Source organism: Tamandua tetradactyla, chromosome 19 (genome assembly GCF_023851605.1).
Source record: "Tamandua tetradactyla isolate mTamTet1 chromosome 19, mTamTet1.pri, whole genome shotgun sequence".
Lineage (NCBI taxonomy): Eukaryota > Metazoa > Chordata > Mammalia > Pilosa > Myrmecophagidae > Tamandua > Tamandua tetradactyla.
In genome coordinates this window covers 16,008,293-16,585,008 of record NC_135345.1, presented here as the reverse complement: position 1 = coordinate 16,585,008, position 576,716 = coordinate 16,008,293, and the positions used below count along the sequence as shown (strand labels likewise).

General features: G+C 39.5%; 1 protein-coding gene, 2 long non-coding RNA genes and 1 other non-coding gene across 20 annotated transcripts; 3 read left to right on the top strand and 1 right to left on the bottom strand.

Annotated features, from left to right (window-relative positions):
• Positions 1-9,125: 9,125 nt before the first annotated feature.
• Positions 9,126-75,706, top strand: LOC143663491 (uncharacterized). Of its 5 annotated transcripts, XR_013165960.1 has the most exons (6): positions 9,126-9,260; positions 17,679-17,923; positions 60,953-61,063; positions 63,548-63,697; positions 71,198-71,274; positions 75,494-75,706. It is a non-coding gene; the product is annotated as an uncharacterized LOC143663491 (long non-coding RNA). The 5 variants fall into 5 exon arrangements; XR_013165962.1 differs by lacking the exons at positions 9,126-9,260; positions 17,679-17,923 and adding an exon at positions 48,897-49,177; XR_013165959.1 differs by lacking the exons at positions 9,126-9,260; positions 17,679-17,923 and adding an exon at positions 56,416-56,452.
• On the bottom strand, positions 25,040-56,354 carry LOC143663492 (uncharacterized). Its single transcript, XR_013165963.1, has 3 exons — positions 56,299-56,354; positions 55,980-56,157; positions 25,040-25,111 (listed from the first exon to the last, which is right to left on the bottom strand). It is a non-coding gene; the product is annotated as an uncharacterized LOC143663492 (long non-coding RNA).
• LOC143663804 (U6 spliceosomal RNA) lies at positions 66,866-66,972 on the top strand. Its single transcript, XR_013166185.1, has one exon. It is a non-coding gene; the product is annotated as a U6 spliceosomal RNA (small nuclear RNA).
• A 39,329-nt stretch (positions 75,707-115,035) lies between the features above and the next one.
• On the top strand, positions 115,036-502,831 carry LDB2 (LIM domain binding 2). Of its 13 annotated transcripts, none has more exons than XM_077136466.1 (9): positions 115,036-115,127; positions 118,785-118,860; positions 257,091-257,193; positions 422,349-422,521; positions 429,488-429,610; positions 432,253-432,336; positions 491,606-491,729; positions 495,543-495,694; positions 501,499-502,831. In XM_077136466.1, the coding sequence occupies exons 1-9, from the start codon at positions 115,111-115,113 to the stop codon at positions 501,727-501,729; spliced, it is 1,083 nt and encodes a 360-aa protein (XP_076992581.1). In that variant the 5' UTR covers positions 115,036-115,110; the 3' UTR covers positions 501,730-502,831. The 13 variants fall into 13 exon arrangements, with proteins under 13 accessions (XP_076992581.1, XP_076992580.1, XP_076992587.1 ...); XM_077136472.1 differs by lacking the exon at positions 115,036-115,127 and adding an exon at positions 498,322-498,464 and having other exon boundaries at positions 118,487-118,860; positions 495,546-495,694; positions 501,499-501,610; XM_077136473.1 differs by lacking the exon at positions 115,036-115,127 and adding an exon at positions 498,322-498,464 and having other exon boundaries at positions 118,487-118,860; positions 495,543-495,688; positions 501,499-501,610.
• Positions 502,832-576,716: the final 73,885 nt, after the last annotated feature.

Sequence of the window (576,716 nt, the reverse complement as noted above, 5' to 3'; positions counted from 1 at the left end):
GAGTTAGAAACTTACTTTTTTCCCAGTGATATTAGACTCAAACCCCCACTTTGCCTCATTTCCTTTGCATCTTAAAGGAGCCTAGCTCTTACAATTCAACTGATTGCACCCTGTAAAGAACTTAAGCTTGTTATGAAGTACCCACACATTTTTAAAAACTCTTTCCTGCTATTAGGGTCCGACAATTTTATGAGACCTCGGACAACACAGGATGAGCCCTTGGGCTTCAGTTATGGGCCATATGCCGCAAGCCAGACTGCATCAGTGCAAAAGAATTTTAATTCCTTCACATTAAACTTTTGTTGTAGCTTGTAAGGCTGTGCCTGGGTTGGGAATTTAAACGTCTAAGAAGAAGTAAACAGGTTGCAATTTCATTGCTTCTAAACATGCAACTGCCTCGGGGGCTTCTGATTTATTTATTTTTTTAATGGAGTGCAAGACCATAAAACAGTCCTGCTGGCAGCCTGGCAGGCTGTGCACATTTTTAGAGGTGCACCAAACTGCAGCAAAGAGCAGGTATTGGGAAGCTGACTGAGCCCTCATAATTAAAACCATGTCCTGCAAATGTTCCTAATTCCAGGGGTCACATCTGATTTCATCTAAAACATTCTTTTTGGTCCCCTCTTAACCCAGTCTTGACTTTTGAGCATTCATATCATTATTAGAATTGGAGGGGGAGTGGGAGGGGTGGCAAACAGAGGAATGTAAGTTATACATTGAGTGTTCAAAATTGGGTTTTGTTTGTAATTTGATTTCAATTGGGTATTTGCAGTACAGTATTGGTGAGAGGCTAATGTTGGCTTGTTTCTTTTTATCATTAATGTCATTTTTCTGGGAACTTAGAAAAAGATATGAATAAAATTGAGATATTTGATATCTCCTTATCATTCAAATCTTGTCTCCAACTTCTATCTTTTTCTAATAAAAAACATACTTCTGGAATTATTCACTTTAGTCAACACATATCTCCAAATATCAGATTGTTTTTGTGTGTATGTGTGTGTGCTTTTAACTTGTAGGTATCTTCTGTTTAAATTGAACTGGGTTCACACCAATGGACTTTACCTAAATATTTGGCTGTGCAGAACATAGCTTTCACTTTAGATTAACTTTTTGTCAGCACCTGAAAGGATTGTGAAGTAAATGAAATCTTTTTCCGTTCAAAATGGGAGAGCCTTATTCCAAAATGGCCTCCCAGGCTGTGTGCTGCCCTTTGGAGATCTGGAAGGGATCATGTTCAAGTATCTAATTTGATTAGAAAGGAAAGGTAATGAAAGCCTGCTACAGTGGAATACGTTAGTCATTTATTTTCTTGGTAACACTCAGTGTTATGTTTTCCATGTTTTCTTTCTGCAGCCACATTTTCGTTGAATATATTTGCATCATCTTTTCCACTTCACATTTTTCTCAACAACTTGAGGAGGAGAGGACCCATTTTAGTCAGTCAACAAATATTTATTGAGTACCTATTGTCTGCAAGGTGTGTGCTGATATACCAAAGAAGACTTGGTGTCTTCTGTAAAGTCAGGTCCAGCAAATACATTACTGTTGAACTGGCTCTCCACAGGGGAAGATAAAGAAACCCTAATTGCAGTGTTTGCCAATTTGCATGGAGTAAACATTCCCACCACAGCCAATTTCAAATTAGGAGCAAAATATGACTGAACATGGAGTTGGAAAGAGATGTAACCAATCATGTACACCAGTGCCAGCCAACTCCAGCACATCATACAACAGGTGCTACTTTCTCCCCAGAGCCATCTCTGAACCTCACCTACTCTCTACTCAATTTCCCACATATGCTGCAGTGTGTCTGGCTCATCTAGGGCAATTCATGTCTTTTTGTGGAATAAATGAATATTATTAAGCACGGGATGAACACCTTGAGTCTTGAGCATTAACTGAAGGCTATGCAAACACATCCTTATCTGTAAACTCGCTGGATCTCCTTCTATACAAAGACTAGCTGTTCCTTTCTCCTTGCAGTTCACATAATTTAGAAGAACAGTAGCTCCATAATCATTTCTCTTCCTGGAGTACTCCCAAGCAACACCTATCCTGCCATTGGTGGAAGTGTGGCTTTAAGGCTTGCCTTGTGATTTCTTAACTCAAAACATTAAACCAAGCTCTTAAAAGAAGCTACAAGAAAAGTAATGACCCTCAGAAATGAAGGCACTGTAACAACAAAGAAGAAATTTAATTAACCACCATAAAAACATTGTGTAGGCTTCCTTTTTGCCATTTTAAAACAAAAAAATGGTGAGACTAGAAATTGTGGGTATCATTGTCTTAGTCCCTTTAGCAATGATACTGGACAGTTGGTAGTGTTATTCTCTTGTTTTATTTTTGCAAAGACGCTTATCTGACTTAAGGAAAAAAAAGGTCATAGTAATTTTTTTTAAATGCCTGCTCTTTTAGTTTGCCTGAGCTGCTATCACAAATAACACAAACTTTTTTTGGCTTATGTTTGGTTGATGGTTTTGAAGCTAAAAATAAAAGTCCATAATCAAGATGTCAGCAAGGCAGTGTTTTCGTCTGAAAATCTGTAGCCTTCTGGGGCTGGCTACTGGCAAACTTTGGGGCTCCTTGGCTTACCTCTACCTTCTATCACAGGGCAACACCCTCTCCTTTTTCTCTCTTCTGTGATTTCCAGGTCCTATTTATAAGGGCATGACTAGTTGGGTTAACACTCACTCACATTCAGTTGGGCCCCAACTTAACTAAAAATAATGTCTTCAAGAGGTCCCATTTGCAGTGGGCTCACAGCCACAGCAATGGGTTGACATTTAGCACATGTGCTTTTTTGAGTGCATAATTTGACTCACCACAGCCCCCTAGGCAGAAAAGGGAGAATTGCCAAGACAATGAAATAATGCAGAATTCCAGGAATGTGGGCTGCAGTAACTAACTAGTTGGCCTTATCTACAGCCAGTGTTTTAGTGCCTTTGTGTCTTAGTTTCCTTTTCTGTAGAATGGAACCTTTGGAACCATAGTGGAGGGGCAAGAATGCGTTTGAGTAGTGGTGACTCTAGGAATAGCAACTTTATTGGGAAGGGAGAAAGATGACCAAGGGTCTTGACTTTGAATTGGATCCTATGTGATTTAAAATGGTTTTAGGAGGTGCTAATGGAGATGGATGGAAATAAGCCTAGCCCCCATGACCATTCTGATTGGCCCTTTCCCCTTTCACAGGCCCACGTAGACTGCCCTGTTATGACTTCTTTTGGTTACCCTTTGATATCTGTTTGTGATTGGCAGTGTTGCCTGTGTTTAGGAACACAAGACTATTGTCAATTGCAACCTTGAGTAAGTTATTTAGCCTACCTGAAGTGGGGACAGTATTGCCCTGACCTCAAAGATTGTAAGAACTATTAAATGAGATAATGAATGTGAAATGCTTAACACAGAGTCAGGCTCATGTGGTTTTTCATTAAGAAACAGTGAGGAAAACTATAGATAAAATTTCAAGCAGACCAGCAGTGATCTTATTTAAAAATACTTTATAAGAATGGGTACGAAGGAAAGCATGGTGGTATGAGCAAGCACAGGAGAGTGGGAAGCATCTGTGATGGATGCTTTGCCTTGCTTCCTGTGCTGATTTAAATTTGTTGTGAACTCCAGAAAAGCCAAGTTCTTTAATTCTCATTCAATATTGCTGGGTAGGATAATTTTGATTGTTTCCATGGAGATATGAAACACCCAATTGTGGGTGGTAACTTTTGATTGATGGTTTCCATGGAGATATGTCTCCACCATTCAAGATAGGGTTGCATACTGGAGACCTTTAAGAGAGAACCATTTGGAAAAAGCTTCAGAACCAACAGAGCCCAAACAGCCAGAGACCTTTGGAGATGCCTAAGGAACACCCTCCTTGAGTCCTTATGAAATGAAAAGTCAGGAGAGAAAGCTAGCATAGGTGCCTTTCCAGCTGAGAGAGAAACCTTGAACATCATTGGCCTTTTTGAGCCAATGTTTAGCCAATGTATCTGTCCCTGGATGCCTTAGTTTGGGCATTTTTGTAGCCTTGCCTTAATTTGGACATTTGCATGGACTTAAAACTGTAAACTTGCAACTTAATAAATTCTCCTTTTTAAAAGCCATTCCATTTCTGGTATATTGCATTCTAGCAGCTTTAGCAAACTAAAACACTCCCAAATCCCTTTCAGGCCTGAAGGATTTATTTCTCTCCAGCTATCCGCCTTCAACTGCAAAAAGTTACCTCAGCCAAAGCCACTTCTTCTCCTGGGGCACCCATGCACTTTACAACTGGTTGATGGTGGGTGAGGTACAAAGGCCCCACATCTTCACCCATTCCAGACAGCTCTGAAAGGCCATCCCAGCTTCAGAGCTTCTGCAAGGTTGGCTGAGGCCTGATTGAACTGTATGTACTTCAGCCCAATTTTCTTCTCTGCCCAGTTCTGCATTTTGCTTTGCTCCAAGTAAGTTGGCCCCAAGAGTTTTCCCTCATAAACTTCCTGCTGACTAATTACCTTCTCAGAGACTATTTTTCAGGAAACCCAACCTGTGATAACATTTAAGGCAGAGGGAGAAATGGAAAACAGGTAGAGGATGAAAGGTGAGAGAAGTTTTCCCGTGATGACTAAGTGGAACTTGGTGTGAGGAAGAATGCTGTTAGGGCAGAGACATTGTCCCTCTCTGTCTGTACTAAAGTTGTTGACTCTGGGGAAGTGAATATAAAAAGAAATGGTGCCTACTTTTCAACTGGCCTCTCTCCAGAAGCCACAGAGATAAAATGCAAAATTTCTTCACTGCATAAAGAAAGGGAAACTCAAAAACATTTCTCCTTCTTTGATAGACTCTAGATTCTTTGCAGGGGCTGCTTAACTTCACGAGGGCTGGCTTAGTTTGTCAGGCTGCTATGACAAATACCACAATTGAGTTGGTTTAAACAACAAGAATTTCTTGGCTCATGGTTTTTGAGGCTGGAAGTTTATGCTTTCTCCCCAAATCTGTAGCATTCTGGTGCTGGCTTCCTGCAATCTTTTGGGTTGCAAAGAATCTTGCATCTCTGCTTCTCAACACATGGCAATCTCAATCTCTCTCTCTCTCTCTCTCTCTCTTTCTCTCTCTCTCTCTCTCTCTCTCTCTTTCTCTTTCTCTCTCTCATGTCTGCCCTTCCAGTTTCTTTTGACTTCTGACTTCTCCCTCTGACGTTCTTTGACTTCTGGCTTCCAGTTTCTTCTCTTTATAATGCCTCCAGTAATATGGATTAAACATACCCTAATTCATTTGACCACACCTTAACTAAATAATATCTTCAAAAGAGCTCCTATTTACAATGGGTTCACATTCATCAGGATGTGAATTATGATTAAGACATGTATTCGGTTGGGGGACATGAGTCAACCTACCACACAAGGTCAACCAAACCTCAGGATATATGTCAACAGATAGTCCTCAACAGCCTTTGTATCTGAAATCTGGAGCCAACTGCCCTTTCATAAACAACTCTCAAGTGAGAGGGGTACATTCTGTGACTCCCCCCAGTAAAGAGATCATGCAGCTAAAGGGGACCTCTTTCCCTTTCTTCTTTGCTTTTTCCTTTTTCCTGTGCAAATAACTAGATAGATCCCAAGCACTCCTTTGTGGAGATATTTCTGCATGTGCAGACTGAATATTCTATTTTTAAAGTAGAATTATTAAAGTAATATATGCAATTGATTTAAAAAGTTAAAATAAAAAGATTGTTCCAAACCAACTTAGTCCCAAGAACAAAGAACATGCCTGGGATGGAGTTACCCATGAGTTTAATTAGGGACTTATGAAAAGAAGATTATTCCCAATGGCAGCCGGTCAGGGAATGAAATCAGTTCCATGCAAAAGAGAGAAGAAGGCCACGGGGCGGTTATAAGGGTTTAGGTCCACAGGTTGTGGCTATGGAGTTTTAGCAGGGTCTAAAGAGATTCAATCATAAGAGGGGAGTTTTAATGACATTCTTTCTCGCTCAAGGGGGTCTGATGACCTTTAATGCTTGTCCTGGTCATGGAGGCAGCTGAGTGCAGTGACTTGCTCTCATAATGGAGGAGGGAGTCAGGCCCACAAAGGTAATGAAAAGTCTTCTTAGTGTCCTAAAGATCCCAAACCCATTCCTAAAAATAATCACAAGTGAGTTTTATGTCTCCCTCCAGAAATTTCCCATGCATATCAAACACATTTGTATATATGCATTTCTTTGTTTTGTTTTGTTTTTAAAATGGAGAAATATATTATATACCTTCTTTTGTACCTTGCCTTCTTCTCACTTAATTTATAAAATATAATCCATTGTAAGTAACTAAATACCATACTCAAATCGTCCTTGGTGATAAAGGGGATTTGTTGACTTATCTAACTAGAAGTTCAGAAAGAGCGTGATTTGGGGTTGATTTGAATTAGTGGCTTAAAAGTATGTAATCAGAGGTCTGGTTTCTCTCTTATTCTGGTCTACCTCCCACGGTGTCCTTGCTAAAGATGGCTTCCCATGGTGGCTACAGTATGACTTGTTAACATCCCCAGGACTATATATATAGGGTTGTGAGAAGAAGCAGAGTCACCAGCATAATCAAAGCTGCAGGTTTATTGAAGGAGAAAACTGCTCCAGTAGGGAGATCTCAAAAATGGGAGAACCAGAGTGACAGTCTCAATAGCCATGTGATCACAGTTGTTTATAAAGGCATTTAAGAAACTTCTGAGTGTTGGGTTGCAATGACTAGCTGACATTAAAGTTACTTATAACATGTGGGTGGGGGTCTTACGAATAGGGGGCAGATATGCATTGATTAATATGGTATGCTTATTCATTCTGATAAGCTATTGCTTCTGATTTCAGTCTGTCACCAAATGTTGCTTAAATGCAATTTAAGCATTTGGATGCTGTCCAATTTCTTAGAGAGCCCTTGGTGCCAATTGTTTTTGTCTTCTGAAAAATCCTTTCTTGGAAAGGGGTAGCTCCCAGCAATGCCCAGTGCAGGCAGCCATTTTGTTTTACTTAACAGTGTCTATATTTGGGCAAAGAGAGATGGTTATTTCTTGAAGTTCCCTCAGAAGGACATCTCTGGGTGTCCAAGCCAACTGTTTTTCACATCTCAATGATCTGAACTGGGTCAGAGCCAATTGCCTTAGTAAGGCAAAGGATCACATGAATTAGGTTAGGCCAGAGCCAAGGACCCACCCAAAAGCCAAAGTGAAGTTATCATTTCCCAGGTATATGGGCTGTATGTGCTAGGTGTAGATATCCAAGCAAAAATTAGAATAGTTACCAACATTGCTAAATGCTATACTATGCACATTATGCATATTTTGCACAAGTTTCCATAGTCCAACAGCTAGATCTGTTTTCTTTTATAAAAACAACCGTCAGCACACATAGAGTTCAAATGTGTGGATGCAATGTAATTTCTTTGAGCAATTTCCTACTAATGAACATGTAGGTTATTTCTAGCTCTTTCTTGATGCAAAGCAACGCTTCAGTGAATGCTATACGTGCGTATTTGTACACATATGGATTGTGGGCTAACTTCCCAGGAGATAGGTTCAAGAATATAATCAGCCTGCATTTAGTTGTATAGAATTAAATCCACTCCAGGGGTAGACACCAGTTTGAACCTCCAAGAATGACTCTCAAAATTACACTTTTGAACTAGTCGACCAAGGGAGCTGCTGCCTAATTGGTAATTTGTTACTTCAGATTTCAGCTTCTAGAACAATGCCACTACTGTCATGATCAGAAAGTACCAAGATTAGGATCAGGAAGGATCAGAAGCCACTGCTGCTGCAGGATCCAGAATTGCCCTGCACCAGTAAATTGGAAATTCTATGCCCTGACTTTTGATCTCCATAAAACTGGTGATCACAGATACAGCAGGAGCATGGTGTTTACCTCGTTTTTTTGTCTTCTGATTCCCAGACAACACTTCTGATGGATGAAATCTAATTTAATTTGAAATCCTATCTGCAAGGAATTCTGGGAAATGCCTCGCTTTCGAGTTTCTGCTGTCAAGAAGGCAAACTGGAGGGAAGATGAAATGCATGCCAATCTCTCACATATAAGGGAGTGTGCATTTTTAATTGTACCAAATCCTGCCAAAATGTTCAAAAAAGAAATTCTCTTTTTGCTGTCTCTGTATAAGTAAGATCACTATGGCCAAATTGGCCACTACCCCAACTTCACTGTAACTATGTATAGCAGTCCTTTAGATTGCTAGGTAGATTACAAGGGATGGGCTGTTTTTCAAGAGCAGCAAAGATGTAAGGAGAATAAGGGAAACCTTGCTGATGTGACTAGAAAGCAAAGACATCTTTTCCAAAGACTTGAACGGATGGTGGAAGATGAGTTCCTGACCAGTTTTACCATTGCTGAGCATCCCTATGGGCGAGGTTCTGTGCACCTTAATCCTCACCTCTCCCCTGCAAGGTTGGTGTTATCCCGGAGTGATAAATACGCAGGTGGTGCACACTGGTACAGCCCTAAGGGGCTGGCTTCTCTTATAATTGCTGGTGCCTATAATGTGCCAATTGTCAAATATTTTGATTATCACTCTGGGTCATCCCTGTTTTATAGATAAGAAAACTGAGGTTTGAAACATGAGGTCATTTTTCCAAGGTCAGATTGATGGAAGGCAGCCAGGATTTGAGTTCAATGGTACATGGCTCCAAAAACTCTTTATCTACCACACCAACTGCCTTTCTGCTGAATCAAATATCGGCACTAGAAAGTTTATCTGGTGTGTGGCAGTTTAATTCAGGTCCTGCTTTTAAAACATATTAAGGCACATTTCTTTGTATTGATGACATATTTTCTGGAAACAAAATTCGGGTACGATTTTGTTTCCAGAAAATATGTCATCAATACAAAGAAATGACATATGATACAATTTTATGACATATGATCTGGCAGAGCAGAAGAGCTGAACTGGGAATGGACATTAAAATGCAGAATCAGTGAGACCTTTCATGATCTAATGTCAACCCATCTCTCCATAGCCTCTTTTCTGCCCCTCCACCCACTGGCCCTTATGCCAAGCTCTTTATAGCACTGCAGACGTCTACCTTGCATAAATTTATGCATGAAATGCTCTTTTTTTTCGAAAGGATGTCATCCTTTGAAGCCAGCTTAAGATATTCCTCTTCAGGGCAGACTTTCTTGACATCATTGGAAAGAGTTATTTACTTCCTATAACCTAGTAATTATATCTCTGCAATAGCTCTGATATAAAGGTATAATCTTCTGCTACCATCACCACCCAACCTACCATTAAACTGTGAGTTCTTAAAAGTTATACCTCAATCGTTTTATGCATCCATGGGGCCTGGCATATAATATGTAAATTTAGATGGCGCATGTGTATGTGTGTATATAGTTGGTTGTTCATTTTTCCAAATAGAAAGCTAAAATGATTAGGCTCTCTGTTTTGTCTATTTCTCCCACTCCAATCAAAACTTTGTATTGTGAAAACGGAAATATAGTGAACTATTCTAGAATTTTAAATAATTTCTTTCTGTGGAGGAGAGAAAGCAGTAAAGTGGAGTGATACAGAGAACAAGCTTTGGATTCAGAAACTCTTGGACTTGAATCCTATCGCTACCCATTCTACTTTCAAGACCTTGAATGATAATCTCTTTAAACCCTAATTTCTTCATTGGTAAAATGGGAATGATGAGAGCCCTTAGCTCACAGGATTAGTGTGAGGCTAAATGATATAATACACATGACGTGCCAAGCACAGTGTCTGAACAGAATAAGCCTTCCGTGCCAGCTAGGAGTGGTAGCAGAAGTAGTAAAAGAGAAATAGAAGTATTATGATTTGAACATAGCATTTTAACACTTCTCTCCCAGATAAAGAAAACATTAGGATTGCTTTCAGCTTTTCAATTATGTTAAAATACCAGAATTCAAGAATTTTCCTTAATGGGCAAAACGTATTATTCATATGTTCAGAGTAATTATTAGAAATAATCTTTGCAAGAGGCATAAACCACCATCCATCTGTAGGAGGGAGAGCAAATTCCCGAGAAATGGACGAGGATGTTTTCCTTAATCACTGCTTAGCTTGTTGCTAGATTGAATCACTCTTGGATCTTTGGATAAGCTACAGATACAGTTCTTAAGCAACAGGACCACAAATGGAACCACAGCTGGTCAGGGAGCAAGGAAGGGAAATTTGCAAAGTAGGGATCCACAAGTTTCATGGAAATGGTTGGGATGAGAGAGGGGGCTGGAATCCAGGGCTGCAGCCCCACTAATAGCTGTCTCATTTTGGGAAAGCCACTTTTTATTTTCCTCCTTCCAGACCCATATTCTTCGTTTATGGCATTGGTATAAAAATTCCTGTGTCTTGCAGCTCATAGGGTTTTACAGAGCACCACTCAAATGCAGACCATACTCTGATATTAGTGACATATCCTGGGTAACAACCCCTCCCTTAATTCCTCCCTGTCTCTGTCCTGCATCTTGTCTTGAGTGTTGCCACGTTGGCGATAGAACCAGAAAGAGAGACCGCAGATTCCTGTCCAGGGAAATATAAATTGGAAAATTTGTATCTTGTGTTTTTTTCCCCAAATCTTCTGTGCCTTTGTTTTGAAGTTTATGAAAAAGAGTTTCTAAAATATGAACATTCCAGAAACCTCAAGTCAAAAAATGAACATATCAGTGTGGATATGACTTGTACTGAAAAGTATAGTGTTAGTAAACCTCTCGTTTTCTTCATTCTAATTCTTCTCCCTCTCTTTTTTCTTCCTTTCTTTTATACTTTAACGTGAGCCTGTGTGTGTTTGTGAACCACTGCAAATCCTTCATGGAACGAGGCAAGTTAGACTTAAATAAGTATCTCCTATTCCTCACCAGAAATTTATTCAATGGGCACAGTAACACTCTTTTACAGACATAGAGAATCAAATAATTTAAATAAGCTGGTGGCCTCGCAAAGCCAGAAGGTGGCAGAGTCAGGATCCAAACACAAACCTGCACAACCTCAATCACAGGCTGGAACAGGAATGTGAGGGAGGAGCAGCCTTTGCTGCACCTCCGGGAAGGAATGCTCCCAAGACTATGCTGGACACAAAGATAAACTGAGTTCTCAAACGTTCATTCATGAGCCTGGCCTGTGCCACTTGACTCTTTTAGTTAGGAAAAGAGCAGATAGGGCTGGATACAGTGATCTGGTTCTGGTAACTTTCCAACCAGTAAAGAAATGAGTGAGTCAAGAGGACTCGAGGCTACTTGATGAGGGACGCAGGAAGTGGACAACCCTTCCACTGCCTCTCACCTGAGCCCTTTGGCTATGAATCTCAGACTTGAACTTCAAAGGTTTTGTTGATCTCACACAGCTGGGCCACACAGTTAGTTAAGGCCACCTGGGTGAGGAAGTACTGATTTATACGTTAATTGATGAGAAGTGTCGAAAAAACCTTTGTCTGTGGTTTTTATTCCTCGAATCCTCTCCCACATTTGCTAAATCCTTCTTTTAAAAAAAATCCAGGAAATGATGACTAATTTCCAGTGCTACCACCACTGTCCCCCACCCCTGGTGAAAGTGTGAGCCTATTGTGTTCACAGTAAACAAATCCGACTGCAGCTTCTTTGAGGTTTGGGCAGTTGTGAATACCAAAGGTCTTCTCTGGAATCTTAGAATTTTGCATTTCAAGGCCAACCATTGAAATGCAAGTTATTGTTTTTGGAGGGCCACTCTCAAAAGCCTTCAAACTTCCTTCTAATCATTTCCCTTCTCTTTCAAGCCTCATACTCAAAATGCTTACTTTTCCTTGAAGGAGAGGCTCTTCTCCATCCTGGAGTTAAGGTTGGGAATTAGGCGCCTGGGTGTCAGGGCTTTCTAACATGATTTGTTTACCTCTGTTGGGGCGGTATTTATGGAGGGTTCAGTTCACAGAGCTGTCAGGGCTGTCAGTGACTCTTCAGAAAAGTCTTCCCTAGTCAAGCTTCCACTCACCAAGAAGACAGACATTACATTTCCTATTTTCCCAAATGTGAGAAAATGTCATTAAATCAGCCAAATGAGAAGAAAAACAAGAACTAAGGGTTGCCACAATTGGCCACGACCACAAAGCACACTATTAGGTATAACATTTTTAAAAGGAAACATATTCATATAATATTTGAAAGTATCATTGATGCCTAATCTGAAAAGAAAGGGCAACTGCACCTCCAACTTCTGTTTTCAAGCCCATGAAAACAAAGTATTCTTGGCGGAATAAATTATTTCTCCCAAACCTAGGCATAGGCCCTTTTAAGCTTGTTGCCTCCAAACAACCTAAAGCAGAGTCTTAATAGGGTATCAGAGGGAGGTCTTAAAAAGCCATGCAAAATGTTTGGAGTGCAATTATCATTTTACTAGGGACAGGCTCCATAGATTTCATCAGCTGTATAAGGGAACTGTGGTCCTAAATATTTTACATAAAGTGACCTAATGAAGCATTGGAAAGAACTTTTGCTAGAATGAACTTGGCCTTATTGATTAGAACTGAGGAAAGGGGAGGACCGAAGTAGAGCCTCCTTTAATGTTCTGCCATCAGTTTGATTGGTCAGTCAACAAACATCCTGGCTCTGTGTAAGGCAACTGATTTGATTGTGTCTCTTTTAGGAAGCACAGTCATAAATGCAACTGTTAACCACAAATTACCCAGCTCCTTTCAAGCCTCTGGCTGCAGGATTGAGGCCATGAGACTCCAAATTCCCTGAGGAGATTGCCAAGATTGTGTGCCAGGTGATGAAGTGTCCATTAGTTGATTTGGAGAAAGTGCTTTGGAGAACTGAAGAACCCATGCGCTAAGAAGCATCATCAACTTTGTTAAACTTTCTTTGTCTATGCATGATGTGATACCCAAAATACACATCTTGCCCCCAAAATCTTCATTATCTTAAGGGGTCAATCTGAATAAGGGACTTTTCCTGTTTTCTTGAAGAGGGAGAAAGTACTTCACTGAGCTTCCTCAGTGAAGTAGTTGAGAACAGTACTTCCCCCAATTGAGCACAATGGCAGTTTTATTTGGGGGATGGTTATAACCAGTTAAATCTAGAATGTCTGGTGATAAGTTAAATCAGTGGATCCATAGGCTGAAACCCCAGTGCTTTGGGGAAGCTGGCTACCCACAGCATTATCTCCATGAGGCCCTAGAAGCCTCTAAAAGGAATAAAATTCTCAAAATTTACAATCTAGTAGGGGCAATAAGATAAAAAAGCACAGGGATAACTACAATATAAATCAGAAAATGTTCTGAGCTAGACAGCTAGACTAGAAACTCAACGAATAGGAAATGGGACCATCACAATTTCAGGGATTTCATCAGGAGAAGTTTCCAGAAGAGAGTGGCTTTGGAAAGAGTAAAAGATAAATTATAACCAGCAGTCATTGAGTGCTCCCTATAAACTCACTGAGCTAAATCATTTACATGCATCATCTCATTTAATGGACCTTGACTGATACGTAGGGTTGTGCCAGGTGGTTATGGCAGGGGATGGCCTTGCTCAAGGGGAAGAGCAAGGACAAAGTCAGAGGCTTCTGCTCAAACTCATCCCTGCTAAAGCTTGTGCTTGCCTTTCATCACTCTTTTCTTGATTCCTTTCATTATCTGAATGTGAATTTTTTGATTGTGGGTTAGTGGCTACTTATTATACTAATGTGCTGAGAGCATTACATCATTATCTCAATGTTTCCCAAAATTTCCTGGTCCTAAGAATCATCTTGGGTACAATGTTTGCTGTAGAGTAACCACATGAAGGGGGGGATGAACCACCCATCCCTTCAGAAGGGTAGCTGGAGACTTGTCTAGTTGAGGCACCTGCATAGCAAGCACATTGTTAAATTTATTTGCCTGGATGGGATCCTGGACCAAAAAGAGAACATTAGTGGGGCTGTTGGAGAGATTTAAATAAGATTTATGAATTATTTAATAGTACTATTAAATAGTACTAATGACTATTAGTCAGCGTTAATGTCCTGATTTTGGTAATTGTATTGTGGTTATGTAAGGTGTTAGTAGGTGGAAAATCTAGGTGAACAAAGCAACTCACTGTACAATTTTTGAAACTTTTTTTATGTGCCTGAAATTATTTCAAAGTGGAGAGTTAAAAATAAGAATTAATCAAAATAAAGAAAATTCATGTGGCTTTGGAGTGCCTAGGGACGAAGTAGGAGAAGGAAATTAAGACGAAGCCCCTCTCCCTTTCCTTGATTATGTCACTGCTGGAACATTTGTTGAAAAACAAATTCTCAGACCCCAGAATCTTTAAGAAAAGGGCCCGATGAGCCTCCACATGATGCTCAAATCTAACTCCCTGACAAGTGAAAAACCATTGATCCCATTGTCAGGAAGCAGTGACTGAGTCTCAGGAACTTACGTTGTCCCAGTCACGTATCTGTGAAGTGGCAAGGCTGAAATTCACTGTGTTTCTCCCTGTTCTGAGCTCCCTGGCAAAGGTTTCCTTAGGCTCCATTCTAACCTTATGTGATGTTTGTGTACTTATCTTTCCTTGAATCTCCTGGCAGGCACATTATCATTTAACTTCTCTCTATCCTACCCTTCCCATCTTCACAACATGAAACACACTGCTTAGCACAGTTAGAGGTGGCTCTGTTTATCCTGATTGGGGGGCTTCAGTTTAGTGGACATAGAGTGGTTTTTATCCCATTGGTCATCCTGAGTATGTGTCTTGGATTTATAGCCTTTCTATTTCAAGTAATGTTTCCATTGATTGTAATTTAATTTGAGACACTTAATGCAGACACAAAGGTGGAATTAAATCATCGATTTTCAAATATTAATTAAAAGTTTAGGAATGTAACTTGGTAAAGTAATTTAAAGGCAGGAGCAGGCTTCTCTTTAAAATTATTTCCAATCGCAGAGCCATTTCTGGGCTTTACCTCTTCCCGTGGTATAGAGCCTGAGCACTGATCCCGCTGTCAGTGAGAGACTGGGAAGGCAGTGTGCTTAACGCTTTGTTTAAACACCCAAAACTGAAACAACCAAGCAGGATGCTAAAACTCTGGGCCCTTGTACTCTCGGGTGTTTATGCTTTGCCTCTCCCACTCTCAGTAACAGGAGTAGGAGAGGAAAGAGAAGTTGCACGAGATGCAATAGAAGGGAGCAAGAAGACAAAGAATCCATTTTGCCACTTAAAATTGTATGTTAAAATTAACTACCATTTATTTTTCTACCAGCCAGTTCTGTGCTATCTTTTTTTCATAATATCCCAGAATATATTCGCAGGCATTGTTTTTGTTATACATCTCCAGAATATTAAAATGATAAAAGCATGGGATTTAGAGGTAGGCAGACTGGTTTAAATCTAAGCTTCATCACTTACTAGTGATGGGATTGGGGCAAGTCACATAATACCTCCTGTCTCAGTTTCCCCATGGGTGAATAATGTCCACACCCTCACCCCAGTGTTGTGATCATATTTAATTAAGGTGATAGATGCAAACTCTCCTGGCAGCATGGATGTGAATCCAATGAGAGTCACCCACAACTAAAAGACACAATCTACAGCAAATCTCCCTTCCATGTCCCATAGTCCTTCTCCTCCCTTTCAGCACCCATTATGATCCCCTTGTTCCCTCGCTCCGTTTTTCTCAGTGGCCAAGGACATACTCCCATATCTTTTGCCCCATGATGTCAAAACTTACTAGCCCTGCGCTCCTTCCCTTAGGCTGTTCTCTATTCACCCCTAGCTCTGAATGAGTCCTCCCGTGTTCATGGTTAACAATAACAATGGGTCTTCCCTTTGTAGTTAGAATGTGACTGCCCAAAGTCATGCAATACTGTAGCAATAAAGCAGGGGTTGGACCCCAACACCTCTCATTTCTAAAGCCAGACTGTTGTGTTGTGTTTCTTTTTTTTTGCCTTATATTTTATCAGGACTACAGTGCCTGAACCCCTTGACCTTATTTATAACTTTGCATATGCTTTGAGTTTGAGTTTCAGCTTAGAAACTTTGGGGATTGCTGATCTCTTACATTTTGGGGGCCACCATTTGTTATTTTGTTCTATTTTGTTTTTCCTTAAACCAAATGCTTTGAAAGGAATGGCATGCAAGCAATAGCCTGGACCTCATACCTTTACATTTAATTTGCTTTTAGCTGTGCTTTGAGGAATTGGATAAAATGCCAATTCTTGCACTCCAATGCAACATATTGTGATAGATGCTTCTTCTGAGATCCCATATGCTTCATATTGCCATAGAAAAAGCACTGGCATTGCAAGATTTTTTTTACTGTAAATTTCCCCAGAGATTGAATTGAATTTTTGTTGGTTGCTTTTACAGCAGCATTGTCTCATCGAGAGAGAGAGAGAGAGAGAGAGAGAGAGAGAGAGAGAGAGAGAGAGGGAGGCAGAAGCAGAGACAGAGACAGAGACAGAGATTAGCAAATGGAAGGGGTTTTAATGCACACTTGCTTTAAAAGAACAACATGGAGGACATGGCCCCAGAGTTCTGAAGTGTTCCTGGTCCTGATTCTATGAACTAATATATTAAGGGACTAGTTCTTTTGTAATAATGGAAAAAGCAGTGAATTTAGGAGAAAAAAAAGCCACAATTCCTGAGTAGGTCACACACCAGTTCTGATTCTGAAGTAAGCATATCCATTAGGTGTTCCTTAAATGATGTAGTGACTTAAACACATATTTTCTTATTTCTCACATTTTGGTCTGGGCTGATCCTGCTAGTGTTGGATGCCCAAGGTAGCCTCATTCATGTGTCTCGTATGACACATGAATGGTTAACTGGGTGACAGGGGTGACTTGGCCACATGCCTCTAGGATCCAGTAGGCTAGCCCCAAATTGCCCATGGTGGTCACAGGAGGACTTTCAAAGCCTCTGCTTTTGATATCTGCTAATGCCCTACTAGGCCAATGCAAATAAGCTTGGATTCAAAGAGTAGAGAAATAGACTGTCCTCTTGATGACAGGTGTTGCAGAGTCACATTGCAAAGGATGAGATATGCAGGATTGGAAAAATGTGTAGCCATTTCCACAGTCTGCTACAGGAAGTAAATTACTCTCTCTGAACCTGAATTCCTCAAATTTAAAATGGGGTTTACCATTATACCTAACAGTTCAAATTTACCATGCCAAATACAGACTCTCGACCCAGTGTCTCACCCAATCTGCTTCTTCCCCACTTTCCCATCTCCTATTAGTGAGAGCAGGAACCTGGCAGTCATCCTTCATTCCTCCTATTCCTTATTCCTTGGACCCTTCACATCTAATGCAACAGCAAGAAAGATATGCGGATCCTAACTCTATAAAGGATCTTGAGCCTCTCCAATTCTCTTCCTGCTACTGTCCTTGCCCCATCTGAAAGAATAATCTTTAAAAAAATGTAAACCAGATCATCCCATTCTGGGTCTAATTGTGATGTTTTGATTTATTTATAGTTCAGCATTCCATATGGATTTGACTGCAGACCTCAGTAGTACCTGGCATTTGTTCATTCTTTCATTCATTTATTCACCTACCAAACACTATCGACAATTGCCAGTTCCGTGACAGAGAAATAGATGAAATGTGCTTCCTGCTCTCAAAAATCTCATGGTTTAGTAGAGGCAGAAAACAAGTTGTGGTAGATTGAATTATGGACTCCAAATTAGGCATCAAATTAATCTTAATCTGTATTACTGTGGGTACAAACCAACTTTAAATGGGACCTTTTTGTGATGTTATAGGTAGTTAAGATGTGGCCTAACTGAATGAATGCGGATTTTAATCTGGTTATAATGGAAACTTTATAAAGAGGACCAGGATGTCACAGAAGCAAGAAAGACGACATTGTCATGTGGCAGAAAGCAGTTATAAAATCTAAGGAACTCCAAGGATTACTAACAAGCCTTCATTAGAACACCACAATCATTGAGGAGGAAGAAAGCCTTGCTGACATCTTGATTTTTGGACCTCTTCTAGCCTCAAAACTGTAAGTCAATAAATTCTCATTGTTTAAGCAAATTCATATATGCTAGCAACTCAGGCAGACTAAGATACAAGTAAAACAAGAGAAGCTACTGTGTAAAACCAAGGTGGATGGGAGAACCAATCAGAGCTTGCTGGGGTTGGGGCAGAAATAAAGGAAGTCTTCCTCAAGGAGGAAAGTGTGTGGCAGAGCCTGTATTATCTTTAAGCATAAATATCTTTAAGGTGTCCTATTCTATTGGTACAAATTGCAATGAGTATCTTCTTTGGCTAGACGAATTGCAAACAGCTGTCCTTCTTGGAAGTAACCCAGCCATCTGCCAACGTCTGTGTCTCCATGTCTCGGGTACTAGAGTGAGAGCTGAGTGTCACCCCCTCTCGCCCTCATGGCCATAACTATCTGGTGATACAGGGATTTCTCAAAGACGAAGATGCATTTTACAAGGCACAGAGAATTTTGTTTGTTGGTTGGTTGGTGAGAATAGTGGAAATTATACTCTATGTATGACTTAGATGGAAAGTTGAGGATCATTTGGAGCCCATATGAATTAGTCCAAATGTGGAATATCAGACAAACCTCCCTTCCCCCAACAGTCTGCCTGAAAATTTAAGCATAACATGTTTCACCTGATTAGCACATTGGGAGCTATTAGGGCAAAGAACAGCAATCAGCTGCTTTCCAAATAGCTGGAAACCAGGAAAGAGTTTTGCTATTCTTGAGTGAATATATAAAATCAACTCGTAACCTATCTGAGCAGAAATGCAATGCCTTAAAAGAAAAGGATTATCTCGTAGTCTTGAACAGATTTACCATGGAAGGTTCAGGCCTTTATCTGAAATCCTTGGGGCCAGGTGAATTTCAGAATTCAGGATGTTTAAGTTTTGTTTATTTAGTTTTTTAGGGAAACTGTAGGTTTATAGAACGATCATGCATAAAACATAGAGTTCCCGTGTACCACCCTATTATTAACCCCTTGCATTAGTGCGGTTCATTTGTTAAGAATTCATGACAGAACATTTTTTTAATTGCAATACTAACTATAGTCTATCATTTACAACAGGTTTCACTGTGTTGTATAATCCTTTTTTATATAAATTATTCTAGTAACATATGTACAACCTAAAATTTACCCTTTTAACCACATCTGAGTATATAATTCAGAGCTTAATTAGATTCACAATGTTGTACTACCATCATCACCATCCATTACCTAAACTTTTCCATCAACCCAAATAGAACTCTGTACAATTTAAGCATTAACACACTATTCCCTACCCCCAGCCTAGCCCTTGGTAACCTATATTCTAGTTTCTGACTCTGTGAATTTGCTTACCTTAATTATTTCCTATCAGTGAGATCATGCAATATTTATGTCTGGCTTATTTCACTCAACATGTTATTTTCAAGGCAAGACAATGTTTAGGTTTTAGATAGGTGTCTTAGTTTGCCAGGGCTGCTGTGAAAAATACCACACAGTTTGGTTTAAACAATAGGAATTTATTGACTCACAATTTGGATGCTAGAAGTTTAATGTTAAGGTATTGGCAACATCATGTTTCCTCCAAAGTCTATAGTGTGGCTCAGTCTCTTCTTCCATTGCATGGCGACATGTCTCTATAGAGCTCCACCTCTGGTTTCTACTCACTCTGCTTTTATGACCTCAGGCATATTGAATTAAGGCCCACCATCACTAAATTTGGCCTCATACAAATAGGATCTTTGAAGGGACTTAATGATGTCATACCCCCAGGTCTGGGGGTTAGGACTTGAACATGTCTTTGTGGGAGACATAATTCAATCTATCACAACAAGTAATATGGTACCTAAACTGGATGTTAACAACACTTCCTGTAGGATCTGGGGTAACACCTATCATCAAACACACTGATATTTCTACAGGCAAATGTAAAAGTACCTACTGGGATGAATAAAGAGTACAATTGACCAGTGTCTGTTCAGATGAATTTGTCAGTCAATGGGTTTTTGAAACAAATATATGAAAAAATTTTGATTGTCAAAAACATCTGGATTTTGGATTTGCAGATCCTACAATTCAAGCCCATGTTATCATGTTGAAACACTATACCTGTTGGAATGAAGATTAGCTTCACAGAAGTTAAAAAAAAAAAAAAAGAGTTCCTATCTTCATCTTCATCTTCCTGATGCTAAGGCTGGGCAGGATGGTGACCTTAGCTGGTGACTTAGCATGATGGCCATTTAAGAGTGAATAAACCATGGTCCCAGTCCAGCAGCCCACAGCCCATCAGGGAAGACTGACAAAGAAATTGGCAATTATAATTCAGGCTGAGCATTACCATGGTGCTAAGAATTGACAATCAACAGATGGCAGACACTTAAATCGGTCCAAAAAGAGTCAGAGAAAGCTTTCCAGAAAAATGACATTGATATTTAAAAGATAAGTAGCAGTAAAAAAGGGGGCAGGTGAGAAGACAGAGCAGTGTCATGAACTGGACATGCAAAAGATGGCCCACTGTGTATAGAGTGACCCCTCATTTTATTTCTTTTTTTGTAAGAATAAAATTAACTTTACTTATTTTTAATCTAGTAATTGGTACCCAGGCCTTCAATTAATCCCTGTGTGAGACAGGCAGTGTTCTCTACTCTCACTAACACATGGAGAGTTATCTTGATGGCAGATGTATGTTTCCAGAGTCTGGAGAATTTGACAAAACCCTCATTTATTTGTTTGGTTTTAGCATACTGTGATACAATGAGGGTTTCCTGTACTCAGTTGTATTATGACTGTTTTAAGTAGTTTTGAATAAACTAACCCTTACGAAATGGACAAGCCACTTGGAAAGATCCCTGTAAAGAAAGCAGCGATGTATTCAATACCATTAAAACAAACCAAAACTCAAGGCAGAGCAATTTTTCTTCCTTTTTAAAATAATTCCAATCTAATCAGCTCTGATAAGAGTTGGGGAGGGCCTGGGGCATTGTGATTGTTAAGATAATTTGAAAAATAAACTTTCATCAATTATTGTTGATAATTCTGAACAGATTATACTTAAACTATTAGCTAACCAATAGTATGAAACATCGTATAGAAGAAAATATTATAGAATATTGTTGACTGAAATTTTATCTTATTTTTACATTATTTTGATTGTCGTATCATTCACATATGATAAATCACACAGATCTTAATTTCAATTAGGTTTAATGATTGTACACAACCATGTAATAACTATCCAGAACTAATATATTTTTTTCAACTCAGAATATTTCCTTACTCTCTTCAAGTCAATCTCACCACCTTTTCTGACTTCTACCACCACAGATTAACTTTGTCGTTTTTTGTACTTTATATAAATATAATCACATAGTATATCCTTTTTGTACATGTGCATGAGTCTTTTCATGCAACATAATATCTGTAAAAATTAATCTGTTATTTATATTCGTTTTTCTTTCTTATTTCTGAATAGTTTTTCACTGGATAAATATACCAGAAATGTAAAATTCATTATTCTATTGATGAATATTTGGGTTGTTTCTAGTTTGGGGACATTTGGGTTTCATTATAGTTGCTGTATATCCTTGCCAACATTTGATGTTGTGGTGGTATTTAATTTTAGTCATTCTAGTGTAATGGTATTTCACTATAATTTTGATTTCAATTGATCTCCTCACTAATATCAGTTGAGCATTTTTTCATGGGCTTATTGGTCATTCCTATATTGTTTTTTTTTTGGTGAAATATTTGTTCAAGTCTTTTGCCTGTTTTTTACTATTATTTCATCTTCATTATTGAGTTTATATATTCTGAATTAGACTCCTTTTTCATATTTAAGTTTGGCAAGTACTTTTCCCCTTTCTGTATCTTGACTTTTCTTAATGATAACTTCTGATGAATAGAAGATTTTAAAATAATTTCTCTCTTCTTTGTTCTTTGTCAGTCTTGTGGGAGTTCTGGTGATTTTATTGATATTTTCAGAGAACCATTTCTTTGTTCGATTAATTTTCTCTATCATTTCTCTTAATACCATTGCTTTTTGCTCTTATCTTTATTATCCTCTTTCTTCTAAATCCTTTTGGGTTTATTTTGTTCTTCCTTTTCTAGGTTTCTGAAATAAAACTTAGATTATTGATTTGAGACTTTTTAGTGCTACAAATTTTCCTCTCAGGACCACTTTCCCTGTGTCTCCCAAATTTTGAAGTGTTATATTTTCACTTTCATTCGGTTCTTTATATTTTTCATTTCCATTGAGGCTTTCTTTTTTAACCCATGGATTATTTAGAAGGTATGTTTTCTAGTTTCCAAGTGCTTGAAGATTTTCCTGTTTTCTTTCTATTGTTGATTTCTCATTTGACTAACTTTTAGTCAGAGAAAAATGATCTGTGTTGTTTCACTTCATTTAAACTTGCTGAGTTTTGTTTTATGGCCTATCTTATTATATATTTTGTGGGCACTTAAAAGAAGGAATGTTCTGTTGGGCAGGGTGTTCTATAAATGTTGATTAGATCCCATTGTTTGATAGTGCTATTGAGTTAATCTATATCCTTGCTGATTTTTTGTCTAAATGTTCTATCAGTGGTTGAGAGATGGGGTTGAAGTCTTCAACTGTAATTGTGGATTTATGTATCTTTACTTTCATTTCTGTTATGCTTTACATATTTTGCAGCTCTTTTGTTTGACTCATATACATTTAAGATTACTTTGTCTTCTTGGTATATTGACCCTTTTATCATTACATAATGTTCCTTTCTGTCTCTGGTCATTTCTTTACTCTGAAGTCTCATTTATGTGATACTAATATAGTCAGTCCTGCTTGGCTATGACTAATGTTTGCACGGCAGACATTTTTCATTCTTTTACTTTACACTTGCCTGTATGGTTTTATTTGAAGTAAATTTCTTATGAATAGCATGTAGTTGAGTCATGGTTTTAATCCACTCATGTAATATCTGTCTCTCAATTGGCATATTTGGAGCTATGGCCTTTAATGTAATTATTGATATATTAGGGTTTAAGTCTGCCATTGAAATTTTTGTTTTCTGTTTCTTTTCTCCTACTCTCTTATGTTTCTCTGTTTCCTTTTCCCTGCCTTCTTGTGGGTTATCTGAACAATTTTTAGAATTTTATTTTGATGTATCTATAATATTTTGAGTGTATCTCTTCATACACCTTTTTTAATGGTTGCTCTAGGTACTATATTATATATATACCTGGCTTATAACAGTCTACTGGTGTCATCATATTATCAGTTTGAATGAAGAATAGGAACCTTAGTTTTCTGTAAATTCCTTTACCCTCCCAACTTATAATAAAATTGTCTTAAATATTTCTTCAATATACTTAGAACCATTCGTACTCTTGTAAGCAGTGGAACTCCAGAGGCCACTGGCCAACACAAGCCCAGGATAAGACAGGCCAAGAAAAGAAAAGAAGGACCATATGTATTGTGTTTGCCCTGGGCTAACATTCCTAATAGGAGGGCTAAATTCTGAAAGAGAGCACCAGCCAACGCAATGCCAATTTTTAGAGAAGATGAAAGGTGTTTTTTGTTTATTTGTTTGTTTTGCTTAGGTTTGCTTATTTTTGTTAGTTCCTAATGCTCAAGAATATTGTTGTTATTTTACTAGTTGGATACAAATCCAAGAAACAGACATATCAGGGAATAAATCCCAGAATTAACATTTCAAAATATTAAAATATGTAATGTGCAACAAAAGATTACAAGATAAACAAAGAAGCAGGAAATGGTGGCCCATCCAAAGGAAGAAGATAAAAATCCAGAAAGTATCAATGAAGAAGACAAGTCTGAGGACATACTGGACAAAGATTTGAAAACATGATCTTCAATATACTAAAGGAGATGAAGGAAAATACAGAGAAAGAACTGAAGGATATGAAAACAATAATGAATTAACAATATGAGAATTTCAGTAAGAGACAGGGATTTTAAAAAAGAACCAAACAGAACTACTAGAGTTGAAACACCAAGTAACTGAAATGAGAAGCATACAGGAGGATTTCATCAGCAGATTGGAACTGGCAGTAGAAAAAAATCAGTGAATTTGAAGACAAGACAATCAAAATGAGGCAGGTTAAGGAGATGGAAAAAATAAGAGTTATAAAAAGTGAAAATAGCCTAGGAGACCTGTGGGACAACATCAAACATACCAATACACATAGTATGGGAATCCTAAAAGGAGAAGAAAGAGAAAAAGGGGCAGAAGAAGCATTCAAACAGATAATGACACAAAACTTCCTAAATTTAGCAAAAGATATGAATATGCACATCCAAGAAGCCCAGAGAATACCAAAAAGGACAAAGTGGAAGAGAAATAAAACTTGTCAAAACTGATTCAATAATCAAATACAAAGGACAAGGAAGGATTCTGAAAGTTGTAAGAGAAAAGAAATGCGTTATGTACAAGGGAGTCTCAATTAGGTAAAGTGATATCCTATCATGAGAAACTGTGGAGGAAATAAAGCAGTGGGTTGAAATACTTATAATGATGAGAGGAAATAATTGCTAACCAAGAATTTTATATCTGGTGAGGTTTTTTTTTTTTCAAATGAGGAAGAGATTAAGACATTCCCAATTAAACAAAAGCTAAAGGAGTTCATCAATTATAGACACATACCACAAGCAATGCTAAAGGGAGTTCTTCAGACTGAAAGGAAAGGACACTAGACAGTGGATCAAAGCAGCATAAAGAAGTAAACACCCTAGGTAAAGGAAACCATATTGGTAATTATAAATGCCTGTAGTATTATATTGTAATTTTTGATATATAACTCCACTTCTTACTTCCTGCAGGTGCTAAAATATAAATGGATAAAAAGAAATAGTAACTCTATAGTCTTGGACATATAATATTCAAAGATATAATTTGTAACAATTAGAAAAAATGCTGAGGGGAAGCAAGGAAATAAAGTTAGCAATCAGTAACAGAGGGAAAACTGGAAAATTCACAGATGTGAAAATTAAACAGCATATTATTAAACAATCAATGGGTTAAAGAGAAAATAATGAAGGAAATTAGGAAATATCTTGACATGATGAAAATGAAAATACAACATACCTAAACTTATGGGATACAGCAAAGGCAGTGCTCAAAGAGAAATACAAAGTTTTAAAGGCTTACCTTAAAAAGGGTACTTCACATCAGAGCCATAACTAAAAACTGGAGGAACAACAAACAGAAGAGCAAACAAACCTAAAAGCAAGTAGAAAAAGGAAATAACAAAAATTAGAGAGAAGATGAATAATACAGAGAATAAAAAATCAAAAAGAACATGATACTATATACAAAAATCTCACAACAAATTCCTAGAGTTAAAAAAATGAATTCAGCAACATGTCAGACTATATGTCTGTTTTTGTTTGTTAATGTTGCCAGAATCTAAAATACCAGAAATGGAATGGCTTTTAAAAAAAGAATGTATTAAGTTACAAGTTTACAGTTCTAAGCCCATAAAAATGTTCAAACTAAGGCATCCAAGGATAAATACCTTGAAGACTCAAGAAAGGCTGATGAGTCAGAACACCTCTGTAGCTGGCATCTGCTGGTACTTTGTCTTCTGGTTTCAAGCAGCTTCCCCAGGGGCATTTTCTTTCTGCATCTCCAAATATCTGGGTCTTGTTTTGGCTGAACTTTCTCCAAAATATTTCTCCTTTTAAAGGATTCCGGTGAACTAATCAAGGTCCACCTTTAGTAGAATCATATCTCTATCTAATCAAAAGGTCACACCCGCAACTGGGTGTGTCACATCTCCATGGAAACACTCCAATTAAAGTTTACCAACTAAACAATAGGTCTGGCCCTACAAACTGAATTAGGATTCAAATATGGCTTTTCTGGGGGTACATAATAGTTTCAAACCAGCACAATGGCAAATATGCCAAATCAGTAGTATTTTTGTACACTAAAATGAATATAAATATAAATATAAATATAAATATAAATATTTCATTTATATTAGCAAGTAAAAGAATCAAATATCTAGGAATAAGCCTAACCAAAGATGTACAAGATTTTACACAGAAACTGCAAAATGTTGTTAGAAGAAATCAAAGAAAACCAAAATAAGTGGAGGGACATTCCATGTTCATGAAGTGAAAGACTATTTTTTAACATGTCAATTCCACCTAAAGCTCTTACAAATTGATTGCAATCTGTATCAAAATTCCAGCAACCTTCTTTGCAGAAAAGAAAAAGCCAATCATCAAATTTATTTAGAAGGGTGAGAGAACCTGAATAGTCAAAGTCACCTTGACAAAGAAGAACAAAGCTAGAAGATTCACATTTACTGATCTTGGAACTTATTACAAAGTCATAGTAATCAAAACAACATGGTACAGGGCACAAGTACAGACCTATAGACCAATGGAATTGAATTGAGAGTTCAGAAATCAAACCTCACAATTATGGCTAACTGATTTTTGACAAGAGGTCAAGACTGCTCAATTGGAAATGAATAGCCTCTTAAACAAATTGTGCTGGAAAAACTAAATCTCCATTTGCAAAAGAAGGAAGGTGGACCCCCTCCCTGACACAATGTAAAAAATCAACTCAAAATGGATCAGAGACCTAAATATAAGTATCAGAATTATAGAGTTTCTAGAAGAAAACAGAGGGAAGCATTTTCAGGACGTTGTGTTAGGCAATTGTTTCTTAGACTTTACATGAAAAGCGCAAGCAAGAAAATGGAAAAAAAGAGATAAAGGGAATCTTATCAAAATTAAAACCTTTTCAGCCTGAAAGGCCTTCCTCATGAAAGTAAAATGATGGCTTACACAATCAGAGGAAATGTGTGCAAACCACATATCTGATAAGGGCTTAATATCCAGAATATGTAAAGAAATATTAAAGATCAACAGTAAAAAGCAAATAACTCAATTTAAAAATTGGCAAAAGAATTGAATTAATATTTCTCCAAAGAGGGTATACAAATGGATTAAAAGCTCATGAAAAGATGCTCAACATCATTAGCTATAAGAGAAATGCAAATAAAAACCACAATGAGATACTAAACTCTAGAATGGCTCCTATTAAAAAAAATACAGAAAATTGAAAGTGTTGGAGAGGATGTGGAGGAATAGGGACACTTTATTCATTGCTGGTGGGAACGTAAAATGTCCAGCAACTGTGGAAGACAGTTTGGCAGTTCCTCAGAAAGTTATACATGACATATCAATCCCATTTCTAGGATTTAATCCAAATAATTGAAGGCAAACACTTAAACAGATATTTGCACACTGATATTCACAGTGGCACTATTCACAATTGACAAAGGATGGAAACAACCCAAGTGTCCACTAACTGATGAATGGATAAACAAAATGTGGTATGTACACACAATGGAATATTATTCAGTTATAAATAGGAATGAAGTTCTGATAAACATGACAACATGGATGAACCTTGAAGACATAATATCGAGTGAAATAAGCCAGACACAAAAAATCAAATATTGTATGATTTCTCTGATATAAAGCAATTAGACTGGCTTCTGGGAAGATGATGGAATAGGATAGGATGAGTTCATGCATGCTTTGTGGAATAATGAAAAAAGTGACAGAAAAATAACTGGGACTATAGTTCTAGGTTGTGAGTAACCAGAGAGGGTCTTCTACAGTTTATAGGGAGGTCCTAGATGAAGAAGTGGAGGGACTGGGACAGAGATATTGAGGTGAGTGTGCTCAGTCATGATCCCATCAGGGACAAGTGGTAGCATGTAGGAAAATGCAGGACCCAAAGGAGTGGATGGCCCCTACATTCCAGCCTACCACTGCAGCTAGCTTGGGAGATCTTTCCTCTCAGCTCTGCAACTGGGAGCTCCTGTGGGGAATGCAGAAGCCAGCAGATTTGCTTTCCCTATGCACAGAGTCCATTTAACCATTTGCTTTCTCTGGACCCCTGAGACAGGCTGCTGTGGACACCAGGGTTTGTGGCAGAGATCTCTCCATCTGGGAGGAGGGGGAGAAATAGAGTGGAGGTGGCCTGATAAGTAGCCAGTAAAAGAGACTCATTAGGTCCTGATACTGTTCCCCTTTCCTCACTGAGGCCCAGAGACCTCAGGTGTGCATGGACAGAGAGCCAGGGAGAGACATATGCTGAGCCATGAACCATGAACTTAGACATGAGCTATGTGTGAGCCACAATCCATGAGCTGCATGCCTAGCCATGAGCTATGAGCTACACACTGAGTCAGAACCTGTGCTGAGCTGTGAGTCTCCAGGTATTTCTGGGTTGACTGTGGGCACAGGTAGCTGAATTACCCAGTCCCATAGTCCAAGGTAATTCCAAGAAGGAGCCTACAGGCCACAAGATCCATCAGGCTCACAGTGGAATCTCTGCCAAAGTTCACACTGCCCACATCCCAGCTCTGGGGTTGGTGGCTCGCAGCATGCACTGAGACCAGCAGCCATGGCTGGAGTTGCACTGGGTCTCCATCCAGCCCAGCTGGCTGCTACAGTAAGGGAAAGGTGAGACTGAAGGGAACAGGTGGCCCAAGAACACTGCCTGCTGTGAAGAAACAAATGTGCTGTCTGGCAAATTGCTTATCTGCTTAGCTTTTAACAGTTCCTCAAGGAGAGTTGCATACCATGCATGGGATCCAGGCCTTAGTTTTGGTGGGGAATTACTGACAAACTAAGTGTGAAAAGAGACATTAAATACAAACTCAAGCCAATACAAAACCTTAGATGAGTGAAGGAAATCAACTTTCAAAATAGCCTTATCAAGATAGTCAAATGCCTTGAAGACAACAGAAAATCACAAAGCACATGAAAATACAGGCAGATAAAGCCCAGTCAAATCACCAAATAAAAACACCAGAGGAGACACAGATTTTGGAACAACTAATCAAAGATGTTTATACAATCCTCTTAAGTAAATTCATTTCTAAGTAATGACAGAAAAGATATCAAGAAAACACTAAAAAGAACTTAAAGAAGAATTTGAAAGAATAAATAGAAAAACAACAGATCTGACAGAGATGAAAGATACTGTAAATCAAATTTAAAAGATACTAGGGCAGGCAACCATGGCTTGGTGGTGGCAGAGTTCTCACCTGTCATGCTGGAGACCTGGGTTTGGTTCCTGGTGCCTGACCATGGGGGAAAAAAAAGATACTAGAGACACCCAACAGCAGATTTGAAGAGGTAGAAGAAGGAATACATGAACTAGATGACAGGGCAATTGAATTTGAGCACAAAATAGATCAAATGGCAAGAAAGATGGAAATATTGGAACTGGATCTCAGGGAAACAAAGGAAGCATGCAAATACAAGAATCATTAGTGTCCCGCAAGGAGAAGAGAAGAGTAAAGGGCTATAAAGATTAGTTGAAGAGAAATGGATGAAACCTTCCCAACTCTTATAAAAGAAATTGTGCTGGTTTGAAACTATTATGTACCCAGAAAAGCCATTTTCTTTGCCTAATCCAGTCTTGTGGACCTATTGTTGGGTGGAATTTTTCTGATTAAATTGTTTCCGTGGAGATGTAACCCCACCCAGTTATGGGTGGGATCTCTTGATTAGATGATTTCAATGGAGATGTGTTTCCACCCATTCAATGTAGGTCTTTTCTATTTTTCCAAGAAAGAAAGAGCTTGTTATTAGGAGCATAGTAGGAAAGCAGCTGACCTAGCTGGTCCAAACTCTGTCTCCTTGAACTGCATAATTCTGCTAGCTTTTTTTTTTTTTTTTTAGCTTTTTTATTGTATAGTATAACATACATACAAAGCAAAGAAATAAAAAATAAAAACAATGGTTTTCAAAGCACTCTTCAACAAGGAGTTACAGGACAGATCCCAGAGTTTGTCATGGGCTACTATATGATCCATTTACTAGAGTCCGTTAAGAGGGAATCATTTTGGGAAAAGTTCGGAGCTGACACAAACAGAGACATTTGGAGATGCAGAAAGAAAATGTCCTCAGGGAAGTTGCTTGAGATCAGAAGCCAAAGGACCAGCAGACACCAATTACATGCCTTCTGAATTGACAGAGGGGTTCCAGTCACCATCAGACTTTCTTGCTGTGACCTATAGTTAACAGGAAGACATCAACAAGACCACAGCAATACCAGGGGGAGGGTATTGGAATACCCCCCAATAATTGGGGGAGGGAAGGACAAGAGTTAAGGGGAGGTTTAGATTTGCTATTTGGTGAGGTTGTGTTTGTCTGTTATTTTTGTCTTTGGAGCAATGAAAATTGTTCAAAATTGAGAGTGTTGGATGATTGTGTAACTAATTGAGGATACTTTTTATTTTGGACATTATCCATGATGCCTAATAGATGGAGGTGGCTGGAGGGTACATTGACTGAGAAGCAGAAGGGTGAGCTGTGGTGTATACATATAATGGAATGTTGCATGGCTACAGAAAAAAAAAAAAGCCATGAGGCATGCAGCAAAGTGAATGAAACATGGGGACATTATGTTCTGGGGAAAAAAAGCCAGAAATAAAACAACGAATATTGTATGGTCACTTTTAGAAAATACTTAAAAGAAAATTGGAGCCTAGATTGTAAAGTTATATAGCAGTCACATTTAGTCTGGAGCTGTAAGTGTTATTTCTAAATTCTAAGATGCTGTGCTATATGTATATAAACTGGTATTTCCCTGGAACTTTGGATATCTGTGTGACATGTAAGACTCAGAGTTGGAGTTCTGCAGCTCTGAAAGTCAGCATTACTACATATGACAACTATTAAAGAAAATGAAAAAGTGATCAGGCTTCAATCAGAGATGAGAATGAAGCCAATCTGTTTGGGACTAAAGTAAATCAGAATACAGGACAACGGATGATATTGTTTGTATTTTAGAGCTTCACCTACAATATGAGACGAAAGGAAGAGAGGTCATTTTGTCCAAAACCTAAATTTTCTGTAGCACATAATCTAACTCAATCTGCCTTGATAGCTCAATTAAATAACCCAAATACATGGAGCCCAGAATGGGAATGAGGGCTTATAATTCTCTTGAGCTTAATACACAGATACATCCCAGAGTGCGTTGGGCAGATAACTAAATGATAATGGTGGGGTCCTTTAAGGGACTGGAGAAAAAAATGTGGAACTATTAAACTTTCCCACCTGGGAAACCCATGATACTTTCTCAAACATTAGGGACTCCCAAGTTAATAGATCTAGCCCTTAATCTTGTGGCTTGCTTTTATGAAACATATTTCTGCAGCACAGAGGCTAAGCCTACCTTATAATTGCACCTAAGAATTACTTCTAGAAAACTTTTGTTGCTCAGATCTGACCTCTCTAAGTCCAACTTGCAAGGAAAATTGTTACCCCACCCCAACCCCATGGGACATGACACCCGATGGTGAAAGACTCCTTGGCACAATGGGACATGACTCCCAAGGATGAGCCTGAGCTTGACACCCTGGGATTGACATCACCTTCCTGAGAAAAAGGGAGAAAAGAAGTATTACAAAATATGGTATCAGTGGCTAAGAAGTTCAAATGGAGCCAAGAGGCTATTTTGGAAGCTACTCTTATGCAAGCTTTCGCTAAATATTGCTAATTGCCAGTCTGCCAAACCCCAACCAACATCATTCCTGTTAACCTTTAAAAACACCTAGAGCTCTATGTGAGATTTTACAAAAATTTCATGCACTAAGTTTACTTTCCAGAAACCTCTAACCTCCATGTGGTACCTAGGTCAGATAAGTCCTGAAATCCAGAGGAGCCAATCTCTCCAAGAACATCTACCAGCTCCATCCCCCTATACTACATTGTTGACAGCCCTTAATAACATGAAAAAATCAGAATGGGCATAGCCCAAATATCCCTAAAGATTGGAAGAAATATCTAGGGAGAAGGAGAAATTATAACAGAGAAGTTAGGATTTCACAAATGAGTATGACTGCTGAATCATTATATTGATATTTCTTTTAGTCTCCAGTGTCTTGGAGCAGCTAGAAGGAAAACCTGAACTTGTGGAACTATAACCCATATCAAATGTTGAAATTTGTTCTATAAATACTTACTAAAATGTACTTTGAAGTTTATTGCTTTTTTTGTATATATGTTATATTTCACAATAAAAGACATCAAAAATTTGGTCGAGCAGGGTATCTGGGGAGGCCGGAGTATGTTGGAGTTCTTTATATGGATCTTTACCATACTTTGTATTATATTGCAAAACTTTGTGTTATTTTAACAACTGTTCAGTAAGTTTGAAATTATTGTAAAATAAAAAGTTATGATTATCTTATGTTATTACAATTAATTTTTTTAAAAACTCAAAAATGAGCCAAAACAATTTCAATAATTAAACATATCAAAATCTAGAATACTAGAGTTCATGAGGAGGTTTGGAATAGGGAGTTAAGGCTTAAAAGATACAGTGTCTCAATGTGGGATTTAGAAATTTTTGATAATGGAAGATAGTGATGGTAGCATAATAATTTGAACATAATTAACAGCACTGAATTATACATTTGAATATGGTTAAAGGGGAACATTAGGTTGTATATTTGTTGATAGAATAATTAAATCTATCACTATACAACACAGTGAACACTAAATTAAACCATGGGCTATAGTTAATAGTTCAATGGTAAAATGTACTTTTACCATTTTTAAAAAATATGCCATACCAATGCAAGGTATTAATAATAGTGTGATGTATAAAAGCCCTGTGTTTTACACATGATTTGTCTGTAAGTCTCTAACTTCTCCAATAAAAAACATGGTTAAAAGAGATAGAAGGAAATTATATACTGATAAATGTGTCAATTTGATGAGAAGGTATAACAATTATAAATATATATGCATGTAAATGCAGAGAGTTCCAGAATATATAATGCAGATATTGAGAGATTTGAAAGGAGAAGTAGATGATTCTACATTAAAGCAAGAGACTTCAATACACCACTTTCAATATGGATGGAATATTTAGACAGAAGATTAACAAGTAAATAAAAGACATGAATGATACCCTAAACCAACTAGGCTTAACAGTCATATACAGAACACATCACCCAATAGTTACAGAATACATATTATTTTCCAGCACACCTGAGTCATTCTCCATATGTTAGCTTACAATTCAAATCTCAATAAATTCCAAAATATTGAAATCATACAATGTATTTACTTTGACCACAATGGAATGAAGCTAGAAATCAGTAACAGAGGGAGAACTAGAAAATGCATATAAATGTGGAAATTAAAGAATACCCAATTGAACAACCAATGGGACAAAGAAGAAATCATAAGGGAAATAAGGAACTATATTGAGGTAAATGAAATTAAAAACAGGACATGCTGAAACTTATGGGATGCAGCAGTGCTGAAAAGGAAGAAAGATCTCAAATGAGAGTCTTAACTTCACAAGTAGAGGAACTGGAAAAGGAGAGCAAACTAAACCCAAGTGAACAGAAGAAAGGAAATAACAAAGATTAGAGTGAAGATAAATGAAATAGAGAATCAAGTAAACAAAAAGTTGTTTCTTTGAAATGATCAATTAAATGGAAAAACTTTCAGCTAGATTAAGAAATAACTAAAAGCAGAAATGAAATGGAGGACATTATTACTGATCCCACAAAATTAAAAAAAAGATTATAAAAGGATATTACAAGGATTGTACACCAATAAATTTGATTATGTGGTAAAAACGTACACACAATTTACAGAAAAATATAAATCTCAAGCAGACCAATAACAAATAATGATATTGAATCTGTAATATCAAACTTCTAAAAAAGAAAAGCCAGGACCAGATGATGTGCTGGTTTGACACTGTTATGTATCCCCAGAAAAGTTATGTTCTTTTAATCCAATCTTGTGGGTGCAGACTTATTGTTGGGTGGGACCTTTTTGATTAGGTTGTTTCCATGGAGATATGACTCCAGTCATTCAAGGTGGGTCTTATTCTTTCCTGGAGCCATTATGAGAGAGAATTCAGAGTCAATACAGTGAGCAGAGAGATGACAGAGGTTTAGAGACAGAAAATGCCCAGGGAGATGCTAATCTAAGAGATGAAATCCAGAGTTTTCCTTGGAGAAACTAAAAGAGGATCCACAAATGCTTAGAGAAGGAAAATACCCCAGGGGAGGCCAGAAGAACCCTTGGAAGCTGAGAGGGCAATTTTGAAACCAATCTAGGAAAGAAGGACCAGCAGACATTGCTGTGTGCCTTCCCATATGATAGAGAAACTCCGGACACAATTGGCACAATGGTATCCTCTTGTTGCTGCCTTAATTTAGGCCTTTTCATGGCCATAGAACTGTAAATTTGTAACCTAATAAACACCCTTTGTTAAAGACAATCCATTTCTGGCATATTGTATTCTGGTAACATTAGCAAACTGAAACAGAGGGCTTTACTGGCATATTTTAGTAAATATTACAAGAATGAGCAAACAATTCTGCTAAAAATCTTCCGAATAATGAAGAAAAGAGAACGTTTTCCAATTCATTCCATGAGTCCAACATAACTATAATACCAAAACAAGATAAAGACACCACAGGGAAAGAAATTTATAGACCAATATCCTTCATGAATATAGATGTAAAAATCCTCCACAAAATATTAGCAACCAAATTCAACAGCTCATTAAAACAATTACAGAACTAGATCAAGTGGGATTTATCCCAGGCATGCAGTATTAAACATAAGAAGATCAACTGATGTCATATAGCACATTAATAGAACGAAGGGGAAAAAATAAATGATTTTTTCAATTTTGAGATGTAGAAAGGGTATTTGACAATATCCATCTCTCCCTCTTTTATAAAACAGCTAGGAAACCAAAAATAGAAAGAAACTTCCTCATCATAATAAAGGATATATATGCAAAACCTAAACCTAATACTATACTTTAGTCCAACAAATATTATACGGAAAGATATCCCCCTAAGGTCAAGAACAAGGAAAGTATGTCCATGTCACCACTGTTATTCAACATTGCACTGTAAGTTCTAGCCAGAGTTATTAGGCAAGAAAAAAGAAATAAAAGTCATCAAAATTGGAAAGGAATCTCAACTTTTCCCATTTGTAGGTGATAAGATTCTATTTATAGAAAATCCTGAAAATTTCCAAATGAAGCTTCTAGAGTTAATAAATTTAGTAGTGGCAAGGTGCAAAAACAACATGCAAATATCAGTGGCATTTCTATATACTAGGTTATTAATGAATAATATGAGGAGCAAATCAAGAAAAAATCTCCATTTACTATAGCAACTAAAAGAATCAAATATCTAGGTTTAAATGTAACTAATGGTATAAAGGACTTGCACACAGAAAATTATAAAACTTTGCTGAACAAAATCAAAGAAGACTGAATAAATGGAAGGCCATTCTATGTTTATGGATTTGAAGAGTAAATATTGTTAAGATGTCAATTCCATTTGAAGCATTACAAATTTAATGCAACCCCATCACATCTTCAGCAGCTTTCTTTGCAGAAGAAAAAAGTCAATCATCAAATTTATGTGGAAGAGTAAATGATCCCAAATAGCCAAAACTACCTTGAAAAAGAATAGCAAAGTTGGGGAACTCTTAGTTTCCTATTTTAAAACTTACGAAACTACAATAATCCAAACACTATGATACCTACACAATGACAGATATATCGATCAATGAAATTTAATTGAAAGTTTAGAAATAAATCCTCACATCTATGGCCAATTGATTTTGTATTTTCCATATAAGAACTTTATCATGTTCAGGATGTTTCCATCTATTCCTAGCTTGTGAGTGTTTCATTCAAGAAAGGGTGCTGGATTTTGCCAAATGCCTTTTCAGCATCGATTGAGATAATCTTGTTATATTTTTCCTTTGTTCTGTTATATACATGTGGTATATGACATCGATTGATATTGGTCTATAATTTTATATCTTGTGATATCTTTATCTGGCTTTGGTATTAGGGTGATGCTGGCCTTAAGAGAGTGACTTAGAAGTTGCTTCCTTTTCTTCATTTTTTGGAAGATTTTAAGAGGATCAGGGTTAATTGTTTTTTAAATGTTTGGTAAAACTTAGCAGTGATGTCATCTGGTCCTGGCTGGGCTTTTCTTCATTGGACTCTGAATGCCTCCTCTGCTCACTTTGAAATAGAATCCCCATCCCCACTGCTAGGTGCTGTATTATATGTCTTGAATCTGTAAATCCTTTGTCTCAGACTGTTTCTGTTTGATTATTTTATACTGCTTCACTGTCAGTAAACTGCTTCTACCTGCAGGGCATGTTTAGCTATGGTAAACTAGAGATGAGTATCCTGGTTCAGTCCCTCAGGTTGTCACCTGATAGAAAGATGCTGACATGTGGGCACCCCAGTGTGCACATAGAGGTTACTCTGCCCCCTCATGAACAGGATCAGGGAGCAATCAAACCACAGGTTGGCTTTACAACTTGCTTGAAGAGGGGTGTAGGTGGAGCCAGCAAGATGCTATGAGCTCCTACTGGCATTGATAAGCTGTATTGTCTTGATTTGGTACGTGCCCAGTTACTGCAACTTTCTATCTGTTTCCAAGAGCTCTGAGTAAGATGACTCTGCTAGTTTTTGCTACTTGTTCAAGGATTCTGGGGGTGGGGGAGGGGGGATAGAGCCTTGGAGCATACTACACCTCCATCTTGGTTGACCAGAAGTGAAATTATCTTTTCATTTATTTCTTATTTCCTATTCTCTCTCCTGGGACTTCAATCACATGTGTGCTAGATTGTTTACTATTATTCTTTACAACTTCAGCGTGCTATTCAAGCATTTTCCCTCTCATCTCCTCGTATTTCATTTTGAATACTTTCTACTGATATGTAGTTAAGCTCTATTTTTGCCCCTTTGCTGTGCCTACTGTTACATCCAGCTAATGAAGCTTCATTGCTGATGCCACATTTTTCATTTTTAACTTAACTATTGGAATGTCCTCTCTTTCTATCTCTGCACATTCTAATCACTGCCAGTGCTAAGGTTCCAGCTCCAATAACACCTTTACATCCTATTCAATCATGTGTGTATTAAGCATTTTTTAAAATTTCTTAATTTTGTTGAATTTGAAGTCTATGATGTATAGTTCACAAATTTGGAAAGTAGAGAAATAAAATCACTCTTGTAGGGGTGAAGTACTAAATTAACAGGTAAAAAAAATCAAGCAGAGATGTGCAAATTCCCCTTAAGGAGAGAGAATGACTTCTAAGTTATAAGACACATCTATCCTTTCGTTGAATGCATAGACAAAAGAGAAGTTTCACCATGAAGCATGGAAGGAATCGAAGAGAAAAATGGCAATCTTCTTTTCATAAGAGTCCAAGTTCCACATTTGCTTGGTGGGAATGTGAGTCTTATTTTAAGATGTCCACACTGGACTAATCCAGTTAAAAACACTCTGTTATTCTGTCAAACTCATCTTTTTCTGATCCATGCTCACCCAGAAACTTCTAATTAAGGTTTGGCTTCCTAAGCAGGTTGGTCTACAACATAGAAAGCTTTGGCTTTGCCAAAGATAAAGGCTCTGTGGACCAAAGGACAACTTAATCTTTCAGGGTTATTTAGAACTTCAGTATATGTGACTGTTGGGGAAAATTTTCCTACAGTTCTAATACCTCAGACATCACCACGTGATGATTCCTTCTGCTCCCACACAGAAAATGGGATAAGCAGACTGTGACTTTGCTACAAAAAAAATTGTTCTCCTTTCCAGAAGGTAGGATTTGTGGGTCCATGAAAAAAGAAGAGAAAAAGAAAATAATAGAGAAAAATATTACTTCAGCAAAACCTTTTGCCCAAACCCTCTTTGTTTACAGATTTTACTGGCTTGTTTTCTAAACTTCTATTATAAAATATGAAAAATGTGCCCCTAGTGTTCTGTACAAGAAAAGAGAGTTATGACTGAACATCAACATAGGTATATGATTGAACATCACCATCAGTTTCTTTCCTAATAGAGGACAATCAACATATGATTGAACATCACCATCAGTTTCTTTCCTAATAGAGGACAATATAAAGGGTCAGAAGCATGGAGAAGGATTGCCTACCTAGCCTGTAGAGACTTAGATATTCTTTTCCTCATGTATCCACAGATCATTGAATGATTATCTGTCAACTCAGAATGCAGAAACATTTACACAATTAAAGATTCCCTCTTGAGCTGAGGGCTGGAAACTGAGCCCTGTTAATTTGGCTTGGCATTGTTTTGGTCAGGGAATAAGCAATGTGTCCAGATAAAGCAAAACCTTTTTTTGACCCTTTGTTTTGTCCCTTGTTTCTCCTAAATTTCCATCTCTTGAAGATTAAAAGAACATCAAAATAAGAGAGAGAAAATTTGTATAATTTTGGAAAACTCAGAGTCTGGTTTTATACCTCAATCAGTGAACTTGGTTAGGAGAAGTCTGCTCTTAATATATAGAACTATTCTTCCTTCACTAGCAAAATAAAAGAGCCAACATAAATTGATCAGGATGATGCATTCCTATGAGGGTCCTCAGAAGGGAGTCAAATTCTTAGGCATCACCTTGTATCATTTCACTTTTATGGTAGATTATTTACATAGCCAAACAAAAGAAATGCATGTTCTTAATCCTAACCTCATTTCCTGTGGGTGTGAATCCATTGCAAATAGGACCTTTGAAGATGTTATTTTTAGTTAGGGTGTGAACCCCCACTGAATAAGGGTGAGTCTTAATTCACATTACAGGAGGACTTATAAGTTAGAAGAAACCAGCAGCCAGAAATCAAGGAAGACCATAGGGAGAAGCTGGAAATGAGCAGAAATTGAAAGAGCAGAAAGGAGAAGCCATCACCATGTGGCAGAAGGGAAAGAAACAAGAAAGGAAAGCCGAGGATTACCAGCACTAACACCAGGATATTAAAGACTCTGGGAGAAAGCAAGCCTTGCCAGTATCTGGATTTTGGATTTCTAGCCTCAAAACTGAGAGCCAATAAATTTCTGTCATTAAAGCCAAGCCATTACACAGTATTTGTCATAGCAGCCTGGCGAACTAAGACACCTTTTGTGCGGGCTTGAAATGGTTATGTACCCCAGAAAAGCCATGTTCTTCTAATCCAATTTTGTGGATGCAGACTCATCATGGGTGAGATTTTTGATTAGATAATTTCCATGGAGTTGTGGTCCTGCAGTCCACCCACTTTTATTGGGGTCCTTAAAAGAGCCAACACAGAGAGCAGAGAGATGAAACTGGATACAGACATTTGGAGATACATGGAGACAGAATCTGAGAGAAGAAGCCCCTGGAACCTGGAGCTGAAAGCAATGAAATCTTGGAGCAAAGACCTAGTATACATTGTCATGTGCCTTCCCATGAGACAGAGAAAACCCAAATGTGATTGACCTTTCGTGAGTGAAGATATCCTGGTATATTGCATCCTGGAAGCATTAGCAAACTGAAACATATTTCTAATACGGTAATATTAAAACTATTCTCAGTAATGAATGTACTAATCATGGTACATTCATGGTAATGAATGTTCTCAAGGGTAAACAAGTGCATAATAAAAGTCTTGTAAACCTGAAGGGAGACTTAGCAATGGAAATGAACTTATAAACAACTACTTTCCCCACTGGCAAGAATGATATCAAAGCCAAATAGCTATATATTCTGGGAGCACTGAGTAAGGAGTGATTCCCTTTGGCTGGGAAGCAGGGAAGACTTCATGAATGGTGTGGCATTTGATCTTGTCCATCCCCAGTCTATGATCATTGGTGGGCAAACATCTGAGAGCTTATACCAGGCATATACTGTGTCCATTTAATTTTCATTAGCTCACAACTTCTGTTGCTTTACTGTATCTTCCCTGAATTCCTATCACACTTATGATTCACTATCACAAAATGATCACTTTATAGCCATATGTTTTGTTTGGGTTTGCTTATTCTCCTTACATTCCTTAAGCCTACATATTTTGTCTTTGTATTCTCGTGGTTGGTATAAACCTAGCAGACATAAGGTATTCTGATAATCTTGTGTCTGCATTTAAGTTTATTGCAAAGTTCACTAGTTGTATTTATATGCATTTTTAAATGTAATACTCAATATTTAATGCACAGTTCTTCATACAGTTGGCATACAATAATTATTGCAGACAATGGCACTGATGGACTGAGTGAAAAACAATTCACCTCTCTTGAGATTCTGAGCCTGTGACTATCTGTGCTATGGTAATTACACAGATAATTAAGGCCCTAAGAAGCCTGCCATTTTCATTTGTGCTGAACTACTTGGAGTGTAGGGCTACAGTGATCAAAGTCTCCAGCTTATTATTTAATTCTCTGCCTCCCCAGCCTTTACAGACAAAGCCAGAGCCCTGAGCCTTCTTTGAGAGTCCAAAAGAGACAAAGTTAAAATAATGGACAAGCATCAGCTTTAACAAGGAAAGAGAAAGAGAATAAAGATGTCATTTTTATCTTTAGAAAAATGATCACCCCACTTACTGCATTTTGGTAAATGGTGGGTAGATACCTATTAAGATAATGATCAAAAGCTGAATGAAATTGCTGAACAAGGTTAAGAGTGGACTGTGGGAGGCAGGTATTTGGTAAGATGAGGGATGCTGCCCACTTCCACCTTCCCCTCACTTTCCCCGTTTATCTTTTAGCTTGAGATCTTTTCTCATTGTCCTTGTTAGGGAAACCCTGTCTCCTAGGCATTTGGAAAAAAATTGAAAGTTGAGTGAGAAGCAATGATATGGATGTGTGTCTTGTGTGCCTAAATGAAAGGCTCACTTCAGGTCCACACAGATGTGAGGAACATAAAGGAAAGATAAACTGGTGGTCAGAATTTCTAGAATCCAGACCTGCATCTGGATTCAAAGGCTGGTAAAGATTGGCCACGTTGGAGAAGGCCTCCTCTTCTCCTCTCCAGGTGTTGTGAACTCTTAGCCCACACAACCAATATGAAGAAGGTGCTGATCTGTGATTTCCCCATTCTTAGTCATCAACTAGGGCTTTTATTAAATACTTTTATAACATACTTACATACGTATAGTTTAAGTGCATGTGTGTATATACCCGATTTGTTGTTCTAAATTTAAAATTACAATGGTCTTTGTCAAGATTGCATTTAGGAGTGTCAAACAATTGCTATGTTATGTGGTTATATCCTTAATGCAGCATGTCTTAATGTTAATTCTTCTATACCTTTAAATAGGAATCACTGGGGAAAAAATCAAATGTAGCCCATATATTACCATTAAATGTTGTTGAACATTGCTTTTTTTTTTCAAATTTTTGAAGAATGCACAATAAACCATATGCATTTATACTATAAAATTTGATGAGTTTTAACAGTTGCATACACCATGAAACCAACATGATAATAATTTCCATCAGCAGCAAAAGATTCCTCAAGCCCATTTCCTGAAGCAGGTTCATCACTACCTCCACCCTGGCCTGAAGCAACCACTGAGCTGCTTTTAGTCACTATGCATTTGTTTTCATTAATATAAATGGAATCATACATGTGACTGACTTTTTTTCACTCAGCATAATGATTTTGAGATTCATCCACGTTCTTTTTGTTGCTGAGTAGTATTTCATTGCCTGGATTACACCATCATTGGCGTATCCATTCACCTGTTGATGGACATATTTTTCCAGCTTTTGTATGTTGTGAATCAAACTTCTATGAATATTCATATCCAAATCATTGCAAGAACATGTGTTTTCATAATACTTAGAAGTGGAATGGCTGGGCTATCTCTTTTTGAAAGATGAGAAAATTAAGGCTCAAAAAGATTGTGTAACTATCCCAAGGTTGCAATTAAATGGCAGAGCTAGAGTTTTTACTCAACTTGATTTTGTTCCAAACTTAGGCTCTTTTCTGGAATTGAAGATAGTATGATGTTATTGGTTGAAAATACAGACTCTTCAGAAGCCAAGAGATAATATAAAACCATGTAAATGTCTTAGTCTATTTCTAAAAACACTTCTTGATTATTGTGTGCTTGCCTCTGGGCCTTGTGGTATTGCTACAGAAGTGACTAAGATATTTTCTTTACCTGGGGTGGGGACGAGAAGTTATTCACCAGTGGGGTCAGCAGACAAAGTAAATGTTCTATGTGCTAGGGATGAGCAAAGTTCATGTTCAGGGTGAAGAAACATATGGAGGAAATCCCAAACTGTTTGGCGTTGCTCAAAGAATGTGAGGCAGGAAGTGGAGACAATGGAAGCTGGAGATAGATGGGGACTGAATTAGGAGTCACAAATTCAAACTTTTGATTATAGAAGCCCCACCAGTGTGACTCAGAAAGCTGCCTGCCATGCATGCTGACCTAGAAAATTAGAAGTGGGGCTGCTGAGAAGTAGCAGTGTCAAGGATGGAAATCACAAGCCAAAGCGCCCTTTCTCCCCTTAATAGTTTGTATTTTAAAATAGTTTCCATGGGAGATTGTTGCTCTTATGAAGAAATGATTACTAAAGACGAGGTGGCCACATCTTCAGAGGAGACCTTTAGGAGAAGGTCTTCAGTAGGATCCTGCAAATCACAACACTGAGATGCTTAGACTCAGCCCAGTTTCTTCAAATGGAGCAGGAAAGAGATTGAAAAACACTCGAGAACATGTCTACAGCAGAAAAAGAAAAATACACTTGGCCTACACAATGTGATAAATCCTGCTGTAACCTCAGCTAGGAGTTCCCAGAAGTGGAGAGTGATTCAAATAGACTCTTCAAGATTAAGAAGTTTACCCTTCTTCTGAGAGGAAAATTTGAAGCCAAAACTTATGTAACAATGCAGATAAGTACATAGAAAAACAATAGCAATTATAAAAATGCCATGTGACTGGGTGGACAAAAGCATTCTTTTACCAGCTGGCACTTGAATTTCTCTTAAGAGAAAATAAGCTTTCTTTAGGAAAATCCTTTGATAAACCTCATGGGGGGTGAAACCCTGAGGGCAGAGATTAGCAGGAGAAAACAAAAGACAGGGCTAAATTACTCTGCATTCAAAATGGAAGAAGAATTTGGGAGGTGGAAAATAGAGAAGGAAAATTGATGTTGTGGGAGGCAGGTTGGAGGCTAAATTGAAGTACATTTTTAGCTAACAGTAGTCATAGTCATAGCTAACATTTCCTGAGGACCTACTATATGCCACGTGAGGTTCCAGACTTCATGTAGGCTGTTTCCTGTAATTTACCTAGGAGTTAGAGATGATTATCCCTATTATGTGTATATGTGGGAACTCAGCAAAGAGGGTTAGGCGGATTGCCCAAGGGCACAAAGTAAGTGGGAGGAATAAAATTTGAAAAAGAAATGTCAATGATGCATTTTCTGGGTCATTCCTTCCAACTCTTATCTCTCCAAGAATTCAGTAAGTGTATTCTTCCTCCAGAAATGATGGAAGAAAGACCCACTAGCATTAGAAGAGCGTTTATAAATCTTAGATCAGTACCACCTGCCGCTTTTGCCAGATAAGAAATCGAAACCTGGAGTGGCATTGTGCTGGTTCAAACCATTTGGAGTCAGAACTAGGACAACCACCGCGTTTCCGTAATCCTGGTCTCCAGGGCTTTTGCTTGGTAAGGCTATGGGTATAGGTACATTTTATATTTTCTTATTTTCCAACGTTCCCCTAAGACCAAACTCTTCAGCTTGGCATATAATGACTTTCATAATGAGTCCTAGGATTGCCTTTCATACTCTGCTAATACCTACTCTACCCTCACTTGATGCCACGTGGCTTGAAGCAGTATGGGCAGTTCAGCTGGGCTGGAATCTTTGTTGTGAGGGAACAAGAAGAAAACCAAGCAAGTACCAAGCACTGAAGATACTTCTGTTCTAATAGAAATTGTGAGAAGGAAGCAGACAAGTGTGTGTGTATATATATATATATTATTATATATATATTGTATATTATAAAATATATTATGTATTATATATAATATAATATATAATAATATATGTAATAAATGTATATATATAATACAGCAGATGTGAAAGAGGTAAGAAGAAAAGTAGATCAACAATATGGGGTTGAAGAACATAGAGGGACCCATGTTAGAAAACTTGGGCAGAGGAGGCATTGAGTAGAGACATGAAGAAAATGTGGGAGCCATCTAGATAGAGGTGTCTCAAGTTAAAATTTCCTGGAGTAGAAATGGGCTTGGTATGCATGCATCTTGTTTGCTTTGTCTGCTGCTGTATAAACCCAGCTTGTAGAACAGTGTCTTGGGACATAGAAAAAGTTCAATAAATAGTTGGTTAATAAATATTGAGGTTCATAAGGATATCAACAATTTTTATGAGAGCAATTCCAGAGAGAATATAAAGAAGCAAAATTTTGTTGCAAAGGACCTGAGAGTAAACAGTTCAGGTTTTCAAGGCCATGTGGTCTCAGTTGCAACTACTCCACTCTGTCCAGTTGGTGACAAAGCATCCATAGACAATACATCAATGAATGAGCATGGCCATGTTCTAACAAAACTTTATTTATGTAAGCAGGTGGTGGCTGGATTAGGCTCATGCACTGTAGTCTCCAAACCTCTGATATAGAAGTCGACAGATTCAAGAAATGTTAGGATTGTAAGTGTCAAGACTATTAATTGTTAGATGTAGGTGTCATAGATGATTCCTAGATTTCTCCCTAGTGATAATATAAAATTGATTTCATTGTCCCAAGATAAGGACTACTGGAAGAAAATCAGATTTATAGGAAGAATAATAGCTCCAGACAGAGATAATAGTAGTCAGGTTCAAGTGTCAACTTAGCCAGATGATGGTATCCAGTTGCTCTGCTGCTGTGAACGTAAATCATCAGCATGTGAAATTCATCTGTGACTGATTACATCTGCGGTTGGCCAAGGGAAATGCCTTCAGCAATGAGTGATGTTTTAATTTGATCAGCTGGAGGCTTAAAAAGAAAAGTTACAAGAGAGAGAAGCAGCTCAGCGCAGCTCAGTACAGCTCAGCACAGCTTAGCTCAGCACTCAGAGACAACAAAGACTGAGACATTTGGAGATGCAGAGAGGAAACGCCCCAGGAAAAGCTATTTGAAACCAGAAGCCTGGAGATAAGTCTAGCAGATGTCACCATATGCCTTCCCATGTGACAGAGGAACCCAGGTGAAAGATAGCTGCCTTTCCTCTGAATAACTATAAATTTTAACTAAATAAATCCACTTAATAAAAGCCAATCAATTTCTGGTGTATTGCATTCTGACAGCTTTAGCAAACTAAAATGGAGATGTTCCATGGTTCAAGGTCTGGGGGGAAAGGACTGTATGAAGACATAGATTTGGAGATTGTTCACAATAGGAATGAAGTTCAAATTCTGGAGAGTAGAAACATTTACCAGGAGAGCTTGTAGAGAGTTAGAAGAGAGGGAAGATGAGAAAGAAACATAAGAATCATCAACATTAAGTCCTCGAGGAACTGCTGAGGAAACAAGCTCCAGGAAACAGGAAAGAAATTCACTGAGGGTAGAATAACCCTTTCTCCACTGTGACAGAATCAATTTCAACAGGTGAGTGTAGTGGTAAGTAAGCTGAGAGATAAGGTGGGTACTGGATGGATATTTACCAGAAGGCCTCACTTTCCTTGTAAAGTTGGAGGCCAACTCTCCTTACAGTGTGAAATGTCTCAAGGTGGGGATAGTGAATCTGGACATATGTGTGGTGGGGAATAGGTGAGCAGGTTGACTACTAGTGAACTTGTTAGAGGTAGAATCCTAGATTCTGTGGCATAGAGTTCTTTCTTCCTTCATGTTGCCCATATCTGATGACTGTACTTTGTTGTTACCTCTCTTAGCAAAGGTAGTTGCTTCCTCCTAGATCTTGTGTTATCCAGTTTTATGCTTCTTACTCTTTCTTTTTTGTTGTTGTTATTCAGAAGAGCCTCTCTTAGGTTTTACTATTTGCCCTGTTTTATTGTTCATATTGTACCTCTTCTTCTATTCTGCAATATAGAGGCAATTGCAGAGAAAAGGCTAGAAAGGTCAAAGTGCTCCAAACACTACCACTACATCATACTTGTACAAACTTACTCTCTACAGAGCACTGAGAGAGCATGGGCTGTGCTTAATAGCTTGGACTCTGGAGCCCATCACTCTGGGTTCAAATCACGGTTCTGCCTATATCCTGCTGTGTGAGCTTGGATCAGCCATTCAACCTCTCTGTGACTCAGTTTCCTTTGCAAAAAGGGGATAATTTTGATACCTAACTCATAAGGCTATTGTAAAGATTAGAGGAGTGCCAGGCAATGCATTAGAAGAGTTAGCCATCATGATGGTGAATTTCACATGTCAGCTTGACCAGATGATGTTGCCCAATTGTTTGGCCAAACAAGCACTGGCCTGATTGTTACAGTGAGGATATTTTGTGGATTTAAATAATTAGTAAGTTGATTGCATCTATGATTGGTTATATCTACAATCACCGAAGGAGATTGTCTTCAACAATGAGAGAAGTCTCATCCAATCAGTCGTAGACTTTAAAAGGAAAAGTGATGATTTCAGCAGTAAGAAGAAAGAATTTCCATCTCCAATTCTGCCAGCCAGCTTGCCTTGGGGAATGCATCAAAAACTTTCATTAGAATTCCCAGTTTGCAACCTGCTCTGTAGAATTTGAATCTGCCCATCCCCACAGTCACATAAGCCAATTCTTATAATAATTCTCACAATGTGCATATATAAATAACATATATTTATACATTTCTATCAGTTTTTTATTTTAGAGAACGTTGAATTGTACAGATATTTTTTGTTTGTTTCCCACCCCACCCCAGGCAGGGTCCAGAAGCTATAAGATTATCCCCTGAGTTGAGATGAGTCTTACAGAAGAGAAGGCACTTATCCAAATGCAGAACTAGGAAGCACTAGAAATAGAGCAAGGACCCACATAATTCTGAGAACTTTTCAACTTAGTTTACTCTAAACCTGTGACTTTAACATTGATTCAAGCTTGTTCATTTTTGATGTAAAGGAAGATTCAAAACCAGACATTGTATGGAACCAAAAATTCAAGCAGAGGTTTTTTTGGGGGGAGGGATAGGTTTCTTCTTTCCTAAAGATTTGCTTTTCTACTAGGTACTCATGGGGATAAAGACCAGTGTAATGAAGTAAAAAGATTTGGAGTTAGACAGATTTTTCATGGCAGGTGTCATGTAGGAAATTACCTTGATGCAATGGTGGCTGAGAATACAAATCTAAGCAACATATCCAGATCATTGGGAAAGCTCAGGGACCAAATTAAGATACTCCACTCAGTTTGTTTAATCAAGGAAAAAAAGAAAGTCAGTGAGAAGCAAAGGAAAAGAGATGGATGGTTTATTCACTTAGAATAGGGTGCAAGTGGGGTAAATAAATTTTCACCTGTTTTCCTTCCCCATTCTTTGCCCCATCTCCTGCACTCACCTTTCCCATACACACCGTGATTTAGAGGACTAGAATTGAGGTTGAACAAGGGACATGATAGATGGAAGGTACCTAAAACCAGCAACACTTCCTCTATTGGAGGAATGCAAGGTAGAGGGCTGGTGGGAGTAAAAGCAAATATGCTTGGACAAGAGCTACAGCTTGTCCATGATCTACTGCACAACGCAAGATTTTGTCTTTATTTCTTGGAAAGAAGACACTAAGGACCAGAATTAACCATAATAGACATTAACACTAGGGGAGGGGTTGATTTAGGGATGATATGAACTATTAGTCTACTGCTGGATGACAGTACTTTGTGACTAGGTTTGTCTATCCTTTTCCATTTGTAGGAAACAGTCTTGTTTGTTCTATCTATTTATGTTTAATATACATATACTCTACTTATTTTATGTATATCTAACAGGTCTCATAAGCTACAATATTTTATATTTGGTTTCACATAATTTTTTAAAACAGAATTGAATAGTTTTTTTTAATTAAGGAAGCACACATTATACTGGGCAATTAAATTTTCTGAATCACAGAATTACTAAGAGGAATCAATGAAATAAACATGAAAGTGTTCAATGAAGGAAAATTTTTATGCAAACACTGATTATTAGACATGTACCACTGGACATGGTGTGAGATATTGAACAAGTCACTAAAACTTCCTATGAATCTCAGTTTCACTCTTTGTAAAATGGGGGTGATCATACCTTTCTGGAACTGTAGTTGTTACAGTTTGCTAAAGCTGCCAGAATGCAAGATACCAGAAATCAATTGGCTTTTATAAAGGGAATTTATTAAGTTACAAGTTACAATTCTAAGGTTGTGCTAATGTCCAAATTAAGGCACCAACCAGAGAATAACTTCTCAGAGGAAAGGCAGTAGCATCTGGAATACCTCTGTCAGTTGGGAGAGAACATGCCCTTTTGAGAGGCAAATTCTGGTATGCTTGTGGGTCTCATTGAAAGTGAAGGGGATTGCTTAGAGCTCTCAGGTCCTCTTCAGAAATCTCCATGGGGTGGGTAAGGAAAAACACCATCTACATTACCCATATTGATGCACTAGGCAAGGGTCCATATCATGATGAACATATTGGAAATGATCTCACTGATAAAGGATGCACTCAGCTGCTTTTTGCACCCAAGAAGTCGGAGATCCTCCTGGGAGAGAGGCAGAGGATAATCCCTACCTAGCGGTTGAAGGCAATGAACTTATTCTCAGTAACATCCATAAAATAGCTAAATTCCCCATGACTGTTTCTGCCACTAAGTGGATTCACCACTGAAATGGATATGGAAATTCTGACACCATGAAATTAGGGACCCAGGATCATAGAGTACCTCTTTCATTAAAAAAGGCACAATCTGCCATTTGAGAGAGATGTCAACTACAAGCCAGAGCCCAAAAAGAGCAGTTAGGAGTTAATCCTAGAGAGACCACTCTGGGTTGCCCATGGCAAGTGGACTCAATTGGCCCTCTACCCCCATCCTACGGTAGATCCTAAACCTTGGTGGCAATAGACACATTCAGGCTATGTCTTCCCTTTCCAGTTCACCTTGTAGATGCAGTACATACATGGGACACTGGAAAAGTGGCTCTGCCATCCCTTCAGGCTTTCAGATGACATCTTCTTTGGCCAAGGACCCCGTTTTATGGCACAATCCACTCAATGTAGGGCCCAGACTCATCAAATCAGATGGACCTTCCATGTCACCCACCACCCACAGGTAGTTGACATTGTGGAGAATTTCAATGGCTGCCTGAAAAAGAAGTTACAACATCTCCACCCTGAAATTCTCCTACTAGATAGAGTGTCTGCCTTACTGGGGCCCTCTGGAAGCTGAACTCAGTAGTTGCCTGAAAGGGAAACATGCCCTTATCCTGCTTCCTAAACAGGGAGAAAAATGAGGATGGGAAGGAACCAAGGCTTTGCTGAACCTATCAAGGTAAGGATTGACCCCAGAATGGGGAACAAGGATACATCACTTGGAGGTCTCATTTTTAGCCTGTTTTTTTACTATAATACACCTCTCCACATGGGTCCCAGGGAGGTTTGGGGCCACCAGGCAGAGGGATTGGGTGACAGAAATGGGTATAGAAGTGCTTAACACACACTATTATTATTTTTTTTTTTTATTAATTAAAAAAAGAATTAACAAAACAATTAGAAATCATTCCAATCTACATGTACAATCAGTAATTCTTAATAACATCACATAGTTGCATATTCATCATTTCTTAGTACATTTGCATCGATTTAGAAAAAGAAATAAAAAGACAACAGAATAAGAATTAAAACAATAATAGAAAGAAAAAAACAAAAAAAACAAAAACAAAAAACCTATACCTCACATGCAGCTTCATTCAGTGTTTTAACATAATTGCATTACAATTGGGTAGTATTGTGCTGTCCATTTCTGAGTTTTTATATCCAGTCCCGTTGTACAGTCTGTATCCCTTCATCTCCAATTATCCCTTCTCTTTTTTTTTTTTTTAATTAACGGAAAAAAAGAAATTAACCCAACATTTAGAGATCATACCATTCTACACATGCAATCATTAATTCTTAACATCATCACATAGATGCATGATCATCATTTCTTAGTACATTTGCATTGGTTTAGAAGAACTAGCAACATAACCGAAAAAGATATAGAATGTTAATATAGAGAAAAAAATAAAAGTAATAATAGTAAAATCAAAACAAAACAACACAAAACAAAACAAAAACCTATAGCTCAGATGCAGCTTCATTCAGTGTTTTAACATGATTACTTTACAATTAGGTATTATTGTGCTGTCCATTTTTGAGTTTTTGTATCTAGTCCTGTTGCACAGTCTGCATCCCTTCAGCTTCAATTACCCATTGTCTTACCCTGTTTCTAACTCCTGCTGAACTCTGTTACCAATGACATATTTCAAGTTTATTCTCGAATGTCCGTTCACATCAGTGGGACCATACAGTATTTGTCCTTTAGTTTTTGGCTGGATTCACTCAGCATAATATTCTCTAGGTCCATCCATGTTATTACATGGTTCATAAGTTTATCTTGTCTTAAAGCTGCATAATATTCCATCGTATGTATATACCACAGTTTGTTTAGCCACTCTTCTGTTGATGGAGATTTTGGCTGTTTCCATCTCTTTGCAATTGTAAATAATGCTGCTATAAACATTGGTGTGCAAATGTCCGTTTGTGTCTTTGCCCTTAAGTCCTTTGAGTAGATACCTAGCAATGCTATTGCTGGGTCGTATGGCAGTTCTATATTCAGCTTTTTGAGGAACCGCCAAACTGCCTTCCACAGTGGTTGCACCCTTTGACATTCCCACCAACAGTGGATAAGTGTGCCTCTTTCTCCGCATCCTCTCCAGCACTTGTCATTTTCTGTTTTGTTGATAATGGCCATTCTGGTGGGTGTGAGATGATATCTCATTGTGGTTTTGATTTGCATTTCTCTAATGGCCAGGGACATTGAGCATCTCTTCATGTGCCTCTTGGCCATCCGTATTTCCTCTTCTGATAGGTGTCTGTTCAAGTCTTTTTCCCATTTTGTAATTGGGTTGGCTGTCTTTTTGTTGTTGAGTTGAACAATCTCTTTATAAATTCTGGATACTAGACCTTTATCTGATATATCATTTCCAAATATTGTCTCCCATTGTGAAGGCTGTCTTTCTACTTTCTTGATGAAGTTCTTTGATGCACAAAAGTGTTTAATTTTGAGGAGTTCCCATTTATTTATTTCCTTCTTCAGTGCTCTTGCTTTAGGTTTAAGGTCCATAAAACCGCCTCCAGTTGTAAGATCCATAAGATATCTCCCAACATTTTCCTCTAACTGTTTTATGGTCTTAGACCTAATGTTTAGATCTTTGATCCATTTTGAGTTAACTTTTGTATAGGGTGTGAGAGATGGGTCTTCTTTCATTCTTTTGCATATGGATATCCAGTTCTCTAGGCACCATTTATTGAAGAGACTGCTCTGTCCCAGGTGAGTTGGCTTGACTGCCTTATCAAAGATCAAATGTCCATAGATGAGAGGGTCTATATCTGAGCACTCTATTCGATTCCATTGGTCGATATATCTATCTTTATGCCAATACCATGCTGTTTTGACCACTGTGGCTTCATAATATGCCTTAAAGTCAGGCAGCGCGAGACCTCCAGCTTCGTTTTTTTTCCTCAAGATGTTTTTAGCAATTCGGGGCACCCTGCCCTTCCAGATAAATTTGCTTATTGGTTTTTCTATTTCTGAAAAATAAGTTGTTGGGATTTTGATTGGTATTGCATTGAATCTGTAAATCAATTTAGGTAGGATTGACATCTTAACTATATTTAGTCTTCCAATCCATGAACACGGTATGCCCTTCCATCTATTTAGGTCTTCTGTGATTTCTTTTAGCACTTTTTTGTAGTTTTCTTTATATAGGTTTTTTGTCTCTTTAGTTAAATTTATTCCTAGGTATTTTATTCTTTTAGTTGCAATTGTGAATGGGATTCGTTTCTTGATTTCCCCCTCAGCTTGTTCCTTACTAGTGTATAGAAATGCTACAGATTTTTGAATGTTGATCTTGTAACCTGCTACTTTGCTGTACTCATTTATTAGCTCTAGTAGTTTTGTTGTGGATTTTTCCGGGTTTTCGACGTATAGTATCATATCGTCTGCAAACAGTGATAGTTTTACTTCTTCCTTTCCAATTTTGATGCCTTGTATTTCTTTTTCTTGTCTAATTGCTCTGGCTAGAACCTCCAACACAATGTTGAATAATAGTGGTGATAGTGGACATCCTTGTCTTGTTCCTGATCTTAGGGGGAAAGTTTTCAATTTTTCCCCATTGAGGATGATATTAGCTGTGGGTTTTTCATATATTCCCTCTATCATTTTAAGGAAGTTCCCTTGTATTCCTATCTTTTGAAGTGTTTTCAACAGGAAAGGATGTTGAATCTTGTCGAATGCCTTCTCTGCATCAATTGAGATGATCATGTGATTTTTCTGCTTTGATTTGTTGATATGGTGTATTACATTAATTGATTTTCTTATGTTGAACCATCCTTGCATACCTGGGATGAATCCTACTTGGTCATGATGTATAATTCTTTTAATGTGCTGTTGGATACGATTTGCTAGAATTTTATTGAGGATTTTTGCATCTGTATTCATTAGAGAGATTGGTCTATAGTTTTCTTTTTTTGTAATATCTTTGCCTGGTTTTGGTATGGGGGTGATGTTGGCTTCATAGAATGAATTAGGTAGTTTTCCCTCCACTTCGATTTTTTTGAAGAGTTTGAAGAGAATTGGTACTAATTCTTTCTGGAACGTTTGGTAGAATTCACATGTGAAGCCATCTGGTCCTGGACTTTTCTTTTTAGGAAGCTTTTGAATGACTAATTCAATTTCTTTACTTGTGATTGGTTTGTTGAGGTCATCTATGTCTTCTTGAGTCAAAGTTGGTTGTTCATGTCTTTCCAGGAACCCGTCCATTTCCTCTAAATTGTTGTATTTATTAGCGTAAAGTTGTTCATAGTATCCTGTTATTACCTCCTTTATTTCTGTGAGGTCAGTAGTTATGTCTCCTCTTCCATTTCTGATCTTATTTATTTGCATCCTCTCTCTTCTTCTTTTTGTCAATCTTGCTAAGGGCCCATCAATCTTATTGATTTTCTCATAGAACCAACTTCTGGCCTTATTGATATTCTCTATTGTTTTCATGTTTTCAATTTCATTTATTTGTGCTCTAATCTTTGTTATTTCTTTCCTTTTGCTTGCTTTGGGGTTAGCTTGCTGTTCTTTCTCCAGTTCTTCCAAATGGATAGTTAATTCCTGAATTTTTGCCTTTTCTTCTTTTCTGATATAGGCATTTAGAGCAATAAATTTCCCTCTTAGCACTGCCTTTGCTGCGTCCCATAAGTTTTGATATGTTGTGTTTTCATTTTCATTCGCCTCGAGGTATTTGCTAATTTCCCTTGCAATTTCTTCTTTGACCCAGTCGTTGTTTAGGAGTGTGTTGTTGAGCCTCCACGTATTTGTGAATTTTCTGGCACTCTGCCTATTATTGATTTCCAACATCATTCCTTTATGGTCCGAGAAAGTGTTGTGTAAGATTTCAATCTTTTTAAATTTGTTAAGACTTGCTTTGTGACCCAGCATATGGTCTATCTTTGAGAATGATCCATGAGCACTTGAGAAAAAGGTGTATCCTGCTGTTGTGGGATGTAATGTCCTATAAATGTCTATTAAGTCTAGTTCATTTATAGTAATATTCAGATTCTCTATTTCTTTGTTGATCCTCTGTCTAGATGTTCTGTCCCTTGATGAGAGTGGTGAGTTGAAGTCTCCAACTATTATGGTATATGAGTCTATTTCCCTTTTCAATGTTTGCAGTATATTCCTCACGTATTTTGGGGCATTCTGATTCGGTGCGTAAATATTTATGATTGTTATGTCTTCTTGTTTAATTGTTCCTTTTATTAGTATATAGTGTCCTTCTTTGTCTCTTTTAACTGTTTTACATTTGAAGTCTAATTTGTTGGATATTAGTATAGCCACTCCTGCTCTTTTCTGGTTGTTATTTGCATGAAATATCTTTTCCCAACCTTTCACTTTCAACCTATGTTTCTCTTTGGGTCTAAGATGTGTTTCCTGTAGACAGCATATAGAAGGATCCTGTTTTTTAATCCATTCTGCCAATCTATGTCTTGTGATTGGGGAATTCAGTCCATTGACATTTAGTGTTATTACTGTTTGGATAATATTTTCCTCTACCATTTTGCCTTTTGTATTATATATATCATATCTGATTTTCCTTCTTTCTACACTCTTTTCCATATCTCTCTCTTCTGTCTTTTTGTATCTGACTCTAGTGCTCCCTTTAGTATTTCTTGCAGAGCTGGTCTCTTGGTCACAAATTCTTTCAGTGACTTTTTGTCTGAGAATGTTTTAATTTCTCCCTCATTTTTGAAGGATAATTTTGCTGGATATAGGAGTCTTGGTTGGCAGTTTTTCTCTTTTAGTATTTTAAATATATCATCCCACTGTCTTCTAGCTTCCATGGTTTCTGCTGAGAAATCTACACAAAATCTTATTGGGTTTCCCTTGTATGTAATGGATTGTTTTTCTCTTGCTGCTTTCAAGATCTTCTCTTTCTCTTTGACCTCTGACATTCTAACTAGTAAGTGTCTTGGAGAACGCCTATTTGGGTCTAATCTCTTTGGGGTGCGCTGCACTTCTTGGATCTGTAATTTTAGGTCTTTCATAAGAGTTGGGAAATTTTCAGTGATAATTTCTTCCATTAGTTTTTCTCCTCCTTTTCCCTTCTCTTCTCCTTCTGGGACACCCACAACACGTATATTTGTGCGGTTCATATTGTCCTTGAGTTCCCTGATACCCTGTTCAAATTTTTCCATTCTTTTCCCTATAGTTTCTGTTTCTTTTTGGAATTCAGATGTTCCATCCTCCAAATCACTAATTCTATCTTCTGTCTCTTTAAATCTATCATTGTAGCTATCCATTATTTTTTCTATGTTTGCTACTTTATCCTTCACTTCCATAAGTTCTGCGATTTGTTTTTTCAGTTTTTCTATTTCTTCTTTATGTTCAGCCCATGTCCTCTTCATGTCCTCCCTCAATTTATCGATTTCATTTTTGAAGAGGTTTTCCATTTCTGTTCGTATATTCAGCATTTGTTGTCTCAGCTCTTGTGTCTCATTTGAGCTATTGGTTTGTTCCTTTGACTGAGCCATATTCTCAATCTTTTGAGCGTGGACAGTTATCTTCTGCTGCTGGCGTCTGGGCATTTATTCAGATTTCTCTTGGTGTTGGACCCAGCAAGGTTGTAATATTTTTCTGTGAAATCTCTGGGTTCTGTTTTTCTTATCCTGCCCAGTAGGTGGCGCTCGTGGCACACGTTTGTCTGCGGGTCACACCAGTAAAAGGTGCTGTGGGACCTTAAACTTTGGAAAACTCTCACCGTCCTGGGGGTTCGCTAGCCGAAACGGCTTGAGCCAGCCCGGGGTCCGAACGCAGGGGGGGTTGCTGGTCGCCGCAGCCAGGGAAAGAGCCCGTCCGAATTTCCTAGTCGGCCCTGGGCAACAAGCGTGGCGGGAGGGCGCCAGCGGCAGCGGCCCACCCGAGAGAGTGCACGTTCCCCGGGAGTCATGGGTTTGGAAGGGGCCTCCCCCACCCGTCACCGTTCTCCGCGGCCTGGGGGTTTCCGATCCAATTCTCTCAGTTGGTCCGGGGGCTGCGCGTGGCGTGGGCGCCAGCCGTCTTTGTTTCAGGGGACCGCCTCTCCAATTCTCCCAGCCGGCCCGGGAAGGGGGAAGGGAGTAACTCCGGCCGCTTGCCACCCCGCCCGGTAAGGCCCGCGCGCCTCGGCGATCTCACCCGAGCTGCTTCTCTCAGCCAGCCAGCCGTTCCAGGATGGGGTACGCTGTCTTTTTTATCTCTGTTGTGGCTTTGGGCGCTTTCTGTATCGTTTCTACTCCCCTAGTAGGTGTCCTGGAGAAGAAACTAAGATCCGCGCGTCTTACTAAGCTGCCATCTTCCAGGAAGTCTAACACACACTATTATTTTTAATAGTCATTTCTCCCTCTCCTTTTTTGCACTGCTTTACCTCTAGCACTTAAGAATAGTGCCCAGCAAATAGCAGATGTTCAAAATTTATTTGTTGAATAAATGAGTAATGTTTGCATTGCAACTGAGCTATTCAATACATACAACACACAAACACACATACACACACATACATCTTTACCTGTAATGAAACCATGGAGTCCCGGAAGGCTGCTAGGTTATAAACTGGTACATTGTAAACTCTCAATACATGTGTGTGAGTTTGTTGATGAACTCATTTCAATTGGTGAGAGTGAATGATTTGCTTCTTTTTAAAATTCAGGAAAGTCTTCTTTGATTTTGACTCCATGATTTAACTGCTGGTAATGAAAAAGGAAGAGGAGAGAATGGAAACTAACATTTACTAACCACATCCTTTGTGTCAGTCATAGGACCAGGAGATTTTCAAGAACTATCTAATTTAATCTTCACTACTGCACTGGTTTGAAACTGTTATTTACCCTGGAAAAGCTGTGTTCTTCTAATGCCATCTTGTAAGGGAAGACCTATTGTTGGGTGGACCTTTTGATTAGGATGTTTCTATGGAGATGTGACCCACCCAAATGTGGGTGAGGCCTTTTAATTAGATGGAGATGTGACCCCTACCTATTCAAGGTGAGTCTTAGTCTACTTACTGGAGTCCTTCAAGAGAGTAACATTTTAGAAAACCCACAGACATTTGGAAATGCAAAGTAGGATGTTTGGAGATGCAGACAAAAACACCCCTGGGAGATGCTAAGCTAAGAAATGAAATCCAAAATTCCAGGAGAAGCTAAGAAAGGACCAACAGATGCTGAGAGATAGAAAGCCACTGGAATCAGAAGCTGAAAGCAACAAACCAGGAACAAGGACCAGCAGAGTATAGAGCCCAGTTAACAATATAAGCAATCTCTGGGTGGTTTGCTCCTCACTCTGATCCACCAGCATGATGTCACCAACATAATGAAATACTTGGAGTCCCTTAGGCAGTGGTAGCTTGCTCAAATCCTGTCCTACCCACTGGTAAGGGAGTTTAAATATCTCTGTGACAGCACAGTGAAGGTATACTGTAGGTCTTGCTACTGGAAAGTGAATTGATGCTGTTCTTCCTGGAGTGAGTCTGCAAAATAAAAGGCATTTTCAGGTCAACAATTGCATATCAAACACTGGTAGATGTCATAATGGCTTCTGTGAGAGTCACAATGTCTGGAACCAGGGGTCCCAGAAGGGACACTTCTGCATTTAAATGCTGATAGTCTATAGTCAGCTGCCATACCTCATTTACTCTTTTCGGTGGCCACTCTGGGTTATTATATGTAGAAATGAAAGAACAAAGGACACAACAGATACAAGGTCTTTTATGAGTTTAGTAATGTCTTTTTTCCCATGAGGAAGCAGTGTTGCTGCTGCTGGAGAATGCAACCAGGAGGTGGGAGCACTGGGGGGGTGCCTGGTCTGTCACTAGCCCAAACATGATGGCTAAAATTTGTGGGATGGGGGATTGCTTCCCAAAAGTTGCTGCTGGGAGGTGCAGCAGTGAAGGATACAAACTCCTACAATGCATCTGCCAGGGAAAAACATGACCACAGGGGTGGCCAGAGGCCATGGAGACTGACCTACAGGGTGGCAATAACTTCTCATTCCCACACCCCTGTGGAATGCCTAAAACTTCCCAATGCTATTCACCACCCCTTCCCTCTGTGTCTGTTAGAACAATAATGACCATGGAGGCTGTATCTAAAAGCATTATAAAGGTTTGTCAAGTGCTCTCAAATTGCACACACATTGGAGCATAAGGCCTTCAGTCCGATGAGGCCATTGGCCTAGCCCAAGGCCATTTTTAATTTATTCAAGTCTGGGTAGGGAGGTGATTCCAGGGATTGGTGTGGACTCCTCAGTCAGGGCCGTAGGGAAGGGCAGAACATCTGCAGACCCCAGTTCTACTGCCAAAATCTGGGGGTTATGGGGAGAGGGTCAGGCAGAGGCAAATTGTCCCTGTTGAGCAGTGGTCCTCTTTCTAGTATATATTTTTCTCAAAGTTCTCCAATAGAGATCTTGTCTAGGGTGTCTTCTGGAACCCCTTGTTCTAGTAAACCACAAGAACATAGCTCAGTGAGTAGGTGACAGGAGATGAAGGGGCTGCAAGGACCCAACCAATGGGTCCTAGAGGCTGCTAAGTTAGGAGCATGTACCATCACCCACCCATTGGCTCATCTCTTGTCCAGTCACCATGGCGGCCACTCCAATTGAGAAGGGTTTGATAACTCTGCTCAATCACGTTGCCAAGGGAAAGACCTGGGGTAAGAAGAAAAATCAACTTGTTGTCCCACTCAGGGGACCCTTTCTATTAAAATTATAAAGTCCCATGGTAACATAGGAATCTGGCAAGGGGCTAAATCCCTTAGGCAGTGGTGGTATATCCACAAGCTAATCCCCAGCTGTTGCTGTGTGACCATGGCTTCCTCCTCATTACTCCGAAGCTTGATTAAAATATGGGGGAAGTTATCTAGAGTGGGATATACTTGTCTGACCCCTTTTAAGTCAAACAAAGGTTGGGGCCATGCCATGCCTAGCCAAGGTTGTTGCTCCCTCCCTGCTCCTTCTTCCTCCTCTCTTAGCTCCAATGGATTGAGAGGCTTTTGGAGGACAGAGTTGGACATGAGGCCACAGAGACTTTTCCACTCAACCTGGTTGACTGGGGCTCTTATCGCTCCCTCATTTTAAAATCAGGACAGACATAAAAGGAGGTCTTCTGTGTATATCTATCTTTCATATTCCATGTCTCTTTCTCTGTAAAAGCACGCACTTTCATTTTCACATCTGGTTCATCATCTTCAGCTCTAATAGTCTTCTTAATAATGACCAGCATAATAATAAACAAGATCAGTCTGGGTAGCCTGAGTGTTCCTGGTTCCAGAATGAGAACAGATATAAGAAGCCATGAGCCAAGGGAGTGTACAGCAGGTAGTGGAAACCACAACCTCCTTGGCTTGGGCATGGAATCAGCTTGTCAACAACCTAGTGTTCATGAAGGGATCTTCACATCCTCATTTACCCTGCTTCTCCCCCAGAGAGTGGAGGCAGCACACCTTGGGTCCCCAAGCCATGAGTCAGTGTCTCTACCCAGGCTGGTAGGGTGCGGGCAAGCTCTCAGTTTAGCTCCTGTACAAAAGGACACAAAAGTGATAGAAGGAATGGCCCCTAGTTAACTCATTCCATATTGCCTCATGACCCTGCTCACTGTGACAAAACCTGTGGAGTGAGTTGCTACAAATGTGCATTGTGGGAACATAGGCTCATGGGTACAACAGAAACTTTGAGCTAATGACTTCTTAATACTTGTACCACAAGTCCAGAAGGGCAGGAGAAGAAGTTCCATCATAGCTGGTCTCCTGGGGTGGGTTGAAAACTGCTCCAAGTTGGGGTTGATGGAGGGCAGCTCTGCATACTCTACTTAATGCTGAAGAAGAGAGACACGTCTATTCTGTTTGGTGTGTGTGTGTGTTTTGTTTATTCATTATTTTTTTCATCCATTTTGAGGGGAAGGGGTCCCACCACTAAGAATTCCTGTGCTGTTAAGCATCTGGTGCTACTTATTCCTGATTTCTGAGTTTAAGGTCTTGGTCAGGCCTTTTCATTAGCCTTACTATCTCCCCCAGGTTGTGGAATGGAAACAGCACAATAGAAAAGAAGTCAGGGGTAGGCAAGGGCTGGGAGATGGCTTCTTGACATATGTCCATGAGTTCCCTTTGGAGATACCAGTTGTGTTGGATTAGGGCCCATCCTACTGTAGTATGATCTCATTTTATATTCACCAGTTCCTTTGCAATTACCCTATTTCCAAAGAAGATCATATTCATGGAACCAGGGATAGGACTTAAGCATGTCTTTGGGGTGGAGCAAGATTTTACCTATCACAGGTTTTCATGCCAGGTAGTTGAATTATCGGGAGCCATTTCAGAAGCTGCCTGCCATAGTGCAGGACAGAATTCTCAGTATCCCAAGCAACCAGCTTTTGGAAAATCCTGCTCTTCCTAGTCATATGATAAATAAGCTCTGCCCTGCAACTTTCTAATTGTTCCTTCCACACCCTTTAGGGTCCTTTCCTGTCTGCTTTGTGGTTAATCTCTATCATTGCATTGCCTACATAATGTTATAATTATTTTATAAATGTCTGACTCCCCTCTACACTGTGAGTTCTCCAAGAGTAGAAATATTATCTTATTCGTGGAGTTCTCCCAGAGCCTATCGCAGTGCCTGATAGGTAGAAGATGCTCAATAAATGTTTGATGAATAAATGGATAGAACAGTCAGGGGCCTGTGGGATCAGAGTATGGGTGAGATAGAATTTTAATAAGCAGTGGAAAATTCAAGAATAGGAGACATCTAAAGGCTGTGCATCTGACATCTCTGCCTTCAGCTGCAGGGTTTCTGAAAGGCAAAGATGGATTTAAAAAAATCTAGGCTAGTTAAAATAAAATCTGGGAGAGTGAAAATTTTATTTTCATTTTTAATTGTGAGGCTTGTGAGGTATGGTGGAAAGATAGTTCTGCTTACTCACAAATGTAAGCCAGAAACTATGATTTGGGGGAAGGGATTGAGTAGATAAGATTGGGATAATGGGAAGGGGGGATAATAAATCTATAATTTATTGAGTTCTTATGTACATGCCTGGCACCCTGCTAAACTCTTTACATACATGATCTCACTTTATCCTCACATCAACAGAACAAGTCCTGTTGCTTCATTTTATAAATGCTCAGGGTGTTTGAATAATCCACCCCAGCACACACAGCTTTCATGCTTCAGAGCCAGGATCCCTCTGGATTTTCCTGAGCCTGGTGCTTGAGCCCCTGCCCTCTCCTTTTGGATATCTTTCCCCTTTGATGCCTCAGTGCTCTTCTCTTGGCCTTATTACTCCACAGTCTTCTCTTAGCCCTCTTATTATTCCTTCACCCCCATCTGGTTCTCGCACAACTTCACCTTGCACTGTTCACTGATATGCTGCATTTTAAATGAAGTTCTGGGTTTCACAAAATCATGGGGAAATATTAACAAATGCAGAGATATAGCACGGGAATAAAGAGGTCATTTTAGTTTGTGTGTGCATTTTGGTTTCCGTTTCTATCTTTTCAGAGCTTGGTATTCAGTATAGAAGACAGAACCAAGACACTAAGCCAAGATTCAAGAAATAAGATTGCCAGATTTTGCCCTGTGGAAGAGTCAATCAGGAACCTTTTTCTGAAGGTACAGTCCTCTTGGCTGATTTCAATTATTTGAAGTGGATCTTTACTTACTGCGAAAAGAAACTTGCCCTAATCTGCAGAATGCGTGAGTCAGTGGCCAATTCTGACTGGAGCTGTGCGCCTCAGCTTAAAAATTCTTTTAGTGGTTTTGTGACCTGTTAGGAAAAAACCCCAAGAATTTGGTCGCTCTATTTACTTGAAGGTTTTGGCTACAAGGGTATCGTCAACCTGTCTCTCCTTCCTCAGCCTCTCTTATATTGACACCACCTTGCAAGCATCTCTCTTGTCCTATGTTATTTGTGTTGCAAGGTGAAAAAAATAAATATTTGATAGAAGAGACTCATTTACCCAAGTTATGGTGCCTAAAGCGATTTCTCTTCTTGATGGGCTTTCTGGCATCCTCGTGGATGTAATCACATGGAATGTTTACGAAGGTTAGAGCACCCATCTATAAAAATATACCTGGCTCTGTCATCCAATATGGGTATCCTATCCAGGGAAAATATTACCAACAAGAGTAAGACATATATAAAATAAGAGTATGCAAGGGCAGTTCTAATTTGATCCAAGGCTATTTTCTGGGTGATTCATTCATTTGGCAATTATTCTTTACTTGGTCTTAAAAAGTTGCTTTGTCCACAGAAGTTCACCCCCCCCCCCGTCCCCTCTCACAAGTTTGTACTCCTCCCTCTTTCCACAAATCCAATATAACACATGTTGTGGGGGAGAACTTTAAAAAGAAAGAAATCCAGAGAGGTTGCTACACGTAGGGTGACTGAGCTATGTTCCCTTGTAAGGTTTGAATAGCCCGGAATCTTAAATGAGGTACAGGTCACTAAGCTCACAGCCAGACTCTGCAGGACCAGATGTGCTTTGGAATTCAGAATTATTTAAATTTTAGAAAGGTAACCCAGTGTATATCATGGATAGATTATATGATATCCACAACAGAGGCTGTGGGGAAACACCCTGTCACTCAACTATACAATTTCTGTAGCAAAATATAGTAATAATCACATTAATAATCAAGACTGTAGGTAAAGGTTAGGTTTTGCAGCCAAATGAGAAATTTTGAATAAAGCTTTCTGGTTTTCAAGTTTTCAGAGCATTTTAGATTTCAGAATTCTGGAGAAAGGATTGTGGAACTGCAGTGTATCATTAAAAGAAGATATAGGATTTATAATCTCATTTTCAGGCCATCAGTTCCCCTGAAGATTATATTATAGGACTTCCATCTTCTTTGGAGAAAAATCCTGGATTAAAATACATCCAAGCCTCTCTCTTTCACCACACTCTTCCATGATGCACTGTGGAAATCTGTGCAATCTAGATTCAGTCTCAGAGATGTCCCCACCCACTCCCATCCCCTGTTTCCTTCCTCAATTTAAGGCGGTGTGGTTTGCAGATGGGGGGATGGGGAAGAGAGTGCTTTTTTGTGTGTTTGTTTTAAAATTTATTTTTTTTATTCTTTCTATACGAAAGTTATACAAATTCGTGGGAAAGAAAATCAGATATAATAACAGCAACCACCAAAAGGGTTTTAAGCCTCCTACCACCCAAACATAATGTCAACAGTTTGGTATGTATCTTTTTTTAGCCAAATGAATTCATACTACATTTAATTTCATAATGCAGAACTTTTAGAAAAATAACATTTTACAAAGTGGCATGTATTTTTAGCAGGCAGGCATAAATTAAGAACAAAAACATCTGCAATCCCACCATTAAAAATTTGCAGTTGAGAATGGGGCATAATTTTTATCCTACATTTTGTTCAGGACTTAATTTCTTGTGCTAAAGGATAAAGCCCAAATCACAGAGAACCACATGGCAGAGTCTCAGCAGGAAGCTGCCTTCACCAAAGGGTGGCAAGGTCTTTGGCGTCATCTTTAAAACTTGACACACAAGTTAGAGAAGGAGACAAAGAATATATTAAAACATTGGAGTGGGAAGGAAATGTAGAAACGTTTACAACCCTCTCATTTAACAGTCAAGAAAACTGGGGCTGGTGGGGAGCTCGCTCCAAGCCAGCAAGATTTAACGTTAGCATCCCAATACCTGGGGTTAAATCTCAGCTCCTCCATAGGACAAGCCATTTAGCTTTTATTAGTCTGAGTTTCATAATCTAAAATGGGGTTAATACTAGCAACTATATCATAGAGCATCATAAGGCTGAAGCGAGGTAACAGAGCTAGAGAGCTAAACATTGTGCATAGCTGCTAGTATCAGCCAGTGCGTTTAGCTCTGCCTGTTCCTGGCAGAACTGGAAGTGAGAGACAGTACTATTGACTCCCAGTCCAGGGCTCTTCCCCCAGCATCATTCTGAGGTTTAGGGGCAGTAGCAGGTGAGCTTTCTGGTTGATGAGATAGTGGAGACAGTGTGAAGATTGGGTACAAATGATTGTACCCCATTTCCCTCTCCCTTTAAATACGCATTGTAATAGATGAGCAGTTGTAATGATGTTCCTCCTTTTCTCATCTGCAGTTTGAACTGTAAACAGACAGGCATGTTCCTTGGTGACAGTCACAACAGAAGAATGGGAAGGAGAGGGACCTGGGATGTGAGTGATGGAATTAAGACAATTCCAGAATTCTGGAAGGGAGTCATCAAGGAGGGCATGAGAACATCCAGAAGGTAGGGATATGCATGCCCTGAGAAAACATCTTTTCTACCTAGGCATGGTTAAAGTCTTTATGACTGTAAGATAAAATATAAAATGTGCAATCACTAGACTGGGCAGTAATGTATAGACGTCCTCAGTATTGCAGGAACACTGGAGTTTAATATCAACTTGCTACTTGAAAGATGTAGGAAACAATAAAAGCTGGCTTAAACCTGATTACTAAAGAAATAAAGATATGGAACATAAACACAGATATGCATTACTGGAGGAAATACTATCTGCCCTTGTGTGGCTTGAAACACACACACACACACACTTACACCAGTATCGTTTCCTAAATTTCTTGGTGACCTGATGGATTAGAGAATCAGTAGTGGGCTTATGATATGATTTGCTAATGATAATGACCCTTTTATTTGCTGAAAATCCTTTAGTTTTAAGATCCATCATCTCGTTTCTATTATTTTTCAAAGCTTGGCTGCCACAGAGGAGAAACGATATTTGTAGCAACCATGCCTTATCTTCAAATCATGTTTACTGTTAAATTTCAGGAAGCCTTGCATGCCCTATTAATGTGGAAGATTTGAAACACCCAAGTCTCTTGGAAAAATTTATATATAACTTAAATTTACTTAAGAGAAATCTCTAATAGGGGCCAATAATTTGTGGCCTGATACTAATTTTTACACAACATTGATACGGACATTAGTCTGTTCCCCAGGGAAATTCCAGGGGAAAGGTGTCATGTCCCTCTAAATCACAAGTGGAATTACTTCATGGGCTGGAATGGTATTTTTTCGTGTGTGTTAAAAAAATAATCACATTTCTCTTCATTCTATTAGGTGTACAGAGGAGCCTACCAGGTGATCTTGTGGGGAAGGGGAACAAAGAAAAGAATTTGGGGTTTGTATATAGCTTGGGGTCAGTAAAAAGAGGAAAAGACTCTCTTCTGTTTCATAAAGATTTGGGGAGAGGGAACAGGGGAGAGAAGGGAGAGACAGCTTGTTCTGATCTATTTAAAGAAATGCCAATCACATTTGAACGAGCAAAGCTATCACATAACCCTTGTAGGAATTAATCCATTATGGCCTTCAGAAAGTCCCGTCTTGGGTATGTTTTCATGATACATTTGGAGTGCTTGAGGTTGATAGTACAAATGGAGAATTTAAGAGAAAACCCCAAAATGGAAAAGAAAATGCAGCCTTGACAGCCTTTTGAATTCCATGAATCAAATCTGAAATAGATATAGGAAAATATTTCCTTTCCTGTTTGCAGAATGAGCACACATGCAAACCCACTTCCTTCACTGACTGGGAGGGGAAGAAAGCCCATTAACACCACATTTAAGGTCCTTTTAAAAGGGTACTTGGAACCTGTACTTGTGCTGCACGTGTCACTCTGCCATTGTTTTAAATGCCCCAATGTGCGTTTATGGGCTGGGTTCATGTCAGCTTTTCTGAGACGTGCACACACATCTAATCCAGCAGTACAAAGCTGCCCAAGCCCTACCCCCAGGAGGCTCCGAGCTCCTGGCAGAATCTCAGCTTCTCTGAATAAGATGGAAATTTATTAAGAGGAAATTATTCTGGTGTCTTCAGAAATACAACATCCCTGATAAAAATCTTGCCCCTGACAGCAGACTAACAAGATACATTTGTTAGCAGCTTCTGTTCCTGGGAATTGGTGGTGAATGCTCTGCCCTTTTATTGCATTGTTTGAGGGACAGACAGGATTCAAGGTTTTCATTTCATAACATGTGAGTTGGATATTACATGACATGCACTCTGCTGGATACAGACAGAGGGATGGAGGTGGTGCGTGTTCATTTCATCACCATTTGCTGAGTACCTACTGAGTACCAGACTGTATTAGTCATGGGTGCTGCAAAGGAGTAACATGAGTGTCAGGGTGACTTAGTGGCCAGATTGGGGGTTAATATACATACAACTGGTATAATTGACCCATCAACCCTGGGCAACTTACTGCATCTATCTATTGACCCCAATATCCATTTCTATAAAATGAAGAATGGAATAACTTTCTGTGGTAGGTTGAATTATGTACCCTCACAAAGACAGTTTCTTATTCTTAATCCGCATCTGAGAAGTGAGTAGCTATATAGTACTTCATGGGAACACAGGCTCAGGAACAACAGAAATTGTCAGCAAGTGATCACTTTACTACTCACACAGCACCAAGAGTCCAAAAGAGCAGGGGAAGAGATCCCACCTTGGCTGATCTCCTGGGGAGGCCAACTGCTTAGGTCAGGGCCAGTGGATGGAAGCTCTACATAACCCATTTTGCTTCAAAGATGAGGACCAATTGTGCCTGCTCCCACCCAGGGAAGTCCACTGTTCAGCAGCTTCACATACTTCTCTTTGTACCAGAAATGATGGACATTTGCACTGTCTGAGTGATGAGGCATTTTACCCTCCAAGGGAGGGTGGATCTGCCAGTGAGCAACCATTGTCCTCTGGCAGCAGCTGGGACTGCCTGTGATTTTTTGCAAAATAGAAATGTACCAAACACATGCACACAAACAAACAAGAGTGGAAACATTAAAAAACATCTCCTTGCAAACAGGCAAGAGTGGGAACTTGTAAGCAAGAGGGGAAAAGGAGTCAGGTTGGTGAGGGCTGGAAGATGACCGCTGAGTTTGTCTTTGACTTCCCCAGCAGTGTCCCTGTGGGTTTCAGCCCATGATAAATAGGACCTCTTGAAAACACTGCTTTTAGTTAAGGTGTGACAAACTGAACCAGGCTGGGCCTTAATCCAGCCTTCTGGAGCATTTATAGAGAGGAACTGGAAGTGAGAGAAGCTGGAAAAGAGAGGACATCAACATGTGATGACAGGAAGTAGAGACAGAAGCCAAGGAACTCCAAGGATTGCCAGTGGCCGGGACTAGAAAACTATAGACTCCTGGAGAAAGCAGTACTTATTTATACTTGATTTTGGGTTCCTTCTAGCCTGAAAACTGTAAGCTGACAAGTTTCCATTGTTTAAGCCAACTCATTATGTGGTATTTGTCATAGCACCTTGGAACACCAAGACAGTATCAGAGTTTTTTTGTGTGTGCAGAATATGAGAAATTGAAAGCATTTTCTAGTGCTTGACACATAGTAGATGCACAATAAATAATTTCTATTTAAAGATTTTATTGTTAAGATATAACTCTTCCTGTGCTCGCTTTGGCAGCACATATACTAAAATTAGAACAATACGAAGAAGATTAGCATGGCCCCTGCAAAAGGATGACACTTAAATTCGTAAAGCGTTCCATATTTTAAAAAAAAGTACACATATACATATATATATATATATATCTTCCTTCAGAGAGTTCGTAACTTGACAGACAGAAAAACAGATAATTTCAGACACTGGCAATTAGTCTACTGAGTCTTCGAATGGCCCACACATATATCCCCAATTTACATAGCACCTTTTGTACTTTACTCTCAAGAAAGCCTCTTAGAAAGCTTAGCTCTCATTTCATTGTCACAGGCTTAGTTTTCTGATTTCCTATTTAGTTCTACATTAGGAGCAGCAATTAAGAAAGGATAGAGTTTGCTAAAAGCAGGCATAGAGGCAACAGCATGGAGGGATAGCTGGCATCTAGAAAGCAAAGAGGGAGACAGAACAATTGTAACAACCTGGCCAAAGAATTCAGACACCACAACAGTTTTGGGGAAATTTGAAATAGATGTTAAAAATTCTATACCATATCTCAATACATTTAGGACATTCAAATACATAGGTCCTATTTTATAGAGTTACATTTATGAATGAATTACAAAAAGAATTGCAAGCTCAAATTTGTTCAGGCTGGTGTCTTTAAGAAGACTGGAAGTACATAATTCATTTAAGAAATACTTACAAATGATGAAATGTTGACGTTTTGGGCCTTTAAAAATTTTCAACGTTTGAACAATTTACTATATGCATTTTCCATCCACTACTCTGGGTAAATAACATCTCAGTATATTTGAGACTGAATTAGATCGCTGCTTTAAGCAGACTTTACTACATTATGTATCTGTAAGGGAGGGGAAGGATTTGCATTATTTTCTATTAAATTATAGTTAACAGAAGACTCTGAATATTTTGCATAAAAATGTAAACATGTTTATTGAATATTTTTAAGATTGTGCATTAGCTTCCCATTGCTGCTGGAACAAATCACCACATATTTAGTGGCTTAAAACAACACACATTCATTGCCTTACATTCCTGGAGATCTGAAGTGTGAAATCATTTTCACTGGGCTAAAGTCGAAGTGTTGGCAGGGCTGGAACCTTCTGGAGACTCTGGGCCAAAAATCCACTTTTTTGCCTTTTTCAGCTTCCAATGGCTGCCTGTATTCCTTGGCTCAAGGCCTTGTCCTGAATCTCCAAAGTCGGCAGCATGGCATCTTCAAATCTCATTTTCTCTCTCCCACTGCATCACTTTATCCTCTTGTGCAGGCAAGACTCCCTCTGCCTCCTTCTTATAAGGACCCTTAAAATCTTGGATAATCTCTCCATAGCAAGATCCTTAGTTTACCCTGCAACGTCCTTTTTGACATATAGGGAAGTGTTGACAGATTCCAGTGGTTGGGACCCAGCTCTCTTTGGGGGCCTCATTCAGCTTAGCACAGAGCAGAAGTAACTGTAGGTAGGGGGGGCATTTCTTTCCCAACTAAACGTCCTTCCCTGTATTAGCCCTATCTCTGCCCCCTAACACTGTCTACCACAGTAGAGAAGGAACTTTATCTGGGCGTGAGTGTGAAAGGAGAAAGAGGTTTTCTGGTTTTAGCTCCTCCCATGCAGTGATGTTAGCCTCCACAACTGTATCAAGGTTGGAGAGTGAGGGAGGCTGGTACCCATGGACCTGCGAAGTTCTCCTGCGTGAACTTCACTGATAACACTAGTGCATGTGGGGTCCTGTTTATATTGTCATTTCATCATATTTCAAAATTGATATGAAGTCATGTAGGGAGGAGGGGGGATTTTCAGGAGAACCCCAATAGTAATATGTTTATTATTAAAATTAACTCTCATTTCATAAAACAGACCTCATAATCTCTCCCGAGATAACTGCTGTGAATATTTTGATGTACATAATTGAAATGCATATAAATTTAAATAAGTATATCCACAGCATCTATAACCTACTTTTTTTCACTTAATAATGTATCCTGGATATTTCTTCATCCAAGAAAAAAAAAATATATATATCAGTTTCATTCTTTTTCATAGGAACATTCGATTGTAGGAATGTACCTTTATATACCCAACCACCTAGCTTATTAAGTTAGGCCTAAATTTTGACTTCTATAAAAAAAAATGGTATGAATCTATAACCTACTTTTTTTCATTTAATAATGTATCCTGGATATTTCTTCATGCAAGAAAAAAAATATATATATATGTCAGTTTCATTCTTTTTCGTAGGAACATTCGATTGTGGGAATGTACCTTTATTTATCCAACCACCTAGCTTATTAAGTTAGGCCCAAATTTTGACTACTATAAAAAAAATGGTATGACAAGCTTCATTTCCCAAGGTGATCTGCTAAGTTGTTTACCTTCTCTAAGAAACAATTTTTCAACTGTAAGATGGGATGATAGCAATATCTATCTCAAAGTGTTGTTTTAGGAACCAAAGAAGATAATGAATATAAAATTTATTTACATTCATTACAGTTACAGTGTCTGGTAGATCGTTCAGTACATATTAGCTTTTATTTCACTATTATTTTCACTATTACTAGTAAGCATCTTTAACATATATCTTATAGATTCCTTTGGATAATTTCTTGGAAGTAGAATTACTGTACTGATTAAAGAGTATGTACATTTAAAATTTTGATGCAAATAGCCTAATCTCTCTCCAATATGTAAATACGTGTTTCCAGGCACCTTCAATTATACTGGGTAATATTTAATCTTTGAATATGTGATTAGATAAAATATATATTTCATATTTTTAATTTTCATTTAATTTTCCCTAGCTCTTTCTATGACAGTAAGTTTTTTTATTTCTTCATTTAGGATTTGCATATTTAAAAAAATAAACCTTTTCTTTATTGATTTGTAAAGATTAGATACTAAAAACTTCTTATTCTTTGTATTTTCTCTTTTTCTTTAATCTTCAAACCTTGTTTATATTATATTTCCAATACCACTAAAGCTTAAAACTTTATAATGGCATATCCACAGAAATTCTATGGCAATAATTATATTCAGAAGAAAATTTTTAACTACCCATAAATAATCAAGCAAATGTTCAGTTACTGCAACTCTGAAAGTGAGTAAATACATTCTTTTCTCAGTTCATAAAAGATGGGCATGTTCGTGGATAGATATTTATTAATTTTTTGTTATTCTCCATTTACGCACTAACTTACTGGCTAATGAGAGCTAGGAGACAACAAAACACGTGAAAATAGCAAACATTCATTAAAGAGAAAGTTCTGGACTTATACTCAGTTTGATGTTTGCTCATATATATATATGGTTGTTACAGTGTTATAATTTTGGATACTTACCTTAGAGTTTTATTTTTCATGGTGAAGATGAAATAATTATTTAGAGTAACTTAATGGCTCAATAAATGCAATAATATTTTATTGTGTCCCACAAGGAACACCTGGACATTTAAGATCTCTGCCATCTGAGCAATCTTGAAACCCCTGAAAGTTCCATGAGTAGATCACCAATATGTTAAGCTGCTAAAACACACAAACTCCTCCACCTGGTTCTGGGGTTTGTTATAACCAAACTAATCTACCCCCTCAGTCCCTTTTCCCATATTCTTCCCAAATATCTCAGATTCTCCAGCCATACCAGGTTACTCATAAATTCCTTGCGATACCTCGTACTTCAATGATTCCTAATTTCATTTCTGCTTCTTTTGCTTCTCAGAATATCTTTTAATCTCAAAGTTTCCTGTATATGGAAATGCAATCCATTCTCCAAGACGTACTCGCCTTGCTTTTCAAGACCCAGCATGGCGTGCTCAGAGTAACTGGAAGAGCCAAGATGCCTAGTAGTCTTCATTTTAAAGACAATGCAATGACGGATTAGGAGGATATATGGTCACAACCATATGATTTTGTGGTTGCAGAGATCATCTGAAGCCAATGCCAAAGCAAACTCATGGCCCTTGCAGGAGTTTGTAAGATCATTCACTCATGCTGTTGTCTGTCCCAGCCTCAAATTGTCCATCTGCACTGGAAAAAACATTTTAGAGTTCGCCTGGGTGTGCTGAGGAAAGGACTATTCCAGCTGCTTTAGGTGACCCTCAAATCATTTCTTTCCACAGTGAACTTCACACTCCCTTTGGAGCTTGGCTGCCCTGCTTATAAGAGCCAGCCCATCTCAACTGTGGCAGGTCCAACTGGGTAGCTGAAGAGCAGATATAGACATGAGCTGCTCTTGTCCCTTCATGGGTAATTTTAAAGTAATGTCATACATTGCTAAATCAGAAAGCTATTTACAGAGTGTGTCTGAATTACACCTCTCTGCTCTTAGAGGCAGTGACAGAAGGCAGTTGTTGCTGGTCTTTCAAATCAAGCACCACAATCCAGAAGACCTGCCTCATTCCCAAGGTATGAGTGACCTCTTTCTCCTAACCTCTGTGAGGTCCTGCTTGTCCCAGAGACCAGGCCTACTGAGGCTCATAGCTCAGTGCCCCTGTAAGTCATTGGAGGGTAGTATGAAGAAGTGTGTATTATCTGTTCTTCTACCTGAAGATTCCACAGTATAGTGCAATCAGATTACCTGTGTTTACCTGGGTTTCTCCATAGGCTTTTCCACCTGCAAGCTGGGTGACTTGGGCCAAGATAATTGAACCTTCTCTGCCTCAGCTCATTCATTCATAAAGAATAACACTTACTTCAAGGGGAGGTTTTGAGAATTAAATGAGATCATTGCAAATCACTCAAAATATTGCCAATCCTATAAAATAGAATGTTAAATCATTTAGTTGCTCTATCTGTAAAATGAGGATAATATTATGTACCCATAAGATTTGAAAAAAATCAGTGAGATCCTATATGTATATAAGAACCTAAAGAGTCTGGTACACTATAGTGTAACTATCATAATTAGGTAAAATTATTTGAAGACTGTACAGATACACATCTATCTGTTTAAATATTCATTTCTTAATTTATTCAATTGGCATTTGTTGAGCACCTATTGTGTACTAGGCTCATGTTAGTAATGTATAGTTTATCACTTGTATTAGATGGAGCACTGGCTTTCCTAATCTTTCCTATCACAATCAGTCTCTTCTCTTTGGTTCTCTCATTGTACTTTAGCTGTTTTTATGTTATTTTATTCTCTTCTGCCATGTGTCAGAGTTATTTGCATTTTTTTCACTCTGAGTAGACTGTAATCTTCTTAAGAGCAGGTGAGTATCTTATTCATCTAAGTAACTCCACAAAGGCTAGGACCTTGAATTTTTGCTCATGCACAGTGTTCACTACATGATTTGATATGTTGAATTAAAGATCAGGCATCAAGTTTAATCCTTAGTTGTGGAATTTGTCCTAAGTTACGTCTCTCTTCTGTAACTGTTTCCTCATCTATGAAGTAAATGGTTCAGACTTGAGGGGAGTTGGGCAAGTGGTTTTATTTGTTCTGCCAAAGGTGATGGAGGTATAGTGCTGTACTGGTTTGAGACTGTTATGTGCCCCAGAAAAGCCATGTTCTTCTAATCCATTCTTGTGGGTGTGGACCCTTTCTGGGTGAGATCTTTTGATTAGGTTGTTTTCATCGAGACATGACCCACTAATTCAAGGTGGGTCTTAATCCTTTACTGGAACCCTTCATGAGAGAGGACAGAGAGAGAGAAAGACCCAGAAAACTTGGAGAGAAATACCCCGGAGATGCTAGGGGAGGATGCACAGATGCTCACAGAGAAAGCCATTTGAATTAGAAACTGAAAGCTGTGCAACCCGGGAGCGAAGGACCAGCAGACGCCAGCCGTGTGACTTCCCATGTGACAGAGGAACCCAGATGCCATCGCCTTTTCCACAGAGTCATCTCTGGATGCCTTAATTTGGACATTTTCATGGACTTACAACTGTAAGGTTGTAACCTAATAAAACCCCATTGGGAAAGCCAATTAATTTCTGGCAGCTTTAGCAAACCAAAACATGTGGCTTCTTGGAGTGGGGAATGCAATGGAGATTTGTACTGGAGTATAGAGGAAGGAGACATCATTGCTTACCAATGTCTGCATGCAGAAAGGAGAAGTAAGGAATGTGTTTGTGTTATGGTTTTCTACCACTAGCCTAGCAGAGCAATTCTAAGATTCTTTAAAGCCAGACAATTCTACACTGGCATGTGATCTGTTGTTTATTGATCACTTATTCCTTCCCTGTTACTTGATACCTACCAAGCATACAGCATTATTTAAATTCTGAAGTAGCTTTTTCTTCTTGCATCCTATTCTAAAACTCAAAAGTGATTTATAGCCTGTGGAAGTCTGCCCATTTTAAGTCAGTGACATCAGATGGTCCTCACAAAATAATAATTATATTGACTTGAGCTAACACCAAGCAATGAACTCATGAAAAGTTAATTGTAAGGCCTTTGCGTTTTTGACAATTTTGAAAATGTCTTTATTTTTTAGTACATACAACTCTAGCATTTTTAATCAATGAAATAAGAATATACTTTCATTGTAGATCTTTAAAAATGTATACAATCCAAAAGAAGAATATAGAAAACAGGACCCATCATCCTGTGACTCAGAAATAACTGCTATTAGATGTTCATGCTGCCATTTCAGACATTTTTCCTATTGTACATGTCACATAAAAGATAAATATACATGTATTTTAAACAAAAACAGTCTTAGCATACATTTATTCTGTAGGTTTTTTTCCTTAACAATATACAGTGAACGCTCTTCTAGCGTTCTGTCAATAAATAGCTATCTATTAAATTCTTTTAACCTTGCAGCATGATATTCCATGGTATCAGGTTGGGGATTTGAGAGGACCCTCGAAATAGCAGCCATCTTTCTCCCCTGGGTTCTGAACCACCGGTGAAATGACTATCACCTTCAGACTGACAAAGCTGATATTGGACTCAGCACTAACAGCTCAACACTGGTGGTCTCTCTAATACTGAACCCCAGAATTAGACAGTCTCATGTACCCAGGCCACAGCACAGGCAGGTCCCACCTCTGTGTACAAGGACTTCTGAGAAGGAGGGGTTTTCTCAGTAGGCCACAGACTTCACACACCTACCAACTAGAAAATTCACCCCTATCCTTTCCTACGGGAGAGCAAGAAAATGAGTAGAGAGAAGACAGAGATGATGCCAGTGGAGCCACCCCCACATCAAAGGAAACATCATGAATGGGGAAGAAACTCCCCTCATGGAATGGGTATTCTATGATTAATATCATCAGCCCTAGGGGACATTTGGCTTGCTTCTAGTCATTTGGTTATGTGACAAATTATTTCATTTGGACATGGCAATCAACTCCTATAGGTACAGAAAGAGAGGCTCAGTGAGGTTGTATGAGTTGTCTGGCATCACATGGTCAGTGTTGGATCTGGATTTGAATTCAGGCCGTCCTCACACCAAAACCCAATATCATACCTCCAGAGCAACTCAGGATCACCCAGACCAATGCTTCAGGCAGCTCTGGGGAGAGACTGATGGCAGAGGTGAGGCCGGCTGGGTGTTAACTATAGACATACAACAGCTGAAAAACTACCGAAGGAGCTGAAAAAAAATTCATGTGATGGTCTGTCAGAGACCAGGTATGTGAACGTGGCAGGTGAATGTTCCTAGCAGGAGGGAGGGAGGCACAATTCTATAAACACTGATTCTGTCCTTGAAGCATCTCTTTAAAGGACTGCCCTGCTTCCATTCAACCGACGGTGACCACGCCTTATCTTCACTTCCGGAAGAAGGCAAGAGAAATTACAGTCATGCGTCTTCAGAACCCAAGCTTCCCAAGGCTTTTTATTGGAGACTTTGTCATAAACTGTAAAGTGCAGAAAGCAGCACCCAGGTGTCAGTGATGGAGCTCAGAAGCAGGGGTTTGACCCAGATGGCAGGGGTTGGCAACCCTCCTCGTAGACTGCTAGCCTGATCTGAAGACGGATGTTTCACTGACAGCAGGCACTTCTGGTGTGTCAAATACCATGCTAACAGATCACTCTCGTTTTCTAGTTTCTGGCCTAATGGTCTGCAGTGTGAAAGTAATCTTTCCCTTGTTCTTCATATCTCAAAGCCTCGCTATTCACTCTGAGATCATCACAATCCTGTTTTTTGTCGAATGTATGATATGTTTTATTTAGCTGGGAACTGCTAAGATGCTGTAGATAATTCTTTGCCCAAGTGTCACTTGGCTGGATTGTTTGTAGCAAGCATTAATTCAATGCTGATGGTTTGATTCCGGGAGAAAAGCAATACTGCCCAATAGAAAATGGAAGCAGATGGCGATGGAAAGGCTGGGGCAGAGCTCTAGGCTCAAAAGCGACAACAGGGAGAACACAAAGGAGAAATGGAGCAGGGCCACAGTAGTGGAAACAGCATTGATTCATTCATCTATTCCTCCTTCTAGCACTTAGGTATTAGTGCTTAATGGATATGAGGCTCTGTATTAAGAACTGCTTTAAGTAATGGGTTTGGATGATACAAAAATGAACACAATGTATCCTCTATTCTCAAGGGGCTTAAAATAAGGCATGTATACAGCTATAATATTAAACAATTTGTGATCCAAGTATGGTGGAATAGCTTGTTGAGATGTTAATTGGTGTCTGGTTTGCACTCTATTTTCCCCTTCTTTCCAGAGGTTGCTGACCTGGACCCTCTAGGCTCCTTTGCCTAAGGGGGGATTTCTGTGGAGCAGAGAGCAGTAATGTGCAGGCCATGTATTGGCCAACCCTGCCTTAGATGACATTTTCCATATGGGTTGAATTAAATCTTGTTAGGCTTATTGACTAAAAAGACCTGCAAACGTGCATACAATCGTCTTAACATTTATTGAGCACCATCTCAATAAAATGCTCAAAATTGGACATTTTATCTCTGTGAACTCATTACTGTTGTGGTAATATTTGTTTTTACTGTTATCCCATTTAAGCAATGAGGAAATTGAGGCCCAAAGAGTTTAAGAAACTTTTCCCAATTCTCACTGCTAGTTAGGGATAGAGATAGCAGTTAAATTCATGCTTATCTCCAGTGCAGACACCTCCTATGAATAAATGTTTTGGATGTTCGGACTGCAAGAAGTTCCTTACATTTTATTAAATATCAATCAAGCTATTGCACTAAGCATGTAGACTGTGTAACCTAAGTAGGATTTGAGGAACTCATTGAAGGCTCAGAAATGAGCAAATGGAAGGCAGGCTGGTAGAGTGAAAAGAAGGCAATTGATAGGTCATGAATTTCATTTCACTCTCCTCTTTACTGTGCAGACCACTGTGTGATTTGAGATCAGTTATTTCCCACTCTGTGTCTCACTTCACTTATTTACAAAAGGAGGAAACTGATCTGAAAAACTCTCAAATCTCTGCCAAGTGAAAAATACACTGAAAAGAGAGTTCAAAATAATTTTATATGGAGAAAGAACTGCAATTCTTGACTATAGAATTCAGAAGGATGAGGGAGCAGAAGACCTCACTTTTAGAGAGGACAAATTCTTTTAAGGTCAAATTCTGTCTTATATGTCTTGCAAACAGGACCCAACACGTATTAAGTTCCCAATATATGTTGACTTAGGTAAGCACCTATTCTGTGCCAGGCTTGATGACAGATGCTGGACATAGAGAAAAATCAAAATAAAGCTTTGATCTTGGAGCTCACATTCTAATAGAGGGGACAATAAAAAAATACAAAATTATAGTTCATTGTAATTATTACAATCACGGATGCATACTCAAGGTAAAAAAGTGATACCAAGAGGTCTGGACTCTTTCCATCTGGGAAAAGGAAGCCACAGGAAAAGTGTCTGGCTGTTGAGTTGTAAAAGCTGAAAGAGCATTTGCCAGTAGGGGAGGGCAAAGACTTATTAATGTGAAAAAGCATTTCACATTAGTGTACTTTTTTCTTTTATTATTTACTTCTAAGCAGTTTAGTGATATAAAAACAGAATGGGAGGGCCGCGGTGGCTCAGCGGGCAAGAGTGCTTGCCTGCTATGCCGGAGGACCCCGGTTCGATTCCCGGCCCCAGCCCATGTAAAAAACAAACAAACAAACAAAATATAATAAAACAAGAAAATGTTTAAAGATGTTTCCCTTTCTTCCTTCCTTCCTTCCTTCCATCCTTCCTTCCTTCTCTGTCTTTCCTTCCCTTCCTCCCTCTCTCTTTAAAAAAAAAAAAAAAAAAAAAAAAAAAAACAGAATGGGAAAGCAGAGAACAAGACAGAGAAAAAACTGGAGGCACCTTGTATGTGTAAACTAGTCATTCCCTGGAACTTCAGGTATTTGTGTGATACCTGAGACTCACAGCTCAAGTTCTGCAGCTATGAAAGTCAGCATTACCCCATACAACAACTGTTAAAAACAATGAAAAAGTGATCAGACTTCAATCAGATATATGAATGAAGCTGATCTGGTTAGGACTAAGTTAAATCAGACTAAAGGGTAAAGGGTGATACTGACTGTGTTTAAAAACTTCAACTTGTGTGAGATCAAAGGAAGAGATGTTTATTTGGTGCAAAATTTATATTTTTTGTAGCACACTAATTTAACTTGTATGGTCAGTTTATTCAAGAACCATAATACGTGGAACCTTGAATAGGGAGTGACATCTTTTTAGTTCGTACAGCTTAGTGTGATGCCCCAACACCTCCCAGAGCAATCTGGGCATAAGATTAAAAAGTATTAGGAAAGTCCCCAAGAGGGACTGGCAAAAAATGTGGAAATATTAAACTTCCCCACCTGGAGAATTCTTGATATTCTTGCAAGCACTGGGAACAATCAATTCAATAAGCTGAACCCTCAATCTTGGGGCTTTCCCCTGTGAAACTTATTCCTGCAAAGGAGAAGCTAAGCTTACTTATAATTATATCTAAAAGTCACCCCCAGAGAACCTCTTTTTTGCTCAGACATGACCTATTTCTCTAAGCCAACGCGGCAGGTGAACTCACTGCCCTCCCCACTGCATGGGCCATGACTCATAGTGTATAAAATTCCGTGGCAATTTGAGACATGACTCCTGGGGATGAGCCTGGCTCTGGCATCCTGGGATGGAGAAAGCCTCTTAACCAGAACAGGGAAGTGACATGAAACAAAGTTTCAGTGGCTGAGAGATTACAAGTAAAGTCAAGAGGTCATTGTGGAGGTTATTCTTATACATTGTAAAGATATTCCTTTTTAGTTTTTAGTGTATTAGAATGGCTAGAAGGAAATTCCTAAAACTGTTGAGCCTTGAGAATCCAGTAGGCTTGATTCTTAAAGCTGATTGTATATCTATATTAAGCTTTCGTGAGGACCATGTGATTGTGAAAACCTTTTGGCTGACAGTTCCTTTATTCTGTGTATAGACAGATGAGTAAGAAAATGAAGACAAAAAATAAATGAACAATAGGGAGGGATAAGGGGCTTGGGATGTTCTGGGTGTTTTTTTTTTTTTAATTCTGGAGTAGTGAAAATGTTCAAAAATTGATTGCAGTGATGAATGTGCAACTATATGATGATAGTGTGAATCACTGATTGTACACTTTGGATGATTATATGATATGTGACTATACATACCTCAACAAAAGTCCATGAAAAAAAAGAAAAGACTGGAGCCAGAAAATAATGGAATATCCAGACATTCTATAGAATCTGAATTTCACCTGTCAGGGGTGGGATTTAGTTAGTGAAGGATTTAATAAAAAGAGAGAGACAAATAGGTCGGCTTTAGGAGAATCGAGTGGATGGCAGGTGGGAGGCAGGCTTACATGGAAAGGAAAAGGCAGAGAGAGGTGGGACCGGTTACGAGCATTATGAAGTTTTCCTGGGTCTGAGAAGTTGAAGGCAGGAACGAAGATAGTGGCAGTGAGGATAGAGAAAACAGAACCGATGCTCACATTAAAGAGGAACAATCCCTGGGACTTTGGGGCCAATTGGGTCTGGGGTTGAGATGGGTCAAGGGCAAGGAGGAGCTTTATTTGTGCAAAGGGTCATGTGACTAACCAGGAAGGAGAAGCCATCATTCCATCTCTGTTGATTTCTAGAGCGACTTCCTCATCCTAGAGTATTTACATCATCAGCTTTAATAACCTGACTTAATTTTGGAAGAGTCTATCTGTTGATCTTGAGAGAATATTTTGGATACTTTTTAAAATTGTAAAGAGAGATTTTTGTGAAATGTTACAAAGAGCTCCACTATCCTAGTGAAAACAAGGTGAAAGGAAAGAGCTTTTAATTATAGTTGAGGGAATTCTGAGTTAGAGCTTATAAAAAACATTATCAAAGTTGATACAGAAAAGTCATATTTTTCTAGAATTTATGAAGCACTAATTTTAAGGAATATTGTAGCAATGGTTTGAGATTACATTTTGAATCACCGTCATAATCACAATTAAAAGTTATTTATATATAAATATATATTTTATATAGATATATATTTTACATAATACAACTTTGGGTTTATTTCTTATTGTGCTATTTTATGTGGGGCTTTTTTCTTTTTAGCACAATAGCAGCTAACATTTAATGAGTGCTTATTATGTGCATGGTATAGTGCTAAGTGCTACAAGATGTACCTCAAATTGAATCCTCGAAACTACCCTCTATAGATAATTATTATGCACATTTTACAGATGATGAAACAAAGTTAGTGATTCAATGACTTGATCAGCTAGAAAGTGGCTCCCCCAGGGCAAGAATCCAGGTCTGTTTCAAAGCCATGCTTTTGAATCTATACAAACTTTACATTTTAAAAAGCATATTACGTTTACATAATATGCACGTGTTTTTTTTTTAATTCATGAATTTTTTGTATGTTTGTTTCTGACTATGCAAATGCACACATACTTCCACTACCACCTATTTGTTGATCAAAAAATGGTCAAATATTCCAATTTCAAATAAGTTTGACCTATAATCCAAACTATAGGTTTGGACTTCATTGTCTTTTGATTTTCCAAGAACTAGAGTCTAAAACAGGAACTCAAGGTCCAAGAGTTACTTGGTAGGTGAAGGGCAGGCTGGCTGCGAGTGGGGGAGTGAACAGACCAGGGAAGGTATGTTTTCAAGTCAGCCAATGAAGGGCAGCTGAAGCTTAATCTCTCTGGGGAAAGGGAAGCTATTGTAGAAGCTCACCTCAAAGTTTTCCCCTCCTAGGGTGGGGAGGCTGTTTGGTTATACACAGACACCCAGCAGTAACTGGGGCTAGTCTTTAGGATTGATAATTTTTGGCATCTCTTGCCAAGAGGCAGTTAAAGTGACCTTCCAAGCTTCAGAGAAAGCTCCCCATTGATGAGATTCAGATACTCACACTTGGAAGTCAGCCAGGGTACTTTAAAAAGTAAGGCTGGAGAGGGTGCAAGCATAGGTTAGTGGTTAGAATGCCTGCTTTTCATGAGGGAGACCCAGGTTCCATTCCTGAACCATGCATCCAAAAAAAAAAAGTGAAGCTGGAGGGATATGGTCAGCTGCACTCATCTTTACCACTTTCACCAACCAAATGGCCTTGCTCAAGTCCCTTAATTTCTTTGAGACTTATTTTCTCTCCTAGCAAAATGGGGACCACAATCCGTATTTTACTGGTTCCTGGGAGGATTATTACGATTTACTGAGGTCTAAACAATTCTTACTAACATAATATATTTCTAATTCATGAACACCAGAATAAGCCACACTGAAAATTTAAAAAAAAAAAAGAAAAGATCATCTTCTTACTGAAGTTCTATTCATACACTAACAGGTAAGTTGCATGAACTCCAAGCGCCTTGGACTCCTTGAGATGAGCTTCTAGAATTGGGAAGTAGTATCTGCCTATCCACTGTTGTTCCTTGCAGTCAAAAACAGTTCACTTATCACTAGTAATATTTCTGCTTCTTCATCAAGGAGGATGTCAGTGGCAGGGTCACTTGTGTAGCCTGCAGAGAAAGCTAGCACTGTTTCCATGGTGTCACACTAAGAATTCTGGATTGTGACTGCAGCAAGAGTTCAGATTTCAGGGGCAGCAGGCTGCTCTGCAACGATGCCTAAGCCAAGGGAAATTCAGATTTCTCAGGGTGATCAGAGTCTCCCCAGTCACAGGTTCACATCTGGCAGAAAGCCCTTCCACCTTAAAACATCTTCCTGGCTAATATCTGAAGTTCCACTACTAACATCACATTTCTTTGTGTTAAGTATTTGCTGTCTCTCTCTTTAAATTGAGATATAATTTCATGCAATAAAATGCTCACATCTTATGTGTTGAATTTGATGAGTTTTGACAAAGGTATACAACTGTATACATTCGACAAATGTATACAAATGTAACCAACAGGCCAGTCAAGATAAAGAGCATTTCTATCATCCCAGAAAAGTCCCTCCTGCCCTTCCCCACTCTTCCTCTCCCTACCACCCTTGTTTACATTTCTGTCCCCACAGATTAGTTTTGCCTGATCTTGAAATTCTTATAAATGAAATAATGCAATATGTATTTTTTTATGTCTGGCTCCTTTTATTCCACATAATGCTTTGGAGATTTATTTATATTGTTGCATGTAACAATTGGTTCTTAATATAAGGTTAAAATTCCCATTGCCTAATATGCCACAATTTTAAATCTATTTTCCTCTTAATGGACATTTGGGTTGTTTCCTTTTTTATTTGGTCTTTGCTATTACGGATAAAACTTCCATGAACTTTCTTGAACAAGTCTTTTTGGTAGAGTGTTGTTTTCATTTCCTTTAGGGAAATATTTTGGAATTATGCTTTATCAAAAAAGATATGTAAATAAATGTGAAGATGATCATTATCAGTCATCAAAGAAATTCAAATTAAAATCACTTTGAGATACTACTATATCCCACTAAGATAGTTAAAATTTGCAAGTGTTCTCTTTGAAAAGGCAAATGACTCCGGAAAGGGTTCCTTTTTAAAAGTGCTTAACTATTTATTAGGAAAATTTTGAAACATTACGGAAAAGTAGGAAGAATAGCGTAATAAACTTCCATCTATTTATCTCACAAATTCAATTCAGCAAGTACCAACATTTGCCATAATTACCCCAACTACAGCTTAATGGCATATTTATCCATTTATTTTTCCTTTTATTTCTTTTGCTGTAGTATGTTAGAGAAAATCTTTGCCATTACATGTAAGAGCATTTCATACATAACAAAAATGCTTTTATCACATGTAATGAACAATGATAACTTAATGTCATCTAACACCCGCTCTATACTCGGATTTCCCTGATCATCTCAAAACTGTCCTTACAATTGGTTTATACATTGCACGTGGTTGTGATATATTTTTCCATCTCTTTTATTCCAGAGGAAGCCCCATCATCCTCTCTTCCTTCTTTTCCATGCCATTGAACTATTGAAGAACACACATTAGCTGTCCACCGAATCCACATCATCAATCTGATTGTTTCCTTATGTGTCATTTTGTTTGTCGTCGTATATTTGTATTTTCTTTGAGCAAGAAGGTAGATCTAAAAGACTCAGTTTCATGTACAACATTTTTAAGGAAAGAGTACTTCATAGGTGGTGTCATTTTCTTTGAAAAGCATTTTTTGAGTAGCTACCATGTTTTTGGCCCTGGGAGTTATGAAGGTAAATACCATATGTCGTAGTCTTGCCATTAAAGAGCTTACAACCCAGTAGGAGAGAACAGAAGATGAATTAATTGATATAATAGTAAAAGTTCCATAAAGGATTTGTATAGGGATAAAAATTTGTATAGGGGCATTAAGGCTGCATAAGAAGGTGATAAATGACCTGAGTCTGGAAGGAAAAGTAGGGTTTTCCAGTCAAAAGGAAGAGAGTAGGAAATGGCAGGCTGAGTCAAGGACCTGTATATCCAAAGGAAGAGACACATGAATACACTGGAACAGGTTGTTCAGTACCTTATATGCCAAATCAGGGATTTTGGACTTTTTCATTTTAGTAATTTCAAGTCTGGGAAGAATTTAATGGGGGAAGTCGTTCAGCTCTACCTGTACATCTTAACACCTTACTGAGAATGGAGTTACCAGGAATTGTCCTACCAGCCTGAGCTGGATTCCACAAGTCCTGTTTCAATGACTTAACATGTGGCCCCAGACTAAAACTTGACATTTGACATTTTAAATATCCCAATACAATGCTTACTTTGCCCTTTTTCCCATGTAGAGGCCTTTGTAACCATGGAAACAATTCAGGTTCTTCATCCAGCAGAAGATGAAGAACAGAGATATGTGATTCTGTAGACCATGCAGATAATATTGTTTCTTTTCCTGTGTTGCTCGATGCTGTCCATCAAAGTCTTGGAGGCAGCAACCAATCAGATAGTCCCAGTTGCCTGTGTCAACCAATAACTGACTTCCTCAGCCTTAATGTTCATGATTGGGGGACTAATTGTGTCACATGTTCAGAGGAATTGATGAATAAATGGCAAGCTTTCAGTTTTGGAAATTTGTAAAAGTGATTTAAAATTAAGAATCTGGCTGGAAATGTTAGGGATGGGGACCAGACAACCTCACCAAAAAGCCATGGCCCCTCGTTCACTCCTAAACCTGTGAGTGACTTAATATCTTTTCAAAATCCACTGGTGATTCTAATGCAACTGAGGTGGTAAACAACCTAGCTAATCCAAACTGAGGAAAAGTCCAGCTAAATGGTCAGGCAGGGATGAGATAGGCTGAATGCTAAGACCAGGCACAAAACTTCTTAACCACCTCATAGGAAGAGTGAAGTTCTCTCTACTTTTGCACACATGACACAGAGATACAACTGCTGTGACAGCAAAGAGATACAACATAGCGAAGGCCTCTAAGACAAAATCAGACTTATTTTGTGCCTCAGTAGCACCTGGCTAGAGAGGAGGCCTAGAAACCGCATCTCTGAGCCCTCTCCTGCCAACTCTCCTGGTAGCCCTGAGAGCGAACTCTGGCCATACCTTCAGAGCTTGTTTGGAAACTTTATCAGCCAATAAAGAGCATGTATTCTGTATGAAAACAAATTATTTTAAAAGTCCCAGGCTACTATCTACCAGAGTTTTAGGGCATTCCATGAAGTAACATTTCCTAGGTATAACAAAGAAGAAATATGGAGTCCTACCGGACTCTGCTGACACCATAGGTATACTGCTTTGCCAAAAGGCTGAAGATATCACATGCTATATTACTCCAAGCCTGGGTCTCTTGCCCCCAAACATACAATCTTGCCAATTCTTTATCACTCAGCATCTGAAGCTCCAATGAATGGACTCGTGGAAATGAAGACATAACCATGACCCGAATTTGGTTCCGTCGGCTCTAAATCCAATCATGCCCCCATCCTCGATCTCTTCTTCTGGAAGTCTTAGCATGGACTTGGATCCAAGCTTCTTTGCTTACTGGTATACAAAATGGGTATCAGTAGAAACAATTGTTTGTCAAGTATCAGAAAGTGTAGATAATGAATGAGGTACAGAGGTCAATACATTCAAATATAAAAATGTCAGTAAATATTATTAAACATCTAATAATATGCATTTTTTACTTCTTATTTTTTCCATGACACATTTCTACACCTATTTATTCATTTATTTGTCATATTGTTTGTTGCTTTTTTCCCTTGCTGCTAGAATATAAACTCCTTTGTTTAGTGATTGTCCCAAGGCCTACCTCAGTGCTTTGTGTATATCAGGCATACAAAAATACTTATTAACTGAATGAATGGATGAATAAAAGATGAATGGGTGCTGGGTTCCTGGGGATCAGTTCATGTTAGTGAAATGGGCCAGAACCTAATTTGTAAATCCAAATTGTAATTTATTAATTTGAAATCCAAGCCCTTCTGGACTAAAAGATGAACCAGAAATTGGCTGAGCATAGAGAGGGCAGTGGGCAATTTCAGAGAGTGAAAAAGGAGAAATAAACAGTCTAATTCTCTCTAAGACTCTTTTCATCTAGTTGGCAATTTGAACATGTGGCTTTTTTCCATTTTGGCGATCTTTCTATTAGATCACTGGAACCTGTTTCACTTCATTCTCAAACCAACTCAGTGGAGGTATTATGACCTGCAATTATTAAGATAACTAGAATTGGGGGCATAAAGATTTGCTTTAGATTGTAGAATGCAACTTCCTTAAGAACAGCGACCCAGTTTTTCAGATTTGCATAGCAGTTAAACCTAGCACGGACAGAGTGTTTTCATATATATATTTATTCAACTGAACCAAATAACTTGTCACCATTTCATAAGTGGAAGGGCCAAGATTTGAAACCAGATCCAGTCTCCTTCTACCTCCTGTGCTGATGATAATCATGTCTGCTTGATCCAGACTGAGCTTTACCCCTGAGCCAGGTGCTCAACACTTTACTAGTTGGAGACTGCGGTGGGAAGGATTTTGAATCCAGCCTGACCCTAGGCTCTTTATTGTTAAGATTTGTTTTTTCAGTCTTCCTAGTATTGCTTTTGTGCATAAAAAACACTATTTAGAAATTTTACTTTGGCTTAAAAATCTAGTATGCAATTTATTACAGTTACAGATTGATAAGTCCTAGTTTTTCCTTGAGATTTTAGTTTCATAATATACTCTTTACAAATCTAGCAAATTTTAGCAGTAATTTAGCAATAAAATAATGTTGGCATGTTATTACTTTATTTTGGAAATTTCAGACATACAAAAATTTGATGAATAGTGTAATGAACCCTCATGTACCTTTTACTCAATTCCATTCATTATCAACTAATGGGGAATCTATTTAATTTATACTCCTGCCCACTTCTCCCTCTTTTATTATTATGAAGCTAATCCTTATATCATATCGGTTCATCTACAAGTACATCAATATGTATGCAAAAAAGGTAAGAATACTTTAAAACATAACCCTATTTTCATTACTATTATTAACAATTTCTCAATATCATCAAATCTTCAGTCTTACTCAAATTTCCAATTGTCTCACAAATCTCAACTTTGTAAAAAAACACCTTATTTGTTTAAATTGGAATTCAAATAAGGTTCAAATGTTGCAATTGCTTGATAAGTATTTTAAGTTTATTTTATTTGATAATTTCTCTCTCTCTCTCTCTCTCCTACAATTTGTTTAGTGAAGAAAATGGGTCTTATGCTACACAGTCTGGATTCTGCTGATTGCATCCCAGTGATATTATTTAACATCTTTCTTTATTCTCTATGTTTTCTGAAAACCAGTATTTGGATATGGAGACTTGATCAGATTTGGGTTCAGTTCTTATGGCCACACTACTTGGTGGTGGTGTTCTGGAACTGAATGAGGAGGCACATAATATCTGTTAACCTTTCTTTCTATCATGTTAGCAATTGTTACTAGCAATGCCTCCATCCATATTTTATCAAGGATTGTAAAAGGTGAAATTCTAATCTCACCAGACTTCTTTCATTGATTAGGTAGGATGCTTCTATAACGAGAAATTTCTCCCCTCTTCTGTTGGATCATCCAGTGGTCACATTTGAATAACAGGTGAGACGGATGCTTGATTCTCTCCCTGTATTATTTGCCAGTGTTCAAAATGATGAGTTGATTCACAAGCATCTTGATACTGGCACTCAATCGCTAGTGGGAGCTTCCTCTGCTGGCTGCTGACCCGGGAAGTCTTTGATGGATTCCTTGCTATCCGTTAATAAAAGAAGTTCCCAGCTCATTTCTTTGTTTTCTATTCCAATTCTGGAATCCACTCTTTTTCCATGAATCCCTGATTCCTTTTTTTTTGGTGGGAAATAATATTTCAAGACTACAATCTGTGCACTCGAAATGTTCCTCGTTAATGCATTGGTCTTTGTTTCTAGTCATTTTCAGAGACAGAGGGAGTGATTTATTTTTAAGATATAGTATATTCTGAGTTTGTAATGATTCTTCAGATTCAATTTCTGAAGTATGCAATTTTCACCTGACCCATCTACATCAGTAAGTCCCTTCTTCACATGGAGAAACCTGTTCTCAACATTATTGGGAATGGTGAAATATATATTTCAGATGGCTCCTCATGGGTGTTATTTCTCAATAAACATGCACTTATTTGCTGAATAACAATACCAACGTTGTCATAAACAACACACTTAGAGGAAAGAGTTTAAATATTTGGGAGGCTGGGAACAGTTCTTTTTGCCCTTATAGCATATTCCTCTAGGGACAAACAGTGACTGTGTTTAAAATCACTAAGAATTCTTCCTCTCTTTCTGGGTTTGTCACAAACAGGAAACACAGTGAAATTCATCTGTTTCATCTTATTTTTTTATTCGTTATAATTGATTTTTTTAAATTTAATTTTGTTTTAAAATTGTGCAAATTATTTATGTGGTTCAAAAGTCAGATCTATCAAACAAAAATGTACAAATAAACTCCCCTATACGTAAGCCCGTTTTCTTGTAATTTTATGGCTTATCCTTCAGTCATATACTTTTTTATTAATATAAGCAGCTATGTACATATATTCATACTCCCTTTCCTTAAAAATAGCACACTATTTATACTTTTCTTACCCAGCTTTTTTCATGTTGTGGTATCCTGGGTATCACCCTATAATAATATATAGATAAAGCTATTTCTTATTACTTTATAAAGCTGCAAGATATTGCATTGTGGGAATGCACCATGATTTATTCAACCATCCCCTATTGATGGGCATTTTGGACACTGCCAGAAAATTGCAATTATAAATAATCTTGCAAAAAATAGCCTTGAAACTATATTCTTTCCTTCTTTCTTTCTTTCCCTCCCTCCCTCCCTTCCTTCCTCTTTATTCTGTCCTTTTTGTCCTCCCTAGTGTATCTTTGGGATATGTTACTAGAAGTGGGATTGCTTGGTCAGAGGTTAAATGCACATATATTATAACTTTGTTAGATGTTGCCAAATTCCCCTCTGAAGGTGTCATATTATTTTTTATTTCCATTAGCAAAATATGAAAGTGCCTACTTGCTTTATGCTTTGTCCACAGGATTTTTGCTAAACCACAAAGTAAGAAATTTTGGATTTTACTGTATAATAGGTGAAAAATGCAATCTCAACCTAAAGTTGATTTCTTTATTATGGATGGAATTAAACAAAAACTCGTATAACTAAGTCATTAGAATTTATTATTCTGTGAACTGTTTCTTCATTCTCTAGTCCATTTTTTTATAGGATTGTAAGTATTTATTTTTTGAAGCTGTATATATGTTAAGAATGTTTACTGACATGATTTACTTTTATATAAGTTGCTAGTATTTTCTCCAGTATGACGTTTTTTCCCCTTTGCTTATGGTATCCTTTCTTATACAACAGGTTTTTTTTCTTTTCAGTAACTTTTTTTTTAACCATTTCATAGTTCTTTTGGATCTCAAATTGTGGGAAAAATATTATCAGTCCTAAATTATAGATGAATTCACCAATGTTTTAATCTAGTACTTGTAAGGTTTCCATTTCTTATAGTTACATCTCTTATCTATCTGGAATTTATCCTGGTGTATAGTATGAAAAATAGATGTGTTTTTATGTTTTTCATATGACTACCCAGCTATCCCCAAGCTACATTATCAAAAAGTCCCTTTGTTCTCCTCTGATTTGAGAAGACACCTTTATCACATCCTAAATTTATGGTTGTAATTGTGTGTGTTTCTTTATTTGCTCTTCAGTTTCATTGATCTGCCTGACTATTCATTCGGTGATACCACACCTCTCTATAAAAGCTTGGCAGATGTTTTAATACCTAAGGGGCCAATGTCCTTCTAGCTCTTCTTTCCCATCCGTGGTTTTCTTGGCTATTCTTATTTGTTAATACTCCCCAATGAATTTTGTAATCAATTTCGTCTTTCTTGAGAAAAAAAAATCTGGTGGTCCTTTTATCAGGATTTTATAAGTCAACTTGGGAAAAACTACAATCTATTTGAGTCTTTTTATCAAGGAAAATGGAATGTCTTTCCTTTGGTTTAGTTTACTTCTGGGCATTACAGAGGTTTTCTTTAATAGAAAACTCATTGCTCAATTTGCAGTTAGGTATTTCCTTTTCTTCTTTTTCTCTATCATATAAATGCTGTCTTCTTTTCCATTTTGTCTTCTAGCTGGTTTTTGTTTTAATATATGAAAGCAATTGGGTTTTGCATATTAATTTTACAACTTGTTCTTTTCTAAGTTATCTTATTGTTTTGTAATGCTTTTTTTTATTGTTTCTTTTGGATTTTACAGGTGTGTAATATGCCATCTGCATATAAAGAGAGTTTTACCTTTTCTTTCCCAATTCTTATTGGAAAGGCTTCCTGTTGCTTTTCCTTATGTAAATGCATTGGCTAATCTCTCCAGCAAAATGCTATAGTATACTGGATTTAACACACATTTTTGTACAGAAACAGTGGATGTTGCCCTCTTATTCCTGACATTAGTGGAAAAGTCTCTGACTTTGTATGCCTATATATGTGTGCATATTATCATCTTGAGAAAATGTCCATCAGTTTCTATTTTATTCAGTGTTTTTACATGAATGTGTATTAGATTTTATCAAATGTCTTTTCTACGTCTGTGGAGGGAATCCTATGATTTTTCTCTTCATGTCTTTAACATAATGGGTTATATGAATATAACTACTAATATTCAACCACCTTTCAAGCCTCAAATAAAGCCCATTTGTGTATAATGTATATTTTGTATGTGCTGTTGAATTCCGTTTGCTAACATTTTATTTTGTTGCATCAGTATTCACAGATGTGATCAGTCTACAGTTTTCTTTTTTGGTGAAATATTTTTCAGGTTTTAGTCCGTGAGATAGTCACTTCAGAAAATATATTTGGGACTTTTCCTTATTTTTCTGTATTTAATCTTTAATTTTATTTGGGCTAAAAAATGCATATTTATTGTGATATACTTTTACTGTTACAATTAACTAGATTTGTTTTTTCTTGAGGAAGATACCAAGCAACTCAGTCTAAGAGCTTTGGCTAAGAATATAGCTTGAAGCTAGAAGCAACTGCGTGGCAGACTTTCAGCTATTTTTCTCATTGTAAAAGATTGGATAGCACATAAGGGCTCAAAAGCATTAGATATTGTGATAAAATGATCAAAGAAGCCTTGACCTGGTGAAAATCATGAACCCTAAATCTAAAATTAGCACACATGGTCTGGCAATAGGGTGGGATATTTGAAACTGGATCTATAATAGCAACCCCTGGGTGTATGATTGTAGGTTTTATGGATTCCCTGATTTTCAGTTGACTTTATTTGTTCCTAGAGGGATAGGAAGAAGAGTAAGGAGGAGAAAGAGCTTGGAGGAGGAAAAGGAGAAGGAAAAAAAGAAGAAAGAAGCAGAAGGAGGAAGAGGAGGTAGAGGAGGAGAAGGAGATGAAAGGGAAAAAATAAATTAACTTATCTTGAGAATATTATATGTCAGGTTCTGAGCCTTTCCTTACTTGATCTCAATCAATCCACACAAAGAACTTGTGGTGGTGGTTATTACTAATTATCACTACTTGCAGGTCAAGAAACTAAGATTTAGTGTAGTTAAATAACTTTCAAAAGTAGCTTTATAACCCTTGAAGTTAGGAATTGACAAGAGACTAAAAGTAACCTGGTGTTCTAGTTTGCTAGCTTCCGGAATGCAATATACCAGAAATGGAACAACTTTTATAAGGAGGGATTTATTAATTTGCTAGTTTGCAGTTCTAAGGCCATAAAAATGTCCCAATTAAAGAAAGTCTATAAAAAGGTCCAAATTAAGGCACTAACAAAAGGTTACCCTCACATAGGATGGGCTGATTAAGTTCAGGGTTTTCTCTCTCCACTGGAAAGCCATGTGGTGAACATGGCGATGTCTGCTAGCTTCCTCTCCAAGCATCTTGCTTCATGAACCTCCCAGGGCCATTCTCCTTCATCTCCAAGGTCTCTGGCTAGTGGACTCTCCTCGTGGCCCTCCTCATTCTGAAGCTTTCTCCAAAATGCTTCCTCTTTTAAAGAATTCTGGTCAACTAATCAAGACCCACCTGGAATGGGTGGACTCATATATCCCCAAAAGTTAATACCCACAATTGGGTATTAACACACATCTCCATCTCCGTGGAGAGAATCTAACCACATGAGTCACATCTCCATGGTGATAATCCAATCAAGTCTCCAGCATCCGTGCTGAAGAGGGTTTAAGAGAAAAGGCTGTACCCTATGATTGGATTGGAATTAAAGCGTGGCTTTTCTAGGGTATGTAAATCCTTTCAAACCAATATATCTGGGTCATTTGGTGACAAAGCCCACTTTTAACGGTGGTACAAAGAAAATTTTTTTCTTTTTTAAGACTACGTTAATAGCAGAACATTTAGAAAACAAAATAAGGGGAAAAAGACATGAAAATAATCTGAAATTCTACCATCTGAGAAACTGTTTGATATTTTCCTTTCCAAATTTATTCATGTAAATAGGCATATAAGAGTGTGTAGATGTAGAACATATAAGAATGTGTAGAACTATACACACATACACATATGTAGAAATATATAACTATATACACATGCTCATATATACTGTATGATTTTTTAGCAAAAATGAGGGCATAGTACATAGAGCATTTTTAACCTCTTTTTTTAACTTAATCCTAGAAAATTTTAAAAACAAACCAGCCAAAATCAGTCTTTAAAATTTCCCATATTTTGTTTTTTTAATTTACTAACAGAATTTGCCTTATGGCTGAGCTGTAACTGAAAACTTGAGCATCTTTTCTGTGGACTCTGATAACTGGCCTTGTTTCCTCTGCTATGATGTCTTAAGAAGTTGGGAATATTTCATAAGTAGAAGTAAGTGAAAGAGTTGAGGGAGGATGGCTAAAGCAGTACCTGGCATATGTAGATAGTCAATAAATGCTTTTTTTTTTTTTTTCATTTTGGTGCATGGTCCAGGAATTGAACCCATGTCTCCCACATGGAAGGCGGGCATTCTAACCACTGAACTACCCGTGCACCCCATAAATGCTGTTTTAATTTGCTAAAACTGCTGTAATGCAATATACCAGAAATGGAATTTATTAAGTTACAAGTCTACAGTTCTAAAGCCAGGAAAATGTCCAAACTAAGGCATCCAGAGAAAGACACCTTGACTCAAGAAAGGTCAATGTCTGTCACATGGGAAAGCACCTGGCTGGCATCTGCTGGTCCTTGTTCCTGGTTCTATTGCTTCCAGCTTCTGATGCCAGTGGTTTCCTCTCTAAGCATCTGTGGGCTTTCACTTAACTCCTTGGGGAGCCTCTGGGTTCTGGCTTACTCAGCATCTCAGGGGAGGCACATGGTGATGTCTGCTGAGCTCTGCCCATGTCTAGGCATCTGCTTTCTCTGTCGGCACTCCAAAAATCCGTGTCTCTGTCAGCTTTGAAGTAACTGTTCTCCAGGCATCTGTATCTGAAGGTTCTCCAAAATATTTCCCCTTTTATAGGACTCTAGTAAACTAATTAGGACCCACCTTGAATAAGTGGAGTCACATCTTCATTTAATCAAAAGACCACACCCACAATTGGGTCTGTCAATCTCCACGGAAACAATCCAATCAAAATTGCCCACCCTAAACAATAGGTCTGACCTCACAAGATTGGATTAGGGTTAAAACATGACTTTTCTGGGGTACATAACACTTTCAAACTGGCACAATACTAACTAAATTAAGGCATTGATGAATCACGTTTGCTTTTTTCTTTTATAAATTTAAATCATTTTATCCTTCTAGCAAATTATGGGAGATTTCAAGCTCCTGAGGGCGGGGCCACTGCTGAGACACAGTGGTTATTATATTATTGCCTCAGTAAAACTGATGCTGCTTTTGAAAATGAAATGATAAAGGAGTTCAATAGTCTCACTTGTGCGATAAAGTAAATTTTGCCCTCTTTCTGCTTCTCTGCATATCCGACTCTTACTCAGGTAGCAATCTAAAGGTAGAAAAGCTATAAACAGGCAAATTCAGAATATGAAAATATATTAATGGATAATTAACATGAAAGTGCTTAATCTCACTTATAGTCAAAGAAATTTCAATTATTGTAAATTCATAAATGCGAAATTACTGTGCCTATAAATTTTGATAGGTACTGACAGACTGCCTTCCAAAGGGAAGTACCAATTTACATTCTCTTCAGTGTTAACAATGGCTGTTTCCCTGCATTCGCTGTCAGCTTTCGATCTTTTTTGCTTTATGAATCAAATGGACAAAGAAATATCCTGCTACACTGGTTTTAATTTTCTTGATTATAAGTGAGATCGAATGCTTTCCCATATTCTTATTGGCCATTTACACCATGTGCATTTCTATGGGATTGCTCTCTTTTCCTTATGATCTGTGAACAATTATTAAGGTTGGTCACTTATTTTGCAAATATGTTCACCAAATGTTTTACATGCCTTTCAACTTGGTTTATAGTGTCGTACAAACATCGGATATTTTTATTGCCAAATTTGCCGAGCCTTTCTTTATTGGTTTCTTGATCTTACACTTACCTTCGGGATATCCTTTCCACTGAGTTTTTTGTTCTCATTGGAATATTCTAAAGTTATTCTCCTCTAAATATTGTCTGTGTATTTCTTTACATTAGCTCATTGCCTGGAGTTTATTTTGAATGCGGGGTGAGTTCAGGATTTATAGCTTATTGTCTTTTTTTTTTTTCTTATTGTCTTTTTAATGCTATAGACACATTGGAAAGAGCACCACAATTAATTCTCTCTGCCAAGAATGCTGCATGAGAGAGCGGCCCAACCAATTCATCAGTAACTACAGATGGAGGCCCTCCTTACTCTGGGCCAGACACCCATTACGCAGTGGGAATGCAGTGCTGAGTAGAAGCGGCAGTCCATTCTTGTTTAAACACAAAGACAAACAAGAAATTAAGAGTTAGGAATGAGTATCATGAAGAACTAATAAAACATGACAACGTGATGGAGAAAGGGTGTTTCTGTGCATGTGGTGGCTACGGGGTACTTCTCTGAAGAGGTGATATTTAAGCCGAGAGATGAACAGACACTAGATTTCAGTGTTCCCGGGAAAGAGAATTCCCTTGAGTAAAAATGGGAGCGCCAGTTTGGCACATTGGAGGTCAGAGTGAAGGCAGAAGTATTTGCAAGGGAGAAAGATATGGAAGAGGATCCAGGTCATGCATGGCCCGGAGAATGGTACATAGTTGAGTTTTATTCTAAACAATGGGGATACACTGGAGACATTTAAACGAGGGCGCCATGTGGCATGACGTGCAACTTGCGGTCTTGAACCTGCCATCCCAGAAACTGCACTAGAGGGAAGCAGAGAGCAATGGGGCAGTCACAGCAAAGCTCCCTGAAATCAGGTTTGGTTTGGAATATCACCTGCTTAGAAAGGAGGCAAAGTCCAGAAAGAAGCAGATAGTGTCTGGTTAAGGAAAGAAACCAGGAAATTTGTCTACTTAAAAAGGGTGGGCCTTAAAAGTAATTTTTAAAAATAAATTTCTGAGACAATTTCTAGCATCAAGTTGAAGAATTCAGAGAGAAAGATACGTAATCAGGTTGTCATGTCACTGGGTCCAATGGCCTGGCTGGCTCCCTGCGGACATGCAAACATCTCAGGGTGGCAGGGACTTTGGCGATTTCTCAAGAGGTCCAGCCCATAGCCCAGGAGGTTTAGAATTTGAGTGTTTTAACAGTGCTTCTAAGGTCCTGAAACTTGACGGGTGTACATCAACTACCCCAGGAGAATGGCATCCTTAAGTCAGGATGGCGATCTACAAACTATAACAGAACTCAAGTTGACAGGCAGGCTGGATGTCCTGGATGTGCTAGGGAACTGATGTCCCCTAGGAAAGCAAAACTGAAAGTCAAAACAATGCCAGTCATATGCTTGGTGGGCAAAGATAACTGAGAATATTTAATGCTATCAGGCTCTAATTTTCACAGTCGAGATAGATGTCAGGTAAACATGAATTTGGGGGAGGGGCATGGCTACCTTTTCTGCTGGCATTGCATGGGTGGGCTCAGACTTTCTTGGCTCCAGGTTGCACTGCGCATACGGCTTAAGAGCTCAGGTGTTGGAATAAGGCAAATGAGTTCAAATTGTGGATTAACCATTTACTAACCCTGTGACCTTGGGCAAGCAACTTAACCTACCAGAGTCCCAGTTCCCTCTCTAGAAGGGGATGATGAGAATGACAGCACCTGCTTTCTAAGCTTGTTGTTAGAATAATTGATAACCCATGCCATGCTTAACACAGCACTGGCTCAGGGGGCAAACACTGTCAAATGGAAGTTACAGATTCTGTGGTTAATGCCTCCCTTTTTGACTAACAGTATCTTTCTCTATATATGCTCAACTAATCTGTTAGATTTTTTGGTTTAATTCTAAATGGACAATTGTATTCTAGACCAGGTGGGTCGCTTTTTAACACATACCTGATCATATCAACCTGCAGGGTGAATGTCCCCTCCCCCTGAATATCCCCTCCCCCTGAATGTCCGCTCCCCCATCCCCGCCCCCTTGCATCACTACCTAAATTTTCAAAGCAGGAGCCCCATTGGCCCTACCATTGCCACCTCCAAAAACCCACTACCTGATTCTGGAGTAATTGTTTAGTTTCATGATTACAGTAAGCACATTGAAAGAAAAATGCGCACTCCAACCGGCTTCCAGTATGGCCTTATTTTTAAAACTACTGAATTTTATGCATCAAAACTAATTTGTAACAAAATAATTATGATTATGTCTTAAAGCTTAATGTTGCAAGCATTGAAATAAAAAAGCTAGTATGAAGACCTCATAAGCAAAAAAGAAATAACTTCAATATTTGGGCTCAGGAGAACAGCTTCCTCATCTGGGATGTGATGGAAGATCTGTTCCCCCACCATGTGGACAACCAAAGCTTGCATATTGGGTAATTCTAAGACTCACCTTAAGAAACTCACACAGCTATAGTAAATACTCCAAAGGCAAGATTAATGTCATTTAATGACTCTAAGGGTTTGTAACCCATCTATACCTAAAGTGGAAGAGTAAACGACACCAGTTTTCTTTTCAAATAAAGAGGACAAATTAATATTTCTCTCTTAAAAATGGCTAGCAATATTTATGCCAAATATAAAAGATAAATATGTAGCCTATAAATTTCTGATATATCAAGAGGAATTTATATTTACAGTACTTTAGTCAATATTTCAGCCATTTCGTTGCATGCTGAAATGTATTTTATACTTTCAAGAAGAAGCTTCAGAGTTAATCAATAGATGTGTACTTGTATTGCCAGGCAATTATAATCAAATTTGGAAAATGCCCTGACTGTGCTGTCTGTCTGCTTCTCCCCCAAACAACCTTGGGGAAAAAGAGGCAAATGGCAAAGGAATACCCAAACCCATAGGAATGTTTTCGGGGGAGAATATCCACAGTCTTCCCTGAAGATTTCGTAGACTTTTCTGTTCAGCATCGATGCGAGACAAACAACTCAGCTTGGGCAAAATGATGACGCCATCAAAGAAATATGTTTTTGTATCTGCTAAATTTATGGATGTGGCTAAAAAGGGGGGAAAATAAAGGCTCCTTTTAGCCTCCAGCAGACCTGTTTGAGCCCACTTACTCAAAGTGTGCTAATCATTTGACATTTTGGAATTTATTTCTTCAACTGTAAAAGGGAAGTGAGAACATAGTCTCTGCCCTTCTTCTCTGGGTTGTTGGTAGGATCCATTTGGAATTATCGTGCATCTGAGAGAGCATGTTGGAAGGATATTCAACAACTACAATGGTAAACACGGTGGTAATGATATCGTTCTACTCATTGCACATAGCAGCCCTCAGAGAACTATGGAGTGAGTTCCTGATGCTGGGGGGTGGGACTTTTTCATTGAGCTGAAGCTTAGGGACAGACCTCGTGGGAAGCACAGTTTGGAACACAAGTCCAGTTTGGGAATCTCAGGGCAGAGTCCCTCAAATGCATTGAGCAAGAGGGTCTACCTGGCATGGAAAGAGAATAAAACCATTTCTATCAGCATTTCTATTTTGAAATGTTACTAGAGTTACAGAAAAGTTGCAAAAATAGTACAAGGTTTTCATAGATCCTTCAACTAACTTCCTCTAATGTTAATATCTTTTATAACCATGGTATAATGATCTTAACTAGGAAATTAACAGTGATAAAATACCATTTACTAATCTACAGACTGAATTTGAATTTTGCCAGTTTTCCTATTAAGGTCATTTTTCTGGTTGTGGATCCAGTTTAGGATCTCACATTGATTAGTTGTCATGTTTCCTCAGCCTATTCCAATCTGTAATAGTTCTTCAATCTTTGTTCATCATGACCATGACACTTTTGAAGAATACTAATTAGTTATTTTGTAGACTGTTCCTCAATTTGGGTTTGCCTGATATTTTCTCAAAAATAGCCTGAGATCATGGATTTGAAGCAAGAATCCCACAGAAAAGCTGCTGTGTCCTACTCTGTATCTCGAATCAGATGGTACATGATGTTGATATATCTGTTATTGGCGACATTAATTTTGATCATTTAGTTAAGTGATGTCTTCCAGGTCCAATGTAAAGTTACTATTTTTTCTTCAGTAATTAAATAGCTTGTGTAGGGGAGAGATTTTGAGACTATGCAAGTAGTCTGATTCATCATACTCCTCTTGACTAATTTTAGCATCCATCATGGTTTTTTTCCTACATTGATTATTACTAAGGTATTTGGCTAATGATCGTTTTCTAATACTCATATTTTCTTTTATTGAGAAATAGAGAGAAATTTAGTTTTATTAGTATCTAATTGGATTTACACTGGTTCCATCATCAAACTATATATCTAGATAAATATATATGATTTAAGAATGATAAAGCTTCCCAACTCCAAATTTGCCATCAACAAGAATACTATTTTAAATATGAATTTGTATATCCACTATCAATAATCATAAACCTCTTCCTAAGTATATATTGCAGGATGTGTTCTTTTCCAAGGTAATTTTTCAGCCATAACAACTAAACTAACATGCAATTTAAAAATGGAGAGATTGCTCCATCAGTCCCATGTAAATATACAAATTATAAGATGCATCTATGGGATTGTTCAATTTCATTCTCTACATTTTTAAGCGATCCCTGACTTAATTCTTTTTTGTAACTCCTCACTGGGTTTGTGTGATACTCTCAGCAAAAGAGGGCTGCAGTACACTGGTATAAACTAGTCAATAAAAGACTGTAATGTGATCCCCACCATGCAATGACAGACATTTGTGCTCACAGTTATGGAAAGACCTCCTCCTTCCTGGGGGGATTGGACTGAATCACTCTGTCCTTCCACAGGATCAACTTTTATCCATACCATTCAGTGACTTGGTGAATCACTTTATAGGCACACAGACTGCCTTGTAAATTCCTTGAGGTGTTCATTTTCATGTCACCCTCAATGCTTAGTACATGACTTTAACCACCATCACTCCATTATGCTCTGGATTGCTGAATTGAATTATTTATTACCAATATGCCAATACCAATACTAAATTTTTTTTTTAACGAAAGGGACCAAAGAATAGTTTTCATATTTGGTTTCTGTCCTTCCTGTCACTTCATACCAGGAATTATATGGGGATAATCTCTGTCTCTTCTATTCTTTATGATTTGAAAATTCTTCAATTACTTCTTCAGGGTCACATCAGGCTGATTTGTTCAGTTCTATGGCTTTACTCATTCCATTCTCTTTGGCTTCAACGACCTCACAATCCTCTTATCTGCCTTATAAACTTCTGTTCATCCTTCAAAACCTTGTTCAATTGTTACCCATTCTTTCAAGTCTTCCTTGATCTCCGGAGATGGAGAAATTACTTCACTCTTTATTCAATTTTTTTCATTTTGACCATATCTTATAATATTTCAATTATTTACGTACACATTATATTCCACCAATAGATTTATCTCCAGAATTTGCCTAGTTCCTAAAACACCCTGATGAGCAACAAATGTTTGGTCAATTGAACTGAGCATACAGGTCATGTGTATATAAATTATTGATTCAATTTGAAACTGAATTTAACTAATAACACAGTCTCACAACATTTTGTATGATTTGAAATGTTTGCTACATATCAATAAATCTATTCATACTTGGTTTGCCATAATGTTCTGAGTACAAGATACTATGTGGGTGCTATTTCTATGCTTAGGACTTAAGAATCTCTTCATTCACTCAATGCAAGAGAAAAATTTATTCACCTTGATAGATGCTGAGCAGCCACTTTATTTAGGATTTAATATCAATTTCTAATAAAAGGGAAAAAATAAACTCAGTGTAAAGAAGGAATTGTAGAATATATACTTAACATCATGAGGAATATCTCAAACCAAGAGTAAGGGCCTGTGTAATTAGAGAATCGTTAGAGATGATTTTATTATATTCAGGAATAAGAAAATGACGCTAGCAGTCTGTGTGACCACAATTCTTTTTACATTTTCTAGGAGTTGTAAGCGAAGTGACAAAGCAAGAAAGACAAATGAAAGGCGTTAATAGCATACGGAAGGAAGCCAAATAATCGTTATTTGCAAATGGTAAGATTGTTTATTTAAAACACCCAATAAAGTAAGCTAAAAACCTTAACTGACAATTGAGTCAATGAGCTTATGGTTACAATATTAATATGCAGAAATGGATTATCTTCTCATGAAACAAATAATCAGAAAACATAATGAATCAGTTCATAATAGAACAAATAAAGGAATAAATTTTAGAATAATTGATAAAACACTAAAAAGTTATGAAACCTTACATTTTAAAAAGAGTATATAGTATTTCACTAGTCCAAGAGAAGAAGTCACATCAGTTGAATGGGCTAGAAAGTTCAAACAGAAACCCAAGAATATATACAAAGTGAACATTTGATAAAGTCTATATGATAATGTAGATAGTAGTATCATCTGTGGAGTCAGAATGGCCTGAGTTTGCATCCTGTTTCAGCCACTTATTATTGAATTATTTAATCTCTTTGGATAAAAGTTTGAGTCTAATAGATAATAATTTCCAACTCACTGGATGGTTGTAAAGATTAAATGAGATGATGTGCACAGTGTCTGAGATGCTGCAATTGCTCAATAAATGGGGTAAAATATTATTTGATAAGTGGCATTGTCTCCTGAAATATTTGGAAAAACAACAATTTTTCATCGTTAGTTTATAACTCACATAAAATTAAATTAAAGATGGATCATGTAAGAAGGTTGGAAATGTAAGAAATGAAATCAAGATGAAATTTGCATAATCTCGAAGAAGTGATTAACCCTCTTAATATATAACGAGCTCCTCACACCCCAAAGAGATTAGACCCAAATAGGCGTTCTCCAAGACACTTACTAGTTAGAATGTCAGAGGTCAAAGAGAAAGAGAAGATCTTGAAAGCAGCAAGAGAAAAACAATCCATTACATACAAGGGAAACCCAATAAGACTTTGTGTAGATTTCTCAGCAGAAACCATGGAAGCTAGAAGACAGTGGGATGATATATTTAAAATACTAAAAGAGAAAAACTGCCAACCAAGACTCCTATATCCAGCAAAATTATCCTTCAAAAATGAGGGAGAAATTAAAACATTCTCAGACAAAAAGTCACTGAAAGAATTTGTGACCAAGAGACCAGCTCTGCAAGAAATACTAAAGGGAGCACTAGAGTCAGATACAAAAAGACAGAAGAGAGAGATATGGAAAAGAGTGTAGAAAGAAGGAAAATCAGATATGATGTATATAATACAAAAGGCAAAATGTTAGAGGAAAATATTATCCAAACAGTAATAATACTGAATGTCAATGGACTGAATTCCCCAATCAAAAGACATAGATTGGCAGAATGGATTAAAAAACAGGATCCTTCTATATGCTGTCTACAGGAAACACATCTTAGACCCAAAGATAAACATAGGTTGAAAGTGAAAGGTTGGGAAAAGATATTTCATGCAAATAACAACCAGAAAAGAGCAGGAGTGGCTATACTAATATCCAACAAATTAGACTTCAAATGTAAAACAGTTAAAAGAGACAAAGAAGGACACTATATACTAATAAAAGGAACAATTAAACAAGAAGACATAACAATCATAAATATTTACGCACCGAATCAGAATGCCCCAAAATACGTGAGGAATATACTGCAAACACTGAAAAGGGAAATAGACTCATATACCATAATAGTTGGAGACTTCAACTCACCACTCTCATCAAGGGACAGAACATCTAGACAGAGGATCAACAAAGAAATAGAGAATCTGAATATTACTATAAATGAACTAGACTTAATAGACATTTATAGGACATTACATCCCACAACAGCAGGATACACCTTTTTCTCAAGTGCTCATGGATCATTCTCAAAGATAGACCATATGCTGGGTCACAAAGCAAGTCTTAACAAATTTAAAAAGATTGAAATCTTACACAACACTTTCTCGGACCATAAAGGAATGAAGTTGGAAATCAATAATAGGCAGAGTGCCAGAAAATTCACAAATACGTGGAGGCTCAACAACACACTCCTAAACAACGACTGGGTCAAAGAAGAAATTGCAAGAGAAATTAGTAAATACCTCGAGGCGAATGAAAATGAAAACACAACATATCAAAACTTATGGGACGCAGCAAAGGCAGTGCTAAGAGGGAAATTTATTGCTCTAAATGCCTATATCAGAAAAGAAGAAAAGGCAAAAATTCAGGAATTAACTATCCATTTGGAAGAACTGGAGAAAGAACAGCAAGCTAACCCCAAAGCAAGCAAAAGGAAAGAAATAACAAAGATTAGAGCACAAATAAATGAAATTGAAAACATGAAAACAATAGAGAAAATCAATAAGGCCAGAAGTTGGTTCTATGAGAAAATCAATAAGATTGATGGGCCCTTAGCAAGATTGACAAAAAGAAGAAGAGAGAGGATGCAAATAAATAAGATCAGAAATGGAAGAGGAGACATAACTACTGACCTCACAGAAATAAAGGAGGTAATAACAGGATACTATGAACAACTTTACGCTAATAAATACAACAATTTAGAGGAAATGGACGGGTTCCTGGAAAGACATGAACAACCAACTTTGACTCAAGAAGACATAGATGACCTCAACAAACCAATCACAAGTAAAGAAATTGAATTAGTCATTCAAAAGCTTCCTAAAAAGAAAAGTCCAGGACCAGATGGCTTCACATGTGAATTCTACCAAACGTTCCAGAAAGAATTAGTACCAATTCTCTTCAAACTCTTCAAAAAAATCGAAGTGGAGGGAAAACTACCTAATTCATTCTATGAAGCCAACATCACCCTCATACCAAAACCAGGCAAAGATATTACAAAAAAGAAAACTACAGACCAATCTCTCTAATGAATACAGATGCAAAAATCCTCAATAAAATTCTAGCAAATCGTATCCAACAGCACATTAAAAGAATTATACATCATGACCAAGTAGGATTCATCCCAGGTATGCAAGGATGGTTCAACATAAGAAAATCAATTAATGTAATACACCATATCAACAAATCAAAGCAGAAAAATCACATGATCATCTCAATTGATGCAGAGAAGGCATTCGACAAAATTCAACATCCTTTCCTGTTGAAAACACTTCAAAAGATAAGAATACAAGGGAACTTCCTTAAAATGATAGAGGGAATATATGAAAAACCCACAGCTAATATTATCCTCAATGGGGAAAAATTGAAAACTTTCCCCCTAAGATCAGGAACAAGACAAGGATGTCCACTATCACCACTATTATTCAACATTGTGTTGGAGGTTCTAGCCAGAGCAATTAGACAAGAAAAAGAAATACAAGGCATCAAAATTGGAAAGGAAGAAGTAAAACTATCACTGTTTGCAGACGATATGATACTATACGTCGAAAACCCGGAAAAATCCACAACAAAACTACTAGAGCTAATAAATGAGTACAGCAAAGTAGCAGGTTACAAGATCAACATTCAAAAATCTGTAGCATTTCTATACACTAGTAATGAACAAGCTGAGGGGGAAATCAAGAAACGAATCCCATTTACAATTGCAACTAAAAGAATAAAATACCTAGGAATAAATTTAACTAAAGAGACAAAAAACCTATATAAAGAAAACTACAAAAAACTGCTAAAAGAAATCACAGAAGACCTAAATAGATGGAAGGGCATACCGTGTTCATGGATTGGAAGACTAAATATAGTTAAGATGTCAATCCTACCTAAATTGATTTACAGATTCAATGCAATACCAATCAAAATCCCAACAACTTATTTTTCAGAAATAGAAAAACCAATAAGCAAATTTATCTGGAAGGGCAGGGTGCCCCGAATTGCTAAAAACATCTTGAGGAAAAAAAACGAAGCTGGAGGTCTCGCGCTGCCTGACTTTAAGGCATATTATGAAGCCACAGTGGTCAAAACAGCATGGTATTGGCATAAAGATAGATATATCGACCAATGGAATCGAATAGAGTGCTCAGATATAGACCCTGTCATCTATGGACATTTGATCTTTGATAAGGCAGTCAAGCCAACTCACCTGGGACAAAGCAGTCTCTTCAATAAATGGTGCCTAGAGAACTGGATATCCATATGCAAAAGAATGAAAGAAGACCCATCTCTCACACCCTATACAAAAGTTAACTCAAAATGGATCAAAGATCTAAACATTAGGTCTAAGACCATAAAACAGTTAGAGGAAAATGTTGGGAGATATCTTATGGATCTTACAACTGGAGGCGGTTTTATGGACCTTAAACCTAAAGCAAGAGCACTGAAGAAGGAAATAAATAAATGGGAACTCCTCAAAATTAAACACTTTTGTGCATCAAAGAACTTCATCAAGAAAGTAGAAAGACAGCCTTCACAATGGGAGACAATATTTGGAAATGATATATCAGATAAAGGTCTAGTATCCAGAATTTATAAAGAGATTGTTCATCTCAACAACAAAAAGACAGCCAACCCAATTACAAAATGGGAAAAAGACTTGAACAGACACCTCTCAGAAGAGTTAATACGGATGGCCAAGAGGCACATGAAGAGATGCTCAATGTCCCTGGCCATTAGAGAAATGCAAATCAAAACCACAATGAGATATCATCTCACACCCACCAGAATGGCCATTATCAACAAAACAGAAAATGACAAGTGCTGGAGAGGATGCGGAGAAAGAGGCACACTTATCCACTGTTGGTGGGAATGTCAAAGGGTGCAACCACTGTGGAAGGCAGTTTGGCGGTTCCTCAAAAAGCTGAATATAGAATTGCCATACGACCCAGCAATACCATTGCTAGGTATCTACTCAAAGGACTTAAGGGCAAAGACACAAACGGACATTTGCACACCAATGTTTATAGCAGCATTATTTACAATTGCAAAGAGATGGAAACAGCCAAAATCTCCATCAACAGAAGAGTGGCTAAACAAACTGTGGTATATACATACGATGGAATATTATGCAGCTTTAAGACAAGATAAACTTATGAACCATGTAATAACATGGATGGACCTAGAGAATATTATGCTGAGTGAATCCAGCCAAAAACTAAAGGACAAATACTGTATGGTCCCACTGATGTGAACGGACATTCGAGAATAAACTTGAAATATGTCATTGGTAACAGAGTTCAGCAGGAGTTAGAAACAGGGTAAGACAATGGGTAATTGAAGCTGAAGGGATACAGACTGTGCAACAGGACTAGATACAAAAACTCAAAAATGGACAGCACAATAATACCTAATTGTAAAGTAATCATGTTAAAACACTGAATGAAGCTGCATCTGAGATATAGGTTTTTGTTTTGTTTTGTTTTGTTTTCTTTTGATTTTACTATTATTACTTTTATTTTTTTCTCTATATTAACATTCTATATCTTTTTCGGTTATGTTGCTAGTTCTTCTAAACCAATGCAAATGTACTAAGAAATGATGATCATGCATCTATGTGATGATGTTAAGAATTAATGATTGCATGTGTAGAATGGTATGATCTCTAAATGTTGGGTTAATTTCTTTTTTTCCGTTAATTAAAAAAAAAAAAAAAAGAGAAGGGATAATTGGAGATGAAGGGATACAGACTGTACAACGGGACTGGATATAAAAACTCAGAAATGGACAGCACAATACTACCCAATTGTAATGCAATTATGTTAAAACACTGAATGAAGCTGCATGTGAGGTATAGGTTTTTTGTTTTTGTTTTTTTTGTTTTTTTTTCTTTCTATTATTGTTTTAATTCTTATTCTGTTGTCTTTTTATTTCTTTTTCTAAATCGATGCAAATGTACTAAGAAATGATGAATATGCAACTATGTGATGTTATTAAGAATTACTGATTGTACATGTAGATTGGAATGATTTCTAATTGTTTTGTTAATTTTTTTTTTAATTAATAAAAATAAAAAAAAATATATATAACGAGCTCTTAAGGATCGAGGATAAAAGATGAACATTCCAAAAGAAAGGAGGCAACATAAATGGACAGGATGTTAGCTTAGTAATATAGAAAGTTTAATATGTAAATGCCTTTAACCCATTTCTTCTTCTTCTTTTTTTTTACCAGTTCACTCAAAGTAGATAATTTGAAGTTTGCAAAGATGTGTTAATTTGAGAACTATGTGTTCATCATCTGTTATCTTCCAGGTATTGATCTGTACACATAGAAATATGGAAACACGATTTTCTCTTAGAATCTACTGAACAAAAGCATTAAATACACACACACAGATCAATGTAGAACTGCATATTATGATTTTGAGTGTGAGGAAAGAAAAGAACAAGAGGTTAGAGAGAATATATTGAAATATAGACTGGGAGTCCTTTATTTTGTCATGGGCAGGCTCTGGGAATCGAACCTGGGTCTCTGGCATGGCAGGCAAGAATTCTGCCACTTAGCCCCTGTTCAGATTGGGAGTCCTCTTTTTTTCTAACATATTTAAATTGTGAAATATAACATATATACAAAAAAGCAATAGATGTCAAAGTACATTGTAACAAGTGGTTACAGAATAGATTGCAGACTTTGGTATGCGTTACAGTTCCACAGTTTTAGGTTTTTCCTTCTAGCTGCTCCAAGACACTGGAAACTAAAAGAATTATCAATATAATGATTCAGCAGTCATATTCATTTGTTAAATCCTATCTTCTCTGTTATAACTCCTCCTTTTCTAGACTGGGGAGTCTTGAAGAAGTGACATTTAAGTCCTGACCTGAAGGATGAATACCAGTCACTCAATTCCCTGTTGCTTTTGATTGTGAAAAATTAGAAAACAATTCAGTGACTATTTGGCTCTGTAAATGGGGTGTGGCAGCTGGAAGGCCTAAACTCACACTCGCAGAGCCACTGGTCCAGATGGGTTTCACATCGTTCTTCACACTTTGAAGTATTGTGTGTTTACTTCATGAATATATATTGTGCGAACCAACATAAAAATGAAAGCAAAATTAAAAGCTGCTAGAGAGACTATATCCATAAAACTCATGTATGAGGTAATTTCGCAACATGGAGCAAAAGTTTTACACAATCGCATATCCTTTGCCTCAAAATGATTTCACTTAATTTTTTTCTAAGGAAATATTTGTGAGTGTAGAAAAAGATACAAGAATATTCACTCAAGGATTGTTGGATTAAGGAGCCGTTAGAAATATGAAAATATCAACAGGAGGGGACCCTTAGAGCAGCAAAGGTCCATTCACATAAGGAAAACACCCAAAGTCCTTAAAAACGATGTGTAGAAATTTATGTAATGGCAATTCACTTGGAAACAGAGCAGATAAATGCAAAGGGAAGCTGGATAAAAGGATTGGTTAATGGTAAGCTTCTAGCAAGCAGTGGAGACAGTAAGTGCAGTTTTCAGGAACACAATAGATTCTCCAAGTTACCTCTACAATCAAATACTTCAAAGATGAGGGCAAATGGCAGGGGAGAACTTGGCAGCTTCTAGAAAATGTACCATTACGTACAGTTACTTACCGAAATAAATTGTTTGATCTTGGATTAGGGTAGGACTTTTATGAAAACACACACACACACACACACACACACACGTGCTTCAGATGCCAGTCCAATAATAACAGTACTAAAAAGTCAATTCTGAGCAGGCAAGGGCACAGGGACTGCTTTGCTCAAGAATGATTGTCTGGGTCCAAGTTTATTCCTTGGCATATGTATTAGTATGTGGATTATGCCAGAAATGCAATACCAGAAATTGGTTGGCTTTTACAAAGGGAATTTATTAAGTTACAAATTTATAGTTCTAAGGCCATAAAAATGTCCTAACTAAGGCATCCAGGAAAAGATACCTTGACTCAAGAAAGGGCTGATGATGCTCAGGGTTTCTCTGTCATCTGGGAAGGCACATGGCAGCATCTGACAGTTTTCTCTTCTGGCTAGTTTCTAATGACTTTTCTGGGGGTGTTTTCTGTCTGCATGTCCAAAGGTCTCTGTGTTGGCTCTGAAGCTTTTTCCAAGATGGTTCCCTTCTAAAGGACTCCAACGAACAACCCTACCTTAGATGGGTGGAAAAACATCTCCCATGGAAACCGCCTAATCAAAAGTTCCCACCCACAATTGGGTGGGTCACATCTCCATGGAAACAACTTAAACAAAAAGATCCCAACCAATGATATTGAATCAGGATTAAAGAACACGGTTTTTCTGGGGTAAACAGCAGTTTCAAACTGGCACAGGGAGACTTATGCAGTAAAATTGTCCTATCTCCAGCCCTTAGAGTATCTATCTGAGTTCTGATGTCAACAGCCAATGAACTTTTCTTGTGAAGCTCAAAGGCAGAGAGAGGGAGGCAAGTTTAAATCAGGATGAGTAAGGCAAGTTCTGGAAGATGGGGAGGTGGCTATAGAAGGTTTGGTAAAACAGAGCACAAACAGTAAAACATATTTTTAAGATGTTGGGGAATTAAAAAAACATTAGTAACAGTTAAGGAGTTAACTACCCCTGGGGTTATTTTTTATTCATTTGTGAAATATTTGCCACCCACTTTGTTTGGCACAAGCACAGTTTACTAGTGTGGTAGGATATGGTGTGGTGTGTGTGTATGTGTGTGCGCTTTGGGGGGAGGGTTTGTCTCGTAAAGATTAGTAAGATACAGAACAGCCTGCAGGGATCTCACAGTTAATTTAAGAAGGAAGACCACATTCTATAAATGATAGCTCCTTCATGCATAGAGAACATATATCCAGCCCAGTACGATGCTCAGAGGATACGATTTTATGTAAAACATCAGACTTTACATTTGCATGGCAATTAGCAAGCAATCAGTAAATGCCAATTATTATTATTTTCATTTTCATTAGTAGAACAGGAAGACAATAGGCAGGGTCTTCTTCCAGTTCAAATTGCATCGAGCTAGATCAGAATCTTTGGGGTTGGATATTGGGAGTGTGCATTCCCACTCACAGATTCATTTATCCTCCTCCAGTAATAGGACCCTTCATTTCCTCAGGTCCCTGGGTTTAGGAGGGCCAGCCCTGGCCCAGGCTGGACGGGTGGACATGGGACCCAGGACCGGCTACTCCTTTGGCTTTAAGGATGGATTTTAAAATGGGCATTTATGTCCAAGCTGGGTAATGAGACTCAAAGCCAGCATTTTTGTTGGAACTCCTGCAACTAATCCTCTCTGTTGGGCTAAATCTGCCTGTGGTCACCACAGGGCAAAGCCTGCCTGGGTGAAGGTCTGCAGGAGAAGGGACAAGTTGGAGTCCTGGTGACATAATTTGAGTCTCTGGACACCACTGTGCTTGAATTCAGATGATTCTGACTTTTCCAATTATATAAGCCAAAATAAATTCACTTCTTTTTTTTCTTAAGGCATTTGAAGTAAGTTTATTTTCCTTGCAAGCCAGAAGAGTCCTGAATGAAACATTGTGCTGGCCCTTTCATTTATATTTGTATTCCTTCATTTAAAAATTATGTTGCCCACCTCTGAGACCATGTACTAGGAAAGGGCAGCTTTCGAGTAGCTCACAATCAAGTGTGGAGATGGACAGGTGGGCAAAGACTGTGGACCATGTTGGTTTAGCACATTGATATGGAGGTGGAGAATGCCTGGGTTCAGTTCACATCCCACCAATTACCACCTACCTACACCTGGGAAAATTCTTTAGCCTCCTGATGCCTTGTTTCCACATCTGTAAAATGGGAATGATAATAGCTCTTATTTTGGCATGCTGTAAAGATTATAAAGCATTTGGAACAGTGTCCAGCACTTTTTAAAAATTATATAAGGGTTAGTTATTGTTGTGAGCAGAAAATTTGCTTCCTTAATTCAAGTTATGGCCCTATGAGATTAGTACTAGAATTTGCACTTTAAAAATAGAGAAACTGAAACTAAATTCAGTGATGCAATTTGCCCCATTCACACAGCGAGAAAGTACCCAGTTTGCAGTGTCCTCACCAGCCAGCCACATAGGTTCTCATGGGTCAGAAGTAGACTTCAGAAGTCTCAACAGCAGCTCTGAGACCTTTTGTGTGTTAGACAATTCGTGATGACATGATTACAAAGTAGTGACTAACGTTAGAGATTTAACAAACGGAAGCCAATGGCAGAAAGGGATGGAGCATGGAGAGGTTATTTAGATAACTTGGTCATGGATGGCCTCTCTGAAGAGGTGACATTTTGAGCTGAGACTGAAGGCTGAGAAAGAGCCAGCCATGCTGAGGGCAAGGAGAGGAGGGTTCCAGAATCCAGAGGAGCATACTTTGTGTGTCCTGGGATTGAAGTGGTAGGAGTGTCGTGGGGAGGTGGAGGAGTGCAGGTGATGTGGCTGGAAAGGTAGGAAAGAGCCAGATCATGAGGAGTCTGATGGAAGAGGATCCGGTACATCACAGGCACCCAGTGAACGTTTGTCAGATGATTAAATGAATGATGAGCAATCCATGCAAAGGGGCTGGATTTTACTGTTGATATATGGGAAATGAGCTATTCTCATTGGATCTGACCTTCCTTGGTTAATACAATTAATTATTAAATTTGGTTCGGGAAAGAGCCATTAGGGAAGAACAGTGAACACCAAGAGAAAAGAAATTGAAGACACCTCCAAAGGTGCAGGATGGAGACAGATTTAAACTCGTTGCTTGATGTACTCAACAACACCTTCCTCAGGCATGGATTTCCTTGTAAATTTTAGCTCTTTGGTCGTCACTGGTACTGTTAAGGAGGTAGCCTTTAAGAAGTCCACACAATCACCCAGTGTCTTAACTCTAGGTTGTAGCCAAGGGAAATAAGAGAAACTTTTCTTCTTCTATTCTGGGTCTTCTGTTTCATATGCTCCAAGAGAGAAGATGTCTCTGAGCAAATGTACGCTTGGAGTACTGATGGCTGAAAATGACCTCTCAACAGGACCCAAAGCCTAGTTCCATTCTCCGATCTGTCTGAACTCATCCCATCCTCCTTTCTGCAAGTCATCTTCCTCAAACAAAGCACTTATATTGTCATGTTCTCGCTCCCCATGTCCACGTAATAGACCACCACTCCCTAAAATGGCATTTAAGATCTTCTAGAATCTGGAAAAGATATAATCAAAACATACTGGTAACATTGCAATATGCTTCTGTTGACTATAAGAAAGGCAATATGTCAAAGCTGAGTATTAAAAAGTGGAGGATATGGGGGAGGGGCTGGAGATTCTTTGTGGAATAAATGGAAATGTTCTTATATAGATTGTGGTGGTGAAGGCATGGCTATTTGATTATACTTGGAACCAATTATATTTCACCTAGATTGGATACCATGATGAGTGACTAAAACTGTGAAAATAAACAGAGAGACACACATGCTGGAGAAAATGTGGAGAGAGAAATGTACCTATTCACAGTTGGTTGGGAAATAGTGGTACAGCCCCTCTGGAGGTCAGTGTGGTGACTCCACAGGAGGCTAGGGGTAGGGTTGCCATATGATCCTACAACTACAGAACTAGGTGTATACTTGAGGAACTGAGAGTCGGGACATGAATGGACATTTGCACACCGGCGTTTATGGTGGTAGTGTTTATGATTTGCAATGGATGGAGCAAACCTAAGAGTACATGGACTGAATAGTGGGACTGTGGTATACAATTACAATGAGTTATTAAGTGGCTGCAAGAAGAAATGAAGTAGTGAGGCATGCAACTGGGTGAATGGACCTTGTGGACAGTAAATTGAGTAAGCCAGAAATGAAAGACTAATATTATAATGCTTCACTAATATGGACTAACGGTAATATACAGACTCTGAGCACTGAATTTGAGAACATAGGTTATCGGGTAAGGTCTATTGTAAAGGTTCCTAAATTGTAAGCTCTTACAGCAGTCACATCTGTTCCAGAGTTATAACTGTTGTTTCTAAATTCTGAGATGCTGAGCTCTTCGGTATAACCTGATCATTCCATGGAAATTTGGGTATTTGTGTGACACCTGAGACTCTGAGCTAGGGTTCTTCAGCTATGAAAGTTAGCATTACCAGTTACAGAAACTGTAATGAAAAAGTGAGCAGACTTCAATCAGACATATGAATGAAGCTGATCTTGGTGAGACTTAGGCAAATCATTCTAAAGGGTAAGGAATGATATTGATTATATTTTAAAACTTCAACTGCTATGTGAGACTAAAGGAGCAGATGTTTTATTTGGAGCAAAATTTATATTTTCCGTAGCACACTGTCTAATTTAACTTTTATGGTCAGCTAATTCAAACAACATGATTATATGGAAACTTGAATAGGGAGTGAGATCTTGTGCTGTATATATATATCATGTGAAACCCGATATATTCCATAGTAATCTGGGCAGAAGACTAAAAAGTATTTGCACAGTCTCCTTGAGGGACTGGGGGAAAAGATGGAAATATTAAACTTCCCTACCTGGGGAATTCCTGATATTCTCATAAGCATTTGGTACTGCCAATTTGATGGAAGAGGCCCTCGATCCTGGGGATTGCCCTTAGAAAGCCTATTACTGCATTGGAGAAGATAAACCTACTTATGATTATGCTTAAGGGTCCCCCCCCAGAGAACCTCTTTTGTTGCTCTGATGTGGTGAGCTCAGGGTTCTCACCCCTACATGGGATATGCCTCTGAGGGGTGTAAATCTTCCCAGGCAATGTGGGGCATGATTCTTGGGGGTGAATCTGGCCCTGGCATCATGGATGTGAGAAAGACTTCTTGACCAAAATGGGGGAAGAGAAATTAAACTAAGTAACATTTCAGTGGCTGAGAGATTTCAAACAGAGTCAAGAGGTCATTCTGGAGATTATTGTTATTCAGTGCATAGATATCCTTTTTCAGTTTGGAAGATATTGGAGTAGTAGAGGGAAATAAAGAAAGGTTGAACTGTAATCCAATAGCCTTGATTCTTGAAGATGATTGAATAACCATAGAGCTTTTAAGATATGACTGCATGATTATGAAAACCTTGAGACTGACACTCCCTTTATCCAGTGTATGGATAGATGAGTAAGAAAAAAAAAGACCAAAAAATAAATAAATAAATAATAAGGGATTGGGGGGGATAGTATGTTTTAGGTGTTCTTTTTTACTTTTATTTTTATCGTTCTTGGAGTAATGAAAATGTTCAAAAATCTATAAAAATGATTAATGCACAGCTATGTGATGGTACTGTGAACCACTGATTGTAAACTTCAGATGATTGTATGTGAATTTACAATATCACTCAATTTTAAAAAATCATTTTAAAAAGATCTTCTAGAATTGGGCTTTGATATGTTTTACTGTCTATTTTTGCAGGGTTCTTGAATTTTCTTGGTAGCAGACATGTTCATGTTCATAGTTTCCCCTTTGCTTGGCATGTCCTTTCACAGTCTTTTATCTTTTCACTTCTGACTTATTCTTCAAAGATAAACACAAATGCTGACTCCTCTGTGAAACCTTCCTTGACATTTGAATATATTCCTTCTTCCTTCAATGCTCTTTGTAAATTAGCATTTCACTTATAAGTCTGAAGGTGCCTACCATACTATGCCTTATATTTTTCCTGCCCCATCCCTACTGCTAGTTTGCCCTCCACACCTCGTAGTTTATTTGCGTTTATTTCTGAGATTGGTTAATCCATGTCACCCCTTTTAAAAATAACATAGTAACAGTTATGAACACTTACTAAGTGCCAAACACTGTTCTCATCGATTTACACATATTAACTTATTTAATCTTTAAAAGTACCCTAGTGTTATTTTTAAGCCCATTTTACAGAAGAAAATTGCTGAGGCACAAAGGGGTTCAGTGCCCAAGTTCATATGCTTAAGTGTAGAAGTCTGTGAGGCTCGAAGTTCATGTTCTGAAACATTGTCCTAGAGTGCCTTTCTATTGTTTAGACCCAGGGGTAGGCAGTTAATTCTGTGTTTAACTTTGTCTTGTTCCTGTAGCTGTATTCCCAGCACCTGACAGAGTGATTAATATATAGGAGGAGTTTAATATATACATGTTGCATGAAGGAAGTAAACTCTTATATGCCTGAAAGTGGCTTGAAGGGAGAGACAAGGTCTTACATGTCTTTGGCTACCTTTATCTACTCACCCCCATCCCACCTGTACCTTGCACAGAGGTGAAGGCTAAATGCTTATTAAAGGAAAATGCAGAGAGAAAAGTATAGGGTACAGAAATAGGTGAGAAAGGGCTGAGAATCGGAATCTGAAGAATGGCAAGAAAACTGGCCATCGGAAGCAAAGTGAGCTTGGGAGAAGGAAGTTGGAGGGGTTTGCAATTGGGCAGAACAAGGAAAGGGACAATGACTTAACTATCTTAGGGGCAGTGTTATAGTTGTGGTCAGGTATCAGCTTGGACAGGTGATGATGCCCAGTTGTCTGGTCAGGCAAGTACTGGCCTAACTATTACTGCAAGGACATATCATGTCTGGTTAATAAACCAGAAGCCTGATTTATTAAATTATCAGTCAGCTGATGGCATTAATGGCTGATTACATCTACAATCAACGAATCTACAATCCCCAATGAGAGAATCCAATCAGTTGGGTTTAATCCAATCAGCTGAAGACTTTTAAGGAAGAGGTGATGATGTTACTACACACAGAAAAGAGAACTTTCTTCTCTACTTGGGTCAGCTGACCTCTCCTGAGGAATTCATCTAAGACCTTTATTGGAGTTGCCAGCTCACATCCTGCCCTACAGAACTTGGACTCATGCATCCTCACAGCTGCATGCGACACTTTTATAAAATCTCTCATATTTGCAGATATCTCCTGTTGGTTGTGTTTTCCTAGAGAACCCTGGCTACCACAGGCAGGTAAATGGAAATTGGGGATATTGGCTGGTGAAGGTGATAGAGAGTGGTGGAGACTCTGCAGTGAATTGAAGACAATACTCAGGTCTTGCTAATGGTTGTCATGCAGGCAGGGATGGTGACAGGGTTGCCAGAGCTCATGATTTTTCAAGAGAAGATGTGAATTTGGATTTTATATGAGTTCCTTCATTTTTTTTAACTGTTGGTGACTAATTCAAATTAAAGGAAAAATAGACACTCTGTGGATTACATCTGAAGTATGTAACTAGATGAAGTCTCTAGCTTAGAGGTCAGGCCAGCTTTTAGGGTGCTTGAATGTCTGTGTGAGGAATGTGGGAGCTTATTTGATTTTCAGTGTACAAAATAATATGGAAATAAGCCTAGCTCAATCTTTGGGCGTAACAGCAAAGTTCTATTGTGGGTTAGGCTTGTTCATCCCTTTATAGTGATACAGTGTGTTGGTTTGAAGCTGTAATGTATCACAGAAAAAGCCATGCTCTTTTCATCCATCCCTATGGGTGCAGACCTACTGTAGGTGGGACCATTTGCTTAGGTTGTTTCAATTGAGATATGATCCAGCCCATTCAGGGTGGTTCTTAATCCTTTACTGGAGCCCTTTATAAGAGGGTAAAAGGCAGAGAAGTTTGGAGAGAGTTTAGAGAGAAACATACCGGAGATGTTAAGAGAGGGCACACAGATGCTCAGAGAGAAAGCCACTGAAATCAAAAGCTGAATGCAAAGATACCTGGGAGAGAAGGGTCAGCTGACGCCAACCATGTGCCTTCCCATGTAACCCCAGATACCAGCAGTCTTTCCTAGACAAGGTATCTTCCTTTTGATATCTTATGTAATATCTTAATTGGGACATTTTCATGGCCTTACAACTGTAAATTTGTAGACTAATAAATCCCCATTGCAAAAGCCAACCCAATTCTGGTATATTGCATTCCAGCAGATTTAGCAAATTGAAGCACACAGGTATTGAGTACTTGAATTTCACCGTGGTTTACCAAAAGAATTGATTTGTAGTCTTACAATGAATGCTTCATCTCTTTCTCTTCTCAGGCTTAGCTTTGGGCCAGAAGAAGACAAGTCATATTTGGTCTTCCAAGAAGCAACAAATGACAAAACACATGACAGATGACAAAACTAGCCAGGTAATCAGTAGTTGCCAAGGATTCAACACCTAATTATGTGGATTTGGGAGTAGGCGCTAGATGATTCTTGATGAAAGAAAAGACTTAGAGGGCAGGCCACGGTGGCTCAGCAGGCAAGAATGCTTGCCTGCCATGCCAGAGGACCTGGGTTTGATTCCCAGTGCCTGCCCATGTAAGAAAAGACTTAGAAAGGCTTCAAGGGGAAGAGATAGGAGTGGGGATAGGTGACAATGGGTATCTGAAATTAAACCAGACAAAGGATAAAATCCAGGAGCTGGGAGGCATTCCATCCTCTTGCCTGTCTTACCATAAATTAAATCCATATATCTTGAACATCTACTGTGGACTAGGCACCTAACTGGCCACTAGGGTAAAAATCAGAGATTCCCTGAAGATGAGAATGGGCTTGGGGTCCAAGCAGCAAAAGGCTTAAGACCCAGGCAGTGAGGGTGGCCTGGGTGGAGTCTCTACTCTGCCACTTACTAGTGATATGACCTTGGGGACATTTCTTAGCTTCTCAAAGTTCCAGTTTTCATAATAAAATGGGGAGAGTAATCAAATCAATCACACAGACTTTTTGATTGATTGGCTTACAAATAAAACAACTGGCACAGTTTCTTAGTAAACAGTAAGTACTTAATAAAAGACAGCAGTTGTTATTTTTGTTCTAGTGGAAGAATATAGAAGGTACACTGCTGACTCAAAGGGGGAAATCATTTTCTACACCTCTTCCTTTTATCTGCATTCCTTCATAGCACACACTACAATTTTAATCCCAAATGTTCAGTTGTTTTCTACATTGTTTCCCCCGGACCCTGTGGGACCATAACGGGACCTTATCTGCTGTGTTCACCTTGGTTGCCCAATGTCCCCTAGTGCCTAAGCATATATCAGGTATCTATTAATAATAATCAACATTTTTGAGCCTCTATGTGTCAGTTCTAATACATCCAAATATATTCCTTCATCTAATCCTCAGCAACAATCTTTTGGCCCAGTTACTGTCATTATGCCTATTGTACAAAGAATATGACTGAGGCACAGAGAGGTCCAGTCACTTACTCAAATTCACTCAGTAGGTAAGGAATAGAAGCAGGTTTGACATGTAGCCAGGCACATGCTTAAGTCCACACACTATCCACTGTGAGTTGAATATTTGTCAAATAAATGAATAAATGGATGAGTAGTCAAAAGAGGTGAAAGGGGAAGAGACAAGGGGCTGGAATGGTAGGGAGGGGACAGGAGGTAAGTAGCCCTGCTTGCTGTGCCAGTGAGTATGGGGAACTTACTATTGGCAGCAAGGAAAGATATGGGGCAGGATTAGTTTAAGTTTTCTACAATCAACATTCTTAAAACAAGCGAAGATGGCAATCCAGAAGAGAAATGTGAGTCTGAGAGCATGGGAGACCAATTTAGAGACAAAATAGCTCAGAGGTGAGAAATTATGTGGACCAAGCATTACAAAATCAGATATTTCTGAATGTGGACTCTTTAGATCATGCCAGAGAGAAGTATTTCTGATTATCACCAGGAATTATTTGTAAGAGTTAATGAGAGCAAAACTTCACACCTTATTCAGAAAGTGGCTCCTTAAATGGGTTTCTGAGCTTTTCTACTTTTTGATCAATATTGGGTAAACATGCTTGCTAGGTGTAACTTTGATTCTTGTCCTGAAACAATCACATAAACATGAAATCTTGGGCAATCTTTGGTTTGGGAATTTAAACACAAGGAACAGTTGAGTTTCGCAGTGGCTTCCATACCAAAACATAAATCATGTTAAATTTGTTTGAAATCCTGTCTTTACAAGGTTGTGTGTTTTGACAAACCTTGCAGCAAATTTTGTCCAGCTTTTGGATTTGTAATGAAACCTGAAACCAAGCACATTGGCTGCCTTGGGGTCTTCTTGCAAAAGTTCCAAGCAGCCTTAGTGTAATACCTCCTCCAGTCTCATCCTGTGTTGGGTTGGAAGTTCAGGGTGGACTCTGTAAATATTTCATGCAATTATGGAAAAGGACTGATCAAGCCAGCAATTTGGGGGAATACTCTCATAAGTGTAAATTGCAGAATTAGCAGTACCTTATCCACTGTTGACTAGTGACTTGGAGATACCCCAAGCCACGATTGGGGCAGAAAGTTAATTGACCTGTTTATTCAAAATAAGAAATGTCTCATTTGCATGCATTTACATTCTGGTCTTGCATGCATCATGCTTTTTGTGGTCTTTAGCTTTCCTTCCCTCACACCTCCATCCTGGCTGGTTGGTGGCTCAATACGTTTAAAAGTTCTGTGGGTTGGGTTTTAAGTGCCTTGCATCTTTATCATTGGTTCCAGCAGAATTTAATTGACGTATAGATCATCTAATTCTCTATAGAGATTCTTTTCTCTCCTCTGGGTGGTTTGGGTTCATTTCCAGTTATCATATACCACAGTTGGGACCAGATTTATTTACTTTACCAGTCTTGGGAAATACAAAGGTTGTATCCGCTAGAGTTGGACCTGTTACTTGGGGATGATCTATTCGATTATCTACAATTTCCTACTCAACTGAATTTTCCCTGGTCATTTGTGTTTGTGTGTGTCTGTGTGTGTATGAGTTTTCCCCTTCTTTGCTTTTCCTTTCTTATTGGAAGGTCTGCCTTTAGAATTTTTTTCTCCTAGTTAAAAGAAAAAACAATAAAGCAAAACATTACTCATGAATTTAAGTATGACACATTCAGAAAGATTGTTTTTACCTGAAAATACTCAGGTAAACTGAACCCAGGCCCCCTCAAACCGCCTTCCAGTGGCTTGGATGTGGTCTTGGGAGAAGAGGAAGGGGGTTGAAGGGGTAGAATGGAGAAGGGTAGTGGGTAAGAGTTGAGATGCAGAGATTACAACAAGCTCTTGGAACTACAGCCAGTAAAGCCAAAACTCTGTATGAGAAGATTGGTGCCCAGAGACATCTTCTCATGGGAGGGAATCACCAGCTCCAATGTGGGCCACCACGATGCCCCATGCATCAGTGTCTTGTAGTCATCATATTTCTGGTACATTGCAACATTGTGGCAGCAGGGACCCTGGCTCACGCAGTGGTTGAACCACCTATATGCTAACAAGCTTAGCAAGCAGGTTGGGGAGGGTCCCGGGTGGAGGAAAAAAATTAAAACCAAACCTTCGACCTCTGTCAGACTGTGGGGAGAATTATATTTTTTGAACTAGTCTACAGTGTGGACAGGAAATGACCTCTCCACAAACTGCTTCTTTAAAAACAAGCAGTGATGCCTAAAGCTATCCAATCTCTCCTTCTCTTTCTCCCTCCCTCCCTCCCTTCCTCCCTTCCTTCCTACCAACCTCCCTCCCTCCTTCCCTCCCAGAGCTCCTGCTCTCTCCCTCTCCCTCCTCTCCCGTGCTCCCTCCCTCCTCTGCTCTCCCTCTCCTCTCGCTATAGAGGGCTCCAACAGCAGTTCCCAGCCAGTGTGCTCAGCCAGCCTGCCTGCCTGCCTCTGTGTGTGTGTGAGCGTGTGTGCGTGCATCTACTTTGTACTGAGAACACAGTCCATGTGCCCTGCATGGACGTTACTGATACTCTGTTGAGCTTGATTTTCGACAAGCAGGCGAGATGTCCAGCACACCACATGACCCCTTCTATTCTTCTCCTTTCGGCCCATTTTATAGGAGGCATACACCCTACATGGTACAGCCGGAGTACCGAATCTATGAGATGAACAAGAGACTGCAGTCTCGCACAGAGGTAAGTACTTCAACCCTGGGTGTGTGTTTGTGTGTTTTTGTAAACTGTGCATGGGCTTTTTTTTTTCCGGAGGCTTCAGGCTGATTTCTGGGAGAAGCGTCCCACTAGATACTAACACGTACGTGGGCTTGGGTGCCGGGATGAATCCACTAGTTTGAATGCTGCCTTTCCAAGCAGGGCAACTCTTGGAGCAGCGACAGTTTCTGCCGGAATCTCAAAATACACAGCTCAGGACTTGATTCTCATGCCCGCTCTCTAGAAATGCTGCTCTCCCAGGACTCTTGCTGTTTGCAGGCTCTGAGTCGGTCCCGTTCGTGTTTCTCAAGATGTAATTTCAAAGGTTTTTCTTTTTCTTTTTTTTTCTTTTTTGGTGATTATCTGCATCCGGCAAAATAATTTTTTAACAAATTCTAGAGGAAGTTGGCTGTGACCTGATTTTGTTTTTCAAAGTCATAAAAATTGAGGTAAAGGGGACAGAAGTGTAGCCCCCTCATACTTTTCAGAACTAGCACCGGAGGGACACGTTTGTATAATTCTGTGTTAAATTCAGAAACCAGTTGCTTTAGGCAAAGGGATTCCTGACTTTCTCCTAGAGCTGGAGGGAGTGCCTGCTAAGAAGCTCTACCTTTCTCCCTGGGGGCTGGCTCATTCTAGTGAGATCTAGCTTTTGCTTACTTGTGATCCTGTGCCTGGGAGAGATCCAGAGCTCCTCTGGGAGCGACTCTGGGAGCAGAAAGGAGAACAGGACTTTCAGAACTTTCTACATGCAAAACTCCAGACTTGCCTCCTGCAATCTAAATATTTAATGCCAGTTGACTTTCCCCCTGTGCTAGCTTGGCTAGCAGGTTCTGCTCTGTGTTTTTCGTGTGCCTGTATTTTGGGGCTTTGTGTTGAAGTATTTTTGAAAGGAGTTTGCTATAGGTGCACCCAAGTCTCTTTGGGATGTAAAATCACTAGAGTGCAAATACACGGAGAACTTATGGCAAAGAGCTTTTGGGGAATAGCTTTGGTGAAATTTTAGATTGAGGGCTGGTCCTCAATGCTGGAAAGGGAGTCAATTAAGGTTATATTATAAAATAAAACACACATGCGTGAATTGTCAAACGAGCCCTGGAGAATTCGTGACATTTAATGTATTTAACACAGCTAACAAAATGTGACCTGCTTTCTGATTGGCTAACTGCTGGAGAAGGACTGAGGGTGTTTTTGTTTGTTTGTTTGTTTTAAATGTGGGCTGTCTCGATCACTGATATTTTCTTTACATGTTACTACACTACAGATGTTAAAAATAATTGATGATCCTGTTACTCTCCTTAGAAGCCAGTAGGTTCCATAGAAGTGTTAATTCTGTTTTGCTCAGGATGATGATATTGGGCAATAAATGACATTTGTGCATGTTGTTTTGCATGCATGTTACAGTTTTGTTTATTTCTTCACATTTTTGCAATCGTGTGTCGGAATCTTAAATTTCTGCATAAACTACTGGTTGAGGTAGACTGCTTTCAGCGTTGGGAGGATAGAAAAGGTCTTATAGTTTAGACACACATTGATTTCAATACAAAATTTGAAGGAAAGAGAAGTATTTCAGATATGGTTCACTTTAAAAAAAAGAAATTGGGGTCATTGTGGGTCAATTCTTGACCAGCAACAGGATATAAAAACAAGCTACATCCACTTTACATTTTAGAAAGTTTTGAGGAGTTGTGGAGAGAGGTTCTTCTCCCATCCTGCTGTGGTTAGGTGGTCAGGCAGGTTTCTCTGCTATCCGTGCTCACTTGTGCTCACTTCTTACTTGGTCAGTTCTGAACTAGGAAACTTATCAGTGAGACTTCCTTACCCTGAGCCTCATAAAAATCTCAGGATGCAATGAGGTCCTTACATTTGTTTCATGTTTCACGGAAGACCTTTGAAAAGTTTGTCTTATGTTTCTTAAAAAATGGCACATTATTTTATGCGTGTGAACCAAACCCAGGAACTTTTGGAGTATGAGGTACCCCTTTTAAAGATTTTTCTTTGGGTAGAGAAAACTATTTCACAGCTCAAGAACTGGGAGAGTAAAGCTTGCTATGACAGTACCTTAAAGTTATCTTTAAACCTCTTCAACAGTGACCATAAAGGACCATGAATAATATTTTGGTGTGTTGTAGAGCCAACCCAGAGCAAAAATAAAGCAAAAAAAACCCAACAAAAAAATCCATTTACCCCCTCAGTTAGGCTTTCTTTCATAATTATCCAAATGGAGTGCCCTGACGTTTCTTTTTTTCCAAAAGTAAATGCTGGTATGAACTCAACATCATAAACTTATCATTTCATATGAAAATAGGAGAGAATCAAAACATTGCTCCTAAAATATTTAAATGTTAACATTGCATATTGAATTTTGATCATGGTGTGTAATTGGAAAAGCAAGTACTTAGAAAAATAACTTTCTATGAAAAAGTTACACTATTCTTTTATGAAGAATAATTATCTGAGCCCCAGGGAGGATTGCTGGAATAAGTACAATGACACTCAGCAAGAGTTATCCAGTTTATTCACACGCAACATAAAAGATAGCTGAGCGATTACTTTTTGAATTCAACCAATGGGTCCAAGCATTTTGGGTGTGAGTTACTTGCCCCTTTTCTTATGCCTCTCTCTTCTGGCTTCCACCCCTGAGGTGCACAGCATCATTTCATTGCCTCTTATACTATCCCACACACAGACATGCAGACAGACACACAGACATACATACACCCCAAGGCAAAGCCCTCAACAATTCATTCCTTTTGGAATTTGTGACCATAGACTTGGCTAAAAAAAGGACTGTGCAAGTCATTGGTGCAATTAAATAGTAATTGAATTGGTAGACGTTCCCTAGAAACCTCCTTCTTTATGGAACCAGGACCCTTTCCTACCCTGTAGACTCGGCACACCTCTCCTGCCTGACTTCAGGGCCTCCTGCACGGGCATTGATGCATTTCTTCCTGTTACGTCACATCAGGGCCCTCCCAAAGCTGACTAGCTTTCATGTGAAGAGCGTTGGATTGTGGGGTTAATTCTGTTCCTAACTCATGTCTCATTCACTAACTAGTTGGCTTGGATCTTGGTCAGGTTATCTGCAAATTACCCGCAATGTCTCTTTGAATGTGAAAATAATGATTCACAAAATCATAATTTTTCATGGGTTTTCTTAGTATGAGAAAGTATTTTGAACTAGAGTAAACAGTGTAGACATTACTTCTTTGCACATAATACTCAGTTCAAAAATCACAAATGGCACACACTTAAATAATCAGTTAATACCGGCGGAAACTTGAAAACGGAGACCCTGTCAGTCTTGTTCAGAGCTAGTGCTTAGACTAGTTCTTGGGACAAAGTAGCTGCTCAATAAACATTTGCTGTCTAGCCAAATCATGTACTCAGCAGAGAAAGGAGAAGAAGCGAAAGGTTTGGGAACCTTGCTCCTGAAATTAGCACTTTCCCTGAGAAAACAATTCAGATGCCTTAGGGGTGATGGTACCTCCTTTTGTTTGAGCTACTTTGCATCTGCTTCCCACTCCCCGTAAAGTGCTCGTCCCCACATTTATTCTATCATCTGAGGTCATACCGATCCCCAATGTTTGTGGCAAGTGAAAGCCAATGTCTAAGAGATTACAGGACTTTGCCTTTTTGAAAGGGGTATGAATGCATTAAAAACACCAAACAATGGCAACAAAAATATGTTTTAAATGCTGTTGGCTGTTCTGGGAAATAAAATTTCTCTACAACATCAGGATCTCAGTGGAATTTCTTAGAGAAATGTGTCGGTGTTTTTCCCCCTCTTAAAATGAAATTAAGAGAAACTCTTTGAACTTTGCATTAGCATTGTCGTTGACTAATTTCCAGACCATAGAAAGGGGGGTTATATTTTCTGTCATGAATGCTGCCATGAATTGACCCTCGGTCTTCTAAAATTCACGTATATGAATGGTCTTGCTGTCCCAAATGTATTTTGGAAGAACACAACTGCACAGTTCAATAATTTAGCATTGCACAGAGAGTACAGTTAGACAGGATATAGAAGTTGATTCTAAAGACTTTGGAATTTGTTCTGTATAAAGCTCTAGTAATAATAAAACAGTTTTTCTTAATTTCCTGAGGTTTATGCCATGAGATGAAAATAAACGTAAAATAGACATAAAATATCATAGCGAACATTATTTCAAGTGAAAGGCTTTCACTAATGTTGGATTATTATAGAATTTAAGAAAGCTTAGTATGTAAAGTTGGAAAAATCTTGGTTATGTTAGAGAACTTTTCTGTACCTTGCTCCTTCATTCAAACGGCTAGAAATGTCTCCATTCCAATGAAGTTTTTTTTTAAATAAATTTTTTCATGTTAGCAGTTTGCTAATTTTAATAAATTATCATAAACACCAGGAAAGTGTGGGACCCCTTATGTGTTTTTTTCTGTTTTGAGATTTTTAAAAATCAACAGTACACATCCCACTCTAAAAGCAAAAAGATTGTGATTACAATTGGAACCACGCGCACGAGGATTTTATTAGAATTAAGCTTTTATTTTTACAGGATTTAATATGAATGTTAAAAATATCTGAAGACCTTGAAATTTAAATCTGCTGCTTTTCACCCCTCCTCAGCTCAACTCTAAAACTCCCTGGGGAGGGGGTGGGAGGGGTCGGGGATTCTCAGTTCTCTTTTCTTTCAGCTACGTTTTTATATACTTCAGTCACAGGGTTTCATGTTGTAACATCATGTTTATTCATGGAATAGCTTCGTATCATTGATGCTCAGAAGGAGTCTGGTTAAAATGAGATTTAGTGTTTTGGATAGGTGGAAAAAATAAAAATGCTTTGTGTTAACTTGTGTGTGTGTTTCTCCCTGGAAATTTAGAAAGAAAAATGTTGCTGCTGCTCTGAGATATATGAATAATTTTCCTTGTTAAACACAGAACTTTCCAAGTTTTCCGAAAGGGGTTAGTAAGGAAAGGGGGAGGGTTTTGGTAGTGGTAAGGAAAGCTATTTTGAAAATGTTAAATGAAACCAAAAGTGCAGTTTTAAAAACAAGAACTTCCAAATGCTCTGATTTTTCAAGATCTCTAACATGGTCTCAGGAAATAAATTGTAGGATTCTTGCATTGCTTTTATTTTCCTGAGGTCTCTTTTTTTTTCTTCTTCATTTTCTTTCTATGGGAACTGTTTTTAATTAAAAAATTGCTGCAAACTAACTATTCATAGGAGTCCAAGAAGAAAAAAAATCTCTCAACTCGCTTTCAACACAGATTCTTATCAGCTTAAAATCAATGCAAGTTTAAGTTTCTTCCTTTTTGATGTGTTAATTATGATATAGGATTTAAACAGTATGCATTTTGTAAGCCTTTAGCTTTTTGTCCGGGTCTCAGAAAGAAATTAATTTAAATTGTATGGAAAACAGGGCTATAAATCTCCTTTTATTACAATTGTCCACATCAACTCATTTTTCACAAGGAGCATAGAACACCCCTTTACTGAAACAAAACAAAACAAAACAAAACAACCCAAACATCCAACTTTATAAATTGTCAAGAACAAGATTCATAAACTTACTTATTTGGATTTGGCTAGTGGGTCTCCAAATGTAAGTGATCTGGGAAAATAATCTCTTTTTAAAGCTGGTGTAGATACTCTATATACATCTGTCAATTTCTGAGCCAGGTGTTGTTTGTTTTGTCTTATTATTTTGAGCCTAGATTCAAAAAATTTAAGTTCTGCCAGCATGCATTTGAATGTAGCCAACTATTAACTCTTAAATGAAAATTCAGTCATTTCTTCAGAAATTTCCATACTCCAGGTGATAATTAAGTCAGAGTCTGGAAATACAGAGATGATTAAGACATTTTCTGTCCTCAAGAAGCTTACAATTTGGCTGTGAACCAATCCCAACAATAAGGTATCATGACAGATGAATACACAGTAGGTTATGGGCATATATGTGCATGCAGTGGTCTGTATCTTTTTTTTTTTGTGGCATGGGCAGCTCCAGGAAATCAACCTGGGTCTCCAGCATGGCAGGCAAGAATTCTGCCACTGAGCCACCATTGCCTGCCTGGTCTATACCTTTTTGAAAGATAGTAATGATAATAACAACTGGCATTTATAGAGTGTTAACTATCTGTTGGGCACAGGGCTAGTTGCTTTCTGATACACCTGCTCTTGTAACTCTCATCTCTCGTTGATCACCTCCTGGGGTAGGTTATATTAACCGGAATTTTTACTGAAGAAGCAACTGGGAACAGAGGCATTGAGGGAATTTGTCCAATGTTAGACCATTGGTGGTTTGTCTCCAGAGGTTGTGCTCTTAACTGCTTTGCTATAGCTCCTCTTTGGAAATAAGAAAAATTAGCTAGGATTCTCATTTTGCTGGTAAAATTTTATTCAGTGAATATGTTCATTTCCTAGGACAGATTAACTTGAAGGTAACTTGAAAGCTGACCCCGTCTACCTAACTTTGTTCTCCTATTTGTCCCTCAAAATTCTGATTTACTTTCAAAAGGGATCTTGTAAATGGCAAGGGATAGAGCCAGAGATGGAAAATCTACCCTGGATATTGAAAATATAACCCAAATCATACTCCCTAATAAAGACAACTCAATATGCTCCCTTTATCTGAAGAGTTACTGGAATTGCAATTGAATTATGCATAATCATCTAAAGGTTTTATTTTCCCTTAAAATATTTAAATTTCCATACAGTGCTTGACTCTGTGAAAGATGATGTTTTGATTATTTAAACGGTAGTGAGATGAGTATAAAAGCAACCGTATTTTTGACAGTGTCACTTCCTCCCCAATATTAACCATCATTAGTACTAGGAGATTAAATTATAATTATAATTTGCCATAATAGTGAATCCTTTTGTGGGAAAGCAACTGGGAATCTTAAAGCAAATAAAGATATGGAGGGAAAAGAACTCCCAGCATGTTTTGGCTTCTCACTTTGCTAGTTTGATCCATTTCTAAGAGACAGTCTCCCCAGGTCCTGTGTTTCTGCAAAAGTTTTTTGTGATATAGGAGATATTTCCTTCTCCTCCTTCTGGCCTACTTTCATTACCTGTGAAGCCATTGTCTTCATAGTAAACAACTGCCAGGCCCAGAGAGGTAAAGGCTCTCTGAGTTCATGCATGGGCATCCTAGGATTTGAATCCCCTGTTGCTGATCTCACTCCTTCATTCAATATTGTTTCCTGAAGCATGAGGCCGAAACAACATTACCTTCTAAAGCCCACTCGTTCTTGGAAGCTTCTCCTTCCCAGCCTGATTTGAAGTTTCAGTCTTCTAATTAAAAACAGAAGGCTTAGCATTAAAGATTTGGCAGAGCACTCTGCAAAAGAGGGTCTTACTCCGTGGAAATTCCAAAACCCCATCCTCTTCCTTTGGGATTGTGATGGTGTCCCAGTGGCTCTCCCTGCTCCCTCTTTCCACCCTATAATCCATTCTTGACAAAATGAAGTTCAAGAAGCCGAGATTGGACCATGTCACTCTCTAGCTTCTCCTCGCGCCTAGATAAACTTTAAAGTCCTTACTCAGGCTTGAATTCTCCTTCCCTGATGGTCCAGCCTCAGTTCTTGCCACATGCTCACTAGACTGCAACTACAAGGGCCTCTACTGGATCCACTGACTTGCTAAGCTTGCTGCCATCTCTGGGCTTTTGCTCTTGGTAGGAGCAGAAGGACCAGGAGGGTAGGTAGCTCCCTGCATAATAACTTGTAGAAGTATTAGGAGATCTAATTTGAATTAGAATTTGGCATGGTTTTGGCTTTCCTTGTAGGCAATCACTTAGCTATCTCAAAGAAAACAATGACAATGAGCACTTAGGAGTTCCTCAACACTCATCTTTTTTTTAAACATAGGCAGGCACCAGGAATCAAACCCAGGTCATCTGGCATGGCAGGCAAGCATTCTTGCCTGTTGAGCCACCGTGGCCCACCCCTCAACACTCATTTTAAATGTCCTCTTCAGGAAGAGGCTTTCCTTGATCATCTTCATTAAAATTACTCGCCACACTCAGTTTCTATGACATGCCCTCTTTAACTTCTTTATAGAAATTTTTGCTAGCTGATATTTTCTTACTTATTTCTTAAGAGTCTGCTTCTCCCTAATAGAGTGTAAGCCCATGAGGCAAGGACTTCATTTGTCTTGTTCACTGTGCACCCCCAGTGCCTCACAGCACATAGCTGAGGGTCAAAATATATCTGTTAAATAAAGGAAAGTAAATTATGCCAACACTGCTCTGAAGTTCCAGAATGACACTAGAATTTGTCCTAAATCTTACAATACACATTTGTCTATAGTTCTAGTTGGAGAACAATCTGTGAGTCTAATATCCCGAGAAGTATTCCCTGGATAGAAAGTTCAGAACAGACTTGAAGAAAAAAAGCAGCCCTAAGAAAGAAGAATTTCTTCTGTGAAGGAGTTGACCTGAGAATTTTGCCCTCCAGGTAGTGTGACTCCATTAGGAAGCCTCTGACTGCTGATTAAATATATTCGTACTGACCCTGGTACTTGTAGAAGTATTAGTATTAGTTTTTTTTCATTTGATGTGTGGTCGTTAGATTCAGGTGTCACCTTGGCCAGGTGAAGTAGTTCTATTGCTGTAGACATGAGCCAGTGGCATGTGAAGCTCATCTGTCACTGATTACATCTGTAGTAGGCTAGGAGGCGTGCCTGCTGCAATGAATGATGTTTGATTTAATTGACGGTGCTTAAATGACGGAGCTCAACGTAACATCGCCAAAGCAGCTCAGCACACCTCATCTCAGCACTCGCAGTTCAGCCCAGGCCTTTGGAGATGCAGAAAGGAATCACCCCAGGGAAAGTTGTTGGAACCCAGAGGCCTGGAGAGAATGCCAGCAGAGATCACCCTGTGCCTTCCACGTAAGAAAGAACCTCGGTTGAAAGTTAGCTGCCTTTCCTCTCAAGAACTAAACGTTAACTACATAAATCCCCTTTATTGAAAACCAATCCATCTCTGGTGTGTTGCATTCTGGCAGCTAGCAAACTAGAACATAATGTTCGCACCACTTCTCTCTCTTTGGATCTACCTGGGGACCTTCAGCCATGAATTATGATATGAATCATAATAATACCTTACATTTCCTGGAGTACTTTGTAGTTTAGGAAAAAGCTTTCAGGCCGTTAATTAGCTTATTTGACGTGATTTGCGCAGAAAAGATGGCAAGTTATATTAATATATGATGCTGTGGTATATAGTCACTTTGTGTTTACTAATTGTGTCATGTGTGTGTGTGTGTGTGCGACAGAAAGAAAGAGAAAGAGAAAAACTTGCCCCAATCAGGTTCTGCTTGTGTGTGTGTACCCTGTGGTTAGGAAATATGCACAATTTTGTTCCACCAGTGTGTTTTCCTTTGGAGTGAAAAGTGACATGCCTGGAGTAAAAAAGACTTCAGTATGACATAATAAAGCAGAATTGGTTTCAAACTTTAATTCTGCCTCCTACTTGCGGTGTGATCTTAGGAAAATTCCTTAACTTTCCTGAGCCTTAGTTTTCCTAGCCTGGGTTTTAGATTGTGAAGTAAAGGGTTAATGTATGTAAAATGCCTGTTGAGTACCTAGTAGGTGCTCAATAAATGGGAACCTTGATGATGAGATGATGATGAGATAATGATGATGATCCTCCTATTCTCTATTCTATCAGTACATTAAATGGCATTAGTAATGCAAAACTTTGCTTAATTTCTTAAAAGTATCTTTTAAAATATTTTTGTACACTGCTCACACTAGTATAGTTCAAAGTAATGAACAAAACTTGCAATAAATTATTCTAGGACATGTGGTTTCGATGTTCTCATAATACTTGATAATGCCATAAAGGCTTTTCACTGTTATATCGTTGTGATGACATAAAAATCATATACCTTCTTGTGGGAGAGTAATGGCTTGGCAGAAGGGCGCCATGATCTTCCCCAAATTCCAGATTATAATGATCCCTTAGACATATCTCTAGTAAGTATGAAGAGTTCCCAATGTGCAGGGCAATGTGCATGCCATTCTTTTGGGACAAAGCTGTGACTGGGGTGCATCCCATCTAGGAACTATTCAGTGAAAAGAACAGAATATTGAAATGCTACACTTTGCAAGTTCCTTTATAGGGCCCCAGGAGAGGACTCTGAGCACACATCTGCTGGCCTCGACTGGTCTGTTCGTCTAAAAAGGTACACTTCTCAATATGCAGCCAGCTCTGACTTCTCCAAGGAAGTGGTGTCAGCTCTGGTCTGAAGCCTGAAGTACCACCTGCGTGTCTGGACTGATAACAGCCCTGCCAATTGATCCACTGTGACACTTCGTGGCTTACTCCTTAACACAGTGAAAAATGCACACACGAGTAGAACTGGTGATGTGCTAAAGGGCACCATGTGGTATGTTTCTGGCCAGAGGGATCAGGTTGATGGATAGGAAAGCTACCTGTCTTCTCTTATGGATACGACTGGAATGACACTGGGCTGATTTTGTCTCACTAATTTCAGTCTAGAACTCCCTTCCTTTTTCATAGTGAATTCTTTAAATTGTGCATACTTTCTTACACTTCAATTCATTAACTCTGATTTTATTTAGAGTTCTACATTAATAATTTTTATATCTTTTCTCAAGAAATACCTTACATAGCTCCAGCATCAAATTGTTTGCAGTTTTTTGGGGAGGTGGGAGTGGGGACGGGTTGTGCTTGTTAGTTTTGCTTCCCAATGTAGGTCATTTCTTAGAACTCATGAGTATTTTATCCTGATACTGAAAATCTGTGCAGACAAGCAAAAGCTAAACCAATAAAAGAGGCTGAACATTTTGGCAGTACACACAGAAAACAGTCCTTATCCCTTATAATTTTAAGCATGATTACCTTGTAAATTGGCTGAAATTTCTTACTTGAAATTGAAATTAAGTAGTTGATGTATATTACCTGCCTTTGAGGGGTTCTGATCTCATGGAGTCTACTACTTCAAATTAGCTGAATTCTAGAATTTCAGAGATGGAATAGACATTGGAGAACATCTAGCCCAAACCTCTGATTTTGCAGGTGCAGAAACCAAGATTCTGACGCAGGCAGGCTTACCTGACCACTAATTTGTACTTCAACCATAAAAACTTTTATTTTCTAAGTCCTTTTCTTCTCTTTGGTTTTCCAATGTCCGTAAAATAATATTGATCTGTAGCATCATGCTATGGATGTTGAAAAACATATCAGTAACCTTGATTGTTTTAGAATTTATTGTTTTCTCAACTTTGCCACCTTATTTAAAATAAAGTTGCACATGTATTAAAGCATATATAGCTATATATCATTCTCATTTTAAAAACATAGTACATTACCAATGTGGAGTATTTGTAAAATGCAGCAATATGCAAAGAGGTTAATAAAAATTGCTTTAATTCTACCATGCAAAAACTTGCTGTTATTCAGCCTGCTGACCTCCTCCATGGAATGCAGACTCAAGATTTGAGCATCACTCTTCCATGAATTTCCAGGCTGTTAGCCTGCTCTATGGAATTTGGACTTGCCAGGCTCCACAACTGCATGAGCCAATCCCTTAAAATAAATCTCTTTATATATATATGTACTTGCTTGCCGTTAACATTTTAGTATATAATTTTAATGCACATATACACACAGTTTTATATGCTTAGGAGTATAGTTGAAGCCCCATTTTGAATCCAGCTCTTTTAACTAAAATCATATTTTAAGTATTTCACTGTGTCATTAAATATTCTTAAAATACAATTTGAGGGTGGTGCAGCAGTGGCTCAGTGGCAGAATTCTCGCCTGCCGTTCCAGAGATCTGGGTTCAATTCCCAGAGCCTGCCCATGCAAAAACAAACAAACAAAAAATAAATAAAAAATAAAAAGCAAAAACAATTTGGACTGAATGTAAAATATAATTCGCCTGAATTATTCATATATTTGCTTATGTATTAAAAATGAACATTTTGTATGTTTGTATGTGTCTGAAATTATTTGGTCCCTTTGCACCATAATTTGAACTCAAAAAGCTCAGTGTTCATAGCCATTGATCTTATCACCAGTAAAAAGGAGGGATGCTTGTAAAAGGAGTTAACTATGGCGATGGCTATTATTGTCATTATCATTTAATACTAGTCAGAAACCTTGAATCCAAGGCTGTCTATGTCCTCTTAGGAGGGTGAATGCTTTTTTTCTGCTTTTCTTTCTCATCTTATCACTGAGTCAAGAGGAAGCTAGCACCCACTTTTGCACAAGGTCCATTAATCAAAGGATTTTTTGCACAATTTATATGAGGATGAGGGAACTTGATTTTATGAGCTCATGTTGATCTAGAGCTGGTAAGTTGAGGTATAGCGAGTTAATTTATGACATTGCTTGAAGAACATATCTTTGATTCAAGAGAAGAGAGTGTTATGTCAAAAAGTGGTAGACTTGAATTGTATGTGATGTCACCTTATTTTCCTCACTGGATCAAAGAGATCAGATACTGTCTTCTTCATGTTCATATCCTTTATGACAATTGACATTCTCTGTGGTCAATCACAGTCTTGGTTTAAATGTCCCTTTCCTAGAAGCAGCCATTTTATAACTAGCTATCAGTTATCAGTATTACTATATGGGATATATATATTTTGTAAATCAGCTTTGTTCACATATGTCTCTATTATAACAGAGTGATGTTCAATAAGACTGTGTCCCCTACCACAATGCATAAGCATTAAGTACTTAACTTCTGGCATCAAGCAAACTTATTTCTCTATTTGCTGGCTGTGTGACCTTGGGTAAGTTAATTTAGCTCTCTGTGCCTGGGTTGGCCTCCTTGTGGGGATGGTGATGGTATCTAGCTCTTTGGGTTTTTATGAGGCTTGAGTGAGATAATTTTTGTAAATTACTTAGCATCCCAATAAGCATTAGCTGTTATTTTTGTGGATTATTCCTTTAATGAATACAGAGCACCTAGCTCATGTGGCACTACCGGTCTAGAGATGAAGAGGGCATGATCTCTGTTGTGAATGATCTTAGCGAGGACACTGTAAGGATTTACAGAGAAAGGTGGGAGAAAGGTAGTGGAAAAGGTATTTTAGGCAGAAGGAATGACACATGCAAAGAGTCTTCACAGGTAATGCTCTGTTTAAGTAATGGTGAGGATTGGCATGGTCAGGGTTTGGGATGCATGTATAAGTGTGAATATATGCATAGGTTGGGAGTTGCTGAGGGTAGTAGGAGTCAAAGCTGGAGAGGAAATGGGGCCAGATTGTGAAGACTTTGGTATGCCAAGTCAGGACTATTGGTCTTTACCATTTAGAGACTATAAATTGGATGGTACCATGACGAACATGAACTGAGCCTTGGAATCATTATTTAACTTCTGTCTGCCTTGGTTTCCTCATCTGAAAAATGAGACCACTGTAGATTACATCTCAAAGAGTTGTTTTAAGGAATTCATTGAGCTAAGCCCTTCAAGCCAGCACCTGGTAGGCAGTAAGAATTCAGTCAACGTTAGCCCCCTACAATTGGGAAAAGGCAACCAATAAAGGTATTATTTTTTCCTGGGTAGAGAAACAATATGATTTGCTTTTTAGCAAGAACTTTCTGGTGGCTTTGTAGAGGGTAGACTGGCGGCTTCTTTGGAGCATATTTGTCTGCTGAGAGGAAGGAATCGGAGGATGGGGAGAGGCACAAAAGGAAAAATTACACGCACTTACTGGCTGAGTGAGCTATTTTTAGCCTAGTATGTCTGAAGCAAAGGATGGATTTTCATGGCATTTTTTTTTTAAGATGCAAAGTTACTGTAAGCCGAGATTATGTAACTTGTTCAGTGACATTTTATTTGTCCATCAGTGAGGGCCATGGAGTTGTCCAAGATACTTACAGCAAACATTTTTAGAGACTGGGTTCTCTAGCCCAAGCTTTTCTCCCTACCCTGAATTGGGAGCTGTATGGGAAACAGAAGTGCTTGGCTTCTCTTGGCCTAGCACCAAGACCCTACTGATGTGGTAGTAAGTCAAGTGAGACAGTTGCTTGGTAGAGAGGAAAGAACAGACAGGGGTGAAATTTTGCCCTGTCCAAGACATGCAGTTTGAGTCTCTGGGACTCAGTTGTCATGTTGGTAGAATGGGGCAATGTTATATAGTCAGAGGAGCAGCTCGAGGACTGAATGGCCCAATGTAGTAGGTGTTTGGTAGTAACTAGCCTCTTATCTACTAGCTGCTTCACATCAAATGCAAGCCCATAGATCTGTGTTCATTTTATGGTTGTATCCTTGAAGCTTCTCATGCTTTCTTCCCTTCCTTAACCTTGAGCCTGTGACCTTGGATAAACGTTTCCTTTTCCTGAGCCCATTTCCTCTTCTGACATCTCTGGATTGGACTAGACATGAAGTTCAAGGTTCTCTCCTCAGTCCCAAATCTCTATGATTCCAATTAGGTGGGCTTTTTTTGTTCCTGTTTTTAATCTGCCACATTATAAATAAAATCAAGGCAAATAACATGGATTGACCATCACTGTTGAGCCCCCATCTGCTCTTTTGCTCTCATCTTCTTGGGCGAGGGGATCTTGCCAAGTTACAGGTTCCTGCTTTTTCACGCAATCTGGCAGAAGCTGAAGGACCACATTTCACCTCAATGCTTTGTGCACCATTGTCTGAAGACCTGCATGTAAAAGAAGGCCCAGTGATTGTTTTTTTCCTGTCATCATCAAAGAACCTCAAAATGCAAATTCAAGATGTACTAAAATTACAGAGTTCAGTGGGTATCTTGTGCTGACAGGTTTTTAAGAAAAAGGTTAAAATTCATTCGAACCGAGACTCAAAAATAAGCTTAAGGTGTTAGGTTAGTCCAAAAAGACTGTTAATGCCTGTTGGCTAAATGCATTAGACTGCTTAGAAATGATCACTTTTGTATACTATTTTTAAAACAGCTTGCTGAGATGGTGATTTAAACCTATTTTTTTCAGGGCTTAAAACTTTGTATTTGTTGAAAAAAATACTGTATTTGAAACAAATAAACATTAAAACATAGTTTATTATATTTCTAGGTGTTTGTCTGAAAGGAATACATGTCAAGACATTTATAGTTAGAAACTGAAATCTCAGTCTTAATTCACTGCGTTGTATTTCCAACGAGCTCAACCATATATAATATTACCAGCTCTCTAGAGACCTCCTTGAAGTGATACCAGATACTCTTGGTATAATGAGAATGGAGGGAGTTGGGGGGTGGGGGTGGGTGCAAACGGATGGGGAATGGTTTCCAGTCCTAATTCTATATTTCCTGTGATTTTTTTTTTATGGGGACTGGGGAACAGGAGAAAATAAAGAACTCTGCTGTTACTTTTATTACAGCTTTGATTTTAAAACCATTTAAGAAGTAGCATTCACTGTGGCACCCTGTGGAGGCTATGATGGGATTGCATTGATTCATTCATTCCTCAAAAACTTATTGAGTTTTTATTATGTGCTGGGTGAAAGAGGACTAAAAGAGAGCCTGTCCTCAAGATGCTCGTAGCCTGGTGGGGAAGGCATCCAACTAAATATCTCATTTTGATGAAGGACTATAAGCTGGGATTGTGTTATTGAGGCACACACACACACACACAAAGTCTATTTGCTCATGACATGGAGTAAATTGTGTCTCAAACATTCATATTTTCAATCTAGGGCACCATTAACTTTTTAATGGCACTACCAGTCTGGTCATCTTTACAGGAATTAAGCTGCTTAAATATTCAATAACAGGGGATGAAGCCATGAAGTACAGAGACTCCAGTGATGACTTTGGGCAGGGCACATAACCAATTACATGCTAAACCTAGGGTGAGGGAGAAAGAAAAAAGGCAGCTTCTCTCAAGTCCACTTAAAACCCAAAATATGACCAAAATAATCCTAATTTTACCCTACACTATGAGAAATTTCCTGAGTGTAAGATGGAAAGTTAAATCCTTACCAAGGAATTGATCATACTAATTTTTGTTAAACTTCCAGGTTGTTACTTAGTAAATCTTAAAAAAAAAAAAAAAATCCCTTCTCCCCCAACCAGAGTATGTACCTAGAAAATATAGAAAGACATTTAGGAACAAAGCTGATCATGGAAAGCCTTGAATGGTTAGAAATCTATGAAACTGATGGCATGGACTAGAAGAGAAGAAGAATCTCAAAAATTCTAAAGTGGGAACAATATAGAGAGTGGTTATTCAGTGTTTTGCTGTATACCAGGCCCTCTCACTCGGGTGAGTTCACAGCACTGCTGAAAGCAGGATTATTATCCCCATCTTTCAGTGGAAGGAGGTGAGGCTGAGAGAGGCTTAGTAGTTAGCTCAGGGTTTCAGCGTGAGCAAACAGCACGCCATGACTTGAACCTGGGTGCCCCCAAGTCCTGATACTCTTCACCCCCCTCCCAATTCTATTGCCTCCTAGACAGTGCCCCACTTTATAGATGAAGAAATGGAGTCCTGGCATAGTTAAAGCACAGAGATAAAGTCACAACTGAAGTCCTCTGAATGGTTAGTTACTTTGTCTTTGGTTCTTCAGTGTCCCCATGTTCAACTATGGACCCAGTCTGTGCACACGGAGAGTCCACTGTGGGGTCATAGCACTGAGAGTGCCACAGTGCCTGGCTTGTGCTTGCATCAGCAGCACAGGCCACAGGGCCAGGTGCAGAAGTGACCTCTAAAGACCTTTTTTGACTGAATAAAGTCCTGAGGCTTAAGCACAATTGGCCACACAACTAGCCTTATAGACAAGGCTGCAAGTACCTGTCTTTTCCAGGCACAGCAGCCTATGGGAAACATTTATGTGAATTAGAAAATGGTGCTTCCTCTGGTGAGCCTACAGCTCTTTCTGGAAAGGAAAAGCTTTTGGTTCTCCTAGCAGATACTAGCCACACAAGATTTGGTAGAATTTTCTGGATTTTAGCTCACTTCTCCTACCCCTTGTTCAGCTGTCTTTTCCAGTACAGAAATTGCCCAACTGTACAAGAAAGCCAGTTCTTATTTAATTTAGTCACCCAGAGTCTAACATAGGACCTGGAATCGAATTGGTGTTCACTAAATATTGATTGCACAAATGAGGAACATTGAAGATGGTGCTCAACTGTCTTCTGTTATTAGAAAACAGTAAATAAGGAGGGTGCTTGGACCATGCATCATGGAGAAGGTTGGAACTGAATTGGTTCTGTAAGGAATTATAGGAGTTAGATTTGTCAATAGAGAAGAAGGGGAGCCTGTGTGCAGAGAACAAAGGCCTGAGATGCTGTTGAGTACTTAGATCTGGGGCAGAAATAGGAAGGAGTGGGCTGAATTCTGGGCAGAGTAATATCTGCAGATGTGAACACAGTTGCACACCTGAAGGGGGCAACATTCTCATTGTACCCATAGGTGCCCTGTCCATAGAATGCAGTGTGAATGAGGCTTTGTGGTGTGGTCAAACTGACTTTGTGTTTTTGAGGATTCACCCTTATTTCTCTATCCACTTCCTCGTCAAAGGTTTTCTTTCTTAGATGTGATAAGCTGGTGTTGGAAGGCTGTGAATACTCGGTGGAGGAGTTTGGATTTGACTATATAGGGAGCCATTAAATGTTCTTGAGTAGATGCATTAAAACCCTATTCGTTCCTTCATCTGTGGCATTTTTATTGAGCAAAAGGTCAAGTATTTAGTATAAAATAGTGTTTAAAGGTGCTGTGATGGTGGCTCAGTGGTAGAATTCTCGCCTGCCATGCTGGAGACCCGGATTTGGTTCCTGGTACCTGCCCATGCAAAAAAAAAAAAAAAGCTTTTTTTCAGGAAATCAAGTAAGGGGGATATATAGCAATTAAATAGTCACACTAATTAATATCTAGATGTAATGGATAAGATAATATATACACCAAATAACATGATCTGATAAGTACAGTGGAGAAATCAAGCTTGTTTCTACGAAGCCATTAGAAAATGGAACCTGACTTCATCTGATGGGGAGCAGTGTTAGGGAAGTGATGTTTCAGCTGAGATTTAAAAAATGAATGGAATTTAACTAGAAAAATAGAGGTGGGCCACCAGGACAGCATTCTAAAAGAGAAATAACAAGTGCTTTGGTCCTGTAGGAGGAAGGGGCCAGGTTGTCTGGAGTGCAGATAGCATGGAAAAAATGCAAGATGCAATCCGAGGGTGAAGTTACAGGTTGGGGTAAACCATGTTTAACTAGGGCTAGGCCACATTAAGGATTTTGGCTTTTAGTTTAAGAATAATAAGGGAGTATGCTCCTTTTGGTGGGAAGTTGGAAGAAGCCGCATGATTGGAATCATTTTGAAAACATCATTCAAGCTGCTGAATAGAGAATGGTTTGGAAAGATTTAATAGCAGATGTGGGAAGACGTGCTAGAGAAGAATCTTACAGTTTTCTAGGCAGAAGAGGATGATGAATTGGATAATCACAGAGGCAGTAAGGGGTAGGCACAAGGAAATCTCTGGAGTCGAAATGGACTGTGCTTGGTGATGAATTGATCATGGAGAGTGTTGGGTAAGAGAGGTCTCCAGCATAACTCCAGAGTGACTGGAATAGAGAGCAGAGTCCCTCAGGCTTCAGCTATAGCTATTCTTGTCAACAGCATGTACCTATGTCATCGAACCCAAACTCAGTGTCCAATTTAATGATGTTCACCTTACCTGCTTCCCAGAATCCATCAGAAGTAGCTGTAACAACATACCTTCTATACCCATCCATTCTATCAAACTCCTCCATAGTCTTCTTTGCCTCCCCTGAGCTGTGCCTTTCTCAAGTCTTTTTTCCTTACTTGCTTTTGCCTAGATTATACTTTTACAACATTTTCATTATTTACAAGTCTGTTCAATATTCTTTTAAATTTTTTATACAAAGATCAATTAAGAGTTCATTCTTTCCCCCATTTTTGAGTCCTCATTATTTTCTGTTTTTTACTTGTTAGTGGTCCTGTTTCCTTCCAAGTGCCTCTTGTCTTTGAAAAGCTCTTCTGATTCTCTTAAGTCCATTTGCCGTTTTGTTGACCTGTCTTCCTTTTTCCTCTAAGCTTTAAGAACGGCATTATGTTTTTTTCATCCGCTTTCCTCTTCTTCAAATACAACTGTAGACGCTTTGCTATTCCAAGATTGCTAAGCAATGTCTTGTACAATGTGAAGACTTAATAAGTATTGGTTAAGCTTGTTCCTTCTATCGAATGTACAGACTTTGATGAAACCACTTAAAATGCTTCTTATACATGATCTCTTTCATATCTGTCTCTGTGTGTGTGTGTGTGTGTGTGTGTGTGTGTGAGTCTACCTACCTGAATCCAGTCTTTTCCTTGGGAGACTGTGGTTCTACAGCAGTGAGATGGATTTTCACATTTGCCTGGAATTACCCTCAAATGCATTGGGTGTTTATTAGAAATGTATTTCAGTGCTTAATAATGGTTCAACAAATTTTTATTTATGCATATACTTTCCAAATTCATTGCTAGGAGATTTTAGTTGGTTAATGACTCTAAGTCTTAGTTTCTATGCCTGTTAAATGACAATAATCAGATAGAATCAAAGAATTTTAGGGACTTTTAGAGAAATAGCAATGCATTCGCTCCGGTTTCAGGAACAGTAGTAGATTCCGAAGATGTAACGATGACTAAGGCTGGCTATAAGAAGGAAAGAAGATGATTTTTTTGCAATGACTTGCTTGCAGCTCTAGTTGAAAGTCAAAAGGTTGCCTGTTTCAGATTGAAAGTAGTCTCAGAAGTGAGGAAATTCTCTTTCTCCAAATCGTATTTGCCCTACCTCTCTTGCCAGGTTATTGTTAAAGATAAAATGGATAATATATTGAAAATGTTTTGAAAAAAGTAAAAACACTGTACAAATTCCACATTGGGAAATTATCAATGAATCAATGGATAGGGGGATTATTCAATGAATAGGGTGTTTGGTGAATGAAAGGAAATTTTGAAGATTGATGGAAATAGTTATTTTCTGGAAACAGCCTTTTTTTTTATTATTGCTAGTTGGTATCAGTTTAATGTTTTTCCCCCCACCCATGATATACCTAGAGATTTGTGATAGAATTAGCTATGCAAATCGAATACTTTAAAAAAACTCCACAAACCTGTATGTTATATTTATAAACTTTACATTGTACTAAAGTCAGCAAATGTCACAGAATTAAAATCAGTAAATGCAAAAGTGAAGGTTGCCATAGCAACAGTAACTAACCCATATTGCACGCAAAATGGAATGTACATTAGGATTTACATTTCATCGTCCATTATTAGAGAAAAATCCTCTACAGAAGAGATGCGATCTGGCTACATTAGGATAACCCTAACAACTCTTCACCTTTTAAACGTCAGGCTTTAGCTGCTGAAAGTCATTTGTGTCTTCCAAGCTTTGCCTCCTTCAAGGGAAATAAAGTCGAAAAAATTAGAGGCAGCTTCAGGGCAGAGGTGTGCACCCCCAGATCTAAATCTAGCAGAACATCACCCTTGCATAAATTATCAATCAACCCGGTAGGTGTTGCAGAGAAAGAAATAGATCTAGAATACTAAATGTTTATGAAATTGGTGCACTCACAAGTAGGATACTTTAGAAGAATTTCTGTCGCCCCTAGTCAGATTACCCAAACCTTCAGTGGCCCTGAAATGTGGTAATGCAAAATGAGTTTGTGGCTCTTAAGGAAGGTATGGGAAGACCCCACGGAAGGGAGGCAGGACTGGAGCCTAAGACCTGGGTCCTAGCCCTTGCCCACCGCTTCTATCTGCTCCTCTGACTTCATTACCTGGATTTCTGTTCCGTCTTGTTGTAACTCCCTTGCTTACCAACGAGAGTTGCTGGGGGTCCCAAACAGGAGTGGGAGGAGGAGAATGTAGAGGACTTTATGGGCTCCAAAGCTCTCTTTGTAAACAGTGGAAGTGCTATTGCATAAACTGCTTTCATAAGATGAGCACCAACCTCAAAAGCGAGCCTGTGCCTTTGACTCCTTTTCCCTGGAGAAGACCTATCCTTGGCTGTCTGCTTGCACAGCAAGATGCTCCTTCCTCTGAAGTCCTCCCAGCCCCCTGCCAGAGGACTCTGAGTCACCGCCGAGAATACTGCTATGCCTCCTCCGAACCAGCCCCGATCAGACGATGGCTCTAGATAGAGACTCTTATTGCATAAAATTTTCCTTTATAAAATTGGAAGAAATGTTGCTAGTGACTAAACATGTGATTCATTCTAATACGCAGCTGACTGTTAAAATACTTTTAAGTAAAATCAATCAAAAGCTCCCCCTCCGCCGCCCCCTCCCCATACATTTGAACGAACGTTTTTTAGTATTCCTTGGCTTCACTCTCAAACTCTAATTCTGTAGGTCTGGAGTGCTGCACAGGATCTGCATTTTTTCAGGTAACCATGGTGATTTTCAAAAATTTATTTTAAAATCAACCAATCAATCAATCAACTAACCAACCAACTAACCCGTTTATATAATTTAAGGAGTTAAAATGAGTTGAAAACCCTCTGCCTCCCCTCCCCCATCAGAACGTTGCCAGCAAGCTCAGAAGCCATCTCCCAACAACAACTCCAACCTTATATACTATAAAGTAACTCTTTTGATATCAACTGCCCCTATTTGCCCCTCTCATTTTCAGCTCCTGGTCTCAGATGGGCCTGCCTCACTTTCCAGTGAAAGTTGGCTCTTTCGGGTACACTTATTTTCTGGTCCATCAGATTTGTCATGGCTTCTTTTTGCTTCTTCCTGCAGAGATGCTGATAATATTCAGGTTTTGTAGCTGTTGCAGGTTTGCCTCTACCTGCTTATATTTCAGTGCTCAAGTCACCTTCCCTTGTCACGTAAAATGTTTAGTTTCTACTTATTTAAAGAACGCTTTTAGACTTAGACAATTTAAAAAAAATCAAATATCACTCTTACACTTACGTAAACAGGAATATAAGAGAACATAAGTTGGTTAGGTATTTCTAAGATTCTTCACGTTCAGGCAAGTAACAGCAGATGCCAAGCCAGTGGTTTACAAACATGTCTTTTTTAGGAACAGAACTCTTTTTACCCCTTGACAGTAACAGCAGTCAAACGTTGTCAGTAACCTCCATCATGAAAAGAGATTAAAAACTGAGGTATAAACATTAAAACACCTAAAAGAATATTTACACTTTTTGACTCTGGGTGGGGGGAAAGATGTCACAGAAGAAAAGGCATAAAGGGGATGGTTTTCTGGGCTAAACATGGTAGATTGAGCATACATGTTTCACTCAAGCTCTTCCCAGGAAAGTGATGGTACAGAAATAAAAGGCACAGAACCACAGAGCTATAACTTTACAGTATCTAATTTTACAGAATTTTTCTTTGACTTGTTCTCTCCATGATTTTACACGTAGTATATCCTCTCTGCCATTGACCACATTGGAGAGGCAGCATTCCTCAAAATAACCCAACGCCACCCCACCCCACCCCCAAGAAAAAAAGCATCGATACTGGTCTCTGAAACAGGCTTTGCGTTATGTACAAGTTGCCTAATTTTGAATTCCATTTTCAGGAATGTAGCTAAACTTGTTGGAAGCACAATCTCTCAGGCTCTTAGCCTCAACAGTTTGATTCTGAAGGATTAAAGAATCATCTACTTTTGTCCCTCATTTTCTTCCAAGCCATTCATTCCTAGTCTGCATATTACAGTGTTTCTGGTATTAATATTGGCATACATACAGTGACAATGATGCCTTGACTGTTGCCTGGTCAGCAGAGATGTTAAATCATAAACTGATTGAAACTTCCCAGTCCGGCCAATGATATTGGCACAAACTTGAATGTTAGAATTAATGAAATTATATAGACATTTGGGATTTTACTATGCCTGACATAAATAAAATATATTCTGAATGGTTTTATTCATCAAATATTACATAAAATGGACTTTAAGATATTTTCCATCCTAGGTACTACCATAATATATATAATCTATCTCTTTATGGTCTTGTCTCTTAATTTTATTGTAAATGTATCCAGAGTTTGGTTTTGTACAACTCTTGTCTGTTTTATGTGGTCCTCATGAAGAGTTTAAAAAAAAGGTGCCTTCATTATTCATAATAGTCAAAAATTTGACTCAACCCAAATGCCCATTAACTAGTGAATGGATTAACAAAATGAGGTATATCCATACAATGGAATATTATTCAGCCATAAAAAGGAATATATTCTGATACATGCTACAACATAAATAAACATCAGAAACATTATGTTAAGTGAAGGAAGTCAGTGACAAAAGACCACATATTGTATGATTCCATTTACGTGAAATGTCCAGGAAAGGCAAAGCCATAGAGACAAAAAGTAAATTAGTAGTTGCCTGTGATTAGGAATGATTACAAGAATGCTTACAAATGGGCCTGTGGGTCTTACTGGAATTAGGAATATGCTAAAAACTGGATTGTTCAACTCAGTAGATTTACTAACAATTATTGAAGTGCACACTTTAAAAATGTGACTTCTGATGGTATGTAAATTATACATCAATAAAATCATTTGAAAAAAAATATTCTGCCATCACTGCGGTCTTCTCAGATAATGTTTAACAAAAAATGTGCTATGAGCATTCTTTGTTTCAGAAAACTCTTTTAGAATTCAAGCAATTTTTTTTTTTAAGTTTTAAGGTAAGAGTGTGGACAACATATGGACAAAGAGGTTTGGTGGCCATAAGATTTCCGGGTACACAGAGACCTTTTAAGCCATCCACATTAGGCAGGATCCCAATGCCAGATGTTCTTTTCTGGCCCCACCCTACTCTCAGCTCTAGCACTTGTGGTGATGAGAAGCTCACCTGATTCTGAGTCAATCTATTCGATTGTCTTAGAATTCTGGTTGTTAAAAGGAATTTAAAAAATTAAACTCAAGTCTGTCTCTTGGTTCCTTTCCATCCTGGGTCCTTTTCTGAGCTTTAAACTTGTTCAGGACAAGTTAATTCTCTCTCCTGTAGAACAGTTTTGCACCCTCCAAATATGGAAGGCTTATTATCCCTTGGCTATTGGTCTTCCCATCGCTGGGCTAAACATTCCCGGGGGAGCTTAACAGCTGTTCGGGTGTGTGGACATGACTTACATGCTCTCCTCTGTCAAAGGGCTTATACCACTGTCCTCTCAGCCTGTCTGAGCCCCACTAGGTGGTGAGCATCTCCCTTACCCAATGGCTTTCTCTGGCTGTTATTTATGCATGGGACACTTAGAATGTGGCCTTAGAAGCACGCAAACTACCCCACAAGTGATATGGCCAATCTGAACGAGTAATGGTGATCTTTTGCCTTCTCTGATTGTTTTCCTTGCATGAGTTATGGCACGTAATAGGAGCTCTTGTCAACTTTTGCTGACAACATGAAAAATTAAATAATAATCAGAGCCTAGTTATGCAACACTCATCGAATGCTATAGTCTTTTCTCTGTTATTTTTTTCCCTCTTGTACCGATTTCTGGACTACTTGCAAATGTTCTTCATGACTGTAACACTCTGGAAGGAATCTAGGAATCTAAGTAAATATAGGAATCTTGCCTGTATTTACTTAGAAGATGTCATGCATTTCCCCGTGAAAGTCTGTTTTCTTCCTTCATTATTTCAAAAGTTATTTATTAAGCGCTGGCTACAAGCCAGGCATCCATTCTAGTGCTGTGAGAACAAGCAATGGGCAAAACCATTCTTTTACTGTTATAGAACTTAAAATCAATTATAACAGTTTTTACTATTATAGAACTTAAAATCTACGGTGGAGGAATAAGAGGACACAGAGGTAAACATTTAGATCCATACTGTAATAGTGAGTAGTGCTAAATACTAGGAGGAAAACAGAGCGGAGGCAGGGGATAACCAGGAGGGATGCTATTTTAGATATTGTGGTTTGAGAAGATCTCTAAAGAGATGGCATTTGAGCAGAGACCCAGATAAAGTGCAGGAGTGAGACCATGGGTATGTTGAATTATATTCAAATGGCTCTCCTAAAAATATTATGCATTTGTTTAGTATACAATTCATAGAAAATAATAATATAAAAATACACAATATTTTTATTATAAATTCTATATAGGTAGTTTATTCTCAGAAAATACTTTGTGTGGTTCTTGTATTTGTAGCCAAACTATGGCTTTAATTGGTGAATATGTACAGGTCTGTCATGAATGTTAGTTGATACTTTCTTTTCATTAACAACTAAAAAGAAAGTGATCTACTTCCTGGGTGAACAGCTTCATAGTTTTCAAATACTGAAGATCTTTCCTCAAATTTTAAACTCTGTGTGCTACTCACAATGTAATGTTACAGACGTGACACACTTTTAAACTTAATCTGCATCATTAACATTTTCTCAGTCACATTCTTAAGTCTACAACAATCAACCTCAAAAAGATAAAGTCCTGATGTGTAGCATTTGCCAGTTTCTGTGGTGTAAATTCTCCCATCATGGCCAATTTCAAGCCACCAATGTAACATTAGTGAACATCAAGTTGAGAAGAGACACACCGTTATGTAGTATTCTACCATGCAGATGTAATAAAAACAAATAGCCTCAAGAGAACAGATAGTATTAAAATGTAGTAAAATAATTAAGGAGTGATGAGTTTTCAGTATTTGTTACCTTTGTTTTTAATTTATTTGATTGTAAGTTTGCAACTGGCTCACAAAATTCTTGAAATTTTAGCAATCATATAATCAGTATGAGTGGGTTCCAGCACATGGTATGTAATACATAGGGATATTTGAGGGAAGAATATTTCAAACAGAGGGAGCAGCTAAGTGTTCCTTAGGTAGGAACAAACTTGATATGCTACACAGAAGCAAGGAGGCCCGTGTTGTGAGTGCAGAGTAGACACAAGTAGGAAAGTAGGATGCAGAGATGGTCAGGGCTCAGATCCAACAAAGTCTTTGTGTCTGATAGAAAGGTCATTTGAGGGTGGCTGGGGGTGATCACAGAGCTCCATGTCCTCCAGCTGAGGCCACACTCCATTCATACATACTGACCTCAGTAGGATTGCAGAGCCCCTAATCTGCTCTGTGACTTTGAAGGAGCCACTTACCCTTCTTGACATCATTTTCCTTATCTGTAAGATGAGGGAGTTGAACTGCTATGACATTTACATTTCCTTCCAATTCTAACAATCTCTGAATCTGGATAAGACTTCAAAATCCTTTCCTTGCAATGAATGCTGTGGGTCCTGCTGCCTGTTGCCTCTATCTGTGTAGGAGACATCTGGGCTTGCTCAGCATTTTCCCCCAGATTGATACGGTCCAAGTTAGCCTTTCAGCCACTGGGTATCCACTGCATCTGTTGCATTTCTTTCTGGCCTCTGAACTTTATGACTTCTCTGTGCATCTGTCTTGTAAAAAAACTCAGTGACTTTTTCCTGTTGAACATTTGGGGAAGGTGGGTAGATCCTCATTCATTTCCAGTGTTGTTGCTGAGTGGCTTTCCAATATGGCCAGTCACTCATATCCATGCCATGTCACTGTCACTCTGTGCAAACAAGTTAGCAAACAAGCTTAGATGACTATCTGAGACGAGGTTACAATTAGACAAATGGACTCAAGGGACTTACTGAGTGCTGTCCACAGATCTCTCTGTGGATCTACTTGATCACTTTCCAATTAAGAACTTAAAAAAAAAGCTGGGTCTTCTTTAGATTCTCAAGGTGGAGAATGATCAAAGCTATCATTGGGAAGAATGAACATTTACCTATTAGAGATCACCAGCTCCAAACTCAAGGGATAAAGCATGCAAATTGTATATTCTTATGATGTAAAACTTCCTGCTTCACTAATTATAATTTTTAGAAGCCTCCTAATGCATTGGTTATGATTTTCACAGACTGCATTTAATTTCTGTGCCAGTTATTTCCTATGTAACTCAGTTTCTGTACTTTTAAATGTAAAGCAATAGTATCTGTAAATACCTTGTTGGGATACTATTAGAATTAGATGCGTTAATACTGTTGCAGTCCCCATATAATATGGCGGTGTTAGAAGCACACTCCCATCTATGATTTCATTTTCTCTTTAGAACAACTCCCTTCCCTGGAGAAGGTTGGCAGATATTGCCACTTTGATTTCAGAAGGTTCAGCATTGCATGATCTAGCTGTACCAAAACTTCAGGCATTTGTGAAATATTTTTCATTTGCATACTAGAATTCCATTTTTGGAATTGTCTTGCCTAAGCATGATGTCTAATTTAAATCCCCTTACTGCTTGGGTATACTTTGGCAAGTTACTGAACTTCTCTAGGCCTCACTTCCTCACTTGATTAAAGGGAATATAATAATAATAATAATAATAATAATAATAATAATAATAATAATAATAATGGTAATGATACCTCCCTCATAGTGTGGTTGTGGATTAAATGAGCCCATCTTATAAAAGCCTGAGGCACATAGCATGGTGCTTGACAAATGATGACCAGTCATCATCATCATCACCATCCTTATCAATATCATCGATTCCATGAGAAGAAAGAGCCTCAGAGAGGTCAAGTGACTGAGCTAAAGAGAGAGACTAGGGCAGTCCTTTAGTACCCCATCTGTGGAAGAGATGTTGCTGTGACACACACGTACTCTGTATAGTAGCTACTCTGGGCTTTGCCTCTGAAAGCAACGCATGCCTGTAGCCTTTTCCATCTGTCTGGGGTGAGATATAAGTTTGGCCTTACCATGAGAGTCAGCCAGCTTTCTTTGTTTCCAGAACTGGGCATGGTCTGGGGAGGTATAAAGGGCTAGGGGGGTGGTGATTCTAACCTTTCTGATATTGGGAACCTATAGTCCATTTTAATCAGCAAAATACACCCACTTTGGCAGCAAAAATTCAAAATTAATTTCCATTCTGAAATCTACAAATGACCTGTGGTGGCTTGGAGCTATGTACCGCAGAAAAACATGTTTTTAATCGTAATCCATTCCTGTGAACCCATTATAAATAGGTCCTTTTGACGAGGTTACTTCAGTTAAGGTATAACCCAACTGAATCAGGACTGGTCTTAATCCTATTACTGGAAGCTATATAGAGAAGCCATGGTGGGCAGCCGGAAGCTGGAAGTCAAAGGAATCCAGAAGAGAAAGGTGAACATGCCATTATATGAATTGCCATGTGATGGAAAAACCAAGGAACCCCAAAGATTGCCAGCCAGCCAGAAGATCCTGAACCTGGGAGGAAGCAAGCTTTGTAATGTCTGAAACTGTGAGCCAGTACATTCCTGTTGTTAGCCAATCCATTGTATGGTATTTGTTTCTACAGCTGGGAAACTAAAATAGCACCCTTAGAATCTGAGGATCTGTGGTTGAAGCAGTAACCGATTCTTGAGTAATAAAAACCTTAGTACCATCAGGAGGCCCTAAATATAGAGGTCTGTTCCTCATTTTTGCCCAATACATTAAAGTTGGAAATTCCTGGTCAAGTTTCTTAACTTTACTGAGATTCAGCTGACCCAAAAGCAAAATGAAATGAGTAATACCTTCCTTTCTTGAAGGTAATCTCTTAAGATCCATTTAAAACCTTGAGGTCAGTGATTCTAATGTGATTAAGAAGGTTTCAAAGTGCATATTTAACAAGTGCAGTACCTAATAATGACATAATCTTTCTGGGTCATGGTAACTTGAGAGATCCATACTTCATCAGAGATGGCAAATGGATTTCTTTTCATGTGACGACTCCAACAGATATGTAGTAGATAGTACTGAATTGTTTTGAAGCTGTCAGTTTAGGTTAGGATTAGAATGCTGTCACTGATTATAGATGTCTGACATGTGCATAGGGGGATATCATTGGGGTATGAATGCCCAATATTTCCTTGACTACATAGGTCCTTCTAACTGTCTGAATATAGACTGCCTCTTTCCCCCACTGCCTTGAAATCTTAGTGCTATTATTATCTTCTGCCATTGAGTTCTTGGTGCCTATTACTCCATTTCAAAACAGCCCTGTCTACCATTTCAAATACCAGAGATTTGTTATAGTCCCTATCCAGAAAACTCTGCAAATCTTGGGTTGTACCTGCCTTATACCTTGATATTTTCATAGTTGTTCCAGTTTCCTTTTGGCTTTAAAGGACAACAATATTTGTTTTGCTTATGAATCTGTAACTTGGGTAGAGTTTTGCTCCAAGTCTGGGGACTGGAATCAGATGAAGATTTAGTCACTAATGTATCCGACAGTTGATGCTGGTTGTTGGCTGGGACTTAGATGAACTTTCAGTTGAGCAGAACACTAACATAGCTTCTTCATGTGACCTGGGATTCCTTACAACATGGTAACTGGATTCCCAGGGTGAGCATCTAAAAAAGAGAGTATGCCTGCAGAAACCATATTGCCTTTTAGGGTCTAATCTCAGAAGTCATACAGTGTTACTTCCACCAGATTCTGTCTGTCAAAGCAGTCATAAAGTTCTGTCCAGATATAGGGATGAGGAATAGAGACTCTTGCCTCTTGATGTAATAATGTTTGCATTCCATTGTAAGAAGGGCATGTGGGATGGTGTCAGTACGCCACAGCTGCTATGACAAATGCCACACAATGCATTGGCAATAAGAATTTAGTGGCTCATTGTTTTAGAAGCCAGGTGCCCAAAATCAAGGCATCAGGAGGGCCATACTTTCTTTTGAGGTTAGTAGATTCTGTTGATGGTTGTCACACATTTTGGAGTTTCTTGACTTACATCTCTGCCATTGTCACATGAGAATGTTCCTCAGTCTCCTCAAGTGGCTTTTTCTGCCTTCTAACTTTTAAATTTTCTGGCTTTTCTGACTGTATCTAAATTTATTCCTTGTAAGGCCTCCAATAGTATGGGTTGAGATTTGCCCTGATTCAACTTGGCCATACTTCAACTAATAGCATCATCTTCAAAACCCTATTTAAAATTGGTTTAACACACACAAGAATGCAGATTAAGACCAAGAACATGTCTTTTGTGGGGTCCATGATTCAATCCCCAAAAGATGAAATTCGTATTAGTGTGGCCATCTTTGGGAAGTATCATCTACTCATCTACTCTACTAGTCAAGTCACACAGAACCATTTCTTTTCCAAGTCTTTTAGATTTGCTCAATATAGGGAAAAATTACTAGTACTGGTGCTATTACTAAGACTGAGGAAAATTTGTATCTTATCTTAATTGATATGCCAGTGGAGTAAAAATAATTTTCTCATCTCTAGCCCCCTTTAGGAGTCCTTTCTTTGACTAATCATGGAGCATAATGCAGTGGGAGAGAAGTAAGCCTGAAGTCCAAGTTCTGATTTTTATTCTGTTTTCTGCATTGATTAATATTGGGTTTGACCTTGGGCAATTCAGTTTTCTTTGAGACTTAATTTCTTCATCTGTCAAATAATGTGTTAAACCAGAGTGCACGGGTAGTTCAGTGGTAGAATGCTTGCCTTCCATGTGAGAGAATTGGATTTGATTCCCAGACCATGCACTACCACCTCCACCCAAAAAAATGTTGTAAACCAGATAGTCTTTTCTGGAATGTTACAGTATCCTTTAATTTATTTATTTGAGTTATTCTAGTTATTAAACACATACTTAAAATTAATAAAATTAATATGAAGTTAATAAAGTAATGTAAAGTAGTATACAGAAATTTGAAAAATAAAGACCTATTACTCACTATTCCTCACCTTAATCTAATATTTGACTGTTTTATCCCAGTAGTTTTCAAGTATTTGCAAGTGATGCATTCTACTTTGTAACCTACATTTCATAAACTTGTATCAGGTACATTTTCCATATAGATGCCTTTTTGTGTATTGGTAGTTTTTAAACGGCACTTAGGAAAAACAAATGACTGCATCATCACTTTTCTTTCCTCCAGGTCCCCAGCCCTTATCGCAGAGCCGTCTGTAGATATCCTGTTATGCTAGAACAATTGTTATACATTTATATGAAGATAAGCACTTTGAAGAAAAATAAATGGGGAAAGGGGTTAAAGAGTAACTGGAATGGGGGTAGCTGATTTAGAAAGGGCAATGAGAGGAAGTCTCTTTTAGGGACTTGAAGCAGAGACCCGCAGGAAGCAGAGGCGTGAAGCTCTGAAGGGAAGAATAGTCTAGGCAGAGAGCAGCAAATGCAAAGGTTGGAATGAATTTGTGTGTCCCTGGGACAATAAGGCCTGTATAGCTGGGAGAAGTATGAGTTGGAGATCTGATACCTGAGTTCTCTGAGATGAATGCCCCATATCTTCTCTTTTCCCAAGCCAAACTGGATCATTTTGGAGTGACCAATTGATGAGTGGAATGATGAGCCACATACTCTGTCACAGTTCTTCTGGAGTGAGACTGGTTTTGCTTTCAAAGAAGAACAGAGAAGTTGGAGATTCTTCCCCTTCCATGTAAAGAGTTGGCTTCTCAGCCTGAGAAGACATTTACCAGACGGGCAATGACCATTTTCTTGGAGCCTGAAGCATCCTTGTTATCACTGAGGCTGGCTGGAAGAGACTCCCAGACAGGTTTTCCAGCTTAAGCCAGCTGTCAGATCAGTCCCGAGTTCCTATAAATCAGACATTGCAGAGTTCCATGCTCATTTTTCCTTCCATGCAGAATGCCTGGGTTTCCTCCAGTAGGGCTGAGGCCTATAATTGCTGAATACAGCTCAGTGGAGCCCAAAAGGTCTCAAAATGCCCAAGTAAGCTCTAGGTATGCACCATTTTCTATGAGATGATTGTGATTCTCTAGTTCCTCTCTCTGTGGCAGTTTCCTATGTGATGCCCTGTGTCCTGAGAAGGGCCTTGAACACCTTGGAGATCACTGACCTGCCTAAATCTTTAGTCTTTCTTTAAAGTTTTACCAGAGCCTAAACTTACTGCATAAGTTTGGTCCCCAAATGTGGCTATAGATCTAAGGCAAAATCTTATATATGCAAGGTTAGTCCAAGAGACCTATTGTATATGTCAAGGAGTTTTCATTCCTATGTCTGGGGGCACTATGGATTTTGATGTGATGAGTCACTCTTTGACCTTTATCTGTTCATTCCCCAATTTTGCCCATAAAACTTTTATCCTGGATCTTTAGAATGAGGATCTAATTCATGTTAGATGTGTCTTGATGTGTATTTCTCAGGTTAGGCTAGATTGTAAGAAAAAAAAAAATCTCAGAGGCTTTATAAAATGAAGGTTTGCCCACACCTCCTAACTCATGTTACAGTCCAGTGCAAGTTGGCCGGCAGGGGTAGGGACGGTATTCTGCTCTACTTAATCATTCAGGGATTTCTCCATGTAGCAGCTCCACAGGTTCCCTTGCCCAAGGTTTCCCTTGGTTCCTCTGCATCCAGTCACCCAACCATCAAAGAAAGCATGTGAGGGTGAGGCAGAAATTTTGGTGGCTTACACCTGGAAGTGGTACACCTGGCTTCCACCCTAACTGGATAGAATTTAGTCATGAGGCTCCAGCTCCGTTCGTGGTGGATGGAAAATGCAGTCTATAGACAGTCATCAACTAAGAGAGAACACCGCATTTAGCTCTGGCAGGTGATGTCTCTTGCTGCTCACCTGCATCACCCATGACTTGACGTGGGGGGGTAGTTAGGTAAGAAGGCAAATGCCCTGACTCAAACCAATGCCCAATGAAACAATATCTGAATGCAGGGCCCAGGAATCTATACTTAAATAGCATCCCAGCCTGCTTGTACAACATAGTGATGTTTAAGAGTCACTGGCTAGGAAACTAAAGGGTGAAGTTATATTGAAGTAAGCATGATGAATGCCCCTCTCATTCTGCTTTCTCTACCTTTGGCACCTTTTCAAAGAGAAATTAAATTAATAACTTGTTGATTTGTAACTCTTGCCCTTTAAACATGTAAGCACTTAGCACGCGGGATGTCAGAATCATTAGTCAATACATCAATACTCTTAAGGAGTCTGTTCACTTAACTCATAGGGCAAAACCAACGTTGTTTTTTTCCTCTGTCCTTGGCTCACCAACACGGTGCCCTCCGAGGCTGGGAACATGCAGGCTGCCCAGGAAGCGCTGGTGATGGATGATTCCTTTGCACATTGGGCTGTAACCCTCGCTTTCCTCTTCCTTTTCCTCGTCCCCTTCCTTTCCCCGGTGACCAACCTCTGAGGGGACTGGCCACTTTATAAACGCTACACAAAGGACTTCAAATTTGCTGGACCTCAGGGGCGGAGAGCTGTGGCTTTGTTCCTGTTTCTCTTATCATTTGGTTTAATAATTCCAATTTCCTTATATTCCCGTGGGAAACTGGAAGGCTTTTAAAAACTACTGACGGTTGCAAACAGTGTGGGTCACAGATAGCACTGTTTGGAGAGAGCTCACCCGGGGCCAGAGCTTGAGGGCACAAGATCTGGCCATTTTTATAGTTATCCTGGTATCAGACTTGTATACCTCTCCCCAGAAACTGAGGGGGGAAATAAATCTCACAACCCAACATGGAACATTACTCAGAATTCAAAAGAAAGAGACTTTAGCATTGTTAATTCTATTTCTGTTGGCCAAATGCTTATAGGTATTACAGCCCACCATGAGAGTCTATTCTTATAAGACAATTTCCATAGACTGGTAAAAGCAGCAAAGTAAAAGAACATTTCATCAAGAACCTAGAATGCAGTAGGTCCTTGATGTTCTTTGTTTCTCACAACAACCGTTTGAAGAAGGGGTCATTGTACCCATTTACAGATGAAGAAACTGAGGGCTAAGGTGGTTAGGTGACTTGATTGAGGCCAGGTGCTGGAGCACTTGAGCAAGAGATCAGTGAGGTTCACAAATAGCTCTTGAGCAGCTGCAGGGGTCATAGCAGGTATTTGGGGTAGTAGGATGAATTAGCACAATCTGTCTGGAAGGGCAGGAATAGCATTGCAGGCAGAATGTCTGCTGCTACCAATTAGCTGGAGTACCAGGGATGGACTGAAATTGTGGCTGGGGGCCACATTACCAATGGCCTTTGCCATACTCGACTTTATGGCCATTAGCAAAAGGACTTCAGGGTTTTAAAATAGGAGTCCAGCCTGATAATATCAGTGGTTTAGAAGGAGGGTTTGTACTGGTAAAAGGACAGAAGCAAAAGGAATCATCTGGGGAGAAGTGAGAGCCTCAACTAGGCCTTGGTCCTCGGGGGAGTTGGAGGGTTATTATCCGTCCTATATTCTTAGAAAAACATCTGCATCATTGGCTCTCCACCAGGGGTGGTTTTGTCCTCAGGGAACGTTTGGCAATGTCTAGAGATATTTTTGGTCACCCAGCCTGGGAAGGGGGAAGGGTGCTGCTACTGACTGCTAGTGCGTAGAGACAGGATGGCCTCTAAACATTCTGCAAGGCTCAGAACAGCCCCAGAAAGAAGGAGTCACCTGGCCCAAAATGTCTGTAGTGCCGAGGATGGAGAAACCCTGACCTACAGTGATCTTGGTAGAACTGGTTGGATGGTGACTAAAAATCACAATCTCCACATTCTTTTTCTATCTCCTTCGATCGGTTTTGTCAGTCTGTGTTTGAGTTTCTTTATCTGTAAAGTAGATAGAAGAAGATAACAGAAAGAATCCTGTGGTGGAACAACAACAAAAAAAGTTATGAACTTCCCAGTGTGTATATGTTTAATATACACACACATTCTTTATAGATTCATAGTCAAACGGGGGAAGTTCTCCATAGCCTCACAAAGTAAACAGCTTTAAGAGTGATCTCTTTAACTACTGCCTTTGCTATGTTTAATCTAGAATCTTAATGCATAATATTTTTAGCAAATGATTTTCGATTGACTTTTTATAGCTGGAGCACCCAGATTTATCATTGGACAGATATGGATCTATGTCACAAAGAAACTTTGTGTTGCAAAAGTCATTGTATTGCTGGGTATGAAATAAAATTGTCACCCATATCTGAATCCACTAACGTGGTTTTCACCACCTATGCTGCTTTAGCATTATAGAGTGTCTCACTGAATATGGTGGTCATGCAATCTAATTCAATCTCATTGAATTAGATTAACTTAGAACACTTTATCAAGTTATCACAGAACTTCTGGATGGAAGAACCATCCATTTTATCAGTCCAACCTCTGTTTTCATAGATGAAGAAACTGAGGACCAGAGATGTTGAATGGCTTGCCTGAGGTCACACAACTGATGGGCAGTAATGTGCAGACTCTGTTTATAAAGGTGTAGGAATCTGAGGAATGACCACCTGGGACCTGCTGACATTTTGCATTCACAGGTGACAGGGTACCATTTTCTTCCAATTTGATCAAATTGGAAACCATATAGAGAGCTCTGGGTTTGAGGCAGGTGATACTCATTGAACTGAGAGGATTGCCTGTCTGCTCATTCATTTAACCACTTTGTTTTCTTTGTGACGTTGGGACTCCTTGTACCTAAATCCCAAGGCCCTGAATTGGACTGAAAATGCTTTTCTGATGCATTTCTTAAAAGCCCTGTGAGTATTTAAATGCTGCAGGAAAGTACAGATATAGTGCAGATATGGAAAATGCAGGTAAAGGCAAGTGACTTGTGGCTGGCAGATAATATTACCTCCCAGGCTCCATAAATTGATATCTTTCTCGGTGTTTGTCTCAGTAGAAACGTATACTTAAGAAGATAGTTTTTGGTTACATAAGAGTATAAGAAAGCTGCACTCAGTGTGCATTTTCCCCATGTTTGAAATAAAGCAAGGGCCATGTTGCCAGATGAGCCTGCGCCTCTGAATCCTACCTCCGTGATTGACTTATCTTTCTGAGAGACCTCATTACCTGTCACGGGGGGATAATAATAGTACCTGCTTCAAAGTTGGTAAGGATTAAACTTTAAAAAATTCACATTAAGCATTTTGCATGGTGTCTGACAAATATTTATATTAAGAACTCATTGTATGTTAGCTATTATTAAGTATCTGGCACATAGTAGGTTTTCAACACGTTACTTCCTTCTTTTCCTTTTAAATAATTTGTCTGCCGCCACATGATTCTGTGGCCCACTTGAAGGCACCATCCTCACTGAACCTCTGCTTCCTTTTTTGAATGAAATGAAGATGGCTTCTCCCAGCTCTACGACTTCTGTGTAACGAATCTCTGAGTCTGTGATTCTGGTCATTTCCCAGTTACAGAATCCAGAGTGACAGTGGTAAGGGAAAATGATCCTTTCTCTTGGCACAAAGGGTCATTTCTCACGATGGCAATTCAGTCCTGAAAGCTTGTTCCCCTAATCCAATAAAAATAATCAGTAGGGCAAAATAGAAATGAGGCATTATGGCAGCTTATGGCTTTCACAACGCTGTGGAATATCTAGTTAAATGACCCTTATTAAGTGGCACACAGGTGTATCACCCACACATACCGCTGGCCTCACAGGGATGGGATTCTTGGTGGGAAACAGAATTACTCAGTGGACTCAGCTGAACATGAGCTAAAGTGGCAGAATGTTTCAAGGACAAGTCATTTCACTTCTCTGCAGTTTCTTCAGTGCCTCTGGAGTACACATCTGTGACTTACTGGGAGAGTAATTACACAGCTTTTCTTCGCTCTGTTCCCTCTTCTGTGAAAAGGGAATGTTAGGAGCCCTAGTTTGTGATGGTACTTTAGTAAGAGGACACACAGTTTAGTACAGTGCCTGCAACACTGGAATCTCAAGAATGCTATTTTGTTGCTGTCTGTTTTTAAAAATATATGGGGTTATGTTCTGAAGCAGCTAGAAGGAAAAATTTGAGATGATGGTAGGGTAGCCCATGACAAACTCTGAGATCTGTCCTGTAACTATTTGTTGAAGACTGCTTTGAAATCTATTGCTTTTTCTTTCTTTCTTTGCTTTGTATAAATGTTATGTCATACAATAAAAAATATATATGGGAATTGAGTAAAGTTCTATCTAAGGCCTCTATCATTTAATTCGATTTTGAGGAGTTGGCTGATCACATGGCAATTAGCAAAATCTTTTAATGGATTACGAAACAAAGGAAAACAAAAAAACCAATACCCTAAAGAACTTGGGTAACAATACAGAAAGAATTGTGCATTGACGCAGTTTGTATAGTTCAATAAATATTGTATCAGGTCCAGGATGGAAAAAGGATGTTGCCGAAATAATTGTGATAGTCTAAAAAAATAACCCTAACAATACGCCAGTGTGCTGGCGAGCAGGAAGCCCCAACAATACCCCCACGTTTTTCCTGTACCTTACCCAGGGTTCCTTCCAGGCAACACAGATACCCGATGGGTGATAAAGTCACTGGACAGGTTTGGTGCCAGCTGAAAATAGAAGAATTGATGTCAAATTGTTATCTGATTAGAAAATGGACTTCACAAACACCCTTCCCAAGCAGTGGTTAAGAAAAGCCCTTTGTGGAGAAAAAGTTCTCTTTTCACCTGAGCAGTCCCTCTGAGCACCAGTGACTCAGGGAGTAGAACGTAAACACAGGCAACACATCCATCTCCAGGGCAATTATCACAGGGCGCAGGAAAGCCTCCTTGTGAGCTGCAATGTAAATAGTTAGTAAATCCTTGCATTTATAAGGTGAGCTCTATGCTTTCAGCTTGCTGGCTCATTTAACTCTGGGGGCAACTCCTGACTTTGACTCCCATTTCCCTGACTTACTGCAGAACTATGAACTTGTGCAAGTTACCAGTAAACCCCTGTGTGCCTCAGTTTCCTCATCTGTAAAGTGGGAGATAATGATAGATATCCAGCCCATTGGGTTGCTATCAGGATTATGTGGCATGGTGCAGGCAAACTGTGGAGCGATGCACCTGCTGTCATTTGCTGTTTTAATGATACAATAAATAATGATGACGATTAATAGCAGCACCACATTGGACATTATCTTCACTTTACAAGTGGGGAAACTGAAGAGCATTCATTGAAGAAATATTTACTGAACAACAATGTCCCAGGCACTATTTTGGACTGAGCCAGCATCTCAGGGAAGAGAATCCCACACGGAGGGAACAAGCAGTACAAAGGCTCTGTAGCAGGAACAGTCAGCCCTTCATGGGGAATGGCATGGACACCTGGCTTCCTGGGGCAGAATGAGCCAGCACAGCTATGGGAGAGGAGGTCAGTCCAGATCATGTCAAACTTTGAAGGTTATGGTGAAGACTTCTGATTTTACCCAGTGTGGTCTGGGAAGCCATTAGAGGATTCTGAGCTCAGGTGCGACTTGATCTGAATTAAACATTTTTAGAGCTCCTTCTGTGTCCTGTGAAGAGAATAGGTTGTAGGTAGGTGAGAATGAGAGCAGAGATATGAGTCCAAACTTTTCAGTCCAGACAATGATGGGAACTTGGACGGGGTGGCAGCAGTAGAGATTATAGAGGGAGAACCAGACTGTGAAAAATTAAAAGGAGCCCAAGATCCATTTCCAATCCTTAAAGAACTTCTGGTCTACCAGGAGGTAGAAGATGTCAAGGAAATATTAAATAGCTTTGCACCTCCTCCTTACCCTCCCCCACACTTACAGCGTGTGATTATTGAGGGCATAAACACCAAAGATAAAGTTCTATGGGTTGAAGAAGAACAGGGATCATCATGGGCTGAGACTGTCAACAAACATCTTAAGGACAATGTGGGACCTCAAATGTGCTTTGGAAAATTTGAATAGGGAAAGAAGCAAAGGCAGAAACACACTTAATTTTGAGATATCTGTATAAAGGAAGCCACCAACCAGAACAAATAAAATGTTTAACATCTCTAAAAATGTAGGTTATTTCTGGAATTATAGTATAAAAAATAATGTGACAGCAGTCATCTTTGTTTTAGCTCTGTGACCATAGGCCAGTTACTTAACTACTCTGTGCCTCAGTTACTTTATCTGTACAATGGAGGAAATAGTATTTGTCGCATAGGACTATGTGAGAATTCAATGGGTTAATGTATGTAGAACTGATTGAACAATGTCTGCACATATTAAATGCTATATATATATTAGCACATGTGTGAGAATTTGTCTAGAAGAGGTACTTAGGAAAAGAATTACTTGAATCACAGAGTATACACATTTTAAATATAAGTAGGGTTTTATTGGAACACAGACACAGCCATTCATTTTCATATTTTCTGTGGTTTCTTTTGTGATGCATTGGCGAAGTTGAGTAGTTGTAACAGAGACTGTGCAGCCTGCAAAACCTTAGATATTTACTATCCGGTCTTTATAGAAGACTTTGCCAACTCCTTTAACTGACATGGCTTAATTGTCCTTCAAAATGGCTGTACCAATTTATATTCCCTCCAGCAATCAGATTATGGGACTATGCACTTCCCTGCACCCTCACCAACACTTTATATTATCAGTTTTGAAAATTTTAGCCAAGCTGATGGCTCAAGATCGGCATCCAAATGTAATTTGTGTCTCTTCAACTAGCAGTTTCAAAGTTTTTGGTCTCAGGATCCCCTGACAATCTTAAAAAATGTTGAGGGCACCAAAGAGTTTTTGTTTCTGTGGGTTATAGCTATAGAGATTCACTATATTAGAAATTATGAGTGAGAAATTTAAAAAACATTTATTTAAAAATATCCAACCCATTATATGTTAACATAAATAATGTTTTTTGTTTTTGTTTTTTTTTTTTTGGGTCATGGTCTGGGAATCAAACCTGGATCTCCTGCATGGAAGGTGAGCATTCTACCACTGAACCACCCGTGCACCCATGCATTTTTAAATTAAAATTTTAACTTTCTAAAACAAATTAGAAATTAAGTGAGAAGATTGGCATTGTTTTATAGATTTGTAGATCTTTTTAATATTTGCTTAATAGAAAATAGCTGGAGTCTCATATTTCCTTCTTCATTCAGTCTATTGATACATTAAGTGGAAAAATAAATTGACCTCACATAGATTTGTGGTTGGAAAAGGGAGAACTGTTGTAATAGCATTTTGAGATCATTGTAGAGGTTCTTCTTTGATCCTACACCAAAACTTGACAAGCAATAATTATCCAAAGGGTGGTTACAATGTAGTATCTGAAATCACGTCAATCAACTTCTCATACTTTATCATATTAAAATCTGCTAGTTCATTTTATACTTTGAATGGATCTTTTACCCACTCATGATTTTGTAATATTCTGCATTGGTTATTTTACTAGTTGACAGAGTTTTGCATATCTTCCAGATGTCACTTTTCACTATGTACCATCAAAAACTCACATTCATTAATATCACCACCAAGCTCATCAGAAAAGTTTTTAAGTGTTGGGGAGCTATCACACTCACATGGCTGATCTAAGTTTTCCATTATTTCATTTATGCTTGAAAGCTCAAAGTTTACCATTAGCAACAAACACTGTCAGTTGTTTACCTTGAAGAGATCAGTTTACTTTGTTCATTTTTGAGACAAATGTCTGCCAAATATGCATGTCTGAATAACTATAGCTTGTCGGCTGTTCTTCCAAGTAAAAATTGTGTTCTACACAAAAGAAATAGCTAGTTTAGCTTACAACAATTGCACAAGTACCTTTCATGGAGTAGCCTTCATACTCTTATATGCAGCAGAATTATTTCATGCAGACTTTTCATTTTGTCACACAGAATATTAAACAGTCAGGCACTCGATGGTAGAGAGTTAATGCAATTTTTAATAGTTATTGCCTCATCAAGGATTTTTCTTTTTAGTTGCAAGTGCGCAGTAGTGAAGAATATGACTCCTGTGTAGTTTGGTGCCCCTGTTTTGATTTATGCTAAAGCCCCCAGTTTTTCCCATTATTGCTTTTGCACCATTAGTGCAAATGTTAATACAGAGAAAAAGTAAATAATGTCTTTAGTGTTATTGTGAAATAATGACCTCATGTATACAATGAAATGATTTGGGGGATCATTTGAGAACTGCTGCCCTAGACAATACTGAGGTTGAAATTTTTTTTAATGCTTTCGTCCACAAATTGGCAGTTATCTTTTGCTCACTTTTCTACCTAGTTGTTTGTCTTTTTAAGTTGATTTTTAGAAGCTATGTATATATTCAGAATGGTGATCTTTGTTATATGCATTGCATTTCTTTTTCACTAGTAGGGCAAAGACTAAATAATTATATTTATCCATACATAATGGCATGTCACATTACACAGAATGCAATAGAACTGAGTAACATGGAAAAGCCCACAGATAGTAAGTGTAAAAAAAGCTAAGTTTCAGAAAACATAGAATATATTTCTTATAAATCCCCTTCCCCTCCACTAAACAGTTTTGTATATTTTCTATATAAGTTCTCTACATAGAAATAGATATATATGTATATGCATTTAAGTGCTCAGAGAACTATCTACAAAGGTACACCCAAAATAATAACAATTATTATATTTGGGTGGGAATAGATGAAGTTATATTGATTGTAACTTTTGATATATTTGCGATATTTTAATTTTTTGCAAAGATAACATTTTCAGTAATTTAGAAATTAAAATGAACAACTTTAAAAAAAAAGTCATGTAGCTTCTTAATCTTTATAGCATATAAGGAAACTTTCCTATTACATATATAATAGAAGGATTAACTGTACATGCATACTGGAAAAAAGAAATGGTGTTTTCTGGAAGCTGGAGGACTTTCTTTTGGGTAATGCTGATCCTGTTAAGGAGAAGTGGAGATGTGGGCCAAAGGTTTCGCTAAACTTAATGCGACCTTTCCTTTTTCCATTTTCCAAATCCTGACTAACTAATATAAATAAACCTAATTCAACATTTATACGAAATCTAGGGTACCATAACCACTGTTATATAAAATATTAGATCGGTTTGTTTGATTTAAATATTAGTGACAGACTTTTACACCTTTATAACTATCTAACTTTCTTATATTTACCATAGGAAAATAAATAAAGTTGAATTTCCAACCCCAAAGGAACCATTTAAGGGATTCAAAGCAAACATTACACTTGTATTAAATCCATATAAGAAATGAGCTCATAAAATCCTAAAAATAGTTAATGTCAAATTAGGAAAAGCTGGAGCAAGTTAATTTCCTAGGTATTATCTTCTGAAGTTCTACATACTGTATCTTTCCATGATTCATAGCAATGAAACATGTAATTGGCAATGATCATGGATATTCGTGTAACATCTTTTATCCAGATGATTCTCCAAGTGCTTTATGAATGGATTTCCCTATATGTGGCACTACCCAGATCAGCCTATGTGCATGAAAGCTGACCACTTCATTGTCTTATAGATGTATATGACAGGGAAGGAAGGTCCATCCTGTTTATCCCCTTGTGTGCCTGAAGCCGTGTGAATTAGACAGCAGAAGGAACGTTTCCTTCCTTGCCAGTCATGTGTAGAGCACAGGATATCTTTGAAATTTAATTCAAATACCATAATGCTCTTGGTAAAGGATAGAGTAAAGAAACTAAAATGTCCTGAGGGTCTACTATCGGCCAGGCACTCTGATAGTTTCCTTTACGTGCTTTAGGTAATTGCATCTTCTTAAACCCAATAAGGAGAGGTTATTATTATTTTTGTTTTACAGTTAGTGAAATGAGTCTTGCCTGAGTACACCAAGCTAGGACATGATACAACCAGGACTGATCCCAACTTTCTTTCACTTTAGAAGCTAAGATGGGTCACCACTACTTACTTCAATGCCAGAAACAGTAATAAAAAAGCAGGTAGAGGAAAGTTTCCCAGAAGTCTCTTTCTTTCTCTAGCATCCTGCTGTGCTCTTTCCCACCAGAACTGCTTTCCTCTCAGGGGGACGTGAGTGACCACTCTTCTCCACCATTTGGGAGCTGCTATGTCCTTTCCCATCTACTGGTGCATGTCTCCCAGATTATGCTCAAACTTCACTTAGACTGACATAACAAAAGTATCACAAAATTGGTGGCTTAAAACACCAGACACTTACTTTTGGAGGTTAGAAGTCTGAAATCAAGGTGTCGGCAGGGCCACCTTCACTTGGAGAGCTCCAGGGAGGAATGATTTTTTGCTGCTTCTTAGCTTCTGGTGGTGGCTGACAGTCCTTGATGTTTCATGGCCTGTAGCTGCGAAACTCCAGTCTCTTAGCTCCAACTTCGCATAGACTTCTGCTCTGTGTGTCTATGTCTTTCTTCTCATAAGGTCCCCCAGACAAACTGGATGAGGGCCCACCTTAATTCAGTGTGATCCCCTCTCAGTTGTGATTGCATCTACAAGGAGCTTATTTCCAAATAAGGTCATATTCACAGTTACCAAGGGTTATGACTTGAACATACCTTTTTGGGGGAACACAGTGCAATCCATAGCATTTACTTTTACCTGGCATTCCAAGTATACATAACCTTATTTCCCTCCTGCCTTTCCTAAGCAGGAACAGATCTAAACCCATCTCCATTTTTCTCCATTCTCTCCCCTAACGGCCCTTTAGCTTGACTTCTCCTGTCACCCTCCTCTGACTCTGTCTCCATACAGGCATCGCTTAGCTGCATATCGCAACTCTCAGTGACAATTTTTGTGTTTACTTTCTGAACTCTTTTGCAATTCTGATGATCGCTATGGAGAAACTCAAGTTTCTTGGGTTTCATATTATTCTGCTAGTTTTTTCCTTCTGCTTCCCTAACTTTTTTTTTGATTCCATATTTTTCATCTCCTTCCACGACCCTTTGATGTATTGGAATTGATGTGGGCCTGCACTTGAGAGCCAATGGTTAATTTTTCAGGAATTTTGTGAATCTGTGGATGTCATGTTGATGGCTTGCCTATGGTGGAGTATTTACCCCACAGAAATTTAATACCCAATTCCCTAAGAGGTGGTTGTTAAACATTTACCAGCACACCACTGTTTCTGCCCCCTGATCAATGTGGATTTTCCCTTGGGTAGTCATTCTGAACAAGTTTTCCCCTCACTTGACCTATTATCCCTGTGTGATATGTCCCATTGCCCAATACACACATACATACACAAACTCCTTCATAGTCACCTGTATCGTTACCTAAGCATCTATCTCTAGGCCTGAATACACTACTGATTTTAGATTGTACATCCAAGCACATCCTGAAATTGTCCACTTGAATGTTAAGCAGGCACCTGAAGTTCACCAGGTCCCAAATTGAACTCATCATCTTGTTTTCTTCTATATCCCTATTCCAATTGACAGTTCCAACATCTCCATCCACCCAATCCAGAAGTTTGATGTGACCTTTTTCTCCTTAGCCATACTATCGTCCCAAGAGAGCTCTGTGAAAGGGATTGTAATTCTACAGGCTTGTTCTGGGGTGGCGAGGTGAGAAAAATGATGATTTTGGATGATGGTACAGTGTGATTTTTCGATACTTAGAGTGTTCGAATTTCTGCAATGTGGGAAGCCTGAAATCCTCAAGTCCTATGGAATTTCTGAAGTGAAAACAGCATCTTCCTCTGTACTCAGTAAAAGAAGGAAATAAGCTAACATAATTAAATATCTTTAGATGCCAATACTTTTAGGAGCTTTTCCATATATGTTTACTTAATCTTCTGAATATTTTCATGGCATAGATATTACCATCAAAAATTTATACAAGGGAAATTGAGACTTTAGTTAAGTTAAATGGCTCTTCCAAGAAGTGCAGCAAATTGGTGGTAGACTAGGGTTTGAGTAAGTCTGGGGATAAGTAGACCTATGACCTTTCCATTATCCAGCATGGCCTCTGGATAGGTGTGTCCATCTGCAGGGAAGTCACTCACTCTGTGGCAGGTTTGATAACAGACTCACAAAAAGGACCTCCCACCCTCATCTTCTCTAGTAGCTCTGGAGGGTTTCATTCTCTCTAATACTGCTTTTATATTCTCTCACGTCAAAAACATTGCTTGACCTATGTAGCATAACACCCATGGAAGTACCTGGATGGATGGAAATACATTCATATTTTTTGGTGTGTTTAGATGGGAAGGACTTCGTCTTCTTGGTGAATATTGGCAAAGCTTGTTTTTCACAGTTGTTCTTTATAAGAGGCACTCACGAGTATTCAAATACCTACTGTGCACCTGGCTTGTGCAGTAGGAGAATCAAATGGAGGACGGGTCAAATGTCAGGCCAGGTGGAGTTGCCTGACCTCACAGCACTGATGAACTAGTAGGGTAGGATCTCTACCCATGAAATGGTCAGGGCATGATAGGAAGGTAAGTAGGAGCACTGCCCGTGTCTTCTTGTCGTTTTCTGTTTCTTTTGATAATGGCCATTCTAGTGGGTGTGACATGATATCTCATTGTGGTTTTCATTCGCATTTCCCAAATAGTGAACTTGAGCATCTTTTCATATGCCTTTTAGCCATTTGTCTTTCCTCCTCTGAAAAGTGTCTGTCCACGTCTTCTGCCCATTTTTAAAATTGGGTTGTTTGTCTTTCTTTTGTTGAGTTGTAGAATCTTTTTATATATTCTGGATATTAAACCCTTATCTGATATATGGTTTCCAAATATTGTGTCCCTTTGTGTAGGTTGTCTTTTTACTTTCTTGACAAAATTCTTATATGCACAACACGTGTTTTTAAAAGATATTTTTACATAGCTACACTTCAAAGAATGTTACTTGTTGATAGGCAGGAAATAATGTCACGCAGTGTTACTTTGAGATTTCATTGGTCATTGTATTGTTCAGTGGCTCCCAGAGAATTAGTCCACCAACTGGATCAGAAAGATATGCAGGAGGAAACACAACTCTCTAAGAAGGCTCTTCAACAGTTAGCAGCCTCATTAGAAAGGGTCTTTGTCTATTCCTTGTGTGGAAATTGGTCATGATAAAGTGTACCATTCATTCATTCCATCTGTATTAATTAGATACGTGCTTTATGTCAGCCATTCTGAGTGAAGCAGCAAGCAAAGATTGACAGGGCCCCTCTCTCATGAAGCTTGCATTGGATTAAATCCAATTTTACAAAAATTTAAAAAATACCAAGTGGTAGTCTAAATACTAGGAAAAAATAAAAGAGAATGATGGGTCAGAATATGTTTTGGGTGCTATTTTAGATGGGGTGATTGGAAAGGCCTCACTGAGGAGGTGATATTGAAGAAAAACTTTAATGCAATAGGAAGGCAGGCATACAGAGATCTTGAGAGAGAATGTTCCACGCAGAAGCCAATGGCAAATGCAGACAGAAAGAGAAAGTTTAGGGGGTGGGAAGGGGAATGAGTTAATGTCCCTGAAGCAAATGTCATGAGATTAGGCTGAAGAGATAGTCAGGGGCCAGATTTTGTTGACCCTTGAAGAAAGGGGTTTTGATTTGAGTTGTTATGTTGCCTTGGGAAGCTTTTGGAAGGCTACAAGCAGGGAGCGGTATGATCTTATTTATGCTGTAAATAGATCATTAGGGTGGCTGTGTGGAGGGTTAATTACAGTGGGGAGAAGAGTGTGGAGCAGTTAGGAGGCACCTCCAGTGACCCATGGGAGATGTGATGCTGACTCAGACCAGGGAGCATGGTGGGGGTGGATTTCAGATGTGCTTCGCCTGCAGACTGGGTGTGGATGGTGAAGGAAAAAGAAGATTCAAATAGTTGTCTTCTAGACAATGTGGATATTGATACCCTGTACTGAAATGGGGCTATTCAGATGGATGTGGGAGAAAATTTAGGGGGAAATATGGGAGAGGGGGAATCACCTCTCCTATGTTCTAGCTTGTGGCCCTGCAGCCTTTGCTAAAATACTGTCCACGTGGAATTGGGTTAAGAGGATCTCCACCCCATTGCTATATGTCTCTAAAGGTGAAAAATTCTCCCACAGGCTAAGCCGGGATCTGCCTTCTTATGACTTCCATCCATGTGTACATTCTTGTGTTTCTAGAAACACATGGAACACATCTGCTGTCTTTGCAGAAAGTTTTGCCAAATACTTGAATACCAGGATTTTTGACATTGTTTTAAAGAAAACAACACTAAAATTTCAAATCAGTTTGGGCATAATGTTATTAATTAGATCACAATATGTATGCAAGGGCCTCTCTAAGATGAACTGTGTAATGTGAAACGTGTAAGTGCTTTGTATGCAATTGTGTTTAAAGTCTTAATTTTGAATAAAGTGCCAAGCCTTTAGTGACGGCTTGTGGTCAAGATGCTTTATATAATTCTTTTTTGGTTGTTTTATAATGCCTTCCTTCTCCAGTTTCACTGTAAGGTATTCGTATTGTAGAGAATATGTTAAATAGAGAAACATAGGTAGATTAAAAAAATAATTATCACCCTAGAGCTTGCCTCCCCAAAACTTTGATGGTTAAGTATTTGGCTTATTATTTTCAGTGTTTCTCTTTTCACCTATTTTTTTTTAAATAAGGGGTGACATTTATATTTTGCTTTTTTATTTGTGTTGTTACTTTAAAAGTTTTCTTAAATGGTATGTTTCACACCACGTGCCAAGTGTTTCTTTCAGTCAATAAGAGGGCTTAATTTATTGCTAGAGTCTTAGCTGTCCTTATTGATTGTTACTATTAATACCACTAAGGCAAACCTCTTGGATTATAAGGCATTTTCAGTGATTTGGGTAACCTCCTGAAGTCATATACAGAGAGTGTGGCCATTTCTGAGGCTCTGCATACCAAGTTCCAATGCGTTTTCAACGAGGTATGCAATTGATCCTTCTATTAGCATTAAGACGAATGGCTATTCGATCACATCCTGGCCTCCCTAGAAGATGTCATTAAAAGAAACATTTACTAATTTGATAGCCAAGAACTATTTTGTGTGGATCTTCTCATTTGTATTTGGGGGCTCTCTAGTGAGGATGAATATTTAACCACATGTGTGTTATTCATTCAATTTTCTTGTTTCTGTTTTTGCTTTTGTCCATTTATTAGTTGAGTGTCTATTATTTTGAAGAAACTTCACTGCCCTCTATGTCATTAGTCCTTCCCTTAACTTGTTATAAAAACATTTATAGCAGATTCTTCAAGAACTGGAGCCCAATTCGCTGGAAGCTTTACTATTCAAATTTTGGGTGAGAGGTCAGTTGAAAAGTGAAAGATAGACACATACACATATTGCAAAGGTAGGGAAATCCAAAAGGGAGGAGACTTTTTCCAGCCCTTAGCATAAAGTAAAATTTGTTTTATTTAGACATCTGGGAAATGTACTTTGACAAACACCCGCTCAATGACTGTCAATGCCATGAAGAGACTGATATCAGAGATCCTCAGAAACCATTGGCATAAATGATAGAATTTTATGACAAAGCACTCTTTTAACTCATTTGGATTATCCAAGTGATTTGGCTTTAGCATCTTAAATACAAAAGAGAACCCTATTTTCATGTAAATGACATAATCGATTTAATGAAGAGCTCGGGCATGTCTAGAACTGCAAATGTGGCATCTTCTACCTGCTTTTAGCAATGCTTATACATGGTTGCTTTTTCAGTATTTTTAACACATAAATGCTTCCAAAACATACATATTCAGAGCCTTCATAGCTCTATAAATACTTTCTCAAGCTACCAGATAAAGTACAAAACATCCTTCAAAAATATTATTTCCCTTAATTTTGGCCTGTATAAATATATAAAAATTATATATAATTTTATATATATATAATTATGTATATATTTTAAATATAAAAATTAAAAAAATATATATTTTTATATTATATATACAATTTTTAGCCCCAGTTCCAATAAGTTAAAATGCATCTAGTTCTGTTAGAGAGTTTGAGCATTTAGCTTATCAAAAGCACTTGGGAAACAAGATAGAACATACTCTGCTTTCTGTTTATAAAATCTGGGATGACTGAGCCATTAGTCATTTGGAATTATTAAAGTTCAGTTAGCCATCTTGATAAGTTTACATACTATAGATGAAATTCTTCATCTGTTAACTAACAGCTGGTTGACAAAACAAGTGTATTTAGGCACAATGCAGGATACCAAGAATGGGCCAAAGTCCTGGAGACAATATGGTGTGGAGACAGAGGAATTGAGATCCATCAGACCTGGCCTTAAAATCCAGTCTTGCTACTTACTAGCTTATCTCCTCTTAGGCAAACTATTTGACTTCACTGGCATTTGGTTTCTTTATATATAAATTAGGACTAATAATACCCACCTGGATTGAAAATTGAGGCTTAAACGAGATGTTACGTATAAATCAGCTAGCAGCACGCCTAGTGCATAGTAAGTGTACAATGAAGTGTTATGCTATCATTATTGATTTATTGTCATTACCTATAGCTGTTGCTGTCACAGCACATTGCTGGAAAAAGAAAGAGTGGACGTAGAATCCCAGATAACCTTGTTTTACTATAAGTAGCCTATACTATGATTAATATGAGCAATCATAACAAACATTTATTGAACACCTAACTTGTGCCAGGTCCTTGTGGCTGCTGAAGGAAGGCAAGGGAGAAAAGTAAACTGTTCCCATTACTGTCTGGAAACCTGTTTGCCGAAAGGGCTAAAAGGCAGCACTCAGAAGAAACAGGGGCAGCCATAGAATCTTTGCAGGACAGCTCAGAACGGCCTGCAAGAGGCACCCAGTACAGTGATTGTCAGATGGTTGTGGCTATCTAAGCTGTTTTTAATGTGAAGATTTGTGTAGTGTAAACTTGGAAGTGGGGATCCCTTCATATGCTTGTGCCCCACTTTTCTCCCACAAGTCCCTCTAGATCTTCAGGGACCACAGGGTGAAGATCACTAACCTTGTACATCTCCCACGAGTATAGCAAAATTAAGGTCCCAAATTTGAGATGGTCACCTGATTCACATCTAATCTGGGGTGGGGTGTGAACCTCGTTTGGATGTACCTACACTATTAAATCCTAAAGAGCCAGAAAGAACTTTCCCCAGGAGGTGCCAGATCCTGCTGAGGCTGTTTATGGATGTTTCCTTTTGACCTACCTTTAGCAGAAAGATGACATGATGTCGTTTTTCCTCTTGTAGCTTTGAACCACAGACCACATCCCATTTGCTTTGAATGTTTGTTACAGTATCAAGCTTGAAATCAAATGAATGCAGGTGGAAGAAAGCATTCGGCAGCAGAGGTCAGAGAAAAGGGGTGTTTATTGGAGTTCTGAAAAATGAACTGTTTTTGGTTTGCTAAAACTTCTGGAATATACCAGAAATGGGTTGGTTTGTACAATAGGTATTTATTAGTTTACAAATTACAGTTTTAAGGTCATGAAGATGTCCAAATTAAGGCATCAAGAGGAAGATACCTTCTCCAAGGAAAGGCGTTTGCATCTGGGTTTCCTCTGTCACATGGGAAGGCTCATGGCCACCATGTGCTGATCTTTTGCTCCTGGGTTTCATGACTTTTCTCTTCTTATTCCAGTGGCTTTCCCTTTGAACATCTGTGAGTCCTCTTGCAGCATCTCAAGGGAATTTCTCTCTCTGTTTTCTCTACCTGTGTTTCTACCTCTTATCCTCTCATAAAGGGCTCCAGTAAACGATTAAGACCCACCTTGAATGGGTTAGTCATATCCCAATTGAAACAACCTAACCAAAAGGTCCTACCCACAATAAGCCTGCATCCACAAAATGGATTAAAATGACATGGCCTTTTCTGAGAGTACATAAGAGCTCCAAACTACCATGTGTACCAATGTTATAAAGAAACTGAGCAACAATATCAAGGAAGTAGCACTTTGAAGCAATGTCTTCAGAAGTCAGAACACAATGATTCAGGGTAAGAAAAGTCCTGGAGAACATTTTCTTGAATGCAAAGAGTTGACCAATTCAATTTCTTAACAATTGAAAACTTCTGTGCTTCAAGAATAAATCCCAATCACACCATCAAAAAGCAAAATTAGGAGAAAAAAAACCTCACCAGAAAAATAGCAGACAAAGAATTAACATCTTTACTGTATAGAGGGCCATGAGGGAAGCGTAAATGTTCTCATGAAATAAAGTGTAAAAGTTCCTTTTCCAGATTTGGAACTGCAGAAATGTAAACAAAGCTTTAGTGAAAAGATGATCTCCTAGTCATTAGCCAAGTAATTTGAAGTAGGGCACCCAAAGAAATGGGAGGAATAAAGTATTTAGATTTGACCTCTATACCTGTTGCTTGCTGGATTCCCATTGGCTGCTCCTATTTAGGGAAGATGAACTCCTTAGTTTTTAATGTACAAATTTTTCAAATAACATGGTACCTTTTAATACCAGTGGCCTATGCCTTCAATAATGTTTAGGATAAGAGCGGCCCATGTAGCTTAGGACCTAACATTTATATTTTAATGAACTTATACCCATTATTTATCATAAAAGAACCTGTTTAATTCATTTACTTATGCATTCATTCAGCAAATATTTCCTGAGCCAAATTCTGTGCTAGTCTCTCGGTACTTAATGGTAAAGAAGACAAGCATGGCCCCTGTTCTTTAGAAGCATGCGCATGTAGAAAATACATTCTTGATAAATAACCCAGGATGTGGAAAATGCTAAATTCATGAAGACCTTTATCATGGCATAATTTATAAACTAAATTCGGAGCCAACCTCACTGCTAGAAGACTAAGGAGAGGATTACGCATGTTATAATTAATTTACCAGATGTAAACTTTAAACATGGTTTTTGCAAGAAAAGTGTTTATGCTATATTAAATAAACACTACAGAGTGCAGATCTGTATATACTAGATGATTACAAGTATGTTAATAATGAGGATAAAAAAGTGTATCAAAAGAAAAAAGATTGGGTCTTGAGATTCAGGTGGACTTTCTTCTCCCCTTTTGCAGTATTTCTTTGTTGTTTGAACATATTAATAGCAGTTTCTCTTTACTATAAACATCCTATATGTTAGACTTTGCCAGCTTTATATACATTAGCTCATTTAATCTTCACAATAGCTCTACATTCCAGGTAGGGAAACTGAGGCAATGAGTGTTGTAAAGCTTGGATTCAAACCCAGGAGTTCTGGTTCCAGAACCTGACATCTTAACCTCTATGCCAAATTGCTCCTTTAAAAATATGGATGGGTCTGGCTTTTAAAATGTGATTCCAGATAGAGAGCTTAATAATCTTTGGCAGTAGAGATCTTGATAACATCTACTGCCCAAACATTGCTGCTAAAAGTATCAAATGAGATGATGTTTGTGAAAATTTCTGTAAATTTCAAGCTTTTATTAAAATATCAGTTATAATACATATCTAAAATATTCTAGTGTCTTCATGAATATGTATTTTAGATAATTTTAAGCACATTTTCACTGAAGTATATAAACATAAATTAACTAGCTCATGTATTTTAAATAAATGTTTAGAATGTGGTTTTATTTTTTAATTAATGAAATAACTTTATTGAGTAAGGTCAATTTTATAAGGTATTTTCTTCCGCTAAGTCTGCTTCTCTTTACTCTTTCTCCCTTTCACTTTTTGACATTCTCAATCCCACCCATTGTGCGATTTTCTTAACTTTTCATTTTCATTGAACAAACCCCTTCAAGGTCAGGAAACCACTTCAGTTTTCACTTTGGAGATATCTGGCAGCCAAAGGTTTAAATTCCCAAACAGCAATTGGGTTTCTCAGCTTAAGTTGCTTTATTATGCTTTATATCTGTTGACTATGAGTAAAAAATAATATGGGGAGTAGAATTACAAAGGTGACTCTTAAAAGTATGTGGAAGGATTATAACCTTAAAATGTGCTTGCTAACATCATGAAAATAGATGAGTTCCCCAAGAGACACCCAGCAATATACCTTTATAGACTTTTAGAATAAATATATGAATTCTATGTGGGCCTTGATGATCTCTTAAAGAAAATGGGAAGGAGGTTTGTGTTCTAAGAGTTTATGGTATTTTAGATTGCATCATATGCAGTTGACATTTGATTTGAAAGTGGTCTGTTTAAAATGTCATCTGGTTTTCATTTGTAGGGGCCCACTTGAAAATGGAAGGTTGGACTCTGTGACCTCCTGGTTTCCTCCCAGTTCTGGAGTTTTGGTAGTTGTTTCGAATTTAAGATAAATGTTAAGTTTATTTTCCGGCAAAACAACAACTGATGTTTTCGTTGGGCTTCAGAGTTTACAAAATATTTTTCACATCCTCTATCTTGTCTTTGGGTAGAGAAGAGGAAGGGAAAAGTCCACATTGAAGCTAAGACACAATACATAATGCACAACATGTCTATTATTTTCTGTACGTTTCTTTTAAAATGCAAGGTAATGTTCTTATTTAAAGGTAACTGTGAGAATTAGGATCCTTTTCACAGGCAACATCTTCTAAAAAATTATCTGACATCTGTTAAGTCAGCACACACAGGATGTATAAAGCCATTCGAAAATGGTTTTATCATGTGGGAGAGTTTGACTAAACCATGTCATCATCAAATTTAAATATTTGGTTCATCTGCTTCAGATATTCAAGGGAAAATATTGATTTTTCTGGGATATTGTGAATCCACTCACATTTTCTATGTTCTAAAATAGATCTGAGTACACTGGTTTTGTTAGTTATGCTTTCCCTGGAAATTCAAGTCTGTTCAGAAATGTCAAGGCTAGCTATGGTTATGCCTGCCCTGAATTTTAAAAAATGTAATAACTGAATCTTTTTCTACAAGGGCTAAGGAAAAAAAAAAGGTATTCTATAATTTTCCTTAGGGACTTGGGTAGATAAGGCCAGGCATATGTGGTGTACCCAATCAAAACACAATTTCACAGGTTATGAGTTTGCATGAGATGCAGTCCATCACATGGAACCTGGGTTTGAGGGTGCATGCAGAAATGAGGAAGTGCTACTGCAGCCAAGCAGATACCCTCTGAAGCTCTTCACTGAGTATGTACTATTGGTGGCAATTCTTCCCTTGTAGGGTCTCCTCAGGATCAGACCAAGGAGCTGTGAGCTGAGAATGGGGCCTTGCCCCAGCTGCTGCAGGCAGAGAAGGAGGTCTCCTCATCTACTCTTAAAGATAAGAGAATGAGAGCTTCATCATACTGTTTTCTAGCGGTTTGTGTGTATCATAGATACTGTGCCAAGGGCTGCATGACATTTAATTATCTTTGTGAGTTGGGCATCTTTGAGGCTGAGAGTCACTAAATAAATTACCCAAAGTCACATAACTAACAAGGGGTTGAGTTAGGATTTGAGCATGGGTCTTTGTGACCTAGGAGTCTAGGCATTAACCACTACATTGTCAAGTCACTCAGGTGATCCCAAATAGCCTCTGTGCTGCAGATGTGCTACCAAAGCCATGTGATAGTCATGGCCTTCCCTCTTATACCTGTCTCTCTTCCCCAAGGTTGAACTTCTGTGAATTTTTCCCTCTCGTGGCTTCTTGGGTAAATGTTCCGTCAATGGTCAGATGAGAGAAAATTTTGGTATGCATTTTTGTGCCTGTCTTAGTTGGACTAATACCATGCAATGGGTTGGCTTAAAGAAGAAGACTAGTTAGGTCAAGGTTGTAGAGGCCATAAGTCCCAAATTGGAGCATTGCCAAGGCCATGCTTTCTCTGAGTCTGTAGCATTCTGTTGACAGCTTACATCAATAATCTGATTCCTTGAAGTGTTGTCTCTGCTTCCATCAAATGTCTATGTCCTTGGTCTCCTCCTGTGGCTTTCTCTGACTTCTGGCTTCTTTGATTTCATGTGCTGATAACTTTGTATTTCATGTCCTGATAGCTTTCCAGTTATACAGATTAAGACCCATCTTGATTTAATTTGGCCACACCTTAACTAATAATTACATTCTCAAAAGATCTTATTTACAAATAGGTTCACACGCAAAGGATGAAGATTAAGATTAAGAACATGTCTTTTGTTGGGGTACATGATTCAATCCACCATGTCTATTCGTGATCACATGAGATGTATGTGCAGTCACATGGTCCTGATCTCATACATAAACTGATGTTACACGTCATCACTTAATGTCATTTCCATCTGAACTTTTCTGTTTTAACAGAGGTGTCAAATTTATCACTGGTGCCAAGGAACATGGGTGTAACACCTGACGTTGCCATTACTGGCTGATCAACTTTAAGCAAGTTACTCAACTTCTCAAATCCTTAGCTCTTCGTCTATGAAATGACTATAATACTTCCTTCCTGCCAGGGCTGGTAGGAGGATAAAAAAAATGTTCATTGTGCAAGTGTTTCACAAACTGAGGAAGGCTATAGAAGTAGAAAGTATTCATTAGTAGCCCACAGAATTTGGAAGACTTTGAGGTCCCTTTCTACCTAAAGACTTCATGAGATCCATGAAGCTATTGGCCACTTTAGAAAGGTCCAAAAAACATATATATGTGCATGTGTGCATGTGTGTATGTATGTATGAGTGTATTATTCATAAACCTATTCATAAAAAGTATGGGAAGGACAGCTGGAATCAGTTTCAGAAAGAACAGTTTCCTAATTTATAGATCAAGGGTAACTTTCCTCACAGTTTAAATAAGAATGTTCATAGTTCAGTGCCTGGCACATAAGAAATGCTCAATAAATACTATGCTGCTCGGTTTAGAATTTCTTATGACGAATATAGCCTGGATTAATTTTCAGCCTCCTTTACACTATTAATTAGCTGTCCACCCTCACTTCTAGCTAATCATGGCAAATCCCTTGACTTGGGCAAATAACTTGAATCATGGCACATAACTTAGACAAATTACTAACTCAGTCTCAGTTTCCTCTTGTGTATAATTAAGTAAATTCCCACCATACTGGGTCATGTTTAGGCTTCAATATAAGCATGTATATTAAGTGCCTGCAACACAAAAACTCAAGAAAACTTAGTTCCTTTCTCCTTCCACCCTCCTCCATTTTTGTCTTGGAATATTTGCAGTCCTGCCTGGAGGACACACAATGGGGAAGCTGCTCCTACTTTTTTGTGGAACTTTCTCACTAATGCAGAGCAAAATTCCAACTCCTCATTTTGATCCTAGTGAAGGAGGCTTAAAAAAACACAAGGAAAACAAAGAGTCTCCAAGTCTCAGTTATTGATATGACTATGCCTATTGCATACTCCAGAGCAAATGCCTCCAAAAAACCATGCAACAATGTTTTGCATTTTATTCTTCATTCAGTCCATGAAATCTGAATCATTTGTTGCCATTAATGGAAAACAAATTACCTTCATACTGGAAATTGCCTTCTTTGCCAGGTAGAGAAAGAGTTGAAGTCACTGATTTGTGACTTCAGTATGTATTGGGTGGTCTTTAGAAAGGTGGTTTCCCCAGTGCACTCTCTCATGGGGGACAGCCCATGTCAAGTGTCCTCCTGTAAATGTACAAGCAGAAGAATTAAACTAGCCAACCAACAGTACTTCCTAAAACTTAGCACAAAGCTCTTAGCTGTAGGTTTCACAAAATGTGTATCTTGTGCCTTTAAAGGCCCAAGGGAGCCACAAGTGTACTTGTGAAATGAAGTTTAAAAGCTGCTTCTCCAGATGTTGAACCACAGAAATGTCAATATAATAATGGTGAAAGGTACCCTCCTGGTCACAAGCCCAGGGATGTGAGGTGAGGAGCCTGGAAAAATGAAAAGGAGATTAGTTTGAGTCTTCACATCTGTTGCCTGCTGGTGTTCATTTCTAACTTCTCCTAATTAGGGAAAGGGTCAATGACTCCTAGCAAAGGAGATGGAATGTGCCTTTGGATGAAAAGTTTGGTTCACATGTTTCCATATCAGAAGTCTGTCATGTGAGTGTCAAGAAGATGCCTAAATATCTTACTATTAGTAAAAAGAAGGTTTTGACTTTAAGTGCAAATGAAATGAGGCTTTCATTACTGCAAAAGCTTTATTTTGCACTTCTTCTGTATTCAAACTGTGTGAGATGCCATCAACATGGAAACCATAATCCTTGTCTGCAGAGAACTCACAACCTCATGCATAAGTGTTCTACTTTAGAATCCACTGAACATGCAGCAAGTGCCTATATCTATAAGGTCAAGAGATAAATGCTGGGAAGTCCAAATATGAGTAACACATCCCTTCCTAACATGTTAGCCCCCAAAGTTTAGTGGTTTGAAACAACAATCACTGTATTCATTCATGATACCATAGAATAACAATTTTTGCTGGATTCAGCTTTGTGGTTCTTCTGCCAGGCCCACCTGGATCACTCAGGTGCTGCAATCATCTGGCAGTACGAATGGGGCTGGGTGATCTAAGATGGCCTTGTGCACATGTCTGGCAGTTGGTGTCGGCTGTTGGGCTGGGCCTATGTGTGCAGCAGACTAACCTAGACTTTTTATGTGGAGGCAATCTCAGTGTCCAAGTAATTCTCAAGTCTCTACTTTCATACCTTTTCTAATGTACCATGAACCAGAAAAAGTCGCTTGGTCAAGTCCGCAGTAAATGTGGGAAGAGATTACACCAAGGTGTGGATACAGAAAGCATGATTCACGGGGACCATTACTGTAATAATGTAATAATAACAGGTCCTGATCGAAATAATAACAGATACCATTTCATTTATTTAGCAGCTACTATGTACCAGGTATGGGGCTCAATGTTTCATGTATTTTATTTTATTATATCTGTATTATAATTCTTCAAGATAGATACTATTATCCCAAACTCTCTGAGGCTAGTTAAGTTGCCTAAGGTCATATAGATAGTAAATGGCTGGGACTTGAACATTGGACTGCATAATTCCCTGGACCAATTCCCCTCTGTTCCATGCTACAAGGGTCCACCCTCCTCTGCACAAGCAACCATTTGGGAAACAAAAGATTAGGGATTAGGTAATTGGTGAGGCAGATCATAGTTGTATAGTAGCCCGGTCATGTGTAAAATGTTGGTCAATCACAAAGGCTAGTAAGTTCAGGAATTTCTTCAGTAAGTTCTAGTGATTTTAATGGGAACTTCCTAGAAAATGGGAAGCTTCTGGGTTTTGGTTATAAAATGAATGAGGTTCAGAACCCGGCTCTGCTACTTTTATTGTATGATTATTTAAATTTTGTGAGCTTCAGTGATAGCAGCTTTAAAATGTTCTGAGGGTTAAATGATTCCGTGTATATAAAGTTCTAAACAAAGCCCTGGTAGCTGGAAGGATTTATTAAATGGTAGCCACAGATGGCTTGGAAGGTATGCTGGTTTGGAAGAATGTATGGACCCTAGAAAAGTCAAGTTTTAATCAAAATCCCATTCAGAATAATCCCTATTATGTTTGAAACAGTAATTAGATGTGTGATTTAATCAAGAGTGGTTGTTAAACTGGATTAGGTGACAACATGTCTCCACCCACTTGGGTGGGTCTTGATAAGTTTCTGGAGTCCATGAAAGAGGAAACATTTTGGAGAATGAAGGCAATTCAGAGAGAGCAGAGCAGAGTGACATAGCCATGAGAAGCAGGGAGCCCACAAGCCAGTGACTTTTGAAGGTGAAAAAGGAAAATACCTCCCAAGGAGCTTCATGAAACAGGAAGCCAGGAGAGAAAGTAGTAGATGACGCCGTGCTCACCATGTGCCCTTCCAGCCGAGAGAGAAACTGTGAGTGTGCTCACCATGTGCGTTTCCAGATGAGAAAGAAACCCTGAACATCGTGAGCCTTCTTGAACCAAGGTATCTTTCCCTGGATACCTTTGATTGGACATTTCTATAGACTTGTTTTAATTGGACATTTTCTTGGCCTTAGAACTGTAAACTAGCAACTTATTAAATTCCCCTTTTTAAAAGCCATTCTGTTTCCAGTATGTTGCATTCTGGCAGCTAGCAAACTAGAACAGAAGGGGAAAAAAAGGAGAGGATATGTTGGGTAAGGAGAGCAATGCTGGAAGGTGGAAGATGAGTCTACAGTGGGGACAACCTGGCTTCTCTCTGAGCAGTGAAATCTGCCAGGCTATAGCAGAGATGAATAGAAAATGGTAATGGCTAGGCGACATAAAGCCCAGGTTTGGAAGACCTTGAAATGAGCTCCAACTGTTTGCCAAATGGGATCTGTAGTCTGCAACTCAACCATCCTCAAGAGTCTACTGGGTTCCCCCATAATACAGGTTCATTCTCCCAGTCAAGCATTTTAATCAGTGCAAATGAAGTTTGAGAATTGAGTCTTCATGAGCTCAATAATTTGATTTTCTTCAGATTTTGGGAGTGAGGCCAACAGTGGAATGGAAAGCTTCCCCTCTCTTCTCTGTTAATGACCAATAATCCTTGGTTCACACCATGTGCATGGTTATTCATATAGTTTTGGTCGCTGGAAAATGCAAGTTCTTTTCTATGTATTGAATCTTCCTGTGATGTACCAGACTCAGAGTGGTGTGCTACAACCCGGGTTGCACATTTCTTCCCTAATCTGTTAGTGTTGATAGCTTGAAATAAGTCTTTAGTGGGAGTAGCAATCAGCAAACACTATATGTCAGGGTTCCCCATCCCACCACTCCTTAAGAGCTAGCTGATAAGCATTTACCAGTGCATCATTATGCACAGATAATTTAGTGTGAAGCTGAGGAAGACAGCTATCTCATGGGACTAGGAGGAGAATCCCTATCTCTGAAAAAATGGGTGTATTTTTTGAGTTACCTTAAAGCAAAACACACATACAGACTAGCTAAAAGAATAGACTGACAACAGAAAATGTTGCTGTGGCTGTGGAGCATTTGGTGCTCTCATAGATTGGTGGAGGTAGGTACAAATTTGTAGACCACTTTGGAAAACTCTTTGGTAGTTCTTTATAAAGTGAAGACTGTTTATAGCAGTTTTAATATATGTATATGTATATATAATAATAATGATAATGACCAGAAACTCAATCAAGGAAAATGGATGAGCTATTTAGGTTTGTCCACACAATGGAATACCACTCAGCAATAATAAAGTGTGAACTACTGATACATGCAACAACATGGAAAAATCTCAAAAATTTATGTTCCGTGAAAGAAGTCAGTCTCAAAGAGTATATGCTGTTGATTCCATTTACATGAACTTCAAGAACAGGCAGATAGACCAGAACATGAGCTACCTCTGGCGGGAGGGGGGTGGGGTTGGCTGGCAAAGGGCTTGAGAGAATTTCCTAGGGTGATAGAAATGTTCTGAATTTGATTAGAAGGGTGGTGACATGAGTGTATACCTGTGTCAAAACTCAAATTGTCCACTTGGGATCTGTGCATTTCATTGTACATAAATATTACCTTGATTAAAAAAAAACAGAGTCCAAGTTATTGAAAAGAGGAGACACCTGAAATTAACCCTTCCCTCATTATCTTCATGGGATAGGAACCAAGCAATTGGAGTCAGACAGTCTGGAATTAAATTTCCACCTGCAATAGAAAAGAACTGTGTGATTTTGGGAAAGTTATTTATTGTCTCTGAATTTCAGCTTCCTCTTGTGAAGTATAGGGATAACTTGTTCATTTATTCTTTCAACCAAAGATCCTGTGTTCTATTTGCCAGCTACTGTGGAGATGATAGACCCTTTTGGTCCCTCATGGATCTTACCTTGTAGAAGTAAGCACCCAAACACAAGGGTCTTCAGGGGTCAGAATAATGAGTGGGCTGATGGGGCTCCATCACAATCTACATTACATGTGCCCTGCGTGTAGCAGATAAGCCCTTACTCTGCTCTAACCAAGGCATGTTGTGCAGGCCTAAAGGCCCAGTGGAGCAGATCTTATTTTTTCAATCAAGTCAACGATTGGCAATATATTCATTTGTTTCCAAAATACATTGCAGTACAAACACTTTGGTTTGGGATTTCTTATATAGTTTGCTCATTCATACAACAATTAGTTTTTAGTCCCCAGCATGGGCCAGGTAGTGATCCAGGCACTGGAATGCAGTGGACACAACAAACTATAAGCCACACCCTTGTAAGGGAGACAGAATATTGGTAAATAAATGAACAGACATGTAATAGAATGTCAAGAAGAAATAAGTGGAATGATGAAGAATATATCAAGTTAAAGGTTGCTGTTTTAGAGAAAATGGCCAGGAAAGACCTCTTTGGAAAGGTGACATGTGGATAGAGACCTTAATGAGGTCAGGGAGGGATATCTGGGGAAAGACACTTTTAAGGTAAGGAAAGCAAATGCAAAGGTCCTGGGGTGGGAATGTGCATGAAGGAGCAACAAGGAAGGCTTGTTATAGATTCAGTGAAAGGAAACGAAGAAAAGAGTGTTAGAGAATGAGGTTGATGGGACCAGTCATATCATTATTATTAAAGGAGATATTGCAAGTAAAGACACTCGATACCTAATGGATGTTCAATGAAGGAATCCTTGGTTTTCCTTTCATTTTAAACATGTGGTACTAAGAGCTTATTATGATAGATTGTATGGTGTATGAATATATCTCAATAAAACTACTTTAAAAGAAATGAGCGGGGAGCGGGGTGAGCTTATTAAGAGCATTGAGTGCATGAGTGAGGCTTTTACCTGGTGGGTTTCACCAGCATGTGATTTGGTGGTCAGCTACTATTTTCACTGGGGTGACCCACAGTTCCACTTTCTAGAGTTCTTTTTTCTGTGTCCTTTTAGATTCTCCAGACAGAATCCCCCAACTCCCTGTTTAGCTTTGTGGGCCCTGCACCTGTTTGGAGGCATTTAGGAGCTCTCTGTAGGCAGGAGGAGGTTGGCAGGGACCTGGTCATGTAAGCACTCTGTAAACAGGTCCCCTGATTTCAACTCCTTGTTTCACCCAACTTCCTTCCTTAGCTTTGTGCCCAAGTTCTGAGCCTTTCAGGGGTCCCTTAGAGTAAACTGGATCATTTTTCCTTATTACTCACTTCTGCCAGCTGACATGCTTTAGATTTTTCCACTTTTAATAAAGGCGTTACTACTTCTCCATTCAATTTCCACCTTCTAAACATTTATTGAAATCTCTTGTCATCCATTTCACCCCTTCCATTCCCTTTGACCCCTTAAATTCCTCCTTTATAAACACAAATCTGCAATTTCACATGGAATAAAAACAATAAATAGATGCATGTGATGCTGTCACAACTCTAACATGGAAGTTTCTAGGCCTTTTCTTTCACTGTAATTACTCTGACTCCCGGTATCTATCACACGGAGGGCACTGTCCAAACTCTGGGAGGGATACAAGAAAAATGCTCAATAGATTCTGCTCTCAAATATTTTATAACGTAGCACTGAAGAAATCATGCACATGGACTCAATTTTGGGGCGCATGGGCAGGCTTTGGCAATCAAACTGGGGTCTCCGGCATGGCAGGCGAGAACTCTGCCACTGCTGCCTGCCTGGACTCAATATTTTTAAAACAGACACACAATCATACATTCAAGAGGAGAGGTTATGGATTAAGGGTTGGAAGGAGGAAATCAGAAAGGTACACTGAAGGAGGTAGGCTGGAGGAACGGAGGGAGTGAAACAATGGAAGAAGGAAAATGTAGGTGCCCAGTAAGACCATGAGCCCATGCATGGTCTTGGCTCTCTAGGAAAGGAATGCGTGAGGGAAAATGGTCAGCTGGAGGTGTTTGATTAGAGGTCTGGACAGTGTTTTGTAGGCCTTAGATGATAGCTTATGAGTTCTGGTATAAATAGTCTAAAAGAACTGAGGTGGGCTCTTAAAAGAGGACTGGAGAGCAGATGGAAACATCTGGGAAGGAAGGGAGTGAGACTTTGGGGTGGAAATGGTTTGGTGGAAGTGGGGGATGGGAAAGGAGAAAGATTCCAGGAAGAGAAAGGACATGCAAAAGTGGCAACAAGCAAGAGACAAAGAGGAGAAAACCAGCTGTGTTTTCTGTCCAATGGGAGGAGTGTATGTCCATTAGGAGATAAGCGATGGTGAGCAGAGTTAGGCTGGAAAATCACTGAAGAGCCCTGAGGCCAGGCCCAATCAGGGTGTGTCACATGCACAAGGACCCAGGTGCTGATAACTGTGGGACTTTTCCATGAATCTTTGTGAGAGTTGATCTGCTTTTTTTTTTTTAATTCCTGTTTTCAAAAGTGCAGACATTTGTGCAAAATTTCAGAATAAGAAAAACGAGATAATGTTGATTTTGCAGTCCAGGCAAAATGCAAATATTGAACTGGATGCAGAAGGAGAATTTTCATGATATATTCACATTCCAGATTACCTTTTTTTTTTTTTTTTTAACCATTTTAAACAATAAGGGCTCTTTAATGCTAATCTGCTTAGTAAATCCTATGAACTAAATGGAAAACCTTGTGAAACCTATTGACAAGGATGTCAGAATTGCCAAGTTTTCTTAACCATTATCCTTGTTCTCATCCTGGTTTTTTTTTCTTTCCAAGTATGGTAAGAAAATTCTGAATGTGTTAAAGAGCAAAAAATGAATGGCATATTTTAGATGCATCTCACTATTTATGTTTTTCACCTCTCTAACTCCAAATTCCCTTTGATAACATCAATCTGCATCACACTCCTTGGAATTGCCTCTCTTTCTGTGAAGCTGCCCTGGAGTGGAGCTGCCACCTCTGCTGAAGAAGGGGATGGCGGTGCCTTCAAGGGGATATCCGTAAAGCATGACTTCTCATCTGGAGTCATGTTTCCTGGTGGTTGGAGGTGTTTTTATTTTATGAGAATCCTGTGAGCGGGGCAGGGTATGAAGATGAGCAGCAAATAAGAGTTCTATACATGCCTTTTTGGTGGCACTGATATCTTGCTTCTTTAAACTTGGAGATTCTCACAGGGAATCTTCCTATATGTTTCTGTCTCTAAAACGTAATTATGATTGAAGCGCCACACCAATCAAATTCAAGCTTCGTTCGGTAATTAATGAATCTCGGATTATCCTCCAAGATGTCGCAGTTCAAATGTTCGTCTCGACACCTCACTAAGCATTTTGGTTCTTTCCACTTGCATTTAACACAGCTTTTCTGTTCTACCCCCACCCCCCACCCTCATTTTTTTTTTTTTTTGTCCTGGCCCTTTCCAAAATGTTTAAGCTTGTTGAAAAGAGCAGATTTTCTGAAGCATTTGCAGTCAATCGAATAAGCTAATACATCATAAATGGGCTTAGAGAGAGGATTTTTCCTTTTTTCATGGTATACATTAAAGCTAAGGTTTAGCAGTTGTTGGAAACGCTTGCTGAAGAATTCCACTTATAACCCATCTGGGGAGGAGCCTGGCTCACCAGCGTGAGGCAAAATGAGTTTCAGTGCACCAAAGAGACAATGTCTTTTGCATAACAATTTAATCCATTCATTTGCTGGTGAATATTCATAATCTGCCGGTAGAAGTTTTTGTACTTACAGATCTGTGGAAATAGAAAATGGAGAGCGGTCCTGGAAAAGTCATCCTTACTGCTTTATTTTAATGGCCAGCATCAAGCAACTGAATTTCATTTTTTGTCCTTTGCTTTTGTTTTCAGTGAAATAAAGACAGCGTGACAGGTGATAGATACTGAATTATTGGGACCAGATGTGCTCTAAGAACTAATTCATTTTGTGACAAATGTGTGATTTAAAATCAGACTTTCTTAATATGATCTGAATATTGTTTTAGTCATAATGTTAAAGCTAGCTATCTCCATCTCTCTATCTCCCTATCTGTCATCTATGTACCTACCTATCAGCTATCACCCACCATTTTCCATTACATATTTGTCTATCTAATCTATAAGCTATAAATAAATTGAATAAGTAACCGTAAACATTAGGGCTAAAACAATATCATGACTGGTATTAGTGACATATATATATATGTAGTGATTATCTGTGATAATATATGTAACAAGCATATATGTATGATGTATATGCTTATATGTGTGTGTCTTAGTTTGCCAGGGCTGTTACGACAAATACGACATAATGTGTTGGCTTGAAAAATACGACATAGTGTATTGGCTTGAAAAACAAAAATTTATTACCTCCTGGTTTTGGAGGCTCAAAGTCCAATATCAAGACCGTGATGGACCGTGCTTTCTCCTCGAAGTCTGCAGCTTTCTCGTGCTGGCTCGCCGGGGGTTCCTTAGCTTGCAGCTCTGCCTTGGTCACAGGGCTTCTCCTTCTTGCTTCTGCTTCCCTGGCTCAGTTTTCCATGTCTCTGTCTAGATTTCCTCTCTTTGTAAGAATTTCAGCCACATGGATTAAGGCCCATCCTGATTCCATTTAGTCTCATCTAAATGCAATCTTCGAAGAGCTTATTCACAAATGAACCCAGATCTTACCAATGATAACACCTTCAAAGGTTCTCTTTACAAAATTGTGTTCATATTCAATGACCAGGTTTTAAAACTTGTACATGTCTTTTTGGGAGGACATGATTCAATCCCCAACAATATATAACAAAATGAATTTCATGGGTAATTAGCAAATAAACTGGATTTGGAATGCCTTAATTATATTAAGGTCCCTAAGGGAAATGAAAAAAAAAAAGAAAAGCCATTTATTAACCCCCAGAGGAAAGGATTTTCCCAATAGTGCACCTCATATATCATTAATTCTCATAACAAATCCCTGGAGCAGATGTGAGGAAACCAATCACAGAGAGGGAAGTCAGTCATCCAGAATTGCTGGCTGAGTTCAGAGTTTCTCTTTCACTAGAGAGACTAATCAGTTTCATTTCCTGAAGCACTCCTATTGATTGGTTTGGCTGCTGGAAGCCTCGTGACCTTGGGTTCAGTGAATAAAAGAGCAGTGATCAATTGGTTCATTCCATAATTATTTATTGAGTACCACAATGTACTCAGTGTCCTAGGTGCTGGATGAATCCCAGTGAACCAACAGACCACCCGGCTGTGATATCTGTAAAGGGTGGGGGAGGGAAGAGTAGCCACCCTACCCATGTGTGAGGAATTGTCACACCTCCATCTCACCAAATGAACAGAATTAAAGCTTAAAACATGTGCCATCCTCAGCTCCTTTAGGAAGGATCACTTTTCTTCTTTAACTCCAAGATTTTGCAGGTGGTATGGGTCACTCATAGACCCACAGGGAGCACTGACTTGATTTGGGGGTGAAAAGTCCTGGGAGAGATCAAGGTTTTCAAGTGCTCCTCATGCTGTGGGTCACTAATCTGGAAAATTCTAGCTTTTGTCTCAGAGTTGTCATTTTTGTCATTATTTGTTCTTTCTAAACTATCTCTTCATTGGGTGAAGCATCTATAAATCTTTGACTCTGCGAGTCAGATATAGTATTCATATTCCAGGAAAAAAATTGGAACTGCTTACAACAATTCTTTCCCAAATCCTATTAGACCAGGAGATTGTCATTTCCTTTGCCTGGTGTCTTTTCCTCATTTCCTACCAGTCTGCCTGGTAGACTGCTCATCCTTCAAGGCTTCTCTCCATCATCACCTCCTCTGAGAAGCTTGCCTGCCTTGGACTTCCTAGACAACATCAGAATATCAACTTCCACTCTACTTCTAATATTTCTCTGCTATCCCACAGATATTCACTCAGCACCAGATGCCATTTCGATGTGATTAGCATGTATTATTCTGTAGTGTGACGATTTGTTTTATATCTCCCACACGTGACTCAAGGTAGACTGATATGCCAACTGCATTGCTCATTTCATATCCCCAGCACCTAGGACCATCCCTGGACATGGCTTGCACTCAACAACCATGTGTTGAGCTAAAAGAATTCTCCCTTGGCAAATGTTTCAGAAATCAGAAGGATTAACAAGGCCAAAACTTTGGCCCGTAAGGAAAAGAGGAAAGGGCAAGGGGAATTAATGGTTAAGAACACAGACTTCAGGGTTCAGAGAAAGTTGAGATCACACAGGTTTAGGTGTAAATTCCACTCTGTCTTTTGAACAGTACACAAATTAAAAAAAACAGTGCAAAAGTTTAAAAATATGTATATAATATCACAAGATTGTTATGTGAGTTGCATAAGATAATTTTTGGACCCTTCTTGACATATCGTACACTGAATATTTGGCATTTATTATTTAACATACAACTGCATTGTGAGATGCATTTCTGCCCTGTGTTTCACATGCATTATCCTGTGTATGTCCCTATTGCTCATGCAATAACTTGCCCAGGAACCTTTGGGTGGCATGTGGCATTGTCAGTATTCTAATGCATAACTTATAGGTCCAAGAGCTGGCACCTTTAGCTTGTACCATGATGTTTTGTTAGAAAGCACACATTGTGAGCACACATGCACATGCATTCAATCTCTACCCCCAATAACTCTTACTCTTTCATTTGTGCCTAAATACCGAAAGACAGTAGCCTATCCTTCCCCCAAAGGGTTGTCCTAAAGCAGCAAATGATAGTGGTATACTTTTTACCTGTCGAGCAGTACTTTTATTTGTAAGTTTGCCTGCCCCTCTGGAACTTGACTACAGTATCACTTTACAATGCCACGCAGTGACTCATGTTGTGATGCAATGTTTAAAAATAGATGTAAATAGTTAACACTTCTTTGAAAAGGAATCAAATCCTCACTTACAGTCTTTATCAACCAGCTGGTTCTTGTAAGCGTCTTCCCGGTCTGTGTGCAAACATTACTTTTAAGTGATCAGCTGGCATAATTAGGTAAGATTGTACACTAGAAGCACAATTCAGTTTTCTCTTCATCTCAGTTGGAAGAAGCAACAAACATCAGGGTTGATGAGACGACCATAAGTTAAATGTGGAAGAGTTTTCCAGCAGCTGCATTACCTTGCTAATCAGCAGAGCTAGTTATTTATTTATTTGCTTTTCTTTTTCAGTTCAAAGGTACAGCTTTGTGGAACCTTAGCCAGGGGAGGTAATTAGGAAGCCTGCTATTGTGGATGCAGGTTCACCATCATCCCCAAGAGCAGGTTGGCTGGGTCTAGGCTTCTGTGTTTTACTTTTCACCTGAATGCTTTTGTCTTTAATATTTTTTGTTTGGGGGTGGAGGTGGGTGGAACATCTACTCAAAATCCTCATTGGCTCAAAGAGTTTAAATCAAGTTCAGGTTCAGGGAAACTGAATTTATGATGTGGCTGGGGATGGGATCACGGCTGTGATTTTGAGGACAAGATGTTGTCCAAGGGGTAAGAAGATGTTGAACAGGGAAACCAACCCAAGATGAGGCTTGAAAGAAATGGCCTTTTAATATCAACTTAGGCCAGTTGGACTGGTCACTAAAAGCCTCTTGACCTCACCCTCTGATTTCAGAAATGAAAATTTGGAAATAATCAGTCCCCAAATGTCTACGATGGCTCAGACACGGTGGTGGCTCAGTGGCGACTACACTGGTATATTCCCTCCTCAGGGAGCTCAGCTGCCCAGGAAGACAGACAAACTGGGCTCGGATCAACGCCAGTCCATGCGCGTCCCAGGTGTCCTAATGTGGAGGGCATGGGTTGTGATGGGCTAGCAGGACGGGGTAGCACTTTACTGAACAAACTGTTGAGGTAGATTGTCTAGGGTCTCAGACCACGCTGCCAGTACGAGCTGTGCGAGCTTGGGAAAAATATCAGCTCCTATTTAATTGGATTGTAGGGAAGAGGAAGTGAGCTAGTGCATGTTAAGTACATAGTCTGTGCTCAATAAATGCTGGTTGCTAATATGCGAGCACAGAACTGAGAGAACTAAGATTTTGTAGAGGATAGGAAAAGATGAGATCTCAGAGAGGAAATATTTCAACTAAGACCTGAAAAAAAAGCCATGGGAGACTTTGGGAAGTTTCCCACTTCGCATAGCTCTAGGTTAGCTGATAGGCATCATTCCCTTTGTAAAACACATCACTTGATGCCCAAAATCATGGCCAGCAGGCTACTCCTTAGTAAGAGCTCCTATCTCTGCTCTAACCACTGTTCTATTAACCTACCTACTATCAGGTCCTCATATCAGATAAGAGGGCATCAAATATAAAAATAATTATAAATACTTGTGAGTCAGACCTAAACTGTACATGGTTATCTCATTCAGTTTCTCTATGATCTAATAAGACTCTTTTTTTCTTTTTTGGTGCACATTTTACAAATAAGGCCCTAAATGTTATGCTGATAAGTAGTAGCACTGGGATTTGAAGCTAAGTCTCTGGGTGCTGTAGTGGTTAGATTGGCATCCTCCAAAAGATATAGTTCTAATCCTAAACCCTGGTTATCTGTGGATGTGACCTTACTTGGAATAGGCTCTTTTCAGATGTACTGAAGTAAAGATGCATTTATACCAAACCAGGATGGGCCCTAAATGCAATGGCAAGGAAAGGAGAAAGGAGATTTGAATGCAGAGACATAGGGAAAAAAGCCATCAATTACAGGCAGATGGTGATGCATCTACAGGGCAGGGAATGCCAAGGGTGGTTGGCGACCCCAGAAGCTGACAGAGGCAGGTTCTCCCTGTAAGGTTTCAGAGGAAGCACGGCCCTGCAGACATCCTGACTTTAGACTGTGAGACAAGAAATTTCTGTTGTTTTAAGCCACCTGCTTTGCAGTACTTTGTTTGGCAGCTCTAGAGAACTAATACAGGCGCTGAAGTCCCCTCATCTATAAACTCTTCAGAGGTTTGCCAGGTGAAAAATGTATGAGACAGAGCATTGCAGGAGGAGGGAACTCGGACAGAGGAGTTAGGATTCCTTCCTTCAAGCTCTAACATTCCATTATTTAATAATAGGGGCCGTGGGTTTCTGTAGAAAATGAGGCTCAGAGAAATGAGGTGGTTTTCCCAGTGATGTTTATTTACAAAATCTTTTATCTTTTTAAAGCATTGGAATGTTTTCCATTCTCCAGCACCAAGGATGACATTCCTTCAAGTATCCCATGTAATCGCCTCGTGGCTTTAAAAGCTGTGGACGAGGCTCAACCTTTTTGAAAAACAAAAAACAGTGCTCTTAAAATCCAAACACTGCACTGAAGCCCCAAGGATGGCTAAATCCATGCCTTCTCGAGTAACAACGCCCAGTGAACATCTCTCTGCCAGCTAAGCCCAGTGCCTCCTGGGTCTAGAATGAGTGAGATCATGATGGAATGAGAAGGGGGAGAAACTCCCAAGAAGGTGCCAAACGGGTGAAATGTTTCAGAAGAAATCGACTCCAAATTAACACATTCACTATTGACAAAACAGTATATATAATTTCTGTAGCTGTAAAGCACTTGGCAAATAGTCAACACATTTTAAAAGTAACAAACAATGATTCAGAAAGGAAAACTGTGAAGATTTAAAAGGTGACAAGACTACTGCTAATGGAAACTTGTCCTTTAGAGAAGTCAGGCTTAAAGGAAAAAGGAAAAAAAACTCTCCTGTGAGCAAACATTATCATTCTGATCTTTGTCCTAAAGTGAATTTAAAAATAAGATTTAGGGCAGTGCAGAGGTGGCTCAGTGGCAGAATTCTCGCCTGCCGTGCCAGGGACCTGGGTTCGATTTTGCCTATGCAAAAAATTTTAAAAATCAACAGGTTAGTAAAAAGAAGATTTAAAAATGATCAGACTATTTTGAGTATGCACTATGCAGAAAAAATTTATTATATATTTTTCCTCAAAATTCTTTCCTTCCCCACCCCCCTCTGCCCGTCTTGAAATTGGGACAAAAGGGAATTGGGATTAGAAGGATCAAGAACAGGGTCCTAAGATTGGGTACATGAGATTCTCCACTTTGTGCCTTCCCACTGCTCCCGGAGAACACGTCAAGCACATTTCCTTTGCAGGGTATTTCCCCTGCACGTTCGTTGCCAGGAAAACTCAGTCCTGGGTTTTGCTCAGTGCTGGCTCCTTCCTGCCATTCAGGTCTCAGCTGAAATGTCACTTTCCTTAGAGGTCTGTCCCCTTGACCTGCACATCTGAAGTTATCACTGATCAGCACGAGGTGTTTCCTCCCCTTTCTCGCACTTAATACAATCTGCAAAAATCTGGTTCCTTTATTTGTTTACGTGTTCCTCATATCTCCCTTCCCCTGCATCCCCAGCTACACTATAAACTCCCGGAGACCTTGTCTTGTTCACAAATGTCTAAGCAGGGCCCAGTGTAAAAAAGACCAATAAATATTTTTGAATAAATGAATGAAAAAGTTCTTTAAAAATTATAAAGTGCCCCATAAATATAAGATCTTATTATGTGGAAAGTCAGAAAAAAATCTAAGATGATCTTTGGTCATGTCCATTTCTAAATTTTTTGAGCAAACAGTATTAAATATTTATTTTCAAAGGTCGATTTGAAATCTACTCATCATGAACTAGTCCTTTAATTGAGTGCCAATTTCTAAATGTTTAGAAAATCAATTTTTCCAAAATAAAGTGCCTCTGCATTTACAGTAAAAATATATATTGCTTGTTGGCTAAATACCAAGGAATAGTCGGCATTGTATTTGAGCAAAGGAAAATTATTTGATTCCATACTCTGGACAACAAAATCCAGCAGATCAAAGAAACAAGGTCATCCTGAATTCACATGGACTTTAAATACTTAACAATATATGTTTGGTAATATTTGTAGAACCAGTCATAGAGGTTTCAGTATAAAAGGAAACCTATGGTTCACCTCATCCAGTCCCCAAATCTGACACTTGAGTCCCTAAATCACTTCTTTAATTTTGCAAATTGTATATTCTGAATTAATTTAGTACCAATATGATATTGCCCACACTTGTGTTTTAAAATATTCTCTTGAGGGTTGATTTCTAGGCATCATTACATTTAATAAAAATTGAATTGTGCATGTTACATCCCAAATTGGAAAGATAGTGCTAATGCTTTTGAGGTAGTAAAATTTCACTTAAAAAAATACCGCTTGAAATGAATGCAGAATTATGAGCTGGAACTTTGGAATAGTTACTGTGCAGAGATCTTTTTTTTTCCTGAGGGTAAGAAGATAGGGTGTGGGAAAGATTTCTCTCTGACTTAAAGTTGAGGCTATTTTGTGAGTTTGAATAATATGAGCTGATAAGTATAGCAAATATAATATATAATAGTTATGTTATTCAGGGTCTTGTCCAAAGCAAGTTGTTGTTTATGTTTTATATAAAATTATGGTTGAAACCATAACCACTCCAGAATTGTATCTTCTGGATCTGGAAGGAGTCTTGAAGGTCATTCAGCCCAGTGGCTTCCAAACTTCTCTGTCCTTGACCTTCAGCAAAAATGAATTTTACATCATAATCCAATACACACACACCTATAGGTACACAATCACAACTGAAACAAAAGATTCATAACAGAGCTCACCCTCCTGTATGAACTGTACTCTATTTTCTAGTTTATGTAACTTCATTTTTAAGATATCAGATGTGTCTCTATAAACCGATTTTGGGACACATTAGGTGGAAAGCACTAATCTAGCCCAAACCATTCACTTTAAAAACAGGAAACAAAGGCCCTGGGAGGGGTAGTAGCTGCCCCAGTTTATTCAAGTTCAATTTCCTTGTTTCTCAATTATGTGTGCTGGTCAATACACTATGCTTTCTTCTTCATTCCAATCAGTGATCCTACAAAATCATAAGAAAATGCTAAAGTTTAGATTAAAAAACAAACATTATTCTTGGGATTAGAAGAGTTGGTTTAAGTCCAGGTTCTTCCTGGGCAAATTTCAACTCTCTATGACTTGGTGCACTCTTTTTTTTATAGAGGGACTTAAATCCTTACCTTAATAAGCCTCACCATAGCTCTGGGAGGCAATTATTAAGATGACATGGATGAGAATGTCAAGTGGAATTTCTGGCCCCTGTTGTTCTACCTTACTTTCTAAAAATAAAAATCAAGAAAAAATAAAAAATAAAAATTAAAAAAAAAAGAATAAAAGGTAACAAAATACACAGGATTAGATTTTGACTCACTTGCCCGAAAGACAACGTTCTCTGTAATACTTGATGTATTACAGATGGCGACAAATTTATTGACAGTTCTGCCATTAAAGGTGGTAAGTATGTTCCCTCTCCCTGAATTCAGGTTGGCCTGTGACTGTGTTGACCAAGAATGATCTGAAGATATGACATGGTGCCTGTTCCAGGACTAGTCTTTTAAGTGGACTGACGCTTCCACCTTGGTGCCTTGGTGCACTGAGCCATCCCAGGAGAGGTGTGACTTTCCTGCTAAGAGAGCGTATGGAAAGACCCTGAGACTACATGAAGAGAGACGCAGCTCTATAGAGCCTGGTCTTCTGGTCATTTCCACCAAAGGACCTAGGGTGTGGAGAAGCCACAGGGATCCACCAGACCAGCCTGGCCCCCCCACTGAATACTACCAAGTTTGAACCCATCTGATACTTTGTGGAACAGAGAATGTCCCAGCCAAACCAGTGAACCACAAAATCATGAGAGTTAATAAAACGGTGGTCACCAAACTTGGGAGTAGTTTTTTATGCAGCGATGGATAACCTGAACATTGAATCATTACAAGTAGTTCAATTAAGCAGCTTCCTAGAGGCAGTATAGTATGACAGAAATTTTAGAGCAAGACTGTCTTGGTTAATCCTTGGGCTAGTTGCTTATTCTCTTTGTGCCTCAATTTCCTCAACTCCAAAGTGTGGATAATAATTGTACCCAACTCCTGTAGTGACTTAGAGGATTAAAAAAAGTTTGTACTAGAACATATAAAATTCTCAGAACAGGGTGGTGCACACCGAAAGCTGTATGTAAATGTGTGTTATTCTAGTTAAGGAAAATATACTTTTGAATGCTGACTTGGATTATAATACAGAGGCTCAGGCTTTACTGCTTTGGATTAAGAACAGGACTTTATTATAGGTATTCAGGTCTCATGAAATCTGACTTGTGAAATTAATCCAAAATGACATAGAAATGAATATCCCCACCAGACCAGGAAAAGATAAAGAATTGTAAACAAAGGACAGAGAGGAAAGTGGGCAAGAGGCATTTGATGGAGTTAGGCATTTAGTAACATGTCCACTATTCTTTAATATTGCCATTAGTGATGTGAGCAAGAGGTTGAGGTGGCACTTTAATCATATTTGTGACATCAAATCATGTGGAAATCAAGACAGGATCACATATCTTTTGTCAGAGAGAAGAGGGAGGTGAAGTGGGAGGAGAACAAAATAAAATTCAGCACAGTTCATCAAGTTCAAGATTTTGAATTGGATCTGCCATTTTACCACTTTTTTCCAAAATATATATATATGTATTTGAAGCATTCAGTTGAGTGAATATTTCTTCAGAGTGTGTTATATGTCAGGCACTGTGCTAGAAGCTGGAAAATCCTGGGCAAATAAGGCCTGTCTCTCTCTATGAGGATTCACAGTCTATTTGACAATACAATCTGGAAGCAATAAAAATAATACAGCATGAAATGTGCAAGGATAGGTGTGTGTACAGGGTACAAATGCCACGCAGGTGATAGTGTGTTTCTACTTGGACATGTCACTAATAACATAAAAAACCTAAAGATAAAATAAAATAAAGATAAAAATAGGAAGTTGAGACCACATACATGAAGAAAAAGAAAACAGAAGCCTTCCAAGAGTTTGTATACTTGAGAATTTGATTTGGCTCTTGTCGTAAAGGACGAAAAAGAAAACAGAATGAGTTACAAGCTGTCATCCGAGAGAACAGGAGTTAAAAATAATGATATAATTGAAGAAAAGTTATCCATGACAAATCATTTTTGAATTTGGGAAAAATACATTGACTAAAGGAAAATAGACTCCATGGATGTTTGCATAAATAGCATTTGCATAGTCTTTGGAGTAACAGAGTTTTAACCTAAATGTACTAGAAGAATCCATTTATTCACTCATTTAGTGAGCATGATTGTAGCACATACTCAATGTTTGTATTAATCAGAATATTCTAGAGAAACAGAAGTGACTGGAGATATCTATAAATATCACAAGATTTTTATAAGAATTGTCTCACATGATTGTGGGGATAAGCAAATCCAAAATCCATAGGACAAGCTGAAAGTTGGGAACTCTGATGAAGGTTTTCAATGAATGCCCCAGGAGAGATGAAAATTCTCTCTTCTGACTGCTGAAATTATCATTTCTCATTTTAAAGCTTTCAACTGATTGGATGAGCCTTTTCTCATAGTTGAAGGCATTCTCCTTAGTCGACTGTAGAGGTAATCAGCCATAGATTTAATAAACTTACTGATAATTTTAAGTTCACAAAATATCCTCACAATAACAATCCAGCCAGTGCTTGCTTAAACAAACAGGGCACCATAATCTGGCCAAGTTGACACATGAACTTTACCATCACAGTCCACCCCTAGCTAACTGGGCAGCTATATACATCTCTTTAAACCATACTTAATCTCTAAATAAAAACAATAACTCGTATTTTCACCTAAAAATACTCAACTGTCCTGCATACAACCAAAACCATATGAACACTCCCCAGAATAGGGTGCAAATTATTGGATAGTATTCACTCAAACTTGATATACTATAATTTTAATTCTAGGATATAAAGCTAATGCAACATAAGTCATATGATAAGAGGATAAGACAGGGAAGAAAACAAAGATATTTGATATATATATATACAAAAACATACTCATAAAAAAACAAGGAAGAAATATGGTAATTACAACCCTTATTTCTATAATTGGTCAAGTGTCACAGCTCATGTTTATAACTACATTCTTCCACTACCCATTTCATATTCCCTTTTCCTTCAGCAAGCACCCCATCTTGCCATGGTTTTTTGCCTGGTGGATGACCCAGTCCTTCAAGGTGACCCTGAAGGATTTGGGTTGTTTCAGTTTTCCATTTACTTTAATCACAGGGCATGGTAGTACAGAGGGTCTCTTCTAGTCCAGGCAAACTATTCTTTACTCCCATTGTATAATTGCAGTTCTATTTCCCCTTTATATATCAAGGATTGGTCACCCCAGCCAGTACAGTAATTCCCCTCTTTACCTGTTGATTCAAAGTCATTAGAAGCGCAAAGTGGCCAGATGGCCGTCTTAACTTCTGTTCAATGGAATCATTGTTGTGTCTTCTGGTGGAAAAATTTACCCTTTTGGAACGAAGACCTGTAGACCAGCAGAGCTTATGGTTGAAGGGACAGGAAGCAAAAGTTTTTCTAGTGGATCAATAGGGGTAATAGTAAGTGTTGCCAGTTCCATTTCTACTCCCTTGATTCTCCTAGGGGAGAAACAGCACCATAGAGTAGACGGTGACTTAGAGCACACACAGCCTGTTGAAGAACATTGCCCCAGACTTGCAAGATATTGCTGCCCAGTTGGTGCTGTAATTGAGTCTTCAAAAGGACATTTCATCATTCTATCAATCCAGCTGCTTCAAGATTATGGGGAACATGGTCAGACCAGTGAATTCCATGAGCATGTGCCTATTCCCATACTTCATTTGCAGTGAAGTCGGTTCCTTAATCAAAATCAGTGTTGTCTGGAAAACCATGATGGTAGATAAGGCATTCTTTAAGTTAATGGATGGTTGTTTTGGCAGAAGCATTGCATGCAGGGAAGGGAAACCTATATGTGGATATGTGTCTATTCCAGTTAGAACAAAATGCTGCCCCTTCCATGATGGAAATAGTCAAGTGTAATCAACCTGTCACCAGGTAGCAGGTTCATCATCAGTGAATGGCACCATGCCAAGGACTGATCATTGTTGTCTGCTTTGGAAAACTGGGCACTCATTAATGGGTGTAGCTAGGTTGGTCTTGGTGAGTGGAAGTCCATGTTACTGAGCCCATGCATAACCTCCATCCCTACCACATGACCACTTTGTTCATGAGCACACTGGGCCATAACAGGAGTGGCTGGGGAAAGAGGCTGAATTGTATCCACAGAACAGGTGATCTTATCTTCTTGGTCATTAAATTTTCTTCTGCTGGAGTCACCCTTTGGTGATCATTAATGTGGGACACAGATAACCTAAAGTTTTTTGCTTACTTCGAAAATTTTATCCAAATACCTCTTTTCCAGACTTCTTTGTCAAAATTTTCCAATCATGTTCTTTCCAAGTCCCTGACCGTCCAGCCAAACCACTGGAGACAGCCCATGAGTCAGTGTACAGATGCATCTCCAGCCATTTCTCCTTTAGAACAAAGTGAACAGCCAAATACACTGCTCAAAGTTTTGTCCACTGGGAGGATTTCCCCTCACCACTGTCCTTCACAGATATCAGAGAAAGGGGTTTTAGTGATGTGGATCTCCACTTTCAAGTGGTACCTGCACATTGTACAGAACCACTTGTAAACCAGGCTTCAGTTTTCCCTACCTCTGTCAACTGTTCCTAAGGATATACCCCAAGAGGCCATAGCTGTGAGCTGGGAAAGAGAAGGTAATATGGCAGGTTTGGGGACCCTGTACATTTAGATCATTTCCTCATGTAACTTCCTTGTACCTTCACAATCTTCATGGACCCTATCTTGTATGTATCAACTTTATGATGGAGTGTTTCTGCATAGACCCAGCTTTGTGACTTGGTGGGTCAAACAACACCCAGTTTATGATAGGATAATTATGTCTTATGATAACTTGGTGGCCCATAGTTAAGCTTTTGGTCTCTACTAAGGACCATTAGGAGGCTAAAAGTTATTCCTTAAAAGGAGAGTAGCTATTTTCAGAGGATGGCCAGACTGCTCCAAAATGCTAAGGGTCAGTATTAGAATTCTCCTATAGGGGAAAGCTTCTAGACAGCATCAATATTTGCCACTGACACTTTCAGTATCATTGGATCTGCTGCATCATATGGCCCAAGTAGCAGAGCAGCTGGCACATCAACCTGAACCTGTTGTACAGCCTCTTTTGTTCTGGTCCCCTCTCAAAACTAGCAAATTTTTAAGTCACCCAGTTAATGAGCTGGAGTAGTGCACCCAATTGTAGAATTGTAGAATTCTACAATTTTGTAGAATATGTTGTCTACAAAATCTAAAGAGGGCAGGTAGGCTATGTGCCACTTTTTATTGTAGGAGGGGCCAGATGCAACAGATTATTCTTCATTTTAGAAGGGACATCTCAATGTACTGCATCATTGGCCACCTAGAAATTTCACGGAGGTGGAAGTCCCCTGTATTTTTGTTGGATTTATCTCCCACCTTCTGACTTGCAAACGCCTTACTAGTCTAGAATAATTGCTACTTCTTGCTCACAAGGTCCAATCAACATGATATAACCAATATCATGGACCAGTGTAATGTTTTGTGGGAAAAGGAGATGATCAAGTGCCCTGAGAGCTAGATTATGACATAGGACTGGAGCATTGATATACCCCTATGTAGGACAGTGAAGGCATATTTCTGGCCTTGCCAGATAAAAGTACACCATTTTGGTGGTCTTTACTAATAGCAATTGAGAAAAAAAGTATTTTTCAGATCAATAACTGCATACCAGGTACCAAGGAATGTGTGATTTGCTCAAACACTGATACATCTGGAACAGCAGCTGCACTTGGAGTCACCACTTGGTTAAATTTACAATAATCCACTGTCATCCTCCAATGTCCATCTCTTTGCTGCACAGGCCAAATAGGAGAGTTGAATGGGGATGTGGTGGGAATCACCACCCCTGTCTCCTTCTAAGTCTTTAAGAACAGCACTAATCTCTGCAGTTCCTTCAAGAATCCAGTATTGCTTCTGATTTACTCCTTTGCTAGGGAGGGGCAGGTCTAGTGGTTCTGCTTGACTTTTCCTACCATAATAGACCTTACTCCATGAGTGAAAGAGCCATTGGGATTCTTCCAGTTGCTGAGTATGTCTACTCTGATTTGCATTCCAGAACTGGGGAAATAACTACAAAATTGGTCCTGCAACCCACTGGACCCAATGTGAGATAAATCTGAGCTAAAACTCTATGTATCACCTGACCTCCATAAGCTCCTACTCTGGTGGACTGCAGTGATGTTTTGGGTCTCCTGAAATTCTGAGCCAGTGTCTAATAACTCTGATGTTATGATCATTTTCTTTTCCACAATGCAGGTACCCTCATAAAAGGCCATAGGTCTCTTTGAAGAAAACTCAGAAGAAGATCTACAGTATATATGTTTGGCAATATTGCAGAATCTTTCCCCCATGGGACCTAATTTTCCCTTCATTCAAAGTTCTCTGGGTCTGTTAACTGTCTGAAATATGGGAATTTATTATGGGGCCGTGACTCTCTGTTTTTGTAATTAATATTAGAGTTTTATTCACTTGACCTAGAAGCTTATGCTCATATACATTTAGTAAGAATTCAGTGAACTCCCCATCTACTTTACTTCCAATACCCCATGATTACTAGCTAATGCTATAGGTCTCTGCAAGTCGGACTATTTTGATTGTTGCTTTGAGTCTGCTGTCCTTATGGTAGTCACGTCCACCTTGTCTTTGGTGATTAAGTGCTTCTACTTGGCTCCTGCTAACCTGGGATCTGATCATCTTCATTGTGTTTAAAGATCTAAGTTCAGTGACAGCTGTTCCCACATGATATCTGACCATCAGAGAAAAGCAACCACAGAGCTCTTCAGGGATGATGATGTTAGCCTCACAAATTTATTTCTCACAGTCCTAGTCAAAGTGTCTTCTAGAAAATCCTAGGAGGGTGAACAGACTTACATGGTAAATCTACTCACTCTAACATTCCTCTCTCTCAAAGCCTTTGGATCCCCTCATATAAATTATACCAGGGCGGTTTGGGCATATCAGTCTCAGGCAATGTACATCCCTTTCTGGTCCTTGTTGCAGCCAACCACCCGAACAAACTGTTAGAGCCCTTTCTATTCTCTTGAGCTGCAACATTGAATCCAGAATCTCTGCTTAGTGGGTGTATATCAATAAATTTAGCCTGATCCAAATTTATATTCCTTCCATTATTATCCCATATCCTTAAATCCACCCCCACACATATTTCTCTGATTTATGTCTATATAAATAGGAAAAATCATTCAATTCTCTTGGAGTATGGCACACCTTATCAGTCACATTTTGTACCTCATATTTTGGAGCCTGTTGGGACTTCCGTCTACTTATAGGTCTGGAAGAAAAGAGGCATGGTGGGGGTACATCGTGAGAAGTATTAGAAGTGCCTTGCAAGCCCACTACTTCAGGCCATTCCATTGCAATTTCATCTGATCAAACAGGATAAATCTATTCAGGCAGAGGAGTGAGGACTGTTTGCTTGGGGAGGTAGTTACAGGTTTTTCATGCACTGCAGGGTTAATTTCTTCAGGTGGAGTTTAGATGGCAGATTCCTCAGGGCAGACTGGAAATTGGGGGACTGGTTCCTCAGACTGGTTCCACTACAGTTTTATCTAACAAGGACTCAGCAGAATCTAAGATTTCATTGTCCCTGGAACAATCATTATCTACCCATATGACCCCATTCCAATTTTCAGGATCCTATTTCTTTCCACTAAATACCCTGCTAGCAGGGAATTTAACAGCAGACACCTTGCCCCATTGGGAATTTAATTTATGTTGCAATTCAGCCACTCACACAATGACACTCTGGGTCTGGTTTTCAGAAATCTTAAGTTTACAACTACATGAAATAAAATTTTCTTTCAGGGCACAAATAGAAACTTTCATGTCCTTCTTATGGCACTTAAGTTGCAAATTTGAAGCCTTGAGCTCATCCCTTTCTTTTACAAATGTAACCAGCATATTAGGAACAGAAGCCAACATCAACTTTAACCTTTTAATTCTACAAAACTTTGTTAAGGTGTCAAAAACTCTCACTCAAAGCCTTGCCTCTTATAAGCATTTAAGTAGCTATATCCACTGGTGATATTTTGCATATCTCTATTGCCAAGTCATGCCATGGACCATCAGTGCCATCTTGGTTTTTCGGAATAGAGTCATTAGTACCTTTGAATCTAATTAAATTAGAAAACCAATTCTAAAAACCCCAGAACCAATTTATAAATCTCATCCTTAAGATTCTACTTCTCAAGAAACACTCCCAGAACCAAAGATATATTAAAGAGGTTTTTTGGAGAAACAGAACTGACAGGAGGTAATCTGTAAATATTGTGAAATTTTTATAAGAACTGTCTCACATGACTGTAGGGATGGGCAATTCCAAATTCTGTAGGGCAGGTTGCAAGCTGGGAACTCTAATAAAGTTTTCTGATGAATTCTCCAGGAGAAGCTGGCTGGGCGGAAGAAGAAATTGAAATTCTCTCTTCTGACTGCTGAATCTTTAGTTCTTTTAAAACCTTTACATGATGGGATAAGAGTTCTCTCATTGTTGAAAGATCCTCAGTTACTTTTTAGATATAATCAGTCATAGATGTAATCATCTTACTGATAATTTAAGTGCACAAAATGCCCTCACAGTACCCATCAGGCCAGTGTTTGCTTGACCAAACAACTGCGCACCATAAACTGGCCAATGACACATGAACTTAGCCATTACACTGTTCTTCCAGAGTTTACAGTCCAGTTGTGGATTACTCATTGTACAGTTATGCCAGTATATGCCAGAAAAGCAGAGAGAGCTATGAGAAAGTTACCCAGGATATAATATTGAAGGTAAGAACTTCCCAGAAGAGGTGATGTTTGAGCTGAGGCTTGAAGGATGGGTTGTATAGGTAGAAGGAGAAGCAGAGGGGAAGGCAGTTTAAACAGCAACTAGAGCTTCCCCAAAGGCCTTGTGATTGGAGGATCATCTTAAGAAAGTATTTTGGAGAACTAGAGGATTTTCTTGAAGGGTCTGTGACTAACATAAAACCTTGAATAAAAACCCTAGATACTTTGGATTTGATTCTATTTAACCTTGACAAAAATTCAGGAGTACTCAAGACCCCAGTGAAATTGAATTGACCTTATATAAACCTTTTGGAATTTAGAAAAAACTGCTCAAAGAAAATCTGCTATGTTTTCTGCCTACTCCACTGTTTTGGTTTGTTAAAGCTGCTAGAATGCAATCTACCAGCAACTGAATGGCTTTTAAAAAGGAAATTTATTAAGTTGCAAGTTTATAGTTCTAAGGCTGTGAAAATGTCCAAATTAAGGCACGAACAAGAGGTTACCTTCACTGCAGAAAGGCTGATGCCATCCAGAACACTGGTGTCAACTGGGAAGACAGGTGGCTGGGGTCTGCTGGGGTCTTTGGCTTCTGGACACCACTCTCAGCTGAGAAGGCACATGGCCATATCTGCTAGCTTTCTCTTCCCATTTCATAAGGCTTCCCCGGGAGTGTTTTCCTTCTGCATCTCCAGAGGTCTCTGGCTATGTGGGCACTGTTGGCTCTGTGGGCTCTAAAACTTTTTCTAAAATGGTTCTGTCTCTAGTAATCAACAGCACCTTCTGTGGGTAGAGACACAGCTCCATGGAAACTACCTAATCAAAAGGTACCACTAATAATTGGATGGGTCACATCTCCACGAAAACAATAGAAATGTTTCCACCCAGTAATATTGAATGAGGACTATAGAACATGGCTTTTTCAGGAGTGTATAACAATTTCAAACCCAACACCCACCCTCCCAATATCAGTAGTATTACAGTAGGTTAGAGGTTTTAAAAAGTGCTTTTAATGTTTGGTCTGATTAGTATAATTACCAACATATTGCAGTCTCAACTAGAAAATCTGGTTCTAAACCCAGAAAGATTTCATACTGTCATTCAGTGAAAAATCTGATGCATGCAATTAAAAATATAATACCTTTGCCTTGGACTTGTAATTAAAAATTTTTGTATTAGAGTTCATACTCTCCTGTTCTGTGATATTTTTAAGGTTGATGTGAAGGAAGTCTAAATAATACGTAAAATATAGAGTTATATTTCCCTTAATGTTCTTTTCCATAAATCAGGGATAGCTTCTATGAAGGAAAATACTTTTGCTTTTGAAAGACTACAATTATTTTTTGTTTCCCAGTGTGTTTGAAAAACATGGGTTGCCAATCCTGCTCATTTTTCAGGTCTCTGCAGATAGCTCTGATCTGTCTGTTTTCTGGTGCCCATCATTTTGTACTCACAATTGTGGCACTTCATCTCATCTTTTTTTTTTTTCAATTTAACTTTCTTAGATGATTACATTTTTTTCACCTTGATTATATGCCAAACTATAATTCCTAGTCTAGCAGGTGGCACATGATAGGCTCCAAAAATATGCCTCTGATGGAATGAATGAGAGAAAGAAAGAGAGAGCAGTGGTGCATCAACTTGTGCCCTTGAAATGCAGAGAAAAGACTCTGACTTTCATTAACTTAAACAAGAAGATAATTTTTTAGAGAATTACAAGGATTGCTCAGAGAATAGGAAAGGAGGACAAGGAATCCAGCTAGAGAAAATTGGGAACTAGTTGGTCCAGAAGATATTAGCAATAACTACTTCACAGTCTCATCCAGTTGCAATCACTGGGTTGAAATTATCCTTTTATTCCACTTTGTGTCCCACTATTTAAGATTCACATTAACAGGAGAGAGATGCCAACCTTGCAAGTCTAGTTTCTTCTAGATTTTACTGAACAGGGAGAGAAAAGATCTGGAAAAGCAACCTGCAGGACTCCCTCAGCTTCTATAGAAGCCTTGGTTGGCCCTCCACTGGGCCTGCACACACTGACCAAAAGATAATTAATTGTCCAGAAGGAAATAAAAGTGTTGACGGAAAGAAAGCATCAATGGGGGTAGTCCTTATCTCCCCAAAATACCCAAAGAAACAAAAACATTGAGTTATCCACCATTGCAGGTTAAAAAAACAAACAAACAAACACATGTGATAAGGAAATTGGTTTTGAGTTTTTCTCAGCCTCTTTACTGGGTGATACCTTGAGTATGTCATTTATCCTCCATGGTCCATCACCATGGACTTATTTAGTAAGTGTAATAACTTCTCTATCTCACTGGATAGTCGTACGGACCATAGAAGATATATCTAAAAGCACTTCATAAGTGAAAAGTGCTATATAAATGCAGAAACTTTTTATATATTTTTGGTGTTTTCTATAGCATCATTGTGCAGTAGGTGCTTGCTATGTGAAATTAAGGTTTGTTCCTTACTTGAATGTTGATGCTTTAGAGGAAATGTGAAGGTGACATTCACTTTTATTGTTTATCCAAATGACTAGAATAATAATAATAATAATAATAATAATAATAATAATAATAATATCACTCTCATTTACTGAGTGCTCACTGTGAGCCAGGCTTTCTTCTAAGCCTCATTTTGTGTGGTAACTCATTTAATCCTTGCAATAGTCCTCTAAGTTAGATACAATGAATATTCCTATGCAAATGAGCAAACTGAGGCACACCAGAAAGTTGGAAGACTCATTCTATGTTTTATTTCCATTGGTAAAATTTGAATGTTAATTTTTGCTGTTTAAGCGTCTTGTAAGATTATGAAGAAGATTAACAAGGAAATATTGGCATAATATTTAGATTCCTTGGAAGAAAGCTGGTGAATACAATTATTGTTGTGCATTCTCATAATAATGAAAAATCAAATTATTTTTATACTCTTGTTCTATGTAATTAATCTTTCTAATGCTAACTCACAATCAACTTATTCCAAAGCTAAGATTTCCGAGTAGTGGCCTTTTCTTATGATTTTTATCTATATTTTTCTATATTTCTATCTATAGAATAATTTTTACCCATTCCATCTATCTATCTATCTTTGTATCTATCTATCTATCTATCTATCTATCTATCTATCTATCATAGTTCCAGTCTCAAGTATTTGTCATTTTTACTTTTGTTTTTCCCTTGAGGGTAAGAGCCATCTGGCTGCAAGAGATTATGCTGCAAGTCAAAGGAAATTGTTAGCTCTACTGGTGGTGTGTTTATCAGATTTGGATTTGGGGGTAAAATGCAAGCAGTCCTAGTTAAAAGTTCAACAACTACCATTAATATTCATGTCCCTTAGATCTCAGAATAAGAGCCTTTCTAGTGTTAAGAGAAAAAAGGAAAGAAGAGAAGGAGAGAAAGTGATCTGAAAAGAATTTCCCCTTGATATCTTGTCATTCACCTAAATGGCTGGTGATAATTGGACATTGGAGACATTTGTCAGATCAGACAGGTTGTCACTTCCTTAAGAAGCTACATCTCAGACAATGGAGTGTCAGTTCCATGTCTCCAGACACCTAGGCCCTCTGCCTTGCTAATGTTGATGTGCTGAACCTCAATTATCAGGAAATACAGTGAGAAATTCTGAAAAATGAGACTGAGAACTGCTCACAAAGTGAAATTAAGTTTCTGGAGTCCTCTCATCTGGGTGATAGAACCTAAGATTATTTGTGATTATCTCAAGTCTTCCCTTAGCAGAACAAAATCGAGGACATGATGAGGCAGAATTGGGGCCCTAGAAGAAAAATAATTGGTAAGAATTATTGGGAATGTTTCCAAAACTCAATGATTGGCTTTGTTGATTTTGTTAACTTAAGCAATATAATATATTTTTATTCCTATATAGTAAGTCTTCCGAGTTAAAAGCAGCTTCAAAAATCAGAAGCACAAATGTGCATCCTGGCTTCAGTCTTTTTATCTGCATTTACTGGTGGCATTTTTATAGTACTCTTCTTCAATGGGGAGCATAGTGTTTTACAGTAAAGTTAGATAAAAGTTGATAAGTGTATCTGTCTTGTAATATGAATGCAGTGGTTATTCTCCTAAATTCAACCTCTATATCTAAGAGGGAACAAGTATATGTTTAAAAATATGATATAATTTCACAAAAATAACTGATTGGTTGATGATTATAGAAAATCTGGTCTGATAAATGCACTTTCTCTGAAGGATTTATTACAATTTTAATGAGTACAATAGAGGTACGTAACATTGTATAAAATGTATTAGTCCATACTAATATTTGGATGCTTGATAAACAATGATATAATAGAATGATTTAGAAGTTGTCCTATCCAGTGGTAAGGATAATCAATCTATTAAAAAGCATCAGTTGAGCAGGTCCAGTAAAGAAGGCATTATGTATGATGGTATGGATGAATTAACTGTGGCAAGTAGCAATGAACCTATTCTTGACCCATGACTAGTGCTCAAGAAATGTTTGTAAAATCAAGAAAGAAGTGAAATCATGAATCTTAAATGATCCTAATGATTTTCTGAACTAGATACTACATGTAAATCCTTTCCATGTATCAGTTCAGTTAATCCTTGCATAACAAACTGTGATTTAACTGATTATTCTTATATTAAGCATGGAGAAATTGAGAGGGTAAGTTATTTGAGGTCAGGCGGCTGGGAGGTCATGGAACTGGCATTCAACCTTGGGTTTGATTGCATCAAAATTCCTGTTTGGGAAGTCCATGGATTCCCTATACTTTCTGTGAATACCTGAAAATCTTTTTCAGATGTATGGCCTGGACCTCTTTCTAGGGGGAGTGTTAGTGGCAACATCTTCTCAAGGAAATGCAGAAGGTCCCCCTCTTTAGGCTCTTTCCAAATTCAAGAAGCTCTTATGTCATTGAAAAATTAAGATTTAATCCTAACACAGTAGATAAATGAGAGTTCATCACAGATAGAAGATGCATGAGTATTTTCAATGAGTGGCGTAGGAATTTGGAGTAACAGCGACCCATATGAGTGGTCCAGTTTTGGAAGGCTTATCCTAGGAAGAAGCATTTGAGATGGGCCTTGATGAATATTGCTGGAGATAGGTCACAGAACTGGATACCAGGCTTGTATACTATGACTGGACTATCCCCTCTTCCCCTTTTCCTTTCTAACACATTTAAGAGCAAGGAAGAATTAATTACCACATGTTTCTCTTGCCTAGAGCCTATTACCTGCATGGTAGCTTCAGGAACCTTAGGCTGAGAACAGCCAGGAGAACGCCATTTAGAAACATTGCACTCAGAGCGGATGTCCAGCTCCTCATTTAGATCATGAACTGTTTGTCAATACTGACAATTAGTGGGCTAAAGATTGCTTCGACCACATGACAAGAATCAATATGTGCAGTACTTGTTAGTTATTTACCGCCAAGTGTATTAAAGCTGGTAGATTTCTTATAAATCCTTCAAAGCCATCTGCTATGATCCTCGGGACAACACACATTGACACATCAGTAAATCCTTTTGACAAGTATGATCTGTGAAAATCAATACCAGTTTATCTGTGACTCCATGTAGTTTTTTTTTTTGACAGGTCAGCAGAGGTTTAAGAACATTTCCCAAAGCAGGGAATTGACATGGTTTAGGTACAGGTCTTGTCTCTGTTGTGCCTGAAGGCTCTGACCTTGATTAAAGTTCTTTGCTCAAAGAATCTTTGTAAATCCCATACAAGGGAGAGAGACCCACTCTACTTATATGTGATGATGCCTGCTGCCACTTTCAAAGGAAAACTGGGGAGTTAAATGTCTCAATGTATAGTAATTTATGTCTGTCCCTGTTCAATCTCTGAAACATTTCTACCCCAAGGAAGCTCCAGATCTTACCCGATAGGTACTTATTCCTGGACAGGCATTAGCATTGGCATGCTGTAAGCATTTATTGAACAGGTTGGTCCACATATTTTATCCTCTGAGCTGAACTGAACACTCATACTAAGCAATATACACTGTTATAGTTTCCTAGGCTGCTTAGGCAAATACCATGAAACAGTTTGGCTTAAGCAAAAGGAATTTCTTCACTCATGATTTTGAGGCTGGGAAAATATCCGAATCAAGGCATCATCAAGTGATGCTTTCTTCCTGAAGACCTGCTACAGGCGATCCTTGGCTCCTCTTTCACATGACAAGGCACCCAGTGGCATCTGCTGGTCTCTCCCTTCACTTCTGGGTTTCATTGCTTTCAGCTTCTTGCCTCTGTGGCTTTCTTTCTCTGTCTGAAACTTATTCCATTTATAAGGACTCCACTTGAAAGATTAAGATCTAAGAGCCATCCTGATTGAGGCAGGTCAGACCTTAACTGAAGAACCTCATCAGCAGGTGTATATACAATGTGAACCCACAGGAATGGATTAACTTAGAGAACAGGTTTTTCTGGGGTACAGACAAACTTCAAACCACCGCCTATATCCATCATTCAAGTTCATGTACTAAAAGGATTTATTAGTTAGGATCAAGATAGATGCAGTAACAAACAAACCTCAGCATGTCAATATTTGCCATGGAACAGTTCAGTGTAGTTATTCCTCAACAGTGAATGACTTTCCTTTACCTGATGATTCAGAAACCCAAGCTCCTTCTGTGACCTATAGTTTTAGTGATCTTAGACTTCCGGCCCAAGGAAGTGGAAACAGAGAGGACAGAGAGACACACCCACCTTTAAAAATCCTGATCTAGAAGTCACATGAAGCTTACAGGGTTATATTTCATTGGCAAGAATTAAAACAAGGCCACAAACAGATGCAAGAGGGACTGTCAATGTATCCCAGGCTGGGCAGCCACCTCCCAGTGACAATTCTGTACTATGAAAGGGTGAGCACAACTCTTTGGCTGAGAGCTAGCCATAAATGTACACTAGAACTGGTTGTGTGCCACAATATTAAAAGTCTGGGATAATGTATGGAAAATACTCTGCTATGAAACTTCCACAAGGTTTGCTGACAAGTGGAGGAGACAGTCAGTTTGCCCTAAACTAGCACAACTACTGCAAGCTTTTTTGTTGTTGCTAGTTTCCATGGAAACTCCTCTTGCCCCCGGAAGATGATAACTTTTACTTCTCAAGGCTTTCATGACCCTCTGCTTTGGGTTTAAAAGTTGCTAAATCAAAACCCTCTCTTATGTCCCTTCTTTGAAAGTTCTGTTACTAGCAGCAGTAAGCAGTTTTAAGCAATACTGAAACACAAAGGGTTCATCATCATCTCATATTTTCTCTCTTTTTAAAAAGAAAAAATAGTCTCAAAGGAGGCAATTGCACTAAACTTTCACTCTCCCAGGTTCCACTGGCCATTAATAAAATCTGCCTTCAGCTCTATTTGTCTCGGGGCTTTCTTGCCTTCTCTCTGGCCTTTTCAAAGGCCTTGCTGAACTGCCATGACTGTGTACTGCTGAAACTAATAAAATTATATCTATCACTCTCTTGGGGAGCTCTGTCAAGAGTTGCTTTTGAGATCCAAAGATGAAGAGAAGTTACTGCTGGCACTCTGCTGTAATTAAAGATGTTAGAGTTTTCCAGAGGGACCTATCTGGAGAAAGAGATGTCCCTGACTAGGATTGTTGAATTTTGTCTTTTCTATTTTCACTTCTTCCCTCTCCTCCCCTTCCCTACCTTCTTAGTCTCCATTCCTTTCTTCCCTCCCTCCTTCCTTCTTGCCTTTGTAACGTTATTACAAACTACGTTGAGTGTTTAATTGAATCTGATTGCTCATATTTTTCTTAGCGTAGAAACTCCTTTGACGCAAGGAATTGGGAGAAGAAAATGTGCTTTGGAAAACGCCTACCTTCACCTTTTGTAGGTGAACTGAAATATTTAAATTCTGGCTGAAAATTCTCCACTGGCAAGTGGAGACTACTTCCAGAAGTCGTCTGTAGTGTTTTGCCATGTTTAGCAATCCTTGGCAATTTCTATTGTGCTGGGGCTGATGGATGAATGAATATTTAGAAGGACACAAGTAAACAAAGACTGGATGTGAGAGAAAAGGAAGCTGATCTTTGTGTCTTATTTTTTCACTATTGAGGTTTCTGCAAGTACAATATTTAAGTACACCAGTGAAGAGAAGGCGTGTGTCTCTCCACAGCTCACTTGGCAGTGAGAATCAGAATAAAAGATCTGGTGGGTTTTCTGCAGTGTAGCAAATGAAATAGCTCATTAGCTGTAAGCAGCCAATAATCTTTCGTGATGCACTAACGGCTGCTATTCCTCAGGGAAATTTACGGCGGGCAAGGATGGAACAGTCAGAAGGCAAGAGGAAAGGGGACGTGTAAAACAAGGAAAGAATGAGTGAAAGCATACTTCACCTCCTCTCAGAAGATACAGTTCTGTTTCTGATGCACTGAGAGATTTTTCATTGTGTCCCATCCTGTATATAGGCTATTTTTAGCATCCATTATTATTCCTGGTTAGAAGGATGGCTTTAGTTACTATCCATGATTAATTAAGTACGTATGGCTTTTGATGTATTCTACTTGTGAGCATAATGATAATATGCCCATAATGCTTTATATTTTTTAAGACACAATCACATTCAGTTTTAACCTTGTGAACTACCATGAGCCAGGAAGTTACAACCCATTCTGCAGAAGGAAAGATCAAATGACAAACATCTCCTAGGCTTATATTCCACTGTCTGTTACTGAAAACAGGGCAGGAAGGGCTTGACAATGTAGTCCCAGGCCAAAATCAGTTTTCTTAATTCCTAATTTATGACTAGGACATAATATACCTAGCACTTATATAGCATTTTGCTAAGTACTTTTCATATATTAACTCATTTAATCTTCAAAGCAATAGTATAAGGTAGGTCCCCTTGTTAATCACTATTTTATAGATGAGGAAAAGGGAGCAAATGGAGTTAAGTAGCTCCATTAGTGATGAAGTGATGCAACTGGGAAGGGAAGGGCTGGGAATCCAGCCCAGGGAGTTTGGAGATAGATCCCAGCTTCTTAACTTCCTCACAAGCCCTCCACCTCAACACTAAACAGCTCTCACTTCCAAAATGTGTGCAAGATTCTTAAAGGTGTGAATTCAGATTCAATACTGATCAGTCTTCTCTCCCAAGTCTCCATGAACATGTGCAGAAAGGGTTGTCGGATGTGTAGAAAGCAAAATAGCCCACAGGCCACTTCCTCTGCAGCTGAGCCCTCTCTTGAAAGCAGGGCTGCATTTCCATCCGGGTTTGCAGATTGCCACGGTCCATTTGTCCCTGTCAAGGCACAGGTTTCAGACCAGACTATGGACCTCTATTCACCTATTCATCTGGTATGTGTCCAGGTGCCAGGCACTGGGCTAGGAGTTGAGAAAAGGATGAAGATACCCTGTCTTTGTCCTCAAGGAGGTGACAGTCTCAAGGGGAGAGACCAATGTGAAATCAGGAAATTATAAGATATGCAGTGAGCATTCTGACAGAGGCTTGACAATGCTCTGCATGAACCCCGAGATGGAAGGGACCAATTTGGACTGAAGAAATAGGAGTCAAAGCATAGAGTGTAGCCATCAGTTGTTCAGAATCTGACAGCAGACCAATTTGGGTTCAAGTCATGGCTGGGTCATTTGGTACCCTGGAGATGTAAGAACAGTTTCCTTTCCTCTCTGAGTCTCAGTTTCTTATCCTGGAAAGTGGAGATGATAAAATCATGTCTCTCATAGGGTTAGGGTGAGAATTGCATGAGAGATAGTTATACAAAACTGATGACTTCGTCAATGTCTGATAAATGTAATATAACAATAACAACCAGCATGACTGCTTCCCAGAGGCAGTGGCACTTCTGGTGACGCTGCAATCAACTTGCAGCAGGTCGTCTGGCAGAGAAAGGGGGTAGGAAAGGGGAGGGAGGGAGAGTCCCATGTCAGATATCAGCACCTGCAAAGCCACAGAATAGAATTACGCCCCTAAGTAATTCTTTCCTAAGCCTGGCAATAGGAAAGCCTGCCTCTACCCTTTGCAGACTTTATCTTAGTTGATTCTATATGCAGTATAAGGAATAATCTTTTGTTGCCATAATTGCTATCATGACTTTTTTTTTCTTCTGAGAATGGGGCAGTGATTCCTAATTGCCTCTTGAATCGATTTGAATCAAATTGATCACAGGCTTCAAGCTTTCCCTCCCACCCAATAGCTCATCTCATCTCCTGTGATACCTGCATTTTCCCTCCACTCTAATCAAAGAAGTCAGTCATGATTTTCTACATTATTTTCCTCTCCTCCCTCCCCAGGAGGAGGTCGATGCCCTCCATCCCACAATCATTTCACAGAATTTTTAAAGTGTGTGTGTGTGTGTGTGTGTGTTGTGACTTTAAAGACATAAATTATGGTGAAGCATGGTGGTAGAACTTATCAAGCCAGATAAACACCTGCTGATATAGGGAGAAGTTTTGTTGACTTACTCAGTGTTTTGAAATACTTGAACCCAATTTTATGGCTTCTAACCAAAGAAAGAAGGGGGGAACAAAATCCAGTAAACAAAACCAAACCAAAACAAAAAGGGAACTCAGCAAACACAGGGCTCTGTTCCCATTTGGTACCAATTCCCTGAGCTAAGTGAGGGCTCTGCTTCGTCTCAGACCTCCAATTGCCTCAGTTTTCCCTGATTCCTCTGCAGTCTCAGCCTCATGTGGCAGGGCGTGCCTCCATATTATCTGCAAAACTATTCGTCTCAGCCTCCTATCTCTGCCTTGGGGTCTTTATTTGTAGGAACACACATTATTTGAAGACCAAACGTTGTTCATACTGTGTAAATTAAACCCAGCGAAGCAGCTTGTATGTAGTCATACTCAACCTCAATAAGTCTTTAGCAATAGAAAGGTATAGAGGGCAACTTAGGGAAGTTAGTTCCCCTTTACTTCCCATTTTTGCATCTTACTCATCCTTGGGCAGGGGCCTTCCAATCTGAAATTCTGAAGTGCCTTTTTAATCTTTGTCTCTTTCTCTCTGTCTCTCTCACTTTCTGTACGTCCATATGTGCACATGTACACCTATATTTATTCCTATATATGTGTGTATATTATATATATATATATTATATAATCCAACCATATAGAAATATATATCTATCTGTCCTCTCGATTTATTCATTTACATAGATGAGTTAAAAAATTACAGACTTTTGGGCGGGCCGCGGTGGCTCAGCGGGCAAAGTGCTTGCCTGCTATGCCGGAGGACCTCGGTTCGATTCCCGGCCCCAGCCCATGTAACGAAAACGGAGAAACAAAATACAATAAAACAAGAAAATGTTTAAAAGATGTTTCCCTTTCTTCCTCTCTTCCTTCCTTCTATCCTTCCTTCCTTCTCTCTGTCTTTCCTTTAAAAAAAAAAAAAAAAAAAAAAATTACAGACTTTCTCCAAAGTACAACTAATAATTATAAGGGTGTTTAATCAACTAATGGATTCCATTCACAGTCTTTAGTTCTTTTTGATTCCTGAAGTAACCTCAACAATCCTTAAAGGTAGAAGCCTGAGGACCCTTTATTCTCAAAGCCTGGCTGTTTTAGAAGCTAATTCAGACCCATGTTGCTTAATAGGAAAAATAAAAATAGAAATAAGCATATATAAAGCACTTATTCTGTGCTTGGCACTGTGCTAAATTAATTACCCTCTTCATCTCATTTAGTATATGAACAGACCCAAAATAAATATGATTGTTTCCATTTTACAGAACAGGAGGAGACCAAGGCAAAGAAGTTAAATAAGGAACAAGCCTGGAGTCTGAACCCAGGTGTTCTTACCCCAGTTCAATGCTCATTCCATTTTTCTCCTATTTCTTATTATTACTAAGTGTGCTTTGGTATCAATGTGCTTCAGAAAACTGTTGGTTATATGTAAAAAAAATTCTTTTTTTTTTCATATATCTTCATCAACTGTTGGCAGTTTGGTAGGTTCCCATGCCTAACAAAGTATGTGCTGCTTTGATTTAACTTTAAAATAAGAATGGACTCTGTCTGCACTGTCATCAGATCTTCTTTATAATTTGAGCTCAGAACCAGGATATGAATTTATAGTTTTATCCTCCCATTCCCAAATACAAAGCTTTTATAAAGTTGCAGCTCTCTGAGCAGGTCAGCTTCCTTCTTAGTAATTAAGAACAGCACTCTTCCATTCTGAATCTGAAGAAATAGATAAATTCAGTCATTTAAAGTGGTTATTTGATAGAGGCTTTGGGCATGAAACTCAAAAGGGGATAGGAGATGAGTCTACAGTGGAAGGAAGCAAAAAACTGGGTTGGCAATTTCTGGATCAAAACTACGTATTTGCCCAATGCACAAATAACCCATACTAACCCAAATTAGTCCAACAGGGAATGTCCTCATAGTAGGATGACTTCAAACCATCTCCCTAGGACCCCACCCTATTAAGTCTTTCCTCCAAAGCAATGAAATGCAAAATGGGTTTGTGCTCAGAGTCGGTGGTTGAAGGGACCTCTGGATCTGGTGGCTGGCGCCTCAAATGTCCTAAGACTCACCTTGACTCTCAGGGAAGCATGAATGATAGGTGCTATTTCATGCTCTCCCACCCTGGGGCATTTTCTTTTAAAACCTCATTCTGAGATTGATGCTACAGAAAGTGGTGGTGAGGAGCTAATTCTAGCACTTGGAGCCTGTTGTATAAATTCCAGAGTTGATGTGGCCCCACTTCCACTTCAGTTCCACTGCCTGCATGATTTCAGGTGCACCCTGCTTAAAGCTGCTCCATCACTTCCTAGCTATGTGACCTGAGAAAGTTACTTAGACTCTGTGAATCTAATACCTTAGAGTGTTCTTGGAAAATAAATTTAATGGCAGCAGTAAATATCCTGGCATCTAATTTCCAAACAAATATATCCTAGTAGATACGAGTTGAGGCTTTCATGTTTGATTTGGATTTTAATCCTGTTGCTGCTGCCATCTTGTTATCCGACCTTGGAGAGGTTAACATAGCATCTTCAAGTTCCATTTTTCTCATTTCTCAAATAAGAATGGAAATATTTACTGCCATATGGACTGATGTGAGGAAAAACTGAGGGAATGCATATGTAACACTTAGCTAGGTGCTTGCCACATGGTAAGCCACAGTATACTTTACTCTTGTGTTTTGTATTGTTTTTTCTCCTATTATAACAACTGAGTATGTCTCCTCAGACGGGCCTAGCATGTTTCCCAAAGGTAAGCATTACGGTGAGCAGTGGGATGCAGCTCTCCAACCATGTGTCAATGGGGTGCCGAGCCCAGCTCTCCATGGATCCAAACTCTGGGCCCCCGATGGGGCACCATCTGGACTTCTGTCTCAGGGATGATCAAACTCACATCTTGACCCCTGCCAGCTTTTGCCTTTTTTGGGGGGATGTTTTTGCTAGCAGGTTCTGTTTATTGATATGGGGACAGGAAGCAATAGAGAGCGCACAACAAAAGGACAGTAGGCATTCAGTAGTGACTGCTGTTCCTAAAAAGCTGGCTAGGTCTTAGCAGAAGGGAAGGATAGGAGGGGTGGGGCACTTTTCTTCAGCTCACCGGGAAATGGGATGTGCGATGGTGGGGGCAGTGAGAGGTGCTTACCGATGCTTGCTGAGACCAACCGGAGCTCTTCAGTAAACACATCTAGCTAATTCACCTGTGCACGGCTATAAAGAGAATGTACAAATGGAAACCGCAGCCTCCAAAGTGAGCGCACTTCCGAAGGAGAGAGCTACAAATCAGGTTGCCTTTTGGGAATCCAAAGGAGGTATAGGATCCTGGAATTCAGTGGGAGCTTTTAAAAGATAATTGAAGGTAGAGATGAGGCAATGCATTAGGAAAGGATTTGGGAGTTTATCTCTTTCCTGGAAGCACTTTTTCATAAATTGATTGACTTTCTCCAGGTTGTGGGTAGCAGGGTTCAAAAATATTTTCCTTCTTTCTTCCTTCCAAGCAGGGAATATATTTTAGAAAGACTATAAAGCATTGTGAGATTTTAGGTGGACCTGTTCAGTTTTAGAATTCAATTTTATATGAAGAGTGATTGAAAATTACTATGTTGTGCTCTGGAATGATAGAATAATTAGCTCCGCGTAATTTGATGGAGGAAACTCACTGGACGATAGAGAATCAGCGCCTGAGAGAGGGAACTGCAGTGGCTTAGGGACTTGTTCCATACCCTAAATGTTTTTCTAAGAAAATAATCAGGTATGCATCTCCTGGTGTTCCTTTCTATATTTTGTATAACCCTAACTTCTCTCTCCTATGCCTGCAAGCAACCCTAATATGCTTCCAGTTCCATTTATTCATTCAGTAGTTTTGTTGTTGTTTTTCTTCTGAGTCCTATTGGGTACTGCATGCTCAGCTTGACACTGGGAACGCACATGTGATCAAACCAAAGTAAACTGCAGTCCCTGCTTTTACCAGGTAAGAGTCTAAGGTAGGCACAGGCATTTAAATAGTGATTGCAACAATGAGGAACGTATGCTGGATAGGCATTCAACTAAATCAAACTGAGCGCTAGGGAAGCAGGCGTGACCCCCACAAACAGCAGCTTGGTGGGGGTTGAGGGGCAGAGGGAGGAATTCCCGGAATGTGTAGAGGCCTGCTTGGAGAAGGAGCCCGAGGCGGGGCAGATCACTCTGGGACTTGTGAGTCAAGAATGGTTTTGGCTTCAATCTCAGGGCATGAAGCAAAGCCTGGGAAGGGTTTTCCCTGAGGAGTGACCAGATTTATAGTTTAGATATGTGCCCTCTTCTATTCCTCTCCCTCTGGTCCATTTCATTTCATGACTCTCTCACACTTGCACAATGGTCCCGTTCTGTGCAAGGTACAGTTTCCATCTCAGACTTCCTTTCAGCCTCACTGTCCAGAGAACTCCAGCAGCCTGTCAAAAGGTAAGCTTTTCTAAAAGGTAAAATGACGACTTTCATACATATAAAATAAACATGTGTCAACGATTTACTCAACTCCTCAATTAATGAGGGAATTGGTAAGATGTTGCAACCGGTTCAAAGGAAAATTCAAAGAACCATGTTTGCATGCACTAAAGGAATGCTGACATATTGGTAAAAAGATGCAGAAGCTGGTCTATCCATAGGGCAATAATCAATTGCATTCTACTTGACACATGTAATTTACATGTCTAGACAAGAATCATTTGCATAACTATCAGCTCCCTACAGCTTAGAGCTGTAAATGTCTTAAAGACAATATAAGGTGGAGATAACCTAGACATACAGGACAGTCATGAATCTTTTTACCCATTTCAAAATTCTTCACAATTTATTCAGACAGTAAGGTAAAGAGGCCTGTGTCTTGGGTTCTAGAAGCCTGCATTCATAACCGGCTTTGCCACTCTAATTTAGACAAGTCACTTTCTCCTTCTGGGCCTTAATGTTTTCACTTTAATTCATTCCTGCACTGGGCATCTGTGTAAAATTCTACTCAAACAAGTAATCTACCAAAAAATAATTTCCCTATTTGGAATGTTGCCAGAATTTGTAAATTAAAACACAGGATACTCAGTTGAATTTGAGTTTCAGATAAATGCCAGGGTTTTTTTCAGTATAAGATGTCTTTTTCAGTCTTGCATGGGGCATACTTATATAAAAAGGTATTGTATGGGACATACTTATATTAAAAAGATGAAGTTTGTCTGAAGTTCAAATTTAAGTGGACATCTGTGTTTTATCTGGTGACCCTAACCATACACCCCGTGTTAAACAAGTCGTGTCCATTATAAGAAATAGATCATTAAAAGGATTCAAGGGGCCTGAGACTTCATTTCCCAATTTTTTGTTTTGATCAATTTTGTTTTGTTCAATCTACAAATCCTCTTTAGATGCAAGGGGAGAAACCAAGTTCAATAGAAAACTGGAACATAGGCTACAGGCTAGCAAGAATTTAAGTTCCAGTAGGAAATGAAAGAAGTAAGAGAGAATGGAGAGGAAGCAGCCAGTGGAGAGAATTTCTTCCTTCCGTTCTCTCCCTCCCACCAGATGTTTACAGTGACAAGCATGTGCTTATGTCACTGAGAGAAGAAACTGGGCATGGGAGTTTTGTCACATGGACACTCTTTCCTGACTTTACCAAAGAGTTCTGTCCCAACGTAGCACCCAATTCACCCAACTACCTTAGTAAAATGTGTATCTACTTGAGGTCAGCAGGTACTCCAGGCATTGTGTTCAGTGTTTGGGGACTCACACAGTATGCTCTGAGCTGGGAGATTAACTTCTGCGTTTAATTGTTCATATTGGATAGTTTTTCCAAATCACAGTTGGCTGACAGATGAAAACTACAGTCTTATGATCAGTAGGCATGGCATAGTCTCTGTCACTTAAAGTAACTGGTCTACAAAGAGTTCAGCTTCCCAGCCCAGAAGCAAAGGAATAAATGTGTGCAGGGAATCTTCCCGATTTTAGGGGCGAAGGGGAGATTTCAGAGGCAAATTCTGTCCTCACAGAGAATATTAGACTGGGGAAGTTGTATGAGGCACCAACCTTAGGAAATGTGGGGAGGTGTAGAAAGGGGGTATTTGGGCTTTAGTAGAGGTGAGCTCTCTATCAAGACTTATTGGGGGATGGCATTTAATAAATAAACAGTAGGTGTTTGAAAAATTCCAAAGCAGGTCAAGGTTATGTTGATGCTGTGCTCTCATGTTTTTAGTTTCTCTGATATCCCTTGGAGCTTCTTCCCTCTCCTATATCCCAGTCCTTCATCCTCTTTCCAGATCCAAATTCTAATCCTTCAGCCTTGGGCTTCCTCCCAGTTGGGTTTGGCTCCCTTGATATCTACCTGTGTGGTCTGCAAGTTGCTTAAACATTTTTTCTTCCCTGGAAAATGGTAAATCAGTAACTATCCTATAAGATGGTATTTGCTATGTAGAAATGCCATATAGAAAGACCCTAAAAAATGCTAACACAGGTCATCTATTTTGAGCAATTGATTATGTACCACATTCATTTATATAAACAGTTTAATCCTCACAATAACCATGAGAGATATGTAGCATCATTAATCCCATTTTATGGTTAAGGAAACCAAGGCACAATTACATAATGTGTCTAAGGCTATATGACTTTTAAATGGTGATGCTAATATGTGAACAGCAGTCTTGCACCAGTGAATACGTTATAAGCCATGATGCTCAGAGACTGTCTTATAAATGTTATCTATTATTATTATTATTATTATCATCACTATTATTCTAAACTATTCTGAAGAATACTAGTGCCCAAGAGAGTGTAATAGCTATTCAGTTCCGTAGCCATATTAATTGGGAAGATTCACATTGTATCTTATCATATTAAAGTATCAGAGAAGTCCAAAAGTAAAGACACCATTTAGTTTTTTTTACTAGACTTTTTGTTTTAGAATAGTTTCAGATGTATCTAAAAGTTGCAAAGATAGTAGGAGATAATACAGAGTTCCTGGATCCCTTGCACACAGTTTCCCACTTGTTAAAATCCTACTTTAGTACAATACATGTGTTATAACTAATGAACCAATATTTGCACATCATTATTAGCTAAAATTCATACTTTATTCAGTTCTCTTCAGTTTTTACCTAATGTCTCCAGGATTCCACATTGTATTTTGTTATCATGAATCCTTAGGCTCCTCTTCACTGTGACAGTTTCTCAGACTTCTGTTTTTTTTATGACCTTGGCAATTTTGTGGAATCTTAGACCGAATTTTGCATGCTCTCGACTTGATGTTCCTGTTGTTTTTCTCACAAGGTTTGAGAGGGGTTTGGGGGCAGAGGACCACATCATATCGGAGATACATATTAGTGATGCTGCTTAGCTGGCTCACCTGGCTGAGGTAGTGTTTGTTAAGCTTCTTCACTGTGTTATTCTCTATTTCTTTACCATTCCCTGGAAGGAGGTCACTTTGCGCAGCCCACAGTTAAGGGATGGGGATTTAGGGGAGGGGTTGTCTACCTCATTTATTTGGTATTATTCTGCATTAGAGAGCTGTCTCTTTCCCCCACTTATTTATTTATTCAATCTTGTTTATATCAGTACGGACACATGGCATTTGTTTTGTACTCTGGATTATAATCCAACACTACATTATTTATCTTGTTCAAACTGTTCCAGCTTTGGCCATTGGAAACTCAGCTTGCTCCTGTGTCTCTTTGACATACCCGACCACTGTGGGCTTTTGTTGTTGTTATTGTTGAGCACTTCCTTTGCTCCAGGTGCTTCTCATACATTCCTTCCCCAGCTCTAGAATCAGCCATTTCTCTAAAGATTCCTGGGCTTTTATTGGAGAATGGTATTAGAAACTAAGGTCTGGGTGCTGGGTTTGCCTGTTGCTACTGGTGTGTTGTTGCTTCTAATCTCTCTCAGTAGATGCTTTTAAGCTTCTAAATAATGCTTTTAAGCAATATTTCCAAATGTTTTGTACACAGCACACAGTCCCCACCTTCTCCCCCATGACCCAAATATGTATCTCAGGACATTAGTGTTCCATGGAATTCAATTTGAGATGTGCTTCTATAGTTATAGCATTTGTAGGTCTGGATTTCAACAATAAATTATTGATAACTATAGTAATAGTAATTGGTTTAGTCTCCAAGCTTCTAAAACAAATACCATATAATGAGTTGACTTAAACAATGGGAATGTATTGGCTCAAGGTACCGAAGAATGTGGTGTTCTAAGACTGGCTACCGGTAATCCCTGGTTCTTGGGTTTTCCATCACATGACAATGCACATGGCAACATCATCTCCTTACTGTTCCTGGTCCCACTGACTTCCAGCTTCTGGTTGCTCCCAATAGCTTTCTCTCTGGGTCCAATTTCTTTGCTTGTGAGGACATCTGCCTTGTTGGATTGAGGCCCAGCCTGGTGCAGCTTGAGCACACCTTAAAGAATAACATCTTCAAAGATCCTATTTAACACATGGGTTCACACCCACAGGGCCGAATATCTGCCTTGGCTCTCTACAGTCCTTTGTTTCCCTCTAAAATCTTGCTAGGAAGGTGTCTCTTTGCTGTTGATGTCTCTTCAAGAACTTCTTATTGACTTGAGAACAAAGCTCAACAGGGTTGGGACTAAAGCGAGGCAAGACAGGAACCTGGGACACAGATGTTTAGAAGGCACTCACTCTCAGATGTGACCTACACACCCATGACTCTAGGAGTAGGTGCTGCCTTGCATTTTGCTTGTGCTTCTTTAGGTAATTTACAAGGTCTTTCATGGCTGGGTCACAGCTTCTTGTGGTTTTACCATTAATTGCTCTCTCCACCTCACATCTCACACCTCTACCCTCACACCTTCACAGCAAAGTCCAGATATTTCCCAAACAATCTGTCTTCTCTTCCTTATCTGCTCAATCCTTACTCATTCATTCTGCAGTTCTCAGGTAAAAGTCACTTGCTCTGGAAAATTTCCCTGCTCTTCACCAAGACTCACCATCAAACTCCTATTTTCAAGGATGTCTTCCCACAGCACCCTCTACTGGCCTAGTGAGGCACCTACTCCATTGAGTGTTAAGAGTTGTCTGTCATCCCCAACTGGATTTTCAGCTACTTAAAGGCAAAACCCAAGCATATCGATGTTGCTTACTGTTTAATTCGCAGTACCTGGCACCTGGTGGTGGGTGCTCAATACTCACCTGCTGAGTAAGAGAATGCATGCACGTATGAGCAGATAAACTCAGACTGGGCATCACTAAAGGCTTCCAGGAGCAGGTGATGGCTGAATTAAATCAAGAGAAGAAAAAATGAGGCTTCAGGAAGGCTGAGTACTGTAATAACATTTAGGTTGAACCATATGAAATTGCCATTTTTATAAGTCAGAAATGACTGAATATTCATAAAAGTCAACCTAACAATAGCTAACTTACTGAACACTCAATATATGCTTTATGCTGCTTACATGTATCAATTCATTATTGATCATATTAACCCTGTGAGGTAGACACTCCTATTATTTCCATTTGACCAATGAGGCAATTGAGGCACAGAGAAGTTAAGTAACAGAACTGAGGTTACACAGCAAAACCAGAGCTTCAGCCAAGGATGACTGTTTCAGACTCTCAACCACCCTATTCTGCATCTTGAAAGCAAGGATGGAGGGAACTAAGGTGAGAAGAGGAAATGTGCATTTTTCAGAGATTTGTTGGCAGACTGAAGGTAAGATGAGAGCTTAGGAGAAGCTGCAGTCATCCCGAGATGGTCATCCTGAGAGTCTCACATGGTTTCTTTTAATTCCCTGTTCCCTCAGCCAGGGCCCCTCCCAGCACCCACCTCTTGCCGACCTGGGTGTCTTCAGGAGGTACAGACTAAAACCTGGTGTTGCAGGGAGATTAAAGGTACACCGTCTAGCTCTGTCAAAAGCATGAGCCCTGTGCTGTAAACCTGCCCAGAGGACATATATTTCTGCTGTTTGCATGGGTTTTGAGGTCTTCAGTGGGTTTCAGAGAGGCAAGGCAAGAGAGACGACCGCTCACCCTTTTGCCAAAGTCTTTCTCCTAGAAGCATAGACGTGTCTTACTTATTGAAAGAGGTACAATGGTTTAATGGCCTTTGGCTGTAAATCTAAGATATTACTCAGATTTCTGGAAAAAGAGCCCCTAATCTCAGAGAAGTGCTTTAATTGCTCAGATGACATCATATAACTTTCAAAGACTTTGTTTTGGTCATCTGTAAAATGGGCATATGGTCTGCATGTTTCATTTTGTTCTGGCCCCTCCAAATCTTCCATCCACAAGGACAATTTTCACCGCACATGGTTCAGAGCGATGCTTCTCGCAGCCTTGCCTCAAAAACATTTTGGATTTTGTATACTGTGCCCCAGTGGAGTGACTTAGACGGCAAAGAGTGGTTGCAAACAGGAGTCATAACAAAGCTCTTGCTAATAATTTGTGAATTATTTACATGGAGGATTTAGATCTATTCAGGTGCTTTTATTTCCATGAACAAAACGCTCTGCTTTTTCTAAGTATAAATGGCTTAGAGACAAAAATCCCTTTAAGTTGGGTAAAAACACATCTCTGGTAAAGACCCAAGTGATTAGAAATAAGATGCTTGAAAGGACAACCCCAGGAGCTGATGGCTTGGTGGTTTGTGCTTCAAATGGAATTCACCTACTGGTAAAGTATAATTAAGCCCCAAACACTACCTGAAGCAATACTGAGGCCTTTGCTATCAACCCACAGAAGCCAGAAAATTCAGAATGAAGGCTCTATGGTCAGCAGGCTGTCCTGCCCTAGTTAGAAGGGGCTTTGATACTATTTTCTCCCTAGACGGGTCAAGAGCCAGTCTAATCTCTTAAATCCTAAGGAGAGGAAAGGGACACAAAGCCTGAATTAAAGGCGACCCGTATGCCAATTTTCAGCTGCTTTCCTCTTGTCAACTCAAGGAAGCCTATTTAGCACATTTAGAAATGAAGCTTCCTGATTTGGAAAAGTAAATGCTTCAGCCATACAAAGGAAATAGCCCCCTTCAACCTCTCACACAACCCGAAATGCAATAATGATGTACTTCAACCAAGGGAGACCATGTCTTGGGTCCTGACTCCTTTTGTTTGGGGGCTGAGGAAGACTTGGGGTTGTTGAACTCGCTGTCCCACGTGGTGAAATGAACGCCTCTCAGATTGGAGCAAGGAAGGAATCTGGCTTTCTCTTTTTGTAGGCAAGCGTCTCTGGGAGACAGCAAAATGGGACAGACTGTGTGTGCTGGGTGGGAGTCCACCTAACTTGACAAGTCCATAAACAGGAAAAATAATATGTCCCTCACAGGGCTCCTCAGGGTGGTGCAGGAAGGAGAGGGGGGCACTTTACTTTCCATTTTCTTTTTTATAGCTACCAGTTATTTATTTTGTGCCAGTTAATGTAGCAGGTTGCCCTGGGAAGACAAAATAGGGTAATACGTGCATGAAAAGAAGTGAGCGCTACGGGGCAAATACTTCTATATTGCATCACATAATTTCATGTTAACTGATTTTCATAATCTATGATGTAGGTTTTCTAACTCCCATTTACAGACAAGGCAACAGCTCAGGGAAGTTGTCACAGCAAGCAAGTGTGACTGAGATTCGACCCACCAAGCCCATGTTTGTTTCCACCACAGTATACTGAAGATGCAAGCCTGTGCTCATGGAATGTGGCATACCATTATTTCTCCTTTTGTTCCTGGTAAAGCTTCATGCGAGAGTTTTCATAATTCCTGCCTGTAAGTCGCTTGCAAAGAGAGCTGTTTCGTTACAGAGACGACCCCGGGAAGGGAAGGGAGAGGAATGTGGACAGCTGGGAAGAATGCCAGGTTTTCACATTTTATCCTGCCATGCTGGCAGGGCGATGTCCGCGGGCTCAGCGCTTTCCCCGGGATCATGATGCGTCTTTTGAAAGGAAATGAGAAGTTGTTCAGAAAGAGCAATTAGATAATTGGTTCTGGAAAAGGGAACTTACTTAGACCGGGAGCAGTTTTCAACTCCGTGACACTTTTCATTTGCATTAGATGTTGAAATAGGTTTCCAAAACTATCCCGTGTGGTTTGATGAACTTTTCTTTCCGACGTGGGAAAGAGAAATATGAGTCTCATGCTTAGGACTAAAGTCAGATCAAATTAAAAGAATAAGAAATTAAGGAGGCGAATCAGCATCTACCACATAGGGTTGTTATTATGCTAAATGAGTTATTGTTTATAAAACACCTAGAATGGAGCCAGGCACATGGTAAGGATATAAGTATTTGCAAAATGAAATGCACTGGGTATCACTGTTTCCCTAATTGAAACAGGAACCCAGTGGCACGTGGTAAATTCTCAATTAACGTCTAGTGGATGAGAAGTTCGGGGTAACTATAATGAACGCAAAGCATGTGAAATTCTCAAATCCGTGCTCATTTCACTTCTCATTAAGTGTACAGATCTTAAGGTTTTGGGAATATAGAATATTGCAATATCAAGTCTGTGAGATCGTTCAATCTCCTCCTAAATTGGAAATTCTCTATACAGGTCCCTAAAAAATTGATAAGGCTGAGAGAGAAATATTGCATATAAAAAAATGCTTGGAACTTCAAATTTTAGCCACATAAATGTATACCATTCCATCTGGCTATCTGAAAAATGCTCAAGTTGTCTGGCAAAATGAAGGTATAGAAGTTATCATTTTCCTGGAGATTATAGGTATGTATTTTATAATACCTGAAGGGTCAATTTGTAATCTTCAATGAAATGCTGGTTTCTCTGTTTGAGACTTCCAGCTCTCTTTTGCAACAGAAAGAATGAGAGAGGTGCTACAACAAATTACTTGATTAGCTATCTTTCAAAATTAAATTGATTCTGATCTGGACGTTGTCAAAAAAGATATCTAAAGCCTGGGGAATATTACAGTATTTATAAATAAAAAGCAGCTGCTTCTATTTGTAATGGCATTTTGTTTATATATAAAAAAAAGGCCTTTCTTGACAATCCCACTTTTAGGCTTGTGTTCACTGCAAGTGGGAAAAATGAGCAAGGTATTAAAGCACAAAGAACAAGTTTTATCATGGAAATTCTAAAATTTCCTTAACTGTTGCAGTGGTGGTGAGAGGTTGGCTTGGTTATCAGTCAAGAAAACTGGCCCAGTAGTTGATAATGACAGGTAGTTATATAAATGGTTTTCCAGAGCCAGGCAGTTGGGCTTTCATGGAAAATAGAAGTCCACTGAGCAGGGAGGATATATCTGCTGTAAATGTATATCTAGTTCTCACAATACCTTCCACTGCCTATTTTTGACTCTGTACAAGCGGTTCTTCTCACTAGCGGCCCTTTTTTGGTTAGCACCTTGCTTTGGATTCTAGATATTTTTCTGCCTCCTGTTCATTCCCAAAAGTAACTTAGCAAAACTGTTAGGCTGAACTCTGGATTACCTGGAATGACTACGAGGACACTCAGGAACCAACATTTTCTTTATTCATTATCTTCTGAGCATATGGGTGGTAACTCCAGGGCATTTTAACATCTGAATCTTTCTATCCCAGTTATCAAGGGGAAAAACTATTATTTTCATCAGACTGCTTTTAATTCTGTTCACGGGTGGCAAGGAGACTGCAGAGTCACATCTGAATTTGAATTCTGTCATGTTGTCATGTTGGTTTTCTGAGTCTAAGTTTGTAAAATGCAACAAATTAATGTTGATGTTGAAGACTTAAAGATTCAGTGTCTGGTATCTAGTGGGTGCTTTAATCACTGATTGCTGTTATTAGTTGTAGAACTGTGGAAAGGGTAGCAAAAGCAATAACTAAAACACTCTGAGCCTCGGTTTTCTCATCTGTAAAATGGGGATAACCATATCCATCTCAGAGATTTTTTGAGGGGTTTGAGGATTAAATGAAATGTTTGGCCGAGGGTTTGGGACTTGGTAAGCACCAAGTAAATGGATAAATGGTGGTTGTGTTGTTTTGAGATTGTTAGTTGAGGCTACCACCTCAAATAAAAACTAAATAAATGAACTTTCCCTAGATGGTCCCTGGTATTTAACTCTGTTATATTGATTTCAGAGCACTTAGTCCCATCTGAAATTTTTGCCTATTTCCTTTCTTCTTGTCTCAGTCCCCTTCTTGACTATGAATTCATGAGCCCTGGGACCTTGTTTGTCCTGTCTATTCATTGCAGTTTCCTCAATCTCTTAGCTCAATGCCTGGCTCATTGAAGGTATTCAATAAATATTTGCAATGTGAATGAATGAATGAATGCAATCTTTAGGCAGAAACCCACTTTCTCCAACCCCTTTGGATCCCTGGACCCCTTTGTAGTCAGCACTCCTGTTTCTCTGCCTGGGGTCCAATTCACTGTTCTGCTTTCAGCATCATCCTCGGAGAAGTTCCTCCCCACCTCTTGGCATTTCTAGGGCTACCTCCTTCCCCACCACGCCCCTCCCCCGACCAGTGTGTGCTCAGGGAATGCAAACTAATTTAACCAAAGCCAAACATAATTAGGAGAGTAAATCTGCTGCTGCTGCTGCTGCTGTTGCTGGAGCAGCAGAAAAAAAAATCACATAGTGCATTCCAAAATGAAATCTAGTCTGGAGGCTTTTTTGGACCCCCTACTGTTAGTGTAATGGCTGTGGCTGCTATGGGCAGCCCCCCTTCCCCTCTATCCCCTCTAGCCTGGACAGGAAAGAGTTAATTGCACAGAGGCGCCCCTTTGCCTGTAGTGTTGGGAGGCAGGGATAACACCCACCCTATAAACTTACCAGTTCTCAGAGGCTCACTGGTGGTGTTATTTGACCCATTGTATTGTATTACCAATGTGCAAGCTCTCTTTCCTTTGTTTATGCTTTCATTTGTTCATTCATTCATTCATCTAGCATTTTTATTCAGCTTCTACTGTTGTGCCAGGCCCTGTGCCATTTGAATTGTAGCATAGTGCAGAAGCTGGTCCAGGGTGCCCCACTGTGGGTAAGGTGACTTAGGGCCTAAAGAAAGGAAGACTAGTCTTGGATCTGAGGTCTCTTGATTTCTGAGTAAACACCTGGTTTGAGCCCCACTGTGTCTGTAGCTGGGAAGGCTCAGGTCTCTGAAGAGTGAGCGTGGTGTAGAACTCTCTTAACTTAGATTTTACCTTTATCTGGGCTGCTTGAGGTCGGGGAGTCTCATGTAGGCTGTACAGAGCACCCCTTCTCATCACCCCCCCTCTTGCACTGACTGTGAGCAACACATACCTTGCCCTCCTGGAGACCACAGCTTCATGTTAGGAGAGTGGTTTCAAATTTCTTGGCTACTCTTAACATGGATTAAAGACTATTGTGGAAACTATTGGGGCCTCTGTGAAGCCAGATATCCTCCTTCAAGCTGGGCTTGCAGGTCTAACTCCCACCCGAATTCCCAGCTTCAATACTACATGGGGAATACACAGGCATAGGAGAGAGGCATCTCCTCTGCAGCTGGTAAGGGGAATGGAAAGATGTACGCAGCTCAAGCTTATTTTCATTCAAGCCTAAGTAGTGCAAAGCAAATCTGAATTGGGGTCCTGGAATTCCCTTCTCTAATGACAATATTTAAATTTATGGAGTACCCACAGTGGGCAGTGCTGTTAGGCTGTGTGTGTGTGTGTGTGTGTGTGTGTGTGTGTGTGTGTGCGCGCACACGTGCATGTGTGCACATGTGCTCTTCGGATCCTCACAGTAGTCCTACATGGTAGTAAGAGTATTCCCATTCTTTTTTAATAAGGAAATTGTGGCCCAACAATGGGAATTGACTTGCCCATTGCATCCTCCTTCCAAAAGAGTTAACTTGAACTGGGATTTGAACAAAGGGTTGCCCCTTATTTTTCTACTAAAGCACCCTGCTTTGCTTATAATAAATCTTATTTCACCCCATTTTAATTACCTGTTTGTTACGGTGTATCTTTTCTCTACATGGTCAGCTTTTTGAAGCAGAGTTGTGTCTTTATTATTTCCCATTATGTCCCCACCTCTCTACTCAATCCCTGATACGGTCTAACTGCCCAATGCACAGCTGTTAAATGAAAGTGAGCAAATGCTTTTTTAGCACCTGGTACCTGTCCCCTCCTTAACAGTCTTTAAAAAAGAGATCCCAACCTATTTCAGAGGGAGGATTTCTACTTGCATTTTGTGGCTTCGTTAAAATATCAACAATGGGACCTCTCCCTTCAGGGTCCTATAACCTATATTTCTTGAGGATCGGGAGAGACCCAAAGGTAGGCCAGGTAAAACCACTCCACCTCTGAGTCAAGGCAGCTGAGAAAGACAGGCGTGCTGAGTCTTCACTATGCCTGGGCAGGGGGCATTCACTAAAGGGGCCAGAGCAGAGTCTACAGGACCTGGGACCCATTCTGTGCAGGCAGGAGAGGCAGCTGTGTCTGGTTCTGGAGATGCCCGTCTATTTCTCAAGGACAGGCTTTTGAGGAGCTCCCAGTTGCTTGAAGTCTTAAGTCAGCACTGAGAGAGAGGAGGGAGAGCAGTAAGGAAGCCCCTTCTGCCCTCACCGCAGGCTCCCTCCCTCTTCTTATCCCTCAATGCCTGTGCCAACCATTTAGTACCTAGAATGTGTACCACATGTGTCTGTTTGAATGTGTGTTTATGTGCATATGTCCTCCCAGCCAGGGAGACTAAACATTCATTTAGGGTAGGACCTCTTTGCGTCTCTAGGCTTCAGTTTCTTGGCACCTAAGAGATTTGTAGTTGACAAAGATGTATCAGGAGCTGGAAATGCCAGGCACTATTCCTGGTACAGGGCTACAGGAGTGAATGCAACGGACAAAACTTCTGTCTTGTGGAGCCCACATTTTACTTGGGGTGAGACAGACAATACACAAATAAAAATAGAGAAGAGCAAACGCTCAGAAACTTTTGTGGTTGATCACATTGCTGACTCCAGCATCTGCCAACTCTGCTAATGAGTCTCCCTGGTAACTTGAGTGGTTGAGGAGAGGATTAAGAATCTAGAATCTAGGTTATGAGGGGACAGGGTAGTGATGAAAAATAGAGAGTTAATGCTGAGATTGTACAGAGTGTCTATTTGGGATGATGCAAAAGTTTCCATAATGAATGGTGGTGATGGGAGCACAGTATTGTGAATGTGATTAATAGCACTGAAGTATATATTTGAATGTGGTTAAATGGGGAAATTTTAGGTTGTATATATGTTACTAGAATAAAGTTAAAAAAATTTATGGGACTGCACAACACAATCTGTGAATTTTAAGGTAAACCATGGACTGTAGTTAATAGTACAATTATAAAAATGTGCTTTCATCAATTAAAACAAACATACCACACCAATACAAAGTGTTAACAATAAGGCGATATATGGGAATCCTGTATTTTATGCATAATTTTTCTGGAAACCCATGGCATCTCTAATAATTTTTTTTAAAAAAGAACTGAAAAAAGTCCTAATGGGAGCTTGGCTGACTTATGAATTACAGAATCCTGTGGCTCATGATGGATATAGAAGTCTGTCAATTACATCCGGCTATGAAGAATTCAATTAAAATATATGTTTAAACTTTCTTCTTAAGGTATTTGTTCCAGAAATCAAAGCTCCCTTTTAGTGGTTGCTAATATCAGGAAATGAATATCTGATTACATTTTTCTAAGGCAAGTCCCTTAGCAGCAGGTGGAATCTTGTCTTCTCACATCTTCTGCATAATTCATTTTGGGGAAAGTCCCCTGAGTTTTGCTTTTAAAGCTTGGGGAGAGAAATAGAGCTGGTTTGGGGGGTCATCAGAGTTTTTAACCATTCTGAATAAGCAAAATATTACCTAATGTGATTCTAGGAACCGACCCTGCCCTGAAATAAGGATTTCTGTAGTAATGACAGAGGAGCTAGTTCTCCTCCCTGGAAAGCTGAGGTCACCAATACTAGGAAAGATTGGTGCAGATATGTAGGGAGATCCGGAGGGTAGGGAACAAGCGCGCGACAGAGGGTCAGCAGGCACGCCATCCAGCAGGCATGTCCTCCACGCTGCCCTGTTTAGCCATTACGCATTTCTCAGGAACCACTTTGCATGCTTGACTAGAGCTTATCATCGCCGGAACATTACAGAACATTGTTTTCTCTGCTTCGGCCCAATGCAGCAGCTGCCCTGCACATTTCAGTCCGTGTGTAGGGAGCCAGAACGGGCGCTTGCCACTGTTCCTTATGCTGATGCATCTGTCTTCACTCCAAAACCTTTATAACTTTAAGCAGAACGCTGGCGCTGCTCTCTGGGTCAGGCCTGGTTCTCCTCTGTTCTATTAGCTGCCTGGAGCTTGGGGCCACGGAAGTGACTGCAAAAACATTGGCCTTGGTTTGTGTTTGCTTCATTCTCTGCTCCTTCCAAGCACTGGACTGATCTTGGTCTGGGGTATTTGGGGCTTTTGGAAGGAACCAGATTTAGCATGCCAATCAACATTTTCTTGGTGTCACCTTTAATTCAACCACCCAGAGAATTTCACCCAGGCTTTTACAAAATAGATTTATTTTTTCCAAAACTCAGATAATTAAACATCCATATTCACATATAAATATATTGCTTCTTTTATTGACTTTCACTAGCATAAGCCTCTTTCCTTTTATTAACAATTAAAAATAACTCTTCCCCTCAATTATATAGCAGCACCCACTCATTAGAGAAAATGTGGTTCTGTGGGGAAATGGAGGTTATTTAAGAATGGACAGGCAAGGGAATGCAGGCAATTGACCCCAAGGAGCCAGAGCTCCAATTTACTATTAAACAGATGTTTTCTGTTATTACTTGGGAAGGATAAAAACAGGAGTAGAAAAGCATAGGGTGTACAAGAGGGTGGGGCTGGATTTGGTGGGAGATGTCAGAAGGAAAGGAATTGGTGGGCTCTGCTGACAGGTTGGGATTGAGTCCTGGAAGGCTTGCTGAGATATTAGAACTTTATTCTCCAGGTATGGGATTCCATGCAAGGCCTTGACCAGTGCAGAAAATGATCAAAAGTGTGCTTGAAGAAATGCACAGCATTACCGGTTTACACCACCTTTGGGCAGCTGCCTTGGAATGACCAAACCTTGAGCCATTCCTCATCACCAAAGGGAAGATAGGAAAGATCTGAGGTTGTTGACGGATGCTGAAGCCCTCTGAGACCCTGGAACGAGGTGGTCCATATCGCCCTCTGTTGGCCCAACAGGAGCCCTGAGGTCTGGGATGCTGGAATAAGGTGCTTTTTTAGAAATCTTCTCTTCCGTCCACACCCCATCACTGTGCACATCTGAGAACTGAGCCCCAGGCAGTGGAGCAAATGAGAGAGGCATTGAGACATTACAAGAGCAGGGTCTCTGGTGTAAACCCAGGACCAGTTTGAGCCCTGGTGCTGCTAATTCTTAACTGTGGGCAAGTTCCCTGTCTCTCCAAGCCTCAGCGTCTTTACCTAGAAAATGGGACAATGGAGCACTTGCCTCACCATGTTGTTGAGAGGGTTGAAAGAGCAAAAGCCTGTGCAATGCTTAGCTTGGTGCTGGGCACATGTGAAAAGGGTTCAGATAACAGCAATTATTGTTACTGTCATAAGCATCATCCTCATTGTTATTAGTGATGTCTGGGTATTTATTTAGTAGGGTGGTTGTTGAAATATTAGAGTTATTGATAAAACCTAAAGTCAAATAGCTAGGTACGAGGTAAATCTTAAGCCATCATTTCTGGGACCCTGACGCACAAGACTTGAGAACCTTACCCCTCGTGCTGGAAATTCACCTAATTTAACATCTTCGATAATAAGAACCTTGAAAAAATTTTATTTTTTAATGATTTGGTTTCATGCCCATTAGCATGAGGGCCACAGGCACTCAGTGACTGGATTCCAATAAGGAAGGATTTGATTCCCGAATTTGCCTCTTTGATAGTGCAATATGTTTAGTCTATCGATTTCTACCATCTCTGGAGAGAGAAACAATGACCTCCTTGCCAGTGGCCGTGATTGTAGTAGAGTTAGGACAGGGCTGGTCTAGATGAGCATAGCTGTGCCTTTTTCTACTCTTTCCTCTGGTCACCCCACGAGTAAGAATTCCCTTCCTGTGAGGAGATGACCCGTACGCCCGGTGTCCTGTGTTTCCACGGACCTCCCAGAGGCCTTTTTGGGTGTGTGATTGCACGTACATGAGCAGGTTCTTGCACCAGTTTTCCCTCGTCCTCTGCCTGGATCAGAGAGGGTAGGGGAGACAGACCCTCGGCCAGGAGAGGAATTAAAAATAATAATATGATATAAGCGCCAGTCTATGTTCTTTGCAGGTCCTCATTCATACATCTTCACAATCTTGCAAATTGAGTCCTGGGTGAATGTCAGGGGAATTTAATTGCTGGATCCAGAAGAGGGCCACTATAAAGAGGTTTTAAGGTTTCCATTCCAGAGGTAGCTGCAAGGAAATGCAGGTCCCAGAGGGCTGAGCTCCCTTCCTCTCTGTATGGCGCTGCCAGATGACCTCTGGCCTCTGCAGTAGGTGAAAGGATGGGGCTTTCCATGTGCTTATTGGACAAATAGGAAGGCGTAGGGCCTCTTTGTGAAACTCAGGCTCAAAAGGACAATAGGCAAATCTGTGCCCCTAGAGACTAGATATTTTAGTGACTGTAGAGTCTGAATTCAGACCAGTGGCCCTGAACAGAAAGCAGAGAATGTATATAGACATAGAAAGACCTCTGGAGCTAGCCAGGCCTGAATCTGAAACCTGGATATAACTTGATAGTTCTTGCCCTCACTTTCCTTATCTGTAAAATGGGACTTGTAATACTTTTTCCCACAGTTGATGTGGGGATTGGTCACAAGCTTTGCAGAGTGCAGGGATGTATATCAGCTAGTAAGTACTCTATAAATTGTATTTGTTCTTATTTCTTGCCCACCCAGAGAAGTTAAGTTCTGTAGCATAGGTATTATTATTGTTATTTCCATTTTTTACAGATAAGGAAATTAAAGCCCAGAAGTTAAGCAGTTTGCCAAAGTCATATACCAAGAAAGCGGCAGAACTGGGATTCAAATGCAGGGGTCTGAGCCTGCAGCCCATGCTCTTAAGTGTTATGTGGTCCTGACTTCTACAAGTGGGCTGGCAAGCTCAAAGGCACTGAGGTGACCCTTAATTGTCATGTTCAAGGCATAATTAGATGAGACCAGTATGACCCCAAGAGAGTGAACATGGGAGGGAGTGCAAGGATCTGAGGACAGAGATGAGACAGTGAACAGATGGGTTGTTGAGGGCATGCAGGCTATCCTGATGTCTTTGCCTTTTACTTTACATTGGTCAGGAGGCCATTAGGGCATTTGTGCAGAGGAATGACATGATCTGTGTTTTGATCCCCTATATTTAAACTCTCTTCTCTTCTTTCTAATAATAACTGGCAGTTATGGAGCACATATTATATCTAAAATTGCACCAAGTGCTTTATGTGCACTTTCTTATTGAATTCTTAAACCAAACTCGTGAAGTGGGAATTAGCAGCCCCAGCCTACAGATAAGGAAACTGTGGCTTAGGCAGGCTCAGTCATTGATCGAAAGTCCCTTAGTTGGTAAATGTTATAATCAGGTTTTAACCCACATCTGTTTGGTTCTGAATCCAGGGTTCTTTTCCTTTGCTCTTCCATTTCTTTAAGATTACGTTTTTGCCACGGCTTTGCCATCGTGGTCCACAGACGTGATTCCAAATAGTCCAAATTTCACTTAAAAGGGGGTTCGCAAAACTGTGTTAATGTTCTAGCAGACGAAAGGGGGCTTTTGTTAACATAGGCTGCAGCTGCATCTCACCAAGTTCCTTCATGGCGTAGATGAGGATGCTGGTGTGGGATGGCAAGGGATCATGAAAAGTAAAACTTAAAGGTGGTTCACTTGGATTGCAGTTCTAGGTTTGTCAGTAACTTGTTGAGTGATCTTAAGCACCAACACGTATTGCAACTATAATCCAATGATAACTTATGAATGTGTGATTTAGTATCCATCTTTCCCACCAGGAGGATATCATCAGTGCTCATCTCTTTCCCTGCTGTATCATCATTACTTCGAACAGTGTTTGGCACATAATAAAAGCCCAGTTACGATTTGTGGAATGGAAAATAATAATAGTTAGCAATTACAGAGTGCTTTCTCCCTGCCAGGCACAGCTCATGCTTAAGCCTATATAATTTAATCTTTACAACTATTTAAGGGTAGATAATGTTATCATCATTCCCAACCACAGATTAGAAAACTAAGGCCAGCAAGGTTTAAGGATTTGCCCAAAGTCATATGGAAACAGATATAATGAAGTTAGCCTACGTGTCAATGTCCTTGAATGCAAAGTCAGAGATTTGGGCTAGCTTGCATCTAAGAGCTGTTCCAGTTCTAAAATTAGATCCAGAGAACTACCCGCCAGTCCCATACTCTTTCATCTCTATCTCATTGCCTCCTGATAACACAGAGGTGTGTGGTTTTAGGACAAATGCAGTTTTTTTTTTCCCTTCCTGCATTCCATTTTACAAGGGAAACACACGATGGAAGGAATGAGTTCGCTTGGCCATCTTGCTGTGGAGGATAGTGAGACAGAGGGGAGCCTCTTTGCAGAACTTGGCTTTGGGCCTTGGGATTTGAACTTGGCTGCTGCTGGCAGGAATCCTCACTGTTGCTCAGATGGGCAATGGCTATGCAATTTGCTTTCCCTCCCTACTTGCACCACAGGACACCAATCTTCTTGAAACGGATTTTCTTTTAAGAAGCTGTCTCTTTTTTTTGAAGCAAATGTGTCATTTGAAACCTTTTCTGGATTTCTGGAGATCTAAGCATTGGTGGTCTGTGTTTATCTGTCTGTTCTTTTTACTTGCATTTCGTTATCCCCATAGGAAGAGACTGGGTGGCAAGCACCTCTTTGCCTTTAGCTTCCCACATTGGGCAATGAGAGGACAAGAAACTCTGTCCTTGGAGGATGAGTTGAAAGACCCAGGGATGATTAGCCTGAAAAAGAAGGACCGCAGGGGTTCTGGCTGTGCCCTCGAATATTTGAAGATCATCTTATTATAGACAGCCTAATTTTAATCTTTAAAACCCTTGGGTAATAAACCAGCTCTAATAATGGGAAGTCAAGGGCACCCAGTGGGCAGGACAAATGAACTCCCTGGTCCCTGCCCTCTGGAAGGGTGCCCATACTGACTGAGCAAAATGGCCAGGAATGTTGTCCCAGGACTTCAGACATCAGTTGGATGCTTGCTCCAGATGACATGCAAGGTCCTAGCTACTCTTGACTTGCTATGATTATCCCACTAGTAGATATTAAGTTTGAAATTATTTTGACTTCTTTTATTTTCTTCACCAAAGTGCACAATCCACTCCCATTATTTGAAACAGTTTAAATGATGAGACTATGATAGCAGCTCCATTTGTTCTATTGGGGTTTATTTACTCATTTCTTCATTTGGCAAATGTTTAATAAGTACATACCCTGTCAGGCACTGCGGTAGAGCAATTTCAAGATAAACTTCATCAATGCCCTCTTGAGGCTCATAGTCTAGAACAAGAGAGAGACAATAAACAAACGAATAAACAAAAAAAATTGCAACTAGTGATAAGTGGGATTAGAAAAACAAAGTCAGAAAAGAAGAGAGATGTCCTCTTTTAGCAAAAGGGGACTCAAGCAGGCCTACCTGAGAAGGCCACAAAAAGCTGAATATTTGTATGTAAACTAAAATATAAGTATTTAGCTCTGTATCTTAATCCAGTGTGTCTTCTCCCCCCTCACAATTTAATTAATTTTGCATTGGGTATCTCAATTCTCCTTCTGGAATTCATAAAACATTTCATGAGGACATTCCATTTGCCATGAACCATATTAAATGCTTTCTATAATTTTAAATTTAATGTATATATTAACCCTATATGGTAAGAGTTGACATCAATGAGTGGAGACTTGAGATGACTGTTAAGGGTTGGAGTTCAGCTTTGGATTCTGGTCTGTTTGACACCTGCCTGTCATCTGCCCCTGGACCCCGTCTTTGTGAATCCTCCTGGAGACTCCCAAGGTTCAGGGATGCCTGGAGTGGCTGAGACCCTCTCCACCAGCTGTGGCCCTCGATTTGGGCTGCAGGGACTTGCATCTCATCACCAAGAGGGGCCAAGACCGACCCAACTATGATTTGCAAGGAAGTTGCAGGAAAGTAGACAGTCAATCAGGGGCAAGGCCGAAGAACCAGAATTGGTGGCACAGGGAGCAAGTCCCAGATTTCGAGGGTCACACAAAAATGAAAGTAGCTGCTTTTGTGGCAGTTTCTTTACATGCCCTGAGTTCCTCAACATGAGCATCTCCAGGAGGGGGATTGTGTTGAGCTTGTGCTGCTGCACTGGTTGGATGCCGAATAGACTGTTGCATTAGAGGATGAAGCCAGAGCTGATGAATGTGAGCTGAGGGAGGCTGAAGGGGAGAAGCACAGGAGATGCGTAGGGCTGGCAGCCAGCTGCTGACCTACTTTGCTTCTCTTGCCTCCTGGTACTTTGAAAAGATCTGGAGGAGAAGTATATAGGTCATTTCTCACACCCATGTGCTCAGTGGGGGGTAAAATTCTGTCACGCTAAATCTATCAGTAAACTGGGCGTCATGAAAGTAAATACCTTTTCCAGAATCATGGCGTAAGCTGCAGGCAAGTGATTCGCAGCGAGGACTTCTAAGAAGCCACCTGTTATCCAAGCTTCAGTTGAGGTGGTATGAACATCATCAAGAGCCAACCTCGTTTGGACCCTACACACGCCTCGCCTCCTGTTATATGCAGTGGGCTGCTTCTTTCTCTTCTCCATCCTCATTTGGAGTTCCTTTTGGACAGAGACCAGATATATTACATCTCTGTGTCCCCAAACCCTGGCACATACTTGACCCTCAATAATTGTTGGAAGAATGAATGAATAAAATCGATACTCCATAACTAAAGCCGTCTTTCCAAAGACTCAAAAATCCCAGTGACCCGCCTTTTAATTTACTCATTCTATTAATACGATTAAGTGCCTGCTTTGTGCCAAGACTCTTGCTAGGAACTGAGAATGCAATAGTGAACAAATAAAAAGACAAGATATTTGCTCCACAGAGCTTGTGATTTGGAAGAGGGACTGGGAAAGAGGGCAGGTTAAACTGGCAGCCAAATGCATGAATATACTTATACTGTAGATAACTTGGGATGGTGATAAGTGCTCAGAAGAAAATAAAGCAGAATAATGGATAGAGTAACTTCAGTGAGGTGCCTCAGAGGTGCTGAGAAAAGGTCTCTCTCTAGGTGATGACGTTTGAGTTGAGACCCCAATAATAAGGAGGAGTCAAGTCTTCAGAATGTAGAGGACAAACCTTATAGGCAGAGGAAACATCAAGTACCAAGATACGGAAGCAGAATATCATTAAGGGTGTTTGGTGAACAGCAAGCAAATTAGTGTGAGGTGTGAGCAAAGCTCAAAGGGCCGAGGGCTACAGGATGACGCCGTGACATAAGTCTGTCTGTTTCAGCATCCTCTGAAGTCGAGAGGGTTCCAGTTCCTAGGAGAGAGACTTACGTGTTCCTACTGTGGGGAAAGTTGCTTACAACTACATGTGATATTTATGACCAGGAAAGCTGAGCCCCATGGATCATCAAATCCTGTATAAGGAATGGGGCCACGTTCTCACTTCTGGCCCAGGCCAAAGAGGGGAGGCCAGACCTCACATATTTTCCATGTGAGATCACGAGGTCTGTGTGGCCACCCGTGGCAGTTGTCCTGACTTGATATGGTTTATGTCTGGCCTTCTTTGTTCAGAGCTTTTTTAGCTCTGTGTTCTGGTAAAAGGCAAGGCAGAGCACACCTGAATTTTAGGGATTCTGTCTCTAAGCATGTGTCACTGGTTCAAGACTTTCACCTTTCCCGTGGCCTGCGGTTTTGTGGCAGGGATATAGGACATGGCCCTTTGCTATGCAGTTGTTTTGTCTGTCCTTAGTTTTTGCATTTTCGTTAAATCGTAGCTATCTCTAATTGCTGTGTGGCCAAAAATGCCTGTTGATTGGAATTCTATGGAAAATAAAGTTTGATTTGTTAAATGGCCTTTCTCAAGGGATTTGAGTGATCTTCGGTTTCTTTTTTTTCCTTTTCTTTTACCTCCCCCATTTTAAAAAAAGTTTTTAATTTGTTACTGTATGCAATTGCTTGCCTCTGTGCTGGCATTGCTCTCTAAGCTTCTACAATCACGAATTTTCATTCCCTCTATTACCACAGAATAATTTTTAGCCTTCAATTAGTATGAATGGACAAGAATCAGGTTAAAAGGATTTACTATCTGCTGCTTTGCATGGTGCATTGCTCCCAAAGCCAGTGCCTCCCCTTGCCTGCTGACATTTTTGTGTGGCCTTGGAAAGGATGAAATAAAAAATAAACAATACCTGATTTCATAATTAAGCTTCACAGCACCCTTGAACACATAGGTATGAATAATCTGCATTTTACAGAGGAAAAAATGACTTTTGACCTTTAAGAGGTAAAATGACTTGTTCAAGGTCATTCACACAGAGTGTGTTAGATCCATGACACCAGCTAAGTTTTTGGACATACAAAGCCATCCCTGCTCCCTCACATCCTTCCAGTGTATGGTTTTTCAGGATGTAAGCAACCAGGAAAAATATCTGCATTTTGAGACTTTGGAACAAAGTAAATTATGTCTGCTGAAATGTTTTAGTGGGCCTCTTGTGACACGCTATTGATAATGCCTCTTCTCTATCTGAAGTAAAAGGAGTTCTATTTTACTTAATAAGGATCGATAGTAACATGCAAAGGCTTAGGAGTTTACTGCCTAGATTTGAATTTTGCCTGTATCACTTACTGGTTAAGTGAACTTGGTCAAATTCCTTAATCCCGCTGAGCCTTACATTCTTCATCTGCAAATTGGAAATAGTAGTATCTCCCTCCTTGGAATGTTTCAAAAATGAAGTGGGACAGATTTGCAAAGCACTTAGCACACTACCTTGATGAACAAAGGCTCAAAAATGGTTAGATATTTGTTATTGTTGCTATTATCACATTATCATGATTAATAATAAGTCCAGGAACATATAAGCAATTATTTTGTATGTACATTTCTGTTGCATATTTTGTTTCAACGCTTTTTTTTTTTGACAAATATATATTCTATTCAGAATAAAAGTCCAGCTGCTAGAAGTTAAAAGATTTAGATGCGGGTTATGACTTTGGTATTTGCTTACTGGATAATTGAAGCAATTATTTTTGACCTCCCTGGGCCTGGGTTTCCTTATATATAAAATGCTTGTCCTGGTTATCTTACTAGCTTAATATAAAGGATCAAATAAGGTCCGGCACGTGACATTTTCTTGCATGCATAGACCCATCCAACAAACATCTCCTCGGGTGGGGAGGGGGCCCTGCCAGGTGCTGGCATTCCAGGTGATGTAGGATGGAAGGATGGACTTGCCACCACTAAAAGCACAAGGACTTGTGCAGAGATGGTGGATGCAGGGCATGTCGCATTGAGGGCAGGGGAAGGTTGGGAGGGGAGGCCTCTGCAGTGCGGACAATGAGATGAGGAGAAAGGCTTTCATAGGCATTACAAGATTTATGAGGAGGTAGTATATGGCCAGGTGTGTGTCTGTGTATATGTGTCGATGTGGTGGGAGAGATTAGATGGCCCTCGAAGATGATTATTCCAGCAGAAATTCCAAAGACAAGTCGGAGAGTTAGCATACAAATGGGGGACCCTAAAACATTTCAGCATGTAAAAGGCATCTGTGGCTGAGTTTCACATGGAAATATTTGCTCCCGGGAAGAACTATTAATAGGGACTACGAAGTCTAGGTGTGCAGACAAGCCGGCCACCAAGTGGCACAAAAGAAGTGGATGTGAGGGTCCTTGAGAGCAGAGGCATGAGCTGTCTTAGGGATGGGGAATGGGGCTGGGGGAGGCAGGGCAGGGAGGAGAGTGGAGATGAAAGCTAAACCAGCAATAGATCTGACTTCAGCACTGGTAAACTTCTAAGAGAAAGGGAGGCAGAAAACAGCTAAAAATTGTGGAAGAAAAATAGCCTTAATTGGTACTAGGGTAGCTGAGCAAGCTCCATGTTCTAGGTTCAGTTCAAATTGCTTTGCACCTACCTCATTTCATTCTCACGATGAACCCATCCCTCATCTTACCTATGAACAGTAGCGAAGGAATTTTCCCAAGAAGTGAGGTTGTCTGGCCTTATCATGAGAAGTCCCTGCAACAAAGAACATAGGACATTAAAATTGCTCAGGATGCTTGCCCACTTTAAACTTTTCCACCACCTCTCTAAGTGCCTGCATAGAATCCTTCCTCTGTTCGGGCTCTGTCCCTCCCTCTCTTCAGGTTTTCTCCCTCACCAGTGGCTCTCAATCTGGAACGGTTTTGCCCCTCCCATGGGGATATTAGGTTTTGTTTGGAGACACTTTGGGTTGTTACAAATGGGGCGCTACTGGCATCTAGTGTGTAGAGTTTGTGGATGTGGCTGAACATCTTAACAGAACACCAGACAGTTAACCTGAACATTTCAGTGTTGCTGAGGTTCAGAAACCTGACTTTAAAGAGACGTGCCCAGGGGTCCCCTTATCTAAAATTTCACCCCCACACCCTCCCTGTCCCCCTTTCCTGCTTTATTGTTTTCCTCCTAGGAACTTACCATTGGCTGAAACGTGCTATATTTTACTCATTTATCTTGTTTATCATTTGCCATCCACTAGTATATAAGCTTTATGAGGACAGGGATCTGTGTCCTTTTGTTCACTGCTTTATCATCAGTGCCTAGAATAGTTTCTAACACATAGAAGGTGCTTAGGAAATATCGGTTATGTGTATCAATAAACTCAGAGTCCTAGGACCCACTACCAGGCCATCAGAGACGCCACTTGGACTGATATCCATTTGACGTCATCTCTGCTGGGAATATCCTTGGACATGGAAAGGAGGTAGGATGAGACATTTTCTCTTGTACATTCCTTAGCAGTGATGTTGTCTCTGCCTTAGCCCAGAACAAGTCCCTCCCCTTCCCCATCCCTGCAATGTATTCCCTAGAGCCAAGAGTGGGCAGTTGGGCTGGTCCTTCCATGGACAGCAAATCACCACAGAAGTAAGTGTTCTGGCAGGACAGCTGCAAAGGACCTAGAATTGCTCAGGCAGCCCTTTTAAACAAGGCTCCATAACACACCCTCTAAAGACCCCTTCAGACCCCAGGGATCATTTGATTTGGACCCAAGATCATCCAGCAAAGAAGACACGGGATCAGAATTAGAACCCAGCTGCCTGAATTGGAGAGGGAAAGTGAAGAGCCCTGCGGTCCAAATATGGGTGCCTGGCAGGCAAGCCACAATTTTCTAAAGCTCTTTTTTTCACCTTGCAAGTTGTGATCCCTGGCTGACAAGGAAGCAAATTGAATAGCTAAATGCAGAGCTTTCTGAAATGCTGAGATGCAAATTAGCCCAAACTTGGTACAACCCTGGATTGGAAGTTGATGTGCAAAATAGAGGGTTTGCTTCAGTCAGGCTACATTTAAAACTTACTTTGATATATACCGTGCTTTTCCTCTTTCCCAGGCTGGCCCAGAACAAGGCACAAGGGATACAGTGAAAAATAAAATGCTGACTTACCCTCCAGGAGTTTGCAATCTAGTGGGGGAGGCATAAAGGAGAGCCCTCATTTTCCATCCAGTGGAGTGGACTCTTACTTTAAAAGTCAGTATCTCTGACTTCTTGGGCTGCAAATTTCCTGAGAATAGGAACCCTGCCTTTGGTGTCTTTCATGCCATCTAACCCTGACCACTATGAAACGTGATGACTGAAAATTGAGTGCCAGCTATGCGTCAGGCAGTGTTCTAGGCACTTTATGTGTATTAGCTCATTCAATCCTCCTGATAGCACTATGAGGCAGTTGTGGTTTCTATCCCCATTTTGCTAGAAAAGGCAGCTGAGACTGAGTAGCTTCCCCAGAGTTACTCTGGGAGTGATGGTGGGGACAGCCAGATTCAAACTGTTTGGCTGCAAAGTATGCAGGTAGCACTCTAAGATGTGTTACTAATATATGTTATTTAATATCTATAGCGAAACTGACCTTGGGAGTTTTTCTCCCCCACTTAATAATAGTACCCATTATTGGGTGTTTATGCTCCTCCAGTGTATCATCTGATTAATTCTCACAACTAAAAAGTGAGTGTTATGTCATGTTTTTATATATGGTGAATTAGGTACAGAGAGTTTAGGCAACTTGCTGCGATCACACAGCAAGAAAGCAGCAGAGTCCAAATTAGAACTCCATCAGTCTGCCTAGGCTTTTAACTACTAGACTGGGCAGCCATTGTATTACAGCAAGAACCTCACAGAAGGGACAATGAAAATTGCCACCAAGCCAGTGTTATATAGTCAATCCCCTTACTACCCTCCCCCCTACTTCATACACCACGGCAGCTGAGAGCCTACTGTGGCATTGCCTGGTTAAGTTTGTGGGCTTCCCAGTCCCGGACTGGTCACTGACTTTATAGTTGGGTGCACTGAGATATGGCATTCAACCTGGGCATGCTTTGGTTTCTCATATGTAAAATGGGGATAAAATTAGGACCTAAATGGGATAAAATTAGGACCTAACTCAATGGAAACATCGCCAGGTCTCTACATGGAAAGTTCTCCAAGAGCTTGGCACAATGTAAATAGTCAAACCATCATCTGCAGAAGAGGAAGCTAAAGACCAGAGCGGTAAAGCAGTTCATGCACAGACACCCCCCTGCAGGATCAATAGCTGAGACTAGAAACCTGAGCACCGCCTCCATCCTGCCTCCTTTAGAGTCAAGGGCAGAAGGGGTTTGTGGATTCTACCTCTTGTGGAGGGAGGTGCCTGGGGAACCCCTGAGAAGTTTGTCTTCTCTGAAAATGCTGCAGCTATGGACAAGACCCACCCCGTGCCCAAGGAAATAATGGGAAGTTTACAGAAAATAATTCAACAGAGTAGAAATATACAATACTCAAAGTTAAAGGGAACATTCCTATTGTTTTCCCCATCTAAGCACTTTCTGTGGTTTTTTTTTTCATCCTACCCAAAGAATCATCATTGGAGGAAAGCATTGAGCATTACACTGGGAGTCAGGCTTCACCTGTACCCAGTGGAGACAAAGATTATTTGTTAATAAAGAGAGGCTCCTTTAACTTGCAGGATCCTTATGGGGCCAAGGGTCTTCTACTCCAAATGTCCACCTGCATTAGGACATGGACTCATCATTTTTACTGTATCTAAATGAATTGAATGATAAACAGGAGAAAGGGCTTCTTTTTTTTTCAATCTACTTAATTTATTTTAACCTTTGTTCCCCTTATTATTTGTTTATTTTTTGCCCTTTTTTTTTTTTTTAACATGGGCAGGCATCAGGAATTGAACCCGGGTCCTCTGGCATGGCAGGTGAGCATTCTTGCCTGCTGAGCCACCGTGGCCCGCCCCCCATATTTTTTACTCATCTGTCCACACTGTAGATAAAAGGAGCATCAGACGCAAGGTTTACACAATCATACAGTCACATTGCAAAAGCTATATCATTATACAAACAAGGCTACTGGAACACAGCTCTACAGTTTCAGGCACTTCCCTCTAGTCACTCTAATACACCATAAACTAAAAAGGGGATATCTATATAATGTGTAAGAATAACCTCCAGGGCAACCTCTAGACTCTGTTTGAAATCTCACAGCCACTGACACTTTATTTTGTCTCATTTCTCTCTTCCCTCTTTCGATCAGGAAGGTTTTCTTAATCCCCTGATATTCCCCCACATTGAGAGGGGGAGGACAGTGAGTTGCTGTGTTGGCTGAGAGAGAGGCGCCACATCTGAGCAACAAAAAGGTTCTCTGGGGGTGACACTCAGGCCTAATTTTAAGTGGGCTTAGCCTATCCTTTGCAGGAATAAGTTTCATAGGGACACACCCCAAGATTGAAGGCTCGGCCTATTGACTTGGTTGTCCCCACTGCTTGTGAGAATATCACGAATAAGAGGGGGCTTCTTGCCCAGTCCCTTGATGCCAGCAGCCAGTGACTACATGATGGAACATCCTGGGTGAGGAGAAGGGTTTGCCCTGAGTTATCCTGAGAAAGGATTGAAAGAAATTGGGGCTTTGTCCACCCACACCGTGGGGGCGATCCAGGACACGCCCAGCTATTTCCCAGCTCAAGGATTCCCTTTATTTAAGCCTCTGAACATTGTTTGCAGTAGTAGTTCCCAATCTGTGTACTGGGAAACACCAGTGTTCTGCAAGGCGTTAACAGTTGTACTGTGACAAAAAAAATAAAGCAGTCCCACTGTCAAGCACTAATGAATATGTTATCCTCTTTATTTTCAGAGCAAGCACATTAGTGTATGTATAGGCTCTGAGAAGGTCTGCACTAAAGAAATCTGTTTTTAATCTGAGGTTGTCCAAGTGCATTACACTGAAGAACCTATTGGCATGATGCAGACAATTTCACACGGATGGGGCCTTTATGAATATTCTAAACGTGTAATTCCAAAATTTTGAAATGTTGACTCATAGAGCTATTATATATATATAAATATTGTATAAAACTATATAGGGCTTTTATATGTACAAGTGTTATATAAAATATATTAAATATATACATGTATTTTGAGGTAGAGGGAAAAGAAGAACAGGGATAGGAGATAGGAATGTGGAATTATTACAAGGCATTTACAGATCCTCGTGCATCAAGCTTTATCTGTGGGTGGAATAGATAATCATGCACCTACTGTATACCTCTATTTTTCAAAAAGGTGCTCTTCCTCTTTGTTAAATGCAACTTCATTCTAAAGCATCCCTGATAGAAGAACCCAGTCATCTATATTTTCTTAATCAAGAATGATTCGAGTTATGAAGGAATTTTCATCTTTAAATCCTGCTCTAAATTTTGAATGCCCATCAACTTCTAGAGTGCCTTGCTTCTCCATTCTGCCCAAATTCTGATTCTTATATGCCCAGTTTCTATCCCCATCCTCAGACACATTCCAGCCTAAGTGGACCTCCTTTCCTTTCAAGCTCAGTTGGACTCACTGCCTATGTGAAGTGAGATGGTGCGTTTGAGAACACGTTGTGAATAAGACGTTTCATGGAAATGTGTAGGGTTAATTTTCTAATATCCACTTACATGTGATACTTATTATAGAAAATCTTTTCAAAAACAATTTTATTGAGTTATGATTTACATAGTATAAAACTCACCAATTTTAAATGCACAAATAAAGTGATTTCATTAAATTTGCTGAGTTGTGCAACCGTCATTACAATCCAGTATTAGAACATTTCCATCATACCAGTAAGATCCCTCTTTCCCATTTACATTTAATTCCCAGTCCTACTCCCAGCCCCAGGCAAGCACTAATTGGCTTTCTGCCTCTATATACTTATATCTTCTGGATATTTTATATCAGTGGAATCAAACAGTGATTCTTTTGTGTCTGGCTTCTTTCACTTAGCATATGCATTTGTATTTGAGGTTCATCCATGTTGTAGCATGTATCAGTATTATGTCTCTCTTGTTGTTAATAGTATCCATTACATGGAGACACCGTATTTTGTTTATCCGTTCACCAGTTCATAGACATTTGGATCATTTCCTGTAAATAATGTACCAAAGAGCTTTCATGGACAAATTTTATATGACCTTTTATTACAAGATATTTTCCACTTTCTACCTATCCATCTATCTATCTATCAATCATTTCTCATCTACCTCTCATCACCTATCATCTATTTAACTATCTATCACCTGCCTATCACATAGCAGTTAAAATGTATGTGTTCTGGAGCCAGATTTTTTTTTCCCTCTGGAGCCAGAGTATACAGGTTTGTACGTGGATTCTAACATTACCAGCTGTGTGTGGCTGTGGGAAAATTAGTTAACCTTTCTGAGCCTCAGGTTTTTTTGCCTTGTAAAATGAGGGTAATTGTAGTACCTGTTCTAGTTTGCTGGCTGCCAGAATGCAACACACCAGAGATGGATTGGCTTTTAATAAAAGGGGATTTATTTCGTCAGTTCTTCAGAGGAAAGGCAGCTACCTTTCAACTGAGGTTCTTTCCTACGTGGGAAGGCACAGGGTGATCTCTGCTGGCCTTCTCTCCAGGCCTCTGTGTTCCAACAACTTTCCCTGGGGTGATTTCTTTCTGCAAAATAAAAGACAGAAGAAAAGAGAATGATAGGCAGAGGGATGGGAGGTTAAAGGGGAATGTTTATCAGGCTAAAGATGATTTCCAGGCAGTGGTAGGTGAGAAGAGTGCACAGGTCGCCTGGAACCTGGCCACCTTGTGCACTTGGCCTTGCACAGACAAGGATGAGAAGCCACTGCAGCACATGAAAGTCCTGCTTGCCTACGAACCCACAAGTTGCTGGATTTCTCGACTTTCCGATTTCTGAAAATCATTTGGGTATGCAATGCCCTACATTTAATTTCTATTTTCTTGCTTAAAAGAGCAATAGAGCAGCTTTTCACAGCTTTAGTGATCGTGTTGGCTTATTTCCTGCAAATCCTTTTACATCCTTTGTGTTTTCATATCGTATTGATTTTTTATTTGTAACTGTTTGTTATATATCCTAATTATTAATCTTCTTCCGGCTTGTCACTTACATTGGAGCATTGTTTTTAATGTCTTCTGCCTTAGGAAATGTGTGTATTTTGAGAAATTCAAATGTATTACTTGTTTCTCTTACACTTTTCCTTTTAGTGTGTTTATGAAATTTTCCCCATCTGAAGGCCATAAAGATATTCTCCTATACTTTCTCCTAATAGTTTGAAAATTTTGCTTTTCTTTATTTAAATGTTTAATGCATTTGGTTGTGTACGATAGCTTCTAATTTTTTTCCATATGAAAAGCCAATTGTCTCCTACACGACTTATCAAATAGTTCATATTTTCCCACTACTTGGTATTGTCATCTCTACCATATACTCAGACCCCATATGTGCTTCTGTCTGTTTCTCAGACCCCCATTTTGTCCTAGTGCTCCATATGTCCATCCTACTTCCTTCATTTTACATTATAGCATAAGAATGCTTTGTGTCAGTATAAATCATGTATACATATTATTTTTTACCAATTCCTCTTCTCTTTCTAGGGGACATATCATAGTTTCTTGGGTCATGCCTCTCTTATTGGGCAAGCACATTGTTCCTAGTCTTTTGCTTTTATGAATGTTCCAGCAGTGAACATTTTTGCATATAAAGAATTTCCATATTTTTGGATTATGTCCTTTGGATGGATTCCCGGAAATGGAATTACTGAGTCAAAGGCCATGAATATTTTTAATGCTTTTAATTCATGACATATATTTATTTTAAAAATTAAAGTGAACGAAGGATTCTGATGAGTTCCTGGTGCTCTATTATGCAGTTGGTGTCAGCTGGGATATGTGGAACCATAAATGGCTGCTCTGTGGAAGTTCAAGAGAGAGATTAATGGGGTTTCCTTGATAGATTTATCTTTTCTTTTCTCTTGTTTGTTTAACGTATCTTTGCGTTTATTCAGTTAGCCAGGCAATCACTTATTAAGCTCCTATTATATGTGCTACAGTAAATGAAGCGGTAGGATCTCATGCTCTCATTGAACTTAGATATTTTTTAGTAGGTAGGAAGACAATAAACCAACACAAAAATCTAGTAATGAGTGTTTCTCAGAGGATCACATAGACTGATGTGATAACAAGTTGGCTTCTAAAGACTGGATGGTGAGACGGTGCTATGGAAGCTGAGATTTGAATGACAAAGAGGAGAAGCCACACCATGCAGGGGAAAGGCCCCCCACCCCACCCCCCAGGGTTGGTACAGCTTGTGCCTAGGTCCTTAAGGAGGAACCAAGTATGGCCAGGAAACAGGAGCAAAGTGCTGGTGGTTGCAGGACCTAGAGGCGGAAGCTGAGGAGAAAATGGAGGGAAATGAGGCCAAAGAAAAACAGAAAGTCCCCACCAGGCAGGACAACCTGCACCATGGCTATAAGTAGCAAGGGGAAACCCTGGAGGGCTGTGATGGGGAAATGACACATTCTCAAGTATGCTGTTAATGTATGCACGCTAATGTAGGCTTCTCTATGGAGCAAGGATTATAAGGCACCCAGGTGCCAGGAGAGAGGTGGGTTGGGAAACACTCACAGTTGTCTAGGTTGGAGGCCCAGATGAAAGTAGTGATGGAGAGAGTTATGGAATGTGGTGGATTTCTGCTCTGTGTGGGAGATAGATTCATAGGGTTTGCTAATAGGTTGGAAGTACAGGGTCAGGAAAAGGAAGGAATTAAGGCTATAACCGAAACATTGGCCTCAGCAACTGGGAGGCTGAATCACATTATTGAGATGGACGAGCCTGGGAGAATAGGCTTGCAGTGAGGTGGAAGTTGTGGGTCTGGCTTTAGCCATGTGAAATCAGAGAAGCTTCTTCCGTGACCAAATGGAGTTGTCAGTGAAGTAGCTAGAACCACAGTTCTGGAGTCCCAGGAAGAAGGTGGAAGCCACCATGCAGACTTGGATGCCATCAGCATATTGGAGAGATTTTTAAATTCTCTAAACTGACATTTGAACAGAGGAGAGAATGGAAGCATTTGACCATCATCAGGTAAACCTACTGTTTTCCTTCTAGCTTTTGAGTGCATGCTAGGTGTCTTATATTTATCTCTTTTCAGTTTCTCGAGTAGGGAGAGTGAAATACTTGAGTTTTCTTGTTTAATGTCTCCCTAATGCCTACCTTCTGGCACAATACTTCAATTTTGAATGGTGCCTTTAAGAATTAGTCCTATCATTTGATAAACTATTCAGATGCAATTGGATGGGTCACAAAAGCACTTCTTTTGGCAGCTTGCGAGCTTTTCTAGAAATGTTCTCTTGTCTGTTGTGTTTATGTTGGAACAGAGAATCTGTGCCTGATTTTATGATGAACTTTTCCAAGATATATGAATTGCTGCTTTATCACATTTTCCCCCATCTCAGGCTCCCTCACACCTAGATGATGTGACACAATATGAGGTATGACGCTCACTACCGCAGACCTGCCGTCAACGAGACCTGTGCTTCTAGAGTAATGCCTGGCTACGTCATTTTCAAAGTGGCTTTGATAGGGTCCCATGTATATTATTTTTGATATGTTAGAGTCCATGTATCATTTTTGAGTATAAAATAAAACATTTAAATATGAAAAAAAAAAAAAAACCATTTCTCTTTCACACCAGTACATTTTAGACCAGAACTGGAAGTAACACTTTGTAGATAGAAGCACAAGCTCAGGAATCAGAAGGGGTTCAAATCCCAATGTTTGCCATTTACTTTCTCTTTGACCTTGAATAAATTTCTTAACATTTTGGGGCCTCAGCTTCCCCCTGTGAAATTGGGACAATAAAATACTGATCTGATTGAGATATTGTGAGGACTAGGAAAAACAATGCCTTGTGAAACCCTTAGCCCTTTCACTGATTCATTCAATTAAATAAATATTTATTGTGTGTCCACCACATGTTAGATGCTGCATATGCCGAATGCATAAGACAATGCTATCCTCATGAAGTTTACAGGAAGCCAGACTTTTAAAAAATAATTGTTTCATAGTTGTGATATATCCAGTAGCAAGAAAAAGATATACAACATCGTGATAGGTTATAACAAGGCAAGCCTCCCTGAAAAAGCGGCATATGAGTTCGATTTTTGGCACATAAAAATGTATGCATTTTAGCCATTATTTTTAGATTATCATATATAACATTTCTCTTTGGAATGCTCAAATTAATTAATGAATCAGTGGGTTAAGGATGGAGATTGAAAAACATGGATTTCCCAGGCATTCTGTGCGGGGAACAACACTGAAGAGCTATATCTGCAGGATGCCAAGTCTTTTTGTCTTTCTGTCCATTTTAATACACCCACTTCCCAAGGCAGCATTCGCATGCCTTTGAAGTTGAAATATAGTGAGCACTTTCCAACAGGAATTCTTGAATTGTCAGTGAAACCCCTGAGATGCTCTATCAAGACACAACTTAATATCTTGGTAACATGTCACTTTAGAATCTTCTGTTAAGATGATAACTAAAATTTACTGCTAAATAAAAAGCAATTTGGTATTTTTTAAAAAAAGCAATTTAGGGGTGCAAGGGTAGTTCAGTGGTAGAATTCTCACCTGCCACATGGGAGACCCAAGTTCGATTCCCAGCCCATGCACTTCCCAAACAAACAAATAAGCAGAGCAAACAAACCAAAAACCAAAACAAAAACAAAAATTCAACAAATGATGCTGCAGCATGGGGATACTCACATGGAAAAAGAATGAAATGTGACCCCAGCCATACAGCATACACACCCACACACACAAAAGCAATTTAACCAAGAATAAACAAAACTACAGTTAAGAACAAGGGAAGGAAAAAACAATCCCTGGAACATGAGACCAAAAGAAATTCCATATCCATAAATAAAAGAGAGGGAATTTAAAATTCCTTCCTGCTCCATTGCATGCCTACGTAATTATCAGCTGGTAAAAGCAAATGATCTTACCTTATTAATTTTAGTTCTGTATCTTGATTTAGAATTCTATGGACGTGGTGGAAAGCTTTGCTTTGGCCTGTCTGTCCAAGAGGAGACTATTGTTCTTGATAAAGAAACAGCATAGTGGAGTGGTTATAAGAGCTCAACTCAAAAGCCCCATATTTGAATCTTCTCTGTAACTTGACAGCAAATGACTTTTCTCAGCACCTCAGTTCCTCACCTATAAAGTAGGGTTTGTGATAGGACTTATCTCTTAGGGTTTTGTGAGGTTTCAATAAGTCTACTTGTGCAATGAGTTTATGATGGTGGCTGCCACAGAGAAGGCACTGTGTCACGGATGACTCCTATTCTGGATAAACATGGTTTGATCAAGATACCCAGGTATGGAGAAAGGGTGTTTATAGACTAAGCAAGCAGGAAGGCATTTTTTTTTTTTAGTTAGAAAAAGTAAATGAGCTGCGCTTCCTTGACTGTGGCAAAGCCTCTCCCAAAAGGAGAGGCCGAAGGCATGAGATTTGGGTAATTTATGGCCTCCTGTCTTGATATATGGGTGTGGCATTCAAGGAAATTTAGGGAGAAGAAAAGTAACCAAGTGACCCATTTCCTTGCTCCCACCAATGCAAGTGCATCCTCTCTTCAGTATCTTCTGAGAAAGGTTAAGTGACATGTAAAACGGAAATGATCAGAATGGTGAGATACAAATTAATAGAGTGCTCTCTGTGTGTGCGTGTACAAGAGGGTGGCATTATAAGATGGAAAATGGTTCTTTTCTAGAGCCACAAGATACTGAAGGAAGCCTGCGTCCTTCCAAGTTCCCTGCTCTCAGACCCCTTCAAACATCCCGTCCCCACTTTGACCTGTTCAAGTTTATTTAATTAAAAAAAAAAACATATTTTTCAAGGAATAGATGCTTTATGTTATGGTTCACTCTTTGGAGGGGGTGGATGCGTGCCACGTGACAAGTGGTTGCCATGGTAATTTCTCATTATTGTTGAATTGAAAAATAATTACTCTGGCAAAATCCCACGTAACCTGTCAGGGCTTAAGTTAAAGATGCCGGGGGGCAGCTCTGGCGCCAGGATCCTGTTTTTTGGTGGAAAAGGAGAGTATTGGGAAGCAGGATGACTCTGAGAAGGAAGCAGAATGCTATTGTGGGTTTTTTAATATAATAAAGTCTCTCTTCGGCTACTTGACATGGGTGTGTCTCTCATGCTGTGATATATGATTTGGCTGCCAGTGGAATTTAGGCTTATCTTTGAGATAAGACAAAAGGATCAAGGATTTTAATCACAGATATGCATCGAGGAAGTTATTTAGAATAGGGACGCTTGGATGATATTTTAACCTAATTAAAGTATACGGAGACTGGGCACCGCATCCCCTGCCTCCGTGCAGGAGAAGTTAATTTCATCTTTATTTACCTGGAGGTAGCTCTATGTTATTGTCACTTTGAGCTCTGGGGAAAAGAATACAATTTTTACTTATTAATATTTACTAAACACTTGCCATGCGCTGTGCAGATGCTAAACAATAGCAAGAATTGGGAAGCACCTGCCCGTTTGGAAAAGTGAGTCGTCAATTGGGAGCAGGTTGTTGGAACCGCTTCACTCTCCTTGCCATGTGAATTGTGGCATAAATACTCAGCCAACCACTTCATGGTGCATCTTGAAGGACCTAAACCTGTTTTCTGATGTCAGTGCCAAGAAATAGCCCCCATTTTGGTTCATTTCACTCCCAAATATATTCCTCTTTTAGGAGAATTACAGGCTAACTTTGTTGTTTATTTCATTATTTCATCCTCTTTAGAACTTCTCAATACTCATCTATCTCCTTGCTGAACTGGACTCTTTTATAATTACATTGATCTTTATCCTAGATTCTACTTAGGAATGTATCTATCCATGCATCAGCCAGACCAGGTATCTTTAAGATGAAAGCACAGGGACGTCCTAAAAGAAGAACCAAAAAATACACATGTATATGTTCTACGCCTAAGCACATACCCGTTTAGGGATGTGTCCTAGAGAAATTCTTGCATATACACACAAAGGAACAGCTTGAAGAGACTCATCACAGCATTGTTTGCAATTGCAAAAAATTAGAAACTATATAGTGACCATAAGTAGCGAAATATCTAAGTAAAATGCATTCTAAATATGGAACTTGTATAAGGAAAGAAGAAGATTGAATATATGGTGTGGATTGGTCTTTAAAACAATGTTTGATAAGATATAGAGAAAATATTAAAAATATATAATAGGGCTATGTGCATCATGGTATCATGTATGCATATAAATATAAAAGGTGGGCTTGGAAGAGCTATATGAAATTCCTGAAATAGTTGCTTGTGGGAGAGGTTGGTAGGGAGAGGGGCAAAGAAAACTAGAGCTGGATATAGGGGACCCAGGTAATTTAATTCTATGTACACACTTGAATTATGTTTTTAAAAATAAAATATTAAGTTAATTGTTAATTCAGGGTTGCAGGCCCCTGGGCCTTCATTATATTGTCCTTTATACCTTCTCTATTTTTAAAAATTAGTAAAATAAATCCTGGCTTTTTTGTTACCTGCAAAGTATATACTATAAGGAATCTGAACCAACATTTTCCTTCAAAAAGACAAAAAAAAATGCCTCAAAGTTGGTTCAATAGAATGGTAGTGAGTATGAGATGATTTTTTAAATTTGTGTCTCTGTATAAACTTTTTACATACGTGAAAGTAGGGCATCAGGGTATAGCAGAGAGTAAAAGCTTACTTTGACAAATTCCTCAACCTCTTAGCCACTGAGCTCCAGCCCTTAAGATTCCCAGAACATTAGAGAAGGAATCTCACTCCTTGTGTGGGCTTGGCCTCTCCATCTGTTCCTTCCGTTTTTCTCGTCCTTTATTGAGTGATAATTTATTGGCGGCCACTCTGCTGAGGATGCCCAGCTCCTATCTCTAAGTAACTCACAATCTGCTGCAGCAGTTGGAACTTCAGATATATTACAAAGTGGTGATTCAATTATAATTTGATATGCAGTCTAATGGGGGCAGAGTTGTCAAGCTTTCTAGAATAGGAGAGAGTGATGGAAGAGTTGAGAACTGGACTTGGCATTTGCTGGACATTTCAGGCCAAAAATAAAACATATGCAAAGGCACAGAGGCAAGAAAGAATTATCCAGGGACCCTTGGCCTTGAAAGGTCACTTGCTGAAGGTGGCGCTATGGTTACGCATAAGCAGAGCTGGAAGGCAAACTGGTACCATACTTTTTCTATTTTGGTTAGAATGGCTTTCCCTGGAAACTCTTTTATAATGTATACACCAAATCATGTATCCATTTTATCTGCCAATAATGGATCAACTTTGGGAAGAAGCATCTTATGGGCACTTACCATAACCCTTTATTTCATAGTTCCAAATGATAGATCTTGCTCTACAGGTCACTCTCAAAACCCTTTTTGCTTAATCTCAAGATTAGCTTGACTTGAGGCGATTGCCTGCCTTGCATGAGAGTGGCAGCTCACCATACTCCCCCACCTACTCTTAGTGGAAACAGACTTAAGGATCTTCTTTTGGAGAGCCTTCCTTCAAAATGGCCTTGGTAACTACTTATGCAGCCTCCTTCTGGTTATGCTGCTGTGCTTGTCCACATTGCCTGTTCCCAAGGGTGGATGGGAATTTACTGGTTCTTCCATTTCTCCATTGGTGCAAATGTCAATTTTACAACCAAGAGGCAGAACTGTCACCCTGTACACAGAATTGTAGGACTTCTATCCAGTCCATTTTCTTTTATATTCCCTTGACCCTTTCTCTCTCGTAGATGTGGCCAATCAGAGTGGTATTGCCCTCTCTGTTCTAGATAATCAACAGAAGATGGAAGATGGAGGGGCTGATATTTTTGGTTGCCCACAACTAATGAGGCAGCGCTAAGAAATGAGCTTCCAACCAGTCAGGTTTATTAGAAGTCTGCCAAATATTTTTCCATTCTGTTCAACAGAAGTCTTTGTAGCTGCATTTCAACAGTCCTCCTAGGACTCCTAACCTCTTTATTCTACAGAATAAAAATTTATTCTACAGAATGCCTAATGGATCTCAGGAACTGTACCAGGCAGCAAAATGGAAGCAAGTAGTTGAAAAAGGTTTATTGTTAGGAAAACTATGTGAAGATGGGGGAAAGGGTGCAAAACTGAAAAGGCTAGTGGAGGAGACCAGCTCAAGCAGAATTTTCTCTAGCCAATACTCTTCTACTCTTGTGAATAATTTTGGTCTTCAACCTAATGTAGAAAATCACTTTTTAAGCAGAGTTACTTGAGAAAAAATATAGGCTAGAGTTATGCAAAAGTGTATATGAATTTAGCTTCCACTTTCTAGCTGTCTGACCTTTATTGGGTAACTTAACCTTTCTGAAATTCATATCCTGGATTTATAAATATCTTAAATATCAAATGAGATAATAAATAATAACAATGCCTCCCATTTATTGAAAAAGTACTATGTGCCAGGAAGTTTCGCCTCAGTTCTCACAGTTCACTGGGCAAATAGCTCAAAGAAATAAAATGACCTGACTGAGTTCATCCAGCTATTACAAGGCAGAATTCAGATTTTTCTGGAATTGTAACAAAGAGGCTAAGGACATAAATTTTCTACAACGCTGCCTGATTCACAGCTCTGCTCTGTCCCCTGGTAGCAATTAGTGCAGTTGTGAATTTGAGATGGTTCTTTACATGTAAAGCACTAGAAAATTCCTGGTTATGGGTGCTATTATTAATCCAGGACCCCCCAAGATGTACTCCTTTCATTATATTCTGCTGCCTTCGTATGTATCCAACACGTGATTGCTTATCTACTTGGCATTCAGTAGATTTTCCTTAAAGCTGTATTCCTTTTGTTCTCTTCCCTACATAAACACTTGGCCTCTCATAACTAAGAACAAATTCAAAAGCTTCGTATATATGAGTGGAGGGCAGGTAATAATTAAATAATTATAATTTAGAAAAATATATATATAAGCTTATATCAGTTTTAAAATATCAGCCAAGAGGAAAAGTGGAGTCAACAATCAAATCTTTTGAGAATTCTGTAGAGCAACTTTCTTGAGCTGGATTTGTGACTGTACAATAAAGAATTTCTTTCATTCATTCATTCAGTCAGTCAAAAGCAATTTCATGTACCTACTGTCTGGCACTGTGAATTTGCATAAAAACATTGCATTTTTTATTTGGGGACTGTTCTTCCAAGATTTGTGGTTGAGGACAGTTGATTTTTTGTGGATAGTTACCTGAAGTAAACTTCTCCTAGCAAACTTTCTGTGAAATTCCATGAGACTTTTGCTCATCACATGTTTTTTCATAGTTAGTTTGAATCGAACGCCATCTCCCCTTCGGGGATCACTGCACCTTTTTCAACATGGAACCCGCCTACCTAGGACCTGTGGAATCCGTGTGGTTGTTCATAGACAATCCTCAAACCTCACTTGAGGACCACTCCTCAAATGAGTCCGTTCTTTGTCCAAATGACCTCAGACCAGCCGGGGCACACATCCTGGCTTTCATTTTTCACTTGTCCATTTTCTAGACAAAGTGCCAGAGGCCAAGAGTTGCACTGCAGGAAAATGGAGCTGAAGTTCCTAGCCTAGCCTTTGGGCCTCTGAATAATTAGGAGGGCCAAAGGAGCTTAACAATTTCTGTTCAGGGTTTTAACTATGTAGCAGACAGTTGCTATTGCCCATTGATTGAGCTGCAAACAGTTACATGATGGGGAAAAGCCCTTTATTTATAAACAGACTGTTTTATAAAGTTTATTTTTGACGCAGTCTCTTGGAGTGTGGAATGTTTCATTCCTTAGAAATGATATTAAAGCTGGTAGACAGAGGCAGGGAATGGTATTTTATTTGTCTCCATTGTGTTCTGGGCACTCTGCTGAGCACTTTACAGGCACTAGATTATTTAACCCTTATGTCTTCCTTGCAAAGTATTTGTTGTCATTGCTGTGCTCCTCTTCCTTTTCCCCGCCTCCTCCTCAGTTGCCAAGTGAAGAAACAAGCTCACAGAGGTTAAAAAAAAAAAAAAAAGGCTGCCCATGTTGTTCACATAGCTGGTAAGATGCAGCACTGGGATCAGAGCCAAGGTCTAAGGGTTTTCCAAAGGAGGGAATTCCTCCAATTATGCAGTTCCAATTGCTCTACTTGCATACCAGGTACCTCCTAGGCTGAGTCCTGGTAACAGATGGTTCTGCAAAGCAAGGAACTCAAAGGAGAAAGTGTGCTCCTTTCTATTGACCAAACTGAGACAAAATATTCTCTTCTGTTTTATCCTAATTTCCTTTCTGAATCCTAAGCCTGGCCTTCCCAAGACTGGAGAAATGTGTTGGGCAGTGTAGAGAGCAGAGGTTAGGGACGCATCTCCAACATGAGAGTGTCTGAATTCAAACCCGGGCTCCACCTTTCATTGGCTGAGTGTCCTTGGGCAAGTTCTGTTTACCACCTAAGCTTCGGTTTCTGCAGTCGTAAAATGGGGGTCATCAAGTGACCTGTTTCACTCATTCATTGAACAATTTTTATTGGGTAATAACATGAGCTAGAGACCATTCTCCATGCCTGGAGATACAGCAACAAGTAAAACAAAGCTCCTGACCCAGAGAAGCTTATCGTCTAGTGGAGAAAGAGAAGCAAGAAAGAGGGTTCCAGTGCAATTGAGAAAATACATATGCAATACTTAAAACAGTAGGTGACATGTGCTAAATGCTCACTAAATGTTAACTATTGTTCTTTTTCAATCTATGTAGCAATTTGAATTGAAAACCAAAGGCTACTAATGCATGCAGGCCCCCAAATAAGGTTTCTTTCCATAGCTACTTCTTCCACTTACAAGCCCACTGATTTTTCTAAAAGCTACAATAGCTTCCACAGCACTGAGAATTGGTGCCATGGGGAGCTATTCTAGTTGTTACTTACTTAATTGTCTGTCTTTTAGAACTGGCTTTTGAGCTCTTTGAGGGCAAGCACCAATCTCTCATTCAGCTGTGTATTCTGAGGTCCTGCACATGGTTAGTAAGTGCTCAATAACAAATTTATTTTTGGTAGGAGAAAAGGGGATATATGTGGGGGGTGGGAGTTGTATGTTCACCAATGATTGCCCCAGGTGGTTTTATATTTAATGTGTTTTAATAAGGAAAGTATTGGCTTTAGGTATGTTGATTGGGAGAACATCAAAGAAGGAGGCAAAAAAAAAATCTTGTGTGTGAGCTTCTTTTTTTTTTTTCTGAAGGAGAGGATGGCATCAATTTCCGGTGGTTAATTATTCTTACCAGGGCTGAAGACTCATTTCTGAGCCAGTGACAACAATGTAGTGTTGTTAGAAGCAGAACAACTTAATGGAAAGAACAGAGGTCTGTGATTATCTCCACCTGGACGCAGGTGGGGCAGTGGAGGGGACTGAGGGGGAAGGAGTAGGTTTCCTTTTGGTTTTGCCCCCATCTGCCAATGCAAACCCCATCTAGTCTGGAAATCTAGTACTGACCAACCCTTTCTGGAAAAAGATTGTGCTTAAGAATTTGGGGGATAAGTCAGGCTCTCTGGAGAGGATGAGGACCTGGTATGGTTCCCCTTTTAAATATGATACTCTGTATAATCTTCCAAATTCACTGTTATAGGAGGCCCTCCTTTCCCCTTGGAGGTTAGCAATGATTCTAATGGCCTCAACTGGACCCATTCCAAAGTATTTTCTGGATGAGAAAGGGAAACGATCCAACCCAAGAAAAACAAACGAGATTCATGTGAATGGTCTGCATTCTGCTGAATTGCTTTATTTTTAATAATTGTTTTAATAGTAAGCTAGCATTTGCCTAGAATCAGCAATCCTCAAGAACCCTCTGCATCCATGGGACACTTGCTGGTGGGTCAACCCATCTTATCTTTATATATCTAGGTACGAATACCTGTGTCTTTTATGTGGATGTTGGCATAGAGCAGAGCTACAACCCACACACATTCCTTTTAAAATAAATTCGTTTTTTAAAAATCACCCTCCTTAACTGGGTTGTAACAACATGGTTTCTGCTTGCAAAAATGGACTCTTTAAACAGCAAAGAGAGAGAGAGAAAGAAAGAAAAATGAACGCATTTTACATTGAATGCAAACCCTTTTGTTAAAAAATGTCGCATTGTGTTCCGTAGGATACTTATTAAATCTCCCCAAATATGTCCTCGAGAATTAATTTTCACTCAGTCTGCATTAACTCGCTTATTGAATTGGAATTCGGTTCCCATTTGAAGCAATTAATTTGAAAAGTGACCACATGCCCCCCTCCTCCCTTCTAGAACACCCACATACATATGCTAAGAAAGGAGCAAGCAGCGACTGAGATTTTTTCTTTTCTTTTCCCTTCCCTCTTTGAGACTACCCCCTTCTCTCCCCCCAACCCCCCCCCCCCGCCCCCCAGACTTGCCTGTTAAATAAATGATCTGTCTCTTTGCAGGATAGTGACAACCTCTGGTGGGATGCATTTGCCACTGAGTTTTTTGAAGATGACGCCACATTAACCCTTTCATTTTGTTTGGAAGATGGACCAAAGCGATACAGTAAGAAAGAAGTTTATTTTTCTAATATTCCCTCTTTTTGCGCCTATCAGATATCCATGGGGTTCTTAAGAGAATGGCATCGGGCTGACAGCCCAGCAGAAATACTTCTGCTTCTAACAGGGACCTCACTTCCCGTCAAGGCAGTGTCAACATGTGGCAGCCGAGCCTTCTCTGAGCGATTCCCTGCGAGGATTAGAATGTTTGGGTACTTGCCTGCTTACAAGAGGCAAATAGGAACCAAGCCACCCCATGAGGAGGGGGAACTGAGTTGTGCCCTCCTCTATCCTTGATAGCTCACACTTCACACCCAGCGTTCTCTGTGAGAAGGTTCCTTTTAAAAAAACCATTGCTCCCTCTAAGTGTATCAGCCACATCCTTCTAATTCCCTTTTATCAATTATCACAGGTATTTATTTGACAAGTGCTATCTTTTCTTGAGGAGGGTGGGGGGGATTCACAGCTGCTTTGAACATACAGTTTTGGATTACAGTTGACAGAATTATAGTTTCTTGTCTTTCGGGTGAGTAATAACCCTGTAAAGCTCTGTAAATTACAGCCGGTGGCACCTTGGTAACAGCTGATCTGTCCTGATTAGGTTCAGCCAACTTGTCAGAGCTTGGATTTGCTAGTTGTACTATCAGTTCAAGAGGCGTAGCTACATCCTCGCACAAAAGCAATTAATGTCCGGTTGGATCAGAGAGAGATGTGTTTTCAGAAATCAGCATTGCACGTGTGAAAGGAACTGTCAGAGGGCAAAGCGTCCCAGCTTCCCAAACCCCAACACAGTGACGGAACCAGACGCAGGATGAACGCGTCAACCCAGAGCATCTGAAAATGGATAGGAGGGCTCACGATAAACGTGATTGAAAGGTCTGATGGTGGCTAAATCTACTCCAAAGCCACTAGGGTGAATTATTATTTTTTATTTTGAGAGGTCTTAGACATCTTGGTACTATCTGGGTCTAGTGCATGAATCTAGCTGATTATTTATGCTGGTGTGTGCATATGTTATGCTGTAAGTGTGGCAAACTGGCCGAGCAGGACGGGGTGTGTTGTGGATTTGCTACCCAATTGAAGCTCCTTGCCTGGAATCTCTTTTGAGATATGTGTATTGTGGGTTTGTAAGGGGTTGGGAGCATCTTTAATAAATATTTTGAGTGAGAGGGGAAGCTGAGTGTGCCAGAAAACAGGCTATTTCAGAGCATCTTTACATTCAACATAGCAACTCCCACTGCAAGCCGTGGGAAACCCATTTCTTGGGTGTCCTGATGAGTTAACGTGTGTTTCCAAGCATGGGTAGGCACCCCCTGGCAGCCTCATGCCCCAGAGAGGAATAGCTGGGCTCAGAAGCTGCTCTTTTGGAAACCCCTAGGAGATAAATAAACTCAGCAGTCCAACAATTACTCTCTCCCCAAAAGCCTTTCTGGTCAATGGTGAATAATTTTGAACCAGTCATCAATCCGCTGAGACTTTTTTTTACCCCAGAGACATAAGGTCAGATAACTTAGAGTTACCATTGTTTTATATTTCTGTGCTTTGTTGGTTCTGGCACAGGGACCTGGAATTAACAGTTTTAATGCCTGTGCTAATAGAACAGATTCTCACTCCTCCTTCTATCCAACCCCCACCCCACATTCTTTGGGGGTGAAACACCATCAGTGCCTATTCCAGGAAGTAAATGCCCGATGAGGAGCTAGTGTGGTCTAGGTTTCTTTGTTTCTCTGAGCCAAAATATTTCCTGAGCGGAGGAGAGAAACAAAGATGATTGACAGTCTTGAGCCGAGTCTCATCAGCTGCCTTGCTGACAGCCTGGCGATACGCACATGCCACTGATGCGCTGGCGAGTGACAGCTGATTGACAGCCGGGACTGGGGAGCCTGCTTAGGAAGGCCTGGCGCACAGCGAGCAGGGGCGCTGCCGCCTTAACCTATTCGCAGCCCAGACCCACTGTGCCCTGCTGGGGAGACGCCTGGCTCGGCCCTGGGCTGGAAGACACAGCTCTTCCCTAATGCCTCCCAGGCAACTGCGAGCTCCAGATTCTGTGGAGGAAAGTCAGATGGGCCATTACGCTTGTTTGTTTTTGTAATACATTTCCCCAAAAATACATTCATGCTAGGCAATAAGAAATATTCCAGTGAGGCTGGTTTAGCCCTTACTAGAAAAAAAAAAAAAACTTTCTGGTCCCTTCTCCATCCCTGTATCTTTCAAGGGTCCCTCTGGTTCTAAGGTGTCTTGTCTCTGTTTGCTTATTTATTTCTTGTCTGTCTCGCCCTATTAGGGTCCTAACCCTATGTGGACAGGACCTTTATTTTGTTTGTTGCTGAATTCCCCAATTAATACAGTAACTTGCACATGACAGGTGCTCAATTAATATTTGCTGAGTGAATGGGCATTTGGGGAAAAGCATATATCACCAAGTACAATGTTGGCAAAACAATCCCTTTACCAAGACCTTTAAATTTTTTTGTTTGTTTGTTTTTAATTAGAGAAATTGTAGGCTTACAGAAAAATCATGCAGAAAATACAGATTTCCCATATACCAGCCTCCCATTATTAATACCTTGCTTTAGTGTGGTATATTTGTCACATGATGAAAGAATAATATTGCAGCTGTACTATTAACTTTATTCCATGGTTTAATTAGGGCTCACTGTTGGTGTTGTACAGCTTACTGGAAGAACTTGATCCACCTTTTCTCCCAGGAAGACCCCATGTGCTGAGACGTGGCATTTTCAAATAAACTCTAGGGTATTATCTGATCTGTTTAAGATGGGAAAAAATTACTAGCAGTATAACTCAGGAAGGATTATGCTTTGGAGATAAATTGCTCCTTCCTTTCAGAAAGCCCCTTCTCCCTGTCACTCTACCCATCCTACCCCAAGGCCTTCCACTCTCCTGATGTGGGTGGGGCCACCGGGTGGACATGACTAGGCAGGTGGAGAAAGTATGGGTTCAGGTGACGACTCCTGCTGTCTTCCTAGAAGAGGAGCTGGGATGGACAAGGCTACTAAACTGTCTTAGAAATTGGGCCGTGTGTCCCTAAAACCAGTTAGAAATTGGGCTGTCCATCCATAAGGCCACTTGTCTGCTCCTGCTCTGTAGACTGTCAAGCTGTGGAAAGGTAGGACGTTCTAGGGAAGCAGTTCACCCCTTGATTAGGTGGAATCTCAATAGGGAAGAACATGGGGAATCGGTGACACCCTTTGAAAAGATGTCAGTGGAATAAAGAATATTTATTAGAGATTAAAAGGATCCTGGCTGAAAATGGGAACTTGCTGCAGAGAGGTTTTGGGTGGAACCCCAACTGGGAAGTCACTGGGATCAGGTCTGTGGATACCAAGGTCAGTGTGCCCCTCCCCCATGCACACACATCCCCTTCCCTGAGCAAACTGAGTTACCTCTTCCCATAGCTCAGAGGAAAGAAATGGTAGTGTCGATTCACATATTTTTGTAAGTAGGAGTCAAAATAATTACTGTGCATTTATTGGGCATAGAAGGAAAGGAAGCAGAGTGTCAGGTCTCGAAGCCCTCTGCGTTCTTGCTTTGCACTTCTCAGTTCCGCGTGCCTGTGTTGTTATTTCTTTTCCCTGCTGTGTATAGAAGGGACCATTTTTAGGTTTGGTTGATCACTCATAGTTGGTTTCAGTAGAGGAAATATCAATTTCCTCTGCTCCGTTTTGAGAAAGTGGCAGAACTGTGCCCCACGCTGTCCCCTCTCCTCACGGGCCACCCAACCACCACCAGGCAGACCTAGCTTGCGTCCAGGCCCACACTGGCCACCTTCTTCATCTATAGAAAAGAGGTGGCTCCAAATGCCCTCTGGAAATACCTCCTTGCAGGGAGAGTTACCTGGAGAAAGATCTCCTGAGAACCATGCCAGGCAGGTCTTGCAGAGGCTGGGAGGCTGCAGGTGTAATAGAAAGAGCAAGAGCGTTTGATGTAGATGTTCCTTGTTTTTAATCCAAACTTTACTTAGAATCGGGGCCTCTATTACCTCATCTGCAAAATGGGTATGCTGCCACTACCAGCTTGTGAAAATTAAATGAGATAATATAATCAAGAACCTAGAACTATTTGAAGCCTATGGTAATCAATACTGACTATTAAAACAGCATACCATCTCAGCATCACTAGAGCATCTGTGCATAATGGAAGCGTGCCATTTTTCAGGCCCTCGCCATGTACACCTTGTTGCAGAGGCCTGTGTATCTGCTAGGAGCCCACCTGCTAGGAATGGGCTCTGGCCAGCTGTTCCTACTGAAATGCAGCAATAAAGAGGCAATGCTCTCCTAGGCTTTCAACTGCAGAAACCTACACTCACCCCTACTAAGTAATTGGTAAGCACTAGGAGGAAGGTAGGGAGAGGAAGGGCAATTGAGCATTCATGGGACTTGGTATTTTTGATGTCCTAGACAAAAACTCCAGGATACTTATTTCTAGGTTGATATTGCTTTGGAAATTAGGAGGGGAGGGAGGAGAATGATTGCCACCACTAACATGCCATCTTGCTTCAAGGTACTCCTACTGTTCTACTTTTCTAGAGGAAGGCATGTAATTCAGGCAGAGGTTCCAAATCTGACAGCCTGGGTTCAAACGCTACCACCAGTACAATTAGGGGCAAGTCACTTTCTGTGCATCAGTAGCCTCTTCTGTAAGGTGGGGCCACACAGAGGCTCAGCTTGTGGGGTTGTTTTGAGGATTTGATGAGATAATGCATGTAAAGTATTTAGCAGAGTTGCCATGGCTTTGAAATTGCTCAATAAATGTTAGCCATGGGTGTTACTTGATTGAATTCCAGTGAGCATAGAGCTTTTTCTGTCACAGCTCAGGAAAATTCACATCAAATTTTCATTAATCCTTTAATTATTGTCTGTAATTTTGAGTATGTGGATTCTCTATCATATACTTACTTCTTGACCTCCAGATTCTTCTGGAATGAGGATTTCTAGCAGGACCAGCTGCTGTTATGGACTATGTGTGTCCACAGTACTCTTTGGCTGCAGGGGATGGGGGTGGATTTTCACTCTACAGAAAAACAAGGTATTTCAGGAAATGTCATCACTCTCCATGCTGTTATTTTGTTCTCTTTTCCTCAGTCATCAAGTCTCTCTGATAGTTTGAAGAATTGCAAATCAACCCCTTTTGGGGGGCCATTTCTACATTCTCTGTTTCGCTTTTGCATTTTACCCCTACCTTCTTTTTTTTTCCCGAAAACTCTGATAGCATTGCAATACTAAGTTTTTCAATTTTGTCTTGTAATATGTGTTTTTATGTGTTGTGTATTTGGACGTGTTCCCTTAAGGTAGAGAAATTCTATGAGGCCCAAGAAACTTCACGATCTCTGGTTACTGTTTTTTCTCCTGCTTTTTATTGGTTCAGCTCGCCCAGCTATGCTTTTATTGTGTTTGCTATATAAGAATTCAGAAAGCATTCCCCCCCCTCTACAACTTTCTCTTTCTCTTTTTTAATATCATATTATATGGTTAAAATATATATTTCTAAGGAGATCATTCATTGATAATATATATAAGGCATTTTGACACCACACTTAATAACTACCATGCAAAAATAAAAAAAAAAAATTGCATGCAAGAAGCATGCAAACTGCAGCACTTGGGGAAAAGGGATTTACAAGCCCAGAATCAATGCATAGGTCCTTTCTATGAATCATTTCTCTACAGTGTCCAGCTGGGATTTGGGAAAGGTACCAAGTCACATGGCTGGTACATAAGCTCTTGAGCCAATGCAAGAGGATTCCATCGCCCATTTCTCTGAACATTCCCCATTCATATATTTTTCATTCATGGGGGCAAAGATTAAAATCAGGGGCATTGGAGCCACACCGTTTCATTTAGAGTCTTCGCTCCTCTCTATCTGTGTGGCATTTGGCTTGTTGCTTAAACTTTCTTAACTTTGGTTTCTTCCTCTATAAGCCTCAAGGTTATGATAATGCTAATAAGCTAGGGAGCTTGTGAAGATTAAAGAGATTTACATGAGAGCTTAATTAATGCCACCCATAGAAAGCAACAATAAATACTTAGTGCATAAATAAATGAATGGATGAATGAATAAGGGTAAAAGATAAGACCTATGATATGCCAGGCACATGGAATTAAAAAAGAGCGTTGTTCTCATGAGTCAGTAAGTCATTCAGCGCATAGTAGGAAAATCTCTGGCTTTGGGCAGAGCCAGCTGAGACCTCTCTCCTTCCTATGTGGGAACACTAAGAATTTAATAACCTATTGGTAGAAAGACTGATGTTATCGAAAGATGCCGATATAAATAAACGAGTCCAAACTACCACACTTATGACATCTGTCGATAGAGGGTGAGATTTCTATTCCCCCGTCTTGCTCAGAGAAGAAGGTGCTTTTGAGGATGCTACCAAGTGCCAGGTACTGTCTGGGGGGAACTTTGAGCTCTGTATCTTGTTTACCAAGAACCAGATGAAAGGAAATGGATTTTGATTGCATACAAAGATTTATCTTAGAGTAAAGATGCATTTGCTCAGAGTTATTCTTGATGGTTAATTACTGGAATGGATTCCTGCCTGTGACCGTGGCATCTTTGTTGGATAATGACATGGATATTATTGTCTCAGATGACTCCGGAAAATGCTTTCCTTAAAACATGGAGCTTCACTAAATGGTTTCTGGATGGCCCTAGCCTCAGTCGTTGTGATTTAGTGAGTGACTTTCCTCAACAACAGTCTTCATTAGGGTAGCGAGGTTTGGAGCAAATTAAGTTAGGACTAAAGTACACTTCCATTTCAAGTTCATTCGTTTATTCACTCATTCATTGATTGACTCATTCAGAATTATTGAACTCTTGGTATTTGCTAGACATTGTCTTAGTAGGGCAGGCCGTTCTTGGAAGGAAGGCAGTTCATCACAAATTCTTTACATTTACTTTTGAGTCCATTTTATTTAAAACTCCTATATTAAATTAATAAAATCAACTAAGTTAGTCAAAAAGAGAATATTCTTGTTATATTAATGGGTGGGAAATCTAGGCTAGTTAGAGAAAGAGACCTGAGAGAAAGCCCACAATTGATGGATGAACTGACTTTTAAAGGGGAAAAGGGAGATTGAATCTCTTCCCATTTGTGGTTTCAAATAGATGGTAGCAAGAGTTGCAAATTGCCCATAACAATAGATTGAGCAGATATTCTTCTTTCATCACTAATACTACACTAATGATCACATGAGATAATGGACAGAAAAGTGCTTTGAATAAATAAATGTACAGTGCTATACAAGTTGAAGGTATAATTATCATCATATTCATAATTGACTTTTACAATATGGTGATTTTTTATTTTCCCATTATGTAAGGTATAAGTGAAACTGTTAAGAAGTCTGGGATGGTTGTTAGGTCTGTTTTCATGGGGTTAAAGTTCATTGTCAAGCCCCACCCTGGTCAAGAGGACAAAATGAAATGATTCAGGGCTCTGTCCCCCTACAGAAGCTTTAAACAGCCAGCAAGAACAGGGAGAAACATCTTTCTCAAAGCTTCAGAAAATAGTTAAAGGAAAATAGTAACAAGGAGAGTGCTAAATCAAGAAAAAAAGCAACTTAAAAGCAGTAGGATCTCTTAGCGCCCTGGCTGGCCCTTGCCCAGCCCCTCACTGATTTAGCACAGAGCTGGCCAATGCACCTAGTGCAGATGTCTGGTACCCATTCTGTAGGGAGCATGTATGTCTGGCTGAGTCTGTCTGATGATGGACTGATGGATTCGCCATTCCAGAACTTTCCTTGCATTCAAAAGATAGCTTACTGAGCTCTTCTACAGAATGCTATTGGAGAGTAGTCAAGTTGTGCAACTTAGGGCAACGAACTTCTGGCAGCAGGACATACAGTACAGTGTCCAGAACTGTGAGGAAACTGTCTCCTAGGAAAGAGGGGACATTTGGAACCTTGGAAACTGGGGAATTCTCAGGGCCACATGTGCCTGCCCAAGACAAGGCACATGTACAGAAAGGATCAGGGAGACCCATATATGCTTTGGCCTGGAGCTATTTTTCCAAACTCATTTTATAGAAGGAGAGCAGAATGGTGTTTTTTCTCCTTCTCCTCCTCCTTTTCCCTGTTAATGCCTAACATTCAAGGAAAATTCTGTTATAACATTAGCTGCTTACAAATTTAAAGAACAAGACACTTCAGAGTCTTAAGTTCTAGCAATAACACATTAAAAATACAAAAATATCCAGGTTTCAACAAAAGGTTATAAAACATGGAAAGAAACAAGGAATTATGGCCCAGACAAAGGAGGAACCTAAAGAATTAGAAACCATCAAGAAGGAAGACGAGATCTGGGACATACCAGATAAAGGCTTTGGTCATAAATATGCTCAAAGAGCTAAAGGAAAACATGGACCAAGCTGAAATAAATCAGGAAAATGATAAATGTAAAGAGAAACAATATAGAGATAAAAATTATGAAAAGGGACCAAATGGACCTGAAGACCACAGTAACAGAAATTAAAAATTCCCTAGAGGGGTTCAGCAGCAGATTGGAGCTGGCAGGAGAAAGAATCAGAGAACTTGAAGGTAAAGCAATTGAAATCAGTCTAAGGAGCAGAAAGAAGAAAGAATGAAGAAAAGTAAACAGATCCTGAGAAATTTGTGGGAGACCATCAAGCAGAACTATATATCCATTGTGAAAGTCTCAGGAAAAGGAAGAAAGAAAGAGGTAAAGAGAATATTCAAAGGAACAACGGCTGCAAGCATCCTGAATTTAATGAAAGATGTGAACATACACATCCAAGACACTTAGCAAACTGTAGATAGGAAAAAATAAAAATAAAAATGAACCCACAGCATTAAAATCAGAATGTGAAGAGCTAAAACTAAAGAGAGAATTCTGAGAGCCACAAGAGAGAAGCAACATGTCACATGCAAGAGAGCCTCAATAAGATTAAGTGCCAATTTCTCATCAGAAACCATGGAGTCAAGCAGACAGTGGTGTGACTTATTTAAAGTCCTAAAAACAAAAAAATCCAATAATCCTATATCCAGAAAAATTGTCTTTAAGAAATGAGGAGACATTCGCAGATCAACCAAAGCTGTGGTAGTTTATCACCACTAGATCAGCCCTATAAGAGAGGCAGAAAGAGTTCTGCAGATAGAAAGAAAAGGACAATAGGCAATAGATTGAAGCCAAATGGAGAAATAGAGATCTCCATTGAAGGTAATGACATGGTTAAGTATAAATGCCAATACTATTGTAATTTTGGTTTGTAAGTCCACTTTTTACTTCCCATAGAATCTAAAAGACAAACACGTAAAAAGTAATGATAAATCAGTGATTTTGGACACATAATGCATAAACATGTAATTTGTGGCAGAACTGCATAAAAGTAGGGAGATGGAGGAATATGGAAACATAGCTCGTATATATTATTGAAGTTAAATTGGTATCAAAGCAAGCAGATTGTTATAAATTTAGTATGTTAAACTTTAGCCTTATGGCAAATACAAAGAAAATACTAGAGAGCATGCAAGCTCATAGAAACAGAAATTAGAGTATAGGTTGCCAGAAGGTTAATGCACAGTGGGTGACTAGGCTTGGACAGGTGCTGAACGAGCACAGATCAGTATGAAAGTTGACTGCCTTAAAGGAGCTTACACTTTAACAAGGAAGACAGACACATAAACAATGAACTCTAATTAATATTTCAATATTATAACAGTAGAGTGAGGCATTAAGGAGAAAGTCATCAAAGCTTCCAGCTGATGAAGACTCAGACTGGCACCAACTTCTTTATAACCTTCTAAAAAGCTCAGTTTCCTAAACCCATAACAGAAAATGTCTTATCAGGGTGCCTTGTAAATATAAGGTATTCAGTAAATATTTGTGAGCTGAAAATGATATAGTAGGGTAAATAGTATAAATAAGACTCCAAGTGTCTGGTTCTCTAGCCCACAGGGACAGTGGTCCATCTTTGTTTTTTAGCACGTTTTGAGAAGTGCACCACCACAGTGTGAATGTAGTATCTCATTTTATGTTATAGGAATAATGGACATATCTAGAGCAATTTGGAAATTTGTTCACAACTGGAACCAGGGATTGAGACTCACATTCTAAACACCAAGCGAAAATTACATCTACACAAATTACACACTAGGACTGCATTTTTCCTTTAGTGTTTTGAGCCACGGGCTGGTGGAATATTTTCTGCACATAGTCTGCCAACCTCTTGGGGAGTCCATTTGTGTCCTCAAATTCTGTAGGCTATGTAGGACTCAGCAATGCTTAACTTCAATCTTCTTTAGAAAAACTCTTTCTGTTTTAAAACTGTCCTTCCTTCCTCACTCCATCCCTTCCTACCTCACTTCCTTCCTTGCAGTTGTTGAGTTTACAGAAAAATCACACAGAAGGTAGAGAGCCAGTATAACTCCTTGTCACACACAGTTTTCCCTTTAACATTTTCTTTAGTGTGATACCATTGTTACAAGTATAAGACAATATTATTATAATTATCCTATTAGATATAGCCCACTGTTAACATTGGGATTCACTCTTTTGTTGTACAATTCTAAGTGCTTTTTTTTTCCTGATAACTTATGTACAACCTAAAATTTCCCATTTTATCCATTTTAAAATATGCAAGTCAGTGATATTAATTACATTTATAAAGTTGTACCTCCATCACCTTCATCCATTGCTAAAACTTTCCATTTACTGCAAACAGAAACTCTATACCTATTAAACATTAATTCCCCACTCCCCACCCCCACCCAGCTCCTGGTAACCTATATTCTGGTTTCTGACTTTATGAATTTGCAAATTCTAAGTGAGATCACATACAATATTATTTCACTCAACATGATCTGTTCAGGGTTCTTGCATGCTATTGCATGCATCAGAACTTCATTCCTTTTTACAGCTGTGTAATATAACATTGCATGTATATACTACATTTTGTTTATTTATTCATCTGTAAATAATTCCACTATGAACATCAGTATGCAAATATCTGTTCGAGTCCTTGATTTCAATTCTTCTGGGTATATACCTAGAAGTGGGATTGCTGGGTCATGTGGTAATACATGCTTTGAGGAATCCCAAACTGTTTTTTCCACAGTGCCTGTACCATTTTAAGTTCCCACCAACAGTGAGCAAGCATTCCTATTTCTTCACATTCTCTCCAAATACTTTTATATTCCATGTTTTAGTAGGAGCCATTCTAGTGGGTATGAAATGGTTTCTCGTTGTGGTTTTGATTTACTTTTCCATTATGCCTTATGACATTGAGCATCTTTTAAAATGTTTATAGGTAGGTCTTTGGAGAAATGTCTATTCAACTCTATTTTTTCTTCTTATTTTAATTGGGTGGCTTGTCTTTTTGTTCTTGAGTTGTAGGAATTCTTTATATATTCTGGATATAAAATCCTCATCAAATATATTGTATCCAATTATTTTCTCCCATTCTGTGGGTTTTCTTTTTTTTACTTTCTTGATAAAGTCCTTTGAGCAAGCTTTTTAAGTCTTATTTATCTAGTTTTTTTGTTGTTGTGATTTATGCTTTTTGTGTAAGTCTAAAGCACCATTGCCCAACACTAGATCTTGAAGATATTTCTTTGTATTTTCTTCCAGTATTTTTAGTTTTGGTTCTCTTATTTAGACCTCTGATCCATTTTGAGATAATATTTGCATATGGAGTGAAGTAGGGGGTCCACTTTCATTCTTTTGCATATGGTTATCCAGTTTTCCCAGCACCATTTGTTGAAGAGGTTATTCTTTCTCATTGAGTGAACTTGGCACCCTGTCAAAAATCAGTTCATAGGTGTGAGTATTTATTTCTAAACACTCAATTTGATTCCTTTGGTCTATAAATCTTTCCTTGTGCTAGTACCATGTTGTTTTGGTCTCTGTAGCTTTGTAATAAGTTTAAATTGGGAAGTATGGATCCTCCAGTTTTGTTCAACTTTAAGATGTTTTTGGCTATTTGGGGCCCCTTACCCTTCCTTATGAATTTGATGATTGGCATTTCCATCTCTGCAAAAAAGGTTGTTGGAATTTTGATTGGGGTATATTGAATCTTATTGGGCATAATTTCAGTGGGAACACCTATATTTTTAAAATTTAAGCTTTCTTGAGTATTTTCCACATGTAGTTAGCTTTCTGTGTTCTGGGAATAAGAAGATGAACAAGTAAAACCTCTTACCTTGGAGGAGGTGAACATCTAGTGAGATACTGTTTCGAAGACTTGACTATTGGCAGATCGTAGCCATATCGTTTCTGTAGATACCCTCTGCATCTGTTTATGAACCTGTTCTTACTCATGCTTCAACCATGTGTTAAGACTTTATATCCAATGTAACATTGGTACCATTTTTAAAATATAAAGTATTTTGAAAAAATTAGTGTTAAACTGAGAAGGATGCAATATTTCCTTGGCATAGTACTTGTTCTCAATGGTATTTGAGGTTTTGATTTACTTTTTGGTCCACGTGCTCAATATTTCAATATTTTTCAATATTATTCTCTTTTAAAGAGCACTGTTTTGAGGCATCCTCCCCACAAGCTAGTGTAGAGCTTAATCTTTGTATTTGTTGTCATGTTTTCAGCTGTTGAATACACTTTATGCAGATAGAGTAAAATAAAGCACATGTTGAAGTCAGGTTAAATTAGCATTCTTCAACAACTATATTAAGCAATATTCAGGTGGATTTCATTAAGAATGTAGAAACTCCATAATAAAATTACCCGCCAGGGTACGTTTCATTATTTATTTTTCAATCAAGGTAGTCATATTGTAGTATTTGAATTCAGGAGCGTACAGAACTTGGTGCCTTCATGTATTTTGCTTTTATTGTTCATTCCAGGAGAATCAGCTTCACGTAACCATTATGCTGGGTTTGTTTACCTTTATGAAGTTCATCTTTTCCCAACTGTTACTGTTTCTAATATATACCGTGATGGGATCTACCTTGAAGCAATATGCATCTTTGGCTTTTCAACAAGTCATAAGGACTTGAAATTGGCAACAATTGACATTAACAATCATTTTGAAGATCTGTAGAAGGAGAAAGTAAGGCTGTGTGTGAGCACTGTAATAAAGCCACTCCCTTTTAGGAGACATTATAATTTTTCACTTACACATTGGAATATGTTTGCCATCTTTTCTAGTGCAAAAAGTGCATTCCATTATTTTTACAGGCCTTTCCAAAATTTCTTCTCTCTTACTTATTCCTGCCTTTGAGTACTCTTATTTACGGTTTGATTGTCTGTCTTTGGTTTACTTTGGAAAATGCACCGTTTGCTATGTCAGGATTAGTTAGTTACGCTGAGAACAATGGAAAAACAAAGAAGTTTGTTCAGAATCTAATTGAGACAAGCCTGGTCATTAATACTTGGGAAGTTTCTCGCTCACAGGTGCACAGAGTATCCCCAGTTTACACTTGTATTCTGAATAAAAAGCAACCACCTGAGGTGAGGTGGCTCTCAGAAAAAGGACGACTATTTGTGTGTATATTTTAGGAATCAATGCAAGCTTTGAAAATATTCCAAAAATCAAAATCACATAGTGATGTATTTGACCATATACAATTTCCTCTGAAAAGGTTTCTTATGTCATATATGTGAAGGACTAACAGCATTTGATACATTCAACTACATTTGCCCAGTTTTCAGTTGAGGAATTTAGGGAAGTTGAATTTGCAAGCTTTAGTAAAATAAAAATAATCAACTTTTTTAAGGTTGCATGCGTAACGTTAACACTCTCATACTTACGTGTGTCTTCCTTCAAAAGGACCATAAGAGAAATGATAAATGGTGTTTGACTGATTATGTAAATAAACCGCTAATTATATCCTTAATAGTCCTCTATACTTCTAGACTCTGTACCCAAATGTATTTCCTATAAAATGCTTTAGTACTTAGAGCTCTATTATTTTTTTACTAGATGGGCCTAAAATCAGTAATTATGAGAATTATTATTCAGGTTCACAGCAGTGCAGCAGCTATTTTTCACTTGATAATTACCTTGTTAAACTAATGTCAGACCAGCACCTTGCCTTATTTAAGAAAATGGTCCACCAGCACCATGCAAGCAGGCCCAGCTGTGGAAATATTAAAAGACTTATTAAATCCAGGCCCATCTTCAGCATCGCCTTATCAACATTAGTTATGGAAGTTCTCAGAAGTTTTTTTATCTTTCATTGGATATTTGCAGCATCTTTCCCCAGGTCTCACTGGATCTCTTAACAATTGTTTCCAGTGTTCTTCCAGTTCTTGGCTCTGGGCTTTGGCACCATACATGGCTCTGTTTAATTGGCACAACCTTCATTCAGACCTTTCAGGAGAAGAAGGGAAGGTGACCTACCCTGTTTTTGTTTCCTTGGTTACTCGAGCAAATACCATGAAATGAGTTGTCGTAAACCATGGGAATTTTTTTTTTTTTTTTTTTTTTTTTTTTTAAAGGAAAGACAGAGAGAAGGAAGGAAGGATAGAAGGAAGGAAGGAAGGAAGAAAGGGAAACATCTTTAAACATTTTCTTGTTTTATTGTATTCTGTTTCTCCGTTTTTGTTACATGGGCTGGGGCCGGGAATCGAACCGAGGTCCTCCGGCATAGCAGGCAAGCACTTTGCCCGCTGAGCCACCGCGGCCCGCCCAACCATGGGAATTTATTTGCTCACTGTTTTTAGGCTGGGAAAATGTCCAAATTAAGGCATTATCAACATGAAGGTTTCTGGGTCTAGCTGCTGGTTGGTGATCCTTGGTTCCTTGGTCATGTGTCAAGGCACATGGTGGTGCCTGCTGAACTTTTCCTTCTCTTCTGGGTTTCATTTCCCCTTCTTTCTTCTGTGGCTTACAACGTCGCTGTTTGAATTTCATTCCTGTATAAAGGACTCTTGTAATAGGATTAAGATCCATCCTGAATATGGTGGGTCACACCTTAACTGAAGTAGCCTCATCAAAGGATCCTATTTACAATGGGTTCACACTCACAAGAATGGAATAAATTTAAGAACATATTTTTTTCTGGGGTACCTACAGCTTCAAACCTGCCACACATCCCCAGGGAAACAAGGAAGCATATAACACCATTTATCTTCTCCTCATACCCTGTTTTTGAATTGCAGTTTTACATATTATTTTTCTTTGGAAAGGAAAAAAAAAATAAAAACCTCAGACGCTCCAATATTAACTGTGCTTTTTTCCTAAAAAGAGACACTGTTACAGATTCCAGTTTGAAGTCCAAAATAAGTAATTCTTGCTTTGATATTTTAATTTGCCAAAAAAATGAAAGTAACCCAGACACTTACTAGATTCTTTCTTGTCTCGGCATTTTCCAGCTGTGTCCAACAATAAACTCCAGAAGTGGTTAATGGGTTAAGATGACAAATGTTCTAAGAAGGCTTTGTGTTTATAAAATTATTTCATACACGAGGACCATCTGGCAGCTTGTTGAGGGTGAGGACCATGTCTCCTTCATCTCTGTTCCTGTCACTCTGAATGATAGGAAGGAGGCCCTTGGTTAATATCTGCTGAACAGGACTGGCTGGACATATCCCATTGCATCCTCACCACTGGCCTAGGAGCAGGTGCCATGATGATCATTTGTATTGTATAGCTGAAGACAATGAGACCCTAAAAGACTCAGAACTCAAGTCTTCTGCCTTAGCGGCTCATATTGTGGCCCCTTCACCAGTCTGCTAGTCAGCACAGTTTTTAAAGAGTGGGATATTTTAAATGTTACCTGCTTGGAAGAAAAAATCTGATCTCTTGCTCTGGATGGTGAAACTTATCTCTCTCCCTCTTCACCCACTCCTCCCAAAAATAGCTCAGGTGAAGAATGATTAGTTCTCAATGGCAAATGGGTACCTCTAGCATGTTTTCTCATGAAAGTTAAATGTGGATTGCTTAAACCCTTCTGACATCAATGCTACAAAGCTGACATTTATGAACTTGTTTTTTCTACGTAGTATGGGATCCTCCATATGTTTTCCATAATACTATCCATGCTTTTAGGGAACCTAAAGATTTATTCCCTTCCAAGTCCTTATTGTTGGCATTTTCTCCCACCTTCCAAAACTGCCAAGAGATGAACTTCAATTTAGAGGAACTGTTACATTTTTCATTGTGAATTTGCTAAACTTTGGATAAATTTGAAGATCTAAGCTTATTCCCAAATGGGCTCTGAGAATATACTTGAAGCTCAGAAAGTTCACGCTTGACTTCCTTCCCACTAGTCTAAGTGAACGAGTTGTAAATCTGTGCAGCCTTCCTTCCTGGGCTCGGGGTGGTTGTCATTACCTCAACCCCTTGCACTGAGAATGCCAGCATCGCAGATGTGACACAACTCAGAGGTGAGGGGCGGGGAGTGCTGGGGGGATGATGGTTGTCACCCTGATTCGTGCTGTGGGAAACACATAGTCTTCTCTATTTATAGGATGATCCTTTAAGAGAGGACTTGAAAGTATCCCTCACTTTAAATGCAAATGATTCAGGCTTGCAACTCAGGCACGTCTGCAAATCACGAACCTATCATGCACAAACCACATGACCTTGAGTATTGTATCTAATCTCTCTGCCTCACTATTTTCATCTGTAAAATGAAAATAATGCCTCTCTGGCAGTGGTGTAATGGGATTCACAATAATATACCTCCAGTTCCTGAAACGTGGGAGTTTCTTAATAAGTAGTAGCCATTATAATGGTTATTTATAGATAGCATGTCAAGAAGTTAATTGGCTTTACTTGTTCAAGGCAAACCCAGTTATTTAATGATAGAACCAGGATTCAAATTCATGTCTTCTGAATCTTTATAAAACACAAGACTCTACTCATTAGTGACAAGCTAAAGGTTCTTAATTCACTTTTCATTGAAAATAGTTCTGAAGAAACAGGGTCTATAGAGACCACATATTAAATTTTATTCTTTGAGTCATCTTCAAAATCTTTGAATGCTAATTGTAACAGCAGGTGTCACTAACTGCCTCAAATCGAAAGAGATGCAAAAATTAGAGCCAACCATTTTGGTGGGTAATTTTGTTTCTATCACCACAGAGTAAATTATCACAAATTTAGGAGCTCAGAACAACATACATTTATTAGTTGAGTTTTCTTGGGTCAGGAGTCCACGTATGGGTTAGCAGAGTCTTCTGTTTAGCAAGGCTGAAATCAAGTGTCAGTTGGAGCTGTGAGCTCATCAGAGGCTGAGGGTTATTGGCAGAATTCAGTTCCTTGCAGTTGTAGGACTGAAATCTCTGCTTCCTTGCCAGCTGCTCCCTGGGGGCTCTGCTCAGTTCCTACAGTCTTCCTGCCATTCTGTGACCCATAAACCCTTGTACTACAGGGCAGTTTGCTCCCCCAAGGCAAGCAGGAGAGTCCCTTCAAAGCTCTGACATTAAGGTCCTACCTGATTATGTCAGGCCCACGCAGGGTAATCTTTTAACTTAGTTTGTATTAGTTTGCTAGGGCTGCTATAACAAAGTACCACAAACTTGGTGGCTTGAAGCAACAATAATTTATTCTCTCATGTTTCTGGAGACCAGAAGTCCAAAATCAGGGTATTGATAAGGCTACACTCCTTCCAGAAGCTCAAGAGGTAATCTTCCTTACTTCTTCCAACTTCTAGTAGCTCCAGGCATTCCTTGACTTGTATCAACATAACTCCAATATCTACCTCTGTCTTCACATGGCCTTCTCCCTGGTATCTTTCTCTGTGTCTGTGTGTCTCAAATCTCCCTATGCTTCTCTATTATAAGGGTACTTGTCATTCAATGTACAGCTCACTCTAAATCCACGAGGGTCTCATCTCAAGAACCTTAATTTAATTTCATCTGCAGAGACCCTCTTCCCAAATAAGGTTACATTCACAGGATTTGGGAGTTCAGACTTGGGCAGATCTTTTTGAGGGGGCACTATTTAACTCACTACAAGTCCTTGCAATTACAGGACTGAAACCCCCAGTTTCTTGCTGTCTGTTAACCCAGGGGCTGTGCTTAACTTGTAGAGGCCTCCCGCCATTCCCCAGCATGTGGCCCCCTCCCAAACATGGCAGTTTGCACCTTCAAGGCCAGCAAGAGAGTCTTTTCCTTCACATCTCTCTGACCTCAAGGGCCCACCTGATTGGGTCAGGCCCACCCAGGATGACCTCCTTTTGATTAACTCAGAGTCATCTCATGAGGGACCTTATTTGCACCTTCAGAATACCTCTGCCATATAATGTAACATAACCATGTGAATGATATCTCCTCTTGGTTACAAATCCTGCTCATACTCAAGGGGAGGAGATTATAAAGGGCATGTAAATACCAGAGGATGAGAATCTTGGATGCTAACTTAGAATTCTGTCTACCTTAAAGGCATGAGATGTGTGTATGAATATAATAAAACATACCCCAACAAGTGTCATAAGTCAAGTGTGAAGGCAGAGAAGAGAGGTTATTTCCTAGTGTGAGCACTGGGAGGTATCATGGAGGCAATGGATAGAGTTTGTGTAGGTAGAGATGGATGTGAGTGAGTGATGGTTAATTTGGAGAACACTGATGAATACAGAGTAGAAGAAGCACTTTTCAAGGGAGAAATGGCTTTGACAAGTAGGTATTTTGGGGAAATGACCAATGGTTTTGTTTGGCTGGAACTTAGATTTAAAAAACTTCTCTGTGGTTTTTAAGAGACTGTTGTATTTCAAGAATATGAAACCTAGAGAAAATGTTATAGAGTCTGTCACAAAGGCCTTGGGTTTCATGAGTGCCCTTTTCTTTGAATGGGCCGAGCTAGTCAGGGAGGGAAGAGTCTGGCCTGGCCATGTACTCTTTGTAAATGGGATTTTGATTCCCAAACCTGTGATTTACCCTTCAGGATCTTGGAAAGCCTGTTTCTTCTGCTCCCTTTCTGACATAGAATTCCACATCTAGGGCCTTTTATGACTTGTAAAGTGCCTTTTCCTGGAGGTCACTTCCCTGTGTATAGATGTACAATAGACAAATCTGGAAACATAGGTTGAATTCTATAATCTACACATTCAACCAACTGGAGCTGGTTTATATAAAAGAACCAGAAACCACATTGTATAAGAAATGGTGTATTTATTCACTGGTGATTATTCTACAAATATATATTGTATTTCTACTGTGCCATTCAGTCTACTTTTACTCTTTGGCTCTAGAGATAGAATGGACAAGTGCTGTCATGGGGTATATAATCTTGACTCTGGATAACTCTAGATAATTTAGACTTCAGATTCTTGAGGAATGGAGAGCTAATAAAAGAAAGATCACACCAATTATTAATTAATTTCAGTTGTGATAACTGCTATGATAAGCGATAAGTGCCATGAGAGAAAATTAGAGACTTTAATCAAACGCTATAGGGGGCAGAGTAAAAGGGAGGGAAAGGAGGTCATGATAAACCTTCCCAAGGAAGCTATGCAGGTTGAAACATTCTAAGAAAATAAATGCACCTTGAAGAAGAGACTATTCAAGGTGAACACAAGTGCTGTATGTACCTATCAGACTGACAGAGTGAAGAGTTTTTACATTTGTAATAAAAGGAATTTGCCTGGATCTTCCTAGTCTTTTCTACTGGGGGTGCCAGTTCTCGGGCCTCACAGCCCACCTCCCTCCCCACTTCCCCATGAAAGATCATTGGCCCTTTTCTCTCTTGCCTGGGACATGTGGCCACACCTATGATATCACAGCTCTCACACTATGATTATCTGTTTATATGCTGCTCAGTTGGGACCTCATTGGAGATAAGAGGTCCTTGGACAGTGATTCTAGCCTTTCCATCTCTGAATCTCTAATCCCTAATACTTTGGCACCAGAGTTAGCAGTGCATGTTTGTTGAATGAGTAAATGAGAACTAACTGGAAATGATGGAAGTAGCCTGTTGATAGACTATAGTGCTTCAAAAGAAAGATCGTTTGAAAAACCAGTTTCCCAACATGGAATGTCTGGCCTCAGAATGAAATGAGCTTGCCATCCCTGGAGGTGATAAAACTCCAACAATTCAGAAGATATGAATCAAAAATAAAATAGAATTTGAGGGCAGATCACGGTGGCTCAGCAGGCAATGTTCTCACCTGCCATGCCAAAGACCCGGGTTCATTTCCCAGTGCCTGCCCATGCAAAAAAATAAATAAATAAAATGGAACTAAAGAAAACTTGATCATAACAATTATCAAATTATATCTTTGTCCCTGATTACTTGAGAAAGTTAAGATATTTTTAAAGGGCTTGACTTATGCCCAGAAGTAGCATTATTGATTAGGAGAGTCTTTCATGGCTGTTTATTCTTGGGTTGTGCTATGCATTTTGGTCTCATTAGTGAGTGTTACATGTATGCTATGGAGGATAATTATTTTTAAAAATATAAATAAAATATGTGGATTGCATTAAGGAAATGTTGCAGTAACCATTAAACCTGAAAAGTCTGCCAAACTATGAAGAAAAATATACTGGTAGGTTAGAGGAAGACATTGAGAAAGACAGAATAATTGTGTCAGTTAGTATAAAAGAAAAATGCATAGTTGTATACATGAATAAAAAGTTATCCAGAACAGAGTTCTCCAATGGTAGAGAAAATCCTGAGGCGAATCCCAGAGGTCTATGGGTTCTACTGGACAAGTACCATGTTAGCATCAGACAAAAACAAAGCTGATGCAGAAAGCTCAAGAGTTAGTGCCTGGCATGCTGGTTTTAGCAGAAGAAAGGGCAAAGGTATGGAAGGACAATCAAAAGAATAGCTCACACTGTTGGAAACTTGGTGGGATTGATCCCTGGGCAAAGAATAAAAGATTTGAGATGTAGCTAAGCAACTGTTACCAGAGAATGCATCAAAATAGACACCTGTAAACCTCCAAGACTCACAAGTGGCATGTTTAGGACAGTGTAAGCTGGGAAAATAACAAAATGCAACCAGATGAAAGAAGAATTTAAACATTCTGGGTGTCTGCCAAAAGAGAAATGATGGAAACCATCTTTTAGAGAATCGAAAACAAAGCAGATTTCTTTCAAATGGAAGATGTCATAGTTTAGTGCTAATAAAACAAAGCCAAGAAATATTTAGGATAGTCTCACAACAAAATCTCTTGTAACTCTTTCCTAGGTCCAGTTCCAAGTTTATAAATTTTAATTTTTTTCTTTCCACTAATCATATGAATCCTTTATTCTGAGTTCAGGGAAACTCCCTCGTTTTAATCCAAAAAATGAACACATGCTTTTATCATGCATGTTAATTGTATCTTTTTGAAGTATGAAAATGTGAATTCTGATAGAAAATGCAATCTATTTCATTAAAAATAAGTTGCTTTAGTATATTTTTAAGCTGTTAACAGCTCACCATTTTTGTCTTCTTTCCTTTGTGCTTGCTGTCCATTCCTTCCCTTAAATTTCTCTAAGAAAAAAAATGAAAAATATCATTAAAAGGAGTTTCAGAAAGTGACAGGTGGTCAAGATTTAAGATTCTGAAGAAAGATTATTTTGAGGGTGCCTTAGATTGGTTTAATTAAAAGATTGGAAGTAGAATTTGAAGGCAGTCTCTCAATCTTTCACTCTTGCTTCTTTTCTAGATGAATTTTACTTTCTTCTTCTATCATAAGGATTTTGGGACAGGCATTCCAAAATGAGGGGATTTTCCCAAGTTAGAAGAATTGGGTCCCAGGTTTTTAACTGTTCTCTCTCATCAAGTGACCCCTAAAATACTAGAAATATACCAACTGAGCTTAGAAGTTTCGCATATAGTATGGGTAAACAATCCGTGATAAGAACTTAATTCAGTATAGGACTGTGAATGTTGTATTCACTCATTTGCATATTCATTCATTCTACACTTAACATCCCTAACATTTGTTCATTAATTTTGCCAAATGTTCTTTTTCTCCATGGACTTATTATGAATGAACCAGATTCTTGCTTGCTTCTGTGGAAACCTCCAAGTAGCCTTAAAAGTCTACATTGACAGTGCAAACCGTACTTAAAAGTCTACATTTGACATTAGCAAACCTGGATTTCATACATAAAATGCAAATTGATATTATGTGCTGAAGATATAAACATCAAAATCATCATCCCTAGGGGTGGTTTCTAGTCTCTACAATGGATTTACATCATATGAAGACTGTTGAAAAATCATTTCAAGAGTTCAAAGCTCCCTGTAGTTTTATCACTAAGTTCTATCCCCTTGTTTTCTTAATTTTTCAATCACATTATGTTCATTATTTGGTTTTAGGATGATAAAAGTTGTACCATTCTTTTTTCTGGGAGGTAAGTGAGGAGCAGTCGTGTATCCAGTGATAGAGCTCATAAAATTCCTAAATTTTGTTCTGAATTCTACCTGACTGAGATGTCCCATTAGTAGACCACTCCCAAGCAACTGACCACATCAGATACTGATAGCACTGTGGGGTTTCTAAATGGAATCCCTGAATCCTCTGTTGTATTATTCTACACCTGTAACTTTAACTATTGAACTAAACTGAATGTGATCTGAGATTACAGCAAACTTGTTTAAATTGTTACAGGAATAAGATGTTTATAGGGATCATTGGATCACCAAAAAAGGTAAATCCTTATTCTGAGTTCCTCTCTTTGAGAAATAAAGGTTGTTAAGGGAAAAAACAAAACAAAAACATATACTTATTAAAGACAGTTTTTAAAATATGAGCAAACAGAAAAAGAAAGAAAGAAGATAAAATTCACCCATAACTGTAAAACCCAGACATAAATCACTCATTATTTTGGTTTATAGTCTTACAATCATTTTTCCATGATTACGCATTTTTTCTTACAAAATTGGAACCATACTCCATGCACTCTTTGTAAACTGCCTTTAACTAATTCCATACTTAATGTTCATTAATATTTTCTTATGCAAATTTTGGGAGGCTCAATAAAAATGAATACCCCCAAGAAACACTCAACCATTTTTATGTTTTTGTTGTGGAATCCATTTTTTAAGAAAAAAAATTAAAACATTTGGGGGGTGCATAGGAGTTCCGTGGTAGAATTCTCACCTGCCATGAGGGAGACCCAGGTTCAATTCTTGGCCAATGCACTTCCCAAACAGGCAAACAAGCAAAACACACACAAAAAACCCAAACAAACAAACAAAAAATTCAACAAATGGTGCTGCAATAAGGGGATACTCACATGGAAAAAGAATGAAATATGACCCCTGCCATACAGCATACCAAGGAAAAAAAAAAAAAAACTAAAACATTTGATACCAAATCTCCTTTCATATAGCAGACTGCTGATATGAATTTCAGCCACATTTTCTGCTACCTCCTAAAAACAAAGGAACCCACATTTATAGAGTTTTTTTTTCTAGATAAACTGAATAATGGACTATCAACACTTCAGAATTAGAAGGGATGGTTTTTCCAAAACCTGTACACCTTAAAATCATGTACTGAGGAGGATTTTGCGACTTGTCCACACAGTTAGTGGCAAAAACAAGATTAGAACGCAGGCTCCTTGTCAGTTTTCCACGCTTCTATGACAAATACCACACAATGGGTTGACTGCAACAATGGAAATTTATTGGCTCATGGTTTTGAAGCTAGGAGAAGTCCAAGATTAAGGCATCAGCAAGGTTATGCTTTTCACCAAAAGTCTGTAACATTAGGGTATTGCCTTACTGGCAGTCTTTGGGACTCCTTGGCTTTCCCATCACATGGCAATGTCCTTTCCTTTCCCTTCTAGATTCTGCTGATTTCTGCCTTCCCGCTGCTTCCTGTGGCTATTTTTTTTTTCACTCTGAATTTCTTCTGCTTCAAAGTACTCCAGTAATCCAGATTAACACCCAATCTCCTTCAGTTGGGCAATGCTTTAAGTTAAAATAGCTTCTTCAGAAGATCCAATCTGGGTGGACCAAGGTGGCTCAGCAGGTAGAGTTCTTGCCTGCAGTACTGGAGACTCAGGTTCGTTTCCTGGTGCCTGCCCATGCGAAAAAAAACAAAAAACAAAAAACACCCTATCTACAATGATTCATACCTACAGGAATGCACATTAAGATTAAGAACATGTCTCAATTAGAATACATGATTCAATCTACCATACTCCTTTATACTTTGTTTTCAATAATTTTGTTTTCTACTAAAAGAATTAACATCCCCTCCTGTTCAGTGTCATCCTTACACAATTCAATGTGCTGTAGAAATGTTACATTGGATTAGATATTAGATAAAAGAGTCAAATCAAAATTGAGGGTGGGAAGAGCCTTTTAAGAATGTAGGCAAATAGGCTCTGTGGAGATTGGACTTTTGTGGGTTTTTTGGGTGGGAACCTCAGGGACATTGTGTGGAGAGTACTGATCTTTCTAATTGGACAGATTGGTTTGTTTGTTAGTCCTATGAGAGGGATGGATACTTACAGAAAAATGCAGGCAGATCAATGAAACAGTTGAGTTGCAGTCAGTGAAATGTGTGTACCTGACACCCAAAGAAGCAGAAGGAGCAGAGGAGTGGGGAGTACTATGTGTGTCTAGAAAAGAGGTACTGGGGTACCAGAGAGCCAGGAGGAGCAGGAGTCTGGGAACTGACCCTGTCTACAGGGGCTGGTACTGCTGGAAGCTCCCAGGCTGCCCACAAGGTTATGACTGGACCCTGCCCCCACCAACCGGCCCAGGAACCCAGGTGACTACTCTTACTGTAAAAGGAATGAAAAGAGATTTGGGAAGAGAGGAGAGGAAAACTCAGTCCACCTCAAGGGGCAGCTCCTTTACCAGGAGAGTCAGTTAGAGGCTGTCTTCTTATAGATCCTCCAGGACCTTTTCATCACCCTCCCCATCGTCAGACCAAAGTGCAAGAGAGAGGGAGGTGCTCTGGCCCCAAAGTGTGCTAGGTGTTTGTAGTCAGACAGCTCACCAGCCATAAGATCAAGCCCTTTGTTTTGAGGAATGAAGATGTTCTTCTTATATGCCAAGTCACTCAGCATTTCACTTCACAACCCCGAGTTCTCGGAGAACTAAGACCTGTTTTCACTCATCTTTGTTGAGAGCGATAAGAAAGGTGAGGTATCTTAGATGCTGACAATAGCCAGAGGGAAGGGGGAGAGAAGAGGGAAGGGGATGGGTCAGGAGAGGGTTTTGTGCAGATGAACATTTTCCACGTGGGGTGAGGGTAAGGCAACAGGCCAGGAAATAGTGATCACTGGTGCAACAATGTTTATTTGGGATTATTTTGTTTTTAATTTCAATGAATTCTGAGCACTAGGCACTCTTCTAGAGATCAGAGAGATACAACTTCGGAAATGTTTAAGGATTATGTTGCTGCCTGTAGTCGTGTTGGCATGTTTTCAAAATTATCTTCATGCACTCATTCATTCATTCTTTCACATCATTTACTTAATAAGCAGGATTATTTACACAGTTGTTAGATGGATAACCTTGGTGTTTGGGTTTTCAAACATCTTGCTCCAAAGATCTGACATAAATAGCCCTTTTTATTATTCATCATCCCTATTATCATTTCAGCAGCCATTTAATAAGAACCTACTATGTGCCACAAACTATTTTAGGTATATTACATAAAGCATCTCATCTACTCCATCCAACAATCCTAAAAGGTAGATATAATTATTCTCACTTACCAGAGGAGAAAACTAAGACCCATAGAAATTAAGTCATTATCTAACTTCATAGGCTACTAAGTGGCCAAGTAAAAATTTGAACCCAGATTTATTTACTTTATTAGCTTTTTCATGAGTCCTAAACTGCCTGTATTCTTTTCCCTCCCATTGGCTGTATTTTTCTTTAAAAAATTACATTGTCTTCTGCAGCTTCATTTCTCCCAAGAAGTATTGAGATTTTATTTACTATATGTTACTACTAATAACAATATTTTAAAAGATAAGCCAGTATGTGATGATAGTGTGAAAAATAAGCATGGTAATTAGGCAACATCAAAATGAAGGTAATTGTTGCCTTGATGACTAGGGTGGTTTGTGTACAATAGTTAAGACAGCTGAAAGTGTCACATCAGAAGGCAGCACTTCTACATGCCCGCCGTATCACAAGGAAATTTTCACCCCTTTAGTGGATTCCCGGGACAATGAGCAAATCCTATAATCGCATGTGCCACACAATTTTTACACAGTGATGCTATTTCCAGAGGGGCTTTCTCCTCTATGCTTTCCATATATTCTTACAGCTTCCATTGGATGTGGAGGAATTAAATCCTGAATTGGAGATGTTTGGTTTTATAACTCAGAGTCATATGCTTGCTCCATCAGCAGCCAAATTCCTGACGCCTGGCCTCACCCTTAGATTGTGTTTCGTGCACACTATAACTGTCAAGAGCTCCCAGACCTGTTCAGGAATCAGATGCCAAGTCTGCTATTCCAGCCAAATACTATCCACGGACAGTCCATTTTCCAAATCTCAATAACTGAAAATTTGTTAAATTTCATCTGAATTATGCCATTCACAGCAGCTTCCCCAGGCTTAAAATTTGTATCATTTTTATTTCCCCTTATAATCATAAGGTAGCAAGCAGCCTTATTTGATTTGATTTTGAACCATATGTTTTGATGAGGTCCTGCTTTTAATCTGAATGCACAATCTAAGAAGGGACTTGAGGACAGGCTTGTCCTAAGTTCACGTTTTCAGTCCTTTTTTACTGGTGGTTTTTAAAAATGTGTGTCCAGTTTCAATCAAGGCTAGTCTTCCCAGCAGTGATTTGTGTGTGTTTCCATTCAATAACCTCAGCCACTAGCTAACCTTATGCATTTCTCCCCACCCAATGCAGCAAAACACTAGTGAGGTAGAAAGTGGCTAGATTTGTATAATTTTGTTTCCTAAGTACAGATTGTGCATTTTTAACTTATAGTGATTTTGCTTTGTTTCCAAACCCTTTCTCAGGAAAGAAGGCATCCCATATATTTTTCCCCTTCCTGGTCCATAACAGCTTATACTTCAGATGTATATGTTTGTCCAAACAGATAGGAAACAATCTCAGCTCTCTTCCATCAAAATAAAACTCTCCATATTAGGCAATATCTCACATTTTCCAATTTGACTTCTGTATACAACTCTAGCTGTGAATAGCAAGGAGTATTTCATGACAATTCCAAGCTCTCTGTACTATATAAATCCTTTTCTATCCATGCATAATAATTAAGGTTATTAATGAGGGAATGAATTAGTAGAAAAACAGTATACTGAGCCATTGTGATTTGCTTGATACAGGTTAATAATCACAGATTACCTAGCATGCACAGCTTTCTTGGGCTCTGGAATGGAAGCTATGGTAGCTTTGGGCATTGTGATCAAATCCAAACTAATGAAGTAACATTTTCAGCTCGACAGGGGATAAAAAGGCATGTATTGTTATTGAACGCCATAGTATTGTCCTTTGCCATGTAAGGATGTAGTGAAATGCATAACTAATAATTGAATTTGCATTTATACATGAAAGCTCCAACTAAGTCCCAAGCCCCTTTGTAAAGGCAAGGCTGGGGGACAAAAATCATAAAGCTGGGTGTCTTGAAACAACATTTCATTAAGGGAGGGAGACTTTTTTTCTCTGTGCAGCAGTCTGAAATCTATAATAAGACAGATCGGAATCTGAGCAACTTGTGATTGATAGGTTAAATTGTTAACACAAAATTGCTTTGAAGGAGGGGGTCTACATTTCAAGGCAAGGGCTCTGAATTTCTATTGGTACACTCACAGAATTTCATCCATAGCTGGAAAGGCCAACTGTGAGGGTTCTGAAATGGAGCTGGATTTGCCTCAGATAACTGGGGAAATGCATGGGTTTGTTTTCTTGAAGCAACTGCTTAAGAATGGAAGTAGACAGACCCAGATGGGCAAACAAAATTCTCAAAAATATATTACTGGCTAAAGGCAGCCCAGGTCAGACCAAGGGATTTGGAAACTGAAAATGACTGAGGAGGCCCCTAAGCCCTTCGAGGAAAATACAAGTAGACCCATAGGCCAGAAATTGGAATGGGCCTGTGCCATGTGGGAAGTTGGCCGTGTGCTTTAATTCCATTCCCCTCCACTCTAATCCACTCCACTCCATTCCCCCCAACCAAACCTTCCCACCATTCCAGTCCACTCCAGTTCAACCAATTTCTCCTTGAATATCAACTGTGTACCCAGCATAGCATTCTGTTTGACTCTCTCTTTCTTCTAGGCGCATCCTTCCTGGTTCCTTTCTTCTTATTTCTGGTGTCCAAGAGCACTTCCTTCATGCATTCTCTCCCTGCTCTCCCTCCCTCTCTCCAATTCCAGTTGACTCGGGAAAGTGAGTTTTGTCAGACAGACCAGATAGTTAACCTAACTGTGCTTCTCACTTGCCAAAAGCCCTAAAAGAAATCATAAACTCTTTCATTCTATGTTCTTTCCAGGCAATGGGGATAAAATAAAAATAATAAGTATTTATCAGAACAGGATTAAGTAATAGGCAAAACGTTTCAGTACAAGCATGCAGGAGCTTAATATATAGTCCATGGCATTGCAACAATGAATGAGACAACCACTCATCCTGATGATTTCCTGGTCCAGTGTGGGAGGCAGCTGCGAGAGAAGATGAGACTGATGGGTCAGCTCCTGTCCCCCTGAAGTCAGCCAATATGAGTTCAATCAGGTGCTATAATGACCAGGAAACTTACTCAACTCCAAGCCGCCATTTCTTATCTATAAAATGGGATAATACTGGTAGTCATCTTATAGAGTTTGGGAGAGGAATAAATGAAATGATGTACAAAAGTATTTGATTTACAGTGCATAACTCTGTAAATCTTAACTAATATTAATATTATGAAAATACATCTATGATGTGTTGAGTGGTACAATTATTAAGCTTTTATCAGGCTTACCTCCCTGAGCAGGCATGGAAGATTCAAAGACTAATAACAACCGTTGCCTTCATGAAGGTGTTAATCAAAGATTGCCAATATAGAGCTGTAACTGTGATAATGATTGTGTAAACAGGTGCTTCGATTTGCGGGGGTGGGGGCGGGGGAGGTGTTGCTGTAAAGCAGAGCTAGAAGAGCAATGGACTCGGCATTTCAGGACCCCTCCTTGTTCTGCCAGTGATCAGGAGAAAAACCACAAGAACAAAACAGCCAGAAAGGATGTGTTTCCTTCTGATGTCGCTGGCCAGAGTCTAGAATACGTTACAAACAACAAAAACAAAACAGAATTGACCCAAAAGTACCTGGATAAAGTAGAGCCAGTGTTGTTTTCAGCATAAGAAGAATGCCTTTCTCTGGGAAAAACTGGATCACAAAAGCAAATATACAGAGGCAGTTTTGGCTACTCCCTGGTATTAAACAGTTACACTACAACTGTCAGCTTCATTCCCACGGTGTTAAAAATCGATGCTAATGATGAAACACGTGTGCGGTGGTTATTTTAGAAAATCCCCAATCAAAACAAATGCAAGGGTGAAGTGTGCTCAGTGCCAGAGTTCTGTGTACGCCTTAGAAAGATGATTTATTCCCTGGAGAGAGAGGAAAGGATTAGAATTGATAACCACTTTTTAAATACATCAGCTTGCTCATGTGTCGGGTGGTGAGATATTTTGTGCGTGTGTGTGTTTTTTTTATCAGCTTTTCAGGCAAAGCTTTATTTGATTTGTGCAGGGAGGTGTATAATAGGGGGAAACCAGTGAGCTGATTTTTATAGAGACCATTTGTAGTTTAAACAAAGATGGGGGATTTTGAGGATAAAGGCGGTCTGAAATATAGCAGATTATGAGGCTTTATTTTTCAAAGATTTGCTAATTCCTTCCCCCCTCTTCCCTCCAATCATGTCTCCCCCCCCCCCCCCCCCAGCTCTCTGGCCAGGCTAATGTGTTTTGAATTTTTTCTTTTAGTTGTCATTCAGACAGAAAATGGTAAGTTTTAAACTAGAATTTTTGGATGAATTTCATGTAACTCAACTCTGTTACAATGTCCGATGTTCTCTAAGCAAATGTTACCCTTAATATATGCCACATTATGATAAAAATATGATAAACAACGGCTGAGTCTATAAAGTCTCTTTTAATGTGAGACGCATAAATCTCAGCATGAGCAGAAAGAGCTAGAGGGTTTGGGTTCAGATTTTGAACGTGAAAGATAAAGTTTGCTTTAAAACTTAAAATATCCGAAATACCATAAGAAATAGGAAGTGCTTTCTGTGGAGTAAAGACGTTTGCCTTTTCTGTGTAATTGAGGGGCTTGTCAGCTATACGTTGAGGCTCTGACTCAAAATGAATGGACCATTTCATTGATTCGTGTCCAAGTCCTTCCAAAAAAAAGGGATCTCATTTGATTTTTAAATGTGGCTTTGATTTCTTGATGAGGTTTAACACTTTATTTGCATGTAAGCTGCTGGGACAAAAAGTCCTGTGGCGCCTCAGTTTAGAACCCTTGTATTCCTCTCCTTCATTTGTTAGTGAGATCATTACTTTTTGCGGGGGGAGGTGGGGGTATTTAACAATTATTTATTGTGTTCTCATCTCATAGAAAGCCTTAGGCTGTACCTGTTGAGGGGATACAGAGATATACATGATCTCTTCCCTGCCCTCCAAAAGATGATAATCTAGTAATAATCCACAAAACCTGACATTCCAGAATATTTTGATGATGCTATCAAGAATAAAAAATTTAAAGACTAGACACATTATATTATTGTGCTATGTGATAAAGCTGAAATATTAAATACATAATTGACACTTTTGTAATTAAGATTTTCATACAAGCAAAAAAAAAAAATAGGTTTTCCTTTCTGGTATTGTTAGTTTTCAAGGATTTAAAACATTTTGAATTAATATTAATGTTTGGCCAGATACCTGAAACTTTACTGGTCGATAATCTTTCTCTCCCTCTCTCCTTTCATATACTAGAGAGCAATGTTTTTTGGTAAGCTGACTTTTATTGCATGGGCAGGCACCGGGAATCCAACCCGGGTCTCTGACTTAGCAGGCGAGAATGCTGCTTGCTGAGCCACTGTGGCCTGCCCAGAAACTGACCTTTTATGCATTGAGGGGAGTTTCCATGTCTGATAGGACTTTTTACATGAAGGATTTTCCCTGTCTCAGACCCAAGTTTTCCTTTACTTTTCTGTTCAAATGAATTTTATTGCTTACTATATATTTTTGATTTTATAGCATGCTTGTCTCTCCCTGCCCCATGCCATCTTCTTATTTCTTTAAGTGCCCTTACTCTTATGTGCAGAACTACGAAACAAACACAACTGTCATAGATCCACAGAACACAACTCTCCCCACAGCAAATCCTAGCTCAGCTCTGATCAAGGTGTATTGATGCCAATCTAAAGATGGGCATTAGATTATGAGCTAAAAGACCTTGGCTCAGCCTGTAACAGCCTGTCCTATGGCCTTGGGGCCGTTAAGAAAGTAAACCTCCCTGAGCTTCATTTATTGATCTGTAAAACCTGGGGTAGATAATGACCAAGGTTTCTTCCCACTTTAACATACAGTTATTGTAATACGTCCATCCATTTAACTACAGAGATCAGCCTCCACCTTCAAAAGCAAAATAAAGAAATAACAAATGAAGACCAAACCTTAGAAATTTAGGGGGTTTAATGCTATGAGAGGAACAGTGGGCTGCTGGGTAAAAATTAGCTTGAGGGCGATAAAAGAAACTACAAGCTGGTTGTTAACAGAGTGACCTATGTATTTTTTGAGTGGCGGTAAGGTATCTTTTGAAAAGCAAAGTGCTATCTCTGGGGTTTTCGAAGAATTAATTCAGAATAGAGGAGAGGCAAACGTATCATGGGAAAACTCCGGTGAGAGGTGGCTTGGAGAAGGGGCTTCGGCACCTCGACCCAATTTCTTTTCCCACGCCCTGGTTTTCCGGGTTCCCAGAGCCGCGTGGGGAGGGCACCTGGCCCCGCATGCGCACTGGCTCACCTAGCTGCGGGCCTTGCTTTCTGTCCCTTCGCTGTACCTGCCTTTAGCCTGGAAATCAGCCAGGTGGTTTCTGTTTTATCTGCAGAATAGAACCTCCTCTGCCTCTCAGCCTGGTAAAGGTGCCATTTCTGCTCCGTCATCTGGTGGCCGCTGAGATTTTGCAATCTCTTTAGGACAAAGGATCAGGGAACTGTGTCCCTTATTTACTGGTTCTACTTCTAAGTTATGCCAAGAGCTACAGATCCCCCCTTCCATGTCATTTAAATTTATTTCACTTGATTTGGTCATCTGTACAGTTATTTATGGTATAACTTGCTGTCAAGCCCCTTTAATTATGCCATTTTTCTAAAACAATCTGACCCAAGTTAGTGCGAATGTTGCTAAAAGGTCATTTTACCCACACATATAATGTACATATGTAATTTTTGTATTCCAGATTCCTGCTGTTAGTGTCTATTTAAAGCTTTGGAAGGAGACTCAGCCTTTTCAGGAAAATGTGTGTAGATGGATTTGGGGCTAGTTTGTCTTCTCACTGAATTATTTTTCTCTCGCTCAGTTTTGATTCTGACGGATGTTCAAAGAGCCCCTGAACAACTACTGAACACATGTTATCTGTAGTGATGCTATTTGGCTGTAAATGGCCCCATTCTGTTCCTCCCTTCCCTTTAAATCTTTCCTTGTAGATAATGTTTGGTGGTTCAGTGAAAGTGGTTTAAATAGCCTCACGTTGTCAGCACTTCACTTCACTTGATGAAATTTGTCTGGCCACACTATAGTTGACCAATGGTGGACTCTGAATACTCATTTGGTTTCAAACAAATTCAGGGAATTTGATTCCAGTGCTGCAGTTTTTTCTCAACCTTCTTCCATTGGTTATTTTACATTTGTTAAAATATAAATGTATTTATTGAGTATCTGCCTGAACCTGGTACATTTACAAGAACCACTGAATTTCATGTTCACCATAACTCTTTAATTTTGAAATTATCATCTGCATTTGTCAAGTGAGGACCCAAGACTCGGAGAGGTTAAGTCACTTCCCTAGGCCACTTGGCAGGTGAGGACAGAGCTGAATTTAAACACAAGTTTGTTTGTTTTTTACTTCCAAACTCCTAAACTTTTTTGTTGCCCAACTAAGCTACATATATGTATTATTGGTAGTATTTAAAGTGTCTTTAAGTAGTAAGTGAATGAATAGATTTAATTTAATAATTATGATTTAGTGTGTATTGGAAAAATATTGTTTCTGTTTAAGATAGAACAAGTTAAAATTCATTTTAACATAAAAGTTTTACATTGTTAACATGAATATGTTTCAAGAAAAAAATTAGGCCATAATTCAGCTGTTACTTGGGTATGACAAAAGCTATAAAGTCAATATAGCAAATGACTAAATACTATATAATCTACATGTAATCAAGGTTTTAATGTTTCAGTCTTTGACATATATCTGGTTACCATTACTTAACTCTGAGATATATGTGCATGTATGGAGAGTTAGCTAGCTAGTTAGATGATTTATATACTAACAGTTGACCATTACTAGTAACTTTAGTGCATGCCATTGAATAGGTAGTCTTAATATAATTATCCAAGGAATCTTTTCTGCTTCTACTATATGTGGGCAAGCAGTAACAAAAGAGAGAAGAAGACAAGCCCTTTTTAAAATTGAAGTTTCTCATTTCAGTAGTCGAGTAACATATATACCCTAAGCGGAGCTCAGACTTCTGCTTCGACTGATGACATGTGTTGTCACCATTGGCAAATCATTTTATTACTATGGATATCCCTTCCCAAATCTGTAAAATAACATTTCAATTGCCTATCAGTTAACTCAGTGACAAGAGCAATGTATAAACGTACTGGGCAGAACCTCTTAAGTGGTCACTTCGTCTTGGGAAAGGCTCTCTGTGAATTCCTTATTTATACATGTATTTAGCGTTCTTTGAGTTATGATTAAATATGAGATTTGAATATAATCCCTGCTCATCAAATTTGGATTTACTACTCAGTGGAATGGGGGAATCCCTGAAAAGCATTAATGTGATTCTGAAGGTACAGGTTGGAAAAGTGATTTGGGGAGTAGAGTCTCACCAGAGACCTTTACTTGGCATTATAGGCTTGTCATGGCCAAGTTAAGGTGCACTGTAGGCACAAACAATAGGACTGGAAAGAAACCTTGTGCTTAGAGCTGGCTTCATTCACTCCACATGTAAAACTCTCCTTCTTCCTACCTGGTCCCATCACTGGAGGTAGGGATGAACGAAGCAGGATTTGTGACCTTGAAGGGCCGCACGAAGGTGACTGTCCAATTATACAGCTGCGCAATTGCCAGCACTAAGATGCATCCTCATTTCCTTATGCCCTCAAGTACCCCCACCTCAATGGAGCTGTATTACTCAAACTACCCCACAGTTGTGGGACGAGTAGACCCCAAATCACAGCAACTAATTGAACTTCCCATCTTACTTGCAGTTTTCATAGCAAATGTTGTAAGTCACAGGCCAGAAACCTGACCAGAGATGGACTTTGTTATTATCCACCTAATGTCTGCCATATAAATGTATTGCTATGATCACCTGTTCTAGTTTGCTAGCTGCCAGAATGCAACACACCAGAGATGGGTTGGCTTTCAATAAAAGGAGATTTATTTAGTGAACGTATAGTTCTTCAGAGGAAAGGCATCTAACTTTCACCTGAGGTTTTCTTATGTGAGAAAGCACAGGACAGTCTCTGCTGGTCTTCTCTCCAAGCTTCTGGGTTCCAACAACTTTTCCTGGGGTGATTCCTTTCTGCATCTCCAAAGGCCTGGGCTGAGCTGCAAGTGATAAGATAAGGCATGCTGAGGTGCTTAGCTGTGCTATGTTGAGCTCTCTCATTTAAGCACCAGCCAATTAAATCAAACATCATTCATTGCAGCAGGCACGCCTCCTAGCCAACTGCAGATATAATCAGCAACAGATGAAGTTTGTGTACCATTGGCTCATGTCCATAGCAACAGAACTAGGCACCTTCACCTGGCCAAGTTGACACCTGAATCTAACTACCACATCACCCTTGGGTGTAAAGCAGCAAACCTTTTTTAAAACATTTTCATTACTTATATAATGAAAAGTATTTTACTCATTTGTTTATTTATCAACATGTAGATTTTGATCGGCCCTATATGCTGGACACTCTTCCAAGGTTATAGCAGTAGACAAATAAACAAAGAGTCCTAACTTTCTCGAGCTTTCATTTGAATGGAGAAGAAACAGGCTGTATCCAAATATCTTTGTGCTATTTTAGGTGGTAGAAAATGCCAGGGAGAAGAAGAGGTGGCCAGGGAGTGTGAGGGAGTGAGGGGTTGAGAGTGATGCTTGTTTCTGCAGGGACGGACTCTCTGAGATCTAAAGGAAGTGATAAGATGAGTGAGGGGCAATTCTGGCAAGAGGACGGAACACTCACGGTCCTGAGTCCCCAAGCCCTTCTGGAGTGATGAGAAAACAGCAAGAAGGTCAACGTGGCTCCAACAGACAGCAGCAGGAGAGAAAACGAAAGCCAAGAAAAGACAGTTTGGGTTGTAGGATGATGGGAATTCGTGGGTAGCAGGAAAGGGAGGTAGGCTATTGCAATACCTTTTTCTTAAATATTCTTTCCTCAACTTTTTTCTTGTCACAATCAAGAAATGTATTAACACCTCTGCAGCTCATATGCTAGTAAATATGGTACTATTTATCGAGTACCTACTCTGTTAGAGCTTTCTGGAGACACACAAAGATGAATAAGTCATGATCTCAAGCTAGAAGAGTTAGTAATCAAGTGGGTAAGGAAAACAAGCTAAAGAGAGTAACTTGCAGTGGGATAATTGCCAAAGCCAGCATGTAAAGCCATGCTCATCTCACTTAGGATAAACTGGTGTATATATCTAGAGTATAGGAGAGGTGACATTTGATCTGCATCTTGAAGGATGAATACTTCTTCAAATGAATCTTTCTTCTGAGGCTAGCCCTTTAACATTTTCTATTTAATAGATACTTTGCTATTGTGGAATCACAGAAAACCAAAGTGTAAGGATCCTGAGAGACCGTCTAATTCAACTCTCATGTTTTCTAGCTGAGAAGCAGTATGATATGATGGTTAAGTGTACCTTGAAGACTATTTAATTTTGCTATATGACTTTAGCCTGGGCAAGTTACCCTCTGTGCCTCATTTTTGTCATCTATAAAATGGGGTTACTAAGTGGTAGCTAGCTTATAAGGTTGTTGGGTGAATTTGATGAGTTAAAATGTGAACATACTTTTAACACAATAACCAAGACATAGTATGTAAGCTTTCAACAAGCAGAAGTTGTTACTGTCATAAGGAAACTGAGGCCCAAAGAAATTAAGTAATTTGTTCACCATTTCACAAGGAGTTATTGACAGTCCTGCATCTAGAATCCAGATCTTCTTGTTTCCAGTCTAGCAGTCTCTCCCAGCATTTCATTTTGTCTTGAACCAGTTTATTGTAATTTATTTTTTTACTTAAATGAAAGAAATGAACAAAGAAGTTCAAGCTCTTTCTTGCTTTGCTGACTCATGGCTCACAGCATAGGAAATGAATGAAATTGATTCATACTTTCTTTCCAGTTCCTTCAAGGTCTCTGAAGATACCTTCAAAGATCATTGTAATTTTACCCTCTGGGCTCTTGGCTTAGACCATCTAGAAACTAACTGGCCCACAGCCCAACCTATCGACAGAGCAACTGCATAGTTTCAGAGGCCGAATACAAGGAGTGCTCCACTGCGGGTAGGTCCGGTGTGAGCTGCTTCTATAAATCAAAATATTTTTTCACTAGTATAATTACCTTCATCATTTATGTTTGCTAATCCATGTACTCGGGACACATTTTTGTGCAATCATCTTGCCATTTTTTGCCTTGGATTTTCAGTTGGGTGATCTGAACTTTAGAGTCCAGGGGAAGATTTAAGAAATAAAATGATGCCAATTCATATAGACTCAGTTTAATTAAGAATTCTAATCTATTTAATCTAGAGACTTTATTTTTTAAGGGGCCAGAATTCTACCTAGGAAGTAGATACTTTTTCAGCCAAAAATCATTTCTTAATCTTGGAGTAGTTGGAACCCAGACTTTAAAGGTCAATAAATGTAACAATTTGGGGCTCTTTTCTGCTTTTTTGGATTATTTGGCCATTTTCTCCAACTGCCAATCTGGGCAATTGAGAATTGACTTAATTTAACTTATATTTGTTGAGTCTCGATTGTTGAATTCACCCTTGTGAGGAGCCGTGCTTTAAAGAAAGATAGCACTCACTGATTTATTTCTAATACTGCAAGTCGTCCAAGCATGCACAGACTAGTTATTTGAGGACAGTCTTGTCAGAAATTTAAAACTGATATGATGAAGACTAAATATGTAACTTTCCAAAGGACATCATTTTGGAATAAGGAAGCTTAGAGTTCCATCAACTTCAGCTTCCATCTAATGCTGGATTCCCTCTCTAACATCCTTGTCAAGTGACTTTTAAATTTGGGCATGGATACCTCCACTGATATGGTCTTCCATGTCCTGGATTAATCCAGTCTATTTTTGGACTGCTTTTGTGCTTAGGCATTTCTTCCATATATTGAGCAGAATCTTACTTCCTTATACCTTATGACTCATAAAATAACATAATGAATGCAAACATCGTGGTCCTTTGTTGGAACATGGCAACTCCACAGTAAATGTTAATTGCTATTAGCATTACTATTATTGTCTTAGAACTAATTGAAGAAAGATGGTATTACATAAATACCAGAACATTTACTTTGCTTATTCATGGTGTATGTGGTAAAACTGCTTAATTAAGCCAATAGGGGTCTGACAAAGTCAAGACTCATTTAACCTGAATAAATTCAGGATTATTGATGATTGCCATGATATCCATAGTTGAGAGCTGGGCTCTGACCCTAGACACAGAGATTTATGGGTGAATACAGGTATATCAGCCAGGATTCAACCAGAGATAAAGACCTATTAGGAGATACATGTTGAGAAATTTATTGTAAGGAATTGGTTTAAGTGGCTGTGGGATTTCAAGTTTGAAATCCATAGGGGAGGCTGGAATTCTCCATTACAACCTGAAGCTATGTCCCCAGGTGGAATTTCTTGTTCAGGGAAGCCTCAGTTCAGTCATTAAGGTCCTTTAACTGATTCAGTTGGGTCCATCCAGATTACGGACTTTAATCACATCTACAAAATGCCTATATACCAATACCTACCTTAGTATTTGATTGAATAACGGATGCTATAACCCAGTAAAAAAGATAGGTAAAACTTGACCATCACACCAAGTGCTACCATTGTTCTATGGGAACTTGAGTAAGCTACTGAACCGTGCTGTGCTTAATTTTTCTCATCTGTGGAAAGCGGAATATTATAGTTGGAGTCTAATAAATTACAAGGTTGATAAACATTTGAATTGATTTTTGAATATGCCTAACATAATCCCTAGGATCTGTATCTGACTGGCTTTTGCTTTCAGTTGTTTAGCTGACTGAATTTCAGTTTCTCCATCTGTAAAATGGGGAGAACAATAGTATCTATCCAGTGGTATTGTTTGTGATACAAGAAGGAGATACTGATGTTAAAATAACTGACAAATTATAATAAGATCCAACATTTAGGGAATATTTATCCTTGCTCAGTCATTGTTATATATGCCTTACCTGCATTACCTCATTTAAAAACTCCGGTAAATGTTACTCTTGTAACATTGATACTTAAAAGTACAAATAGGGTCGTTTTAATGAGGGAAATTTAGCTAAAACCTCCTTGGGTCAGAAGCCACAAAGATGAGATTCTGGGACACTTGAGCATCTTCAAAGGGACCAATAAGATGGACATTGAAGAATGCGATATTTTTAAATACAAGGTCTTATCAGAGAGGAAAGCGTTAGAAGAAGGCTTGTTCTCTGTGGAACTGACATAATAGAAATAAAATTATTTTGACTTAATTCATTGATCTTATGAATATATTCCGTCAAGCTCATGAGCTCCCCATGACTCTTTGTAGCCACTTTTCTTTTTAACTGGAGAACACGACTCTCTCTGGCTGACCATGTTTTCTGCTGAAATATTTTAGCCTTCCCTGAAGGAATTATCTGCAACCTGAAGTTAACAGAATGATCATGTTGCTTCAAAGAGTCAATTCATGTTTATGTTAAGATGAAAGAATATGGAAAAATGCAATTCATAGAGGTTGTTTAAAACAAATTGGCCGCTGTGTGTAAAACCTTTTTTACTTTTGCACTTGGCATAACCCTTCATGTTACAGGTTATTCCTTCTTATACATCCACTTACTTTGAGTTTCAATTTGCACAATTTGCTTCAATATATAAACATTAGATTCTGGAAATGTACACAGCAGGGCACAGAAGTTTAATCTCTGTAAAATGTCACTGGGATCAACAGTACAAGGGGTCTACACATATTCTTTTAAGAGCAATAGATACATGTTTTCTCTATTAATACAGCATATCTAGGAGAATGTTCTCGGGAACCCTAATTCCATGAGATGTCAGTAAGTATACACCAAAAATGTCATCCATAATCCAGCAAGTTTGAGAAAGACTGGTTTCCATAAATTAAACTAGATTTTTTTGTAAAACCTCATGTAGCTTTTACAGTGAAGGTTTATTCTGGATCTCTAAATGGAAAGTATTCAGTGATTCCCAAGTTAAGTTGACCATACGTTCTCCTCTCCTGATTTTTGGAGGAACATTTCAAGGAGCGATGATTTTCAGAACATACTTGGAGAAACTTGGAACAAGCTTTAGGTCAATGTCATTCCTTAAATATGCACATCTCAATTTTTGTCTTATGTCTAAAGGTAGGAGTGGATAAAGGTTGTCAGAAGAACATTATATTTAAAGCCATTAAAAGCTCAGAGACTGTCTCATATAAAAATTATTTTACAGTATATTCATTGCATTAGACTTGGTGTATGCATATATATGTGATATATATCACATATATGTATATGACAAAAACTTCTCATGCAGTTTAGGCTTTCACAACTTTCTTGAGTGACTCATGAATTGGACAGCATCCCATTCAGAGAGTGGAAGGGAGCTCCAGGAAGGAATGAAAAGAGAAAGTTTATATAGGGTGAATGTGGAAGCAAGCGAGGAAATGTTCCGATTGGCTGACATTAAGTTTTGGTTTCAGATAGAGGGGTCTTATAGAGTGAGAAGCAGATATATACTGGTTAGTGTGTATCTGTTAGTTGTCTCTCCTGGTGTTATTACCAGATGTTGCCCTGCAATTCTGTTCCATTGTCCCATTTTCTCAGAAAGCCCCTGTCAATTGTTTTAGTCTTCTGGAAAATCCTTTCTTGGAAAGGGGCCCCTCCAGGCAATGTCCAATACAGACAGCCATTTTATTTTATTATGTGTTATATCAGATATTATAATTTTTTTCCTTCTAGATTGACAATTCCTTAAGAACAGGACCCATGTCTTATTTGTCTCTATTTCCCCAGTATCAGGTACAATGTGTGGCACCAGTAAAAACTGAATAAAGAAATCTTTGGGGGTAAATAAATAGATACCACTAGAAACACTCCTCCACTCCCCAGCTAAAGCTCATATTTATCAGGGTTTTTTTTCAGATGGAATAATGGTTCTTATTTGCTTTTTTTTTTTTTTAATGTGTAAGGGTTTGTTTTATTAATCACTCCCCCCTCAACCTTTTGGAAGAGTTTTGTTTACCAAACTGCATTTATTACATAATAATTAACTTGTTTTCACATTGTTTGCTCTCAAAGAGAGCACTTCTGATTGGAGGGGGTTAAGAACTGTTACACTGAGTTTCAAAAAATCCTGCCTAAAGCAAAGAAACTTGATATTTTCGTTGATCTTGGTATCCAGATTTGGGAAAAATGAATGATGTGTTTTAGGCACTTTGAGCCTCAGAATCCTGCATCTCCACATCAGGAATGCTTAGAGGAGCACAGATGCACGTGGGGAGTTTTTGATAATTTGTGTAAAATACCAAGCAAAACCACCAGTCCAGCCGTGGGGGATGTTCATCAAGAAAGAGATTTGGCATTTAATAGAGATGTAGTAAATGTATATAAAATGATCTTTTGGATTCACTGTGCATTTGCAGGGCTTGTAGGGGAAGCTAAATACAAGCAGAAGCACTGAGAAACACAGGAGGTTTTCTGATGTGATTATTAAGATTCTTAAAGTGTGAGTTTTAATCATAGTTTGGGATCATTTTTCTTCCTCTGGGAAAACTTCCCTGCCAGTGTAAGCAAAGTCAATGAATAATGACTCAATATGCAGCTATTTGCATTACTCATCACTTCTCTGGAATGCATCTAATATGCACAGGGGGGTCAGGATATGCTTTATATTCAAAGAAGCAATTCTAGTTTTCTCCCGCTAACACCCAATTAACCAGGCCTCATTTTCGCAGCTTGTGGAATAGCCAGAGCTATTGCTTCTTCTGACTCATCTTCTGTTCACCTGTTCCTGTTAGAACAGGAAGAGGGAAAGAGAGCGAAATGAATCTAGTTATCATCATTGTCATTATTTTCCATCATCTTTGCCAAAAAAGTGAAGAAACTAAAGTTATTAACTATAGTTTGGTGTTCTGTTTAGTTTTCCTTTTTCTGCTCTAAACTAACCTGCCATTACTTTGATAATGGGGAATCATCTAATATAAAAATCTTTTTAAAACTTTACACTATTATTTAACACTTTTCCTTCAAATTTATTTTAAATTAAATCTTTTTTTTAAGTTTAGCCTCATACTAAACCATCATATCTATGGCTCCAGTAGAATAATACACATTAAAATAAACATGTGAATATTAATATTTAATATAAATGTTTATCTGTTACCATCCTAAATCATCTCATATACCACGATGGGATAAGTGTCATACTTTGAAAAACTGGGCTTATTGGAGTGGGGGATGGAGGGGATGAAGGAGTATGTTTCAACCCATTTTCTAAGAATCCCTAATGTGTGAGATGGGGTGGGAAAGGATCCTTTAAGACTGTCATGTGTTTCATTTTTAACTTCAACCCACTTTTTTCCTTTAAGTTGGCTTTCCATATATGATTTCACTACTTCATGTTAACTCCCCAAATTATTTTAAATTTAAAAACCCCTGATTTTTGGTAATGAATTTCTTTTTATTCCCTAAAGATATACATGCTGAAACATGGCTAGTTCTGTTGTCACAATTACTTATTTTATAAATAGCTCCAATACCATAGCCGGGTGGTCAAAGCTTTTCACGACCTCGTTTTTCAAACTTAAATTACCTATTTCCCTAAGAAAACCCTCTACTCTATCCTAAATATTCTACTTATTATCCCATGATTGTGGGCTTTTTGTCCCATCTTGGGAACCTGTCTGTAATTCCCTAAACTCTGCCCTTCCGGCTCTCTGAAGCCACTGTGGCTGGGTTTGTTTGATATTGACTCTAGCTTAGAAGCCTGTGCTAACTGCCCTATGGATTTCTGTGTCATGTCTTGGTTTTCCTGAGCTGCTATGACTAATTCCACGTAATGGGTTGGCTTAAACAATCAGAATCTATTGGCTCACAGTTTTGACGCAAGAAGTCCCAAGTCTAGGTATCAGCAAGACTTCTTTCTCCCTGAAGGCTGTAGCCTTTTGGAGCTGGCTGCTGGTATTCCTCAGGGTTCTTTGGCTTCCTATCACATGGCAATGTCCTTTCCTTTCTCTTCCCACTGACATCTTGCTTTTCCCTGTGGCATTCTCTAACCCTAGCTTCTAGTTTCTCCTCTTTATAAAGCCACTCTGCTTCAGTTGAAGAGTCCCTAACTATAACATCTTCCAAAGGTACTATATGCAGTGGTTCTACAGGAATAAGGATTAAGATTAAGAACACATCTAAATTGAGGTACATAATTAAATCTACCCCATTGCAGGACACACTGGGCCAGATTCTTTTTTGTAGGCTAGAAGCACCAGATACTCTCTTTGAATGGGTTTATTCCTCTTTTCTACTGGGAAAAACACTTTAAAACTACCTTTGATTGTGAACTACTGCTCACAGGGAAATCACACCAAGACCTGTATGGATCTTTCTTAAAGAGATAAAATTCAGAATATTCCAATAAATGAAAACCGTTAGCAACAGCCCATGAGTCTATATATAAACGCACCTCTGGCCAGTTCTCCTTCCAAGCAAAATGAACAACCAGGTACACTGTTTGAAGTTCTGCCCTCTGGGAGGATGTCCCCTCACCACTGTCCTTCAAGGACACCCCAGAAAGGGGTTGCAGTGCTGCAGTTGTCCACTTTCGGGTGGTACCTGCATATCGTGCTGAACCATCTGTAAACCAGACCTGAGTTTTCTCTTCCTTGGTCAGTTTACTCAAAGGATCTCCCCAAGAGGCCACAGCTCTGGTCTGGAAAAGAGAAGGTAATGTGGCAGGAGTGGAGACCATGGGCATTTGAGCCACTGCCTAATGTAACATACATGTGCCTTCAGGACCTGCTCTGGCCCTATCTCATATGTACCATTTCCATTTTATGATGAAGTGCTGCTGCAGATGCCCAACTTTATGACTTGATGGGTCAGACAACACCCAGTTCATGATAGGCAACTCAGGTCTCATGGTAACTTGGTGGCCCAAGCTTAAGTGTTTGGTCTCTATGAAGGCCCAGTAGCAAGCCAAAAGCTGTTTCTCAAAAGGAGAGCAGTTATCTGCAGCAGATGGTAAGGCTTTGCTCCAAAATCCTAAGGGTCTGCATTGTGATTCTCTTCTAGGGCCTGCCAAAGGCTCCAGACAGCATCTCTATTTGCCTCTGACAAATTGGATCTGCTGGATCATGTGGTCCAAGTGGCAGAGCAGCTTGTACAGCAGCCTGAACCTGTCACAGAGCCTCCTGTTGTTCAGGTCCCCACTCAAAATTAGCAGCTTTTCTCGTCACTCAATAAATGGGACTGGAGTAGCACACCCAAATGAGGAATATGCTGTTGTCAGAATCGAAAGAGACCAACTAGGCATTGTGCTTCTTTTCTGGTTGTAAGACGGGCCAGATGCAGCAACTTACCTTCACCTTAGAAAGTATATCTCGACCTGCCCCATACCACTGGACACTTAGAAATTTCACTGAGGTAGAAGAATCCTGTATTTTTGTTGGATTTGTCTCCCATCCTCTGACACGCAAATGCCTTACCAGTAAATCTAGAGCAGTTGATACTTCTTGCTCACTAGGTCCAATCAACATGATATCATCAATATAATGGACCAGTGTGATGTCTTGAGGGAGGGAGAAATGATCAAGGTCCCTCTGGACAAGATTATGACATAGGGCTGGATAGTTTATATACCCCTGAGGTAGGACTGTGAAAGTATATTGCTGACCTTGACAGCTGAAAGCAAACTGTTTCTGGTGGTCCTTACTAACAGTTATTGGGAGAAAAGCATCTGCCAGATCAATAGCTGCTTACCAGGTACCAGGGGATGCATAGATTTGCTCAAGCAATGATACCACATCTGGAACAGCAGCTGCAATTGGAGTTACCACTTTGTTAAGCTTATGAAAATCCACTGTCATCTTCTGCAGGAGCTTTCCCTAGCTCCCGCCTGGGGTCTTCCTCGCAGCGAGACAGGGGAACTCGGTAGCCTACCGGTCCCGGGGGCTCGAAGGTCTGGAGGGCGCGCGAAATGAAAGAGCGACTCGCGGGAACTGGAGGAGCTGGCAAGGCGTGCACACCAGAACGTTTATTAGAGGAAGTACAGAGCTTTAAATAGTGGTGTGGCAGAAATAGGGGGGGGCCAGGGGAGGCGCGCTGTGTGATTGGTGAGGAGGCTAAGGGGTGGCAGTGAGGGATTGGGTGAGCTGAGAGCAGAAAGGTCCAATGGAATAGCTTGAATATGTTGCTAGGCAGAGAGCTAGAGGAACGGGGCCAAAATTACATCCGGCAATTCCTCCCTTTTGTTTAATAGGAGAGGAAGAGAGAGTAAAAAAGAAAAAAGGGGAGAGGCGAGGCCGGCTGCAGGTGCAGGAGGCCTGCGGGCACCCGTGGGGCTCATGCGGATGAGCCAGCATATGCATGAGCCACGCTCCCAAAGGGTGATCAGTCCTTAGGGTGGGCAACACTCGCTAACTATACCTGTGCCTGTTGGCGATGGCCTGCGTCCGCGAAGGGGTTTTGAAGTTCGAGAGCTGCTAGAGCAAGAAGTTTAGTTTGTTGTCTATGGTGGGAGAGTTGTCTATATATGCATTTGAATATAATAAGAACGACAATGAAGGCAAGTAATAGGATCCCATAGAAGATGAGGTTAGAGGGTTTGAAGAAAGAAGAGAATGTTTTCGTTAGGTCAGAGAGAATGGAGGCAGAGACTTTAGGGATGATTGTTTTTTCTAGAGTCAGTATGTGAGCTTGGAGTTGGTGGGTATGATTCCAGAAAGATTCATTATAAGCCGTAAAGATCCAGTCACGCAAAGTGAGGCGGGGTTGGGAGTGATTAACGAGGACAGGGGTAACACAGAGGCTGGAAAAGGGGTACCGTCCATCACACATGGAAGAAGCTATGTCGTAGAGGGCTTCGATGTCTTGGGCAATTAGGTCCATCTGCTGCTGTAGATTGAAGATGGAGTGGTGCATTAGAAGGTGTAGGTCCTCTTGACTGCCAAGTGCACCGATAGCGGTATGAGTGAGGTTGTTGATGACTTCCGCAGTGGTGGAGGTTCGGGTGAGGGCGACAGCAGGAGATGCGACGACAGCGGCAGCGATCGCGGCAGAAATTCCGAAGTCTCGCTTGCGGCGGAAGAATGAGGACAGCTCTTCGGTTCGCAACGCTCTCGAGCTCCGTCATATAGGCGGAGGAGTTGCCTTTTTTGAGCTCGAGGGCTGTTTTCCGGGTCGTCTTCTTTAAGGACTGCTTGCGTCATTTGCCAGAACAGGCACCTTGCCCGACGGCGCAGGCGTCTGGTGGTCGATGACGGCAGTGACGGTTGTGAATTTTTCTTTTCTGAGGGCTGTTCAAGGTGCATTTTCTCCAACTTCTTCTTCAGGGCTCACATTCTGCGTCGGTGGCGTCTGCTTGGTCGCCGTGGCCGGACGGATGTTCCTTCCGGGGATCCAGATTGGCTGCGGTCCATTCTCTGGAAAGACACAAGCAAAACCGCGCCCCTGGGCAAGGAGAGGGGCGGGCCCTTGCCACGTATTGGTGGCTGGGTCGCGCCAGCGAACCAGCGGGGCTGGCGTGGGCCTGTGAGAGGGTCCCCAGTGTTTATGTAGGGGAGATAGGCCCTCTTGATCGAATGTGAGGAGATTTAGATGTATGAGAGTAGCTGTGACAAGGTCGCTAGGGGGTGCTCGAGGGCTGTTAGTCTTCTCCTTTTGTATTCGAATTCTAATTAGGGGCTAGTGGAAGGCTCAATGTGACCAGCTTCTAACTGCTCTAAGACGAGAGTTTTAAGTATTTCTAATTTATGGGAGGATAAAGGCCACTGCTCCACCCAGATGGGCTCCTCTGTGTCCCATTGAAGAGGAGTGGGTGCCGGAGGTATTAAGCGAGCAGTGGCGCAAATTATTGGGGGGGCCGCGTGGTGATGCTAGCCCCTGCTGCTGTAAGAATGTCTCAGCCCCATAGGATTTGATCGATTGTGGTTAGGAAGAGGCGCCTGAAGGTGCCCGATTGGCCCTCATCATCTTCCCATTTTAAGGGAAAGGCGGATCGCAAGGAGGGGGTGGAGCCCGTGGCCCCGACGACAGAGGGCCTTTTTTTTGCATTCCACCGATTTAAGGGTGCTGGCAGACATGATATTTCCCCTCCAGAATCTAGGGTGCCCATATACCAGCACTGATCTATTTTAAGTGAGCGGGTGGGCTTGTTGGGTGTTATGGGGACTGTCCACATTATGGTTTGGGAACGGGTCTGGCTCGGGCCGGTGCCCCTTGGGAGCGGGGCTGGGGCATGCCCCTCCTGGAGTTTAAAGGCTGCTGTGTGGTGGTTGAGCGGCAGTCTCGGGCCCAGTGGTAGCCCTTGTTACAGCGTGGGCAGGGTACGGGAGGCTTGCGCTGGGATCTATTTAAGTGGGGGTCCACTGTTGGACACTCCTTTGCAAAATGGCCGGTTTGGCCGCATTTAAAACAGCCTGAGGTGAGGGACATGGCCGTGGCGATGGCTTGGGCCAGGGAGGAGGTTTGGAAGTCCACATTCGTGCAAGCTAGAACCCAGTCATGTAACCCCTTTTCCTTTACTGGAATGAGCGCTTGTTTACAAGCGGGGTTTGCTCCTTCGAAAATAAGCTCCTTGGCGAGTGCCAGCTGAGCTTGCTCGCCGGCAACCTTGCGCTCGCAGGTGTCGGTGACCCGCGAGACAAAGGAGGCAAAATCCTCGTCTCGGCCTTGAGTGAGTTTGGTGAATTTTTCCGGTTTAGCGGCTGAGCATGTATGGAAGGCTCGTAGAGCTACTTCCCTCAGCTGAAGCCAGAAGCCCGGTGGGGCTTGCACGTAGTGCGCAGGAAGGGTGAAGGGGCGTGTCCCGGTGAAGGCTTCAGTCGGGAGGTCAATGCTGGAGGCATGGTCAGTGCTAATTTGTTTTCTATTTCTGCATGGAAATGAGCCCGCCAGTCAACATATTGACCGGGGGTGAGGATAGCTCTCGCTAGAGAGATCCAGTCAAAGGGAGTGCACAGCTGCTGGGACAGTCCCTCAATGAGATGGGCGGCACAAGGGCTATTAAGGCCACCCTCTTTAACCGCCTTGCGAAGGCGCTTAACTTCGTCGGCATTGAAGGGGTACCAGGGGAGAGGGCGTTGAGGAGTGGGTTGGATATGCATGGGGAAACACGAAACTGGCTGCTGGAGAGGAGGCAGCGCGTGCACGAAGGGGTTAGTGTGAGAGAGGGGCTTGGGGCTTACATTGCAGGCAGAATCGCTGGGGGGGGGGGGTGCCAGGGGTCGGCCGAGATCGCTGCCGGCGTAGCTGATGGCTGGGTTAATGGGCGTGGTGCCATTACAAGATGGCGGACGGGGCGGGGCAGTGAGAGTATAAGATGGCGGACAGGGCGGGGCAGCGACGCAAAATGGCGGTGGGGGAGGGGTAGAGGCAGTTCTTGTTTTTACCCGGGGAAGAAGGCGGAAATTTGCCATCTTGTTCGGCCTCGAGGTTGCTGGAATAGGGACTCGGTATTAGAATTTGAGCCCTCGTGAGAGTCCTCCATTTGAGAAGCTGGTTGCTGAAACAGGGCTTCTCGTGGGGAGGTACAAGTTGGGGGCTGCAAGCCGTGAAGGCAAGATCAGATAGTTATTAAGGTGGGTAAAAGCCTGGGGGGAAACCGCATATTAAGGAGAGGGGTCTCTGGGGCCGTGGGGCCGACACGGCGGGGGCCCTTACCTTGCGAGCGAGGCCAATGGGGCTGAAGAGAAGACGAGCGGCAGGGAGGTCCCTGTTCGGGCACCAATTGCAGGAGCTTTCCCTAGCTCCTGCCTGGGGTCTTCCTCGCAGTGAGACGGGGGAACTCGGTAGCCGACCGGTCCCGGGGGCTCAAAGGTCTGGAGGGTGCGCAAGACGAAAGAACGACTCGCGGGAACTGGAGGAGCTGGCAAGACGTGCGCACCAGAACGTTTATTCGAGGAAGTACAGAGCTTTCTATAGTGGTGTGGCGGAAATAGGGGGGGGGGCCAGGGGAGGCGCGCTGCGTGATTGGTGAGGAGGCTAAGGGGTGACAGCGAGGGATTGGGTGAGCTGAGAGCAGAAAGGTCCAATGGAATAGCTTGAATATGTTGCTAGGCAGAGAGCTAGAGGAATGGGGCCGAAATTACATCCAGCAATCCTCCAAGACTCATCTGTTTTCTGCATAGGCCAAATAGGAGAGTTGAATAGGGATGTGGTGGGAATCACCACCTCTGCATCCTTCAACTCCTTAAGAGTGGCAGTAATTTCTGCAATCCCTCCAGGAATCCAGTATTGCTTCTGATTTACTATTTTTCCAGGTAGGGGCAGTTCTATGGCTTCCACATGGCTTTTCCCACCATAATAGCCCTTACTGTATGAGTTAGAGAGCCAGTATAGGGATTCTGTCAGTTGCTCAGTATGTCTATTCCAATTATGCATTCTGGAACTGGGGAAATAACTACAGAATGGGTCTGGGCCCCACTGGACCCACTGTGAGACGGACCTGAGCTGAAACTCCATCGATCACCTGACCTCCATAATCCCCTACTCTGACTGGTGGATCAGAGTGATGTTTTGGGTCCTCTGGAATTAATGTCACTTCTGAGCCAGTGTCTAATAATCCCCCAAATATCTGATCATTCCTTTTTCCCCAATGCACAATTACCTGGTTGTTCTCCTTGGGGAAGGCTTGGAGGAAGATTGACAGTATAGATTTGTGGCAGTGTAACAGGGTTCTCCCCCAAAGGGGTCTGGCTTCTCCTTCATTCAAGGGGCTCTGGGTCTGTAAGCTACCTCATGTCTGGAAATTGATTAAGAGGCCGTGACTCTGTCTTTTTTGTAACTCAAGTTAGACTTCTGTTCACTTGACCTAGAACTCTTTTGTTTATATAGCTCAAGCAAAAATTCAGTAGACTTTCCATCTATTGTATTTCTAGGTACCCCATGATTTGCTAGCCAATGCCACAAATCTCTGTGAGTCAGATTATTTTGACTCCTGCTTTAAGTTTGCTGTCTATTATAATAGCCACATCCACCCTAGCTTTAATGATTAAGTGCTGCCACCTGGCTTCTGCCAACTCGGGATCTGGTCATCCCCATTGTGGCTCAAGGATTCCAGCTCAGTGACAGCTGTTCCCACAGTAATATCTGACCTACAGAGAAATGCAGCTACAGAGCTCTTCAGGGATGATGGTGCTAGTCTCACAAATTTGTTTCTCACTGTTCTGGTAAAAGGTGCATCCTCTGGACATTCCTGGGGTGTAAGAGCAGGCTTTGCATGATAAATCCACTCTAACATTCCAATCTTTCTAAGCCTCTGGATCCCCTCATCTACATTATACTAGGGCAGTTCTGGCATTTCAACATCAGGTAATATTGGCCACCTTTTGATCCATGTTTCAGCCAACCATTCAAACAAATTGTTAATGCCTTTTCTCACCCCTTGAGCTATTACGTTAAATAGAAAATCTCTGCTTAGTGGGCCCATAGCTATAAATTCAGCCTGATCCAGCCTTGCATTCCTCCCACTTTTATCCCACGCCCTTAAAATCCATTGCTACACATATTCCCCTGATTTCTGTCTATACAAATTGTAAAACTCACACAGGTCTTTTAGAGTTTAACATACCTCCTCATGTGTGATACTTCACACTTCACCTTTAGGGACCTGTTGGAACTTGAGTCTAGTTATAGGTCTTAAGAACCACCCCTGGTACCAAGTTGTATTAGTTAGGGTTCTCTAGAGAAACAGAATCAACAGGAAATATTCACAAATATAAAATTTATAAAAATGTCTCATGTTACCGTGGGAACATAGAGTCCAAAATCTGTAGGGCAGGCTGTGAAGCTGATGATTCTGATGGACGGTCTGGACGAACTCCACAGGAGCGGCTCACTAGCCGAAGCAGGAAGAGAGCCTGTCTCTTCTGAATCCTCCTTAAAAGGCTTCCAGTGATTAGATTAAGTATCACTCATTAAAGAAGACACTCCCCTTGGCTGATTACAAACAGAATCAGCTGTGGATGTAGCAACATGGTCATGACTTAATTTTGTGAAATGTCCTCATAGCAAAGGACAGACCAGCACTTGCCCAACCAGACCAACAGGTACCACAACCTGGCCAAGTTGACACATGAGCCTGGCCATGACACTAGAAGAAGAGACTTTAGAAGCCATTTCCTCCAATCTTTTCATTTCCTGCTCAGAGTAGCCTGGGGCTTTCCCAAGTCCTTTCTTGGAGGTTGTTCCCAGGAGAGGAGTGTCTAGTCAGCGCACTCAACCTGTTGAGAAGACTTTCTCACCAATTAAATGGGTAGGGGTGTAACGCTCAACTCTTCATTTCTGACTCAAGTGAAATTCTTGCTGAAAAACACAACGTGCATGAACTCATTACTTCCAGTGTCTTCTTCCAAGTAAAATATTACCCCGCTTTTGAAGCATAAGTGAAGCAAACCAGTTTCTCAGGATGCATTTGTAAGCTTGGAGCTGTTATTAGATGACTTTCCAGTTCCTGCCTAAAGGAAGTTGGTTTCTACGCCAAGAGGTTTCCACTTCTCCATGACTATTTCTGGCTGCTTGTCAGAAAAAAGTTGTTAATTGCCCTTTAAATACCTTCTCACTATTGAGTGGGCCCAAACTGCTCTTAATTTCTCTCTGGCTATTTGAGCTCCACTTGATATTTCTGATAGTTTTAGGAAGAAATAATCTATCAATGGACATCTGTTCAGAAGGCAGTAGCAAAGGTGGAGTAGCCTTGCTCTAGCCAGAGTCTGCAGCTAGAAAAGAAGGGGCATAAACATTTTCTCTCCCAGGTGGATCAAGATGGGTTTAGTGAATATCAGGAAGCAGGGGATTTTCAAGCATTTGAATGAATTCTCTGGGCAGTCTGAGAAACATAGTATCTTCTCTTGTCCTGCCAGTTCCACAGATAGCTTTGTCTGGTCACTATTTACTAATGCAAATCTCTTAACCTCCCTGCTCCTTAGTTTTCCCATATGTAAAATAGGGATAGTAATACTTCCAACCTAATAAGGTTTCTCTGAAAATCAAATTTGATGATTCATATCAGGTATGTAACAGCTTCTGGCACACAACAGTCATTCAGTTAGGATTAGTGACTATCATTGTCATGGCTTTTAATCATTTTTTGCCACTCCAGTATAATTCTATTGGTCCCTAATTTCTCTATGTTGGTTCATATTACTTGCTCTTGTTCCTCAGCTCTTAAAAAACAGTTTTTTGAAGTATAATCTGCATGCCATAAAACTGACCCAAAAGGCCATAACCCTTATGGGTCAGTTTTATGGTATACAGTGATTTTTAAAATTCAGTGATTTTTCATATATTTATAGACTGGTATCTCCATCATCCCAATAAGATACCAAGTGCCATTTTCAGACACTCCCCCTTTCAGCCCTAGGCAACCACTAACCTGGTTTCTGTCTTTATAGATTTAATTTTACCAACATTTCATGTAAATGCAGTCATACAATATGTGTGGTATTTTGTGTCTGGCTTCTTCCACTCAGCATAATGTTTTATTATTATTATTATTATTATTATTATTATTATTATTATTATTATTATTTTGCATGGGCAGGCACCGGGAATCGAACCCGGGTCTCTGGTGTGGCAGACGAGAACTCTGCCTGCTGAGCCACTGTGGCCCGCCCAGCATAATGTTTTAGCATCTATGTTGTTGTAGCATGTGTCAGTACTTCATTATTTTCTATTGCTATGTAGTGTTTCATTCTATGGATATATCACAGTCTGTTTATCCATTCCCCAGTTATGGACAATTGAGTCATTTCCACATCTTTGCTATTATAAATAATGCTACTATGCACATTTACCTGTTAAATATTTGTGTGGACATGGGTTTTCATTTCTCTTGAGTAGACACCTAGAAGCAGAATTGCTAAGTCACGTGGTAATTTTATGTTTAACATTTTCAGAAACTGTCAGATTGTGTCCAGAGTGGTTGCATCATTTTATATTCATACCAGCAATGTATGAATACTCTAATTTCACCACATTCTCTCCGATACTTGTTTCAATTATAGTCATCCAAGTGGGGTGGGTGTGAAGTGTCATCTCATTGTAGTTTTGATTTCATGTCACTCATATGCCTATTGGCCACTCACATATCTTCTTTAGATATGTCTACTGAATCTTTGACATATTTCTTAATTTTCTAATCTGTCTTTTTATTGTTGAGCTGTAAGAGTTCTTTGTATATTCTGGATACCAGTCTCCTACTGGATATATGATTTACAAATATGTTCTCCCAGTCTGTCAATTGTTTTTTATTGATAATGTTTTTGGAAGTGCAAAAGTTTTGAAATTTCATGAGGTCCAAATTATCATTTTCTTTCTTTCATGGACTGTCATATCTTTGAAATAACTAGGAAATCTTTACCTGACTGAAAAATCTGTTACTTTATGAAAAATTTTATGTTTTAGCTCTTACATTTAGGTCTTCCTTCCATTTTGAGCTCATATTGTATATGATATGAGGAAGGAAGTTCAAATTCATCCTTTTATATGGAGATCCAGATGTCCCAGCACCCTTTGTTTAAGACTATTGTTTTCCCATTGAATTGTCCTGATACCCTTGTCTAAAATCAATTTAACGTAAATATAAGGTTTTATTTTTGGACTCTCAACTCTATTTCACTGATCTATATTTTTATCATTATGTCAGAAAGAGCCATACTGTTTTGATTACTATAGATTTGGTAGTAACATTTGTCATCTGGCCCCTACCCTTCTTACTTAAGTTACTAGAGCATCTTAACTGGTTGTCTGTTTCCACTCTTTGCCTCTTCCAGTCCCACTTTTCTATATTCCACGCAGGGAAATCTTTCTAAAACCCAGATCTGAACTGTCATCTCTGTGTAAAACCCTTCATTCCCTAGCCTTAAAAATAACTAGGAACTTCATCTTGACAATGTTGCACCTATCTACTCTTTCATCTGCAACTTTTCCTACTCTCACTTATATATTTATTCCAGTACATCTGGACTATTCAGCTTGTCCAGCAATGCCATGTGCTTTAATACCTTCAGCACAGTGCCTAGCACAAAGTAGGTATCTATTACATAATGGGGACAACTTATGACTGCTGTGGTCATTTCCTAGACACCATTTTACCCTTCTTTTTTTTTTTCTTTTTGTATGCTCTATGGCGAAGGTCAGATTTCATTCTTTTTCCATTGAATATCCCCTTATTGCCACACCATTTGTTGAATTTTTGTTTGTTTGGGTTTATCCATTTGTTTGCTTATTTGTTTGTTTGGTAAGTGCATGGGCCAGGAATTGAACCCAAGACTCCCACATGGCAGGTGAGCATTCTACCCCTGAACTACCCTTGCACCCCCTTACCCTTCTTTTTAACTGGTTAACTTAGAACTTTTTCCCGGCCCACACCCTCCCCTGCTGCCTTGTGCTTTAGGTGTCCTACAAATGCTTTTACCATTTCCTTTACCATACAACATTATAATTGTAGGTTTTCATGTCTATCGATTCCCCTAGATTCTAAGAATTCCAGCATTGATCTTTATGCCTGAGACTCAATGTAACATTGTTGAATATGAATGAATGATTTGAAATTTATTTTTTAGAGCTTTTCAGAGAGACCCTAGTTAATGAATAATACTGAATAGAATTGTGGAATCTATATCAATTGCTGATGACAGTAAACTGTTTCCCAGTCTTAGGCAGTAAGGGTCCAGCAATGAGCCCTTTGGCCCTTTCTTAGGTCTGTTACTCACCAGTTATGGCTTTGCATCTTTCCCTCTTTTCAGTGCTATTATCCAGAGATGGTCTTAGGCTGATAAAATGGTAGAAAAGAAGGTAGAAGAGTGAACAAATTAAGCAAGGCAAACTCTGAGCATTATATAAATTTCTGTCTGAATAGTGCTTTGTAATAGGTTGCTGAATTGTATGCCCCTGTGAAAATCAACTTGATACCCTTGGATATCAGTTTTTTCCTATTTCCTTAAATAAGGCCCTCAAGAAAACCTTTCTGTTGAGGGCTGAGTGTGGCTTCCTAAGGTTTTCTTCGCTCAGAGTTTATTTGATCCCATCTCCGTAGCTCTTATGTGTCTTTTATTCCACTTTCTAGGGTTCTGCCTACAAGTAAGCAACTCCAGCCTTCTCAGGAAGTCTGGATTCTCCACAAACTCTCAGTCATTTCTCACTTCATTATGTCACTGAGAAGGTTAACCCAAAGAAGCATGATTTGACTGTCAGATGCCAGACTTCACACAAAAGCACTCTGCTTGCTAAAGCTGCTGGTTGATTTTACTGGTTGTCAAACAGAAATTCTCCTACAATTTTCCAGACTGTGTACACTCATAGTCAACCCTTCTCTTCCTCACAGACCCACAGAGAACATGTGGAAAACAAATTCTCTAACCCCACCCTGCTGTCTTTAGCTTGCTTGGCTACATTGGGAGTGGTTTTGAGTTTTACTTAGAAGGGCAGAAATATTTTTTAAAGCTGTCTTTCATCCCATACCATCTCTCTCCATTTTAAATTATCTTTAAAATAGAAAAAACAAGCAGCAAAATATTTAAACTCCAAATTATTAAAAATTTAAGATGCTTCAGGCTTCTCATCTCAAATGATCTGTCTTCTTCTTCCTTGATAGGCTTTTATAGACCAATACACACAGAGCCAAATATCTACAGTGGGTGTGGATGATGAAGTTGGCCAGACAGATAACTGGGGGTTACATACCCCATCTAAAGGGGACAGGACCCCTGAAGCCCCATGCGACATTCCTACTTGGCATTAGTCCCACTTTATTTCTAGACCATCTTATATTTCAAAGAAATACGAAAATCGAACTTTTTTCAAAGTAAACTGTTTTTACATTAGGGTTATTTTAAGTTGGCAACAAATTAGAAATGTAGGAAAACCATATGCAGATTACACAACACACTTTGGCAGGCCACCAGTTGCTGAATTCTTATACAGAAAGCTTCTAACATACAGCTGTCGTCTGAGCTGAGATTTTATTTTAACACATCCATTTAATATAATTGATGAATATTAATTTGGCAACTTTTTGCACTAACAAGACAAGATAGATCCCATGCTCTCATGGAATTTACAATCTAAGTCAGGTGTTTCAGACTTGAGTCTCCTTTGTCATAGTTCATTGGTTTATAAATGATGTAGTGAGTTTCCCATCAGACCCTTAAAATGAACTTATGTTAGTGTTGAACTTCTTTATCTTTATATTTAACAACATGGGAGAAAAATTTTGTGTGGTCACATTTTATTCTCAAACATCATTTACTTTTATTTTAATAGACCATAATTTTAAAATAATTCATTAACGTAACAAGAGTTTACTCATTCAAATTATTTAAGACATAGTTTGGGGACCTACTCTGAACCCAGAGTAGACTAGGGACCTACTCTGAACCCAGCTTACATACCATGAAGAACTTTTGCCATGGGCCTGAACACTGAACCAGGTGGTGCAGGGAAGAGTTGCCATTGGATCCAAAGCCCCAGCTTGGGAATAAAGGAGCCAGATAGTTCTTGACTCCAAAACATTGCAGGCACCTGTGCAGGAAGAGGTGCCTTGCAGAATGAGGACCTGTAGAGCAAGGAGAGAGTGATCATGGTCACCTTTTTCCCCTTCAATGAAAGCCAAAGCATAGCCCATCTCACCGTCTCACTGAAGAGAATTAAGGGGGGTGGAAGGGGTAGCCCGAGCAGCTACCCACAGAAGAGCAATTAGGGAAATGAGGAGGGACAAAAGAGACTTCCCTGCTCGTATAAGTCTTTGTACCATCTCTAACATAGGATGTCTCTCACTTTGTTGTAGTTACTTGAATGTCTTCTTGATAGATTAAGCTTTGTGAAGCAGAGAACCTTCTACCTTGTCCAAGAATGCATCCCTAGCACCAGGTCCAGACACTGGCACATAACAGGTGCACAACAATACAGGAAGGAGAATTTTCCAGGGCATATTTGCAGAGGAAGAGAAAACAAGGGAGCAATAGGTAAATTCTGAAAGACTGAGGAAGTGAGGAGGAGGGAGAAGTGTGAGTAGGAAGAGGAGGTGACAGGAGAGGGGAGGATATGGCTGGAGGAGGAGATGGCATCCCACACGGCAATTAAGGTAGCTGGGAAGCAAGTTTTTGGGTGGGCTGACCCTTCTATAAGTGACTTTCTTTGCAAAGTTGGGTGTCAGTAGGTCAAGGATTCTGTAGTGAGCTTTTCAGTCAAGGATACGTTGCCACCAATAAGGCAGGGTTAAAAGAACTGAGTTTCTAAATTAGGTAAACTCACTTTGTTAAGAACAAATGTTACGGGAGCAATCCAGGGTCACCACGTGTCAGCTTGAACACCGTGGAAATCGCTCATTTGCGGTGCACAGGCAAATCTGTCTCATTCTGCATTACCGAAGCTTGCATGTAGGGTTCCTTGCTTCCAAGCCGTGAGTCATGCGGGCTTCTGTAAAAGGTCAGTGTATAATGAAACAACATCTTTCCTGATGACATTTTTCACCATGTATTTTCTACCCAAGATTTCTGAAAATCAATCACCCAGGGGTTTTTTTTTGTTTTTTGAGCTGGGGCTTAGCAGCTTGATATTGGAATTTGCCATCAAACCATCCACCCAACCCGAACCCGTAAATGTTTGGAGAGAACCACACAAAAGAAGATGGGTGTAAAATAATTTAGTAACCCACAGAATTCATTTAGTTTAATTTATGCTAATCATGGTGTATTGGTGTACTGGCAGATAAAAATAAAGCCAGTGGAGAAGATTGCATTGAATAAACTGCAACAATTAACCCTAGAGATTATCACGTGGAATGATTTTAGCTTGCTACTGAAAATAACAGACCCAACCAATTGTCTTAACCTCAGTGATGATTAAAAAGCTGATTAAATTCTGGGATTTATTTTATATCACCCCACATCCATTTGGTCATTTTTTATAATATTTTAATTACAGGGGTTTTTCTTCCTCTAAAAGGTTAGAGCACAAAATTAGAAATGTATTTCATTGTTATGTTCCATTATTTGCCAAAATGTATGTAATAGAAAGATAGCAGTTTTATTATATGCTGTAAGTGTGAAGGTGAAACTCTCACTGTCATAAAATGACTCAGAATGTTGTCTTTGGGGCTGTGAGATAATTCACAAATTATCAGATTTTGTCTCACAGATTTATTTCCTAGACTTCCATAGGCAGCTTCTTTTCCCCAAACTAAATACAACAGAAATATTATTAATTTTATTACGGAGGTTGAATAAAATGAAATTGTGGCTGTTTTGTCTCAAAGTATCATAGACTTTGGCTCATACTAGATCATTTGCCAAAGCTGAAATTAAGCATTTGCCTTGAGGATCAGGGGATAAATGTAGTCAGGAAAGGAGGGTCAAGCTCAGGTGCTGAAGGGGGCAATAATAAGGTGTTCCCTAATGGAAAAACCTTTGCCTTCCTTTTGCTGGCACACTTCTGGGGGGGCTGCTGAAGTCATTATTGCATATTTTTCAGTTCTATTGTTCACTCGATTATCTACCACTCATACATTAAAATGCAGTCAGCCACCTCCTGCTGCAAGAAGTCTCCCCTGATTTCTCTCAGGTTTAAGATAGCTCCTACTTCCTTTAATGCCCCACCAGAAGCTCCCTCTTTCTCTCCTTCCAAGCACTGACCACATTGAACACGCTGCAGTGTCTCCCACTAGAGCTTAACTAGCATAAGGTCAAGGATGTTGACTGCTCTTCATATCCTAAGAACCTACTATTGGCATGAAGTATGTTCTCAATAAAAGGCAATACATGAACCACCATTGTTTTCCCAATGTTGCTGGACCCTTCATCCTCAAAAGAAGCAATGAATATCTTCTTAAGATGACAGTTTAAAAAATGGCATCTGAGCTATTGTCCACAAGATATTGCCTCTTTACTTCTGGTCATTAAAAAAAAAAAGATTATATCGTGACTGGGAAAAGCAAAAAATAACCACGTATGTATTTTGTGGCTATCAGTCTTCAAGCAGATTGTTTGTTTCTCTTAAATCTACATCTCATTGGAGAGAGTGGACTAGAGAAACTAACTACATGCAAAGGACCTCAGGCACCAGACTCATGGACCATTAACTGTTATGTGTTGAGAACTGAACTCCTGCATGGGGAAGCAGCACTGCCTACCTCTGTTTTTGCAGAGTTTAAAATTATTCAAAGGGCAACATAATTTGTGTAAAGGCTAGAGTATTTGTCAGCTATTGTTGCAACATTTCTGCAAAACAGTTCAAACGAGTGGTTTCAAACAAGTGTTTATTTTTTTCTTTGAGGGTCTGTGGGCTGGCTGGCTCTGGTTCCAGGCCAATGTTGCATTTTGTGCCCCTCATTCTGCTTAGAACAGTGGTTCCAGGTCATGTTGTTTTTGTGACCAGTCAGCAGATCATCAAAGGGGAAGGAGAGAATGGAAACTCTCTCTGCCTCCTGAGATCTAAGCTCAGAACTGGCACAGTCACCTCTGTCTACTTTTTTTGGCCAAAGGATGTTACATGGTCAAGTCCAATGCCAATGGCAAATGGCACGAATGTGTAATTGTAGTATTGGGTAGGCTCTCAGAAGGGTGGGCACTAATTCACCTACTATGACAAGGTAGGAAGGGCACATGACTGTCCTTAGGCTTTACAATGATTTTGTAGATTATATATAATATTTACATGAACAATGGCAGGTACATATATAATTATTTTTCAAAATAACAGAAAGAGCTGTATTTAGGGAACTTGAGTAGGTTAAATACCATGGTGTAGGTACATAAAATCTTCTCCTAAATGTGATTCTCATGTCCTAAAAAGGAAAAATCAATAAAATCAAGGATAGAATCACAGAATCACAGATTTAGGAGAAGGATGCAGCTCTCCTCTAAGTCTGCTGGAATATTACCTGTGCACTTTCCTTTCTGCCTCCCTCCCTCAGTGTTTTGATAGAGCCCTGTGTGAAGTAGCATCTATGAGTTTTGAATCCACTTGCTCGTCCTCTCTGCAAAGAGCCCAGCTCAGCCAGTATCCTTCTGTCTCTAATATTTTATCAGAGGTTTTCTTTCTGTGGGTATGTCATCCACCTTGAAAATAGACATTAAACCAATAACCCAGACTTTTGTTTAAGTTTTACCTTGTTTTGAACTTTAGCCAGGACTTGGTCTTTAACTACAAATATACAATCCAAATATACTATCATGTAAATAGACACATATAAATACTAGTTGGGGTTTTAAATGTGAAAGTGACTATAGATTTACGTAGCTTGATTTTGATTTGTTTTCCTATAAGTTAAAGATTTTAATTTACCAAACGGAATATGGTGTTTGTATTTTTCAAGTCCTTGATGACCCTATTGATTTTTTATCTATTGATTCTTAAGAGATGTGTATTTAAATCTCTCACTGTGATTCTATTCACGTTAATTTTTCCAATTGTTCCATATTTACATATTTTATTACTGTGCTATTGATACATACAGGTTTTTTGCTTATACTTTCTTCAGAAATATGTGCTTTTAGTCCTAATCTAATGGACTTCTTTTTCTTCTTTGGTGCTTTATTTTTCCTTTTATCAATTTTTTTCTTACACATTTTTTCTTCATTAGAGAAGTGGTAGGTTACAGAACAATTATGCATAAAATAAAGGAGTCCTTTATACCACCTATTATTAACACCTTGCATTGATGTGGAACATTTGTTACATTTGATGAAAGCACATTTTTATAATTGTACTATTAACTATACTCCATGGTTTAACGTAGGGTTCACTGTTTGTGTAGTGCAGTTCCATGGATATTTTTCGTTTTTATTCTGTTATCACATATACAATCTAACATTTCCCCCTCTTAATCATATTCAGATTTATCTTTCAATGCTGTTAATGGTGTTCAGTGTTTTGCTACCATCCCCACCGTCCTTTGTCAAAAAAGTTTCCACCATTCCAAATAAGAACCCTGTACATTTTAATCCTTAACTTCCCATGCTTTATCCCCACCTTACCTCCTGGTAACCTAGATTCTAGATTATGACTCTATCATTTGTTCATTCTACTTACTTAATATCAGTGAATGATAAAATTTGATGCAATACTTACCCTTTTGTATCTGGCCTATTTCATGCAACATGACATCTACAGGGTTCACCCATGTTTTGCATCAGGACTTCATTCTGTTGTATAGCTAAATGATATTCCACCATATGTATATGCCACATTTTGTTTATCCATTCATTGGATGAAGCATGCATGGGTTGCTTCTACCTTTTGATAGCCATAAATAATGCTGCTATGAACATGAGTGTGAAAATATCTGTTTCAAGTCCTTACTTTCAATTCTATTGGGATATACCTAGTAGTAGGATTGTCAGGTCATACTGGTAATTCTAACTTAACTTTCTGAGGAGCTACCAAACCATCTCCAGCAGCAGCTGTACCATTTTACATTGCCACCAGCAATGAATGAATGTTTGCATTTCACCGCATCCTCTCCAACACTTGTAATTTTGTTTTTTTTTTAATAGCAGACATTCTAATGGGTTGGTTGGCATGTTGGTTTTTATTTTATTATCTATTCCCGTTACAGGCAGGAAATTTGTGGGCACTTTATACTTTCCCCCAAGCCATCAAGAAAAAAAAAAACCCCGATGAATAGTAATGATGGTACTTAAACATTCTTATCTAATAATAATAATAATGCTATTAGATTAATTACTAATTTTGGTTGCAAGCAAAAGGAAATAACCCTGGTTAATTTAAGAAAAAGGTAATATATTAGAAGCTATCAGAAACTTCTAAAATTGATGGGAAGATGAGAACAGGTTTAAAAAAGTAACAAGAGTTTCTGCAGTTCTGGAAACTAGAGAAAACAGAAATTGCAGGCTGTTGGTTACAGGATGAGACTTGCTAATGCATCGTTGTTTATGAATATCATCTTTGTTCAATTTCATTGATTCTGCTCAAGATTCAAATTCCAGGGAAGACATATCTACTTAGTGACTTAGCTTGGGCTGCTTTGCCTAGAAAATCGGAGGCATCCAATTAACAGTCCCATCAAATATATTCAATTGGAAGAAGTCTTTCTCTTAAGAAAATAAAGACACCATTAGATAGAGAAATGGTCACTGGGTAAATGCAGAACAAGAAACATCCATTGCACTAACGTGGTAAACCCTTATTAAGTTTTGAACCCAGCATGTAAAGTATATCTAAATTTCAAACAATTTGTGCAGCTAGTGGTATTATTCCTTCCTCAGAAATGAGTTTCAGTAATAATGTGTACAATGTATCAGCCATATACTAAGTGCCAGTCTTTATGTATGTAATCCACTTTGCATATAAGAAGAATAAGCTTCAGAAAAATGAATATTTTATCACCTAACTACCTAAAAAGCAGTTTTCTGACCAACTCTAAGATCTGTTTTAAGTACTACCAGGTGGGAAGGAAGCTAATGATCAGAGAGGTTAAATGCCTTGTCCAAGGCCATACCCCAGTAGAAGTAGTAAAGGCAGCTCTCTTATTCTACAGCTCTACTCGTATATCCAAATGCTCTCTGCCTATCAGATGACTGGGGAATGTGAGTGGCATAAAACAAGCCAATAATTCACTGAAGAGTCTTCCAAGCAGCTCTCCATCCCTTATACTCACCAACTCTTCCTGCCACAGGGCCTTTATACGTACCACCCTTCTTCCTGGAACATTCTGCCCCAACTCTTTCCATGACTGGCTGCTTCCCAGCTTTTACTTAAATACTTCTTCCCTTCTTCAAGAAGGTTCATAACTGGTTTCCCAATTTCATGTAGCTGCCTTTTCTTACTTTTGGCCACATCTTTTCATCAGAGCCATGAAATCCCTTAGCACTCTCTGAAATTGTCTTGTGTATGTTCTATTTCTCTCCCCCTGCTAACTTGTTCAATGCTTTCTCCATTGCTTAGAGCAGGGCTTGGCACATGGGAAGTGTTGAACAAATGTTGCCTGACACTCAAGATAAGATACAGAAATACTTAGGAAGGAAAAGTAACCTGGACCTGATGATCAGACAACCTCCTAGAGGATGCCAAGTTTAAATTTAGGCATCCAGGATGAGAGAAAAGGGAAGGGAGTTTTCCACACAGGGGAATTGTTTGTTGGGGGCATGGATGAGGGGAGGGAGAGCACATCAGGCATTCAAGGCCCAAAAGAAAATCACTAAGGCTGAGTGGGGTGAAATGAAGAATAAGTCATAAGGGCCGGACTTGAAAGGCCCCATAAATCATATGGAAGAAAGCTTCAGCCGTATTGCCAGTCTCCTGATGCGGGCATGTGTCTGTGCAAAGGCTGGTAGGGCTGGACCTCACTCATCCACCCCCTTGCAGATGGAGAAGACACATGGACTCAGCGGCCATCACCTTCATCTCCCCTGAATGAAGTAGATAAGAGGAAGGGTGACACTGACCACAACACAGAATCAGCAGGACAGAGACACTGAGGCAAGGAAAATAAGTCCAATGAATCCTAAAGCACCATAGCAGCTTCTTTCACTTTTGATTCCTTTCCTTCTCACCTGCTTCTTGACACTGGCCCTTGAAGAGAGGGGACAGGAGTAAAGAGGACAAATAGAATCATCGGTGTGGACTTATGAGAAATGCATATTCAAGTGGGACAAGAGGAGTTAGGGCAGGGACAATAGGAGGGGCAGTAAGTGGGAGCATGAGGGCATATAGGACATACAGGGCATACTGTGGGGCTTTTCATTTCATGAACCCCTCATAAAAAAAGAACTTCCCATGTTCACACCAAGTGTTGCACCTGAATAGTGCAAATCAAATGGGAATAAAATATTTGAAACTCAAAGGATTGGGTATTTCAGCTCTCTTCCCCTTTTGATCTTTTCCCAGCAGTCCTTCACAAGGACTTCTTTTCTCTCAAAGGAACTTGTGTCTTTGTACTGAAATCACATGTCTGCCAGGCAGTTCTTGTACACTCAATCTCCTCTACTCCCTTGCCATCCACTTGGGCTTCACTTCTGGGAGCAAAATGAGTGGTAAAGCTGGTCAGTAGATCAAGTCCATGGCATGGGCTCACTATAGATGTAGAGTTTAGGTCCTGGTTGTGGAGGCTGAGGCTGCCGCATAGGGATTCTGGGGAAATCAGGAGCCTTCATGAAGGCCACCAGATCTGCTCTACATGATTAATGAGTAAACTTTATTTTCTCATTGTCTATCAGATAATCAGAGAAAGGAGGGGCATCATAGACAGGAAAAGCATCTTCCTGCCTTGGTTTGAATTCCAGCTTGCCACTTCCTAGCTTTTTATAACCTTGTATTCTCATTTAACCCTGTACTTCAAACTTCTCAGCTGAAAAAAAAAATTGAGATGAGAGTCCCTTCCTACAGGGCTGTTCTGAGTAACAAATGAGTTAATATATGTAAGACACACTTAACACAAAGTGCGAGTGATTTGTATAATTATTGCTCGATACAGACCGTGATTTTGCTCCCTTATTTCTTCCTTCACTTGCTTTAGCTGATGAGAACATTTATTCTTATCTATTCAGTAGGGAGCTGTAACTTTCTTTGTGAAGTCATTACATAGACTGTGTTTTTGTCTAGGAGGTGTCAGAAATAATCACTCTCACTCACAATCCAGTGAGAATTTGTCCTCACTTCACGTCCTCCCAACTTGTGTATTTACAAGACGCACTTGTAGGATGGTTCCATGAGGTTCTTACTACACAGTCTGGCATTTGCATGGCATAGCTCTTCTGACTCAATTAAAGACCGTCTTTACAGGTACTATGTGATTGAACATAAAATGCCAATCAAAATAGAACAAATATAGAGTTGTTGTTGTTTTTTTGATTTAATCTTCCAGAGATTTCCAGTGGGAAAGTGAGTGGTAATTGTTTCCCAGATCAGATATGTTTATAGGTAAGTGAAATGAGTGGTTGAGTTTTCCTAAGATATTTGGAACTTCTCAGGACAAGGAAGACTACTTCTTATGGCAAACCTAGTATATTTAAAACATAGCACAAAAAGCTTATGCCCCAAAACTCACCTTTACAAAGTTTTAAGTTTCCAAATGGAAAAGAAAAAGTTGACTATTTATTAGGTTCCCAGTAAAATACAGGACACTCATGCAATCTTTGGGACATACACTAAAAATTATTTGTTGTTTATCTGAAATTCTGCTAAATCTGGCTACCCTACATTCCTTATTTCCTAAATGCACATAGCCTTGGCCACCTTGGGAACACAGTGCATCATGGGAATTCTAGCTTTGATCTCAGGCACTTCTCTGTACTCCCTCCCAGAGAGAAGAGAAATGAGGAAATAGTCTGAGTTTGCCTGTGTAGTCGTGATCATTTGGAGCCATAAATTTGTCTTTGGCCATTGCTTCTTAGTTTTTCCTCTCTAGAGTTTTCATTTTTGAAGGTTGGTGTTATTGCCTTATTTCTCTGACAATTTTTAGTGCAATTTCTTTACTTCTTTAGGTAGTCTATATACCTCTCCATCTCAGACATTCTCCATGGGAACATATCTCTGTTTGCAGAATGGATGTTGATACAAGATCATTTTATACCTAATTACATAAATGGTATTGATATACAGAACTTATTTTACAACTCACAGAAATACATCTTATGCCCATGAACTGGAAAGAAGTACTTATTACTTGATAATATCACTAAGGAGTGAAATCTGTGGCAGAATTTACTACACAGTTAGTTAGCAATGATACTTATAATGTAGTATTGGCTTGATTTTTGCAACACAGATCAAAAACTTGGGCTGAGTCTCTCATTTTGTATATGTTCACCTTATCATATAGTCATGCAAAAATGTTGAAAGACAGGTTTTGTCTCTATATTAGGGGGCAGTACCTCACAGTTAAAAGTGAAGTGTGTGCGATCCCCTGAAGAAGCATCATCTCCTGTTTGAGACCTCTGCCTGTACTGCTTCCCACGTGGGACATAGTTCCTCTACCACTTAGCCAAGTCTTATCTGAGCAAACCAATAGCAAGGTCGTTTAACAATATATTAGGCTGCCTCTTCAAACAGGAAACACAGTTCCTGAAGAGAGACAGTTTCTAGAGAAGCTGAAGTAGAAGTTGACCATCAATCATCAGGAATATCATATTCAGTCATTGATTGAGAGGTTTTCACTAGTGTTTTTTAAGAGCATTTTTATTCACAAGACTGTAGGGGTTCTACAATATTCTGAATAACTTCAGTCATGACAACTAAGATTCTTACTACATGAAAAATAAATAATTGCCTAGGAATCGTAAAGAGGAAAAAAACCTTCTCTGTTTGGCAAATAAAAATACAGTAAATAAAGTGAAATGAAAAATGGCAGATCAAGAAAAAATACTTGCAATATTAATCATGAAGCAAATTTCCTTAATTTACAAAGAACCCCAGAAAAGAATAAGGAAAAAAAATGAACAATGCAATAGAATAAAGAGAAAAGGATATGAAAAAACAGTTCCGAAAGAAATGCAAATAGCCAATAAACATATGAAAAGATGTTCAACCTCATTTATAATTAAAGAAATGCAAATCAAATACAACAAGGAGAAGCCTATCAGATTGACAAATTAAAAGTTTTATAATACTTGGGGCCTATGAGGTATGGAAACAGCATTATCATACATTCCTGGTGAGAGTGCAAATGGTGACATTGTTTTGAGGGTAATTTGTCAATATCTATCAGAATTGCAGTATTCATATTTTTTAACCCGATAATTCTACTGCCAGAAATTTTCTCCACTAATGTGGTGCCCAAAGTATCGAGCTACATGTTCAAGAAGGTCCAGTGAAGTGTTATTTGCAATTATGAAAACAAAACAAAACCTATGGCTGGAAGGAATCGGTCATCAGGAAATTGGGTAAATAAAAATAAACTATTTTTGCAATTCAATTCAGCAAAGCCAATAGATAATGGGAAAGGTCTCTATGTGCTTATATTAAAAACTCTCCAAGATATATTATTAACTGCAAAAATTAGTACGTAGGACAGTATATAGATTATAATTCATTTTATTTAAATATAAAGAAAGAAAAAAAACACCTAAAGGGGAATTCATTTTTTCAACTAATATTTATTCAATACCTAGGATGTTCCAAGTACTTTGTTTTCCCCAAGTACTCTTGTATGGGCTGGCTCCACAGTGGTAAAGGAATTGCTATCACATCTTCTTGTTTTAGTTGCTTCTTTTTTTCTTTTTTTTTTTTTATAGTACATGACATTACCTAATTCAGTCTCACTTATGTCTTTCTTGCCTTCTATTGGTCCTCTCCTGCAAGGGTGGCAGCTTCTTAAGAACAGAAAGTTTGTGTCTTTTCACCCCTGAATTGAGGAAACTTTGCTATAGAGGTAACAGAGGATCACTGATCTGAATGGCAATATGGAGCTTACTCCAACAGGATCAGAGAGTGGAGGTTTTAGGCAGAGCAAATGTGTACTAATTTCCTAGGGCTGCCAAAATGAAGTGCCACAAAGTGGGTGGTGTAAAACAACAGAAATTCATTCTCTGATGGTCCCAGAGGTCAGAAGTCTGATATCAAACGGTCAGTAGAGACCTATCTTCAGAAGCTTCCAGGTGAGGATCTTTCCTTGCTTCTTCCAAGCTTCTGGTGCTTACAGACCATCCTTGGCATTTTTGGCTCCTTGCAGCACCACTCCAGTCTCTGCCAGTGGTTGTCTTTGTTCTGTCTCTATGTCTGTGTCCCTTCTCTTCTTCTAAGGACACGTCATATTGGTTTAGGGCCTGCTGTACTCCAGTATGACCTCATCTGAACTTGATTGCAACCAGCCTATTTCTAAATAAGGTCACATTCACAGGTATGAAGGGATAGGATTTCAACAGGAACCTTTGGGTGACACAGTTCAACCCCAAACAGAACATAAGTGCAAGATCCCCAAGTTGAGAGCAGGGATGTGCAGGAGGTCCAGCGAGGGTGAAGCACAGGAGGAATCTGAGAGGTAGGCAGAGGCCAGAGCCCGTCGAGCCACAGAAGCCATGGGGTAGCATTGGCTTCGTGTTTTAAGTTTAATAGGGAGTCAAAGGAGGCTTTTAAGCAGGGGAGTCACTTGATCTGATGTATAATTGTGAAAAGTTCTTGCTGCTGTTTAAAGAACGGACAGTCCAGATAGGAGATGCTGGTGGGCTTGGAAGAGCTTCCCAGAGAATGCAATCATTAGCTGATATGCAAAGAGAGAGAGTAATTAGTTACTTGCAGATGGAGGAGGAGATAACCGGTCCAGGCAGAGGGAATTGCATGTCCCTAGCCTTGACGGACAAACCATGGCGATGCCATTTGGAACTTCTGCTTAGAAGCATAAGAATACGGATGAGGAAAGAGGCAGCTGAGGCCACAGGAGAAAGCCACTGGCATGGTTTGTACATATAGTCTGTGCTCATCCAGTGCTGCTTGGTAGTTGGATTGAAAGTCATATATTTGGAAAATAAAATGAGAATAAGTAAATGTATTTTGGGGGGAATATAGTTCTACCACTGAGGCCAACATGAGGTGCTGTATTTACCAAATACAAGCTTTCTGAAGAACTTGTAATTCAGTATTACCAAAGACGGAAGTCCTTGGAAGTCCTTGAAGTTCATTCTGTACTTGGCCAATGTCATGTTTCAAGTTCATTCTGCACTTGGCCAATGTCATGTCCATGGGAACTGTAAACTACTGTTCCTTCTGACATTCTATCCTCTCTGGAGCACCCTACGCAGATGACAAAAAAAGACAGCTCCAATATGGCTGGATGTTCTGGGCAATTTATGCTTCAAATAAAGATCCCCTGGCACCACCTCCAGACCTACTGAATTAGAAGCAGTCTGGGTGGACCCTGGGAATCTATATTTTTTAAAGCTCCCCCAGGGAATCTAAGGTAGAAGCAGAGCCTATGGGAGCCAACCATTGACAGAACAGAGAAAGCAATCATTGGGAGCCTTCCTGATGTGAACTGGATAACTCCTTTCCAAGAAAAACTCTTTCACATCAAACAAAATGATACTCTCACATCTGCAAATAGGTCATTCACCTCCTTCTGTGATCCAGTTACAACACAGAGAGGACAGGTCTTTGTGAAATGGGGCCTGTAGTCCTGCAGATGGGTTCAAGTGTCTTCTGTCCACTCCCATATGCCCAGTTCTTCCTCACCCTGGATTTGTGACCCTGGTTCCAAAAGGACCAAAACCAGGCTGGGAAGAGACACCTGACTCTGAATTCTTGGGGCTGGCTTTTCTTTTATATATCAACTCCTTCAAAACCAAGTTTCTTAATGAATGTGGAAATTCGGGTTGTTTTTGTTTAATTTTGGCAAATGGAGTAATCATTAGTTCCTTACTGAGAAATACACTACCTGCAGAGTCAGAGCTGCTCTGGCTAAAGAAATGACCACTAGCCCTTGTCCCTGTAGCAGGCGCTCAGCATCTGAGCAGTCTAGAAGGGCAGCCCACCATGTTGAGGGCCCCTTCTCTATCAGAAGCACTCATAGTCCTGCTCGGGATTGGATGATGGTATAAAAAAAATGCTCTTACTTTACCTATTAGGCCTAAAATGGTTCAGGGCCACTGCTCTGGGGAGCAGGCCATCTAGAACCTGCACCACGCAGAGTCTACCTCTCAAGACCTAGAAGTCTCCATTGTCCTTTCCTATCTCTGTCCCTGAGGCCTTTGCTGCTCCTGTCACCCTACAGCTGCCCCACACTCAAGCCTACCATCCCATTCTTACATTCTTCAGAGCAAAGCAAAGCTGATATGCAGCCAGGAGACATGAATGACCATAGGAGCTAGCTATTTAATCCAGGAGTCCATAAATTATATGGCCCATGGGCCAAATCAAGCCCAATTTCTGTGTATGGCCTGCAAGCTAAGAATGGTTTTTACAGTTTTAAGTGGATGGGAGAAAAAAAATCAAAATAATAATATTTCCTGATACTTAAAAAGTGTATGAAATTCAAATATCAGTGTCCATAAATATTTATTGGAACACAGCTAAGTTCATTCATTTATGTGCTGTCAATGGTTGCTTTTCCTATACAATGGCAGAATTGAGCTGTGGCTACAGGGACCTATGGATTGCAAAGCCCAAAGTATTTACTATTTAGCCCTTTATAGAAAAAATCATAAAGGGTTAATCCATTCTGATTCAATGGTGCTTATGGTTTTATATATATAATTATATTTTAAAGCTTTGTGGTGTTTTGTATAATTTTTATTTTACAAAGCTTTTTAAGCCTTTCCCTAGTTTTTTTTTTTTTTAACATGGGCAGGCACCGGGAAACGAACCCGGGTCCTCTGGTATGGCAGGCAAGCATTCTTGCCTGCTGAGCCACCGTGGCCCGCCATTTTCCCTATTTTTTAAAGGCTTTACTAACTTTTCTCTTGCTGAATGTGATCACCTTTTTAAAGGTGATCATGCTTCTGGTTCTGTGACACCCCAGATCACAGTGGAGAGGATGGGGAGGGGAACAGGTGGTGCCGAGGCAAAGAACCACTTTGAACAGTGCACATTATCCAATGTCGTCCCTCTTGGCAGATCACATCCTACCACTGAGATGTAGCAAAAGCTGAAAACCACAGCTCAAATGCACTGTTTCTGGGCCTGCCAAGGCAATTTGTGGCTGGTTTTATTTTCTTCCACTTGATCAAAGCTGCAGAGCTTAGCTGAATGCCCACACTGTGAGGAAGCTTCTGCAGCCAGGATTCAGTGCGCACATTTGGGATAACTTACTGGGAGGATTTTAATGGATCCCTGACCCTGATAGTTGCTTGTGAAAACAGTGCTTTACAAATATGTTCCCATATTTACTTGCATGTTCACACTTTCCTCTGATTTTGAGAAGAAACTCAAAGAGAGGCTTTCTCTATATCATCCACCCCCCATGTCCCCACGGTTTTCCCCCCTCTCTCTTAAGAACATCAGCTAATCACAGATGGTGCCAGAATTTGTGGCTGAAGGCATAGTCATTGCTTGAAATTGAAGGTATCATTGTAGTTCATGTTTATTTTAACAAAGAGTGTTTTTATGTAAAAAGCAAAAGACTATATTAGGCATCTGTGTCATAGTGGAAGTTCTACAATTGTATGACCTGAATTCAGAGTTTTCTTCTCTCTGCCTCAGTTTCCTCATCTGTTAAATGAGAGGCAAGTACCTACCTTACAGAGTTGTACAGATTTAAAGAGCTTATACAAATAATATGCTTAGCATAGTGCCAGGCATATAATACGCATTTAATAAATATTAGAGAGTATGATTATAACATTTTTATAAGTGCAGGAAGTTCATGGATTCATAGATTGTTGGCACCAGGTTGGGTGGTGGAGCAAGTATTCCTTGTGAATGAATCTCTGTCTTTCCTTTTCTTCTTATCTATCTCCTCCTTTCCATACCTTCCTCTTTTTTGTGAATTGTGACTAGTAGTGAGCTTCGATTATTTTATAGATTCCTGTAGCATGGATACCTAACTTTAGGTCCAGGGAATCCCAAGGAGGGACCTCAGGGTTGGTCAGCACCCTGGAGTTATATAAGTGTATACAAATTTTTTAACATGTTTGTGTGTTTACACATTGTTCTGGCGCCAGCATCTATGGTTTTCTTTTTTTCAAAGCATATCTTCAAATGGGCTCAGGCCACCAAAAACTTAACAATCATTGCTGTAGGGACCAGGGTGCCTCATAGTGCAAGGGCAAACCCTATCTAGAATATTCTAAGACTACAACACTGCCTGGCCCTTCTCTCTAAGTATTCCTAGGCAGCAAAATTCTTGAAGCTCCAATACAACCACAATTCATGAACATAAAGTATTTCAATTTACGTGCTATTGCTTTCTTCCAGCAACCATTCCTTACATGTCTCATGACGTGGTGTCTCCTTTGCCAAAATCCTACATGAAGTCCAGCCAAGGCCCCCAAATCTCATTTTATTTGCTGTGTGTTTTTTTTTTTTTTTAATGAGAATGACAGGGGGCCTGGTCCAGATGATTATTTAATTCTCACTCTGAAAATATCTGGGATTTGGATGGAGAAAAGATGGGATTTGGAAAGTAAACACTTTTATAGCAATTTCTACTCCAAGGAAGACAAGGATGCATGCAAATGCTCACTGCGGAGAAACAAATCATATGCAGGTTTCCGTAGCGGGCGTCATTCTCAGGCTTTGTCTTTCTGCCCATGAACCACTGTACACATACAGCAGCGTAGAAATGAATCAGGCATCATCATTAACTTAGTACCAGTTAAATCAACCTCGTGAACCACGAAGCATTTCTAAAACTCACCAAGACAAAACATTGTACCTGAATTTCTTCCTGGAACTGTAACTCCGGCTATCCATGCCTAACTAGAGAATGGAAAATTCCAAACTGAAGCGGTTCTGTTTTTTTCTTCCCCCTGCAGTGCTGAGCTTTACTGAAAAAAAAGAAAAGAAAAAGTATTCTTTCTTTCCACAGCAAAGAATAAAAAATTAAAATTGTATGACTGTTATAAATATTACATGTTCAGGGCACCAGTACCTGTGTTTTGCCATGTCCCAAAACTAGGTTGGAAATAACCCTTTTGCTGCCGCTGTCGGATTTTTAGACTCAATATATCTCTGCAGATGAGGCTACACCTAACTTTCGGGTTGTTTATGTTAGCAAGAGAATGAATAAATAGCCATCAATTATGTTTACTTACAATATATTAGCAATTAGTGGAAGACTGTTTTCTGCTTTATCCCCTTTGGGGCCAGTCAATGTATTTATATATAGCTTCCATTTTTACCAAATTATGATATGTAACCCCATAACCTTATATGCATCTATGTTTTGATGTTTTGATGCTAGTTATGATGTGTATTTCAATATAGATTTTTCTCCCCCCAAGCACATGTTTTTGTCCTTTGGAATGAGGGAACTGATACTACTTTCATGCTATGTTCATCGTACTTCAATCTGTGGATCGCAGGATCTCACGAATGCTACTGATTCAGACACGTAAGGACATTGGACTATGGATGAGGAAATGTCAGGAACTCAAACCTGTGCAACTGTAAACACTGTGGACAGAGAAAGGGTATAAAGTTCAGGACATGAAGCAGTTTTTCAAAAGGTCATAAATTTACGCAGAGAAAAGGGTGGTTCCTGACAGAGAATGAAACCCTTTATGTGTCAGATATGTAAACCCTTTTTGATGAACATCATCATGAGCAGGAAATGGATGTACTTCTCCCTTCATTTTGGACTGAGAAAATGGTGGAATCAGAGTTTAGAAGATGTTGAACTGCCCCTATTCCCCCAAGAAGGCCCCAGACAAAAGTTGCCAGAGCTCATCGGCCAAATTGAGAATGATCTCAGACATGCTGGCTGGAATTCTCATTCTGGAAATTAGATATTGCACTGCTCCTACATTCAAGAAACAATGGTATTTGCTCTTGTATACCTGATTCCATTTCTCTTCTGTCCTATTTTCTTACCTTGTCATCAAGGTGTCTATTACCTTCCTAGACTTCTCCACAGTGGGTGGCATCATATAAAACTTTCTCATTGAGCAAAGTCCTAGTTTACAGAATAGCCTATTTCCCTTCAGGGCACAGAATTTTGCAGTTACATGTGAATATTCTGGTTTACAAAGCTGCTGTGAGTCCTATTTATTCTTGTAGCTTGGTTCTTAGTACAGTCCATGCACATGGTAAGCCCTCATTAACTATGTGTTGAATGAAGGAATGAATGGGTAAGTAATTTTCTTTCAAATAACAGAGGTAGCAAGGTCCAGCTACAAGAGAAAAGACCTCAGAGCTTTAGAGAACTATCAGACCTGGATTGGGATGATGTCCCTTCCTTGTAGGAGTTGTTTGGCTTTGGGTAGTCAACCTAACTTCTTCCATCCCAGTCTCCTCATCTCTAGGACTGAGATAATGATACATACCTTTCATTCATGTGGCAAGACTTAGAAATCATTAATAAAAGTAACTTGCCTCATACACAATAGATGATTAATAAGTGGTGGTAGGGGTTGCTTATTTTTAAGAAGCCCAAGGTAAACTTGGAGCTGGCTTTCTTGCAACCTAGGAAAACTATCCATCTGACTCAAGCTTAAATTTTTCTGGAACTTATAGATTATTTTGAACTATATTTAAAACACTTCCAGAATCCCATCAATGATGGGATTTATAGTCAGCTTCAGGAAGTTTACCCTAATATGACAATTTACCTGTTTTGCCTCTCTCTCCCATAAGTTTCTCATGTCTCAACCCTCAAGTTGTTTGAAGGTTCTAATAAAACTTAGTCAATAATATTTACAAATCTGTTTGCCCTGTTTCTTCTGAGTCTGATGGTTGTCCTTTAGTTTGGGAAGACCAACCCCAGATCCCCAGATGATCAAAATAGGTCTAAAAAGCCACAGACCTTCCAAATACCTCATGTTAATTCATTGGGAAATCTTGAAAATAGTTGGTATGGCATTCTTTATATGCACATCTTTGTGATAAACTCTCCTATGAATTAGAGCATGGGAAACTATGCTCAGTTTTTAAAGTCTGTGGCCAATGGAAGTAGTTGAGCCATCTTTGCTTATTCCATTGGCTAGCTGAATTCTACTGAGTGTTTAAACGGGTCTCACCAAATTTGGGTTAACCCTCTCTGTAACCTCCTTTTGAAGCTACTTTCTACTTTGATTTTTTTCATTGGAAAAGGCCCTAAGAAAGACAGAGCTCTGCAAGGAGATTTTCACATTTACAGTTTTAAGACCTACCTGTTTTGGGAACTTTCTGTCTAGACATAGTCATTTGCATTAGGTCGTATAGGACACAGTGAATAATGTAAGGAGATGAACAGATAAAGGCCATTAGCTCTCCCAAAGCATCACAATTCATCTGCAATCCAAGCAAGACTTACAATAAAGGAGCCACCCTGATGGGGCTCAGTGTACTAGGCCTATTCCATTTGATCCTCACACTAGCCTTAAGCAGATGAGTTTATTTCCCCCATCTTGTAGATTTGAAAAAGGTGAGGCAGATTAAGAAATTTAACAAAGGTCAGTACCTTGTAAGTTGGAAAGCTGGAATTTGAACCCAGGTCTACCTTACTTGTATCTATTATGTCTCATCTGGGAGATAACATGGAGACTCCTCCACAGTCACTGTGTTGGTTTGAAATTACTATGTACCCCCAAAGAAGCCATGTTTTAATCTGATCCAATCTTGTGAGGCCAGCCCTATTATTTAGGGTGGAAAACTTTGATTGGATTGTTTCCATGGAGATGTGACACACTCAGTTGTGGGTGTGACCTTTTGATTAGATGGAGATGAGATTCCATCCATTCAAAGTGGGTCTTAATTAGTTTATGAGAGTCTTTAAAAGGGAAAGCATTTTGGAGAAACCTCAGATGCAGATGCTTGGAGAACAGTTGCTTCAGAGCTGACAGAGATATGGATTTTAGAGATACTTAGAGTGCCGACCAAGAGAGCAGATACCTAGACATGGCCAGAGCCTAGCAGATGTCACCAAGTGACTTCCCATGAGATGCTAAGCAAGTCAAAACATGGAGAGAGCTAAGGGAAGCCAAGAGATGAAACCCAGTCCTGGAGAAAGCAAGTGAGGAACCCCCACAGGAAACAGAGGCTAAAGGCAATAAACCTAGAAGCAGTGGACCAGCAGCTGCCAGCCAGGTGCCTTCCCAGCTGACAGAGGTATTCCAAATGACATCAGCCTTTCCTGAGTTAGGTAACCTCTTGTTGTTGCCCTTAATTTGGACATTTTCATGGCCTTAGAACTGTAAACTTGCAACTTAATAAATCCTGCTTTTAAAAAGCTGTTCCATCTATGGTATATTGCATTCTGGCAACTTCAACAGACTTTGAAAACTTCTCAAGCAGTTATATATAAATGACTATAATGTGTGGCCAAAAGGGATTTTGTAGTCCCTGTGGAGGGAGGTCAACATGGAGCTTGGACTTCCTGGGAGGACCTTTCAGACTTCTCTCACTGCTTACCCTGTGGGGACTTAGGAAGTGCTGCCCCAGCTCAGGTGGTGGGTAGGAGCTCTTGAAGTTGCCATGAGAATGACCCTTCACTGAGGAAGCAGCTGGCCCTGGAAGGCTTACGGCTCTGGGTGAGATAGTCCTGATCCCTTGGACCTGCTGTTACTCTCTCATTGCAGCATGGAGGACTTCTGTGCCCCTCCTAAGGAGGACTTCCAGGCTCCTTCTAAAGTGGTTTCTGCTTATTTGCTTGGACTTTGTCTGCTGCAGAAGCCAAAGATATAAAACTGATACACTGTTTCATGCTTTAAAGAAACAGTATTAAAAAGAACATATCAAGACCTGAACACACATTAGGAGAGAAGGAGGAAGAATAGAAGACATAGATTCTGAATTTAGGCTCTGAGATCCTGTTTGCTCTTAACCTTGAGATGCAGACTTGGTATGGAGAACTTTACACAGTGACAACATTTCACTGGAACTCTGCCCATTCTCAGTTTCGAACATAGCTGAATTGCAAAAGTCCAGGACCAGATCTCCTGGATGGGTCATTCAAGATTCTACCAGAGAAGCAAAGGTATATTACAATGTTTTTATTATTGTTATTATCATCATCACATACTGTATTATAATCTAATGCAGTAATAGTAATTACAGCTATAGAACAAATACCATTTCCTGTTTTGTTTTGTTTTGTTTTTAAGGAAGTGAAATGAAAGGGAAAGCAAGAACCTATGATTTCATTTCTGCCTGGAGTGTGGGCAGCAGCTGCCGCTCCCGTTGCCTCTGTCATTCTCTGCCATTTAAGTAGCTTTACACACTTAAGTGTCCCTGGAAGACAAGTGAAATCTCCTCAGTTGCACTGGTTTGGTGGTGGCCTCTCATGCTCCTGCAAGGGGTGGAGAAGCACCTCTATATCCCTGCTCAGAAGGCACTAAAACTTGCTTGATTTCCTCTTTTTGGACCTAATGAGCGTGTTTCTCCTTTCTTTACAGTTTCCTCAGGAGGCAGGAAGATCTCTTCCCTATGCTGCTCTCTCCTCTTGACAGCTCTCTTCTTCCCCCCTACAGAAACACCCACACACCAGAGCAATCCAGAGCCCAGCCCAGAGAGTCAGAAGCAAAGGCTGGAGAGGCTAGTGTAGTTAGGGAAGGTCCCCAGTAGACTCTGAACTGTGCCCCATCAAACAACCTGGTGTGTGATATTCTGCTTGTTTTTCCTTCCTGCAGTTGGCATGGCTGCATCGTCAGCTGCTGTGTCTCAGTCCAGTCACGCCTCCTTAGCAATCTCTGAAGGGGTCCTTTGAACTTGGAACTGTATGGACACATAAAGGATTAGTGGAGAAATCTGTCTTGAGCTACATGTGTGTGCACAATATGTAGAGAAAGCCACCATAAAATAGTTCAAAAGTAGCAGGTGCATTACTCACCAACCCTTTCTTTCAAATGAATTGTGGCTGCATCACTCTGCTGGTCCTGTTTGGATGCTCTTTGGCCAGTGGTTGCTGTGTCCTCTGTGGGTTCCCTTCTGCATTCTAACCTAGTTCACAGTGAATCCTGCCTGCTGAAGTTACAGGTCTCATTTGAAAGAGTCCTGGCCGCATATGTGAATTGCACAGTCATCTGGTTTCACTCTCTGCAATTATTTTATGAATGGAGAGAGAAAAGATTAAGAGCACAGACTTTCATATCAGACAAAGCTGGACTTGAGTCCTAGCCCTGCTCCCCAACAAGCAGTTAGCCTTGGACAAGTTATCCCCTTAAACATCAGTTCCCTTATCAAAAAAAATAATAAGAAGAAGAAAATTACCTCCTCCCAGGGTTGTTTCCAGGTTAAATGAAACCAAGCATCCAAAGTGCTTAGCCAAACTCACCATGACTGGCATATGGCAAATTCTTATGAAATGGGATAAGGAGCATTATTTCATTTAATTCCCTTTAAAAAGTACGAAATAGCATTTTGTTCTATAGCTGCAATTACTGTTACACTGCTAGGTTATAATATGGTGTTCTGATTTGCTAGCTGCTGGTATGCAACACACCAGAAACAGATTGACTTTTAATAAAAGGGGATTTATTTTGTTAATTCTTAGAGGAAAGGCGGTTAACTTTCAACTGAGGTTCTTTCTTACGTGGGAAGGCATAGGGTGATCTCTGCTGGCCTTCTCTCCAGGCCTCTGGGTTCCAACAACTTTCCCCAGGGTAATTTCTTTCTATATCTCCAAAGGCCTGGGCTGAGCTGTGAGGGCTGAGATGAGGTATTGTGAGCTGCTTGGGCTGTACTACGTTGAGGCTCTCATTTAAGCACCAGCCAATTAAATCAAACATCATTCATTGCAGCAGGCATGCCTCCTAGCTGACTGCAGATGTGATCAACAACAGATGAGGTTCACATACCATTGGCTCATGTCCACAGCAATAGAACTAAACACCTTCACCTAGCCAAGTTGACACCTGAATCTAACTACCACATATGGCATCTGATAATAATAATAATTTTAAAAAACTGACACTTGGCAGCATCAAGGGGCAGGCTAAGCCTCCAGTCAGTCGGGTGACTCCTTTCTGCTGCATGATCCCTGCTAGGGCTACAGGGTACAGTGTGCAGAAGGTGCCAGGCAGCCTCCTGGCCATCCCTGGGACCTGCCTGGTCTGTCCTGCCCTCAGTCTGTGCTGGTGAGAGGCTGCTGAAGCCCCTGGCTGATTTTTGGTAGAATGAGGGATCCCTGAAACAAAACCCGTTTAATTCAAAAGCTGTTCCCTTTGTGCGTATTCTTTTGCCTTCCTACCAAGCTTCCACATCCACCTCGCTGTTGAACTGCTCCATTCCCACCGCCTGCCTACCACCCACATATACAGAGCATCTACTAAGGGCTTCGGAGTCCATTAGACTTGAGTTCAAATCCCCTTTTCTGCCCTTTCACAGCTGGTGACTTGGAATAACTCACTGAAGTCTTAATGCCTCATTTTCTTGCTCTGACTCATAAAGTGGTTATAAAGCTAAAATATAGCCTTAAAAAATATCGTGCAGTGCTTGGCACTTTCTAGGTGTCCAACAAGCTAGAGGCTATCTCCTGGGATTAGTACAGTCAATGTGCATTGCATTGGATGAGTTAAGAATTGCTCACTTCCCCACCTTTCTGTTAATGATGAACAAGGTCAGGCCTGCTTCCACAATATGCAAATTTCTCCATCCTGAAAACTCATGAGATAGTTCTTTGAGACATATTCTCACTTTTAAACTTTTCTTCTGGATCCCTCTTTTATCCATGCCTACCACAATGCCCTGTATAGGGGAGATACTGTTTTGTTTTGTTTTGTTTTTTTAAAAAGCTTCCCTGAATGGGTCTGAATGGAAAAGTGCCACCATTAGTCAGAACGGGTGGATACTTCTCCCAGTAGGTCTGGGATGTGGTTTGCTTCCTAAAGATGCCCCAACTCAGTTAACTTATTCCTTAACTCATTCTCCTCCTCTTTATGATTCCCATCTTTGGAAAGAGGACTCTGAACAAGTAGCACCTGGTATTACATTAGGGAACTTGAATGTTTTATCTTCCAAGTTTGTAGAAGAAAGTCAGAAGATCTAAATATAGGAAAATGAGAGATCTTCTCCTCTCATGCCATATTCCACAAGTCAAAAGAAAAGAGGAGAGAAATAATTTATTCTCAAGCTTCCTTTATGAAAGCCTTTGAGATGAAGACAGGAGAAGATGGGAGATAAAGGCAAGGGAAGAAGAATATGAGGTTAAAAAATTGGAGGTCAGGTTTTGAAAGGGCGGAAGGCTGGGTGAGTTAGGACAAAAGTGAGATTTGTAGCAACAATGACACTCACTTAAAGCTAAAAACAAAGAAAACAGAACAATAGTCACTTTTACACATACTGACATCTGAATATGTGCCAGTTCTTCATCTAGCCATTCATTCATTCAAAACCACAAAGTGTTTGCCAACCACACGCTATGTCATGACCAATGTGGTACTCCTGACTTGGATTCTGGCTGTCTCCCTGGCTTATCTGTTTTCTGATAACTTAGTGGTCTGGTAGGAGCAGTCTCTGATTTTCAGGTCCATAGGGAAGGTTGGTTTCAGATTTCCTACCTTAGGTGTCATCATTTGTGCCCAAAGCTTCTTAGCTCTTGCATGGGTGCAAAAGCACAATCTGAAAAGGCACAAGGTCCCCCCACCCACCCACATGGTTGGTTTTGGGGGAAATCATCTACGATATTGGAGTCACAGTCTTTACATTTGAAAGAATGAGGATGGTAAATGCCAACCATGGAGCAAGACTGTAGAAGTACTGTGAGAACAAATGTACTAAGCTGCCAGCATGGTGACTGGCATGACAAAAATAATAACCCTTTCTCCTCCCTCCTCATTGTGTGTTCTGCAGCCATCTCTTAGGATGTGGGTTATTGGTTTCTGTAAGGAGCTAGTGAAGGAAGTTGGGGAACTCTCCATTCACAGCTGCTTTGTTTTTGGAGCTTTCTGTCCTGTGGGAGCTGAAATCTTCGGACATTGCAATAAACCTTGAAATATTTGCCACGTTTATGTATTCTGACTTACTTTCCTGGTTTCTGATGATCTCTTGCTAGAGAATGCTCCAGATTATAATGGGGTAGGTACAACTTTGATTACAATATGCAGATAACTAGTGAATCCTTTAAATGGATCATGGTATCACATTCGGATCCCAATCACATTGAAACACCAAATCTGCTTCCCGCCCCTGGCTATCTACTTCCGCATACATTATTTCATTTAATCCTTTCAGATGGGGAATATTAGGTCCATTTTATAGAGGAAAAAACTGAGGCTTAGAGAACTTAACTGTTTAGTTAGCTGCAGCACTATGCCTTCTGTGTTCAAGACTAACATTTTTTTCCCAGCACAGTTGGCTTCCCAAGCTAAAAACAACTTGAGAAATGCAAAGGATATCTGAGGTAATCTTGCCTAACTCCCTGATTTTGAGGAGGCAGAAACAAAGGCCTATTGGAGTTAAATGAGCCGAGTGAGCTCACATCCTCAAAGCTAACAGAGCCAGAATTAGAATTTGGTCTCCTGGGTCTCACATTCTGTTCATTGGTAGTGGTAAATTTCCTTTCTCCATATCACCTGTTTATAAGCAAACATAATTTATTTGTTACAGAAAATTCCAAACAAACTGCAATGCTCCAGATCCAAAATGGAAGGGGGAAAACTGAGGCCCTCTACCAGTCATGCACAAGAAATTTTCCACTTTGGGTTTTCAGTCTTTTGGTCACTAATTCAGGGTCAGTAACCTTCAGTCCATGAGCCAAGTCCAGCTCATGGCTTGTGTTCTTAAATAAAGTTTTATTGGAACACGGCCACGCCCATTTGTTCATGTATTGACTATGGCTGCTTTCATGCTACAAAGATAGAGATTAGTACTTGCAACAGAGACTGCCTGCATGGCCCATATTTACCATTTGGACCTTTCCAGTAAAGGTTTTCCAATCCTTGTTTCAGTGGATACTATTCACCTAGAGTTCTGAATTTACATTCTTTAGTGAGTTTTGTGGTTTTGTTTCCACATAGATAATAAAGTGTGGTGGAAATGTTATCAAATCCAAAATGCAAAGATCCAAATGTTTTAACTGGGCTCAAGCCTTAATTTACTAAATCTACACTTTTCTTCTCCTTAGAGAGCAAATTTAAAATAAGGTTCAGCTATCTAGATAATAACACTCCACCTTTTCAAAGTGTTTTTTCCCCGTGAAAGAAGAAATATAACCCTGTCAGCAGCTCAATAAGCCAAAATATGATGAATGAGCAATCAAGGAATATATACATATTTTGTGGAATATTCTTGATGATTTGAATTCTACTTTAATCCTGCCATTCTTCATGTATTGGTTTCTTGCTACAGTTGTACAGAAATAACCGCAGTTAAGTTTTCTTCTCTCATAGTCATCTGGCTTGTATTTCTGCTTGCACACATTGAAAACAAAAAGGTACACAGAGAAAACACACACTAGATTTCAGCTGAATTTTGCCGCGATTGGGACTGCTTTATCTGACACATCTGCTTTACATAATTAAAACCAGGTAAAGCAGAAATTAGTTGCTAATGTAAAAGTTGCCATAGAAAATAGAAATGTCTACAAAGAGCAGATTTCACTAACTGAGAAAGACATTACTAATGCTCACCAAAGATTGATTCCCATTTTCCACAGAGGAAAGCTGTTGCTGGGAAGTAGCTGCCCAGCCAGGAACTGTGAATGCACAGCACATATCCTCTTCCTTGCCTCCCTGCATCAAGTCATGATATTATGATTTGATTACTGCCAATAGAAAATGAGAGAAGCAATGTGTGTTGCTTCTGAACCAAAGTGGTTAAGAAGCCGGTGTGCCTTCTTCACAATCTATTTCCCCAACTGGGTGGAATCTAAAGACTAGACACCCCAAAGGTGATGAAATCACAAGACGGAAGGAGCCTGACTCTGAATCCTTCGAGTGAGGCTTTCCATCACACCTCCACACCTGAGAGTGGATGAGTGACAAACAAACATGGGTTGTGTTAAGGCACTGAGATTTGGGGGCTTATTTAGAGCAGCTAACATTACTTTAATTAGTAGACTCATTTATGATTTTTTTCCCTATCATATCACCTTCCTAATGTGAACAATTTTCAGTGACAGGAATGCATACTTTCTTCAGGATGGATCCTTTTCCAAATTTCTAATCAATTCTACTCCTGTATTCTTTGTTCATTGGCCCTTGGAATGACACAGTTAGAGCTGGAAGGAATTTTGGAAATTACAGTCCAAACAACTCTTTTTTACAGATTTATAAGTGACATAAGCCATTCAATCACTGTCCTATTGCTAAGTAATGGCCATGCTAGCTTTAGATTTCAGGTGTCCTGATTCCCAAACAATGTTTTTCTTTTTTTTTTTTTTTTAAACTTCACCATGATGTACCTTTTTAGGCTATGTTAGTTTATACTTGAAATCATGTTAGCTCATAGGGTTGGGGAAAAACATAATATTAGTATTAAGGCAGGAAGTATCCCAGTATGACACCTTCCAGCTGTACAGTAATCTACAAGTGGAATTTTCCAAACAGGAATTTGTTTGGAGATAAATACAGTTGTTGCTTTTGTTATGGATCATATAAGGTGGCATAATATTATCTCTTGTATCTCATACACATTTATTTGAGTTTATTTCTCGTTTATCTCTGGGGCAGAGAATTCTCAGGTCAGGTGAGTTCGTCAGGCTGAAAAACTACATAAATGTAATTTACCAGAGAGATTTATAAATAAGAAGGGACATCCGCTGAGGTGCCTGTCCTGGATCAGAGGGTGTATTTTGGTAGCTGAGTGCTATGCCTCAAAATGAAAATAGAATTAGTTACAGTTTCTTGGGGATATTGTTTATGAATCTATGTAGGAGTTCCAATAAATAGCACCCTGTTTCCCAGCTTTGGTTCTAAGCAGATAGAAAAATAAACTACAGCATTAAAGAGTAGATTGAAATATAACCTTCACTAATGAATGGCCAAGTTGGAAGACTTGGCATGGGTTCTCTTTGACTGGTGGACTTCATTCTGAACCCCAGAAGTTGGTGCAGGCAAGGCTGAATGGGGCATGCCTCTTCTCATGGGAGCTAAATTGGCCCCTGAGAGAGCAGCTGTCTTCCTGGAGGAAGAATGGAGTTTCTGAGCTAAGCATATTCTCCCCAAGTTTATCAATCTGGTCCTTGTATCCAAGTCCTCAGGAAAGGGTATGTTCAAGGAACATCAAAAGACAAGAATACTTATATTAATTGAGCTCCCATCATAGGAAATAAATATCAAGCATTGGGAAGCAGCATTCCCTCCAACAAGCCAGTAGGCTGGAAGGAATGAACATTTACTGGGTATCTGCAAATACTTTCCATTATCTAAGTGCTTTGCACAATAACATTGATTGACCCTGCAACCATCTTGTGAGGAGGCCTCATAGTCAATGAGGAGGCAGAGCTTTTAACTGGTTAAAAGGATGGAGCTGCTGGCAGTGCCTGGTACTTCATCCTACAGGCATTATTGTATTGTACCCCTTTTCTTACTTTCATGCTCAGGGAAATTAAGCAAACTTCTTTTTAAGACTGATGAAAACTGAATTGGGATTTCTTTTATTTTTGGTCATTACACTTTGACTCCTTTCTTAGGTGTTGCTTTTTTTATAGTAGATTAAAACCATTACTATATAGGAACATCCTCCTTCTACTTATTTTAAATACAAACCCCATCAACTACCTTGCACGATTATCTTCTCCCTGCCTATATAGAATAAACATGTTGATGAGCAATGTTCAAAATGACATTTGAGTTTTATTATTTTTAAAAAGATAAAGTCCTGACAGAAAATCAGTCAGTTCTGCACATTTTTGTAAATCTTTTTTTACAAATGGGCTTCCATCTCCTTTAACTCTGGGTGGTTTACATGATGCCACCAAATATAGAAGAGATTCCTCCAGCTCTCAAGTTTGCAGAGCTGGTATGTATACATCTTATTAAATGTGTAATAGACTACACTTCAGTAACGCACATTAATTACACTGACATTCTAGTATTAGAGTTTTATTGTTGTATAACAAATTGCCATACACTTAATATAATGCCTATTTATTCCTTCACTGTTCTTTTAGGCTAGAAGGCTGGGTGGGCTCACTGGGTCATCTGCTCAGGATCTCACAAGACAAACATCCAAGTGTCAGCGGGGTTTTACCTGGAGGTTCTGGGGTAGAATTTGCTTCCAAGCTCTGTTTCCTGTGATTGTGGAACTGAGGTCCACATTTTCTTGCTAGATGTTGTCTGGGGAACACTCTAAGCTCCTAGAGAGCACCAGTGTGCCTTGCCATATAGGCCCTTCCATCTCTGTAGTGGATGACATCCCTCACTTCAAAGTCCTCACGCGCATCCAATCTCTCTATCTTCTTCTTCTACAGCAACTGGAGAAGTGCCCGTGTCATTGGATCTGGCCCTCTAGGATAATCTCCATTTCTCATGATCACCTGATTTGGGATTTTAATGATATCTGGAAAACACCTTAGCAGGAAACTCTTAGATTAGTATTTTATTGCATAACCAGGGAGTGGTTATCATGGCATGCCATGTCAGAATTCTCACTACTACAGTTCTATTTTCTTGTGATTTTTTTCATCTTAATAGTAAATATGCAAATTTAATTTAATTGATTGTGGGTGTTTCTGAAGAGAAAAATAAGAAAATGCAGATATGTTGGATTGTATGAGGTTTTCATTGATTGTTTGTTTTTGTTTTTCCATTTTTGTTTTTCCTCAATTCTATATCCTCTACCAGTTAATATAGAGAAAAGTTAAAGTGTACAAGAGTGGATGAGAGCATAGCTTTGGAGTTCCAATCCATGCTGCTATAATTACTTGCATGTGAAGCTGCAGATGCTCAATAGCCTTTCTGAACCACAATTTATTCATCTCTAAAATGGAGACAGTGCCTTCCTAGGTGGTCTTTGTGAGTGATAAATGAGCTAAATCCTTAATGCAGTTCCCTATTATTGAAAGGTCCCTGTAAATGATTATTATTTTAATAGCTCACATAGTAAGCTTTAAGAAGATAAGGATTGGACCTCATCCCCAGAAATTATCATTAAATAGACCCCATCCCCAGAAATGATCATTAAATGCAGTTGGCAAAAGAAGATAAGGCTGGAGTAGATGATGTTCCATCTGCATTTCCCTGAGTCTAGAAGAGGCTGAACATTAGAAGTGGCACTCATTGAGGTAGAGGAAGGAGAAAGAGAAAGATGTTCTAACAAAAAAGGGATAACTAAGCCAGAACGAAGACAAAGGAGAAGCAGGGACTTGCCCATGACCCTGTTCTCTGCTCTGGCCAGGCTGGCTGATGGGAGCTTCTGTTGAGCACCCTTGACTTCCCCTCTTCTGCCTCTTAACCCTCATCAGCTCTTCCTCTGACCCCACCTGCACCCATCTTCTCTCCAGGATATCCTTGAAGGCTTCCCTGGCCTCTCCAATCTCAGTGATTTATTATCAGTGGCTGCAGAGTATAACATTTAGGAGCACCTGCACCAAAGGCAGCCCATCTGCTTTCAAATCCTGCCCCTGCCCTTTATGAGTCATGTGGCAGCCAATAGGTTGCTGAACTTCTGTTTGCCTCATTTTCCTCCTCTGTGAAATGGGGATGAAAATGATAGTATTTACTCACAGGGTTGTTGTGAGGATTAGCCCTGTGTTTTGTTTTGTTTTGTTTTGTATGGGCAGGTACCAGGAATCAGACGAGAACTCTGCCTGCTGAACCACCATGGCCTGCCCTAGCCCTGTGTTTTGTTGGGTGGGAATATTTTTATTTAGCTAGTTTAGCTCAGAAGTCCCTCCAAGCTTGGAAAAGCTCAACTCCTCTGTCTAGCTTCAGGACCACCCCTGAACTCTACTGATCCTTCTCCTTTTATTACTCATTCATTAGGTTCTTCTATTTCCTCCCACCACTCCCCTCCATCCAACCCCCCAACATGACTCCCTTCCTCTAATGCTTATTAAATGTGTATAGTGCTTTAGCAGATATTAACACATGTAATCCTTGCCTTGGCACTGTCACATAGAGCATTCTTATTCCTGCTCACAAATGAAACTAAAGTTCAGGAAAGTTAAGAAACTTTCTCAAACTCACCGCTAATAAGTTAGAGACCAGGAATCAAATCTCTACTTGTATGACTCACAGCTGTAAATCTGTGGCCTCTGCTCTGGCCAAGGAATTTGGCAGCATGTCCTCCTGCCTCTGCCCTCTGCCCTTCTCTTCCATCTTTCCAAATCTGACTCAGCTTCAATACTAAACTCATACTCCACTATTTCCAAGAATCCATTCTTGACTTGACTCTCGTTTTCTTCTCTTTTTGTATTTCTATGGTATGTATAGCTTCAACCATATTTTTTTTAAATAAAATATTATGCCATTCTTTAATCACTTTTGAAATGTTTCTGATTCCTGCTTTCTCATTTGGACTGTAAATTGAGCATTTCTTAGAGTTGTTTGTACCTCCAGAACTTAAAATAGTTCTTATACATAGTGGGTGGTGGTAAAGAATGTTTCCTGGTTTGGAAGATCTTTCCTCTTCTGTGAAATTTCCCACAGCACAGAGCTGTGCCCTGTACGAAGCAGAACCCTATAATGGATGCTCTAATCTAGGCTGAGCCAGCATTACGTGCCATGATCCTGGCCAAGGGTCCATCCCTTCATCAGCCTCAGGGCCTCCCCAGCTAGCACACAATGAGGTTGGCCTCTGGTCTTCAGCCATAATGGGAAATGGAGTAAAGACAGAGACAAAATGCTTTGCAAGCTCATCTCATTCTTCTTGCATCAATATCTTCCAGAATTTTCACCTGGCTCTTGAACACTGAGCTGGGAACACACTCCAGGATGTGGGCTAGACTGAGCATTTGGATTCAGTTGTAAATGAGATGATTTAACACATGCACACACACACTCAAGTCCACAACTCCCCACACAATGGGAAATTGAATGTGTCAGGCATACAGACATGACACTACTCAGTTACAAAACAGGTTTCCTCTTGGCTTCTCCAAATAGAAGCTTTTAAGTGGGTATGAAATGCTGCTCTCCTTATTATTATTTGTAAAAGCTTAAGGAGCACCTGTCAATATGCCAAATATAACCCCTTCATCTGACAAGCATTTTTGTTTAATCGAGTGCAGACAGATATATATATTTTAGTGGAATTCTAAATCATCTTATAATAAAGAAATGAGAGCGTCTATGCATGAATAAATCAAATCTGGAGTTGATTTATTTTTATGTTTCAGTGTATTGAATTGAACTGTTTAAATGGGAAAAGTTACATGGACACTATATTGATAGATCATTAGAGCTAATATTTTTAAATGTTGAACATATGTTACATCAATGCTATTAATTATAAAGACATGTATAATGTTTAAGGTGTAAGAGGTTTTGGGATCAAGACCAATATGATAGCCACCAAAATACATAATTTTATTCATTTTGATTACATTTGCAGCTAATCAAAAGGTTTCTTTTATTTTGTAGTCACTTGGTCCTGTAATTATCGATACTCTTACCTTCCCCATGAAATCACATGTCCCACAAGGGCCATCTTTTCTTTTGTCTTTGTGCCAATTTTTTTTTCTTATAAAAGTGCCTTGGCATACAGAAGACCCTCAATGAATTAACCAAATTACTGATATCTACATAAGAAACAGGCCTCATTATTGTTCTGTATTGCTTGTTTATATGGAAGTTACACAGGATACTTACCATGCCATAAAATTAAATGAGAGTACATGTGATTAACTTGCATAGAACTAAACACACACACACACACACACGCACACACACACACACACACATGCAAGTGCCTGTGGGTGGATGGGTGGACTGAATCAATGCCAATGTCAATTCTGGTTGTGATAATGCAAGATGTTACTATTGGGGAAAACTGGGCTAAACATATTCAGGATCTCTTTGAACTATTTCTTACAATGGCATGTGAATCTACAATTATCTCAAAGTATAAAGTTGAAAAATGCAAAAGGAGTGCATCAAGGTACAGAGGCAGTGCAACAGTATTTAGAATTGTTCACACAAGTTAAAAATTTGCATATCCCATTGTTCACAGAGCGTCCATGCAGGTGAACATGAGAACAAATAAGGAATTTGTTTCCAAAGACCTAGCTAATAAATCAGATATTTTGGTATCACAGTGCTGAGTAAGATCAGAAGCCATACACAGCTGGCTTAACATTGAAGGGAAGTAAGCGTGTATGTGCTGTCAGTAGATGAGCTTTTTATTTCTTTAATTTTCTTCCAGGAACTGGCAATGACAATAAGTATTTCTTTAGGGACCTCTATGTACTGAGTACCACACAGTCACACGTCTCAACTGAGAGATTGCCTGGTTGGCAGGAATACAGCTCAGACTTCAAATTCTGGCTCAGCAGTTGTCCTCTCTGTGCTCTCTAAAACTTCTCAGTTTCCTTATCCATCAAATCAGGGGAAGGATAACCTGTACCTTATAAAGATATGACGCACAGAAATGAAATGAAAGGATAACACATAAGCACCCACCCCATGGCCAGGCACAGGCCAACACATGGACACTCAACAAATGAAAGGTCCTCTCGAGTTATCCCTGGGAAGCCTGGGTCCCCTCTCCTGTCACCTCCTCCATGGTGAAGACTCTTGTCTCTGCATCTCAAGGATGAAGCGTGAGCTCTTTTTCTGGTTGTATACTCAGTGACACATTCTGGCAGGGACTGCAACCAGCTTTGGGATTCGGAACCCGAGGCCTATGATGGATTATTACAATTTCCTATCATGTAATTGCTTTTCTGTTTGACCAAAGGTACCTCGTTTAATCTATTTCTAATTTGTTTTAAACCGTTAATTCTGGAAATGCATAAAATGGGAAATATTCTTAGGGAAATCTCTCCAACTTCCTTCCCCACAGCTCCAGTTGAGTTAATGTATGGGAGAGCACTGGGTAAACAGTAAAGCAATATACAAATGTGAGACATTACTGTGATTATTATTATTATTGATCTTTGTTCTAATTTCCCTAAGGGCTTTCCCAGTGTTCTGGGCACAGCTATCCCACAGAATTTAATGGGTCTTTTGCAAGTGGGGAAGAAGCACAAAAGAGACGGACATATTCTAAATGTAATATTCACATCTCCTCTCTCTAGCAGCAAGAACCTCTCTTTCCAGGATAACCCACAGTTTCTCAACCTTGACATTATTGATATATGGGGCAGAATAAATTTTTGTTTGTGTGGGGGGAGGCAGGTACTTGCTTTTGCATTGTAAGATGGTAAGCAGAATCTCTGGCCTCTACCCACTATTTGCTAGGAGCACCCCACCAATTGTGGTAAGCAAACATTTCTTTAGACCTTGCCAAATGTCCCCTAAGGGTGCAAAAATGACCCAGACGTGACGTATTATAAAAACAGGAATGAGCACTGAGCAGCATAAGAAGGGACTCCAGACCTTCTGCAAAATCTGACCATTGCTTGAAACTAACCAAACAGTTTTCAGAGCTAGCTAAAATATATATTTAAACAGAGGGCATACATTAACACTGTGTGTAGACCCAAGCCTTTTCCCATTGCTACCCATTCTTAAAGGAACACACGTTTCCAATCCCTAGATTAAACTCTGGGGCAGCAGGGATAAATCTTGGCTCTGGGTATTCTCATAGTTCTAATCTTTATTCAGTCATTCATTCAACAGTTTTTTACTAAATGTACTCTTTAAAGGGTTTTCAGCATGGTTTCAGTGGAATATGTGCAGGGATAATTCTCTGAGGGCCTGGATACCCCTGTAGGTGAGAAGTAGGGCTAGTGCTACAGACCCATCACATTGTATAAAAATCTTTATCTATAGATTTTTAAGCAAAGGCATCTCCTGTGACGCAGATTCATGCCTTTTTCCTTAAAAGAAGTGAAAGTGTGACAAATTCACCCTCCTTCAGAATCACTAACCCCTTGATCATGAACCAGAATCTTCATGACAAGCTGAAAGAGAAGAAGGAAAGGGGAAAAGGCAGGAAGAGAGGGAGAGAGAAAGAAAAGGAAGGAGGGAGGCAAGGAGGGAGGAGTTCTTTTCTCTGCTTTACTGAAAGGCTTTCTCTCACTTTCAGTGGGGGCAAGAATGTTGCTTTTGTTTGTTACTTTTCTGACCCTGACACAGGTACCATGTTTCATTAGGGACCCATAGCCTGCTGACAGCAGGACAAGGAAGCCCACCTTTATCGATGTTAGCCTGCTTGTAATGCGTCTCCTTTTTGTTGTTGCCCATAATATATCCATCTGCCTGTGCACTGACGCTGCTGCCTAAACAGATTTTCTGTTTTTAATAAGGAGCAGGAAAGTCTTGCAGTCCTTCCCAGTAGTGTAGTTTAAAAGAGAAACTAGAACACAAGCAAACAAGGGCAGAGATTCTTATTCCTTAACTCTTGTTTCCCTGTCCCTGAGCCATGGTTTGCCTCTCGTAGACTGCTCGTGAGCTCAAAAAAGAGCACTGATTGTTCAGCAGCCTTCCTTCCCTTCTCCATTGGGGGCACTTTCATCCTTAGAGTCCATAGCTTGAGGCCTATGCTTGCAGGCCTTGAAGCCAAACTGAATTGGTTTCTAATCCGTTTCAGCCACTCATAAGCTGTGTGACCTCACCAGCTGGTTAACATCTCTGAGCCTTGGTTTTTTCTAAAATGGGATGATAATGGCACCTACCTCATAGGACTGCCCTGAGTAAAAACTGAGATGACATCTTTAAGTCACAAAAGAAAGGGCGCTATAAATGGCCATGGCTGCTCTTGGTTTTACCAGATGGGCTCTGCCTCTGGGATCTTGGCCATCTCCGTGCACCTGACCAGGTTTCTGCAAACCAGGAAGCAGCTCTGGAAATGAAATCCCAGGGGGCTCCAAGCAGCATTTTCCCTGCAGAGACTAAGAAACTGGTAAATCATCAAAATAAAGCCAAGCCAGCAGCAGCCCTGTGTGAAAAATAACTATTATTTCTTGAGCCTGGCCCGTGCAATCTAATTCAGGTTCTCATCACCTTGCTACCTGCGGGGCTGCTCTCTGCAGGCTGTTTGTGAGATGAGGTGACCCAGTCCTTTGCATTGTGCTCTGAGGGGCATGCACCCAACCCCCCAGGTGGAAGGGCTGAACTCCACAACTCACCCACCCAGGCCCTCTGCACTCTGGAGAGGCTGGGATCCTGGACAACTGAGTTCCAAGACAACGTTGGCAAGAGAGGCTTTTCCAGTGGCCCAATGCAAAGCATTGGATCTTCCGTCTCTTACCCTTTCTGGGGAACTGGCAGAACCACTGGGCTGGAGTGAGCTTGAGCTCCGACTGTCAAGGAAATCCTGGTCTCATGGGGCAATGGCAAGTGAGCTACACTTTCCGCAGTGACAGTGGGCCCAAGGCACTAGACAGGGACTGCGTGAAATTCTTTTTACATGGAATTTCTTGTTTTTGCATGGAATGTCTCATTTCCCCCTCCCAACAAACCTGGGAGACTGGCTCTTTATGAATGAAGAAAATGACAATGCACTGAAAGGGAAATGTGATTTCAAGTTTGCCCAAACTGAGATCTACAAGAATTTTTCTTCCAGGAGACACTTGACTGAATCTGATTCCAAAACTCTCAGGGGTATACCTAGATTTTAATAATCCTGCCCCAAATTTTAAGAGGAAGTTCAGCGAAGTGTGCATAAGCTCGTGTTTCTGTGTGTGTGCTATTTAAAAGGGACTTTTTTTTTTTTAAGGATTTGAGTAATGATACATCCAGTGAAAGAGCTATTTCTGAACACCACATAGATAAGATAGGCTGTGGGCTCTGCACACTTCCCCACACGCCAACTGTAACTAACTCCTTCTTAGCCACATGGAAGCTTATCATAAATCAGGTGAGGATGGCAGAGTTGTCAGTTTAAGATAATCCACGCAAAGCTCTTCACATACTCTTGCATATTCTAAACACTCAATAAATGACAGTAGCTAATCTACATATAGCCACCTACTGCGTGCCAAATACTCTCTTGAGGGCAAAACATATTTTAAGTAATTTAATCTCCCCGTAAATCTTTCTCAAATAAGGATAGGTGGCTAAGAAATTTGCCCAAGGTCATGCAGGTAGTAAGTGGTGAAACTGGGATTTAAACCAGCAGGTTTGGTTTAAGCCAGGGTTTGCCATCCTTCACTATTTCTATGAATTAGGTTATATTTTACTGTGCAGGTGAATCAATTCTGATCTGTGCTTAATGGTAAGTCAGTCCTACACTCTGGGACTTGAACTACTGTTGTCAGCAAGTTAATTGTGAATTCCTCCCAGACCATGGTCAGGTCAATGGACTGTGGCATCAGCCTTCAGAACACAATGGTGGAGACCTCATTAATGTTTGGTGTGGTATGAGAGGGCACATGGCAGTCAACTTCATCAGTAGGAGGTTCACAGAAAGGGGAGAAGAAACATCTTCCAAAACAAAAGAAAGGAATAGACATTTGGAAATCCTGCTCAAGGCTGTCTGGTTTCTGTGGTATTAGATGGACCAGTGAGGGTGTCCTACGTGGGACTGCTGTTTGACTTGGTCGGCTTGTGCCATTGAACCACCCTTGAATCCCAGCTTTGGGCAAGGCCCAAAGACAAGGAATGAGGATCTGTGTGCGCTTGGCAAAGGTTTCCAGAGGTGGGCAGCTCGTTCTACTCAGGAGCTCTTTGCACTCCCATGGTTTCCCCATCATTGCCACTTGTTTCCTGGATGACATTTATTGAGCATCTACTGTGTGCTAGGCTTTTTAAAAAGAGCTTTTTCTATATTTGCTCATTTAATCTTCATGGCAATCCTATAAAGTAGGTCCTTTCATTATCCCTATTTTATTGATGGGTAAATTAAGGCACAGACAAGTGAATAAATTGCCCAAAATAGAGTAGGGAAATTTGAACTCAAATTTGGTGTGCCTATTTCCTGGACTAGGCACAAACCACCACAGCACACTCCAGAGAGAGTAAAGTCATTTTAAAAATATTTAGAACTGAACCTAGACTACAGTCAGTGTTTGATCCATGTCAGCTATTATTATAATTAGTTCAGCTGCAAAATGGGTATATTAAAAAAAAGAGTACCCACCTACCCAAGTTACATAGGTTATTAGGAGATTAAGTGAAAAAGTGAATATTCAGTTGTTAGCATAGTGCTAAACTCCTAATAGGGACTAAATAAATGGTAGCAACATTCAACAGACACCAGTGTCCCTCAGTCTCTTAGTGTATTTTGGACTCTTTTCTACTGTAAGAAGAAGCATTTACAATAAACCTGATGGGTAAGAAGACATTTCATAACCTTAACTCAAATTTATCCAGAATTTGGTTTCCACTAAGGACTTTCAGGACAAAATATTTCATCTGAATTAGAAAAGAAAAATATTATCAGTTTAACAATGAGAAAGCTGAGGCTTACCTGGCTGGGTAAACCATCTAGCAGAGAGAGAGAGGGCATGAAAAACTAGTGACAATTACAGCTTTAATTTACCGAATATTTACTCTGTTTGAGACACTAAACTTGTATTAGCTCATTTAATCAGTTCAAACCTTTCTGAGGTAGGTGTTATTATTCTCATTTTCCAAGCATGGAAACCAAGGTTAAATAGGTATTTTGGTTTGCTAAAGCTGCTGGAATCCAATATACCAGAAATGAAATGGCTTTTAAAAAGGGAATTTATTAAGTTGCAAGTTTACAGTCCTAAGGCCATAGAAATATCCAAACTAAGACATCCAGAGAAAGATACCTTAACTTCAAAGAAAGGGCTATTGATGTTTGAGGTTTTTCTCTCAGCTGGGAAGGCAAATGGCCATGTCTGCTAGCTTTCTCTATCAGCTTCATCACACTGGCTTCTGTGGGAGTCTTTTCTTTCTGCATCTCCAAAGGTCTCTGGCTGTGTAGGCTCTGCAGCTTTTTCCAAAACAGTGCCCTCTTAAAGGACTCCTGTAAGCAACCATACCCTGAATGGGTGGAGATGCATCTCTATGGAAACCACCTAATCAGCAGGTCCCACCCACAATACTGAATCAGGGTTAAAAAATATGGCTTTTCAGGGGTACACAGCAGTTTCAAATCAGCACACTAGGAAATCATCTTGCTAGCCTTAATTTCAAGTACAGAATCTGGATTTTCTCATGCTGAATTCTGTGTATTTCCTGCACTATCAGATTCTGTTACTTCATGGGTTTCACAATCTCATGAGTATCATGTAGGAATCTTATCTTCTTTACCCTGAATGTTTCACTGATCTCTCATGTGAATCTCACCCTGCAATGATTTTCTTTACCATGTTTTTTATGTTGTTGTTGTTATTGCAATTTTCAAAATGCTATGAAATCACCCTGTAATGCAGTCCCATTGTTTACGTTCTTACTGGATAGCATTTTGAACACTTACTTTGTGCCAGGAAAAATGCAAGTTTCTTTGAATCTATGATTTCCCTTCATCATCTGCACAACCTAGAATGGTGTATATTATCACCCCATTCATAGGTGAGGAAACGCTGGCTTGCAAAGGTTATGAAAAATGCCCCCATTTGCAAAGCTCATAAGCAAAAACAGTAAGAAACATACCTAGATCATCCTGAGTCCAAAGTTCCTTCTGCTACATCATTTATATAAACCCATATGGAGGAAGCCTGAAATAGCCACAAAGACAAGAACTGTCATATGGGGTATATGGCTGATTGTCAGCAACTTCAGAGAAAAGTCATGTTATAATGGCCTTGAAAGGTTTCATAAAGGAAAAAGAAAAACATCAGCATGGGAGAAAAAGAACTAGGAAGAAACAGAGAGGTGAGGAAAGGCAAGGAGTCAGGGAGTAGTGAGATGCCAATTTGCTGGAATCTGAGGCAATTTGAGAAGAGCAGAGGGAGAAAAGGGGTCCTCTCCTGGACACCTTAGTCACCACTATGTTTATCTTCTACAACATGTGAGTGGATGACCCCTTCAGCGATGAATGAAATTACTCTCTCCCTCTAGTAGTTTCCTGGATCGTCATCTTAGTGAGGACCAGATGGTGCAAAAGTGAAGCAGACTCCCAGGGCGAGAGAGAAGGCGATTGGTCTCCCAAGGCATGCATGGCCTGGAAATGCACTTTTGTAACATGAAAATGCTCAAAGAATGCAAAATCTAGTTCAGTCCTAGAGACCAGTCCACTGGTTACCCAACGTGCTGTAGGAACCTCCATTCCTTCCACTCTGTCCATGCAGACTTTGCTAATTGATTCTGGCATTTTTTTCTCTAAGCCTCAGAATCTCTTCTTCACACTTCTCTCTTGGTGGTTACTCTCCTAGAAGAAAACTCCTTGCCATCTGACTCACTTTGCCAGGCTTCTATGACAAATACCACACAATGAGTTGACTTAACAACAGCAATTTATTAGCTCATGATTTCCAACTAGAAGTGCAAAAATTGAGGCGTTGGAAGGCCATGCTTTCTCTGGCACTGGTTTACTGCAATCCTCGGGGATCTTTGGCTTGCATCACTGCCTCCCATTACGTGATGATCTCTCTCTCTCCTTGTGTCTGCTCTTCAGTTTCTGCTGACTTCAGCTTCTTGCTTCCTCCTCTGGCTGTCTCTGACTTCTGGTTTCTTCTCTTTATAAATCCTCCAGTAATATGAATTAAGACCCACCCTGATTTAGTTAGCCATATCTAAACTAATAATAACATTTTCAAGAGGTCCTATTTACAATTAAATTCAAACCAGAAGGATTAGGGATTAACTCAAGAACATGTCTTTTGGGGAGAGCACAATTCGATCTACCACACCACCCATGAGTCAGCCTAATCATGGGTGATGCAAGTGCATCTTCTAAGCTCTGTCAGATCCTAGCTCAATGTCACCCTGAGAACACAACCCTTTCCCCATCTGTGCACCCTTTGTCAAATCACTCTCAACTCTGTCCTTCACATTATTCTTATTAAAAAAAAATGTAGTTGTGTGGTCCTTGCCATTTCCAGATGTTCTGGAGTGATCTTAATGTAATAGATAAGCATGGCACTCAGGGGCTTATGTAACTGCCTTCTGTATATACTGTGCTCCCTCAACCCTCATCCTCCATCTTCCCACCTCTGAGCCAAGAGGGAATTCCCTGAGCCAGCCAATATGGAGGGAATAACGTCCTTTTATTTGCCTACTTAAAAAAAAAAAAACACAATGAAGCTCTGTCAGACTACAACTGCTGCCTGTTCTGTAAAACTCAAGTCAAGGGGGAGAAACCATGGGGCTGCCTTTGGACTGGCACATGTACAATTTGTTGCCATTCAAATACCCCTGAGTCTTTCCATTTCTTAGATTTTGAAAAACATCGTGCATTTTTTCTCTGAGGGCCTGTCCATAAAACTGTTACCTAACAGCAGGAGGCTGAGGTAAAACCACAGATAGCCAAAACACAAGCCTCTGCAGACATCCATGCAGTTAAAACCCAGCAGAACCATTATTTTCTTTTAACATGAAGCAAGGCCCAAAGAACCAGCAAAGCAGTAACTCATTCAGATGCAGGAGGCGACCTTTGTTTTTATTTTATTCAGCAACCAGCAGCAGCCTACTTTCTTTCAGTAGAAAGGAAAGGAGCTTCAGGGAAGAGTCACTACAGCTGTGGAATTGCAGTTTTGAGGATACCTAGAGGGATATGAGGCCCTTCTTGCTTCATTCACTGCATCTTTTTCTTCAGGGACAACAGCAGGATTGGTGGGGCTTTATCTGTTAATTTTTGACGCTGGTGAGCAAAGGCAGGGAAAGTGAAAATACCTGTATCTTGTTGGTAGGCTTGAAACATGTCCCTCTCAAAAGATGCATTCAAATCTTGATCTGAGTTCCTGTGGGTATGAACCCATTTGTAAACAGGACCTTTTGAAGATGTTAAGACATGGCAAGAGAGCTTTCTCTGGTTGGAGTAGGAGAGATGTGGTGGAAGAAGAGAGAAGAAAAATGATGTAGAAAGTCCTCTAGGAAAGCTAGTAAACTGTCAGGAAGTGTCTGGAACAAATGTTTGGGGGGACTTTCATGACTGAACACACATCATATACCAGTATGGAATGGGTGGAAGGGCCAAGATCCCAGCAAAGAATTGTGAATAGAGTCTGCCCAACCATGGAGACAGGTGCTCCTCTTCCACTGGCACAGCAGGCTGTGTTGAAGACACTTCCCCACAGTAAAAGGAAGCAGTCTCTACTAGGAGCAAGGCAAGGAAACTGAATCAAGCTCTAACTACAGTTTTAATTAACAAATTTGGACGGTTTAATACAAGCTCTGGGCACAGATAAACCCCGAGCAAGGATGGAAGGAATCAGCAGAGAGGAAGAAAAGTTGATGGAAGGAAGAAAACAAAACAAAATGAACTAGGGTTTTTGGAGTCCAGGCTCAGAATACTGGAAAAGGGCTGTGCCTGAAGAAAAGGGGAACAGACACCCAGGTACAAATCCCAGCTCTTCATTGGTGAACCCAGGGGGCTGGGGGCTGACTCTGAAAAGGATTTTTTTTTAACTTTTTAAGCAGCCCATTAAAAAAAAACCTTAGGCATTTGCAACTGTCAGCACAGATCTAGATAAGGACAGAGTTAAGGTATGTCTAAGAGACAAAGTAACTAGCCACGTGAAGGAGATAATTCCCTAAGGGTCATATCTTCCCCAAGTTAAAAAGGGTGGGAAGTGGGACAGGGCCCAGCACAATTGGCTGCTTTCATTCAGAGAATTCAGACCCCAGAGGCTGGAAACAGAAATAGCTTAAGTTTGCCTTCTACCTCAGCCTCTGTCTCAGCCACGCCCTGACACAGACAGGGTCTGCTGAGAATTAATGGCAGTGCACCATTTTATGTCAGTTAGGAGCTGCAAGCTGACAGGTATCACCTGCTGGGCAGCACAGAAAAAGTACAGAGTCAAGAGGTTTCATAGCAAAGACTGACAACCTGCCGGGTCTCACCCTCAGGGAAACTTGATTCTGATTACACCCTTCTGCTGAGACCTGAGTCTGTCTTGCCTGGGAAAATCTGATTGGGGTCAATCACATCTGGGGAGATCCTCCTCAAAAAAAACAAAAGTTCCATATAGGTAGAAGAACATAAAAACAAGAGCTGATAAATTCTGACCAGTTAAACAGAAGCTATGCTAGAGGTCTAGAATAAGCTGAACTGAATGTCAAAAAACATACAGTGCAAAGTAAACCAACAAGAAGACCTTAGGTAAGAGAGAGAAAATGACCTCCAGAAAAAATAATCAAGGAAATCAGATGTATAGACATCAGCAAAAACTCACAAGTCATGCCAGGAAGAATGAAGATATGCCTCAGTTAAAAGAATGAACTAACACTTCAAAGAAGATACAGGAGTTGAAACAACTAGTTAAAGATGTCCAAAGAAATCTTCTAATTCAAATAAAAATTCAAAATTTGGTCATGTTTTTAATCCCTTAACAAGCTTGTTCTATACACAAATGCCTTAGTTTGCCAGAGCCTCCATGACATGGTAAAGGGAGTATCAGTCACGAGTTTTTCACAATCATACAGTCACACTGGAATATGGCTTTTATGGTGTGAGTCATTATAGAAAGAGGAAATTTGGGGTGCAAGGGTAGTTCAGTGATTAGAATGCCCACCTTTCATGTGGGAGACCTGAGTTCAATTCCCAGATCATGCACCCCCGCCCCCAGAAATGATGAGAAATAGGACATCTGGGTGCTTTCAGCCAGAGGAAGGCCAAGGCAGCCAGAGAGGAGAGAGGCCATGTGACGGGGGACTGTCATCCCCAGTACGCTATTGACCTGGGAGAAAGCCTGGCCTTGCTGACATTTTGACTTTGGACTTCTAAGCTTCAGAACCATGAGATAATGGATGCCAATTGTTTAAGACAACCCATCGAGTGGTGTTTGTCATAGAGGCTCTAGGAAACTTTACAATAAGCCTTATTGAACATTCTGTACTCCTTAATTGTTGATTGCCCAATTTATCCCCATGTTCTATATCCATTGTTAGCCTATGCTCTTGAATTCAATTCTCAGAGTTTGTATATTATAGCTATTCCATATTAGTGAGGTTTACAATATTTGTCTTTTTGTTTCTCACTTATTTCACTCAACATGTCCTCAAGGTTCATTCACCTGGTTGCATACCTCACAACTTCATTCCTTCTTGCAGCCACTTAATATTCCATTGTAAGTATACACCACAGTTCACCCTTCTGTCGATCAGTCAATGCAAACTTAGGCCGCCTCCATGCACTGCAAATCATGAGCACTGCCATCATAAATACCAGTGTGCAAATGTCCATTTGTGTCCCTGCTTTCAGTTCTTCCAAGTATATATCTAATAACAGGTTACAGGATCATATGGCAACCTTATACTTAGCCTCCTATGGACCCAACATGCTGCCCTCCAGAGTGGCTGCACCATTCTACTTCTGTACTAACAGTGAATACGTACATCTCTCTCTCTCCAGATTTTCTCCAACACTTGCATCTTTCTGTTTTTCTAAAAACAATTTTATTCATATACCATACAATCCATCCTAAGTAAAGGATCAGTGGCTCCCAGTATAATCACATAGTTATGCAGTCACCACCATAAGCTATATGAAGACATTTCCATTTCTTCTGCAAAGAAAGAAGAGGAAAAACATGAAGATTAAAAAAAAAATTCAAAAGGATCACCAACAACAAAATCAAGAATCCCATGCTCCTGCCTTATAACTTCCACCGTTTGAGAGGCTAGGAATCACAAACTGATTTTGTCATCGGGGTCAGTTTTCTCTGGAGGCTTTGGGGGATAAATTCATCCAATACCTCTCTCCTAGCTTCTGAATGCTGCAAGCAGTCCTTAGCATTCCTTGACTTGTAGCTGCATCACTCTAGTCTCTACCTTCATCTTCATATGATGTTGTCCTCTGTTTCTTGGTGTCAGTTTCCACTTCTCTTCTAAGGATCTCTTATTGGATTTAGAGCCCACTCTAATCAGGATGATAGTGTCTCAAAAGCCTTAACTTACTTACTTGTTTAAGTAAGTAAATTAAGGTCACATTTATAGGTTTCAAGTAGACACATCTTTGGGGGTAGCATTATTCAACCTATAACAGAGCTTTTCCTCCCTCTGTGCCTGGATGATGCTAACCACATTTTTGTACTTATTCTCAGATAATGTTCAGCCTTTTTAAGTTTCAAGCATGGTCTCACTTCACTAACTAGAATATCTAATGCTGGATAATAGCCAAAGCTCTGAACTTGAGTTCGATCGTCTCCCCTCTACAACCCTGATTCAAGCTGGAAGACTGCAGTGACAAAAGGAAGCATTGTTTTTTCTGCTCTTTTCTGATCACTTCTTTCCTTCCCCCCACATACAGCTGTTGTTCCACTCACTGTAGGTCTAAGGGCAATGTGAGATGAACGTGATGGGATGATTCACACATGGCTGGTTGACTTCATGTTATCTGGGTCTGGATAATATTTAAAGTGAGACCCTGGATGGTCCTAGCTAATGGTGAGAGCAGATTCATTCTCTCCTAGGGTTCTTTGGAGGTTCTTCATATGTGCCCCACTGGTCCGCTGTCCTGTAATTCCCTTGACCCAAGTTTCTGTACCTGATTCCTAAGCCCTGGGGCATTCAGCCAACATCTGTCAAGCAGCTTTCATACCTGTACCCTCTCTTTCTAAGCTCATCTGGCTCACAGCAAACCTTCCTTGCCCCAATAGTCACTAGTATCCAAACTCATCCCAACTGAGCAGTCCTCCCCAGCTGTCCATCAATCATATTGGCCCTCTCTTGACCTTCTCAGGGTTTCCATTCCATCCATGATCCCCTCTCACTTTCTCAGGTGTGGAACAGCCACCTGTCCTCTGTGTCTTCCAGCTGCCAGCACATACTTCAAAAAGTTCTGTGTATCCTTGAAGCCACATACATGAATGCAGTGGAAAGGTGGCAAACTCTGTTTCCTGGGCAAAGAATGGAAACTCACATGGAGAAAGCTCTCATGAAAGAAATCTCTCCACCACTTTCTTATCCCACACTCACTGTCCTTTTATATTTCCATGTTCTGGATGCTCCACTATCTAGCAGATTCTTGCTCTTCCCACCTCACAATGCTGTATAGTTATTGCATGAGCCCTCCAATACAATGCATACAGGAAGAGTATGTTCTAGTTACATAGATTGTCTAAGGGCATTCTTGTATGCCATTTACATTACGGAAAGTAGGTAGCACATGGAAACTACAGAAAGGGAGTCTCTTCCAAAGGGCCAGGCTGCATTTTCTGTAATCGTGCTGATATGAATGTCTTGTCTATTCTCTGTACATAAATAACTGCAGGCCCTGTGAGGGGTGGGGAAAAGGTAGATGAAAATTACATATGATCCATTGTTTTATACTTTGTGTGAAGGTAAAGGACTGTCACCACAGAAATGCAAATTTGAATATTTAAAATCACACCTGTGAAAGTGTTAAAGTGCTGTGTGGTCTTTTTTTTTTTTAATTAGGCAAGTTGTAGGTTTACAGAAAATTTCATGTAAAAAATGCAACGTTTTTATGTGTTTACAAAACACATATACCCCTTATCTATTTTTAAGATTTTGAATTAGTATGGTACCTTTCTTACAACTGATGAAAGAATATTAAAACTATTAACTACATTTCATAGTTTACATTAGGTTGCACTTTTCCCATTTACCACCGTATTATTAACCTCTTACATTAGTGTGGTACATTGGCTATAATTCATGAAAGACCATTTTTATAATTGTACTATTAAGTATACTCCATCATTTGTAATACTGTCATATAGTCCTATGTTTTATCTTTCAATTTTTATTCCAGCAACAGATAGATGACCTAAAATTTCCTTTCGTAACCACAATCACATATATAATGCAGTACTGTTAATTGTACTTACAATGTTGCACTACCATCACCACCATCTATTTCCAAAACTACAATCAGCCCTAATTAGAAATTCTGTACAAATTAACTTCCCAATTCTTACCTCCAACCCAGCCCCCAGTAACCTACATATTAGATTCTAACTCTATGAGTTTTTGTGGTATAATTAGTTCATATCAGTAAGATTAGACAATATATGCCCTTTTCTTTCTGGCTTATTGCACTCAACCTGACGTGCTCAGGGTTCATCCATATGGCCACATGCTTCAGGACTTCATTACTTTTTAATGCTGAATAATATTCCCATTGTATGTACCACATTTTTATCACCCATTCCTTTATTTTTTTTAAATATTTTTATTAACAAATCTTCACACATATACACTCCATACAATCATGGACAATCAGTGGCTCCCAATATCATCACATGGCTGTGTATTCATCACCATGATCATTTTTGGAACATCTGCATCACTCCAGAAAGAAAAAAAGAAAATATGTCATACATCCCATACTCCTTACCCCTCCCTCGCATTGGCCACTAGTGTTTCTGTCTACCCAATTTATTTTACCCCTTATTTACCCTATTATTCAGTTATTTTTTATCCATTTCTTAACTCATCTTTCCATACCCTGGATAAAAGGAGTATCAGACATAAGATTTTCACAATCACACAGTTACACTGTAAAAGCTGTATCATTATGCAATTGTCTTCAAGAATCAAGGCTACTGGAAACCCATTCATTTATTGATAGACATTTGGGTTCCTTCCATTTTTGGTCATTTTGAATAATGCTACTATGAGCATCAGTGTGCAAATATCTGTTCCAGTCCCTGCTTTGAATTCTTTTGAGTATATAATTAGAAGTTGGATTGCCAGGTAATATGGTACTTCTCTACTTTCTAAGGAACCATCAAACCCTCCTCCACAGCGGCTGCACCATTTTACATTGCTACCAGCAATAAATGAACATTCCTGTTCCTCTGCATCCTTTCCAATGCTTGTAATTTTCTATTTTTTTTTTTTTTTGAGTAGGTATTCTAGTGGTTGTAAAATGGTATTTTATTGTGGGTTGTTTCTTTTTTTTTTTTTACATGGGTAGGCACTGGGAATCGAACCTGGGTCCTCTGGCATGGCAGGCAAGAATTCTTGCCTGCTGAGCCACCATGGCCCACCCTTATTGTGGTTTTGATATTTCCCTAATAGCTAATGATGTTGAGTATCTTTTCATGTACCTTCTAACAATTCATATATCCTATTTGAAGAAAGTCTACTCAAACTTTTTACCTCTTTTTTTTTTTTTTGCATGCAGGCACCAGGAATCAAACCCGGGTCTCAGGCATGGCAAGTGAACACTCTGCCTGTTGAGCCACCATGGCCCACCCTGTTATTTATTTATTTATATTTGCCCATTTTTAATTTGCATTCTTGGTGTTTTTATTGTTGAGTTGTAGGAGATTTTTTTAATATATTCTGGATATTAAACCATTATAGAATATGTGATTTCCAAATATATCCTTCCATTGAGTACATTGTCTTTTTTACCTTCTTCACAAAGTGCTTTGTTCCACAAAAGCTTTTAATTTTTCCCTTTTTTGTTTGTGCTTTGGGTATAAAGTCTAAGAAACTATTGCCTACCACAAGATCCTGAAGATGGTTTTCTCTATTTTCTTCAAGGAGTTTTATGGTCCCAGCTCTTATATTTAAGTAGTTGATCCATTTTATGCTCATTTTTGTATATGGGGTGACCTAGGGGTATCTATCATTCCTTTGCAGATGGATATCCATTTTTTCCAGCACCAATTGTTGAAGAGACTATTCTTTCCCAAATGATTGGACATGACAAACATCAAAAAATCAATTGGCTATCGAGGTGAAAGTCTATTTTTGAGCTCTCAATTTGAATCCACTTGATTATATATCTATCCTTGTTCCAGTACCATGCTATTTGACCACTGTAGCTTTGCAATAAGCTTTAAAGTCAGGACATGTAAGTCCTCTAACTTCATTCTTTTTCAGGATGTTTTTGGCTATTCTGGGCCTTTTACCCTTCTAAATAAATGTGAAAATTGGCCTTTTTATTTTACAAAATAGACTGTTGGAATTTTGACTGGGTAGAATTGATATCTTAACAATATTTATCTCCCAATCCATGAATGTCAAATATCTTTCCATTTTTATAGGTCTTCCTTGATTTCTTTTACAAAAATTTTTAGTTTTTTTCTGTATAAATCCTTTACACTCTCAGTTAAATTTATCCTATAGTTGATTCTTTTAGTTGCTATTATAAATGACATTTTTTTTCTTTGTTTCCTCAGATTGCTCATTACTGATTGTGCTCATTTATTAAAGCTGCCAGAATGCAATATACCAGGAATGGAATGACTTTTAAAAAGGAAGTTGACTAAATTACCAGTTTACAATTTTAAGACCAGAAAACATGTTCAAACTAAGGCATCCAGAGAAAGATGCCTTGACTCAAGAAAGGGCCAATGACGTTTGGGGTTTCTCTGTCAGCTGAAAAGTACATAGTGATGTCTGCTAACTTTCTGTCCTGGCTTCTCCTTTCAAAATGGCTTCCCCGGGGACATTTTCCTTCTGAATCTCAAAAGGTCTCTGGCTATATGGGCTCTGAAGCTCTTTCCAAAATGGTTCCCTCTTAAAGGACTCTAGAGCAACCCACCTTGAATGGGTGGTGACACATCTACCTAATCAAAAGGTCATGCCCAAAATTCGGTAGGCCACAGCTCCATGGAAACAGCTTAATAAAAAGGATCTCACTCAACAATATTGAATGAGGATTAAAGAACATGGCTTTTCTGGGGTACACAAAAGTTTCAAACTGGCACAGTCATGTATAGAAATACTGCTGATTTTTGCATCTTGATCTTGTACCCCTCCATTTTGTTGAATTCATTTATTGGCTGTAATAACTTTGTGGTAGATATTTTGGTACTTTCTACATATAGAATCTTGTCATCTGCAAGTAGTGAAAGTTTTACTTCTTCCCTTCCAATTTGGATATCTCTCATTTCTTTTTCTTGCCTAACTGCTCTGGCCAGAACTTCCAGTACAATGTTGAATACAGTAACATCCTTGCTGTGTTCCAGATCTCAGTGGGAAAGCTTTCAGTCTTTCATAGTTGAGTTTGATGTTAGCTGTGGATTTTTCAAATATGCTTTTTATCCTGTTGAGGAAGTTTCCTTCTATTACTAGTTTTCTGACGGTTTTTATCAAGAAATGGTGCTATATTTTGTCAAATGCCTTTTCTGCACCAATTGAGATGATCATGTGGTATTTCCCTATGTTCTGTTAATGTGGTGTTACATTAATTGATTTTCTTGTGTTGAACCACCCTAGCATAACTGGGATAAAACCATCTTAATCATGGTATAATTCATTTAATGTGCTATTGGATTTAGTTTGAAAATGTTTTGTTGAGGATTTTTGAATCTACACTCTTAAGATAAATTGGTCTGTAATTTTCTTTCCTTGTAGTATCTTTGTGTGGCTTTGGTATGAAAGTGATGTTGGCCTCATAGAAGAAGTTGGATAATGTTCCTTCCTCTTCAGGTTTTTTGGAAGCATTTGAGCAGAACGTTATTGATTTTTCTGGGAATGTTTGGTAGAATTCTTTCTTTTCTTTTTTTGTATGCCTGTATTTCAGGGTCACATATTATTCTTTCTCCATGTGAATATCCCATTATTGTAGCACCATTTGTTAAATTTCTGTTTGTTTGTTTTTGTTTGTTTTGCTTGCTTGTTTGTGTTTTGGGAAGTGCATAGAGTGGAAATCGAACCTGGGTCTCCTGCATGAAGGACAAGAATTTTACTAATAAATACCCTTGCACCCCTAGAATTCACTTTTGAAGCTATCTAGTCCAGGACTTTTTTATGGGAACTTTTTGATGACTGAACCAATCTCTTCATTTGTAATTGGTTTGTTGAGATCTTTTATTTTTCTTGGGTCAGTACAGATTGTTCACATGTTTCTAGGAATTTGTCCATTTCGTCTAGGTTGGCTAATTTTTTAGAATGTAGTTTCCACAATATCCTCCTGTGATTCTTTCTTTGGGGTCAGTAGTAATGTTTCACCTCCATTTATGATTTTATTTATTTACTTGCAATCTCTGTCTTTTTTTTCTGTCAGTCAAAAATTGACAAATCTAAGGATTTGTCAATTTATTGATCTTTTCAAAGAACCAACTTTTGGCTTTGGCATCGCTCTTTATTATTTTTGTTGTTTTTATTCTCTATTTCATTTATTTCTACTCTAATCTTTGTTATTTCTTTCCGTTTACTTTCTTTGATTTAGTTTGCTGGAGTTTTTCTAGTTTTCCAGATGGGTAGATAGGTCTTTGATTTGAGCTCATTCTTCTTTTTAAATGTAAGCATTTAGAGTTATTAATTGCCTTCTCAACACTGCCTTTGCTGCGTTCCCATCAGTTTTGATATGTTGTATTCTCGTTTTCATGCATCTCAAGATAAGTCCTAATTTCCCTTATAATTTCTTCCTTGACCCACTGATTAAGATTGTGTTTTCTAACATCCATTTATTTTTGGATTTTCCAGTTCTCTGCCTGTTATTGATTTCCAGCTTCATTCCATTATGGGCAGAGAAGATGCTTTGTGTAATTTCAGTCTTTTTAAATTTGTTGAGACTTGTTTTGTAACCCAACATGTGGTTTATCCTATAGAATGATCCATGTGCCTTTGAGAAGAATGTATATCCTGCAATTGGGGGGTACAATTTGAGGTGTTCACCTCAAATGACAAGATGAATGACTCCAGAGACTCAAAGGTCTAATTCATTTATTATATTATTCAAGTTTTCTACTTCCTTAATGATCATCTGTCTAGGTGTCCTATCTGTTGAAGAAACTAGTATATTGAAGTTTCCAGTTATTATTGTAGATGTGTGTATTTGTCCCTTCAGTTTTGTCAGTGTTTGCCTGGGACATTTTGGGGTACCATGGTTAAATGTATAAATATTTATGATTATTATTTCTTCTTGGAGGATTGCTCCTTTTAATTCTATATAAAATCCTTCTTTGTGTCTTATAACAGCTTTTGCCTATTTCAGCCCGGCTTTTTTTGGTTACTATTTGCATAGAATATCTTTTTCCATCCTTTTACTTTCAACCTATTTGTGCCTTTGGGTCTAAGGTAGGTCCCTTCTAAATGGCATATAGATAGATCATGCTTTTCATCCATTCTGCCAATCTGTGTCTTTGTTTAGGGAGTTTAATCCATTACATTCAGTGTTATTACTATAGGCGGTGCTTACCTCAGCCATTTTGTCCTTTGGTTTTAATGTATTGTATCATGTTTTTGTCCCTTTTCCTTTATTTCAACCTCGTTTTCCTGTATAGTTGATCTTTTGATATATCTTAGTGATTCTTTTCTCATTTCTCTTTCTGCAAATTTTAAAAATATTTCTTTATGCTTACCCTGGTGTTTGTATTACACAATCTACATCTATAAACTAGTAATTTGGGGGAAAAAAACAGCTAATTAGCTTCAATAGCATGCATGTTCTCTGCTCCAATTCCCTTTCTTTCCCTGCTTTATGTTGTTGCTGGGTTTTTTTGTTTGTTTATTTTGTCCCACATTACCTCTTTATATCTGTGTGTCAGTTATCAGGAAATATTCATTTTTCTTGTTCAATTGTATCCTGATTCTCACAGGAATTACAGAGAAGAGTTGTATATTAAGGATACAGCACTACTAGGTTTTTTTTTTCAGGTTTTTAACTTTTTTATTGTATAATATAGCATATATATAAAGCAAAGAAATAAAGAAGCAGTAGTTTTCAAAGCACTCTTCAACAAGTAGTTACAGGATAGATCCCAGAGTTTGTCATGGGCTACCATTCAATCCTCTCAGATTTTTCCTTCTAGTTGCTTCAGAATATAGGAAGCTAGAAAGCTTAAATATTTTTTTATCATCACAATTGACCTTTTTCCTTCTTTTTTTGTGAAAAATAACATATATACAAAAAAGCTATAAATTTCAAAGCACAGCACAACAATTAGTTGTAGAAAATATTTCAGACTTTGAAATGGGTTACAATGCCATAATTTTAGGTTTTTCCTTCTAGCTGCTCTAAAATACTGGAGACTAAAAGAGATGTCAATTTAATGATTCAGCAATCATATTCATTTGTTAAATTCTGTCTTCTCCGTATAACTCCACCATCACCTTTGATCTTTCCATACCTCTCTTTAGGGGTGTTTGGGCTATGACCATTTAAATTTTTCATACTGGAAGGGTCTGTCACTAATATGGAGTAGGAAGATGGAACTATCTGATGTTCTGGAGAGGCTGGACTAGGTTTCAGGACTTATCTGGACCAGGGATTCATCTGGAGGTTGTAGGTTTCCTGGAAAGTTACTCTAGTACATGGAACACTTATGGAATCTTATATATTGCCCTAGGTGTTCTTTAGGATTGGCTGGAATTTAGGATTTCCTGGTTGGGGGTTGACAGGTTATGATAGGTAGCAAGGTCTAACTGAAGCTTGCATAAGCGCAAGCTCCAGAGTAGCCTCTTGACTCTATTTGAACTCTCTCTGCCACTGATACTTTATTAATTACATTTCTTTTCCCCCTTTTGGTCAGGATGGAATTGTTGATCCCTCGGTTGCAGGTCTGGATTCATCCCTGGGAGTCATCTTCCATGTCGCCAGGGAGACTTTTACTCCTGGACACTACTAGGTTCTAAATTTACCCTTTTAGTGAACTTTACTGTAATCTTCATTTCTTCACATTACTCCAAGCCACTATATCCTATCTTTTCTTTTCAACATGCAAAATCCATGTAGTAATTCTTGCAAGATAGGTCTTTTATTGACAAGTTCTTTCAGTTTCCATTTATCTGTGAATGTTTTAAACTTTCCCTCATTTTTTTTAATTAATTAAAAAAAATTAACTAACACAGCATTTAAGAGTCATTCCATTCTACATATACAATCAGTAATTCTTAATATTATCACATAGATGCATATTCATCATTTCTTAATACATTTGCAACGATTCAGAAAAAAAATAGAAAGACAACAGAAAAAGAAATAAAACGATAATAGGGAGAAAAAATAAAAATAAAAATAAATAAAAAATAAAAAAATAATAAAATAAAATAAAATAATAAAAAAAAACAACTATACCTCAGATGCAGCTTCATTCAGTGTTTTAACATAATTACATTACAATTAGGTATTATTGTGCTGTCCATTTCTGAGCTTTTGTATCCAGTCCTGTTGCACAGTCTGTATCCCTTCAGCTCCAGTTACCCATTGTATTACCCTATTTCTATCTCCTGATGGTCTCTGTTACCAATGACATATTCCAAGATTATTCTCTAATGTCGGTTCACATCAGTGGGACCATACAGTATTTGTCCTTTAGTTTTTGGCTAGTCTCACTCAGCATAATGTTCTCTAGGTCCATCCATGTTATTACATGCTTCATAAGTTTATTCTGTCTTAAAGTTGCATAGTATTCCATCATATGTATACACCACAGTTTGTTTAGCCACTCGTCTGTTGATGGACATTTTGGCTGTTTCCATCTCTTTGCAATTGTAAATAACGCTGCTATAAACATTGGTGTGCAAATGTCCTTTTGTGTCTTTGCTCTTAAGTCCTCTGAATAGATACCTAGCAATGGTATTGCTGGGTCATATGACAATTCTATATTCAGCTTTTTGAGGAACCGCCAAACTGCCTTCCACAGTGGTTGCACCATTTGACATTCCCACCAACAGTGGATAAGTGTGCCTCTTCCTCCACATCGTCTCCAGCACTTGTCATTTTCTGTTTTGTTGATAATAGCCATTCTGGTGGGTGTGAGATGGTATCTCATTGTGGTTTTGATTTGCATTTCTCTAATGGCCAGGGACATTGAGTATCTCTTCATGTGCCATTTGGCCATTTGTATTTCCTCTTCTGAGAAGTGTCTGTTCAAGTCTTTTTCCCATTTTGTAATTGGATTGGCTGTCTTTTTGTTGTTGAGTTGAACAATCTCTATTAATTCTGGATACTAGACCTTTATCTGATATGTTGTTTCCAAATATTGTCTCCCATTGTGTAGGCTGTCTTTCTACTTTCTTGATGAAGTTCTTTGATGCACAAAAGTGTTTGATTTTGAGGAGCTCCCATTTATTTATTGCTTTCTTCAGTGCTCTTGCTTTAGGTGTATGGTCCATAAAACTGCCTCCAATTGTATGATTCATAAGATATCTCCCTACATTTTCCTCTAACTGTTTTATGGTCTTAGACCTAATGTTTAGATCTTTGATTGATTTTGAGTTAACTTTTGTATAGGGTGTGAGATACGGGTCCTCTTTCATTCTTTTGCATATGGATATCCAGTTCTCTAGGCACCATTTATTGAAGAGACTGTTCTGTCCCAGGTGAGTTGGCTTGACTGCCTTATAAAAGATCAAATGTCCATAGATGAGAGGGTCTATATCTGAGCACTCTATTCGATTCCATTGGTCGATATATCTATCTTTATGCCAGTACCATGCTGTTTTGACCACTGTGGCTTCATAATATGCCTTAAAGTCAGGCAGCGTGAGACCTCCAGCTTCGTTGTTTTTCCTCAAGATACTTTTAGCAATTCGGGGCACCCTGCCCTTGCAGATAAATTTGCTTATTGGTTTTTCTATTTCTGAAAAATAAGTTGTTGGGATTTTGATTGGTATTGCATTGAATCTGTAAATCAATTTAGGTAGAATTGACATCTTAACTATATTTAGTCTTCCAATCCATGAACACAGTATGCCCTTCCATCTATTTAGGTCTTCTATGATTTCTTTTAACAGTTTTTTGTAGTTTTCTTTGTATAGGTCTTTTGTCTCTTTAGTTAAATTTATTCCTAAGTATTTTATTCTTTTAGTTGCAATTGTAAATGGAATTTGTTTCTTGATTTCCCCCTCCGCTTGTTCATTGCTAGTGTATAGAAACACTACAGATTTTTGAATGTTGATCTTGTAACCTGCTACTTTGCTGTACTCATTTATTAGCTCTCGTAGTTTTGTTGTGGATTTTTCTGGGTTTTCTACATATAGTATCATATCGTCTGCAAACAGTGATAGTTTTACTTCTTCCTTTCCAATTTTGATGCCTTGTATTTCTTTTTCTTGTCTAATTGCTCTGGCTAGAACCTCCAACACAATGTTGAATAACAGTGGTGATAATGGACATCCTTGTCTTGTTCCTGATCTTAGCCGGAAAGTTTTCAATTTTTCCCCATTGAGGATGATATTAGCTGTGGGTTTTTCATATATTCCCTCTATCATTTTAAGGCGGTTCCCTGGTATTCCTATCCTTTGAAGTGTTTTCAACAGGAAAGGATGTTGAATCTTGTCAAATGCCTTCTCTGCATCAATTGAGATGATCATGTGATTTTTCTGCTTTGATTTGTTGATATGGTGTATTACATTAATTGATTTTCTTATGTTGAACCATCCTTGCATACCTGGGATGAATCCTACTTGGTCATGATGTATAATTCTTTTAATGTGTTGTTGGATATGATTTGCTAGAATTTTATTGAGGATTTTTGCATCTATATTCATTAGAGAGATTGGTCTGTAGTTTTCTTTTTTTGTAATATCTTTGCCTGGTTTTGGTATGGGGGTGATGTTGGCTTCATAGAATGAATTAGGTAGCTTTCCCTCCACTTCAGTTTTTTTGAAGAGTTTGAGCAGGGTTGGTACTAATTCTTTCTGGAATGTTTGGTAGAATTCACATGTGAAGCCATCTGGTCCTGGACTTTTCTTTTGGGAAGTTTTTGAATGACTGATTCAATTTCTTTACTTGTGATTGGTTTGTTGAGGTCGTCTATTTCTTCTTGAGTCAAAGTTGGTTGTTCATGCCTTTCTAGGAACTTGTCCATTTCATCTACATTGTTGTATTTATTAGCATAAAGTTGTTCATAGTATCCTGTTATTACCTCCTTTATTTCTGTGAGGTCAGTGGTTATGTCTCCTCTTCCATTTCTGATCTTATTTATTTGCATCCTCTCTCTTCTTCTTTTTGTCAGTCTTGCTAAGGGCCCATCAGTCTTGTTGATTTTCTCATAGAACCAACTTCTGGTCTTATTGATTTTCTCTATTGTTTTCATGTTCTCAATTTCATTAATTTCTGCTCTAATCTTTGTTATTTCTTTCCTTTTGCTTGCTTTGGGGTTAGTTTGCTGTTCTTTCTCCAGTTCTTCCAAGTGGACAGTTAATTCCTGAATTTTTGCTTTATCTTCTTTTTTGATATAAGCATTTAGGGCAATAAATTTCCCTCTTAGCACTGCCTTTGCTGCGTCCCATAGGTTTTGATATGTTGTGTTTTCATTTTCATTCGCCTCGAGATATTTACTAATTTCTCTTGTGATTTCTTCCTTGACCCACTGGTTGTTTAAGAGTGTGTTGTTGAGCCTCCACGTATTTGTGAATTTTCTGGCACTCTGCCTATTATTGATTTCCAACTTCATTCCTTTATGATCTGAAAAAGTGTTGTGTATGATTTCAATCTTTTTAAATTTGTTGAGACTTGCTTTGTGACCCAGCATATGATCTGTCTTTGAGAAGGATCCATGAGCACTTGAGAAAAAGGTGTATCCTGCTGTTGTGGGATGTAATGTCCTATAAATGTCTGTTAAGTCTAGCTCATTTATTGTAATATTCAAATTCTCTGTTTCTTTATTGATCCTCTGTCTAGATGTTCTGTCCATTGATGAGAGTGGGGATGAAGTCTCCAGCTATTATGGTAGATGTGTCTATTTCCCTTTTCAGTATTTGCAGTGTATTCCTCACGTATTTTGGGGCATTCTGATTCAGTGCATAAATATCTATGATTGTTATGTCTTCTTGTTTAATTGTTCCTTTTATTAGTAGATAGTATCCTTCTTTGTCTCTTTTAACTGTTTTACATTTCTAGTCTAATTTGTTGGATATTAGTATAGCTACTCCTGTTCTTTTCTAGTTTTTATTCACACGAAATATCTTTTCCCAACCTTTCACTTTCAACCTATGTTTAACTTTGGGTCTAAGATGTATTTCCTGTAGACAGCATATAGAAGGATCCTGTTTTTTAATCCATTCTGCCAGTCTATGTCTTTTGATTGGGGAATTCAGTCCATTAACATTTAGTGTTATTACTGTTTGGGTAATACTTTCCTCTACCATTTTGCCTTTTGTATTATATATATCTCATCTAATTTTCCTTCTTTCTACACTCTTCCCCACACCTCTCTCTTCTGTCTTTTCGTATCTGACTCTAGTGCTCCCTTTAGTATTTCTTGCAGAGCTGGTCTCTTGGTCACAAATTCTCAAAGTGACTTTTTGTCTGAGAATGTTTTAATTTCTCCCTCATTTTTGAAGGACAATTTTGCTGGATATAGGAGTCTTGGTTGGCAGTTTTTCTCTTTTAGTAATTTAAATATATCATCTCACTTTCTTCCTGCCCCATGGTTTCTGCTGAGAAATCTACACATAGTCTTATTGGGTTTCCCTTGTATGTAATGGATTGTTTTTCTCTTGCTGCTTTCAAGATCCTCTCTTTCTCTCTGACCTCTGACATTCTAACTAGTAAGTGTCTTGGAGAACACCTATTTGGATCTATTCTCTTTGGGGTGCACTGCACTTCTTGGATCTGTAATTTTAGGTCTTTCATAAGAGTTGGGAAATTTTCAGTGATAATTTCTTCCATTAGTTTTTCTCCTCCTTTTCCCTTCTCTTCTCCTTCTGGGACACCCACAACATGTATATTTGTGTGCTTCATATTATCATTCAGTTCCCTGAGCCCCTGCTCAAAGTTTTCCATTCTTTTCCCTATAGTTTCTGTTTCTTTTTGGATTTCAGATGTTCCATCTTCCAGTTCACTAATTCTAACCTCTGTCTCTTGAAATCTACCATTGTAGGTTTCCATTGTTTTTTTCATCTCTTCTACTGTATCTTTCATTCCCATAAGTTCTGTGATTTATTTTTTCAGACTTTCCATTTCTTCTTTTTGTTCATCCCTTGCCTTCTTCATGTCCTCCCTCAATTTATTGATTTGGTTTTTGAAGAGGTTTTCCATTTCTATTCGTATATTCAGAATTAGTTGTCTCAGCTCCTGTATCTCATTTGAACTATTGGTTTGTCCCTTTGACTGGGCCATATCTTCAATTTTCCTGGTGTGATTTGTTATTTTTTGCTGGTGTGTGGACATTTAATCAGATTTCCCTGAGTGTGAGACCCAGCAGGTTGACAGACTTTCCTGTGAAGTCTCTGGGCTCTGTTTTTCTTATCCTGCCCAGTATGTGGTGTTTGTCTGTCTGCAGGTCCCACCAGCAAAAGATGTTGTGGCTCCTTTAACTTTGGAAGGGTCTCCCTGCTGTGTGCATGGTGAAGACAGAGGAAAGGTTGTAGGCTGGTTTTAATGGCTTCACATTGCAAAGTCCTGGGATCTGAATTCCTTGAGAGAAGGATTCCACCTGAGATGCGTTTCACCCCTCCCATGGGGAAGGTTCAGGTAGTAGAGAGCCCTGAAAGCAGCCTGTTTCTGCTTTTGGGGCAGTTGCAACCTGAGTAATCCCGGCACTGAGCCCAGAGGCACCAATCCTTCATAGAAACAGCCTCAGAAGGCTCTGTTTCACCCCCTTTCCTCTTTCTCAGTTAGCCCAGTAGGCAGCTTCCGCCTTGATCAGTTTCGCCTGAGCTGGGGGCCTATTTTTAGTAGTCAGAATTTGTTTATTAATGCCACTATTGGTGTTTGGTTGGACTCAGTCCCTGCTACTGTTGGAGACTCTTTCCTTTCCCTCCGGGTAGCCGTCTGTGGGGGAGGGTCACCGGCCGCCAGCTGCCGTGGTTTGGGGATCTCACTGATCCGAGACCCGCCGCTGGACCGGGAAGCCGCCCGTGGGGGAGGGGCGTCAGTCGCCGGCCACTGCAGCTTGGGGAGCCCGCTGATCCGAGACTCGTAGCTGGTCCGGGAAGCCACCCGCGAAAGAGGGATGCTGGCCGCCGCGGCTTGGGAAACTTGCTTCTCTGAGACTCTCAGACAGCCCGGGAAGGAGGGAGGGAGGGCCTCCAGCCGCCAGCCACCGCGGCCCGGGGAAGCACATGCCACTCGGGGATCTCACCGCAGCAGAGTCTCGCAGTCGGTCTAGCCAGTCCAGACTGGGGTGTGCTGTGTGTCCAGTCTCTTTCGTGGCTCTGGGAGCTGTTCTGTACTGTTTCTGGTTATTTAGTAGTTGTTCTGGAGGAGGAACTAAGACGCGCGCACCTTACTAAGCCGCCATCTTGGCCCCAATCTCCCCCTCTCCCTCATTTTTGAAGGAAAGTTTTGCCAGCCAAAGAATTCTTGGCTGGAAGTTTTTCTCTTTCAATGTCTTAAATGTATGATATCACTGCCTTTTTACTTCTATGGTTTTTTGATGAGAAATTGGAACTTAGTTGTATTGAGTATCCCTTATATGTGACAAATTGCTTCTGTTCTATCCTGGGTCAGTGTGGACTTAGAACCCTTTACCTGGATGGGCATGGCGTTCTAACTTGCTGCTGTGGGTGGCTCTTTAGTCTACATCTATTGCAGGAGGGAGCCAAGCAGTGCTGCCTCTGTGTGACTCCCAACTGCTTAGGGATCAAGTAAAAGGAAGGGGTCTGGACTGGCAGGTCTGGGAAGAAAGTCTCCTACCTGAATTTGGAGATTATTTTTCGTTTCTTCTCTTCAGCATTTGTGGAGTCCTTCTAGTCTCTATCATCCTCCAGAGTTCCAAGTAAGTGGAATTGTCCTTTTATTAGTTGATTCTGAGGGGAGACTTTTTCAGGGGATGTCTTGCATCAACATGTTGATGATATCACCTGAATGGTCTTTCTTGACCAAAACCTCATTAGTAACTAATGAAATAGAAAATCAAAAACTCTTTCTTAGATTAAAACATCAATGTGGGTCTTTGTTCCCATCCCGCTCTCCAGTTCTGTGTCTCTGACTTCATCAAATGTCCCACCGTCCCTGCCCTGCCTCTACTTTATGCTTCACTCCTTTTCCCATTCCAATTTTCTCTCTCCCTCTTTCCAAAATTTAAGGTTTCTTTGCCTAAGATCCACCTCACCACCAAGCATCACTGGCATGAAATGATTAATGGCCCATATCAACCTGTGCTAATATGTTGGTCATTGCTGGACTGTCTTTCCCAGAGTGATAACTGTTACTCTGAGAAATTGTGCAGTCCTTAAGGAATGATTTTAGTGTGGGATTGCCTGAGTATTGACTTCTATAAACCTTACCATCTAGAGGTTTAAATTTTCTACAAAGTGGATAAATCAGTACATGTCTTAGTGAGCATGATGAAAATATTTTTTTTATGACATGACAAGTTTCATCCTAAAGGTTCTAAAATTACCAATACATATATCCCTTCAAAACAGCCATTTAATGAGTGGCTATACTGAGCAAGAAATCAGCATCACAGAGGGGAATAGGCTGCCCACCTTGCCTCCAAGGAGCTTCTTGGCAAAATGGATTCCACTTTGAAAGAGAACAGCTTCAAAAAATAGGTTTGTACATTGAATGAAGGCAGGGCAGAGGAGGGGGACCCACCACCATTTCCATATGTGAAAGTGTTCAGATATTGAATTAGGAAATCAGACAGTTGAATAGGAGTGGCTATCTACAGTTCACAACAGCCAGTTATGAGTGTCTCTTTCCAATAAAGCACTCAGTGTCATAGTTCATAGTTTGAAATTAGCCAGAGTGGGAATACTTACACCACAGATATTGTGACCATTACAAATCAAGGCTTTTTTTTTTTCCATTAAATGCTTGACAATATACCACAGAAATCAGGAAATTGATTTTGGATGGTCATTTTAACTGTAATTCACTTTAGAGTGAAGTGTTTAGCATCTCTTCTTGGGACGAATCCCATATACTTTTAAAGGAAGCTGTGAAAACCAAAGAGAGTATACCAAAGAAGGTTCTTTGAGTTCCATAAAGGAAAAGCTTTTCTTTCTTTATTCTGTGGTTCCAGAAAACAAATACTTAGAGAGGTTTAGTGAGTCATCTGGTGTCCAGCAAGACAGTAGTAAAACATGGGGGGAGAAGGATACATTTTCTGTTCGTCATTAAAAAATTCCAAGTGCAAGTACTCTTTTTATTCAAGGAAAATAAAACTAGGTAACATAACATATGATTTTTAAAATATTATCCATTTGTATAATAATTAAATGATCTATTTTAACCAAATATTAGGTGAACTTCACTGTATGCAGGAAATGATGGGCTTTACAAAAGGCAGAAATGGAAGGACAAGGAGTTCAGAAGTTTGTCCAATACTTATTTTTGAATTGTTTCTATTCAAAGATTAGTGTGGGTTGTTTTCATCTTTCAACATATGATTATTGAAAAATTTCTGTGCTGTGTTTGGAACAAAGACCAAGCAATTTTCAGATAAGATCCAGTCACAGAGTTGCACATGTAGATTAGTTGGGCTAGGGAGGGTGGTCAACTCAGGCTCCGGGGTCAAGAAGTCATCAAGAAGAAGGGACATTATGACCTGTGTGGTAGAAGGTGAGGAGAATTTGGCTAAGAAGGGACAGGTAAAGGGACACAGTCCAATATATATTTACTGAATAAATGGGCACAGTGATGAGGAAATGCCTGGTTGGGGTAGCTATTCTAAAGTGGATAGACAACAGAAAAAATATGTACAAAGACAATTTGCATAGAATCAGTCCAGAGTTTTCAAGCAGCCCTTCCCTCCTATCTGCACACTGTAGAAAGATAAATAAATAACCGAAAGACTGGAAGGGGATCAAGAGTTCATCAAGGACTTAAACTTTCAAAAATGAACAATACCTGCCTTATTAAATTCCCCAGAGAAGAAGATCCCATGAGCTCTTCTGCTAATGTCCTATAAAGTCTGACTGGTCTTGTAGTCAAGAAGTTCCTTAGACTTAATTGAATCTTCTGGATTTCATTCTTTCTTGACACATTTAATGTTCTGTATCTCTTCCATTGTGTGTGCTCTTTATTGCATTCAATCACTTATTTATTCTTTAGTGATTTATGGAGTGCCTGTTGCATGCTGACTCAGTAGTTCTCAGTCTTGCAGAGTGAAAAATAAAGTACTGAAACCTGGGCACCAAGCCTGTGAAATTGATGGAAAGCATCAAGGGAATCTGTAATGATGATGGGGATGAGAAATGATAAAAAAAAAAAAAAATGTTACAGCAGTGACAGAAAACATTTATTAGATACCAGACATTGTTCTGTGTTGCATAAATTACTTTATTGAATTCTTACAACAGCCATGAGATCTAAGTACTTTTATCTTCCCCATCAAAGACAGGACTCTGCTCATGGAGAGGTTAAGCCACTTGTCTGTGATCACATAGACAATGTGCCTCTAATTAGAGGCAGCTCTGGGATTGAACACCAGTCACTCTGCTTCTTAACCATTCCACCGTGCAGCCTTTATAGTTCTGTAAGCTCCCCAGAGGGTCTTGATGTATTTGGAAAGCTGGAAAACACTGACGTAAGTGATAGTACCTGGCATGCAGTAGGCTATTGAAAACTGTTTGCACCTTTCCGGTTGTTCCTTGGTTTTGCTGTCTAGCAGTACAGGCAGATATTTTAAGACACATACACATAGACAAACTCATGTGTTATGCACCATGTCATGTAGGAAGTACTATGGGGGGGAGGGGTCTGTGTGTCAGGGAGTAAGGGAGAAAGATAGTGTAATTTGGCTTTTTAACTCAGAACTCTATTCACAAATCTGCAAAGGAAATACATTTAAATCCCTCAGAACCTTGCTCTCATGTAAGCTTATTCCCCATCAGCCTGTCTAGGACAATGACTGTATACCCAGTGCTTCTGGGGGTGTGGGTAGGAAGGGTGAGCCTGTGATGGGATCAGGCTGGGTCAAATTCCAACTTATTTATGCAATCTGTTTCCTAAACCAGTCCAAAACATGTCTCCAGATACTCCTAAACACACCCTGCATTCTTCCCTGGGGTCACTAGTTATGAAAGGGACTCTATGTCTGTGTCATCCATCACCGAATTTGTTTCTGTCATTCTTTCCAGTGATTTACAGCAAGATAATGGATGATAGGGACTGAAGCAGGAAGGGAATGAGATCTTCATGTTTTCTCATCTGTGTTATTTCCAAATTTAGCATGGTACCTGGAAAGCAGCAGGTACATAGTGAATGTGTGCTGAAGAAATGAAACCGTTTCTTTCACATTAACATTTCTAGTTCTCCTGGATGATGATGAGATGTTGATGGTTGTGATGGTGGTGATATATGTGTGCATCTTTATAGTCATTATTTCATTTTATTTTCTCAATATCCTGTGAGGTCAGGTACCCAACAGCATCATCACCTCATTTATAAGTAAGGAAGTTGAGTTTCAGTAAATTTAAAGGCCTTGCCTGATACCGTTCAGTGGCCTGTGCAAAAGTTGGGTCTTGGGCTTCACCCTCCCAAAGTTGATGCCTTCTCTACTCTACCTCACAGCAATTATGAGAGGCATTGCCAATATCTAACTGCAAAATAAAATTCTGTGTCAGAGAAACAGGAGATATATGACCTTCTTTTCCCTCTGAGATTAAAAAAATGCCTGCATTGAAGATGTCTTTATCTTTGGGTCACCACTCATATCATACTTCTTCTGTGCAGTGTAGGACGCATCTACCCAATAGATGACAGAAGCGCCCTCAGTCCCAGCTCATTACAACAAAAATGCCTTGAGATTTTGCTAATATTCCAAGGAGCAAAACCATCAGCTATCAAGATCCATCCACTGGTTTAAAAATTATGTCCATAAAGTAATTTTCCAATTAATTGAGTTTAGGTTGCATAATTTTACCTTTTTTAAAAAAATAGGAGCTTTGAGCTATGTATTTACTAAAAAGTCCGATAAAGACTGCAAAGTAAGAAGTTAGGGGACAAAACAAAAAGCCAGTCAAATGTAATGTTCACAGACATGTGACTTATAATCAAGAAGTCATGTGACTCATAATCACAGTAAGGAGATTCCATTTTCTTTATTATCTTGAACTTTGAATTCTACTTTTTTTCAGAAACCTGACTATATTAGAGTTTATTTACATACATATTAGATTTTTCCTTCAGGAGTGTTCAGAGCTCTTTCCCTTTTGCCTCCTTATAATCAAAATTAGTCTAATAAGTTAATTACAAGTGAATTAAAGTTAGAAAACTTTGGTCTTTGAGTCATGAGCAACATATATTTTCTACCCGACAGATGAACATTGAAATTCAGAAAAAGCATGGAATTAAAGCCTAATAAAATGTTACATAAACTCTTAAGTCATGTTGACTTAAGTGGTGAGATCATGCCAAGAAAGTTAATGGAGCCGGCTCCAGGGACCCTGATCTAGTGATTTATCCACCTCTGTGCATTTCTAAGCAAAATCACATGTCTGCAAAATAAGCCTTTGCAAACCAAAGACAGAAAGCTCCAACTGCCAAGTGTATCTCAGGCCTTTCCAATGCCTTCAATTTTCCTTTTTAAAGAGAAATCTGGGTCTTTACATGCTTGAGGAAAATATAGCAGAACTCTGACCTAAGTAAGAACGTATCTTTCTTTGGAGAGCTTTTCCCATGTGGTGTTCCTGTTCATGCTTCAAAGATGAGACTCTCCTAAAAATTAGACCCATTTGGTGATTCTCTAAGTAAGGAAACTGGTGTGTGTAGTTTTATTACTCTTATTTAAGAATTGGTCTGGTATCTGTAATTGGAAGGCAGCCCAGTATATTAGAAAGATCAATCACTTTGACCTTCAATACCTACCTCAGTAACTTACTGGTTGTGTGACCTTGGGCAAAGGTCCAAGGGTGAAGGCTAACTACTTAACCATTTTATGCCCTATTCTCTACCATAAATGGCACTCCTACACAAGGAGGTGATAAGGAGAGACTATAAGGAAATGGAGTAGAGAAAGTTCCTACAGCAATGCCTGCTATGTACATAGATGCCTGAAAATTGTTTATTCCTTTCCCCTTAGCACTAAGGTCACAATCTGACTTCCCAGAAGGCCAAATGTGGCCTGCATATGGGTTTGTCTCCTGAAATATGTTCAAACATTCTGAATTAATTGTGAATGTTTTCAAATTAGGAGATTCCAAGTAAACGTTTAAATTTCAGAATTTTCTTGAAAATAAGATCTGGCAACAGGGCCCCTTGTGGGTGGGTCATGTTCTCCCCAGTTCCACAGTTCTCATGACTGTCTGACATCTTTGCACCTGGACTACATCATTCATTGTTACTTCCTTGGTGTTTTAGGAATTAAGTTTGTTGACACTTTGCTAATAAATAATTATGGCAACTTTGGTACCTGGGAGGCCTCAAGGATGCAGAGATCTACAAATAAGGAATTTCCAATCTTATTAAGGGCTTATTGTGCGTGATGATTTCAATTTAGCAGGAATTTATTGAATTTCTGCTGTGGACATGACCTTAAGGATACAACTTAATAAGATATAGCCACTGCCCAAGAGGAGCCTGCCCTGCTGACCTCTTCTATTCCATTCATTGGGTTGGAGTTTACATAGTTCTGTTTCCAACCCAGACTGGGATTCATAACAAAATTAACTTTTACTGTCCTGCTTAAGACGTCAAGTTAAGCCCCTTGAGTTTATTGTTGTTTTGTTTGTTACTATGCTACTAACATAAAATTACTACAATGACTTAGCTGTAGATATCTGTTAATCTGGCTAAAATAAAGGAGAATGGAAAACAGAAACAAACTATTTTCCCTTTTCATTTCTTATAGAGAAATATAAATATATAAATATAAATATAAATATCTGGCTTCCCAACTACTAGCCTAGTATCTGAAAAATAGTAGGGACTAACTAACATTGTTCAGTGACATAAGTAGATGAATGAATAGATGTTGGGTGAAACTCAAATGGCTAATCCAATTCACCCTCCACACACATACGTACACATAAATATTCATCCATTCATTTAATCAAATATGTATAGAGTTAGGGGAATAATGCTGCAGATATAGGGGACAGCAAGTCCAAAAGCCTGGAGGCAGGTTCAAGCTTGATGTCAGAGATGATGACAGTGATTATGCAGGAACTTATTAGACTTTCTTGCACAATTTGTGTGTTTTCTGCCTCTCCCTAGCTTCTGATGGTTTGTTGGACAACCTCCTTCTTCTAAAGATACAATCATATTGGGTTAAGCAACCCCCAACTCCATTATGACCTCATTTTAACTAATTTCATCTGCAACAACCTCATTTCCACATGTAGTAACCTTCTGAAGTACTGGGACTTCAATATATCTATTTTTGGGGGGACATAATTCAACCCTTAACAGCTGCTACATAGAGAATGAATTACAAGGAGCAAGAGTGGAAATAAGGAGACCAGTTAGATTATGGTTAAAGTTTTCTAAGTGACAGGAGATGGTCAATGACCTTTAGGTGATAATGACAGTGAAGGCAGATTCTAAACTGAATTTGAAAAGAGTGCATCTGTTGGTACTGTGACACTGTCCAATAGAAGTATGATGTCTACCTCATGTGCAATGTAAAATTTTTACTGCCACATTCTAGGAGACACATTTTCTAGTAGCGATATTTTTATTTTGAGTGTTGAAAAGAAACTTCTTTTCAAATTAATTATGCATTTGCTGAAAATCTCTTAACATCGTTCACTTTGTTTCTTTAAGTTTCTTCCCGAAAACAGCTTCATTTTGCTTTGTTGTAAGAAATCACAATAACCACTCATCCTGATATCTGCAGATTTTTTACTTCTAATCCCTTTTTTTCTAACTTTTCCAGTTGTAGAAACAGAACCAGCTTGTGAATTCCCCCTCACTTTTACATCAGTATATAGTTTTAAATTTAAGATTTTCTCTTATCTTTTGCTGTAACTAAAAAGATAATTTAATAATATTATAATTAAAATAATAATTACTTTAACTTAATTACCGACTGTGATTTACATGAGTCTCCCTGTCATTTGTGCTGTCTGCCTGAAATATTCAAATGAACACATTACAGTATTACAGTGGTGCCAAGAAAAAATCATTCAAGCAGAATGAATTTGTTGCTGTGGACTAAATCAAGGTTGTTTCTATATAAGACTAGAAATACTGCCTGATATGCTCACTACAACATGACAAGAATACGTTACACAATGCAATAGTTAAATTAAAATGTAAGATGGGGGTTGATGGAAAAGCGTTTTCTACTCCAACTTCAAAATTTAATTTTAAATGAATTAAAATGGCTTAAAATTTAAAATTCAACTCCTCAGTCATTCCAGCTTAATTTCAAGTACTCAGTGGCCACGTGTGAGTGATGGTTGCTTTATGGACGACAGAACCCTAGTGCAATTCAAAACTGAGCAACCCTGCCATTCCCTTCCGTGGCTTGTTGCTCAGTGATAGAGAAGGGATTGCGCAGAGAGAGCCCCAAATACTATATGCTCCTGTTACCACCCTGCTTTTCCACCCTGAAAAACTGAAACATCATGGTGAGTTTGTGACATTCAGTTAAAAAAACAAAACAAAACACATTAAGGTGATAATGAAGCTTAAGCCCTTTGGAGTCAGATTACATTTTAAAAGGTGTTTCCCACACAGAACAACCAATATTTTCTTTCAGAAAAAGGAATAGTTCATTTGACATAGAAAATTGACCAATGCACACACAAGTGATTTTTGTGTTTAACTGTTACAGTTTAAGTTTTCCTGTCCAGAAACCCAGCAGTATGGACTGTGCCAGGACTGACGAATAGCCGGCTAAGTTGGCTTAATATGTTCATTTTTGTTAAATGCCAAATACAGGGCTGTTAGACAGCTGTTATAATCCATCAAACAAATCATGCCAATTTTAAATGCCACAGATATGCAGTAGACTGTGGCTTTCTGATGTCTGTGGATCAGATTATATCCATTTTTAAATTTGTGTAACCGTGGATTGACACTGATTAATGTATTTGCGTAATGGGTGGGGTTTTTTGCTGGCTGTCGTATTCATCTCTTTCCATGAGCATTTCTGTTCACCGGACGCACCCTCCTGCTTAAACCCCGATCCCACCACAGCACCCCTAATGCGTCTCTAGTCCTGCTATGGACGTGCCTTGTCTTTGGGGAGTGCTTTGAAGCAAGAACAGACCCCTTAATGTCTGTGAGAATCTGGATTTCAAGAAGGATCAGCCTTCACTTCCTGCTGCTGACACAAGACCCTCTTTGTTGCCCCGTCCCCCACGGCTGGTGTCACAAATATTAATGGAGCTCTTACCCATGCTGGGCACAGAATGGCCCCTTTTAATTAAAATACGGATCTATTTTTTCAAATGCATTTTCAGGTTCTGCATGGAGAGAAATGCTTCCCCTGCCGAGTACAGTTTCAGATTGGGCCAAATAGGTGTCGATTTCTTTCGAAACTCTTTGAAGTCTCAGAACGTCCTTATACCCTAGGATGATTTTTTTTGCTGCTTTTATATTCTCAATGGTTTGCTGGACATTAGGGAAGAGCTTTCATGTGTGCACATCTTTGGGATTCTGGAACATTATTGGATAAATATTAAAGAGGACCAAATTGAATCAAAGGTGAAGTGAATCAAAAAGCCCTAAATAAAATGTAAAAAGCAACACTTAAAATATATTCTTATTAATCAAGACTTTTGGGGACTTTACAGACTAAATGTGATTCTCATACCAATAAATCGAGGGCTTCTAAGGGGGGAAAATACCCTCTCCTTGTCCTTATCAATGTGTTCACATGGAAATAGAGCCCTAAATTTATCTCTTAAGTTAACTATGAACAGATATGAGGAAAGATCCTTTCTCTAGGCTAAATTCCCCTAACTTTTGGACTGGACCATGCTTCCTTCAGGTACCACGACACAGTTTTGGTCCTCATTTTTGATATTTTTTAACATATTTTAAAATTGGCTTGTATATCCTATTTTATTGGCATTTATATCACATTTTATATTATTCTTTCATGCTCATTCCTGTATTTCCCATGAAGCTATTCAACTCCACGAGAGCAGAGAGGAGAGTGGGTGTTTGTATCTCTCAAAGGCCCCTCCAGACTCTTCATCATTTTGTCCCCTGACTTAATCTAAACTGTCCCTTCTATTGTCCATAGATTTCCTTAAATAGGTCAATATTCTCACCCTCAATTACTTCTCTGCACTAAATTTTCATGTACGTTCTTTGCACTAATATGTGGTCCTTGGGAGTATAACTGGATTATAGACTTTCAGTCTTGCAGTAAATGATTAATTTGGAATCATCTACCTGCTTGGAATACTACCACCCCCAAATAGGGCAATGACGGGTTCCCCAACTTGTCTGGGGCTTTTCAGAATGGACCCTGGAAAGTTCAGAAAAGAGCTCTGAATTTCCTGAATTTCTTCCTACCAAATTAGTTCTCCCCGTATAATAAACCTGAGATATGATCGCCTCATGGACAAAAGCGACTGCACCCGAAGGTGGGGCCAGGCAGTCAGGGCACATTTCACTGCTGTCTGCACTGTGGCTAGTCCAGCTATGTTACAGTGTCTCCCACTCCTGCCACTTACCCAGCCACAGAGATGGCCTCAAGTTCATGTCCCCTGGCTCTGTCTACCTGACTTCCCCTTCATTTTCTGATTGGGTTCGTTTTGTTTTCTCTACCAAATGTACTTTGTCTGCAGAAGCCTACAAACTCTGTCTTCCCTATTCCTGAACTGCTCGCTGGATTTAACCATCCTAGTGTCCTGATTTAAAACACTTTGGAGAAGCATGGGGCTCCAACTTTTTGAAGGTGTTTCAAAAACAGAGGAAGTCTTCCTGTGGATCGCCCTTTATTTTGAGGCACGAACACTTTACTTTTGCCATTTTGAGGCACCAGAGTCACACTAATGACCAGTTTTTTTTTGTTTTCTTTTATTTTTGTTTGTGTGCCTGTTTTTGAAATCACCAAAAAACCCAGCCATTGCCACAGCATGACTGCCTTTAAAACTCATCACCAGTTTGCCTGCTGTTCACCCTGGTGTGTACCGGCATCATGCACGCTTGCCGGTGTGAGAGTGGGCACGTGACAATAATCAGCAGAAGCCTAGAAATGCAAACGAGGGTGTGAGTCAGGAAAGGGGATGCAGCATCTGATGTAAATGAGTTTGTGAGAAGCAGGGCAGCTGGGCATTAACTGCTGGCCCCTGCAACAACGTGCTCAAGCTGTGTTTCACAGGCACGCACACCAGTTAACTTCAAGCACATTTTCACACTGTTTGGCTCAAGCTCCTGGCAGCGTTCCTAAACACTCTGAGGAAATAATTCCACAAAGTGGCATAAATTAATGTGACTAATTAACATGATGTTAATTATTTGTAAATTGTATGTTTGGATACACATTGCTTGAGAGGCATATGTTACATTCAATGTTTACTGAAACAAGTGACTGCTAATAGCTCCTCCTTCACAACAGTCAGCAAATGAAGGCTTCTCTAAAAATAAAAATCGTGTCCTCGGGGGAGCCGCATAGATGACTGAAAATAATCAAGTGCCACCCAAGTAGCCCCCACTCCCTTAGAAAGTGGGGGTTTCTGAAGCTTTCTTGCTTCACACCTGGTGTACTTTGGAGATAGCTTCATTAAGGCTGTTTTGTTTTTCCTGAAGCCCACAGGCAGGCAGGGCTTTCAGGCTGCTTTGGAAGTGGTACCCGGGCTCTGGCTGGGAAAATCCCAGCATCTCAGCATGTCTTTCCAGAGCTAAATCTGCTCAGGCCAGCCCCACCTTTGCCCCCACACAAGGGGTGTGGCCCATGAGGACCAGCCCAGGTCAGAGGTCTGTCAGCATGGCCCATCACCAATTCGGAATTGTCCAGGGATTCTAACTCAGCCACAAAGCATTGTCTTGGGGCTCAAACGTGATGCTCCAGTTCTTGGACCTGGGGTAAAACATTCTCTTTAGGTGGGTTTTTAAGTCCTGACGCTCGTATTTTGTCTCTTCAAGGTTCATTAATTTTAGATGCTTTGGGTGGTATTACTAACCCGTAAAATAAATGACTCTTTTCATTTAAAACAATAAAAGACTGGCACGCTATCTCCTATCTGAGTAAAACCATGTGTTTTGCTGATATTCTTTGGTCAGGATCATAAGACCAAGTTCAACAGGACAACGATGCTGAACCCTTGTCTGAGAGACAGAAAACAAAGCCATGGTCAGATCCCATCATGGGAAGTCAAGGGAAGGCTGCCTCCTTATTCTAAATCCTTTTATTTGGGACAAATATCTCCAGCTTTCTCATTTTATTGCAAGCTTTGACCTTAAAAAAAAATAACAAAAGGATAAAATAAACCCACGCTCCAAGAGAATCAGCTGAGGGAGCCAGGCAGCTCGGTGTGGGTGTTTCTCTGCTAACTCCAAATACAGATGCAGCTTCTCCATAGATGATTGTTCAAAGGGAGAATAGTGACAGGAATTACCTTCCGGAGGAGACATGTGAAAATATTTATGCAAAATTTAAATCATTGTAATGTATTCATGGCCACTGATGATTTTAAAAGCAAAGATCATGCTTAAAATAAACGCCCAATTAGCCCGGATTCTGGAGCTGCAACAAACCCCTAATGAAGTTGAGAGCGCCCTTTGGTGCTGTCACAGCTGACCCTAATCTTATCATATGACCACCGAAAGACAAGTCTTGGATGTATATTTCGATGTGTTCACTTGCAGAGAGACTTTATAAGGAAGATATCAACTGTTGCTGAACATCGCAGGTTGGGTTTTTTTTTAAAGCATAAACACAAATCTGTTTATAGTCCTTGAACATTCTATGTAGAACTCCAGAACACATTGAAATTGTATAAATAAGTATGGGAAATAATTGGAATGTTTGTATTCCTTCTGAACACACGTCTTTAGAGAGCTTGTGATGTATTTATTGAATTTAGATTCTTCATGGCCCTGGCACCTAGCATGAATCCCAACACATGTTCAACCCTTGGTAAATATTTATTGGATAAGTGAAAGAATTATTCTAAAGCAAACAGATGAGACTTCAAGCGAGGGATGATAATAATAGCAAATGTTCTGAATATTTACTACCTTCTAAGCCCTTGTTTAGGTACTTTGCATGTGTTAACTCACTGAGACCTCATGCAGCCCCACTGGGTATATTCCAGCATTATCTCCATTTTACAGATGGGGAAACTTGGCACAGATAGGTTAAGACATGTGTTTAAGTGCTGCCACTTATAAGTGGCAGTGCCCAGAGTGGAAATTAAACACGTTGATCCCAGAGGTTGTTCTCCTAACTACTCCTTGCCTTGATTAAACAGCAGAGAAGCTTTCTCTCAAGGGGAAAGTACTTATCCTCTTTTAAGGAGCAATCTCAGAAAGATCCAGGGCTGGGGCCACTTTAGGAGCAGAATTGAGGACAGAGAGAGAGACCCCTCTACCCATCAGGCATATGGAGTAGAGGAAAGAGATAAATATTTCTTAAAATGGATATTTCCTCAATTCTAGCTACCAGCTCTATGAATTCCTTAAAATCTTACTCCAAATAGCCCTGATCTGCTCTCTCTGAGCTACTTTGATTGCATGGCATTATTTGTTTATTTTTCAGTCTCTGGGGGCTAGTCTTTAGCTCTAGTAGTAGTAAAGATAGTAAGAAGAATTCGTGTAGATTGAGTTTTTCTCTATGTTAGGCACTGTTCTGAACCTTTACAGAGATTATGCAGTAGGAACAATTACTGACACCCTGATTTTACAGTTAAGGAAACTGAGGCACAGAGAGGCTAATTGGCTTTCCCAGAGTCACTCAGCCAGTGTGTGGTAGAGCTGGGGTCCAGGTAGTCCGGTTCTACCATCTATACTGGCTATAAATTCACTGCTACCATGTTTCCCAGGAGGTTTTAATGTATATGTGATGAAGAAAAAGTGAGAGAAAGGATGCATTCATTAGACTCACTTACTCTACCCAGACATAGAAGATGTGGTTTGGTTTTTCTGCTCTTTGTATAAGAAAAAAATTTGTTAAATGCTTTGATTTTTTTTAATCTATCCAACATGTCTGCATGTTCAGGAACCTAAGAAAAGTGAAAAGTTTATAATGCATTAGAGCAATTAGATTTTGGTCATATATTTTATGAAAAAGCTTTTGGGCAAACCTACACTTTATCATCAGGAATGGAGGAATTTCATTCCCAGTATAGAATTTGTTAGAACTGCAATTCTTTCTTCAGCTTATCTGAAGGCCAAATATTGTAGCCACCTCTTGACAGTGTAGAGCTTTGTGTAACATTCCTAATAAGGTTATGCCAAGAGAAGAAAAGAATCTATAAAGAAATTAAATTTAAACCTGAGAGTTGGCTTCTTGCCGCCACCTAGTTAACATGGAATTAATATTTTCCTTTTCTACATAAAAAAGTAGTTTTGTAAGGGATCATAAATTTTTAAACCAGCTACTGTCTGTGATTGAAAAAAATTCAAATGATTGGCTTCAGCTACCATTTCTAAACTCTGCCCTGCTTTGTACTTGCTCAGAACCTTCAAACTTCAGAGGCCTTCGTCTGCGAATTAATCATGTGTGGGGTGTATGCAGTTGGAATTTAGCTATAAATATAAATGAAATTCCTCCAGCCATGGCTGGGTTCAAAAAAATTTGAGCAATTTGTAGTTTTCAGTTTAAAAAAAGAATAATGGAGGAGTTTTAAGGAAAAAAAAAAAGTTGAGAGGAGCAATTAAATATAATACAGCCTCTTTGCATTAAAATGCTGGGCTTGTGTTGTATGTGAACCTTATTTCTATGACTCTGCAAATCAATGTAGAGACTATACTGTCGATGTGAAAAGAATTGAAAAGTGTTTGCCAGGCTCCAGAATCTCTCTCTCACTTGACTGTAGACACACGGAAAAGGAGCCTGCGGGCATTCATCAGTGAGAGGGTTGGGTTACCTGTTGTGTTATATAGTTACTCCTGGTACTAGTTGGCAAAAAGAAGCTGGAGAACTGAGAAAAATGAGACACAGAGAGATATAAATGAACAGTGCCTGCTGATCCCAGAGCACGCCTTAGACCATGCTTTCCTCACCCAAATGTCTGTGGCATGAATAGCTAGAAAGAGCTTTCATCTACTTATTGAGTTTCTCATCAAAGCTACTTGAACATGTCTTTACTTCTGATGATGGAGTGGTAAAGAGCTGAAATTTGAGGTTGGAGCTGTCAGCTTGAATCCCAGTTGTGAGACTTTCCAGCCATGGGACCCCAGCAAGTCACCCTACCCTTACTGTGACTCGACTTCTTTGTGTGCAAAATGAGAACATCTTTTGAGACTGCTGGAAAGAACAATGGAAAGAGCTGCTTTAATTGCACAACCATATGTTGAATACCTGGTTTGTGCCGTGATGTTGTGCTAAGTGCCAAGGTTATAAGAAACAATTACTTCTCTCAAGGAATTCATTACTACAGAAGACAGACTACTGAACAATAATTAGAATGCAGTTTGGGAAATTTAATCATAGGTATATATTCTGGGCATAGGGAAGTAGCACCAGAGAAAGCTGAATAACCTAGAAAGGTGTACTAACGTTGGGCACAAATACTTGAAAATTTAATGCTTTCTTTTTCTTTCTGAGAAAGTGTAAGAGTTAGGGAGGACCGCACAGAAAGCTCCTGAGCATGGTGTTGAATTGAATAGGAATTCACCTGGATGGGTGTCAGAAAGAGGAAGTGGCATAAGCAAAAGCACAGGGGCTGTAAGAATGGAATGGCTGGGTTTGCTGGCAAAACGCCAGAATGGGGAGGCACATGGTTTCCCAGGACTTGGGCTCCATCCTGAGGACCCTCAGTAAGGAGATATAGGGGCACATCTGATGGAAGCACCAGGGGCCTCAGAGAATGGGGCCCAGGAACCACTGCTCCCCAGAGACAATCACTTACCTGGGTCAGCATACCGCTTACTGCTAATGCTATTACAGAAGTGAATTTTCCCTTGTTTTTTTGTCTTCTACCAAAGCTTTAGAGAAATATGAGTCATGTATGATGCAATTCCCCTATTTAAAGTATACAATCCAGGGTGGGCCTCCGTGGCTCAGCAGGCAGAGTTCTCGCCTGTCATGCCAAACACCTGGGTTCGATTCCCTGTGCCTATCCATGAAAAAAAAAAAAAAAAGGCTTTAAAGTATACAATCCAGTGGTTTTCAGTGCATTCTCTGAGTCTTGCAGCCATCACCATAATTTTAGAATATTTTCACCACCACCCCCAAACAAAAAACCCATACCCATTAAGCAGTCACTGCCCCTTTTCCTTCTTCCCCAGCCATTGGCAACTTTCTGTCTCCATAGATTTATTTATTCTAGACATTTCATATAAATGGAATCATGCAATATGTAGTCTTTCATAATTGGGTTCTTTCACTAATAATGTTTGTAATGTTTTCAAGTTTCATTTATGTTGTAGTGTGTATCAGTATTTTATTCTTTTTTATGGCCAAATAATTTTCCATTGTATAGATATACCATATGTTTATCTATTATACAATTGATGGATATTTGGGCTGTATCTATTTTTTGGCTATTATAATGCTATTATGAACGTTTTTGTAACAAGTTTTTGCATGGACCTCTGTTTTCATTTTCTTGAGGCAGACATCTAGGAGTAGAATTGCAGGTGATATGGTAACTCTATGTTCAGCCTTTTGAGAAATTGTCAAGACTATTTGCCAGAGCAGCTACACCATTTTCCCTTTCTTCTCTTGACATTTAACGTACTGACTATTCTTTGTGAGTGTGTGAATTTTGTGGAACAAAACCAGAGGAAGGAGTGATAGCTCAAGTCAGTCATTTGCTGCTGGTTAATCCTGGGAATGGTGCAGCTACTCTTGTGACAATGCTGCACAACATTCCCCAAATCTCAGTGGCTTACAAAACCAAATGTTTATTTTTGCATCAGTCCTTCTTTAAGGAAACGTGTGGAGCTTAGAATGAACTGTTGTAAGAGCAGGTGCCATTCATTAGTGTCTCTGCACTGGTTGACATGTTGTACTCAAAGAAACTCTGTACTGAAAGAAATTTTCCAAAATGTCAATCATAAATCTCCCATGCACTCTCCCTCCATGTCTAGCTATAAATAAGCGCAGCTGACGCCAACAGGTCTACCGTATTTAATGACATTCCAAAGAGACAAGTTTCCCTGTGAGACCATAGAGGACGGTGCTCTGAATGTTCATAAACTGTGTGTGAGCAATTGACAAGGTGACAAAATATTGACAAAAACAATTACTCAAGCAGCAATGCTTGCGATGGTTGTTTATTGTTTCAGAGATACCAAAGAAACAAAGAAAGGGTGCTTCGGTGTTATTTTTGCCATTTCACTAAAAAAAAAAAAAATATATTCTCGATGCATCTCAAGACTCTGTAAAAAAAAATCAGTAAAGGAAATAATATACTAGATTTACTCCTCACACTTTATTTGAGAACCACACTGAATTAGTTGACAATTTTTTAAAAGATCATTAATTGTGTTCCACTACAGACCAAAATGTAGAAAATGTCTTAGAATATTTATATGGCTAACATTTGGAATAGACAAAATACTTTGAAGTGCTTAAAATATAAAATATATCTTAGTTGGAAATAATTACTGTGTTTTCAAGTATGATCTGCAGACTCTATTTTGAGAAGCATTTGCTTTCTTGGTTTGGAAAATGCAAAGGGATCAGGGTTTTTAATGCTATTTAACAGGAACGACAACAATATTAATAATAATAGTAATAATAATAATAACGACAGTAATGATAATACATAACATATAGATGTTACCTTGTGCCAGTTAGCCCTGCTAAATGCTGTACCTGCATTACCTTAATTGCTTCTTGGCACCATTCATTGAGGAAGGAACTGTCATTGACCCTTTGTTATAAATAAAGAATCTGAACCTTGCAACAGTTATATTACTTTTCCTGATCTTGCAGCTAGTAACTAGCAGAATGAGGGTTTGAATGTAGGTATGCCTGACTCCATGCCTGGTCAGCTGTTAGCACAATAGGAGCCTCATGGGAAGGTAAAAGATGCTAATTTCATCTCCCTCTGTTAGAAGACTTGGTAATAAACTGATTGTGTCTACCAAAACAGCTTACTGCCATCTACCTAAAATGTGTCATTATAAATTACAAATCCATCATGGTCATGGTGTGAAAGGTGTCCCCTTCAAGGTACCAGACATAGAGGTCCAGGCTGTTAACCAATCCCCTCATTCAGGCAGGAGAACATTCTCATTGCCTAAGAAAAATAAAGAAGAAAACTTCTCCAGCCTACTTCTCTCCAATTTTTTCCTTTTTATTCAAACTTAAGCCTCAGTGAAACACTCTGTTGACATTGATGCCAATTATCTGTTTCTTTATTTGATATTTCTTCTCTGGGTATGCAAAAACTTATAAGAGCTCTCCAGGAGCTCACAGCCCAAATGGGGCAAGTAATGAAACAGGTAATTTCTGTATGAAGCAAACGACCATGGGTTTCCTAGCAAGAGCTACCTCTGAATGGAGAGCCACTGGCATTGGGGAAGAAGCAGACTCTGGATCTGGGGTCACAGGGAAGAAGTCATGATTGGTTATTATTAGCTCTGCAATGACACTATTTTATGCCCTACTGTGTTTTGTTACTTTTTACTTTTTTCTTCAATTTATCTCCTTTTGATATATTATCATCTTGTCTGTGAGCTCTTAGCCTACTGACTTCACGTTCTTATCAAGTTTATATCCGGAAGTCTTTCTGGGGGCTCGTCTTCAGTTTCGGCATTTACATATCTTAGAGGTGGCTTTTGTTTTGTCTTTTACCTGCTCTGTTCTGTTTTCTTCTCTTTTTCTTTCCCTATAGTTTATTCTTTTAGTTATTGTGTGGTTCATTGCTATATTAATTACTAGGAAGTTCAAACATTCTCGTCCACCTGAAATAGTAAGGATGATCTCTTTGCTCTCTCCCATATTATCTGGGACTGCTATGTTTCCTCCAACTGACTTCCTTTTCTGAGGCCGTTTTGTTTCTGGGAGATGAGACCAGATTTGGAAGTCGTGCTGTGTTGCATCTTTCCATTCCACTTCAGAATTGTAGGTGTCTTTCTTTAGCGCAAGTGTAATTTCATTCCACGAAGTCAAGCCCCTTTGCTTCTTTGGCAACAGTGGGTGACTGGTTTTTGCTGTTATTTAGTTTTCTTTTTAAATATAATTTGAAATCAATCCCTGTTCACTGGCCTCATCTCTTTTCCTTCTATGGGAGTTTGTGTTTCTTTTTATCCCCAAACCAACCAGCTTTCCTATTTCAGTTATTCCATGTTCCTGAGCTCTCACACTATAACTTCACCTTTTCTTTTTTTCTCATGGCCAAGTTTTCTTCTATAGACTCATTTCCAGTTCTTTTCATAGATACTAAAGGGTAAGTCCCTTATTTGAAAACTATTGGTTATTCCACAGTCTCCTTAGCTACCAACTTCCTACCTGCCATCTCTTGAAATGAAACCTTCTTTTAACAATGCCTTTCCAGTTTCTTTCTCTGAAAATGCTGTCCACTCATCAGAGAAATAACGTATCCCTCTTCTCTACCTGCAAAGCCCCCAGTCAAATGCAAGTTTCAAATGTTCCCATCTGTTCCTCCCTCCTCAGCTTTAATTTTCTCTTCTTATCATTTTCAACTTTCCACCAACATTTGCAACTGTTGTCCTAATTGTGTAGCTTGGGATAGGAAATAACATCAGTGCACATATGCACAGGCACTCATGCACACGTGCATAATAACATCAGTGCACACATGCACAGGCACTCATGCACACGTGCATAATAACATCAGTGCACACATGCACAGGCACTCATGCATGTGCGCATGTATTTAATGCAGAGAGTGAAGAGTGTACTCTGTTTTAACTGCCTGTGTTAACTGAGAAAGGAAACCAGGCTCTATTCACAAGGGAAGCAAAGATACATCGGTTTGCTTCCTTTCATCCTGGAGATAAGATCTCTGAGCCTACAGTGAAATTGACCCGAATCATACTTGTTTTCAAGCAATTTAAAAGAAAACAAAATTATTATCTAGAAATCATTGTTGAATTTGAACTAAAATGGCAATATTTCTAAATGAGGACTGGTTTCATATATGAATCCTATATTTGATACAAGATAACAATATTATAATAAACAGATCATGGAGCCCTCAGGAATGAAATTGGCTCTTTCCAGAGAATTTAGCAGCATGACTATCTGACTTTGGATCCTGTGTCTGTTCCTTACCCCCTGTGAGACCTGCTTGAGAAAGTTGCTTCACCTCTCCCTGTGTCAGCTTCCTTCTATGTAGATTGGAGATAACAGTGATACTGATGCCATGAGAATTAAACTAGGCAATATAGAGCAAGCCATTTTAATAGTGCCTGGCTTGTAGCAAGTGGTCAAAAAGTGTTAGTTGCTCTGATTACTTGTGTATGGATCTGGGAAACAATAGAAAGGGAGAAGGATGATCTTGTACCCCTAACATTAAGTTTGCGGCTTATTTCTCCTCTTAAAGAGTCAAGACCAGCTCTTCTATGAAGCCTCCCTGATAGCCCAAGGCACTTAAGGTCTCCTTTGTATTTCAGTTGCCCATTTATAATCTTTTCATCATTTGAAGAGTTTCCATTATTGCATTTACCAGACTATAGTGTAGTTCTCTATTTACCTAACTCTCTCCCCGTTGGATAATTGCTTCATCATTTGTTCATTCTACAGACATTTTTTGCACACCTACAAGTTAGAATTCTTCTTCTCTTGTTCCTTACAGAATAAAAGGAATTAAGTCTACTAGTACGTAACAAATTACAATTGACATAAATACTACAAAGAAGTCCAGGATGCTACAGGAGTATATAAAAGGGGCTGGCACATAGTAGGGATTTAACAAATGATTAATGAATGTGTGTGTGGACGGGGGATGGGTGAATGAAAATTCTTGAATTAACTAACTTCCACAAGGTGAGAATATTGGAAATCATTTGGAAACAGCAAGATGACTTTTGCCATTTGTCATCTGTCTTCCCTGGGTGTTTGACATCCTCTCCTAGTCTCCTGTTCCTAGCTTAGTGCTCGGTTCCTGATTGTATTTATGTTGAAGAAATGAATTTACCACAGAATGGGAACTGCATTTCCATATTAGAAAGAAATTCAGTTGGTTTCAGTTTCCTCTGTATTTTCTTTCGTCATAATTACTAGCCTTTTCTCATTACAAGTTCTGTTTCTGCCAGGTTTGTATTTAGAACGTTATACTGTCTTTGGGTTTTGTTTCATTGCTCAATATGAAGCCAAGTCATGCCTGTGCCAGATTTCTATAGTCCCAATTTAAGACAATTAGCTTTTGAACCTTTAAATTATTTCACATGGCAACAGAAATTTGGGAGCCTTTTTCTTTGTTAGGCAATGTTAGAATTGCATTTATCCTCTAGGCATCTCTGGTGGGTCAGACTCGCTGCCGAGACCTCTCCAGGTTCATCCAGGTGGAGAAACGGGAAAACAAGCAAGGTTTGCAACTCTTACTTAGTTGGCTTCCTTCTTTCTGCAAGCTTTAGCAAACTTTATGAAAGCTCTCAAATTCTGTTCGGAAACTTTATTACAAAGTTGAGGGAACTAAGCCCGAGTTTGTCCTTGTCTTCTTCCATGTGAGGAAGTAAGGCATCTAAATAGCAACCAATTCCAAATCGGAAATCATCTCTCTGTGCTCCCCCCAAATCCTGTGCTTTGTTCTAGCATAGAAAGCATCTCTCTTATCTTATTCTAGCAACCTATTCTTTTGTTCATGCCAGAGTACTGGGTGATAAACTTCTTGGATGCAGAGAATGGGAAGTGCCTGCCATTCTACCCCCAAAACGCAGTGTGGTGCCTCCCAGGTAGAAGTAGTTCAATGAATGCATGTTTACTGAATGAGCGAACAAATGAAAGAAAACACAGAAGCAATAAAAGTTCATTCAAAAGTAAAATAAAGAGATGACATTTGATAATGTTAAATTGTGCACAACTCCTTTTCATTTATGAAGTTCTTTCAAGTTTTACTTCAAAGACTAGCTCCTCTTTTCCTAGGGATTCCCTGCTCTCTGCAAGTCTAAGCTGGATTTGGCTGTGCCCGGTCCGAGTTCTGCTCCTGTATTCATTCAACAAGCATACAGTGTTTTCTCGAGGGCCAACTTGTGCTAGACACAGAGAATACCCATTTGATACCATGCCTCAGCTACAGCTCCTTGAGGAAGTTGTCATTTCTATTGCACAGGTGAAGAAAATGAAGCCCAAGAGGTGTTAACTGAAAGAATGTAGTGATCTTTGCATGGTATGATATAATGTACTTTTTCTGCAGCGTTGAGCCCCTTCTAGATAAATTTTCTAGCAGAATCCATCATTCCCTTCTTTGTAGTCTTGTGACATTCAGTCATGCAGCCCTTGTCCCTGGGTAGTGGTTTATATAACTGTCCTTCCTAGATCCACAAATTCCATATACTATTGTATTAGTTTGCTAAGGTGGTGGTAATGAAGTACCACAAATTGGGTAGCTTAAAACAGTAGAAAAGTATTGTCTCACAGTTGTGGAGTCTAGAAGTGTGAAATGAAGGTGTCAAAAGGATCATGCCTCTGCTGAGGTTTGCGGGGAAGAGTGCACCCCACTCCTCTCTCCCGGCTTCTGGTAGAGGCTTGCCAGCAGCATCTGGCATTCTCTGCCTCAGTCGTCCTTCACGTGGTGTTCATGCTTCTTTCTGTCTGTCTGTGTCCCAATTTCTTCTGCTTATAGGACACCTGTCATATTGGATTAAAGACCCACCCTACTCCAACATGATCTCATTTTAATTTGCCTAATTTTTCTGTAATGACCCTATTTCTGGATAAAGATACCTTCTGTGGTACTGGGGATCAGAACTTGAGCATATCTTCAGGGAATAGAATTGACTCCATAACAAATATGTTTGTAAACCCAGGACACCTCTCATGTACCAAGGACTGTTTTATATCCTGGAACATGCATCAATTCATTTACAGTAATCCTTGGACCCTATAACCCTATGACTTCATTGCTGTTGACATCCCATTTGTTTTAAAGACAAGGAAACAAAGCACAGAGAAGCAAAGTCCCTTCCCAAGCCATCCAGCTGCTGGTGGCAGAGCCAAGAAGTGAACCTGGGCATTGGCTCCAGGTTCCTGTATTCCAGATTCCCACTCCTTTGGGACAGAGTTATTTCCATTTTTTATCTTGACCATCTGCCATAGCAATGACCTCCTGGCAGACTCTCCATGGAGGATGGAATCTCCATGACTAAAGATATTGAAGAATTATTCCTTCTCATGCTCTTGCCCTCCCCAGGGGGTGGGAAGGCAAAGGCAATTCTGATTACCTAGAATCTGTTTTCTCCCCGTCTTCTCCTCTCCGTGGTCTACCCTGAACCCGCCCCCATCTTAATTAGCCTCTTTCATCCTACTCTCAGTGCACCTGAGGCTTTCTTCGCTAGCTCTGACTACAATTTATTATTTTATGTTCATTTATGAAATCATCCGCTAATTGCCACATAGATTTTAAACTCCAGGAGGGCAGAGGGGACCCCTTGTCTGGTATATAGTCCTTGGCCCAGTGTAGGTATAGGCGTTCCAAAAATATTTGTGACATTAGCGTATAAGACATTGTTGGCTTTACAGAACAGTCAAATTATATTATTTAGGCACTACAAAATTGTCTATATGAGTAACAGCTCTTTCAACCACTCCTTAGAGAAAATGTTGTCCTCTCTATAATGGATGGCGATGCTGAAAAAAAAGTATTGGCATAGGCAAGAACCCCCAAAGAGCATGTAATGCTTCCTCACAGTGAACTGTAATTCCTTATGTTAGGTCAAGAAAGCAACCCAGTTTGTGTGACTTTCCCATTCATTCAGATGCCACACCTATAAAACTTCCAACTAATTTAACTGGGCTAGGCTGAAGAGAGAGTTTCCAAAGCTGATAAATTATGATGACAAAACAGTAAGCTTTTGTTTTTTCTACAATAAAATGATTTTGAGGAATTTCAGCACTGAAATCACTTGTGATCAAATGGGGGCTTCCGATTTAAATGAAAACATCAATGCATCTGACTGGACTCCTATCTGAGCATTCTTTGTTATCTGGAAGTACAAATTGCAGAATAAATTTTGATGCAAGGCAGATAGTGCTTCCCAAAATCTCAGGGCAATTATCTCTCTTTTCCTTCTAAGTGGTTTCTCAGCTCTTCTTTTTGCAAATCCTATTTGAAATGCTTTGACATATATGAGATCTAATATTCCTAGCTGCTTCAGAGCGTTTTGTTCTTCTCATTTTAGCTAGTAGATAAATTACAAATTTAAAGAAAAAAACCATGTCATTTCTCTAACATCATTGTAGGGTTCCAGTTTTTCACCCGTTCAAACTGCCCCTCATGTGCCATCCTCCCTCCACCTCCCTCGTACAAGTGTAAAAAGATTTACTGTAATAAAATGATCCCTATTATTAACCTCAAGGAATAAACATGCAGAGTTGGAAACAAAAACACCCAAATGTAAGTTGTCATACAGCCTTCAGATAAATTACAGAATCTTATTGTCTAGGCATCAGCTTATCTCACAAACAACCAGACCCCCATCAGAAACATAACACATTTGATCTACTTCCATAGATAACATCATACTTCCTTATGCTCATTGCTTGTTGAGTGATCTCTGTGGCTGTCCATTTCTAGTTCTTTTGGTCTGATGAGTTTGGGAGAAGAGCAGGCGAGCTGGGACAGCAGAGAATGATAAAGGCTACTGCACTGATGCTGCATTCTATGTGGACCTAAGCAGACAGGAAAATTGACTCTGCCACTGACATAGTTGTGTGGCCCTATACAGACTACTTCCATTCCTTGAGCCTCAGTATGTTCATCCATGAAATGGGAATAACATGATCATAATTTTCAGAATTTGACCCTTAATTTATCAGAGTTAGGGCTTTAGTATGCATGTTACTGCATATGCCCTCATATAAAACCACCGTAAACCCCAAAGTTCTGACTGGAGCTTATCTACTCAGTTTACACATTTCCAAATAGCTTGGTTGTCTGGTTTTCTAACTGATCAGTGATTAGAAACAGCAAATAAAAGACAGTGGGGTTAACACCAAAGGCAAAACAACACACAACGAGTCAAATGACAGAGAAAGAGAGAGGCACAGAATCTGTTCCTTTCCCTTTCTTCTCCCCATAATATGAGAATTTAAAACATTAACTCAGTGGTGGCTTAATAAAGATGTAAACATCCCCATACATTGGTCAATAGCCCACGAAGGCATGACTGCATTACAATACAAACCTAGAAAAGCAAATACATGACATGCATCCCAACACTCTTTCCACCTATGTTCAAAGCAGACATCAAAAATCAATCCTGATACAGGCAGACCTCAGAGATATTGTGGGTTCGGTTTCAGTCACTGCAATAAAATGCGTTGCATGAATTTTTTGGCTTCCCAGTACATATAAAAGTTAAGTTTACACTATACTATATTAAGTGTAGAATAGCACTGCCTTAAGAAACGATATACATACCCTATTTAAAAATAAATATTTATTGCTAATAAGTGCTAACCCTCATCTGAGCCATCAGCGAGATGTAATCTTTTTGCTGGTAGAAGGTCTTGCCTCGATGTTGAATCTTTCTCAATGTGTTGGTTGTTGAAGGTTGGGGTGGCTGTGGCAATTTCTTAAAATAAGACACAATAAAGTTTGCTGCATCTAAAGGTTGACTCTTCCTTTCACTTGAATACTTAGAGGCCACTGTAGGGTTATTAATTGGCCTAATTTCAATCTGTGTCTCAGGGAATAGGAATACCGGAGGAGAGGGGGAGAAAAAGGGAATGACTGGCTGGTGAAGCTGGAAAACCACATACAACATTTATCGATTAATTTCTCCATCTTGTATGGGTGCGGTTTGTGGCACCTGAGACACATGTAAGAGTAACATCAAAGATCACAGATCACAGACCACTATAAAAGATATAATAATCATGAAAAGTTTGAGATATTATAAGAATTACCAAAATGTGCACATGCCATTGGGAAAATGGTGCTGATAGATTTGCTCGACACACAGTTGCCACAAATCTTCAAGTTGTAAAATGCACAATGTCTGGGAAGTGCAATAAAGTAAAGAGCAATCAAACGAGGTATGCCTGAGCTCTTTTAATTGTTGCTAATATAAGGCGTGGCTCCTGAATCCTTCTCACCACCCCCTCAGTCACTGACTCCCTACCCTTTGAACTTAATTCATAAGCCCACATCCATTTACTGTCTTCATATAAATAATAATTGACATTTGTTTCTATTTCAAAGGATAGGGACATGGGTAGCCACATTTTTGAGAGATTTTTTTCTATTACTGAAAGAGAAAAAAGATTGACTTATTTAAGAATGCATAGGATTTTGTCAGGCAAGAAAGTTGAGAAGGGCCTTCACTGAAGATATTTTTCCTGTTCTAAAGTTATTAGGAAGATAGAGCTGAGGGAATACATCTGAGCCAAACTATCAATCTGGGATAGAATTCATAACTTCAGGCCAGGGTATCTATAGAAGTCAAAGGGACCATGAATTGTCCCTAGAGAGGTTGTACTTCTCTGACCTCCTCCTATGTTAGAGAGATGGTATTCGGACCTGATGGGGCAGGAGATAAAGGAATGTCATTTTTTCAAAGGCTCACTCAAATTCATATGATCCTTACAAAACAAGTTTGATGAATTTAGTCATAGGAATGCAGCCTGTATGTTTCTGATTCATGTAAAGTTTACCAGTGTTTAGGATTTAAAGGAAGAGGTTCCAGGCAAGATGTATTTTTCTATTTCACTAAACCCAACATAGTTGGAACATATCTTGGTTTTCCTTTACCTGTGAGGAACCCAAAGCTCACAGACTTCCTGGCCCATTCATGAACCTTTCTAATCATCTGTGGGTTTTTATTAACTAGCCATGCAGGGATCAGGATGTGTTTCTCTAATGATATATGCATAGTGAAAAGGGGCAGAATTGAACTCATAAATCTGTTAGCATGTTCATTTTACTGCAGATATGTGGCCCTCAGGGTTTTCAGTGGTTGAGAGTCCAGGCCAGTCCTGAGAAGTCAATTTATCCCATCCCACCATGGAATGTATAGTAATTCACTAAGAGAACTACACTATCATGCCTCCTTACATAGCCACATTTCAGCGGGTAAAGCATTCATTCTTCCCATGTGAGGTCACTTTGCCTTCCATTCCCTCTCTTCACATTATTTATTCACTTCAGAAATATTTTTGACCACCAGTATTGTACATTAGGGAAACATAAATGCATGCTCTAGGCCTATACTCCAGGCACTCACAGTTAATGGATAAGAAAGACATAGATGCATGCAATTAACACACAGTGAGATGCAGGTTATGTGAAAGGAAAATCTCGGTGTTATGGGAGGATACAGATGGCTCGCCTGGTCCAGATGTCAGTAAAGACTTCCTGCAAAAATGACCTGTGAACTGAGTTTTGAAGGATTTGTAGAAGTTCACTAAGAAGAGAATAATTTTGGGAAAGTAAAGGGGGAATTGGGAGGAGATAGAGATCCTAGTGGGAGGTGCTGTGAAGGAAAGATACTGAAAGCTAAGTAAGCATGGGATTCTTGGTGGCATTGCAAGGCAAGGACTGCAGAGAGGGATAGATCATGAAAGCACCTCCTGCATGCCATAGTGGGGCAATGAGATGGAGACTTCCTGGGTTCCAAGTGGGTGGTGGGATTCATTATGCGAAGGACCCCCAAATGCTCAGTGGTGAAGGGGGACTTGGATGTGGGTCCAAGAGGTAGGGTGAAGAACTTGGATCAAGGATGCAGGGGTATCTGGACAACCATCATCTTTTGGACTTAACTGTATTTTTTCCCCAAATCCTGGGAATTGGCCTACTTCCCTTGGCATTGTTCAAACAAAAACCCAACTGGAATTGCCCAATTCCCAAGTAAACATACCAAAAACACAGGTGCACACATTGCCTGCTCTCGGGCTTCCCCTGCCCCAGAAGGAAAAAGGTACAACACTCTTTTTAAGAAGATGCAAAATCCCCATCGTGTTGGCACTGGAAGGGGAGCCTCCAGGTGAAAAGACATCATGCAAGTTGTTCTGAACCATTTTCTGGTTGTCACATTCTCCTTTGGGACTCTCACATGATTCTCACCACTGCCATAATCAAGCTACCCCAAAAGACAACCACCCTCTTTGCCCTTTTAATGTTCTATACTAATAAAAGATCAAAAAATACCAAAAAACAAAAAAACAAAAAAAAGCAAATCTCACCTCTGTCTTGGTTCTGGTTAGCATCATCAGAGTTTTTGACATTGCCTAGGATTTTCACAGAATGTTACCAACCGACAAGGGAGTAAATGAAAAATAAACAAAGAAAAACCCAGATGTGTGACATGGTACAGTTTCCTGGTGCTACCATAATTGGGACTTTTTCTAGACTTCTCAAGGGCTGCCCTATTCTACCTGTTGTTATCCAGATATAACAACAATCACAGTCATTGCCAACCCATGCGTGAATTGGATGGATATAGTCTAAAGAACTCATAGAACCTACTTCAATCTATGCTCACCTGTTGCAGCCTGATAACTTCATGCATTGTCCAAACTACACAAGTGTATGTGATGCCCTGGTTATCATCTAGCCCCAAAGGACTTATGCATACCTACTGGGCTAAAAACTTCTCAGTTCTTTATCTACTTGGACTTAGAGTCCTTCTCTTTAGAGGCCAGCAGTGGTGGATGGAAAGGTCAGTTGGAGACACCTAACCAAACCTTTCCATTCTTTCCTCTCCCCTTGCCTAGTTTGGGTGCATCATGCCCATTGAAGACCATCACTGAATTAGGTCAGAAGAGCAAACCTGAGTTGAGAGTGCTGTCTCTCGATTAAAGACAGTGTCTCTTAAGGTTAAGATGGAATGTAAACATTGAAGTCAACCTGACTGGATTGGTGTATTAGTTAACTACTGCTACATAACAAATTCACCCAAAAATTCAGAATTTAAGCAACAAACAGTTATTATCTCACAGTATGTGGCATATCTTTGCAGTCTTTCTCACAAAGCTGTAATCAAAGGGTTAGCTCATGCTGCATTCATCGGAAGACTTGACCAGGGAATTGGTTTCTAAGTTTACTCATGTGGCTGTTGGCAGTTCATGTCTTTGCTGTTGGCCAGGAACATCAGTTCCATAGTTCAGCTCACAACATGGCAACTGGCTTCCCTCAGAGTGAACAAGCCAGAGAGGGTACCCATGATGGAAGCCACGGTCTCTTTTGCGACCTAATCTTGCAAATGACACCCTTCACCTCTGCCACATTCTATTTGCTAGAAGTCGGGCCCTAAATCCAGCTCTCACTCTAGGAGAAGGGATTATTACACAAGGGCTTCATTAGGAGTCCCAACTCTTTGTCACTTAGTGTCTATGTGAACTCAGGCAAATAATTTTATCTTTCTGAGTCTTTGTTTCTCCATCTGTAAAATGGACCTGATACATAATAAAGAGTAGTCCACAGTGATGATGATGATGATAATGATGATGGCAATGACGATGGTGATGATGACAAATATTTGTTTTCCTTCTCTTCTTTCCAGAAAGGGAGAGAGAGATCCCCAGGGACACCTAGTATATTAGTCATTTGTTTAGAAGGGTAAACTAGGTGAGCCTAAAGTCAGCAAGGGATGTTTTAACCATCATAGCCTATTTCCTACTGAGCTGGAAGGTGAGGGACAGAAGCACACTGCCACCAGGGGTTCAAATACACCAGTAACTACCACATTTCTAGTGCCTTCAATGATTATTTCTTCTTCCCAGAAGCTTTAAGCACAGATGGAAAGTGGAGTTACAGTAGGGTAGAGATGACACTGAGGAGAATCAGTTTTCAGTCATTGACCTCCCAATGTGCTCACATGGAGTGTGTCTCCCTGGTAGCAGTTAATCTCAATGAATGTTACTTTGCTAAGTTCATAGCAGTTATCATGTATTTATTCAACAAATATTTATGGAGTGATCATTCTGTGCCAGAAATTGGCTGGGTGTTAGGGATACAAAAATGAACAAAAATGCAAAGACCCTCCCTCGGGGTACTTCATCCTAGCCATAGGTTTGGCTTTGGAATAGAACAGTGATTCTCTTTGAGCGTTGGTGATTGAAAGTGTTCTGGCTTAGAGGAAAGTATAGAAAAGTAAACATTGTAAAATTAGACATCCTTAGACTGGTAAGTCAATCAGAATTTAGATCATTTTACAGGAGCTCAGACCTTAGGACAATAACTTTTCTGTGCCATTGTTTTTGCAAAGGCTTTAATTGAGTTTTTAAAATTTTAAGAATCACTCTTTTTGCAGTCATGTGAGGATTTGGATGTTTTCCCCATTAAAAGCTTTCACCTCAAACCTGAAGGGTAAAATTCCCTCTTAATGTCTCAGTGATTTGACCTGAATGTTACAGAGAAATTAAGCACACCTGGCCACTACAAAAAATAATAGAAATTTAAAGCTGGGGGAAAAAAGTAAAATAAAAATTAAATCCAAGTCTGCTTCTGTCTTGATCAAATGCCTTAATGACTTCTCACTGCTTTCAGAGTAAAGGTTAACTGCATACCTCAAAGCCTTGGTGTGAAGCTAGACAAGAGCTATTGTTCTTTGTGATATTTTGCCTTTAAATCCTAGATATCCTGAAGACTCAGTGAACTTTGGGTGTGGAGAACAATATATATATATATATATATAATATATATAATATATATATATTATATATATATATATATAATATATATAATATATATATATATTATAATTATAATATATATAGTTATAACTGTTGCCTGTAATTCTAAGCACTGATTCATCTTAGTGAACTGTAATTTGCACCCATCTTGACCTTCTTTATTTAGGTGTGTGTATAGTTCATTTATGTCATTGAGTCAATAGTTACATAATGCCTACCATGTGCCAGAATTGTACAGTTTTTCAAGTCTTTTTCCAATTTAATTTCTCCAAGTCTAGAAAAGCACATACTGTTTGTTCTCCTACTGGTACTTGGTCCACCCATCAATTAAAAAGCAAATTCCGTGGTTGTAGAAAATATAAAAAATTGTGATTACTTACCGGCTGTGTGCACAAAAGGAAAGACTCATCAAGGAAGTGTCAGTGGCCTCTTTGAATAGATTTGATATCCACCTACCTGGCAGCCATCCTGAAATGTTTATTTCAAAATATCTTCACTTGTAATGTTGAAGTATGGTTCTTAATCCAAGACAGATTCCCACTATATCATTTTAAAAACATCTGTCTAAGTAGGCATAATTTATTTACAAGAGTGAGTATTAGAAGAGTTCAAACAGGTCCACTTGAGGCTGAGGTAATTTTTATCTTCTCAACACATAGATCTTCCTATATCCAGCAAAATTTGTTCATCTGTTCATCCATCCAATTCATCTAGCTGATCATCCAACACTGATGCTCCATGCTATGCTTTCTTCCAGACACAGGACTAAGACTAAGGCAGCACTCTTGCCTTTAGGGACCTAAGAAGTCCAAGGTCAACTATAGAGTTTGGTATATAAACCTAAACACTGAACAGTATAGTAGGCTTTTGCCTTTGAATCAGTTGTCATGACATCAGAGACCTGCTCATCGTCTTGAGTCTGGAGCATTATATAGATACACTGCCTTGAAATACTATTTTGGTTACTGCTTTATTCACTCTAAACCCCAGGATGGGGCTGTGCGCATACTGTGAGACACATTTGTGAAACATAATTGGGTTAAAATTTGTTTACCCGCTGCCAACTATTTTTGTTGAATTGAGATTCCAATAAATGCCACCACTTTTTAATCCTTAAATTCTGAACCAATTGAGAAATAAGATAAAGGACATGACAGATGAACTAACAGATACCATCTGTACTTCTGGTATTAATAGTTATCAGAGAGTGTGGTTTATAGGTAGACAAATGGCTGTGCTAATCTTAAAACTTAGAGCAAGCAGACTTACTCAACCAGTCACCAGCGATGCTTGATCAGAAGGCTTTGGGTGGGGTCCTCCCCTGGAAAAGCTGAGCAGATCACACATACTCCATAAATCTTGTACTGAGAAAGGAAAGAGGAAGGAGCTACACATACCCAATTTCCCCTTCTAAACTTTAAATTCTCTGATTAGATCATATTACTCTTTTCTTCTCCCCATCTACCCCAGGAAAGTTGAGGAAACAGAGAGGCAAGGAATGTTCCTTAATGGGGCTCCCTCCACAAAAAAGAACCATCAGGAGTGGGAAAAATACTCCCCTACAACACTCTTTTCATTTGGAACATGCTCCTTACCTAACCCCTGCTTGAGTTCTTACTATTTGTCTTACTTGCTCTTGGTTTGTCCTTCTACTTGGTCGATGTCTTCTAATAATAAGGCTACCAACTCAGAACTTCCTCCTTGCCTGATTTCTTTTGCCTACACCTTCCTCACAGGCTCATCCATCCCTTTTCTTGGATTGTATCTGCCTGCTTTGGCTCCCAATCCCAGCCTACCTGCTCAGCCTGTCTTTCAGTTGCTAGAGAACTCAATGTGATGATTGAACATTTTAATTATTTGGCAACTGTAACAGGGACTGTTTTGGACGTTCAAGAGGCAGAGGTGGACATGATAAGCAGGGCTCCTTCCCTCATGGAAAATTTGGACAACTGGAGCCTAGAGAGATGTATAAGGTAATGCCATCACAATCTTGATAATTATTCAAGCAGAGAAAATAATATATTTGACATATGCAAAATCTTCCCTGCACTGGCTGCAGATACTAAATACACATTTAGAATCCTTTCAATGGTGTTTAAAGTGCTGATGAAATGGTTATTCATAATGTTTTTATGTGCGATCTTGATGTGGTTTTTTTTTTCCTTTTTAAATTTTCTCTACCATTAACTTCGCTGGTAAAAGAAGGAAAAGAATAAAATCTTTCCAAAGTTCTACACAGCCAGGAAAAAAAAACCTGAAGATATCCACCAGCAGCTTGTGAAAACAAGAGGGAGTTAGGGGGTTATAAAACATATGCTTGACAACTGATATTATCCACTAGCGAGATATTGTTCATATCTCCACAGTCTGAAATTGCACAAATGATCACACTGGTTATCAATTCATACACGCTCACAATGGCATGGAGGTTCCGGGAATTACCTTCTTGGATTGCTGCAAATCCCTCATCTCCAACAAATTCATCATGCAAAGTCCCTACTATAATGAACCTTGGGTACAGCTCAACACTCAATTGTATTTTAACATGTTAAGTGGAGTGTGGGTAGTCTCCGAAATATAACAGTTTGGGAATGTTCAAAAGAAATTTCACCTTTCAAATCTGTTTCCCACAATTACCTCACCACATTTCCCCGCTGTAGGCCCAGTCGTCTGAAAGGGAAACATTTGTCCTCTCAGCAGAAGTGCCACCGGAGGAGGTTCTTGTTGGGTGGTAGCAAGTGCCCCTAACCAGGGTCTGTATTCTCACTATATCAGCGGGGGTATAGAAGTTCTGGTTGGATAAAGGCAGCCGGCATGTTGCCTCGTTGTCAGTAGCTGTAAGAAGTGGAAGGATTTGGGTTTCTTTTTCTGAGAAATTCCTCCAGTTCTCTCAGCAACTCATCGGAGAGTAAATGTGTCCTGACACCTGGATGATATACAAATGCTGAACCCTATTGCCCTGTGCCCTGATCAGCTGCCTTCTTGCCTTCTGCCGAATAGAGCAGACTCTGTGACCTACTAAACACCACTTCATGTCACATTCATGGGAAAGAGAGAGAGAAAAAGGTAATATATCGACATATACATATACACACACAAAAATGGTCCTCGTTATTGGTGGATTCCATATTTGCAAATTCACCTACTTGCTAAAATTTGTTTGTAACCCCAAATCAATTCTTGTAGCGCTTTTGTCATCATTAGTGGACACATGCAGAACATTAAAAAATTTGGTTTTAATTTCCCAGCTAAGGTCAAACCAGGCCATACCTTCTTGTTTCAGTTTTCATGCTGTTAACAAGTGTGCTTTTTGTGGCCCATTTTATGTCATGTTTTTCACATTTTTGTTCCTTTTGTTGGTGATTTCATTGCTTAAAATGGCACCCAAGTGTAGTGGTGAAATGCTGTTTTTCCAAAACATAAGAAGGCTGCATTATGCCTTATGGAGAAAATATGTATTTTAGAGAAGCTTCATTCAGGCATGAGTTACCAGGCTGTTGGCCATTAAGTTCAATATTAATGAATCAACAATATATATTAAATGAGGTCCTTTAAGCAGACACACACATAAAATAAGGTTATATATTGATCAATTGACAAAAATGTATGATCAAAGGCTCACAAGAATCTAACTCTGTATTTCCTCTAAGAGCAGTGATCTGGCACTTGGTAATTAAGGGTTCATGGTGACTTTATAGAACATAGCTACTGCAAATAAAAATTGACTCTGTATGTGTGTGTTTGTATGTGTGTTTGGGAGGGGCTCTTATTGCATACTAGGTGATCTGATAAGCCCTGAGGATACGGATGCATCTGTGAAAGAGGCAAATATGGTATCTGTCCTCATGAAACCCACAGATGAAGAGGACATAGAGACAATTCAAATAGAGTACCATGTCTCTGAAAATGTTCTAGAAACTACCTGCATCCATGGTACCTAGGATGCTTGTTAAGAATGCCAGAAACTAGTGTCATTCCAGTCCTACTAAAACAGATGTTTTGGGGGTTAGGCTTAGGAATCTGTATTTTTGACAAGTCTAAGTTTGAGAGCTACTGTAACATGGTAAATGCTATAACAGAGAGTATAGGTAGGCAATGGGATTTGCAGAACATACTTCCAACCAGCTTGGCCCGTGGAAATCAGACAAGGCATCTTGGAAGAGATAGTTTCTAAGTTGGGAATTAAAGGAAGAAAAGGAATTATCCAGAAAAAATAAAGGAGAAGAAAGGGGTCAGAATGTCTAGGAGAGGGGAAACCAGAGAGACTATGAGAGACTTTAAAACATATAGCCACCCTTTGCTACCAAAGGATTCCATTAAATAGATAACAGTCTAGTGATAGTGCTTCCAAATTAAGAGAAGAAAATTTTTCCTATAGATTTTGGCATCCTGTTAAGCAGCATATGTTAGTTTCACGTCTTCTTCCTGTGCCTACTTCTATCCAATGATGACAACCCCATGGAAACCTTAATTGGTGTTTGGACATATTGCAGGATCCAGATCTTGGAAGGAACATTGAACCCCTGATCTCATGCCGTGTGCTTTGCCTCCTTGGTGGCTGCCACCAGTAAAATGGATGATTTCACATTTGCTATACAGGACCAAGTATGGCTGGGGAGAGTGATGCTTAAAATACCTGCTGGTCCATTTCTCCACTGGGTTTCACCCTCTTCTTAATTTTATGTTCATTCAGGATCCAGCTTGCCGAGGTCAATTAAAGTCAGGGGGAGATGTGGCTTGATTTAGTAAAATTGGATTCTTTGCCTTAGATTTGTCTCCTTGGGCTGGGCTGTCATTTGAATTTTATGTTTTTGTCCTTATTTCTTCCGACCATTTTTTTTCCTTCTGGGGAGAGTTTTCAGTGTTAGGCTGGCCCTGTCTGTTTGCAGGGAAGGCATTTGTTTCTGTAAAGTGCCTGTCCCATCTGATCTCCATCATCTTTATGGTCTTGCAGTCTGTCACTGCAGCTCACGTCTAACTGAAGTTTGTTATGTTTTGACAGGCATTTGTTATAAAGCCGGGGATCACATCTCTGGCTTTGCCTTTCAAACTTTCTTCTTTACGGTAGCCATAAACCCATGTTACTAAAATGTTCCTTCTGAGGAGGGGGTGAAATCCTGCTGATAACAAAAGCCTGCAGACAAGAGGCCAGAGAGAGATTGAGAGAGAGAGAATTCTGAAGAGATGTTATTAAAGTAGCAAGGTATATACTAGCAGTCATTCGATTGCAGGCGATGAAAAGAATACACAGAGTTTCCAAACACTTGAGAAAATAATAACAGACAGGCAGAAGAAATGTACCTAGGTTACACTGCCCTGCCATTTTTAATTTTTGGAATCTTGGACAAGTTGGAAACTGCAGACTAGTGAAAGAAGTTAGCCCTGCATTTGCTAGAAAGACAAAGAATGTTCTGGGTCCAGGCACTGCCATCTCTGAATTCTCTTGAGCAACTATCTCGCAAGTTTGTTTATGACTTGTGTTTCCGTGTAGAAGGTGAAATTTATACAAGGTTTGTGAGTTCCTTGATGTAGTTCCTGCATTTAAGAAACCTTTGCTCTCTTTTTTGGAAAACGATTATTGAGTACATGCTGCTTGCAAGGCCCTACTTGTGTGTCCAAAGCTGGTACTTTCTATGGGCCACTCTTCTATGGATTGTGTCTACTGGTAGATAGTCTCTATATTGTTTCTACTTCAGTGAATCCTCACAGTTAAGTGGAAATGGAAGTAATATTGCCCCCATGTAACTCCAGATGCATAATAGTGTGTATTTTAAATGAGGGGAGGAGACTCATTAAAAGACAGATGAACTCATTTGGGTAAACTGATGGTCCTGAACCTTGGCTCCTCATAGCAGCAGCAGTGGGAGCTGATGTCTGTCTGATTTCACAGCCTGTGTCTTTTACACTCCCCTGGGCTGATTTCTCTTTACCAACTGGTAAGGGAGGGCAAGACAGGCAGCTCGGCTCACTTTACAGGGAGCCGTGGCCTGCATTGTCCTGAGAAGTAGCAGAGAGAACCATCTCTCATACGGGGGATTTCACCAGGTCACAATCTCAGTGGTAATGCAGCCAGCAGCAAGGCAGCCCCAGGCCACCTACATCAAACCTGAGTTCTCTTAATGGCCTCGTCTCCCTCACCTACAAGCTTCACTCATTTGTGGGTACTTGTCCAAGGACTTAGAGGCCTGGGCCCCATCTGCTCACTTTCCTAACACTCCTCACACTCCTTGGCTCTGCCATGAAGCTGATTCTTTCTCCAGCACCTCTTCCTGGGTGCCCTTCTTTCCTTCCTTCCATTTACTCTCCGTGTTTCTCTCTCTCTCTAACATTTAGTCGCTGTGTATGGAGCACCCATTGGGTGCCAGGTGTTTCCCACATCATTTAATCTGTGTAGCAAGCTAATAATAATGATGATAAAATAATTAAATAACAATGATCAATATTCTAATATGTGCAATGTAGAGCTTGATTATTCAACAAATATTTATTAAGTACCTAGTACATGTCCCATGTATGTTTTGGTTCTGAGCCTATAGCCAGGAGTAGAAAGGCACAGTCCCTCCTTTCTTGGAACTTGTATTCTTGTGGGAGAGGCAGATAATGTACAAGTAGAGCATAAATAATTATGAACGTCACAAAGAAAAATTGTTAGGCTAAGGGATTGTGTTTGGCCTGAGAGGAGGACATTTCTTGGATGGCTTTCTGTGATCTTTACAACATCCCGATGAGGTAGCTACCATTCTTGTACCCATTTTGCAGCTGAGAAATCTGAGGCCAGAGGGATTAAGTGTCTTTTCCAGTGCCACAGGCTGCAACATGACAAAGAAGTTCTTTTTTAAGCACGGCTAGGTGGCTGCAGGGTGCATTCTCTTGACCCCATGGTCCACTCCTGGATGGCAGCCAGGCCTGGAGGCCTGGGAGAAGGAAGGGCAGAAGGGTCCCTGGACCTTCTTACCAGTTCACAGGACCAGCAAAGAGGACAGAGGGGAGTCAGAGAGAGGTCAGAGCCACACCCCTGCTGATGCAGCCACCCTGCCCCCTGTTCACGTGGTTGGTAGAGTTCTGGCGCTCCTCAACCCTCTCAGGTCATCTTTGCCCCCAGGAGCAATGGAGTGCCGAGCAAGGCCAGAAGTGTCCTTTCAGTTTGGTGTCATCTTGGGGAGTGGAACCACAATCCCTCATAGAAAGAAGATGGGTGTCTCCGGGGAAGGGATCGCTGGACAGTGGTAGAAAGACAGGGGGTAGGGGTCTATGTTGTTTAACCCATGAGGGTTGTTGGTGAATGTGGGGAAGTACAAGTAACTGGGAGCCAAGAGTCAGGTCAACCAGGGACCACCCTGGAACTCATAGATGTCAAGAAGCTGCCTTCTCTTTTCTAAATCCTCAGGTTTGCTGAAAACCTGCACACAAAATGTCAGAACCCAACAGCTGTGCCCACACAGCTCTATCAGACTTGGGTAAATACAGTTGGGCCAGTATACCCTGCTCCTGGAAAGCCTATGCAACATTTAATTCGCTGTCAGTATGGTTGTTCACTTTCTTGTAGACACAATCTAGGGGTCAGAAGCACAGCCCCCGATGGACTTCTGTGGAATGTGAATCTGACCCTCTTTTACTGCTTCCATTTCCACAGACTTTGACTTCTCTGTAAAATGCCTCTGGAATGCTGACTTGGCGTGCAAATGGAGTCTTTTTTTAAAAAGTGTGCTTTTGTTTATGGAGATTGGCTATTTATGGATTGTGTGCATAAGTACAGTGAGAAAGAATCTCATCGAAACTAAGTAGTCTCAGATGGGAGGTTGTTTTTACTTGCAAAACTCTAAACTAACTTTAATACCAAAATGAATCTTTTAACATGATTAGTCCCTAATCTAAAATTATCTGGACTTCAGATGTGCAAATTCCAGATATGGGCTCTTAAAACCTTATTTTCCTCTTCTTGTGGTTTGGGTTCTCAAGCTTTCAGCTATGCAAGTGGCCTTACCTTGGCTTTAGAAGTTTGTGTGTGTACTTAACAGTTCTGAGATTGACAAACTGTCCAAATACACATTTCAAGTATGCATCGATCCATTTGCCAAACATCTCTTAAGTAGAGATAGATAGATATAGATAGATAGATAGATAGATAGATAGATAGATAGATAGATAGATAGATAGATAGATGGATGGATGGATGATAGATAGATAGATAGATAGATAGATAGATAGATAGATAGATAGATAGATAGATAGATAGATAGATGGATGGTATAGATATAGGTATGGATTTAGATATAGATATAGACATAGATAGAAAGATAGATATCTTGAATGTGCTGCTGGTACTGAAATGAACAAGAACTGTTCCCTACTTCAGGGAACTACCATCACTGAAGGAAATGCAATAAAATTAATGATCACAGTACAGCAGGCTAAGTTCCATAGTGTGAACCTATCCTGGGTATTATGTTAGTAATCAGAGGTAACAGTGTCAACCTCTGTGCTAAGCACTTTCCATGCATGATATTATTGATACCTAGCCCACAGAATTGTTTATTATTTGATTCCCACTTGACAGATGAAGAAATTTTTAAGAGGCACAGCCTGTATATGAATCCAGAACCTTTACTGCAGAGCTCAAGTTTATAAAACTGTAAGATTGCAGGAGAGAGCAGTGGAAAACTTGAAGGAAAAGGGCAGTGATAGGCATGATCAGGGGATGATTTGCACCATGGTGCACTCGCTGAGACTTGCAGATGCACCAGGATTGAGCTGTAGGGCTGGGGAACAACAGGTGAAGGATGCACAGTGAGCAAAGGTTTTGATGAATGTGGATGCATTGAGACAGTCACAAAGTGGGTGAGATTAAAGTGGAGTTAGAGGGAAGGGTTGTGGGGAGAGCCGATTTATTATTTTAATTCTACAAACCTTTCCTTTAACTTCAAAATTGACTTTAAAGGGTCATGCTACAGTTTTTTACATTTTAGTGACCACTTAACACTTTGGAAGGAATGTCTTGTACAATACCCAGCCCTGGAGGAGGGATCTCAGGAAAAGCCCAAGCTGTGCACAAGTTCTCCCTCTCACCACAGAAAGGAAATTGTCTCTTTCACCACTCCTAGCATTACTATAAGACTGCTGATTCCTGGTTTAGATTAAGTTTGAAATCACCCACATATGTCTTTCTCTGGTAACAGTTCCCTTACCTGGTTGAATTGTGCTGATATTAAAACTCAGAATGAATGACTTCTGGTGGGTTTTGGAGAAAAATTCCAGAAAACTACAAACCATCTGAAAATGCTAGATGTCAATGATTCACTTGGAGCAATAACCACATGAGTTGGACGTCTCCAGTTAAATACTTAATTTCGTCATCTATGCATAGATAAAGCTTTGAGCACTGGAGGGCTGCTACTTGTTGAGTGACATACTTTGTTACCCAGATGACAAAATATTTAAAATTTGATAGTAGTAAGCGTTGATGATGTTGGGGGAGGGTTAAAAGAAGTACTGTCAGGGTACCTCCAAGCATTTTGGAGGTTGAGTTACTACTACTTAATAAAATAAAATAAAATATCTTTTTCCTTCTCAATGTCTATCCTATTGAAAAATTTAAAAATGTCTAACATGGGAATAACTAAATAACCTCTAATAACTAAATAACCTGTGAGACATATTCTGGAATATGTGATTAAAATCTAGGAATTGGCCCTATATGTGCAAACATGGTTAGAGCTCAAAAATGAAGTATTGAGTGAAAAAAGATACGTTCCATATAGATACATTCAGTATGATACCTTTTATGTAAGGAAATACAAAACAAAAAGCCACTCCATCAAAATGTTTAGGTTTTCTATGGGGAGATAGATCATGATAGAGAGATAGATAGAAAGACAGATAGATAAATATGAATGTGTAATAAAAAAATCGTCAAGAAAACATAAAGTACTGACAAGAAAAGTGCCCTAGGGAGGGCTGAAGGCACTGAGATTGGTGGATACAGGGTGGTCAAGGGAATGATACACTTATTAGTAATAGTATTAGTTAACTCTAACTACTTAAACAAATAAATCTCGGTATTTCAGTGGCTAACACAATAGAAATGCACTTTTTGCTCCAAAGTCCAAATGGATTTTCCTAAAAAGCGGAAAGTCTCCTCCTAGTGGTAATTCAGGTATCTGGGCTTCTAGACCCTCTGGAGGCACCTTCATCCTTTAAGTTGATGAAATCCCCTGCAGTTTCTTCAGCAGCTGGCTGTCAGAGGTGGGGAAGAGTGTGAGAAACACACATAGAATGATTTTTCTGGCCAACTCTGGAAGTGGAAGTTCCCTTCCTGGTGTCCACTCCTTGAAAAAAATGAAATCAATGTGCATGTCTATTGTCCATTATCAGCACCCACTGACAGGGAGTTTGGGAAGTGAGGTATAACGTTATGCCTGGTAGAGAAAGGAATCAGGACTGGTGAAAAGCTTGTGGATCTCGTCCCCAATAATGTGTTCAATTTTTGCATATGTATTACTCATGCAATTAAAAAGTTGGTAAAAGGAATTTCTGGCATAGAAATAAACCAACATTGGTTGATTAAAAACAAGTGTTTTGCTTTGTCCCCCCACCCCCGACTCCAAGTAACTGCGCTTTTACTTCTGTAGCCATCAGATTCTTCTGTAAAATACGATCATGGATAACCTAATTACATTTATTAAATAATTGTTAGTATTTTGTATTTTATTCTTTCCAAATGTGTTAAGTGCCATTCGTAATCACTAATCAGTAGCTAATCAGTGTTACCTTGAATTGAGATCATTTCTACTTGAATCAGAGAAACACTGCTAAACATGGTATTTTTAAATGATTTTTTTTTAATATGGAACTAACTAGGAGTGCATTTTAAATCTTTGGAAACCCATCTGGGATCAGAAAAACACTGTTGGGAGTCACTGGACTAAACTAGGGCTCTGTCGTTCTAATAAGGTACCTAGTCCAATGGCTCATACAGAGACTGTCTTCATGGATATTTCTCAAAGAAAGGAATGAATTAGGCTGCATTTATACACAAAAATGTGTGTGTGTGTGTGCATACGTGTATGAGAGAACAAGGTTTATCCTGAGTGAAATATTTTTTAATAATTGAAAATACATCAATAGCCTTTTAGAGGAAAATCAGCCCATCACTTCACTAGTTACTGAAAAGGCATTTGATTAAATTAAATTACCCTCTACCATAAAAAAATAAAAATAAAAATAAAGATTAGAAGAATAATTTGTTTTGCTTGCCATAAGTAATATCTCAAATCAACATATAACATTTCCTTTAACCCTAGAGGAACTCCCTTAAAAAGTCAGGGGGAAAAATAAGCAATCACTACTTCATTGTTACATAATTTTTTCTGAAATTTCTTCTCTAACCATTGCAATGAGGCTAGAAATAAATGATATAAATATATTGGAAAGAGAAAATGAACCAAATTATCAATGTTTGGGAATGATAGATTTCTTAACCTACAAAACTCAAAAAAAATTTTCTGAAAAATGATTAAAACTAATAAGACCATTCTGGATGCCAAACAGAAATATAATGGGGAAAAAAAACACCTTAACCATTCAGCATAAGTCAAATATTCAAGAATTATCTTAAAAAGAAATGTTAAATATCTATGTGTAGAAAATTGTAGAGTTCTTTTTATATAGAAATGAAGACTTAAACCAACAGAACTACATTCTGTGTTCCTGTACAGAAAGATCAGATATTTTAAAGATGCCAATTCTTTCTTAGTAAATGCAATTCAATTTTAATTATCCTTTCTCCTGAATTTTCTAATCTGACAAAATTATCTCAACCATCTTGAAGAATAAATGGGAGAGAGTGATTATGAAAATATTGAAACAAAAGAGTAATACAGAAGACAGAAATAATTCTACTAGTTATACACTACATTACAAAGTTTCAATAATTAAAAGAATCATAAAAGAGAAAGAGCTCTATATAATGGAGTGGCCCATTCAGGCAAAATCCTGTAATGTATACAAATGTAACATCCATTCAAGGTGGCATCCCAAATTATGGGCTATAAATGCATGCTAATGCATGCCATTACTGCAGCCTGGAGCACTCTCCTTCTTCCTGTCCCCCTCTGCCTGACTGATGTCTGCTCATCCTTTAGCTTAGGTCTTTCTGTGACAACTCATGCTCTCCCCATTGACCCTGGACCACGTCCACGAGGCATTGTTTACTAGAGCATGGATTGAAGTAGTGAAGGGCTGAATACCATTCCTAAAGATGTTGGAAAGAGATCCAGCCAAGAGGAGGTCTCCATGGCTGTGGCTTTCCTCTGAACACCGTTATTGCCAATAACTTGGATAAACAGCTAAAAGGTTTTTGCCCATCGTACAAAGGTACGGAACAGAAAGAAATAGCCTGCAGTTTGGTTGACAGAATCAGGACCCAGAATTATCTGAATATGTTGAAGCAATGGGTTGCATTAAATAATATTTAAAGTAACAGGTTCACAGGTGTGTTCATACGACTTGGAACCCAAACGTATGTGTAAATTCATTCAGGTTTTGTACTGATTCATATAACAAGTAACTTTTGGTTCCTTATGATGTGCCAGGCAGTGGGTAAAGGTTGGAGACAAGATAGGTGCACACACTCACTCGTCCTTAATTAAAGAATTTGTGACTCTGAATTGCTTGATTGGAAACTCCCTAAGAATGGGAAGGAAGGGAAGTCTAGTTTGGGCATTACTGTTTCTCTACCACCTAACAACCAGTAGTAGAAGGCCGAATTAATTAAGTCATTGAAATTTGATAGGTAGAAAATGGATGAAAATTGCCTACTAGTTTTCTGGGTGGGCCAAAAATTTCTGTGGCGTTTTAGAAGCATTTTATCAGATGGATAATAGATTTTAAAAGAACAAAGCAGGTTTAGCAGATCATGTCGGCTGCCTAAAGCCTTCTAATGTTCTATCATCGCACTAAGAATAAAACACAGCCTTTTGCGATGACCTTGCAAAGTCCTCCTTATAATCTGTCCCTGCCTCTTTCTCTGACCTCTTGTCCTATCAGTCTTGCTCTCTTTGACTATACCCCCGCATAGTACTTTCTTTCTGACACTATAACACATCAAATTTCTTACATCCAAGCTTATTCTTGTCTTAGGGCTTTTGCTTTTTCTGGTTCCTGGGGCTGAACCTCTCTACTCCCAAATCTTCCCATGCAGGACTCAGCTCCATCATCTCTTCCTCTTTGCAGTCTTCCAGGCCAGTCAGTCCTAATGAGCCTAATTTCCCTGGTCACCAAACTTATTATCTATCCCACCACTAAAAAGTAATCTAGTTAACCTTGAAATATCACCAGAACCTAGAACAACGTCTGACCCATAGTAGGTACTTAATAAGCAACTTAAATAAATAAATCTTGGAAATAGCAAGAATGCTAATTATAGAAAATATATTTAAGTCAAATTGCCTTGACTGAAAAAAAGAAGTAAAGTGTATGCTACGATGACGTGATGTCAAGTTACAAGAGTTAAGATAGATTGACTTGCTTCCCCTTCACCAAGAAAATCTGCTGTAAACCAATTTCACTACCTTCAAAGTTTAGAATAGTTTATTTCCATTGTTTCAGCTATTTAAAATGGTTATTTAATATAAATGAAATCATCAGTATTGTTTATTTCACTCTTAGGAGCATCTCCATTTACATGTTAGCACAATGCATTCATTGATTTCTGAATGCAGATAAGTCTACAGTTTAATGAATCTCTATGTTTATTATGTATCTCGGTAGTAGAATTTCCATTTGGATTTCTGAAGTACCACAGCTTTAAGACAACTACTAAGATTCAGGCTACCAATTTATCAGTTATGGTTAGAAAATTTTTTTTAAAACTTAAGAATTATTTTATTATAATTAATTTTGCCTAATTAAAATTCAAATGTTATATATGGTTTATATGGTTCTCTCTTTCTAATAAATTGGAAAATCATCAGTTAAATAATTGCCATGTGTTAAACAGTACCAATGCATTGCTAGTGTCAAACCTTCCTCTTATTCACATTTTAATCAGGTTTCTCAATCTCTTTCATTTTTTTAAATGAATTGCCTTTGAAAGATAGAAATTAAAGGTGTTTAAAATAGTAAATGATGGCTCCAAATTAAAAGGCCTTACATTTGATAGAATTTTCTCAAAGGATTTAAAGAACTTCAAAGCACTTAAACTCTGAACATGAGAATTGCAATTTAGCAAAGTTATTTACCAAGAGATTACAGTCACACCTAATAAATTATCAGAGAATTAGAGATTCTCTAGATAAGGAATAATTACTACATCAATTTCCCTATAAGAATTTGAGTATACCTCTTTCACTACAACCTCACCAATTTTAAGTTTTTAATTTTTTTACTATTGTTTTAATTTTATACTTTGATTACTAGATTGAACATTTTCCCATATGGTTATTTCCTAATTGTGTTTTCCCTTATGCGAGTTACCTATAAATATCCTTAGTAGCTGAAGAAAATCATTTCATTATTATTAATAGAAATGACATGCTCTAAAAGGCAGACTTTACGTTTTGGGGAGGATCACAGTAGTATATATTTTCTCACTAGCATAGGGTTCCTAGTTTGCACCATTTGGCTTCCAAATAAGGAGAAAATCCAGACGCTATCTAGAAGTACTCTGGATTATTTATATACTCTTTTCCATTTATATATTTCATGGAAAAGGTAGAAGCTAAATACTGCCTCCACAGTGTTACCTATCAACTTGCATAGTAAGAACTTCAAGGGATGAAGGGTGTAGAGAGGGAACAGAACTCAGCAATAACAACAACAAAAAAAAACTTTCCCAAGGCATTTGAGTGCAGAGTTCAACATCCAAACTAGCTGTGAATACATTTTTAACTGTTTCCGGACTAGTCACATTTACCTACAAGGAAAGGTGTTACTCAAACATACTTTGTACATGTTGCATGCTCCTGAATAATTTAATCTATGATTCTCTTTTCTATTTCATAGCCATAGATAAGTAATATACAGTGTTTCTACTCAACTAACATCACAGGAACATCTTCCTGTGCTATCTTGTTCTCCATACTTCCCAACTTTTGTGACTTTGTCCTAAATGTGTTAGAAACATAGAAACTCTTTTATAATCTATTTTAGTTTTTAACTCTCTCCAAGAATATTTGAAAGATATAATGCTTTTCATGGAAGTACCATGCAGACTTATGTATAGTAATATTTTTAAATATTTCAATTCTGGGGATTAAAGTATAAATGTAAGTATATGTGCCTGACAGTAAAGCATTTAAATAGATTCAGAATTGTTGTGGCTGATTTAGTTCAGATTAAATAAAGTTAAATCTAAAATGTTCTCTAGTTCGAAGTCATTTGCACAATGTGGTTGCACAGTTCACTAAATTAAAAGGGCATTTTAATCTTTTCAGTGCTTCAAAAATAATAAAATTGTATAGTGGGTTCAAGATTCAGAAGAAACTGGCAAAGAGATCAAATGGCAAATCCACTTTTTTTTTAACTTCATCTACTAACAGATTGTGTTATGGATACCTAGATACTTTACTACCAAAGTGAATTTGAGACACAAGGACAAAAATTGATTTTTGTATTTTCTGCACCTACCATAGAGATTCACACCTACTCTGGGCTCAGTGAATGTTTACAGAAGAAATAAATGAAGAAATCAATGAATGAACAATAAAATGGTTTCCTCAGCCACATGTGATTTTGCTCCGACTGGCTGTCCCATCCACTTCATATTATTTATTTATTGCACAGATGTGTGTGTGCATGTATGTGTGTGTGTGTGTGTGTGTGTGTACTTTTTACTATACTCTCCTCAGAACAGAAGCTCCTTGGCAAGGATAGAATAATGCCTCCTCCCAAGATGTCCACATCCTGATCCCCAGTCCTTGTGAATATGTTACCTTACATGACAAAAGGAACTTGACAGATCCAATTAAGATCAGGATCTTGAGACAGAAGGGTTATTCTGAATATTGAGGTGGGTCCAGTGTAATCACAAGGTTCTTAAAAGTAGAAGAGGAAGGCAGAAGAGAAGTGAAAATTATTCAATGTGAGAAGGACTCAAACCCACCAATGCTGGCTCTGAGGTTGAAGGAAGAAATGCAATGTAGCCTCCAGAACCTGGAAAAGGAAGATAAATTCTCCCTTAGAGCCTCCAGTAAAGAACTCAGTACTGCTGGCACCTTGATCTTAGTCCAGTAAGACCCTTGTCAGACTGTCAGAATTGTAATAAATTTATGTTGTTTCAAGCCACAAAATTTGTGGTAATTTGTTGCAGTAGCAATAAAAAACCAATACAGTTTCTGATGCACCATTTTATTTCCTGCAGCTTCCTACATGGTGTGTTATTCAAAGGGGGCTCAGTTATCTCCTATGGTTGTACATTCTCATCCCTGCTTCTTTATTCTACCTCAGTGTTTGCTGCCCATTCCAACCTGGAACAGAACAGCATTAATGAGGATTTCTGTGTTTGCAGATGGCAGAAACCTATCCCAAACTAGCATAAGCAAAAACAAAAATGGAAGAGGTCTTATAGCTCACGTAACAGATCTCTAAGGGATGGAGTTGGCTTCAGTCCCAGCCCAGATGAGTGCCCAAATTAATCCACAAAGACTCTCCATCTTTCTGGTCTGTTTTCCTCTGTATAGAGGCTTCAATATTTCCATGATTCACGTGGTTTTAGTGGCAAAATGGCCCTCTTTCTTTCAGGGAAGGATTCTGATTTGCTTCTGTGGCCTGGAAGGTTGAAAGGATACTATAGTAATCCATTACTACATTTAAATTTGTCCCACAACTTATTTGCTAAAAATATAAACATTTCATTTGTTTGTTTATGATTCTATGATTTGGGCAGGGCTCAGTGGGGACAGCTCATCTCTATTCCATGGGACACTAGCCTGGGACAACTCCGTTGGGGCTGGAGGATTACTTCCAAGATGGCCCATTCACATGGCTGGCAAGTTTAGTGCTGGCTGTTGGCTGGGCACTCAACTGAAGTTCTTGGCTGCAAGGCTCAGATTTCCTTCAAGTGACCTCTCCACATAGTTAGGTTGGGCTTCTCCTGGTATGGTAGTTTAGAGTAGCTGAACTTGGTATAGGTCAATGGCTTCCCCCTGAAGATAAAAGTGGAAGTTTGCAGGCCTTCTTAAGGTTTATCCCCGAGCTCACACAAGGTCACTTGTGACAAGTGCTGCACGGATTAAAGTGGATCACAGGACCTAGCCCAGATATAAGAAGAGGAGGCTGCATTCTCAACATTGTCATCATTTGCTAGGGATAAGAATAGCATTCTACCAGAGTAGGTAACAGAGCTCTGTGAGTGATGGCCCAAACAGGACCACATGGAAAATGGAAAGGACAGCTCCCCAGAGGACACAAGGCTGAAAACAAACCTCAGGTAGCCAGCACAACCATTTCCTACAGGGATAGAAATTGCTAGATATTGCAAAGCTGATTTTCCCTCGAAGTACATTTCCTATTTAGTTTATACATTTTCTGAGTTGAAGGTGCAATAAAAATTGGAGTTTAAACTTGAGGAATCTCAAGGTTTTCTCCAATTCAGGTTGAAATAAAATGATGATAATATATACCAAACAATGCTACAGAGGAATTAAAAGTGTGTCACATTCATGATGAATAAACTATAATGTGACTAGTCCAGTGATATCTATTTATGGTAACTTTTAATATAAAGTTCTTTGGATATTACAATGAAATATTTTCACCCTGCATCTATATTTTATGGATTGTATTTATATCTAGCTATGCAGATTCTAAATTGTCAAATTATTTCAGTTGATTTATGGTAATCAGCTTTAAGTTAGAACATTTAAAATGCATTAAATTAATTTTATCTGCTTAGCAAAGTACAATAAGCTTTCTAGCATTACAAAGTTTTCTTTATAATACTAACTGCTGGGCATATGTTTAAGGATAAGGTGGACTCAAGCTGCTCTTACTTGAATTTTTTATTCAGTGAATGAACATGCACTGTTGAGAATTAGGCAGTATTTAGGAAATGTATGCACAGGGATTATTTAGGATGAAATCACCGATGATCCTGGAAAATTTAGCACACACTTGTTGATTGATTTTGACTGCAGTAAATATGAAACACTCACAACTATATGAATTACACAGAGTCTAGTCATCCTCATCAGGATTCTTTGGAGACCTTTTCGGAAAACACTTGGCAGAAAATATTTTATATTCATTTTCTCCAAGTCCATGTACAAAAGAGATATAGATCCACAAAGAATAGATTAACACTGATTCTTTTAAAATGAAGTTAAATATTTTAAAACCTTCAGGCAGAGATTGATGATCTTTCCCAACTAAAGCTTCTTTGGTGGTTTATTTATCTTAAATATTATTTTTGTCTTTTAGGAGGCATTATATAGCAAATATGAGAGATTTGTTAAAACCTTGGATCACTTGAGAGTGCTTTAGGATTTTGCCTTAAAAACTGCACATAGGCAAAATTCCTGATATTATGAGTTGGGATTTTCATTGTAAGAGGATTTAAAATCACCACAGAAGCAAGGGCTTGTTACATATTTCTAAGCTTCAGAAAGACCCAGCTACTTACACAATCTCTCAAATTAAAATTGGGTGAGACAGGAAACATGGTATGAAAGCAACCAATTTAGATCTAGCGGAAGGTTTCAAGTTATCTTAAGGTGGCTTTATTCTAGAGTGATAATGTATCCAGGTCTAGAAGCAGATAGAAAAATCAACGTTTGCATAGCTATGGATCTCTTTGAACAAGGAGAGCCACATCACTTTTTTTTAAATTTCCATTCTTTAAAGCAGTTTGAGACATAGTGTTGGAAAGATCTTGTGTTTGCAGATGGAGTTAGAGACCTCAATTAGTTCGCACAAGTTGTGTAAATCTAAAGCATTCAAACGAAACCCTTTGTCTTTTTCCATAGTAACCTCTTTGGGTCTTCCACCTTCTTGAAGTTGTTCTGAACATTCATTGAGAGAAGGTCAAATGTTTCCTACCCTATAAAGTATTACATGTTTAACATTTTTATTATTAATACTATTGTTAATAATAATAAAACATGGTTAGCTTCCGGACAATCCATGGAAAAATCCAAGTAGGTCAGATGTGTTTGATTTCTTGAAAGTTTGTTCACTTAAGAGATCATATACAAAATTCAAAGTAGTTAATGAATTTTTCCCATTATTTTTAAAGGACTGAAACTTATAGTGTTGGCTTTCAATGGATGCAAAATCTGGAAAGATGACTATACCAAATTTTCCTGAATAGTTGGAAGATTTTATTTTATAAACTGTAACCCAGATGGGTTGTGGTGTTTATAAAGAGAAATTTGCCTTCTGGGATGGTTTCTTGAGATGACTTGCATCCAATTTTAGGAGGGTTAGCGATGGTATAGAGTGACAGGAACCAGTCTGATACATTTGTTAATGGTTTGTTTCTCTGTTTCTCCCCAGCTATCGGCAGGACCCTCATCCCCCGTTACTTTAGCACTGTGTTTGAAGGAGGGGTAACTGACCTGTATTACATTCTCAAACACTCGAAGGAATCCTACCACAACTCATCCATCACGGTGGACTGTGACCAGTGTGCCATGGTCACCCAGCACGGGAAGCCCATGTTTACCAAGGTACAGGACCAACTCAGCAACATGCTCAGCTTCCTCTCTGGGTACATGAAAGGATGATAATTACGGTGTTCTTCTGGGACTCTGAACTGATTTTTCATACCTCTTTTATGCACTGTGAGATACCTTTTTTTTGTTTGTGTCAATGGTTTTGGTGACCACCATTCTGGGATATCTAAGATACCTAGACATTGAGCTCATGCAAGTCAAAACGTGATATAGCCTCAATTCTAACACGACAGTTTTATCTTCCTATTCCAGTTGCTTAATTAGAATTTTTTATGAAAGTGTCTCCTACAGCTAAAAGAATATTTTTTCTATTGCTGTGCAGTCAGTATTTATATTTCATTATTAAAATTAAACAAGTTTAAAAGTAAATTCAATTTTCAAATCCAGGGTTTGGGGAGAAATCAATTAACCAGAACCCAACCAGCTATAATCTTTAAGGAACTGGAGAAGTAACAACATAAAAAAGTATTAATAAAATTAGCCAATTCAAAGTTTAAATGATATTTTCCCAAATGCTAATGAGGACCAATCTTTCTTCAAAAGATTTATCAGTGGATCAAATAAGCAGTGAGTGAACACAGTGGAGTCATAGGCTATTGTAAAAGGTAAATGAGGAAAATAGTGGGGAGGAGGATAGTGTCAGGTATCAAGTAGTACAATCTTTGAGGCTGAATTCAAGGTGCTCTGACAGATAGGAAATGAAGAGAAGACATAGAGATTAGAGATTCAACCTCACCTTACAGGCATTCTACATCCACGAACCTTCTGATATACTGATAATTAATATATGGGAGTATTCCATCTGTGCAAAGACATTTCTGAAACACTGCAGATGATCCCTTTATGTTCTGTCCCGAGTAGAAAAATTAGTTGGATCAAATAGTTAGTTATATATTCTGGCAAATAATTTAACGGTCACTGATTCATTGCATTAGACTAAGAGCTATCTCCTTTAGTTCACAACGCAAAGGAAGACCAAAAGGTCAAATTTTAAAACTGAAGATATATTTGTTTCCCATGTCCAGTGTGGCTGCAAGAATAAAATAAAATACTTCTCATTTAAAGTATTCATTGATCTTAAGGTGCAGTTTAATATTTCTGGTGTTCCATGCTGGTGTGAAAAAAGAAGAAAACAAAAACAAAGGCAAATGAAATGGTTATAAAATCAAAAGCAAATCATCAAATGCCATTGATTTTAGGGAACCTCGAATTCACCTAGGACATTTTAAATAGGATAAGGAAGGGTGGGAAAGGAGTGTGGGGTATGGTTTTCTTTCTTCCTGTTTTAATGGTTGGGCAGAGAGGAATTTTGTCATTGAGGGTCAAAGGAACATCCCACTGAATGCAGAGAGAGGTCCACACTGGAAAGAGAATTTCACCATGTAGAAAGGAATGTTCCCCTAGATAATTGTTTCATCTGTCTCATTTCATTTTGGAGACTAAGAACATTTACATAATCTTGAAGATCATATGGATACACAACCCATTTCTGGTGTTACTAAGTCGGGGCACTGCAGAAAAAGACTTTCATTATAGTTTTTCTCTAGGTTTAGTGTCACTTCTAGGTAATTCAAGAAAAACATACCCGTTCCCTATGTTGTAAGAGAAAATAAAAACTACGATCAGTAAACTAATTAAGTAAAAATTAAGGAGCTACTTTTAAAGTCTGTAGCCATTGAAAATAAAAATGTATTTTGTGGGTAGCTTTTTTACGTATTTACTCGGGTTCTTTCTTTCAAGCAAAAACATTTCATCATTGAGGGTAACTCAGTGTAATCATTTGCTCTGAAGATACAATGCTATACATCTGGGATTTGTTTTAGTTTTTTTTTTTTTTTTAATCCCAGTATTCACTGAATTGAGATAATGCTGTTTATTTCAAACTAAGAAAGTGAGATTTTTTTCTTCCTTGTATTCTTTCTTCTCCTGGATTGCTCACCTCTCTGAAATGATTGGGGTCTGTTTAGGTTTCCAGGGTAGTTATCAGAAAGGCCTTAGCGCTCTCCTTATCATCTCAGTTTGCCTCAAGCATCAATTATTTGAAACCCCGCCCGCATCCCATCTTACTCTAACCCATAGCAATATATTTGCCCATTCTTGTGATGGATATTTCCATACTGTGATGAAAATTATCACTTTCTGGGAAATGCAGCTTAGTTCCATGGACTTACTCCAGAAACTAATTATGCACATTTATTTTTAGGAAATTTGAAAGGATTCATTTTTTTCTCTTTTCCCCTCCTTGTTGGTTATTATACTACCCCAAAGAAATCTTTCAAATTTTTCTTTTGTTCTCATATTAATTAAAAATAACTCATCTTCCTGTAATAAAATACATTAGTATAAAAGAGTAAGTTAATGACCTTTCAGCATCACAAAGAAAAATAGTTGTGAAGCCCATGCTTTCTTTTAGAAGAGGGAATCTGCTGTTAGAACATGGCAATACTTAGCATGGGCAGCACTGCAGTATTCTAATTTAGACTATCAATAAACTCTAATTCCCCAAATAGCATCTGATCCAATGGTTCTGAGTTGCATTTATGAAAATTTGGTCAACTGGTGAATTGAAAATCAGCTGCAATCCTAATCAACAGTAATATTTAATATTCCTCAGGAGTATAGTGCATACTTTACAATTTCCTGATCCCAGGAACGTTATAGATTATGGATAAATATGTAATTAGAGTTTTAAAGCACACATTATAAAGCCTTTCTTTTATGTTTGCAATTTTGAATCAAATGGCAAGTAAGGTTCAATAATCAAAACAGCATGCATCAAGGTTTTTTGAGTCAAAGACTCCCAAGTTATATTTGAAGGGTGCAAATGCAAGCAGATGCTGACACGAGCACTCTCTAAGGGACATTACTGGGGTTATTTTTAGGTTTTACAAACTGGAACAATCATTACAGCCATAACTGAACACTCTTATCAATTCTGTTTTTGCTGTTTTCAATTATTATTATGGAATCAAGTAAAAAAGTACCATGCAAGTGTGCCAACCAGTTTTCCTATATGAATAATCTTTGATAGTTATCTTGTCATTCTTGCCTTTACCAGTACACCATGGTACATGCATGAGATTTATATTCTTATCCTGACTATAACCAAATTGTAATATTAATGATTGTACATATTGCATGCATGTGTGTGTATATATACAGGTGCTGTATCTCTAAGTAAAATACTAGTTCTATGCAACTGTTAATCTAAAATCACTAAAAAGCACTGCTGCATGCATGCTGCTTCAAGCAAAAAGACCAAGAAAATTAAATAGGCACTCCTACCTAAAAAGCACATTTTATTTCATAAAAGCTTTATGAGAATCAATGTATTACATCACTGCATGGTCAATCTTGCTCTACAATTAATCAAGAAAGAGAAGGGTTAAAAAGCTCCTGGTTGGTTTGAGAAATGGTCTTTTTTAGTTCTCTTGTTCCTGGCCTAGTCTCAAGCCAGCACGTGACCCACAGATGCCTGCCAGCCTCTTTCTTGTTGATCCTCCGGAGACCATCTGTGCTGGGGGCATTGATTAGAGTGTGTCTGCTGGGATTACATCTTTTCTGTTGCCATGCCAACTAATCAGCTGATTTTGGTTACCACAGAAACAAAATGTCAGAGCTCACACTACGGTAACATGAATTCAGCACAACAGAAAATGTTTTCTTAATTGGGGACCCTTTTGATTTTGGATTTCAAGTGAAAGGCGGCTTACAAAAAAAAAAAAAAAAGACCAACTTTAGATAAAAGCCACATTCATTGATTGATTAAAAGAAATGCACAGAATTTTTCTGAAAAGAGAAAACATTAATTCCCTTTTATGGGCTATGCCTTTTTTTTTTTTTTTTTGTCCTTTCAGAACAAGGAATGCATATATATATATATATATTTTTTTTTCTTATGCACCCCTATTCCATTTGCCAATAGTTGCATATAAAATGAATCATAAAGCTTTTCATTTCCTTCCACTTCCTTGGTGGGGGTAGGGGTAGGAGGTAGAGGTTTGAGGGGACTTTGGGAGTAAATACTTAGCGAAGATCACCATTGATCAAAATTCTCCTCCATCCTTTCATTCAAAGAAGTTATTTGATTTTCCTTAAATAAAACCCCTCAACACAGCCAACTCAGATTCGGTTCTAAGGATTCCTGTCTTGCACATGGTATGCCCTGGATAAAGCTGAATCCTTGGTTATGACTGAGGAAGGAGGAGAATAAAACTTGTTGCAATATTCCAAACTGCTGACCTATGACAGTTGACTGCAAGAAGGGTCTCCAACTGGTTTGCTATGTCACAGTGAATAAAGAACACAATTTAACCTGACCTTACAGATGCTCAAATTGAGTAATTCATCAGAAAGAATACATATGTGTCTTCCCATTATGAAATTCTATTCCAGTATAAGTAAATCAGAGCTTCCACCTGCCCTGGATTTGTGGTTCATAAACACAGAACAAATAGATTAGATAATAAAGAAATAGGACATTTTAACCGGGCTAATATTTGCTCAAATTCCAATAATCCTCCCTTTAAAAAAAAGGGCTTATAACATCTAAATGCCCCCATCCTATACTGTCAAAACATTTCACTGTCAGTGACTGACTATGTTTACCTCCCTTTTGTATAACCCTTCACCGCAGATGACTTCTGTCAGACTAACACCCCCGTGGGAATTGTGTTGCTTAATCTCCAAGCAAGTCTTTTGAAAACCTTGGCAAATTAACTCTAATGCTGATCATCCTCTGGGGAGAGTGGTTTCGGGACAGAGAAACCTTCTCCCATTTTTGTACACTCAATTCTGGTAACTGAAAGGCCAGAAATGAGGCTCTGAAGATAACTCAACCAAGAACTTTGGGGCAAAGTTTCCAAATGCCTGAGATTACCCACAGATTCTGTTAATTAGATCTGATGTAGAGGTCTTCACCCAAATTATCAATAATTAATTACACTGCTTCTGAGACCTTGGCTAAAACAAAGATGGTGGACGTTAATAGCATCTTTGCTTGAGCAGTGCCCTATCAACACTTGTCAGTAATTCCCCTGTGCTGGCGGTTGGCTTGTTTAAGGACAATGTTACCTTGATTTAGACAGAGTAAGTATAAAGCACCCAACCCAGTGCTTAGAGCATAGTTGGAACTCAATACATATTGGTGTTTTGTATCATATTCCCGAAGAGAGAAGTGATTATGAATAACTCATAAAAGGTGATGTAAGTTGTGAATTTTCTTCATGGATTATAGTTTTAGAAATGACCATATCCCCTATTTAGTTAATCGTCACTTATGTGTTTTTTTAAGTGTGTAGAAAAGTGACTTTCAGGGTTTTTTTTTTGCAATTATGAATTAGGTTTTTCTTTTATTCTTATAAAAATTCTAGGTTTACAGAAAAAATTCTGTAGAAAATTCAGAGGTCCCATATACTACACCCATTGTTCCTATTTTAGCTCAGTGTTACAATTAATGAAAGGATATTTATTTCTTACAAGTGAAGAGTACACCATCATGTAAGGGTTTTTTATGTTTGTTCTTAGACTAGGACGACTTCCTCCAAAAAAGACTTTATTATAGACTCAGTATATTAATACATAAAATTGAAGCTGTTCTGGTTGAATCTAGGGAACAGGTGGGGAACTTGGAGTCCAGATAGAGGTCCAGCTCCTCTCAGCAGACCCCTTCACATGAATCTCATGAACCCGTAAGTCTCAGCACATTACGGCAAACACAGGTCTAGGGTTCTGTGTTCTCTTTGGCTGTATTTCCTTTATCTTTAGAGCAGTTGTCCTACTGTATACCCATTATGATACTAGCAAGTCTACATACACAATTTCATTCGCTGTATTCTCCCAACAAACTATCCAAAGATTTCATCATCCCCATTTTACAGCTGTGGAAGCTGGAATTTACAGATTCTATTTGTTTGCTTTTTTTCCTGTAATTCCAGAATGAGTAAAACAATGGAGCCAGTATTTGAATCTTACCCTGCCTGGTGTCAAAGCCTCCAACCACTGCTTGGTTCTGCTTTCCTAAGCAAATATGGACTGATTATAATAAGCTGCAATTATTTACACTGGACCAATGTGCTACCACTACTTCCTGTCTTACAGTAGAAATAGGTTGAGTGGTGTGTGAATGCCTAGTATTTTTTTCCATTTCAACGTTGCTAACAGTGAAAAGGAAGGTAGATAAAATAGAGAAACAGCATGCTAAAAATAATTTGAATATCAAAAGAAGAGAAAAAACATCAAAGAAGAGAATCTGAGAAGTACAGTGAAGTTTCATTAATAATATACATTTTTCTTAAAAAGACAAAATTGCCTTCCAAAGGCTGGCCCTTTATGCAATCAGAATTTTTCATTGCTGAGGTGATGTGATGTCATGTGATTCAAGGAATATTCTCTAAACATGCCTCTGTTCTCCACTTGTCAGTTTCTGATACCCACTACGTTGGGTTAGGCATCACCCTTTGGAATTTCTCTTTGGCAAAAGAAAAATTCCTTTAGGCTGGGTTGCCTTTAGTAACTAACACTCCAGCATGAATAATTTTACCAGATACTTGTTCAGTGTGATATAAACAAGATTTGGACAAGTGTTCGCTCTCCAGTGATAGTGGGATGAAAAAAGTGGAGGAAAGAGCAGGAAGTAAGCAAGTACAGTGTTGGGAGGTAGAGGGGTGCATACTGTGTTGAGGAGTTTTTGACACCATATCCCTACAAGATGTGTCTTATCCCTGTATTTGCAGATGAACAAATGAAGGATCCTGGAGTTTCAGTAGGTCACATGACTGATTAGCAATAGCTCTGGCTTTTGAACCCAGGGACACTAATTCCAAAGTGTCTCTTCAGGCCATGGATAAAGCACTTATGTCATCATTGCCAAGAGCCAGCACTGCATAAGGCCAGTAGGGACACCATGTTGAGTAGCTGATGCATGAACTTGTAACAAATGAGTATGTTTGTCACTTCTAGGTTTGTACAGAAGGCAGACTGACTTTGGAGTTTACCTTTGATGATCTCATGAGAATAAAAACGTGGCACTTTACCATTAGACAATACAGAGAATTAGTCCCAAGAAGCATTCTAGCCATGCATGTAAGTAATTTGATTTCTATTTTACTCTTCTTTCTCTCTCCATCACCCCCCATCTCTGCCCCCCAATTTTACTGAAGAGGAAAGAGCAGAGTTTACTCTTAGGAAAGAACTAACAGTTTTTATGCTTTAGGTAATTAACTCTAAATATTGAATTTTGCCCTCAACCATTTTCATCCATGGGCCCTTTTTCACAATCAGAGTGTGGTACATTGTGAGACTGTTTTTGATAGTTTATTAGTTTAAACTCCACATTGAGGTGACCTCAATAAACAGTTTGTACTTTTCTTAAATTCCATTCAGTCATTATCAAGTACTACTCTGCCTGGGCTAATAAACCTGCTATGTATACCTGGGAAAGAAATAAAACAAGTTGGAAGAACAGTTTCCGGTTTTGATTAGAACCATCTGATGTGATGTGCAACTCGGCTTCCTTAGATCTAGGTACAGACGTCCATCCTCCCTAATGACTGTGCTAGATATGAGGTGGGGCATTTGGGTCCCCGGGGTCTCATTTGGCCGGAAGTCACATTGAATTTACTGGGTACCATCTGGTTGTAAGGGCTGATTCTATGCCAATCTAGAGATGTGTTTTCAAGATCAGACCTGACAGAAAGTAGTCAGGTGCAATTTCTTATGGAGTCAAAAGGTATCAACTTAAATAAATTCCTCCTCCGTAGTGCATGAGGCAGCAGTTTCCGTGAAATGGCTTTGGAGCAAAATCAGACTTAATGAACCTGACAGTTAAGCACTGTACAATTAAATGTTAATAAAATAACAGTAGCTAGCATTTACTGAGTGCTTAGTATGCGGACCCTTTTACTAAATATTTTGTATACGTTGTATTTAATACTCACAGCAACTAAAGAGGTGAGTTATCGTGCTTATTTTAGAGGTAAGAAATTGAAGCTCAAAGAATTTCGATAGGTAGCCCAAATTGTCAAAATCAAAATTTCAACGCTGCTGGTTCTGACCTCCCAATCCAGGCTGTTAAGCCCACTGTTTCCCAGCTAACTGGCTCCAGCCTGTCTCCCCAGACTTTTGCCCTTGGCTCCGTCCTCCTGACCTACTGGTTCGCCCATTCTCTACACTTCCTACTGACCTTGTGCTTTCTAGCCGTGGTACCGTCCCCCTTATCTTGCTCCATTTTGTTGCCTATCCACAATTCTTGTCCTTCATATTTCAAAGCCCCATTCAAGTCCTCCACTCTTACTGAAGCAGTCTGAAGTATCCACTGGCATTACTCCCTCTTAACAGACTAAGAAGCAGCAGGGGGTTAGTAGTTGGAGCCTGGACCCTGGAATAAGTTTGTATCCCTGCTCCCATGTGACCTTGGGCCAATGATGTGACATCTCTGGGCCTCTGGTCCCTTATCTATAAAATGGGTATAATGATAGAACTTGCTTGCCTCTTAGGATTGGCTTGAGGATTAAAAGCATTAATGTATATAAAACACTTAGAACACTGCTTGGCATATAGTAGGTCCCCAGCTGGTATAGACTATTGGCTAACAGCAGCAGCAATATCCTTTTATTCATTTATTATTATCCTGTCTTCTGACTGAAATGTAAGCTCCTTGAGGTCAGCCACTACTAGTTGATGCCTCTCTGTAGGATCAACTCGTCTTGCCCTGTGGGAAAGATTCAATAAATATTGGATCAATGTCCAAAAGGGAATTCAAAAAACTCAAGGCTTTTAAGAAATTAACATGAAAATTTATAGACTATGACTGTTTTGTCTGCATTTTGTTTCTTGTGTACACAAAGCCAATTGTTATTTCCACCATGAGTAAAATTAAGTACAGGAAAGAATAAAAGTCATGTTAGTATTACTGAGATACTCTCATGAATGCAGAAGTAGAGAAAAATGGATATTTCTTTGTCTCCCTCTGTCTCCTTTCTGGAAGACAGAAAGGAAGAGCATCAATCAAGCGAGATTCATTTTAAAGTGAAATCCAGAAAGAGTTTTCATTTTTTCTTGCCAATCAGAACATTTGGGGTGGTCCCTTGAGGTCTACATCCCTCCTTTAAATGTGGCTGACATTTTGGAAAATATGTTGCTTTCCCTTGCAGTCCTGCAGAATAAAAACTGTTGAGGACATCTATTTCTAGCTTCAGCTTACTGGAGAGGAGAGTTAGAAGTCTCAAAAAATATTTTTTTCATGGCAGTTGCAAAACTTTCGAATAGTTCTCAACTCCAAGCTGTGAAAAACACCATTACCATTACATCAGGGAACAAAGACCAGCCCCAAAGCATACCTCCTCCAAACCCTGGTCCCCACCAGCTCCGGGAAGTTCCATCTGGCCCTGGAGGTCCCCTGATAGGGCTTGATGACTATTGACCTGAAGACACAGTGCCAAAGCCCCTCACAGAGGAAGTGAACCCCAATTCCCAAGGACTGAGACCACTTCCAAGTCAGATTTGAATTCCCAGGTAACAGGTCTTGCTCAATAGATCTGACCATGTCCTTGAACATTATATTCAGATGTCTTCAAAATGTAAATTAAATTGTCTCCAGCAATCTGCCTCCCAGTGAAAATTCAGCATCAAGGTGGCATTTCTTAGCAGTTGAAGCAAAATCTAGAATTTTCTTGTGATAGCCTTGCAGTGATCAAATGTACGATTTTTTTGTCATTGTTGTTTAGGCACAAGACCCTCAGGTCCTGGATCAGCTGTCCAAAAACATCACCAGAATGGGGCTGACAAATTTCACCCTCAACTACCTCAGGGTAAGACCAATTGAATGGTTGTCTTTCCGGGTGAATTTGAAAAATACTTCAGAATTTACATGTGTCTTGAACCAAGGAGTTAAAATGAGGTAATAAAGCACATTATGTAAATACTGTTCTATGACGGATGGGTGTGTATGTGTGTGTGTGTTCAGTGGAGGATGGGGTTTAATTAACAAAGCATCAAACCTAGACATTGTCAGGGTTGAGCTTCCTCTCAACATGTGTATGACTCGTGGTATTAATTATTCAAAGGCTAGAAATGGTCCTGTCTCATAAAAAGCCTTGGCACTACTTCATTTAACAGAATTCGAATTTGTTATTGAGTTCACTCCCTTTACATCACCACCCAAGAAACTGTCACTTTAGAGAAGACTCTGTGCTCCCTGTAGAGAGAGGCCGCATCTATAGAATTTCCTGGAGGAATTCAACCCTAGTTCCATAGCACAGGCTTCTGCAGTCTGTGTAACATGTATCAGATACTTCTTGTTTGGATTTAAAGTCAGTTTTTGCTTTAAATAACCAAGTATTTTAAGTAAAATCCCCTGCCTATATAATATCCATAGCCTCCATCTTTGGTTTAAAAGGATATCACAACTTTATCAGATATAGCATATCATACCAGTTTTTTGTGTGGAATTTAGGAGTCAAGTTACAGGTGGAGAATATGGTAAGGCAAGCAGAATCTTCCAGGAACAGTAAGAAGACAGTGTCCACTTTCAACATTTCTTTGCCTTGAGACGCTGAGTTTCTTCATTGAATATTACCTTTTTTCTCCATGGCCCCCACTCCATCATAGAATTCATTCTCTGCCTTCTTTATCCTTGAGTGCAGTGCAGTCTGGCTCTGTGAATTCGGTTTTATATTCACAGTCCTCTATGTGCAACCATTTTGCATATGTTGAAATACAGAAATGCCTTGGCCAGACATGCTCTTCTGTGAATTAAGAATGATTTGGACAGATTCTTCGAAGTTATTCAGTCATTCAGCAGTAAATCCTGAGCCTTTCCAAGGTGCCAGGTCCCGGGCTAGACATGGAGCATTTGAAGACAAAAGTCATGGGACCTGCCATCCAGAAGCTCACTCCTATGAAAGGCAGATAGATAAAGAGATAATTACATCCAAACCAATAAACACACCACGTTTCTTAATTTCCCAGGCTGCTATGACAAATACCACACAACGGGTTGGTCTAAACAACAGAAATATATTGTCTCATTGTTTTGGAGGCTAGATGTCCAACATCAAGGTATTGCCTTCTCCGGGAGATTGGCAGGACTTGCTCTCTCCTAGAGGCTGTAGCGTTCCTGCAATCTCCTGTCACATGGGTTCTTGGTCTCCTTGTGTCTGCTTCTCTGATTTCTGCTCACTTTCAGCTTCTTCTGACTAGATTTCCTCTTCGTATAAGGACTTCACCCATATGGATTAAGGCTACCCTGATTCAATTCAGCCTCCTACACATAGGCTTTTCAAAGATCTTTTTCACAAATGGGTGATTAATACGTGTGCATGTCCCTTGACTCCATGGGGAGTCATGGTTCAATCCCCAACACTGAGACAGGGATTTCCAGAAGGAATTATGGAAGTGCAAAGCAGAGACTCCATATAGGAATCTGTGAGAGAAGGCTTCATGGAGAGAATGATGCCTGCACTGAGTGTTAAAGAATTGAACAAAGGTAAACCTGCAGAAGCAAGTAGGAAGGACATTTCCATCAGATGGCAAAGAAGGAGCACAGCCATAGTGTGGGTTAGGGGATGGAATTCCAGGAAGTTTGATGATGCTGGGACATGACTCAAGAAGACAGGAGAGGTAGAAAAGAGAATCAGTCAGGAGCTAGGTCTTGGAGCTGGCTGAGCCGGCAAAGGGACCAGGGGAGTTACTTAGTGATGAGGAACCTCTGAAAGGGTTAAACAAAAGGTGATGGGATCCTTTTTCCACATGCAATCTGGATGGGAGTAAAATCCAGGTTAGCAAGATCCAAAGTCAGGTGCATCTCCTCCTACTGCTCCTTTCTCACCAGGAATTCCTGGAAAAGTTTGTTCTCTGCTAAGCAGCCCCTGGGTCCTACTCAGAAGGAAACCAAAGTCTGCCAGGGAGGATGGGTAGATAGGTCCACCCAGCCACTGAGCACTGGGCCTCTGTATTCAGAGTTGACCCTCCCATGGGGCTGCTCGTGCAGAGGGGGTAAAAGGGCCTCAGGAAGTAGAATTTTCCAGTCATTCCACACTGCTCAGCATGTCCTCTTGTCAAGGACCATGAGAGGTTTATTTTAAACTTATGAAGATATTTCTCTTCAGGCAGATAGAGGAGTCCACACTGTGTCCTCAGCTGACCCCATATACTGGGACTTTGGATTTGGTCCTAGACTCGCCGCTAACCCTCTGGGAAGACTCTTAGTTATGTCTTACTAGTTATGTCCTATAGTTACACTTCATGTGGATTTATAGATGCTAAATTTCCCTCCTCCTCCCCCTCTTCTTATCCTCACCTGTAAAATGATTGTACCTGTGGTCAGCAAGGCTTACCTGGTCCCCACATCAGCCCAGGAAGCCTGAGGGATGGCACCTACAGAGTGGAAAGAGCGGCACCACCCCATGTCTTGGGGATGACATCAAGGAAATGTTATATTGTTTTGGACAATATACAGTCATGTTTAAAAGGCTTAGTAAAAGCTCTCACTTTCATGTAGTGTTTGCTGCATGCTGGATCCTGGACCTTAGAGCTTCTCCCTTAACTGGCCCTTACAACAGCCCCATGTGGATTACTACTATCTCTGTAAGCAAGCCAAGGCCTGGAGAGGTGAAGCCAGTCACTCAGCTTTACACTGCCAAGTGCCAGAGCTGGGACTTGAACCCAGGCAGTCTAACTCTATAATCCATGTGCTTCACTTCAAAACTTTGCTGCATTTTAGTAAAAATTTAAGAAATGATGATACTAATATGTACCAGGTCACCATCTTCCTGCCTTGCCATGTGCGGGGGAGTCGGCCTAAATCACTGGGTCCTTCATTTCCTTTGCCAAAAATACATTAGCTCCTTGTCTAGTTCAGCATGTGTGAGGGTTCAGTGAGACAGCCCCAGTCAAGGGCTTAACACAGTGCCTGGAAACAGAAAGTGGCTACTAAGTGTTCAGCATCATAATTTATTGTGCATCTACTATGGAATGGTCCATTGCTACTTTGTGTGCTGGAGCTCCATAGCACTCAGATCTTTTCTTTCACTCTAGGTCTACCTAATACCACTTTATTTCTCCAGCCATGCATCCTGGTTTAACTGCTATTCAATTTTCTTGCCTTAATTTCTTCCTTTGATCACTCACTCATTCACTTATTCATCTACTGAAAAGTCAGGACACTTTTATGGAGACCTTGCTATTTTCCTGACAGTGTGCCAGGTTCTGGGCCTCCATCATGGAAGAGACCTGGGCCTCATCATCAAGGTACTCATGGACTGGAGGATGAGGCCAGTGGAGTGTGTCCACCTACAACTCCATGGGAGGGGTGCTGAAATGGAGGGAGTGCCGTCCTGTTGGAGCCCAGGAAAAGATCTCTGGGGCTCAAGAAATGGGGTCAAGATAGAATTCACACTTCCTAGGAAAATCCCCTTGGGATACCCACTGGCCACTTAGCAGGTCACAGATGAACAGAATCTCAAACTCACGGCTCAAAACTGTTATGTGGCCTGGACACCCCTAGTAAGACCTGGTCAGATTCATGGAATCTAAGAATGACCAACAAAAATGATTTTTTCAGTTTAGAACTGGGATTTCAAATTCCCCTGGGAACATTACAATTTGATACTTGCAAGACAGATGAGCAGTCACAAAATGCATTCATTTATAAAATTGCCTTAAAACCTGAAGCTCCCCTGTGCTGATTTGAAGCTGTAGAACCCATAAAAGGCTATGTTATTTTAATCCATTCCTGTGGGTACAGACCTACTGTGGGTGGGCCTTTTGATTAGTTTGTTTCAATTGAGATGTGGCCCACCCAATTCAAGATGGGTCTTAATCCTTTTACTGGAGTCGTTATGAGAGGATGAGAGACAGAAAAAAATTGAGAGAGCACAGAAACACCCAGAGAAGTGTGGAGAGAGTTGAGAGAGGACCCACAGAAACTCCAAGAGGAGTCCACTGGAACCAGGAGCTGAAAGGAATAAAACCTGGGAGTGAAGTACCAGCAGACGCTGATCTTGTGCCTTGCTATCTGCCAGAGGAACCCTAGATGCCAGTGGCCTTGCTTCAGAGAAGGCATCATCCTGCTGATGCTTTTATTGGGACATTTTCATGGTCATAGAACTGTACATTTGTAAACTAATAAATCCCCATTGTTAAAAGCCAACCCATTCCTGGTATTTTGTGTTCTGGCAGTTTTAGCAAACCAAAACATCCTCCATCCATCTGAGGACCCCAGCCTTTGCCATAAGCCACTGACAGTTGGCTGCAGTACTGCTCAAACAGAGCTAACGAGAAGCTTCAATAACTACTCACAACATCAGAAAAGGAGGATATGCAGTTTTGTTAGAAAATGTTAATTCAAGGCTTTGCAAGTCAGTAGAATTTTTTGAAAATCAGAGCTTCCCATTTAGAAAGAAAGGATAGAGATTTTAAATACTCCTGTTTTTTGAAATATTATTTGACTGTGTCTTACCTGTTATCAAATTAAGCAGTACAAAACAAGCTCATTCATCCCCATGAAATTCTGCATTGTTCTCATGGATTCCTGTCCCCAGGGACTACACAGAGCTGACCCAAGGCAGCTCTGGCCACTGGAGGAAGGAGCAGGTGAAACAGCCTGGTGAGCTCCAGCTATTGTGAATGCAGATGATGGAGCTGTGCTTGGGTGCTTGCAGGGTAGTAGATTAAAGGGAACTCTGCTGACCTGATGCTTTTGAAGTGACAGCCTGAACAGCTGTTGTCATTTGATTTGGTTTGTCAAATTGCCTGCCATTCCCTCCCACCACTTCCCAGCTTAACAAGGGTAGAGGTGCGCTGCGTCTAGAGGTGCCATGTGCTGTGTGATGGAGGCTGCCTCCCTCGTCCCATAGGAGTTGCAGCTGGAGATGTCTGAGTGGGAATGGCACTCTAACCTGCCAAAGTGCCGGCTCTCTTCCTCTGAAAGCCAGAGCTGGGGGATTTATTCTCCCTGGCATAGTTATCCAGGCTGCTGAGAGAGGAAGACCTTATTACCTTTTAGTGGTTAGACATCCCCAGAAACTGGGTGGAGCTTGTCACAAAACCTGACCTCAATCTACTGGTAAGGGGTCGATGCCTGATATGGGATATGGCCCCCTCACCTGTTTCGTGTTTGCACTCTGGGAATGGACCATGGGGCTCTGGATCCTCGCTGGTTTCCCCCAGATCTACCTTATTCATCATTTGTTTCACAAGCATTTATTAGACACTTCTTTATGTCAACTCTCCACCCTCAAGGAGATGGTTGGCGGGTGAGTGAGCAAGAAAAACAAATCCGTGCTGGGAGAGAAATCTGCTGGGTACAGTGGCAAACAGAACAATAGGTAATATTGAACAAGCACGTCCTGCAAGCCAGACACTGCTGCTATGTGCTTTGCAGGGAGTATCTTCATAGCAACTTCTTGAGGTAGATGCTGGTTTTAGTCATATTTTGTAGGTGAAGAAACTGAGGCACAGAGAAGTAACTTCCCAAGGTCACAGAGCTGGTAGATGGCAGAACAGGGACTTGAAGCCCTGGTCAGACTCCAGGGCACTGCCTCCTAGAGAGGGCAAAGAGGAGGGAGAGGTTCTTAAGAGATAGCAAATCTTTATAGAGGGCCCTTGAAGTGACAAGAAGAGATGAATAAGTGGTCATCAAGCAGATGATGGGGAAAATAGTCTAGACAGAGGAACCACCATGAGCAGTGTCAGAGAAAGGTGGAGAAATGTGGTGGGTTTGGCAACCCTAGGCAGTTTTAAATGTACATTTCAAGTTGTTCGAAGTTCTGACATAAGGGGTTTGCACCAACCCTGGCTTCAAGAGGTTTTGTTCAGATAACACCTCAGCACAGTCAGGGAAAGCAGCCCCGTAGTGTGACAAGTCTTGGGGGTCAGACAGTCAATAATGTGTCTTGGAGGACAGCTCTTTACTAGCTGTGTGACCTTGGTTTCCTCATCTGTGAAATGCGGGTAATAACCCTCTTACTAGATTTTAATGAGATAGATGCAAATGGCACTTCCACCACCAGTTTGCCAAATGTATCCCTGATTCTCTCTCCTGGGCAGAGTTGAGTTGACTGTTGGGTCATTCTGATGTATAGCTCATGGAAAGATTTCCTGTAAGTCAGCACACTCAGTTCTTATCCCACTTCCTTAATTCTGGCCTTTCATCTCATCAAAGTGAAAGCCCTTTTTAATTCAGGGTTTGAAACTGCCATCATCTCAAATCTCATATGTGAAACACTTGGGTGTGAATGTTTGTTATATGAAATAATTTTATTTACATAGTTTTAAATAATAAGATTTTGAAATTGAAAAGGAAAGATCAGTCTATTTCATTTTTATACTATGAAAAGAATGGGGCTAGGCAATGCAGAAATCATATCATTAGACATTAAAGGAAATTCCAAAATCCAGGATAGCCATGAATGAAATGTGCCATTTTCATTACAGCTCCCATCAGCAATATAATGGACAATCCTTGTAAAGTCAGTATACCGTAGAGACATTGTTGGTCTGTACAATTACCTATGTCTCCATGAGAGTAGGGATAGTCTGTTTTGTTTTTGTTTATTCAATTTTAAGTCAATCAGCTGATCAAGAGATAGTTCAGTGACTACTAGGTGCAGGCACAAAAGGGATGGGACAGGATGTTCAAAAGAATGGTTAAGTCACAGCCCCTTTGCCAAGGAGTTGAAAGTTCTATTACAACCAGTTCTGCTTCCATTTCACACCATCTCATCTCAGCTGGGGAGCTTAGCTCATCCCAGGCTTTTCCTGCTCTGCTCACACCCCTGAGGCTATCCCATCCTTTTCAGTCTCAGGAATTGTTTGTCTTCATGGTGCCTTTTCACCTTGGCTCCCAAGGCCCTTCATGATCTAGGCTCTGCCTGCTTCCCAGCCTTGCCTACAGCACCTTCCCCTCCTGTACTCCATGCTGTAACCACATGAACCACTTACAGTTCCCCACGTTGGACATGCTCCCTTGCCTCCATACTTTTCCCCAGTATGATTCACTGCTACATCCCCATAGCTGCCCTCCTTGGCCCCACCCAATTTGACCAGGTCTGATCCTTCTCATCCTCCAGGACTCATGTATCTATCACCTCTTCTCAGAAGCTGTCCTGACTCTCTGTGGGGTAGGTGCCTCTCCCAGTGTTCCTAGAACTCTATGCACATGGCCTCCTGCTTCACCCATGGTGGACTCCACCCATTTGTCTATTGAATTAGACACTGAACAATCTGAAGACAGGTTACACTTATACTTCTGGGGCCTCATAATGCATGGGGTCACAATAAGCACCTAATAGATGTTTCAATTGATAAAGACTAGATTTTGAATGAGATTAAAAGAAAACCAACCTGAAATAGAACTTAGGTAAATTCACTTATTTTACAGCACCTAGGAAAAGGAATATATATGCTTCATTTTCAGAGTCACTTCTTAGAAGTTCATCATGAAAAGCAAGTAGCAGAAGGGCTGGATACATTGAGGAAATGAAATGAAACATGGTATGGATCTCTAGATCTCTGTGCAAAATTCACATCTATGTGCTGAGTTTCCAGTGTTAAATTTTTATTCTCCCTTGTTCTGAATAAGTGTTTAATTTTAACTCTAAAGATGCTATTCTACCCTTTTCATTATTTTGAAAATTATTGTTTCTAGTCTTGAGGAAAAATTTCTTAATTGGCTATTATTTCTTGTTTGTTTCCCTTGGCCAAAGATATATAAGAACATTTTTAGGCATTATGTTTATGTTTAACACAACTTCCAGGCATCTTATTATCCTGTATCACAGCCAAAACATATTTTCTTTGTGTTTTTTCTTACTCTTTTACTTACATATGCATAATTTCTGCATAAATGTAATCAGTATACATGCAATTTCTTAATATTATTTGGTAAACACTTTTACATGTTTTTACATTAGTCATCATAGTACCCATTTTTAATAGATGCAAATATTCCAGGATGGTGATAAAATCATTTTTATTTAATCATTTTTCTAATGTTGAGCAGCAAAATCATGTTTAAGTATCTACTGCCAGCAATACCACTACTCTAAATATTTTTCCCATACCCCACCATGTCAATAGAAGGATTGGATCATAGAGGCTAGATGGGGCAATAAGCTAAACATACTTTGGATTCAGAGGAATGTGGGTTCAAATCCTACATCTTCCCCTTACTTCCTATATGGCCTTGAGTTAGTTGCTTACATTTTCTGAACCCCACTCTCCTTATCAGAAACTGGGAATAATAATATGTCTAATAAGATAGGCCTGAGGATGAAATGATCTACAGTTTTATAAAAGCCTGGCACTCAGAAGGAACGTATTAAAAACTACTCCTCCCCTATAATACATGAAAGCAGTGGATCAAGACCCAATTTTCACTTTTGCCACTTACTTTTTATAGGATATTGAACAAATGCCTTGTTTTCTCAAAGCCCCTGTTTTCTCATGTTTGAATAATTATGTACATTGTGAATCGTGGCAACCACACTACAGGCGAGAGTTAAAATGCACTTTATAAGCTCTAAATTGCTACACCAGGAAGCCAAGGAAGTCTCATCCCATTCATCCTCTCCCACAAATGGCTCATGGCCTTGAATTCTATGTTGAAATTCTGGAGCCATATAGAAGAAGGGAGAAAAGGAGTGATAGATTACCAATATCTGCCAAGGGAATAGCCAGAGGGAGTTCGGTGCATGTGCCATATATTTGCCATAAGTGTTATTATAAATGTATAACCATTATCATTGGGCTCTGTTTTCAAAACTAATTTGGTTATATAAGCCTAACTCTTCAAATAAGCAGTATCGTCAACTGGGCACAAAAGCATTTGGGTTTCACAGTAATGTTTGTTTGATGCTGTCCCTTTAATTTCCCAACTGAACGAGGATTTTTATTGTTGTTACTTTTATACCTTACAGAGTATTGGTCTCTGCGTGTAGCCCCCATTGGTAGCAGTAGGAGTATGGTCCAGTGCCTGGAAGAATAGAGCAATTAGCTTTGGAAAATGACCCCCAAGTGAATGACATGAAGTAGGCCTCCAGGAGCACGAGAGCAGCTCGAGTCAATCCTTGGAAGTCATGCCAAGGTTTTATTCTTTTATTTTTGTCAGGCTTTGACTCCCAGCCAGGAAATTTTCCTTGGTCCAATGACACAAGAAGGGATTACAATCAAACCCTTTTCCCACCTAAATGCCAAGCCAAGCCTGAAGGTGGAATGGGAATCCATACTCAGGGATTGAGATGAACCAGTGGCCACAGATATTGCACGTCAGGAAGGCTGGGATCTGGACAGACCAGTCTTGCAATCTAACAGGTGGTCAATAAACCTTTATTAGGGACTGAAGTTCTGGGGAGGCAAGAACCATTCCAGCAAATCCCCTGTGCCTCACACAGTGCTGGAGTATTATAGATGGGTAAAAGTTTCACAGACAAAGCATGTTATTCAGAGTGCAGCCCTTAGATCATTGTGGGTTTGTAATCTGTTGATAGCCCATGATGAGCTAAGTCTTTTTTAGCAGTTTGACATTGTAGGACATCCAAGTACATGCATGGTGGGCTCATCTCTTTGATCTGTACATAGACCAGTTTAGGTGTTCTCAAACTCACATGGTAATTTCCACAGGGTGCAGGCTGCCTGCTCATCAAGTGCTGGAGGAACACCTGTCACAGACACTTTGAGGTGCACTCGCGTGGCGCACTGAGACATGAATCTGATTCAGAGGCGAGCTTTGGTTTTCCAAAGGCCTTCTGTCATCATAATTATATGAGTCATTGAAGAATTTCCCTGTGTTCTCAATAAAACTATGAGATAGATGTCATTATCCCCACTTTACAGATAAAAAACACCATCAATAACCAAGGTCATTTTGCTAGGTTGAATTATGTCCCCCTTCAATCACGCTCTTAATTGTAATCCGCATGCCTTTGGGTGTGAACGTTATTTATAAATAGGACCCTTTGAAGACGATATTTTCAGTTAAGGTAAGGCATAGTCCAACTGAATCAGAGTGGGCCCTAATCCCTATTACTGGAGTCCTTTATAATCAGAAGAAATTCAGGCAATCAGTCTGAGAAAGCCACTCGGGAGGAAGTTGAAAGTCAGCAGAAACTGGAAGAACAGAAAAAAAAAGAGAGCTTGCCCTGTGATGGGAGACAGAAATGTAGGCCAAGGAACCCCAAGGGTTGCAGCAGCCAGGACCAAAATGCTACAGACTTTGTGAGAAAGTATGGTCTTTCTAACATCTTGATTTTGAACTTCTATCTTCTAATTTCTAACAAGTTAATAAATGCTTCTTGTTTAAGCCAACCCATTATGTGGTATTTGTTAGAGAAACCTGGAGAGCTAAGACAACCAGAAAAGGTCTGGACAGCTATGTTTTCCTGCTCAGGTCTCTCTTATTTCCAAAGCCCACTGCATCACTCCACTGTTGTCTGAGGACTGGGCCCTGGAAATGGGTTCATGGAACCATGCTTTAGAAGAATTGGGAGATTGGCCTCTGAAACAAAGCTGTCAGAGCTCATTCTGACTTTTCCACTCTTCTTGGAGAAAAGTCCCATGTGAGAGGAGGCAGAGAGAGTTCTTCTGAGCCATGGGAATGCCCCACACACAGAATGATTAAAACGTGGAACACCCAAAGGGCACTTTTAATTGCATTTAGAGATAGAAAGTAGTATATGACTCCATGATAAGGGAATTAATGCAGTTTACTCTTACAGACATGAAATAACTGTAGTTCCAGACACCCAATGTCTAGAAAATAGTGATTTCTAAAGTAAGACCCAAGGAAATGGTTATCAGAATGTTAAAAAATATGTCTAACCAAACAAACACAAACAGTTATTTTGGCAGAGCAGCCCTAACTGAAAACAATTTCAGAGCCACAGATGCTTCTAAAATGTTTAGCCTTAAAAGTACAAATAGGACCTGAATTAAAGAAAGTAATTTCCCAATCTCAGATACTAAAGAAGAGAAAAAATTATTTGTTTAACAAGACACTGAAAACCAAGGGAGATGGTAAGGCAAGGAATTGGCAGTCTGGGGGAAAAAAAACTCAAGGATTGCAAAGTTAAGTCAAAATGGAGCCCAGAGTTAAATCCTCTTTGAAAATAGCCTCCCTCATTGTTTAGAGTGAGTAGAAAAATGTGTATCAGGAAAACATGATTGGTAGTGGAAAGGAGGGTAAGGGAAGTGGTGTTTGAATTCATTTTAATTTAAGAACATAGTCAGGGAACTAGCCTGAAATTAAAAATCTTTCTCTGTGTCCAATTTCTGTTGGTTCTCTTAACTATGCACCGGTGCCATCTTACTGCTCACGAAATTCAAATTCCTTAAAGGCAGCTACTGTTATTACATTGTATGGCCTCATCACCTGTTCCTAGCAGAGTCTGAAAAATATATTAGGTAGAGAATAAACAAATATGTGAAAGGGGACAAAGCTAATTAGATTAAAGTCTCTGTTTTTCATCTAAATAATGAGCTTGGGAATAGCTATAAATGTGTACTGTAAATAAGAGAACACAGAAACAATTTTCAAATGTCCACCATACTGGTACCTAAGAGGAAGGTAGTGAACTCATGTTGTTGGGTGTCTGGTATAAACAAGACACAAACATGACCCTATGACAAGTGTGGGAGGTAGGTGTTAAAGCCCCAGTTTTATAAAAGAAAATGAGGCTCAGGAAGTTTATGGACTCAACTGGCAAATAGCCAGACTGCGATTTGATCCTATGTTGGCCTGTTGCTTGCTCTGCTCTGTAATACTACAGAAATATCCCCTTCTAAGAAAAGCCCCATGGAAGAGCCGTCGTTTCCACTGAGATGACTAGGCTATTTTGCCAGATTATCAACAGGCACATCAGGACAGAATGAATTGAGAACACCAAAAATGGCTGTGGAGAAATGAATTATGTACCCCAACAAAAACATGTTCTTTTTTGGGGTGCATAATCCATGTTTCTGTGGATGGGAACCCATTTGTAAACAAGACATTTTGAAGATGTATTATCGGTTAAGGTGTGGACTCATTTGTCAATAGGCTCTTCTAAGATCCTATTTAACTGTGGCCCAGCTAAGTCAGGGTGGGCCTTTATCCATTTTCTTGGAGGCCCTTATAGAACAAAGGCAGAAGTCAGAGAAAAAGCCACAGGAAGAAGCCAGAAGTCAGTGGAAACCAAAAGAGTAGACAAAAGAAGGGCAGTGGCAGAGCTGCAAGCCAAGGAGCCCCAAGGATTGCAGCAAGTCAGTACTGGAACATTACCAACTTTGGGGGGAAAGGGTAGCCTTGCCAGTGCCTTGAATTTGGACTTCTAGCCTCCCAAACCACGAGGCAATAAATTCCTATTTTTTAAGCTTCCCATTGTGTGGTATTGGTCATCACAACATGGCAAACCAAGACAACTACCCAGAGTTTAAGCACAAGGGGGCCAAAGCCACAGGACTGGACTAACCCCATGATGCCTCACATTCCTATTTATCTCAGGTGTCTCCAAAACTCCAGGTCTCAAGGTACCCCGCATCACCCAGTTCCAACCCTCACACCAGTGTCTGCACTTGTGTTTTAAAAATATAGACCTAATCATGTCACTCTTTGGAGGTGGACCTTAGACCCATCTGCTTAAAACTATCCCATGACAGCATAATGCACTCTGAATAAAATCAAAATCCTTAGGTTGGCTGGCAAACCTTATGGGATCTGGCCTTTCCAACAGCATCCAGTCAGAGATGTTTGTCTACTCATGAGTCTCTAGTCCCTTTGGCCTGATTTTGCTTTTCTCACACCCCAACTTCCTTACCACAGCAGAGCCTTTGTATTTTCTGTCTCAGGCCACTTAACAAGCCATAGAGCCTTCAGCATCTGTGTACCTTTTTTGGCCCCAAGTTCTTTACCAATAAAATGGGGATAATGATAGCCCCCTACCTCAAAAATTGTCAGGACAGGATAAAGCTTGGCACATGAATGTGCTCAGTAAATATTTTCTACTTTATTGTTATTATTAACATCATCATCATGGTTGCCAACACCATCACCATTACCACCATCACCGCCATCACCATCACCACCACCACCACCATGATCACCATCACCACCACCACCATGATCACCATCACCACCACCATCATAATCACCACCACCATCACCACTACCACCACCATCATCACAACCACTACCATCACCACTACCACCACCATCATCACCACCACCACCATCACCATCACCACCGCCACCACCATCACTACTACCACTACCACCACCACCACTACCACCACCATCAGCACCATCACCACCATCACCATCACCACCACCACCACCACCATCACCACCTTCAACATCGTCATCACCATCACCACCACCACCACCATCACCACCACCACCATCACCACCTTCAACATCGTCATCACCATCACCGTCACCACCACCACCACCATCACTCCCATCACCACTACCACTACCACATCACCACCACCACTGTCACCGTCAGCACCGTCACCACCATCACCATCACCACCATCACCACCACCACTACCACCACCACTACCACCACCATCATCACCACCACCACCATCACCACCATCACTACCACCACCACCGTCACCATCACCAGCATCATCACCATAACCACCATCACCATCATCATCATGATGTCTGGTGTTCTGTTTGTTAGCTGCCAGAATGCAATATACCAGAAACGGAATGGCTTCTAAAGAGGGGAATTTAATAAGTTGCTAGTTTACAGTTCTAAGGCTGAGAAAATGTCCCAATTAAAACAAATCTATAGAAATGTCCAGTCAAAGGCATCCAGGGAAATATACCTTGGTTCAAGAAGGCTGATGAAGTTCAAGGTTTCTCTCTCAAGTGAGAAGGCACATGGTGAACACAGTCCAGGCTTCTCTCTTACTGGAAGGGCACATGGTGAAGCATCATCTCTAGCTTTGTCTCCTGGCTTCCTGTTTCATGAAGCTCCCTGGGAGGCATTTTCCTTCTCTATCTCCAAAGGTCACTGGCTCATGGACTCTCTGCTTCATGGTGCTGCAGCATTCTCTCCTCTCTCGAATCTCTCATTCTCCAAAATGTTTCCTCTTTTATAGGACTCCAGAAACTTATCAAGACCCACCCAAACAGGTGGAGACATGTTGCCACCTAATCCAGCTCAATAACCACTTGATTAAATCACATCTCCAGGGAGATTATCTAATTACAGATTCAAACATACAGTATTGAATAGGGGTTACTCTGCCATTATGAAATGGAATTTTGATTAAAACATGCCTTTTCTAGGGTCCATACATCCTTTCAAACCAGCACATCTGGGATACTCAGACCAGATTGTTGCCTGGCTGGTTCCCTGTTATTCAAGTCTCAGGGCAAAGGTTACCTCCGTTAGGTCTTTCATGACCAGACTATCCTAGGTGTCTTCCCTATCCCAGGTTTTCTCTATCACACCTCATCTGCTTTATTTTCTTTATAGTACTTATCAGTTGAACTATCTTGTATAATTATTAATTTAATCATCCACTGTTTTTCTGCCTTCCATGTCTGTCCCTGGAATGTTTTCTCTGGTGCCTAGAACAGGAACTGGTGCAAAGTGAAGGGTCAATAATTTTGTCTACTTGGTGTGAAATGTGCTCCTTGAAAATATGAAAGTTTTAAAGAGCAAATCATTTATGCATTCTGAAAGCCAAGTGTTGCCCCAGAATACTTGAGTAGACTTATGTGAAGGCTGTTAATCATCCTTGACATAATAGACTGAACATCTGTAGCACTTTCCTCCAAGGATGTGATGATCTTATCTGCAATTCAAAAATAGTCCTCTATGTGAGGCTGGTTGAGGGGTGTCATTAAATTTATTTGCCAAATGTTTCTCATCTGTAAAACAAGGGAGATAAACAGAACTTCCAAGAACTCTTCTGACTTAAGCATTCTAAACATATGGGATATAAAATATGAGGAAAAACTAACAAATACCACAAACTAAATGTTAATAAATATCATGCAAGAAATGAGGATACTGAAACTAAGAGATTCAGCAGTTAGAAGGAGATAGATCCAAATCTTTCTGCCTATTTGCATAAGATGGCTTTTGGCTTTGTTTTTGTTTTAGTACTTCATTTGTAGGACTCATCCATATCCATTCAATACACAAAAATTTAGTGAGCACCTGCTGTATGCCTGGGTCTACTGTGGTTTCTAGCTAGTAAATTTCCTATCTCCTGAATCTTGCACCCATTTCCTCTTATCACCTTAAAAGTTTTCCTTGGCCAATCATAATATGCTAAGACTGAAAGTCTCCCCAAGAAAACAGCTAATTCCTCCCTCATTTCTTCTAGCCTAATTCCCAGTGTTTGTGAAATAAGGTAGGTATGGAATGACTACTTTCAGAAAAAGTTAAGTGGTGTAATAGATCATCATGGAAAACTTTAGGTGTAAAAGCAGAACTCAACTCCCAAAACTTGAGCGGGTAAATTTTATAGGAAAAATACCTGTAGTCTCAGGAATGTTCTCTTCTGTCCTCTCCCAACTTCACTCTTGAATTCTGACAGTGCTTTCCTAAAGAATAAAGTCAGGACCATCTACCATATTGTTGAATATGTTTATCAGGAGAGAGATCTTTAAGTAGAAAAATGGGAGCCCTCGTAATATTGATTAATGGAATCTGTAAGCTTATGCAACCCAATTATATGTAACTTTGGAGCTCAGGGGTTTTGGGTATCTCATTCACAGAAGGAAAGCGGAGCAAGACAAGCACTTACCTTGGAGACAACAGAACTGCAGTCTTGCTCTTGAATGGCAGGCAGGTCCTGCAAGGGTCCCTGTCCTTTGTCAATTCCCTCTACATTTATTGTGCTACATAGGTTATGCTCTGCCTTGCAATTAAAAGCAGAAACGCTTCATTTCTTGCAAAATGGGGTGGTGGGGGGAGAAATGTTTCCTATCTCTTCAGGTGAAAGAATAAAGGAGGCCACTTATACTCAAATACTTCGTAAGCTATAAGGCTCTCCTGTAAATACAGGTACCTTGCCACTCTCCAAACCTTTGATGTCCAAACTCTTGCTGTCCTAACTCAGGAATCACTTGGCTTTGAAAAAAAAAACTTCAGCTAACTCCCTTTTTTAGCCAATTCAACCTACTCATTATCCAAATTTCAGGAACCACATTAATATAGTTAATTATCCCTCATTATTCCAATTCACTCCCTGAATCTTCACTTTCCAAATCTAGACACTAAATAGATTTAGATGGTGAGGTGGACTTGAACTAACAACCACCGTTATTGTCACCATACTTTGGAGCCTAAATTAAATAGAAAACAACAAAATTGGGTTGAACTGTAGGAAACTGACATTTTTGCAGGTCAAAAATAGTAAAAGATTGGCAATTTCACATAGTTCAACCTAACATTTAAGGGACACGTACCCTTTATCACTGGTTCCACAATTTTCCATTTCCCACCATCATCACCCAATTCCTATTCAGCCTCCCAAGGATAAATATAATGACTTTATTGCTTGATGACTCTGCCAGAAATGGAAAATCATTTCATTTAACAAAATTAATTACTTATATTTTGAATAGTTAATATATTAGTAAAGAGCAAAATTTAGAAGTGTATGCCTTTTGGACCTATCCCCAAGCCACCCAAATCCTCTCCCTAGAGGTAGTCGATATTGCCTTTTCTTACATTTTCTTCTAGAGATAGCCTATGCATATACACATGCATTATTGCTTTGCAACACACATGCGTGCATGTGCACACACACAAATGGTCATTTTCAAAGCATCATTCTCAGAGCAGTGGTATGCTTTATAAAAGCAGCAGAAGTATATACGAGAGTGGTATATCACTCTAGAGATACAGTACTCCAGAGTTGTACCATAATTTATTTCAATCTGTGGGGACAATTCCTGGAACTAAAATTGTCAGGTCAAAAGCTACATACATTGCTCTTTGAGAGACCTTGATAGATATTGTCAAGTTGCTGTATATAGAGGTTATACCAAGTTTCAGTTGACCAATGACACAAACAAATGCCTATCTGTTCCTTCACCAATGGCACATAAAAATGCCTATTTTTGCACACTTTTCAACAACTGGAGGTTACTGAACTTCTCCCCCTAATTCCAATATTATAGATGAAACAATTTTATCTCATTTTCATTTTTTTTTTTTTTTTTTTTTTTTTTTAAAGAGAGAGGGAGGAAAGGAAGGAAAGACAGAGAAGGAAGGAAGGATGGAAGGGAGGAAGAAAGGGAAACATTTTTAAACATTTTCTTGTTTTATTATATTTTGTTTGTTTGTTTGTTTTTTACATGGGCTGGGGCCGGGAATCGAACCGGGGTCCTCCGGCACGGCAGGCAAGCACTCTTGCCCGCTGAGCCACCGCGGCCCGCCTCATTTTCATTTTAACAGGCATTTCTCTTATTGCAAGTGATGATTACTGTCTTTTCACATCCATAAGAGCCATTTGTGTTTCTTTTCTTGTGAGTTATTTCTTAAAATATTTTACCTATTTTCCTTTTGTGTTGTTCTTCTTATAGATATTCCAGGCTTTATATTTTCAAGAAATGCATGTCTTATTGTAGTAGAACTGAAATTATGTCATGTGTGTAGGTTTCTTCTTTAACTTTGTTTAAGATTGTTTCATCCATTGAAGATTTTCTTTTTTTGGTTTGTGTTGTATTAGTATTACATGAAGCGTTATTTCCTCTTATGTATTGTTTACTTTTTCGTTTCAGACTTAATCCTGACCCTTTCTGATGCAATATTAATAAAATATACTGTTCTTTGCTTTCTAAAGGTACTTTTTAAGTTCAGTGTATTTTTCTTAATGTTTGAATCTTTGCCCCACCTGTGATTTGGAGGGGCTATGAATTGGAGATATGCAGTTAATTACCCAGTTTTCTAAACACCATTTATTGATTAGTACATTTTTTTTCTCCCTGGTTTCAAATACCACAGTTAGCATACTCTGAATTGACTTAAGTTTTGAATCTATTTTGGGACTCCAATTCCTGTTCTCTTATTTTGTCTTTATAGTCTTAACCCATTACCTCATATTTTCATTTATTGTTGCTTTATAATATCCTTTAATATCTGGCAGAATTGGTATTATCTCATTACTCTTCTTTTTAGAATGTTTAAATCTTTGTTTCCTTTTTTTTTCATCTAAACTTTAGAAATGGATTATCTAATTGAAAAATAAATTTGTTGGTATTCTTCCTGGAATCATGTAAAAGTTACAAATTAACATTGGGGGAATTGCTGTCATTATGACGGTGACTCTTTATCCAAAATCTTGTCTGGCCTCATCAATGCTGAGATCCTTTTGTGCCCCTTGTGAGATTTCCTTTGTGTGTAGGTACATGTTTGTGTGGAAGTGTGAGTAATGTACATGTGTATGTCTATGAAAATAATTTTTTCCATTTCTTAATAGATTTGCACCTAGATAATCTTTCTGTTTGTAATCAGAAATGTTATTTAATTCCACTATATAGTATAATTGTTTTTCATTTGTATTTATGAAAGTTTTTGATTTCTATATACAAATATTTTCCCAGCCATCTTATAGAATCTTCTTTAATATTTATAATAGATGTTTTTAAAAACTGATCCTCTTGGGTGGTCCAACGAAGTTATTATATCATTTGCAAATAATTGTGATTTTATGCCGCCTTTTCTAATTTTTATATTTTCTTTCTATTTTTGTCTGATTATGTTGGCTAATACCATCAGAAAAACGTTAAATATTAGTGAGGATAATGAACACAATTATCTTGTTTCTGACTTTAATGGCAGTGCTTTTAGAATTTTTCATTAAACAGGATGATGGCTTTTGATTTGAAATAGACATTTTTCTCATGTTAAGGTAATATCTATTTTTATGTTACTAAAAGCTATTTAAAGTAAAAAAATGAATTTCGTCAAATGTATTTTTGTGTCCAAGGAGATGGTATTATTTTTCTCTTTTAATTATTATAATTAATTAGATTAATAAAAATAATTGATACTTATTTGGTACTATTGATATCCAAAACATTAATCTAAGTTCTTTGCATGCATCAACTTATTTAATATTTGCCTCATCACAGGACTAAGTGTATTATTATTTTCACTCCAAAGTTGAGAAAATTCACATTCACAGATATTACATAACTTGAATAAGGTCCTACAGCCTGTAAGTGGCAGAGATCTGAACTCAAGTTAATTCATCATATGTAAACATTATGCAGTGCTTCCATCTTGAGAGATTTCTTATTAATGAATCACTGTTTCATTGCTGGAACACATCCTACTTGTTCAGTATGTATTCTCCTTTTAATGTGCCGCAGATTCTGTTTGTAATATTTATTTACAATTTTCACATCAATATTCAAAAGAAAACTTCAGCTGAAAATGCCTTTTTGTGTGATCTTTTGTCAGTTTTGAGTATTAATGGTATCTGCTTCATGAACATTTTGGAAGCATTCCTTTTCCTTTTCTAGAACAATTTTAATGGCATTGAAGTTATCTTCCTTATATAGGTTTTGTAGAATTCCTCCATGAAACCATCTATCCCTAATTTTCCTGTGAAACAATTTGGATCCAGAGCTTTTTAGTGAGGAGTGGCTTTCTGATAATTTGCTTTCTTTGCTTGAGGTTATCAACCTATTATTTTGATGATCCTTCCTTCATTATAGCTTGACATCTATGGGAGTTAAACACATTGACTGAATTAAACTTATGGACATAAAAGTACAATCACATTAAGTGCTTGGAAGGAGAGGCACATGTTGTATGAGAGAATATAAAAGGGCATCTGACCTAGTCAAGAAGGTTGAAGAAAGTGGCTTTGAACTACCGTTTAAGAGGGATGAAGGGAAACCCATTTCATAGGAGAAAAAGGCCCTATGAGAGCAGGAAGCTTTAAACTTTTAAGGATCTAAAAGAATGTTCACTTGTCTGGCATCCACACAGTAAGAGGTGGAGCAACAATTCAACCTAAGGCTGGAGACATGGGCAGTGCCCACACAGTTTTAAGAAATGTATCCCAAGGCAATGGGAAACTGTTCAAAGGAAGACCACTTAGAAGGCTACTGTACTCTAATTGAGAGAAGTGGGTGCACTTGAGAGACTTTAGGAAAGAAAAGAGCACACACTGGCAATAAAATTGGACAAAGAGTGTGAAGGACATGGAGGCATCAAACTTGTCCTTTAGGGTTTAGCTTGTAGAACAGGCTGGATGCTGGTTCCCTTCACTGAGTAGACACTGGAAGAAGATTCCATTTGGGGATAGGGTTTGATGGCTGAGCACAGGCAGATGCTGAATCAGTTTTTGTTGTTTGTTTTTTGATATGTTGGGTGTGAGGGCATTTGCAAAATCCAAGTAGAGTTGTCAAAACGTCAGTTGGGGGCAGGCCATGGTGGCTCAGCAGGCAGAGTTCTCGCCTGCCATGCCAGAGACCCGGGTTCAATTTCCGGCGGCTGCCCATGCAAAAAAAAAAAAAAAAAAATCAGTTGGGTGTGAATTGAATTCTTCTGAATATCTGGTAGCTAAAACCTTGAGAATAATTGTGAAGGATGAAGCATAGGAAGAAAATAGAAAGAGGGAGGAGAAGAGAGGGTGGGACCTAGCCACTAAGAGTGTGTTAGCTAATTTACCCTGAGATAATCCCTATAATTCAGTGTTTGTTCTCTTCTGCTACCCACTGAGATTCATCGATGTCAGGATTTTTCTGAGTTATAAGAAGAACAACCTGTAGAGCTCTTTCAAAGGAAGAGCCTAGATTTGGGACTTCACAGATACTGTTAGTGTCGCTTCTGAAGATGTTTGGTGCCCAGTCAGGGCCAAGGTCATGCGACTTACATCTAGTTCTTTCTGTTATGTTGTTTTAGAATCTCAAAGTGGATGTTCTTTTTTCTAAATGTTTCTAATAACATTAGGGTTTGTAATTTGGTGCATGGACCCAAAAAACCTTTGAACCATGACATACAAGTTTTTATTAGAAAAAAATCATCTAATGCTAAGAGGAACACGTAGAAACCAGTGCCTGGAATCCTGAGGGAGATTTGTCTGCTTATGAAAATTCTGCAAATTCTTTATAAAGGGGAGTATTGCCACTGCTTTAATATTCTCTCTGTAATGATCTGTGCATATGACCATAGAAACAGAGTCACTTAAAAAAAATCCATTTAATAAAAGTTGGCTTAGATTTTCTGGTACTGAGTTCTCCAGAAAACTCCTTCCTCAATATTTGGATCCAAGTATTCTTATGTTATTTAAACCTTCTTAAAAATATTTGGTAGATTGTTTTTATTACGTACAACTGTAAAATGGGAGACTGTCCAATTTAAATAAAAGTAGTTACAGCTGTGTTTTCCATTATTATATTTACATGTCATTTAACTACATATGTTCATTCAGGTTTTCTCTTATTAAAAGTCTTTCACCCCTCTAAAAACCATTATTTCCTTATTAATTTCCCTGTGGCTTTAGGCAATTTCTGGCTGTGACAATGACTTTGTGAATAAACAGTCTTTATTGTTTATAGCTTTATGATGGAGAAAAATCCTTTTGATATACTTAAAGTGCTGATTACTACAGCAAGTCAAAGGAGGAGTCATTATAGCTTTGATAATACTCAAAATGATCTCGTATTGAGTTCTTACTATATCCCAAAGCTAGGGGACTATGAAAATGAAGATGGCATTCCCTCGCTCACCAAGTTTAGCAACAGTCACCAAAGTCCAGTGAGCACCTACTGTGTGCCAGCCAGCCACTCATTGATGCAACACATGTATACAGCATGCTTCATAGGGGCCAAGCATTGCACTGGGTGCTGGAAACACAAAAATGAGCAGTAACATTCACCATTCCTACTCTCATACACTTAATCTGTGATTAAGTGGTGGGGAAGCCTTCACCAAATAATCACATACGAGTGTATACATGATTTCAAACCAGGTAAATTCCACGTTGGAAACGGAACATCATTTTATGAGTGAATTTAAAAAGGAAACGCCTCTCCAGTCTAGTGGGATACCTCACATGGCATCCTCAAGAAGGTGATGCTTGAACTGAGTTTGAAGGAGAAAGTTGGTTTTTACTAGACGAGCATCTAGGAAGAGTACTGTGGACTCAGACCCTGGCAAAGGCTTTGTGGCAGGAAGAGGAAGAAGAAAGTCAGTGGCTGCAGCAAGACATGATGGATTGAGATTAGATTGGAGAGGTGAGATAGAGGCATGGCAGATCACACAGGGCCCTGTAAACCATCTTTGGGAGGACCCCATGACAAAGGAGGAGACCAGAATCTACACAATTGCCCTGTCATTGGGACAAGTGCTGCAGTAAAAATATAGATTGATTGTTTAGTGAGCACAGAGGGGAGAACAACCCCAATGCTGGAAGATCAGAGAAGTCTTCCTGGTTGATAACATTTAAGCAAGATTTTGAAAAATGAATAGGTGCTTAATAGTCAAGAAAGTAGAAAAGGGGCATTTCAGGCAGAGCGGATAGAATGTACCAAGTCCTCATGGAAATACTTAGATGTGTTTGGAGTGTGTGTGTGAGTGTGTGTGTGCATGTACAAGGGCGTGTGTGCATATGTAGGAGAGTTGGGGTGGAAAATGTCAAAAGATGAGCTTAGAAATTCACATCAGGGTCTTAGCAAGGTAGCACCATCAATCAAGATAAGGAATTTGGACTGTCCCATGGTCCCAGGTCTTTTAATAGGTGAGCAATCTGTTCTGAATTTGCACTTTTGACTTAGAACTATGTTTCTCAAACTCTACTAAATATTAGATTCACTTGGGGGCATTTTTAAACTCCTGATGCCAATTAATTGAATTAGAATCTCTGTGAGTGGACCCAGACATCAGAACCTGTTAAAGCTTTCCAGGCAAGTCCAATGTGTAGCCAGGTTTAAGAACTTGGGGTCTGGAGAGATTTCCAGTTCATGGAAGAGATTAAAGGTCAGGAAAAGGTCAGGAAGCCTCTGCAGTGGAGAAAGGTGTCCTAAAGAATGGTAGCACCCAATGGGCATGGACAGGAGAGGCTCGACATAAAGACATTCAGACCATCAGATCACAAGGTTAATAACAGATCTCTAATTGAATTTGAGAAGGCAGGAGAGAGAGACATAGAGGACTAACCCCACTTTCTAGTGGTCATGTCATAGTCCAGACATGGCTAAGAGCTTGAGGATTTGAGTAGGAACCTCTACTCAAATAACTTATCAATTAGGTGGGTGACCTTCGGCAAATCACTTAATCACACAGCGGTCTTAGACTAGAACCTGACAACACTGCCGATGCTCTTTGCAAATGGCCAGCTCTTTACTATTAAGAGCAGTAAGGTAAGTGCAGGGTAGGACATTTCTTCAAGAAAGGATTGTTAAATCTATGTCAACTGTTGGGAGAAGAAGCTTTCTTAAGAGCTCATGTCCAGGAGTCAATGGTTTTCACTAGGACCTCGTGGCTGTACAGTTTGGGCCAAGGTACAAAGATTGCCTCTCTGTGCCTCAGTTTCAGGTTACTGGGAATATTTAACCTGCCAAAGAGGAAGTCTTTCTTGCCTAGCCAGTATTAGAGTCCCCTCCACATTTAACCACTACGCTATGTAGAAGGGCTGGTTCCTGCCTTGACATGTTTCTCTAGGATATGTGGAGTTTGGGGTTCTGTATAATCTGCATGACTGTACTGAGTGTGAGGGTGGTTGATATTCTGAGGCTGGAGAAGGACGCTGTCCTCCACCTTCTGACCCCTCCCTGCCCAACCCTGTTTTGTGTCTCAGGTTAAGTTGGACAGGTCCCTTTTCAGCCTGACAGAGCTCACCTACCTAGAAGAGACCCTGTCCTTATAACTGTCCATTCTTTTGACTTCAGCTTGTTTGTTCTCAATCATCCAAGTCAGAAAGTGGCAAAAAGAGAAATCTGAAGCAATGTTCTTTGAGAGTGGTCTGCAGTTTTGCTTTCCCCAAACTGTTAGCTATTGCTTTGATTTACTGTTAAAGCACTCTGTGCCTCAGCAAGGGTCATCTCTGCAATAGGAGAAATTGTGTTATTTGGATGAATGGGGCTGAGCCAAGGAAGGGAGAAGAACAGTAAGCATCATTTTAGAATCATCTCTGAAGCAGACTATTTTCATTCCTAAGGGTTTCCTTTGTTTCACAGGTATATCAACAAGCAGGTGGGAAAGGGGGTTGACTCCTAGGTAATTGGGATGGTTGGATGCTAAGAAAAATAAAAGACTTAGAATTATTTAGTTTGCTAGGCTTTTAAAAAAAAATTTTTGTTTATAAAACTATAAGTGAGACAATTGGTGTTTTTAGTTTGCTAAATGCTGCCAGAACATAATATACCAGAAAGGTATAAATGCAAATGGAATGGCTTTTTAAAAAGAAATTTATTAAGTTATACATTTATAGTTCTGAGGCTATAAAAATATCCAAACTAAGGCATCTAGAGAAAGATACCTTGACTCAAGAAAGGCCAATATCTGTCACATAGGAAGGCGCATGGCTGGCATCTGCTGATCCTTATTCCCAGTTCCATTGCTTCCAGTTTCTGATGCCAGTGGTTTCCTATCTAAGCATCTGTGGGCCTTCACTTAGCAACTCCAGGACACAACTCTGGGTTCTGGCTTGCTTACCATCTCATGCGAAGGCACATGGCGATGTCTGCTGGGCTCTGCACCTCCACATGTTGTGTCTAGGCATCTGCTCTTTCTGTTAGCATTACAAGCATCTCCAGACATCTGCATCTCTGTCGACTCTGAGCTTTCTCAAAAATATTTTCTGTTTTAAAGAACTTCAGTATACTAATTAAGACCCACCTTGAATGGGCAGAGTCACATCTCCATCTAATCAAAATGTCACACCCACAATTGGGCATGCCACATCTCCATGTAAACAATCCACTCAAAGTTCCTATACCACAATATTGAATCAGGATTAAAAGAAACATGGTTGCCCTCACAAGACTGGATCAAGAAAAAGGGCATGACATTTCTGGGGTACATAACAGCTTCAAACCAGAACAATTGGTTACCGAAACATTTTCTGTAAGATAATATCAAGAGGAACTCGAATAATAATGGATAGGATTTTTAAATATTCTTTGCACACCCCAAGTCAGCACCATCTGAAATGCATTGATGAATTCATTGATACATTCAACTAATATTTATGTTCACTGAGATTCCACTATGTGTCAGGTGCAAATAATAGTGAAAGTTCCCTACCTTCAAGGAACAAACTTTGCTGAATCAATTCAAACAAAAAATTCCTTTTTCATCAATCTAACTCCAGGATCTACACATAGCAGAAGCAATAATTTAGATGAATGAATGAAGGAATAAATGAGCGACCAAGTATACCAAAAACTTATGGAGCACAGAGGAAAACAAAATGATTTCATAAAAAGAATGGACAGTGGGATTTGGAAACCATGTGCTTTATATTTTCAAGCAACTCAAATGTACTATGCACCACAAAAATATCTCTATTACAAAGATATAAAGAAAGATGAATAGTGAAAGTCAAGGAACAAATAGACACATAGAACTTTAGCATGGAGACAGCCCATCTTGTGACTTTTCCAAGGGAATTTTATACTAAATAAACTTGAGGTTGTCCTGCACAGGTGACTTAAAAACTGTAAGCTGACATGCAATTCCCATTGCTAAAAAAATTTGTTCTTAATTCATTTATAAAAAAGACTTTATGAAATATTTTAAGATGATGATAACAAACAATTATGTATCTATTGCACAAACTTTTAAAAATCTTAGAATTCTGTCATGTTTTTCTTGAATATTTTTATTAGTGAAATAGTCACAGTACAGTTGCATTAAAAGACCCCTCCTCAATCTCATTTTACTCTTCCCATCCTCTAGAGTAACCACCATCCAGGATTTGATGATTATCTTACTTCTATCATTTATATATAATATATACATATTTGCTTTATTTTCTATGTTTTTAAAGTTAATACAAATTTTATTATACCAAACAGCAATATCCCTTTTGTTACTTCTTTTTTTTCTCCCCCAGCAGTATGATTTGGGGATACACGTAGTTCTCATTCATTTCTTTTTAACTGCTGTAAAATTTGGCATTATATAAAGATGCCACGATTAATGTCTGTTTTCCTATTGATGGATATTTAGATAGTTTCCAATTTTATTGCTATTATAAACTGTATTGATATGAATATCATTGTATAAGTTTCCTTATATGTGCAAAATTTCTCAAAAGGTCTACCCACCCAAGCTTAGAACTGTTGGGTTAAACTCTATGCACATCTGAAGCGTTGTTTTCCAAAGTGGCTGTACCAATTTATATGCCTACCAAGAGTAAAAAAAAGTTTCCATCATATCCAACCTAGTTAACATTGGGTATTTGGATTTCCACCAATCTTACGGCTATGGAATGGTTTTTCATTTCACTTGCTTTGCCTTCCACTGTCAACTTGTCATCAGTGTGAACCCACTGAGATCCCCCCAGCAGTGGCCTGGACGTTCAAATAAGCTAGAAAAAAATGTTGAAATGACATTGAAATCCTACTCTTAGAAAGTATTTTTTGTTGGCTCCATGATATCTAGAAAGAGCTCTGAAATAAGGGAATGTTTTCAATCAACTTCCTGCACCAACGCTAAGTCACAATTGAATACAGTTAGTTACAGTCCCCACTGAGGCCTTGAAACTCCAGTATCTCATAATCATACACAATGTCATGCTTCTATTTTCTTCATTTGCTTCCAGGCACAGGTCTTTGAATCTTGCTCATAGCCTTTAGTCCTCTAGAAATCCTTTTCCTTGTCCTTGGTCTTCATAGTATCACAATCTCTGCCACTGGCAATCGTAGCTGCTTTCCTTGTGAAATGCAGCTCTCATTGTTGAAATCTAAGTAGAGAGTTACTATTACATTTCCCACAAGACGTTCAGCTAATTGTTCAAATGGAGGCTGTTAGGGCTATAATTTGGTAGCCAACATCCTTTTTCAGGTCTACCCATACATTCATTAACTGGAGGGATCAGAAGCTACTAAACAAATGCTTTACTGATTTCACAAAGACTCCCCATGTCTCCACTATATGCCAGGCAATGTTTCAAGTGTTTGAGGTGCAGATAGAAATAATGTAATCCCTGCTTTCAAAGAGCTGACTGTCCGAGGGAGCGACAGATAAAAACAGATCATTACACTCTGGCTACAGGGAGAGTATCTGGAAGAGGCTACATCTAAACAGAGTCCAGTTGGAGGATAAAGATGGGAGGAACGGACAGTGTAAGGGAAAAAAAAAGGGAGAGCATTTCAGGTGAGGGAAATGCCCTAGGCGTTGCAGGCTTTGAACAAAACTTAGCTCCAGAACCACTTGGAAGAAGATGCTCTAAATCAGAGTGATATGGTAAACCATGGGAAATGGGTTTCTGTGACCCTGCTCAGAGAGACAGAGAGAGAAGCTCTTCAGGGCTCAATGCCTGCATTTTCTTTTGGTTGAAGACAGGGCTGTTCTGACCCTGAGTTTGTTTGGGTGAGAAATGAGGAGAGTTCCAGATATTTGTAAAAAAATATCTTTAATTATTTAAAAATAAAAACTAGCACTTTCGATGTGCTAGGCAGCATTCTAAGCACTTAAAAAAAGCAAGTGATTTAATCTTCATAACTCCCATTGGTGGTAAGAACTATTGTTATGCTGTACTACAGAAGAGAAAATAGCAGCAACAAGATTAAAAACTTGCCCAAGTTTGAGCAGAGTAAGTGCCTGAATGAGGACGCAAGCTCAAGATTTGAGCTCCAGGGTCCCTGTTGCTTCACCCTGAGTCTTGCTGCCACCTCTATAGTTAAAATATAGTTTGTCTTTGCAAGGAGTTCCTGAATAATGATGCATATCCCAGGTCTCCAGGGTGAGCAGCTGGGCAGATGCTGGTGCACTCATCGACAAGAAACAGGGGAAGAGCTCTGGATGGGTGTGCTTTGTGGAAGTGAGGTGTCTGTAAGGCATCCCAGTTGAGGTGTAGAGGTTAAAAGGGTATGAAAATCAGGAGAACAGTCTGAACTGGAGCTCTGCAGAATCAGGAGTTATTAGGTTAGAAGTGGACAGTGGGATCTTACTCAGAGGGTCTCAAGCAAGGGGGCAAGTGACCCTAGAGCAGAATTCTGCAGAAGGACCAATATTGTGGGAACAAATGAAGAACACTAAGAGAACAAAGCCAAGCCGTCGGAGATAAAACCAGGAGCAAGACCTGGAGACCCAGGAAGGAGGAGAGTGGCTTATACATAAACAGGATAGAGCAGGCAGCAGTGTTGAATACTACTGAGAAGTCTGGGACATAGCCAGCAAGGAGGAAGTTATTGGTGACTTTGGCGAGAGAAGCTTGGATGGCATGTTGGGGCGGTCCAGCTGCCATGGGTTTACCAGACTGGCAGTGCTGATGGGAAAAGGGAACACAAAGACTGCAGCCTGGAGCTGGAAGTCCTGGTAGCCAAGCATTATCACACTGTTTTCAAGCTGTTAAATGGTTTTTATACACATTAGGAGTCTAGGAAGAAAAACAAACAAGAACTGTCTCATACTCTTACGTTCCCACATCCTCTTCTGTACATGGAAGAATGTGCTTTACATGTATCCTCTCACATCCAGCATATTGAAGTACAGATAAATGAATAACTTTGTCTATATAAAGTCATTATTTTAGATGACAATATTTTGACTTTCTATTTCTTTTGAATTAGTTTTCTGTGGTAGGGGGTCGATTCACATTTTAGAGCCTATTCAGAAGTGTTTTTTATTTTGCCTTTAAACATCGATGCCCATGCTTCTCAAATGACAAAACTTGGTTCTGTTTTTATAGGATTAAATGAGGTCTCATATTTTGGATCTCACTGGTATGTTTGCACCAGTATCAACTGTGAAATAGCCATGCATCCAGCTTATCCCGAGGAGGGTTTGGATGTTTAAAAAAATTACCTTCTTTTATCTTCTGGTCTAAAATAAGAATGTAACTTTTCTTACAGTTACCAGAGTTCATTTCAATTAAATCTTAATGAGGAAAAATGAGACAAATGGATCAATGAGCATATCTCTCAGACCTTTTAATTTTTATAAATTCACTTGCAGAGTTAAACTTACCCTGTTGCAATTGTTTCATTTGGTTCTTGGAAATTTCACCCAAATTGCATACGGCAGTGCCAGAGGCAATCACCTAGGCTTTGGGTCTAACTCTTGTGGTCATGCTATCCATCTAAATCTATAATCTGAGCAGGGGCATGTTAGAAAGGTAAAAAGTATCATTTGTCATGGCATTCTTGTGTAAAGATTGCTGGGGCTTTGGGAATAGGAAGTAGGGGCAGTTTTTCTTCTCATTAGCTGCTTTATTTGTAACTGCAGGGGCTGTCAGAAGCATAGATTTAATAACCTTCAAGTTTTTATGCATTAATATGAAAAAGGTTGCATGGATTTGGGGCAAGTCATTGTCCCCAGGAGGGTATCAGAAACACTTTTCACGATGGATTCAGAATAACCCTCCTTAGGGGAGCCCTCAGCTGAATTAAATATATAATTGAAGTGGTTTCAGCCAGAATAAGGCATTTATGCTGATCATGTACACATCTTCATAATTCTGAACCTTCACTTGGAGTGCCTTTTTAATTCTCCATGGGTAAAAGTTGGAAAGAAAGTGCCAGCAGGGCTATTAATATAATAGCAAAGTACAAGGGATGTGTTTTGTAGTTAGATATGCTTATCTCTTTATCTGCTATGTCTTTGCATGCATGGTGGGGTATCAGGAGAAAGCCCAGGGTCTCGATTTGTTAAGAGTAACGGAGATATCTAGCTTGTGGTGTATTCCCATTATTAGGAGACAGAAGGACGGAAGAAAAGTGGAATGAAGAAAGGAAGAGAGAGAGGAAAGAAGAGAGGAATGGAGGGAGAGAGGGAGGAAAGGAGGGAAAGGAAGGAAGGAAGGGGAGGGAGGGGGTGGGGGGAAGGGAGGGAAAGGAGGTTGGATGGGAAACAGTATCCCGTAGTCTTTGCCTTTGACATCACCAGTTTCTTCTTGAAGCATTTCTTCTCTTTGTTAATGGGCATCAAACTCTCTTGGTTTTCCTTCTCCTACCCTGGCTTGCCTTTCTCAGGCTCCTGTGAGACTTTTGTCTCTTTTTAAACCTATTTCCTAGGTGCCCGATCCCTTGCAATAGCATCTTTAAACTGACAGCTCCCTAATTGATATTTTAGGTGCCCACCTCTTTAGTAAACTCCAGTACCACATATCCTACTGCCTACTCAACATATTTCCTGGGAAGTCTAAAAGGCATGTCAAATTCCCAAACTTCTGTCTTCTACATACCCTTAAACCAAAGTCATTAAAATCTTTTCTGACTTCCTTCATCTCACAGACCCCTTCCATCTATTAGGAAATGCTGCTTGTTCATCTTCAATATATGCTCTGAATCTGACAGCTCTCTACCTACCCCCTAACCATGCCAGCCCATTGGTTCATGAGGGCTGACAGCATCTGGATTCTGGATGGCCCCTAATCCTCCCCCACACCCTCCTCCATTACTCAGCTCTAGCCACCTAGTCTTCTAGTGCTTGCAGCCCCCGCTTCCTTGAATGCTTTCCCCTTGGATGCTCATGTGGCTCTCTCCTTGCTGGTTTCTACTTTAATTACCTCATTAAAGAAGCCCTTTCTGAATCCCTCTTAAGAATATCATGCCTGCCTCTACACATGCACAAGCACCCTGTCCCCTTGCCCTCCTCCATTTTTCCTTCTGACACTGAGTTTTCACTCACCTCTATACGTGTGTGTTTGTTTATTATCTAGCTTTCTCCCCTGGATGGTAAGACCCATATGAGTAGGCATTTAATTTTTGCCCATTGCTGCATCTCCAGAATCTATCATACTACCTGCCATAGAATAGGTGCTGAGCCAATAATAGGAGAGTAAAAGAGAAAGTGAACAAATGATTCAGAAAGAGGAAGAGGAAAAAAAATTGTTCTTGATAATTTCCTAAAATTCAGTAAAAAGCATGGGCCAATAAACTGGATGTTCTTATTAGACATCAACCCTCTATTGTAATTGTGCTGGTTTGGAAGGATGTATGTTTCCTAGAAAAGCCATGTTTTAATCAAAATCCCATTTCATAAAGGCAGAATAATCCCTATTCACTACTGTAGGTTTGAAATTGTAATCAGATCTTCTCCCTGGGGATGTGATTTACTCAAGAGTGGTTGTTAAACTGGATTAGGTGATGACATGTCTCCACCCATTTGGATGGGTCTTGATTAGTTTCTGGAGCCCTATAAAAGAGGAAACATTTGGAGAATGAAGGAGATTTGGAGAGAGCAGAGAATGCTGCAGCACCATGAAGCAGAGAGTCCATGAGCCAGCGACCTTTGGAGATCAAGAAGGAAAACGCCTCCCAGGGAGTTTCATGAAACCGGAAGCCAGGAGAGAAAGCTAGCAGATGACACCGTGCTTACCATGTGCCCTTCTAGCTGAGAGAGAAGCCCTGACTGTGTTTTCCATGTGCCTTCTCACTTGAGAGAGAAACCCTGAACTTCATCGGCCTTCTTGAATTAAGGTATCTTTTCCTGGATGCCTTAGATTGGACATTTCTATAGACTTATTTTAATTGGGACACCTTCTCAGCCTTAGAATGGTAAATTTGCAACTTACTAAATTCTCCTCTTTAAAAGCCATTCTGTTTCTGGTATATTGCATTCTGGCAGCTAGCAAACTAGAACAGTAATGTCCAAGGAACCCTCCAATGACTTTCCTTTATACTTAGATTCAAACTTCTTTACATGGACTATAAGGTTTACCATCATTTGACCCTGCCTCTCTCCCATTTACTCACTCTATTGTAGTCACTCCAGCCTTCATCAAGTAAATTAAGCCCTTCCTCCCTGGAGGAAAAATCATCTGATATTAAATGGTATCATTACTGAAATAAGATAAACTGCGTTGGAGGTCTAAATGTGTCTCAAGCAAAATGGTCCTTTCTTAGACTTTTTTTTTCAATGAAATTTGATCTTGTGCATGTTTCTTTTGCAACAAATTCATCCTATGAATAATTTCTTTTTCCAAATGATTGTCATGGGTCTATCCTTCAGAAACTTACAATCATGTGGAAGAGAAAGGGATTATCTGAATACTTCTTGAAAGACATATCCAGGGAACTCTAAGTGGTCCAGTAAGGCTGAAAAACAAATTGGAGAGGGAGACCAGATAGAGAATGATATACAAAGGCAGCTAGATCCACATGTCTTAAATGCAGGTTCAGCAATGAAAGTGTTATCTGATGAAACAGTGGGGAGTCTGATTGAGAAAGAGGAGTGATCTCAGCTAGTCTTCAGCAATATTGGAATAGCAGTACTGTGATTCTTACAGTGCTTTCTGGAATATATCCATTTCTGGAATGTATATCTGTTCTCCAGGAGGCACATGACAACCTAAGGTAAAGACCAAGAGAAAGTAAGGAAAAAGGGCCAACATTGTGAGAACTGTAGTGATCAGGCCAGGCTAGGCCAGGCTGGAGTAATTGTAAGTCCCAAAATCTCGGTTGCCTTAACCCAGTGAAGATTGATCGCCTACTTTGCTAGATCCAGCTTTGATTGGCCACCCTTTTCCATGTTGACACTACACCATTGGAAAACATGATACTGAAGTTTTCTTTGTGAAGGGAAGAGTGATTAGGAGGCAACACTTAACTACTTTAGCCTCGAAGTGACACCCTCCCCTCCACCCCCAACCTGTTGGCCAGACCTGGCCAGATGGCTCCAATTTAACTGCAAAGGAAGCTGGGAAATGGAGAGGAATGCATAGATATTTGGTGAACATTAATACTGACCCAGTAATGATGTAAATTTGATCAATTTATTTTTTACTGGATAAAAGAACTAGCAGTGCTCCAAATGAAAAGACCACACTTTGACCACTGTCTTTTGGGGTGGGCTGAGTAAATTTGGCACAAATTTATGTAGTTCAATAGAAGATAAACAACTCTGGTGTACCATGGGGTTAATAATGCCCCCTGCCCTGACTATGTCACAGACCAAATCAAAGACTGTACAGTACACCAATGTGCTTCATTCATAGCTAGGTGTTGTGTAAATCTTTCTTATCTATTATCATCACCACTATCATCACATGGTTACCAAAGTGGAGGGGGATGAAGACTGCCTTTATCTGTAACCAGAGAGAAGTAAAGCTCCTGTTCAACTTTATGCCTTTGTGTCTTCTTTCCTCCATGTACCCTGGACTCCAACCTTGATAATCCCGTGGCAATTTCCCAAATAGACTCTTCTCTTTGAGCGTTTGCATATCCTGCTCCCTCTGTTTGGAATGCTTTCCCTCTCTTGCCCTCCTTTTTTCATCCAGAAAATACCCATGTATCCCTCAAGGCTTAGTACAATCATCCCAACTGTGAAACCTTCCTTGATCCCCAACTCTAAGTCAGCTTGTGGTTCCTCCCTATGTGCACATCTCTGCTAGGAAACTTCACCTACAAATCACTTAGACACAGCTATTCCCCCGCTATGCTGTGAGCATCTTAAGATCAGAGGCTTAGTCTTAGCACTTTGTTTGCCAGTGAAGACTCTAGACTGAGGCTACCTAGTAGCAATCTGAGGTTTCGTGACCTCAAACACTTTATTTCACCGTCTTTGCCTCAGTTTCCTCATCTGTAACATGAGTAAACTGATAGGACTAACTGAAGGCTGTTGTGATGATTAAATAAAATAATCCATTCAGAGTACCTGGCACATAGTAGATGCTCAATAAATATTTAGTGAAGGAAAGAAGAAAGGAAGGAATGGGTAAGTGAAGTGAATCATTAATCAACTCAACCTCATGAGGTGGTTATTTCACAGATGAGAAACTAAGGTTTAGAAGAATTTGTTCTTATTTTGCTCAAGGTCATACAACTACTTTGAACTGAAACTCAGTATTAATTTGACTGACTCTAAAGTCCATCCTTTAATGGCTGTATGTAGTGCCTAGCAGTTGCTCAACAAATGGATGAAGTAAGTAAGCCTCCGAAGCCATGAGTCTGACTTAGAATCATGGGTAGGAAAAGGATGACCTAAAACCTCCTGAGAACACTCCTTGTCTCTGGCTGAATCTTTGCTTTTGTGATTATTTTGCTTGTTAGATATTTCTGGTTCCCTGCAGCAGATGTAAAAGAAAGGGAGTTGCCAGAAATACTTGGCCTTCTTTGGCTCATAGTTGCAGCACTTCAATCTCTACCTCCATCATCACATGGCATTCTTCTCTTCCATCCCTTCTCCTTTGCTCATAAGGACATCTGTCATAATGGATTAGGGTCCACCTTACTGCAGCATGACCTCATCTTAATTTGACTAATTCCATGTTCAATGACCCTATTTCCATATAAGGTTATACTCCAGAGTACTGGAGGTTGGGGCTTCAACATATCTTTTGGGGAGACACAATTCAACCCATAACAGTAACTTGAGAGAATGGTGGCAGCCAGGACCAGAGAGCAGAAGACCCAGATTCTAGATCTATTCTAGCAGTGACTGCCGGGGGGCCTGGGGCACTGGTTGCCACTTCTTGACACCTTGGATTTAACACCTGCAAAAGGAGGATGGAGACCCTCATTGATCCAGTTCTCACAATCTAAGAGGACATTAAGGACAATATACCATCTGCCATGGAAGCTTTTTGTAAACTGGTTTGTTCTGCACCCACATAAAACTGTAAAGAAGGGAATGGTGAATACACGTACCAAGTTGTTAGAGTTTCCAGCACCTCAGTGCTTTCTCACTCAAAAACTAAGTTCTTCTCAGAAAAGGAAAGAATGGAGACAGCAAAAGAAAGAATGAAGATTTTTTTTTTAATGATTTTGCTTTGAATCACCATGTTTCACAATCACACCCAGAAGTCCTAGTACCATGACCAGACAGCACGTCACTGCATTTTCTTGTTTTCTCAGCAGAGCAGCCCTGAGAGGGGTGCTTTAATTTCTCATTTTTGGGGGAATAAGAAAACTGTGCACAGGGAGCCTGAACATCTGGCCTAAGACCACACAGTCCATAGATCGGAGTGTCACCAGCATTAAGAACAGGCACATTTGACATCAAACCTGCCTTGCCCCTCTGGGCTTGCAATCTCCTTCTTCTCATCCAGTTGTTAGGTTTTGTATTACCTGACTCAAAAGCATCCTAAGGGAGACACCAGCTTCTCTTGGCACTGGGGAAAGGCTGGGCCTTCCCAGGCGGCCTGGGAAAGTACCATTGCTCTGAAGACTGTGTGTGGTATGGGAAGCCACACTGTCAGATGCCCTTGCAGAAGCACTTGCAATTGAGGACGCACTTCCCAGTTTTACATCTCTCCAGAGCAGCTAGATCACCTTGGTCAGAGCCAGAGAGGGAAAGGGTAGATGCTTGTTATTTCTGCTCCTGCACAAGCACAAGTTTGTGTGCATCCTTCACATTGGCCCACGCTTCTCCTGGTGTCCATTAGGAAACAGAGGGAGTTGCTGGGGAGAGAGCCAGCCATCCTTAGGGAATGTGGACTGATGTTCTTTACAATTTTATGGAAAGAGCTTTTGCATCCTTGGGACTTGGGTTTTCTGGCTGTTCTGCTTCACGTGCCCTTACCAAATGGTACTTCAGCACCTCTTCCCAATATCCTGTTCCCAAGGATCATTCCCAAGGCTCAGAGACCAAGCAGTACATCGCAGTGGTAGAGTGTGGGCACTCTGTATGACTCAGTTTACCCACGTTCGATTCCCAACTCTGCCACTTCCTAGCTGTGACCATAGAAAAAGTACTTAAGCTTTGTAAACATCAGTGTCTTCATCTTTATATGTTGATAATAATAAAACCTACTTCAGAGGGGACACAGTCTGTGTAGGGAGCCCAGTATAGGACTCAGCCTACTGAAAGGACTTGCTCTGCGTTACTACATTTATTTACCATTATTGCCAGGGTTGACTGGAATCAACATCTCAATCTTCTGGTCCCAGCTTTTCTTACAGGAAGGCTTTGCCAAGACTCCCCTTCTACCCATGTCTGGGGCTCAGTCTCCTTCCCTGGTGTGGTCCCCTCTTCTTCCCCCATAACAGCATGTACTACCCCATCTTGAAGGCAAGTACCCTGTCTGCTTTGTTCACTGCATCCACAGAACCTGGCACACAGTATGAACAAATGAATGAATGTAAGTTACCCCTGTGTTCTAGTTTGCTAGCTGCCAGAATGTAATATACCAGAAACAGAATGGCTTTTAAAAAGAGGAATTTAATAAGTTGCTAGTTTACAGTTCTAAGGCCAAGAAAATGTCCCAATTACAACAGGTCTATAGAGATGTCCAATCAAAGGCATCCAAGGAAAGATACCTTGGTTCAACAAGGTCGATGAAGTTCAGGATTTCTCTCTCAAGTGAGAAGGCACATGACGAACACAGTCACAGTTTCTCTCTCATCTCAGAAAGGCACATGGTGAACATGGTCAGAGTTCCTCTCTCAGCTGGAAGGGCACATGGTGAACACAGCTTCATCTGCTAGCTTCTTCTCCTGGCTTCCTGTTTCATGAACTCCCTGGGAGGTGTTTTCCTTCTCCATCTCCAAAGGTCGCTGGCTCATGGACTCTTTGCTTTTTGGTGCTGCAGCATTCTCTGCTCTCTCTGAATCTCTTTCACTCTCTAAAATGTTTCCTCTTTTATAGGACTCCAGAAACTGATCAAGACCCACCCAAATGGGTGGAGACATATCATCACCTAATCCAGTTTAACAACCACACTCGATTATATCACATCTCCAAGGAGATGATCTAATTACAGTTTCAAACATACAATGATGAATAGGGATTAGAAGAAATGGCTGCCTTTACAAAATGGGATTAGGATTAAAACATGGTTTTTCTAGGGGACATACATCCTTTCAAACCAGCATACCCTGTGTTCAAGAGCCCTGAGATGCGATCAGACATTTCTGAGAGGATGATGACATGGGGATGGGGTGGGGTTGGCCAGCACTGTTTTGCAGACCTGTCTGCTCCTACACCCCATGCATGCTTCTTATATTTCAATGTATCATGATGAGCGTCTCTACCTTCTGCAAAAATCTTTGGTCCCCTACTTTTAAATGAACATTCAAAGGATTTTCTTTTTAGAAATGACAGTCACTCCTGCCCTCCCCTCTCTCAAGCAGGGCAGCCAACGCACAGAATCCCTTATGCCCCAGGTACATGGCTATTAATCTGGCTAGAGAAATCCTTGCCTTCTTTTCACCTGTCACAAATGAGACTCAAGTATCGCTTTGGGGAGACCTGAGACTGGTGCAAAGGCCAGTACTGGATTTGTCATAATTATGTTTCTCATCTTATCACATTGCTTAGTATTTTGTTTGGCTGTAGGCTCCAGGATGGGGTGAGGCATGCCTCTGTGCCACTTTAGACCAGTCCAATGACATGCGGTCTGCTCCTGCTCTGAAGACCGTGTGTAGTGTGGGAAAGGTGTGTGGTGAGAGATACTGTACCCTCAGCTTCAGACCGGGAGAAGAGATGGACACTTCTCAGCTAGCAATAGATAGGTCTTCTGGTCCTGTATAAAATTCCACCAAATTTTTAGTTATTTTTAAAGTTTTCATTATTTATTTTATTTTTATTTTTACAATAAACTATTAGCTTGGGGTGGACTAAAAGAAAATAAGGCACACATTTCCTCCATGCAGAGTGTTATATTCCACTTTAGGAAATTTGTTTGTATCTGTATTTCCCAAATTGTTCTCCAAAACAGAAATCCCACGAACAAACAGTTTAGTCATAAAATTTTAAGTCAAGTATAGGAAATTATCAATATTTGATGTTACTGATCTATAAAAATGGAAATTTCAATCTATAAAAATTGGCTTAACCTATTTATAAGTTTGGGAAATCCTGTATCCTCCTCTTGGGAGTTCATGTAAAAAAGAAATCAAACAGTAAACAAATTTGCTAAATTCAAATTCACAACATCCCAAACTTCTTCAATCTGGGTTTGTTTGGTTTCTTTTGCCTAGTACTTATTAGCATCTTGCAAAAATACACTATAGAAAATATTATAAGTACATTACATAGGCCTCTAGCTTCACTTCTCCCAGTATGTCAAACATCCCCTCAATATACTATGTTGCCTTTTACTTCTATACCTCTGCCCATGATATTCCCCCTTTTCTGCCTGGCAAATTCCTTTTCATGTTCAAAACTTTGCTTGATGTTCTCCTTTCTTTGGGGACACCTGCCCTCAGACAAAAAGGAGTCAATATTGTCCTTCTCTGTGCCCACCTACCCTGCAAAGCCAGTCCTGAGTGCTCAAAGAGCAGGCCAGGGCTTTGGGGGACAAGCCTGTAGGAGCTTCACCCAGTTATAAGGCTCCTACCCAATATATTCCTTCTTAGGTTACCTCAGAACATTAAATTACAGAGAAGGCTGTTCCAATTTTTTTAATACATGTGTGCATTGTAAGATGGGGTAAAATAACTACTTGATGGCATATCATTCCTCCTTTTTGGTTTTGTGTTTCTTAGTAAATTCTCATTGGATTGTTACTTGTCTGTCTTCCTCATTAGACTTTGAGCTTCTCTGGGTAAGGGCTTATTTATTTCTAACTAGCCTAATATCTAGCAGAACCTTGAGAAATGCTTTGTATAAAGAAATGTATTGTTTGTTTGAAATTGAGGTAGAGAAAAAGAAAACAATACGATGCTAGATTGTAGTGCAGGAGCAACTTTTGTTGACATTCTGCACTGAGAGGTCTCCCGGTAAATGGCAGGGTCAGGAAGGTCTTTGTAGGGAAGAAGTGCAGCATTTGGACAGATGGAGATCAAGAGGGACACTGGAACAGAAGGTTCTGAATCTGTCTTAACCCCTTTTGGGTCTAACATCCCCCTCCTTGCTGAGGCAGCAGCTGACCTGTGCTCTACCAAAATCACACTGGAGCGTTACAATAATTCCATGCCATTTTTCATCTATAGAATTGGCAAAGTTATTTTTTTCTCAATTGATAATACATAGTATTTGTGAAGCTATAGGGAAGTGGATTCCCTTTTAAGCGGCTTGGGGGATTGTAAATTAGCACAACTATATGTTTGTTGGTAGTTTTTCACTATTCCTGACTAGCATAAGCCTTTAGCAAAATCTTGGATGGCAAAATGTGCATTGATCCCAGTGCTTTGATGTAAACTAGAGCTGAGAATTCCTGCAGAGCCAGGACAGAGTGTTCAAGGAGCGGGTACGGAGAATTTGTGGGCAAGTCCCACTGGGTTAAGACTCAGTTTCTAAGACCTTACCCGAGGCACCTCACTTCATATTTCCTCAAAACAAAAAGTTATCATGATGGATGCTGGGGTGGAATAAGTGCTTGGAAGACATTTATCTTATGTTGCCACATAAAAAATTTGGGATCACAGCCAAATGCACTCAAGCTTGGTCTTTAAAACGGGTGTCATCCCTGCAGGCGCTGTGGACAGAGCATCCATTGTTATTTACTGATCCCCAGAGACATGGACTATGTTGGGTACTTCAGCATTTCCATCCCCCTCTCCATCCCAGATTTCCCTTACCTTGAAAGTTAAAATCAGACCATCACACGAGACGTGAAGGCTATGTTGGCATAATTAATAATGTACAGTCCTCGCACACTGTATAGTATGAATAGTTGTTGCTAATTATATTGTTATGAATGTGGTTTAGAGTATTATTGATGCAGGAAATAAAAAAAAAATACTTAAAAGCACTGCCGGCAGTGAGATTTTTGCTTCAGCAGGCAGGAGCCAGCCTATAAGCTTTTAAAACTCTGCTGCTTTAGAGGCATTCATCTGGACTTCCATCAAACACATTTAATTAAAAACTTCAACTTCCCAGTAATTGCTGTTTTTATGGAACCCCCAAATAGAATTTTATTGGTGGACCAGGTCTTTTATATAAGTGCCCATCTGTTTAGCCAGGGTGAAGTTCCCCTGGTGAAGGCAGGGGATGGTGAGAGAGCTTGGTCTTCTCCATTGGAGTCTGACTCTCCTGGGAGAAGTTTCATTTTTACAGACAGGTAATATGTTTAGAATCAAAGGGAGGGAAACACCATGGGAGATATGATGCCATGGAGTCAGTTATTGCCACTTTTTTAGAACCCTCTCCTGAGAGCCCATCTCTATACATGCTAGGAGATCAGTGACTGGGCCCTGAAGATTTGCTATTTCTCAATATGTGCAGGTTCTTTTGTATACATGAGTTTACCTTGGCTCCTCAAATCTGTGAGATTAACTACTATTATTGCCGTTTTTGCAGATATGAACTTTTTACCTTCAGAACTGATATGTAGGCACTGTGTCCTACAACTTATATGCATTATCTTATTCAGAATTCCTAAAAACCTAAGACGAGTTATTACTACCCCACTTTGGCTTCACTGAGGCTTGAGTGAAGCTGATAGCATCCCAGCTGAGTCTGACCCTAAAGGGTGCAAATAGGTGACTCTTCCATCTAGAGTGACCAGTTGTTCAAATGAACTTGGATTTCCCAAGATGCAGTATTTTCAGTTAAAGAAGCTGGGAAAATCCAGGGCAGACCAAGACAAGTTGATCATCCCATCCCATCCCATAATTCATCTTATTCCATTTTCCCAGCTGATTAAGATCATAAAGTTTATCTCAGAGAGGGGTTTGGAGTCCACTGATTGTTTCCTTCTCTAGGATGTGGTTGTCATCCAGTGACTGTCAGACTGATTCATGGAGGGACAAAACTCTGAAGCAAACGTGACTAGGTCACACTAGATGGCCCACTGATCAGTTACCAGGAGACGCTAATCCTACCACCAGAGACTCCCTCCAGCATGGTATTTGGGGCAATGTAATGGTTATTTGTCTGTGCCAATAACAAATAGACATGATGGGGAGAAAAAAGCTAATTATCAAATATTCACCTCCCCATATCATTTGCAGCTGATTCAAGAAGCCCTTAGTGAACAAACCTAAGAGTATCAGGCTGGAGATTTTACTAATAAAGTTGAAAATATACTAGTATTAAGATAGCTGGCACTAAAGAATAGAAAATAAGTGATTGGAAGTTTGTCAGCTTATTAATCATTCCTTTATAAGCAGTGTTTTTACTTTTGTTGCTGCAACATCTAACCACAGTTCATTGGCTAAAGGCCAAGCTAGCTTTTGCCTTGGCAGATCACCATGAGCTGTGGTTCTATGCTGCTTGTCCATTTATTAATGCTGCAGACTTCCTATAATTCAGTCTAAAAATAGCACCAGTTCTGTGAAAAACACTGCATTTGTGCTTTAGCCAGTGTACAGAAACATGGGGGGATTTGTGTGTGTGCTTGTGCGTAGACCTGGATAAAATATTGTGATGGCTTAAATTCATCATTTGTTATGCCGTAGTAAAACCTTGCTTTTTTCTGGCATGCTGAAAATTTAAAAGAAAAAGAAAAATTAAAGAGTGAAGTGAAGAGAGAAGGATAGAGAAGCTGATGTTTTCCCCCAAAACTCTGGCTATGCATAATCCCTGTTCATTTTTAGGGCCTGGAGTGATCATGCTAAACCAGAATAAAACCTCAAAAACAACCTTCTTTGGAGGACTTTAATCCAAAATGAAAACTGGAGTGCACTCATCTTAGGTCCTATCTTGCTTTTTCCAATCAGTTAATTATAGAGCATTCATGGAGCAACTGTTGATTGGCATATTTCCTTATATGATGCCTTGAAAAATTACACCTCTTTTGGGTGGGGGGTTGGATGCAATATTTCTAGATAAAAAGTGTTCCAAGGCAATGACTGTGGTTAATTGTACATATGTAAGAATGTTCTTACACGAACTAGAACAAATGGATGTAACTATTAAAAGGTGTTAGTTATAGGGTGGTATTTGGGGAAAAATACAACCAATGCAAACTGTGGACTATAGTTAACGGTAACATTGTACTATTCTTGCATCAATTGTACCAATGTTAAGTCTCAATAATAGGAAGGTATAAGGAATATGGGTTTTTTTTTTGAGCAATGAGAATGTTCTCAAATTGATTATGATGATAAATGCACAACTCTGTGGTTATACCAAGAGCCATTGATTGTACACTTTGGATGAATTGTGTGGTATGTAAATAAAATGGTTCTTAAAAATAGTGTTCCAAAAGGAAGGTTTTCCTAAACCACTTTCTTGTTTGGATATGTCCAACTGTCAACTTAGCCATATCGGCACTCAAATATGGATAGCCTAGTGATGTTTTTTCTATCTGTGATTTATTTTGGATCCAGAAGAACTTGACCAAGAAAAATAACTCTGGGGAAACCATCCAAACATGTGGGAGCTGCCAGGGACACAAGTGGAGAACAATAAGGACTGCATTTTATAGTGCAGTGGGGCGGATAAGGTCCCATTGCTGCACAAACAGAAAAAACAAACATTTTGCATATCAGACCTATCAGTTGTTAGGATTTGACTCAGAACTCCTGACCCATGTGCTGTTTACCTTTTAGAGAAATTGAGAGGAAGGAAATGCCATTCTGCAACTTCACATGTGATAGTGAGGAAAGATGGAGGACTGGGAAATTGCCATTTCCTTGGCTGTTTCCAAAAGATACTGTTGGGAGTGGGGGTTACAGGAAGGTAAGATAGGAACCATGCAAAGCCAGAGCTAGCTGAGAAAAGAGGACTTGGCAGAGGTCTTTTTAATCACCCTTGATTTCAAAATTTTGTGCAAGTAGGAAAGATCACAACTTTGCAATAGTAGAGGATAGTGGGAAAATTATGGGCTTTGGAATGGTTCTTCTGTATGATAAAAGTTTATTGAGCATCTACTGTTTGCTGAGTGCCTTTTTGGGGTGTGGGACCAAGAAGAGTTATATTCAAACCTGGCTCCAGCACTTTCCACCTAGGGTCTGTGGAAGCAGCATAATGAGATCATTTATGAATGGCGAGACACTTAGATAGATCTCCCTAAGCCTCAGATTGCTCATCTGCAAAGTGAAAACAATAATACTGAAGTCATAGAGCTATTGCAAATTTAGATAGGGTAACAGAGTAACTGGCTGTGTGCCAGCTGCCAACAGAATAAACAGCATTTCTAGGATTCCTTGTGTTGGCTCAGATGAATAAAATTTGAGAAAGAACCATCTCCAAGTGAGTCTTTGTGAGGTTAAATGGGAACTCGTAGTTTGGGGAAAGTTTTCTGGGGCTCAAAGCAAGTCTTTATCACATGAAAAAAGTGAACCCTCTGATTCCAGAAAAAAAAGAGGTATATTGTTGACCATTGTTTCCTCTATGTTCATACTAAATGATTCTGTGTTTTAACCAGAAATGGACTGGCTCCTCTTTAGAACTTAAAGCTCTGGGTTCTACCTGGGATCATGGAGGACATGGAGATGGATCCCTGCCCTTGGGGAACTTTTCTTCTCCTGGGGAACACTGAAATTTGCTGTCATAACAGCATTGCAAAACATGATGTCCTGACTACGAGTGGCGGGTTACTGGATGCAAACAGTTTCCAAGAACTAAGAGGACTGAGACTAGACCCTGCTGAAAGCAAACACCTGATGTGGGAAAGAGAAAACCTAACTGGTGCCACAGTGCAATGGAAAGAAAAAGATCCTGGGCTGAGAAAGAAGACACAATTCCAGGGCCAACCCCAGCTCAGCAGCATGAGATGAGGCAGAGCCTCTCAAAACTCCCTGAGCTTCAGTTTCCATCGCTGTAAAAATGTCCAAGAGTATTCTCACTTCCAACATTCTCTAATCTTAGGGGTCTTGTGAGATCTACTCACTGGTACATAAATAAGTTGGGATCAGAGACGCCATCTGAATGCAGCAGACTAGAATGAACTTGTGGTTATGCTTTCCTGCCTTTCTTGCTGGAAGGCACCCGGGTGGTTTCTGCCAATTAGTCCAGTCTTTGCCAACTGAAGATGCTCACTTCTGCCCCTTGCTGTCCCTGAGGGTCTCAGGAACTTGTACTTTCTCAAGATCAAGCCCATCTACTCCAGAAGTGAACAGAATCAGGCAGATACCAGCCATAGAACTCTCTTAATAGAACTCTCTTAACACTCTTTCCTTCTTTATCGCTCTCTCTCTCTCTCACACACACACGCACACCCATTTACATACCCCTAATGCTGAAACCCCAGCGCACTAGATCAATTTAATGGGTAGAAAGGGAGTGGATTTGCAAGCATCAGATATAGATCTTCAGCAAAAGGCACAGAGCCAGGAAACTAACAGAAAACACGAGAGTAAACACATAGAGCAAGACAAGGAAGTGAAGCCACAGACCTGGGAAACTGTCTGCAGATGGAAGAGAAATAAAAAGAACTACAAAAGAAAGAAAGGGCAGGCTACAGTGGCTTCGCAGGCAGAGTTCTTGCCTGCCATGCTGGAGACCCGGGTTTGATTCCTGGTGCCTGCACATGCAAAAAAAAAATTAGAAAAAAGAACTACGCTTATTCCTTTCACATCGCAACTGTCCCCCATTGCAGTTTTGATATATCATTGGTCAGTATAAGAAGCTAAATAAGAATTTTGGGGGGAGTTTGCAGAAACCACCAAACGGCTGCTGCAGTTGGCTGTCATTATGGCGTTAATGACCACAAGGTCTCTCAAGAAAAAAAAGAGAGAAATCTGCTAAGTGGTTGCTGCAGCTATGCTATCAACTGCAAAGCATTTGCATAAACCACGAGATCTGCATCTCTCTTGCACGGAAAATGCAGAATTCTTTTGGGTGCAGGATTTTTATATAAAAGGCCTTGTGAAAGACTCTGGCATCACAGGAGAAAGAGCTAAACCCTTATAGGATTTCCTAAAGGACAATGAAGGTGAAGGGTCTACCTGACTGGATTTTCAGGCCAGCAACGGTGGCTTGAAAATTAAAAAAAAGAAAAGATTTAGCCTAGGCAATGTGAAAATAACGGGAGAGGCAGCGTCTGCCGATCAAGAAGCAACTAGGGAGTTTCCCAAAACCCTGAAGACACTGATTGAAGACTTCTTCTCTAGTATGAAGAGAGGGTCAAAAAATTTTCCTCAGATTTCCCAGATCTCAAAGGCGCCATGTCCCTGACCCCCACGATGTGGAGGGAATACCTGTACCATCTGGGAGTCCTCCCGGGACATCTCATACACTTTGTGGGAACATGGCTGTGAAATGGGCAGTGTTGTGTATTCAAGCTTTCAGGCAATCCCCAGGAAAGAGCAGCAGAAGGGCAGGATCCTGAGCTCTCAGTTGGGTTCTGCTGAGGATGTAGGAACATGGGCCTGCAGGACGCGTGGGTCTGGCCCCTGCAGTCTTTTCACACTGACATGTCTGTAGCTGAAACTCAGAGAGGGACTTTCCCCTCATTCATTCCTTCTCTGTTCATTTGGTTTTTGCTTCATACCAATTTCTGAGGATGTACAGGTGAATAACTCTCCTTGAGATCAGGAGCCCATCTCCTGAGGCCAGCAGACTTGCATTCAGTCCCTTGTAATAGGGTGAGACTGAGATAAGTTCACAGGCATGAGCCTAAAACTTCACAGGAGAAGGAGCCAACTCGGCCTGGGGGCTGAGCTCAAGGAGGTCTAAACTGATAGTCCCTGAGAGCTTTGTGACCTTGGACAAGTGACCCAATCTCTCTGGCCTCCTGGTCCTTGTCTGTGTAGTTAATAGTTCTGGGAGAAGGAAGTGAGAAAAACCAGGTGAGGTGCTGAGCCCTGGGCCCGATACCCTGAAAACACACAGCCAGGGCTAGTTCTCTGCGGCTGCTTAGCCCAGTCTTGGTGGCTCAAAACAACAAGTGATTTATTAAACCTCTAAAAGAGTTTCATAAGCATAATTTTCTCTCTAACTACAGCTTTTTTGAAGACACTTGGATGTGTTTGAAGAGTTGAAATATGGCTTCCTTGGACCTTGATTTAGACTCTGCTGTCCTAAATTTAACTAAAGTAGATATTAGGCATAACATGCTCCTCCCCCAAGTTCCCTACACCTGACTTCCAGAGTAAAATTTGGCTCTGTGCATGGTTTTGCCTTCATGACATCCCCACTCATCTGTCCTTTCTCTCTGCCCTTTACAAATCACCTCATGGCCTTCAGATTTCTTCTCATGGACTGCTTTTTACCTCTTCAATCCCTCTCCTCTCCTTCTGTGAACCTCCCTCCTCCTTTCTGGAGAAGAGAGGACAGAACATCCTTGCAGCAGCACAGCAGACCTTCTGCCCTCCCAATGCGTGCATGCCTTCATCCACAAAGCTACTTAAATGCCTAATTCTTGCTAGGATCCAAAGGAATCTAGAAATAGATAACACACTGCCCTTAAGTTACTTGCAACCAGTATTTCTCCCTTTTCAGGAGGCCTCAAACATTGGCATGCCTAAGCAAAACCCTCCAATGTCTTCCTATCTCACTCAGATCAGAGGCCAGAGTCCCCATTGTGACCATCATAATCTGGTTCCTCACTGCCTCACTGAGCTCATCCTTTTATTCCCGTTCCCTCACTCACTCCACTCTAGACACATCACTCTCCTTGACATGCCTCAAAGGCCCCAGGTCTTCACCACTGCTTTTCCCTCTGCTCAGAATGCTGTTCCCTCTGCCTGGAATGTTTTCCCAAAATATCTCACTTCCTAACCTCCTCTGAGATTGATTTCCAGATAAATATAGAATACTCAATAAAATCTGGATCTCCAATAAACAGCGAATAAATTCTTACTAGTAATTATTATTAATTGATTGTTTTAATAAATTAGTGTTTATTATATGAAATTCAAAGTTAACTGGGTGTCTTGTGTTAGCAATGTTAAGCCAAGCCTTTCTCACACTGCCTCTTTCTAACTCTCCCTTGGGATTCCCTTTTCCACTTTTGAGGACCCTTGTCTTTATATTGGACCCACCTGGAAAAATCCAATATCATCTCCCCAACTCAAGGTCAGCTGATCAGCAACCTCAATTCTATATTCAACCTCAAATCCCTTTATCATGTATCTGACATAGTCACAGAGTCCAGGGGTTTGGACATGAATAGCTTCTGGAGCCCATAATTCTTCCTACCGCAGTGACTTTAGGCAGCATGTCCACATTTTCAACTCTCCTAATTCAGCTTTTCATGTCTCCTTTCCCCACTTTCTCTTTTCCCCTTCATCCTTGGCTTAGTTTGCCAGGGCACTATAGCAAAGTACCACGGAGTAGTTGGCTTAAATGACAGAAATGCATTATCTCAGTTCTGGAGGCTAGAAGTTGGAATCACATCATTGGCAGGGCCGTGTGCCTGTGAAGTCTATGAGGCTATGGCAGTAGCCAGCAGTCCCTGACATTCCTGGGTCTGTGGCATAACTCAATCTTTTCCTCTGATATGTGACCATCTCTCTCTCTGTCTCCTATTGACTGAGTCCAAATTTCCTCTGCTTATAAGGACGTCAGTCATGTTGGATTAGAGCCCACCCCAACCCCATGTGGCCTCCTCTTAACTCATAATATCTTCAAAGACTTTATTTCCAAATGGGGTTATTATATTCACAAGACTAGGGGTTAGGACTTGAACATACTTTTTGGGGAGACACAACTCAATCCATGACAATACTTATTACTATTGAACATGCCTTTTACTCATTTATTCATTATCTGTCTTCAATAGGATATAGAGCAGTCTTTTTTTTTTCTGCTGACAGTAACTCTAGCACCTAGAACAAATTTAGGGCAGGTAGCATGCATTCTATAAATATTGTTGAATGAGTGAGTGAATGAAGGGAGGAGAGAATGAATGAACCCCAGCCTCTGCCAACTCCGATTTCATAGAGCCCTGCCATCATCCACGAATCCTGCTTTTTGCCAATTGCACGATTATCCCCGAGAGGGGAAACGGCTGCTGCTACCAGGCTCTGCAGGCACACGATGATACGGCAACCAGGGAGCAATTGAGTCTCTGAGCGCCACGTTATTGAGAAATCGCTCCATGTTATTGAGAAATCACTCCTTTCCTTTGTGTCAGAACAGCGCCGGAGGGCTGTTGCCTGGCACAGCTCTCCAGAAGGCAGGCAGGCATTCCAAACGCAGCCACACCCTGGGCTGCGAGAGAGCAACGCCCATATTCCCACCCGGACCAACAGCCCTGAAATCCACCCAAACAGTGGCCACGCGGCTGCGGCCCCACCACACTGTTGCCTTTCTTGGTTTTGTGGGTATTTAAGCCAGGGCAGGACAAAGGGATACTCGCTCGCCTAATGTTCAGTCGGGATTATAACTGTATGAACAAGATACCCATGTTCCTTGGAAACTCCGTTGACAGTTCCTGAGAACCATATCCAAATTCTCTTACTTGCAGTATTAAGATTATAAAGGCTCATTTGCAAATGTAAGTGTTTAGACTTACCTCATTGCAAGTGCACAGTCTATTAGTTCCCTGGAAAAAATAACCAACATATTAAGGCTACCTTTCTCCAGGAAGGAACTGTGTGGAAGAGCTCAAACCACCCCCTCTGCTGTCATCCAGAACATTTCACTTGGGATGGGGATGGGGGGGCGCAGTCAGTAACCATTGCTGGGAGACTCTGTGCAGTCAGTGTTGGCCTTTGGGATATTTGGTGGTTTTGTTTTGCCATATGCATCAAAGTGCCAATGCTTTTCTCATGCTCTGGAAACATGGATGATAGAGAAACAGTAGGAGATGACATATTTGAGTTTAGTGCTCATCCTGATGGCGTTTGGGGAAGGCCCATCATTTGCACCTTTCGGCTCTCCTGGCACCTGCCTGCCTCTCTCAGGGACCTGCCCCTCCCTCGCTCTCTCTAATGCCATCATGTGGTGGCATCCAGGACCATGCTGGCTCTTGCGTTCACACGTGTATTTCTCCAGCCTCTGCCCCAACTGTCTTGTCTTTCGCCTGGAGGAGTCTGAATTCATCTTTCTAGTTCTCAACTAAAATATTGATTATTCCTGGTGGCCTTTCCTGACAGCCTTTACGTGTCCCCTGCCCTTCTTCTCTGGAAGATCCAGCCCATTTGGAATTCTTGTGTATCACCTGACAGTCCCTAGAGATGGGAGGCTTTAGGGGAGGGGGCTGGGTCTGCCGTGGTCAGCATGACGTCCCTTGTGTTTCTCACCTTCTGAGCCCCTATGGGGCCCTTGATGAGTAATCACAGTCCTCAAACAATTTGTCCCAAGGGGCAAATCCACTTGTGGCAGAGTGGATACAGCTGAATCTGCCTATTTTGAGGGCTAAATCCCCTATTCGCTTTTGTTTTCCATCCTATCACATTCAGGCATCCAAGCATTCATTCATGCATAAACATTAGATCCATAGTTCTTGGTGCAGAGTAATACTGAAAAAAAAAAAGAATAAGGTCCTACCCCATTTCTCCAGGACTTTCTAATATTTGGGGAATGACAGACAAAAGAGGCAGTTCAGTTAAAGTATGTCTGGAGCCATTGGCCTTCATTTTCACTACCTAGCTCATCCAAAGGCACAGCAAATGATCAATAGAAATTTTCAATTTACCTAAAATCTGCCTATAGCCCCTCTAGGTGACGTACAGCATCCTTAGATGTTTGTCAGTGCTTGTAGGCTATCTCCAGGCAGAAGTTTCCTCTAACAAGTATTTTTTTAAAATACAGTTCAGCTATTGTGCCCTAAAACTTACAGAGCTGCTAATAGAATACATTGGTAGGATATCTGAGGCCCAATGCTCAGAACAAGCTATTTGTAGAAAAGGTATACTGACCAAGCATTTTGGATGTCCATTGTACCACCAAAGTCTCATTCCCAGGCTGTATATATGTATGCACATATGTACATAGAGCAGGAAACATCTATAAAACTTTAAAGATATGCCCTGCAATTTTCAAAATAAAAGCACTCCCCACCAGTCTCTCCATACATATGCTTATAACCCTATCATAATAAACAGTAGAACCCTTTCCATATGCTAGGAGCTAAGTAAGTACATTCTGGATTTTCTTGTTTCTAACAGCCTAAATTACTTAGGTACTATTTTTGGCCCCATATGATGAGAGATTGGACCATGTTCTCTAGAAAGGCATGTTCAATCCTAATCCCATGCCCTGTGGGTATAGACTCACTTGTGAATAGGACATTCAAAAATCCTATTTAAATGAGGCCACACCGAATCAGGTTGGGCTTTAATCCACAAGACTGGGGTCCTTATAAGCAGAGGGAATTTGGGCACAGTCAGTTACAAGGAGCCAGAGAAAGAGAGACAGATTGCCATGTGATGGAGGCAAAGACACTTCTACAAGCCAAGGAACAGCAAGGACTGTGGCTAGCCATCACCAGATTCCTACAGACTGTGGGAGAGAGCATGAGACCTTGATAGTTGAACTTCTAGCCTCCAAAACTGTGAGACAATAAATTCCTGTTTAGGGCAACCCATATGTGGTATTTGTCATGGCAGCTCCTGCAAACTAAGAAACCAATTTTGTTGATGGAGAAACTGAAACACAAGGAAATTAAGTAATTTACCCAGGGTCATCCAGTTAAGTAGTGGGGGCAGAATTTGATCTTGCATGCTTAACCACTGCACATGATGCCTCCATAAACCCAGAGCCCCCATCTTGTAGATATTACCCAATTTTTTACAAATCACATATGTCAGGAACAGTCCATCAGGAAAACCAACCCCACACCAGGCATTCAATAGAAGGAATTTAATACAGCAAATTAGCTATTTGTTAGAATTGGAAAAGAAACCGGGGGAAGATGAGGCAGCTCTGAAATTAGCAAATGCCATCCTTGGGGCTATGGGAATAAAAGCAGGGAGTGTTACTCTCAGGGCCACCTGGCAGGGACTAAACCATGGTGGACCTATTTGGTGACAGCTGGAGTCAAATGGAGGCACACTGTGTGAGAAATATCCTTACTCCCTATCCCTTACCGGTTTCCCTCCACTCTCCCCCAGTGCCTCCCACTGGCCAAACCTCACCTGAAGCCAGTTAGCAAAAATGTCCAGAAAATACGGTGCACAGGCTTGAGTCCCCTGCAATACAAGACAAGCTGGAAGAAGAGGGGTAGACCTGACAGCCATCGGGGAAATGACCAGATCACCAAGATAGGGCTGCCTTGCCAAATGACGGGGCAGAAAAACAATGTCCATGCAATCAGATGGAAAGACAAGGTTCAGGAGGGGTCTGTAACTATCTCTTCATTGGCCCAACAGGTGTGAGCAGAAACTGTGCTCTTGGTAAGTCTGATAGACCAACCACAGCTCAGGAAAGCTTCTCAACCTGGGTGAGTCGGAAAAGCAGTTAGTGTCTCAGTGATCACTTATTGGCATCCTTTCTTGCACCCTCAAAATCAAGACCAAGGAGTAGATCATTGAAATGTGGGGTCCGCTTGTTCTGGAAGAACCGTGCTCCCTCCGAGATGGAGAGAGGCAGCTGTGGCAGGGCTGCCACGAAGTCACCACCTTCCTGTCCCAGAACAGTAAGAGTTAGGTGCCATAACTTCCAGGGGTAATCAGTTTGCCAAGCAATTGACAGAAAAGGCAAAGTCTTCCCTGGTTGAATCTTCAGACAAGAAAGGAGATGTTTCAAATTTGACAACCAATCTACCTTTAATCTTATCAGGAAATAAATCCAAATCATAATCTGGTGGCTTTGGAATTGCATAGCTTCTAAAGAAAAACATTTCTTTCTCTCCCTTGCTTTTCATCCTCTAAGGCCAAGTGGTTTTTAGTTACATGGATGCCTGTTGCTGCTTCTTATCTGTTTTTAGGTGAGGATTATTTTCTTTTTTGTTTTGTTTTGCTTCTGTTATCGTTCAGATTCTATATGTTATCTCCTTCCATTGTTTTAATATGAGATCGCTTTTAGTGATGTGTTTCTTAATTAGGAGAAACCCCCTAACCCTTAGAAAAGAGTTTGTTTCAAAATCCCACCCCCTAGAAGCCAATATCTTTCTAATTCATGTTTAGCCAGAAGACTAAAGTACTAGGGGGGGAAATGAACACTGGTTTGTGGATTTGAACATGTTGTATTTTATCAGTGAATTCTAAAATGGGGCATTACCAGAGACATTAGCTACTTAAACCCCCATACCATTGGCCTAGCTATCTATCTAGGGGCTCCCTAAGTCTCAGGGAGACCATGTGACATATCTCATAAAGTAGCTAACCATCACATCACACACTCATTTCTCTCCTCAGCGGGGCCAGCCATTCATGATCTTAATAACAATTCTATCTTTTGAGCCTTGACTTTTTCCAGGCATTGCAATTGTTATAAATTACATTATTTCAAATCATCAGACATCATCATTTTCCAGAATGCAAAACTGAGACTCAGAGAGCCTTAAATACTCACCCAGGTCCATAAAGATAGGAAATGGCAGAGTTGGGATGTGAAGCAGATAAATTTGATTCCAAAGCTTTCACTCCTCCTGCAAAATCTGTCTCTCTGTGCCACATGAGTGCCTTGAGCAAAGAGCAAAGCAAAAGCAATGAAAGTCTTTGACTCTATTTTCTTGGAAGAGATTTGACTCGACTGTGAACCTCTCTCTGCCCTTCGAATAGCTGTATTATCTTGGATACTATGCAAGAATCACAGTCTTCAATATCAGATCTGGCTGGCTTAATTGCTTTGGATTTGAGTTTCCTCATCTGCAAAAGTGACCAGAGAGGTAGTGAGGATTAATAATAAAATATATGTAAAGTACATATCTCAGGGACAGACAAAGGGAGGTACGTATTGCTCTCCTTAAATGATGACTCCACAAATATTTGACTACACCTAATACTATATTAAATAAAAGGGGGAGAAAAGTGAAATATGGCTAGCTATAGATAAGGAGATGAAACAAGTCCAAAAGAAAGGGAAATTCCCAGTGCAAATATAAATCCTGGGATTTACGCAGATTAGTATAAGTGCTATAGGAGTGAAAGAGTCCCCTGAGTCCTGGATAACACAAATGTGAGATTTGAGCTGGAAGTTGGAGGGCCTTAAAGGATTGAGACTGGAGTGCCTCAAGTGTGGTTACAGACCAGTGCCAGACTGTGAACTCTTACTGGTCCACAACAAGATAAGGAGCTTGTTCCAGAATACAAGCCACCTGCTTTTACTGGGCACACTGTTTAGTTCATCAGACATTTTTGTGAGACAAGATTTTTCAAGGAAAGCAGCACTATGTTGCATTACACTCTGGCTCAAGCTCCATAACTTGTCTTGGAGATATAATGAATAAGCTGAAGACCATCTCTTTTGAGCAGCACTGGTTTAGAGCAAGGGTAAGCATACTTTCTGTAAAGGGTGGTATAGTAACTATTTTCAGGTTTATCAGCCATATGGACCTGGTCACAGCTACTCAGCCCTCCCACTGTAACACAAAAGCAGCCGTAATCAGTAGGTATATATTGCCAGATTTGGCCCAGGGGCCATAGCTACCTGTCCTCAGCTATAGATGACCAGAAAGAGGGGGGAAGGCTTCCCAGGTGAGAATGACATGAGCAAAGGCCCAAGCAAGATAATGCCCTGGTAATCCCAGGCAGACTTATGTACAAGGCACAGGAGGGTCAAGCTCAAAGTGTGTTAAACAAAAATGTTTGAATTAAAATGATGGCAGAAGACAGGACTAGCTGTGACTATAATCAGATGCCAATCCTAAGGCTTCAGCTTTTTGTAGGTCCTGGTCAAATCTGACAAGGACCACCTGATTCTGGGGTCCAGGCAATGAATGCAATGAGCAAGAAGAACGGGTATGAATGTACAGCTCACCTAATTTCTCCAACAGCGTTGTTAGATGATAAAAACAAAACAAAACAAAAAATCACCATACTGTCTACACTCACTGGGCCCTCTCATACTATAAAAAGGCTGGAGTGTAAAGCAGGGACGTGAATAGATCTTTGCACACAGATGTTCACGGTGGGATTATTCACAATTGCCAAAAGATTGAAACAACCCCAGTGTCCATCAACAGATAAATGGATAAACGTTGCATATACATACGCTGGAATATTATCCAGCAGCAAGAAGGAATGAAGTCCTGAATCATGCAACAACATGAATGAGCCTTGAGGACAACAGGTTAAGTGAAATAAGTCAGACACAAAAGGACAAATATTGTATGATCTCACTGATATGAACTAATTAAAATATGTAAACTCATAGACATAAAATATAGAGTATAGGTTACCAGGATATGGAATGAGGCTGAAGAAAGGGGAGCTGTTGCTTAATAGGTGCAGAATATTAACTAGGTTAAACGTAAATGTTTGGAAATGGGCAGAGGTGATGGTAGCATATTATTATGAGAATAATTAACAGTGCTAAGTGGTACGTGAGTGTGGTAGAAAGGGAAAGTTTAGAGTCATCCATGTCCCCAGAAGTAAAGCTGGAGGTTAAAACATGGGAATGTTTAGCACAATGAATCTTGTGGTGGGCATGATTAACTTTACAAATATAAAAAAGTTCTTTCATGAACCAGAACTACTGAAGGGAATTAAGAATACAAGGGTATATGGGGAAAAACGTACATGTTGCAAACTATGACTATAGTTAACAATGATATTTTAATATTCTTTCATCAATAGTAACAAATGTACTATACCAATACTATGGGTCAACAATAGGGGTTATAAGGGATATGGGAGGATTTGGGTTTTCTTTTCTAGAGTAATGAAAAGGTTCTAAAAATTGATCATGTGGTTGTATACACAGCTATGTGATGGTACAGTGAGCCATGACTGTATACTTTGGGAAGTTTGCATGTGTGTGACTATATCTCAAAAAAATTGCATTTAAAAAAAATTAAACCATAAAACAGGCAGGAGTCCTGGGACTGAGCTAAAATCTTCCCACCTGGCCAGGACATATAACACTTAGGTATATACTTGTGCATTTGCTCCAAGCATTCTGCACAAAGACAACCATTTATTTATCAAACTGACAAATTCATCACATGTAAGACAGCAGGACAATGTTAGTTCCTTTGCCATATTAACAAATAACTCCTTACTATAAATCTGACCAAGCTGCCTATTATCCGTCCATCCATCCATCCATCCATCCATCCATCCAACCATCCAACCATCCCTTCTTATGGCTAGAGGATTCTACACTGAAGGGTCAGTGCTGGAGCCAAAATCCCCCAAAATGAAGCCAACAGCATATGATGCAAGCCCAGCCTAAAACTCTCACTAAATCTGCCAAACATCGTTGAGGTTTCCCTGAATGATCAGTAACTTTCTTTGGGATCCTTCCTGGATCTGGCATGAACCACATGTTTAGGGGCTTCATATTCAAAGAGAGTTATCAGGCCCCTTCCATGTGTTCTGGGATTCCTTGTGGTATTCCCCAGCACCCACACAGGAGGCATCCAAAGTGCAGCCCTCCACGAAGGCTGCTGCAGATGCTGCAGTCTGCTGGGGATGACCTTCTTTTCCAGCAGAGGGACTGATCCACTGGGAACCATGTAGCAGGCCCGACTTCACACTTACAACTCTTCGAAAGCAAGGAATCCTATCTTATTAGGCTCAGTTCTGTTACTATGCCTTTGAGTGGGGTGTGTGTGTGTGTGTGTAGGATAGAGAAAAGGCATGGATATTGTAGTTTAGCTCACTCTTATTATAGACAGAGTGCTCTTTACCTGGGGTCCAGGGATGGAGCTATAGAGTGTTCACAAACCTCTAGAAATTTTGTACAGATTTTATAAGAGAGGCTGCATTGCTTTCACCTGCTTCTTAAGGGGATCTGAGACCTCAGGGAGAGCAGGAATCAGGGCTACAAAAGGATTTGGCTAGAGACTGTGGGATCCCACTCCCCTAACCATCTTCCTGAGTTCATTTCATAATGCCTCTGGCCTTTGCTGTTACCAGGAAGCACTGGCTTGATGCCTGAGAAGGCAGGCTCTTGTCTGAGTTAGCTCTGCCACCTACAGCTAGCAGCCCAGAAAGCCATTGCAGCTCTACAGCAGAGAGTATAGCACCCGTTGGCATTCACAAAGGAGGGATGGGCTGCCTCTCCAGCCCAGCAATCCTCCCCTGGGAGAAAAAAATGGCTTTGGGTAATCCTGATCATTCAGAGATGCAAGCTCCTTTGGAGTGGGTTACAGTGATGAGAAGATATTTTTACATTAAAGAGGAAAGAATAAATTCTGAGGCTTGGCACTTGAAAAAGTATTGTCCAAAACCCCAAGAGGAAAGGCATTGTAACAAAAGAAAGAGATAATGAACTCATGGGTTCTCATAATAAATGCAACTGGCCAATTTTGTAGCATGTTCAATACCCAAAGCCTTTTCTTGGTCCAAGTATATAGCCTTTGCCATTTAAATTTACCATATAATGAAAAACACTTGATTCAGAAAGATGTGAGTTCTGGGGATGCTTGAACTATAAATGCAAGGTAGTTTTCTTAATATGCCTAAATTGTTTTTAAGGGGGCTAAATGCTCTTTGAGGGTGGAAATGCCATACTCATCTTTGTACCCCCAGGACCTAACCAGCGTACCTGACCTCAAGGGGGATACTCCAGAAATGCTTATTGAGTATAATCATATCTCCTCTTTGTTGAACACCAACTATGTGTCAGATGGATTATCCCAAATTCACACAACAGGGAACAGGACGGGTATTGTCATACAGATGAAACTGAGACCCAGCATTGTTAAGCAGCTTGGCCAAGGATATGCACCCAGGGACAGAGCCACAATCCATACCTGGGACATTTGGCTTCTAAGTCCATGCTCCTTCCATGGTAGTTATGAATTTCATATCCATTGTAAGCTCATCTCTCAAGAATGGATAATGTGCCAATATAGAATCATTTAAAAACCTTTAAACTTTTTTAAATTAAAAAAATATATATTTTCCTAGTCATTACAACTTCTCTGAAAGGTATGCTACCTGCTCTAGCTTAATAATAGATGCAAACATCTTCTGACCCTGTCTGGATCTAGCAGTGGTCCTCCTTTGATGGAGAATGCATTCTTTTCTCTATTGGTAGAGATGACTGGAATCAATCTTTTGCTTCATATGATCTGGTGAGCATCAGTGACTGGCAAAGGTGATGAGATTGCCTGTAGCTTGTACATACTTTGATCTCCAACAAGAACTTCTTAATACAGGAGTTTACACAAAGTCTTCACAGTATTGGAATATGGAATTGATTGTGCAGTACTCCTCCCTCTTTCACAGATTTCTCCTTTTATGCATTTTAGATTTCAAAAAGAACTCCAAGGTAAGCTAGAAGTTGCATGCGATTTAAGATCCAACATGGAAAATCCAGGACACGTTACTTTAGAGCTTGATTTGTGAAGGGGTTGGATGGCCCCATCTCCATGGCACACATTTTTATTGTGTTGTTCTTGCTCTCTCTTGCAAAGAGACTGCAAATGGAAGATGATCATAGTTGGCCTTTAAAAGAGGCTGGTGGTTTAAATAAAGGTTTAGATCAATGATAGGTAACAAGGACTGAGTAATTTTTCTAGAGGAAAGATATCTTGATTATCATGCTCAGAATTGGGAAAGGTTGAAATGATGTGGAAAATTAGGGGGTAAGAGAGAAGAGTAGAATTAGATCTGGAAGCCACTGGGGATTTTGTATCTGTCTTGCTCCTAAAGCTCAGAATGTTTGGGGCAGTTAACCTCCAGTGTTACTAGTGTGTCAGAATTAGAGGGCGGTATGGTTTGGGAGATTCAAGGCCCTGCCTTGGGACTCATGAAAGCCTGCGGAGCCTGGCACCTGCATTTCAATAAGCAGCCAATTTGATTCTGATGAAAGTATTCCTTAGATCATACTTTGAGAAACACAGGCATAGAAATATCCTCTGGTCTATAGGAATCACTCCTTAAATGCACCTATTCAGCTTTGTGTGTGCCAAGGCTGAACACAAAGATAAAAGGCATTTAGTAGTTTGTGGTCTAGAGGAAAAGACAGGCTTCGAAGTGGATGGTTACAAATTGCCAGTCGGTAAGTCCATAGAGCAGAAAGGTCTAGGGGCAAAGGGAGAACTCAAAGCGTTCCCCAATTCAGCCTGTGTAGGGAGAGGGGCACAGTCAGGGGGAAAACTTATCAGAAGAAATTAACTGTGTCTTCAAGGATAAGTGGGCATGAGGCAGGAAGAGAAGGAGGGCAGACTCCAAGGAAGATGGGCTCCAGTGGACAAAGGCAGTGGGGCCTCTTAAGGGAAGTATTCATGGTGATGGATGGCAGAAGGGAAGGGGGATAGTAAGGAAGGGGGAGTCAGTGAAGCTGGAGATTATGCATCTTTTTATAATGAAATGAATTTTCCCACCTGGGAAGGTGTGTTGCCAATATCTGTTTCACTGTAATTACAATGACAATTAATATATAATTCCAAATTGTGGTCTTTGTCCTTTTAGCTACAGTGCTCCCATTGCAATATACTCTGGTAGGTGTCCAACTGAGACGGAAGTCAAAAATGTCCAAGGCAATCCTAAATGGTTTTCCCTTCTTGGTTCACTCATTAATCTTTGTCACCAGATGTCTTGGACCAAAGTGAGCTGAAAAATCTAACCAAAGAAGGAAACAAGGTGTGTACAGAGCCACAGAAAAGCCTCCCCCACTGAATGAAGGTTGGCATGTGCTATCTCCATTATTACCATGTGGCAAATGCGAATGAGGATGTGAGTAAAAATACAATAGGATTCATCATTGGCCTTTATAAGAATTAGGATCAAAAAGTAACTGTAGTTGCCACTCTGCTCTCCAAAGTGTAAAAGATGGGTTTTACTGCCAGATAATATACATAGTGTCGTAACTCACAGTGTGTGGTTACACAAACAGAAGCAACAGCCAGAAACCAGAGCATGCGGTGCCCCATAGAGGAGAGCCTTTTTCTTTGACCACAGAGAGTCCCTCAAATTCTGAACAGAACTACATATGTTTACCCCATAGTCTGTGGAAAAAGTGTCACGTATGTGTGTGTGTGTGTGTGCACGTGTGCAAAGACCACATTTGACTGTAATATATTATAAATAATATCAAGTTAAGTGGGCATAATCAAGTGTTGGCAATATTTCTTTTCTTTTGAACTTTTATAGAGAAATTCAAAAGACAAACAAAAAAACCAAGAGAATTCCACCTAAGCTTTCTAGTTGAGTCCAGCTGTTAACATTATTTGTTATAATTACTATCCCTAAGGAGGGAAATACCAATGTCTTTGAACTCCCCGCAGTTGTGTGTAATACTGGAACCAATGCAGGAGCTGATGTCGAGACATAAGACTTACAACCTCAGCCCACGAGACTGCCTGAAGACCTGCCTGTTTCAGAAGTGGCAGCGGATGGTGGCGCCCCCAGGTACGCACTTGTTCTTCACTGTCTTTCTAAATGCCTTTGCAGGTGTTTTTCCCCTGAATGAAATGCTATAAAATAGCAGGAAAGGTAATCTATTAGAGATATTCTAACCATGATTTTGGACATTGATTTTGGGAACAAACATCCTTAGGGACCACCTAGAGTCAACTCAATTGCCAGATTCTCTGAAACCTGGAGAAGTGAAATGGTCTGTCCAAGGTTACTGGCAAGGTCACTGGTAAAGCAAAGATCAGAAGTCTCTTGTCTCCCAGTTCAGTGTTGGTTCCACTAGACCAGACTTCTTGTGACTAAATATTTTGTTGTTGTTGTTGTTGTTGTTGTTGTTGTTGATTAAAGATAACGGAAATGGGGAAAGGGGAGGAAAGAAAGAAGGGAGGGAGGGAGGGAAGGAGGGAAGAAAGAAAGGAGGGAAGGAAACAGAGGAGGGAGGGAGAGAAAAGAAAAAAAAATCAAAGCAAATTTTGCTCCATTTTTTAAAGCTTATATAATAGCAAAGTTACTCTGATCGTGAAAAGAATACATAAAAGATTCCATTTCCCTCACTTCCCTAGAATGCAGTTTAGATACTCTAGTCTCCTGCTGGGGTTCTGAAATTACCGCTTCAAGTCATCATTAATTGTCTTTCTATCTAATACATTTTCACTCCCAGGAGTGTGTTGAGCCTCATTGATCATAAAAGCAAACTGTGTCCATTCGCTAAAAATTATTTTTATAAAGAGTAATTATTAGCATGAGGCACATAGCTTTCTGAATCACAAAATATAATGGTCACTTTCCACTGTAATTGGTGGGGGGTTTTATGTAAAATGAATACAGCAAATTTAACCAAGTACATATTTGGAGAACTGAGAAAATGAGAGTTGTTTTACATAAGACAGTTGCAAACTTGTCTTAGGGGAATTTTAGACTTTAAGAATGTTAGTTTTGAAATATATTAAATGGATTTAAATTGGCTTTATTTTCTCCTTCAATAACAATACCTTTATTGAAAAAAAATACTCCATTCTCTCCACAAATGCTTTGAGCACCTATATTTCCCCAAAATATACACATATAATTAATATGTTATTTGTTCATTTGTTTGTTCATTAAACAATTATTTATTGAGCCCCTGCTGGGTGCCAGACACTGTCCTAGTCACTGAGGGCACAACACTGAATGAAATAGTTCAAAATCCCAGCCCTCAAGGAATTCCCATTCACCTTATGAATACTCACAACAGCCATATGAGGTAGTTATTACTATCCCCATTTTATGCTATGGAACCTGAGACTTAAAGAATTAACTTGCCAAAATCAGTTTTGTAGTTAGTAAATGAAGGAGGCCTGTGTCACAAATGGCTTTTACATCTCCACAGTCCACGGCTTGTCTACTACAGCTTCCTCCTGCCAATGACAGTAATCTGGCAGTGCACAATTTAGGTAAATTTACCCTAAATTTCATTAAAAATGTACAGATTTCTTAAAAAAAAATGCTAGCAGATTTTACAGCCTTGAGGTCAAAGGAAAAAGAAGCTTGTCAGGGCAGACGTGGGTATTTGTTTGGCTTTAGAATGTTCTACTCAACTCTTCTTCCAACCCCATGAGCTGCAACAATTCTAACTCCTGCTTCTCTCACCTTCAGAATGAGCATATGTAACGCTATTGATCAATGTAATAGACCTCTTGATGAAAATGTTTTAGTATAAGGGATGAAATATTTATGAAAGAAAAAATCATATATAGATAGGAACATAATCCCTATCTTCATCAAAAGTCAAGGGTAGCTTAATGGACTAAGTGGCCTTTGAACTGAAATGTAAAGGAAAATGGTTCCTGTAGTCCATCAGAGTCAGCAAAGGGATTTGAAGAAAATGTTATGAGACCCTTTCTTTTAGTTCCAAGATGGCCCTGGCTTACCTTCCATCCATCACACTTGGATCTAGAAGAGGGTTAGCCAAAAAGAAGCTCTTACCTATACCAATTCATTTGATAACTGCCTTTCCTGGTAAAGGCTTGGTCTGGCTCAAGGGGGTGAAAGCATGCCATGATGTCTACCAATGTGTGTGGATGCTAGAAATTAGGAAATGCATGGCATTTGTCTGCCACCTATGGTCTAAAAAGAAATTCTTCCTCACAGAATTTAAACATCACAGAGTCTCCTGAAGCTGGATGGTGCTCCTGTGTGTGTGAGAGAGAATGTGTGCCTGTGTGGTGTGTAAAGACAGAGAGAAAGAGTGAAGGAAAAAATATTGGGTATTTGAGGGAAGACAGACGATATTGTTACCAGATGAATGGCTGAGGGGGAAGGATGGGTTAATAGGATACCAATTAAGTTCAGTGTCACTAGAGCATACAGAAAAGACAAAATGACCCATTCTCCTCCCACATAACAGCCTGCCCACAGGTACCCCTCCACCATGGCCTGATAGTGAAGAGTGTAGGCTTTGGGGTAAAAGAGATCTGGATGTGAGTCCTGACTCTGGCATTTCCTAAATGGTTCACTTTGTGCAAGTAACCTACCCAGTCTCAGTAACCTTATTGATCAAACAGTTCAGGTTATTTTGAAAAGTAAATGAGATAATAGATGTAAAGTGGCCTAGCACATAGTAAGCAGGAATAATAAGTTTTTGTTGTTACTATTATTACCATTATTCTTACTACTACTATTCATTTCTTTCTTCTTACCCACAGAAGTGCTTAGGATCCATTTTTCCGTTATCCCACCAGCCAGCTAATGAGAAGTACTAGAGAATAAGAGTTAAGCATAAGGGCTCTGGGATCAGATTGCTTGGATACAAACCTGAGCTCTGTTTATTAGCGACATAAATTTTGGCAAGTTAATGAATTTCTCTGTACCTTACTTTTCTCATTTTAAAAAACAGAAGCTATAATAATAGTATCTGATTGATAGGGTTGTTTTGAAAGTAAAATATAGTAATACATAGAAAATATTAATACTAGTGTCTGGCACAGAATAAAGCCTCACTCAATACAGATTAAATAAGGAATAAATATTTCTCCTATCACACATTATCATGGGTCCCTATATTTCCATTGAGCCTTTGCCCTAGGCTTCAGGTACAAAATGTGTTTCTCTATTTCTGTACAGGCTTTTCTTTCATAGGTCTAGCTTCCCTCGAGTAATATACTGGTGTGACATCCTAAGACATCATATCCAGCAATTTTGAAGTTAATGGTATTCTTTAAACCCTAGGTCCAGATCATAAGTATTTCCATTGAGCTTGGGAATCCCTAAGCTCCATATATGCAGCTGCTTGGACAGCTTCTTCTTTTGACTTGGGCATTTCAAGGTGTAGTAGAGCTGGTCTGCAATATGGCACTTAACCAGGAGGTGGTGGTATTGCACACTGATTCACTAACTTAACTGTCTGATGCTAATACTCTCTCTTCCCTTGGAGGTTCCCTAGGTTGCCCAAGAGCTCTCCCTTTGTTATAAATAGAAGATAAGCCAGGTGAAAGAAAAAAAAATTCCAAATATCATGATGGCAATAATATATTTAATTCAATGATGAAACTGGTATTTGCAGTTCATCCCTAAACTATATTACCAGATTAAAGTCATATATATGAAATTAGAAAGAGCAATCAAATAAAATAATTTTATCTACATGCAAAAGAAAAGAGTTTCGCACATATTATGGCTAAAAATAAATCAATAGTCTTTTTTTTGGCAAAGTTAAAAAAAAAATAAAAGTCAACTCTTTTTAATTCACAAAAACAACATCATTTGAAGGATGAGATTTTGGTGCTTTGGGCCTGGAACCAATCCTTCTCCCCTGTTCCATTACTGCAGCAGAACCCACAAGGCAACCGACGACTAAACGGAGAAAAAGAAAAAACTCCACCAGCAGCACTTCCAACAGCAGTGCTGGGAACAATGCAAACAGTTCTGGCAGCAAGAAAAAGACGACAGCTGCAAACCTGAGTCTGTCCAGTCAGGTACCTGTAAGTCTCACTTCCCTGTTAGGCCCAACACCCTTCCTCTCCCATCTTCCTATGCAAGGGGCCCGAATTAGACTTTTAATTGCAAAAACCTTCTGTGCAGATTGGAGGTGGGAGAAGAGGGAATGGCAGGGCTTGTGGTTGGGATGGGAGGGCGGAACTCTGCCAGGGAAACCTTCCCCTGCCAACTGGGAATTTGAAAGGAATGTTCAGCATCTGCGCTGCAATAGGACCTGAATTTAAAAAGCTGTCAGAGTCAATGAGAGGAGCTATGTCACTTAAGGTTTAATTAAAATATCACTTAGCAGCTATATTAGGGCCTCTCACCACCATCATTGGAGACCCTGTGCTCCACTGGAAACCAGCTGCCGGCACTCAGGCTCCCAGCTGTAATTGGACTTGGGCCTTCCCAACATGGGCAGGACATCCCCTCTTATTTTAAGACTCAGGTAATTAACTTGCAGCCACTCAAAAGACAGCCCAGTGGATTTTGCTTTACCCATATCATTAACTCAGGGGCAGGATCAGCCCAGTGCACAAGCATTTAGGCTCTACTCTCTTGACCCCTTGACCCTTTTCTTTCATTTCTGGGTCTTGGCAAAGTGAATAGGCCACTAGGAAGGAAGTTCTCTAACAGCTGAGTATCGTTCCCCAAGAGGGTCAACTGTGCAGGAACTTTCCCTTCCTTGATGGGACTATTCTTTGTCTCCTACTCTTTCTTCTCAAACTCTTCCCATGTTGCCTAATTCCTTCCCGACTCCTAATTCCCCAGCCCAGTATTAGATCATTTATCACTTTGAAATTCTCATGCCCTTTAAGCATCTGCTTTCCCTTCTCCCCTCCACGATCCCTTGTGGGCTTTCCTTCTCTGCTGCCTTGTCACATCACCCTGTTACCAGGCATTTGACTGTCATTTGAACCCTGATGCTTTCTGTTCCTTCACAGCTTTCTTCTTAGTACTGTGTCTTTGGACGTGTGCCCTGTTTTCTTGCTACATCCTTCAACCAAAACAGTTTTCACCTTTCCTGTCTTTTAATCCCCCTCTTGGTCTGTTTTCTTACACTTCTTGTTCTGACCCTGATCCATCTCTCTCCATGGGGCGGTAGAATTTTGCTTAGGGATTCCCTGTTCACTTCCAAGTGTGCCTTTCAAGTCTGCTCGTCCATCTCCTGCTTTCCTTTGGCCAGTTCTCTTTGGCCAAAACCAGTCCCATCAGGAACCTGAGAATTGTCTAAGCCATTGGAACTCTTCTCCTGTCTTGCATAGACAAGGGCAGTGTTTCTGATTCTATTGCATTAGAAAGAGGGTATCATGGAGAGAGTGGCCAGCCTTTTGGGGAAGGCACCGTGTTAAATTTAAGACCATTAGGAGTTGTAGTTCTCAAACAATACCAGATTTGCCTCTCTTCTCTGAACTGGGCTTCACACCTATCAGTCCTAAAGAGTCAGGGAAAAAAAAAATCAAATGAGAAAACCTGAGTCTCTTTATTAAGGTATCAACAAGTTATGCCCACCCCTGGTTAAATTGGAAGGAAAACTACCTGGTGTAAAGAAGGCAACTGAAAAAGCACATACAAATAGCCCATTTATTCATCTCATCCTGGAGTTTTAGAAGCTGACATTGGTTAGTTTCATCTAACGAATGAGGAAAACTCATTCCAGAAAATTTTGAAGCTTCAAAATGTCAAGAATGTGACACAGCTACTTAAAGCACAGTTGCTTCAAGAATGCCCATTAGTCCAGTGAATTTTTTTGAACTACTACTGTGGGCCCCAATTATGCCAGATACTGGCAATACAAGATTTTAAAAAAAAAGAAAAAAAAAAGAAAGACCTAAACCTTGTCCTCAAAGAGCTCAATGTCTAAACCCGGGACAGCATCCCTCTCTCCTGCCAGCTCAATCCCTGGGATGGGCTGCACAGATTATAGTACTGAGGATTCTCGGGCTTAGACTGGGTTTGATTTGCCATCCATGAGTTAGTCTGCCATGGGTGTAGAAGGTGAATGTGATAGCCTGATGCCACATATTTCATCCTACCTGGTCTAGTCGGAATCCTATATATTTATAAAATGAATTCATTTTTGTTTAAAGAGCACACCTTTTTTTTCCTACTCCATTTTGCTCCTCTCCTCCAAACCAACATCTGCACTTAGTGGAAGGTACTTGTGTCAAGAGGGTTTTTAATGAGTTGAGACCCTTTGGACTTTGTGAGAACAAGGCACCATAAGAAAGCGAGAGCTGAATTTTTACCACTGTCCCCACACCATGCAATTAAAGATGTTTTAATTAAGTGAAATTTACAGATGGCCAAGTGAGGCAGGGAAGACCACCAGGCCAGGAAGCGTGTGCAAATCTTTGTGCACTCTAGTTGGATGGATTTCCAGTGATAAGCATGGGATGGCTTGTAGCAACCTCATCTTTTAACCCCTTCTGCTGAATCGTCAACAATATCTGACTGTGTCAATAGAAATGCCACCTGCAGGTATTCCCTGCCTGGTCCAAAAGCACGGAGAGGCTTGGTGTGCTGCCGTGGCCACACTGTGGTGCGCTTAGCTGCCGCGGCAGCACTATGTGTGCCTGGCAAGGACTAGGGTTTAATCCTTGGATTCTGCTTCTCACCCCATGGGCAGGGGCTAGGAGCCATCCCGAACTGCAGCCTCAACCCTGGGAGGGATGGAGACCTGTGTCATTCAACAGCAGTGACCCCTTCTGGCCAATTTAAGGAGAAGCATTGAGGGGCCCTGAAAGGAGTCACTTCCAGTCCTCCTCAGAGGTTGGTGGTCCTTGCACGGGGGATTAGTGAGAAGATGCGACACGGGCAAGAGCTGGTGGCACCTCGGGGCCTCCGGCTGAGGAGCGGAGGTCTGCCTTGCGGGGAGCCGAGGGCATATGGGGCACTCTCCCATGGATCCACGTTGCCTCCGCTGTGGGATACATGATAGCAGAGAGGGGAAGGAGATGCACTCGCACTACCGATGTTGGGGGGAGTTTCAAAGATGTGGGTGTGGGGGGAAATGCTACCAACATCTCACCATTAGAGCGAGTCCAGAATGAGCACTATCTCCATTTACTTTGCATGCAGATAAGCAGACAGGAATTGCAGAGCAGAGCTATCCTAATCTAGAGGTTTAGAAAACCCAGGTAGAGACGTGTGCCTGCCTGTGTAAGAGGTCTCAAGTATCTATGTGCACATGAAGTTCTCCCTGCACACCCACAGGTCTCACATAGCCCCCCACTCACACGTATCAATCACATGCACACACACACAAACATGCACACGTGATTGGGTATCTGGCGAGGGATATTTTTTATAAGCAGTAAAGCTAATGTAGCACCTCTCTCACATTTAGGAAGCTTAAAAATACCTCTGTCTGGGCACGTTTTCCAGCTGTTCCTAGAACAAAGATGCACCAACCATATTACAGACCTATGTCAACCCCACTTGAAGTGATCAAAGCACTGTTTTCATAGCGCTTTTCTTGAATGACTGTCAGTTTTTAATACCATGTATCTGGAGTCATGGAAACTTTTCTTCTAATATCATGCTTTAGTTGGCTTCCTCTTACTTCTAATCCTCTTTTCCATATCATGCTTCTCCTTCCTCAGCCTCAGTGACCTTGTAGTCACACTACTAACGTGATGTGATGTGGTGACTTCTAACCTCCTTGTCCTGCTGTCCCATACCTTTTGCATGTATTTCCCGAGCCCTTCCAAGTGTGCCACACACATCATGAGATGAGATTAACCCCCCACAGCATCCTCTCCCCAAAACTCGCTGAATTCTTTCCAGTTACCTCTGCTCCTGATCCTAAGTGTGGTCTCCTAATCACCTGGAATGAAATGGTCCTTTATTTTATCCTGAGCACCTCTAGCGGATTCTACGGCAGCTACCCCAGCTAACCAGATAACGTTCACGCCTCTACAGCGGCCAAATTCCATCTAAATTCCTAATGGAATCCTCGCTGGTCTGAAACATTGTACCCTTTCTGCACCTCACCTTCAGAAGTCTTCCTGAGTCTCTTTACCTGACCCTGTCATTTCCAGTTCTTCATTGCATCACAAGTACATTCTTGGAAGCACACATCTGAAAAGCCTGCCAGCATCTTTACTCCTCTCCTGTGGGTTTACCAAGTGTATACTTTGAGCATTTACTTCCTCTGGGACATTTCTCTTTAGAATTGTTTTTATCAGTTCCCAAGAATTAGTCAGCAAACAGGTTTTTGAAACCTGTTGATCATCTCCCTAATTCTAGAAATTCAAGTTCTGCCACTTAGGGTGGGGGTGGGGTGCAGGGGAGTGGGGAGAAGAAATAAAACAAAACAAGGCTTTATTCCCAAGTAGACTGGTGGTAATTAAGGGAATGTATTCAGTTGACATCTTTGAAATTCTAGAGGGGATCTGAAGGGTCCCCCAGACTGTCTCTTGGCACATAGGCAGTTTTCCACCTCACTGCCCAAGGAAAGCCTTCTCTTGGCAGAGTCCCAACAAAGGATTTTTGCCCAGTTGTCAAGGTGTTTTGATTGAATTAACCTCCTTCTCAGGAAATACACCATTACATCCCCAAAGCAATGGGATCCAGCCCTGCTTTCCAGTGGAGGCCTCTAGCAGTCAGTCACTCTCCTGGAATCACTGCACTTTTAAGTGGAATATGGCTCAGAGCCTGCCCAGAGGTGCCCATCTGACAGGTCTCCTGTCCCATGCCCAGGTCACCCATCAACCCCATATGGTCCCCTTTGAACAAAGAGGCCGGAGCTGTGCCCTGTGTATGCATCTTACTCCCCCGTCCCTGTGCCTCTCCAGCAGTGGCCTCCAAGATGCTCCCAGCTACAGTAGGTGGCTTACTTGTTTGCATGGAAGGACAATTTGTACTTAAAGGAGTGATTAGATAGATTCTTCTTGCACGCTTCCATTTTTGATGACTGCCAGCTTCATCAATGTAATTATAATTAGCGCTCTTCATCTTCCTTTTATGGCACCAGCTGGACAGACCGGTCCTCTTTACTGCCCAGATTGGTGGCAGGGTTGCCTGTGTAGGGATAGGTGACAGGCACCATGAAATAACAGATGGTAAATTCAGGGCTTGTTGGCAATCAGCAGGTTTTTGCTAATGACTTAATTAGCTATGCAAATTGTCAAATCAGTGTGAACATTGTTTTTATCGAAAACTTTACCTAAATTAATTACCATAATTAAGTAGCAGAATGTCAAGGATACTGGCTGCATAACAGGCCTGGCAGAGTAGAGAAGAGGGAGATTCTGTCTTCAATTAAAATGCAGACCGTCCTCAGGACAGAGAAAATACCATTTGGAATAAGTGGTGTGAATATTACAGATTTGCATCTTACCACGGGTGTCTCTGTTCGCTGCTAGTTCCCAAAGCTGCTCGCAGGCCCCCGACCCAGAGGGGCGGCTTTTTAGGAAGTACCGAAAAGCACCCAGCAGAAGGTTCCAGAGCCCTCTAAAGAGTCCCCATGTCGGCAAGTTAAAAGCGTGGATTTTTTTAATTTTGAAAAATCCATTTTTTTATCTCTGCAGATTGCTAGCCTTGCTCGTTCTCCGGTGTCAGGCTGCACACTAAGGACATAAACTCGCGTGGTGGTTACACATCAGGAGGCCATGTTTATTTCCTGTAGAAATCCAATATGCGTCTTGGGCCCACACCCCCCTCCCCCACCATCGATACGTGGCCCCGTTGTACATTACACAAGTGTGTCTGTCCTAGGTTCCCCAGCTCCTCCCACGGTTGTTTTAAGCTGAGCTTCTCTCTCCCAAGGTTTCCCTGTAATAATGTCAGCTGCTGTTCACAGGACGTGATGGTGGTAGGAGAGCCAACTCTGATGGGAGGAGAGTTTGGGGACGAGGACGAAAGGCTAATCACTAGATTAGAAAACACACAATATGATGCGGCCAACGGCATGGATGACGAGGAAGACTTCAACAATTCACCCGCCCTGGGCAACAGCAGTCCATGGAACAGTAAGCCTCCAGCCACCCAAGAGACCAAACCAGAAAACCCCACGCCCCAGGCTTCCCAGTAAGGCGATCTGCACCAGAATCCACCATCACTAGGCCAGTGGGTTAGCATTGCTATTGCAGATCTTTACATATAGGCGGGAAAAGAGGAGAAAAAAAAAAAAAAAACTTTTCCACGCAGAAATCTATTCCTAAACCACCATGATCCGATTTTCTTTCTTTCTGTCTTTCTTTTTCTTTAATTGAGAGGATCATTCCAAATAAGCTTCCAATAACCATTCCTTGGAGGCCTTTACAGTCATACGGATACTGGCACTGATTGTAACTAAAAAGAGAAAAACGCTAGTGCAGCTCCTGGCACATGCCTACCGTGTTTGCGTTGAATTCCTTTTTCGTGCATCAGGCGAAGGCCGTATTGTACATACGTCCTCAGTGCTCAGGATCTCATTAATTATGCCGAACCTAACGACAGATGACTTTTTAATATTGTAAAATATTTTCTGCTTTTTGACTTGCATCTGAAAGTTTCTCGTTTCAGTAAAAAAAGAAAAGAAAAAAAAAATCAGCTTTCGGGATGTAAATTTAAATGTACCTTTATTTTTGCCTTCATGTTTTCTTTCATTGGGTAGCAGCTCTGAGGGCCCAGCCAGGTAATTTATGGTCAACCTGATTGCCATTTGTTCTTGGGAAATTCAGCCCAAGTGCTGTAACAAGAAAAGTCTTTCTTTGTCATCAAAGACGTGAAGGCAGATTTTTATGTGAAGAAAGGCACTTGGCCCCTTGAGAATTTATGCTTTTGTAAAATTGCTGTTGATCCAAATGTTTTCAAGCCATGTAATCCATTAATTTTGTGGGCAGTTTAATAAATCTGAAACTTTTTTGTGTGTTTTTTTAATAGTATCTCAGTTGATTGTTCTTTCTTTTCATAGTATATTTCCTGTATAATATTTTGTAAAGCCCTCAGCTGGTTCTTTTATGCGGACTTTTCTTTTTGGGACAATTCCAGTGTATTTATGTGAAACTTTATAAAAGAACTAATTTTTCCATTTGCATATTAATATGTTCCTCTACACATGTAAAGACACAGTGGCTCAGTGTGTTATAAAACAGCTGTATTTTATGTATGCTTTACTGATACTTGTGCCAATAATAAACTGTATTAATGACCAATGCAAGTGAATCTGGCTATTTGTGAGAAACTTGCCCACAGTGACAAGAAGTACTGAATTTGGCTTTATGGTTCAGACTCCAAATGGGGTGAAATCGTTAAGCCTGTGTCATCTTTTACAAAGCATGGTTCCTTTCCCCACTCACTACAGGACAGCGGATGTAGAAGTGCTTTTCTGTGCTGGACACTAGGCAACTGAGGACACTGTGATGAGAAAGGATGGCCCTGCCTATTCTCCTGGACTTTATAATCTAAGGGGGTAACAGTAGCTGCTCACTCTGCTCTGGACAACTCTACTGAATGCTCACAGACATTATTTCAATTAATTCTCACAGCTTTCCAAAGTAGGCATGAATATCCTACATTTAAAATTCTATGCCTCACTTGCCTATTTTTCTAAAAGACTTGCTAATACAAGACACTAAGGGACATTCACTTGACAATCTTTATCTGTTAAAGAACTTTCCTCGGATTTTTCCACATTGTACTGATGAGGAAGATGAGATAGGAAATTGGTTATCATTATTCAGTGTTTTATCATGTGCCAGGCAATTTTAATGTTTTATTTTGGCAAATTCTGGAAAGAAGGGTTTGGAAAAGGGAAGCTAAGGGAGGTGAAGTGTCTTTGGGATCCCCAAAAGCAGAGCCTGAGATTGAGATTCAGGAACACATGATTTATTGAGGGAGTATTCTTCAGGAAAAAAAAAAAGCTTTAAGGCAGTGGGGGGAGCTGGATAGGGAAGGGGAAAGTTCCAAGTGCTAAGGACTCAAAGTAGTCTACTTCTGTGGCCCAATCCATTGAGGAAGGGTTTTAAAGGATAAACCTCACACAGAATTATCCCCTCTGGAGATAAGAGTCCCACAGAGGCCTGATGTAAGTCAGTCATTGGCAGGGGGACATCCCCAGACTGGATGGGTGTGGCAACCTTCAAAGCAAGATGGCTTCCATTAGCCACGGGCAGTTTTGCAGAGCACAAGCCAACTACGAGGTGACACTCTCAGCATCTTGGAATGATAGGCTAGCTTCATAAGGACCACTGGGGAGGGCACAGTCTACTCTTTCAAGTGACCTGTCCTGGTCTCATAACTCATGAGTAACATTATTGGGATTTGAACCTGAGTCTCTCTTAACTACAAGGTTGGGCACTTTCTAGAACATTACATTGCCTCTCTAGAACATTAACTTTTTGAGGAAAAGGTACAATACAACAGCATCAGAGACAAAGGGAATATAGGGAAAGAGCTGCATTATTGCTTTCCCTCTAATGTACTGCAAGAGAACTTCCAGTGTACCACGCCGCCTCAGCCTCTAGTTTTCTTTTACTTTAAAACCACCAATATACAATCACAATAGATCATGCCTAGGACACTTTGTTTAACACCTTTTCCAAGTAGCTATTGATACTGAGTAGCAAATCAATCCAAAACTTAGTGACTCAAGCAACAATTAATTACTAGCATTTGCCTTTCTGAAAGCTCAACGGGCTCTGCTGGGTGGTTTCTACTTAAGTTCTCAGATGCCAGCTGGAGCTACAGTTATCAGAGGCTTGACTGGGCTGGACAGCCAAGATGGAGCATTCATATTGCTGATTCACAGTAATTAGGAGCTCAGCCAGGGCTGTTGACTTGCATGCCTTCATGAAATCCCTCCATGGGATTCTCACACAATGATGGCTGGGTTCCAAGAGGGAGTATTCCAAGAGCCAGCATCCCAAGGGAGAAGAAATATGACCTGTCAGTGCCCAGAACTTCTCACTTCTTCTGTATGCTACCCATCAAAACAATCACAGGCCAGCCCAGATTCAAGGCACAGAGGCATAGACTCTCCTTTTTGATGGGTAAGTGGCATATGCATACAGAGAGGGGAGGAATTGATGGTAGCCATCTTTGAAAACAAGCATCTATAATATACAAGGCAGTTCAGAACCTGGTCCCCCCTTACAGTTTAATCTTTAGCCTCTCCCTTCTTATACCTGAATCATCATCTACACTAGACTACTCTCTAGTCTTTGGATACACTGCGCATTCATGCCTCATATGTCTTGGCACATGTTTTTTCCTCTTAGAATGCCATTCTTCCTATATCTTCAGGTGTAGCCAAAGCTCTTTATCTTCAAAAGCCCTATTTAAACCTCATACCTTCTGAGATGCCTTCCTAGATCTGGTTAAGTAGATGGTTTCCTCTGGGATCCACGAACACTTGAGTCCTATATTACTGGTCCCTTGTACTTTCTATTGTATGTTTTGTTGCTGCTGCTGTGAAATACCCTTACTGTCCCACTAGACTAATGTAGACATGAGAATTTTTATCACTCTAATGTGTCCCTAATGTCTAACCTGTATCTACCCATTGGTGGAGTATGTACAGTCAAAACTCCTAAGCAAGACATCATGAAACTACTGTTTACTACATGTTGTTCCATTAAGTCTCCAAGAGCCTATAACTATGGCATGACTTAAGGTGACAAATTTCCCTGTAACTATATAAGGAGGTGAAAGAGAGAGAGGGCTGTGTTCAAGTTTTTCAGAAATCAAATTAGGACAAAAACATTGACAAGGCAATGGGCTGAATCTAACGTCTATTATGGAAACTCCACGAGATTTATTAAGTACATATGATATATTAATCATTTGCTAGTTGCTTTATCTCAGTGAACTCAAACTGTTAACCCAAGGGCAGTAAATGAATTGGGTTCTACTGTATAACAAACTCAAAATCTCAGTGGCCTATAAGAATGAGCATTTTATTTTTCTCACTCATGCACTGGGTTAGAGAAGGCAACCTTCTTCAGATCTGCCCCTCGTGTCTCATCCCAAGACAAGTGTCTCCCCAGGACACGTGCTTCTACTGGAAGGTGGTAGAAGTGAAAGAAGGGCCAATTCACTCATGCACATCTGCCCACATTGCACCTGCTAATAATTCATTGGCCAGAACCAGTGACAAGGACAAGCCTAACGTCAATGGGGTGGGGAAATATACTCTGGGGACTACGACGTCACATGGCAAGGGTATGAACAAACAATCAGAATCCAGTCTACCCCAAGTGGCCCATAAGGGCCAAACGTTAAGGGATTTCCTATAAAAATCAACATTTATCACTTCTATAAAAAATTCAGATCTAGCAATAATAGATGGCTAGCACTAAACTGATCATGCCTCACCTCTTAGATATCCTCTACCTTGCCATGTTTAACCCATTTCACCCACTCTCCTTGTCTACCTGGCTTCTGGGCTCCTGTGTTCTTTACATACATGATCTCTACTCTTAAAACCATATTTTGAAGTAGGCATTATGAACCCCATTTTACAGATGGGAAACCAAATTTCAGGTAGGTTGTGACTCCCACTGGCACACAGCTAAGAATGGACTTTGAATGCAGGTCTTCAAACCCCAGTGTCTGTGTTGCATCCACTAAAGCATGCTGGCCCAATGGAAGTTACAGTAATGATTACCCTCCACGGATTAGCTCTCAGATACTATATAGGCATGATGCATTGAATGTTGCAGTATCTCAGTTGGCAAGGTATGGTTATTATCCATCATTTTGCAGATGGGATTTAGAGCAGTTAAGCAATTTGCCCAAGATTGCAGAGCTCACAAATGAGAGGAATTCACCCTGATTCCAATCTGCTTTATTAGCCTACTGTCAGCAGCTCAGTCTGCAGGTCAGGGTGTCACAGGTATTCTCTGGCATGGGCAAGGGGTCCTGGCACCCACCTTCTGCCATCCACTGTGTATTCTGGGGGTTTCAAAGAGTATGCCAGAGATCAATCCTTGCCAGGTTGCCTGCTGATAGATCAAAGCAGGGAGGACTGGGTTTTAGGACCTCAAAATCTCAAAGGCATCTGGTTAGGAATTTATAAATAAGTGGCCCAATCCCCTTCTCTCTCCATTTCTTAACCTTGAGGTGAACACTTAATGCAATAGGATAACAAAACCCACACTTGTACTACAAGGTAGGAGCAGTGAGGGGACAAAGCCATCAAGATCAATTTCCCTAAAGCAGGATGGAAATTCATTTTATAATGGGATCTGTCCACCCTGTTCTATAAGGAAAAATTACTAGGCTTTTTTTTTTTCTGATTGTAACATAATACATGCTCATGTAGATCATTTGAGCAAATTGTAACAAAAAAATAATAATAAAGTTAATTCTACTACCCTGCTGTAGGCCCAGGGAATATTCTGATGTCTGTCCTTCTGGTCTTCTCTTTTAGGCTTCAGGTACATTAAAATTGGCAATATACAGAACAGACAATAATGTATCTTACCCTTTGCATTTAATAATATATCATGAGCCATCTTTCAAAATGTTATTTTAATTTTCATACGATGATCCACTAATGGAATATCCCATAATGTATTAATCCATTTATTTATGTATGGTCAAGTCTCCTCTTTAAATTCTTTTAGAATTACATTATCATTAATAAGCTGATTGATAAGGGTTTGCTAAACCAAAAATCATTTATTGAGTATATGTCATTATATGGGATTTTGGTAAGGACAAGTTCTGGTCTCCCCCCTCAAGGCATTTAGGGTTCACTTGGAGCAGAGGACAAATGCATACAATGCTAACCAAACACATAAGGCTAAATGTGCTCAAATTGTCACCAAAGCATGAAGAAGAAAATTATTAAGAGTTTAAAGATGTGAAACTCATTGTGCTTTTACTGCACACTGCTTTGCATCTCATTTAAACTCCACAGCAACCTGGGGATGCAGGTATATTCTATGCAGGAAGCCCAGAATTGTTGAAGAACTTGCCCAAGGTCAGTCAGAAAATAGTAAGGTCAAGTTTGAATTAGATGGTGATCCCAAATCCTACTCTCAGTTAAGCCACAGGAATTGCCTGGGAGAAAGGGCAAATGCTGGGATTGACTTTGTTGGAATGACTTCAGGACATAGAGGAAGAGGAGCTGCGACATTGGGAGGTGTCTACCCACTTGAGTGGCTGGTGGCTTCTCTGAATTTGTTGTCGGGTCTCACCTCTATTTATCCAGCAGTTGAGTCAAGGTGGCAACTTGGATCATTGGGAGCATTGAGGAGTTGAGTCTTGAGCAAAACCTAATACATCAGCACAGTTGGTTTTTATATAATGATGCTTCCAGACTTAAAGCCACTGAGCTGGAAAAAACACTGAAAGTTGATTAAAACTACAAATTGAAGGAAATGATGAATTGAAGTAACCACTATATTCCCTCACAGCTCTGTTTTCTCTAATTTTCCATTCATTCCAGAACTTCACCATCCTTCACAAAGAGAATGTTTCTCATTTTCCAATAGCATTCAGAAAGTTTTCTGGAAATATCCATTCCTGAGTTAAGCAAAAATGCTCATGAGGAAGTTCTACTCTCAGAACTGACAAGCCTTGTTTTGGGTCCCTTTTTTTCATTTTGGATTTAGGTCAATCCCATAACAATGAGTCATTCTCTCTTAGTTCTTAATTTGCTAAAAGTAGGTATTCACTCTTTGAAGGTTTGCAAACTCTCCTGTCATGTTCTAATGAAAGGCAGGCTGTTCTTAAAAGAAATCCTCAAAAATCCGCAAATGAGTGTGAAATAATTTTAATAGAATAGCTGCCAGAGGCCTACCTAAAGTCCATTTTAACAAAAATGAAGACTTTCATTTTGTAGAAAAGTAATTTGGGGGAACCTAGGCACTATCTAAGGGATCAAATAAGTTATATTCCCTGATGCATAGTGGCAACCTGGGAGCCTGTGTTGGGAAAGCTTCGGAGGTAGCATCTGGAGTCAGGACTGAAGAAAGCTGTGAACTATTAGCAATACCTGTCACTGGCAAAGAGTAGAGATGATGGTTTGAAATGTTTGCATGTGCCATGTCTACACTAAATCATAAGCATTTTGAAGGCAAAAACCTGTGAAATACATCTCGGTTCTTGTGCCATAATAGGTGACCATTCATCTTGGTTTGCCTTATCACTGAAAACCCTATATCTCATAGAGGAAACTCCTCAGTCCCTGGCAAGCTGCCCATGCATCTTATGCATAATCATAACAGCCGCTGCTCATTGAGCCTTTTTGCACTCCAGGTAATTTGTACACATTGACTCTAACCCTCAAACCCACCCCAGGGGGTGGCCTTAACATCACCATGTTACAGATAAGGAAACTGAGGCCAAGAAGCATTTATTAAGATGCCCGAAGACATCCAGCCAATAAGTATTGAGCTGGACCCAAAGCAGCCTGTGCTTTCTTGGCTGCACTAAAGACTTTCACCTTTTATTTTAAATAAGATCAAGGTAAGTCCAATGTGTAAATTTGGCTAAAGAGGGACAATCGAGCATCTGAAACGATCAGATCCAGAACAATTCCTGATAAGCTGAGGTCCTGGAGTGCAAATAAGATCTATACCTGTCTCTTGTACCATTATTCTTTGAATTACATGAGAACTCGGCTTCTTTGTGCTAACAACTGAAAAAGCCTCCATGTCCTATTGAATTTGACCAATTATAAAGTATCCAGATAAATGATGCCTGTCAGGAACATACCTGGGGCAGCCAAGGAATATTGTATTTGGTCCAATGAACACCTTTCCTTCCCTCTGTAATGGACACTGATCCAGCTGGTCCTAATGGCCCACATGTGGTTCTGCTCTAGGCAAGAGGGCAATTAGAGACAGCTGTGGCTACTTTGCACTTGGGTCCAGTTACTTCTGCAGCTGGGTTTTGGGAGATCACGGTCAGCCACGTGCGCCCTGTGAGCCTTTACAATTAACTGGAGAGCAAGGTCATTAGCCATCGGCCTGGCAGTTGCTTGCTTCTATATCTCAACCAGCAGGTCCAGGTTTGCACCACCCAAGAGCTTTACGAAGTTGCTTGCCTCTCACTGCAGAACTCAGGTAATGCAGTGATGTAACCCTCAGACTGCTTTTCTTTCTATTTGAGGAAAGAAAAAGCATTTCGTAAAAGCAAGCAAATTGTCACCACTAGCAAATTTAACGCAGCTAGTTGCTGAGACTGTGAACAGCTGTAATGTACTCCTGTCTTTAAAATATGTGAACAAAGTTGACTCCACGTTTTAAAGAGCCAGATGATGAATGTTTCATATTCCTAGGGAAGAGGTTCAAAAACAGCTTCCAGTTTAAAATGGCTTCTGGAGACTGTCTCTCAGACAGGCCGCCCTCCCCCTAAAGTAATGTAGAAAAATAAAAGAAGACTGAAAAGGAAAACTGACATTATCATCAGCCCAGAACATTTTTTAAAAATGAAGAGTAATGAGAGAACCCCTGGAGATATCAAAGTAGCGTGTAAAGGGACAGTGAGTGAAATGGTATGTTATTGACACACAAACGGACAAATCAGGGGAAGAGTCCAGAATGATGCCTACATATTTGTCTCAATTTTACCTTACCCTTCATGCAAAATTCTCAGGTGGATTATAGACTGTTTAAAAAATAAACCATAGACCAAAACAGAAAACTATTCATTATTTAAAATTAGGGACTATTAAAGACCTTTCTTTGCAACGCGCCAAGACCAAAAATGAAAAAAACCATGATGATGATGATAAATAATTAAAAAGATGTATTTGGAAGGCAACATGGGTTGTGGTTAAGTATTCCAGTTTTGAAGAGACTCCAATCTGGCTTCTGGAAGCCTTGAGGGCTCTGACAAACTGGCTGCATGACCTTACGCAATTATTTGACCTCTCTTTTCCCCTTTTGCCTTATCTGTTCCTACTCAAAGGATTATGCTGCAAGTTAAATGCAATGTTATATGAAAATATCTAGTACATGCTAAGGGATCAATTACATTAGGAATTATTAGGATGAATAGTGTATAGTAAAAGAAGTAGTCTCAAAAACAAATAAACAAACAAAACAAAAACACCAGAGTAGATAAAAGAAGGTCAAAGCGTAGAGCTATGAAAGTAAACTTAGCTGGTTTTAGACTCTTGTGTTAAAAGCCAAAACACAAAAGAGAGACTGAGGCAGAAGGACTCAATATTTGGAAATTAAAAAAACAAACATGAGACAAAAATGACTCAGAATGATTAAAATTAAAGGGATGGGAAAATACTTGATAGGTAAACATAAAACAAAAAGTAACTGGGGAATGATGATGCAGTAGCAGAGTTCTTGCCTGCCATGTCAGAGACCTGGGTTCAATTCCCGGTGTCTGCCCATGCAAAAATAAATAAATAAATACCAAGAGTAAAAATTTTAATGTCAGACAACTTAAAATTTATGATAAAAAATACTAAATTTTATATTGACGAAAATGGGCATTATGTCCTAAGCATCATTTCATCAAATATGAAGCAAAAGTCTATTTGAATTCAAAAATTTGACTAAAGCATAGTTAAAGCCAACACATTATTTTAATCTTTCACAGATTAAGCAAGGGGAAATAAAGAAATAAATGGTGCAGAAAATTAGCTAATGTAGTTAGATTGAAATGATATATTTTTAATGCAGTCTAGTTAAAATTTGCACCTCATTTTAATATAATATATACAAATACTTTTCAAGTAATAAGCAAAAAGGAAAAGGCTAAAGGGGATTTTCCCAGTGCAGTTAATGTACAGGCTCAATACTTTGACTACAATGTAATAATGCAAAAAGAACGTAATCAAGATATTCCTAACCATTTAAAAATTCAAAACATTCTTCAAAATAACTATTGGGTCAAAGAAAATGTAAAAATATGAGGTGCACGCTATTCAGAAAATAAAGAAAATGAGACGTTGCTCATAAAGCCTTTGGAATCTTTTTTCCATCCTATTCTCAGGTTATTGTTGTGAATCTGTACACTGAAATCTTAGTGAGACAACATGTCTGAATTTCCTCATTAATTCTAATAGTTTCTCATTCCATTCTCTTGAATTTTAAAATATATATATATAATCAATTTGTTCATGCATATTGAACTTTTTTCTCTTCCTTTCCAATAAATGTACCTTTGCCTTCGTTTCTTGTCTTAATGCAGTGACTGAAATGTAAGCAAGGTTAAATAGTGACTGCAATGATTAGGTTCTAGTGTCAACTTGGCCAGGTGACGATGCCCAATTGTCTGGTTAGGCAAGCACTGGCCTAACCATTGCTGCAAGGATATTTTGAAGCTGGCTGATAAACTAGAAGGCTGGTTTATTAAATCATCTGTTAGTTTGATTGCAGCCCTGGCTGATTACATCTGCATCATCTAAGGGCATGTCTGCTGCAAACAAGATAATCCAATCAGTTGGGGACTTTTAAAAAAGAAGAGAGAATTTTCACTGCTTCTTCAGCCAGTGAGCTTCTCCTGTGGAGTTTGTCCAGACCCTTCATCAGAGCTGCCAGCTTCACAGCCTGCCCTATGGATTTTGGACTCTTTAATTTCCACAGTTGAATGAGACACCTTTATAAAGCTCATATTTACAGACCTGTCCTGTTGGTTCTGCTTCTCTAGAGAACCCTGGCTAATGAACTGAAGGTGACAATAAGCATCTTTTATTATTCCTGGTTTTAATGAAATTGATTCTAGTTTTTTTTCATTTAATATGATATTGCCAATTATTTTAGATAATTTAGATATAAAGTAAGCAATCTTCTAACATTATATATATATATATATTTTTTTTTAAGCACCAATGAAAGTTAAATTTCAGCAAATGCCAGTTTGTCAACTAAGGAGATCATCACATGTACCTTTCCCATTAGCATTGTTAATGAGAGAGATTTTGGTGATTTATTTCCTAACTAGGTTAAACTCTGCTGGTCATGGTAAATTGATTAGTTAATATCTATTATTAGCCCTAGTATTTTCTGTATGTTTTTCTTATCTTGATTTTACTGTGCCTTTGAAAATTACTGAGTTGATTGGAATTCCTTTGTAGATGGAAACTGGAAACAGTTTCCTCAATTTTTTTTTTTTTTTGCAGCATCCTTTAAATTTCATTAAGGATAGATGCTCCATTTTTATTCAACATTTTTTATCTTTTCATTTATTAAAATGTGATAGTTCTGACAATTAAATGAATTAGTAAAACTGAAAGAAAGTACTAGAAAGTAACAGACGTATGGTAAGAATTCAATACATTTGTTAATCATTATCATCATCATCAAAGTTTGAACCAATAAAAACAAGATATTAACCAGAAAATATGAGGCGTAACTATTAGAAAGAAAATAAAATTATTTTTATAACAACTTTATGAGATATAGTTCACATACCATCCAATCACCTACTGAACATGTATACAGTTCAGTGGCTTTTAATGTATTCACAGAGCTGTGCAGCCATCAAAAATCCATTTTAGGATATTTTATCCCCCTCCAAAAGTGCTGTATCCATTAGCGGTAACTCCCCCTCTGCCCACCACTTCTCCATCCCCCTTCTCCTATCCCCACCCTAGACAAACACTCATCTACTTTCTGTTTCTATAGATATCCTGGATATTTCACATAAATGAAATTACGTATCTGTCCTTTTATATCTGACTTATTTCACTTAGCATAATGTTTCCAAAGTCCATTCATGTTGTAGCATGAATCAGTACTCCATTCCTTTTCATGGCTGAATAATGTGCCATTATTACGTTGTAATAAATGTTGTAAACATACAACATTTCAGTTATCTATTCTTCAGTTCATACACATTTGGGTAGTTTGCACTTTTGGACATTATCGATAATGTTTCTATGAACATTCATACACAAATTTCAGTATGAACGTATGTTTTCGTTTGTCTTGGTTATATATTTATGAGTGGAATTTCTTGTCAGTTAGCAACTCTAGATTTAATATATTTTGGGGGGAACTGCAAATTTTTTTTCCAACGTGGCTGCTACATTTCATATTCCCACCAGCAGCATATAAGGGTTCTAATTTCTCCACATCCTCACCAACACTTATTATTATCCGTCTTTTCAATTCTGGCCATCCTAATGCGTGTGAAGCGTTCTCTTACTGTGGTTTTGATTAGCATTTTCCTGATGGTTAATGATGCTCAGAATCTTTTCATGTGATTATTAGACATTTTATATCTTCTTTGGAAAACTGTCGATTCAGATCCTTTGCACATTTTTAATTGTCATTGTCATTTTATTATTGAGTTGTAATTGTTCTTTATATATTCTAGATACAAGACTCTTATTGCATATATGATTTGAAAAAATATTTTCCCAATGTGTGACTATGTCCTTTCTTGACAATATCTTATGTAGCACAAAAGCTTTTAATTTTGATGAAATCCAATATATCTAACTTTTATTTTGTTGCTTATTTATTAGCATTGTATCTAAGAAACCATTGTTTAACCTGCAGTCACAAAGATTTACACCTATATTTTTCTCCAAAAATTTTATAGTTTTAGCTCTTACACATAGGTCTGTGATCCATTTTGAGTTCTTTTTGAGCTTAGTGTGAGGTAGGGGTCCAGTTTCATTTTTTGGCATAGGAATGTTCATTTTGAATTGCCTTGGCTCCCTTGCTGAAAATCCATTAACCATAAACGTGCGAGTTTATTTCAGAAATCTTAGTTCTATTCCATTCTATTCCGTTTGTATGTGTATACTCATGCTGGTACCACACTGTTTCACTTTGTAGTAAGTTTTGAAATTATAAAGTATAAGACTTCCAACACTGTTTTCCTTTTTCTAGATTGTTTTACCTACCCTGAATCTCTTGTATTTCCGTATACATTTTAGGACCAATTTGAAGTCAGTTGGTATTTTGAGGGGGATCACGTTTGGGGAGTATTGCCATCTTAATGATGCTAACAACAATTATCATTTTCTGCTGGTGAAAATCCAACTGAAATAAACTGAGATAATTTTTAACAGATACTAAAGTGGCCAAGTACACTATAGATACAAAAATTAACACCTTTACATATGTCAAAAATAACTGCAAATAAAATTATATATGAACTAGCTAGCAATAATCTTAATCAGAAAGTATAGAGTGTATATGAGCAAAACAATAAAACTCTACTAAGACTTTGACCAAGAACCGTCATTGGAGGGAACCCCCAATACATAAACAGTAATGTCAGGCATGAGACTAAGTCCCAACTCTGCCTCAGCTGTGTGATTTGGGGCGAGAGTCATAATTTCTCTAGACCTCATTTGTGAAATAGAAACCATCAGAGTTCTTATCCCATAAGACTGTTTTGAAAATTAAATGAAATAATGTTTACATAGCTCTTAATACAATGCCTGGAACATGAAAAGTATTCAATAAACGACAACGACTACAATGATTGTTTCTACAAAGATTTATGTGCCTCTCAGATTAATGTAAACATACATTCAAAATCCTAAGGAAATTTTTCATGACAAATAGTGTTTCAAATTTCTTTTTAAGGATAAAAACCAAGTAAGAATTGCTAAAAAAATTTTGAAAATAAGAGCAACTGGTAAGGAGGAACTTTTTTTTCACTGTTTAAATTCATTATAAAAGAACAATAATTCAAAAAATATTGTCTTTGCAACAATTGACAGATCATTGAACCAAAATAGATAGACTACGAACAAACTCTAGCATATTTAGGAATTCAATTTATGATATAAATGGCATCACAAATCCACAGGAGAAGAAAAATTGTTTTAAAATCATATTTAGATGGTTAGCTAACCATGGGAAAAGGACATAATTTTAAATACTTAGCATTCACCAAACAACAAAATAAATTCCAGCTGGAACAGGGAGCCAAATGCGTGAAGCAAAATTGTACAATAAGAAAATATATATAACTGTATTATCTATCTGTTCTGAAATTTTGGAGTGACTTCCGAGGAATAAAAGCAACAAAGGTAATAACATGGGGAATAACAGCATCTTATCTTATTTTGTAGAATTTAGAATATGTTTATAACGTTAAAATGGAAAGGAAGCCATTAACTGGGAAAATTGTATCACAGATTTAGTAGGCAAATAATTACCAATTTTATTAAAGCGGAAAAATGATAAAACTCCAAGAGAAAAACAGGTGAATATAAAGATGCAATGTGTAAATATAAATCATAAATCAATATATGACAGATGATCAACCCTACCAATCATCAAGAAATACCAATTCTAACTGCAACCACCTACAGATATGCTAGATGTCAATTGTCACCAGCAGGCTCAAATTCTCAATTTTATGTCTGCAGAATTCCAGTGCACCATCCCCTCCCCCACCATCTCCATGAACCCCTAAGACTCCCTACCTCCTTTTCTCCCTCTGTGTATGCTGCAGCACACTCACTCTGGAGCTAACATGTATTGTCTTTCAGCCTTGCCCTGTCCATTTCCCTTTTGTCTAGTAACAACAGACTTCTTCCTTATCAGGTGAAATATTGGTGGGATTGCAAACCAAGGCGTTCTGCTCTCCTATAGCCAAGAACTTGGCCTGCGTTCCAGATAGGGAGACCATTCAGAGCAGTGCTCCCAATGAAGATAGTTGGAAGGGGAAAGAAAATAAGTAAATAAGATAACATCAGATGATGATTTGGGCCACAAAGAGTACAAAACAAGGCAACAGGCTCAAACCTACCTACACCTGCCCTCGCTATGGGGCCCAGGTCATGATAGGACAGTCTTGGCAAGCTGGATCACCATCGAATCCAAGGAAGCCCGGTAGAACCCAATGTGTGAAAATTTTTGTGTCTATGGCCTTCCCTGAGCATTACATTCAGAAGCTCAAGAAAACATTCAGACAAGTGCCCTCTTCTCTTCCACTGATACTTAGCCACTGGACCTCATAATTTGTTGCAAGAATTCAGACTGTTCCTAAAACTATCTTTATTTTTGCTCTATTGTGCAGAGAGAAATGAATGATTGTCTATTTTGAGTATTAATCTTCAGCTGTTTCCATGGATACCTGGTCCACCTAGAAAGAAAGCAGGAGGAATAAGGGACTCAGAGGCCAGATAATCTATATTAGTTTGCTCGTGGATGAAAAGTTTGAGCCCCGGGAGGTGAAACTGTGAACCCCACTACAATGGGCATGAATTGGTTAACCAATCAAACTCTAGCCGCTGTGGTTGGGGAAGGGAGAAACATGTTTAATCATTTTTACAGCCGATGTAATAGCGTCTGAGTTTTTGCTCAAAGAAGGAATCCATTTTCAGATCAGACCTCAATCAAAGGGTTGTTCTTATTGCAGAAAGGAGTGGAATATAAACACATTGCCAACCAGAATCAAAATGAAGAGGCTGCAGATGCAGACATAGAAGGGGAGGGGCAGGTCCGTCTGATACCAAAAGGAATTCCTTCCTGAGGCAATGCTTTTTTCAGAAATGTTTTCCACAAAGTGCTTATATTTACATCTGATTTTAAACAGCAGTTGCAGAGACCAAGGATTTGAGTTGCAATCTCACACTATGTCACTGTTCATGGAAGAAAACATTCCCTGGTGTTGGCCGGCCCAGAACAAAAGTAATAGTGAACAAACACAAGAATCAGCAAAACCTAAGCAACAAATGGAGGGAAAGTGGGACCAGAACTAAGCAAATTCTCTTACCCACACCTGACCAAGTGATTTCACCAATTCTTTATTCAAGAAAAGTAGAAAATTCATATCAAAATCTCTTTGTATTTTATTTCTATTTTCCTGTATCATTACTCTTAAACCAACCTCTTAACAGTTTTGCTTCTGGATTTCCTGATGGTTAAGACAAAGAGAATTATGAATGAGGATCTGTGTATGTTGGAGGGGAAGTGATCCCAATAAATGAACGAACCATTTTCCTAACCAAGTTATGAAAGTTGCTATGGGTTAAGTTACATGAATATCAAACAGCACCTTAGTACTGACAAGGCTAGTTTGGAGATGTGGCATCAATCTGCAGGCAGGTGAGCTTCCTAAACCACATTAGGGAGCTCTTCCCAGGCAAGCAAAGGTGGTCCTGCAACCCCACAGGCTACCCCAAGAGTGACTTGACATAAATTCTAGCCAACAGGGTGCCCCAAGGTTAGTGGTGGCAACATTACCTGACCAAGTCCTATCTTTGTAGAAATATTAATTCACGATCAGTAAAGAGAAGGTACCCATTCAAATTTTCTTTTTAAGCAATGATGAGCTGCTTCTCTGATTTCCTGTTGAACTTACTTCATATTCCAGTGTCAAAGGAGCTGATACTCAGTTGCATGGTTGATTCATTCTTTCATTCATATATTCACTAAAACATTTCATATGGGGTGGTCACTTTGCCAAACACTGGGGAAATGATGATCCACCAAGTAGTCTTTACCTTCACAGAACATATTCTCTAACCAGTGGACAGGAAAGGTGAGTGAAGACCATTGCAAGGCAGCCTGATAAGTTCTGAGACGGAGGTAAGCCAAGGGTGCTATGGAAGCACAAAGAAGTGGTACCAGATCTGGTCTGGGGGCATCAGAGAAGCTTCAGAGGAACTGAGATATAAACTAAGAACTGTACTCTCCATAGGAGATAGTCGTGTTAAGGGGGGATTTTCCATGCTATCTTGCAACCGGCCTCCATTTCTTAGGGACCTTGGGTCCCTAAGGAATTTTGCCCTAATGGACTAGTTCAGAGTGTGGAGCTTGATGACCATAGGAAATAAGTCCTGAACCTGGAGAAACTGATCCAGGCTTCATCCTGGGCCTCCAGCCCATGGATTTAGCATGACTGGACAGTGGAAAATATGATGAAGAATCCAGAAGCAGTCAGTGTAGAGAAGCCAGAGAAAGGCAAGGGACACTGATGTGTCACCCGGGCCACACTACCTTAGAATCTCTAGGAAAGAATCTGTTTCCTTGCCTTTTTCAAATTCTAGAGCTGGGTTTCTTGGCTTCTATTCCCTTCCTCCATCTTCAAAGCTAGCAGTCCAGTACCTGCTTTGTTTGTCACATTGCCTTCTTTGTTTTGTGGCCAAATCTCCCCCTTCCATAGTGACTGACCTTAAAGATTGGTGCATTGGGGTGCTCTGTTACGAACTGCTGACGGGAAGTCCACCCTTCGAGAGTCCCTCACACAGTGAGACCTACAGACGCATTCTCAAGGTGGACGTGAGGTTTCTGCCTTCACTGCCTTCTGGGGCCCTGGGACCTGATCTCCAAGTTACTCAGATACCAGCCCTCCAAGCGGCTGCCTCTGGCCCAGATCCTCACACATCCCTGGGTCCAGGCCCACTCCCACAAGGTGCTGCCCCCCTCTGCTCAGTTGGCTTCCTGAGCCCTGTCTGCTCCTTTGCATTTGTTTAGGAAGTTCTCCTGGGCTCTGCCTCCCTGTCTTTTGTTTCTTTGCTTTTAATATGCAAGATGCTAATTAATAAAGGTAGAAACACTAAAGATTCCAAGGTAGTGTGGCCTGGGTGACACTTTGATGTCAGCCCAGTGAAATGATTTCTGACTTCTGAACTCCGCAACTGTAAGTGAACAAATGCATGTTGTTCTAAGTTCACCAAGATCGTGATTTGTTACAGGAACGATAGGCAACTAATCTTGACTCATACTTTGATCCCTGATGCACAACTGGAGCTTAGACTATAGGCCAGCTTTCTTCTCCAAAGCTCAAGTCTTAGCAGCTTAATCGAAAGAGAAGTGTCTAGAAGTACTTTCCTTAGCACACTCCACTGAATATGGCATCCTTAGAGACTTTGCCATCAGCTCATCCCATCCATATTCAGATGTACCCTCCAGCCACCACTTAGCTGTGAAACCTCCGAACTCAAACCTATCACCCCCACACATACACACACACACACACACACACACACACACAAGCTTTTTCCTGTAAATAAGAGAGTGCACGTTGTTTCCCCTTAGAGAAAGTCTTGGCCTCCACAACACTGCAAACCAGGCTGTAATTTTCAGGGCTTTAACATGCTAATAAGCATTCTGTATTAGATTTTCATAAGCACACTTAAAGGGTCTTCCTTATTAAACTTTTAAGACTGGCATTAGCATTTTAATTTCAAAAGATTTATTACATGATATTATTCCTCCCTTATCAGTAAACAAACACAGAACAGTTGGAAATGGAAACACTCCTACTTTTGAGATTCATCCCCTTTGATAAGACAACAAACAAACCTCAACAAAGAGCCATTGTTCCCGAGCAGTTTCAAGACTACCCCACCCGCTCCTGTTTGAAAGTCCTTACTTGGCTTTGAGGTTTCTGGGTGAGATTATCAATAAACCGCCTTGTTTGGGTCCTCATCTGGTGTTTGGCTTGTGACCCAGATAAAATCCCTCTCTTCCACATAAATGAAGACCAGATATTGGGACTCACAGAGCAGCATTCGCAGGCACAGTGAGGCAAGCTGATGGAACAGCCTACAGACAGTGTAGGACGGTCTGTTCAGAAGTAGGAACATCCAAGGCCCAACTCTGAGTCTCCCCTCCTTCAGGAAGCCTTTCTGAACCATTTCAGTCCACAGTGGTCCTGCCCCATGAAATTTCGATGATCTTTATTCCATACAATTAAATGCTCAGGGAGCCATAGACTGACAAGGATGAAGGGGATCTCAGGACCTCTAAACCATGGTTCCCAGATAATTGCCATACAGGCCTATGTCATCTGCAGATATAATTTGTTTGGCCTGCAGAATGTTTTGGAAAAATGTTTAATTAGCCACCAGCATTTAGAACTAGGAAAAATTCACATAAAAAATTTAACATTCTTATTTCTGTTGAAAACAAGCAGCTCTTGCGAAATCAGATGTGCAGGCTATTAAGCTATCACCTCTTAGCCCCAAGCCCATCCTTTGATACTTGGGTCTATGATGCTGGCGCAGAGACTCTGCAAACATTCCTCTTTTGCCAGATGATTATCTGTTAGATTCTGCCCTTAAAAGATAGTTAAGAGAGAGAGAGAGAATCAGGAAGGCTAAAAAAGGGAGAAGAGACACACACACCTTCCTATGTCCTTCCTTTAGCTGTCATTACCAGCCAAGCAACAGTCCCTCCCCGTGGCAGAGCAACCAACTCAATTGTACCCTCCTCGCAGGGACTCAAGTGCCAGCAAGTCAGAGCCCCTTCCTCAGAGTAGGTCCCTGCTCCAAGCTTCTATTATGTTAACTCCATCCAACAGAATTAGAAGGAAAGCTGCAAATGAAAGCCACATAGGTCATTTTAATTTTCTAGGAGTCACTTTAGAAAGCTAAAAAGAAACAGGGGAAATTAATTTTAATAATAAATTTTATTTAACTCAATATACGCAAAATATTAGCATTTCAACAAGTAACCAATATTGCAAAACTTATTAATGACATATTCTTCTGTTTCTACTGCGTCTTTGAAACCCAATGTGCATTTTACACTAACAGAGCATCTCAATTCAGACTGGCCACATTTTAAGTGCTCAATGGCCACATGTGACTGGTGGCTACCACAGGGGACATCATAGCTCCAACTTCTGAGGGCTACATCCCTCTCTGGCTCCCCCAGCTCAGCATCCCCTCAACATTCCCCATTAGGCCTTTTCAGTCCTGCAATCCTTGTTGAACCATGCCTTATGGTTCTCTGAATTCAAATTACTAATGTGCTTTCAGTTTTCCTAATAAATCCCCACCAATATGATATTTGAACCATCAATCGTGGAAGAGCAGCTGCTCCTCTGTGATGGAACCAGGGCTTACCTCTTCATCCCAGCCCCCCTACTCCCCAATTCTGAGGTTGGATAACAAATGCATTGCTATTTATCACTCTATTTCTGGTAGATTTAAGAAAGGGATGGTTCTAATTTGCTGTCTTTCAAAAACTAGAAAGTAAAAGAAAGAATGACTTTCTGTAGCAAAAAAAAGGTGAATGGCCATATATTCTTTCCTGGAAGCAAAGACCATTCCTACACTTCTCAATTTGTAAACAAAAGTTGTGTTTCTTACTATTAGGAGTTGACTCAATGCCCCCCAAAAAGATAGGTTCAAGTCATCACCCAGAGTTCCGTGAAGTAACGTTATTTGGAAATAGGGTCTTCGAAGATGTAATGAGTAAAGATGAGACCAAATGAATAAGATAGGCCCTTATTCAATATGACTGGTGTCCTTATAAGGAGAAGACATTTGGACACAGGTGCAGACACCAGGGAGAAGGCCATGTGAAGATGGAAGAGCAGAGATTAGAGTAATGTATGTATAAGCCAAGGGATGCCAAGGACCGTGGCAAATACCAGAAACTAGACAAGGCAAAAAAGGATTTGCCTACAGGTTTCAGAGTGAACTGGCCCTGCTGACACCTGATTTTTGACATTTAACCTCCAAAACTGTGAGATGATAAATTTCTGTTGTTGTAAGCCACTGGGGTTGTGTTACTTTATTATGGCAGCCCTAGGAAGCTAAGACACTTACTTAGCACCTTCGCTCAATCAAATCTTCTCCCTTAGCTCCTCTGTGGGCATCTGGGCCACCAGTCTCAGTTCCACAGTGCTCTGATTCTGAGCTTTCAGAAGACAGACTCTGCATCAGAGGAACAATGTTCACTTGGTGACAGATCAAACTGAGACAGGACTACTGCTGACCAAGTTGTAGGTGAGGCAGAGGGCAGGTAACAAACCAAACAATTGTGCTTTAGAGTCTACAAAGTACCTTTGGGTACATCATCTTATTAGCAGGATAAGTGTGCCTTGCTACCTTGTGGGAACTGCCCTGTAACCTTGCTGTCCACACCACAGCCCAGCCTGCAACACCTCCAGCTTTTGCCAAATGGGCTGCCCCTGTACAATGGTGTGGAGTGAGAACTTTGTTTTAGCTTGCTAATGTTGTCAGAACGCAATATACCAGAAATGGGTCAGCATTTATAAAGGGGATTGTTAAGTTACAAGTTTACTGTTCTAAGGCCTTAAAGATGTACAAACTAAGGCATCCAGAGAAAGAGACCTCAACTCCAAGGAAAGGACTGGATGGCATCCAGGTTTCCTCTGTCACACCGGAAGGCATGTTGCTGGTATCTGCTGATCCTTTCTTAGCTTCTCGGGGCAACTCTGGATTTCTTGTTTTTAGCTTCCCTTGGTTCTCTTTGGGTTCTGGCTTGCTTTACATCTCATGGAAGGGCATGTGGTGATGTCTGCTGGGTTCTGGTTCTTGTCTAGCTTCTGTTGGCTCTCAAGCTCCTGGCATCTCATTGGAGCTTCTGCATTTCCAAACTTCTGCATCTTTGTCAACTCTTTCGAGGAATCCAGTAAGCTAATTAAGACCCACTTTGAATAGGTGGAGTCACATCTCCATCTAATTAAAAGGTCATGCCTGGGTGCATAGGTAGTTCAGTGGTAGAATGCTCACCTTCCATGCAGGAGACCTGGGTTCGATTCCTGGACCATGAACCACCAACCCTCCCAAAAAAGTCACACCAACAATTCTCCATGGAATCAACCTATTCAAAATGTCCCACCCTACAATATTGAATCAGGATTAGAAGAACAAAGCTTTTCTGGGGTACATAACAGTTTCAAACCAGCACAAAATCTAACCAGAATGCCTGGGCTAGAGTCCTGACTCATTCTTTTCTAGCTGTGGGACAAGTTCCAAAACTTTCTTCTCTGTACCTCAGTATTCATATACAAAATTGGGGGTAATGATGGTGCTGACCCCATTGGGTTGGTGTGAGGATTAAATGAAGTAGTACTCGCTAAGAACTGTGCTTGGCACATAATAAATGCTCAGTAAACTTGGTGGTATCATTATCATCACCATCATCATTGTCTGGCCTGACCAGCCCAGCACAAGAGGGTAAGGTTCAAGAACATGAATTTGAATTCCAACAGATGAGTGTTTGAATCTTCCCAGTCCTGTGCTGCATTACTTTAGCCAAATTACTTAACCTTTCTGAGTTTCAGTTTCTTCATCTATAAAATCAAATTTATACCTCAAAAGACTTCTTGAAGGACAAAATGAAATCACGCATACAAGTGCTTAGTATAAAGCCAAGAACATGCTAGAGGCTTTAAAAGCCTGTGGTCATCATTAACATTATCATGATCACCATCATCACCATTATCTTCATTCCCCATGGTATTGCTTTTTTTTTTTTTTTTGCATGGGCAGATACCAGGAATGGGAATCAAGCCCGGGTCTCCAGCATGACAGGTTAGAACTCTGCCTGCTGAGTCACTGTGGCCCACCCCTTCCCTCATGGTAAAATACAAGCATGGAGAAATAAGAAATCTATTTGGATTCACTGTATGCATGGCATACACAAATTAATGTATGGCTTTCCTGCTGAACCAATGGGCAGTGCTTGAGTTACTTGGCATCTCTTCATAAGCAAATTAAGAGACTTGGATGAGAATTCTAAAGATCCTTCCAGTTTTAAAATCTTTCATTCTCTAATCCTGTAAACATTCCCATGAACTGGTTTCTCAGATAAATTTCAGATCCAGGGAGGACACAGGAAAAATAATTTGGTAATTAAAAAAAGGGAAGAAGGAATATTCAAAATATGGATGGATGGATGGATGGACAGACAGATAAACAAACAGAGGAAGATGACTAAATGCAGCAGGTTCATCTGGGGCAGTTGTACTGGGAAGAAGAGCCAATAAATGGAAAGGAAGGGAATCGAAATTGTATCGGGCACCCACTCCACAGGGCAATTCAAGCTTGCTATTTTATTTATCTCCTCAACCCATGATGAAGGTACTATTGTCTCCATTTCACAATTGAAGTCCAGATATGATGCTAAGGTTCCCAAAGTCACAGCATTTGTAAATGGTGGAACCCACACTTGAACCCAAGAATGTTGGGCTCCAAGGCCCAAATTCTGTTCCCCAAACAGCTGAATCTACCAGTTCAGAGTGAACTTGGATAGAAGAGCAGCCACTGACCTGAATCCTTAATTAGAAAATCAGTAGAGAAATGAGAATCAGTGCTAAGTTAATTTCACAGGAAACCCTCTCCCCTTCCAAGTATGGGCAAAATGGACTGAAATGAAATGGTCACCTCCAAGCAGCCAGTTGAGTCTATGCACGATATAATTGTGATTGACCCGTTAGAAATTTAAGCTGGGTCAGTCAATGCTGACCGCCTTAACCAATTTTCAATCAAGGCAATATTTAAAACATTTTACTCAGGAATTAAAAACTTCTTCATAAAGCAATGAAAGAAGCTGAACAAGAAATAAGATGCCTTTCTAGGAAAAATGATGAAATTGCTTGTCATGCATTTTCATCACTTGTTTACTCAAGGTTTTTCCCACAACAAACAGAGTTCATGCTACAGAGAATTCTCCAGCATCCAAGTTAATCAACTGCTATGCTCCACAGAAACCTCTCAGCTTGAGCTAATCCTCTCATCAGCTAGACAAATAATATCTTGGACCTTTCAAAGAGTGGCCCAAATTGATTTTATTATTATAAACTTGTTACCATGATTTAACCCTTTGATATTCTTGATGGGACAGGATTTCATTGGGAGCCCACCTGATTAAGGTCAGGTCTAAAGGTTAAAAAGCTCTCAGGGGCAAAAAGTGTTCAATGAGAGTTCAAATGGCTGGCTCAGAGGATATAATATCAGAAAGCTAAGTAGAAAGAGACCAGTTAAACTTGTCTGTTATACTGTTACAGAAAGCAAGGACGTGGCTTGCCCAAGGTCACAGGCTAGTAGTGACAGTTTCTTGATTCATGGTCCAGAGTGCCTTCCTTACAGTTTGTCTCCCTCTCGCAGCCCCCTTGTTTTCCAATTTGTACTAACGCATGATGTGATATTTACAACTCTGAAGATGGGGATGTAGAACAGATTTGCAGTTCAAACCTGTTGTGATTTTCCTAGCTCATGAATAATGCAATTAGCTCTAGAAATAAGATCTTCTGGCTCCTAGATGGTTTCCAAGACATTTGGAGAAGGGCTAAAAATAGTCTAGATACTGGTGATCACTCACAGGTCTAGGACTGCTTCTTAAATCCAAGAAGCCGGTGCTTCTAAACTGTTCCACTCCATTTCTGCTAAATAAAACCTGCCCCAGTTTGCCTACCCTGAAGGTCTCTTTGGGACGTAGTGTTGCCTGCCTTCCAAGCATCATCTCTTGGCCTCCCAGATTTGGGTTCTCTGTTCTATCCCATGGTTTCTGAGAATATGTATATGAGTTAGGATTATGTTTGGCTGCATGTAATAGACATGCATTTATAATGATTTCACCAAAGACAAAACCAGGTTTGGAGCAACCACACAAGAAAGACCACAAAATCTAGGCTCCTTCCAGCTTCTTCCTGTCATGCATAGCTTGTGCTTTTCCTCTTCTTAGCCTAAGATAGCTGCTACACTTCCAGGTACTGAATACCAGAAAAGAGGGAGGCGAAAGGTAAAAGAGTAGTAAAAAGCAAACAGCACTCATCAGCTAAATCTGTCTCTTTTTAATCAGGAAAACAATAGCTTTTCCCCCCAATACACCCAGTATTATAGTTCATTGCTTAAAATTGGGTCACACAGACATCCAAGGGATATTTGTAGGAAGTTTGAAGAGGTGAGCAATTTTTTTTATTCTTTTGTATGCTGTGTGGTGGAGGTCACATTTCATTCTTTTTCCATTTGACTATTCCGTTATTGCAGCACCATTTGTTGAAATTTGGGGGGCGAAGGGTGGGTTGGAATGCACGGGCCGAGAATCAGACCCAGTACTCCTGCATGGAGGTGAGAATTCTGCCACTGGAGGTGAACATTTTTAGTTCGGCACAGTGATGTCTCAAACAAAATTGGAGCTCTGTTCATAGTGAAAAAGGAGAGAAGGGATAGTTTATAAGCTACTATCTGTGTCAGCTACAACACATGGCAAACAACATTGGGAGTATATGGAAAAAACTCTTTTCAACTTTTAATGGCTATGCATTTATTTTAATATGCATTCAAAAGTTGCCAGTTTAGCAAGCTTAAAATTTTACAAATGTTTTTGTTTATAATAATACTAAAGGAAGTAGCAAGGTAAGAAGGTATATTGACTTGAATGAAATTTTTAAATGAAACTGTACAGGTGTTGTGGTGGTTTGAAACTCTACGTACCTCAAAAAAAAATCATGTTGAGTTAAAGCTAATCCATTCCTGTGATGTAAAATCTACTGTAAACAAGACCTTTTCATGAGGTTACTTTAGTTAAGGCATAGCCCAGGGTGGGTCTTAATCTTCCTACTAGAGCCCTTTCTAAATGGGATGAATACAGAGAGAGAGAGAGAGAAAACCATATAAGCAAGAAGATGAAATCAACAAAACCTAGAAGATAAGGGAGAGACAAGTAGACACTGCCACGTGCCTTGCCACGTGACAAAGGAGTCCAGGATCGTTGGTAGCCAGACTTCAGGAAGAAGGTATTATCTTTTTGCTGCCTGGATTTGAGGATTTACACAGCTTCAGAACTGTAAGCTTGTAGGATAATGAATTCCCATGGTTAAAAGCAACCCATTTCATGGTATATTGCTTTCAGCAGCCTAGCAAATTAAACAGGTGGTTTCAGGTAAAAAAACATGATACTTCATACAATTTGAGAAACGCTGCAGTGAACCCCTTGAAATTCCCAGTAAGTGCTTAGTCACATCACTTCTCTGTGTCTTTGTATATATGACTCATCCTATAATGCCTTTCCTATATCTTACTCCCTGGCCAAATCCCGATTGCCTCCAAAATTCTTCTCAATAGTCACCTCCTTTGTGATGCTTTCTTTGAGGTCCCCAATTACTTACTCCCTCCTCTGGGTTTCCACTTAGAATATGCCAGTGTGGTGGTTTGAAACTGTATGTAGCCCAGAGAAACATGTTCTTAAATCTAATCCATTCCTGTGAGTGTAAACCCATTGTAAGTATGAATTTTTTTGATGAGGCTACTTCAGTTGAAATATGACCCACCTTGTTTAGGATGGATCTTAGTCCTATTAATGAAGTCCTTCATAAAGAGAATAAATACAGAGAGAAAAAGAGAAAGGTTTTGTAATTAGAAACCGAAATCAATGGAACCCAGAAGAGAAGAGAGAGACCAGGAGATGCCACCATGTGCCTTGCCATCTGGCAGAGAATCCAAGGACCACTGCAGCCAGTTTTTGAGAAGAAAGTGTTGCCTTGGTGATGCCTTGAATATGGACATTTTCTACGCCTCAAAACTGTAAGTGAATAAATTTCCATTGTTTAAGTTGAGCCATTTCATGATATTTGCTTTAAGAAGCCCAGGAAATGAAGACCATCTGTATCTGTCCTAAATCTCCTTGTATCCATCAGTTTTGTCTGTAGTCATGCTGCCTAACAAGCAATCTCCAAATCTCAAAGACTTACACATTCAAATATTTATTTCTTGCTCATGTTGCATGTTTGCATCTGTGGGTCAAATGCTGTGGCTCTGTCAGGCTGTGGTTGAGTTTGGGTCTGATATAAATATCTTCTCGTTCAAGTACCCAGGTTGAAGAAGCATCCTCCACCCCACCCTCTAAATGAGGAATGTGATGTTCCCAGGGTAGAGGCAGGAACACAAAAGAAAATTTGCAATACCCCTTAAAACCTCTGCTTGGATCTGGCAAACCTTCATTTTCACAATTCTAAAGGCCAAAGTAAGCCACATGAGCATGTCCAACATCAGTCAGAATAATTTATTTATTTATTTATAATTTATTCTGACGTTGTTGTCACTAAACAGACTGCTTGGAAAGCAGAGAATATGTATAGTGGACATTTGTCATGGCTTTTTGGGGACTCCTACCCCAACTTAGAATGCAGGGACTCATTTTATCCAATTCCATAGCAGCTAGGACAGCTAGGCATGGGACCTAGCATCTCCAGTGACAAACGCACTGGAGACTTCAGAAAAGGCAGAGCATCCAGAAGGAGAAAGCCCCGCAGAATCTATTCCAGCAAGACAGACTTCGACTTACAGTCCTGGCAGTGCAGGTCGGGGAACACATCCCCCAACGCGGCAGCAGGCACAGCATAGCAGAGTGATCCTGTGGGAGGACTTGGCACTGTCTTACCAACTTTGACCAATATCTGGCCTTTCTAGAGACTCTATCAGTTGCAAATAGGCTTTGATAAATTCCTTTTTTGTCTAAATTAACTCGAGTAGCCTCTATTGTCTGTAGCTATGAGCTTAACTGATTCACACTGTCCTACTTCATCTTTGTGTTCCCAAAGTCTACCATAGTGACCAGCACATGGTAGATGCCTCAGGTTTGCTGGAAGAAAGTAATCAATTAAAATAACAGTAGCAACATTTATTGAGCACTTATTATATGCCAGACACCTTTCTAAGACCTTGAGAACATATTTCAGAGTTTGGCATGGGTTACAATTCACAATTTTAGGTTTTGATTTCTATCTTCTCTAAGACACTGGAGACTAAGAGATATCAATTTAATGATTCAGCATTCATATTTATTTGTTAAATCCTATCTTTTCTGTATAACTCCACCATCACTTTTGAACTTTCCATGCCTCTCTTTAAGGGATTGGGCTATGGCTATTCTAACTTTTTCATGTTGGAAGGGTCTGTCACTAATATGGGATAAGGAGATGGAACTATCTGGTGTTCTGGAGAGGCTGGGCCCTCTAGGTTTCAGGACTTTTCTGGTCCAGGGATCCATCTGGAGGTTGTAGGTTTCTGGAAAGTTACTCTAGTGCCTGGAACCCTTGTGGAATCTTATATATTGCCCTAGGTATTCTTTAGGATTGGCTGGAATTGTCCTGGTTGGGGTTTGGCAAGTTATGATAGGTAGCAATGTCTAACTGAAGCTCTCATAAGAGCAACCTCTGGGGTAACCTCTTGACTCTATTTGAACTCTCTTTGCTCCCATTTTACAGATCAGGAAACTGCAGCATAGAGAGGTTAATAAGGAATAACCATCACATCACTGAATGAATGACCAGTGTTTTGAGTTAGTTAAGGTAGATTTTAAATTTGGGTCTGAGTAGAGGTCAAGTGCAAAACAATGGGAAACCAAGACCATAATGCATGGGAAAAGATCATTAGTTCTCAAAGGTCCAGGGAGAGAGTGGTGCCATGACGGGTCAATGGGAAGTGTGATCAGCTCAGTCAATGGGAATGGCTCAACCAGCAGGTGGGGGAACACAGAAGCAGAGCAAAAGGGACCCGTGGGATTGTGCCTTCACTGTGGTCCAGAAAACACACAAAAATTCAAATTATGACAACCAGCAGCAGGTCCTCTGAGAGATATTATTTCTCTTGCACTGCTGTAAGTAAAATATGGTCCCCCAAACTTTGGAGGCATCTGGTCCACTCTGTATCCCCTCTCTTGAATGGCTACATGGGGTCTCTTGTTACATCTTTCATCAAAGCATTTAGGAGACTTTTAGCCAGATCTGATATGGTCATTTAGTGCTTCTTATCATATTCTCCTCCAGTTCTCATTTTGTCATAAAGTTTTATTCTCCTCCTTGAATGATCTCTAAGGGGTTGCAAGGCTGGAAAAGCTTTTAAGAACATTGTTTCAGTAGCTCCACCAGTCCCTTTAAGAAAATGACTCTGAAATAACTCAGGTGGGATTTTAAAACTTTGTGAATTAACCCTTTAACTGCCTTCAGAGATGAGGCACATCATCAATTTCATTTTGTTAATTTTCTTTTCAAATTCAAATATCCTGTGTAACATTAGAATGAATTCTGCAATACTCTCTGAAGGTTGCTACTTGGGGACAACCTTTTTACAGCATCTTAAAAAAAAAAAGTTTTTTTTTTCCAGTACATTTTATTTCTCTTGCTTTTGGCAGGAGAAAGAAAGTAAAATACGAAGCCATTCGCAAGCTGTATGATCTGAATTGACAAGTCTTTGGGCAGGGCTGTTCCTCACAAAAAAATATTCAGATATAGAAAAGTGGCTCTATGACATGGACTGTCAGCCCTTCCCTCTTCTGCCTATACCAGTCTTGGGTCTCCTCTTTGTGATGATTTGTTGATTAGAAAGGAAGGAATATAATAATGATGAGGATTCTGTGAGTGCCAGCACTGAGTAGGTAAGTGCTGAATAAGACACGTATGATCTCACTCAATCTTCACAACCACTACTGTAGACCCATTTGAAAGAAGATAAAGCTAAGGCTGGAAATAGCTTAAGCACTGGCTAGTGAATGGAAAATTTGAAATTTGAACTTCCATGCAGTGCTCACTATATTTATAAGCTCATACATATATCTACCCAGCTAAGTGACATCTACATTTTAAAACTCAAGGTTAAAAATTCTTCAAAGTCCAAAATGATGCAGGCAAAGGGTTGGATCACAGGTAGAGAGGCTTCTTCCTGACATGCTTATCCGTAGGTAGCCAGGCAGCCTGTTACTTGACCACACATGCAATCAGCTCTACATACTTTGTGAATACCTCTGAGGCACTCTCTTGATATAAGAATGTTTTAACTAATGAAATAATTCACCCAGAGAATGACCACGCCCGGACTGTCAATCTCAATGCCTGTTGCAGGAGCCCTTTCCTGTGCTTGGAAGAATGACCCAGAAAGTGGAGAATCTTATGTGGTCTTCCAGCTCCTGAATAAACAGCATTTCCTTAGTGTCTTCTCCCTAAAAGAAAGAAGGATCATTGAAAATCAGAGAAGGCTTATACTCAGTAGTTAGTGAATTCGTTTATCCATTTTGATTCTGGTAAGTACACAGAGCCAAGCCCCCTGATAGTTTAGTGAAGTATCCTGATGGATAAACAACACATAGAGCAGCATGACCTAAAGATTCTAAGTGAGGCCCTGGAGCTAGACTGAGTGGGGTTGAGCCTCTACCTCTTCTATGTACCGTTCAAGTCTTCTTTACCCTGGATGATTCTCTGCCTATTTGCTTTATCAACTGTCTAAAGATGGGTATTGAAATCTGACTGTAATTGTGGATTTGTCCATTATCATTGACAGTTGTATTAGTTGATACTTCTTATATTTGGAAGTTCTGCTTTTGGTGACATAAAAGTTTTAAATTGTCATGATTCCTGATGAATTCACCTCTTTAACATTATGAAATGATCTTCTTTATTCCTGGTAATACTCATTGCCCTGAAATTTACTTTATGTCAGTATAGCCACTCTAGCTTTCTTTTGATTGATGATAACCTTTTATATCTTTCCCCATCCTTCTGCTTTGAACTTAACTTGAATTAACTGGGCTTGATAACACCAAAACATTATTCCATTAGAGAAACAGAATAAATGCTTAACTCTGCCCATTTAATTACCAATTTTTAAAGTAATAGTGATCAGTTGTTTTAAAAACTGCCTCAAAATAAACAATAAATGAATTTTTTTTGCCTTTCTCTTTTTGTGAATATCATTACAAACACAAGAATTTTACTAATTTTGTGTTTTAATCTGCTGTGATAGTTAATTGTTTTCAAATTCAAATTTTCATAACCTTTTTTGAGCCTTTTTTCAAACTGGCTCATAGGTCATTTTTACATAACACTATTAACCTTTGAAAGTTTTGATTTGGGGCACAAACAAATGTCCCTAGTTCATCTTGTACCTTTTTATTTATTTATCACAGCCCTAGAATTTGCCATTCTTCCAAGAATCTCCAGTTCTTTTTAGTAGGATATTGCAGTAGGGACCTTCATCTGGGATGCTAGGAGTATTCATTGTTACCATTTCCATAGATAGAGCTAGAAGAAACAGTGTGCGTGTATGAATGTGTGTGTACATACATCCATATATATAATGTGTTCTTATTGATATTTAATAAAATTTTAACATAACAATGTCTCTTAATTTCTTTCACTTTATAATTGTCTCCCTCTTATATTACACTGAAAATGTGGGTTTCTAAGAACATTAACAAACTGATTCATATGCTTTAACTAATATTATAAGGCAATAGTTTCAAAATATCAATACTAAAATTACTGAAAAACAATAAAAACATCCATGGAAGTTTAAAATTTCTTCGTATTTCTTTTAAAATTTCTTTGTATTATAAAGCCCCATGAAATATATCATTTATCTGTGTAATGATGCTGCCAACTTGACATTTGGTTAAGTTCTTTACTTTCAATGTTAGAGGGTTTTTTTTTGTTTTTTGTTTTTTCTTTTTAAAAGGAAAGGCCCAAAGTTCAAAACTATAGGGTCTACCTAGAGAAATCTTGCTTCTACCCCTTATCCCTTTACCCTATACCCTCCATCACAGTTACCCATTTTGTATTAGTTTTGCTTGTCTTTCAAATACAGTGTTCAACAATTTCCATGACGTAAATGCCCTTAGCATGGTCTATTTCAAGCTGCCAAGGTGATGTTAACTGGCTCACAGAATTCCTGAAAATTTAGCAACTGACTGTCAAAAGCCAGTACTATTTCACTCCAACACACCTCCACCTGTGACCCCTCTTATAGAAGAGATAATGAAGTTCCCTGAACCTGTTTTTCACATAATCAACAGTTAAATTCCATAAAGTGATTGTAATATATGTCGTTAGGACCTCTTCCATCCATATCTCATTCCAGGGAACGTGATATACCACTTGTTCCTATCTGTGGACTTTTGGGGAGAGCTTGACTTTAGAGTCTGATTTGGTTTCTAACCTTGGATCAATCAGACCTTTACTATGTGTGATCTTAGGCTTGTTACCATGCCTCTCTGAACCTCAATGTTCTTGTCTGTGAAATGGGCAGCATAAAAAAAGTTTATGGTATAATTAAATGAAATAAAGTGTTCAGATGTAATATGATGCTAATATTGTCAGCACATATTATGTACTCAATTCATGCCAGACACTGTTGTTAGCACTTAACCCAAATTAACTAATTTAATTCTCACAATACCAAAATGTGGTGGATACTATTACCATCTCCATTTCACAGGTAAAGAAATCAAGTCACAGAGAGGCTAAGAAACTTCCCAAGCTCACACCGCTCACAAGTGATGGTGTCAGAATTACACCAAAGTCACTTACCTACAGAAACTACCCTCTTACCCACTAACCTCTAGCTTGTGCCTGGCATATAGTGACTGAACAATAAGGTTAGTTTCCTCTCCTTCCTCAAATTCCTTGGTTTCAACTGACATCTTTCAATTCTCAAGGAAAGATCCTCTCAATTTACGGGTCTTCTGGGCTTCTTGTGCTAACTCTCCAACTTCCTTTCTTTATTTTCCTATGCTCCCTCCCCACTCCATGCTCACTGCCACAGCCATCTGTGGGGAAACTGGCTGAACTGGCAACACTGCCCAGACTTTTCTGCGAAGTTCCTCTGAATCTCTAGGTTATACAGGTACTGCTGACCTCCTTCTGAAGGTGTCATACCTATTGGTTAGAGCATTGCCAGGCTGGTTGTGAAATATTTTGAGTATTTAACAAGAGAGATTTTATTCTATATATTTCCATTATTTAAATGGGAAACTGGCTCAGAGATATTAGATAATCCCTAGGGGCATGAATCCTAGGGATTTAAAACTAGGATTCAAACCCAAACCAATGTGACTACAGAACTCTAGACCTTTGCAGTTTGCTTGACAGTTTGTGAAGGATATGGAAACCATTGTTTCCAAGAGTGCTTGCAGCAGAGGCTGATTTCAGTCAAAGAAGACTTGGCTATCCAATTAGAAATGGCTTTTGGCCTCAATGCAATCCTAAATCTGAGTTTTAATCTCAATCACTGGCATTTGGCTTGGGCTCAAGATCCTGGGGCTGGCATTTAAATTTAATAATTTATCACGTACTCAATGTGGATTTGATGGGATCCTGCTACTTTAGGAGTGGATGAAAATAAATGCTCAAGCCGCAATTCATTCCTAGCATTGTTGAAAGGAGTCATGAAATAATGCTTATAAAGAGCTTAGTACAGAGCCTGGCACACAGTCAGCATTCAAGAAATGCTGCCTATTTTTATTATTACTCTAGGGTATAATACATGGAGAGGGGGATTGAAAAAGAGATCTGAGTTTAAAACTCAGGAGTGGTCTCAGGCAAGTTATTTAGGACTCCGAATGTCCACATCTTTAATTGCTGTGAGGAGTAAATGGGATGATCTGTGAAAAGCGTGCTGCGCACACCAGACATTCAACCTAAGATAGCAAACCTGATTCTGCCTTTGCCCAGCAGAAGAGAGTTAATGAAGGGCTTTAACATGTGTATAAGCAATAAAGGAGGATAGTCCAGAGACCTACATTCTAGTTCTATTGCTGACTTGATCTGAATGAAGGAGCCAGGTCTTGGCTTCTGTCTGTCTGCCCTTTTCCTGCTCTGTAAATTGTACAGGTTGCAATCCATGTCACCCTCCAAGCTCCACAATCTGTTGCTCCTTGGAACAATCTGTCAGTCCTCCCGACAATCCTGTAAGGCCATCAGAAGGCATTGTGCCCACCTTACAGATGCAGAGACCGAGACACAGAATGCTTGGGACTCTCGGGGTCATAACAACCCTTAGAGAACGTCTATCTCAGTGATTCTTGATCTTCCAAATCTCTTTGCTCACAACCCGCTCTTCAATCCTACTCCCCCTTGGCCAAAAGGGAAAGTGGACATTGGATAATCAACCAACAGGGCCTGCTAAAATGGCAGAGTAAAAAAAGTGCCAGTCTAGGACCTCAATTCTGTTTTCTGCTGTGGCTCTCCTAGGATCTAAGCACTCTGTGTCTCAGTTTCTTTATCTGAAAACTGGAAGTACTTCCTCCCCAATATTAATTCTGAAAGCCTCTTTGAGGGTTATATGAAATAATGTATTGAAATGTGCTTGCGGAAGTCTGACAAAGAAAGAATGCTGGTCTCTAATCTACAGTTTTAGAAGCAGACTGGGAGCGATTGTGTTGCCGAGCTGCTGGAAAGCTCAGTGACCTCATCCTTTCTTTAAGATTTATGCTCACCAAATACACTAGCAATTTTCTGGAAAATGAAATGTTCTGCCCACTTTCTGCTTTGGTGTCAAGTTAACTCACAAAATCTACTTAACTATTTTAATATTTTAATCGATATATTTCTCTAATTGAGTAAAATTATTATATATAAAGTGTAGCTCTGATTTACCTGCATTGGTGTTTTCAGGGGATCCTTGCAAGGGCTTGGGAGGGGAGAAGGGAAGCAAACTAACATTTTTCTAGTACTTACATACCATTTGATTCCCATTTCTTATCACTTAATTCCAACCAAAAACCATAGAGAGTTCATTGTTATCTTTATTTAATAGATAAAAGAGGTTAAGGATCTCCAACAGAGCCACACTGACCATTAGAGTTTAGTGCTTGTGATGGTATAGAATTATATGCATGCCAGGAAAACTGTTTTTAAATTTAATCCATTCCTATGGGTGTGAACCCACTGTAAACAGGACCTTTGGATGAGATTTCTTCAATTGAGGTGGCCCACCTCATTCAGCATAGGCCCTAATCCTGGTTCTGGATTCCTTTACAAATGCAATGCATACATACAGAGAGAGATAGAAAGCCATGGAAACAAGAAGCTGAAATCAATGAAACCTGGAAAAGAAGAGTGAGACCAGCAGATGCCTCCATTTGCCTTGCCATTTGACAGAAGAGCCAAGGATTGCTGGCAGCCTGTCTTTGGGAAGAAAGCATGAGCTTAATTTGCACATTTTTTTTTGGGCCTCAAAACTGTATGCTAATAAATTCCTATTGTTAATGTTGAACAAGTTCATGGTATTTCTTTAAGTAGACTGAGAAACGAAAACAGTGCTTATAAATTTAAAATTATTTTAAGTGTACTAATTGAGTACTTTGGGCTGAACTTTGGGTAAGCTTTTTGTAAAGTAGTTTCAAAAAGGTGAAAAATAAAAAAAATTAAAATAAGAATTAGAAATGTTTAAAAAGGTGAAAAATGCCCCCATTTTCAAACAGATGTCCTGTGATTGACACCTAAAGCTGGCCCGGGCAGGAGGGTCGCTGGAAGCCCAGGAATTGGAATCTGAACTGGAGGGCCTGGAGTCTGGGGTTATGACTGGAACATTATGATAATATTTATATTAATAAAAACCAAATCTGATAGGGTACTTTTAAGGTGATAGCCCTGTGAAAGGTACTTCAAGGGCAATGCTTGATTTACTCTTCACAACTCTGTGAAGTAAGGGCCATTATTTCACCATTTGGCAGATGAAGAATTGGGGGTCTGCTAATGTAAGTTACCTCTTGGAGTTACACAGCTAGTCAGCCAGCAGAGTTGGGTATCAAAGCAAGGCCACCTGCCTCCAGAGGTCACATGCCTGTCTCCTGCCATCACTGGAACCCCTAGGCTCATTGCACTTACCACATTTATATATCATACTTCGTGATTTTTTTCAGCCACTGACGTCTTCCCCCTTCATGAACCACTAAAAGTGAGAGCTCCTTGAAGACAAAGATCTTGTCTTAGAAGGACATGGCGTATAGCTGGTGCTCAGTAAATGTTTGCTTCAGTATACATGGGTGGATGGGTAGATATGTGAATGGATGATGAATGCATGGAAAGAAAAGAAGGACAAATGGAGTCTGCAGTGATGTTTTACCACATGCATCCTCAAAACTCTTCCTCACACCTGCTTCAGGCTGTATCAGTGGGTGATGAGGGTGAGTAGAAAGAAAGAAAGAAGAAAGATCCTGTCTTGAAGAAGAAGAGACAGTCATAAGCCAGGGAGGGCTTGAGCCTGAGAGGGGTCCTGAAGTCACAGACCGTGTAGATGGGCAGGCCTAAGGGTATAACAGAATTCAGCCTTCAGTCTGGAGCCAACTCAGGAGGCAGATCCTGCTCCTTCTCAGTATCGTAACTGACAACAAGCTCTCCAAACTGGTTAGCAGCTCAGGAAATCTGAGGAAAGCACCTGGGACCCCAGTAGTGATTTTCAAGTTGAGTATTCTGCAGGTCACACTGTCTATCCAGCAGTGGGAGCTGGAGTGGGTAAGAGTAGGACATGTATGTCTGATGAGAAACACAGCTGTAACAAATGGCGTACCTGTGAGCTGTGCAAGCAAAGGTAGAAAAACAAAGTAGTCAGAAGCATGATTCTTCCCTGAGGAGGAGGCTTTGGCTGGCTCTTCAGGAAGAGAGGGGCAAAGATTGCAGTCCAAGCAAGGACAGAGAAAGAATGAGCAAATAATAGCCTAGGACATCAAGTCTAATGCATACACAGGCTAGAGGCCTTCAGGAATCATACAAGCACGGGCAGTGTCTCAAAAATGTTTTAGTTAATCTGCCTCTTTTTAATGTCACCACTGAGAATCCATTCCTAATATACATCATTCTAGTGAGGCCACTGATTTCACCAGTAAAAAACCATTTCCAGATTCGCTGAGGACAGCAAAACCTACATTATTTATCTACTACGGACAAATAGATGTAGATCACCTGATTGGTGCTAGAGGAACACCTGGGGAGTGTACGTCCTTCATGAAAATGTGAGCAGCATGTGGCTGAGGGATTAATACACAAATACACATAAACACACACTCATGTACACACAAACATACACAGGAGCACACAGACACATATGCACACATATATGCATGCACACATGTATACACATATGCATGCACTATCACAATTTCCTGTAATATTTTAAAGTAAATTCCAAGCATCATAACAAACTGTAACAAAACCTTGGCTGATCTGACTGCATGGTTGCCTGAGATCTTGCCTTTATTTTCAGATCTTTGGATGCTGATGCAAACTGTCCTGTGAGTAAGTGGGCTCATAAAGTGGATACCTCTAGCAGAGTACCCTTCCATGTGGTCCTGGCAAAGGAATACATCTCATAGTGGTGTCCTCATCCTGAGAAATAAGTTTAAGGAGCTCTTATAATTACCCCTGTTTTGGTTTGCTAAAACTGCGGAATGCAATATACCAGAAATGGGTTGGCTTTTACAATAAGGATTTACTTACAATTTACAGTTCTAAGGCAATGGAAATGTCCCATCAACATCAACAAGACAATACTTTCTCTGAAGAAAGGCAGCTGGCATCCAGGGTTCCTCTGTCACATGGAAAAGCACATGGCTGGCATCTCCTGGTCCTTCGCTCCTGGGTTCCCTTGATTTCTGTGGCTTTCTCTCTGAGCATCTGTGGGTCCTCTCTTAGCTTCACAGTGTTTCTCTCCATGTTCTCTGGGTGTTACTCTCTCTGTGTACTCTCTCGTAAACATCTCCAGTAAAGGATTAAAACCCACCTAGAATTGGGTGGGTCATATTTCAATTGAAACAACCTAATTAAAAGGTCCCTTCCATGATAGGTCTATACCCATGGGGATGAATTGAAAGAACATGACCTTTTCTGGTGGACATAACGGTTTCATAACAGCACACACCCACATCTCCTCATTCCTGGCTTCTAACAACATTTGTAACAGACCTAGGAAGAAGTCTGTAAAATTTTATTTTGTTTGGCCAGTGCTGGTATGGACTGTTAGAGCCAGACTAGATTTTGTGTAGAAAAATATTTTTAAAGCAATAGTCTTTACACCATAACTATGATGGAACAAATGCATATCCATTTATATACATTATAAAACTTATTTCCCAAAGCCAAACTCTGTAGATGAGGAAATCAAAATTCTGGGGGCCTCTAGAAAGCCACAATTCCAACCCAAGTCTGTGTGATCTTAATATGTGTTTCTCAACTCAACAAGGCTAATTTTTGCATCAAGTGGTAAAGAGTTGTTTGAATGTGGCAATAACCACATACACAGGCCCTGAAGGATTAATTAAACACAGGAAAGAGTGGGGGGGGGGGGAATATTTCCATTCTGTTGCATTCCTGTTCATTTAAAATCTGCTCCCTTTTAGGTTCTAGGTTTTTGACCCCTATCTTCAGTAATGTAATGATGAGAGAGTTTTGAATGTTTAATTAGAAAATATGGCATCGTTACTTGAAGAGTTGTCATCACCTAAGCTGCAGTGGTCAGAGGACAGTCTTAAAACTAGAAAAAAAAAAAACACTTGACACATCTTTCTAATTTAATTGTATTTATTTTCACATTTCTAAAAAACGCCCTCTCTGCAAACAGCTTCTGGGCACAAATTCAAACTATAAATCGGCCAAGCTGACAACACCCTCTTCCTCAGCTTCCTCATTTAGGAAATGCCCAGAAAGTCATTTGTAGTTTCAATTGTTTTAAAATATCATACCCTCAGTGACATCTCCCTACTCGCCTGTCACAAAACTGCCTAGAACTTCTGGTTGTCACCTGGTATGGTAAATATTCAAGGAGTATTTGTGCTGGACCCCTATGAGGGAACGTGTGGGATTTACAAATGCTGTAGACATGGTCCCTCTACCCAAGAAGTACAGGGCAGGTTTCTCAGAGCTGACACAGGGCCTCAGATCCCTCCAGTGACAACTGTGACCCAGGCGGTCACCTGGCCATGCTTTAAGAAACCTTGGTCTAGGAAGAAGGAAAGAAAAGTTCAGGACCACATGTCAGGGAATTGAAAGAGTTACTAACACTTATTGGATATTTACTCTGTGTCAGGCATGGTTTGATTTACTTTAAATATATTAAAATTCATTCTTTAAACAATTCTATTTATCCTATTTCACAGGTTAGGAAACTGAGGCTCAGAATTTCTAAGAAAATGCTGAGAAAGAGATTCCTGGAATTCAGTGTGGTGTCAGGACAGGGCTCCTGGAGAGGGTTCCTGAGCTGCAAGAATAAGTGAATGTTGCTAGGCAACAGGGCAGGGGTGTTATAGGTACAGGCAATTGTAGGGTGAGGAAAAAAAGGTGGAAGCCAAGAAATCTGTTAGGAGTCTCCTTTACTAGTCTGGAGGTACAGAATGAAAGCCTGGACTAGAACATGTGCAGCAAAAAGAGACAATGATAAGAAATTTTTCAAAAGGAGAAAAAGGAAAAAAACCACTACAGTACTTAATTGATTGGAGGCAGAGAGGAGAGGAGCTAGTATACAGGGTGATTAGATGCACAGTAGTGCCGCCCCTGAAATGGGACATATAGGAAGAGGGGCAGCACTTGGGACAGAACAGTGAGTTCATGCAGAGTTGGCTATGCCCAGAGGACATCCTGGAGGAGATATTCAACAGGCAGCTACCAACAGGAGTGGGACCTTGGGAGACAAGTGGAGGTTGAAGATATAGATTGACAGGTGGTGGGAATGGACATCAGTAGAGCATGCATCCTAAGCTTTAATGGTACACAAAGCACCTAGATGATAGTAGGTCCAGGGCAGGGCCTGAGGTTCTGCATTTCTAAAAGATCCCAGGTAATGCTGCTGCTGCTGCTGCTGCTGAAATGCAGACACCACTTTAAGGAACAAGGTAGTAGAATGTTTGAGGTCCCCAAGTCAGAATAAACAGAATAAAAGCAGGGGACTGACAATACGCATCCATAGGATGACCAACATTTAAAAGTCTGGCATAGGAACCAGTCCACGAGGAGACAGAGATGAAATGGCTGAAGAGAAAAAAGGAAGAGCTGGAGTTGAATGGTCCATGTCTCAGGAGCCAAGACCATACAGAATTTTGACAAAAACGTTATGTGTGGCACTGCTAAAAGAAGCCAAGAGGTTGGGTTCTAGCATGTAGTGGATAATGCAATATAGAGATGCCAGACTGACCTTGAGCAGACAGGTTCGCTGATTGGCTGAGATTGAATCTTCGAGGTCAGTGACGGGGTCAGCTTATCACTGTACCCCAAATGCTAACATAGCACCTGATTGAAATGGCATGGAATAGTGTCCGTAATGCCTGATATATCAGTCAGGGCTCTCCAGAGAAACAGAACTAACCAATAGGATATGTGTCTGTGTGTATGTGTGTGTGTGTGTGTGTGTGTGTGTGTGTGTGTGAGAAAGAGAGAGAGAGAGAAAGTGAGAGAGTGCTATAGAGAGAGAATGAGAGAGTGTTTTGAAGAAATTGGCTGAGGTGATTTGGGGGCTGGCAAATCCAACATCCACAGACCAGGTCAGCAGGCTGGAAATTCCGGTAAGAGTTAATGTTGAAATCTATAGGGTGGCTGGCAGTATGGAAATTCTGAAGGGAATTGATCCGTAGTCTTAAGGCAAAATTTCCTCTCTGTGGGACTCTCAGTTCTTTGTTCTTAAAGCCTTCAACTGATTGGATGAAGCCTACCCATATCATTGAGGATAATCTCCTTTACTTGAAGTCAGTTGACTGTCGATACTAATTCCACTGATGAAATACCTCCACAGCAACACCTAGGACAGGGTTTGACCAAACAACTGGACACCAACCAGTAGACAAATAACATGAACCATCCCAGGTCCCAAAACATCTCTGTCCTGGTATCCCCATGCTTCCATGGAGCAGGAAGTGTTAGGTGTCTTCTCCACACTCAGCCACCTTTCCCAACCTTCTGTGACATCCCATGGAGGAGCTTGATCTTGGCACAAAGATGCAAATAGACAATAGAGGGGCTGTAGATAGATGTAAGGAGAGGAGTGGCATGTTCTTCTGATAGCCTGCTTACCTCCCTAGCAGAAAAAGGGTCTGGGAAATGTCAAGCCGTCGGGAACACTGGGTCCACCTCCACAGCACCTTTTCCCTCCATAGAAAGCATCACAGAGTCAGCCTTTGGCTTTCAGTCCCAAGGACTGGCTTATTTATTCAGGACCAATTTTTCTTTTTCCAGTAACTAACACGTCCCAGCAGTTTATCCTTATGGCATAGTTAGGTGGCAACTACTATCATGCAATATTGCAAGGGGAGCCAACCAAATTCACTTGCTTCAGATTCACAACTTGAAGAATTTAAAACTTTAGAAGCTAAATCACCTCTGCCCAGCTAATATTTCCAGAACTCCACACTAGCAGCCATAGGGTTCCCCTATGTGGCAGCAACCTCTACAACAAGCTCCCCCCACCTCTGCCCCGCTTCAAAAGCTCAAACATTTTAATTTTAAAAATGGACTCATTTATATATAAATGTTCAAATACTTCCCATTAGAACACTGTTCAAAATACCATTTTAAAACAACTTGCTCAGGAAAATCTAGTATCTTAATAAACTCTTGTGTACTGAGAAAACATGACTAAAATGACTTCTCAGAAGCACAAAGAAATGGCAGGAAGATTTTCTAATCTTGCTTGAATTCACCTGGGCATTTTCTTCTTCCTCAACATGCCTGGCACCAAACCAGGCTGCTTTCTTAGGTGGCACATCATACACCTTAAAAATAACCCTTGAAGTATTTGATCCCAGCCTATACAGGTAGAGAAACTCAGAGGCAGAAGGGTTTAAGCAGCTCCCCCTAGATTCCACAAATAATAAGTGGAGAGGCAAGGATTTTATCTCAGGTTTCCCTGGCTCCAAAGATCTCCAACTTCCTGTTGCTCCAAGTGCCTTATTTTCAATAATTCCTCTTGCCTTCACGGTTTACTTATGATGTTCATTTTCATACAGGTTTGCCCGGAACCCTCTGCCTGGATTCCATCAGGGGCTGGGAGTCTACCCACAGAGGACTAGGACCTGGGAGGTGACCTCTTGATGTACGTTTGCACCCCTGCAGACTGAAGTCTCTTTTTTCACCATAAAATCTCCTTTGCTATTTTAATCAATAGGCCCTAAATCCAGCTCAAAGACCATGGTCTCAAATCTGAATTGCTCATTCTGCAATCAGTTCAAATGATCCCTCTGTGTACCTGTATATTTCAGGAAGAGACCAGGTTCTTCTATGAACTGTTGTCTCCATGATCAAAGGGAATCATTCAGCCCTGTGATCAAAGGGATGCTAACTCCCAGCTGGCCTCCTTTACCAAATTGCACAACTCCCACTACCCAAGCCATAATTACAAAATGGCTCAGCTCAATAATTCTGATTACAGTCTCTAAATGGCTAGCCCTCTTGCTAACAGGCTATGAAGAAAGCCATGAGAGGGCCAGTGTACGTTTCAATATTATGAGAAATTATGATGACAGTGAATAGTGTCATCCACAGGTCAAGATGCCTTGACAGTTCCTAACCTGCTAATTAGCTTTTAAGTTCTTGGGGGCATACAACGTGACCCAGATAGAAAGGGGAAGGTGAAGGAGGGCAGGTGAAGGGGAACCGAGGGGCCTGGAAAACATGGCCCAAGCCCTTTGAAGACCATCTAGCTTCTACCCAGCACTGTTTCTCAACAGGGGCTCTGGGAGATTGCAAATTGAAGCATCACTTGGTGACATCTTGTGTCTAGGGTGGTTTAGTGAATTATGTCAGTGCTGACACAATGTGCATAACAAAGCTTTTATTTCCCAGGCTGACACAATTCAGCAGCCCAAGAGGTCTACAGAGGTTTCTTTGCAGAAAGCCCATTACCCAAGGGGGAGGAGGGACCATGGGGGAAGGCATCCTGAAATTCACCTTTTTATAAAGGGTGAAGGGCAGAAGGCAACGAGATAAGACAACTAAGCTTCTTCTAAGGTATGTAAGGCAGGAAAATAAGACATTTTGCAAAATAACATAAATCATCCCAACCAGCAGGAGAAATAACAGCTGGCCATCCTTAGTGATACTGATAGACCATACCCAGTTTAGGAGGTACTTGTCAAAATGCAAGCAAAGCTAAGACCTCTGAAGTGTAGCTGGTAGAAAGGGACATAAGGACAGTGAGACCACGTTTGGAAGCGAGGTTCTCAGGGTGCTAATCTGATATTGCATTTAACAGAACACTGCCGTAAGTATATTCACCTCACCTTCCCTTGCCAAGACAGTACCAGATTGATCTGTTTATGTGGCTTATGCTTCTCCTGTCATCTCCAAACTGGTATAGTTAGTATCCAGCCAACTTGACATGAGAGTGGGGGAGAGTTGCTGGTGAGCAGGACGATGGAAGGTGTAAGTACTAATGTGAGGAATAAGGAAAGGTGAGAGGCTCTAATCTCAGAGTGATGTGTATGTTGGAAAAGTGCTGGAAGCTGTCCCAGCAGAGATCTGGAAGGACTGCGGTCAGTGGGCAGCATGCAAGCACTGCCATCTGGCACAGTGCCTGGACCCATCCTTCTTTGAGCCCCAGATAAATAACTATAACATCATCCTAACAACTGACATTTATGCACTATTTTCATATGCATCTTCAAGGAGTTGCTATTTATTGTTCTCATTTTTCAGATGAGGAAACTTGAGGCTTTATGGGATAAGGTAATTTACCCATGTTTACACAGTTAGTAGATAGCAGAGAGCTGAGATGTGAATTCAAGTCATTCTCACTGCAGGCACTGAGCTTGGACCTTCCACATCTACCTGGCACAGGGACTGCCCAGGAAACCTTGTGTGGATGTTCATCAACAGGATAAATGAGTGCTCAAATTGTTGGGTAATTTTCTCATCTTAAAACAGCCCCAGGTTTGTGTACCTGACCGAATCTCTGGATAGAAAATTTCTTGCTTATGAGAAATTCTATGTCACAAAAATAAACAGTTGCTGCTATTCATAAATAACTAATGATAAAGAAACCTTTTGTTAATAATTAATAAAATAAAATATTGACAAATATAATTTTAACTGTATGTTTTTTTAAAATCCACTAGGATCAGGACCATACAGGGTATAATAAAGGACTTTAAGGATGGTTTGCAAACAATAAAGCTATTACTATCATGTATCACAGTAAAAGGTCAAAGGCAATGGTATTGCTAGGCGACCCAGCAATACCATTGCTAGGTATCTACTCAAAGGACTTAAGGGCAAAGACACAAACGGACATTTGCACACCAATGTTTATAGCAGTGTTATTTACAATTGCAAAGAGATGGAAACAGCCAAAATGTCCATCAACAGAAGAATGGCTAAACAAACTGGTATATACATATGATGGAATATTATGCAGCTTTAAGACAAGATAAACTTATGAAGCATGTAATAACATGGATGGACCTAGAGAATATTATGCTGAGTGAGAATAGCCAAAAACTAAAGGACAAATACTGTATGGTCCCACTGATGTGAACGGACATTCAAGAATAAACTTGAAATATGTCATTGGTAACAGAGTCCAGCAGGAGTTAGAAACAGGGTAAGATAATGGGTAATTGAAGCTGAAGGGATACAGACTGTGCAATAGGACTAGATACAAAAACTCAAAAATGGACAGCATAATAATACCTAATTGTAAAGTAATCATGTTAAAACACTGAATGAAGCTGCATCTGAGCTATAGGGTTTTTTTTTTTTTTTACTATTATTACTACTTTTATTTCTTTTCTCTATATTAACATTTTATATCTTTTTCTGTTGTGTTGCTAGTTCCTCTAAACCGATGCAAATGTACTAAGAAACGATGATCATGCATCTACGTGATGATGTTAAGAATTACTGAGTGCATATGTAGAATGGTATGATTTCTAAATGTTGTGTTAATTTCTTTTTTTTCTTTCCGTTAATAAAAAAAATAATAATAAAATAAATAAATAAATAAATAAATAAATAATAGAAGGAACAAAAAAAAGGTCAAAGGCAATGGTAATTATATCATCTAAGTAAATAGTGCAAAGGCACATTATAAAATGTACTACCCATTTCTCTTTTAAAAGTACTAGTAAGAATAGAAGAAAGGCTGCTTAACATGAAAAGAAAACATTGCATACCAATCATCTATAGTCAAATATCAAAATAAAGAACGAAACAAATAAGTGTCTTATCATATTTTATATTGTTAGAAGAAATTCTGACCTAAGGAAAGATAAAACAAAAAGATAGATATTAAAAAAAGAAAAATACATAATTTATGGGTCATCTAGAAAATCCAAGAGAAGGTGCTTGAAATTTTCAAACTTTAATAATATTTAAGAGTTTACAAGATGAACAAAAATTACTAAAATAATGCAAACATTTATTTACAGCAGCATTAAAAATAATGAAATGTCATGAAATAATTCTCATGAAAACAGGGGGACCCTATAAAGACCTGAAAGCCTTTAAAGAGAGATTTAAAGGAAACCTTACATTACAAGAAGATGAACCTCCCACACTGTGTTACCGAATATCACAAAATATAAATCCTTCTTGAATTAATGCATGGCTAAATACAATTTTAATAAAAATCCCAACCTGACTTTTGGCAAATGATTCTAAGGTTCACCTATAAAAATAAAGAGAACATTCAAGAAATTTTTAAAGACTAAGTATACTGTATTTTATAAAGCTATAAAATTTTAAATAATGTGACAGCAGTGAAAAACTAGCAATGGGGACAATAACCCATGAAAACAATCCTATAATATATCATATTTTAATATATGATAAGGAATTCATCACAAACCAATTCTCAACAAAGCCAGGTAGGGACAATCAGCTAATAATTTGGAACACAATATATTTAAATAATTACCTCATTTAACATACCAAAAGACAATTATAATTAATTAAAGAATATAATACATATACCTAAAAATTAAAAGAAGACTCCATTTAATTCCCTTCTTTGGAAAGGAAAAAGATTTTCTATTCCTAGGAATGAAGGTAGACAGACAGATCCTTGCATATCTAACAGAGCAGCATCCATTCAGATAGATTAATGCTTGTGCTATAGTTAATTTTGTTTGCATTTTAATGTTGTTTGCATTTTGAAAATCACCCATGCAGACAACTGTGCACCAATTCAAATTTTTGCAGGTTAAATTTTTTTAGAAAAAAGGTTAACCAAAAGACTAATAAAAATAATTCAACAAATGTGATAAATAGATGAGAAAAGCATGAGGACTCCAACAGATAAATCAGCAAAGAAAAGAAACAGAGAAGTCACCAAAAAGGGAAATGCAATTAGTAAATCAAATATGGGGAAATGTCAAGGCTCAGTGCACATTATGAGATACAATTTTTTGCTGATCAGTCCATTTTATATGTGTGGATATCTTTCTCTCTTTGTTAACTAAATAGGTCAAATACTGACAAAAGTGAGGTGAAATAGACACCCTCATATAAATATCTAGTGGCATGCAAATTGGTTTTTTTGGAAGGGAACACAGCGATTTTTAGAAAAACTTTAAAATGCTCATTTGAATACTTTGACCCCGTATTCTACTTCTGGGAATTTATCATAAGCAAATAATTCTAGATATAGAAAACAATCTAGACATGAAGATGTTAAAGATTGTGGTAAATATAATAGTGAAAAATTATAACTGTGTTTTACTTCAGAAGAATGCTAACATAAACTCCATAATACAATTTCTTAATGGAATAGGAAGCCACTGAAAATAAAGCAATGCAAGAGCTTAGAAAAGGGTTTAAATATACTACAGGTAAACAGGCAGGATAAAGAAGTTTATATAATGTGTTAAGAATTGAATCATATCCTCCATAAATACATGTTCAAATCTTAATCTGCCTTTCTATGGGTGGGAAAGTATTTGTCGATAGGACCTTTGAAGATCCAATTTCAGTCAGGCTAAATTGAATCAGAGTGGGCCTTAATCCATATAACTGGAGGTCTTATAAGGAGAGGAAATGCAGATGCAGACAGCCAGAAAAAGTAGAAACTAGAAGTCAGAGAAAGAGAGAGAGAGTTTGCCATGTGACAGAGGGCTGCCATCACTTAAATGTCACCACCCTGGAAGAAATCATAGCCCTGTCAACACCTTGATATCAAGCTTCTAGCCTTCAAAATCTTGGGACAAAAAATTCTTGTTATTTGACCCAGTCCATGTATGGTGTTTGTTATAGCAGCTCTGGCAAACTATGACCTAAAGTGTGAATACAATATGCTGAAACAGTTCACCAGGACATAAAAAAAAACAGAAGACTGGAAGGAATTTCAACAAAATGATAAAAGTGGTTGCATTTGCATAATGGAACATCAGTTTGCTTTCTACTTTTCCAGAATCCACAATTTTCTTAAATAAAAATGCATTTACGTTAATTAATCAAGACTTACCTCTAGGACAGGGGCTAGAAGCACCTCTCATAAGGGCCTTGGCCATGTGGTCAGCGGACCTGAACAAAATTGAGAATCTATTAACAAAGAATAGAATAGGATGTTATTAACAAGAAAGAGAGAAGGATGTTATTTAGACAGCTAAAAATATCTTGTATTATGTCCTTGGTATTGCTCCAAGATTTCATAGACACTGTGAAGAGGAGAACAAGAAATATACTATAATTAATGGGAGAAGGAAAACCATATTTCCTGAAGAGTAGGTGTTGCTACTGAGAGGAACATTAATTCACTGGTAAGACTCAGCAGTATTAGGATGGCACAAATTGATTACCTAGGAGCCAATCTTAGGATAATGCACAAACTAGCTTTCATCATTTCTGTAAACCAGCACTAGAAAATCCCTTACCTTCCTTTTAAAGTTATGAATGATCTACTCAATCAGTCACAAAAATTAATTTCACAAAATCCAGTGGTATATATATTCACAATTCAGTGGGGTGTTCTCTGATATATCTAGTTATTTAAGCCTGCATTCATCCAATTACTATTTCTTGAACATCTACCATATGCTTTATGCCAACTCAGGAGTGTGAAATACAGCACTGACCAAGAACATCAAATATCCATAGTCACATTAGAGAGGTAGACGTTAAACCATGGCAATAAGATGCAATTATAATTGCGATTAAGCAACACAAAGGAGAAGCAATGAGTTCCATGATGGTGTGTAATGAGGCAAATTATTCTAGCTGGAGGAGACAGGGAAGTGATATTCAAGATGACATATTTAAGATGGGGTTAGACTGATTCCTCCAGAGTAAGAAGTTTGCCAGGAAAATTGGGGAAAGGGGTAGTGTTAATGTTCTAAATACAAAGAATAGCTTGGGCAAAGATTCCACAAAGTATAGAGAGTTTAGGAAAACTTTGCTCAATTTGAGGGACTAAAAGAAAACTGGTGGCATTCGAATGTAATAAACAATGTGGAAAATGGTGAGAGAAGAGCCTGGGAGTGTAATCAGGAGTCGGATCGTTCAGAGCCCTGTCGACAACATTACAGATTTGACTCAATCCTGAGTAATTTAAGAAGCCACTGAAACTTTTTAAAAGAAAAGGATGTGCCTGAATCAGGTGTGGAAAAGAATTTTGGAGGGATTAGAGGGCATAGAAGGACTCAGGAAGCAGGTGGCAGCAAGAGTCCAGGTGAAAGATAATGGTAGCTTGACCTGGAAGTGTGGGCACAAAGCATTTATTTGAAATATTTAGATAAATGAGCAAACCTGATCACATTTGAATACGAATACATGTTGAATAGTATAAAACACTGGACTACATGATCTCTTAAGTTTCCCCATAGTTCTATACATTTATGCATTCATTTATCATTCACTTACTAAATGAAATTCTATATTTAAACTCACCAATTGTTCAAGCCATAGTTACCCTTCAATTGAGTGCATCTATTGAATTTTTCATTCTAACATTAGTTTTCACTTTCAAAATCTCCAATTGTGTTTCTTGCCTACTTAGTCTTTCTTTGTAATATCTATTTTTATTTGTTGTTGGATTCTACTTTATCATCTCTCATAATATCAAATATACTTTTTAAAGTTATATTCTGATAATGCTTGATTATTAGCACTATTTCTTCAGATATACATTCTTCCAGTTTTCAAGTTTGTGGTCTCTTTTGAAATGTCAGTCTTCCTCAGTTATTTCATGTGTGCTCTGTTCTCTCTCTCTTTTTTTTTTTTTAACATGGGCAGGCACCGGGAATTGAACCCAGGTCCTCTGGCATGGCAGGCAAGCATTCTTGCCTGCTGAGCCACCGTGACCCACCCTGCTCTGTTCTCTCTTATGTGAACTAGGCTGTATAATCACCCTCATTTATTGCTTCCTGTTTCATTATACTGTTGTTCAGGAAGTATTTACTCCTCCCATCCCCATCTCCATGGGATGATTATAGGTCTTTGAATCATTGTTGTTGGGCTTGGCCTTTTGACTTGCCTTGACTGATGAGATGTTAACTAGACTGATATGAGCAGAGCTTACTTGCATAGTTAACTATGCTCTTTTGAATTTCCACCATCCCTATAAGAAGAGCATGCCCTGAAACAGTCACTGGTCCAAGAAGAAAGAGAAACATGAAGAAATGATCTGAAACAAACCCATGGCCTAGAGACAAGAACAAATGAGCTCAAGCTAGATAAGCTATTTCCCAGCCAGCCCATATCCCAAAGCCTGAAACACCACCACCCAGCTGACCCTCAGAATCTTATGTGAGAAATAAATGTTTATCACTGTATACCAATGAAATTTTAGTGGTAGATTTGTACACAGCAATAGCTGAATGACGTACATCCTATCTATTCCTTCTTCTAGGAGTTTTTACAGCTTCTGGCCTGAGTTTTCTCTCACTTTCAAGTGCTACTATATATTTACTATTTTTTTTAAAAAGTTTTCTATCATTCATAGGTATTTGATATGGGCAGAGATTTCAAAGAATTCTCATGCCACCATATTGAAATTAGAAATCTGAGCATGACACTTAGTCATAGATCCATTCTAACTTTTTTAATCAGAAAAGCACAAAAAATTTTAGAAAGTGCCAGAGAATAACACTTGGAGGCTACAAATCCAGGAATATCTTCCAAATTGTGACAAAGGACTGCTCCATTGGTGATACCACTGCAGCCACTGCTAGGCAGCTACTTCAGATCACAGCTCTGACGCTGTGTGGTCCCACTAGTACCTCAGTCACTGCTACCTCTGCTAGATGTGCCTGTCACTGGATTTACTTGAAAGAATTCCCTCCATCACCTGCATCTTCACTTCACCAGCTTCTGAACTGAAATCTCACACAAGTGTATGTGATGGGAGAGCTCACAAAGGAAGTTGGGAAAGTGAATTTCTGACTTCTACCTTGGGGAAGGAGTGAACCCACAATATAGGAAAGCCTCAAACATAGAAGGCAGCTAAAAATGATTGAAATGGATGCCTTACAGTCACTGTGACTAACAAGAAAAAAAGATAATATAATCTAACTTTTTATGTAAAAAAAATTTTTTTTCTATTTTTGGTAGATTGTGCAATGTGCGTTAACCCACACTTTTGAAATCAAAATAAATGTTTATTGAACACTGACCATGTGCCAGGTTCTGAGTTGGGTGTTGGGGATACGTAATAAGCAGCCATACAAGCAGAGGTCTTGCCTGCAAACCTTTCACCTATGAACTCGGTCTTGCAGTCAAATGACTCCATTAAGAACAGAATATTTCTTTATCTGAGAAATAAATCAATATCACTCTGAAAAAAAAAGGAAAGGATGAGGAAGGAAAGAAATAAGGAAGGAGGAAGAGACTGAGAGAGAGAGTGAGGGAAGGAGTGGGAAGGAAGAGAAAGTTTTAGCTTGGGTCTTTCTGAAAGCACAGTCTGAAACTATAGCTTTTGTGTGAGAAGTTTATTTGGAAGTGTAAGTTCAGGGGGCAAAGGCAAGTGAATAGGGAAGGAAGAAGAGCTGTCTTCCTTCCTTCCTTCCTTTATCCTACTTTCCTTCCATTTTCCATTGGCCAGCACAAGTCACTGAATACTTCATTCACTGAGAAGCCTTTTGAAATGTGGAGAAAAGGAAGGAAAGAAGGAAGAAAGAGGTGAGGGAGGGAGGGACATGAAAAGGAACGAAAGAGGAAGAGATACAAGATATTGGCAACTGTGACTTTCATTACCATCTCACCTAACAAAAGCACCCCTAAAATATTTCTGGTTCCGTTATGTTAAATTACTATAGCTTGTCCTTATTGATTATTCCATTCAATCTTCAGAATGACCCTAGGAAGTAGGTATTGTTCTTCATTTAGCATTGTGCTTAAAAGATTGGGCTCCAGAGTCAGAAAACTTGGGATGAAATTTTGGCTCCATCACTTATTACCTACGTAACTTTTTGGGCAAATTGCTCAACATTGTTTTTCCTGAGTCTTCTCATCTTTAAATGGAGAAAACTAATGTACATACCTCAAAAACTGTCTGTTGTGAGGATTAAATGGGTTAAAATTTATAAAATACTTAGAATAAGTCTGGCATATAGTAAGCTAGCTTTTAAAAGTGCCTGGTGTTAACGACACCAGAACTTGAGAACTCTTAACCTGTGCTAATACACATTTCAAATGCCATCTGCTCCATAAAAACGGATAACCACTCTCATGAGCAGAATTACTTTCAATTTCTCTAGAAATGGACCTAAATAAGGCTATGCGAGAGGGAAGAGAGCAGGACCCAGCCAGGAAAGTTTAGAAATGGAGGGGTGAGGCTCAGCTGGGAAAGCAGGTTTTGAGCAAATAAACATTTAATTCATCAACAGTTTCTTGAGGAGTAACTTCCCTAAATCATTTTTCTAAAACATAAAATCCTTATTCTAGGCAGGATATCAAGTGTTCCCTCCTCTGCACCTTATGAGTATTTCCTTCAACCTGGTTATTGGAAGGAAAATGAAGACAAGATCCTGTTTTAAGCCAAATGTTCAACACTTACAGAAATATGTCTGGATGGTTTACAAAGGACATCTCTCCTCTCCCATTCTAGTTGAGAGGAGTTAGAAATTCAAAGTGTCCTCTTCACTTCTTCCTACCCCAGTTCCCTGTAGACTGATAAAAAAGTTTCCACTTTCTTAGTCCCCTTTAAAGCACCTCACTGTCCCATGATATTTGTGCATCTATCAACATTTAAACAAAATATCATTCCTATCCATAGGTGTGGAGGCCCCTGCTTAGCACAATCAGGAATAAGGAGTCATTAGAGAAAGCAAATATTTTATTTTGTGGAAGGTAGTGTATCATCTGGCTAACAGAGCCTTGAGTGTTGAAGGAGTGTCGAAGGAGTAGGGGAACTGGGAAAAGAGGGAGCAGGCAATATGATGAGAAAATATAAGGTATATTAAATATTGGCAAACACAATCATTGCAAATGTGCATGTGTTTATTATGTTTATTTATTTATTGGATTGGACGTAACCAGTGATTGCTTGTTCCCTCTGGGGGCAAATGGAAGAGTCATTGAAAATGAGAAGGACTCATGTATTGCTTTTAGGGCTAAAACTACTCATATCAGGCCCCATAAACACAAGTTATCTAGATGTTCTCACCAGTTCTCACACTCACCTTTAAATCCCAGTAAAAATTCCATTTGCATTCTCAAATCCCAAAACCAACATGGATTTGTGCTTCTGAACAGTTGTAACAAGGATACCAAAGGCTGGTTTTCTGATTCATCCCTGCCTGTAAATGTTTTTCATCCATTCTCACACACACAGACCCAGGAGTATCTGTCACACTTCTCAGCCAAATAGTTTCACTCCTATTTCTTCAAAAGCTATCAGAATTGTGGAAAATTTTCTAGATAAAATCCCAGACCTCTCCTATTTCCCCATACCCACCCTTCCTCTCCAACCAGATTGCAACTTAAGTCTCCTCATCTGTCAAGTTCTAATTATTTTCCTATTTCTGCCACTTGTTTTTACTGATCCATCCAAGCTTTATTAACAGAACACCTCTGCTTTTGGCATTCTATTGATGTTAAAGCTGGGAGATTATTCTTTAGAAGTCAGTCCCCTTATTTCTCAGCAAGATATGGAAGGCTAGAGAGAAAATGTGATTTGTCTGCTTCCAGACGGCTATCAAAGAGTTGTTGGATTTTGACACACCTCCAGAGAGCTTGGTGGGCCAAAAGAGAGGATAAATATCCATCTTAAACTCAAATTGAAAGTCTTTCCACCACCTTGGAGGAAAATGGCAGTGGATAACTTTTCAGATGAGCACGTCCTCCATTTTTGTGCTGGTTTTGGAACTTAGTTTACAAAAAGTTAGAAATTACTAGTGTGGATTAGTGAGATCAGTCACCAGCCTCACGAACTGATTCAAAATCCACTTCTGCCTCTTTGTGGCTGTGAGCAATTTATTTATGTTCTCTGAACCTCAGTTGCTTGGTTTCCTCATCTATAAAATGGGGGTATTAATAGAGCCCTCAAAAAGTTTTTTTGAGAATTAAATGAGATTTAGCAAAAAAATAATAATAAAATAATTATTATGTATTGAGCATTCAAACCAGCTGTTTTAAAATTCATTTTCCAATGAAAAACATGGAGTTTTAGAGAGGTTAAGTAATTTGCCTAAGGTAACAGAGATTAGCAGTAAAGACAGGATTCAAAACCCATCTATTGATTGCAATGGCCAGATTTCTCACCAGGTTATGCTTCATAATATGGTACCAGACAGCCCCACTCCCATCCCAATTCCAGGCTTCTTATTTCTTAGGCAACATATTGAAGTATATTGAAAAAGGTGCCATGACATATAAGGGTCTTGTCATCTGCTCTTTTTCTGTCAGTGCCCAAGTGACATACATCTGAGCACCTGCTATTCCATCTGTCCCTTTTAGCCGTTTCTGATCTTGTGAAAAATCCCTCTAGATTTTGCAAAAAGCCACGGGTATGTTAAAACAGCTATCATCAATGATCCTGTATCAAAGGGTCAAGGCATGTCAATACCTGGAACTTGAGGTACAGCTTGATGCTTCTTTGGAGCTGATTGACCTTGCCCCAGGGTAATCAGTACATTCAATTGCAATCATGGAATAGTCGAGAAAACCTTCACTCTAGAACACCTGAATTCGCTTTAGGCTCCCTCTCTGCTCTCCCAGTTATAAAAGTTGCCTGCCAAGTGCTTAACAGATGGTGTCTCAGAATTAACTAGGTTAACAAATCTCTTGGACAGTTCTGTGACCATACAGCCCTGTCCTGTTGAATTTGCCACCATCTCACTACTTCTTCCCCTTCTTTCAATTCCTTATATTTCTTTTTTTTTTAGTTACTATTGTATGCAAAGCATTGAGCTAGACTCTGTGCAGAGTGCAGAAATGAGCACAAAGAGATCTCTGTGTTCCCAGCACTTACATGCTACTTAAATGGAATTAAACAAAATCCATAATTAGCAATGGACTTAAACCAAGAGTTGTACAAAGTCATACAGGAGATGAAATAACAAAGTAAAGAATTAGATATAATTAAGAAAGACTTCATACAGGAGGTAATATTGAGATGGGTCTAAGAGTTCACTTATCTTACTCCTTTTCCCAAAGGCAAGACCTTGAAAGAAGAGAAGTTCTAGCATCAACTGTATGCTGGGCCTGGATTCTGTCCTCCCAAACAAATCCCTTCCAAGAATAGTCATATTTCTCTCCATTAACTGTCAAGCACTAGGAGCAAACTACATGGTCAAGGCAAAGCAAGCAAATAGTCCAATGTATGTTTTCCAAAGTCTAAATCATTCAATCTTAAATAACACTATGTTGAGGATACCTGTTGTTTAGTGTAAATTCACTCCTTAAGAATTTGCCAGCAACTGATTTATGGCTAATGCACCATTTTCTCTTTTTCCTTTATTTCTTTGATACCTCTTCTCCCACATGCAGGTAGCAGTAGCCTGCCTAAGTGCAGCTCACTGAGCTTCTTCCTCCACCCACAGGATGCCCGTTTACCTTCCCCATGCTTTTCTGCTGTATGTCCCAGTGTTTATGCGTGCTCTTCTGTTTCTCCAAGGTGAACGTGGTTCTTCTTCAAATTGGAGTAGTAAGATCTGAGTCTCAGGTTTGGACTTTTCCTGGAGAAGTAGATAGAGCAGGCTCTTAAGTTCACTTGGAGAACTGTATTAAGCTGATTTAACTTAAGGAAAGGAGATATTTGTTCTTCCAAAGCCCCAATTCTCCATTTGTACTCCAGATCTTTTCACCTCTCACTTGCTTAGGTGGTTCTCCTGCAGGTAACTCCTCTTCTGATGAGCAGAAGCCTGCTGTCCACCTGCTGAGAATATAGCTTGTGTTAGAGAATGCTATTTGTGCACTTGGTAGAATTATCTCCCAATTAGTTTACACCCTTTGCTGTATACATGGAGATCTGTACCATTACTTTTATAATATAACTTAATTGACCATGAACAGAATCATTTTTGAAGCTTAGCATTTTCCTAGGCAATATCATCCATGTAATCACAGCTCTGTGTTTCAATTCTATATTTAATACACATTAAAACAAATGCATTACTTTTAAAATAAAAAAGATAAGTATTCCTTTTTCACCTATGAACATCTTGATTAACACTAGGGATGTGCAGACACATGTTGGAAATTGCATTCTGATACTAGACTTCTATGATTATCACAGAAAAGATTTTAATCTCAAGAAGAAAGGAAGAGATGGTACTGGTTGTGTTAGGAAAACACAGCATAGTAAGATAGCTGCAATTAAAAAATACAAGAGAACAGCAGGAGGCATAGATTCAAATGTTTTCAATATAGATAAAAGAGTTTAAATGATCCCTAGAGATGGAAACGTGTCCATTCTGGGCCAGTTTTTCCAAGCCATTGAGTAAATTTCTGTTTGTTTTTGGAGAGAATATTGCTTTTTACTCTAGGTTGAAAACAATAAAAGGATTTTCATGTCCCTTCGGATAGAACTGGACAGAAGAGCATTCTTCTTTAATTTCCTCCAACATGTTTTCATGTGTAGTTTGGGATTGTTTGTTGAAAGAAATGATGATGGTTTTTGTACATTTCTGAATGCATATAGGTGGAACAGTTTTTAATGTGACCTGAATCAATCCATAAATAAAAAGCCATGGAACTCTACTAATTTGCCAAACTTCAGATTTCTTTGTATGTGTATGTGTGTGTGTGTGTTTGTGCGCATGTGTAAACCAAATCTTAGCTGCAGTTTTCAAAATGTGCTTACTATATCCATTTAAGTAAAAAATGCTATTTTCTCTGACTATTGTATCAGAATACCTAGTTTTCCCTTAAAAAGCATCTATACCATATGTATCAATGATTTCCAAACCATAGAGAAGGATTAACTCTGGAAAAGTTGATAGCCACTGGAAATAGTTGTTTTCAATTATTCACCTCTACCTTTGCCTCTTTTGAAATGCTGTCTCTAGCCTCATGATATATGCCATATATTCTCACGGTTGTTGGAAATTTTCTCCATAGTCTTGATGCAACTATTCACAGGAAAGTTTCTGATATTTACCCCTTTTAAGAATTCTGCCTGTGTTCCTTTTCCCAGGCAGATGTGCAGGGTGTGGAAGGCAGGATGGCCTACTGCTAAGGATGTGAACTTTGGAGTTAGAGCTGCATTCCAACCCCAAGTCAAACCCTGAATAGTTGTTTGTCTTTGGTGAAGTTGCCATGCTCTCAAGCAGAGCCAATTTACCTGGTCTGTTCTGGTAGCTATTGAAAGACTTGTACTTATTGTAAATAGCCTTTGCCCCAAGTTCCTTGGTGCACCTCCCCAATTCCCCTAATCCTTTCCTGGGACGCTCCAGGACCACGGCTAGCACCCTGGCCAGCATGCTTCAGAACGATTTGTGCCTATGTTTCCTGGTTAAAATTTTTAAACATTGTTCTTGCTATCAAACTTCTGTGTCTTAATCTGTACAATGGGCTAATAATGCCAACCTCAGGGGTTATTATAGCAATTAAAAGAAAAAAAAAACTCAAAGTGCCTCTCATTTACTAAATGGTCAACAGAGCTAATTGCTTTTACTCTTTATGTCAAAGAAATTGAGGCTTAAGTCAGAGAGAACTTTCTTCCCAGAGCACTCCAAATAAGAAATAAACATTTCCAAGTCCAGGACTCAAAAGATACTCATCCAAACACATGCACACACCCATGAACATACACACACGGCAGGATCCTTGTCACAACAATTTTGTAACTAAAAGACCAGAGGGCCTGCTAATGCCATTGTCGTTAATACTAGGCAGACATGGTGATATACTTAAAATACAGAGTTCCATGTACCCAAAGTCATAGCCCTCTCCTGTGCTTTCCTCCTTGCCTCCAAGCTCCTTTTCATGGGCTGTCTGATCAATTTTGCAGCATGTTTGAGTAAGCTTATGAGGACCTGAGGGATCTGACCCAACTCTGCCCTGGACTAATAAGGAGGTGAGCTGGGCTGCTGAAAGCAGGGAAAGCAAGTTCTTTACACTTGTTCAAAATACTTTCTTGGGGGAGGGGACCATTTTTACTCAATTATGCAGGTTTTTAATGCTCCCCTTAGCTATTTGGGACCAAAAATATAAATCCAAGCTTAGCTCTGACATTGATTTTTTTTTCTATCAGTGTATTTTAATTGCACAAATGTTCTTCTTTGTCTTGATGGGGAAATACAATGCATGGTTCATCATAAAAGAATGTTGCTTTGATTGCTATAATTAAGACTTTTTGTTCAAATATGCCAAAAAAGACCAGAAGCCAGATAGGGCTTCTCCTTTCACATCACCTCCCCAAATTAATAGCTCTCACCCTAACCTGTACTTTTTTTTAAACAATAACAAAAAATATGAAGGATAATCAGTGAAAAAAAATCCATTTATATTTCTATCATTAAATATCCCCCTCCTCCCTACCCTCTGAAGTGAGATCTTTTTATGGCACTTGCTGAAAAAATACAGAGACCAGAAAAGGAGGTTCAGCAAAGTGATGTGACAGAGGTCCTGCTTTGGCAAAGGGTCCAGCATTGCCAAGATTCCAGACATATGCTTTCAGCTTTCTGGTATGCCCCAAATTGCCACTGGATTAAAAGGGGTTTCAATTTGTTTTAAGGGAAACTGACTTCGCTTTATCCATTGAAAATATTGTTTTTTTAAAAAAACTGTTCAGACTGCAATTCCCAGAATTCAAAAAAGGGACAATGTCGTGAGGCATGCAATGATGTGAATGAACATGTGGGACATTTGGTGAGACAAAATAAGCCAGAAACAAAAAACAACGATGGTATGATCACCTTTAGAAAATGCCTACAAGAGAACAGGGGCCTAGATTGTAAGCTTTTAGAGAAGACACATCAAGTCCAGAGTGGTGATTATTATTTCTGGATTTTGAGAGGCTGTTTTATACATACAACCTGATATTTAGAGTTAAGAATGAAGCTGAACAGGTTGGGGTTAAAGTAATTCAGAACATAGAAGTAAGGACGACAGTGTTTGTATTTTAGAACCACACATACTCTTAGAAACCAATGAAAGAAAGGTTTATTTGGTCTGAAACTGAAATTTTCTGTAGTGCATAATCTAATTCAACCTATCTGTATAGCTCATTTGAACAACTGAAACACAGGAAACACAGAAGGACAAACAGGTCCTTTAATCCTGTATAGATTGTTGTAATGCCTAGAAACATCCTAGAGTATATTAAACAGATAACCAAAAAGTATTGGCAAAGTCCCCTGAAGGAGGGGGAAAAAATACGGAACTATTAAACCTTACCATCAGGGAATCCCCTGATACTGTGTCAAACTTTAGGGATACCCAAATTAATAAGCCGTGCCCTCCATCATGAGGCTTACTCTTGTGACGTTTATGTAAGTAGTGGAGAAGCTTAGACAACCTATAGGTATGCCTAAGAGTTACTTCTGGAGGACCTCTGTTGTTGCTCAGATGTGGCTTCAGTCTCTCTAAGCCCAACTCTGCAAGTGAAATCATTGCCCTCCCCCCTACATGGGTCATGACATCCAGGGGTGGATGTGTCCCTGGAGACATGGGAGATGACTCCCAGGTATGAATCCAGACCTGGAACTGTGGGATCAACAATTACAACCTGACCAAAACAGGGAAAAGAAGTGTAATTAATAAAGTATCAGTGGCAGAGAGAGTTCAAATAGAGTCGAGAGGCTACTCTAGAGGTTGCTGTTAGTCAAGCTTCAGGTAGACCTTGCCACCTATCATAACCTGCCAACCCCCAACCAAGGTCATTCCAGTCAATCCTGAAGAACACCTAGGGCAATACATAAGATTCCACAAGGGTTCCAGGCCCTAGAGTAACTTACCAGAAACCTACAACCTCCAGATGGGTCCCTGGTTCAGATAAGTCCTGAAACCTAGCTCAGTCTCTCCAGAACATCAGATAGTTCCATTTCCCTACCTCATATTAGTGACAGACCCTTCCAATATCAAAAATTTAGAATTTCCATAGCCCAAACAACCCCAATGAGAGGTATGGAAAGATGACTGGTGATGGTGGAATTATACATAGAAGACAGGATTTAACAAATGAATATGAATGCTGAATCATTAAATTGATATCTTTTTTAGTCACAAGTGTATTAAAGCAGCCAGAAATAAAAATCTAAAATTGTGGAATTATAACCCATGTCAGTCTGAAAAATATTCTACAACCAATTGTAGTGCTGTGCTTTGAAATTTATAGATTTTTTGAATATATGTTATTTTTCAGAAAAAAAAAGAAGGAAAAAAGTCAATTGTGATGATAAAAAAGTATTTAAGCCCACTAGCCTCCTATATTCTGGAGCAGCTAGAAGGAAAGAAAATCTGAGAGTATCTTATAGTAGCCCATGACAAACTCTGGGATCTGTCCTGTAACCACTTGTTGAAGAGTGCTTTCAAAACTACTGCTTTTATATTTCTTTGCTTTGTATATATGTGTTATACTATGTAACAAAAAACGTTAAGAAAACAAAAGGATAAAGAGAGTAATGCTGTCCACCATTTAGTGGGAATAAGATAATGCGGCCAGGCCCCAAAAGCAGTGAGCACAAACAGTGCCCTGCCAGCCCCCACTGAAGTAAAATTGTGACTGCACTAAAGTCCTTCTGCCCTCCCATGTCTGTGTCTTATTATCCCATCCATGTCTCCTGACTCCCACAGCATTCCTGCTCTTCAGATTCACACCACTTTCCTACATCTTCCAGGTTACAGGACCGGGAGTTGCCAAATTTGAAACCCAAACACAGGTATTAGGGTCAAACACATGTGAGTTCCAGTGACTCAACCACTGACTCACAGAGCCTCATGAGGTCATTGGGATAACTCCTGGGGACTCATTGTTCCATTCACTAAATGGGGACGGTGATGTCAACTTCACATGGTTTGAGGAGGTTTAAATGAAAAGATTTATGTTAAAATCCTGAAAGGTACCAGTTCCTTGATAAAACTTAATTTCCCTCATTTCCCCTTCCCAAAAGAGATATATACTATGAATCAAAGACTGCAAGAAAGCCAATCTAGAGAAGTCAAGAAAAGCATGGAGGAGATATGGTGGCTCTGAGAATAGAGGTTGCCTACCTACCATGTGCCAGGAACTCTGTCAAATCCCTCACAAGTTAGAACTTGTAATTCAGCCAGTGAATTCTCACCCATACCATAGGAAGCAGGTACCATTAACATACCAGTTTGGTAGACAGAGCTAAATCTTAGATCAGGGCTTATCAACCTCGGCTATATTGACATCTTAGACCAGATAGTCCTTTGTTGTGTGGGGCTGTCCTTTGCATTGTAAGATGTTTAGCAGCATTGCTGGCATCTACCCAACAGATGCCAGGAGTATTCCCCATGTCCCCTGCCACCAATTGGAGCAACCTAAAATGTCCCCTGGGTGTTGAAATTGTTATGGTGGAAGATCCACTAGCTTAGGGACATTGTTACCAACTCAGGATCACAAAGCCAATACAATCTAGGGTTTCAATACCCAGGTGATCACTATTAACTGGAAGTGGCAGAGAAGATGGGCTTTTACCCTATGGCAGAAACCATTGGCTTCTTCTACTGTTCTGTGTACTGCTGACTCTTGATGAGAGCAGCAAGGGGTCCTGTGTATAAACCCCATCAGAGGAAGAAACAAGGGAAGGGTGGATGGATCAGATTAGGAAGATTCCTCATTGCTGTCAAGTTACATAGAAGGAATTCACTAACACACCATCCACACTGTAGGGGGCAAATTTTCCTTATATAAGAATAGAATTTTTAAATGGTCTCATACTCAACTAGATTAAAAATACCCGTTCCAAGCCTCACTTGCAGCTTAGATGGAGCCATGTGACTCAGAGCTGGTCAATGATCAAAAGTGATATAGGCCCATGCACTTCCCCAAAAAACACACAAATAAGCAAAACAAACAAATAAAATTTAACAAATGGTGCTGCAATAACAGGATACTCACATGGAAAAAATCATGAAATGTGATCCTATCATACAGCATACCAAAAAAAAGGTGATATAGGCATCTTCCAAGACATACACCTAAAAGAAAAGGCACATTTTTTCCTCTTAGTTCCTCCTCTGTCCTGCTGCTTGGTAGGTGAGTATGTGGTGAGCCATCTGGGACCACACAGGCAGCAGTAGCTCCCTAGAGATGGCCAAACAATGAGACAGAAGCAACTTGAACCACAACAACTTTGCAGAGCAGAATCACTGGATTAGCTTGGCCTTTTGCACAAGAGAAAAATAAGCTTCCATCTATTTTAAAACCACTGTCACTTTGGGTATGTGCCACAGGCAACAGAAGTTTTGCCATATCTCTCTGATGCAAGACAAAAATGCCATGAGAATAATCCATTAGATCTTTTGACACTTGCATTTAATGAAGCCCAGACATTAACTCAGGTAATTACTCAATGGTTGAATCCCAATCACTTTTGAAAAATAGTTAGGAAAGTATAGGAAAAGGGGGCCTTCCTTTCCACTCTCTCTAAATCACATAATATGATTAATAATGGCATGTACTTTTTATTGAATGATTACTATATGTGCTGAGAATTGTTATATGTGCTTCATAAATTTTAACTTATTTAATCCACACCAACCCCCCTGAAATAGGTAGAATTACAATGCCAATTTTCCAACAAAAGAAACTAAAGCAAGAAAAGTCAAGAAACTTGCTTAAAATCAGATAGTTTGTAAATAGGAGACTAGAAACTTGAACTTGGCCAAACTTGAACCAGTGCCAAAACTCATACTTTCAACAACTACTCCATACTGCTGCTCTACCAATCCAGAGAGCCAGTCTTCAACATATAGGAAGAACCAGGCATAAAGATTTAACGATTTCCATTTCTCTCCGGTTTTATAGACCCATAACTACATAGAATCCTTGGCTAGAAGACTGTCTTTATTATGTTTTATATCTCATTATTTATTGCAACCCATGTGTTTATTAGAAACAGATGGCCCAATAGCCTCAAATATTTGATTTTTACAACAGGATACCAAGCAGAGTAAATATTTCTTTTTTGGTAAAAGGTTATGGTTCAATAAGGTAGCGAAACAAATTTTTACTGATAACCTGTGACTGGATAGCCAATTTTCTGAGTACCTTAAAATTCAATGTTTCAAGCAACAAAATATTTAAAAATCACTTAAAAAGGACTACCATTACCAGAAAGATGGAGTTGACAGACTTTTCCCTAACCTTCCCACTAAGTACAACCAAAAACCCTAGAAATTATACATAAAACAAATATAAAAAGACTTTGAAAAGTAGAAAGAAGGCAGACTGGTTTGGGACCTCAGGATCCAAAGATGATGTAGTGATGAGTTCCCTGGGTTTTCATTTTGGCTCATATTTCTCAGATTGCATGCTAAAAAATCCAGCAGCTCAGAAATGCCAACAGGCTAAGGCAAAATTAAGTCCCAACAAAAGCCTGCTCTCACTGACCAAAGGACCAGGAAAAGTATAACCTAGCAAGATTGAAAACTTTTAGACAATAACTTTTCTACTCCAGCCAAACACAAAAGAAAACTCTGAAACCCCTAAAAGCAGATGGTGAGTGGGAAGTCTAGACTTCCATTCTCACCAGGATGTAATGAGATGCCTCAACTCTTCCAACAGAGAATGTTGAATAAGTAAATGGGACTTTTATCCCCACTGGGCTGTAATGATACCCCTTCTGACAGTTTAGTGGAAGCTATATGGGAAGTGTGGACTTCCACTCCATCTGGAAGTAATGAGGCACCTCTCCCACCCTCTGTGAGGGTGATGTCAGAGGAGAGCTAGTGAAGAGTTAAGACTTTTCATCACCTCCCAGAAGTAATGAGACCATTGTCTCCCAATGTGTCAGTGGAGGCTGCATGGGGAGAAGTAAGGAGGCACTCCTATCCCCTTACAACCAGGGAGATATCAGTGGAAGCCTAGTGAAGAGCTAGAACTCTCTTCTCCATTCAGCAGTAATGAGGCGCAACCCCCCTCATGTCAATGGAGACTGGGTGGGTAACCTGGATTTCTCTCCTTCCTTATCTGGCAGTAGTAAGATGGTGCTCTCTCTTCCCTGCAAGAATGGTCTCAGAGAAAGTCATTTAGAAGACAGCTTTAAGTACTATATAGAGTTTCATAACATAGTATACAAAATTTCCAGATTTCAATTGAAAATCACTTCATACCAAAAACTGAGAAAATTTCAAACTGAATGAAAAAAGAAAATCAATAGATACCAACACTAAGATCAGTTAGAATTTTCTCTAAATAAATGTTTAAAGCTGCCAACATAAAAGTTCTTCAATCAGCAACTACAAGTAAATTTGAAATGAAAAAAATCAAAAGTCTCAGCAAAGAAATAGAAGACATAAAGAAGAACCAAATGGAAACCTTAGAACTTAAAAGTGCCATGGTGGCTCAGTGGCAGAATTCTCACCTGCCACGCCAGAAACCTGGGTTCAATTTCCTGAGACTGCCCATGCCAAAAAAAAGTGAGGGGCGGGGGGTAGTGCAATAAGCAAAATCTAAAACTTGATGTATGGGCTCAACAGTAGAATAGAAGAGACACAGGAAAGGATAGGTGAACTGGAAAATAGAACAATCGAAATTATCCAATCTGAATAATAGAGAGAAACAGACTAAAAAAAATATGAGCAGAGTCTTAGGGGCCTATGGGACTATAATAAAAGATCTAACGTTTTACCATTAGAGTCACAAAAGAAGAGGGAAAAGAAGACAGTGATTTAAAGTACTCAGAAACAGTGACTGAAAACTTCACAAATTTGGTAAAAGACATGAACTTACACATTCAACAAGCTGAGTGAACCTAAATAGCATAAATCAAAAGACATCCAAATGGAGTGTCTTCATTTTCCAGGGCTGCTATGACAAACAAAAAGGTTGTCTTAAACAACAGGAATTCATTGTTTCACAGCTTTGGGGACCAGCTGTCTAACATCAAGGTATCTCCAGGTCATGCTTTCTTCAGGATTCTGTAGTGTTCTGGTGGCTCCTTGGCTTCTGGATCCATCTTTGTCTCCATTACATGGTGATATCTCTCTCCTCTGTCTTCTACTTCTAGTGTAGAAGTTTACTTTGTCTGTATTTTCTCTCACAAGTCATATAGATCACATTGATTCAATTGGCCTTGTTTAAATAGGATTTCCAAATTTCCTATTCACAAATGAGTCCACACTCACAGAACTGGGTGCTAGGACTAAAACATATCTTTTGTCAGAGAAACTATTCCATTCCATTCCCAACACTCAGCTACAATATTATCAAACTTTTGAAAATTCATTGAAAAAAATCTTGAAAGCTGAGGGAGAAAAACAATACCTTAACCATAGACAAAAATTATTATCAATATCAGTAACACTGATTTTCTCACCAGAAACTATGGAGGACAGAAAGAAGTGGCACATTACTTTTCAAGTTCTAAAAGAAAAGAATTGTCAAGCCAAAATCCTATAGGCAGCAAAAATAGCCTTCAGGAATGGATGAGAAATCAGGACATTCTCTGACAAAGGAAAGGTAAGATAATCTGTCACTAGAAAACCTATTGTAAAAGAATGACTAGAGAAAGTTCTCTAAACAGAAAGAAAATGATAAAAGAAGGAACCCTGGAACATCAGAAAGGAAGAGAAGCATGGAAAGCAAAAATATGAGTAAATAAAATAAGTATTTTTCCTACTCTTGGGTTTTCTCTGTCAAATGATGTTTTGGCAGTTGAAGTAAAAAATTTTAACACTATTTGATGTATTTCTAAATGTGTGTAGAGTAAATATATGACAAAATTATATTATAAATGTAGAGGGTAAAAGGACATAAAAAGAAATAGGATTTGTACACTTCACTTGAACCGGTAAAATGACACCACCAGTACACTATGTATTATGTATTATGTACTCCTTGTCTAATCACAAAAAAAGTTATATACAGAAATACACTAAAAAACACTACAGGTAAATCATAATGAAATTTTAAATACTGCTCAAGAATCCCCAAGGAAAACAGGAAAAAGAAAATAAAGAGATGAAAAACAGAGAGAACAAGGAAGAAAGAAAAAAAATTAAAGGATAAACTTTAGCCCTAGCATACCAATCGCCAAATTAAACATAAATTATTTTAAAATACTAATTAAAAGACAGAGGTTGGGAGACTGGAATAAAAAATATGACTCAACTATATGCCCTCTGGAAGAAAACTCACTTTAAATATAACAATATATAGGCAAATTGAAAGCAAAATAATGTGAAATAATGTAATGTGCAAACATTAATAAAAATAAAGTGGGAGTAACTATGTCAATATCAGATAAAGTAGATTTCAGAGTAAAGAAAATTATCAGAAACAAAGAGGGATATTATATAATGATAAAAGTGCTAAACCCCCCCCATAAGACATAGCAATTCTAAGTGTATATTCACCAAACAACACAACTGCGAAAACATATGAAGCAAAGGCACACTTGAAAAATTCACAATTAGAGTTGGAAATTTCAACATCTCTCCCCCTCAACAATTAATAGAATGACTGAACAGAAAATCAGTAAGGATATGGAAGAATTCAACAACATAGTCAGCCAACAGGATTGTTTTAGTTTCTTGACTGCTAACACAATAAGCGTGCAGTGCATTGTCTCAAACAATAGGAATTTATTGGCTTGCAGTTTTTGACACAAGGAAAAATTCAAAATCAAGGTGCATCAAGGCAATGCTTCCTCTCGGAAGACTGTGGTGTTCTAGGGCCAGCTGCTGCTCCTTTGTTTTTCTGTCACATATAGTTCACATTGAGGCTTCCCCTGGCTTCTTCTCGGAGATCCAAAGACTTCTGGCTTCTTCCCTCCTTTGGCTTCCTCTATATGTGTCTGGATATCATTGTTTTTATAAAGCACTCCCATAACTGAATTAAGAACCATCCTGATTCAGTTGGTCACACTTTAACTGGAGTAACTTCAACATAAGATTCTGTTTCCAGTGGGTTCACATCCACAGGAATGGATAGATATTAAGAACATATGTCTCTGGGGTACATAACTCCAACCTACCACAAAGACACAATCTTGATATTTATATAATACTCCATCCAATAATTAGAATATACATTATTTTCAAGTGCCCACAAGACATATCTCAAAATAAATTATATCCTGAGTCTTGAATTTGATTTTATTTAATGAATTTAAATTTCAACAAATGTAAAAGAATTGACATGATGCACTGTGTGTTCTTTATCCACAATGGAATTAAATTAGAAATTGGTAACAGCAAGATAATAGGTACAGCTCTACAATTGTGGAAACTAAACAACATACTTCTAATAGATCAAAGAGGAAAGCTCAAGAGAAATAAAAAAACACAACTGACTTAAATGAAAATTTAAAACCACATACCAAAATGTGTGAGACACAGCTAAAATAGTACTGAGGGAGAAATTTCTAGCACTAAATGCCTACATTAGAAAGGAGAAAAGTCTCAAATCAATAATTTAAGATCGATCTCAAAAACCTAGAAAAAGAAGAACAAAGGAAGCTCAAAGCAAGCAGATATAAGGAACTCATAAAGATAAGTGCAGAAATTAGTGCAATTGAAAACAGAAAAACAATAGAGAAAATCAATGAAACAAAGAGCTGATTCCTAGAAAAGATCAATAAAATCAAAGGAAAAAAAAAAAAACTCTGGAAAGACTGGCAAAGCAAAAAATAGAGAAAACTCAATATCAGGAATAAGATATAGACCCTGCAGACATCAAAAAGGATAATAGAAGAATATTAGAAACGGTTGTACACAATTTGACAACATAAAATGGACCAATTCCTTGAAAAACACAAACTATCACAATTTGCCTAATGCAAAATAGATAAGCTGAATAACCTGATATTTTTAATGAATTGAATGTAGAACTTAAAACCTTCCATAAAAAAGCTGCCAGGCCAACAAGGTGTCCTTGAAGAATTCTGTGAAACATTTAAGGAAGAATCAGCATCAATTCTGTACAGTCTCTTCCAGAAAGGACAAGAGGAAGGAGCACTTTCCAGTTCATTTTATGAAATTAATATTACCTTGATATCAAAACCAAAGACAGTATAAAATAAGAAAACTACAGACCAATATCCCTCATGAATATAGACACAAAAATCTTTAAGGAAATATTAGAAACAAATAGAATTCAGCAACATATAAAAATAATTATATACCATAACCAAGTGGGGTTTATTCCAGGAATACAAGGTTAGTTCAATATTCAGAAATCAATCTATATAACCCCCCAAATTAATAGGCTAAAGAAAAATCACATGATCATATCAATCAATGCAGGAATAAAACATTTGACAAAATTCAACACCATTCATGACTTTAAAAAAAAACTCTTAGAAAAATAGAAATAGAGGGAAGCTTCCTCAACTTAATAGGAAACATTTTCAAAAAAATAAAACCTACAGCTAACATTATAGTTAAGGGGAAAAGGCTGAAAATTTTCCTCTTAAGATAGGCAACAAGACAATGATATTTGCTTTTACCCCTCTTATTCAGTTTAGTGATGGGCGGTCTAGCTCTTACCATAAGGCAAAAGAAAAGAAAAGGCATATAGATGAGAAAGGAAGAAATCTCCAACTTGCAGATGGTCTACACAGAAAATCCCAATGACTTTACACCACAACTAGAACAAATCAGTTCAGCAGGATTGCAAGTTACAGAGATAAATGCATAAAAGTCTGTTTCATTTCTATACTAGCAGTGAGCACTGGACACTGAAATTTAGAAAACATTACCATTTACAATTGCTCAAAAATTCCTAGATATACATGTGACAAAACAAGTACAGGATTTGTAAACTAGAACATACTAATAAAAAGCAGATATAAACTATGTCCATAGATTGAACAGCACATAATTAAGATATCAATTCTCCTCAAACTGATATGCACATTTAATATAACCCCTATCAAATATCCCAGCAAGGCTTTTTGTAGGGGTAGAGAAGTTTATTCTAAAATTTACATGGAAGAGCTAAGGAACTAGAATAGGCAGAGCAATTTTGAACACAAAAAAAAAGTGGGAGGAATCAGTCCACTCGATATCAGGAATTATTATAAAGTTACAGTAATCAACTGTAACCCACAGAAACACACCATTTGATTGTTGACAAAGGTACAAAAGCTATTCAATGGAGAAAAATATTCCTTTCTCACAAATGGGACTGGAACAACTGGGCATCCATAAGCAAAATGATGAACCTCAACCTAAGTTTCACACTTTATATAAATATTAACTCAAAATGAATCACAAACTAAAATGTAAAACACAAAAAATTATAAAACTTGTAGGAAAAAATAAAACAGAAGAAAAATATCTTCAGGGTCTATGACGAGGCAGTTCTTAGACTTGATGCCAAAGGCACAGGCCATTCAAAGGAAAATGTAAAACTGAGCTTCATCAAAATTATAAACTGGCTCTGCTAAAGACCCTGTGAAAAGGATGAAAAGACAAGTAATACATTGAGAGAAAATATTTGTGAACCATTTATCTAATAAAAGATTAGTATCTAGAATATGTAAATGCCTTTCAAAACTCAACAGTATACAAATGAAGAATCCAATTAGAAAATGGTAAAAAACATGAGACATTTCACCAAATAGGATGTACAGAAGACAAATAAGCACATGAAAAGATGTTCAACATCATTAGCCATAAAGGAAATGCAATTTAAAATCACAGTGAGATAGCACGACATTCCATCATAATGACTAATATGAAAAAACAGTGACAACACCAAATGCTGGCAAGGATATGGAGAAATTCGATCACACATACATGATACAGCCACTCTGGAAAATGGCAGTTTCTTTAAAAGCTAACATGCAAACTACCCTAGGACCCAGCAATTGCACCCCTGAGCATTTATCCCAGAGAAATGGAGCCATATTTATACAAAATCCTCTACTTGGATATTTATAACTGATTCATTAATAGCAGCCCCAAACTGGAGCCAACCGAGATGCCCTTCAGTGGGTAAATGGATAAACCAACTGGAGAACAGCTATACAATGGAATCTACTGAGCAATCAAAAGGAATGAACCTTTAAGATTGATGCTGAATGAGAAAAGCCAATCCCAAAAGGTTACTTGCTGGATTATTCCATTTTTATAACATTCTTGAAGGGGCAAAATTATAGAAGTAAAGAACATACTAGCAGTTGCGAGGGATTAAGGAGGAAGTGGGAATAGGGGTGAAGGGGGTGTGGCTGTACAAGGACAACAGGAGGAAATTCCTGTGGCAATAGAAATGTCCTCTGAATTTAAAAAGTCCAACATCTTATATCAAGGGTCCTTACAAAAATCAGAAAAGCTAATGGAAACGCTTGTGCTTATAATTATATTTTAGCAGAAGTAACTAAGGTGGTTGGCAGCCATGTGACCAACAGCCATGTAGGGCCTTCTAGCTCCCTGGGTGCTTCTTGAGACAAGTTTATAAAATTGTCTTAGAACCACCTTAGCTTAATACATGTAGAGAAGGACTTGTGGACTGGGGAATAGTTTGACAAGAGGAAAATTAACATAAACAGAAATGTACCGTGCAAGTTAAAATGAAGAAAAATCTGCCTGCTGTGGTTTCCAAGGCACTGGATTCTCCATTGGAAGACAGGAAAATAACATTAGGTGAGTGCCATCTACTGCGTGCAGGCACAATGCTAGGCATTTTGCAGTCATTACCTCATCCGGCCCTTGTCTTCGGTTCCTCGGACAGCCATGACAAAATACCACTACCTGGATGGCTGAAAACAAGAGCACTTTATTATCTCACGGTTTTGGATGTTAGCAGTCCAAAATCAAGGTGTCTGCAGGGTCACATTTCCTCTGAAGTCGGTAGAGTACTGGTGGTAGCTTGTCAGCAATCTATGCCATTGCACAATCTCTGCCTCTGTTCTATGGCTGTCATCTTTCTGTCTCTTACTGACTGTGTACAAATGTCCTCTCTGAATAAGGACACCAGTCATATTGGATTAGGACCCATCTTAATCCAATTTGGCTTCATCTTAACTAATCACATCTTCAAAGATCCTAATTCCAAATGCTCCCCCAGGTATTTCTGGTCAGTTTCGCTTGTAAACTACTGCCAATGATGCCTTTTTTTCTCTGGATGTTTCTGTATTCACAGAGGTAAAATTGAGAAAAAAAATGGTAGGAAGAGTTGATTTAAAATCAATCAACATAAGAGAAGCAACCAGGTCTTCTGCAACGACAACAACAAAAATAGCTCTAATGCAGGGGTTGACAAACATTTTTGATAAAGGCCCAGAAATTAAATACTTTAAGCTTGGCAATACATGTAGCCTCTGTCATAACTACTCAACTCTGTCATTTGCGAAAGCAGCCATGGACAATATGTATAAGAATGGATGTGGCTGTGTCCTAATAACACTTCATTTACAAAAATAGGCAGCAGGCTGAATTTGGTCCTTGAGTCACAGTTTGCTGACTCCTGCCTTAATGGCAGGTGCTTCTTGGAGGTATCCAGGATTGAGCACCCTCTGGTGATAAAATACCATCCCAAAAGGAAAATTTTTCTTGTTCATGTTCAAGGTCATAAGACTGAGCTTATATTGATGTGTGTGAAAAGAACAGACCATAACATAGATGACCTGTTGTTGGTTGACTTAATATTTGATGTGACTCATTCACCCAATAGGCCACAGTATCAACCATAGCAACAGCTGAGCCCGTTGATTGGCTATTCCAGAGTCCAAGAATGTTCTCAGTCTCTAATTTTAGAGGCACCAGAGCTTCACCGAAAGAAAGATCTACATACTTCAAACCAAAAGAAACTTCATGATTAAGAGCATCAAACAAGGAGACAAAAGACTTTTTTCCCCATCTCAGCTCTGGATAACTACACAGAAATACGTAATTCTTCTATGCCTCACTTTCCATATCAGTAAAATAAGGGTTTGGATCAGATTCATTAAATCCTTTCGTTTTCTGCTAAAATGGAGCTACTAATTCATTTGTGTCTGGCCGGGCTGGGAAGGAGTCCCTAAGCCCTCTTCTAATCCAGAGTGTGTGATTCTGGGGTCCACAGGGGTCACACTCAGTATTTTCAAATATGGCAATAGCAACAAGGGCTAATTCATTGGAATCCTGGGTTTCCTTCTTGCTCATCAAATTCAAATGACAGCAGTGTACCCAAAAAGTTTACTTTTGTGAATTTATCCTCAGGAAGGATAGTCTAAACTCCTTCAATTTCTTCTCAAAATACTCATCTGTATGTCTACAACCGATTCAATTATCTAAACTGTTCTAGATTCTATTTTCACCTCTTATTTCTTTGTGGAGTAACACTGACATTCTTGTGACTTTGATGATTGCCATTTTCCATGCTGGTGCTCTTAATATTGAAGTATTTAGCATTTGGCTCTAGAGGCAGGATTGGACCCTACCTCTCTGCTTCCACAGTGCTCCTTGCTTCATTCTATCAAGGTACTTCTTTTAATGAGTCTTCTTGCCATCACAGTACCAAAGTTCATGAAAGACCATATTACCTGGCTTTTGTACTTTAAATAAAAATATAACTCAGAATCTTCCCTGCATATAATGTTGACAAAGTCAACCTCAGTCATTATTGGGACACCTTCCTCCAGAATATTCAAGAAATTCTTTCTGATCCTTTGTCCACAAACTGTAATGTTTCTATCCTCTAATGCCACAAAATTCATACAATCAGGGACCTCAGAGTTTCTGCACCAGCCTTGGGCTACAGGTCTTTGCAGATGATCTACAAATTTGATAAATTTGCAAAGAATTGATATTGAAGGGCAAACCACAGTCTTGCATAATGCTTATCAACTAGTTCTTAATTTTGGAGTTTTAGACATCACCTTCCTTCTAGGAATGTAGTTCTCCTTTTCCCTACACACATACACACTCACTCACCTTCCCCTCCCTCCAGCTCTACAATTTAGTTAAATAGCAGTGTTTGGTTTACTCAATAGTATGTGTTTGTCTTACTGATTTCATGTAAATATTGTTCACAGATTATTAAGTTTCCCTTCCTGAGAAACTTTTTTAATCATCCCTAATGTTTATAGTTGTCTTATATTTAATTTAATTAATTTTGCATGTACCCATCTGTGGCAGTTTGGAGGCTGTATATACCTCAGAAAGGACCATGTTCTTTTAGTCCATTCATGTGGGTGCAGACCTGTTATAGGTGGGACCTTTTGATTAGGTTATTTCATTTGAGATGTAACCCACCTCATTCAAGGTGGGTCTTAATCTTCTTTCTGGAGTCCTTTGTAGAAGGATAAAACACATGGAGATAACATTAAGAGAAGCTTGCAGAAAAAGCTCCCCCAGAAAAGCTAAAAGAAAAAAAACAGAGAGAAAGCCACTCAAGCCAGAAGCTCAAGGCAATGAAACTCAGGAGAGAAGGACCAGCAGACACTGGCCGTGTGCCTTTCCACATGACAGAGGTGTCCCGGATGACCGCAGTCTGTCTTCATACTCCAGGTATTGTCCTGTTGATGTCTTAAATCGGACATTTTCATGACCTAAGAACTGTAAATTGTAAGTTAATAAATCCCCACTGTAAAAGCCAGCCCATTTCTGGTATATTGCATTTTGTCAGCTTTACCCAGCCAAAACACTATAATGAATTCTCTATCCCTCTCAATATATCCATCAATTATATTTATGATAGATGCCCCTTTTTCCACAGTTCCCTGTCCTTCAGTTCCAGTCTGTACTGGATGCTTTCTAAGGCTATTGCAAAATAATCCTCCCTAAATGTCTCTTCCCCCGTCATCCTGGGAACCTCTTCCTTGCTTTGCTTAATTAAATAACTCTCTCCAGAATCCTATATCCCCACCTTCCTACCTTATTCCATTTTTGTTGTGAAGCACATCCTTCTGAGAAAGAGTGCATGGGAGGTAAGATTTTTCAGACTTGAATGCCTGAAAATATCTTCATGGTAGCATATATTTGCATAATCATTGCTGGTTATAGAATTCTGGAATGGAAATAATTTTTTCTCCAAGTCATAAAGTTGCTGCATTAGCACCTAGATTGCAAGGTTACTATTGAAAAGTTTGATTGAGATTCTAACACTCTCTATGTGTACTTATTTCTCTCTCTGAAAGATTTTAGGATTCTCTCTTTTTCGCCAGTGTTCTGAGATTTCATTTTACAATGCCTTAATGAAGGTCTTTTCATTATTATTATTATTCTACCCTTTGTGGTAGGCCCTTTAAAATCTGGAAAATTTTCTTACATTATTTCTATAGTTTCCTTTCCTCTTTATGAAATTTGTCTCTCTTAGTTGTTGGACTTCCTGGACTGATTTTCTTATTTCTTACCTTATCTCTGCTTTTCCCACTACTTTGCCCCTTTTTCTACTTTCTGGGAGATCTCTTCAACTTTATCTTCCAACAGTTTTATCGTATTTTTAGCATTTCTACTAATACATTTTTAAATTTTCTGAATATTCCATTTAAAATAGCTTCATGGATGTAACATTTTGCTTTACTTTCTTAAGGAATTATTATGATGATTGTAGTTGTTTAATTTTCTTCCATTTCCTCTATTGTTTTCTTTCTTTCTTCTCTTTCTTTTTCTTCCCTTCCCTTTCCTTCCGTCCTTTTGGCTTGTTTTGGCTACTATTTTTCTTATTAGATGCTTTAAACATATGACAGATAACCCTCTCTGAGAGTGAGGCATTAAAAAGCCGACTGGGATCTCTGTGCAAGGGCGGGTCTTACCAAGTAAGGACTTCATCAGAAAGTGCTTGGACTTGGACCTGTCCATTGTGGGGGCCCATCCCTTAACTATCAGTATCTTCAGATCTTTTTCCTAGGGCTGGCTGGTTTCTTCCCAAAGAACTCCTCCAATCTCCTGTTAGGGGCTATAAACCTGGCTACAAGCACTCTTTAAATACTTGGGAAAAGAGGCTGTGATCTCCCCTCAATATATGGACTCCCAATCTATCTCCACCTTTTTTTATTATGACATTCCTAACTTTGTTCATCTTATGTTTTGGGTCCCAGAGCCCGGAATCTGTCTGGTAACTTCTCCAGAGATTAAATCTCCAGCCTTCAACAGAAGTGGGTCAGGACAGTTGCTTAGTTGGAGGAAAGCCCTAGTTCTTTAACCCAGGACTTTGCACCACATTTCCTGCTGTCAGCTCCATGCATCCTCTGCTTTCAGTGCTACCTGGTCCTTCCCTCACTGAGCCTCTCAAGGGTTCTGTGACATGGACCTGCATCCTTCTTATCTTGCTCCCAGCAGTCACTTGGAGTTTGGCATTGTTGGGCCACATAAGTCAATCACCATCACCTAATCTGCATTTTAGTTTTTAAGAATGTGTTGATATCACTCATCTACCTCAGTCTCCCCTTTCATTCTCTTGGATACAATAATTTCATGCCTTTAAAAAATCTCTTTACTGTCACTTCAGTGATATCTGGGAAGAAACAATGTAAATACATCTATTGATTTGTTGCATTAAAGTTGAAATGTCTGTAGACATCATTTTTACAGGTTCCATAACATCCATCAAAGAATATATTACGTTTCCTTAACTGTTCCTCAATACTTGGACAGTTAAATTGCTGCCCATTTTCCACCACTTTAAAACAGCAAAGTAGTGAGTTTGTACATGTGTGAACTTCTTTCCACCTTTGAAAAAAATATATTTTTTTTAAGATAGATTTCTGGAAGTTTAATTAATGGCAAATTTCAAAGACTCTTCACAATTGCTTTTCAAAATAGTTTTATGATTGAACATCCCCAAAAGCCGAGCATGAGAGCAGCACCTCTTTCCAAGCTCACTAGCCTGAGCCTTGCTAATTATTCCTTTCAATTTAGATTAAGAACACATTAGAATGGAGAGATGTTCTTTATTTTATTTTTTTTATCTGCTAAAAACAAGATTTTCTCCATGGGAGGAATCAAAGGTAGAAAACCTGAAGAAGAACAACAGGAGAAATTATGTGGACAGCCAGTATGACTTAAGGCAGTGCTATGAAATGAACAACATGCAGAAAGTAATTCTTGCTCTGAAAAGAAAACTGAACAGTAAGCCAGTTTCGTTTTGTTTCTTCAGGCAGTTTGCCAAGCCCTAGTCCAGGGATAAAGAGCTAATTAATGAGACTGTACAGGAAGCTCGGAGCATTGCCTGGAGACCTATCGCTTGCTGGTTCCCTTAATTATGAGAGAGTTTTCCAGAGATGCCTAAAAAGACAGAATAAGGTATCGGTGAAGCTCAGG

Excerpts from the sequence above, each read along its gene's own strand:
- LDB2 (XM_077136462.1), top strand. The coding sequence starts at position 118,729 with ATGTCCAGCACACCACATGACCCCTTCTATTCTTCTCCTTTCGGCCCA. Across the intron at positions 422,522-429,487 it reads GGAAGCCCATGTTTACCAAG|GTTTGTACAGAAGGCAGACT; the intron begins GTACAGGACCAA and ends TGTCACTTCTAG. Across the intron at positions 429,611-432,252 it reads GAAGCATTCTAGCCATGCAT|GCACAAGACCCTCAGGTCCT; the intron begins GTAAGTAATTTG and ends ATTGTTGTTTAG.